Source organism: Manacus candei, unplaced genomic scaffold (genome assembly GCF_025592945.1).
Source record: "Manacus candei isolate 608988 ecotype Guabito, Panama unplaced genomic scaffold, ASM2559294v1 h1tg000049l, whole genome shotgun sequence".
Classification (NCBI taxonomy): domain Eukaryota; kingdom Metazoa; phylum Chordata; class Aves; order Passeriformes; family Pipridae; genus Manacus; species Manacus candei.
In genome coordinates, this window is record NW_026138097.1 from 16,133,786 (window position 1) to 16,709,312 (window position 575,527).

The following is a 575,527-nucleotide window of genomic DNA, read 5'->3' on the forward strand; positions in this document are numbered from 1 at the left end:
CCGGGCCTGCGTCACTGACAGAGGTGCAGGCACTCACGCAGGGTCGCTCCCCTGCCCCCTTCGCCTGGGGAAGCAGCCCTTTGGCGTGGCAGCCAGGACACATGGGTCCCCTGCGGGACTGGCGCAGACGGCCCCACGCCCAAAGCAGCCCTGAGCACAGCCTGGGCACCATCCTCCCGCTCTGGGGCTTTGGAAGGCTGCTCCCAGTGACCCCACCACAGCCCCAGACAGGGCTCCTCCGGCCTGCCCTGGGGCTGCATTGGACAGGGCCGATGAGGGAGAGGGAAGAATGCGCTGGCAACCACATCCAGGGCCTCACAGGAGTCCAGGGAGACGACATCCGTAGATCTCTGGGAGGTGACACTCGGAAGGTCTCGACCTCTGTCTTGGGGTGGACGGCGAGCCACTCAGGAGTTGATGGGTCAGGATCAAAGGGCGGGCAGGCTGGGAATGGGCACACTGCTCTGGGGGTTTGCTCCAGGCCTCCTGAGCAGGAGCAAGATGTGGAGGAGACCTCTACAGGCAGCTTGAAGCAACCTCCAAGTCACAGTCCCTGGTTCTCATGGAGACTTCAACTACCTTGACGGCAGCTGGAGAAGCAACACAGCCAAGCACCAACAGTCCAGCAGGTTCCCGGAAAGCGGTGACGACAACTTCCTGGCCCAGGGGGCTGGAGCCTCTGACAAGCAAAAGGAATGCTGGGCTGCTCCACCTCTTACGAACACACAGCAAAGACCTCGTTGGAGATGGGAAGGTCCGGGACAGCCGGGGCTGTAGAGACCATGGGATTGTGGTCGTCTGAAATTCCAGCCAGTGGGAAACACATAAATAGCCAGGAGATAGAGGAGCTGACGAAAAAAAATAAACTTTCATTGCAATAAAAGGGAGACTTCACTGGACAAACCGCAGTCAGGTGGCTCAGCTCAGTGGAGGTCGCAGCCCCCTTTAAGCCCCTTTGCCCGCAGCGCTGCTCCCTGCCTGTTTCTCCACTGGCTGAGATACTCTGGGCTTACAGGCTTCCCGTCACACCTGCTCTGTGCCCCCCATTACGTCCCGATGAGGTGGCTGGGAAGGCCACTGACATTTTTCAAAACGGAGGCCGCTTCAAAAGGGAGGACGTGGCCACCTGAGACCTTCTGGGCTGCTGACTGGGCCCCCTGTCTCCGGGCAAACGGCACCTCTTGGGAACTGACAACTGAACAACCAGTGACTTCTTGCTTCTCACTGCGAACCGTGACTGCACTACACCCTTTGCAAGAGCACCTTCCTATTGCTAAGAGTGGAGCTCGGGATGGCGGGAGGAGGAAGCAAGGCAGCCTGTAAGACTAGAACCGTGGAGCTGAGGAGAGCTGCCTTGAGCCTCTTCAGGGATCTTCTTCCTTCTTGCCTGAAATCCTTTTTTCCCCTCACTCACTGCTCGAAGCCCACTGCCTGATTTGCTGCACACCCTGTCTCCTCAAACACTGCACCGGTGGGTCTTTCTCCGGGGGCCGAGCTCCTTGTTTCCCTTCGTCCTTCTCCTAATGCCAGGGAATGGGAAACACCCTTGTTCTTACTGTTGAGCTCTTACTGCCCAGCCTCACTTTCTGCAACACTTTCACCCATTTTCGGTCTGGTTCTCTCACTACTTCTTTTAATCCCCAGCTTTTCTCCAGAACAGCCAATTGACATCCACGGAATCACTACGCCCAGAACTGCCAGGAGAGCTCCACAAGTTCAGAAGTTCAAGTGGGCAGAACCTCTCTTGGACGTACCCTTGCCTGCTTGGAACATCTGAGTCCACGTGAGGAATCAGAGCAGTCCCGAAAGCCCTCGTTTTCTAGACAAGAGCTCAACTCCAACAGATCACAGCACAGACCTAAAGCGCCTTTGACCCTGAGTGGACAGAACCCTGTTCTTCTTCTCCACTCTTGTCTTCCCATGGAATGGAGAGCAGAAAAAAAACTCTCCAGGGTAGGGCCAGAACTGACAGGTTTACGGCAGAGGCGCAGAAATTGCCCTAGCATTGCCTCCAGGATGATATGCTTGCTCCAGGATCCTTGCATCAGGGAGCTTTTGTCGGATTGTTTGGGTTTAGGTCAATTTACATCACTTTCAGCAATGTCAGCTTCCAGTGGTGAGAAGTCATGAGAGTAGTCCCCAGAATCAGGTGATGACCCTTGGCAACAAGACTTTGTCTTTAAGTGGCAAATGTTTTTATTCACCTCCTGGCTTCTGCAGAAGTCTCCTGTTTTTCAAGACTCCTAGACTCCTAGACCGGTTCGTGTTGGAAGGAAGGGACCCTAAAGCTCATCTGCTTCCAACCACCCCTCTGCCACGGGCAGGGACACCTTCCGCTAGACCAGCTTGCTCCAAGCCGCGTCCAACCTGGCCCTGAACACTTTCTTTCCGATATGCCATCTAAGCCTGCCCTCTGCCAGTGTGAAGCCATTGCCCCTGGGCCTGTCACTCCAGTCCCTTGTAAATAGTCTCTCTTAGCCAAAGCCTTCTTGGTCCTCCCTGTTGTGTTGCAAAATTTGCAAGCTGCTGTTGTGCCAGGTGGCACCAGCCAAGCCCTGAGCCAGGTGCAGGACCTTGCCCTTGAGGTCTGAGGTCATTGGGGCTGTTGAGCCTGGAGCGGAGGAGACTGAGGTCAGATCTCATGGGGGGCTGCAGCTTCCTGCCAAGGGGCAGCGGCCATTTCTGCTCTGTGGGACCAGGGACAGGACCTGAGGCAATGGTCGGAGCTGTGTCAGCAGAGGCTTAGGTTGGACATTAGGAAAAGGTGCTTCCCCCAGAGGGTGGTCGGGCACTGGAACAGGCTGCCCAGGGCAGTGGTCACGGCCCCAAGGCTGCCAGAGCTCAAGGAGCGTTTGGACAACGCTCCCAGGCACATGGTGGGATGGCTGTGCTGTCCTGCACAGGGCCAGGAGTTGGACTGGGCGACCCTTGTGGGTCCCTTCCAAGGCAGGATGTTATGTGATTCGAGCTCTTTGGTTAACCCTTCCTCTGCCCATGAAGAGCTGGCAAAGCTGTTGGGGGTGGGGCAGAACAAGGGAAGCCCCAGCATCACTGCTGTCTCTATGACACAATGGGAGGCCCAACATTCCATCCCTGGAGATGCTCCAAGAGGAGCATCCAGACCTGTGTCCAGTCAACAGAAGCGACCGGCCACCGAGTCTGACTGACCATGGCCCTGTCAGCTCTGTGGCGCCGCTCTGTGAGCTGGAGATCAGCCCTGACCCGGCTCGTGCAGCAGCTCTTCCGCTCCCCCCAAAGCTCCGGCACCAAAGGTGAGGACAGAGCCTGACCCCGAAAGCCCCGCTGTGCACGGTGGGGACATTCACAGCCCTTCCTCCCCTGCACCTCGCCCTCCTCCTCCTCCTCCTCCTCAGTCCTCTCAGCGCCTGACACCCCCAGCTTGGGATGTGACTTCCAGGGTTTGCTCTTTCTCACAGGCTCAGCCAACCTGCCTCCACCAGCCCCACTGGCAAGCAGCCCTGGTGTTGCTCTTCCACCAAACCCTGCCCGGGGGGGGCCCCAGGGCAGTGGGAAGCCCCTGGCTGGGGCAGACCAAAGTGCCCCCCAGGGCCAACTGCAGCCCTACGGCCATCAGGGGAGAGCAGTGGCCCCGGTCCCACCAGCGCAGCACACCCAGCGCAGCCCTGCCAGTTCAGCCAGCCCCTCCGGGACACCCCTGGGCAGTGGCAGCCCCCCAGATAGGAGCACCCCCATGGATGTGGACGTCACCCCGGCACTTAACATCAGCCTGGCCAGTGACGTCTCCATGGAGGAGGACGCCCCCCGCGGCTGCGACCTCTCGCTGGCCAGCGATGTCTCCATGGAGGAGGACACCGCCCGCGGCTGCGACCTCTCGCTGGCCAGCGACGTCCCCATGGAGGAGGACACCCCCCGCGGCTGCGACCTCTCGCTGGCCAGCGACGTCTCCATGGAGGAGGACACCCCTCGAGGCTGCGACCTCTCGCTGGCCAGTGATGTCGCCATGGAGGAGGACACCTCCCCGCCCAGGCACACCACCGCCAGCCATTCAGCCGCACTCCAGGTCCAAGCCATCAGGGACCCGGGGGCGACTCCAGCCAGCCGCGCTCTGCTGCGGGGGAAGGTCCTGCCGAAGGGGACTCAGGGGCACTTGGGTTGCTCCCCGGGGGCTGCAGGGACCAGCCAGGATCATGGCAGCAGCGTCCCCGTGCCCACAGACCGTGGGGGCACCAGCAGCACCAGCGGCACCAGCCCCCAGCACAAGATCCCCTCGCTCTGCCCGCCGAAGAAGATGCCCCAAAATGCCTGCGGTGTCCCCAAGCCTTCCCAAGCCGTCCTGAGCACGGGGCACCGCCACGCCATCGGCACGAAGCCTCAGGACTCCCAGCAGCACGTGGGGACAGACCTGCCACCACCGCAGAGCAGCGTCCCCCCACACGACACCAAGCTGGAAAGGCGGGGGACGAAGAGGAAGAGGGGCTCGGAGCCGGGGGCTGCCAGCAAGATCAAGGCTCCCGCAGCCGGGGCTGGGGCAGAAAGACTGGCTTAGGCCTCTTAAAGGGATAGATCGTTTGGGGATCTATCCCAGTTTGAGGGATAGGTCGTTTGGGGACCTATCCCAGCTTGAGGCATAGATCGTTTGGGGATCTATGCCAGGGGGAGGGATAGATCGTTTGGGGATCTATCCCAGTGGGAGGGAGGGAGGGTGTTTATGTGGGGAAGATGTAGATAGAGATGTAGGGAAGATGTAGAGATAGATGTAGACGTAGATATAGTTAACAGTTTTCTTCTGGTTACGGAATAAAAGATTTTATTCCAACACCTGCCTGTGTCTGCATGGAATGGGGAGGGAGTGCAGGGTGGCAGCAGCAAATGGCACCAAGCAGATCCACCAAGGCCCAAAGGGCACCAAGGGCACCCAAAGGGCACCCCGGGCCTGCGTCACTGACAGAGGTGCAGGCACTCACGCAGGGTCGCTCCCCTGCCCCCTTCGCCTGGGGAAGCAGCCCTTTGGCGTGGCAGCCAGGACACATGGGTCCCCTGCGGGACTGGCGCAGACGGCCCCACGCCCAAAGCAGCCCTGAGCACAGCCTGGGCACCATCCTCCCGCTCTGGGGCTTTGGAAGGCTGCTCCCAGTGACCCCACCACAGCCCCAGACAGGGCTCCTCCGGCCTGCCCTGGGGCTGCATTGGACAGGGCCGATGAGGGAGAGGGAAGAATGCGCTGGCAACCACATCCAGGGCCTCACAGGAGTCCAGGGAGACGACATCCGTAGATCTCTGGGAGGTGACACTCGGAAGGTCTCGACCTCTGTCTTGGGGTGGACGGCGAGCCACTCAGGAGTTGATGGGTCAGGATCAAAGGGCGGGCAGGCTGGGAATGGGCACACTGCTCTGGGGGTTTGCTCCAGGCCTCCTGAGCAGGAGCAAGATGTGGAGGAGACCTCTACAGGCAGCTTGAAGCAACCTCCAAGTCACAGTCCCTGGTTCTCATGGAGACTTCAACTACCTTGACGGCAGCTGGAGAAGCAACACAGCCAAGCACCAACAGTCCAGCAGGTTCCCGGAAAGCGGTGACGACAACTTCCTGGCCCAGGGGGCTGGAGCCTCTGACAAGCAAAAGGAATGCTGGGCTGCTCCACCTCTTACGAACACACAGCAAAGACCTCGTTGGAGATGGGAAGGTCCGGGACAGCCGGGGCTGTAGAGACCATGGGATTGTGGTCGTCTGAAATTCCAGCCAGTGGGAAACACATAAATAGCCAGGAGATAGAGGAGCTGACGAAAAAAAATAAACTTTCATTGCAATAAAAGGGAGACTTCACTGGACAAACCGCAGTCAGGTGGCTCAGCTCAGTGGAGGTCGCAGCCCCCTTTAAGCCCCTTTGCCCGCAGCGCTGCTCCCTGCCTGTTTCTCCACTGGCTGAGATACTCTGGGCTTACAGGCTTCCCGTCACACCTGCTCTGTGCCCCCCATTACGTCCCGATGAGGTGGCTGGGAAGGCCACTGACATTTTTCAAAACGGAGGCCGCTTCAAAAGGGAGGACGTGGCCACCTGAGACCTTCTGGGCTGCTGACTGGGCCCCCTGTCTCCGGGCAAACGGCACCTCTTGGGAACTGACAACTGAACAACCAGTGACTTCTTGCTTCTCACTGCGAACCGTGACTGCACTACACCCTTTGCAAGAGCACCTTCCTATTGCTAAGAGTGGAGCTCGGGATGGCGGGAGGAGGAAGCAAGGCAGCCTGTAAGACTAGAACCGTGGAGCTGAGGAGAGCTGCCTTGAGCCTCTTCAGGGATCTTCTTCCTTCTTGCCTGAAATCCTTTTTTCCCCTCACTCACTGCTCGAAGCCCACTGCCTGATTTGCTGCACACCCTGTCTCCTCAAACACTGCACCGGTGGGTCTTTCTCCGGGGGCCGAGCTCCTTGTTTCCCTTCGTCCTTCTCCTAATGCCAGGGAATGGGAAACACCCTTGTTCTTACTGTTGAGCTCTTACTGCCCAGCCTCACTTTCTGCAACACTTTCACCCATTTTCGGTCTGGTTCTCTCACTACTTCTTTTAATCCCCAGCTTTTCTCCAGAACAGCCAATTGACATCCACGGAATCACTACGCCCAGAACTGCCAGGAGAGCTCCACAAGTTCAGAAGTTCAAGTGGGCAGAACCTCTCTTGGACGTACCCTTGCCTGCTTGGAACATCTGAGTCCACGTGAGGAATCAGAGCAGTCCCGAAAGCCCTCGTTTTCTAGACAAGAGCTCAACTCCAACAGATCACAGCACAGACCTAAAGCGCCTTTGACCCTGAGTGGACAGAACCCTGTTCTTCTTCTCCACTCTTGTCTTCCCATGGAATGGAGAGCAGAAAAAAAACTCTCCAGGGTAGGGCCAGAACTGACAGGTTTACGGCAGAGGCGCAGAAATTGCCCTAGCATTGCCTCCAGGATGATATGCTTGCTCCAGGATCCTTGCATCAGGGAGCTTTTGTCGGATTGTTTGGGTTTAGGTCAATTTACATCACTTTCAGCAATGTCAGCTTCCAGTGGTGAGAAGTCATGAGAGTAGTCCCCAGAATCAGGTGATGACCCTTGGCAACAAGACTTTGTCTTTAAGTGGCAAATGTTTTTATTCACCTCCTGGCTTCTGCAGAAGTCTCCTGTTTTTCAAGACTCCTAGACTCCTAGACCGGTTCGTGTTGGAAGGAAGGGACCCTAAAGCTCATCTGCTTCCAACCACCCCTCTGCCACGGGCAGGGACACCTTCCGCTAGACCAGCTTGCTCCAAGCCGCGTCCAACCTGGCCCTGAACACTTTCTTTCCGATATGCCATCTAAGCCTGCCCTCTGCCAGTGTGAAGCCATTGCCCCTGGGCCTGTCACTCCAGTCCCTTGTAAATAGTCTCTCTTAGCCAAAGCCTTCTTGGTCCTCCCTGTTGTGTTGCAAAATTTGCAAGCTGCTGTTGTGCCAGGTGGCACCAGCCAAGCCCTGAGCCAGGTGCAGGACCTTGCCCTTGAGGTCTGAGGTCATTGGGGCTGTTGAGCCTGGAGCGGAGGAGACTGAGGTCAGATCTCATGGGGGGCTGCAGCTTCCTGCCAAGGGGCAGCGGCCATTTCTGCTCTGTGGGACCAGGGACAGGACCTGAGGCAATGGTCGGAGCTGTGTCAGCAGAGGCTTAGGTTGGACATTAGGAAAAGGTGCTTCCCCCAGAGGGTGGTCGGGCACTGGAACAGGCTGCCCAGGGCAGTGGTCACGGCCCCAAGGCTGCCAGAGCTCAAGGAGCGTTTGGACAACGCTCCCAGGCACATGGTGGGATGGCTGTGCTGTCCTGCACAGGGCCAGGAGTTGGACTGGGCGAGCCTTGTGGGTCCCTTCCAAGGCAGGATGTTATGTGATTCGAGCTCTTTGGTTAACCCTTCCTCTGCCCATGAAGAGCTGGCAAAGCTGTTGGGGGTGGGGCAGAACAAGGGAAGCCCCAGCATCACTGCTGTCTCTATGACACAATGGGAGGCCCAACATTCCATCCCTGGAGATGCTCCAAGAGGAGCATCCAGACCTGTGTCCAGTCAACAGAAGCGACCGGCCACCGAGTCTGACTGACCATGGCCCTGTCAGCTCTGTGGCGCCGCTCTGTGAGCTGGAGATCAGCCCTGACCCGGCTCGTGCAGCAGCTCTTCCGCTCCCCCCAAAGCTCCGGCACCAAAGGTGAGGACAGAGCCTGACCCCGAAAGCCCCGCTGTGCACGGTGGGGACATTCACAGCCCTTCCTCCCCTGCACCTCGCCCTCCTCCTCCTCCTCCTCCTCAGTCCTCTCAGCGCCTGACACCCCCAGCTTGGGATGTGACTTCCAGGGTTTGCTCTTTCTCACAGGCTCAGCCAACCTGCCTCCACCAGCCCCACTGGCAAGCAGCCCTGGTGTTGCTCTTCCACCAAACCCTGCCCGGGGGGGGCCCCAGGGCAGTGGGAAGCCCCTGGCTGGGGCAGACCAAAGTGCCCCCCAGGGCCAACTGCAGCCCTACGGCCATCAGGGGAGAGCAGTGGCCCCGGTCCCACCAGCGCAGCACACCCAGCGCAGCCCTGCCAGTTCAGCCAGCCCCTCCGGGACACCCCTGGGCAGTGGCAGCCCCCCAGATAGGAGCACCCCCATGGATGTGGACGTCACCCCGGCACTTAACATCAGCCTGGCCAGTGACGTCTCCATGGAGGAGGACGCCCCCCGCGGCTGCGACCTCTCGCTGGCCAGCGATGTCTCCATGGAGGAGGACACCGCCCGCGGCTGCGACCTCTCGCTGGCCAGCGACGTCCCCATGGAGGAGGACACCCCCCGCGGCTGCGACCTCTCGCTGGCCAGCGACGTCTCCATGGAGGAGGACACCCCTCGAGGCTGCGACCTCTCGCTGGCCAGTGATGTCGCCATGGAGGAGGACACCTCCCCGCCCAGGCACACCACCGCCAGCCATTCAGCCGCACTCCAGGTCCAAGCCATCAGGGACCCGGGGGCGACTCCAGCCAGCCGCGCTCTGCTGCGGGGGAAGGTCCTGCCGAAGGGGACTCAGGGGCACTTGGGTTGCTCCCCGGGGGCTGCAGGGACCAGCCAGGATCATGGCAGCAGCGTCCCCGTGCCCACAGACCGTGGGGGCACCAGCAGCACCAGCGGCACCAGCCCCCAGCACAAGATCCCCTCGCTCTGCCCGCCGAAGAAGATGCCCCAAAATGCCTGCGGTGTCCCCAAGCCTTCCCAAGCCGTCCTGAGCACGGGGCACCGCCACGCCATCGGCACGAAGCCTCAGGACTCCCAGCAGCACGTGGGGACAGACCTGCCACCACCGCAGAGCAGCGTCCCCCCACACGACACCAAGCTGGAAAGGCGGGGGACGAAGAGGAAGAGGGGCTCGGAGCCGGGGGCTGCCAGCAAGATCAAGGCTCCCGCAGCCGGGGCTGGGGCAGAAAGACTGGCTTAGGCCTCTTAAAGGGATAGATCGTTTGGGGATCTATCCCAGTTTGAGGGATAGGTCGTTTGGGGACCTATCCCAGCTTGAGGCATAGATCGTTTGGGGATCTATGCCAGGGGGAGGGATAGATCGTTTGGGGATCTATCCCAGTGGGAGGGAGGGAGGGTGTTTATGTGGGGAAGATGTAGATAGAGATGTAGGGAAGATGTAGAGATAGATGTAGACGTAGATATAGTTAACAGTTTTCTTCTGGTTACGGAATAAAAGATTTTATTCCAACACCTGCCTGTGTCTGCATGGAATGGGGAGGGAGTGCAGGGTGGCAGCAGCAAATGGCACCAAGCAGATCCACCAAGGCCCAAAGGGCACCAAGGGCACCCAAAGGGCACCCCGGGCCTGCGTCACTGACAGAGGTGCAGGCACTCACGCAGGGTCGCTCCCCTGCCCCCTTCGCCTGGGGAAGCAGCCCTTTGGCGTGGCAGCCAGGACACATGGGTCCCCTGCGGGACTGGCGCAGACGGCCCCACGCCCAAAGCAGCCCTGAGCACAGCCTGGGCACCATCCTCCCGCTCTGGGGCTTTGGAAGGCTGCTCCCAGTGACCCCACCACAGCCCCAGACAGGGCTCCTCCGGCCTGCCCTGGGGCTGCATTGGACAGGGCCGATGAGGGAGAGGGAAGAATGCGCTGGCAACCACATCCAGGGCCTCACAGGAGTCCAGGGAGACGACATCCGTAGATCTCTGGGAGGTGACACTCGGAAGGTCTCGACCTCTGTCTTGGGGTGGACGGCGAGCCACTCAGGAGTTGATGGGTCAGGATCAAAGGGCGGGCAGGCTGGGAATGGGCACACTGCTCTGGGGGTTTGCTCCAGGCCTCCTGAGCAGGAGCAAGATGTGGAGGAGACCTCTACAGGCAGCTTGAAGCAACCTCCAAGTCACAGTCCCTGGTTCTCATGGAGACTTCAACTACCTTGACGGCAGCTGGAGAAGCAACACAGCCAAGCACCAACAGTCCAGCAGGTTCCCGGAAAGCGGTGACGACAACTTCCTGGCCCAGGGGGCTGGAGCCTCTGACAAGCAAAAGGAATGCTGGGCTGCTCCACCTCTTACGAACACACAGCAAAGACCTCGTTGGAGATGGGAAGGTCCGGGACAGCCGGGGCTGTAGAGACCATGGGATTGTGGTCGTCTGAAATTCCAGCCAGTGGGAAACACATAAATAGCCAGGAGATAGAGGAGCTGACGAAAAAAAATAAACTTTCATTGCAATAAAAGGGAGACTTCACTGGACAAACCGCAGTCAGGTGGCTCAGCTCAGTGGAGGTCGCAGCCCCCTTTAAGCCCCTTTGCCCGCAGCGCTGCTCCCTGCCTGTTTCTCCACTGGCTGAGATACTCTGGGCTTACAGGCTTCCCGTCACACCTGCTCTGTGCCCCCCATTACGTCCCGATGAGGTGGCTGGGAAGGCCACTGACATTTTTCAAAACGGAGGCCGCTTCAAAAGGGAGGACGTGGCCACCTGAGACCTTCTGGGCTGCTGACTGGGCCCCCTGTCTCCGGGCAAACGGCACCTCTTGGGAACTGACAACTGAACAACCAGTGACTTCTTGCTTCTCACTGCGAACCGTGACTGCACTACACCCTTTGCAAGAGCACCTTCCTATTGCTAAGAGTGGAGCTCGGGATGGCGGGAGGAGGAAGCAAGGCAGCCTGTAAGACTAGAACCGTGGAGCTGAGGAGAGCTGCCTTGAGCCTCTTCAGGGATCTTCTTCCTTCTTGCCTGAAATCCTTTTTTCCCCTCACTCACTGCTCGAAGCCCACTGCCTGATTTGCTGCACACCCTGTCTCCTCAAACACTGCACCGGTGGGTCTTTCTCCGGGGGCCGAGCTCCTTGTTTCCCTTCGTCCTTCTCCTAATGCCAGGGAATGGGAAACACCCTTGTTCTTACTGTTGAGCTCTTACTGCCCAGCCTCACTTTCTGCAACACTTTCACCCATTTTCGGTCTGGTTCTCTCACTACTTCTTTTAATCCCCAGCTTTTCTCCAGAACAGCCAATTGACATCCACGGAATCACTACGCCCAGAACTGCCAGGAGAGCTCCACAAGTTCAGAAGTTCAAGTGGGCAGAACCTCTCTTGGACGTACCCTTGCCTGCTTGGAACATCTGAGTCCACGTGAGGAATCAGAGCAGTCCCGAAAGCCCTCGTTTTCTAGACAAGAGCTCAACTCCAACAGATCACAGCACAGACCTAAAGCGCCTTTGACCCTGAGCGGACAGAACCCTGTTCTTCTTGTCCACTCTTGTCTTCCCATGGAATGGAGAGCAGAAAAAAAACTCTCCAGGGTAGGGCCAGAACTGACAGGTTTACGGCAGAGGCGCAGAAATTGCCCTAGCATTGCCTCCAGGATGATATGCTTGCTCCAGGATCCTTGCATCAGGGAGCTTTTGTCGGATTGTTTGGGTTTAGGTCAATTTACATCACTTTCAGCAATGTCAGCTTCCAGTGGTGAGAAGTCATGAGAGTAGTCCCCAGAATCAGGTGATGACCCTTGGCAACAAGACTTTGTCTTTAAGTGGCAAATGTTTTTATTCACCTCCTGGCTTCTGCAGAAGTCTCCTGTTTTTCAAGACTCCTAGACTCCTAGACCGGTTCGTGTTGGAAGGAAGGGACCCTAAAGCTCATCTGCTTCCAACCACCCCTCTGCCACGGGCAGGGACACCTTCCGCTAGACCAGCTTGCTCCAAGCCGCGTCCAACCTGGCCCTGAACACTTTCTTTCCGATATGCCATCTAAGCCTGCCCTCTGCCAGTGTGAAGCCATTGCCCCTGGGCCTGTCACTCCAGTCCCTTGTAAATAGTCTCTCTTAGCCAAAGCCTTCTTGGTCCTCCCTGTTGTGTTGCAAAATTTGCAAGCTGCTGTTGTGCCAGGTGGCACCAGCCAAGCCCTGAGCCAGGTGCAGGACCTTGCCCTTGAGGTCTGAGGTCATTGGGGCTGTTGAGCCTGGAGCGGAGGAGACTGAGGTCAGATCTCATGGGGGGCTGCAGCTTCCTGCCAAGGGGCAGCGGCCATTTCTGCTCTGTGGGACCAGGGACAGGACCTGAGGCAATGGTCGGAGCTGTGTCAGCAGAGGCTTAGGTTGGACATTAGGAAAAGGTGCTTCCCCCAGAGGGTGGTCGGGCACTGGAACAGGCTGCCCAGGGCAGTGGTCACGGCCCCAAGGCTGCCAGAGCTCAAGGAGCGTTTGGACAACGCTCCCAGGCACATGGTGGGATGGCTGTGCTGTCCTGCACAGGGCCAGGAGTTGGACTGGGCGAGCCTTGTGGGTCCCTTCCAAGGCAGGATGTTATGTGATTCGAGCTCTTTGGTTAACCCTTCCTCTGCCCATGAAGAGCTGGCAAAGCTGTTGGGGGTGGGGCAGAACAAGGGAAGCCCCAGCATCACTGCTGTCTCTATGACACAATGGGAGGCCCAACATTCCATCCCTGGAGATGCTCCAAGAGGAGCATCCAGACCTGTGTCCAGTCAACAGAAGCGACCGGCCACCGAGTCTGACTGACCATGGCCCTGTCAGCTCTGTGGCGCCGCTCTGTGAGCTGGAGATCAGCCCTGACCCGGCTCGTGCAGCAGCTCTTCCGCTCCCCCCAAAGCTCCGGCACCAAAGGTGAGGACAGAGCCTGACCCCGAAAGCCCCGCTGTGCACGGTGGGGACATTCACAGCCCTTCCTCCCCTGCACCTCGCCCTCCTCCTCCTCCTCCTCCTCAGTCCTCTCAGCGCCTGACACCCCCAGCTTGGGATGTGACTTCCAGGGTTTGCTCTTTCTCACAGGCTCAGCCAACCTGCCTCCACCAGCCCCACTGGCAAGCAGCCCTGGTGTTGCTCTTCCACCAAACCCTGCCCGGGGGGGGCCCCAGGGCAGTGGGAAGCCCCTGGCTGGGGCAGACCAAAGTGCCCCCCAGGGCCAACTGCAGCCCTACGGCCATCAGGGGAGAGCAGTGGCCCCGGTCCCACCAGCGCAGCACACCCAGCGCAGCCCTGCCAGTTCAGCCAGCCCCTCCGGGACACCCCTGGGCAGTGGCAGCCCCCCAGATAGGAGCACCCCCATGGATGTGGACGTCACCCCGGCACTTAACATCAGCCTGGCCAGTGACGTCTCCATGGAGGAGGACGCCCCCCGCGGCTGCGACCTCTCGCTGGCCAGCGATGTCTCCATGGAGGAGGACACCGCCCGCGGCTGCGACCTCTCGCTGGCCAGCGACGTCCCCATGGAGGAGGACACCCCCCGCGGCTGCGACCTCTCGCTGGCCAGCGACGTCTCCATGGAGGAGGACACCCCTCGAGGCTGCGACCTCTCGCTGGCCAGTGATGTCGCCATGGAGGAGGACACCTCCCCGCCCAGGCACACCACCGCCAGCCATTCAGCCGCACTCCAGGTCCAAGCCATCAGGGACCCGGGGGCGACTCCAGCCAGCCGCGCTCTGCTGCGGGGGAAGGTCCTGCCGAAGGGGACTCAGGGGCACTTGGGTTGCTCCCCGGGGGCTGCAGGGACCAGCCAGGATCATGGCAGCAGCGTCCCCGTGCCCACAGACCGTGGGGGCACCAGCAGCACCAGCGGCACCAGCCCCCAGCACAAGATCCCCTCGCTCTGCCCGCCGAAGAAGATGCCCCAAAATGCCTGCGGTGTCCCCAAGCCTTCCCAAGCCGTCCTGAGCACGGGGCACCGCCACGCCATCGGCACGAAGCCTCAGGACTCCCAGCAGCACGTGGGGACAGACCTGCCACCACCGCAGAGCAGCGTCCCCCCACACGACACCAAGCTGGAAAGGCGGGGGACGAAGAGGAAGAGGGGCTCGGAGCCGGGGGCTGCCAGCAAGATCAAGGCTCCCGCAGCCGGGGCTGGGGCAGAAAGACTGGCTTAGGCCTCTTAAAGGGATAGATCGTTTGGGGATCTATCCCAGTTTGAGGGATAGGTCGTTTGGGGACCTATCCCAGCTTGAGGCATAGATCGTTTGGGGATCTATGCCAGGGGGAGGGATAGATCGTTTGGGGATCTATCCCAGTGGGAGGGAGGGAGGGTGTTTATGTGGGGAAGATGTAGATAGAGATGTAGGGAAGATGTAGAGATAGATGTAGACGTAGATATAGTTAACAGTTTTCTTCTGGTTACGGAATAAAAGATTTTATTCCAACACCTGCCTGTGTCTGCATGGAATGGGGAGGGAGTGCAGGGTGGCAGCAGCAAATGGCACCAAGCAGATCCACCAAGGCCCAAAGGGCACCAAGGGCACCCAAAGGGCACCCCGGGCCTGCGTCACTGACAGAGGTGCAGGCACTCACGCAGGGTCGCTCCCCTGCCCCCTTCGCCTGGGGAAGCAGCCCTTTGGCGTGGCAGCCAGGACACATGGGTCCCCTGCGGGACTGGCGCAGACGGCCCCACGCCCAAAGCAGCCCTGAGCACAGCCTGGGCACCATCCTCCCGCTCTGGGGCTTTGGAAGGCTGCTCCCAGTGACCCCACCACAGCCCCAGACAGGGCTCCTCCGGCCTGCCCTGGGGCTGCATTGGACAGGGCCGATGAGGGAGAGGGAAGAATGCGCTGGCAACCACATCCAGGGCCTCACAGGAGTCCAGGGAGACGACATCCGTAGATCTCTGGGAGGTGACACTCGGAAGGTCTCGACCTCTGTCTTGGGGTGGACGGCGAGCCACTCAGGAGTTGATGGGTCAGGATCAAAGGGCGGGCAGGCTGGGAATGGGCACACTGCTCTGGGGGTTTGCTCCAGGCCTCCTGAGCAGGAGCAAGATGTGGAGGAGACCTCTACAGGCAGCTTGAAGCAACCTCCAAGTCACAGTCCCTGGTTCTCATGGAGACTTCAACTACCTTGACGGCAGCTGGAGAAGCAACACAGCCAAGCACCAACAGTCCAGCAGGTTCCCGGAAAGCGGTGACGACAACTTCCTGGCCCAGGGGGCTGGAGCCTCTGACAAGCAAAAGGAATGCTGGGCTGCTCCACCTCTTACGAACACACAGCAAAGACCTCGTTGGAGATGGGAAGGTCCGGGACAGCCGGGGCTGTAGAGACCATGGGATTGTGGTCGTCTGAAATTCCAGCCAGTGGGAAACACATAAATAGCCAGGAGATAGAGGAGCTGACGAAAAAAAATAAACTTTCATTGCAATAAAAGGGAGACTTCACTGGACAAACCGCAGTCAGGTGGCTCAGCTCAGTGGAGGTCGCAGCCCCCTTTAAGCCCCTTTGCCCGCAGCGCTGCTCCCTGCCTGTTTCTCCACTGGCTGAGATACTCTGGGCTTACAGGCTTCCCGTCACACCTGCTCTGTGCCCCCCATTACGTCCCGATGAGGTGGCTGGGAAGGCCACTGACATTTTTCAAAACGGAGGCCGCTTCAAAAGGGAGGACGTGGCCACCTGAGACCTTCTGGGCTGCTGACTGGGCCCCCTGTCTCCGGGCAAACGGCACCTCTTGGGAACTGACAACTGAACAACCAGTGACTTCTTGCTTCTCACTGCGAACCGTGACTGCACTACACCCTTTGCAAGAGCACCTTCCTATTGCTAAGAGTGGAGCTCGGGATGGCGGGAGGAGGAAGCAAGGCAGCCTGTAAGACTAGAACCGTGGAGCTGAGGAGAGCTGCCTTGAGCCTCTTCAGGGATCTTCTTCCTTCTTGCCTGAAATCCTTTTTTCCCCTCACTCACTGCTCGAAGCCCACTGCCTGATTTGCTGCACACCCTGTCTCCTCAAACACTGCACCGGTGGGTCTTTCTCCGGGGGCCGAGCTCCTTGTTTCCCTTCGTCCTTCTCCTAATGCCAGGGAATGGGAAACACCCTTGTTCTTACTGTTGAGCTCTTACTGCCCAGCCTCACTTTCTGCAACACTTTCACCCATTTTCGGTCTGGTTCTCTCACTACTTCTTTTAATCCCCAGCTTTTCTCCAGAACAGCCAATTGACATCCACGGAATCACTACGCCCAGAACTGCCAGGAGAGCTCCACAAGTTCAGAAGTTCAAGTGGGCAGAACCTCTCTTGGACGTACCCTTGCCTGCTTGGAACATCTGAGTCCACGTGAGGAATCAGAGCAGTCCCGAAAGCCCTCGTTTTCTAGACAAGAGCTCAACTCCAACAGATCACAGCACAGACCTAAAGCGCCTTTGACCCTGAGTGGACAGAACCCTGTTCTTCTTCTCCACTCTTGTCTTCCCATGGAATGGAGAGCAGAAAAAAAACTCTCCAGGGTAGGGCCAGAACTGACAGGTTTACGGCAGAGGCGCAGAAATTGCCCTAGCATTGCCTCCAGGATGATATGCTTGCTCCAGGATCCTTGCATCAGGGAGCTTTTGTCGGATTGTTTGGGTTTAGGTCAATTTACATCACTTTCAGCAATGTCAGCTTCCAGTGGTGAGAAGTCATGAGAGTAGTCCCCAGAATCAGGTGATGACCCTTGGCAACAAGACTTTGTCTTTAAGTGGCAAATGTTTTTATTCACCTCCTGGCTTCTGCAGAAGTCTCCTGTTTTTCAAGACTCCTAGACTCCTAGACCGGTTCGTGTTGGAAGGAAGGGACCCTAAAGCTCATCTGCTTCCAACCACCCCTCTGCCACGGGCAGGGACACCTTCCGCTAGACCAGCTTGCTCCAAGCCGCGTCCAACCTGGCCCTGAACACTTTCTTTCCGATATGCCATCTAAGCCTGCCCTCTGCCAGTGTGAAGCCATTGCCCCTGGGCCTGTCACTCCAGTCCCTTGTAAATAGTCTCTCTTAGCCAAAGCCTTCTTGGTCCTCCCTGTTGTGTTGCAAAATTTGCAAGCTGCTGTTGTGCCAGGTGGCACCAGCCAAGCCCTGAGCCAGGTGCAGGACCTTGCCCTTGAGGTCTGAGGTCATTGGGGCTGTTGAGCCTGGAGCGGAGGAGACTGAGGTCAGATCTCATGGGGGGCTGCAGCTTCCTGCCAAGGGGCAGCGGCCATTTCTGCTCTGTGGGACCAGGGACAGGACCTGAGGCAATGGTCGGAGCTGTGTCAGCAGAGGCTTAGGTTGGACATTAGGAAAAGGTGCTTCCCCCAGAGGGTGGTCGGGCACTGGAACAGGCTGCCCAGGGCAGTGGTCACGGCCCCAAGGCTGCCAGAGCTCAAGGAGCGTTTGGACAACGCTCCCAGGCACATGGTGGGATGGCTGTGCTGTCCTGCACAGGGCCAGGAGTTGGACTGGGCGACCCTTGTGGGTCCCTTCCAAGGCAGGATGTTATGTGATTCGAGCTCTTTGGTTAACCCTTCCTCTGCCCATGAAGAGCTGGCAAAGCTGTTGGGGGTGGGGCAGAACAAGGGAAGCCCCAGCATCACTGCTGTCTCTATGACACAATGGGAGGCCCAACATTCCATCCCTGGAGATGCTCCAAGAGGAGCATCCAGACCTGTGTCCAGTCAACAGAAGCGACCGGCCACCGAGTCTGACTGACCATGGCCCTGTCAGCTCTGTGGCGCCGCTCTGTGAGCTGGAGATCAGCCCTGACCCGGCTCGTGCAGCAGCTCTTCCGCTCCCCCCAAAGCTCCGGCACCAAAGGTGAGGACAGAGCCTGACCCCGAAAGCCCCGCTGTGCACGGTGGGGACATTCACAGCCCTTCCTCCCCTGCACCTCGCCCTCCTCCTCCTCCTCCTCCTCAGTCCTCTCAGCGCCTGACACCCCCAGCTTGGGATGTGACTTCCAGGGTTTGCTCTTTCTCACAGGCTCAGCCAACCTGCCTCCACCAGCCCCACTGGCAAGCAGCCCTGGTGTTGCTCTTCCACCAAACCCTGCCCGGGGGGGGCCCCAGGGCAGTGGGAAGCCCCTGGCTGGGGCAGACCAAAGTGCCCCCCAGGGCCAACTGCAGCCCTACGGCCATCAGGGGAGAGCAGTGGCCCCGGTCCCACCAGCGCAGCACACCCAGCGCAGCCCTGCCAGTTCAGCCAGCCCCTCCGGGACACCCCTGGGCAGTGGCAGCCCCCCAGATAGGAGCACCCCCATGGATGTGGACGTCACCCCGGCACTTAACATCAGCCTGGCCAGTGACGTCTCCATGGAGGAGGACGCCCCCCGCGGCTGCGACCTCTCGCTGGCCAGCGATGTCTCCATGGAGGAGGACACCGCCCGCGGCTGCGACCTCTCGCTGGCCAGCGACGTCCCCATGGAGGAGGACACCCCCCGCGGCTGCGACCTCTCGCTGGCCAGCGACGTCTCCATGGAGGAGGACACCCCTCGAGGCTGCGACCTCTCGCTGGCCAGTGATGTCGCCATGGAGGAGGACACCTCCCCGCCCAGGCACACCACCGCCAGCCATTCAGCCGCACTCCAGGTCCAAGCCATCAGGGACCCGGGGGCGACTCCAGCCAGCCGCGCTCTGCTGCGGGGGAAGGTCCTGCCGAAGGGGACTCAGGGGCACTTGGGTTGCTCCCCGGGGGCTGCAGGGACCAGCCAGGATCATGGCAGCAGCGTCCCCGTGCCCACAGACCGTGGGGGCACCAGCAGCACCAGCGGCACCAGCCCCCAGCACAAGATCCCCTCGCTCTGCCCGCCGAAGAAGATGCCCCAAAATGCCTGCGGTGTCCCCAAGCCTTCCCAAGCCGTCCTGAGCACGGGGCACCGCCACGCCATCGGCACGAAGCCTCAGGACTCCCAGCAGCACGTGGGGACAGACCTGCCACCACCGCAGAGCAGCGTCCCCCCACACGACACCAAGCTGGAAAGGCGGGGGACGAAGAGGAAGAGGGGCTCGGAGCCGGGGGCTGCCAGCAAGATCAAGGCTCCCGCAGCCGGGGCTGGGGCAGAAAGACTGGCTTAGGCCTCTTAAAGGGATAGATCGTTTGGGGATCTATCCCAGTTTGAGGGATAGGTCGTTTGGGGACCTATCCCAGCTTGAGGCATAGATCGTTTGGGGATCTATGCCAGGGGGAGGGATAGATCGTTTGGGGATCTATCCCAGTGGGAGGGAGGGAGGGTGTTTATGTGGGGAAGATGTAGATAGAGATGTAGGGAAGATGTAGAGATAGATGTAGACGTAGATATAGTTAACAGTTTTCTTCTGGTTACGGAATAAAAGATTTTATTCCAACACCTGCCTGTGTCTGCATGGAATGGGGAGGGAGTGCAGGGTGGCAGCAGCAAATGGCACCAAGCAGATCCACCAAGGCCCAAAGGGCACCAAGGGCACCCAAAGGGCACCCCGGGCCTGCGTCACTGACAGAGGTGCAGGCACTCACGCAGGGTCGCTCCCCTGCCCCCTTCGCCTGGGGAAGCAGCCCTTTGGCGTGGCAGCCAGGACACATGGGTCCCCTGCGGGACTGGCGCAGACGGCCCCACGCCCAAAGCAGCCCTGAGCACAGCCTGGGCACCATCCTCCCGCTCTGGGGCTTTGGAAGGCTGCTCCCAGTGACCCCACCACAGCCCCAGACAGGGCTCCTCCGGCCTGCCCTGGGGCTGCATTGGACAGGGCCGATGAGGGAGAGGGAAGAATGCGCTGGCAACCACATCCAGGGCCTCACAGGAGTCCAGGGAGACGACATCCGTAGATCTCTGGGAGGTGACACTCGGAAGGTCTCGACCTCTGTCTTGGGGTGGACGGCGAGCCACTCAGGAGTTGATGGGTCAGGATCAAAGGGCGGGCAGGCTGGGAATGGGCACACTGCTCTGGGGGTTTGCTCCAGGCCTCCTGAGCAGGAGCAAGATGTGGAGGAGACCTCTACAGGCAGCTTGAAGCAACCTCCAAGTCACAGTCCCTGGTTCTCATGGAGACTTCAACTACCTTGACGGCAGCTGGAGAAGCAACACAGCCAAGCACCAACAGTCCAGCAGGTTCCCGGAAAGCGGTGACGACAACTTCCTGGCCCAGGGGGCTGGAGCCTCTGACAAGCAAAAGGAATGCTGGGCTGCTCCACCTCTTACGAACACACAGCAAAGACCTCGTTGGAGATGGGAAGGTCCGGGACAGCCGGGGCTGTAGAGACCATGGGATTGTGGTCGTCTGAAATTCCAGCCAGTGGGAAACACATAAATAGCCAGGAGATAGAGGAGCTGACGAAAAAAAATAAACTTTCATTGCAATAAAAGGGAGACTTCACTGGACAAACCGCAGTCAGGTGGCTCAGCTCAGTGGAGGTCGCAGCCCCCTTTAAGCCCCTTTGCCCGCAGCGCTGCTCCCTGCCTGTTTCTCCACTGGCTGAGATACTCTGGGCTTACAGGCTTCCCGTCACACCTGCTCTGTGCCCCCCATTACGTCCCGATGAGGTGGCTGGGAAGGCCACTGACATTTTTCAAAACGGAGGCCGCTTCAAAAGGGAGGACGTGGCCACCTGAGACCTTCTGGGCTGCTGACTGGGCCCCCTGTCTCCGGGCAAACGGCACCTCTTGGGAACTGACAACTGAACAACCAGTGACTTCTTGCTTCTCACTGCGAACCGTGACTGCACTACACCCTTTGCAAGAGCACCTTCCTATTGCTAAGAGTGGAGCTCGGGATGGCGGGAGGAGGAAGCAAGGCAGCCTGTAAGACTAGAACCGTGGAGCTGAGGAGAGCTGCCTTGAGCCTCTTCAGGGATCTTCTTCCTTCTTGCCTGAAATCCTTTTTTCCCCTCACTCACTGCTCGAAGCCCACTGCCTGATTTGCTGCACACCCTGTCTCCTCAAACACTGCACCGGTGGGTCTTTCTCCGGGGGCCGAGCTCCTTGTTTCCCTTCGTCCTTCTCCTAATGCCAGGGAATGGGAAACACCCTTGTTCTTACTGTTGAGCTCTTACTGCCCAGCCTCACTTTCTGCAACACTTTCACCCATTTTCGGTCTGGTTCTCTCACTACTTCTTTTAATCCCCAGCTTTTCTCCAGAACAGCCAATTGACATCCACGGAATCACTACGCCCAGAACTGCCAGGAGAGCTCCACAAGTTCAGAAGTTCAAGTGGGCAGAACCTCTCTTGGACGTACCCTTGCCTGCTTGGAACATCTGAGTCCACGTGAGGAATCAGAGCAGTCCCGAAAGCCCTCGTTTTCTAGACAAGAGCTCAACTCCAACAGATCACAGCACAGACCTAAAGCGCCTTTGACCCTGAGTGGACAGAACCCTGTTCTTCTTCTCCACTCTTGTCTTCCCATGGAATGGAGAGCAGAAAAAAAACTCTCCAGGGTAGGGCCAGAACTGACAGGTTTACGGCAGAGGCGCAGAAATTGCCCTAGCATTGCCTCCAGGATGATATGCTTGCTCCAGGATCCTTGCATCAGGGAGCTTTTGTCGGATTGTTTGGGTTTAGGTCAATTTACATCACTTTCAGCAATGTCAGCTTCCAGTGGTGAGAAGTCATGAGAGTAGTCCCCAGAATCAGGTGATGACCCTTGGCAACAAGACTTTGTCTTTAAGTGGCAAATGTTTTTATTCACCTCCTGGCTTCTGCAGAAGTCTCCTGTTTTTCAAGACTCCTAGACTCCTAGACCGGTTCGTGTTGGAAGGAAGGGACCCTAAAGCTCATCTGCTTCCAACCACCCCTCTGCCACGGGCAGGGACACCTTCCGCTAGACCAGCTTGCTCCAAGCCGCGTCCAACCTGGCCCTGAACACTTTCTTTCCGATATGCCATCTAAGCCTGCCCTCTGCCAGTGTGAAGCCATTGCCCCTGGGCCTGTCACTCCAGTCCCTTGTAAATAGTCTCTCTTAGCCAAAGCCTTCTTGGTCCTCCCTGTTGTGTTGCAAAATTTGCAAGCTGCTGTTGTGCCAGGTGGCACCAGCCAAGCCCTGAGCCAGGTGCAGGACCTTGCCCTTGAGGTCTGAGGTCATTGGGGCTGTTGAGCCTGGAGCGGAGGAGACTGAGGTCAGATCTCATGGGGGGCTGCAGCTTCCTGCCAAGGGGCAGCGGCCATTTCTGCTCTGTGGGACCAGGGACAGGACCTGAGGCAATGGTCGGAGCTGTGTCAGCAGAGGCTTAGGTTGGACATTAGGAAAAGGTGCTTCCCCCAGAGGGTGGTCGGGCACTGGAACAGGCTGCCCAGGGCAGTGGTCACGGCCCCAAGGCTGCCAGAGCTCAAGGAGCGTTTGGACAACGCTCCCAGGCACATGGTGGGATGGCTGTGCTGTCCTGCACAGGGCCAGGAGTTGGACTGGGCGAGCCTTGTGGGTCCCTTCCAAGGCAGGATGTTATGTGATTCGAGCTCTTTGGTTAACCCTTCCTCTGCCCATGAAGAGCTGGCAAAGCTGTTGGGGGTGGGGCAGAACAAGGGAAGCCCCAGCATCACTGCTGTCTCTATGACACAATGGGAGGCCCAACATTCCATCCCTGGAGATGCTCCAAGAGGAGCATCCAGACCTGTGTCCAGTCAACAGAAGCGACCGGCCACCGAGTCTGACTGACCATGGCCCTGTCAGCTCTGTGGCGCCGCTCTGTGAGCTGGAGATCAGCCCTGACCCGGCTCGTGCAGCAGCTCTTCCGCTCCCCCCAAAGCTCCGGCACCAAAGGTGAGGACAGAGCCTGACCCCGAAAGCCCCGCTGTGCACGGTGGGGACATTCACAGCCCTTCCTCCCCTGCACCTCGCCCTCCTCCTCCTCCTCCTCCTCAGTCCTCTCAGCGCCTGACACCCCCAGCTTGGGATGTGACTTCCAGGGTTTGCTCTTTCTCACAGGCTCAGCCAACCTGCCTCCACCAGCCCCACTGGCAAGCAGCCCTGGTGTTGCTCTTCCACCAAACCCTGCCCGGGGGGGGCCCCAGGGCAGTGGGAAGCCCCTGGCTGGGGCAGACCAAAGTGCCCCCCAGGGCCAACTGCAGCCCTACGGCCATCAGGGGAGAGCAGTGGCCCCGGTCCCACCAGCGCAGCACACCCAGCGCAGCCCTGCCAGTTCAGCCAGCCCCTCCGGGACACCCCTGGGCAGTGGCAGCCCCCCAGATAGGAGCACCCCCATGGATGTGGACGTCACCCCGGCACTTAACATCAGCCTGGCCAGTGACGTCTCCATGGAGGAGGACGCCCCCCGCGGCTGCGACCTCTCGCTGGCCAGCGATGTCTCCATGGAGGAGGACACCGCCCGCGGCTGCGACCTCTCGCTGGCCAGCGACGTCCCCATGGAGGAGGACACCCCCCGCGGCTGCGACCTCTCGCTGGCCAGCGACGTCTCCATGGAGGAGGACACCCCTCGAGGCTGCGACCTCTCGCTGGCCAGTGATGTCGCCATGGAGGAGGACACCTCCCCGCCCAGGCACACCACCGCCAGCCATTCAGCCGCACTCCAGGTCCAAGCCATCAGGGACCCGGGGGCGACTCCAGCCAGCCGCGCTCTGCTGCGGGGGAAGGTCCTGCCGAAGGGGACTCAGGGGCACTTGGGTTGCTCCCCGGGGGCTGCAGGGACCAGCCAGGATCATGGCAGCAGCGTCCCCGTGCCCACAGACCGTGGGGGCACCAGCAGCACCAGCGGCACCAGCCCCCAGCACAAGATCCCCTCGCTCTGCCCGCCGAAGAAGATGCCCCAAAATGCCTGCGGTGTCCCCAAGCCTTCCCAAGCCGTCCTGAGCACGGGGCACCGCCACGCCATCGGCACGAAGCCTCAGGACTCCCAGCAGCACGTGGGGACAGACCTGCCACCACCGCAGAGCAGCGTCCCCCCACACGACACCAAGCTGGAAAGGCGGGGGACGAAGAGGAAGAGGGGCTCGGAGCCGGGGGCTGCCAGCAAGATCAAGGCTCCCGCAGCCGGGGCTGGGGCAGAAAGACTGGCTTAGGCCTCTTAAAGGGATAGATCGTTTGGGGATCTATCCCAGTTTGAGGGATAGGTCGTTTGGGGACCTATCCCAGCTTGAGGCATAGATCGTTTGGGGATCTATGCCAGGGGGAGGGATAGATCGTTTGGGGATCTATCCCAGTGGGAGGGAGGGAGGGTGTTTATGTGGGGAAGATGTAGATAGAGATGTAGGGAAGATGTAGAGATAGATGTAGACGTAGATATAGTTAACAGTTTTCTTCTGGTTACGGAATAAAAGATTTTATTCCAACACCTGCCTGTGTCTGCATGGAATGGGGAGGGAGTGCAGGGTGGCAGCAGCAAATGGCACCAAGCAGATCCACCAAGGCCCAAAGGGCACCAAGGGCACCCAAAGGGCACCCCGGGCCTGCGTCACTGACAGAGGTGCAGGCACTCACGCAGGGTCGCTCCCCTGCCCCCTTCGCCTGGGGAAGCAGCCCTTTGGCGTGGCAGCCAGGACACATGGGTCCCCTGCGGGACTGGCGCAGACGGCCCCACGCCCAAAGCAGCCCTGAGCACAGCCTGGGCACCATCCTCCCGCTCTGGGGCTTTGGAAGGCTGCTCCCAGTGACCCCACCACAGCCCCAGACAGGGCTCCTCCGGCCTGCCCTGGGGCTGCATTGGACAGGGCCGATGAGGGAGAGGGAAGAATGCGCTGGCAACCACATCCAGGGCCTCACAGGAGTCCAGGGAGACGACATCCGTAGATCTCTGGGAGGTGACACTCGGAAGGTCTCGACCTCTGTCTTGGGGTGGACGGCGAGCCACTCAGGAGTTGATGGGTCAGGATCAAAGGGCGGGCAGGCTGGGAATGGGCACACTGCTCTGGGGGTTTGCTCCAGGCCTCCTGAGCAGGAGCAAGATGTGGAGGAGACCTCTACAGGCAGCTTGAAGCAACCTCCAAGTCACAGTCCCTGGTTCTCATGGAGACTTCAACTACCTTGACGGCAGCTGGAGAAGCAACACAGCCAAGCACCAACAGTCCAGCAGGTTCCCGGAAAGCGGTGACGACAACTTCCTGGCCCAGGGGGCTGGAGCCTCTGACAAGCAAAAGGAATGCTGGGCTGCTCCACCTCTTACGAACACACAGCAAAGACCTCGTTGGAGATGGGAAGGTCCGGGACAGCCGGGGCTGTAGAGACCATGGGATTGTGGTCGTCTGAAATTCCAGCCAGTGGGAAACACATAAATAGCCAGGAGATAGAGGAGCTGACGAAAAAAAATAAACTTTCATTGCAATAAAAGGGAGACTTCACTGGACAAACCGCAGTCAGGTGGCTCAGCTCAGTGGAGGTCGCAGCCCCCTTTAAGCCCCTTTGCCCGCAGCGCTGCTCCCTGCCTGTTTCTCCACTGGCTGAGATACTCTGGGCTTACAGGCTTCCCGTCACACCTGCTCTGTGCCCCCCATTACGTCCCGATGAGGTGGCTGGGAAGGCCACTGACATTTTTCAAAACGGAGGCCGCTTCAAAAGGGAGGACGTGGCCACCTGAGACCTTCTGGGCTGCTGACTGGGCCCCCTGTCTCCGGGCAAACGGCACCTCTTGGGAACTGACAACTGAACAACCAGTGACTTCTTGCTTCTCACTGCGAACCGTGACTGCACTACACCCTTTGCAAGAGCACCTTCCTATTGCTAAGAGTGGAGCTCGGGATGGCGGGAGGAGGAAGCAAGGCAGCCTGTAAGACTAGAACCGTGGAGCTGAGGAGAGCTGCCTTGAGCCTCTTCAGGGATCTTCTTCCTTCTTGCCTGAAATCCTTTTTTCCCCTCACTCACTGCTCGAAGCCCACTGCCTGATTTGCTGCACACCCTGTCTCCTCAAACACTGCACCGGTGGGTCTTTCTCCGGGGGCCGAGCTCCTTGTTTCCCTTCGTCCTTCTCCTAATGCCAGGGAATGGGAAACACCCTTGTTCTTACTGTTGAGCTCTTACTGCCCAGCCTCACTTTCTGCAACACTTTCACCCATTTTCGGTCTGGTTCTCTCACTACTTCTTTTAATCCCCAGCTTTTCTCCAGAACAGCCAATTGACATCCACGGAATCACTACGCCCAGAACTGCCAGGAGAGCTCCACAAGTTCAGAAGTTCAAGTGGGCAGAACCTCTCTTGGACGTACCCTTGCCTGCTTGGAACATCTGAGTCCACGTGAGGAATCAGAGCAGTCCCGAAAGCCCTCGTTTTCTAGACAAGAGCTCAACTCCAACAGATCACAGCACAGACCTAAAGCGCCTTTGACCCTGAGTGGACAGAACCCTGTTCTTCTTCTCCACTCTTGTCTTCCCATGGAATGGAGAGCAGAAAAAAAACTCTCCAGGGTAGGGCCAGAACTGACAGGTTTACGGCAGAGGCGCAGAAATTGCCCTAGCATTGCCTCCAGGATGATATGCTTGCTCCAGGATCCTTGCATCAGGGAGCTTTTGTCGGATTGTTTGGGTTTAGGTCAATTTACATCACTTTCAGCAATGTCAGCTTCCAGTGGTGAGAAGTCATGAGAGTAGTCCCCAGAATCAGGTGATGACCCTTGGCAACAAGACTTTGTCTTTAAGTGGCAAATGTTTTTATTCACCTCCTGGCTTCTGCAGAAGTCTCCTGTTTTTCAAGACTCCTAGACTCCTAGACCGGTTCGTGTTGGAAGGAAGGGACCCTAAAGCTCATCTGCTTCCAACCACCCCTCTGCCACGGGCAGGGACACCTTCCGCTAGACCAGCTTGCTCCAAGCCGCGTCCAACCTGGCCCTGAACACTTTCTTTCCGATATGCCATCTAAGCCTGCCCTCTGCCAGTGTGAAGCCATTGCCCCTGGGCCTGTCACTCCAGTCCCTTGTAAATAGTCTCTCTTAGCCAAAGCCTTCTTGGTCCTCCCTGTTGTGTTGCAAAATTTGCAAGCTGCTGTTGTGCCAGGTGGCACCAGCCAAGCCCTGAGCCAGGTGCAGGACCTTGCCCTTGAGGTCTGAGGTCATTGGGGCTGTTGAGCCTGGAGCGGAGGAGACTGAGGTCAGATCTCATGGGGGGCTGCAGCTTCCTGCCAAGGGGCAGCGGCCATTTCTGCTCTGTGGGACCAGGGACAGGACCTGAGGCAATGGTCGGAGCTGTGTCAGCAGAGGCTTAGGTTGGACATTAGGAAAAGGTGCTTCCCCCAGAGGGTGGTCGGGCACTGGAACAGGCTGCCCAGGGCAGTGGTCACGGCCCCAAGGCTGCCAGAGCTCAAGGAGCGTTTGGACAACGCTCCCAGGCACATGGTGGGATGGCTGTGCTGTCCTGCACAGGGCCAGGAGTTGGACTGGGCGACCCTTGTGGGTCCCTTCCAAGGCAGGATGTTATGTGATTCGAGCTCTTTGGTTAACCCTTCCTCTGCCCATGAAGAGCTGGCAAAGCTGTTGGGGGTGGGGCAGAACAAGGGAAGCCCCAGCATCACTGCTGTCTCTATGACACAATGGGAGGCCCAACATTCCATCCCTGGAGATGCTCCAAGAGGAGCATCCAGACCTGTGTCCAGTCAACAGAAGCGACCGGCCACCGAGTCTGACTGACCATGGCCCTGTCAGCTCTGTGGCGCCGCTCTGTGAGCTGGAGATCAGCCCTGACCCGGCTCGTGCAGCAGCTCTTCCGCTCCCCCCAAAGCTCCGGCACCAAAGGTGAGGACAGAGCCTGACCCCGAAAGCCCCGCTGTGCACGGTGGGGACATTCACAGCCCTTCCTCCCCTGCACCTCGCCCTCCTCCTCCTCCTCCTCCTCAGTCCTCTCAGCGCCTGACACCCCCAGCTTGGGATGTGACTTCCAGGGTTTGCTCTTTCTCACAGGCTCAGCCAACCTGCCTCCACCAGCCCCACTGGCAAGCAGCCCTGGTGTTGCTCTTCCACCAAACCCTGCCCGGGGGGGGCCCCAGGGCAGTGGGAAGCCCCTGGCTGGGGCAGACCAAAGTGCCCCCCAGGGCCAACTGCAGCCCTACGGCCATCAGGGGAGAGCAGTGGCCCCGGTCCCACCAGCGCAGCACACCCAGCGCAGCCCTGCCAGTTCAGCCAGCCCCTCCGGGACACCCCTGGGCAGTGGCAGCCCCCCAGATAGGAGCACCCCCATGGATGTGGACGTCACCCCGGCACTTAACATCAGCCTGGCCAGTGACGTCTCCATGGAGGAGGACGCCCCCCGCGGCTGCGACCTCTCGCTGGCCAGCGATGTCTCCATGGAGGAGGACACCGCCCGCGGCTGCGACCTCTCGCTGGCCAGCGACGTCCCCATGGAGGAGGACACCCCCCGCGGCTGCGACCTCTCGCTGGCCAGCGACGTCTCCATGGAGGAGGACACCCCTCGAGGCTGCGACCTCTCGCTGGCCAGTGATGTCGCCATGGAGGAGGACACCTCCCCGCCCAGGCACACCACCGCCAGCCATTCAGCCGCACTCCAGGTCCAAGCCATCAGGGACCCGGGGGCGACTCCAGCCAGCCGCGCTCTGCTGCGGGGGAAGGTCCTGCCGAAGGGGACTCAGGGGCACTTGGGTTGCTCCCCGGGGGCTGCAGGGACCAGCCAGGATCATGGCAGCAGCGTCCCCGTGCCCACAGACCGTGGGGGCACCAGCAGCACCAGCGGCACCAGCCCCCAGCACAAGATCCCCTCGCTCTGCCCGCCGAAGAAGATGCCCCAAAATGCCTGCGGTGTCCCCAAGCCTTCCCAAGCCGTCCTGAGCACGGGGCACCGCCACGCCATCGGCACGAAGCCTCAGGACTCCCAGCAGCACGTGGGGACAGACCTGCCACCACCGCAGAGCAGCGTCCCCCCACACGACACCAAGCTGGAAAGGCGGGGGACGAAGAGGAAGAGGGGCTCGGAGCCGGGGGCTGCCAGCAAGATCAAGGCTCCCGCAGCCGGGGCTGGGGCAGAAAGACTGGCTTAGGCCTCTTAAAGGGATAGATCGTTTGGGGATCTATCCCAGTTTGAGGGATAGGTCGTTTGGGGACCTATCCCAGCTTGAGGCATAGATCGTTTGGGGATCTATGCCAGGGGGAGGGATAGATCGTTTGGGGATCTATCCCAGTGGGAGGGAGGGAGGGTGTTTATGTGGGGAAGATGTAGATAGAGATGTAGGGAAGATGTAGAGATAGATGTAGACGTAGATATAGTTAACAGTTTTCTTCTGGTTACGGAATAAAAGATTTTATTCCAACACCTGCCTGTGTCTGCATGGAATGGGGAGGGAGTGCAGGGTGGCAGCAGCAAATGGCACCAAGCAGATCCACCAAGGCCCAAAGGGCACCAAGGGCACCCAAAGGGCACCCCGGGCCTGCGTCACTGACAGAGGTGCAGGCACTCACGCAGGGTCGCTCCCCTGCCCCCTTCGCCTGGGGAAGCAGCCCTTTGGCGTGGCAGCCAGGACACATGGGTCCCGTGCGGGACTGGCGCAGACGGCCCCACGCCCAAAGCAGCCCTGAGCACAGCCTGGGCACCATCCTCCCGCTCTGGGGCTTTGGAAGGCTGCTCCCAGTGACCCCACCACAACCCCAGACAGGGCTCCTCCGGCCTGCCCTGGGGCTGCATTGGACAGGGCCGATGAGGGAGAGGGAAGAATGCGCTGGCAACCACATCCAGGGCCTCACAGGAGCCCAGGGAGACGACATCCGTAGATCTCTGGGAGGTGACACTCGGAAGGTCTCAACCTCTGTCTTGGGGTGGACGGCGAGCCACTCAGGAGTTGATGGGTCAGGATCAAAGGGCGGGCAGGCTGGGAATGGGCACACTGCTCTGGGGGTTTGCTCCAGGCCTCCTGAGCAGGAGCAAGATGTGGAGGAGACCTCTACAGGCAGCTTGAAGCAGCCTCCAAGTCACAGTCCCTGGTTCTCATGGAGACTTCAACTACCTTGACGGCAGCTGGAGAAGCAACACAGCCAAGCACCAACAGTCCAGCAGGTTCCCGGAAAGCGGTGACGACAACTTCCTGGCCCAGGGGGCTGGAGCCTCTGACAAGCAAAAGGAATGCTGGGCTGCTCCACCTCTTACGAACACACAGCAAAGACCTCGTTGGAGATGGGAAGGTCCGGGACAGCCGGGGCTGTAGAGACCATGGGATTGTGGTCGTCTGAAATTCCAGCCAGTGGGAAACACATAAATAGCCAGGAGATAGAGGAGCTGACGAAAAAAAATAAACTTTCATTGCAATAAAAGGGAGACTTCACTGGACAAACCGCAGTCAGGTGGCTCAGCTCAGTGGAGGTCGCAGCCCCCTTTTAGCCCCTTTGCCCGCAGCGCTGCTCCCTGCCTGTTTCTCCACTGGCTGAGATACTCTGGGCTTACAGGCTTCCCGACACGCCTGCTCTGTGCCCCCCATTACGTCCCGATGAGGTGGCTGGGAAGGCCACTGACATTTTTCAAAACGGAGGCCGCTTCAAAAGGGAGGACGTGGCCACCTGAGACCTTCTGGGCTGCTGACTGGGCCCCCTGTCTCCGGGCAAACGGCACCTCTTGGGAACTGACAACTGAACAACCAGTGACTTCTTGCTTCTCACTGCGAACCGTGACTGCACTACACCCTTTGCAAGAGCACCTTCCTATTGCTAAGAGTGGAGCTCGGGATGGCGGGAGGAGGAAGCAAGGCAGCCTGTAAGACTAGAACCGTGGAGCTGAGGAGAGCTGCCTTGAGCCTCTTCAGGGATCTTCTTCCTTCTTGCCTGAAATCCTTTTTTCCCCTCACTCACTGCTCGAAGCCCACTGCCTGATTTGCTGCACACCCTGTCTCCTCAAACACTGCACCGGTGGGTCTTTCTCCGGGGGCCGAGCTCCTTGTTTCCCTTCGTCCTTCTCCTAATGCCAGGGAATGGGAAACACCCTTGTTCTTACTGTTGAGCTCTTACTGCCCAGCCTCACTTTCTGCAACACTTTCACCCATTTTCGGTCTGGTTCTCTCACTACTTCTTTTAATCCCCAGCTTTTCTCCAGAACAGCCAATTGACATCCACGGAATCACTACGCCCAGAACTGCCAGGAGAGCTCCACAAGTTCAGAAGTTCAAGTGGGCAGAACCTCTCTTGGACGTACCCTTGCCTGCTTGGAACATCTGAGTCCACGTGAGGAATCAGAGCAGTCCCGAAAGCCCTCGTTTTCTAGACAAGAGCTCAACTCCAACAGATCACAGCACAGACCTAAAGTGCCTTTGACCCTGAGTGGACAGAACCCTGTTCTTCTTCTCCACTCTTGTCTTCCCATGGAATGGAGAGCAGACCATTTGCATTATTTTTCTCAGATTAGCAATATCTTTTAATTCAATAGAAACTACCACATATTTGCAGGATGGTAAAGATGCCTTGGGATGAAATTCCAGTCATGGGTAAGATTCTTCTGCAACCTGTCGCTGCCTCAGGATTTCACTGCAGAGTATAGATACAAAATCATGACACAATAATTCTCAGTGTAACAGAAACTGGGGTGTTTATGATACATTTAGACTAAAGAATGAAGTTACTTTCCAAAGCTCGTGAAGGAAGCTTGTGGCACATCCACTGATCAACTCTGACACTTTCATTTTGTTCTTCTGGACCCAAAGCCATCTTTCCTATTGCTTCTATATAGCTGTCTTCATCCATATGGTAAAGAATAGATGAATTAAGCTTTATTCTTGTTATAAACTAGTTCAGTCACCTTTGGTATTTCTGACATTGGTGAAGAGATGTTGTCTTTGAACACTAAGGTAGCTTTATGCATGAAAATATTCATGATCCTTAGCATCGGTTGAAAAAGAAAAGAGTAGGAACTTACTACATCATTTCTGCTTAAAATAGCTGGTTTTCCACCCTAGAACATAAATCAGCATTCAGGAAAAGACAGAACATTTACTATGGTTTACATTCAACCGAACTTTGGGTAATAGGTAGCTCCAGTCTATTAGATCTTACACAGCTTTCTCAAATGCTGCTGGGCAGGAAAGGTCAGTGCAACAATCCAGCAGTGGTGTGGCTGAAGTAAGAACCTTTTATCTCTTCATCTCCATAGGCAAATGTTGCTTTTAGATGTAGAGAAGTTATGTGTCTCTCATATTCAGTTTCTTTTAAAATCCTTTCAAAAGGACATTGGCATCTAAGACCAGAGTCAGTCTGGAGGAGGCTTTTTGGTCACAAATGCAAGGAGTACAGAAATATTTTTATTTCTCTTTTAAACCCTGATTACCAGGAAGCGGAAGTGTTTCTCAAATACCTTGGTTCCAGTGCCCTGAGGTATTTAATGGAAAGAGAAAATTATGAAGGTCGTGTATTAATATTTCATTGAACACCAGTCAAAAATACTTGCCTGGCAAATGTTTTATGCCTTCTCACCTGCACAGAATTGCCATTGCCCTCCATTAAGGACCTTATTCCAATTAGTTTCTTCCAATGGATGGGGGAAGGGAAGTATGTCGTGTGTGCAGTGCTGGAATAGGGAATGAGATTTTTGCAACCTTTCATTTAAAAAGAAATCCTCAGGGGCCTATGAATGGCAGGTTGTACTAGTGATCACTCAGAGGTGTTCAGACCTAATGGCACGATGACACCAAAGCTAACCTTTCTTCACCAACCTCCTTTGTGTCAAGGACTGACATTGCTGATTTCAGAAAGAAATTATTGCTTCTCCCCTTGCATTACTCTGTTGAGGAAAATGCTGGTTGGAAATCACTTTTTTGCTGTTTTGATTGAATGCATCAGGACTCTGGATATTTCTTCTTTCTTTAAAGGCATGCATTAGAATGCTGGGTATCTAGAGCTCACTATGGAAAATATTCTAGTTGGGTTGAACTGCCTGCCAGGAAAGACTGATGGTTTTGCTTCAGTAAAGAAAATTAAACTAAAATAAGATCTGAAGCTCTGGCCACAGTCTGAGTTGAGGTATATTTGTGTTTCTAAAGGATTCCTAAAGAAACTTAATTTAATACTAAAACCAAAAGAAAAAATTTTGTATTTGTGCTTATTTTTTTCTGATGGTGGCTGAAGTCAGTACAAATGACATCTACAAAATGACAGTCAAAGATTTTTGTCTTAAAAGAAAGTTGGAAAAAATACTAGCTCTCTCCAAAACAATTGTTCTTTTTAGGCTGTTGGGCTAATTTTGCAGACATGAGAACTGCAACTAATCACAGTAAAATCAGACTGCTTGATGCTACCTCAGACACATGTTGAGTCCTTGAAACCATAAAGGTGGGCTCTTACACAGCTAGCAGTGTTCTCAAGAAGAGTCAAGAACCTATGTGAAAATCATACATTTTTCTGTGTCTGAGTTACAAGAGTTTGACCAAGGTTTGCTCCACTCAGCCCTTTTGTAACACTCTCTGGGTACCTTCCCCTGTCCTTGCAGTCTTGTTCATGTTCTTGCAACCTTTCAGTACTTTCCAGGAGTTCATCAGTTTGCAGTGACTCCATTTTCTCTGTCCATCTTGTCCACATGCACTACCAAACAGCTTTTCCTCCTGTGAGTATCTCTGGGCAGAGATCCCTGGAAAAATACTTGTTTCTGCAACAATAACTTCTAGGGTTCACCCGCACCATAAAGGGACAGATGACAGTAAATGACAGATAGGAGCTACCTTTACATGACTCCTCAGAAGACTGGGACATAGAGAAAAGATGTGCTACAAAGAGATACATTTTCATAAGGATGTCCCCAAAATTACCACATACCATGTTATGAATCTTTGCAACTGGATAGTCCCTACCATCTACAAATTTTAAACAAGCAGTACTTGAGATGAGGAGTGCAGGCAGAGGACATTTTGCCTTAACATTGTCCCACAGGTTTTCTACAAAATATACATGAGCAATAATACATGCAACAGGGCACAAGAGTATTAGCACAAGGGTTTGGACAAGAAATGGAAAACTTCTCTCACTTGAAACTCAAAAACATACATAGATCAAAAAAATAAATCAGAAAAGTATGTGTATTTACCCCAGAAAGCATTAACATCAGAACTCATTGTATTATTATTTAAGAAAATACATTAGTAATTGGGTAGAAGAGAGAAAAAAGGGACAGTTCAAATATCTTTAACGCTAGTAAATGAGGGAGGTAGCAAGGGATACATCCATCTAACTGTTACAAAAATAGAAATGTTGAAAAAGTCTATAAAATCTTACTTTTTATTGTTGTTCTAAGCTCATTTTCAGTAGTCTCCCCATTACCTGCTCTACACAGAGAATTATTCTGCACTTTTAAGATTTTTTTCTCATGTTAGTTTGCATCATATATTTTTATTAAACCAATTGCCAAGTAATTTGCATCATATTACTTAATTAAAGGGAAATTGTTTTGCTGAGGAGTCTGTTGGAGGATGAATGGAATCAATCAACTTCAATCAATTAGCCTTTTCATAAAGGCATTCATTTTCAAGTTTAGTCCTTGGGAAACAGAAATGCAATGCTATTATATTGTCCAGAAAATATGACACTTTGGTATATCTCAAATGTTTATGACAAGTCCTCTATACTATGCAGGAACAATCTTTTTTATAACTCAGGTAAAAATATAAAAAATTAAAGGGCCTATTTTAACAAGGGTTGGAATGCTAATAGGTGGCCATTAATTATCCACAGATGATTAAGGGAAAAATGAGGCAGAAGAAAAATTTTCCAGGCCATCACTTCCACTGGGAACATCAGGATTTCAAACACTAGTAGGAGTTAGAAGAGTGTATTGGTGAAATAAAAAGATATTTTACCTATTTTCTTGCACTAACATGTCAACTTTTCCATAATTATTGCAGTACAGCAGTCATGCTGTAAAACTGATAATTATACTTCTACAGTTCTTGATATTTTACTAGTACTAGGTATAATTTGTTTCTGTGGCACCATGCCATGCTAGGCCCTTGTATATAAATGCATAGAGTGCTGCAGTCCTAATGTGCTCCAGGGTACCCTAATGACAATTACTTCCAGAAGATGTATCATGCCTAATATTGCTAATTTACAAAGTGATAGGATAGCAGTTCTAATTCTGTTTTGGACAGGAAGCTCCTAAAATCTTTGCGTATTTCTCCCTTGCTTCTCCAAAATTCCTGTATCCTCTCTGCTCTTCTCTATCATGTACCCTGTAACAAAATCCTTGAAAGACCATTCCTTCTATACATTCAGAAACACTGGGGGGGGGGAAGAAGGATGTTTCTCTGTTATCTGCTTTCAGCCTCTACTCTGAAAGCTGAAGAGAGAGAACAGTTTAGATGTCTAGTTTGGCTGTTGCAAATGAAACTCACGATAAATAGCAAAATACTATGGCCCTCTGCTGTTCTGGAGGCAATGGAAAATGACACCACACGTGGCTAAAGGAAGCCATCGTTCAAACTTTGGTGTGGGCAGGGGTTCGTGTCCACGCAAACAACAACAATGGCTGTTGGACCTGGCGCTGGGACACTGAATCAGGAACAGCCTTTTTCATCATCCTTCACACCACAGTTTTCACTCAGTGGTTTCGCTTTTCCTGTAAAACCTCTCCTATCTGTTGCTTTTCTTCTTCTTTTTTTTTCTTTCTTTTTCACCTTCACCCACCTTCAAGGCATTTATTTGCTGGGGTAGTGAGAACACTTGCTTAGTGTCATAGAAAACAAGATTTTTTTTTTTTGCCTAATGACAAATAGCAATTGGTCTTCATTATGCAGGCAGTAAAAAGAAAGAAAGGAAAAGTGAGTGAAGCCTCAGTAGCTGCTAATGTCTCATAACCATTTTTTTACTCTGATAAACTAGCTTCAACAGCACTTGACTAAAACAGCCTGTAATCTGATATTGTAGCTTCAGCCTGGTTCTTTGAGTAAGTACTAATAGCAGAGCAAAGTACAGGCTACACTGAAATCAGACACTCCTGAAATAATCTCAGCTGTGTATTGATAGAAACATTAATGTGGAGTTTGGGTTTATTTCCAGTTTGCTTGATGACATTAACTGTTTAGGGCTTTATTTCTGAAAAGGAGACATTCCTGATTTTCTGTTGTTTGTATTTCAGTACACTTTTTTTTTGATTTTGCAAACAAAAAATGGGAGTACTCAACTAAACATCTTGATTTCAGTATCTTAATCAGTTCTGGACACATTTTTTTAATGTTTATTAGTCATAAAGCAGAGGTTACATTTATCACAATCTCTATAGGCAGTATATAAAAATCCATACTAATCATATTAGCCTGCTTTCCCCGAGCAGGAAAGGAAATGAGTAAATTAGCTTCCCAGGTTATCTGTTTTTCTCCTTGCATGGGACTGCACTTTTAGGCACAGGATGGGTTAAGAGAAACTCCAGGACAGTCTGTAGTGTCAGCCTGTGTAATTTTTTTTTTTTAGAGGTTTTTGAGTACTGCTATACATGCTTTGTGCTCTGGCAGGCAAGAGAATAGCAACAATAGTTTTGCAACCAACCCAGCAAAGGGTTGCCTGTTAAAATCCTGAAGTTTCTCACCCAACTAAATGCTGGAGACAACAGCAATTTGAAATTATTAGGTCATGACCCAAAATGGTAGAAATGCTACTTCTTATGACCAGAGAATTTAGGCACAACCAATGAAAAGACCAGACTGTGAATTTTAGAAAACAAAGAGAAGAAAATAACTTTTCTGATGGGATAAGGTTCACCCATGAATCTCATTGTTATTAGTGGCAGCAGGGTAAATGCATTGAGACAGGGACTAGACAAACTCACATGAAAATTGGTCTGTGAGTGGCTGCAGGCATAAGGAGAAGGGAATAAGACTATCATGTGCTGGTCAATGGAGTCAGCCTTGGGCACCCTGGAATGAGACACTGTGTATGCAGTATTTCATGGTGGCAATTGCTCACCACTCTGTTGTGAGAGAGACATATATAGAATATAGAAAGCCAGGTAGATGCTGTAAATGTTGTTAGCTCTGAGTTTCTGGGTTTCTCAGCTTGGGAGAACTGGTTTGAGCTGACCCATGCCTGTAGATTACACTCTTCAAACCAGTGCTTCAGCTGGGAAGGGTAGTCACTTCCCCAATTGACTTGCCAGGTGCTGTCTGACAAGATATATAGGGTGGTGAAATGTTCTCTCTTAAACCCTTACAATGATCCTGCAGCAATGCCAGATTCCACATTTTTGATGAGTGTGGTCTTCCTGGTGATGGATGAATTCAGAGGGAAAGCAAAGGCTTTCCCCTCTGGGGAAATATCTGACTGAGATGTTGGAACACACCATGAGACACTGAACCCAGAGCTAGTCTGCCCTACTCTAATACTGCACTGAGTCAGGGGCAGCAGCTCCTCCCTGCTCCCACAGCAAGTGTGCCTATTTTTAATGTCTCATTTTTTTTCCAACAGGTGTTTAGGCAGGGAAAAGGAGAAGAAAGAAAGGGGAGAAAAGGAGGAAAAACCTCCAGTACTGAGGGACTCCAGAGTCACTTGTCTGAAAGGGGGAAAATGTCATTGAGGATGTCAGGTCACTTGCAGGCAGCGAAACAGCATAGGGAAGCATCTATCCAATGCTTCCAGTCAAAACAGGCAATGTTGAGGAGATTTTAATTTGGTTATAGGTGAGAGAGGAGGAGATGAAGACAGGACGAACTCTTGCATCACTCAGAGAAAGAAACTGCAGCAGAAAAAATGCAGCAGAAAGTGCATTATTTGGGACTTTCCCAAATTTCACCTCCAGGCGTGGAAATTCCTTCCCCTTACTATTACTGTGCCAGAGTTTTTCTAAAGGGTTTGAGTTCCCCGATTCTTTTAAACTGCACAGGATAGGCAAGGCATAGATTTGGATACCTCTCTTAAGCGTGAAAAGCTATGTGAAGAAAATTTTGAAGAGTCAGATTTTGGGGCAGCTACAATAATTTCCTACTGTCAGTAAGTGCTGGGAAGCTGTGTGTTAGTGGGCCAGCAGTTGTTTAGATATTAAGTCCCATGAAACTTGCATAAAACAGGCTGTGGTGTCTCCAGCTTTGGAGATACTCAAAAGCTATCTGGACATGGTCCTGGGCAACCAGCTCCAGGTGTCCCTGCATGGACCAGATGGCTAGCAGACATCCCTTCCCACCTCAACCATTGTGTTTTTGTGAAATGTTCTCTGAGAAAACTGAGGGTCTGGGTAGAGTAGAGTGTCCAGAAGCAGCATGAGCAGGGCTGCATCCCTATAGGACAGAAGTGAAAGCCCAGAGCTATGGTTATATAGGGGCTGGGAGAAGGACACCAAAAGAGAATGGAAGCTGGAAAAGGCAACCTCTGCTGGGAAATGCTTAGTCTGTGGGAGGGCTAGGATGTTGTTTATAGGGCTTAAACTAGGGTGACGGCCAATGTAAAGGAAAACCAGAAGCCTCCAGCCCCACTGGACATGTGTCAGTGGGGCTGAAAGAAAATGCAAGCTAATTGCAGAAACTGAAAGCTAATTGCAGAATCCATCTCTGAGAAATATTGAGTATCTGGACAGTGGGGACCCTGTCTTAAAGGTAAGTCGGTCGCTAGGGTTGAGAAGTCAATGGTTGAGGTTGATGGAGAGAAGGAAAATCTCAGAGCTACCTTTGGTGTGGTGCTGGACAGGGACCGTCACAGCAACATGAGGGTGGCAAAAATGCTCATCCACAAGGACCTTTTCATTGTTGAGAGGTTGAGTTGCCTACTTGGAGACCCAGAATAGAGTCAGCATACTGGTTGGGGGGTTGAAAGAAGTGAAAAATTTACTCTGAGTGGGGCTGGAAAATTATGCTCTGAGTAAAACAGAGGGCTGATGCTAGATGCCTATTGTCATTGTGATTTACCACTGATATTTTTGCTGTATGCACAAGGCCCTGGTCAGTACAATCTTGCTTGAGATTTCTTACTGAAAATATAGAATACTCCTGCTTCTACTCTCCAGGCAAAACTCACATTCTCAGCCACCTGCTGCTGCAGGGAGGGGTGTGTCATGGTGACGCTGGGACCATTCAATCTTCCTAGAGTCTGCATTAGGCTCTCAGCTGCTCTGTTTGATATACAGAATAAAAAGAAAACAACATAAAGGAATCAAAACACTTTAAAATATCCCCTTAGGGCAGTAGTAGAACATTTATGCAATAATGTCTTAAGTCAGAACAAAACATTGAAATATATATTAGGGGTGGGAACTGGAGGCTCAAACCATGTTTTTCTCTCATTTCGTACTGTGGCTACTGTACGTGCCATGTGCCTGGGGGAACACAGGTCCCTGACATGCCTAAACAGGCAGGTCTCAGCATCAAGGGACTGAAACATCAGTGCCCTGCAGGTGAAAGATAATTTTGAAGAGATTTCACAGATTTATAGGCCAAAATTTTAAAGTGTGAATCCCTCTATTAAGAGCCCGAATTTAAATTGGGTGCTGCTATATCTTGCAAATGCTTGCACACAAAAGTACCTTTAGGCTCAGCAAACTCAGCAGGAATGTCCTGGAGGGTCTGGGACCAGATGATTCACAGAATCACAGAATATTCTGAGTTGGAAGGGACCCACAAAGATTATCAAGTCCAGCTTTTAAGTGAACGGCCCATACAGGGATCAAACCCACAACCTTGGAGGTACTAGCACCATGCTCTAACCAGCTGAGCTCCTCTCAGACTCTTGCAGCAGCGATGTGGTGGCACCAGATGTTCCTGGCCTTCAGATGTTTGTTAGCACTCCAAGGACTCTCTGATGCTGTGCAACAGTGGCTGTGGCATTGGAGGTTGTAGGTCTTTTAATGCAGATCGTTTCAGTGACCGAGTTTCCAGTCTGGCTGGTGAGAAGTGCTGGGACACTGGGAACTGCAGGACACACACCAGCAGGAAGGAAATATCCTGAACTGCTTTTCCTGCCAGGAAAATCTATCATGTCACTACCACCTGAGCTCTCACCAATTCCATTGGAGGCTTTTGTGCCTTACCTTACCTTCTTCTGCTCTTTGGATGCCATCCAGCAACAAGGGACATTACAGTGACTTATTCTGGAATTTAATCCTAATGACTCCTAAACCACCCAGATGGGTCAAATCCACATGTAGTATTAATATTTAGTACAGATTAGCTCGATACTTATCAGACTGACTGAGTTATAATGTACTATCAGGTACCTGTACCTCACTAACCCTTGGGATAGAAACAAGAGTGATGACTAGGCAGAGAACTGCATTTCTGTGGGAGATGCTATAGCTTTACTGCTCCACCCTGTACTGCAGAGGGGCTACATTTGTCTATCTCTGCTCCCAGCCACAACAGTGATATACTGTTCTTAGCTCAGCTAACGAAACTCAGCTGGGAAGCCCCTTCTTATCTGAGATGACCTTTGTCAAAGTTGGCTCCAGATTAGGGTTTTCCTAAGTGTGTAAATCACAGGAGAGCAAATGTCTGAGTAGTGTTCAATAGGACCAGCAGTCCTTTGTGGGCTGTTTCCGAGTCTCATCCTCTCCCTTATATTTCCTTCATATCCCTTGCATTGGATCCAGAGACTCTGCAATTGCATGGGGGAAAACACCACTGGAAAATTAATCTTGCCAAGGGCATAGAGGGGTGTTTGCAATCACTCCATCTCATTACTGGTTGCATCATGGTTCAATCAATGCAAGGAAGCTGGCAGAAAAGCAGCACTGAGTCAAGGGGGAAGGAGAAGAACACAGCTGTCCTTTCCACAGCAGTTAGCAATTTGGTCAGATTAGGTATGCCACCAAACAGGAGACCCTAATTCACCTAAAAGTTTCTGCTATTTCTCCACATCCACTGAAGTTTTGTGCACCTGGTCTTCAAAGGAGAAGGGACAGCTGGCCTGTGCTAGCAGGACAGCCAAGACTGGGGAGACTTCTTGGCCTCCCAGATATGAAGAAAATGTGTGGCTGAGATTCCCTCTGGTGGGTTGGGGGTTGAATGCACTGGGCTGGAACCAGGGTTCCCACCAGGGCTTAGCCTGGAGCTTCTGGTTAAGTTGCACCAGTGAGGGGAGATAGAGAGCACAGGGACTAAGTGGGCTTCCCCAGAATTGCTCCAGGGATACAGCATAGCTCTAGGCCATCCACCTTTTCGGGGATGTCTAGTACAATTTATCTGGGGCCAAGCAACAGGAAGGGAATACATGTAAAGTGGATTATCTGAAATGGTGAGGCCATTCCATGCAGAATATCCCATCAAAAGCAGCTTCAGGAGAATATAAGGCAATTTAATTTTCCACTGCGCTACTAGAGTGTAAACCTCTAAGTTAATACTTAGAGTACATTTGAGGTATAAAAGTCCATCTGAGGTGACAAAATAGGAAGTTTCTTGAGAGACAGAACTTTCTCAGAGCCCTAAAGACAGAATCAAAATGACTGACATTTTCTCATACTCTCTATCATGCATTTGACAAAAGCAGCATAATGCAATCCCCATTACTTGGTATCAGGAGAGAAGGGATAGGCTGTATAATAAGAATATAAAGAAAATTTGAAGGATTTGCAAAGGACATTGGTGAATCCTGAAAACCAGAACGTGTTCATTATCAGTGCATCAAGGTGCTCTTGAGACACGTGCCTTCGAAGGGGGCCCATTATGAATGCTGTTGGGAATGATGAAATTCAGAGCTCTAACTCACCCTGATTTAAACCTTTGCAAGGGTTTGGGGAGGTCATGTGTTTTACTGCATTTTGATTTGCAAGATGAGACCGATGAAGCTACAAATCAACAGTTGCAGGACTTACCTTGATTAAGTAATGTCGAGTAGTTTTGTGTCCTGATATGCTTAGCTGGTGTTTGTAGCTCCCTCAGCCATCACAGCTCCAAAGTCACAGAAAATTCACATTTCCTCTACTTGACTGTGTGAATTCACCTGAAGGAACGTTGCAATGACTGCAAAAGTCTTTTTCAGGCATGAACAGAAAAAGACTCTATGCTCTCATTCTGTGCCTTTGTGGATGGATCATGTTATCTAAAGATACTTCTTGCAAGCCGATTTGTCCCTTGTATGATACTGCCTGAACGAAACTGTGAGAACCCCTATTCCAACACGAATTAGCCACCTGCTTGCTTTCCAAGGAGAATTCCAACATACCTTATCACTAACTACTTCATGCTATCCTAAATTAAATGAAGTAAAAATAAAATTATTCATCCAGGCTGCACACTTGTACAGATGAACCAAAAGTATCAGATTAAGAAATTTTACCTACAGGAACAAAGTTATTTTCATTTGATGTCTAAGGAAATCCTATTGGACTCAGTTCCTAAACCTGTCCTGACTGAGGTCAGTGGGGATTTTTCTGTGTCATTTAAAGAGCCTTTAATTACTCTTCCATTCCATAGGACTTCCCTGAAAGCATAAGGAGGTTAATTATTTCCTCAGTAGTATCTGCTTCTTCTTATTATTAATTATTTAGCGATTAATTATAAGGCATTGCCTCTCAGGGATGTGTGTGAGCTATAATAGGCACTGATATAGACAGCCTCTCCCCTGAGGAGTTTCCAATCTTTTTTTTTATTTGTATGACCAACAAGATGTAGATTCATTTACACAATAGCTTGACCAAAACAAATGGAAAAGATAGACATCTGTCTAAGGCTGAGGGACCAGAGGTTTATGAGATGGGTAACATAAGTGCTTTTTACATCCAAGTGACATGCCCTCACCTTAGAGACCAGGAGCAACTACAAATATTCATCCTCAGATGGTTGTTCTCTGAGAAATACACGCCTGGCACTTGTTCAGAAAGTCTGCCTCCCTAGGTGGCTGCCCTAAGGGAAATGCCCATACAGCACAAATGGGATTGAGCATGGGGATAAAAAACCAGCCCTCTACAGACTGAGACCAAAAGATGCTAGTGGAAAAAATTGCTGTCCATCCAACATCCCTGCTACGGTTCTGGATGTGAGCTCTGGCTGCTGAAAAGCTGTTAAAAATATACCTCGTTCTGAGGAGATATAACAGGAATAGCGCCCAACTATTCCTCAGCTCCTGCCAGTCTGTGCTGCAGTCACATGGGGAGCTACCGAGGAGAGGCTCTGCTCCACCGCCTACAAACGCCTCTCCAGTGCCCCCACCCTGATAAATGCAGAGGGTAAGTAGTGTTCCCGCTATCAGGCCACACCCTGAGTTACAGGGAAGAGGCATCCCAAGGGCTGTTCTGCCTCTGAAACTGGTAGGGGGGGAGTTCAGATGTATCAGAGCAAGACAGTATGCAGCAGGCTGTCAGACTTGACACTAGCTAGGGATTTCACTGTTTAAATCCTAACTTCAGATTCAATCTGTGCAGCAAAAGGCTGAGAATGAAGCAGCAGGCAGTTTTTTCCAGTATTTCCAAAGTCCAGGTACCCAGCTGTTACACCCACTTGCTGGTCTTCCCTACTTTTTCTTCCGTGCAGCAGACAAGCAATTGAAAACAGCATCACAGCTTAAAAGCTTCTGTGTAAAAACAAATCTGCTCTTCTACACAATTAGGAATTCGCTAAATCAAAGTCACACCATCATGAGTCTGGTGCCCTTTTAGAGGGTCTAGAGATGCTGCTCCCTGGTTCAGCGCCTCTGTGAAGCAGACTTTTCCTTGGCATCACGATGTATGCAAAGCAGCAAGCAGCCTTCTGTGCAAACGCGAGGCTGCCCTACTTTCTGCAAATGACTGCCCCTCAACCATCCTCACCAGACAGTCTGATTATCTCTCTCATATTGCAACACAGATGTTCAAAACTTGTCGTCTGCACCAAGAAAACCAGCCAAGTATTCCAGCTGTATAATAGCTTTTTATTGTTGATTGAAGAGTCTCAGTACAAATTACTTTCCCCTATATCCCTGGAAATCACACAAACATCACACAAGGCAGAGAAGTGATGCATTTAGAACCACCTCTGCAAAGTGCCACAGCAATGTTTTAACGAGGGTTGTGCTACTCCAAATGCTTAGCAGCTCCCATTTGCCAGAGCTCCTTCTCCTGAGAACATACATGAGAGATGCTGTTGAGACATCATTGCCAGGCACATTTTTGGATTTCAAGGATCCTGCTCTGCTGTTTGAGAATCCATTACAAAAGACAAGTTATCTTGTGATGACTTGAGGCCTTTAATTCTAAAATCAGCAATGCTGAGTACAAGGAGATTGGTGGGAAAACAGAAAAACCTGGAAAACCAACAATGGAAGAAATTAATGTCTTTGTGAGAGGTAGAGGTTGATTAGTTCCTCCCAGGATAAGAAGCAGGGAACATTAAGCAAAGCTGGTAGGTTCAAAACAAACACATGGGAATAGTTTTCACCATGTACATAAGAAGGCTGTGGAAGTCCTTAACACAGGATGCTGTGCATATTAATATTTATATGGCTCAGAAAGAACTGGATGGCTACTTGGAAGCAAAATCTGTTGGGGACTGTTAAATACACAGATAATACATCTGACCTAGCAAATGTCTGACCTGCAATTTTTTGCAGCCTGGGGTTGCACCCCTGTATGTTTTTCCTGTTCATCCACTATTTTCACATTATCCTCTGTTGGCCACTGTCAGGAATGGGATATCCTAAAAGGTAATAGTTGTAATAGGTTTTGTTCTTAATGTGGATAAATCTAGTGAACATTAAAAAAAAAAAAAAAAAACCAACAAAACACAAAACCAAAACCAAACAAACAAAAAAAACAAACCCACGAAACAAAACAAGACAAACAAAAAAAACCCAAACAAAACCCACCAAAAAACCAAACCAACCAAAAAAACCACTCTCAGCTCATTGAAGTCTACGGTACTTACAATGATGATGGGATCCAAAGTGCATTTCTTCTTACAAACTATATATACCAAGAAATAAAGTACAGTTTCTGGGGCTGGCTCTGATGTTGTTTGCTGAACTCCTGGCAGATCACATTACCAACAGTGTGATTATGTCCATCACCAGGGACTGAAGAGTTTGCTTTGCAGTTCTGCTCTGTGAAAGTGATACCTGTGGAAATACTGGAGTTTTCCCAGAAACATCAGCAGTGCAACTGCTCCGAGCTTTTCCCAAAAATCCCCCTGGGATCTGAGCACTTCCTAGGAATATGTCAGATGGCTTCTTGGGCACATCAAAGATATTTTGCTAATGATGTTTTATATAGTTCACAAGGATTGTGCAAAATATGTTGCTGCCCAATTTTTTTTGTTGGCAGGCCAAGCTGAGATGGAGGAAACCAAGATCTCTTCCACTTCGCTCTTCTTCAGTAGCTTTAGCACCACTAAAAGCTGAAGGCTTATTTCTCTGGCCAGGCTGAGACAAGAGTATACACTGTTACCCAGTGTACTAACGATTACGACCTTGTGTGTCCTAACACCTACCCTATTTGAGCAAACCACACCCCACATTTTTACTGCAAAATTTTAGACTTATTTTCCAAGGAAACTAGGTTCGCTACTAAGCTGTTGTCAAGTTGTAAGAGTGGGAAAGATTCAGAAAACCTGAAGTTCCTATATAATTAATAGATAAAAGTCACTGAGTAATGAAAACAAGCATTATTGATCACCTCACTGTGGGAATAACTGCAGTGCCAATACAGCCCATACTAGACAGCAGAGTTCAATCTCTAGACAGGTCCTTAGGAAACTACATCTCATTGCTTCTGCTGCTTATGGACATACTTTTTATGGCTTAAAGATAGTGCACTTCACCACCTGCAATCCAAATGATTACAGGTCTTGATTAATATTCCCCACTGACTGTATGATGAAATGAGAAAGTAGCAGCAAGGCTAAATCAGGAAACAAGTGCAGAGAGGGGTTCTCACTGCTGTAAAGAAGGCAGAAAACGATTTTGCCCTGAAAAGCATAATAACATCTTAAGTGAAATACTGGAGGAGCATCTTATAAGAAAGGAGTCTGACAGAGTGGGACTGACTGAAAAAGCCCATTTCACCAGGGCAGAGTAGGACAACTGGGATAAGACAATTAACGATTAACTCTACTATTTCAATTGAAAGTCTAGAGTAACCTGAGTTACACGTGGTGTTGCTGAGACATGTACATCTGGTATATGACCTTGTCTACTTTTTGACAGTTTATCTGGGGCACAACATGCACTGGAGACTCTGATGCTTTGGCTCTGATACGGATCATGACATAAGACCTCCTCTCTAGCCCTCTGTCAGTGCTTACCTCTGCAAGTCCTGTATGTCTGCCTTTCCAGCCTGCGGGTCCCCATTCAGCTGCAAGCTGGCACACACAGTTGCCTGGTCACTTGTGGATGACAGAAGGAATAGGTCTTTCATCACCTGCAGTGCTATTTCTTACCCCTCTCTCTGTGGAATGGATGTCTGGCAAAATAAAAAGAGGCCGTCAGTCATGTGAAGCCTGCAAGAAGAAAACTGCTTGAGAATGCCAACATTTAGCCCCTGGATTTGCACCTTCTCAGGCAGGAGGACTCACTGTAACCACCCTGGGGAGGTATGACTTCTTGGTGGCACACATCAATGCAGCAATGTTATCCTCCCCCAGCTGCAAACAAAGACGTATCCCTCTTCTGTTCCTATAGGATGCTTGGTACAAGTATGGCATAATCTTTATTCCCCATTTCTGTGGCTTCAGTCAAAATCAGTCCTCTCAGATTTTCTAATGTCCATGCCCTAAAATAAATTCTGGTTTATCTGCAGTTTTCAAAAAAAAAAAAAAAACAAAAAACAAAGGTAATTCAACTAATAGGTTTGGTGTTACATGCTTCACTCCCGAGAGACTCAGAATTTTTTCACCAATAAAATTTCTTCTTCCTCAGGCCAGTAGTACTGGGATAAAGACTCAACAAAACTGTTCAGCAATCACACACCAGCTATAATATCCTCTCCATTCAAAAGGTACAGTCTTCCCCTTGTTTTAACTCCCTCATGGATATAAAAGATAAACTTCCCCATGATGAAAGTAGACACATGCTGGCTGCACCATGGTTAGTTTTATACTGGATTAACCCTTTGAACAGGGATGATCAAATTCTGATTACGTCAGTGGAAGACTTAGAATATCCTGAGTTGGAAGGGAGCCACAAGGATCATCGAAATCCAACTCCTAGCCCTGCACAGGACCACCCTAGGAGTCCCACCACGTGCCTGAGAGCATTGTCCAAATGCTTCTTGAACTCTGGCAGGCTTGCTGCCATGACCACTTCCCTGGGGAAACTGTTCCAGTGCCCAACCACCCTCTGGGGGAAGAACCTTCTCCTAATATCCAACCTAAACCTCCCCTGGCTCAGCTTCATGCCATGAACCAAAGTCTTTCACCCTGTATACTTCAATGCAGCCAAATTTGAGCACCTTTACCTCCTCATTTATGCAGTGTGGTGCAGTCCTGAGACTCTTTCACTAGCATCCTTTGGAGCCAGCCACAGCCTCAAGCCTCAGTTGATAAGACTTGCCTCTCAGGTGAGCTAGTTTGGACTTGGCTGCCATAAACAACAATTTTTAGTTCCTGAGGTACCTTAAAGTGTTTTTCCCCTCACTTTGCTGACTCTGGGGGTTTTGTTGACTGTGCAAGGAGTCCCTAGCAATTCTAGGGACACCATGTATTTATGGCTGGATGTCTCAATGATTAAGTTGTCCAGGTGTGAGAGAGGAAAATGAAGCTGAAACTTAAAAGAATTCCTGGGCAGACACAACAGATGGATGGAAGGAGAAAAGGGTACATCCACGGCCATTTACCCCAGGGAACAGAATTGATAATCAGGGCTGAATTAATGGAAAAAATATTCTGTACGTCAGCCAGTTGGGTTTTTGAAATGGTGTTGCTGTCAGAGGAAAACAGAGGACTTCAGGTGCAGGTGAACCTATTTGCACAGAATTCATGAGTCCTAAAGCGCAGTCAAGCTTAAAAGGGGTGTCATAAGCCACTAGGGAGTCTTCTCAAACAAAAATCCATCTTTCTGCTTTCCCTGGGTCCATGGGTTTCTGGGCACACATTTATTACCTTTCACTGACAAATATTTTTCCCCAAACTGCTGTCACATTTGTAATTGCAATCCTCTCCTGATTTCAGTGTTTAGTCCACATCCCCTATCTGCTTCATGAAAAACTTTATTTACATGGTCCCTGGAAGTACCTCTTTTATGATCAAATCAGACCCTTTGCACAGAAGCTGGTGTGCAGCTGCCTCTGTGTAGCTGCATTTGTAGTCCCAGGCTTTGACTGGTTGGCATAAAGTCATTTGTAAAAGGACAATAACAAGCATGATGAATTCTAATGCTCTGTGTGTCATGGTACTTAGGTATCTCATAGATAAGTCCATCACCAATATTTCACAAAGCTGCAGCAACTCAACTCTCTTTAAAAAAAAATAACCTCACAAAAACAACACTTTATCATAATATTCGTGGACAGGTACAAAAAAAATCAATGGCTGAGGATCTACATCTATCACACCTCACAGAAAACCCTCTGCTAATATTGGGTCAAGGGAAGCTGCTCTAATTGCCTGGTTTCCTATGTCAGCTCGTATTCACCTGACACCACTCACTGGCATTAAAATAGATTTTCAGCCCCTTGCTTCATGCATCATATAAAGCACAGAAAATAAATCAGCTCTTTTAGAGATAGTGTTCATGACAATGAAGCTGCTGCCACAGAAAGGTTCCCTCATTAGCTGTGTCTCTTGCACTAATTGCATTTCAAGTCCTTCAGGGATCATCAAAATCCCTGAAGGACCAAGGCACCCTGAGAGTTAGACAGGACCTGGTAACACACCCCGATATCACTGACACCCCAGTATTCATTCATTCATTCCATTTCAGCCCAGGAGAGTAGCATGTCCTACTTTTGAAGTATTGAGGTTTTGAACTGTGCCGTAACTTTGCCAACATACGTTCACCACAGGAAAGTCATTGAGCAACACAGAAACCCAATACTTAAACAAAACTTATGTAATCATTGTTACAACTAAAGCTTAATAGCAATGTAATCATGGAACAGATCCTCCTAGAAGCTATGCTAAGGCCCATGGAGGACAGGGAGGTGATTTGAGACGGCCAGCACAGCTTCACCGAGGGCAAGTCCTGCCTCACCAACCTCATGGCCTTCTGTGACGGGGTGACAACATCAGTGGACAAAGGAAGGCCTACGGATGTCATTTATCTGGATTTCTGTAAAGCCTTGGACACAGTCCCCCACAACATCCTTCTCTCTAAATTGGAGAGAGATGGATTCGATGGATGGACTGTTAGAATGATAAGGAATTAGTAAAACAGCTACATCCAGAGGGGAGTGGTTAGCAGCTCAGAGTCCCAATGGACATCAGTAACAAGTTTTGTCCCTCAGGGGTCCATACTGGGACCAGTGTTATCACTGACACAGACAGTGGAATTGAGTGCACCCTCAGCAAGTTTGCAAATGACACCAAGCTGAGTGGTGTGGTTGACACATACGAGGATGCCATCCAGAGGGATCTGGACAAGCTTGAGAAGTGGGTGCGTGGGAATCTCATGCAGTTAAACAAGACCAAGTGCAAGGTGCTGCACCTGATTCAGGGCAACCCCCTGTATCGACACAGGATGGGGGATGAACAGGTGGAGAGCGGTTCTGCCAAGAAGGACTTGGGAGTGCTGGTGGATGAGGGTCTGGACATGACCCAGCAATGTGCACTTGCAGCCCAGAAAGCCAAACATATCCTGGGCTGCATCAAAAGCAGTGTGGCCAGCATGTCTAGGGAGGGGATTCTGCACCTCTACTCTGCACTGATGAGACCCCACCTGAAATGCTGCATCCAGGTCTGGAGTCCTCAGCACAGGAAGGCCATGGACCTGTTGGAGTGAGTCCAGAGGAGCAACTTGAAGTCCACTTGTAGATCAGGGACTTCTTGAACCTGAGGCAAAGCCTTTGTATGCAATAACTCTCAATGGATATATCTTCTATGAGCATGTTTCATGATCCCTTGATCCCACAGAAATTTCCAGCACCTCTGCCTGTGGCAAGGATTTCCCACAGCTTGATTATGTGTGGGTTTTGAGTCTGCCATATGCTAGCTTATGTGAACTGTCTGCAGGATTAAGGAAGGAGTGAGGAACTGTGTGAAGTGGTTGCAACTCTCCACTCCATTCAGGCTCCAACAAGCTTCCACCTCCTTTCAGTCTCAGAGGTTGAAGACCATCAGTCTATTTATTTGCTCCTGTTGAGGAAGCTGGTTCATATTTCTGATCATCCTTGTCACTTGTTCTCAGTGTCTGGAGCCAAGACATGTCCTCTGGGAAGGAAAAAGAGCTAGGACACAATCTAGATAAAGGGCTGCTTCACAAACTGTCAGAGAACAGCTCACATTAGAGGCAAAAACAGAACAAAGACCATGGCAAACACAGCCTTCATCCTCCGAGATGGAGGGGGGGGGGGGAAATCCACATCTGAATTTGAAAGGAAGTGCAGGAGACTGATGGAGGAGAATTAAAAAGTGCATTAGGACTCTCAAACATGTCACCACAAGTGCTCCATTGACAAGTGCTGTCATGCTCAGCTCAAACAATGCTTCAGGGAAGCCAGGGCAACACTTCTGAGGGCGGGCGAGAGCCCTGTTGAGATCCCTCTGTTTAATACATTACAATGAACAGTTAATGACAGAGCACTCGCAATAAATGGCAATACCCACTTCACTGTGAAGCGTCCCACAGAGCAGAGGGAATCCATTGTCTGCCCGACAATCTCACCTGGCTCCCTGCTTTGTTCCTCCTGCGGAGAGAGACACCTCGTGCTGCAGAAGGTGCTGCTGGAAGACAGCACTCATTTCAATAGTCACGTAAAGGAAATTCCTCATGAAATATCTCATTTGCTTATTGAAGAGCAGCAAGGCTCTAACCTCAGGTGGTTTCAATCCTGCAATCTGAAAACTAATTTTAACCAAAAAAAGGTTTTTTTTTTTTTCCTCACAGAAAATCTACTTCTGTCTCGAGGCTCTGTCTGCTTAATAAATAGCTCTTTACAGAAAATGCTTAACATCTCAGCACATACTCTGGGTTAAGACTGTTTTAGCAGTGGATTGAGGGTATAATGTACTAGCAGCACCAAATCTACTGCCCCACAATACAGTTGGTCCGGCTAATCTGTCCCTGATAGATACACAATTAAGCAGGAGCAACTTTTACTAGTGTATACAAAAGAGAGAAGGGATTGAAATTCCAAAACTTCCTCAACTGATAAGATCCCCACAAAAATATATGTCCAGAGTTAATGGTATCTCAAGTCATTAAAGTCCCTTGCCATTTTTTAAGCCCCTTGGTGCTGCAGCTCACAGCTCTGCCATTGGTGAATCACAAGATCATTTCTTGCCCGCTTCTGTGTTAAGTCTTCCAGGTTATTTAAATCACCATCAGACACATCTCACAAATCTTTGTGCTGGTGTATTAAGAGCACTCATAGCCTGCTAATGGACTGCAGCTGCTGGTTTAAGGTTTAGCTAGCTACAAGCAGCTGCTGGTATGGGGGGGCTACAGCCCTTAGCACACCCAGGTCTGCAGTGTAATATCCCAAAGGTCTAGGCTTTTCCAGCTGATTTGCTAGTAATTACAGGTGTGTCACCTGATACTCCTCCAGCCACAGGACACTCAATAGGTCATTCTCACTCATTTTACCTCATCTGCATCTGACAGTCAAGAGTGATAGGTAGGTAAGGCTTTGGCTGTCTTGGCAGAACCCTAGCCAGGAGAAAAACTGGCAGCAGTAGTACAAAGCTGTGAGCAGCTTTAGGGGCAACACCATCCTCCATAGAGATCTTCCTTTTCTTCTCTTTCTTTTTTTTGCTTCTGTCACCATGAATTTTCCTAGGCAGGAAAACTCCTCCACAGCTTCTCTTTGTCTTGTAGCAGTGTGTCAACCAATTATAAGTGCAGAGAGCTGAACCAAGTCCTTGTTCAGCTGGGCCTTGAGTTAGAGAGTTGCCTAGAATTGCCTGGAGTCAATCCTGAAGCTGCTGTAGTGAAACTTTGAAGGATGGCACCACAGGGCTTTGTAAGTGTCCCTGAGTTATGTGATGCTCCTTGCCCATGAATCAGAGGATCATAAAGGACATTGCTCCAAAGTACCCAGATGATGACTTCTAGCCTCTCTCACTTAGCAGGCTATGCTCCAGGTATCAGGGTCTCCCATCACTCATCCAGGCAGCCTTCTCCCAGCAAATGTGAATTGGCCCAGCCTGACTGCTGAGTATCAAATTAAGCTCATGCTCTTTAAGAAAAGCCTGATATCACTCATCTAAATGTTTGCTTAGCAATGCAGAATCCTCTCAGCTTAGCAAGTGCTTCTCGCTCTGTAACGTGCATCCAGACCCACATGCACACATTCCACCTGGCAGCTGTGGGGAGCAGCAAAAGTGCAAGAGGGCCAAGGATTAGCCGAGGGAAAAACAAACTGGCTTTCCTTCCTTCATTCCCTGATGGTCAAAGTCACCTCATGTATTGTAACTTTACAATATTTTCTGATAGAAGGGTACAGTGTTCTCTGCCATGTCGGGTCTGGTTGTCACTTGTAGAGCCAAACTAAATTCTGTGCCTTGGCTCCATCCTCACTTTGCATTCAAAGGTCAGGACTCACCTGCTTCTGGAAGAAGGAAAGAAGTGAATTTCCAGAGGCAGAACTGCAGCCTTAGCTTTATACCTCCTCCCACAGGAGCTGATATAAAATTATTCCAGATTTGCTGAAAGAGGGCACAGAGTGTCTGGTTGGCTTGGGGCTGTGGAGGGAGGGTGTCACAGCTGCACTGCTCATTTAGAAGCAGGGGAGACCAGCACTTCTGCCCTCCTCCCACCCACTGGCACTGCCTGCATATTGATCAGATTTGCAATCAAGTGGATGTAAACTGCTGGTGTAAATCCCCCTTCAGCCTAGTGAGAATAAATCCTTCTCTCCTCCCCTCCTCTTTCACAGCCAGGAATGATATTAAGACTGTGGGACCAAGGATTTCCAGATTTCAAACATTAGAGTCTTTTAGTTGCACTTCAGGGTAATTCAGAACAGAGCAAATGAAACATTGCAGGCAGAGAAAATAGCTGCTCTGAAAAACGTCTATAATTTTCAGGGATTCCTTTTATTGTTGACTGCATCCAAATATTTCTGCCCTTGACTAACTGCTCTCTGTTCTTCCATGTCTCTTAGCAGTCCCTGCAGCAACCAAACAGAACAGCACTAGAAAGACTAAACAGCCAAAGCATGGGCATAAAATCCCCCAGCTATTAAAGGGGGCTTTTCCTCCCACTGGTTTAGTACAAACTGGGCTCCTGCTGCAGGCTTGGGCAGGGCTGGCCACCTGCATGGGCTGAATTGCAACAAGGACATGGAGTTTGGGGGAGAAATGCCACCAATGCAGTTTCGGGCCTCCCACTCCAGAATTCCTCCCTTGTGGCTTTCACGCCTCTGAGGGAAGCCCCTGCTCAGTCTGACTGATGATATTCATTATTTATGGACTGACGCAAACATGCCTAGTGAAAGGATTTTTTTTTCCCCTAGCACCTTAGGGGCTGTCAGAAGCAGAAACAACCAGAAACTAATCCCCCTTCTGATTTCCCTCCCTCCTCCTACTCACTGGGCAGGTGCAGGCACAGCTCCTTCACTTGCTAAGCCTCATATCCTGCTTTTCCTAATGCTGTTCAGACGTTGCTTTCTCAAGCTTGGTGACAGGCTTCTCACTTCAACAGGATAAAATGTCCATAAATACCAGTCTGTGCTCTTTCTAAATGTTTGTATTATAGACATTTGACATTTATTTTAGACTGACCCCAAGGTTTGGTGCAAATCTTTGTAGCACAGTAGCTTTCAACTCCATCCTCTTTGAGACAACAAGGATGGCTTTTGACACAGGTTGGCTCATGGGTTAATCCTTGTGTAGATGGGGTAATTTATACTGTAGCTGGCAGCAGCTGGATAAAGCAAACCCAGAGGGCCAGGCAAGGCTTACCTCAGCTGGCTGATGCATCTTAGGAACACAGTTTGTCTTTTCCACACAAAGTTGTACAAATCTGCTAATGATGCCTTCCATCCCAAAGAAGACAAAGTTTACGTGGCCACCAGATTACTCCTGCCAACACCCTGACGACCCTAGGTATGTGACAATTAATGAACTAAAGTTTACACACACATGCGCGCACACGCACACACGTGCACACTCTCAAGACTGCCAATCAATAACCATTTACAAGAGAAAAAGGGGACATTGCAGCTCAGCCTCTTGCCGCTATGGGCCCACAGACATCACCAAACACTCAGAGGTGTAGGTAGTGCCCTCTAGTTAGCAACCGGAATTATTTGTGGCACAATTTCCTTTACCCTAAAATTAGCCCTGTGACTAATGATTTTCACGCAGCACTCAAGGCCCTCCCTATCCTCTGTTCCAAATGACATGGATCTGAATGCCAGTACTGGGTTTCTCTGAAGTCCATCCATGACCTTTACCAACAGTCATCCCTCTGCAATGCACCTGAATGCAGAGGTCACGGCATGGGGGAGAGCTACGAGGGATGCCCTGCCATCCCCACATGCCAGGGCAGCTTTAATATATCTGACTTTTCTCTGGCAGACATTGTATTTGAGGAATATTATCATATTTCCCATGCCCACAGCTACTTCTTGCCTTTTCCACATCAAACATAGTTATCAAAACCTTATCTGTCAAGTTTCTGAAACTGTTAAACCAATATGACCTGCTCTCCTTTCCCATACCTAACAGGCTTGTCCTTCCTCATGCTGTTTGTAAGTGAGTGAGTGTAGTTTGAGCTATTTATTGGATGCCTCTAGCCTTGGAGCCAAGGAGAGGAAAGCTCACATCCATATCGGTCCTCTGGGGCAGCTCTCATCACAGTGAAAACAGAGCCCTTGCTGTCCCTGCCGGCTTCCCACAGCCATTCATCGCCTGGATTACGTTGCTCCATTGTTTATTGCTCACAGTGTTCACATCATTCTCACAGTGCTGTGCTTTGGCTTGTGGGGGTTTTTTCGTTTTTTGGGGGTTTTTGTTTGTTTGTTTGTTTGTTTTGTTTGTTGTTGTTGTTGTTGTTGTTGTTTTTCTTTAAATAAAAGGAGAACAGGCTCCTAAATGGCACAGGGGATTCCCAGCTCCTGTTTTGAGCCACGTCTAGGCAGGTGATTTCTGCAAGCAGAAATGAATGGCAATCAGAAATCAGGATAGCAATAAGGTATCCAAGCAAAGAGGAGCTGAGGGCTCTGAATTGCAAGGAAGGGAAGACAGGAATGTTTGCAGTAATAAACAAATAACAAATTAATTTCTCTCCATATTCTGCAACATCAACATGAAGAAAATCAGGCAAAATTCTTTATAAGCCAATGTTTAACACAGTGCACAGTCTATTGAATTCTATTCATATAAAACATGTTTATAGATGCATGAGTGAATGCACACATATGTGCATGTACTCACACGTAAGAAATTATGTCCTTCATGGCACCTCCTATTAGGTGGTGATACAGAAATCCTATTGCTACAACTTGCTGTTTGACTTGCTGTTCATCCAGTCACATTTGCACACAACTAGATGAACAGGGCTAAGACACCTACTTCTGGCTTGTTTCATCATATGACTGGGAAATGTGTAACAGAAAATATGGCATCTAGCTACTTGCTAGAGAGCACTTGCACTGCAAGTTTCCAGTCATTTTCCCTTCCTACCTTTGCCATGCCTTCCCTCCTAGAAGAGCTGAGTATCAGGAGTTTGTTGCACGCTGTGGAAGAAGGTCCTGAAGGTGTGTTCTTCCCTCTGCTACTGATAACCTGTATCACCTTAGGCCAGGCATTTAATGGATCTGAAGCATTCTTTGCCCACCTGGAAAGGAGCTACAGTAAGATCATCTGTAGAGCCCTTTGATAACAATTGATGGAATGTGCTGCAAATCCTAAATTAAGAAGCTAAAAATATACCAAATGTCTGACTGACCCAGAGCAATGGTCAATGCAGAGGAGAGCTCTGCCTCTTGCAGCAACAGTAGAAAATGCTGCCTAGCGAGAGCCAGCCCGTCAGTCTGTGGCCCATTATCCTCATCCCTCCCTAGCATCTACAGTCATCAGACCAGATGGGTTGGAGTACGCTCCTCTGCCTATTCCATTTATTTATAGTTACATTGTTCACAAATGTCTGCCACATGAAGAATTGTCAGAGCTGCTTTAACGGGACACCTTGACAGGGACCTGAGACATGTTTCAGCCAATATCCTTCTTCCTCATCATGGTCTATACCTTGCTTTCCTCATGTGCACTGCACCAGGTGGAGGTGAGGGCAGGAAAAGCTGTGCTTGTCTGTGCTGGTGATAAGTGGACATCTCAAAGAGGGTCATGGGTTTAAGAAACCAAGTAAGTAGTACTTAAGAATAAGTGGGCAGAGGTTGTACAGTCCCCTGCCCCATCTGGAAATGCAGCGGTGGATTTAGTATGCCAATATTGACATTTTAATTAATCACTGCTTCTAAAATGCTTTGTGGGTGAAAGCCTGACACAGTCAAAATTATTAGTGATAATACTTCTGGTAGCATTTCACTTTTTATAATTACATTATTATGCATTAATATTATCTAAGAATATTAATAATTACAATAGTATGCCCCTTAATATGGAAAGGGGCATCTTTAACTCCTTCCAGAATAAAAAGACCAGTACTACTTATTAAAGACTTTGCCTATATTTTAGCCAATAGTCACTTTATAATTTTATCATTAAATTAATTGCCTAGTCACAGTCTAGGACAGTCTTAATTAAGAATAACAACAGAAAAAGAAATACAATGCACTCCAGTAAATAGAAGCAGCCCCCTCTTTCTTCCTCCCTCCCCCAAATGGTGCAAAATACATAGGGGACCCTGTTGTCATAGTAACTGGCATTACAGCTTGCTTTCGATAATTAATGGAGGGCTTTGCTATTACAGTATTCTTGAAATTTCACTTTCCCCTGTGCTGCACTGCAGAATGCAGTATCATTTCCCCATTCATAAATATTTCATTACCACAGTCTGCTGTGTTTCATCATCACTGATAACACTCAGCCTAATCCACCCATTGCTGAATTCATGTCGCCCTGTCGGTAGAGCAACTTTCATTTCCTCCTTCCACTTCTGCAGTCTTCATTTTTCTTATTCAGTGTTCTCCTGCTGCAAAACTGTCATTGTAGGCTAAGTACAGAGACCTTTATTTTCCTTACTCTGAAAAATAAACGAGTGGTAAAAGCTGTGCCCAAGTAAATAGCATGCAGGCACACGCACGCGCAATGTTTGTATCACAGATATAATTTGTATGTATCACTAAAGGGAGATATTTAGGTCAGCAATGGAGAGCAGAATTGTAATGTGGTACCGTAGCAGGAAACTGAGAGTCTGATTCAGCAAAATACAGGGGTGCCTTTAGACACAGGCATTGTCCCTCTGATGACAGCTGTAAGGAACAGAAGTGTTGTTCTCATCCACAGGACCCGTTGGGGCTTAATATGTTTGGTAATTGACAAACCAGCAGAAAATACCCAAAGCCAGTGGAGCAAACAGCTGTGGTGATACACATGGCAAGAAGGAAGCAATAGAAAAATAGTTTAATTTTTTGCCTTAGTATCAAAACTCTCAAACAAATTAACTCCGACATGCTTATATACATCATTTTTACTCATATCCGGGCTCAGAGCACTTGAGTTTCCTTGTTGAGCTTCACATGACTTATTTTTCTTCTCTTTTTAAATACTTTTGTCTTTTATGTTGCTGTCCCTTTGAAACAAGCTGGTAGTGAAAGACTGAGAGACCTGAAAGAGTGCTAGCCTCTGTTGCCAATTGCAAGGTGTCCCTCCTGCAACTTATCTCCTGTGATAGACTTGCCTTAAATCACCTTTCCAGAGGAGACTAGGGAAGCCAAAGGGAAGGAAAATGCCATGTGTAACCTGTTAGACAGACCACTGCACAAAATCTGGCTTGTTTCCTAATAAGTATCACAGATGGGATGTAGTTTTCCTCTGGGAGGGGTTAAATCCTGGATAAGGAATCATGGTGTAAATGAGCATTAGTGGAGACCATGGCATGCAACTCTTGACAGACACTATATAAATGTATAAATGTATATATAAATGTATGAGGAAAATTTGTTTCATCCATTCTGCATGTGGCAGAAATAGCTAGGTAAAAAATTGCACAGCCGATGCAATAAATAGCAGTTATTTGCCTATGCCATGCAATCTGCAAGACCTGCTAGGATGTCATTTATGTTGACACATTTAAAGAGAGAAGCTCTGCAAATCCATTTTCTTCCAAGCATCATAAAAAAACCCCTACATTTTTTCATGTATTTCCAATTCAGACTTGGCAGTTTCATGTAGTGAGAAGGGAACACTGGAAGAGGATTGAGGTATTCTTGGGTATTATGTAGCCCTTTGCAAAATCAAATCAAATCAAATTAAAAAAAAAAAAAAAGAAAAAGAAAAATCAAATCTGATTTTCAAAATTCTATTTCTTACCAGGAACCACAAAAATCTTCTCTTCTGACCATCAACCAGGAGTGGATATACAGAATAGAGGAATCCACAGCAGGCCAGGGATTTTTTTGCTCTCTGCATGGGACATGACTCTGATGAACAAACTTAATTACTAAATGAGCTGACAGAGTCTTTCACTCTAGCATGCTGCAATGGAGAGTCTCACTGAGTTGGACAAACACCAGTCAAAGCCAAGAGGGCCTGTGCCAATACTTAGAAGGGAAATTTAAAGTATCAGTTAAATACAGGACAAAGATCCAACTTGCCTTCAGTCCACTGTGTGAATCTCCAAGTGTATGTTAAGCGATCATCCCTGGAAAGGGAGAGTGTGAGCACATTTACCATGGGCTCAAGCTTTTGCTCATGTAATCCAGGCAGATGACACTGACCTTTTCTGAGCACATGATGGCCCCATCTCCCCAGAGACACCCAAAGCTCAGCCCTTCTGAGCAGAGTGTTAGTGCTTTCGCCAGCAGCCTGGGGGGATGGCACAAGTTTAAACCCAGCTGGCAGCCACTCGTCTTCATCCTGCTGCGTAAAACTGCTGTGCAGCCTGTACAACCAAAAGGAATCACCTTGTGGGGCATCCTACTCCTGAGCAAGAGCAGTCAGCTGGTGATTTTCAACAATGCTTCTTGCAGGCTGGACATGAGGGGTGGGAAACCCTCCAGCTTGCAAAGCATTTCAGGAGTGAAATGCTCAGTGAAGCTGCAGCCAGGTTCCCTAACAATCCCAAAGGCAAAGGGGTGCTGTCTGAAAGCCATTCCTGTGAGGAAAGGTGAGCCCTGGTTCCCCATGTAATCACCCTGTGCCTCCCTTGGCATTACTGGCATACAAATAGCTGTGTTTGGCCTTCATCCATCCAAGAGCTGTCAACATGTAGCTCTTCAACTCCACAGTTCACAGGGTCTTTTTTCCTTGTTTTGTTCAGGTTTAGAAAAAGAAAAAAGCAGACAGATGAGTTTTATGCAATATATATCTCCCTGCTCCGAGAATTTGTCAGTGGTGACATGTGAAGAGAAATTACTCTTGACAATAAAGGCTATGATATCTTTTCCCTACTATTTCGGACAGGAAGATGTGCTTGAGTGCGTGGGTGTAAGAGGGAAAGCAGGAGAGTAAGTGCCTCTGTGGGCTTATATGCAATTGCCATTTTATCTTGTTTTTCTTGTAAGTTTCCCCATGCTTTCCCTAACTTTTAAAGAGACTTCATAGGCCCCTGTCTTCTTCTTCTCATCTTCAGAAATTCAGTCATATTTTCACCAGCAAGTGTGGCCCACAAGGCACTTTTCATCATTTGCTTTATAAAACCTATGCTCCCTACCCTCCAACCATGTCCATTTGTATGATGCTTCATCAGCAGGAAAGTTCTTGCCAGTTTTTCCTTCAAACTCTAAATTAGAAGCAGCAGAGAGCAAGGAAGTTCATGTCACTTAACATGTCACCCTCTAACCCCTTGGTCCTTTCCCCATTTCCAAAGTGACCTTTCTGACACCTTCCAGTTTGCCTTGAAACAGTTTTTAGTGTTTGCCTCCCACCAGCTCTCTCTCTGCCAGCAGACCATCCAGTGCACTCTTCCAGGCAAAATCCCGGTCACACAGCCGCAGGCCACTAAGGAAAAGTCTTCATGTGCTCATCAGGATGTGGCACCAAATGACTGCTTCATCCCCCCAGCTGTTGCTGCTGCCTGGAGAACCTGCTCCTGGCGACCAGCTGCAGATGAGCTGAAAACCAGCAGAAATCACACAAGAATGGGGCCCATGTGTAAGATGCTGACCTGGCACCATGGGACAGGGAAGTCATACCTGATGGCATGGCAAAAACACTCAGCTGCAGCAAACTGCTGGGATGTGGAGGTTTCTCAGAGCCCCTCCAGCACTGAGCATGCATTGTGCTAGGCACATGGGCTCTAGGCAGTGGGATTCCCACTTCATCATGCTAGGAATGTTTATCACAAGAGGGCCATGACAAAAGATAACCACACACCACCTTCCCCGAGAGGAGCGGCTAAATTACCTGGACTCTTCAGCAGTCAGTCATTAGGTAGCAATTCATCATGTTCAGCTGGTTCTAGCATGAAGTTTCCTTGGTTACTGCTGCATGTTTCAGCAGGCCTTTGGCAGCCAAGGCACCACTGTTCTCAGTCCTTTATTTGGTGTCGAGGAACCTGATTGTTGCTCTGCGCGGCCAAGTTGGCTCTCCCCTCACTGCCTGTTTGTAACGCCCTGGCTGAATAAAGATGAGAAAACCTTCAATGCACACAACACAGCAAACATCAGGGTACTGCCCCACTCACCTTGCCAAGCTTAGAGAAACATGTACAATGTGAATGGATCCCTCTGGAGTGATATCAGCTCTCTCTAGTCCTCTCCTAAAGGACTTTCTCCTATTGTGGCAGGTGCTTGCAGCAAAACTCACTGTGAGGGTTTGGGACCAGGTTCCCACAGGGCTTGGCAACACCAGAGTCCACTGCAGGGTACAGACAAAATGCCTTTCTCCATCTGAAGAGCCTGAACAATGAGGGCATCCTTCCCTGGTGTCTGCTCTAGGCTCTGGTATGACCAGTGCCTGTGGGGCTGGCTGGAGGAAGAGTCCCTGTGCTAGGACTGTAGCTGACCCAGGGATTAAAGAAACACATGGCAGCAGCATGTATGTAATGATGGGTAGAAAGCGGGTTAGGAAATGGTATTCACCAGCTTTTGACACCAAGCCCTTGCAGAAGGGCTTGAGAGATGCAGATTCCTCTCCCACCCACCCTACCACCAAAAAGCCAAGGGAAAGCCACCCTGCAGTTCTCTCTCCATTGTGGTTTTCCATCTTTTGGCCCATATTTGTTCATTGTAGGTGATCTGGAGAAGAGGAAATCCCAGAGTTCTGCAATGTCTCCTGAAGCCCAGACGCAGAGAACCAGAGATATTTCAAAGTGCAGCCTTGATGCTGTAAGTTATCCTTAACAGAATATATCACTCTCCTCTTTCCTCACTGCTCTAAGCTGTTCTGTTGCCATGGTGACCAGGGAAGTTCAGGAACGGTTTCGGAGTAGCCCTTCTCACTGTACCACATCAGATACTGTGGATGGTCCCTGTACACCTGGGATGTGCCGCAATGTAAACGCAAACATCATCTCGTTAAAGATCCACGCTAATAAAGCGGACTGTGCACTGTTACCTCTAGAAGTCTCAAAACATGTAGCAGAGGAAAACTGGCATCACCATTCCCATTTTACAGACTGGCAAACTGAGGGGATGTGACTTCTTCCATGTCCCCCTGGTCAGTGCCACTGTGGGAAATAAAAAGCAGAGCTTCCAACTCCCTTTTCAGTCAAGCACACAATTTATTTTGGTACTTATACCTTTCTGGCCAGTCAAGATTTGTCCTGTGCCTGGATTTTGGAATTACATCCCTCCTTTACCTAATAGGAATTTAGTATTTAAGTCGGAAGCAATGTTCTTGGACTCATTCATGCCATGGTTTTGCTGCTTGATCCCAGATGAGGTCTCTTTTCATCCTTTTCCAGCCTTCTCATACCAGCACTCAACAAGCAAACAGAGGGAAGGGACCTACCACCTCTTGCCAGAGACCACCCTTTTCCTACAGCAAGACAGTATATCCAGACTGAGTGTTGTATCAGGTAACAGCATCTGATGAACCACCCACAGCTTGAGAGATTTTCTCTTATGTTATTAAGAAAAGTAGGATTGGTAAGATGCCTAAATGAAAAAGGAATATAAGTCACATTCATTAAAAAAAGAAATCTAGAAATGTACATCCTACTAGAAGGATGTACGTTTTTATTTATCCAAATGCTAATCTACAGTCTATGTCTTGGGACTAGTTGAAAGTTATTAGCCAGAAGAGTTACACATAAGAAAGTCCAGAAAAAAAAAATTTCAGAGGAACTTTGCAATTTGGGCAGCTCACACGACGGAAGAATTTTGTCAGCTGCCATAACACTACGAACCTGAAAGCTCTGCGAAACCCAGATCATGAAGGTTTACAGTGGCTTTCAAGCTAACTTCTCACCAATACATAAAGAACATAAAGAAGTAGCAATTCTTCTAAAATCTCCGATTGCCTTATAAATTTAAATAAATAATAATAAAAAAAAGACTGCCATATCACTTGTTTTTATATAAATATTCTTTTGGCTCTGATATTTTGGAAGCAGGAGAGTGGCAGGATTTGGTCTCAGGCCTGAATTCATGGGCTTTTTCTGGTGAATAAAGTAGAACTCTAGCTCAAACCAACTCCTATGAATAATATAAAAATTCAAAGGAAAATTTTGACTGATTTTTGCGTGACTACCTAAGACCCAATAGGACTAAATCTGTAGTGACTATTGAATAAAAATCTTGAGTGTTGGTAAATCTGTCTGAAAACTAGAGGTAGTCAAACCATACAGTACCTCAGCTACTCAGTTGTCAATGGCACTTTATACAGGAATATTTTCCACCTTCATTAACAAATGGATAGCATTTGGTTAATTGTGCAACTAAAAAATATTACATTAGACATAGTCTTGTAGATAGTATAAATGAGAACAAACAATTTTAATGCCATATGAGTCAGTCCCACTATGAGCATGTGGCTCCAGAAGAATGACAAGTTCAACACTCAAGTTCTCACCTCGCTCATTTCCTTCCTCTTTCAACTGAGGTGTCTCTTCAAGGCTGTTGTCTAAGAAAGTCTAATTTCATGGGTGATAAACAACGCAGAACATCTGTATTTGACCACTTTCTCTTTCTTTTAGACTTGTGACTGTTATTTAAAAAAAAATGATAACCAACGCATTTCACCAGTTAATAATATATATAATAATATATATCCAGCTTTTCCAAACTGCCTGTTCTGGTTCCGTACAGAGACCTTACTTATTTCATATTTTCATACTTTTCTTTTCCAGTAGGGCTCCCTTGTTGTGTTTGCTAAAAGAAAGGAAAGTGCCTTTGTCCTCCAGGAATTCAGAGTCTGGAAGTCAGGACTCACAAAGGGGAGATCAAAACTACACGAGACAGCCCTTGCATATAGCAGCCACACTTGGGCATCAGGCCCAGGTATTATGACAAAAGTAAGATATTATGACATGAAACAAACTACTATGGCCAACAGTCTGGAAAATTTGGCATCTGCAAGAAACCTTTCTTGAAAAACCTGCAAAAGGCAAGAGTATGAGGGTGACATGGGAACAAGTGATGTCATGACCAGTGAGAGTGATATCGTGCCCATCCTTGATGCCAATCCAATTTGTCTCAGCTCATGCTAGTTCAGCAGACTTCTACCTGTCCATCCAGAAGCAAACAAGGAAGCCAGGTCACTATTGTCATATCTTGCTGCTTTAAAAGCAAAGACACGTGTAAGGGCAGTTGCAAAAGAAACTGCTGCCTAGATAATTCATCAATTAATGATATCCTGTCAAACCATGACAATTCTTTTATAGTTACAATTACAGAAGTTATACTCCATCTTAAAGTGCTGCCTGGTGTTGCTGTTCACCATTAAAACAGGTTGTTTCAGTGCAGTGGGTGCTGCATTTCAGTGTCAGCTACACCAATACCCCATTACATCAGTCACATGTGCAGAGCCCCAGTATGAAATGTGTTCTTGGATACTTCGCTACTACCAGGACTCTGTAAAAATAAATCATTACTATAATCATTAGCAATTTAACTTTTTGCTTTCTCATTTGCAATGTTATTTTCAAATAGTACCATTGGCTTAAGGAACTCCCAGTCTGGCACTTTCCATACCTACTGAAAAACAGTACAGTTATTTTCTTAGTTCTTGTTGTTAAATCTTTTTGCTCAGTTTTATCTTCCTCTTACCCTCCAAGCTTAAAACCAGTCAAAACTCATTACAGAGAATATCATATCATAGGAGCCAGAAACAGAAAGGACCTATTAAATCACCACTTTGTCCTCCTGCCAATTTACACTTGCTGTCTAGATTACCTTTCCTAATGCTTTGTCCAGTCTGGCTTTAAAAAAGACAAAGCAGCTGGGCTCCTGCCCTTTCCCTTGGGAAACTGTTTCACAGCAAAATACATCTCATTGTCAGGAAATTTTACCTTACATTCAGCCTGACTGTCACACTATTAGCCCTTGTTATATCCCTGCGTGTCACACTAAAAATTCTTCTCTCACGCTCGGGAGAGTGGGAGGGTGTTCATGCTCATCAGAGCGCTACATGTCTCACAAACCACACATTTGTTAGTCATTCCTGAGCTAAGCTCTGCATCATCTTATATTTGAACTCATCTACCTGTACTTCCACCTCTCCTGATCAACTCTGTGACTCTCCTCCAAAGATTTTTCAGATTTGTCAGTCCTTCTCTGGCTACTGAGGGCCTGGTGTTGACTGTACCAGTTATTTTGGGATGTGGGACACCAGGTGAAGCTAGATGGTAGGTTCAAACCAATTCAAAGCACACTCTCTTTGTAACACAGCTTAGTTAAACTGAGCTTCTTGCCCCAGGATGTGAATGACAGAAGTTTGCATGGGTACAAAGAGAAACAGAATTGGTTAATGCAAGAAAAATAATGCATTAAGAGCTCCTGCATATATAATCTTACATGTAAGAGCCTGCACTACCAATTTATCCTTATCATATTGAGACAAGAAGGACAAAATTCTATTTCATAATTTGATGAAATGCTTATCAGACTTTCACAAGAGGAAGTGTGTTTCAGTCACCACCACATGAGTCTTAGCTCTCATGGCACCCTATAAAGATGCACCTGAGTTAAGCTGCCCTGATGCAAGCACTGAGTTCAGTACAGGGAAGGACCAAAGGAAGTAGAAGCTCTGCTGTTCTCTGTACTGTCATGTCTGGAGTGATGCCCTGCAGGGCTAAGCCTTACCACTAAGCATTTCATCCCCCTCTTTACAGCAGATCCAAGGTGCCCAAGAGCTCCTGATGGGGAAAATTAAATCTTCTGGCAGACTAGGCACACTAAAGCCCCAGGCAGAAACTGCATAGCTCCTGACATAATTTCAGAACACCCACCAGACTGAGATCCTTGCAGAAGACACATACACAGAGGACCAAGGTCCTGTGAATGTGTTGCCAGTTGCTCCCTTAGCCTCACTCAATAAGTGCTTTGAAAAGCAGAGGGTGGGGAGGAGTGGGGAAAATTAGATGCCTTGCCTCAGTTTCCTTCTTTCATCCTTTGTCTCTCAGTCACCGTAACACTTCCGGTTTGATTTTGCAATTCAGGTGAAGAAAGCCTTCAGTGTAATTTATTAAATGCCACTGCAGTGCAGAGAAACAGAGTAGGGAGTGGGGCCTAATCTTGTCCAATACTGCAAGGATCAGGAAAAGCACCAAGGTCCTCTTTTCCTTCTTTCTGGAGGGCCCACACTACCTACAGAATAGGACTCTGGATCAGGGGGTACTCTGGAACACCTGGATTCAGGATTTAATCTGTGACATAAGGCAAACACCTCAGCCTCTCCAGTCATCAGTTCATCTGATGTGTATCATTTGATCTTCATTGGAAGAATGTTTCAAGATCCTTAAGATCTTGTGGGAAAGCTCAGGGTTATTTTCACCATTAAGACAAAAATCTCACAATTATGATCAATCTTGTGCCTATTTAGGTCTGCCACTAAGAGGAAGAGTTTCGTAATAAGCTTATTATTACTCATTTACAGGCTGCGCTTTTCCAGAGAGCTTTCTGGCTGGGGTCCCACACATCATGCTCTGGATTTACTAAAAATAACTTGAAGGCCATGTAGGAAAGGCCACTGGGATCATCATGACCTATGATAGACCTCACAATCTGAGGATTGCACATAACCCTTTAACTTTATTTTTTCCATATCAGGAAGACTGCAAGGAGGCTCTTAGTTTGGCTCAATGTCAGCCTGGACTGCAGAGGTGTTTTCCAGGTGGAGATGCCCATGCCTGATGCCATCTGCATCTACATCAGACGAATTGCCTCTTCCCTAGCAGTATGTAACAGTTGCTGTGTGAATGCAGGGCCAGCTGTCCATGTGGATCATCTCACGTCTACTCACCAGTGGGAGGTGCGCTTCTCTTCCTGTTAATCATGTCTCCATTAAAACATCAGTGCTAAGAGAGGCACTCCTCCAGCTCATTTCCTTCAGCCCAGAAAACGTGGCAGCAATCAATAGACCTTGTAAGTTAAGAGCCCTTTTCCCATTTGTTGTCCCATCCTATGCAGAGCCTTTTCCTCTTGACAGGTAACAAGGTACCTTTCAAGGATGTAACTGATAAATCTTACAGTGGCTCTCCTGAAAGACACTAAAACCAAGGTAGGAATTTCTCCTCCCTGTCCCTACCATGTGCTGCCATCCTTGGCCTTAAATTGGATCTCCTTGCAGGTGTCACGGGCAGCCTGCTCTACTATCTAGGCAGAAATGTGTTCACAGACATGCAATGACATGGAAATGTTACCACTGCACAAACCTGCTCTCTAGCAAAGATCAAAACTGACTTCTGTGCCTAATTTTTAAGAGGCTAGATTTTTGTCATTACGATAGGACTTTTAAGTAATTCAAATTTCTTTTACAAAGCTGGCCTTTCTATTAAGTCACCTTTCTTCTCTCAAGGTAGAAAAAGACCTGCATTGTCACCAGCAGCAGGTGTTGCACAGGAGCCTAAAACAGATGCCAGAAAGTCTTTCAGGCTGGAAAAAAACATCTCAAGTGGGAAAGGGAGTTGGCTGCCCAAAATTTGATGGCTCTTTGAAGGGAAACTGCTCAGAAGACTGTTGGCTCTATGACAGCAGGAGGCACCAGAAAGTATCGAATTTTTCTTGGAAAAAGGTGATTTCTGTGTATCAGAGCAAAGCAGCAGGAGAGAAAAGTCTCTAATCAGACAGAATATAGGGAATAACAACTGTGCTTTTGTATCCACAGCACAGAAGCAAGACTCACATCAACCACTCCAACCAATTTCATATGTGTGTTACATACAAATAACATAATTTGGTAAGGTGCTGAAAATCTCCTTACCAATGCTGGGCTGCCCTCCTTGACATAAGGGGTCATGCTGGAAGACCAGGAATATCAGAAAATCATATAATTCTTAACCAAATTCAAACTTTTAAGTTTCTGGCAAGTGGAAAGGAATGAAAAGTGATGCAGACTATAACACCCCGGCTTGTAAACACACACAGAAGGCTGCTGTTATTAGTTATCTAAAATACATTTGTAAACATTTTCTGGAAGTACATGCAAGGGACCATGCTGGACATCAGGTTATTACCAATATGCTGTCTCCCTTGTCTGAAATTTCAGTTAGGGTACACTTATTTATGCTGACAGCCTTCATTGCAACCCTGCTATTTCCCTACCTCCTGTTCTTAACGAAACAAGGGTGTGTGCAACAGTGATGGGTGCTCACACTCCTACTGTTAGTGACCGTCGCTGACTTTTGAATCCAAACACATCCACCCTGGACTTCAAGTGGAGAGTCTCTGAGGCAAGATGTTCTGGCAAACTTTGGGAAAAACAGCAGCTGAGAGGAGACACCCAAGCATTAAGGCATCTGCACCGGGATCATCAATCTGGTTTTCTTGGCCCCTTGGCCAGCCAGCATGAAAGCCTTCCAAGCAAGCTTCTGACAAGGCACCAGGCACTGAGTGGGGCATTTTGGTGGAAAGAGGAGAAGAGCTCAAACCTGGGGTCATGGGAGGGAGATTAACTAGAATTTGGAAGATTTCAGACCAAAGGAAGTGCATCAGGGGAGGACCCAAGAAGGTAGGCTTATGTGTACTGGCTCCATCAGTGTTGCTGTGTAAGGCGTAACGTGTGGTCAGAGTCCTCACTGCCCAGGCAAAGGCTTCCTGATGGACACTGGGCAGCCATCTCTGGAGAGCTGTTTGGTGATCCCAGATGACCCCATTCCTCCTGAAATCACCACCAAGATGCTGAACACCCAACAAAAGGGGCCTTGGTGTGGGTACAAGATTAAACTGTTGACTTGAGTTAAGCCTTTATCAATCCCTGCCCTCATGGTCTGGAAGACACAAACCAACCTTCAGACCCACACTTCCACTCCCACATGTTTTATTCAATTCCTATACTGAGATCTGTCAATAACGATCCTGTGAATGATTATGAGTTTCTCTAACACCAGTGAGTAAAGATTTGGCATGAGAATCAATAATTTCTTAAATTAACTATCAGTTACAACAATAACTGATGACCAAAAAGCCTGCTATTTACTATATGCCTATGCAAAGGCAGGCAGCCAAAATCCCATCTGTGCCTCTCTGTGGCATGGTGGTAGGGAGGATAACTCAGAGCTTTGAGTCAAGGATGACAGAGCCTTGCTTCTCAGCTACCCTGTGGTTTCTCCCTAAACCTGCTCCCCTGTCACAGAATGACACTGGTGTCACCACAGCCACTGAGTGCCAGGTTACAAAATGTTTCAAGTAACTAAACATTTGGGACTTTCAAACCTGTATAGACATTGACAAAATCCCACAATCGTGCCTGTTGGGGGGCTAATAATTTTTTAATCCTGACCCTTGGTATCCATGTGCCTCACATCTGTAGACGGAGATGGGAATACCTATTTACATGCACACAGTGATTCTGCAGACAAATGGCTGCACAAGCACCGCATCACGAGATGCATCTAATTGATGCTTAGCTGCAGCAGAAACCAACACAGCGCTTCTAGCTGTATCATACAGTGATATGAGGGAAGCTGCAGACACTAAAATAAAAAGAGAACAATCTTCTGCCCATTTAAGTGGCAGCTGCTCTGGATGACTGCAGTGCTGCCCAGCAAATTACTGAGCAGACAGAGGCACAATTCCCTGGACCGCATGTTAATCACCTGCATCCAGAGGCTGAGCACAGAGAGACCCTGCAGTAATGCGGTGTGGGAGCACAGGTTGTAGGCTGTGGTATAATAAATCTCCCTGCCTGAAGCCTGACTCTGTTTCCTGACCAAAGTTACACCAAATTTTAAAGCAAGAACTGTATGAGAAGGTAAGCAAAACGGAAACGGGAAAACCAGGTCATGTCAGTAGTCCAAGTATAATAGGTAGACTAAAACAGACTCTACTTAGTTAACAGTGAACATAAATAGAATAACAGAGGCCATATGAGAAAGGCACAAAAGCACAAAACCTGCCAAACATTTGAGTGCATCAGATGTTAATGATGATCAAAGCTTATACAACAGATTCTGGAGAAGTCAGTGCCTTTACCCAGCTCTGTGTTGAACTGCACTAACATTTAAAAGCAGGTAGTAAGTACCAAAGACTGGTTTCTTGTCCCCTACAAATTTGTTCAAGGTCCTCACAAGACTGCCTCACCAAAACAGAGCACTGTTTTGGTGGCCCTTCAGAGGCAATGCTCACAAATCTTAAAATTTGATCAGGATGTGTGTAATTAGTCAATATGGCCTGTTTTACCCAGAAAGCAAATCTGTTTTACGGAAACAGTCTTCTCTGAGCAAAGATGCACAGCAGGCAGCAGCTGAAGAGAGCTCTTAGCTTCAAAAATATGGCTGCTTATTTCAGAGCTGAAGTACAAACTCATTTCCTCTCCCAGATGGTAACTATCTTTGATGGAGATAGTTCAGTGATACCAACTAGCAGGCCTCAAATACCCAGCACAACCATTTTATGTGCTCACACTGAATTTGACAGAATGTCCTTGTGTCTATGTTGTTTGGGGGGGTGGATGCAAGACAGAATGCTTTCTGACCTTGCTTTAACTAATGAGCACCAGCCAATCTTCAGTCAACCCACAGTGAAGACAAGGTTTTTTTAGTTTTACCCAAATATGAACTCAATAAGATGGACATAATTCTGCTTTTCAGGGCAAGACTCCCTCTGTTTACTTCAATGAACCACCAAAGAGTACTCCCATACCTGTGTGTTTACCTGGGAGAGTTGAAATGCACTGTAGACAAAAATTACCAAACACACAAAAAGCCCACAATTTCCCCCCCCCCCCCCATTTTTTTTAAAAAAAGCTAATCGCTACATGAAAGTATTCAAGGGCTGAGACCAATTTGTTCATACTTGGGAACTCAATACAGGTGCACAGAGTAAGCAGATAGTAAATTCAGTGCTGCAGTATGGCTACCAGCTGCAGAAGGGACAGCAGTAACATCCTCAATGGAAGGGAAATGATGGCCACCAGTGATTTACTAACATAGTTTGGATTCTCGGTACAAAACTGATTTCAGATTTGTGCAACTGTTTGATTGTGCCTGGCAATACTATGGCAGAGGTCACTGCAGTCTCAAGGCTAAAGACACAGAGCCATTTACTGCCTATCTAGATCACAACACATTTCCATTGCAGCACCTTCAATAAGAATATCAAAACCAGGTAAGACTTAAGTGCACCATAAATCTGCTGCCAGTTCACTGGGAAGATCCCAAACTGCATGTTAAAGCTAAATCTTTAGTCTTTGAAGAATCATGGTTAGCTTGAAAACCAATGGCAACCACAAACAAAACCAGCGCCCAGAACATTTAAACCATGCATACTGTTCAGTCACACAAATCCCCAGCTAGTATTCCAAGCTAGCTTCTTTTGCTACAATTGACTTTTTTCTCTTTTATTAAAGGATGCTGATATAAAACCCAGAGGCACACAAAAATAAACACAGGCAGCTGATAAAAACAAGCAGCAGTGCATTGTACCTGTCACTACACTAGTCAGTCAGCATGCACAGTAATTACTCAAATGCTGCTCCCCTTAATATTCCCATATGGCATGGTTTCGCTTTGATATTGAGGAACTCATCCACCTTTTTTAGACTCGTAGCCCATCCAACGTTGAGGAACATTCATGAAACAGATTTTAGGGTAGCAGAGACTAGCAAGGGATCTTATCTTGTTAGTTACATTGTTCTTGGTCTTCAAGGTAGTTCACCTACCTTTGTGCTAAATATGTCCTGAGAAAAGCCAAGGGACAGCAGAGGATCGCCTTTTCTTTGACAAGGGTTGGGCAGTGACTGTACCAAGGACTTCCTCAGTCAAGTTTTCCACACTCCCACCAAGGATCAGTCTAGTCTCCAAGATGCTGTTAGCATCCTATGTCCCTGATCAGCGGTAAAATAAATAATGGCTATTACAACCTTAAGACTCTTATGGGCCCTCTGTTGGTATCCACAAGGGATCATATGGTTTGATAGTTTACTACTATCCACAGCGAATTTCCCCAGTAAAATTAAGGTCAGGCTTTAAAGGGAAAAACATATTTTCCAAAGGACAGCAGTATAAATGCAACTCTGATGCCTTTTCATCTGAGGTCTGCTTTGCTAGTTGTGGTGTATCTTTGTCAGAACAATAGGTCTTTAGAGTAGATTAATCCAAGAATATATGTGACAAAGTTTTACCCAAGTGTTTATATTATGCTCACAGCCAGCCCTTATGATTTTACAGGCATTCATGTGATTGAATTGTGCTTGCTCCTGAAGAAGCTGTTTGGTTTTTTTAATGGAATAGTTCACATTTTTGTCTGAAAGTTGCTGCTATGAAAACACCTACTCCGGAAGATGATTCCATGGTATTAGGTCAGCTTCAGGGAAAGCTTTGCATTTCCCCCTTATCCTATTAGCCCGTGAGATTAATCTTTCAGGTTTCAAAGAATAACATTACTCCACCAAGACCTGGCTGTCGCAGGGAGCCCATGCTCAATGGAGTGCAGTCACATAGAATCATAGAATTGTTTAGGTTGGAAAAGAGATATCGAGTCAAACACGGTGGATGTTAGTGACTGGAGACTGGCTGATCCAAGAAAATCCAAATTGCCTTGCAAAGCCATGCATGGGAGCCAGTGGCTGCAGTGACAAAGACTCATTGTCCAGTTTTCTCCTTGCTTTCCCCAGATTTTTATGCTCTCAAAACTAGTTGATCAGAATGAAAGAAGAACGGAAGGATTTAGGGAGCAGAAAAGGGAAACTTCAATAAATAATAAATTAAAAGGGAAATCTTGTCATCTACTTCGCCCCAGATAGTGTCTTGTTTTCCCAAGAGACTTAGTTCTTTCATACAGCAGGCAGGTTATTGTACTTTCTCCATAAGCAATTCCATCAGTTAAGATCCACATAATCTGCTGCCCCATGTGGCAGCATTGATTAGGCCCTGCCTTGGAACAATTACTGCTCAGTGCAATTCAGGGAAGTGCTCTTCCTCTTCAGTGGTCCTCACTGAGTATCCTGAAAAGGCGAAGGATGAAGGAGACAGAGAAACATCAAATGGATGTTTATCCTTTATTTAAGGACCTTAGTAGACGATGGTTTAAAAATAACCAAGTAGGTTTTTCTGATGCCTAAACGGAACCCATTCTTTTTGCCTTGTAGAAAGTCTAGCATATTGTTTTCATAATCAAGTTATTTGGATAACAAAACAACGATTTAGATTAGGATTTGTTTACACAGCTAAATATGTTGAGTAATGAAATTAAAATAAGCTCTGTGCTTCTGTCACATCTGCAATAGTGACTGGCTTCTTATGGTTGAGTACGAGCCTGCTGCACAGATGTTTCTTGATAAGGTATAAATCTGTGTTAGATGTTGTTTACTGCAGCATTTTTATTGCCTTCTTCCCTGAAGGAGGGAATGTTGCCTGCACAAGGCAACCAGATGTGACCTGCAAGACTGTATGAAATACCATTACAAGCAAAAACAGGTCCCATATTCCATATCAGCATCTGCAATGGCTCATCAAGTATTTATCAGATCATTTGAACACTTCTACAGGCCCTAGCATCAAATCATCACCAGAATTTACTTATTATAACCTGCAATGAAAAAGGCAAGCATCCTGTAAAGCGACTGGTGCCTCAAATAGCAGGAGATCCCATTTTAGTTTGGTTTCCTGCCTTAAAGGTCAAATTCCTGAGCAGACACTGCTGCTAGAAAGTAAGATACTGTGATAGATCAAGGCAGCTGCTTTTCAGGCCACTGCAGGGAAGAATTTCTCTTTTCTGCCGTCCTGCCCCAGGTGATATCAATCCTTTGGTGGTGACAGGGGAAGAGACTTATCTTGTACTGGTGCCTATGCGAGAAGTGCGACAAGGGAGTTTCTTCCCTGGGGAAGATGGCACAGCTTGGAGCAACTCACTGAGTGGCTCTGCTCCTGTGGGAGCAAGAGGATCTAACAGGAAAAACTTGCCAATGACCCCAGCATTTGAAGACAGCCAAGTCTGGCCCTGGAGCCACAGTGGGTCCTTCTCTGTATAGCTGATGAAAGTAACACCCATGGGCTCTGAAAGTAAAGAGAGCCTAACTTTTCAAGATGTACTTCTTGGAAAGTTTCTTGAAGGAAAATCTGACATTTCTTGCTTAAAAAAAAGAGGGAGGGGCGGACAGCAAGATGGGTTATTCTTCCCTGAGCTAATCTATGTCTCTGATTTGCTTCACTTGTTACATGGACAGAAGATCCTGTCAACACAGAAATAATGCCAAGTATTTACGGTTTAATGGAACCCAGGGACCAATTAACAACATAGAAAACCACCAGGCAGTGTATTTCTTATCGTAACAGGAGGGAAATCTTACATTACTGCTGTTCTCCCATTTCTTAAAATAAAGCACCAGCACTTTGTCAATGATTTCTCAGTAGTAATGTTTATTACCTGCTAGTTTTACCACTGCCCATTTATCAATCGCTTTCCCTGTTCTACATTCAGTCACAAAACCCCTCTCTTGCAAACTAAAACCCTGAAAAGAGAAGAAAAAAAAAAGAAAGGAAAGAAAGAAAAAAAGCAACTGTCATTAGGGCTTCAGACCAGCAGTGCTAGAACCTGCCCTCAACCCCAAGTTCTCGAACTGCTGACTCTTCAATAGCTTGATGGATGCGATGCACCTCGTCCTGCGTCAAAGTCCTCTCCGGGTGGCGGTAAACGATCCGGTAGCAATGGCTGACCTTCTTCATCCTACAAAACACAGACCAAAGGAGGACTCATAAATACATGTGCCTACAAATGCAAATACATGAGGCCAAACACTTACCCTCTGGATCATTTTTATTTGTGGTCTAATTTTGTTCCTGTTGCTTGAAAATCACCTTAATGCTAAAATACACAGTCCAGAGATGTGGGACTGACCTGAATTTTAATTTTCGCAGAGGCCTTTGCTGAAGTCCACCTTATATTGCACTGGGGTAGCTTCTTACCAGAGTAAACAATCCCATGAGGAGGGCTGGGCTAACTAACCACTGAACCGCTGCTGACACCACAGCTCTCTCATTTCGGTGCTAATGGGGCTATTTGAGTGAGCACTGGGCACACATACCCCACTCAGATCAGTGGGGCTGGTGGTGATGGGCATAAGGAAAACACCGTGCAACCTCTGTGCACTGGAGAGCGATGTTACCAGCTGATGTGGGGCATCTCACAGCCTTACCATCCAGGCCTCAGCCTGGGGAAGGAGACTGAATAAACAGCTGCAAAACAGAGTAAAACACTTCTTTCTCATTTCTTTGCCTTCACTGTAAGTTAGAAACAGGAATAAAATGCATCTGAAGTATTGTGATGACCAAGTATTCATTTGTGGGAGAAGGACAGAGATGGAGGATGAAGGCAGTCATCGCTCCCAAAGTGGAGCACCAAACAGCAGTGCAGAATTTCTTACCCTGCACTATGGAAAGAAAATGACAAAGGAGAACATGGAAAAGGAATAGAGAAGAGGGAATGATGGGGGCAAAAAGTATTTAAGAGTTTCTGGTTAGGCAGAGACAAGTTAATGAAAACCCAGGACAAACTAGTAAGTTGAGTAAGAGTGAAAAAAATGTTGCTCTCCATCAAAAGCAGGCTGGAGTACCTAGCTCTTGCAAGGGCACCTCTGTAATTGGAGTGCTTGTGTTACAGAATTTAAATGGCAGTTCTGGAATACTTTTTAGTGTCAAATGGAGCCCACACAGCTTCTTCTTTCAAAGGTAAACACTCACTTCAGTGAAAGAGAGAAAATCTGAAGGGAAAAATAATAGGAGACCAGAGATCAAGTATCAGGCAGAAGGAGCTCCCAGACTGGCAGAACTCTGCATTTAATGGCACACAATGGCATTTAGCAAGCTTTGGGTCATCTCTCTCCTGAAATTCTTTCATGTTAGAATCCATGTTTATTATGACTATTTGATTAGAACTAAGATTGTGTTTATAGACAAAGATAATTCTCAAGATACTAATTTCAACCTCAAATCCTACTAAAAACAGGCATAGATAGTTTTTACCTCACAATAGCTATTTAATACAATTAGTTTTTACCTCAGAATAGCTATTTGATACAAACTCTGTTCCACCCGACACGGGTGGGAAGCTTGCCCTGCTCCCACTGGCAGTTTACAACAAAAAAGATAACTTCAAATTAAAGCATTCCTTCTTTTTTTGTGTGCTCTGAAGATAAAGGAAGTTAAATCTGGCTGGTATTGGAAAGGGCAAACTGCATTTCATAAAGTGTTAAGCTGACTGCAGTTAACTGCTAAAAGCCAGCCAAGAGCTTTCCCTGTGTGCAGGTTAAATGCTGTGGAAAAGTGATCTTTGAGAAAAGGGGGGGAGGTGTAACTGCTGGGAAGGTGTTGCTCTGCTCTGCTCCACCTCTGCAAAGCAGTCAAGAGGACAGACCTGGGGGGAAAGCAAGTAAATGGGACTGGCAAGATGCTACACTGTCAGTAAGAAATTTGAATAAGACAGAGGGATAATGAATCGGGGCTCAACAGAAACAATTTTCAAAACCAGGCTGGCAAACATCACTACAGCTGGTAGTATTTCAGTTTTTAAAGGTGCTACGGTAATACACCTGATCAAAAACATTTGCAAATTGCTTCAGATGAAAATCTAGAAGGTGTACAGTCACAGGTTTGATCCTGAAGTCTTGTAAATATTGGGAATATATCTCATGATGGAATAGTCATTACCACCATTTAATGTGATGTAAACACAAGTTTGCTTGTAAGCGGATATAGGGGTATCTACAACACTGTTTCTTCATTGATCATGGCTAACTGAAGGTGACAATTACTCCTGACTCACGTGTTTCTGTATCCCCCCTCCCTCCATCCCAGTGAGCCATTCCTTCACGAAGCAAATGAAATATGTCAGGACAATAGTTTCTTGTGGGATTGCATTAAATGTAATTAATCTTAATTCAATTATAAGCATAAAATGAAGTTACAACAACACATGGCTGGCTTCACATAAGCTTGCCTGAATGCAATATTGGATGCTACATTTTTCTCCCACCTTTAACTCGGTTTTTTTGCATCTTTGTTACTAATTAGAAAGAAAGAGTATAATGGTTCAATGCTATTTCAATAAAAGGCACACCGCAAATTTCAAAACCTTAAGCATTGTTTTCAGAGTACTAATACTAACCTTTCAAGGGAGATGGGGAAGAATACTTAGCTCTTCCCTCCCCTAATACTTCCCTGCCTCCCACTCCCAAATAAAATACTAAGACACTGTGGTTAATCCCTGCCATAAGCTGCAACTGAAAAAAATTATTGTCAGCAAATACTACCTTTGCTCATTCCCTTTCTTGCTTTTCTTTTGTTCTGCAGAGCTACAGACTGTTTGCCTACCTTAAAGATGGCTCTGCTAATGCATAATGAACTCTCTGCTGCATGTCATGCTGCAGCCTGACAATACGGAAGCAGTAGCTCTCTATTCTGAGAAACAAAATTTTGAGGCCAAAACCTAGAACAGCAGCATCACTGGGTTAAAAAAAAAAAAAAAAAAAAAAAAAAAGAAAAAAAATTTAGAAGATTAGCAGTGAGCACATTGGGCTTTATTTACCTAAACTGCACTGCCAGACAAGTCCACGCGGTTTGCAGTCACGTGGACTCCTCTCCATTAGGCTTCAGCTGATCTTAGTGTCACAAGGCTCCTCTGCACCAGCCTGCGGCTTTCAGGTAATGAAACACAGGGAGTACAGTGAAGCACTGCTCAAAGGGAAAAGGAAGTCAGGGATTTATTCTGACGCCACAGGAGGAAACAAGATACGGACCATGAACAAACACTGGAGTGAAACAATGCCTAATGCTCTTTCATATGATTTTGCAAGGAAACAGCTTTGCCTCACATTTTTCAGGATTGTCACGCAGTTGCCTCCATGTGCTAGGGAGCTGATCCCTGCCAGGTCAGATTCATGGCATGAGGTCAACCTGAAGGTCAATGTATATGTTTGGATATTTCAGCTTGATATCTATGCATAACAAGAAATGAAGGGGCCTTAGTCTGCCACTAGTCTAATAAAACGAACATGAAAGCAATGTGACACTGGCACCAGGGCTAGAATGAAAGGGTGTGTTAGGCAACAAAAATTAATACATGTGTGTAAGCTTTCCCTTCATGGAAAACCACAGAAGGATGCTTTAAATGCTACTTGTCTAGAAAGCTGATCCCAGAAGCTACCAACAGCAAAGCACTTAAATATCCTGACAGGGGAACCTGTCTCAGTCATTACATAAGACTAATCCCTGGGTCATTTGGTAAATAAAATGTTGCATAAAGAATAAATTCTTGGCATTGTTGTTTTTCTCTTCTACATGCAGTACTGTAACAAGAATGAAAACTTCTCCATCCTGTACTGGCAGAGGGAGATAAAACGGACAGCAGTGAGTGGGGAAAATCCCTACTCTTTAACTGTGTTTTATTCTCCATCGGCAGAGACTTCTGCAGGGAGGTTACCCCTGCTCTTATGTGGTGAGAACAACACAGAACTACACACTTTTCTAGAAAGCTGGATTGACTTTGAGGAACAGAAAACTAGAGATGACAATCACCCACAGCATGAAGGAGCAAAAAAGAGTACCATCTCTTTCATATGCTGAGCAGTTCACTAAGCAGTAGTATTCACCACCATACCTATTATTCCACCTTTTCCTACGGAATACTATTCAAAATGAAAGATCTACACACATGGTAGCACAAATATTTGAGATTATTTTCTCTCTGTTTAGTGAGTCATGTTAATGAGGTTCTTTGAGGGTCTCCCAATTCCTGCCATGGCAGTCTGTATCCTATATCTCCCCCAAAAAGATTAATCAAGTAATTCCCTTACATAAACCTTCACACAGTACTCAGTGGCTGCTACACCCTTCACAGAGATCAGCATCATGCTCTGAGCATGCACGGAATGACCTCAACAAAGAGAAAGGCTTGTTTTATTTGCACCAGTGCCCTGAAAGCGGTGATGATGGGAAGAAACAAAAATACTGTTTCATGTTAGTAGCATTCCAGTAGAAAAAGCCACGTGGAGAGCACAGCTGTGGTTTTGCTTTGTGGCTCCAGCAGTTCCAGAATGGTTCACGGTTTAAGTGGAAATGGGGAGGAATATTAAACTGCAAGAAGATATAATTAATTACCTGTTCCTTTTTGTTTCACGTTTTCAAACCACATCCATCTCCTATGATAGTAGACACAACTGCTAAATATCCTCCTATAAATCTTAAAGCGACAAGTGGCACTCTTTGCTAAGAAGTACATCATGGAAAATGGCAAAAGGCTTGTGCTATATACCTTATGTCAGTGGCAAATAATTCAATTACCATGGTGATATGCACATAGAATATAGAAGTAATTCTCTGAACAAAGGTCTTTCCTAAATATGCATTCTCATCAGTCCTTTCAAATGCTAATACTTCATCTCTCTGGAAGAGCATATTGTACATACAGCATATTCTTAAAAAGGGACATGTTTTGTTTAAGGTGATTTTGATGCCAGTGAAAGGCATCACCTCCAGAAGAAAGAATTGTTTTAAACCCACAGAAAGCAGGGAATGGTCATTCCTCTTGCACACCTCTTCCAGCTGATATCTGACAGAAGGATGGTTCAAAGATAGTTTAGGTCAACATAAGCATGTTGAGACTGTCAACATTACTTGACTACTGTGGATTTTTTTGGTAGCCACTTTGAAAGAGATGCATGTTCACTGACATATGGTTGGACTGAAATACTGTTCTTCTATTTCACAAAACTAAGACAGCAGTGGACTTTTTGCTCTTTTCTAACTGGACTTGGTGGAATCTGTATCTGAATACCAAACCCTGAACCTGCTTGACCTTTTCATTCTTTCTTTACTATTAATTCCATCTTAAGCTTCTCTCCTCATGTAGGAAAAAAAAGTCAAAATTCTGTTAATAGCCAGATTACTGAGAAAGATAAAGAGCACGCTATGGGATATAATGACAAAGAACATAAATTACACCTTCTAGTTAAGATAATGAAAGGTGGATGAAAAATGAAAGCACTTGGAAACTTTTCAGCTTCTCAGTCACTGAGACACTGTTAGCCATATGTAGGACCTAAGCCATTGTCCAGTATTCAAAATACATTGGATTTGTTAGAAAGCTTTGATCATGACTTTCTTTTTCTGCCTAAATCTATCATCTAACCAATTCATTTCTTGCATGCAGGAAGAGATACAAATAGATAAATACTGAAAAAAATTATTTCATAGGCAACACCTGAAAGTCACCTGGTTGTAAGATGTACTCACTAAATGTTTAGTGAAACAGTTCAAGCAATTACTTGTGCTTTGGCCCAGCACTTTGGCCTCTAATGACCTTTTCTCATTCCAACAGATCACCTTGGTTTGCTGACACAGGCCAGCAAAAGAACTAATGTGAGCAGTGTAAGGTCTTTTCTGCTAAACTTTTGTAAACAGACTCAGTCACACAAGAAACTGAAAGAGTATTTTCCTTGTGCACTGTTACAGTAGAGTCAGTAACCAGCCAAGGATACAGTCAACCCATCTCAGATTCAAGCACTTCCTATTAAAAAGCTCTTAAGCTTCACAGCACCAACAGTAATGGAATCCATTACGTGCAGGCAACAACGATATATCACTAGGGTGAAGAAGAAAAGTACCATTCTCCATTATACTAAAAGAAAATCCAGAGTACCCACAGGATCATAAGCTAATTGTGATACAGACTTTTGCTGCCACCGAAGGGCAGAAAAAACTGCTAAGTCTTGGAATTTGGGATTGTGTTTTTTCTTTTCATTTTAAGGACAATGACTCATTGATTCCTTGAAGAAAGCAATGATCAGTGGTTGTAAAGCAGGTATGAAAACAGTTCTCAAGGGGATGGATTTCACGACTGGTGATGACTGACTGTCCTCCGATCTCTGTCTCTTCGGGAAAATCATCTATCAAACACAGGTGACAGAAATTTCCATCATATCTGATCCATGCCAATATGGAGGAATCCATTTCATGTGGATTGAAAGTTGGATGCGACTGAGAGTTACCCTTCTTGTAAGATGAACTTTATGCATTCAGTTCACACTGGGTCTCCTCCATTTTTAGGGGCTTACCAGTCCATCAAGTGAGTCGGTTGCAAATCCCGCTCTAAATCCAGGAAGACTCAAGAATAGGCTAGAGGTTGAATATCTTCAAGACTTTCCTTGTTGTCAGCATAGTAACCCCGGAGCACTCATCATGCCAGATAAATTCAACCCCGTGCATGGAATGATCTCTCAACTTCCTAAGGCTGAGCCCTTCAGCCATGAAAGAAAGTCATGCAGTGGGTATGCACGCAAAGACCAGAACATGTGCAAACCTGTGAGACTTGGAACGGGGACAAAACCCTACATTTTCTTCAGGGTTATCACTGTGACAGGATACTGCACAGGTGGAATAAAGATAGAGAAAAGCAAACTTTCTGATACAAACACACATATACAAAATCCAGTGAAATAACTTCTACCCATTGCGGTGGTAAATAAGAGAAGGTTGCTTGGTAAAATACTTGAGACACTTAATTTTATGTACTAAACATAGAAAAATAATTGGATGCTGAAAGTAAGAGAGAAAAATAGATAGTCTCGGCATCAGACAGGACAGAATACCTATTTTGTGTACAGTACAGAGTTTTATTTTGCTTCACTTTCCCTAGGTTTGACTGAAAAGGTTCCATGCCAAAGGCTTTTCAAAGTCTAATCATGTTTTCACCAAAACAAAATGAAGGGGTAATACTTTTTGTTATTTGTTGTTAAAAAAAATTGACCACTAGAGACTTAAGCATTCTCTAACTGAGCAAACAAATGAACAAAATAACTCAATTTGATATTGTGTCTCATGAGAACTGGCATCTAAGCTCCTTGACTTTCTCCTTCCGTGTTTAGTTCAGAAACAATGGCAGGACTACATTTCCCATGAGGGATCAAGGCAAAAAATTCCTATGATGGATCACGTCCTCTTTCTGGAAAAGAAACTTGGCTGACATATCCAATACTGACATACTGAGGAGAACAGAAGCAAGCATTACCTGGAAGTCCTGGTAGAACTGGCAGCTGAAGCATTTTGGCTACCAGCCAGAAAATTCTTAAAGAAAAATTCACATTTTAAGTGAGTAAAACAACAACAAATCAACATATTTTCTGTCATTGCTGGCTCTCCCACTTTTTCCACATTTTTCTTGACCTCCTAAATCCCTCGTAATTTAGTGGTAGAAGAAGGTATCTTTGGCAGCAACAGGCTCTGTGATTCTGGCAGAACTTCATGACTTAGGTACCTCATTCACAATCCCTTGTGCCCTACCAGGGTAACTGGCTAGTACTGGATTGGATGAGGGACACAACCTGTCTCTGTTTCGAGAACCCTGGAAGACACTGTTTGCGGAGTTCGCTTCTTGTGCGAAGACATTATATTCATCTCCCTCTGAGCTACAGTGTGCAGGTAAGAGGATGGAAAAAACTTCTTTCAAACAGTGATATTAATGATTCCATTACTGGTCATCAGGTGCAACAGTATCACTCAAAATTTTCCAACCATTGGCAACTGAAATGCCACCTGTACTTATGAGTGACAACCCACTCAATAATCCGAACAAATCCAACAAGAGAGGTGAATTTGGACTCTTTCAAATGCTATCTACAATATTTATAATAAAAATGTTAAGTGTGATACCTTTTCAGTTCTTCTGAGTGAAAGATCAAAGACAAGAAGTATAAATATTTAGCAGTTTTTTCCACCAACTAGATGTTAATACTAAGGGCTACAAAAAGTATTACTAAAAATAACATTGCTGTCAAATTAAAACATATTTAATAATCGAGTAAAAAGGGAATTTCTATGAGAATTTAAAACAACTCATTCTCCTAAGAAATGAAGATGGATGGGAGTGACAGCTGGTTCAGATGTATCTCCACTGAGTCCTAGAAAAAATAAAAGTCTACAAAGTTAGATAGCAGACAAGTGCATGGGAAGGTCTGAATGCTGTTTTAGGTACATTCATCACTGAGATTAGTGGTTTTGTCCACACCAGTCCTAGGAGCTAGATGTTTAAGTTCCCTCTACACTTGTTAAGAGTTGAAGTAAAGAGGAACATGGCTCTGGACTCAGACCAAGAACCTAAATGGCTTTTCCAAGGTCAAATAGCAAACTGATATAGAGAGGGAACTTATCTAAGTGCAGGCACAAACCCTCTGAGTTACCCTTCTTTCAGGTTACTGTTCCCATGAGCTCACACTTCTAGTCACCTTTCTTTTCTGCACGTTGTACAGTAGTTCTGGAAACAAAACAGGCTGTGGCAAGAGACAGCAACTCATCCCATACAGAATGGACCAGGCAGGAAGAGTGGAGAGCCAACATCAGGATAACCAAAAAGGCTCTTAAGTGGCAAACTAAACCCAAGAGAAAACAGAAGAAAACAGGATGGTGAGAAAAAGAAGGGAGAAGGAAGAGATGAGTTAACCTGAGACTAGAAGACAAGAGGGACTCGAATAGAAAGCAGAAGTTAGGAGAAATCACTTACCCACTTTTTTTTTTTTGAGGAAAATCAATACATTAAAAGCACCTGCCCCCCCGGCCATCCTGCAGCCCTAGAAGGCAACTTAAAAGCATTTGTAGCTGCGTGTGTGCAAATATAGGGAGTTTCTCAATGGGGCTGCTGACAGCACATGTCAAAGCTGGGGAAAATTCTGCAGCCACTTGCGCAATTAAGTGTTGTTCGCTATTTCCTTCTAGTCCATATGATACTTTTCCTCTCAGAAATGTCAGGTTTTATAAGCCTTAATCTGGCTAACTGGATTTGTTTTGGAGATGCAGAAATTCCCCACTTTCCCTCCCTGAGGATAGAGTGGTTCCACACAGACAGTCACAAGAAACCTGTTCTCATCGTTTTTCTGACAGCTGCTGCCTTGGGAAGACAACTCAGAAAAAGTTCTCAAAGTAAGGATAACTATTGGCCAGCAGATTAAACTACTGTTAACACACAGGAAAACTGTCAAGCTGTTAAACATTTCTCTCAGTGGATCCCATTTATACAGGTCATACATTTGGACCATGATGACAGACAGAGAGTCCAGATCTTGTAGGACAGGCTTGCCTGATTATTTTGAACATAATGAGGGGGAAAATGTCCCAGCACTATTGAAACTAGCCAAAAGATGACAACATATACCAATGACGTGCACTCGCCAGAACTTTTACAGTTGTCAAAATGAACATTAGTTTGGAAAACTGTAGCTGCCACGTTTGGCACATTGCACCCTTAATATTAGGGTTACTCTTAATGAAAATAAAAATGTGAATGTAATCGGAAGTATGCATAGTGAACACCACTTACAGTAAGATAATAGGAGCATCATGCAATAAAACATCATGTGGACATGAAGACTAAAAAGTCAGGGCACAAAATGAGATGTGTGATTCCATGAATATAGTGAAATTATTGGTCTGACACTCAAGAAAGGAAAGAAAGCCATTGAGACATTACACTGGGAAGATCAAAATACCATTTTTTGCTATGACTTTACTGAAAAAGGCCAAGTGATCCTCCCACTAGCAGGAATGAATATCAGGAAAGAAGGAATGAGATTTCAGCACAGAACGGGGAATACACAGGGAGCACCAGAGTAAACCAAATGTTCTCAAATTGTCCAAGACATGAACTTTGCCCTAAGATATTTTAGGAATCAGTAGAACAAATCTCAGAGCTGTTCTCAGTTGTCTTTGAGAGCCTGTAGAGGACAAAGTAAGGTAAAAAATGTTTGGAAAAGGTCAGAGTGCTTTTTTTGAAAACGTGAAAAAAAAAAAGCTAGGAAGCCATAGAAACTACAGACCATTTGCCTTTACTTTAATTTCCCAGAAAGACTGGTGCAGGTAATGAAACGACTTGTAAGCATACAATGGAAACAAAAAGTAAAAAAAAATAGAAAACATGGATGTATTGAGCAAATCTAGTAAAAACAACCTAATTTCCATCTATAAAGGGGTAACGAGCTAATAAATCAATAATCAATAAATGAAACAATAAATTGCAGGAAGTAGCAAACACTGGGGGGGCAGGTGTTTGTGGGGGCATGTGTATGTGCATATGGCACATATCTTCACAGTCAGCTAAACCAGATAAGAAAAAATGGTCTAAGATCAACATGCCACAAAACAAGAATCCATTGGCAGCTCCAAGCAGTTTCAGACAAAGCTGAAAAATCTTAGGAAAATAATTTAAACATTATAATAAAAAAAAAAAGAAGAAAAATACTAAATCCAATTCATAAAATTAGGTAGTAAAAACTTGTCTCCCTAAATGATTAATGTTGGAAGGAACTGCATAATGTAGATGAGAAAATTGGTGATCAATACTGGTGATTACTACAAAAAGGTGATATTTCAAATGGCTGTAGTAGTTGTCAATAATGTGTTGTTTCTGGGAGGATTTATCCACAGTTCAGCTAAATCTGAAGGATTGTTCTTGTAGGGTTCTTCAACCTAACTCCTGGAGACGCAATATTTTCACTAATGGAATAGGTGACGCAGCAGAACTGTTTGTTAACTGGTATATTACATTAACCATAACTGAAGACAAGATTAGAATAATCTTGACAAACTGAAAAAGCTGAATAATTCTGACAACCAGACCAAGTGAAAGCTGTTGTATTTAGCCAAGAACAACAATCTGCATGCACAGAGGATGGGGAACAACTAGGCATACAGCAGCACTACACAAAACATCTAAGGACCACACAGAATCATGAGCTGAAGGTGAATCTGTGATGTCACTGTGCTGCTTTAACCTAAGCAAGCACCACTCTGGGATGAACTCTTGGAATGCAGATGGAATTACATCCTTCTGCCCCACTCGACACTGCTATGCTGGCTCAGCTGAAGTACCCTCTTCACACCTCAAGAAAGATGTGAGGCAACTGGAGATCACTGGGGAGCAATGAGAACAAGCAGATGTCTAGGTAACTCAAATTATAAGAAAAGACTGAGAGAACATAAGATTGCTCAGCCTAAAGAACAGAAAGCATGAAAACATGCTACAAAGACATAAAATGCTGCTGCACAGTTAGGTAATAATCTGTTCATCAACATTCACAAGCAGCAAGAGTTGAAAGTAATGAGCTCATATTGCAGAAATGTTCAGCCTGAAAATTTGCTTGGAAAGGCAGTGAGGTCCCCATTGCTGGAAATCTTTAAGGACTGGTTATACAAGTGTCTGTCAGCAATGCTATAAGTAGAGCTGATCCTGTTTTGGAGTAGGAGGATGAACTAGGTGGCAGTACTCTTCAACTCTTTAGCATAACATAATGTAACGGTCTTTAAAATGCAGAAAGGTACTTGAGTAGCAGAGATAGCTCACTGTAGCTGTAACTTATCACACATCATATATTTGTTTATCCCCTGAAAGTGATGTAACCTCTTTAGACCAGCAACCCTTTCATTAGCCTTATAGACAAATGTTGAAATACAGCAGATAGGAAAGCTAAGTGCTGCTCAGCTATCTTTCACTGCCTACATTAATAAAAAAACCCCAACCAAACAAAAAAACCAGAAAAGTCCACTATATAAGACAGCATCCCAAAGGGGAAATGTCACTCAACTGCTTGTCCCATTTGCCTCAGGGCTGAGAGATGTCTTAGGAAAGCTCTAAGGAACAACCACAGAAGATGCTGCATATTCTTGATAGGCTGAACTGCATTTTTCTCTTCTAAGCTTTTCTGAGTTTATATCAAGAGGTTAACACTTCGCTTTCAGCTTTCCAAGTTCACATTCAACTCCAGGCTAACTGAAAATAAGGGCAAAGTCCTCCTTCTAACAAAACAATGTTGCAAACAAGCCAGTTGAAATTCTGCATCCCAAGGGAATTTGGGGAAGTCCAGGGACTAGGAGACATCTGAGATGCCAATCCTTAAATGAAGATGTGGCTGGTTGGCCCCAACTGGAGGGACTGTGGCCTTTTGACATAGAAGCTAATTAACTTTATGCTCTGTTGCATAATTACTGTACCTGTTCCTTATCTATACAATGGCAGTACAGAATTAAGAAGCCACCACAATAACCCCATGTACTTGTATAAAAGTATGTGTATGTAAGTGTATGTAAGTGTATATGTTCATTCATAGCCATCGCTGCAAGGGCTAAGTTTTTATTAACCTTTGCAAGTTTGCTTGGATTGATAAGATCACCAGTTTTTGGGAAATCTTGGTGTTTACTAAATAATTTTCAGGGATTAAATGTTGATCTCATACAAGTTCCACTGCATACATGTTCCTCTGTTCTTACATGAAATGTGAAGTTGCCAAGGAACAAATAAACTATTTATGACTTATCCTGTACAGTAATAAAGAATGGCTTAATGGGGGCACATACTACTTTGAAAGTACTGCAGCCTGTTGTTCCCTGAACTGGAGACTCTCTTAGCCAAGTTCAAGATATATACTCTCCTTTGTCCTCAAAAAAAGATCAAATTCTTGACATGACTGCCTGAATCTCAGCAGAAAGACTCACACATGCCACAGGTTCCTGCACCACAGTCCCACAAACATGCTTACTTGTAGGTAATTCAGCGTAGATCTGAATTACTAACTGAATTACTAATTCATTGCTAACTGAAATGAACTAAAGTTACTCTTACATTACTGACTTTAGAGGTATAGAAGAGGTGACTGGTATTTATTGTACATAAGATGTAGCAATTTGGTGGCATAACCTTAAACACCATGTTCTCTGCTTGTACATCTTCATTTGAACTACAGTAACAGACAAGGAAGGAGATGTTTCTTCTGAGATTATAGGTAGTTACGTCTAAACAGTCACCTTGACAAGTGTCACAAGTTGTTCTCTCCTTTGCCAAGTTTGACACACCAGGATGGCTGGTGTTCTAACGTTATGTTTCAAAACATACACAGTACCAAAGTATACAAAAAACCCACTGCTGACAGGGTTGCAATGCTATTCACGCTCCCTTCTGCATCCACCATCTCTCTCCACTGCACTCACATGGACAAACTCTCTCCCCAGCCAGTGATGCCATCTCTCTGCAGAGATGGCTGAACCAACGTAGGTGCGGTGTGTGTGGATTCAATGAGAGAACATACCTCCTTAAAATGGAAGAGATGACAGAGGATACGCTGTAGCCCTTAAAGAGGAAGAAGATGGAGACTATAATACCCCTGTGACATTTTGCACTGTAGTCTCTATCAGAAGATGGACACAGAGACACGGTTTGGACAACCCAGTAAGATCAGATCGCTGAGCAGCACAAAGTAGATAAAGGGAGAGAGGTATCTGCAGATCTCATTCCTGAAACCTACACATGATACCCATCCACCATATCATGATACTTGACACCACTGTTATTTTACTTTACCATCCACTTGGGGAAGGGTTAAAATGATCTCACCCCTGACACAATAAATCCATCACAGAAGCAGAAGCATCAGTTTAAAGCACAGGTTGCATGGGACTTGGACAGTTATAGGCCAGACAAAATATTTATAAGCACTTCTGAGCTGGATGAAAACTTTCTTACATTGCTGGCACATCTGTACCGGCACAAGCTTAGTCTCTTGTATTTCAACAGATCTCAGTTCTGTATATCCCACAATACATTACAGAATCTCCACAGGGAAGCACGGAAAGGATGTGGATCAGGCTCAGCATTCACCTACAAAGCCCATGGTTAGATCCATACTGTGTTGAATGAATCTTTCAGTTTCGTTATTATTTTTGGTTTTGTTTTTAAAGGTTGAGCCTCTACCTATTTTCTTTTCCACAAATACTGGGTGAGCATTTCAGTAGCACCTGGGTGAACCAATAAAACTGAGCAGCAGTGTGTTTGCACAAACCTTTCTCCAGTCTGGTCTCCAGGTGCTTCTCACAGCTCCTCAGATTTGCCCTACTGCACTAAACCAGCACATCTGCCTGACTGGCTGCATGTGTGATGAACCACACTAGCAAGCTGACGTGGTTGAAAATGACTAAATTCCCAATCTGGGTCAGTGAATGGCCACATCAGCCACTGTGCTAGCATAGTGCAGGGGTGAGAATAGCACAAAGCAACACCTATGCTGCCAGGAAAAACATGTGGAAACAGGGGCTAAAATCACAGGCTGGTAATTCACTGAATCCATGTAAGCACTGAAGCACATCCTCCTTTTCCCCCCCATGTTCATGTAAAACCATGTTACACATCCAAACTAGACAGATATAAGGGAGAGGGAAAAAACCCTGTCTGGCTGTCCCCAAAAGTTGCTGAGTTCAAGCTCCTGATCTATTCCCACTGAAGGCAATGGGATGTCATCTCTTTCTGCCAACTGAGGATTCAGCTGACGTTTTACAAAACGAGAGGGACAGGTCCCTGGGTAGCAATGTTTTTGAAGCTGATCAGCAGAAGCAGCCAGTTAGATCCTCTTCTTAAAAATGATGATACACCAGTTTAGTTAGGAAATGAATGAATGTGTTCAGGACAGCATGAGAAGAGGTAAGCGAAAACAGCGATGACAGCTGAACTCTGCAACACTGCAACACTTTTGCCATCAGATAAGCCTGAGGTCAGCGGTCTGAGCAGACCTTAGGTGTTTAGGATTCTTCACAGGGCCTCTGTACTAGCACAAATTTCGTTCCATGCAAGTGAAGTTGTCCTTTCTCACAAACATAATACAAATCCTGGGAAGGGAGGTCCATGTTTGTAAGCTCACTGCTTCAACAATGCTTAAGAAGTCACTGCCATTAAAGATTAATCTGTCCAAAATTATTGCCTTTAACTACTCCCCTGTATTGTGGGACATCAGCCCAAGCTGATTGATGGCTTTTGGACATTAAAAAGCAAGGTTGGATAGAAGTAGGGTGTGGGAATCAAGAGCTAGAAATAATGGTGAATCACTCATTTGCTGAAAGAAGGTATGGTTGCCTTTAATGAATAGTTACATGGAGGATGTGAGATAATATAAGTGGGACTGTTATGAAACTTGACTATGAGATACTTTGAGTAATGATCTATAAAGCTGCTAACTGGATTCAGTAAGTTGTTGAGTCATTCCCATATAAGACTGGGCTGCTCGGAATGGCATACAAAATCCATATGGCTAAAGGCATCAAGTGGTTTGCTTTTGGTTAGAGAAAATGAAAATGAGCATACCTGCACATAGATTTTCAAGAATAAAAAAATTAATATTAAAAAAAATTAGCCACAATTATATACCTTCCATACTAACAATACTATGTCATTTATATTTTAATTAAAGCTGTCCTGAGATTGAGAATTAGCAGGCATGAAATTAGCATGGATTTTTCATGTTCTGAGAAAAATATACAGTATGTTCTCTGCACTGAAGTATCTGTTATGACATCAGCTCAAACTAAAATGAGGACTGGGCAGAAGGATGCTGGGTACTACATATAAATCACTCATCTTTCACCTTTTAGAATATTTTCACATTCAAACTGAGATGCTAAATGTGCTTAGTGCTTAACAAAAAAAAAAAAAAGAACTTAACACTACTGTGGATCTAATTCATTCTGGAGTAACTACTCAAGCAAAAACCAGGGCTGAGCTAGTCAGACAACTCTATTATCTTTCAGCCGAAGAAAGTGTGATTAGTGGAGGAAATGTCACATTTACACTTAAGAATGATTTAAAAGGCAACTTGTATCTTTTGGCACAACTCAGGCATTTAAAAAATACTGTAAGAGAAAGGCAGATATAGCAAAGAGCACTTTTTTTTTATAATTTCTCATCCTTGTATTAAGCCACTGAGTTTAGCTTGAATATTCAGTATCTCTGCAGTTGGCATTTCCCAGGCAGCAGGGCTGAATTGCTCTCTGCTGGTCCTCAGGGATGCAGCACCGGGACTCTTGGAGATGAAGGATCCCTGCACAGTACCTGCCTCGTGTAGCATCAGCTTGTGGTGCAGCACAGAGCAGCAGGACACAGACCAAGGGGAAACTGCATCTTCTTCACTCCCTCTGCTGTGAAAGGGGAGAGGTGGGTCTCTGCAGCTACTCTACAGTATGTGGGAAGGGGACAAAAGCAGTCAAACTGGATGGAGGAGGAACATTTGCTAACAAATACACTTAGCCAGAGAATTTTTCTCAAAGGTCACATTGACAGCATTGCATATAAAATGAGCATCTCTTCTGAAGATGTTTGTGCTCACTCACCTCTAAAAGAATCAAAGTGTTACTCCCAACTGCAGAGCTCTCTTGAGCAGTGCAACATTCATGACCACTACATGGACGCTCTGCAGCCCTTATGGGTTTTGTGGTTGGGTTTTGTTTGGTTGGTTTGGTTTTTTCCTTTAAATGGCAACTACTCTCAGTCTTCTTTTTCTGGCTTTTCACTCTTTTTTTCTCTTCTACTTTTAATTTTTGACTTGGCATTTGCTGGCATTGAGCTGCGAAGCTTGTACTTGGAACCAGTTAAAGTTACCGGGGAAAATCAAAGGAAGTGAGCTGTAAAACTAACCAAAAACTACTTTCAGCACACAGGTACCAGCTTCATGGTCACCCCCACTTGTAACCCCCTGGAAACATCACACAAACCAAGAAGCATAGGATAGACTTGGAGAAGATGCACAACTCCTCCTCTCTGCTGTGTTTGTATTTGGCAGCTTTCAGCTTCCTATCAATAGTACCTTTGATGTGCCTTTGTTTTTACTTCTCAACTCTTTTAACAGCCTCTGATAAATGGAGGACCTTCCACCATTACAGATCTCAAACAGAATACCACAAAATATCAATTGATCTAGATGAACTTGATCCACCCATACTGAAATTCTGATGGCAAATGACCACAGCAGTCAAATTTGGATTATGACATAAAACCCCCCATGCCTGCATTCACTGGGCGACAAAACATGCCAGGTGAAGTGTTGAGTGGTTTGCAAAGGTTACCACTATAAAAATGAATGAAACGGGATAAAATTGTAGAGACTTGTTTTCATCAAGAAATGAACCGAACCCATGCTTTTGCTGAAAATTTACCCTCTCTTGTGCTACAAACATGCCTATGCACACACAGTAACCATGATGTTCCCTGGCTTTGCCATTTCTATTCAGGACAAGCATGTCTGTCTTCTCTCTGCTTTCTCAAATGAGCAGAAACTAAGCACACTTGGTTTTAAGAGGTAGAAAGCACCACGGAAAGCAGGTTCAAGGAAGCAAAGCACTGACAGAAGGAACCAGCTGGTCTTTTGCTAGTAACCAAGATGAGTATCTCAATAATTACAGACAAAGCAAAAATGAAATTTAAGTGTACTCACATGCTGTGATGCTTGAGCTACAGAGAATTACTGAGTTACCATTCACCATCTGAACTGCTGAACATGTTCATGTTTCTATCCATACCAGCAATAAAATAAAATACCTTAGCTTAAGCTGCTCCACTAAAAAATATTTAAGAAAGTAAAACTTTCAGACTATGCAGATGAGCAGAGAGTTGGCAATTCATTCAGCTACAAAAATGAGATCAATTCCAATTACAAGCTCATACCTTATTTATAGCAGCTTGGCCTGCCTAAACTAACATATTCATCTCTGATAAACATCAGACATCTCTGACCATGGCAGGATATCAGCTGAGAAGGACAGTGAGTGACAAGGACTTGCTGAATGTCATTCAATGAATAATTTAACCTCTCTGCATGTGAAGAGAAATGCAGGTACCTTACTCAGCCTTCCTAAAAACCTCAATTCAAGAGAAACACCCATGCAAATAAAGAGCTCTGAAACCCTTCAAGAATGAAATACAAGCATTTGACATACCTTGATTTCATGTGTGGGACCATCTCTGTGAATACGTGTAGTCCTGCTACAGGACTGCTCAATTCTTATGTGAGATAATGTGGCTTCTCAAAGGTAATCTGGTAGTGTCGAGTGGCAACACAGGCTATGACAAAACTTCTACTATGAACCTTGGAAAATAAGGAGGGTAAAACTTTGTGCATAAATGCTTTACAATATATTTATTGAAGTAATATATTGTGTGTTTAAATTTTCTCTTCGTCGGGTATTTCAACGCAGGAAAAAGCAGCCTATTATGAAACATCTGAGCAGAATGAATGGGTGGTTTATTAGACTTGAGAGCAATGACTAGTAGTTGATCTGTCATCCTCAAGCTTAAGAGACAAAAAAAAGTCTGTTTCCCCTCACCCTTCATAGTGTAGAGTGGAATAGGTCTGAACACAAATATGATTAGTCTAAACTGCAGTCTTTGATGTAGCAATGCCTGCAAAGGTTACCTGCAAAACTGAAAGGCAGAAACTAACTATTTTTGCATGAAAAGGGTAGTCTCCAAGAGAAGATAAAGGGCATCCATGTGACTTCTCTGCTAGACATCCTCCAAAGCCATGGATTATTCTCTTCCCACAGCAAATACCACACATAGCCTCTTCATCTTGAAAGAGCATGCAACAAGGTTTGCAAGAGCAGCAGCCCTTGCTCTGCTTAGTTCTGTACGGCTGTGTTAGACTGCTCCCTGTCCTCAAACTAGCTCATGCACAGTCTTTCTAAAGGTAAGCCCTTTATTTAGATCTTCCATTTGCATTTACATTTTTAAAGAGACAACTGTGATTGTCCAAATAATTAAATAACAGAGCCCAAATAACACAAGTAAATATAGGAATTGAATTTGGGAAAAACCACTACGTATCTTGGTTTAACTTTCACACTGGTAGATCTTTATACTGAAAAGCAAAGTAAGTGTAATTTCAAAGATGGAAATACAGTTCTAACCGATATGGGTTATTTCATATATATATACTGTACAATAGAACTCTATATTGTTGTATTTAATAGAACAGTGCTCAAGTAGAATTCAGAAAGAAAAAAAAAACAAGTACTTCCATTACTTTTGTGTTAGTTGAAAATTGCCAATAATTTTTGTTGCAAAAACATTTTCCTTCCACTTTCAACATTCCTCTGAGACAAGAACAAAAATAGTTTAACTGTGAAAATGATCCATTTTACAGGCATCAAACTATTTTTAAATCCTACTCCTCAGTCTGCTCCTCTATGCCTAGATCACCAGTGATTTATTTATGAAATTTTCTGAGGAAGGGAATTTGGAAAGGAAAGGTAGATGGGAAGCAAAAAAAAGCCCTACACACACACACACATACATATATATTCTAGAGGAGAAGTTACTAGGTGCCAAATTCTGACCTCTGACACAAAACAAGCACCACCTTACTTCTAGCACGGTTCTGTTAAAGTCAATGAGATGCCCAGTACCACCATGATAAGCAGAACCAACACCTATATGCTGAACATGCACAACATGGAGGAAGCAGCAGACCCAGCAAAGTGTCATATCCATCTATCCCACGACATTGATCACTGTACAGTCACAGAGGATTATCAGATTATATGCACACTTGTCAAATATGAGTGTTGCAGGATTCGTTAAGAATTCCTGCCTGCAAAAGGTGTTTCCTGAAATGCAGAATGAAAATATTCTGTTAGTGCAATACAAGTCCAAGCGCATGTTTAAAACAGGAATTGTTGATGTCAATTCAACGAAGCAGCAGATTTTTATTACATGGAGCACAGAAGAAGGAAATGCTTGCAGATATGTCTCTTGAAAATCTCCTTACAGGAAGGTGTCTATGTGCACGTAGAGGAAGGGCCTATTTTTGGGAAAAAGGGCCTGAAGGTTTCATGCATCTGTTTTGATGAACTGCCCTGGAGATTTTCTGTACTGGTTTTCCAGAAAAGGAGGCTGTACAAAGCGCTGTTCTGCAAAGGCTGCTACCTCTACTGGAAAAAGATGAGCACTGAATGCACATTTTAATGTCACACAGGACACAGTTTAGATTATGGCAGCAAAAAAGGCAGAGAGACAGGCATTTCAAAGCCTGTGCTCTCCTTTACAAAGGTAAAAATAAAAAAAAAAATTGAATTGAAATTCCTGCAATGCGAATTTTGTCTTTTCTGTTGGAACCTAACAGAAAGAGGTGTGAAAGCACAAAATCAAAGCAAACAGACCTGTTGAGAAATGACAGGGAGAAGAAAAGTGCTCACAAGACAACTTAGCTAGCTCTCCAACTCCAAGAGGCTTAAATCATCTTCCTGCGAAACTGTCAAAATCCAAGTCCAGGATTTGAGGTCTGGCCTTTGGGTAATGCCAAGCCCAGAGTCCTGCACCCACATGGTTTCTAGAGGATCTTGATATCAAAATGTGAGAAAACGCAAATTCCAGTCATGCCCTCTCCACACGAAATTCATTGAAGCAATAGTCACCCCTGCCCCTCCACCACAGGCAGTGAGTTACAGTGCTGGCAGTAAATGCCCTTTCACAAGTTTTTGTGTCCCTCCTTCAACTAGGTCTCTAACAGGCTGCTGACAGTGCCCTCTCTCTTTGTGGAGACTGTATCTTTTTCTTTTAGAAGACCACCAGGAAGACTTTTCCACAGTTTGTTGTGGAGGCAGAGGGGAAATGGACAGTTAATGTGGGAATGCCACTTGCAATTTGCATGGGCTTAGTGCATGCGCATCAGGATAAAAAGTCTAGACAAAAACTTGCAGAGGTTGCTTCCTGCACTTCAGCTCATATACTTAAGCCCATCGATGTAAGAACGTATTTTATATGGATGTCCAACACTTGCAGGCTTTTCTTATCCCAAAGCCATTTTATTAGCTCTAATGATATAACCTTCCTACTTAGCTATGCAAGGAAGCACATGGACTACGAAATTAACTTTCAGTGCAGGTTTGGATTCCTCTGTTAATTCATATGGGTTTTAATTCCATGCCCTTTAGGCCTATAATAAATATCACCCTTGATAAGCCAGAGCAAAAATTAAGCTAATATTGAAAGAATTTGTCAGACTACTTATTTATTGTTTTAATTTTATGATTGTCTTGATGTAAATCCTATCAGACATTGGCTATGTCTAAACAGAAATCACTAAATCACCCAGTGTACTAATTCAATGGAAAAGCAGAAAAAGTAGTACACTAAGTATTTTACAAATGAAGTTATTAAATGATTCATTACTCACTGGTTTTGAAATGCGTTCTGTTGAGTAACAAATAAAACTAATAAGCTACCCAATAAAGCAATATATATTTTTCAGGACATTTACGGTGTCATACGTTGGACTTACCTTCTGCACATTCCTTTCTTAGCACTTAGATTAAGCTTATCTAACACATTCCATGTGTTAATATTTAGCTGAAGAAATATAACTGTATTTTATTCAGGAAGAATTCATTTTATGTGAGTGTGGAATTTTCTTTCATTGTGGGCACTGCATAAGAATCTGATCTGCAACTTGCAATTGTCTTTATCTCCCTCTAGATTCATTAGGAGCTGAATGCATGTATCAGCTCACAGGATCAGACCCAGAGCTGGACTTGAAAAACTGTTAATTAATTGTTAATATTTCCTTTGTAAAACAAAAATACCACTCACGTAGGGGAAATTTTTTTTTTGCAAAGATGCAGTTGTGCCAATTTAAGTGGATTTATTGAATTCAATTACAGATGATACTTCTGATTAGCCAGTTTGCCATCCTATGAACCCAACAAGGGGCAAAGTGCTAAGGAAGGAAAACAGATAAGGCTGCAACTTGCCTTTTAAATGCTCAGCAGCTGTAGCTATTGATACTGAAAATATCCTTTTGATGAGGTCAGCATTTATGAAAACTCTGTAGTCACATTTATACACTAATCAAAGCTAAACTGCATTGGTAACATCTAATCTCTGGGGTGAGTCTTTTCAACACTTTTATGACACTGTAAAAAAACCTCATGTTAATGCATATAGGAAAGAAAGAAAAATAAAAAATAAAGAAAAAAAAAGGAAAATTAAAAAATGAAAGAAACACCCTTCAAAATACCAGAGCTATTTTCATAAGTCTCTTTTTGCTACCTAACACAGAAACAATGCTCAATCCCTGTCCCAGATGGACCAAGGGAACTCCCCAACAGGAGACTCACTTTTCATCTTTAATGAAGAAAAAAAAAAAAAAAAAAAAAGGAGAGAGAAAAAGTCACCTAGAAACTTTATCTTTGTAATCAAACAAGTAAAACTATTCTGTGATCTATTAATGCCTCTGCCCCCCTGGAGACAGGATAAAAGTTATTGAAGATGTTTCAAAACTTCTCTTTCAGTGTTGCACTGAGGATCATGAGCTCCAACTTCATTGGCAGTCCATTCAGGAAAAAAAAGGAAAGCTCATCCGATCATGTCCCTGATAGCATACTGTTCTCTGAAGGAAGGGACAGCACAGGATTCCAGTCTAAAAATACAGATCCTTTACAGATAATACTGGGACACATGCTTTCAAAAGTGGACTTAATTATGGGAGGATCCTTTCACTGGGAAGCACCCTGCAGTCAAGATACTTTTTAGGGCTCTGGGACAGAACATGCCAGGGGTTAAAAGGCATGGGCAATCTCTGCTGAATTAATGGCCTTCACAGAGGCCAGTGATGGCAGAAGCAAACAGCATTTCTTGGTGCAGCTGTCCCTACAGGCCTCACTAACACCAGAGTAATGTCAGAGAATAGAGGTAACACTGAAGAGGAGACAGTTGCAGCAGTGATGCTGGGAACTCGCCCTTTAAAACACTCTCGAGGTTGCTCTACTTTGCACGAGCTCTCTTTGTCTGAACAACCCCAGCTGCCGATGTGTCATTTGCTCAAGACCCCAACCATCTCAGTGGCCTTTTGTAGGACTTGCTTTGTCAATTTCTTCCTTGTACTGTCAAAAATCAAAGCATTTAACTGAGTCTACCTTCCTGTGAAAAGGTATTTTAAGGCTGGAAAAAACCCAAAATTCTATTCATTTCCATGCAGCAGATGCTTCTGTATGTGAAAACTGTACTTGCCCTTTATGAGGGATTCCATTCTTTCCTGCTGCAGTGGGGTGCCTTTAGGCTGTGACTCTAAATCAGAATAATGTGGAAACTGCAACCGTGTTTCCTTCAATTTGTATCCTTGCACTGTCCACTGTTTTCACATCACATTAATCTTTGGTTCCATATCACCTTAACTATGCAACAAAATGCCAGCACTTTAATTTGCTATTTCTGCAACTGCTATTCAACCAACAGCTTTTATTTTGTTATAAAAATAAGTTCTTCCTAAACAACCTCAACCTAGCTAGTGATTCTGGTAATGGTATTGACTACTGCAAAGTTACCCAGAGAAAAATCTAGCTCTCTGAGTTAACTTCCAAACAAAAATTGTGTATTTCTTTGATCTGGAGGTAGTCATCTGCAAGTGAGTTTAAAAATAAGTGTTTTGCTAAGCCACAGAAAATAATCCTCAAATAGCAAGAGGTGAAATATGGGGACTGAGACTTAAACAACTTACAGTAACAGAGGGATTAATGTTCTAGGTTGAATCAAGAGTCCTTCTTGTCCTTTAAAGGATCAAGTACTGGTTCATCAAGAAAGCTGTCGCAAACACAGTAAAGAATATTTCCCTGATAGCAAGCCAATGGAGGAAGATTTTTCTCCTCCACTAATGACTGACCTTATATACCAAAGCAGAAAGATTTCATTCGTACATTAGTCTAATCTTCTTACAAACCCAATGGAGCTCTTTTGCTCAAGAGATTCTTGTGTCAGTGATTATTTATGGACTTCTGTCATAAAAGATTTTCTTTTAACTGTTTTGAATGTGGTGCCTTCTAATTGCATTGGATGTTTGTGTTACATCTCCAAATCACTAAGTACAGGAATGCATCCAGCCTTCTCTGCACTATTCATTACTTTTACATTCAGCTATCATGTCACCTGTTATTTGTTTCCTCCCCAACCTGAGCAGTTCTAAAACATTTAATTCATCCTTATGTCTCATGCATTTTCAGATCTCTGACAACTTCTGCTGCCTGGATATTTTTTCCTGATGTTTGTCAAGATGTAAGGACCAACTGTGAACACACCTTCTCACTAGGGGGACAGGACCACAATTTATAAAATAGCATCATAATATTTGCAGCCTCATACAAATGTGTTTCACTTCATTTCCTTTAATGAGAAGAAACAATCAAACAGATAGCAAATTAAATCAAAGTGCAGGGCATATGACTTCATCTTCAGCAGAGAAATAGTTCTCCTTAAGGACTGGCAGTGAGTTGAAAAGACTACTCCTACACCAGAAGAACTACCTACACATACAAGCACTTGCAGTGTTATGTAGCATCCTTCTTCATGTCAGTCATAAATGACAGCAATCCTTACCTCCTAGGCCATCAACAACAATTTATTCCTAAAGTATATTTAAAATTCATCAACATCTGCAAGAACTACAAAATATTCCTTTTCTGCTAGGCATTTCTCCCTCTTAAGTCGTGTTCCCCAAGAGACTTTATTGCTGTCATTGCTCTTCTTCTCCGCAATGAGTTTAGTTCATTCTAAAATAAGGCTTAAGGGCTTGTAGGTTGCACAGGAGCTGAATTTCACAAGGGATTATATATTTCTGTTGTCAGCACAGTCACTTTATTCAGTCTGAGGTTTCTTCAAAAATCCTGGCATCTTGCTGCAATTTACAGTTTTGTATTGCTCCTACTTCCTTCCTCTTCAAACACATTTAAGCTTTATTACCCCTCCCAGAGCTACTGTTTGCAGGTATCTTTCTGATAGATGGCACATCCACACTACAGAGAGCAGAGCGGTGCAGAGGTGTCTGAGCTCACATTATTAGACCTAGGTTTGGAGCAGAAGCAATCCAGCTGCAGCAGGACAGTGCCTGGTGCAGGACAATTCACTCTACTTCTTCACAGGTAGATCGACCTGCACATGCAGAGTCTTCAGTGGCGAGGCTATTTCCAGAACAAGGTGACTCATTAAATCCTGGCTGAGGTACCTAAAAGACTCAGAAGTTGATTGAAGTGGATCTCCCAGGAGCAAATCAGTCAGGTACTCTGAAATATCCAAGGCATTCTTAGTGTCTCCCATCTGCTTTGATGGCTTACAAAATTTCAGCAGCGTTTTGTATTTTCATCAGTCTTACTAACACTGCATGTACATATTCAGATGCTCCCTCTTCAAAGCCCCTGTCACACTCGCTGCAGTCAGCAGAATTTACAGGTGAAATGTCAATCTTCTTGAAGTCAATAGTGACCTGCTGCTGCCTTCTCTGGGGCCCACATTCCATCCCATGGGTCAGGAAACTGCTCAGACTCATGATTCTACTAGCACTCACAGCTCTATCCCCAGAGACTAATGGGGGAAAAGAAGACACGAGTACGAAGGAGATCTGAAAATTAAGGCATCCAAGAGACCTCCAAACCCTTGTGACAGGCTGATACCAGAGTGAAATTGCAAACAAACAGGCTGCTCCTGCAGCCCCGTGCCCTTTGCAGCATAGCTAGCTGCAGCCAGGTTGCCTTGGAGGAACAAACCAGCTCTTCATACTCTTGCCCAGCATCCTCAGAGTCTGTAAGAAGCAAAAGGGAGTCACAGGGAGGGCTGATGCTCATTAATGCAGAGGTTATGGTTTCTATTGGCCTCGCAGAAATTTTATCCAGGAAGTTTTTATTACTATTTGTAGTAGCCAACATTGTTCATCTTATTCTGTAAGAGCAAGACAGATGGTGCTTTTGAAGACAGTACATGCTGCCTCTTCTTAAGTGTTCTTTTCAGGTAAATTTTAAAAATAGACCGAGCTGGCACCTGCAGGTCAAACTCTGCAGTTCCTTCAAAATCCAGAAAACCTACAGCGTGCCACACACACAGCTAGTGTAATTCCCCAGGCTGGCACTTAGTCATCAGTCAAAGCCACTCTCATAGCACAGAAGTAAATTTCTTTTCCCTCCATTGCTCTCTAATGTTATTGAAATAAAAATAGGTGGAACTGTAATTTTTCACATCTGATGTTGAGTCCTTGTCTAAGCACTAAACTTTGGCTTCTTTCAGAAAAAGTGTCTTCTATAAAACTACGCTACTTTTGTGCTGGGGCTTTCTTCATAATTCAAGCAAAAGTTAGCAGCTGTTACAGCCCACTGCACACACACTGACCTACCTCATGCTGCTCACCACAATGAAAGGTTCATTCACATCCTGTATTTCCTTTACGAAATAGCCTCAAATTCTTTTGCCAACAGCATCAATAATGTTGAACAGGTCATTCTTTCTTCGACAGTCATATATTTTAGCTTAAGTACCCACACTTCAAAACTTTCACAGCGCCGGGGAGACACATGTGGACACAAACAGCTGCAACCTCTCTGATCCTTCTAGTATTACCTGTCCTGCAAGGCATCCAAGTTTCATTATATACAACATGGAACATGACAGGTTTGTTGGGAAAAATATATATAATGGGGCATGATTTTGGACTTACTGAAAACGTGTACATTTCCAGAAGGCCCTTTGAGAGCTTTACTTACATCAGCTCTGCTTTCAAGGAGCCTGAGGTCAAGACACACGAGAACATACAAGTGCCTACATCCAGCTGACTTCAGAAGAAGGAATACCATCGCTGACCTAAGCTGATGGTAAGGTCACTTTGGAAATTTCTACTCAATGTCTCAAACATAATTATTCCTTCACAACATTACTTGCTTCCAAGCAAGCAAAATACACAATTCAGCTACCCTCACCGAAGTTGTTTAAAACCAGTACATCAAATAGAAAAATCCCTTTGCCTAGATGCTATTATTAATGCAACAGCTTGATGAATTGTGCAGTGAAAAAAAAAAGTTTTTGCAACTTTTTCATAAATTTAAATAACTTTATGAGAAAATGCAGTGTGTATAATCATATGGGAATCATAAAAACAAATTCATAAATAAAGCTTTGGCTTATAAATAAATTACATTTAAATCAACAAATAATATTCAGAGATCATAAATAAATAGACAAATAAATAAAATGCTAATACTCAAGTTTCAGCTGAAATTTGCTCTAAGCTTTTTTGGGTTTCCTTCTCTTTGCACAAGACCCAGGAGATGGGGACCAATGCCAGTGGGAAGAAGTTTTACCTGACTCCTCACTATCTGAAAACACCAAAAACAGTGCAATAAAAACTGGCAATATTAATGTTTTGCCTTGCAGGCACATTTACAATACTACAAGGATATTAAGAAATAATATCACTTTCCCCTAACTGATGACACTTAACATTCTGTCTCAAAAGTGCATTACTCTATATTTCTTGAGTTTCCCTCATAGCCAATGATTTTTCCTCTTCATTGTTGCCAGTTCAATCAGTGAATTTAATTTGTACTAGCTACCATACTGACACGCTTCATTTTAATGTTACAGGTATGTGTAAAGAGTTACTGGTTGGAGGCAATTTTTCATACAAGCATATGAAAGCATTCAGTGGAAAGTTACAGGCATCCAGGAGAGAAACACAGCCAGATAGTGTCTTTTCCTCTGTGTGACCTGAGGGATCACAATTCGTCCAGTATCTATGCGAAGGACATTTTAAAAGATGATGTTTAAAACAGACAGACCAATATTCTGACACGGCAGCTCCCATGGTAAGATAAAGCACCACCTCTGTATGTTGTAGAAAACCAAACCACCCCTGCCTTGTATGCAGTTAATTTTGTTTATTAATTTTAACATCTGCTGTCTGTTCTTTTTCTCAGGGATGCATCAAGCTAGTCTAGCTTGGTCCTTGTGATTAGGTCTGTGACCTCCTAGTAATTAGGTTTCTGCTTCTCATACTGTAGACCTCCCTACACCTCAGTTTCTATCTGAACTGGCTGCCTACAGCTGCAAGCTGCTTTCTGCATCAGGAGGCTGCCATGGCAGAGACCTCTAGAGGTGGTAACACCCTGGCTTGCTAAGTAAAATCTTACCCTAAGTTACTTCAAGTGCACCTCTTGGCTCAACTTTTTGCTCATTTGCTCATTGAGAGGAGCATTTTAATTAACATGTGAGGGGAAAAAAAAGAGCAAGGCCAAAGCTGTATGCATTGAAAACACTAACTGCAGTTTCCAAGCTGGGAAATCTGGCACTTTCAAGGCTTCTGATACCATATGTTGCAAATGCTAAAGAAACAAAGATCATTAATTACGTTGAGCCCTTGGTAGCCAGGCCCTTAACACTCCATGGGTCTGCAATTATCCAGCTTCATATTTTTCTATCACCAATAGGATAGCAGATGGACCAGCTCATTCTGGGGGCTATCTCTAAGCATATGAAGGACAAGGGATAGTCAGCATCAATTCACAAAAGGGAAATCATGCTTAACCAACCTGGTTGCCTTCTATGATAGGACAGCTGGCTGGATAGGTAAGGGGAGAGCAGAGGATGTTGTCTACCTGAACTTCAGCAAGGCTTTTGACAGTCTCTCACGGTATCCTCATAGACGAACTCAGGGAGTGCGGGCTGGATGAATGAGGTGGGTTGAGAACTGGCTGAATGGTAGGTCTCAGAGGGTTGTGATCAGTGACACAGAACTAGTTTGAGGCCTGTAACTACTAGTGTCCCCCCAAGGGGATATTGGGCCCAGTACTGTTTAACTTTGGATCGATGACTTGGATGAAGGAATGGAGAGCCTACTCAGCAAGTTCACTTAACCATTCTGTGATTTTGTGATTCTGTGACTACATAAAGTCCAGTCTGTTGCCATTGTGCATTTTATTACCTAAAGCTGGAATTTCTCCATCTTTCCTCCTCTCTACCCCATTCTCTCCATATGACCTCTGTCCATTTTGACATTTGTACAGTTTATCTCCCAATGAAGACTCGCTCATGAACATCATCTGTGAAAGTTATCACAACCCTGTTTATCTCCACAGCCTGGACAAGAGAAACAAAATCTCCCTATTATGTAGAGTTCTCGATGGAGGGAGGGATCACCCTTCAACTGAGCCAACATCCTAAGACTGATCCACATGCAAGCAGATGCTCAGTAAAAGCTGCACAGAATGAATACATGATGGTGGATGGTGTGATATCAAGTCTTGGTCCACGTGGGGCTGATACACAGAGTCTGAGTCTGGCATTTTCCCATGGGAACACGGGGAGAACACTCAAATCCCTGAGAATGAATAGCTCAACAAATGAGTTATTAAGAATTTAACTACACAAGTCCCAAGAGAAAACCACTGAAGCCTATTAAAATGAATTTGAAATTGCTTCTTTATATGGAAAATACACTAAGTGCCAATGTTGCAGGACCTCCCCGGATTTGGAGAACGTTTTTGGGTCACTGGGAAGTTTCTATTGCAGGAAGCCTGAGACAGCACTACTGAAAAAACCTATTCTGCCTTCAGGGGAAAGTGCCAGACTTGGAGCAACACCCCCTGAAGTAATCCACCAATTACTTCAGCCAAGTTCTTCTAGGTTTAAATTGAGTTTACTAACATCAAAATCTAGCCCATAATAAACCAGTAAAGCAGCTTAGAAGCCAGATCAACTTCTCTGATTCTAGAACCAATGCCTGCTTGGCCAGGCCAATCCACTTGGGGTTACTGCTGCATGTCAGCTTTGGAAGCTAACAGACATTTGGGGGCTGAAAAAGTTGATAATGCCAAGTGCATGGCGTACTGTCTGGTCCCTGGCAAGCTGCTTGGCATGTAGGCAACCGCAGATGTACACAAAAGTCTAGCCCACGCCTTCAAAGACAGCTTTTCTGCAGAAATATAATGAACACACCTACACTATACATGTCGCTTCTCTCCAACCAGTGTTTTCAGGGAGAATGCATCATTTACATACAGGCACTGTACTTATTTTTCCAACCTCTACTTTTTTGTTCAACTCAAGATGGTTCTGCTTGAAAATGGCCTGATTACAGGAACACCTAATTACGTCTGCCACTACACTGAAGAACAAGACGCGAGCAGTCTGTGTAGTAGACTTCGTGCCCCCTGTGTCACTGTTAATGCCTTTCTCTCTTGAACAACCTACTTCTGGGACTCAAGGATCATCTGAGGGTTTGCTTTGCCTTTGGAGTGGCTCAGACTGCAATGGATGTCTGTATCTTACAACAGCTTCCAGAACAAGACACAAAGGTCTCCTGACAAAGTTCTTCGTCCATTTTAAAGAATAAAAATTGAAGAGTGCAGTGTCTTGAAATATATTTTTCAGGAACAATGTGCAGACATTTCCAGCAAGTGCTCTTAATGGAAGCTTCTTTGCCAAGTACTGCCTCCTTCCCTACCTGTGGTTTTGAGAAAACACATTTGTTCACTACAGGAAAAGGCAGAGCAGAACTTTCAGTCCTGTACACTCAATCACTGTATCCCCTGGTAAATGTACTAGAAGGGCTTTTTTCTCCCCCATAGGATCTACACATGTAAACACTTCGTACTGAGGTTATACCTACCAGTCCGGATTGCAAGATGCAGTGAAATTCAAATCAAAATCAATGAAATTGGTAGCATTAGACCCAGCAAGTCAAAATCAAGGGTTAAAGAGATTTAAGTGCAGCAGAATCACTTTTTAAAAAGCATGGGAAGAACAAGACGGAGGAAGGGACAGAGGGGTTAAAACTGTGAGATGATCAGAATACAGGAAGCAGAAAAAACTGAAACTCTCAGGCACATTCCTGAGCAGAATTTAAAAGGACCTGTGCTACTAAACAAAAGATAGGCTATTTATTTATTTACCCAACTCATATTGATTTGGAAAACTAGCAAGAGTACTGCAAAATAAAAACAGCATTAGGAAAGCCTACATTTGATTAGCTTGTGTTGCCATAATTTGCTGAAGCGCATTGACATTATGTGTGATGTGACTCAATAAACAGAATTAATATAACATGGCTACCACTCAACATTTCCATAACATTTTATGCCTTCACACCACTTTGCAATATAAACTTAATAAATTAATCTTCATAAGGTAGGCAAATCTGATTAGCCTTATTTTACAGATGAGTTAACTGAAGCTTGGCAGAAGTTATGTCACCCAAAGTAGCACAAAGAGTTGAGGGGAAAGAGTAGCAATTAGTAGACCAGTTTGGGGGCACAGAGACCCTGCCATTCCTTCTGGCCAATTATTGTGCAGGACTCCCTCATTGCTACTGCGGTATAAAATTAGAGATCTGCCCATCTGTCTGATAGCACTTCCACGTTTCCTCAAAGCATGATTAATAAACATACACAGAATCTGACTGAGGGACCTGGTTTCTGCTGTACAAATCCACACCAGACCCTGTAACCCTCTAGCTTAGTCTTCAACTTCCTCCTCCTAGACAGAGGAAGCAGTCTCCTGAAATCCTCCAGCCAGCAGAAATCTAAGCAGTTTGAAAGACATATAAAAGGCAATAGTTCCCAGAGAAGAAGCAATCCATCTCCTGCAGACTTCCTCCCATGAAAAAATCACTGTGGGCCATCTCTTTCACTGGAGGCACTTCACTGGATGTTCCCTTCTTGCTGCTTGATGCTCCTACCACAAAGCCGGTTTGAAACAAGGACAGCTGCTTTGCCAGGCTTTCACCCAACTGCTGCAGTGCCACTGCTTTCTGAATTCATGAAGGTATTCAGTTTTCCCTGAAAGATTTATTTTGCCATTGGCATTTATTTTGACTGAATATCATGTCACATCAGTTCAATGGAAAGGAGAAGAGAGGATTCCTCTTGACAATGGCATTTTCTATCATGCTATAATAGCTATCGAGGGGAAGCTACATCCAAAGGGGAAAAGGGGGTCTTTCTAACAGGTATTCAAAACACCTGAATCAGTAGTGACGTAGAATGATTTACTCCAACCTAAATATACATTTCCAGACTTGTACCTTTTCCTACAGGTACTAAAATTCTCTACGAGCCTTCAGGATATAAAAATGTCAACCACTATTATATGAGTCCAAAAAATGTGACAGAAGTGTCACTCAGAAAGCAGAAGTAAAAAACCTGCAAAGAATAGGGTTTGTGAATAAGCATGACAGACAAATACAATCTGGGTGCACCTCACAAAACTGGTTTGCCTGCTGGCTGGTGGGTAGTCAAGTAAGCACATAACTATCCGCAGTACCATCATTCAGAAAAGCAAACAAGAAATAACAATATGGTCCTTAATTTTGGTTTTCTGCCCTTTTCTCTCCTCCCAAAATATAGTGCATTCTGTTATAGCAACACTTCTTCCAACTGTTGTATTGGAGACAGGGAAAACGTGTTGCACACCAGTGCATCAAAGGTGACTTCCAAGAGCACAAGGACACTAAAACATTTGTTTTGCCTAGGTTTTCCTCTACTCGTGTCCCAGGTTACCTAGTTTTGTGACATTTCAATGGTAGTCACATAGGACTGAGGCTTTACCTATTCCCCAAGGGAAAAAATGGAAAGAAGTAAACCAAAAATTTTCTTTCATTTGAAAGACCCCTGCTTTTAGTAGAGCAGGTGATTTCCTGGAGAGCTGAAAGAACTTTTGGACAGAGGAATGGAGTTTTTGTACATGCAACAGGGATAAAATGCTGCTCCAAAACCTAAGTTTACTTCCACCTGATCTCTCTTCTCTTTAGATTTGGCTACTGACATTGGTACAAAGCAGTATCTGATATTTGACAAGGACCCCATATTTGGTCATGGACTCTCCCTGGAATGATCCTAAATGGAGAAAAATGTTACTCGAGATAAGCCAGTGGAATGCTGCAATTGTTGATACACTTCATACATACACCCAGACAAATATACATTAGCCTATAGCAGACGACCACCACTGTCATCTTTTGAACACATCAAAATCTAAAGTAGGAGCTTAGGGGTAGTCTGAAATCATCGTATACAACATGTATTATAAAATTCCCTTCTAGCATCTTCAATATGAAAAGACAGAACTGAAAAGTTGTAGCATGGATAGAGGGGAATGCGGACAGATCAGGCCATTTACTGCATGCTTGAAGCAAAGGTCACTGCAAAAAAGAATTTACTTCATCACAGCCCAAAGTGAACGAGTATAAACACCTGGGACTAGCCAAGCAATGGAAAAATGAACAGATTGGATCAACTACCCCCATGGGAAAGACCTTACCTCAAAATATCTCGTTTGCTGGAAGTGCTCTGATCTGGACAGAGAGAAAGTGCTCCACTCAGACGTAGGAGACCAGACCACACTCACAGGACAGACTGCTCGGAAGAACTTATCCACTGACCTTAGGTCAATTGTCTCCATAGAGAAGCAAAAGCAGCCTCTCAGTGTAGAGCTGGTATTCAGCTACATGAGTTAGTGTCAGTGAGGATTAGGGAGGCCCTTTGCTTGTCCACTGCAGGTGTTTTTTTTAATTTCATGAAGAGATTGGACCAATTCAGAGAACCAGGAACTGGTCTTTCGGTGACACCTTTAGGTGTCAGGCCAGTCAAGTTATTCTTTTACCTTTCTGCAAACTTGGAAACTCCTCTTTTTTTTTTTTTTTCTTTTCAGGGCACAGTAGAGTTTGGTACATGTTAATCTCTTGGACAAATCTTTTGTTTTTCTATAGTCCCCCACAACATCCAGGGGCCTTGTTTATCTATTTGCTTTGATTCTTCTCTGTCCCTGGAAGCCAACAGCAGTTCCCAGATGATCAACTGAGATGCATGACTGCCCATCAAAATGCTGGGAGAAGTGGTTTGGTTTTTCTATATGATGAAACACAAAAAAGTATAAAGATTTGAAGTTTCCCTGTTAAGATAATCTTTTCTTGAGGAGCTTACGGCATTAAGGACATGCTCACTCAAAAAGCATTTCAAATGTCTATTCACAACCTTCATCAACTGTTTACATATTTTAAATCAATTTATGACTTAAAGCTATAGCCAGTAAAAATGGCTTGAGTGAACTGAAAATGTCTCAAAACAGCCAGCTCTTTCCTTCAGCCTGAAATAAACTTATCCTGTTACACATGGGTAGATTGGAGAGGTGCTGCCAGATGACTTAAAAAGAAAACAAACTCAAACCAGTGCTTAGTGCTTTCTTGAATCATTTAATGCAGACCTTACCTGACATGAAATGTGCTTTATATCTTTGAAGTGCCAGTGCAAACTAAGTAATTAATCCTCACAAGATGGGACAGGTCAGTAATATCATACTGAGATAGACAGGTTAACATTAAAAATCAGAGCTACTTCAGTGCCTCAAATGGCATCCTGGGCCCTTCTGATTATGTCTTAAAGACTTCAAAATCAAATGCTCTCATTTGGCATGCAATAAAATTATTTGATTTTGTGCTTTAAAAGAGCTCTAAAAATTTCTGAGTGGACTTTGAAAGAGAAATGAGTGCTTTCTTCTTTTTGTACATTCATTCTGTTAATGAAAAGTATGGAACTCTTGACATCTGTCTTGCTACTTTGTTTTCAGATTATGTTCTAGACAACTTGACCCACAACACTTTTGGTACTTAGCAGTCTTGAAGAGTGGGCCACTTATGTCTGAAGGCTGTTTACAGTTTACTGAAAATAAGAAATATGCACCAGGCAATTATGGCCTGAACATTTCTCCTTTTAACTCACAATGGGGTTTTTTTCTCACTCGCTTCAGGCAAAGTGTTAAAGTGCTGCTCTGCTCCTACCACCAACTCCAAAGTTACACTGCAGGATTTCAGGTTTGATTTCATCATTTATTAATTTTTCAGTCTTCAAAGAAAGGCATTTTGCTAAATGCCAGGCTCCTCCTGGTGCCTCGTCAACATTTCTGCTACCTTTTCGTGTAATTTTCCCAACAAGCCTGGAACTAGAGGATGGTACCGCTGACAGTGCACAACAAACAGATTCCAGCTCATCTTCCCACAGCTGTGCCACCTCTGCAGCAATCATCACATTTAAACTAAATTCACTGCAACTGGCAGCCAGGAGGGCCAACCGTGTCCTGGGGGGCATCAGGCAAAGCATCACCATTCTGTCAAAGGAGGTGATTGTCCCGCTCTCCTCTGCACTGGTACAACCTCACCTTGAATATTGTGGCAGTTTGGGGCACCACAATATAAAAAAGACATCAAGCTATTAGAGAGTGTCCAAATGAGGGCCACGAGGACGGTGAAGTGTCTGGAAGGGAAGGAGTGGCTGAGGTCACTTGGTCTGTTCTGCCTGGAGAAGAGGAGACTGAAGGGAGAGCTCATTGTGATCTTCAACATCCTCACAAGGGGAAGCAGAGGGGCAAGTACTGATCTCTTCACTCTCATGACCAGTAACAGGACCCAAGGGAATGGCATGAAGCTGAGTCAGGGGAGGTTTAGGCTGGATATCAGGAAAAGGTTTTTCACTCGGAGGGTGGTTGGGCACTGGAACAGGCTCCTCAGGGTAGCAGTCACAGCACCAAGCCTGTCTGAGTTCAAGCAGCATTTGGACAACACTATCAGGCACATGGTGTGATTCTTGGAGTGTCCTGTGCAGGGCCAGGAGTTGGACTCAATGATCCTGATGTGTTGCTTCCAACTCAGCATAATCTATGATTTGGTGGTTCTAACTCTGGGCTCATTGACTACATGTAACACAGCAATGCCTGAAGAGCAACCAAGAGCAAGACCCCATTTTGGATAGCAGTTGCTAAAAAAGAAAAATGTGCTTGAAAAAGTTTTCTAAAGACCAAGCATCTGAAAAGTAGACAAATACTAAAACTACTTAAAACATTCTGAGGTAGAGTGAAGCTGAGGTGAGAAGAGCGGAGTGAAGAGCCACGAGCTAGTAAGTTCAGGGAAAGATGGTCCAGGCAAAGATGTAGGAAATATTCTGAACTCCCCAAGGGCTCTGCTTTAGCATTTTCTGCATCCATTCCTGCAGAGAATCTGGATAGATCATATCAGTCTACATTTTCTGCAGAATTTACTGCTTTAGAATTTTATGCTTTCTCTTACAGTGCAGTGTGCACTCAGCCACTTTTGCAGCTCTTTCCCCTGGCCCAGTTTGGTACTGAGCTGTCCGAAAACTACTTTCTTCACCAGTGGACTGGCCCACCTCACTACAACCTCTTTTCAGGTAATTGTAGAAAGCAATAAGGTTCCCCCTGAGGCTAAACAACCTCAGCTCCCTCAGTTGCTTCTCATAAGACTTGTGATGCAGACCCTTCACCAGCTCTGTTGCCCTTCTCTGGACTCCCTCTAGCACCTCAATCTCTGTTTTGAAGTGAGAGGCCCAAAACCGAAGACAGGATTGGAGGTGTGGCCTCACCAGTGCCAAGTAGAGGAGGACAAACACTTCCCTGGTCCTGCTGTCCACACTATTGCTGATACAGGCCAGGATGCCATTGGCCTTCTTGGCCACCTGGGCACACTGCTGGCTCATGTTCAGCCAGCTGTTGACCAGCAGCTTTAGGTCCTTTACTGCCAGGCAGCTTTCCAGCCATTCTTCCCCCAGCCTGTAGGGCTGCCTGGCGTTGTTGTGAACCAAGGGCAGGAGTTGCCACTTGGCATTGTTGAACTTCATATTGTTGGCCTTGGCCCATCAATCCAGCCTGTCCAGATCCCTCTGCAGAGCCTTCCCACACTCCTGTGGCAGTAAATCTGCATTATATGGGAAAACTGTTGTTTAAACATGTCTTAAAATGTTTTTTTGTGGTCTCTTTGCAAACACATGCTTCTTCTTCCCAACACCCCCCCCCCAGCAACTGTTATCTCCCATGCAGGAATGTCCTGAGAAGATATCCTGAGGTGTTCTCATTGGCCCCTTTTAACCCCTTCCTATTGGTTGTTAACCCCTTCCTGCAACCTGTAATTGGTTACTCTGTGAATCCTCCTAAGCCTATAAATGTAACCCCCCCAACAATAAACTCTCTCTTGCCTCCTCTCCATGCCCAGTGTGTTGTCTCCGTGCCAGCCATGGAACCACGTGCGTGGGGGGGAGGGGAGGGCACCTCTCCCCTCCAGGCTCAGGGCCTGATGCTGGAGTTCCCTTTCCCTATCCTTCAAGACGTCGGAATGGTTCCTCAGATGGAAATGGAACTAAAACTGGGCCGCCCCACACCGTGGGGGGAAAGGGATCCAGACACTCCAGCAGACCAACGCTCCTGCCCAAGTTGCTGTCATAAAAACAACCAGAAAGGTTTATGTGCATCCACATATGTAGACTAAAGCGCATTATCCTCTTTGGCCTCCATCCTCTCACATGCACTATTTGCTTTGGGATTTACTGAATCTCTGCATTCCATACATTGGTGAAAGCAGAGCTATCGTTTTCAATCTCTGATACAACTCTTAGTGAAGTTATTCCCAAAGTAACATTCACCATTTTCACACTACATTTTCATTAACCGAGTACACAAACACGTTCATTTGCTTAGTGCTTGTCATTTCCATCCATTTTAAGTATCTGTTCTTGGGAAACCTCACAAACAGACCTACCATCCTACCTCATAGATTGATTCAATTCTATTTTAAATTCCTGTTACAGGAATACATTTTTACAAACTGGTACCAGTAACCATTAAACAGTTCTTATATAATCAGTCTCCTCATATCATTGCCCTCTCTGACACCATCAGTAGTAGACCAAGCAATGTAAAATCCTAATGAGAATGAAGCAAGAGGTGAGAGAAAAGTAAAGATACTGATAGCTCTCTGTGGGGATCCTACTATATATAGGTACAGTGTTACATTGGGAATATTAATGCCATATAGGTGTTTTTATATATAAATGCTAAAAAATAAAAAATGAAGTTGAAAAACCAGAGAATATCAGATAATTTATTCTGAATGTGAATAATTTTATGCTCCACAGAAATCTGAAGTTATAAATTCTATACATAGAATGAAACTGTGACTTCAAAGAATTGCTACAAATTCTGTCTCTGACAGCACACTTGGTTTCCAAATCTGGGTAATGCCAGCGTGTCGTTCATTCTTCAATAGATAATGAAAAGAGTGGGTTTTTATCAGCAAAAGCTACATCATCCTACAGTGCTGGAGCTAGACACATGCTGCTAGCTCAAGACAGGGTATTGACAGGAAACTGCTGTGACAGATTTGTTTCCCCAAGCAAATATGACAACAAGGTGATGATCTCAAGCACTGCCTGATGCAGGGGAGTAAGAAAAACAAGAGAAGAAAAAACACCAACCCAAGAACAAGTCCAAAGAGTTAAGAATTGTCCACAGGCTCCACTAGCTTTTCTGTTTAGGCATGATTGTGTTTGGTTTGCTTTTGGTGTGGTTTTTTTTTTGTTTTTTTTTTTTTTTTTAAATTTGCTTTCATTCCTCAAAAGGCTTTGGTCACAAACTGTTTTACTCAGAACCCATTATATTTCACCTTTTTTCATCTGACAATGAAAAATTCTGCAGCAAATGCATTGAAGGATTTAACTCTAATGCAGCTTCTCCCATTACTGTTCTGAAATGCTGGCTTATAGTTTTTTCTGATGATCCTCTCAACTGTAGATCAGGGAAATTGTCCCTACCACTTTCCAGTTTCTGATGGTGGGTTTCCCCCTTCCACTCAGTCGGGATCTTCCTCCTCATCTTTATCCTAGTTAACAAGTTTCAGACAGAGGGCTCAGAGCTAGAGGGATGCTATTCTCCCCCCTCAGAAAATAAAAACCAACTCCACTAAATATGCCAAATAAGTCAGAACCAAAAGACACAAACAAGTACAGACCTTTTGTCCATTAAACAAGATCATCACCCATGAGATCAATTATCTGGGCTGTAGAAATGCCCAAACTGGGCCATAGAAGCAGACACAGTCATTAGCAATTTGCTCTGTCCAAGAGCTGAGGAGGCAGATGGTACAGTTGAAGTCGAGCAATCCCAAGAAGAAGTGGGGCCACAAGTAACTGTGCCACAGATGGATAGACATCAGAGCTGGCCCCACGTCAGCCATTCAGGCCCAGATGGATTTATTCGCTCAGAAACAACACTGCTGAATGCAACTTCCCTGCTTCCAGGGCCAGCTCATCTGTCCCAGTCAATGCTAGGTGTTAACGAGCCCTTGCAGACCTTAGCTGTCTCTGCTCTGCACAGCAGTCCCTCACAAATCTTGGCATCAGCCCCTGTCACTCCCAGGGTGATCAGAAATTCTCTACTGTTTGAGGTGCTTCTGCCTCCAGAGCCACAAGTCACAGACAGCTGGTTATATACTCAATTCTTTGCATTGCTCCTACCCCTAAACAGCTTGACTGGGGAATAGAAATACTGCTAGCCACAGAGAAGGTTACCATCCCTCTTATAACCCTTTCTTCAAGGTTTTTTCAATATTTTTAAAACATAATTTTTTAAAAAAAATTTATACACAGCAATATAACTTTGAAAAACAGTAAAAATGTGATGACAAGCAGACTTACTCTGCTCTACGCTTTGAAAGCACCAGATTGACAAACATGCTTGTACTGTGTCTTCTGCAAACTAGCAACTGGGAGGAATGCACATATTTAAGAAGAGAGCCTAAACCCTACTGTTCTTAACCTTTTTTGAAAGTGTCCTGTAGAAGAGGTTCAAGGGTGAAATCAGCCCAGCTGTCTGGGCAGGTGAAATGCCATCTGTACCCTGAAAGTAAGCCTTTAGTGCCTGGGGCTAATAGCTTGAGGTAGTTAGCAATGGTTGTGCAGAGCAAGAGAGTTTACTGCCTAGAAATTTTGGGCTTATTCTAACATGGAGCCTGTCTTCCCTCCTTATCAACATGATTTATATTCCACCTTGGAGAAGGGAGGTCTTGTTCCTTCCTGAAAAATAACTATGTGTTTCTACACCTTTGACAGACTCATATTAATCATGCAGTTTAGCGTTTTCTTATGGTAACATATGAAAAATAATTACATGTCCTCAGACCAGGTGAAAATAAAAGGAATTAATGGGCATTATCTGCCCCCTGGGTTTCGTATTTACTTTCACAGCTCTGCCCAAACAAAACACTGAATCTCTCAGATTCATGCACATGAAAGCTAAATAATTTTACTGTTCATAAACACAAAAAGGTGCCATTACTGTCTACAAAAGTCGGTAAATGCAGAAATACACGATACACCAATTATTTATTTGTTCTAATTTGACTATTCCGGGATTCTTACTGGTTGTCTTCCAAGTTCAACTTCACTGTGATTTAGTCACAAAGATTTCAAGCACAGAAGTATCAAGAGGCCTCATATTGGAAATGCTTGGGTTAACTGAAAACAAAGCTTGCCATCCTCTGGAGAAAATATATCATTCTTTTCTTTGTCTTCAGACCTAGAGGCTCAGATAAAAGCCTGTCTTCTCTTGCTTAAAATATTAGAATACACGTTAAACTAAAAGAAAAACATTTTGAAAATGAAAGTAAATTAAAACTACCCAGGGACAGATCTATTTTACACTCTGGTAATTTTCTCGAGGTTTTACTTTTAATGTTTATTGTTTAACTTCATAAAATTGAATAACTAGTGTAATAGCACCTCAAATGCCTGAGAGAAACAGCCCATTAAAATATGAAGCATCTTGTTAATAAAATACACTAATCAGAATGCACCACAATTCCCAATAAGCTCGTGTAGTTTTAAGGCTAGTAAACATTTTGAATGATCATCAGCAAACTCACGTTTTCTTCAATGGCTTGTTACATCAGTTCTTTCAAAAAACATCTTGACAACATAGTCAAGCAAAAAGGAAAAAGAGAACACTTCAAATATCGTCAAATTGTTTCATAAACTTCAGGGGGGTTGTAGAGTAAAGATGCAAGAAAATCCTGGCTGTAACACCACAGTTTTCCTCCTCTCATTGATGCTACCTTCTGCTATGCCAGCCTGGGAGGCACAGACAGAAGAGTTTCACCAATCACAAGGCAAAATGGAAGAAATGTACAGTTCTTTAAAAGAGAAAACAAGCATCCCAGTTTTCGGTAATACTATCCTCCAGCTACCATTGAATCTTTTGAGGGGAAAAAAAAGAGCAAATACACTAAAAAAGCATTTTTTTACCCTCCAGAACTTATGTGCAGCACCAATGAGATGAGAAAAATTTCTTACCTGTACCACATCTACAAAGGACCAAAAAGCCCTGTTAGTTTCTTTAGTTAGATGCTGCTAGTTTCTTTTAGGTTAGCAGCTTCATCAGTCTGCCATCACAGATTAATCCAGCAAACCTTGTCTCCAATGAAAACACACTACCAAACATTTTATTTTTGTTGCTATACAGCGAGTCTGCTAAAGATGAGGAATTGACCGCAATTCCCATTTTCAGGACACCACATCTTCACAGTTTTTGCTTCCACACAGGTTTCCAAGGAGCAATATTGCATAGGGCACCAGCAGAGCACAGAAAAATAAATTACATGTACTCAATGCAAGTTTAAGATACTAGAGCCAGAGAAGGAGAAATCTATCCTCTTCAGTTGACTGAAGACAGAGGTTGAAATATCTCTAACCTCATGGCCCAGAAGTGAAGGATTTCATCACAGGATTGTCAAAACTAATTAACAGTTTCCCTGCACGTCTTTGGTTTGGATGTCAAAACTGACATGTTTTTAAAGGTCTTAATTGTCAGAGGTCTGCTGCTCTTCAGCCTTCTGGGGAAAAAAGAAATCAGTCTTTTTAGTGTCAGCAGCATTTAACAAGTTAAGTTACGAGTTTGTTCCCAAGGTCTTTAGAAAACATGAGTCCTACTCATTATTGATCTCCCTGTAGAAAGTTATTTCTTCTATTTCTTTCTGGTTTATTTTATATAGAGACTGCCACAATTGCTTTTATCATTCCCACTGGAGTCATTTCAGGCAAACTCACTTTACTGGATATACCTGCTTAAATACAGTTTGCATTTGAAGGTTCTCTTTGAACGTGGGCGCTGGACAGAGAAACTCAGGATGAAAAGAGCAAAGTTTCGGATTCAGAATAAGTTGTCTTAGTTATGAGGTAACTGTTTTTCTGAAAATGACAATCTTCCACACATTGTGGAATCTATAGTTAATATATGTATCTCTCTCTAATTTTTTCTAAAACATGCTATTTCTCCATCTAAAAGTCACTTTTCAGCACAATGATCTTCACTTGGAATCTGATCTTCAAATCAAGAAATGTTTTATTTAAAAAACTCATGCATAAAAGCATAAATAGCCAGTAAGTTTCCCCACAGAAAACTAGGTAACTTCTGAAGAATAATCTCCAACTTGGTATTGTTTTTCTATAATCCATTTGGGTAGGAATCATTTTGTAATCCATAACATTTGTTTAAGCATTTAGGATTGTAGTGGGTTTCTGTGGCTGGGTTTTGGTAGCAGGGGGGGCTACAGGGGTGGCTTCTCTTAGAAGCTGCTAGAAACTTCCCCTGGAGCCAATGTCAGCCAAGGCCGAACCAATTAGGAGCAATAGTAATGCCTCTGTGATAACATATTTAAGAACAGAAGGTTGTTGCACAGAAAGAATTCCAGCCAGGGCAGAGTGGAGTGAGAACATGGGAACAACAAAGTAGACACCAAGGTCAGTGCAGAAGGAGGGGCAGGAGGTGCTCCAGACACTGGAGCTGAGGCCCCTGCAGCCTGTGGTGCAGACCATGGTGGAGCATGGTGTGCCTCTGCAGCCCATGGGGGATCATCGGGGTGCAGAGACCCTCCTGCAGCCCATGGAGAATTCCACACTGGAGCAGGTGGATGCATGAAGGAGGCTGTGACCCCGTGGGAGGCCCAAGATGGAGCAGGGTCCTGCTGGAGACCTGCAGCCTGTGGAGAGGGAAGCCCACACTGGAGCACGTTTTTCCCGGGTAGGACCTGTGGCCCCTGTGGGGGACCCACATCGGTACAGCTCATTCATGAAGGACTGCACCTCATGGAAGAGTGACTCATGGGACAGCAGTTTGGGAAGAACTGCTGCCTGAGGGATGGACTCACACTGGAGAGATCCATCAAGGACTGTCTCCTGTGGGAGGGACCCCACGGGAGCAGGGGAAGGAAGGACTCCTCTCCCTGAGCAGCAGCAGAAACAACAACTGACCATAACCCCCATTCCCCATCCCCCTGCACCGCTGGGGGGGAGGAGGGAGAACATGGAAGGAAGGAGGGGTGGGGGGAAGGTGTTTTTATGATCATTTTATTTCTCACTCTTTGGCTCTTATCCTGTTAGTAATAAATTTAAGTACTATTCCCACTTTGAGTCTGTTTTACCTGTGAAGGTGATCAGTAACTGACCTCTCCCAGCTCTTATCTCTACTCATGAATCCTTAGCTGTTTTTTTTCTCTCTCCTCTGTCCAGTTGCAAAGGAAGAGTGAGAGAGCAGCTGTAGTGTGTACCTGGTATCCAGCCAGGGTCAACCCACTACAAGGATAATCATTTTAGCTTCATTTCTGAAGAAGTATTAAGTGTTAAAATGAATTATATGTTTTAGGGACATATCATCTCCTGTCTAGGATTTACCCTGAAATTAGCCAGGGTGTTTGAACTTTGCAAGTTGTTGTGGTTTAACCCCAGCCAGCAACTAAGCCCCACACAGCCACTATCTCACTCTCCCCTGATGGGATGGCGGAAAGAACTAGAAGGGTAAAAGGTAGAAAACTCATAGGTTGAGATAAAGACAGTTTAACAGGGAAACTAAAAGCCATGTGCACGAGCAAAGCAAAACAAGGAATTCATTCACCCCTCCCCATCAGCAGACATCTCTGTATTATCAACTATTTTCAGCATAAATCCAAAACGTAGCCCCATACCAGCTGCTATGAAGAAAATTAACTCTATCCCAGCCAAACCCAGCACACAAGTCAATGTAAATCCACTTCAGTGTATGATATTAAAATGATGATTTAAGGACACTTCCAAGGATGATTGAAAGCTGATTAATCTAAATTTTGTTTCATGTCTTTTTTCTTTGTGCACTGAAGGTCATCACAGCTTCTTCCAGTTGCTGCTACATGAGTGTTTTTCAGGAACATATTTCTCTAGCTAAATTTTGCAATTAAAAAGAACAGAATTACACAGGTATAGGCTACTGCAAGTTTTCTCTTCTAGGCATACTTGCAGCTTGCAACCAGTGCATTCTAAGACAGATTTACAAGTAATATCCTACTCTCTATCCATCTCTGTGGCCCTCTCACCAACTGGAGCCAACCTGTTGGAGCCATATGCATGCTCCAGCCGTTAAGAGACAAGTTCAGTATAGCACAGCTCCATCCTGGACATTGCCTACATTGCCAGCTATGCTTCTTCATCAGGAAAGCTTTTCCGATTAGGTCAGGAGGCTTTAGAGCACTATCCATCTTACACACAGTTGCTCAGAACGGTATATTTCATAAGCCTTAAGTCCAAAAACCCACCATCCTGGGGTCCTTGTCTGATCTCCAATCCCAGCACAGACAACAGAATTTCACCCAACGGGAAACTGCTTTGAAACCAATGACTTAATGGGTTATAGCAAAACATTATCGTTCAGATAATAATCAAATTTGGGTAACAGGTATTTTCCCTCTGCTAAGCTTATTTTAAAACACCTATTTGCCCTTTCCCTTTTTCCTTTTCCAGTTGGTTGACATAGGATGCAGGAATTTCATTGATTTGCCATTGCCTATAAGAATAGGGGGCTTTTAAGAATAGTGGGCCATACAAGATCTGTTCTTTTCTAATCTAATTAACACAGGAAGAAAACCTGAAGTCCTCCTTTGGCTTTGGATTCTCTTTTCTTACAGGGAGGTATGCTACCCCAGTACTTCATATATTCTGTACAGTAGTGTTTTTTTCTGCCTCTGCTACATTTTCAGAAGCCTTTGCTGTTCCAGGTGCCATCCAGAATCCCGAGTTGTACAGCTAAGTGTGTAAAGGGTAATTTTAGCATGTGTCCTCTATTCACTAACTGATCACATAACAACTGGCGTATTTCTGAGAGGCCACGAGAGCTCCCTGAGCTGCAGGGCTGAGTGTTCACACACAGCTACACCATGCATAATGCCAGCAAACATCATGTCATTTGTCCAATTGTTACAGGTACTGGAGCAGAATACTAAAAAGGAAGTCAAGGAATCACCTGCTTTTGTTTGCAATTTACACAGACACATATGTACACAAAAATAGAGTATACAAGCCAACAGTCAATAAACTAAGTACAACATATAGCAATGCTAAATGTAGAGTAGGCCACGTGAGTCAAGTTATTATAATTTAAAATGTTTCCATCCTCAAAAGGATCTGAAAGAAACAGAATGTAGTAAGACTTTACTAATGGGATACGTTCCCTCAATACAGAAGGTTTTTTTTTTCCTGCTCCAGATTCTTTCTTTATTAGTGCTGAGGCGTCCAAGCACTTGGTCAGCTGTACCACATTTTTGGTTGCATGGTTTTTTTTTTATAAAGTACCACACCTCCAACTACCAATAAGCTGCCTGACTAAATGTGCATTGTCAGTCCATCTTTATTCCCTTGTTCCGTGCTCCAATTCTTCTGCAAAGGTTACCTAAGCAGCAGAAAACATATAAGCAGGACACTGTCTGCAGTTCAAAATAATCATTGTCTAGTTCCTGCAATGCCAAGACAGCAGAGTAACATAATACTCATTAGTAAATGAAAACTGCACTCTGTGTTGCCCTTGTAGCACAGAGTAATAGCAATGTTGGTGCTTTTCCTGGCAGGACTGCGTGGCAGGAGCAGACGCAGGAGCACATCAAAGCACTTATCACCTCGAAGAGAATTTTGACAGAATAGGCCAGAACAACCAAACTACTGCTATTGAGAAGATTAATGCAAATTGACATCACCCATATTTATTCATCTCGCTATCTGCAAAACACACATAGTTAAAATGTATGCACAGTCCTTACTGAATATATAGCATGTGGAATTTACAACTCTGGTCCACTTTACAAGATGATTGTGAAAAAATATTTAAAATGTATTTAAAAACCAAATTATTATTTTAACAGCAGGATTTTGTATGGCGCCTCAAAAAAAGTCTTTTTTGACAAACTACTTTATTCCTCCACAGTAAATTACTTCAGCTTTATTTCAGTAGAGGCTATTCCACAAATGCAAAGAGTAAATGAATCCCAAAAGCATTACAAAACTTCCGCTGTAAAAATGTAAATGGATTATCCCTCCATTAATATCTCAGTAAACAGGAACACTTTAGAAGCAATCACTCTTCTATTGCTCACAACATAAAAGCCAAATGATATTTTCTTCATAAATCATCTGGCTATTACAAGATTAGTGTAAAAAGGGGTTGGGTGTAAGACAATAAAGTCTTTAGATCATCTTGGAAGCAGGTTTCCAAATGGCATATTGGTATTTTCATCTCTTCTGTGCTGGAAATGATATTCAACATTTGTTCACATGACTGTTCTAGAATAGAGCAGACTTTTGCACTAGATTTTAAGTGCTGCCACCGGCTTATGTCTACTTCATTTTCATATAATAACAACTGAAAATACAAAATAACTTTTAACAGTCTTTTATTAGAGTTGTCCTGTTGCATCTTTATGGAAGTATTGGGACTCCTGCTAGAGTGGGACCAAGATTCAAGTTCAGTAAAGAGAGAATGAAGAATAGCAGTGTTTTAATTCAGGTCTGTGACTCTGAGGCCAGCACCAAAACAAATTTCTTTATAGAAGCATCAGTTCCAGCAAACAACAAGTTTCTTAAACACAAACACCCCACAGTGGACAGGCAGATGTTTATTTCTAGGATTACAACAAACTATATGCCCCTCTGATGTTAATTTTTTTTCTACCCACAGTGAAATGAGAAGGGCAATTTCTCTTTTTCCTATATAGATGATCCAGAAAATTTCTGATCACCCACTTTCCATTTCAGTAGTATTTTTCCATGCCTGTACCCAAAATTAAGTCAAACATTTTGTGTTTACTTTCAATTGCATTAACCATCTAATTTGTACGTACTGTGCTGCCTTCTCTCTTTATTCTGGGGTAATGCACTGGACTTCATATCCATGTTACATTGCTAGCCTCAAAATTCATCTCCCTCATAACACAGGCATTACTTTCCATAAATTGTGGCTGACATAAGGATGTTTAAGCATGCATCATTTAACTTGCATTTGTGTATGTACAAACAGCCAATTAATACACAGAGACACAAGCATGCAGAAGCCTCTCTCTCCACTGGAACCTGTCACCTTTCTTCGTTTTTCTAGATTTTCACAATCCTCAGCTTTACCTTCCCTTGCAGCAATTAAAAGAGGTAGAGTATTTCAGGATCTAACTACTTGGAGAGAAGCCATAATGCTTGTTAATTACATCAGTATCCAGCCGAGGTCTGTGCGCACTCGGTTTTACAGAAGTATCGACACAATCACCTCGATTCCAGTACCACAGACAGAGGTCCTCTGCTGTAATTACTGCAAAGTGACTCTGAGTCACTCTGTCGAGGGATGAGGGACCAGTACTGGCCCTTGGCCACCTGGGCACCCATCCAGTCATGGCCTCACTGTGCCTGGATGCAGAGTCCCAACATATGTTAGAGCACCATGGACACTGCTCTGAGTTGCACCAGCAGGCAAGAATCAGCAGAAATAGGGAAACCCATGCTATGCTCTCTCCCATTAGTCATCCTATTAACACAGGCCAGAGAAAGAGGAAAGTGTACCAGACATGATGACAGAGGCTCTGCGTTATCAGGGAAGTTGCACATGGGTAATATAATGGAGCAACGTCCCAGGGGCTGACAATGCCATAACGTTTGTTGTTTGATTCTTGTATATCCCTAGTGTCACACTTAAAATACTAAACACTTTAAGCTTCCAATCTCCCTTGTTTATAATTTCTTCATAGCAAGAAAAGCATGGTTTTGCCCATCAATAAGCAACATCTTGCCATGTAATATAAAACTGCTGATCAAATCTATTTACTAGGTCAAGAAAGCTAAGTTACTTCTACAAATGCAGCACCAATCAGCCATACAACATTATAGTTATATTTTCATCCACTTTTATGCATCGGTCAAAAAAGTGTTTGTAAAGTTCTGAGTAGAATTCATTTGCTGATAGTGATGCTCAAAAAGAGGAAGAAAGCATATATCTTGATTTTAGATCACAGGTTGTGCAGAACAGAGAGTAAGAAATTGTCTCTTCCTTTAAAGTGAGGAAATTTGGTATGTAAGTCATTGAGAGAGAACTTACAATGTCATTTTTACAGTCACTATTTCCTGATTCACTTTAATTGGACAACTGCAATTCTCTTTATACCGTATGATCTTTCTGAGCAAGGTTCTGTATTTGGAAGTCTATTCTCCTTGGACATTTATGTTTCAGATTCTTAAAGCACTGCAAACTTCTCCTAGATTACTCTTTTTACTAATATTTCTAGACTATCTTTTCAAAGTCAAGCCCTTATAGAGAGGCATTCTGATGCTCTTACTCATGTGGATTATTTCTTTACCCATCAGTGGTCTAGTGTGTCCATTCAGTGGGGAAAGTTAAGTCTGAACTTCAGTTGCCCCTATTACTTCAACTGACCACCACGTATTTGCAGGCCAAGATCCACATGATGCAGCTACAAGTATTTCCGTTTTGAGCACTAATTTTAATGGTGCAGGTTCAAAACAGGTAAATGGTTTGAAAATTAGAGTGCTTCCTTACTTATAAAGAAAATTGCACCTCTTCATCCCCACAGAGCTCTTGGCCAGCATTGGATCTGAACTGGTTATCTCAAAATGAATGTTTCTGTGCAAGTTCACCAACTGATTGGTGTGTTTCTTGCAAGCCAGCTGGAATATGTAATTTTTAAAGAGATCTTTGGGTTAATAAGTTTCCCTTGTTACTGAAGACTACATGTACAGACTAAATCAGATTAAGTGCTTCTAAAGAATTAAGTAATTTAGCTAAATTAGTTTCTCATATTCAGAAATGAAATTCCAGCTAGAATATGTCTGTATGTCTTAAAATGTTTCCTGTAAAACTATGCACTAAATCACCTAATCCATGGTAATAAGGCTTACCATGTACAGGTCATTCTGCCACGCAGGCCTAGGCAGGCATCCAGATATTACTAGCTACATACCCTTGAGCTGCTTTATTTATAGATTTCTGAAATTAGGGAAACTTAAGAATGTTGAACTCTATGAATAAACTACTCATGAATGCAGCCTATACATACAATTTTTGCAGGACTGGACACAAAGGTGATAACTATGCATAGACATTTAGACCTGCTTAATAGAACGCCTGGGGGTACCCCCAAGGACTACTCACGAGAGTAAAAGTACCACGTTGTAGTGGTTTGAATCTTGTTTTCCCCCAGAGGTTAAGAAAAGTGGTAGACCCCAAGGGGTGGAAACCCCTGGAAGTTTTGAAGTTCTGCCCAATGGCGCTCCTGCAGAAATGTAAACATATCACAAGCTCACCGGAAGAGATGGGTTGTAGTTGGGTTGTTGTTGAGGAGAGGTGGCCATGTTGTAGAGCCACGAGGAAGGGGCTCTGAGCCCCTTGGGCCCTCTGGGGCCTCCCAGCCCCTGGCTGGGGGGCTGCAGGGACCTGGAACAGCATAAAGCTGGGCTAGGTGCCTGTAGTTATGCCGGGAGATGTTTTCTCCATGGGCGCAGAGCAGCAGCCGGGACTGACCAGAGAAACGGTGGCAGAGAGCCAGAGATAAGAACCTGAACTGGAGGAGCAGCAGAAGCAACATGCAACACCAGAGAAAGGACTCCTGGAAGGAGAGCCGGGAAAAAAAGAGAGCCAACAGCTGAGAGACAGAGTTCTGGGGGTAAGACTGTACCAGATCCCCAAAACTCCTTTGAGATCCCTCTGAGAAGAGAGGGAAATGGACTCCTATTTTGGGAGCAGTTTTTGGACATGCAGCACCGGAGTGAGAGAGGAGCTGAGAAGCTCAGAGCGTCCCGGAGCTGGACCGGGACGGCCAGAGGAATGCGGGGGGAGTTGACCTTGGCTTCCCCCCCCTTGCACTGCTGCCACGGTGGCAGCCTGAGAGACAGGGCACAGAGGCCCTGCAAGGAGCTGAGTCTCCTGGAGATACCAGACCGTCACAAAGACCCCCCTGTGTCTTCGTGATATGACGTGGTGATACGACCTTGTCTGGGGTTACGAAGCCCACGGAAGACCCCTCGGTTGGAGGCGATGGGGCCGAGAGAGAGGCTTGAATACCTCCCTCGTGAGTGCTGGCAGAAAGCCAGCTATCAGCTGCTGCATGTGGAGAAGACAGACAGACTGCTGCCTCAGAAGATGCTGCTGTTCAGAGACTGGAAGGGATCTGTCCTTCTTTCCCTCCTGGACTTTTATTTGGAGGGGAGAAGAGATCTGATCCACTGTAAATACTATATGTCATGGTAGAGATAGTTGTGATTGTGTGTATAATGTGATATGGTATTTATTTTATAGTCATTGTAATATATTTCCCTTTCCCCTACTTTGAGTCTGGTGTGTTTTGTCTGGAAAAAAACCCATCTCACATTAAGTTGAGATGTGGGAGGGGGAAATGGAGCTAGGGAACTGGATTTTGGGGCTATCTCAAACCATGACACACATGCAGAAGATTGTGGACTAGAGCCACTGCATGCATCTGTACTGTGTGAGCCTACTGCTTTCACATACACCAAGTTTTATACTAGCAGAGCTCTGCTTCATTCAGGCATTTCTCCTCACCCCCTTGGGGCTCAGACTTGGCAGCTGGGAAGGAGGCTCTGCAGTCCCTGGCAAAGGCTTCACTGCAGCTCCCCTCAGAGTCCTGCAGATACTAGCTGCCAAGTAAGTGCTGCATATATAAATCTCAGCTAGTTTGGAAGTAGGAAAGTCAAGTTTCAGTAAGACCAAAACATAACAGCCAATGATACTGTCACATGTCTTGGTTTTGTGTTGTTTGGTGTTTTTTCCCAAATTCTACGTTATTTAAAATTTTTAATTGGTGATTTGGTAGAGAAAACAGAATGAAATTACCTGATGAGGCATTTCCAAGTTGAAGCAGATATAAAAGGAAAAGTGTACTGTATAGTTTGTCAAAGGAAAGCATGCATAATTCTTACTAGATTGTCTACTGAAATTTTTATTAAGAAACTCCTGAAACTAATTGGTATAATTTCTAAATGGAAGTTTAAATTTGCCATAATGAAAGAGTGGTGAAGTTTGAAATAACAAAGAAAGGAGTGCATTTAACACTTGCTGAAGGAAGTTAATCAGCTGTGGAGTAATAATCTTTACTTTTGCAGAATTGGTAAGCATGTGGCAGGATTAATCAAATTTTGATTACATCTTTATCAGCAGATTCTCCCTAGGTCTTGAGAAACATGTTTGCACCTCAAGGGGAAAAAAAAAAGGCTGAACTTAGAACCTTCATATTCAGTTATTTTTAAGGAACACAAGTCAGAAAAAAGCAAGCCAAGATTTTAGAAAACTGAGTCTGTACTTTCACACTTGGAATTTTAAAGTTGTCAAGACTCTCAAAAAACACATGCTAAGTTTGGAGGGCCATGGTAAAAGAGCTCTGGAGGAAAAAAAATCTGTTGATAAAACTGGCTGGCAAATCATGCCATGTAGGAAATCTCCTATGAAAGTGGAGATTAAACTTTCAGAGTAAAGAAACAACCTTCTCTGAACATGCCTTGATTTAGTCTAATGCCTACCATTGTCTACAGAACAAAGGAAAGTGAAATTTTGAGGTCAGAATCTCACTAGTGCCTCATGGATGTGCAGCAGGGAGCAGAAGCTTGTTTTAGTGCATACTGGTATAAATGAAAAGAATAGCAAGGCAAGTGGAAGGTGAAGGAACACCAAGACTTCTGACTTCTGCCCTTTTTTTAATTAACTATACATGAAATCTGCAACTGAGGCACAGTAAGATGGTTTTGAAAATCATACAGTACTATGGATTTAAACAGGTTGTCAAGACTGAGCCTTTCTGCCTGAGAAACTATGATCTGTCTTAGGCCATGAACTGGGAAATACCTGTCCAAAAAAAATACAGGCAACAGACACTGATGCTACCCGCAGCATCGAGAAAAGTCCTAGAGGCACAAACCACGGCAGAAGACTATGAGGTGTATAGACTTTTTTCCTTCTCTCCTGTAACAGGGAGACATCATTGCATAGGAAACATGGGAAATAAATCTACTGCCACCATCTCCCCAAAAAAAGAGAGGCTTTGCAGGTAGAACACAGAACTAGCAGTCCCATCCCAGGAAGTCTGCACTGCTGCCTATCCCCAGCAGTGCACGTCCTGCAGTAAAACAGTTTTCAAATTTGTAGTCTGATTTGGACATAGCTGCAATGGATTAACATTAAAATGACTCACTGCAGCCCTATTCTTAAAAAAATTAAAGACAGAACCAAAGTCCCATTCAAAGTAATAACAGTAATCACAGTATCACACCTGGGACACTAATTTGCCCCTGAATTGATAAATAAAATGATTACGTTTTAATTTAGCAGTAATCTTTATTAAAAACCACCATTTACAATTAAAAGCAACATTGCAACTGAAGAGAAAAAGAGCTTTGAAGTAAGATCTGGAGATAAAGTGTTATTCAAAGGCTGTGAGGGGAAAAAAGCCATAAGAAAGAATTTTTGATAGCTGGAGAGCCTGAGTAAACAAATCCACTGTCAGAATGAGGAAGGGAAAGCCAAGATAAGAAAGAAAAGTGTGAGTTGGTAGTGGAGTAGGGGCACACTGGGTAAGCAAGACAGAGAGAAAAATGCATAAAGAATTTTTAAGAGAATTTTATTCATCCTGTACAAGTTAGGTGTGCTTGTTAGAAACTTACTAAAACAGGGTGATACATAATTGAAAATACTATATTTCAATAGTTTGATAGGTTGCTGCACAGGCAGTATAGCCATTAATTATTTGAGCCCTTTCAATCAAAGATTTTATGCATGAAATAACGGACTTTACACGGTTCACAGAAACATATCTAGGCAGACATAGAATACAAAAGAGCACCAGAGAAACCTCAGCATTGTGAGTGAGCCACCAATTAACATGTCATCACTTTAAAGGTACTGTAAGCTTCCTTGTTCTCCATGCCACTAAAGGATTTTGCACAGTGCTTCTGCAGTAGTTCAGTCGAATATCTTGCAAGATCAAGACCTTTGCCAATAAAGTATATCCATAAAAGTACTAACTCAATAATCACTCTTCTTAGTAGAGCAGTAAGTATATTTTCATCTTATGCTAACTAAACTGCCTACATAACCAAACTACACTGCCTACATAACCAAACGTCCATTCCATCATGTGGAGGGGTGCTAAATAAAATTGAGAACTTGACAAAAATGCAATAGCTTTTCCTAGGTTTGAGATTCGAATTCAGTAATAGAGTTTGGTATTGTCAGAAGCCTGAAAGGATAGAACTCAACCAAAATCCAAGCTGCAATCCAGAAAAGCTGGAGACTTTTGCGCTAGAGAGCACAACGATTTGTCTCCCTTCCTCACATAGTAATACAGATGACTTCACACACACATACATTCCTTTTATGTAGCAATCTACTATATAAAAATTTATGGGTCATTCTGAAGTACATTTTGATCTTCTATCAAGATCATTCATCTCAATAGGAAAAAGATTTTTTTTTATATTGAGAACAAGCATTTACTGGAATAACTTCACCAGGGGCATCGTAGAGGCCCCATCACTGTAGGTTTCCAAGATGTGATTGGACAGCATGCTAGATAGCCTCATCTAGGCTCTCTTTCCCACAAAATGTTGGACCCAACCTGGGCTGCTCTATGATTTTTAGTAAAATAGGAAATTTGAAAAGTTAGAATGCTAAGAGATATTTTTGCAAAGGTAAAGTGTCACAATTGGCTTGAGAAAGACATATGAGATGATCAACGCAACCTGCTACAGGACTTTGAAAAGGAAATGTGCTATTTCTGCCTCTTGTTGAGCTCTCCATTTGAAACAGTTGTTATTCTCATTTAATACACTATGAGGATTAGAATAATGCTGATAGTTATCTCTCTCACAGGATGTTACGAAGACTGATTTGTTCATGTACATTATTTTAAAAATGCAATACAGAAGAATAATGTTATACATTATTAGCACTGGTAGAATAGTAATATAGTTTTATATTAACTCAGCATTTCACAAACAGCTAGTAAATTGCTACTCAAAAGGTCTCTTCTCCTTCTAGCGTTCCTCCCAGATTTCTTCCAACTCCCAAGCTGGTTATTGAGCAAGTTGTAACGTAATTTTAAAAGACTAGCAGACTTCCCTTGAGGAAGAAAAATCTGAAGATGAAACAGCACAAGCCAGTTGTCCCATTAAAACACTTCTATGCAGACATACTTAGAAAAGCTGAAATAAAATGACAGTAGAGACAATGGTGTTGCACGTACATTCTCAACTGTGCTTAAAATGACCAAGAAATGTGATCCTATATAAGTGACCGGCTTTGCAAGACTGTCTCCTGATTGAATTTAAAAATACATTGCTAATGAAAATCTACAAAATAGCAAAAATTATTTTTTTCTTACATGTTAACATGTTTTTCAAGTAGAAAACATAAGAAATCATGTGCCATTAAAATTATCACTGTGATAGGTAATTACCTGAGCATCATAACCAATAGATTCCTCTGTGTCATCAAAAGAAATAGAAGACAAAATCAAACCTACCATCTAGTCATAATTTAGTGTTTCATGATTAAATTTATTGAGCCCTTTTTCACACTTGATTGATACACTTTGATTTCACAATTAAAGACAATTAAATTATTTGAAATGCTAAGCCATTTCCTCCACAGAAGTAAACCGGTATTGTCACCCGGTTTGTTGTCACTCTGTTCAGGATGGTAGAGGATTTGTGTTATGGATTTCCTGATCCACCTGCATCCTTCTAGTCCTTGAATAAAACTCCAGCCTTATGGAGAAATGATTAAACACATGTGCCTTTGGCCCTCGTTTTTAAGGCAGCTGGGCTCCTGTTTCATTTTCATCATCACCACCTCCTCCATCTATAGCGAAACCAGGACACAGATGACCCCATGTCCAAACGAAACAAACTCTACCAAAGAAAGGACAGTCTTGTGGTCAAATATTGTATTTACATCTCATTAAACTAATGGGCATTTCAATTTCCATTCAGTTCTTCCCAGTTTTTAAGGTGCTGCACTGTGCTGGTAGCACTAATGGCACATTGTGCTAAGCTAGCCAGCAGTGCCATTGCTCTCCCATGCCTGGTTCCATAGCTCTGAAACACCACAGAAGTGTTGTCTTTAGCCACAAAAGCTCCAGATCATGCTCTCTGTAATGATGGACTCATCTGACTGATTGAAAATGTTGACCACAGAGAAAATTCCACAGGTAATTTGACACAGATATCAGCACCAAAGGCAAATAAATTAATATAGAAATAAACTGGGTAGTGATAGAGAATGCAAGGAAGATGGAGGCTGGATTAGATTAACTGAGGTTCAGATCAGATATTTTGGAAAGATATTTTCACCATAAGGACAGTCAAACAGCGGGGCAGGTTGCCCAGAGAGGTTGCACGATCTCCATCCTCAGAGGTTTCCAGAAGCAAACTGGATAAAACCTTGAGCGACCCAGTCTGAAATCATGTCAACTGTGCTTTTACCAGAAGGTTGGACAACATAATCAAAATCAGGAACAGGTCTGTAGCCTCAGGGCATGGTAAAGGCTGGAAAATTAATCAGGCAAGGGCACAAGCATGTGCCTTTTTGCAGCAACAGATTTTCTGGAAACAGGGATTTTATGAAGGTTTGAAGGCGTACAAAGAGAAAAATCTTGCATAAACAGTTTGAATAGTTTAAACAACTTACTTTAATGGCAATACTAGGCAATACAGTTTTAAGCACTAAGAAATAATATCAAATTCTTTAGAATTTTATTAGGTACAAAAATAATTGAGTTATAGAAAAGTATCAATGTTCAAAGATAATCACTTTAAAGAGTCCAAAATTCAATATAAAATGTAATACAGAAGTTTACTATACAATTTAAATTCATGGCATATAATTCTGGGGGTTTTTTGCTGTGTAAGTTCTACCTGAAAAAATTATTTTGTCTAGACAGTTTTAGAGGAATTGCACAGAAAAAACTCCTTCAGCCATGTTTTCTCCCAGTTCCATGACTGGCTAACTTGTACTCACACAAGTGTCCACCAAAATTTCCAGGCATCAGAGGTGGTTCTTTAGTTTTCTATGCAATAACACTGGAAGTTATTAATAAGCATCATCATATGTAGACTGAGGTTAAGGTGATGTCAGAAACCAATTTCTTTCAGATTGAAAGCATCAAGCAGTGGAACACTCATCTGTGAAGTGGTGGGTAAAACAGTAAGAAGATACTATCCACATTGAAGCACAAAGTAAAGCCAAGCCATAGACTAAGGGTCTTCCTTTGGGTTAATTCTAGTAGGATGGAGTGGTTGCAGATCTTTGGAGCCTGTATAAGAAAAGTTATCAGAAAACCAGTAGCTTTTGAGAAATCATAGGGAATAAGTAGCTTAGTGACCACACGGACAACAGTTAGGGGAACACAGTTCCCACTGGGAAGAGGTCCAGAAATCACAAGCAAAGAAATTGCCTTTGTCTCCATCCCTCCTGTGCTCACAGACACAGAACTGCAGATCATTGCAGGGAAAAACAGTATGGCACAGATCTTGGGGCACCTTTCTAAGAGAAGTAACTGAACATGGTCCCCGAAATCCCCCCTTTTCAGACCAAGAAGAAGCAATACAAAAAGTGACCCAATTCTTACCAATTCTAAAAGGTTTATCTTATAAATTCTGAAAGTTTTGGGTTTACACAATGTTCGAAGAAGCCAGTAAGCCTCTTCCTGGAGTTTTTTCTCTAATGCCAGTACCAATATTCCCAGTTCCTCAGAAATGTTGGGATACGAAAGGAGAAGAAGGAATTTTGTTAGACAAAGCAGGAGGAAAAAAACCACCAATTCACTAATTTTATTATGCTCAAAAAATGTACAAGTCCATTTGGAGGTTTAGAAAGGAACTGCAATGGAAAATGATTCTTAAAAAACCAAAACAACCCCCCCAAAACACAGCAAAACCAAAAAGGACTTCCGGTTATGTTTAAAATGCAATGTACACCACTTCATCTTTTTTTCATAGGTGCTACTACATCACTGAGCAACAGGAGTGCAATGGGGAGCTAAATGTCGGAGAGAAGAAGGGGACAATGTAGGGATAACTACTCACTGTTACGACAGCTATTGATCCTGAGAATGCAGGCATGACAGCTGTATACAGTATTTTTTGGGCAATGCAGTTCATCCATCATTTACTCCTCCATCTAATCTCCAAACATACTGCCATTACCCAATTCCCATCAAGCTGTGCTAAATGAGTCTTTCCGCAGAAGCTTACAGGGCACGACCTGCTCCTCCTCTGCTGGCACCACAGACACATAGCCCTGACAGCTTCCTACAGACATCTTTAGCATCCTTTCAAACCAAATTCTTTCTGTCGCAGGACAGGCAGACAACAGGTCAGTGGGGAGATGCTAATTGCAAATTAGCTGTGCTGCAGGTCTTCCCCACCTCACTTTCATCTCATCCCTTGCTTTCCTGGCGTGCAGTAGACTGTGTCTTGACTGAATTTACAAAAACGCTTGGAACCATTACTGGCGTGACAGACAAACAGCAACCATATCTTTGGCTTGAAAAAGCAATTTCAAGTCTCTGTATCCTAGGTATTTCTCAATTAGAGGAGCATGAAGTGTATTTAAACACCACTTTTACAGCAGCAGGTTTTAACACAATCAGGTTTCAGGAGATCTGTTTTTTAAATATCAAACAACAATATGAGAATTCAGGGGGAAAAGGGCAGTAGCCCACAGCAAAAATGCCCAGACTGCAAAGCCCTGGGAAAAAACAATTTCAAGTTACTGAATTACACCACAGAAGACATGAACGGCTGTTTTGAAACAGACTAAAGATCTGCAACAGAAAATATCACACCATCACACCACACCCAGACACACAGTTAAACAGTCTTGAGAACTGGATACCTTAAGTTAAAAACCAAGCCAATGTGCATGTGTGTTAGGGTGAGCCTGTAGTACTCTCCCGAGCTCCAATTCCATTTTCAACACACCCTATTCCTGAGATGCGTGTTGCCTCTATGTGTTTTTCATGTCTCAGTATATTTCTGTGTATTAGCTCCAGTCTCCCCAGATTAACTTTTGGCACCTTTGTCACCCTCCTGCAAAGGGTTCCTGCTTGCTGTGAAGCTGGTTCCTAGTAGTTTCATTTAAGGCATGCTTCCCTTCTGTACTAAAAGCCGTGAAACCATTCTTCTCTACCTATCCTGCCCAGCCCACCCACGATTTTCTAAATCTCTCTCATACTTATCTACCAAATTGTCTCTACCAGAATTGTTTTTCTCAGTCATTCTCTTGCTCTGACTATTCCTGTCAATTTTCTCTGAATTTCCTGCATATCCACGTTGAAATGGAAATCCTAGACTGTGCGCAGCTATCAGCCTACACATAAAAGGAGTATAAAAGCCCACAGCCTCATTTCCCTTCCCACATGCCATCCAAGGACAGGTAAAGCATCAGTAGAATGGTGGAGCCACAGCCTCCTATTTTTGACCCTGAATATCAGCTTTCCAAAGATGAGAGTGGAAGCAACACAAGACTTAGGGCAAATTTATGTCAAGAGCAGCACAGAGTAAACATTTCCTCTGACGGATCTCAAGATGGTCCAGCGGGGATTTGGGGCTCCCCTCCAGCCCTAACCTGCTCCAAGGCACCAGAACTGACATGCACACTTCACAAATGCATCTCTCTTCCAAGGGCAGAGCTGTAGATCCATCTCACTGACTATGCATCCAGATCCACCTATAGATCTGACATTGTGTTTATTTATTTCAGATGAGAATTCCAATTATAGCACCAAATTATTCTGAGGGGGTAACAACAAAGATGCTGCTTTTGGTCCAACATGGATTTATTTCAAAGCAATTTCCAACATGCTGCTCAGCAGCAGAAGTTGTAGAATTGTACACCACAAGGCGGGCTGCCAAAACTGAGCTGTGCTGCAGCTGAGCAGGCAAAAGTTCAACATAAACAAAAAAACCTGAAAATGAAAACTGGGGAGAGAGGGATGGAAAGGGGTTAGGCAGACAAACAGGCAAATGCCAGTGCTGAGAAAGAAGACCCTAAACCCCACAAAAACATTCTCAGTAAGGAGGGAATACACCCTCATTTTAAAACACAGCACAAAGAAGCATCCCAAAAACGGGCTTGTCCCAGCACTGCTAGGAAGAGAGCCAGCAGAAGATTTCAGATTTAGCCGCAGCTCAGATGAGCTTCTTTGCATGTTCAGAATACATTTTTAGAAGGTAGGAGCTCAACCATCAGTGTGGCTGAAACTGAAGCCCCCTAGAAAGCAGAAGCAGAATTAATACCATATTTTCTAACTCTTATTAAAAGAACAGCATTTAGCTCACAGGGCTAGTTACCTTAAAATTATGAGAAACTATTTAGTCACCCTTGCAACTTTGGCCTCTCAGTTCTTTGTGCTACTCACTGGCAAAAGCAACAGAACTGTAATTTCAGGGAGACTTTGGAATTATGAACTCATATGATCCACACTCATAAAGGGGCAAACTCATGTGGAACAGGTTGGGCTTTGCAGACAATTTACTGGGGTTATTTACTTTGACAACATCTGCTGTGTTGATACTGTAGTCAAACCTAACAAAAAAGTGTTTGCCAGAGACTGCTCCTTGATGGGTCCTGTAGCTGCAACCTAGGAAGCAGCACTGGAGGATTAGCTGCTGGAAACCTTACTGGAAAAATATGGAGAGAGAGACTCTTCAGGTTGATCTGGGGTGGTCACAAAGAACTGAACTCTCTCCAACGCTCCCAGGCCAGTAGGTTAACTGCTTTGGTATGCTAAGGGACATTTTTACTGATCTGTTATCATCACTATTTGCTATTTTGTGGTGTTAAAACACTGCACCTCAGCAGAAGTTCAATAGAATTTCAGGGAAAAGGCACCTGAATAGGCACTACTGCAATTGAGGAGCCAGGCTGAGCTCAAGGAGCACTGGAATGAAAGGTCTCAGGTTGTCTTAAGGAGGTGGCAGGAATTTCTCTTAAAAAGTGTCAGATTAACATATTTTATTATGGCTTTGCTACCAGTTCCATATATGATTTAGAAAGTGCTTTTCAGCCTGTTGCCAACAGATCACTGAAATGATCAGAGGGAAAAAACCACATGCTTACACAAACAATCAAAGCGTGAAAGAAAAAAAAAAAAACACAACGGAGCAATTATAGTCCAAACTTTTTGTTGACAACAAATAAAAAAAAATATCCCACTTGTGGCAACACTACCCAAGATGAATGGTGGCTTTTTCTTTTCATTCTATCTCTTGATCCCAACATCTAGTCAAGCCTTTGACTAAGAACAAACTAGAAACAGTGGTAAAAAAAGATAGTGTAAATAACCAGAATTCAAAACTTACTGTCAAAAAATAGATAGAAATAAAATCCAGCAACATAATACAGAGTTCATTGCAGGAAAGCCCGTCACACCATCTCACAAAAGATCAAGAATTTTGCTCAGCACAAACACAGTAAACAAAAGCTGGAATCTTCCCAATGGAATAATAAAACAAAACACTTTAAATATTATAATAGCATAAAAGCCAGCATTAAAGTCAAGATCATGAATACAGGCTCCCTCTGACCTCCACATCTAAAAACATATGGAGGTAATAAAGGGTCTTTGAGTCAGACAGCAAAAGTTATTAGTCAAGAAAGACAACTGAATTAGGAGTGACTGACAAGATCAGGGCTGTTTATCTGACAGATGACAATAGGACTAAATAAATATACAGAATATGGTGGAAGTTAATTAGGAAGTATTTTTTACTTGCCCTCCTAATACAAAGTCAAACAGAACCAAATCACACTTCAAATTTACACTTTAAAAAGAATAGGTGGATAACCTTTAGGACTCAATGGCACAAAATACTAGGGATGACAAGAACCAAGAGGATTAAACTGCAATTGGATACATATACAAATAATCCGCACATTTACAGTAATAAGCAGTAACTAACAGATGGAGATTAGAGAAACATTCTGTAATGAAGATATCATTTCCCAACAGTTTAGGGAATGATTTCATATACCACCCTCTGTAGCATCCTAGTCTTGCTACTGCTGGCTACATGACCCCCAGCTAGGGGGACACCCCTTGGATTACTCCAGCACTCCCTGGGTTTCCAGGACTGTTCTGCTACCAGAACTGCTTAGTGGCAGCAGGTATGAGGTACATGACAGATTTTCCATCTGAAAGTATATGTGCATCCTTTAAGGCATGCTTGGGCTGTTATCAAGCAGCCTTGATTAGAGAAGTCAAATTTCTGCAGTTAAGGTAAACTTTTTGTAATCTCACTTAGCTCACTAAATCACAGAATATTCTGAGTTGGAAGGGACCCCACAAGGATCATCAAGTCCAGCTCTTAAGTGAATGGCCCATACAGGGATTGAACCCACTACCTCATCATTATAAGCACCAGGTTCTAACCAACTGAGCTAGTCTCAGTTCACTTACGGCCCTTAATAATGCTTAAGCAAACCAGTCTTCATTGTTTAGTCATCTGAGAGTTTATTTTCCATTCTGCTATTACATCTCTTAATGTCATGTAAAAGTTATTAATCTTGGGAATTTTTTTTTGCAATCCAGGAACAAACTGCAGAAAAGAAGAAAGGCCAAGAACAGTACACCTTGATTGCATCTTTGTCAACTATATGAGCAAACTCACAGAGCCTCTTCCAAAGCAAATATATTCCTTTTAAAGACAGGGTCTCCAAAAGGTAGTAAGATTCTTTGTAAAGGGAGCATCCTGTATCCTTCAGTAATGGAAACCCTGATAGCCCTATCAGCATCCTCAAGTGAGTGTCAGTGGCAAACAGTAAACTAAACAACAAGGAACCTGTTCCCTAGCCAGAAAAACCAGGCATGATTGCAATACAAAGTGAAAGTTCAGCTTGGCAAAGTCAAAGTCAGCAATGGCTAGTTCCTCAACCCTCCCTTCCTTTCTAACTGCATGCTTGCAAGAGTTGACATTGTCACATCTAGTGGAAAAAAATCCCACATTCTTAGTTACAGTCTTAGTTGCTCTTTCATGTCCTATACTTCATTGGTCTGGTGCTGCAGTATGAGAAAATTTGATAATAAATCTATATTTTTACTTGTCCTTAACAAAGTTGGGGATGATTGATGTTTCAGTCAGAGGTGAGCAGCTTACACAATGCATAAAAATGTGGCTAAGCAGAGTGCAAGTGTATTGCTATGACATCTAGGTGCCTTCTGTAGTTCCAAAATATCGGAAAACTGGAAGGACTTTGGAATGCAACTGTAACGCAAATCTCATTATTAACTACCACTTTACTCTACTGAGCAAATATCAGCACGTCCCTCCTGAATAACAAGAGGATTTCTAACACCAGTCATCGTATTTCTTAATCGAGAACTGAATTCACTGGCAATAAGTCCTGGTTCCCGGAAGAAAAATTACTCTGTGCTTTCTGTAGGGAGACTGGCTTTTAACAAGCAAGGGAACCACAAAGGGCCTGATCCCAACCCCACATAAGCCAATGGGATGGTTTCTACTGACTTCAGTGGGCTTTGGATGGAGCTCTGAGGTCCTAATTTTGCATTTGTCACACTGTTAGCTTCATTGAAAGCTGCAGGGAGTTTCACTGTCACTCAAAGAAGAACATTTTTTCAACAACTAATATTATCCCTTTCTCCAATGTGGAAAATTCCCTACTATAAGGAGGAAAAAGAATAATAAATTGTTGAGAATTTCAGATTGTATTTTCAACAAAAAGAACTCTTTAGGATGACGCTCAGGAGAAATATCTTGTGCCAACCCTGATTGTGAACAAAGGGCAGTTAAGTGCTCCAAATGTATTATTGTCTTTTCCACTATAACTTACAGGTGGCTTGCTGATAGTGTATTTTATTTTCAAGTCTACTTATTCTAGCAATTGTATTTTCCAGAACCAAAATGGTCTCTCCATTTGCAAGTGGTGGAATGTGTTGGAACAAACCACTACACTGGAATAGTAATTTACTGTGGATAATAGGTCACATGGGACATTTTAATTTACAATCTATAATATACTGTTTAAAAGACACAACATTTTCCTTGATATGGTATTTTTCTTTCTACTGTTGTGTTTTGCAAGACATTACTTCAGTGCACGCCTGACCTACTCATCAAGTACATTCTTTAATCAACTTAATAAATTACCTGTAAGCTTTGAGTTAAGTACACAATTCTTCAATTAAAACTAATATCATGATTGCAGCATCTCTGTGGTGCTGCTGCACTCTGTTGACTGTACACTATGCAAACAAAGCTGGGGTCAACAAACAAGTGTTCTTCAGAACTGAGTACAGCATTTCCTCCATTTGATAGTCTGACCAGTCACAGGTTCTATCTCTTGCCCATCAAACTTGCAACAGCTTTGGCTACTTGGTTATCACAGAATATGTGCATATATGTTATTTTCTTGTAGATGTTCTTTTTATTCATAATTACAATGAAAAGGAGCTCCCACAGTACCCAGTGATTTCAGTGAAAGTTGCTAACACTCATAAGCCCAGAAATAAAGACCCATTTTATAAAGTCAAACCCAGTATTAACTGCATTAGCAGACACTAAGAAAAATGTCTGCCTAGGTGACATAACTCACAGTAAAACATCTGGCTTTGTGTAACTGAGCCTAGCCATTTACTTCAAGAAAAACTTGAATCCACTGCACCATCCCAGTTGATTTTCACTTGCTCAATACACACCTCATCTACCCAACACAACTGAAAGGAATGTTCTCACGTAGACTGTTAAACTTCCATTATGGCTTGTCAGATATGTCACTTAATACTGCAGCCTCCTATGTCTCTGTGGTCCACAGAATGAGAGTGGCAATATCTCAGCTCAGAATCCTGAAACCTTCATATATCAAGGTAATAAAAAAAACCCACAAGAACTACATTAAATCAGTCTTCATTTATCTCCTTTCCGGTGTTCATTCACGAAGAATGAACAGTCATTCATTTCCTTACTATTCATCTGCCCCACATGTGTACTAATAGGCATGAAAATACTAAACATAAATCTTTTCTCCATCCTCAGACTGATTTTTAAAAGGCACCCTTCCCTTGCATTTCTGTGTGATGCCTGATAAATAATAGATCAGTTGCATGGTGTTAGTGTTAATATTAATGTTACCAGGCAGCATTTGAGAGAAGCAGGGCAGAAACCTGAATTCTGGAAGAATTTGGTATGGCAGCAGTCACCATCCAGATGCAAGTTTTGCAGTTCAGGTCTACCTCTACAATATACAGATCTTACTGGTTGTGCAGTCCCATCAATTTCTATTCAATTTACGCAGAGATGAGGATGTTTAGCATTTGATAGAACTTGGCCACAATTTTTTAAAATTAGTTATTTAAAATTAACTGGTAGGTTAAAATAAAATATCCATCAAACACAAAAAACAATGAAAGACCGTGTGATCTGCTTCAGGAATACTGACATTTATTTGTTCTGAAATTAAAGAAAATCTTGTCTCCTCAGCCTAAATGTTGACATTTTCCAATACGGAGATAAGTAACCTTTGAACTACTTAATGCTTTCACTCAGTTTAAGAAATACTTCCTAGCTATAGGGTTTTTGTCCCTACAAAAATATATTCCGGATCCATAAAATATAAAAAGCAGGATTAATTATTTAGTGCAAATCCATCACTTTTCTGGGCAGCAGTACTAGGAAGCATATAAAGACTTTTTCCTCCTATCTCCCATCTTGGCCACTTTACAGAATGTATGTTTGGCCGAACCTAGCCTAAGAATTAGGGGCTGGGCCACCATGTTATCCCCCTCAATACACTTCTGAGAAAGTCTTGTGAGTGCAATATGTGCAGGCACACACACATGCAATTCTCAACACACAAAGGACAGCCAGATCCTTCATCATCCCAAGAAATGCGTGGTATGACTGTCTTAGTACAGTGGTTGCTGTCTGTGGCTAGGAAGATTCTTGTAAGAGATAAGCAAACAGAACCATCTCTACCTTCCCATGCAGATTTCTAGTCAAGAATTCAAGAGAAACTCAGGATCCGCTACAGATATGTTGCTTCTTCACACTGCTAGGACAGTACAGAAAACAAGCATACCATACTGTCACACTAAATTGATTTAGGAGGAGTGGGACAAAAGTTACATGAAGGATATATCTACTGTATTAAAGAAAAATTAGCTTCAGGTACAGATCTGACACCAAGCCAAAATGCATTTCCGTCCCCCCCCCCCATATTCCTTTGCAGGGATTCCTAGCCTGCAGCACAGGCATCCATCACGGGAGGTCTTGACAGGACTGGTTCATCTTGACTTCCTAGCCTGCTCAGCTACGATGGTCAGCTACAGTGTTATTACGGGAGAATGGATGAGGCAGAAGTAGAGATCAAGAAAAGAGGGGAAGAGTATGGCATCCCACCCCCAGGTGAAAAGCAGAGCCGAGCAATCAGCATCCCAGGCAGCATCAGGCAGAACCAGAGCAAAGGCAGCATAGGCAGAGGAAACTATTTCAATGAGTAGAAAGAGAGGAACAATATTCACGTCTAACAAAGGTGATTACAAAAGCTTTCACTCTCTCTCTGACATAGTCACAGCCATTGCAATGTCTCTCCAACTCTAATATGCTCACAGTTACGTACTATGAAAAACAGTTCTGCACAGTAGTAGTCTCAACCTCTGGTCTACGAGGTTAGCAATTCACTAGGATTTCTCTGAATTCAGAAGCACTCACAAGCCTATTGTTATCGCTCGTGCATCCTGTGGTAGCTGACTCCCTCAGCCATTTTTCACCATCCCACTGCTTGTCAATAAATCACCCTGCTAATTCCTGTGATGCCTCCTGTGAAGTGCTCTGGGAATTGTGGCAAAGATTTCTGGGCTGCATCTGAGAACTGGTGGTGAATGGCTGACTTCAGGTTGACATGATGAAGAAAGGTTAAGCTCTTCAGCCGAGTAGCCTCTTAGAAATGATTCATTGTGACTCCAGCTATCCCTTTTCTATACAGCAAGTCTATCCTCCGTGTCTGCCTGAACACATAAGGGAGTTGACACTTGTCTTCTGTGTGGCTCACGTACTTAAGTTTTCGTCTCTCCGCATTACTTGTGAAGGGTGATTACATTTCCTATGGAATATCACTAGTGATACATCACACTTTCAGGGCTGTGCTTCCCCCCACCCTCTAATGGGATCTGTGGTTACTTTATCTTTTTCCTTTCTTGAATACCGACCCTCCCACAAGCCTGTGTGTTAGCCACCAGGCTCCCACCAAAGAAGAATAACAGGACTCCTACTGAAGCTCATTAACAGTAAATTATTTTCAGTTAGTAAAGACAATTCTCTTGGTGAAGTCTCTGAAGAGCCAAGAAAAGTAAAGCAGAACATTGTCTGCCCCACAACTGATTTGAATATAATGGTTTGAAGGAACCATTAGACTTCAATAGCAACCCATTAAGAACAGCTGTTTGCATGGTGCCTGTCTGAACACCGAGGACAGGAAAGATTCAGGTGGAGTCTGTCTTTCCCCATCTGTTGATTATTCTTTTTTATTCAACCAGATAGTCTTCAAATAAACACTGGCATCAGGGGTCTGAACTGGCAATCACAAGCTGTGTAAAAAGACATAAGTCACAGAACTCACTTGATTTTTGTATAAGGCAAGATTTTTTTAATTTTTTTTTTTTTGGCAGAACAGTTCAAGTGCTTGCTTTTTCTACAGGAAAGACTTCTCTGTCCCACTTGTCACTCCTCTCATAGTTTTTCATTACATTCTCTGATTTTGGCAGGGAACTTCTATTTGGGAGACTCTCAAAGCAACCCAAAGGAATCTGAATCCCCACTGGAATTCAAAAACTGTAGGCCAGGCATTTAAATACTTTTGAAAAGGATGCCTAACAAAGATATGCAGACAGATCGCAAGTCTGCACATGTAGAGATAATAAACATAGCACTGAAAAGGTCTACCTCCATATCAAACAATACTTTCTGGCTTGTGCTATAGAAGAACATGCTCATTTTTGCTATCTGACTTCATCCAGTAGGTTCTATAAAGAAGCTGGAACAGAGGTGTTTGAAATTCAAAATTTCTAAAATATTTGAAGAAGTCTTTTTAAAAAAAATACATGTGCATATTTACTCAATTATTCTCTATATTCATTACAACTTGGAATGTTTTTGTTGGGAGGAAAAGGAGGAATTAAAAGCTTTTCAGTTCAGTTTCCTGAAAAAAAAATAAGACCTACCAGATGGCTACCCAGGGCTTCATGAATGTCCTTGTTACTGTGCAGGATATCTGGGAAAGCTAAACTCTGACAGTCTCAGTCCTGGTTGGGGACAGCAGAGCATCATGACTGCTAGAAAGTGGGAAGTGTAAGACATGTTGAAGCCACATAGCAATCAGCATGGCAGTGTTACCTTGTAGTGACTGACATAGAGTGCAAGCCCAGGCTCCTTTAAACCTTTAGGCAGTTGGGATGAAACCTCACCAACTCAGGTGGTAGATTATCTGGGCTCTGGTGGGACACGAGCAGAACCCATATGTCTTCATAAAGTATCTCCCTCTGAGCAGCCCAGTGTTTACTCTAAATTAATTTGGCCAGAAAGTCCCTGACCACCAGGAGTTGCTATGAGAATGGAGTTGCTATTTCAACACAGCTGCTGTTCAAAGGAAAAAAAGGCAGGGAAGAGGAAGAACCTGAAGAGTAGTTGAGGCCACTCCAACTGTGAATCAAGCAAACCAAGTGCTGGGTCCTGCACTTTGGCTAAAACAACCCCCTGCAGCGCTCCAGGCTAGGGACAGAGAGCAATCAGGCGGAGAGGGACCTGGTGGTTCTAATCAACAGGAGGTGCAACATGAGCCAGCAGTGTGCCCAGGTGGCCAAGAACACCAACGGCATCCTGGCCTGTATCAGGAATAGTGTGGCCAAAAGGACCAGGGCAGTGACTCTGCCCCTGTACTCAGCACTAGTTAGGCCACACCTTGACTACTATGTCCAGTTCTGGGCCCCTCAGTTTAGGAAGGACACTGAGGTGCTGAAGACTGTCCAAAGAAGGGCAATGAGGCTGGTGAAGGGACTGGAGCACAGGCCCTATGAGGAGCGGCTGAGGGAGCTGGGGTTGTTTAGCCTGGAAAAGAGGAGGCTCAAGGGAGACCTTATTGCTCTCTACAACTACATGAAAAGAGGTTGGAGCGAGGTGGGGGGTCGGTCTCTTCTCCCAGGCAACCAGCAGTAGGACAAGAAGGTACAGTCTTAAGCTGTGCCAGGGGAGGTTTAGGTTAGACATTAGAAAGAAATTCTTTACAGAGAGAGTGATCAGACATTGAAATGGTCTGCCCAGGGAGATGGTGGATTCACCGTCCCTGGAGGTATTTAAGAAGAGACTGGATGTGGCACTTAGTGCCATGGTCTAGTTGACAGGGTTGGACTTGATGATCTCAGAGATCTTTTCCAACCTGGTTGATTCTGTGATTCTGTGTGAAACACCACTGGCCATTGGGTTTGTCTAGGGCACAGGGGAATGCCTGACATGCACACACCAGGAGTGCAAACTCCATTACATGTATGTTTTCTAAGCTGATGCCCACAAGGTAAAAGAATCATAGAATAATCATTGAATGGTTTGGGTTGGAAGGGACCTTAAAGATCTAGTTCCAATCCCCCTGCCATGAGCAGGGACACCTTCTCCTAGACAAGGTTGCTCAAAGCCCCAACCAACCTGGCCTTGAACACTTCCAGGGATGGGGCAGCCACAACTTCCCTGGGAAGCCCGTTCAAGTGCCTCACCACACTCATAGTAAAGAATTCCTTTCTAACATCCAATCTAAACCCAACCTCTTTCAGTTTAAAGCCATTCCTCTTTGTCCTATTACCACACAGCCTTGTAAAAAGTCCCTCTCCAGCTTTCTTGCAGGCCCCCTTTAAGTACCACAAGGTGCTACAAGGTCTCCCCAGAGCCTTCTCTTCTCCAGGCTAAACCCTCCCCAATTCTCTCAGTCTGTCTTCATAGGAGAGGTGCTCCAGCCCTCTGGACTTCTGGAACAGGACCAACTCTTTCTTACATTGGGACCCCAGATCTGGATGCAGCACTACAGGTAGGGTCTCGTGAGAGCAGAGCAGAAGGGCAGAATGCTCCCTTGACCTGCTGCCCATGCTGTTTTTCATGTGGCCCAGGGTGCAGTTGGCTTTCCAGGCTGCAAGCTCACACTGGTGCATCATGTGGAGCTTCTCATCAAAAAACATCCCAAAATCCTTCTCTGCAGGGCTGCCATTCTCTGCCCAGCCTGTATTTGTGCTTGGCATTGCCATGACACATGTGGAAGACCTTGCAATCAGCATGACTGTAGCAGGAAGGACAGAAAAGGTTCTTATTCTCAAGAGAAAACAGGTGGCACTGATCCTGGTTGGGACAAGAAAGAGAAAAGAGCAGATGGATTGAGGGTACATCTGTAGTGCTTTAGCCAGCCACTACAGAATTATGCTCTACTGCAACATCTGAAGGCTCAAAAGTGAATGAGTATCCTCTGACAGAGCCTCCCATGAATAGTTAATGAATTTCAAAAATATTAGTCTTACATTCATGTGACCAAAAGAGAGGGAAAAAAATCCAGAGCTAGAGAACATAGTTCATTAATTGAAAACTGATCCTCTGCTAGCTACTGTCAAAAGCAGCTTCTGGGTTGTTTTTTTCTGCAGAGAAGCTGCTGCTGGGACTTTGCCAGTTCAGCAGTTAAAAGTAATCTCAAAGAATCCCTCAGCAAATTGTAAAGTGCTCAGGCTGAAGAAAAACACAGTGTTCAGGGACTGAACTGATTGTTTTAATTTGCGTAATACTAGCAGAAAGAAGCACTTAAGAATTATTCTGCTTAATTCACCTGTTCCAGAAGCAAGGCAAAACCAAGCCAGCTTTAATAAATACACCAGACCTAAAAGTATTTGATTTTATCTCCATCTAGATGATGCCTTAAGCCCCTAATGTTTTTTTATTTTTCTAATATTTGTAAGACTTGTAAGTTTTATAAGTAGTGGAAGTAGACTCTAAAAGCAGCCTCCCTTACATCCCTTTCTCTGTAGCACCCTTGTTTACACATTCCTTAACCCTCTTACCCCATTCTATGCTCCCTATATCAATCCTACTCCCGAATCCAGTAGAAATGTTTAGTCTTTTGTCAAGGCAAGGCCTAGATTGTTGGCAGAACAGCATATCAGGGCCTAAACCACAGAACACGGTCAAAAACTGGGTAACTATGTACCCTTTGTGCTCTGAGGGAGATGAAGATGGGATGAACAGGGGGTCCTGAAATGCACCCCAGACCCATTTTCAGCGGGTGGACCCGGGGCGGTCCAGAGTAAAGGCCACAGGGTGGACACATCTGGGATTGGATGGAGGGTATTATAAAATGTAACCTCTCAGGCACAGGGGCGCGTGTCTTGTAACATCTTTAGCCTTGGCAAAATAAACCCTTTCTTATCTCACCCCTAATTAACTGCTCCGGGAGATTTTTCAACACCTAAATCCCATGGCAACAAGATAAGGAAAAGTGCAAAATCTGGCAATAAAAATGAAATTATGTTATTACACTGTATTTTCTATATACTAACAAGGAGCTAGGGGCATGCATTGACACAACACAGCAGTCAACAGGATCTGACTCTTTGCTGTCAGATCTGTTCCTTTTACTGCTTGGAAAAGAAGAGACACAGGTCATCTGAGTACTCCCAAAGTCTCTAAAGATGGTGCCACAGTGCACCTACCTTACTTCTTCACAGCAGCCAATGCATTTCCTTTCACTTCATTTAACAGACTGTGACAAATGTGCAGATCTCACCCCAGACGTGTGCAAGTAATTGACTCAAAGGCAAGAATAAATCCTTTCTTACCTATTCCCCACTTATATTTTTAACATCATAGCCGTCAAAATGCAGCAAATCAATTTTTCCCCCCTTACTGTCTCCACATTGCTTTTTCAGAGTATTTTTAGTTGTTCTGATTAAAAATTTACCTCTTAAGTACCACTGAGGACACAGTGCATATCTTGATTACAGTTTTGTATAACTTTTTCAGCCTACCTACGTATCTTTTTTGCAAAAGAAAATGTGAAGCCATATTCCTCCTTCCTTCCCTTATCTTTCTAACAAAAGAGAAATTTTAGTATCAAACTTTAAAAAATTAGGTCTCAGACCAGTAGGAAAACAACCTCACTGCAAAATGCAGAAAATACTTTTTTAGAACAAGGATGTGAGGCCATCACACCTAATGGGATTACAGAAGGTACCTTACAGAAGAGAGACATGGCATGCTAAGCTGGAAAAAAACATTTTTAGGGCTCACCCAAAGCAAAGATAAGCAGCCTCGGCACTTTTGGATTTTCTTTGTGGTGCTGCATTGTAGGGGACAGGTATCATCCCTGGACTCCCTCTGTCCTCTTCATCAGGGACAACTTGGGTTACCAGTGTCTTGTGCCACTTCTACCACATATTCTACCATGTGTGACTAGCCAGTATTTCCTCTATTACTTTGGCCAGGTGTGTACCAAAATGCAAGACACTGTTCTCCCTCGGATTCTTTGCATGGCAGCAGTTTTTATTTGCTTACTCATAGTGGCCAGAGACCTTTTCACTTTTTGACTGCCCTTCAGTTAGCCTTTCCTTTCCCCTGTGAAACCTGTTTCCTTTCCAAAATTGGAGAAGTCTTGACTACTGAAAAGAGATTACTTTCTGATGTTGATTAAACAGCTTAGACTAGCTGAGTAGTAGAAGGTCCGAACTTAAAGATATGGAGCATAAAACAGCCATTGCAAAAAGTAAGGAAAAAAACCCTCACTTTCTTTTCTTCCTTTAGTAACAATACAGTCCAAAACACTCTCTTTGTTTTTGCAAATGTTTGTTCACTAAAATGTTCCAAAGGGAAAAATGTCAGCTACAAATCCTCACTCATCATGTATTTGCACAGCAATGCTTAAAGGTCCTTAAAGATCTCCAAGGATTTGAAGGAAATAATTCAGTAAGGTAGCAGAAACAGAGCCACTGCCTTCCAGTGTCTGGTTACATGGCTCATGCAGCATAGGACAACTTCAGGCAAGTCACAGTGAACTGGTTTCACAGACCATGCACAGAAAAAAATGTTCCACCAACCAAATGTATCAAAGTCTGTTTGAAGCTAATACACCAAGGTAAGATAGCTGAAATCCACAAGATGGACTGTGGAAAATGTTTTGCTCACTGAAAGGAATACTTCTCTATTCTGCCTACCTTACAGATGCCCTGCTCCTGTTCTTGCCAAAACCACCACAGTTTCACTCAAGTTCCTTGGCACTTCAGCAAAGTCACACTTTTTTTCATATATGCCGGGTGATTCTTCATATACCTGAACAACAGGTGTGTTACAGTCATGTTTTGCGTTATTCATCTTGAATGAAGTTACACTCTGACTGTGTTAACAGGAAAAGCCTGGAGCAACATTTAGATTCCCAGAATATCCTAAAAATTGGGTGAGATTTTCCCAACCACATTCTGTCTGTGATGGCCATTTATGTTACAGGCAATGGGAAGGTATCAACAGCTGACAAGAATTACCCTCTGACCAGTTCAGCGTCATGTACTAATTGCTCCCTCCCTCAGATGTATGTTCTGAAGGCAATAGCCATATTTCACACAGGTGACACATCTCTCTTGTTCAAGGATCCCCTATTCCCAGATTTCCCAGTATAACTGCAGACCTAAAGCCCCTGAGCAGCTGCTGTTTGACAGCTGAGACCAACAGGCCATCTTCTTTCATGTGATACCTTGTGCAGACACACATCTGTAATGTGGGGAGGTGTGTGGGGATTGCAGACACCTGGGAAGTCCATGTTCTCCTTTTAGTTTGACACTTGTGATTCATAAAGGGCATTTGGGATAGGCAAATCTGTTTGGAATTGCTGAGATGAAAGAAAAAGGAAGAAGTTCTTGTGGATCAGGGGACTCCTGCTGAGAATCCCAACAGTTAATCTTTGACCCAGAACCACTTTACACAAAAGCTATCTACCTCAACCTAGTTGCTAAAACTTGGTTCTCAGCCTGGAACAGAGCACATAGATCTCTTTGCTCTGTGAGGTCCACTGGTGAACAGGAATTTCCAGGAACAACAACATTCCATAGAGCTAAATACAGAAATGTCAATGTGTTCTAACTACTGCTGGTACATTATTTTCTAGTAGGGAATGCTTATCTTTCCACCTCAAAGTAACATTTGACTGCAATATGAAACAACTTTCTGCTTGACAGATTTTATGATTGATCTAGTCCCACTATCCTGGCATCCATTACAACTAGTTTCCACTGTAAGGAAAAGAAAATAAAATTTTTGCAGACAAAAGTAAACAAGGAAGTTTATTTTCTGGAAAGCCTTCTTCACACATTACACATTACTCAGTTTACTTCAATGCTGTGGTTTTGGTTCGGGTTTTTTTGTTAAGTTTACCTAAAATGCATTTACGCTGGAAGGGTTCTTAATTACCTTGGCAGAGTAACTTGGCATTCTCCTAAATTTGTGCTTTTTAGCAATGAGACTCCTTCTTGCCGTATCTTTTAATTATCTGTGCCTGAAAGTTGTCTCAACATTATCACCTTACAAAGTGGATAATCGAGACTTACTTTGATTTACTTGATTTCAGGCATCTCTTCCTTGTTTAAACAATTACTTGTCTCATGCTTTTTTTCCCTCCCCTTTCCTTTTTCCTGCAGAGGAATACATTCTTACTGCTAATACACACCATAATTGCAATGTACTGGAGCATGGATATCAGTCTGAAGCCCTGTGAAACCTTGAAAGGTTTCTGAACCAAAGAGAAGGCAACTACGCAGTATCACACAAACAGCCTCTATAAAAGATCTTAATTTAAAGACCCCTTTCTGTGTTATAAATTAGTTTTATTTGTATAACATTTTCTGGTTTCCAATCTTTATAGTCCTATAACTAAGAAAGGTGGTTTAAGAAGGAAAGTCAGACTACCAAATGTCTTAATTCCTCATGAAACTGGAATTTTTAAAGGATGAAAAAAAAAATCTTAATTTTAAATTCTAGAAGTGATTAACTACAAGCATGAACTTATTAAGCTGCTTGTAACTAATATGCAAAACAGCAGCACTGCAGGTTTTCCTATCCTAGGCACTTTTCTCCCATCGTCCACAGCTGATTCGCTACAAATTCAATGCAATGGTTACAAGTATCTCAATCTGTAGTATACAGATCCATAGCAACACTGAGGATCTCTTATGTTAATTTCTATGCCCAGAAGCTTTTCCGCAACACTGAATTAAAGAAGCCACTGTATCATTCCTATAACAAGATGATTATCTTAGAATTAAGACTAAGTAGAAAACTCTTTTCAAAGAGTTAGTCTTCCAAAGCCTTTAGAGATCAGACAAAATTACTTATATGGCTTACATCATCAGTTCTCAAAAGTTACATATCTGCACACATCCTGTTCTAAGAAGAAAGGGCAAAGTAACCATTATGTTACACTCTTTATTCATGATTCCATTTTTAATGTGGTAGATAATCTCCTTGGAATCACTGATTTTTAATGGGGCATTTTGAAAGATTTATTTTATTGCTGTTGCAGTTGAACAAACTAAGAGAACTACAACATCACTTACCAATAATCCATTAGTGTCACATCTTCAGACATGAAGGCGAGAAGTTTTTCCTCCTTATAGTGTCAAAACATATCTGGATGTCTGCTGAGTGAGGGCTTAATGGTTTTAGAGAACAATACTAGTAAAGTCCTAAATCTGTGTGATAATTCTCAGTGAGCAGTCATCTTTCTCGTCTATTTGCAAAAGTCACAGAGGGTATCAGAGGTTCATTCTTTACAGAGGAACATCTGTCATCCCTGGTATACGTTCCAGATGTGTCAAAGCGTATCAAAGGAGAAAACACACATAGTAGAAATCCAGAGGAGTGAATCCTGGCCCTATCTCACCACTCTACTAGTATGGCACACTATTCTAAGTAAGGAAGAGAAGAATAACCTATGAGTTGAGCCATGACTGATGCAGTGCTGCTGGCAGGTCCTCACAGTGTATCTGGATTTCTCCAATAAGCCGCAAGAGTAATCACAGAATAATACTGCCTCTGTTTCAGAGAGCAGGGAATGAGATTTCTCCAAACCTTCAGCCTTAGCAGAGCTGCTTACACTAAATGTAGAATTCTCCCCTAAGAGATGATATAACAACAAAGATAACTGCTTATTTGGTATCACTGGGAAGCATGTAGACAAAAAGCAGCAACAAGTCATGTCATGTCATTCAGCATGAATGAGTGGACAGGTTAGTTCCAGAAATGGGTTCAACATCCCAATTTTTACTAAAAATGTTGATTGTACTCTATCATCATGATAGAAAATAATCAAATATATTTTCAGCAGGATCTGCGTGAGCAGCTTTCAATGTCTATGTACTTGCGTTGATACGATGGTGCACTCCAAGTGACAATATGAAGTTATCCATACATGTAACAAACTTGCTTTTGGATTTCCCTGAAGGATACAGTCTTGTTGTTCTTTGCAATTAACAGTACTTATTGTCTTACCCTAACCTATATTCCTCTGCTGCACACGCCATTTATGTGAGTGTGAGAACCACGCAAAAATTAACGACTCAAAGCTTTCAGATGACCATTGCATTCGCATTTCGCTTTCTTCACGCAGCAGAAACATATAACACCACACGAAAAGGGTAAAAAGGAAAAAAAAACAAAAAAAATAAAAATCCACTGAACCACCATGAAAACTAGGCATAGAACAATCTGTTCATCTGGTCTGCATCACACATCAAATTCAATAGAACAATAGGGTCAAATTTCTGAATGAAGAAGAAAATAAAAAAACCTATAGGTTTTTGGAGCACAACATGAAGCATTTTCCTGTCATCTTCAAAAAACACTGCAGTTAGGTTTATTATCTGCCTTTCTACAGCACCAAAAAAAAAGTCCCAAAGAAGATAAATTATTTTAAACCTCAGTTTTAGAAAATTGGGTAGTTAGCATCTTATCTATCTCTTGATTTGGAAACAGAAAATTGAGAAACAGCACATATGTAATAGCTGTTACTTGTCAGTTTTTGAGACAACTGTTAGTATTAGTTAGACAAGTACCCTGTGCACTCCATGGTCATATCAGTGCTGCTATATCCATAAGGTGTTTTGAAACCTGAGAGATTGTTCAACAGTGTATAAATAAGTGTCAGAAAAAAAGGAATGAAGTCTTTTTTTTTTTCTCCCTGTTGAACATCAACAATAGTATTCTGCAACAAACCATTATGGGCTCTGACATCTATAGTAAAGGTCTACTAGTGTATAAGGATGAGAAGAAGAAAGGAAGAGAACAAGACAAAACCAGTCAATCAGTGAAGAGCAGGACTAGAATATCAGACATGTTATGGACTGATATCAGACAGTCATGCACTGCCAGACATATGGAGGAAGGCAGTTGTTCACTCTTGCTGTGACTAAATGAGCACAAGATGTTAGGATAGTCTGAATACCAGGAGCTCAGTACCAGTACAAAACCGAAACACAGGTAATTTTTTTTTAAGTAAGCATAATTATTTTTTTTGTTGTGAAAAGGTTTTGGAACTAAAAAATGAAATATGCAAACACTGTAAAAATCAATAATTTCTTGGTATACAGAAATAAAATATTCATAAAATCATAGAATCATGAATATGGTGAGTTGGAAGGGACCTATCAGGATCATCAAGTCCAATTCCTGGCCCTGCACAGGACGCCCCAAGAATCACTTATATTCTGACCACAGGAAAGAGGTATTAAAAGTTTTACTTACTTTGGATGGGCAAATTCATCCACTAGGACAACTTTTTCTATCAAGTCTCCACCAACAGTTCGAACCAAATCATAGAAATCATTCTCAGAGTATGTCTCAGAAGGCAGCCAAAAGGAGATGTCATTGATCAAAGGTGGATATCTGCTGAGTGGCTAAAAAAAAAATTAAAAAACATACTGTTATACGTGGCTGGACTTGGTAAGTATACCTAAAACTGCTCTGAATTTGTATAACACACAGAGTACACATTTTAGAGGCTTTCTGAAATGCTTTTTGGAGTGCAAACTAACCTCATAAACAACTGAGATCCAAGATTTTTTACTAGGAAATATCTTTTAAAGACCCCCTCATAACCACTTTGATTTATTCATTCAGAAGAAAAAACTTGTTTTGTTTGCTAAAATCAGCATTTATAAGCCTGAATACACTTTTGGTCAGAGTTGTTTCAAAGGATGAGATCATTTTAGGGTGATTATTCACTGGGTAGAATTGCAATTTGTAAAAGCATTTTTCAGACTTTTTACAGTCAAAAATTCTTATCACATTCATGTTTAAAATTTACATGTATTTTATATGATTCTTATATGACACAACATGTTGATTATTTATACTGTCCAATTTCTAAGGAAGTTTTATCAATAGGTGCCTTGTTATTTAAAGCTTATAAAAAGAAACATGCTTTGCCTTAAAAAGAGGGATCAATCTACTTCCCATTAGTATAGTCATCCAAACATCTACAACAAGAAAGGTATTGCTGTTAGCATAATTATTCATTCCACAAGTACCACAACAGGTTTTTAAACACAAAGGTGCATCTTTGCTGCAGGTATAAAGACCTGATCTTGTGGGAAGACAGTGTTTTGCAAAAACAGGAAGAGAAACAAAATCAGGTAATTATTAATTTTCCGGTTTTGATGGAAATTCCTTAGACTCAGTGGGTTTCAGATCTCACCTTTAGTGAAATGTTTCTCCCTTGGAAGAATAGAAAATGGTAATGCTCTCTTTTCATGACCTCTAGGTCATACAGTGTCTTAGTTTCGTCTTCCATTAATATCCTGCAGTTGAAAAAAGTACTTTTGCACAAGATTGTTCAGGTCTGCAAGAAGAAACATCTTCTTTTTTTTTTTTTTTAATTTCGTTTATATGTATTTGACATCCCATATGGACACTTTGGTCTATACAGTATATTATCTCACTCAAAAATGTATTCCATGCCTGGGAATGTTTTATGATGGAGCAGTGAAAACTTAAGCGAGTACCTGCTAAAGCAATAAACCTGCTAATAAGGCAAGTTTACAGCATGGTGATTTACTCAAATACTGTTCTGTAGAGTGTAAATGAGTCAATAATTATCTGATAAGGAACAGAGTGCAAGTTTTAAATTAATAACCCCTCCAGTGAATAAAACTGTGAATCACAAATGATTATCCAACTTGTTAAAGGAATAAAGTTGTCAAATGAATTCATATCCTGTACACCAAATTATAAAAAAACAATACCTGCACAATTGTCTCTGCTATACAAAAGTCACAGCTGCAAATGCTGGAGATGCTCCTCAGTCAACAAGCTGGTACATGTGTTAGCATAAATAAAGTTAAAATCCTGCAGTAGCCACCTATATTCCTACTTCAGCCCCATCTACAACTATATTTATCACTGCTCTATTTCAGGAACCTGTTGAACACACCTCAAAGCTTGTGGGGACTAATCCAAAACTCACTGAACTCCCAGCTTCAAGACATTTAATTATTCAACCAGAAGATGTGGTTCATGAGCCTAAGCATGACTTGGTACCTACTTCCACTCACACAGGTATAAGGACACTAAAGAAAAATAATTAGATGCTCAAGTAATTCAGTAATGCCCTAAACCCCAAAAGGAATAGAGCATCCAAAAGTCATAGTGAATATTTGCTATTGATTTTAAAAGAATCAGGAATATGTCAGGCACATGAAGACAGCACTGTTTTTCCCACTTAAAATGAGATGTGCACAAGGACCCAATGTGGTCAGATCTTGCAAATGTAATTGGCACAGTTTGACTTACATTATCAGTGTCATCAAATTCCATGTGAGCAAAGTTGCTCAAAGATGTAATAAATTGTCGAGTCTGGCTTTTGTGGATTATCAACTGTATAGGAAAACTGCTTCTTCGACTCAATCCATGGTGTCACTAGCCTAGGTATGCTTGTGTGTGTTACAAAGACTAGAAGGACAAATGCTTGAAACATAACATAAGCAAAACTTTTCTATTATTAGGTACTAACCTTTTCTCAGAGCCTTATAATGCAGAAAAATCTTTTATGATAAAAGGCAAGGTAATTATTCCGTATTATACTGTCCCTTCACCACCTGGCTGCAGTCAATATCATTGCAGTGAGTATTATATCAACGCTAAAGTTAGTACAAGGATAAAATCCCTAGTTCTAAATGTATTGATCTGTTTGTTGTAGAGCTACATGAGCTACATAATAGTTTTTTAGCTACACATAAAGTGCAAATAGGCTAGTAAAAGAGTCTCCAATTGGCAAGTCAAAATGAAGCTCCTAAGTTTGTATCCAGGCACCCCAGCAAACACATACCGTGGTCTAACTGATCCCTTGGCCGTTCTTTGATCCTTTCTAAACTCTCTTGCTCTTTAGCAACAGACTGGTCTAAAGCCCATTAATCCTTTTCCAAGATCAAGGCAAATGCCAGCCCTGGAGACCATTTCCTTATGAATTTACAGACACTTTAAATGTTCCCCTTGAGAAGAATGTCTTCTTCTACTAAATCTTCTACTCTGCTATCAACTCCAGCCACTACTTCCAGCTACATTCTCTTCATGGCTTAGAAGTTCTCCAGCACACTGCTGGGAGAAGCTAACAGGACACCACTTGGCTCTGTTCACCAGTTTGTGTGTTGGCCAAATTCTAGCACGCTATCCAAGCCTGGAAGCCCTGCTGTTCCTCCTTCCTCTCCCTGACCATCCACCCCCCTTAGGTTTCTGGGGAACTGAAAAGAGGCTTAGGAAAAGGTAGAACTGATCACACCCACAGAGTATTGCTGCAAGGCACTGGCCAGGAGTGGCAGAGAGCATTGCCAATGCACAGACGGCTCTGAACCACTCCTTTTGGTTCTGTCAGAGCTCTGCCACCACAGTGCTACTTTGAATGTTCTATTTACTTTCCATTTCAAACACTGCAGTGTACTATCTTTGACAGTTTTCAACAGCATTGAACAGTGCTTTCCCAGTAATTACACTACCCATAGGACTCCACTGAGCCCATGTTGTAGGAAATATTGCAAATAATGACATCATGTTTTTAAATCATTAGGGGTGAAAGCATTTAGGAGTGCTGAATTACTATCATTTTTTAAAATTATAAAATAGGACCTTATGATGATCCACCCTCAAGGATACATATTTACTAGTCATTAGTCACACTTCCTTCTCTGGTTAATAAATAAGCCTTGTACTTACTAAAACTGCAAGCTTTTCCCTCTAAGGATGCTAATTCTAGTAAAGAAATGAGTAGCTGGACACCAGTGATATACTCTGTTTTGCCAGCCAGCCTTGCGTATGCCTAAATGTACCTAAGGAGTGCACCACTGAAACACAGGGCTGTGACTCCTCTATATGGGTTTGTGATAGTTGAAAGCATTCCTTATCCTTACCTCTCTGCTCTGCCTTTCTGTTGGAGATTCCTGCCCCTGCAGCAGCTGATAAAAACATGTGCCTGTTTCTCCACCGCTGCAGTTCACGGCCTGCCATAGGCCAGCTGAAAATTGCCCCTCTTAGTGGTTTATGCTAATACATGCTGGATGTATTGCAGCAGCTTGAGACACTGGGGGACAGCTGTCTTAAGCAGCAACAAGATCCACTAGAACTCATTTGTCAGCACAAAATAGGAAAAATCCTCGGGCTCTGTGCACATTGCCACATCAAGGCGCTACTCTGGACACTTTGGCAGAAGGAATCAAGTTCAAGTGGTCACCACAAGAACAGTCTCTGTTCATCTGCACTCAGCAAAGGAGCATCAGCTAGGCTGGATCCAGATACCTCACAGCTGCACAGGAGAGAAAATCCAATATGTGGCAGAACCCCCTAGTCTGGAGGAAAACCAGCAGGGGATAATACACAGGCAGTGCCAGCAAATAACCTACAAAAGACCATGAAGTGTCTTTAGCCCAAAAAATAGGATGAACACCAGCCTTTTCCATAAATATTTGCCATTAAGAAAAAACCCCACACTTTTCCCCAGATGCAGTAACCATGAGTGCAGTATGGAGAGGGGACAGGAGAAATTTTGTGCAGTGGACTCTCACTCAGTTCCTTCCCTGCTGCCGGCTGCAGATGGGGGAACACAACAAACGACAAACACAGCAGAGGAAAAATCTGTACTTGTATTTTGACAGCGGCAACACAAATGCAAGGTTAATGACAACACATACCAAAAACTGGGTTAGCAATTCCACAGCAGGCAAGTTATTAAAAAGCCAACCATGCTTTACTGCCATCACCAGTCTAAGTCAGAAAAATATGAGACTTAGTAGCCTTGTGGCTGTCAAGTTTTAAAAGTCTTGCATTGCCCATGCTTTGGAGAAATATCTACATAAACAATACAGTTTTAATGCAACATTATATTCACATCAAAATGAAAGCTACAGTCCTGTAATATGCCTTTCTTAATATATTCCACGGGGAAACTACATTAATACAGCATTATCATAGGAAATTTAAACACGTAACAGGCATGAAATTCAAATTTGCAAATTTACAACTGTAACTTATCCCTCTTGCACATAATGAAGTTTCCTGTATTAGTGTGTAAGCTTTTAGATTTATACTTCCGTATTTATGACCAGCGTAGACAAATTACAGTTGCTGCAGGGAACATAATTTTGAATTTCTTGGCTGCCATGGCTTAAAATTCACAGTCACAATGTTCCTTCCCTATTATAAGTTTTCTACCCCTCCCTTCATCAAATGAATTTTTTTCTCAGTATATATAGTAAGTTCTATATATTCATACATGTATATACACACACACATACACATTTTTATGTGTAAACACACACACATCTTCAAAGAAGGGAGTGGAGAAATTTCAAAAGAGAACTTCCATAAAGTCTGATAAGCAAGTATAAAAATATGTTCTGAGATTGAGGTCTTAAAACCAAAGCAAATGGACTAGTCTGGGACTGATGCACTGCTCTGTCCTTCTGTGGAGAATGGCAGAAACACTTTAGCTTCCAGTGATGCTCTGAACTTCTCAGGAAATGAACACAGAAGTATAATCAGCCCTTTTTGGAGAGCAGGATCAGTAAAAGATTGTTTTCATACGTGCTTCACTGTTCATCTAGCACTTGCTGTTTGCCATCATGGGAGACAGCATTCTTGAGCTGGATGGTTAGGCATAGCATAACAGGTCTTTTCTCTTTAAGAAAATTGCTTTTTTCATGGCATTCTGGTAATGACAATATTACCAAACCTCCTTTCTTTAAGTGACTTTTCATCTTAAAACAAGTATGAAGGACAGCATAAAAGTGTTGAACTACTGAAGAGAACTGGGTGTACATCAACTTAGATACAACTTCTCTTAGGTTTTGCAGCAGTGTTACTCAAGTCTTCTACGGGCTTCACAGCTGGGGGAAAGGAAACGATTGCCTAAACATTCCCACAGCCATCCCATTTTCCTCCCTTTTTACTTTCTAAGTAGCCTTGTTTCTTTCCAATCCTAAAGGTTATAACTTGTCATGGTTGACATAAATGTTTGATTTCTAAGTTGTGTTTAGGAGCCCTGGTTCTGACACTGCTCTTGTTTGAGTTGAGAACTCAAGAAAAAGTTGCCACTAGCCACGAGGAGCATTTGCCTACAGACACTGAAGCTGACTGGACTTGTCAACACACACCCACAGGTCAAATCAATCAAATAATATCCCAGTTTCCACTTCAACTAGTGCAGTTCACAGCCCTTCATAAGGGTGAAAAAGGGGGAGGGATGTCAGACTCCCCTCTAGAGATCAATACCTTGAAGAAAATCATATGTTTGGCAGAAAGACCAACCTGTTTGTCAGTAGCAGCAGCCTGCACAATTAAAACAGCACTGGGTTACAAGTCATTGCTGTTCCTTATCTTGGCAAAGAACTCTCTTTGGCTTTACCTCCTTCATCCATGAGGAAAAACAATCATGAAACTGAAGAACAACGATCATGAAATTATGGAAAAACAGGAAGTACCTTGTAGAAAATATAAGAATGAAAACAATGTTTTCAAGAAACACGGTAAATTAAACTGTTGTCAAAAGTGAAATATTTATTTCCTGCTAATAGGGAGGCCCAGAGAAGGCAGAGTTACTGAAGGCCTTCTTTGCATCAGTCTTTACTGACAAGACCGGTCCTCAGAGATCTTTGACCCAGGAGACCAGGGTAAAGGAATCTTGAAAGGCAGACTTTCCCTTGGTAAAGGAGGATTGGGTTAGAGAATACCTAGGCAAACTGGACATCCTCATGTCATTTGCTTCCTTCAAAAAGGGTAAGAAAGAGGACCCAGGGAACTACCAGCCAGTCAGCCTCACACTGATCCCTGGAAAGCCACCACACTCTGGAGGCAATCTCTATCTGTATGGAGGACAAGAAGGTCATCAGGACTAGTCAGTATGCTTTCACTACAGTTAAGTCATGTTTGACCAACCTGATTTCTATCTACAACGAAACAACTAGCAGGATGAATGAGGGGAGAGAAATGGATATTGTCTATCTCAAACTTAGCAAGGCTTTTGACACTGCCTCTCAAGACATCCTCATAGGTAAACCCAGGGAGTGTGGACTGGATGAGTGGACAGTGAGGTGGACTGAGAACTGGCTCAAGAGCAGATCCCAGAAGGTCATAATTAGTAGCACAGAGTCTAGTTGGAGGTCTGTCACTAATGGTGTCCCTCAAGGTTCAATCTTGGGCCCAGTGTTGTTTAACTTATCCATCAATTACTTACTTGAGGAAATAGATTCCCCCTCAGCAAGTTCACTGATGACACAAAGATGGGACAAGCGGCCAATACTCCAGGGTGCTGTGCAGCCCTTCAGAGGGACTTTGATAGGTGGAAGAGATGGGCAGAGAGGAACCATCTGAAATTCAACAAAAGCAAATGCAGGGTCCTGTACCTGGGTAAGAATAACCCCTTGTACCAGGACAGGCTGAGGACTGACCTGCTGGAAAGCAGCTCTGCGAAGAAGGACCTGGGGGTCCTGGTGGACAACAAGCTGGCCCTGAGCCAGCATGTTCTTGTGGACAAGAAGGCCAGTGGTATCCTAGGGTGCATTAGGAAGAACATTGTTAGCAGAGAGGTGGTCCTGCCCCTCTACCCCGCCCTAATGAGGCCACATCTGGAGTTCTGTGTCCAGTACAAGCAGGCCCAGCATCAGGCTACAAAGATAATCTGGGGACTGGAGCATCTGTTTTATAAGGAAAGGCTGAGAGACTTGGGCCTCTTCAGTCTCAAGAAGGGACGACTGAGAGGGAACCTCATCCATGTATAGAAGTATCTGAAGGAGGGGGCCTCAAGAGGACAGAACCAGGGTCTTCTTGGTGGTGCCAAGCAACAAAACAAGAGGAAACAGGCGGAAACCAATGCATAGGAAGTTCCACCTGAATATAAGGAAGAACTTCTTTACTGTGGGGGTGACTATGCACTGCAAAAGGTTTTGGAATTTCCATCACTGGAGATATTCAAGAACAATCTAGATACAATCCCGTGCAGTGTGTTTTAGGATGACCCTGTTTGACCAGGAAGGTTGGACCAAATGATCCACTGTGGTTCCTTCCAACCTAACCCCTTCTATGACTCTACACCCAGGTTGAGCAGGGAGGTGCTGTGGGGCACAGACTTGACTTTCTAGCTAAGTCTCAGCACTTAGTGTGAGATGACACAGCTGCTGCCTAGTCAAATCTGTGGATCAGGTTCCTCTCTGCTGTGCAGTGCATGCCACCATGTAAGCTCTGTCCCCTTCCCACATAAGTTACACCCTATGGGGTCTTGTTGAAGATAAGACTTTCTCTCTTGAGCCACATTCCAGGTTCCCTCAAGGTCAACAACAAGAAAGAGTTTAGTTGCTTATATTCTGCCTAAGTAGTCACCAGGCAGTTCTGCACATTATCTCATTTAGTCACCTTTTCCAATGCTAACCAAGCACCTTTGATCAGGAAGGCCCCCTGAAGTCTCGTCACAAATGCACACACATGCACAGGAACAAGTACAAACTTTCTTGCACACTAAAAGTTACAGCTTATTATAGAAGAGCCTGCTTGACAAAGGAAAGTCAACACCTACTATGACATTGAAAAAATTAAGATGGGTAACAGTCAATGAAGGGATTAAACTTCTTTCATAAGCTGTTCCACCTTTTCCAAGCAACAGGAAGAATGGACAGCAGGACTGGTACTGCAGCAGACTCAGTGAGTAGAAAGCTTGCCTTTACACACGTTCATCCAAAAGTAATGCTAGTTACTAAGCCTCTGTGGTCTCAGCAAAAGGGACACTGCATTCTTACATACAATATTATTTTAAAAGGCAACAACTTTATTTTAAAGTCAAGTTCGTTTAAATTTGTCATGAAAAATGTTTCAAGTTTAAAGTCACAATACACTTCTCTAAATGCAAATATGTATTTTAAACTGATTTGTGGTTAAAACTCTAAAAAACAATGCATGGTTTTTGAGAAGCTTTCCAGAAAGGATCACTTCTATTGCCATTGAAAAGGTTATTTTTATATGATTAGTAAGGAATTGAAAAAAAATCAGGAAGGACATAAAAAAAGAAAGAATTGACCTAATCCTATTAAAAGCAGGGATGTTGCAGTGTACACAGCAGAAAGATTTCCAGACACCCATTCACTTGGGCTTTTGGATATGCCTTGCCTCTTGTGATCTGATTATAAGAACCACCAAAAGATAAATACAAATTATTCCTAAATACCAGTGATGGACTCCACACTCTGTATTTAACATGGCAAAAATATTTTCTCATTTCCCTAGAACAGAATAGGACTCACAGGGAGAATCACCAAAAGCGATGTCTCTCTACTATTCACCCATTTCAGCTTCTTACAACCCCCTTTTGAAAGCATCTGGGTGAAGAAGAGATTAGCCTGACATTTTCCTATAGCAGTTCAATGTCTACTGTGGAGAAATATGCTTTTTTCTCATGCTTCTTTCCCAACCTCCCAGTTGACGGCCTACTGAGCTAGTTGGTTTCATGGTGCTAATTAATCTTCTCCCATTTCAATCACAGATATATCACTGCAGAACAACTAAAAACCAGGAAATGCTTTTTCTGTTATCTCTTTTCCATTTGAGCAATTGCTGCCACAGAACTGATGTGACACAAAGTGCAACAGATGGGACAATCCCTATTATGTTGTGGTGTCATCTATAGAAAATGAGTGAGCCAATGTCCTGGGGAAGGAATCCAGTGAGTTGGAATCACCAATATGGTAAAGTGGATTCTCACACCAAACCTAATAATTAAGACTTTTGACTGCCTTTTGTACAGGCTGTCTATATTCTGTTGTTCCTACCAAAATATCCCACCCCACAGGCAAAATCACTCTATTAGGTTTTTTGTAGCAGTGGCAAAAAGGGCAGAGAAGACACAGACATCAGAAAACAAACCATCAACAAATAAAGACTGTATGCATCAGTCCTACACCCCTCTAATAGGTATCTACCATGTCTGCAAGGAACAGGTAATAAACTGGTATAAGTCAGCAGAAACCCAAATTCTCAGCAGATACTAAGAATTTCCTCTTCAGCAGTGCTGAGCATCTGCAATTCCTGCAGAAAGCATTGGCTGCTGCAGGCATTCAGTGTTTGCCATGCTCAGAAGTCAGGTTCCCTCCTTTCAAGTGGTTTGGTTTGTATGGGTTTTTTTCATTATGCTTAATAATAACGCTGAGATAAATAGCTCAATGGGGTAAAATATGGCACCCATCAACAATTCATATAAAAGAGTTATATCTAAATAAAGAAGGCAAGTATTTGGAAAGAGACTGCAGCAATATGAAGATGTATTTCTTCCAAATACATAGCATAACAATGGAAACAAAGCGCACCCAATATTTTATTTCAGCTTAGATGAAAAACCTCATATAAAGCACTGTTGATTGTATTTCCTATTCTGCTCATTATATTCACCATTCCAGAGAGTTATTGTTTAAATTGCAGAAACTCTAGAACACTTGAATATGTCTTACACCAAAATAAGCTGGCATCACAAATCTTACAGGCACATGCAACACCTGAAAAAGTCCTTCTTCCCACTTAACAAGCCGTACTTCTTTTTTTCTCTCTCCTTCCTAAAAAGCATAGAGATTTCCAAAACAACAGCAATGATGTATTGGCAGATATAACTTCAGATATAACGCTCTGGACACTGTTATGCTACAAAGGTATGTCCTAACTTTTCTACACTTCTAGACTCATGAGCTAATTTGTACCATCTGGAAAATACTACTGTAAATACTGCATCTAAAAATCTATCCTTCTAGGAAATTAAAAGATCCCAATTGCCATGTATAGCAATTTACCTGAGCAGGTTACTAGTGCTTTTGAAATATTCTTATGATTTCCACTGCCAGTGAAAGAGCTCTGTTTCCTTCTTGACTTTGGAAAACTGCCCAAGTGGCATTGGAAAAGACTGCTCAGGGAAGTGGTGGAATCACTGCCAACACTATCCCTGGAAGTGTTCAAAAGGTGTGTGAATGTGGCATTTGGGGACATGGTCTAGTGGTGAACATGGTGGTGCTAAGATAATGGTGATCTTGATGATCTCAGAGGTCTTTTCCAACCTTAAAGATTCTATGATTCTATGACTCTTTAGTTTCCAGAGTAGCCAGCTTCACTTTTTTCCCCACTTAAGTACTGAATTCATACAAAAGTTCAAAATCAATAATAAAACACCAAGGTAGTGTAACAAGCTAAAACCAATATCGAACTTTAAAGAACAGTAGGTAAGCTAGAGAGAAACAGAAATAAAAGACTCTCCTTACTTGTCCAATACTCAGAAGAGGGAGAAAAGCCTTCAATTTTTCCTCTCAGACAGACCCTGAGAGTTCCTAAAGCTATATACTCTTGTTAAAGAGTAACAACACTTAGAAACAGAAAATTACAAAGAAGCCATTAGCTGAGAACAGACCAAGCACAAATAGCACAAAAAGTACACTAAGCATTTCAGTATGTAATGACAAAATATAAAGAACATTTAAATCTCTACAAGCAGAATCCTGGTGCAGAACAGGTATTTCTTTAATGCCTTTCCTTATTTTACAAGAATCAGAAAATGGGTTCACTATTGCTGATTTAAGAGAACAGGTTACATGAGGGAACAATTATGCAAATTGGATTTAACACATGTGCAGGAGCAGGAGGACACAAGCAATCCTCAAAAGAGGGGCCTTTTCCCCCGTGATTAATTTTTATAAGATTGCAAAACCAAATCCTCTGCAGCATATGCACCCCAAAGCACTACTTACTTGTCACATTTTGTTTTAGGCTGTCATTGCTATGGTTCATGTGTCTCTCACACTAACAAGATGACGGAAATTGAGGACGGGTATGATAAGAATAATACGGTTCTTCCCAACTGTGCCTTCTGTCGTTTGGCTATTCTCTGTAGCCTAATTCATATTCTGATCAGAGAAGTGGTAGCTGAAAATCAGGGGTTTTTTATTAACACATGTACTTCAAAAGGTGCTCCTGTTCACGCATACACACATACACAGATTGTTCTCCCCAGCCCTCATTTCCCAGGGACACTCCACAGCTGAGCTGCAATGTCTAATCATACTGCAGAAGATGACTGTAGGGGTTTAGGCATGATTTTAAAGATCACTTTATCAAAAGCTCTTTGAAAGGTATATCTTTTGCGTGTAAAACATTGGCACAAATGTTAAAAGAGCTAACAAGTAAACCATGTATGACAAGCCCTATCTTTTTATCCAACACTGGAAAAAAACAATTAGAGCTTGTTTCCTACCGGGTTTGACATCTCTTTTGTTTGCTTGTTTTTCCCCTTTGTATTTCTGTGGTTGTGTGTGCATACCAACACATACCTGTACCTTTGAGGACACATACTTGCATAGTGTGTGCTTAGGTACGTCTTAAACAGAAGTTTATTCTTACATCGAATGCGTAACATATACTCACAAAGATGTACTAAACCCTGCTAAAGGCATGCGGATATTCAGACTGTGATAATTACCTAGGACTGCCAGCCAGAAACCAGGGTCCCAGTAGGCAGATGGAGCACAGAACAGTAACTCCTGTCCTGAAGAACTTTCCACCCTACGGTAGCTTGGAGAAGACATGCAGAGGCAGGAGGTACAAGAGAACTACAACTGTAAAGAGCATGGAAAACAGAAATATTGAGTAGGGAAAATTGAGTCAGTTCTCAGGTCAAGGTTAAAGCCTAAAGTCATAATTGTTGTTGTGCCATCCTCCTAATCAGAATTCTGTTATTCACAGTGTAATTAAACCAATATTGAAAAAATATTAGCAAGTGTGTAAGGGTTACCCATCTTACCAGCTACATACTTTTGTAGACAATATGACTGAAAGCTCTGAACATCTGTGGATTCCTGTCAAAACCGCCAGCAGCTGGTTCTAGCTTCACATAACCAATATGAAATCTATTGTTATTTTAGATTTCCAGGTTTACTCCTTCACCTAATACTAATTTAATGTGGGTTTCAGTATATTTATCACTGCTTGAAATTGCTCCATGGCTTATTTAAGCACTATGTATCACCATTATACTTCATCATTTGGGATGCAACAAAGATTGGTTGATATATTCAGCAATGGAATTACTCATTTCTGAGCTATTTGTTTTGAAGAGCCTCAACCAGTCAAATTGCAAATATATGAGGCTTAGAGATCAGAGCAAACCACAGTAACACATGCTTTTTGAAGCCTATTGCAGATTTTGCTAAGTAATCATTTAGATAGTATCAGGTGTACTTTGACTGGGTTGCATTGGCTTCTGCCTACAAAAAAAAAGACATCAGCAGTAAAATGATTCTACTGACAGGAACTGTACAGTGCAGCAGCATTCATAACTGGAAATTCATCTACCTCATGTTGAAGTGAGCTCAAAATGCAGTCAAGGCTACAGTAGCTTCTTTTTCCTTAAAAAACAAATTGGAAGGAAGTCTCTAGTGGTCTGCTCTCAATTGCTGGGAATGTCCTTCACTCATATTGATGGCACACCTGGGTATACCACATTCTCTCCGTATTCACCCCTCAACCTTTATACTGCCTCCAAAAACAAAAGTGCTGTCTCTTCAATTGTGCTGAGGGCATGAAGCAACACTGAGAAGTGGATCTGATAGGGCACTGATATGGCTTTTAGGAACTGCAGAGGAAAAAGGATTCCCTGAGTCACCTCACAGTGTAGCCACAAAAGCAGCTTCTGTGGTACCTCTTGAACACCAAAGCAAAACAGTATATGGGAACATGGGTACATGGGAAAGAAAAAAAATTATGCTTCTCATCCTGATACTGTGAGAACCAAGGCTATGGGAACAACTGGTAGAGAGCAGTCACAAACCCACAAAAATCCTTCAAACAAAGAAAAGTTTCAACTGCTGTCTCTGGACCTGCAGTCAAGAGAGGACATCTTCCAGGTGGACACACTGGTATTTCACATCGCTAGCTTTCAAAAACCTCCATGGCATTTGCTCAGCTTGTTAGTAAAGCCCTGGACCTCCCACATAATGGAAAATTTGAGGAAATACATAATTACATCTAGGTTTTAGAATTACTTGCCTTGTCATAAAAATTCTTCTGCTGACTAAAGTGTGTGTTAGCACAGACAACTGAAAGTAAGGATGAAATATTTTTGCTCTTTGTACATATATTTACATATACACATATACTCCACCCACTCTAAACAAATTCCAACTGGGACAGTTGGCACAGAGCAGAAACAAAGCAGAAAACGAAGCAGAAAGCTCCTAACATCCAGAAAGAACAGCTCAACCAGTTATTTTGCTTAAAGTCACCACCACCTAGACCAAATCTACTATTGGGATAAGTTAACAGAGGTGAACAAGAGAGCTTTCAAATATTCTAAGACTGTAAAAACAACATAGAAATACTTTCTGTATTTTCAAGGAACATAGGTGAAAGAGAGGAAGACTGCAGCATTTGCTAACAAACATCATAGGCTTCTCTGTACATCTGACTATTACCAAGGTGGCTGCTAAATGTATGCTATGGATTTACCCTTTGGTACTCCAGCAGACAACAGATAGAGATAGTACATAAGATAAATATCACTAACTAATCTAAGCACAAAGGGCTATTGACATTTTTTTATTTATTCATTTTATTTACTTAGAAAAGTACAAGCAGAAAGGAATTAAACAATTGCTGATTTGTTCAGATTCAGTGGGAGGCTATCAGTGAAATTAGACTGTAGTGGGTAGGTGGAGGGATGGAAACAGGGTATGCAAGAAAACCTGCATCACTGGTATTAGCTCAAAGGGCAGCAGCTAGTTTGTCGGAAACTGCATCCCTTCTCAGTAGTTGTTTTTACTGAGAGTAATATGCTCTCAGGAACATGGTGTGACTCATGGGGTGGTCCTGTGCAGGGCCAGGAGTTGAACTTTGATGATTCATGTAGGTCCCTTCCAGCTCAGGATATTCTGTGATTCTGTGAATATCATCTCAGTGCAGCCCTACTCAAGGGGCTGGGTTCTGACACACTAAATGTTTCACAAATCCAGAACCAAAATTTGAAGTCTCAAATCATCTCATCTCAAAAACTCATCTCATCTCATCTCTCATCTCAAAACTGATGATAATACTTTAAAGTAAAAAATTGTTTTGATGGCTTGTGGTCATAATTTTTGTGGCCACTCATACTTTTTGATCATTCAAAAGGAGATCAATAGTAGATGTGTACAGTACAAAACTCAGGAAGATTTTCTGATTATCCAGAAAAAGACTTCTGCATCAGTCCCAACAGGTTTTTTTTCCTCAAATTTACTCTCCTTTCCTGTGTCTTTCTCCCCTTTTCACCCCACCCCCCACAACTTGCTTAAACTTAACTTTAAACCAGAATTTTTCATATTGCCCCAATGCCTGAAGTACAGCACTTTTCTCTTCTACCTTCCTCTCACTTTGTCTTATATCAGTGGTTTGATTTTTCTTGTATTTAGTTTCATGTGTCTGTCCATCCTGTCTCCACATTCCGAACCCCTATTTTCTTCTTTCCTTACTGTGTTTTCAGCCAACTTTCTTTAGTTGAGAATGGGAACTTAAGGCCTGTTTACTCTCTAGATGTTTGCTTGTTGACTTTCTTTACCCAAGTGTTGATCAATAAAACTGGCTTAGAACAAAGATGTTGCAACCAAAGTTTGTGGTTTCATCAGATTAAACTCTTCTTGCTTATAACAGTCATTTTGAAAGTTTCCACTGCTTCAGCCCTGCAAGGTGCTGATCACTCTCAGCTGGATCCCAGAAAGTATGGAGATCTCTGACCTGAAACTATTTAGGCATTTAGGTTATATTTGATGGAGCACAGGAACTATCCCATTGATTTAAATAGAACTACTTGCAAGTTTAAAGCTCAGCATGTGCTTCAGTACTTTGCCTGACTGGGGCCAGAGGGCTCAGGTTCCCAGAGCTTCAATACCAGCACTACCTACAAATGACACAAGATAGAACATCCTGATGAGAAGATGATCAAGTGATTTTTAATCCAATTGTGCAGCTTTGCAGCATCTCTGCAATGAAGAAGGTGGTTTTGCTTGCTTTCCATGCATATCCAACACTAAAAAGAGAGTTTCATGATGTTCTGTAGAGCATAAAAAACCTGAGATGATATACAGCACTGTGAGGTTTTATTGACATTCATTTAAGAAGATCTACGTAAGTCACTTTTAGAATTTCAACCTTCACAAAGTCATACCAATAAAATGTTTATGCTACACCACCATCTATCTACTCTCTGTTGTACCTCCACATGCACACACACACATTATATATCTTCAATTACGGTAAAACTAATTAGACAATAAATCATAGTTCAGGCTATACCTCGTTTGTTCAGATATCCAAGTTAAATTTACATACTAATGGTTGTGTATTTGCCTTTAATAGATGCACTGTTAGAAAGTAAACATAATAAATGAATAACCATTTTAGCATTGAGTTACCTAATCTTGATGAAAAATATCTGAAAATATAGCAACCAGTGAATTTATTTACTTTTTATTGGGAAATAAAGCTAATCACAGTATAAGGAGATAAATATAAATTATATGGAGTAGCATACTAATGATGGATCAGACAGACCCACCCTGTGCAGTGAACGTAATAAGATCAAACTGGTTGAAATGGATGGCATAGACATCAGATGCTCTCCTTCTCAAGCATGGAATAAAGGATATACACTAAGATGGTTTAATTTGCAAAAGTTTCCCCTTGGATCTGACAGTCCATTTTATTTTCAGCATCTTCTAAAATTTCAGGACAAGCTCTATGTCTCCCAGCAACAATTAGGTATGTGCACAGCAAAGATGCACAGGGATGATGACTGTCTCAGAGAACTGAAAAGTGCACAGTAAGGTAGAAAAGTTGGACTGTCTAATGCTGTGAATAAGAGGGCTCACGTATACAGCAAATTGTCAGACTGGGCTACTGGATAAATCCTTTGTCATTAGAATAGGACTTTAATTCCTATGGCACACTGAGCAAGGAGCAAGGAATGCCCAGCCTTTGCTATCATGCACAGGAGAAAGAGGAGCCCGCTTTGACTTACTTTCTGGGTATAATGAATTGCTTCTTTCCACACAACTACATCTTTCTGATGTCTGATTTTTCTCATCTCTGCTAACCTCGACTGTTGACTTTTCAAATCAGAGAGACTCTCCTAGATTAGGGCCACATACACCATTCTGGCTGCAGCTGTGCAGAAGGTGAGCAGTGTCAATTCAAGTTGTTTGTAAATTTTCCTCACTCCACTGACAAAAATTACTAGCCCCTCAGGTCTCCCAGCAGAGCTGCTCCAGAAGCTTTAGTTATTCTGACACCATTAGAATGATCCTGGTTAGAAAGTCTATTATTTTGAGTATGAAGGAACTGAGTTTGGAGGGACAAAATGTGCCAGCAGATATAAGGAAGGAGCATCCTTTGAAGATAATGAAGGGGGGAGAGGGGGTAAAAAGCAGGTGGTGCTAAGCTCACTGCAGATATTGCACAAATGAGGAAAAGAAGACGACACCGACTCCCATAATCTTACAGGGGGAGCCTGTAGTTTTGCTAGGAATCTGATCCAGACTCCCTCTGTACCACTGCCTCCCTCACAACAGCCATAAACATGACTCTGCTTGACCTCAGGCCAGACCACAAGGCTCATCTGCAATAGAAATAAGTAACTTTAAAACAACAGCAGCCATAGATACCAGCATCAAATGGAAGTGACTTCTATTTTTTGTAAGAATGCTGGCTCAGGATGAACCAGAAAGTGATTACATGGAACAATGCTCAGAGCCCTGACAAACACAGATGTAGTACAGTGTACTTAGATTGGAACCAAGCCATTTGTTTTATTACATTATGCCTTGCAGGTTCTTAGTCCTTCCTGCCCTGTCCATCCTCAGCCTTTCATTTCACAGCCTGAGCAGAAGCCCTACACAAGTGATTGAAGGCAAGTTACCAGCCTCTGATCCCCCACACTGCTGTGACTTGTGTCAGATTACAGCTAGAGCAATTTGCTAATCCAAATCCATGCAATAATCTGATCTGTGGGGAGAAGCCCTCTAACACCGCTGTGCTGAGTGGCCACATTGGTACAAGCACTGTCAGCTTTTCCCAGCAGCTTTTTGACCTACTGAAGCCTGCATACATATACTGAGCAACTGATGACACAGGGAAAAGCCTGACACATTCAGGCTGTTAAAGGACACAAAATATGTACTTTTAAGTCCCAAGAAAATACTCCAATTAAATTCAGTTTTTGAGCGAGTATATTTAGCCCAGCTAAAGGTTACTGCTATGCAGTGTGGACTTCATGTATTTGAAGAATGCTTTAGTGAACAGAAAGAAAAGTATTTATGTTGGTGGATCATATTCATATTATAAGAAAGGGTGGAGACAGTACCCAAAGGTTGAGAGGTCTATCTTGGTTAAGCACATAAAGGATGGACATTTATCCAGACCTTCTGAGGCTACAGGATTAAATTTGTGTCATGAAAGGCTCTCAAAGCACCTGGTCTGTCTTCGTTCAGCTTAGTGAGGCTGAAAAGTACTGCATGGTTTTGCATGCAGAAAATCTGACACTTTTCAAATATCCATTGAGATTTCTTACAACATCAACGCTGGCAGACAGGTTAAAAGTTTTCTTTCAAATATGATATGAATAAACCATGTGATTAATTAATTATGACTCTTTAGAAAGTAGACAGGTGTAGAAGATCTGCTAACTTGGTTTTACAGCATATCTGAAAAATAACATAGAGGAGAAGAAAAAACTTGAGATCTTACGGTAGCACCACAGAGTATTTAATTGTATTTTCATTTGGAGGGTCATTAACCCTTTAAAAAACAATGCCAGTATGTACCAGAAGTATGTACAGTATTGAGCTTGAAAAAGCTCAGAGTAAGATACCAGACGAAAGCCAGACATAGACTTCCTTTTAAACAAAAACCCAAGCTTGCCTCTGGTTTCTTATATTCAGATATAGCATTGAAAAATGTATGCTAAGAATTGCAGAGAATTACTCTACCAAAACCAAAAATGAAACATCCAAGTCAGGTGTGTGCATGTAAGTATTAAAAGGGAAGGGGGGAGGGGAAAGAATAAAAATAAAATAAAAAATATTTTTTTTAAAAAATAAAAAGTCCATAAGAAGTTGTCAATACCAGAGCAAAAATCTGTTTCTAAAACACTGGCCATATCCTTTTCTTTAGAAGAGAGAAGGAAAATATTGAAAATAATTCATTTTTCCACCTCTGCTGGCCCACTCACATACCCCTCATTCTCCCAGTCTGTATACTTTTCACTGTCCTATTTCTTGGGATACGACAGCTGCCAACACACTAATGTGATAAAGCAGTAGGTAATGGCCTGGCAATATTACTCTAGTCTTTCCCTTTGATTCAAGTTAGAGCACACTGGCAGCTGACAATTTCTCTTCCTTGAAGTCCCCCACCTATTGCACCATAACTCCTGGTTCATGTTATTACTTCAAAATGTGTTTCAGCCAGCAAGCCTCAACTTCATGAGTCCCTACAACATCAGTTCTGGGTTGTGGAACTTTTCTTCTTTTTCCAAGCTGAGCCAATGGCAGCTGAAACCAACACTGTTCAGCAACAAGAAATGCTTGAAGACCCACGAAGACCTTGTCACCACTCTTCTATCAATGACATAGATACCCAGAAAAACTATACAAACCCACCTGCTCCTGGTGACTCCTGCTCAGCTAATGCTACCAAACAGCATCAATTAAAAAAAAAAATATTTGCCTTTTAGCTTCCTAGAAAACATGTCCTTTCCTCTGAGCCTATCCACAGTAAGCTGTGCCTCTGGCATCTTCAGATTGACTCACTACACCTGACTTATCTGAAGCTGAACATGAAGATTATATGCAACTTAGAGAAATCAGACATGCAACTCCCTCTCAGAGATCAGATTGCAATCTATAAATCAAGCCACAACCTCAGGAGCAACGCCAGTGAGAAAGACAGGACCTGAAAAGGAGATTTGAACATTCCTTATCGAAAAGAACAAACATTCTGTAAGAGGTTAAGGAAACCTACAAGCAGGTCTATGTTTAGGAACAGTGGCAAAAAACTGTCTTCTTTCTGTAAGTGATAATAAACTACAAACTGAATACCCTAATGCCAGCTATCACCAAAGAAAATAAAAAAAAAAACCCAACCAAAACCAATCAATCAAAAAAAATTCCCAAACTCTTACCCAAACCAAAAAACTGCAACCAAAAAAATTGAAACCCACCCACCAAACCTATCTCAAACACTATTTTGACTATACCAGAGAAGATGTGTGGGAATTGCCATGAATTAAAAAAAAAGAATGCTGCTACTGATTCAATGTAGAGACTAGTCAACCATCACTTAAGTGCTACACTGTTGATTTCCCCTTTTATATTTTCAGTTCTTAAAAGAACATAATCAAGCTGTTTACAAAGAAAGTAAGTAAAATGGTAAAAGGCAGCAGCAAAAAGTATTTTGCTGCTTTAGCACTTCAGACTTCACCAAGCATCTACAAAGCTACATCAGCTCAACTCTCCCAAAGACCAGCTGATGACACCTGACTTGAACCTTCCTATGCTGATGCTGAAGAGTATTATGAAAGTAGCAATTCCACTCAATACAGTTATGCCTGATTGCTTTGTAAGTACAGAAAAGTAAGATGAAGTTGTTAACTACAAAATCACCTCAGTAGAGGAGTTACAAAACAAATACAAGCTCAGCCTGCACTCTCCCCACCAGTCACCTGGGGAAAAGAGCTGACATCTTGAAAATGGCGAGACACGTTCACAAAGCATTTTGCCAAAGTTTAACACTGCAAACTCACATTGACTTCAATGAATGTAGAGTGAAAACAATGGGAAAAAACTGGGAATGTGTTATGATCTTTGAATGATCTTCATCAGACACATATTTACAATGAAACAGAATTCTTGAGACACAATTCAAGAACATAATCAAATCAGACATAGGTCTTAATCAATCCCTATTCTGGATATATTTAGAAGTTAAATATGTGCTTAAGCATTACTCATACCAGGGATGTTCACTGGGTATCAGCAGGAACTTACAATATTATCTGGTTGAAAAAAATGTTATCATCAAAAGCTGGATTTTATTGCAGTGTATCAGAGAATCATGATATCTGTAAAGCTGTTGCTTTAAAACCTAATCAGTTAATGGCACAGAATTTCAATTACGTGATATTCTCTAGGGATACACATACTTCTAACTGACAGTAAATTATTATCATATATTTGTTATTTTACCTGGAACTTTATTTTTTGCCAAATGTGAGGCCCAATAAATTGTTTCAAGAAGCGTTCATCTTCACTCCAGAACAGTCGGATGTCAGGGATATCATACAGGATCATGGCCAGCCTCTCCAAACCCAAGCCAAATGCCCAGCCAATTTTATCCTGAGCACCAGCTGCAATACACAAACAAACAAGATAAAAATTCAAGAGCTTAAGTTCACAACATGGAAAATTACTGATAAAATGTTCGCCTAAGAGGAAAAAAAAAAAGGGGAAGTGACAAGACAGAAAATCCTACAGCTGCCAAATGAAAGATCTAAAGGCTACAGGACAGATTCTACTTCCATCAAAAACTGCAGCAAGACTGAGCACATCACTATGTCCAGGAACCAAAAGTTGTAATAAAGCAAAGCCACAGCCATGGTGTTTTGTATCCAAAGTTTCAGCCAGGCTTGAGAAATGCTACATAACGCTATACACCACTTCCGTTTACTATCATTAGAGCTGAGCGTTTCCACACTTGACTGACTTGTGTTTAAAAAGAGACACATGAATTCCCTGTTCAGAATATTTTCCTTGGTCTCACAGACCAAGTCAAGCCTATGCAGCACTAACATCATTACCAGCATTTCAAAGGATCATAATTGCCTCTTTTGAGGCTTCTGGAAGAAACAGAGCAACGGGATGTGAGGCACTGTCGCATTAGCATTACACCTCCAACCAGGGAACTTCTGAGCTGCTGCTCCTGGGAAAAGCCACTGCTCTCACATACACAATTCTCTTTTATGCAGCACCAAATATGAAAAGATGAGCATATTTAATAAAGAAGAACTGTACGGATATTAATGATGCAACATTTCTTTCAGGAAAGTAAATATTCATACCTTCCTTCATTTACAGTGCAGGAGCACTGAGTCATTAAACAGGGATTTTTTCCACACCAGGAACCAACTCTATGTTTAGCCATCATCCTACTGATTTTGAAATAAGCTGGGAGCCCAGAAGCCCTGGCAAAGGCTCAGAGCTTTTAAAAACTTAAACAAATGCCTAAATAAATACACTTATGCTGAAAGGATGTGTGCATGTGTGACAGAACTGACTCGTCACCATCAGCACTGGTAGTGTGCTCCCGAGTCATCTTGCAGCTGTGCATCTAGACCAGGGCTACACCAGTCCCTCCCTGGCCAGTATTAATTTAAGTTAATTTTTTTGAAACCTTGAGCTTGGCAGCTTCCCCACCATCATGGAGGATGCTGGAAGTAGAAGTCTCCTTTCTGACCCCTGTCTCTGCTATCAGAAAGGAGACAGTTCCTGTTATTTGGGCACGGTTGACATCCTTATGTATGCTGTCATGTTCAATGTTGAGACTAAAACAAGCCCAAGTCCTGTTTAAACAGAGGCAGGCATAACAAGCTTGGGAAAAGAGACACACTCATCACTTCAATTCTATTAATTCACTTGAACCTGCCTATTTTTCTGGAAAAACAGGTCCTCAGCAGAACCTCTCTGAGTCTCACCTGCAGCCTCAGCAGTATTGCAATGCCACGGGAATTTAGTTAACTTTTTAAGAGTACTTCACAGAGGAGTCTAGGTATTTTGCCTTGTCCCTTCTTGTGTCCTCATAAAGCAAGATTTTGCACTTTCTGACCTTTGAAAGCAGACAGTTACCCCTATTTTTTCCCACCTCAAAGTGATACTTTTAGTTTCCAATTCTTTTTATCTTCCTGCTTCCGAAGCTATGAATTTCTCAGTCCTCCTTCTTCGCTCCTTTCCATCTTTCTACCTTTGCCTGAGGCCATCTTGCCCATTCCCACAAGCCCTCCTAAATATTCAAACACAACAAAATCAGTGACAAAACCACCATTAAACAGAATCTTACTTAAACCCTTGGATATTTTTTCAGAGTTCATAACCATACACAGCAATAGCATTTACCATTCAACCTTTCAAATTATGTAAGATAAAGTATCCACTTAACTCCCAAGAGCAATACAAGAGATCAGTCATTAGCTATAAACACTTCTATGGTATATGGTCTTCCTTTTCTCTGTACTTCAGTCTACATAGCTGTTACAATGGCTTGTTTAGTTTGCAAGGTCTTTTCCTTTATCCCTGTCTCAAGACTGGACAATCTCCACAGATGACAGTGCAATTTGCGGTCCTAATTTATGTCAGAGCAAAAAATTAATTGACTCCTTGGGTCTATTAACCCTGGCTCTGCCTGCAGGCTCCAGTATTGCTCTTTTTGTTCTGTGTATGTAAAAGCAAACTCCAATTCCTCTCTTAATGTTTTGTTCATTCAGGTAAAGTTGGATTTTGAGGTTTTGAGTCTTTTAAAATCTTTTAATACTGTTAAATCTCCCTAGAAACTGGAACCATGTAGATTTGAAAAAAATAACAGCTATAAAGAAATACATGAGGGGCTGCTAGTTGGCAGAAAGACCACATCCACAGTATAATTCAGGAATTCAATTATGAATCTCATTTTTTCAGGGGTATAAGTACAGCTGGACAAATTCACTTCATATATATTTATTGCCCCCAGATGCAACTTTCCTGGCAAAATTTCACCAAAGTTGACTGTTTAGTGTCTTACAAAACTATCTTTCCCTCCAGAACAACTGACAGAGCAAGGCTCAAGAATGCAAAGATCATCACAACGTGTTACAGTCTTCAAGAGATTAAGACATCCTCGAAAGATACAGAGGCAGCAGTTTATCTATCATAGCACAGGATGCTCTTAGCATCTGTTTGATATTCCTCTTCAAGAATCAGAACAGCCAGAACACCTGTAAATATATCAAAAGGTTAAAAAACACGTTCAGTTGATAGCAGCATGCTCTCACAGTTAATCTGAAAGCCTGACACTGCACAATAAATTCAACTTCTACAGGCAGGGACTGACATTTTGTGTTTCTACAGCACCTACCATAAAGAAGCCTTGGGCTTATGACTGGAGTTCCTTGGCTCTACAATATATAAAAATAATAGACAGATAAAATTTATTATTTAACTCTTCTGCCACAAGCTCATTCTAGGGAAGAAAGTCATGAAAAGCCTTATGATCATGTAGGCATAACTTGCCTTATAACTGGGGTTGGGATAATAGTCCTTCCTTTCCTACTATGGTTTAGGTAAGACACATAATAAATGTGAAGCATTGAATTTCAAAATCTCTCTGTCAATAGCTCTTCAGCATTCTGATGGTTAAGCTATAAGAAGATTTCAAAGTGAAGTGCAGCATATATACGCTATGAACTCCAACAGAATCCCACTACAGTGTTTTGTAACAGTTCTGACAAGGTCCCAGGTACATACAATTTATTTATTTTTTAAAAATTACAACCTAAATGTATTCTCATATAGCATGAGCTGGAAAATTTTTTTCACAAGCATTACCCTCAATTTTCCTTTCTTCTTACTAGAGGAACTACTCCGTCAGCCCTGTGCTACAATAACTCAAAGGACATTTCTTACTTTTGCTCAGGAAGGGCTCTTCAAAGCATGACTGTCTTCACAACCCATGCCTACGTATTGATCTCCCGTCTGAAAAAATTAAACCATTGCACATTCCTGGACAAAATCTTTTCCACCAATAGGTCTTATGCTATTAAAGACATGGACAAGATTTAAATATATATTTATAGACACTACCAAACAGGATCTGCAGATAATGTCACAAAGTGACCCTCTCACATTTCTCTTATTGCTCCTAAATATAGTGCTTCCAGTTGGCATTTGTCTACCTGGACACCAGCAAATACCTTTATCTGCATCTATAACACAGCTACGGATGCTCAACTACAAAAATGTAGTCTGCTGGTACATTTTGTACACAAAGCATGCATAAAACGGGAATTATATAGCTGTAGCACTAACAGACACCTCAAGAGACTCAGTTCTGTGCCTCAGGAAAAGACATAGTGAGCCATGACCTGCTCTTCTGTCTGGGCCTAAAATCTCCTCCATTTCCACTCTCACGCTCATGTTCCAAGGAACACTAAGATGAGAAAAACCTGAACTTACAAATCAGTTTCTTTAGCTTCTAGAGCACTGCTTGACTTCTGTGTGGCCACAACCCTTTGAACTGCATCACCAAGGAAAGAACTTGAGTTGTGCCTAATCCTACACCTGCTCAGTGGCACTGCTATGTCTAGAGCTCTTCTGGGACAGGAACTGAAGGGTTTTACTCTAGGCAAAAGAGTTCTCACTCCTACTCCATTCATGTTTTGAAGTCAAACCTGCTCTTTTACAACTTGATGGCTATTAATGTATTCTTGAATTTGGGGAGGCTTCCGCAAGAAAACACTGAGAAGCATAATTCTGGGGGATACTGTTGGCTACTTCACTGCTACACATTGTTAAGAATCTGGTCTAAAACAGATCCTTCAGTTCTACTGTAAATGTGGAGAAAATATCACAAATAATTATTCACTCTATAATAAGAAATGTACAGACAAACACTTACTTTTAGACATGTAAATCAGATTAGATGAATGTGACCCCATGCATCCATTTCAACTTCAAGTTTTATCATGAAACAAACATCACTGTATAATTACAAGGAAGATAACAAAAATCTTTCATCTCAGAGCAATCACCTCATGCTAATCTCTTTAGGATTTCTTTCTCTGATTTCTTTTAATTAGTTTCCTCATTTCTAGCAAATTCTTTCATGATTTTGGAATTCAGATGACACAAATACAATGGAAATTATGTTTTGAGTACTCTCGTCCTTATTTCCCTCCTGCTGCCTATAGCCACTTCTTAAAAAAATCTATATGTAATTTATTTCAAGTCATTCATCTGTAATACTACAGGACCATCATACCTAATACAGACAGGCCTCCATGCTCTTTTTACTTATGAGTAGAACATTTAAGTTAATAATTATTTTTCTGAAATACAACCATTCCTTAAGAAGTGACAAATTGTATTACAATTTGGCATGAAGTGCTTGATTGAGTTTCACACAATGCAGTACTACCAGATTCTACAATGTTGAGTTGGAAGAAATGTAATATTGTGAAGTCCCATCTAAACCACATAAGAAAAGTTTAGGAAAACACATAAGGAAAGGTTTTGCTTGAAGTCCTTGAAATAATTTGCTGAAGCACCTTAGCTGTACATTTTGCAGAAGCTTCTTGTTCACTCTTGCCATGCTGCTGACAAGGCATGTAAAAGATGATGGAAATAGATACACAAGCAATAAAATACACAAATGAAGTAGATTATGCTCTGCAGTTCTTTCTAGCAAAACGGCATGACTACAACAACCCTACAGCACAAGTTTTGCAGCAAGAAGTTGGTTCTGCCGGTATGAAGAACATCTACAGCACACCTACAGCGGCCGACCTCTCCCCTACACAGGTTGTGTGTTCTATCACACTAGGTGTTACATTCAGTTACTGATACACTGAAGATGTCCAGCTGGTGATCTACACATATATACACATTAGTATCCCACAGACAATCTCTCCACGTATTGCTGGAGCTACAGCCTTAGAGTAGAAATAGACCACTAACAGCCAGAAACGAAGGCAACGTTCACTGCAAAAGGATGGGCTGCAGGATAGCCCTGTAACTACTCTCTGCCTAGGTGTATATACCGTATATAGCAGTTCACACCACTATACAGAGACCAACAGCACAAAACAGAACAGCTTTATTTACCTTTGAAGGACAGATTTTCCTTAGAAAAGATTCCAAGAAGGCAAAGACTGCCACATAAAGCACACAATCATCCACAGCTGCTTGAAAAAAATCCCCATATTTCTCCCACTATGTTCATATAAATTCTCAATTATATCTAATATTTTGTATATGTAATAGAGGTATATACAGACAGAATTACTCTAAAAAACTTGTAATTGTATTACACAGATGACTCATAAGAATGTGATGATATACAACAGAATACTTCCATTTTTCAGTTTTCAATTTAAAACAAACAGAAAATGGGCCACAAAAGTGAGCCTTAACACAGAAGTTGGCGTTTCAATGACACATTCAGACATTCTGAAATGCTAGAATTAAGATTGCCTGAGGAACACTAAGATGCTTTCATCTTAGCAATACATTATGATGCTGTCTTCAATGAGACAAACAAGTATTAATCTTTCCACGAAACTTTGCTCTGTTCAGCACACAGAAGAGACAATGGTTAATGATCCCTGCTTGCATTCGTTGCATTGCTGAACATGTACCCCAAGTGCCTTTTGCACTGAGCAATATTCAAGCAGAGCTCTGAAGACACATTCTTTCTTTTATGAGCTTCCCAGTGAAGTATTCAGTTCCATAATATTTTAATGCTTGCAAAATATTAAAGACTTTTTTTCTTCTTCTTCTGCATGTCTTTGTGATTTGGGGAAGTATTACTGCCTCCTGTATTGCAGCTGGAACTTGAGCACAGAGACTTAAGATCAAAAGCATCTATTAATTTTGCTCCAAATCTGAAATACTTGGGGCCTGTTGTTGCTGAGCACCAAGCATGACATGGGGTTTAGTATGTTCAAAGAACAACTCCCTACTACTACAGCTACAGTTGTGAGCACTCAACTCTTCTGCAAATCAGATCCCATGGTCTCAAGTCAGGCACTGGGACAGCAAAGAGCTCACAGTGAGCGGCCACATGCAAAAAGTTTGAGTTCAGAGATGCTGCTACACTCAACATTTTTGGTCAGGAAGGAAGAGAAGGTAGATCAGTATTTAAGTGCACAGACTGTTCTTGCCTGCTGTCATTAAAGGCAACCATTTCCTGCTTTCCAACTACTGCCTTAGTGAGGCAGACACTTGCATGAGTGGAACCCTACACCTCACAGTTCAAATTCATCCACAGACGAATGATCATCCTGGAAACTGAATCGCATAGTGGTCCTTCACAGGAGAAGAAGTAAACTTAGCTATGTCCTTTGCTTCCTAAACCTTCCTAGTGCTCCTCCATCCAACAGGGGTTCCTCCCAGGATGAAGGTTTCTCTTTCTGTCTTGCTAGGACACAGCATGAAGGTTTAAAGAGAGCGAGCCTCCTGCGTCCTGGGAAGGTGCTGAGGGATGCCTACAGCCCTGGACTGAACTGCAGAGAGCCTGACTCAGCCATGCCCACCTCATGGTGAGCACTGGACGAGTTCAGCTGACAGCAAACTCATGGTACCAGAGAGCCTGCACTAACTGCAAGTTTTTGGAGGAAGCCAGAGCTAAACAAACTCCTTTGGATGAAGGTGTCTGACCCCCTTCACTCAAGTAGTGCTCTATCACAGGCCCAACCTCTGAGAAAGGGAGTACTATTTACTGAACACAGACATCTTGTATGCCTTTTTCTTCCCCTCCCAAAACAACAGTCTCCTTCAATGAGCAGTCAAACCTGGAAATAAGGTGGGCTAAAGATGTAATTAGACTTGACTAGAAGTTGACTCAAAACTAGAGCACTATATAATCTGATGCCCACAACAGGAAAAAAACCAAAATACACAGACCTCCGTAAAATATGGAAAAGTTCCTTCCTCACCAAAAATCACCTCGTTCCATGCACAGGGCAGAGGCACAGAAGACAGACCACTGCCTTGTTGGGGATAGAGATATGTGCTCAAGTGTGTCTGTTTCCTCAACGGGAAAGATCCGACCATCACTCAGTGAGTTTTGTATCTTCCTCATGGACTATATGAATGGAAATATTCTGATAAACATACAACCTAAATAAAGGATACTGCTTTGATTATATTGCATTATAATTTAATGCTAAAATATTTAAATGAATTATCAGAGATTATTCATTTGCTTTTCTTTCTGGAGTAGTGAATATATTCAGAAAAATAAATTCTCTTGCTCAGTTGAAGAACTGCAATTTAAACATCCTATTAAAGAGATTCTCTTCTCAAAAAAAAGTTTTTATTTGTCTAACTAATATTTCTTTTTCATAGTTATGAATCTGTTGCTATGCACTGAACTTAATTTTGGAAAGGTAGAGCTGCTGACATCTAAAGAAATGAATGATAAAAGAAATGTTAGACCCCCTAATTCTATAATTCCTATGTAATGAAAATTAATGAAATACTACTTTCCACTGGGAATTTTTTAAAGTGCTAGATAATGGGGCTGCTGTGCTTTTAAGATTTATTCTCATTATGAAATTGTGTCTTTTATAGCTATCAGAAATATAATTAAAAAAGAATCTTCCTACAAAATAAACCTACAGATAGTTTTTAAAAATATCTTGTTTCTTTACAGTTTGAAAATTGACAGCAATTGCTATAGAAACTCATAACTGGTCTGGTAATTTTTGCCCTTCACTCATGTAGAGAAGTCCATCTTGAATATCAGTCCCACTTGTCAATAGAGGAGAATCTGAAATAAATTAACATTTAGTTTTACAGGACAGATACTAATTGGGTTGTTATTTTGTCACTGTGTAAATTTTCAGTGACCTTTCCAAAAAAGAAATAACAAGTCAATAGAAACTGTTTCTTCTTGACTTTCTCCACCCCCATTTTAATTTTTTTTTTTTAACAGCCATCTGGAGTTTCTTAATCCCTTTCCAGATACACACAGTCTCATTTTTTATAATTTTTTCTTTTTTAATGTAGAAAGAATATGCAAGGTGGTTTTGTTCTTTTTTTACTTTGCATTTTACTTTAATGCAGGTTTCCTAAGTTTTTATCTCAACTACCATATCCCACCACAGAAACGTGGTGGGATGACTCTCATGACTGGAGTGCTACCATGGGTGGCTACAGGCTCTTCAGAAGGGACAGGCAGGGTAGGAGAGGTGGAGGGGCAGCTCTCTATATGTTAGAGAGTCTCTTGACTCTGTAGAAGTTGAAGTCAGCAACAATAAGGTTGGGTGCCTGTGGATCAGAATCAGGGGAAAGGCCAACAAGGCTGATATCCTGGTGGGAGTCTGTTACAGCCCACCCAACCAGGATGATGAGGGTGATGAATTATTCTACAAACAGCTGGTGGATGTCTCAAAATCACCAGTCCTTGTTCTCGTGGGTGACTTTAACCTGCCGGATGTCTGCTGGGAACTCCACACAGTGGAGCAGAGGCAGTCTAGGAGATTCCTAGAGCGTATAGAGGATAATTTCCTGCTCCAGCTGGTAAATGAGCCTACCAGGGATGGAGCCCTGCTAGACCTGCTGTTCACAAACAGAGAGAGGCTGGTGGGAGATGTGGTGGTTAGTGGACATCTGGGACACAGTGATCATGAAATAACAGAGTTTTCAATACTCAGGGATGCAAGGAGGGTCGTCAATAAAACCTCTACGTTGGACTTCTAGAGGGCAGATTTTGGCCTATTCAGAAGATTGGTTCAGAGTGTACCCTGGGAAACAGCCCTTGGAAACAAAGGGGTCCAGGAGGGATGGACGTACTTCAAGAAGCAAGTTTTGAAAGCACAGGAGAAGGCTGTCCCAGTGTGCCAAAAGGCGAGCAGGCAGGGAAGATGACCGGTCTGGCTGAACAGGGAGATTTTGAAAGAAATTAGGGTAAAGAAGAGAGCCTACCGATTATGGAAAAAAGGGCTGGCTACTCAGGAAGAGTTCAGGAATATAGTTAGGTCATGCAGAAAGAAAATTAGAGGGATGAAGGCACAACTTGAACTGAATCTCTCCACCTCTGTGAAGGATAACAAAAACTCCTTCTACAGATATATCAACAGCAAAAGAAGGGGAAAGGAAAACCTCCATTCTTTACTGGATATGGGTGGGAATATAGTTATCAAAGATGAGGAAAAGGCTGAGGTATTTAACACCTTCTTTGTCTCAGTTTTCAACAGTAAGACAGGTTGTCCTGAGGACAGCTGGCTTCTGGAGCTTGTAGAAAGAGACAAGAATCTGAACAGCTCCCCTGTAATCCAGGAGGAAACAGTGACCTACTGAGCTGCTTGGATCCCTGCAAGTCTATGGGACCAGATGGGATCCATCCTAGGGTGATGAGGGAGCTGGTGGAAGAGCTTGCCAAGCCTCTCTCCATCATCTATCAACAGTCCTGGCTCACTGGGGAGGTCCCAGATGATTGGAAGTTGGCAAATGTCATGCCAATCCACAAAAAGGGCCGGAAGGAGGACCCGGGAAACTACAGGCCCGTCAGCCTGACCTCAGTGCCTGGCAAGGTTATGGAGCAGATCATCCTGAGTGCAATCACACAGCACCTACAGGATGGACAAGGGATCAGACCCAGCCAGCAGGGGTTTAGGAAGGGCAGGTCCTGTCTGACCAACCTGATCTCCTTTTATGATCAGGTGACCCACCTGATGGATGAGGGGAAGGCTGTGGATGTGTCTACCTGGACTTCAGCAAGGCCTTTGACACCATCTCCCACAGCATTCTCCTGAAAAAGCTGGCAGCCCACAGCTTGGACAGGGGCACTCTGTGCTGGGTTAGGAACTGGCTGGAGGGCCAGGCCCAGAGAGTGGTGGTGAACGGTGCTGCATCCAGTTGGCAGCTGGTCACTAGTGGTGTCCCCCAGGGATCAGTGTTGGGCCCAATTCTGCTTAATATCTTTATTGATGATCTGGATGAGGGGATTGAGTCCATCATTGAGTCCAAATTTGCAGATGACAGTAAGTTGGGGGGGAGTGTCGATCAGCTGGAAGGCAGGAGGGCCCTGCAGAGGGACCTGGATAGGTTGGAGAGTTGGGCTGATTCCAATGGGATGAGGTTCAACAAGGCCAAGTGCCGGGTCCTCCACTTTGGCCACAACAACCCCCTGCAGCACTACAGGCTGGGCACAGAGTGGCTGGAGAGCAGCCAGGCAGAAAGGGACCTGGGAGTTTGGATTGACAGGAAGCTGAACATGAGCCAGCAGTGTGCCCAGGTGGCCAAGAAGGCCAGTGGCATCCTGGCCTGGCTCAGGAACAGCGTGGCCAGCAGGTCCAAGGAAGTGATTCTTCCCCTGTATTCAGTGCTGGTGAGGCCACACCTGGAGTACTGGGTCCAGTTCTGGGCACCTCAGTTCAGGAAGGATATTGAGGTGCTGGAGCAGGTCCAGAGGAGGACAACTAGGCTGGTGAAGGAACTCAAGCACAAGTCCTATGAGGAGAGGCTGAGGGAGCTGGGGCTGTTCAGCCTGGAGAAGAGGAGGCTCAGGGGAGACCTCATCACTCTCCACAACTCCCTGAAAGGAGGTTGTAGCCAGGTGAGGGTTGGTCTCTTTTCCCAGGCAACCATCAGCAAGACAAGAGGGCATGGTCAAGTTGTGCCAGGGGAGGTTTAGGTTAGATATTAGAAAGAATTTCTTTTCAGAGAGGGTGATCAGACATTAGAATGGGTTGCCCAGGGAAGTAGTGGATTCTCCGTCCCTGGAGGGTTTTAAAACGAGACTGGATGTGGCACTTAGTGCCATGGTCTAGTAACCACAGCGGTAGTGGATCAAGGGTTGGACTTGATGATCTCAGAGGTCCCTTCCAACACAGCTGATTCTATGATTCTATATTTACCTCATATAACATCAGGTTTTCCAGCACAAAGTCACCTTAATTTGACTCCTTTCCTCACTCTCTCTCTCTCTCTCAGGAAATGGAAAAAGGAAAACCAACAAAATGAAAACACAGAGGGGCCACTTTTCAACAACTGGTGCACATTTGTGCATCTTGTAAAGAAGTATCTGAACACATAATCAGTTTTTCTATATATACCCACTGAACTTAATAACAGCATTTGTAAATATAAGTTATATCAGCATAGCTGTGGACAAAGATTAAATCAGCCCAAATCCTATTACTTGCTCTGTACTCTACCACCATATGCTTGGAACCCTTCCGTCTGGTGGGCAAGGGATCTTGCTAATATTAAAAGCAATGGAAACCTACAGCTATTTTAAAAGGTGGCATGATCAGCTCTAGGAATACTTTGCTTCTCTCCTGAAAGCAAGATTGAACATAATGCTCAGAGTACAGGAAGCAAACAGGAGAAATTAAAAATGTCTAAATAAAATAAAAGTCTAAGAGTAGTGCAGAGCCACGACCTCACCAGAATTACAGACATGATGGGACAGCTCACTTTACTGAAATCATCAATAGGTACAGGTTCTTTTGGGTGGGATGTAAAACATGACTGAAAAGGGCTCAGGAGGTCCCCTTAGACCTGCAGGATTCTGTGATCATGGTTTTGTGTGTGTGTGTGCTTGTAATTCTTATACGAAAATCACTCTTGATCTTTCCTAAGGAGGAATTTTCAGCTAGGAGAAAGCCCAAAACACTAATCTCAACAGAAAACTTCATATATATCTATTACATAGGATTTCAGAGGGCTTAAAAAATAAATGGAGTTTGGAAAGCTGTATAACATTGCCAAAAAATGGAGGTAAAACATGGCAGTGTGGTATTCTTTCTCAATAGATTAGATTTTAAATTAACATGTTAGTAGCTGAGGTCATTTACATGCAAACTCTCTGTCAATTCTTTCTGTATTAAATGGTTAAGCATGTAATTTTAGTTTTTATATGGCAACATTTTAAGTAGCATCTTTGGCTTATCTTCTTCATGAAACCACAATCAGAAGTGTCACTTGTCATTTAAGGAGCACTTCATCATTTGCTGATTCTATGATTCTATGATTCAAAGCAAAGTGGACAAACCAGTTAGTATTTAACACAGCTATTGGGATTATGACACCATTTCACAGATGAGAAAGAAAAGGGCTGCAAAATCTCCTTTAAGAAAAACTGTCTGATTTTGGGTGCCCATTTCTGGGCTTCTGCGGATTGTGAGATCTAACAAATTCCTGCCATACAGTTTATGCAAACTATCTATTAATCTACAATACACTCAAAGAACTCTTAGTCTTGTAACCCATTACCCAATATGGTCTTTTTTTTTTAATGAAAACAAAACTCTACACATGTACTCAGACAACTCTTTAAGAATATTGCAGTGCAATCCTTACAGTCAAAGAAATAAAAATGTGAGGGGTTCCCACAAGTTACCAAAAACACCAGATGTCCAATTACACATGACACTTAATTTTGCATAGGATTAGCTAACACGGTGAACTGCTGAGCTTCGCATCCTATAAAATCTATGCAGTCCCTACAAATAATGTTAAACAGTATTTTTTGCCTTCTTTCTTTAGTTCTTCAGAAATAATCATTTAGATTTTACTTTAACATTTTGGAAAGCAGAAAACTTTGCCAAGAATACAATACTTCCTATCATAATCCTGACATAAATCACTCAAATAAAATAGATCCTGATGAAAACAAACAAAAACTCCAGATCCTCTCAGTTGTTCAGTAACCACTGTCTTGACTTTGATGCTACAATTTCATTAGTGTTTTAGTTCTGAAATTCTCACATCACTGACATGAGCTAGATTTCTGCTACCAAAATATAAGTATAAAGGATATGTCCTAACATAAACTAAAAAAGCAAAATAGAAGACAGCTTACAAAAAAAAAAAAAAGACTAAGCAATGCATGCTTTTTGTGGTTAAATTTCCTTGACATTTCTATTGTTATTACAGTCTGTGAGAAGAAAGAAAAAAATCCTGCAAAGGTACCCAAACACTAATTAGCAATACCATGTTTAACTCTGTCTTTATTACTTGGAAGCTAGTCACTTCTGTACCATGCAGAGAGTTTGGATTAAAGTTAATATAAGAAATAGCAGGAATTATCAAATCAACACACAGGTACATAAAACCCCCTAGACCAAAGGGGATTACATGCTGCAACTCCTCCATTACTAGTAAGGGATTGGAAAATTGATAATGCAAAACAGAAAACTCCCTAGAAGGCAACCTCACCATCTGGCTCATCTCAAACCCAAAGGGAATTAAACAATAAAAGATAATAATTTTTCAGCAGTGATGCAGCAGTGCAGAGTGGAGGACAGGAACCAGGCACAGATGAGAGACTAATGTTTATGAAGCACTTTTATAGCACGGTTCTTCATGTCTTCTTGCAAACATCAAGCCCTAGGGAAGTGCTACAATTAACCTTGTCTTAGAAATCATGAAATTTGAAGCATACTAGTCACTTCTTCAGAGAAACCAAATCATTAACTAAGTGAACAACACAGTTAAGAATTATTCATTTCTAGAATTGATGTCTGAATCATGAAAATACACTTCAACAGAAGTTTCTGTACTGCGCTCCAACTTTGTGAAGCTTTTGAACTTCCAAACATATTAAATTCTACACAGCGATGTAGTGTTAGCAGAATCTTCACTATACAGTTTTTACTCATACTGTTTGTGAGGAATTTGTTATGACAAACTGAAAACAAGTAAGAATCCAGGATATGCATTTAAAATCCTTAAATAGTCCATTTTATCAGGAGACACCGAGACTATAAACTTCCTTACTGTATACCTCAAGATCAGACATATATGAAAAAGCTTCTTGTCTAATAAGGGACAATAAGCATCATCAAGCTTTACCTTATCAGTGAATTACTAAGCATTCCTGGCTAGAAAGAAAGATACAGAATATTTGGTTATCACATTTGTCCACTCTAGGGTTTCCCCAGGTGTTTCTCTGATACAAATACTACTGACTGTGAGATAGAACAGTGAGATGGAGCACTCCTCATCTGAAGCACGGAAGTTGCTAACCTACCTTTCATCATCTCTTTCTCATTAACATACTATCAAAATATGCATACCTCTAAGAATGCAAACCACAAAATCCTATGAAATCATTACACAGTTGCACAGGCATGACTGGGTACTAAAATATTATAAACTCAACAGAATGATCACAATTTCATTTTACTTGTCAATGTCTAGGATGTATTGTGTACCACTTGCACATCATTATAAGAGGTTTTTAGCTTCTGAGCGCTGTTTTCATCATGATGGTCTGCTTTCCTGAACAATGCCATAAAATGTTATCAGCCACTAAAATACAACCAGATTAATTGAGGTTTCTTTACATAATTACCACAAGAAGTTTGCACATATGCTAGTATATATTTGCAAATATGTTAGCATAAACTTCCTTTCTATAAAATGTATGTAATTCCCTCAAGTCAGGCAAAATGGGATACACTCTAAGGCATAGTGATGCTTCAATGAATGAATGTAAATCCTTCCTACTTTATGTTGTCACAATCGAAACAGAAGCTCTTCCACCAAACTCCAAGAAAGAATCACCAGCAGCAGCAGATTTCGGTACGTATTCATTTTGAGTCCTCAAAAATCAAATTAAATAAATAGAGCTTGCCCATCTAGAAATGTATTCAGCTATTAAAATTAATATGTGTTTTTCATAGGTAAAAAAAAGCTATAGAAAAGTGCAAATCCTCTTTTTGGATTTAAAATAAATCCTCTACATATCTATGCAACCTAGAATTAAAATTAGTAGACTTACAGATTCATGTAAAAAGATCTACTCTGGATCAGGCTTGCAGTTTATATGCAGTCAATTGGCCAGACCTGGAACTTGCATGAGGGGCAGAACAAAAGATCACCAAGCACAAGAGCACAAGATGGAAAGCAGAAGGAGAGGTAAAAAAGGGAAAAAATCACCACCCCACCCTATATTTGCACAGACTTGACTGCATAACAAGCTCAGCTGGTGTGAATTAGTATAAAAGCTCCTCCAACACCAGTGAAGCTGTGCCAATTCAGACCAGATGAGATCTAAGCTGTCATTAGCCAAATGGCAAAAAAAAAACCAACCAAAAAAACCACGCTCAGCCCAGTTCTTATTTATTCCAATTTCTATGCACATGCACACAAAAATATATCCTGAGCTTCACCACTGCTGTTCCTAGCTTCCTGCAGCATAAGTAGGAGAAGAATCAGAAAGATTGTGTTTCCACAGTTTTACACATAAACATATATTGACTGCACAACCGCTTGAGTTATCAGACACCATCCTGTAACAATACTTCAGATCAGATGAAATTCACCTTATTTCAGATTCATAAAAAAAAACAAACAGAAATTCAGGTCAGACAAAGCAGGAGGATTCCTGCCAAGCTGTAATTTTTATTAGAAGTCCTGTGGCTGCCTTTGGAAAACTTCACCCTTATAGAAATTTAAAAAAAAATAATCAAAGTTTGTAAGCACATAGAGCAAAAAAAGAAGAGCAGAAACAGGCTAGTGCCAATCCCTTTCCTAACATGAGGAAATGAAAGAAAGTTTGGACTAGCATCTGTGCTTTGTCACTCTCAAACTTCTCAACAGGGGATCCAGCCATGACACAGTTAGGCACTTCTGGCATTAACCTAATCACAGCACAGAGGGAAAGCTGAACTCGGTAAAATTGCTAGTCATATTGCTTATACCTTGTTTTAGCTTTAGTCAAAATTTTACAATACGTTCAGACAATCTTTTCAGATGAATGAAATAGCCCTTTGCTGTCCCTGCTTTGCTGACAGAGAAGCTGCAAGGCTGTGTATGCGGCACACAAAGGCTAAAGGCACACAGGACACTTCTTGAACAAGCAAATTCAGCTGTCAATTCTGGTCTACCTGGGTCAAGAGGAAGCTTCAGAAAGGACAATTTACCCCACTTCTTTCTTGCTGAGGTAAACCAGCCAGCTCTGCTACAGCTAGTCTATGGCCAACATATCTTGAGGATTTACTCATCTGCCAAGGTATAGAACACACCGGCCTCTTCCAGTGACCCAAAACCTGGTATGCTATTCCCCAATTTTCTGCTCCTACTACTAATCTCAAGATAAACTGATCACTCCGTCAGCTTCATTAGACCAGCTTAAATTGGCAAACCTGCCAGCTATTATCACAGGATCACAATTGTGATCCTCACAAATTCTTGACCTCAAAATTTACAGTCACACAGACATGCTATGATAAGGGAGTTGCAGTGTTGATCTCTTCTCCCTTTGAATACACATAGTTCAAGTAAGAAAGGAAGGTGAATTGGCACAACTGCACTTCAAGCAACCCCACAAATAATTACGAAGGTGTACTGTTCTCTGCTCTTAAACTGCCCTGTATTATCCAACCACAAAGACTCCTAGAAAAAACAAAAGACTACCAGAGTAAAATTTAGACAAAACTTCCAAGAGACTATATGCAAAACATCTCCCACTCCTCCCAGCCACCACTCAAAAGAAAAAGTACAAATTCTGTGTTTAACATGCATTGTAAAGTTATTTTGCTTGCCCACATGTGACAAAAAGGAACACAGTACCAGGATGTGATTAGAGGCAAAGGAGTATTACATTGCAGGAAGACTGCTGATATTATCAAGTCTTAAACTCTTTGACTGAGTCAAGAAACATATAGCTGGGTCCTCAATGTCACTTTGGGGCTCTTCTATGTATTTGTCATGGTTGATACACTTGCTTTAACACTTCTATAAATTTGATTTAATAAAAAAAAGTAAGACAGGTGAAAATGATCAGTAAAGATTTAAAAGTATCCCAAAAGCTTACAGTGGTCTCTTAAGGTAGCATAAGCATAGGTTTCACTGGTGAAATAAAGGCACAAGGCCATCACTCAGGTTGTTAAATGGTGCTTGTCAAAAAAAAGCCAGGTCTGATTATTTCAACAACAGCAGCCAAATCCATCTGGTGCTCAGTGACCATCCAGAAAGCACTTACAAGCTTCAGAGGACTGAGTTACTATGGCACATCCTCAAGTTATATACACAAAATCATTACTAATCAATTTTTATTTTGTAAGAAGTTTTTTTTGGCCTTCTAACCTTAAAGCTCAGCTGAGTGACAACCAGGGTTTGCTGATGAATTCAGAGGAAAATGGTGCTGGGGGGTACTTGTGAAGCCAACAGTAAACACTCTGCACCCAGAGCTATCTTGGTTCTAATTTTGTGAGATTTGATTTTACTGTTCAATAAAGTGTCTTCCAACAGCTGTGCTTTTGGGGGAGCACAGACACAATAAAAAGCAGCTGCGCATCACAGTGGCTATGGTTTCATATGCCTGATGGTTTCAAAATTCAGCAAATGTTTACTTTTGGGCATTAGCTCAGCTTCAGTCCTGCAACTAGAAGTGCCCAGCAACTGTGCATCAATGAAACTGATGATGCTCTGAGAAGGGTAACTGCAGAGACCTTGCAGAAGTAGGACCATAATGATTTACTTATCACATACCACAGCAGAACTGATCACAGTGGAATACAGAAATATCAAAGCACCATAGGAAAGAATTCTCTGAAGCACCTCTTAAGATCACCTAGTTGAATGGCCCTGGTTCAAGCATGGCCACCTAGAGCTGGTTGCCCAGAGCTGGGTCCAACTGGGTTTTGAGTATCTCCTCCAATGGAGTGACACAGGTCAATAAGCTGAATTGACTAAGACACCTTGTCTTCCTTTTCATTTTTTCCTTCCTTTTCTTCTTTTTTTTCTTTTTTTAAGTAACAGTGAATAAGCCAAAAAAAGTCAAAACCTTGAAAAAGACTGCATTTTATATTCTCATTGAAAACCATAAGCCTCACAGAGCAATTCTTGTCTTCTGAACATGAGTTGGGAAGGTACATCCACACTAGCCGCTACTCTGGATCATAGCAACCACAATGCACAAGTGATATGAAGATAACGTGGCAATGTGAAGAAAGAGAAAGCTGATTTCCACAAGTAAGGTACAAACACTGTTGGACCTATTCAAGGATATTCAGCTGTTTGGGATTCCAGATGGACAAGACAAAGTGATTAGTCCTTTCCATTGATCCTGTCTGATATCTTAAGATTTTCATCTCTAAGAAAAGATCCTTTAAGCAATAAAATGGTCTGTAACATCTCCGCTATTTAGGAACGTAGAAAAACATTCTGATAGGAGGGCAATAAAAAAATGTTCATCTTTATGAAAGATCTCAATAGCAGCCAAAAGCAAAGCATTACTCTACATGACTCTCAACTGCTCTTCCATATCAGCACAAAAGAAGAGAAGGGAATATTTTTAATCTATCCTTTCTCGCAAAATACACACAAGCTAATGTTTCAAAAGAATAAACAACATCTGTTTTGGATGGGGTAGATGGAGAAAAAATCATGAGTAAACCTGCAGATAACCTAAGTGCACAGATTTATAAGAAACCATGATAAATGTGTGTCAATTATTTGTTTCATACATGTGGAATGTATTTCCTCATTTATACAATAGGATGGTGTGGGGTTTTTTCCATACAAAGAAAGACCCTCCATTGAGACTCATAAAGGTAGTAATATTTTAGGAAGATACTATTACACTAAGAATAGTAGAGATTGTCTTGCATTTTCCTGTTCACAGTTTTATAATTAACAAAGTAAAAATGTAGGCTGTTATGTTTCATGGAAGTTTCCCCAGAGGGATCAAATAATCTACAGCAGCAACAGCTTTCTATAATTCTGAATATAATTACAAGAGTGAATTTCTTTTTATGCTGTAAACAATCACAGTTAAGCAGATGGGTCTTAGTGGTTGCCACTTGCATTTCTAAGGGCACCTGCACAAAAATCAGGTTGTTCTCTGCCACATCTTAGGACACTTACTAAAGTATTACTGTTAATAATACTGGGGTTCCTCAGGGCTCCATCTTAGGCCCAGCTCTCTCCAACATCTTCATTAACAACCTGGACCCAGGACTCACAGGAATACTAAGTTTCCCGACCACACTAAATTTGGAGGAGCTGTCAACTCCCTTGAGGGCAGAGAGGCCCTGCAGAGCCACCTTGACGAATTAAAGAGATGGGCAATCACCAACCACATGAAGTTCAACAAGGGAAAGTTCTGGACTCTGCACTTGGGACAGGGCAACCCTGGATGTATGTACAGACTGGGGACATGACTCTGGAAAGCAGCCCCATGGAAAGGGACCTGGGGGTCCTGGTCGATGACAAGTTGAATATGAGTGAGCAGTGCCCTGGCAGCCAGGAGGGCCAACCGTGTCCTGGGGGGCATCAGGCAAAGCATCGCCAGCAGGTCAAGGGAGGGGATTGTCCTGTTCTGCTCTGCACTGGTACAACCTCACCTTGAATATTGTGGCAGTTTTGGGCACTGCAATGTAGGAAAGATATTAAGCTATTAGAGAGCGTCCAAAGGAGGGCAACGAAGATGGTGACGGGTCTCGAGGGGAAGCTGTACAAGGAGTGTCTGAGGTCACTTGGTCTGTTCAGCTTGGAGAAGAGGAGACTGAGGGGAGACATCATTGTGGTCTTCAACATCCTCATGAGGGGAAGCACCGATCTCTTCACTCTTATGACCAGTAACAGGACCCAAGGGAATGGCAGGCAGCTGAGTCAGGGGAGGTTTAAGTTGGGTATCAGGAAAAGGTTCCTGACTCAGGAAAGGTTCTTAACAGGCTCTGCAGGGAAGTGGTCATAGCACCAAGCCTGACAGAGTTCAAGAAGTGTTTGGACAACATTCTAAGGCACACAGTGTGACCCTTGGCGATGGACCTGTGCAGGGCCAGGAGTTGGACTCAATGATCCTGACAGGTCCCTTCCAACTCAGGCTATTCTATGATTCTATGATTAATTCATGCCATATTAACAAATGCATTTCTACAGTTAGGAGCAATGTATATCGACATTACAATGCTGAATCTGGAATCAGTATTTTCGAATTTAAGGGATGTTAATCAGAACAAAAATGACCAAACAAACTACCACCCAGAGACATAGCTTTTCCAAAATTTGATCCTTTTTACCATAAAAAAGTCAAAGAAGATCTCAGCTATGCTTAGTGGAGTTGACAGGGTGATCACATATACACAACAATGCATATTTACATATTTACATAGAGAGAGAGAGATGTGTACATACCACACAGACACTATTTTTCTGAACTAATATTTTTTGAGTTATAAAGAAAAAGCTTTTTCAGCCCAAAAGGCTGATAAGAACTAAGCATGCTGATGAAACACAACTTCCACTTGAGGGCAAGGCTTAGGAGAGATACCTTAGAAAACAACAGCACAGTACAACAGCTGAAAGGAGCAGCCTGAAGAATAATGCCAAGGAAGAAGAGAGAATACTCATCTCCTGGTGGCCTAAAAAAACACTAAACACCAGCCCTTGCCCCAGGCCTTCAAAGTATTAATTGAGGCTACTACAAAGCAAGAAAGTAGTGCCAGCATTTCTCCCTCAGTGCTGCAGGGGCATATGTTCCTACAACACACAGGACCAACATCAAAGACGCCCAACATCTGCTATGACTGCAGACACCACAGAAGCTTCTCTCAGCCTGTAGCTCTTCAACAAGATTAAATTTTCTATCTTAGCCACGCACAGCTGAAAAGTTCTTTTACCACTACAACTCACTCTCACACAGAAAAATCTTCCTACACAAATAAGATTTTACACTCTGAACATCCTTCCACCACGAAATTGTATCACCTACCCTTTTGCTGACTCCTGCATTTTCTCTCCCAGGATCTACCTCACCTAAACCCAAACTTGTCTGGAGAGTGGTGGTGACTGTTAGCTGCACATGCTGGAAGCACAAACATTAGACAACTGTGTATTAACATTTCTCCTTTTGCTTGATCCCCCTACTCTTTGCCAACCAGGTACAATGATGAAATTGGGGATGAATAGTTAACTTACTTCTTTCTGATGATGTAACATGACACCTATCAACACCTCCCAGATTTTCAAACATATTTTGTTCTGCTTAAGAATATACTTACAGTGAAAAAAAAACAAAAGGCATTGAAGGTAAGCAATCATCAGATTTGTCCTTCCTTTATTTAATTGAGAATATCTGTGAGCAAAACCTTTTATTATGGTGTAACATTCTTGCATCATGTGTGAATGTTTGACTGCATGCAGTTATGCTTCTGAAACAGCATGAATAAAGAACACAAGAGGAGAACAAGCATTCAGCAAACACCTAAGGAGACCATCACATCAAATTCTGATTCATCTGGGAAGGAACTATGCTACACAGAAAAGTATAATTATGTGTTTTGTCTTAATTAAATATGCACTTAATAGTATAACAGAAAGTGTTCGTGCTCCTTTCTTGACAGTAGCTGTGCATATAATACAGAGACTAGAACCGATGTGCCCCACTTGCAAATTTCAGTAAATTTTGGTCTTTTTGTCAACCTGTTACTCACAATTACAGGTTTGAAGCATATTTACCATGTAATAAAAGCACCAGCTGAACGGCATCCAGAATCAGTGGTCATTCATATATTCAGTCATCCAACAATTTGAGCATGTTTAGCAAAATACATGAAAGTGAAAATGTATTTAATAAGAATATACACAACAATTTTTCTTCATAAAAAAATGTCTAAGTGGAGGACTGAAATCTTTCTGAAACCCTCAGAGCTTTTTTTTTTTCCCCTACAACTGTAATGTATCTAATTTATTATACACACTTTGGCTAATATTTACACGAAAAATGGAAAAAATGCTATCTTGGTAGGATTCAAGAAAAAATTTTGCTATTCCAGCACCCTATAAAACTATCATACAACACCAATACTGTCAAAAAACAGTGTCAAATTTTCAAAGCATCTCTTTTTTTTTGATTGGTTAGTACTACTGAATTTTACAGAAAAAGGTTAGCCAGGCCAGATTTCAAAGATGACCAGCTCTTAAGATAATCTGAAACTTCAAGCAGCAGAGAACAAGAGACTGTTAAAAAGTGTAGCCTGCAAAATAAAATCCTTTGTTGAGAATACAAAGGCTTTTTTCAATAGGAAAAAACACAAAAGCATATATTCTTTTAATATACATTTTGCCTCTTAGCCTTACTCCACAAAACTGCTCTTCAGCACCAAAAGCACAGCCAATAATTTGTTTCACAATCCGACTTCCCTGATACCATTTTGCTTTTGAACTTCTAAAAAGGGTTTAAATTCCCAAATAGTCTAGTCCCTCTTCATGCAGTCTGTTCCATTTTTGGAACATAATTACTAAAAATAGCCTTATTTAGCATTATATAACACTGGGGTGGAGAAAAACCAATTAAAAATTCAAGAGAAACAGCTCTTTAAATTTTGGGCATTAACTGAGAAACAGTACAGCTGATCCATCAGTGATGTCTGAAGCAAACTGTCTGATGAGAAATACTAATTTCAGAATCAATCAGAAACTGTTTTAGTAATTATGCATAATCATAAGCATGTAACTAAAAACCAATACTGAATACTAAGGTATGGTCAGTTATGCAATAGGAAGATAAGGGAAAAAAAAAGAATTAACCAATTAGCATCAAGATATAACAGTTCTTTCTCTCCCACCAAACAGCTATGCTGTGTTGCCTTCTCTAAGAGTAGAGACTAATGTATCCAAAGCATTTTCATGCCATCTTAACTGACATTGCCTAAATGCTGAATTTCTTTGTCTTTATGACAAAGATTGTTGATTAAATTACTTGTTGACTGGATGGAAACGATGAGACCTGTCACATCTGAAGGTCCATATTTGCTTGCACCCCCTCTGACATCTATGTACTAGGTACTACAACAGGTCTGCCTAAGTATTCCGCAGTACATAATGAAGAAACATCTTCCTGGCACCAGAAACTATAATTTTGGAGCAAAAGAACTGGTAGTCCTCAGTATTTAGTCTATTTGTTGTAACTTATGACTGTCATTTTTACTTACGTAAATAAAACTGTGCTCAACTGATTGGTTACTTTGAACAACTATCCTTTATCCCTATTAAGATTTTAACCCTTAGTAGTTGCTGCAAGTTATTTACCACAGTGTGGGCCAACACTCCACCCAGCTCCTTCTTTCAAGGATGATGGAGATATAAGTCATCCTTCATTTTTCTTGTCCTTTTTTTTCCTCCCTGATATTATCAGCTTTTCTCCTGCTAGTATCACCCATCTTTGTCTCCAGAAATATACCTTGCACAATTGAGGATGGTGGTCAAACATCTTCCAGTCAACTCATTTCCAAGCCTGAAACTAAGACAATGCAATTTGACCAACTCAGAGTGCAGAAAATAAGTCATAAAGAGCACCTCTGTGAGCAGACAGACCACACCACACATGTAATACTTGGGGATCCATTCTTATTTCAGATATTCCCGAGTGAAAAGTATTAGATATCTTCTACTACCCAATATCATCTCCTTCACAGAATGGCTGCAGTGGGAAAAGACCTCTGGAGATTGTCTAGTCAAATCCTTCCTGCTCAAACCACAGTAAACTAGAACAGGTTACTCAGTCATACAATTGGGCTTTTAATATGTCCAAGGAAAAAGAGGTCCTGATTATTGTTTACTGGTGGAGTTTTTTCTTCACAAATGTGGCATCATGTATTAACATCCCAGCAGTGTGGCTGAAGACATGCCCACCATGAAATCTGCACAGCTTGAGCTCATCAAGGAAACACCCCAAAAGCATGATAACCCACTCTGAAAAATAAGCTGGTTGGAGCTGCTACTTCATCAAATCATGTAGAAATCAGGAGAGATAAAAATACAAGGATCAATAAAGAGAATAATTTGTGCTTGCTAGGTAAACATAGAAACCCTGGAATAGGAAGAAGCAGAACTGTAAATAGGTGAGATAATACAACAAACTCAGTTCTGTCTGACAACTCCACTTCATTGTTTGGTGTTAGAACAAGATTTCTCCCATATTCCTAAAGTTGAGGGTTTGTTCTGGCAAGTGTTCTAACTGATGGAATACTGCTCCAGAAAACTGTGCCTTGTTCTGGTTATAGTCAACAATTTACACCTTTACTGAAGGAACTATGGAAAACAAATGGGAGATCAAAGGAAATCTTTAACGTCTTTTATGATTGTCTTTGGAGTTTCAGAGCATGACTCCCTTAATTCCCTACTAATTTTGGAAATCTCTTAAAGTAATGATTTTGCTGATGGCAGCAGGTATGAAACTATATTAAGCTTGAAAATACATCTCTTTGACAAATGAAAGGAGACCCTGAAGTGCTAATTCCTTCACCATTCTTTTCTGCTCATTTACCATTCCTCAATAGGTTGACTGAACAGCAGCTAAGAAAAACTGAGTTGTATCACTCTGCGATTCACATTCAGGAAGAGTTTGTGGGACAACAGCTTGCTTTACATGTTCCGATTATTTTATTAACACAAAACTTTCAAAAATTAAGTATCGTCATTAGAACTCAGTTTCTTTTTTTCATTATTTCCTAAATTTAGTTACGACACATCAATACTGTGTGTGGGCTCTCTTCACTCTGGGGGTTCCTTTGCAACTCCAGTTCTTTGCCAGTACCAAGGTAAGTTATTTTGCCTATGGTAATGCTTTATAAAACACACCATCTGGTAAACCGAAACTTGCACCTACAACTTGGTCTCATTGTTACACTCGGGAGTTCTGGGATACAAAAAGGCAAAGACATGTTTACAAAAATTACAAAAATGGGAGTGAAGAGCACAGTGTCAGTCCCAAACTCTGTTTTACTCATCACCTTCCCAGGAAGCTAAAGAAGCCTGATTGTTAAATCCTCCTAACAACATATTCCTTCCCCTTTTTTACTAAAAGAGCCCAGAATGACAATTTTGAATGCAGGACTCACATTAAAACACATTTTGAAGCATGTACACACAGTTTCATGTACACAGCTCAGGTTTTACTCCTTCACAGCTTTTATTCTGGGGATTGAGCTTTGTTTTAAGAAGCAAAGGATCTAGGATGAATAGATCCTAGATCTAGAAACACTTCAGCAGGGTAAGGACTAAGTTTTTTCAAATCTGTAATCCAGAAAAAAAAAAAAAGAAAATGTCTTTCCATGCTACCAGTTCACTTAGTTTCACCAAGTTGTTCCATATTTAGCTGATTTGTTTTTTTCTCTCAGATTCTGACACAACGATCTACAGCTTTCAGAGGTTTAAAAAGTGATGTTTAACTCTTGTGGCAGTCTTAAGATATGGTTTAGCAGCAGAACCATAGAAAACTAACCCACACCTAACATTTTTAAGCATCTTTTTTAATTTGACATCATGTCAATAGTGATGTCTTTGACTACAACTAGCATTGCTTCTAGACAGGGTGAAATCACAGTAAGGAGCTGGAAGCAGCTGCCTGACCCAGGCTTGTAACCTTTAATTGACTAGTTTCCTCCAAAACCTAAAAATTCAAAAGAAAAGTTTTTGATACCAAGCTGCATTAGTGAGCAAATTCTGAAACATTTGACATATATTAAAAATGAACAATGTAGGAGCTATATGAAATTTAGTATTAAATACACACTCAGCTTTATAGGTTTTGAAATAAGGAACTAGCAGTGCCAAAGAGTCTTCTGTACTCAACTGAGGTTTTGAAAATAGTGGAGCTGGCTAAATTGCACACCTGGCAAACAGATAAGGGAGCAAAGAGCAACAGACAGAAACACATAGAGCTATGAGGCTACTCCAGATCACATCATAGACAGCACTTCTATGCAGTGGCTGAAACAACAGCCTCTTGCTTTTTCCAAAGGCCTGTCACTGGAATATTTTCCCAAGAAAAGGGACTTTAAGCACACATGTGTGGCAGTGCAAATTAGTTGCTTGAGGCAACCCTCAAAAAAATGTTAAATGGTTCTCAAGGGAGCCCAGACATTGTATTTCCTGCTACTCCAGCACTCAGATCATATAAAGTAAATATCACATGTGCTTTGCTAAAACTGTTCAAGAAAATCCAGATACTGCAGGTGGCTCTGATTGTCTTTGTTAGGGCAATGGCCTGGTTGAAAGAGATGTCCCATATGGGACTGTAGACCCATCTTCCCAAGCACTCTATAAACAAACTCTAAGCACTCCAAGGAGGTTACAGCCTAAACAGATGAGAGGAAAGAAGTATTCTTAATCCCAGTTTTCAGATGAAGAATTGAGTCATAAAGTGATATAACACATGCTCCACAAGGGTGGTCAGGCCCTTTCTATGTGCTACTTCACAGTCCACAAAGGACTGTTTATCTCCTGGTACTCCATCATCCTCTGCTTTTTCAAAGTGCCTAGGAAGCAAACTTTCCTCCCTCTACAGGAGCAAAATGGCACCTGCAGCTCCAGGAAACCAACTCCCATTAGACAGAGAGCATCACAACACTCAAATACCTCAGGACAACTTGCCCTAAATGACCTAGACAGACTCACATAAAAAGTCACTCACAGATCCAAGACTTCCTGACTCTTTCCCTACAAGACTGCTACATTTTTTGTGCTATTTCGTGAGTAATGTTTTTCACTCCTGTGAAAGTTCACCTATACTCACTCTTGTGTACAAGCTAAAAATTATCTAATAAGTTGAGAGGAGACAGAGGATATGGAAGAATGCTATCACTTAGATGAGCTACAAATCAAAGTAGTGTTTGTGTCCTTTAAAGATAGTGCATTTCAAAAAAGGTCAGTATAGTACAAAGAAAATGTCACTTTTGCAGCATTACCTTCTGCTTTATTCTTTTGCCATTCTGCACTTGTCCCACACCATTGACATATCCTGATAAGAAGCTTCAACACTGACAAAACATAGCCACAATCAGCAATCCAAGGAAAAAAACAAAACAAAAAACCAAACCCAACCAAACCAAAACAAAAAAGACCACAACAAAAAACCCCTCCACGAAAACAACAATAACAAAAAAAACTCTTTTTACTTAGAGTTTTAAGATCTGAAAGGTTTATACAAACAACATCTTTGCTTATCTCTGTAGCTTTGATGATTTGTCTGCATAGAAATGTTGGAAAAAAACCTAAAATAAGTATTTCAAAAACAAGACAAACAAAAAAGTTAAGCATTCAATGATTTACATTCAGCTTGTTGCTTTGGGGCTGCTTCTGCTCAGGATTAAAATCCATAAATTTCAGGAGAATTACTCTTGATTTCCAAGCATGCAAAATGAATAGCTGCATGCAAGATTATCTTTGATCCCTCTGTTACTAAATATGACTATCATCTTCATCAAGAGCATAAGAATTTCTGGATCCCACTCTGATAGCAGTTTTAACTGCTTACAACCCCATTAAAAAAAAATCACAAAGATAGCAAATTTGCTTTTTGAAAACCAAGCTACATAGTTAGGCAATTATTTCTAAATTGGAGTCAACTTCAGCCAGAAAGTTGGGGAAACAGAAAGAAGAAAATTGATTCCAAATGCAGCAATGTCAAATAAATTATTGGGTGGACGGATCTCTAACTACTACATTTAAATGTTCAAATTCTCTATTCTTGGGAAATGCACAATGTAGTGACAAAAAGAGTTTTCTGATTTTTTTCTAAGGACATATAATTTCTCAGATGCCAAACTGAGACAGATTGGTACATTATACTGAGTATTTAAGAGATATTAAGGGAATTGAAAGAATTTTCAATGATGCTGGTGACATTCATTTTCAATGTTAATAACCTATTTACTATGATAGCAGCTTAATAAGCTTTTAACTGTCAGAAGAGAAATTACACTGCAATATGGCATTATTATTAACATTATGGAGAAAAAAACCCACAGCTCCTTGCCCTCATCATTCAAATATTTTTATTCTTTATTTCAGGGAGATAATTAGGAGATATTTTCTCTCCTCTTTCTACATACACAGGAAAATTTCAATCCCGTTTGTTAGGATCTAAAAATCTACGTGGGCATTGCAGTAGGTGCAACCTGCCTGTTATTTTTGCAAACCTACAATCCAGAGTAGCCTTTTCTGTCTGTTTTTCACTCTACACAAACCCACAAATACTAAATACCATTGTTATGGAACATAAAGGAAGCTCAACAAGTCTACCCCTCTCGACTGGAATTTGAGGGTTCAATTATTGCCAAGCAAAAAGTCACCTATCTTGGAAATCCTGATCCGTGTAACACGCCTGTATCCAGTCACCACTTTTCTTGTGTGACTCACTCTTACTGTTTTACAAATCTTGTTGCAAAACATGAAAGTACAAGTAGCATCTCTGTAGGACACTACAACCATCTACTTTACCAACACAGATAGAATGCTCCATTATACTTCAGGCAGCCTATCATCTCCACCAGATGTCTAAAATTTCTCTGCCACAAAGAGAAACCACTGTACAGAAACTACCATATAAACTGCTTAATTTATTGAAAAGAATTCTTTTCTTGGTGTGATCAAAAATAACATCTTACCCTACTTGTTTCATAGGTGTAACTCAGCACACATACCACGCAGGGAATGCTAGAAGCATGTATACCAAATGTTTCCTCAAACTGAAAAAGAAACATCTTTCCTTGTCCTAGAGGTGCAATCACTTAATTTCACAAAGACTTTCAGCAAGTATTTCAGGAGGTCATTCAAACCGACATTTCAGTAGCCATGTTTTAAAATTAAAAACACCAGTCCAGACAACTTTAAAATGTTTGAGCATTAGACATCTGTATATCCTACCCACATGTACATTATACTACTTTAATATTAGCTTAGAGTGATACTAGCTTCTAATTTTTTTCCCTTAAGTTTTAGAGCATACTACCATAATAACTAAGGACATGAAGAAAGTTCCCTATCTGGTAAAGCTTCCTGTTTTCTAATTGTTCTGCATCAGAGATTGTTTCCGAGAATATTTTAAATATACCAGTAGTATTAATAAAAGGTGCTTGGCTGACAAATTCCCTTTGCTAAGAGCCCCTGCATGTTGCAGAGACAGGCATGATGACAGCTTCCAGCATCATTTCTACAAGAAAAACCTTGATTTGGTTTTGGCCTCCCTGAGGAAAACACGAAGGGTATCATTCAGTGCCAAATGTTCCCAGGGGACTGGTGATACACCCAGCCTGCAAATACATTTCACATCAGTCACTAAGCAGCAACCAAACAGTGATTTTTGGTCACTACCAAGCTGGGCCAGATACAGACTTGTGACCTGAAGGTGAAAGGCTCTGAACCCAATTACTAATCCCCTGAGCCACTGAATCCCCATGCTCCTTATTTGTCACAACCCTGATATTTATCAGAAAATTGAGAGGAATCTGTACAACGAACAGGAAAGGTGCTGGGTATTTCCAATTCAATTTTTAATTACAGAGAATATCTGGCAACGTTTCAAGTCCTTTTTGCGCCATAACAAACTGTTACTCCTCTAGTGCTTGAATTCACACTGAGGAAAGAAAACAAACACAGTAAAGTTTGTGACTTTTGATTACACAGAAAATGAAAAAGACAAATGCTACAGCACAGATGACTGGACACTACAGCCTTGTACCTTGCACAGCCAGGTACATTGCACTCGATACAAAGTAGTAATGGAAGCTCTCCAGGGCATCAGAACATGCCTGACAGTTCTTCACATCCTTCACTCCTACTGCTTATCCTTGTCTAACCAGGAGTCAAGTTTTCTCAGTTTCCCAATAGAAGAAGGTCTATGGCATATTCTAGAGTAATCTGCATTACTCTGCCAAGTCATAGGTCTATAAAACTCTGCAAACTACCATTGAGGATATCAAAACAGGCACGCAGCTGAACTGTGATTTAAATCCTTTCTAACTGCAATACAATTGTTCCAACGATCTATGAAGAGGTATGCTATATTCCCCAAACAAGACAGTTAAACTACCACAAAGCCATTACTAGAGATGCTGAAACATGGACAGGCTTAGGAAAATAAAACATTACATTTTTAGGACTAAATCTACAGCAAGACTTTGCTCAAAGGTTGAAAGAACTTCTCCGTTGCTTCATGGTGAGTCAGCATCAGTTTCAGGCCTTTTAACCCAGGAGGTCTTGATCTTCTGTGGCTCCTGGGCTCTGGGAAGACCCCAGGACCTCCTTGGGGAAGCACTCACCAACCCAATCTCCATTTCATTTCCCTACTGTTCACAAAAATTAGATGTCAAAGCTATCTTCTTGAGAAGACATGAGCACTGCCTGCACATTGCCAGTACCCCAAAGGAGGTAAGTGATGCATTAATTCTCTTGCTTCCCCACCCACTCACTCAGTGAGCATATATGACTCAAGTAAGGCTGAAGAGAAAGATCTTGCTATGCTTCTCAGAACAAGCAAGCTGAGCAAGGTATCAAGATGAGCCACCCAGGAAGTACATCAGGAGTTCCAATTAATTTTTTATGAAGCTCTCTTTTCTGGCACTGGAAACCTTCCCCTGGTACCATGGGAAACAAATTCTGGTTCACAGTAGCAATGAAACATAAAGAGGAAAAAAATAGGCAGCGAAAATGGAAGGCTATGAAAGTTGTGGCACTAACAGGGAATGAGGAAATTATCATAGCACCTGAGATGAAATGAACTAGCTGTAATGTGAAAGGACAGACATAAAAAGATACTATAAAGGAAGCTAGCACAGGAGGAGGCATTGAGGCAAATGAATGGATGGGATCATTCAATGGATGTCTAATTGGATTGTTAACCTCATATTACAGAGATGGGATATGTTATATAAGACCCTAAACATAAACTGTTTAAAACTTTCAGACAGAAAGAGACCTAGTAGAGAGCGCCACAGTTTCAGGCGCTCTGGGTAAAAAAAGAAAAAAATATTTCACCACTAAACAAATTACATAAGCACAAGGTTGCAAAAAGAAAAAAAGCATGAACACAAATTGGTTTAGCTGTACAAGATTTATCAAGTTAAAATAAAGTATGTTTTCAGGCTACATTCATTCGAGCTTCAATTATATCAAGAAAGGCACTAAAATAATCAAATTATGGAGCCCCAAAAGCATTTAATAATCACAAAAATGAAGCAGATGCACTAATAAAATTAACATTAATAAACTAGGTCAACACTGAGAAAAGAAAAGAGTGATGGAGGAGGAAGAGAGCTCCACCCAGAGATGCTCCTCCAGGGTGCCAGCTTTGGCACAGCACTCCCTGCACAGTGCCGTAGTAACAACTACAGATGATGCAGCTCTTTGACCTCTTTAACACAGACATTGCTCACACTGCCTCCGAAGAATCTCTGCTTGCTGCAGCTAGCATCCAAATGGTTCCTTAATATAGAAACCTGTGAGGAAATGCTCCCTCTATCAGTAGTTTATCAACCCTCAGATTAGGAAAGAGGGCCTTTAAGCCTCACAGGTTTATCTGCAGTGCAGCAAGTATGAAGAGTCAAGCAGGCATCCCATGACCCATGGCTCAGAAGGTAATTTCAGCTTTCCTCACTATGAGTATAAACACCACCTGCTCACCTTGCCTAACATGATTAAAGAGAGAACAAACTTGAACCCAGCTGTGTCACCCCTACTCTGCTGCCCCTTCCCAAAGCCAGGCAACATTTTGTGTGAAAACCACTCCACAAAAATCAAAGGAACAAAAGTTAGTCCTCAAGACTTTGGCTCCTGGTGTTTTGACACATAAAAATGCACAATAAGCACTGAAGAGTGATGATGAGTGGTAGACAAAACAGCAAACGCAGTGGAGAGCCAGAAGTGCTCTGCTCCACCTCAGAATCTGACCCATTCCTGTTATAAAACAGATGCATAAATGATTACAGTGATTATTCAGAGGCGCAAGATTATGCAAGTGCTAAGAACTGCTGTTATAATACAGATACACAAATGAGTATAAAGGGGCCTAGGGATGTAACATTTCTCTTTAGTTTTCTTAGGAGGATAAAGAAAGAATGAGAAAGAGGGGGCTGGATAAATGCAGTCAGAGGGAACTATTTAGGCAGTAAAGACAGAACTCCTGTCTTTCTGCCAGGTACTCCCCTTGCTCACATAGGGAAAGCTCCAGCACAGCAGCAAAACCGCAGAGGTAGAGGCACAAAGGCAAGGAACTAAACTGTTCATTAAAACTCAGGATTGGAAAGAGCTGACAAGCAGAACAGTGCCGCAGAAGATGATTCTTCTCAACTTTCTGGCACAGAAAAACTGGGAACAACTGCCATTAGGAAAAAAGGAGAGGAAAAAAAAATCAAGGACAGAGAAGCAAAGTCACAGGCCAATTCTGAAGAGCAGGGCGTGGTAGCAGAGATGGCCAAAAGCTGTACATATAATTGTGGTGAATTTGGAAGCTTTCTTAAAAGACCGTTTAACTGTTACTAAAAATACTAGCATTAAAAGCACTACTTTTACATCCCCCTCCTCAAATAAAGGTTAACATAAGATTGCAAAGACTCTAAGATATCTTTGGATGCAAAAGCAGAGCATTTAGTGATGTACAGAGAGGATAAACCACTAGCAAAAACTCTGGCAAGTAATTCTAGAAACCAGGCTGGCTGCAGGCAGGTCTGCCATGTCATAATATTATGAGCCAGTACAGAGAGAAAAGGTCAGGACAATCATGCAATAACCTGAAAAAAGTTAGAGATGTGGATGTGAGGGAAAACAAAGAGGGATGCTGCATGAGGGATGCCCAAGGAGTTCAGAGATGCAGCCTCCTACTCTCCCTGCTGATTCCCTCTCATGCACCAGTGCAAAGAAATTAGGAGCCAGGGCCAGGGGCTGCTCCCAGCTCTGTCCCCGCTGAAGTCTGGAGAAGTAGCACAAAGCATTTGCGAGCCAAAGACCTGAGCCTGCCTCTGATGGATAAAATTTAAAAAAAAAAGAGTCAATAACATTTAATTGTAATTAGTTTCAAGGCTGTTTATCAGAAAGTGCAGGAATGCAAACCTTTAGCCTCAAAAGTGAGAGCAAGCTCCCCAAGGGCACAAGGGCCATTCCCATTCCATCACCCTCATCCTGTGCTCAGACCACCCTCAACTACCCCCCAACCCCCATGGAGTGTGAAAGAAGCCCATACACACTCCAGCACCAGCCTTCACCTCCTCGCTGTGAGCCTCTGGGCAGGGAGCTCCACTGGAGAGACCGGGAGGCCTGAGTCACCTCAGCCTCTGGACCTGGGTGTCACTTCTGCTCTGTGGCTGGGGCAGGAGGTCACTGCCCCTCAGTCACTCATCCCTGCCTTCTCCCAGAAGGTGCCTCCTGCTCTTCCCCTGGGTCTGCCAGCACAACTTCTGTGGGTGACTGGTCATTAGCCAAGCGCCACCAGCTTGGTCCCATGAACAAAATACACTCCTATTGCCTCACACATCCCAGGCAGGCCAGGGACCAGCTTGAAAGAAAGGAAAAACCTGTCAGGGAAAGAAAACAAACTGCTGGGGTCAGGGACCTTTTCAGCTAGCAGAACTTGGCCTTGCAGAAGGATGTGTCAGTGAAGCCTCCAGCTGAAAACCCTCAGGGCATGAACCACTTCGGTCCTGTGCCAAGGTGGCATGTGGGGCCCTGCTCTCACGTGGGTCTTTTACCAACAGAAGAAAATCCCTGTCCTTTCTCTCTTTTCATTAAGAGTATCAACAGGTTTTAGGATAAAGAAATCACTAAGACATTACCCAAAGATTACACAGTATTTACTGGAATTACAGCACTTTCCCTCAAAGGGATATGAACTTATTCAGGCAACATAACAGAAGATCAGAAAGATATATTTTAATCCTCACCCAATATTTTCACTGCTGCTCCTCTTGAAAGCACATATTCCTTGCCCCTTACAGACTGCATGATCTGTATGTCATTATTATAAATCCACGTTTTCAGCTCATTTTTCCCTAGTTTGATGATTTTAAATCATGCTTAGAATAGCACATGTTTAATATTATACTGTATGAAAAGTCAAATTAAGACACTTGCAGACAACTTTGGTAAATTAGAAAAAATGGCTTTCCTGTTCTAAGAAAATTGCCAAAATCCCCCAGTACTTCCTATCTGGAATCTCCCTTGTCCCCCGTAGTCTGAGCCTTCAGCCGAGCTGACTACTGCTGTCACAGAAACGTTCCTCTGTAGAGATTTTCTCTATTAAAGGAAAAGCTCATGGATAAATTAAGAATCAAAGGCAGTAGATTTAACAGAAACTCTTACAGTACTGCTTTCACCCAAGCTTTTGAAGATTTCCTTCCCATTCCTCAACTTGCCCAAACACCTAAAAGGTTTGAAAGATTAATGTGACCAAAGATTTTTTCTAACTGATGTTGAATGCCAGAAGCAAAGCCTGAGGTGAAATACAGATATATGGAATGACTAGTTTGAACAGGCTTTATTATGGCCAGTTTGTTATATCTCCATTTATTGCTCATATCTTTCTTTTCTCATATCTTGCTCTTTTCCTCATAATGAAAGCTTAAATGCCTTGCCTCCAAAAACTACAAAAGATGCACTACCAGCACATACAAATATGCCTGTAAGCCACTAAAAACTAGTTTTCTGGATTTTTTTTAGAGGATGGCATACTCTCTTTAGTAGATAATTTATATCTTTATTTTTATACCACAAGGTCTTCAGAGAATCTGACTGTCACTTGAGACTGTGGTAAGGCCCTAGCAAGGAGTAGGTGCCACCATAAATTTATTAATGTGTCCTTATGCATCACTGCCATTATTTATTGTCCTAGCTGCTACAAGTTCAAATAACATCTTGTGTGTGGGAAAATGCATTTCATTCAATTAAAAATCAATAAATCTTCTTTTATTAAGTTTTCAGCTGCCAGTAGTATCAATGGATTTTAGAACATCCGCTCCTTTTAAAAGGACATCTCAAGGATGAACCTAGAAAGGATACACCAATTTTCCTTCCTATGCAAACTCTGAAGATTAGCTTCACACATTCCTTTGCCAGGAGAAAACAAACAAACAACATTTTCCCCACCTCCCTCTTGTGGGAGCTTTTACAAATGTTTTTGGTCCATGCAGGACCAAACAGATTCACAATGCAGTATCCTTGCAGATAACCCAAATGAATAGGTGATCAAAAAACCCCCCCTAACCTAACAAATACAGAGAGCATTTAACACAAAGAGAGGAAGAGTGACAAGTGGCTCACATGAAAGTGTACATGATCTCTGGGTATTTTTCACTAATATTATCATATTAATACAAAAAGTGCTTGTTTTCATGCTCCTTAAGAGTCTAAAAGCTTTAAACTCCTACCAGTTTGGAATCTGGGGGATTTTAAATTACATATGTCAGTGAAAATAAAAGCCTCAAATAGATTTTTTAAAACTGAGGTAAAAAGCAAAACTAAACATTATTTTCAATGTGCTGTTGCAGTGAGCAGGGGAAGACCCTTGGGCAATTCCCGTATATATGATTCTGTGGTGTAGTCGATGGAAAAGCCTATCAGAATATGGGATAACACTGCTATATTTTATAAGTTAGGACAGTTCAGTCATATCAATTAAACAAGTATGTGGCAGAGGCAAAACCTGAACACTACTTATATATCAATTAACTGATATGCAAATAGCAACTCCTATTGCGCTTCTCTTTTATTAAAGCTGCTATTCTTTTCCATCTTTAAAGATGTTAAGTCAGCTCTTTTTCTTCATTCACATCTTATGAAGGGCTCAGCTGCCAAGCTACATTTTCTCTAATGCCTGCACCTCATCTCTTTCGTCTATGAACTTCAACCCCCAGGCAGATAGATGTGAATCTTCTTAAAGTCATTTATACATAACACACCTGAAGTCTTAAAGCTTCCCTTTCTTGTTCAAGTTTGACAGAATTCTCTCTTTTGCTGCCCAGTTCTTTTGGTTGCTTTTTTTTTTTTTTTTACATTGAAGTACCCAATGCTTTGTATAATGTTACAGTACTCTGGGTCAGATCACAGTATTTTACAGCAGCTCCTTGAGACTGTTCCAGTAAGAGTGAAGAACACAGGAGTGGAAAAGAAGCCCTGCCCTCATATACTGTCATACAGGATGGGCAGGACCTCAAGATGTCATGTAATACGACCATATGAGTTCTTACATACTACTGCTTCTCTTGGGTTGCTTCTCTAAACAATGGTATAAAATCTGTCCTTCAATTCATAATAAAGTGAGTTTTTAAAAGCTTTTCTTTTCCAGGATGTTTTAGAAAAAACATTCAGGAAATGTGATGTTTCACTCCTCAGCATGGCTTACAATGAAAATAAATCAAAACATTTCATGTCAAGAAGTGATTAAATATTCCAGAAATAACTGTGTTATCACAAAAATTTTCTCAGAAATCAACCAGGTTCTTTTAGAGGTTACAATTTTGAATAAAAAAAAACTTTTTCGGCTCAAACTAACATTTTAATGAGAAAATCCATCAGTAGACTTAAACCTTGCCCTGTCAACTAGTGTTTACACTTAGTGGAAGCCATGCATGTTTGGATGCATTGCTGTTTCTGCTTTTGTTTAGTAGCAGCAAAGCCCTTTGGGGGCCACTTATTCTCCTGTCAATGAGCCTTCCAGCATCATTACCTTTGTCAATCCAAAAATCAAAGCAGAGCCTGGCTGTCAAGCAATCAAGAGCACGTGCACACAGACACAGACTAATCTATATAGTTCTGACTGTAATCCCTTTATGAACAAAAGTAAAATATTAATTTACTCAAAAACTCAGGCCACAGAATATTCTCCCTCATGATCTGAACTTTTTGCTCTTACATCTGCCTGGCCTACTTAGGATGAACAACTATTTCCAGTTGATAGCTCAGTGAATTATCACAGGGCAAGTAAAGTTGTAACAGCTACCAGAATATGATGTTAAAAAGGATGAGAGACATAGCAGACAGACCTTAATCTTCAAAGTGGTTTTACATGGGAACAAACGAAAGCATCCAGGTCACTCATGACTTGTCAGCTAATAATGCAATCACTTCTTGTTCTAATACTGCGCTGTAGTACAAGCCAATCATTTGTTCTGTGAGTCTTCTAGCAAAACTGCATAAACAACAATACCCCTCCTCCAAACATGACATTTTTATTTCATGCTGTACGTGAATTAATTGTAATTCAAATTCAAAAGCTTTCTGCATGCACAGTTGGAAGCTTGTCCTGTCTCCTAGAGAAGCGTGTGCTCTAGCAACCAAACACTACTATGCTAAGTTGTCAGTTAAGCTAGGAAGGAAATTCCACATAAATTGTTTTCAAGACACTGCCTTTATTTTAAGCAAGCAAGAAGTATTTATGCAGTGAGTCCTTAGCTACAGACAAGCCTTCTTACGAAGGAAAAACTCACTCCAATATAAAGCTTCATTTATTTCTAGATATGAAAAAAAGAGAAAAAATGCATAATGGTAAGAATGTCTTCCATCTGATGCTGCTATTAGGCCATATGATTCAGGGGCTGTAGTGTGACATTACCATTAAACTGAGCCAAAAGTTTATTTCAATATGTTCTACCTGTCTCTACCCTAAATGCCAACAAAGTTGGAGGGGAAGCCAAAGTTGGTTGCCCGTGTGGGAGGTAAATCTGCTACACCAGCAGGGGGAAAGCTGAGCTGGGGCTGGTAGAGGAGGTTCTTGTGCCTGCTGGGGGAGCCTGAAGGGTGGGGGTAGAGAGGGGAAATGCAGAAGTATAGGCTTGATTTCTCTTTTTGATATTGCAAGCACAAATCAGGACTGAAGAAAACAATCATGATGAGGAGGGAGGGCTGCAACCTATTCCCCCTTCATGTGATGAGAACAGATACAGCACCTAATGGTAGTAATGGGGATGAGAAACTCATCCCCTTCTTGTCTCCCCCTGCTCCCAGTGAATCTGTCCATCAGCATCAAGGAACTCAGTTTTAGAACTGTTTGCTAACCCATTACAGTCAACCTGCAACAAGCAGACAGGTCTGAAAAAGATATAAACTACCTGTTCACCTAAATTAAAAGTGAAATCTTTACCTAGATAATACTTGGCAAAATACCCAGACATTGGCCTTACTATTTTGAATCGATTTACTTCAGAGGATATTTCCCAAGAATAAGTACTCAAGTAAAACAGTTACCAATACAGCCTCCTGTTTAATGTGGCAACTGTTTTCAGCCTTAGCCTGTAAGGCATGGAGTAAATGGGAGCATAACTGAGAAAGTGTAGCTGGACAAAGAATCCAGAGTTTGCATAAACTGGATAACTGCAGAGGACCAAACTGCAAGACAATAATGATGAAATGGAAGCTCTCAGAGAAAAGAAAAAAAAACTTATTAACATTTTAGAAGTCAATTAACAGTCAACTGAAAGTTACCCACCCTCAACAAAAATCACAAGTAATTTAACTGACTAATTACCTTGTGTATTTCCAGCAAGTTGACTTTAAACACCTTTGTTGTGGGATTACTTTTAAAACACTAACATATTACACACACAGAACTTGTGTTCCCTGACAAACATTTGATCATTAAAGGTGTCAAAATCAGATAGGAGCCTTCTTGAAGGTTATCAATCTGATGGCAAAATTACTTTTCTCTTTCTTAAACAAAAAATAATAGAAATTTTTAAAACATAACATGATTTTTAGCAGATGAAAACAGTCTCAGTTTTGGTCCCTTCTGGGATATATTTTTCCTTTGTAGAGAAGAAAGTAAGCTAGTAATTACAACATGCAGCTCTAAGACCAATTAACAATCTGCAACATGTCCCACTTCTTTTATCCTCCACTGGTAACGCTACAGGCAGCATTAGCTGTCTAATAAATAGGTGAGCACTGCTTAACACTTTGCAAGGTTTCAGCATTTCTCTTCACCCCTGGCATCAATTCGCTCCTTCCCTTGGCTATTAGCAGATCAGTCTGGCAGTATGCAGATGCTATTCTGTTGTGTGCTCCAAGACACACACTGCCTTTAGGTTCCCCTGGGCTATGAAAGGCAGGTGGCGCATTCATGTTCTGAAAAGACAGATTCAATAATGACCTCACAAAGGTCTTCAAGACATATTTTTGTCCTAGTTAATCAGTCAGACAAAGAATTTACTTCTGCTTAGGAAAGGTGGATGTTTGTAAGCCAGCTATGAGTGGGAAAGGGCAAATGTTAAAAGTATTTTTAATATACTTCCATTTCCTGTGAGCTAAATAGTTCTATGCACAGCACAATGTGCTGTGAGGAAATACTGTAAGTGCACAAGCTCCGTGTATCAGGCTGTACAGGGACCAAGTACACAAGCATTGGTCCTACACAAATCCCTGAACTGGATTAGCAACTGTAATTCTGTTGGTTGTCTTGCACCTTGCACAAAGCAAGGGTCTAGTGGAGGGCCACAAAGATGACCAAGGGAGTGGAGCATCTCTCTTATGAAGAGAGAGACTGCAGGAGTGGGGTCCATTTAGTCTGGAGAAAACTCATGATGAGGGGATCTCATCAATGCACATAAGTATCTCAAAGAGGATGGTGTGAGACTCCATTCAGTGGTGCCCAGTGACAGGACAAGGAGCAATGGCCATAAACTAAAACACAAGAAGTTCCACCTCAACATGAGGAAGAACTTCTTTACATTGAGGGTGGTAGAGCACTGAAACAGGGGGGTCATGGAGTCTCCCTCTCTGGACACATTCCAAACCCACCTAGACACATTCCTCTGTCACTTGCTCCAGGTGACCCTGCCTTGGCAGGGGTTTGGACTAGATGATCTCCAGAGGTCCCTTCCAAGTAACAATTCTGTAACTCTGTAATTTGTTATGCTTCAAATATACACACCAAGCACCTTTTTCAAGGCTGTGGTACTTGTGTTGTTTTTTTTTTAAAGCCAAGGGGAGGAGTAATTATGGAGGTTTACAGCTGGTAGAGAAGCATGCAGGTGAATTACCTAGTGCTCACTGGTACCACATGATACTGCTGTTACCAGGAAAGTCTGTAAAGGTAGATCTGTTTCTTCCAAGATTCTTACTGGGCAATATATGAACAAGCCTGTAATAAAGAATTCACACTCACACAAAATTGACTACTTGTTGTGGTGTGACAGAAAGACAAAGAGGGTATCTGTCAAACAGCATATCACTTGAAAATCTGCATCCTACTTATCAATGTCTTCAGAAAGTTGTAGCATATGCAGCTTGCGAATCAAAAGTATATACTGACTTTTATATTATATGTTCCTTGAAAGTTTAATAATAGCAGTTTTTCTATAATAAACCCACATATGAATTAAGCAAGGTTTTTCAGTCAAATACATTAGTTGGTTATGCACATTAACATAAGTAAAAGCAGAGATAGCTTGCAATAAATCATTTCTCTTTCCTCTCTACTTCTTTAGTCATCCAATTCCACATATGCATTTTAAGAAAGGCTAGTACTAACACCCACAGTCTATATTTGGATGTTATCTGTAGAAAACATGTTTGGCATTTCAGAAAAATTGGAAGAGTCTGTGCGTGCATGTACTCAAATATATAAACATACACAGACACACATAAATAAACACATATTTACATAGTTTTTATATATTGTCTGCTGGTTTGCAACTGTTTCAGAGGAATAAAAACCAATAACTTTGTTCTAAATTTACCTTAGCAGAATCATTATTGAAACAAAGATAAGATTTTGGCTGTTCTGTCTTGAATCTGCTCTCTTTCTCTATTGGCTAAAGAAAAGAGAACTTTATGAAAGTCACTAGCTGAGAACCTGGTCCTTTACATTGACTTGCTATATCCTGAATGTATCATGAGTGCACCACGAAACCATTGAGTAAAATATGATACTCTGCCTTTTTCATTCACCTCATCTTCACCCTTGTAGATCATACTCTACACTTGTACATACAGTAGTGCCCACAGATCATGAAATCTGACCAAGAGATGATCTAAACTCTTACGAATGGAACTACAAAATAAAGACCATATGGAATTATTCTGCACTACCCCAAGGAATAGCAGTATCATCCTTTAGTCTGTGTTTCACATGGCAAAAAATTGCTTTAATTACCAGCAACTTGTTGACCAAAAGAAGCTAAGAAAACAACCTTCTCCAAAAAGAGAAACCTCAAGGTGGCAGATCAAGGGAGGTGATTCTGCCACTCTGCTCTGCTCTGGTGAGACACCTGGAGTGTTGCATCCAGCTTTGGGTTCCCCAGCACAGGAAGGACACGGACCTGTTGGAGGGAGTCCAGAGAAGGGCCACCAAGATGACTAGAGAAGGAGCTCCTCTCCTATAAGAAAAGGCTCACAGAACTGGGATTGTTCAGCCTGGAGCAGAGAAGGCTTTGGAGTGACCTAATTTCAGCCTTCCAGTAACTGAAGGGAGCCTAAAAGATAGATGGAGAGAGACTTTTTACAAGCGTTGCAGTGACAGGACAAGGAGGAAGAGATTCAAACTAAAAGAGGGTGGGTTTAGATTAGATATTAGGAAGAATTTGTTTTCTGCGAGGGTGGTGAGGCACTGGAACAGGTTGCCCAGAGAAGCTGTGGATACCCCATCCCTGGAAGTGTTCTAGGTGAGGTTGGATTGGGCTTTGAGTAATCTGCTCTAGTGGAAGGTGTACCTGCTCACAGCAAGCAGAGGTTGGAACTGGATGATCTTTAAGGTCCCTTCCAACCCAACCATTCTGAGGTTTTATGTCTCCAACTTCTTACCGAGCTCAAATTCTTCTCAAATCAATAATAATATTCCAGCAATCCAAAATGCAGAAATAAAGAACTTACTAGCAAAGGCACTGCCAAATGCTAATATGTTTTACCAGCTTCCAGACTGGAGTTGGCTTGCAACTACCAGGGAGTGTGCTGCCAAAGATAACACACCAAATATGGGTAGCCATATATGGGTCAACAGATACACTGCTATCCATTGCTCTTCATAGGATGGCCAAATTAGAGGTATGTTAATAATGCAAAAGAGCCTTTTGAATTTGCATAAATATATTGCATTAAAAAACTAAGCACCAACAAAAGCATGGTATTTTCTCCACACATTCAATCCAGGGCTTATTCTTGTCACTTTACCTTCACTTGTCCTCCCAAGAAGAATATTTAGCATTCAGGTGGGGACCCAAGTAGTGTTTTGTAGCCAAAACTCAAAGAGAAAAAATTAAAAAAGGAAAATTTAGGGTCAGTTAGGAGGGAAGGGGGGGAAGCAGAATATGAATGCTCTATCAACAGTTTTAATTCCAAAGTTTTGATGACTTTTTTCCCATGCACTGCTTCCCCTTGTGCTGACTCAGAAGGATGCTTGGATTATTATGCTCTTTTTGACTACTGAAGTAGTTTAAGTAGTTCTATTCTCACAGTCACACTGAGATATTTTTGGCACTTGGGACATTGCACTGTTCCCATCCAGTTCCACGTATGCGAAGGGAAATGAAAAACATATATTGAGGTGGGGGAGAGACAATGAAAAAAAAAAGAATTATTCCTCTTTGTACACCGTGGTTTGAATTGAGGAAATATCCTCATTGGAAAGATCCGAAGAATCCCCTCAGTGGTTCAGGTTTGGGTACCAAGGAGTTCACCATATCACCCTCAAGTTCTGTGTACTCAGAACATTTACTCTCCTGTTGGCAGCCCTCTTACCTCATCTCCATTCCAAGCTCATCTCTTCTGCCAGTGAGCAAACATGTTTTTGATTCATACACTGATCCATGCAATCAGCACGTGCACACACTCTACGATGCTCCTAGACCCCAACACCTACACACACAGAATGCTTAACAACGCTGTCGTTGACACCCCTGTGTCACGGGTTTGACACAGATCGCGAGCACTGCCACATGTGAAGCATCTACTTGCAACTTTAAGAGCGCCAGTAGCACTTACTGATTTTGAAACTACACAGTGCAGCTCAACTCTTGCTAGCCAAACTTAAGCCAAGTCACTCTTGCTTTATTTATAATGCAGGCAGAGCAAATCAGTCCAATGAATCTTAATTAAATTTAAATAAATGTTGATTGGTGTAAAACATAGTGTGCATTTGGCCAATGCATCACCCAGTGTAAAAAGCCCCAAGCAATAATGTTTTAATGCATCATACCTCTGTGATTTGAAGTCTCAGAATAAATGAAACCAAGTTTGCTTAAAAAATGCATGTCAAACCACTTCATACTTTCTTCCTACCAATGTACTCAACTACTGGTGTTATGTTCATAGAGTCTACATAAATAGTCTCCTAATCACTTGATAAATTGCTTAATAAAGAAATAACTTCCATAGTTGTCACTAAGTTACGTAATCAGCAAGTATTTGCTATCCATCAAACAGCAGCAGCAAATTCAACTGCAAAACACCAGACTGCACCAGGGGAATGGGGAGCAGGGAAAAGATAATAGAAGAAATTAAATTAATATTGTTAGTATTTCATGTCACCTGTGCAGACAGTATTTTGATATTGATGGCGTCAATTTTATTCCTGCTACCCAACAGAGCTAGCAATCCTCTGTTACAAGTTTATAATACTTTCAGCTCCTCTTCTCAAATGCCAGAAGATCTAAGTAGATCAGAACCTAAAACTGATCTCGCCAAATGACAAAAGAAATTTTAAAAAAAAGAAACCACCACAAAAAGCTCCCAAATAAACCATTTTCCTATTGCTTTGGACATTTTGAGAATCAAACTATTGCTAGATCAGACCTAATATCCCTGCTTGCTATGCATCTTTCCATCATCATTATTTTGGGAGACATGGATTTAAACCCTCCTCATTCAAAATAGTTTTGGTTGTTATTTCCCCAGAGATCTTCACAAAGGTGATAAAAAAAGACAAAAAAAGTAATTTCAACCACATCCAGATATGGACTCCAGACGCAGAAAGGTATGAAGTGGGAGAAATGACTGAAAGCCATAATGAAAGAAGCAGCTCTGACTCAAATCTCAAATTTGGCTGTATTTTGGTTATGATATTCAATACTACTGCTGAGGGTGAAACTGAGATTCTAACTAGAACTTATTGCAAAATTTTCTGGTGTGCATGACGTACTAGAGCCAATTTCTTTTGACCTTCATTTAGGACTTTTATATCAGTGAATAGGACACCCATTCTACCCACATTGCAGAGTGCTACCTTCACATGAAAATAAACACAAGAAGCAAAATTCACATCCTCTAGCTTTATGCACCTACCCCTTTTGAAACAACCTTTTGAAAGCTACATTGTCAACAGAAAGACAAAGTTCCTTTGGGAACTAAATTACATATCAAGGTCACTGATATTTTTATTGCCCACTGCCTTCACAGGACTTGCTCATTTCTTTGTGGTTAAGCTCACAGGTCAGAGCAGGAGTAGAGACGGTGTTCACCAGCAACAACAGGACAAGAACTATCACTCTAAAAGAAGATGGTTCAGCTAAATTTCATTTTGTGTTTTCAAACTACTGATACATTAATAGAGGATTCTGGCTAAAAACCTTGACAGTTTAAACCAGCCTTTAAGTCATTTTGTTTAAGAACACAGTTATGTATCTCGCATATTTTCAATGGGATTCTAAAAGCCAGGAAAGGTCTGACACTTAGACTAGCAGTCTGAATGCTTAAAGTAACACCAAGCATTGCAGACCACAGTATTAATATGCTGCAGTAAAGCTGAATCTTTACAGCATGCCTAGATACATCTCTTAAGTCAACTTGAGTTCAAAGTTAAGATGTCTTCTTTAGAGATTACAGAATAAAATCAAGAAAGGAAGGATGGGGAGAGATGACAGAAGAGAGAGATCTGCAGCAGTTACAGGTAAAATTAAGCTGTGGCTAGTCCAAGCCACTAAATGGCACTTGCCACTTTGTGAACAAGAGACCTGTCAGGGAGCAGGCATAGCAACAGCGTAGCAAGCAAACAACCTTCACTGTTCTAGAAAGGGCACCAGTTGGCTAATTTGAGTAGATTGTCTACTGATACACATTGTTTCTTCTTCAAGACTTCAGTGGCTTCCCGCAAACATTAGTACTTCTTTTCCTTTAAAAGTCTTAATCTTCAAAGAATTTTATGCCAGATCTTCTATACCTGCCCTCTTCAGTTCCTGTACCAGCCCTTCTTCCATTTCCAGTCTGGAAAGTAACATAACATTGAAACACTACAAAAGGGTTGCTTTGGGTGCCACAAAATAAAATCATAAGCACAATGAGAACCACCAATGAATGTGCACCAAATTTTACCCGATAGCAACATAAATGCACAAGCATTATTTGTGTGTCTGCATGTCTGGCTGGCTGGACAGACAGGCAGGACTAGATCTACCCAGTGAGAATATTGGGTGAACAAATATTTATTGAGAATTACTCAGTTGTGATACAGAAGGGGATTCATGGCATGGTGCATCTGGACTCTGCTCATTTTTTATGAGATAATTGCACCACGGACTACCTCAAACATGGCATGACTGAAGGATTTGCCTTTTAAATTTAAGAACATGGAACGGACAGGAATTAAATCCGTCATGCCTCTGTGTAGCACACAATGGAGGAAGAATATAAATAAACAGGCAACCAGAATGGTGCTATACGAACGGGATTAATCCAAGTGTGATTAATTCAGTGTCAGATTAAAATTGATAGTGCCAGCTGTATTGGACCCATTCTGCCACATTATTCTCGCCTGTCATGGTTTTTCATTTTTTTTTTTTTGTCCATCTTCTTTCCATCTCCTTGGTGGATAAACCTGCTGGAGAGTTAATTGTCACATACATGGATTTAATCACATTGTCCACAGCGTTTGGGGGCCTTGCCTTCAGCGATCCATGACTAATTGTTGTGGTAATTTTTCAATCATTAACAGCACCGCATATGCTGTGGACAAATCCCACGACACCCACTAAAGCCCCGGCGGCAAGCGGCGCACACGCCTCCATCAAAGCCCCGTCCCCCGTCCCCCGCCCTCCTTGCCCATCAGCCGGCTGCATCCCGCCCTCGGGGACGAGCTCGGGAGCTGGTACTGCTGCCTTTAAGGAAGCAGCGCTGCCAAAGGGGTAGGGGGGAGGGTGGAGAGCGAGGGAGGAAATTAGGAGTCCATCTGGGACGGCTGGCGGGGCTCTCGCTCTCCGCCCGGTGTCCCCAGCTGCCGCCCCGCTCCCCCCAAAGTCGCCGCGGGTGCGCCGGTGGGACGGGACCGGCCCCGGGGGAGCCCTGCGGCGGATGGAGGCATCGCTCTAATCACCTCGTCAACTCGGCCGAACTCATTCGCCTTCACCGACTCTGGTAACTACACGCGTTTCATAAGGCACAGAAAGGCGAGCCAAAAGCCCCCCTCCTGCTTCAAAGGCAAGTGACAACCAGAAACTAACAAATGGCTGCACCAGCAGCCCTGCAGCAGCAGGAAGGATCAGTGCCACGGCGCTTTGGAGGCAGTCGTGAGGATTATACAAAAGTGCCACTGCCTGTCCAAGCTGCGTGAACCAAGTGACCTCAGCTCAGCTGGCAAAGAGCTCGTCTGGGGAATGAGGGGCCGGCATTCCCAGTCACCTTCTGACTTCTTGTTCCCGAAGCAATTTATTCACGGACTGAAGTGTACGACACCCTCCAATGGTGTACGCCTGGGTCCTTGCAAAAACAGTATTGGGTTTGCAGTTTTGAATGGACCTACTGGATAATGTCGTGTTCTCACCCTCCCTCACCACCCCTTTTCCTAACATATTAACATATTAAGCTGGTTTATGCGCCTGGGATGTCACACTTATAGATGATGCATATCAGCATCCTCAAAGAAGGCTTGAATGGGGGAAGGAAAAAAACAGATGAGATTCTGCAGCATCTCTGCCTTGAAGAGACCACTTTAAAAGAGTGGAATTTCAGCAAATCATCCAGGTGGCTTTAGAAAATGCTGATAGATCATTTAATTATTGAAAGCTTTGGTAGCAGCAATAGTGACTATCAAAATGTAAATGCAGACAAAGAAGAAAAAAAAAAGAAAGAAAAAAAACCAACCAAAAAACCGAAGAACTAAGAGCAAAAACAAGGCAGGATTAAACAAAAGCAGGAGCTCCTCTGGTCCCTCTGAGTGGGGGAGGGAGAATCGCCAGCTACACAGGGGAGTAAACAACAGCATCCTAGACTTAGCTTCTGATTCAAGCCACAAGGAAGCAAAGGGAGGGAAAATCCTGTCCTTCCCCCAAGTTTCTGACAGTCACACCACCAGCACTCTTATGCAACCGTTACATAAGTTGCGACAGGACCAGCGCCTTCCCCGCTCCCTGCCCAGGCACAAGGCAAGCAGGGCATCCGCCGACTCCCCAGACACTGCATGGGCAGGTCACACTCTCCTCTGCTCGCCCCTGGACTGCAGATGCAGTGTGATACACACATACATAATAATCCTATGCACTTTTCATTATTTTTGACATCTTTCTCCCACCATCCATGAGTTGCTTTCTGCGAGAGTGGGGAAACACTTAGTGGCACACAACTGAAATAATATTTCTTGCCTTTTTTCCCCCCCCTCCCTATCCCAGAGAATAGCAGCAGTGTCCTTGCTACTACCATGCTGCATTGAGTCGGTGTCATGGACAGAAGAACCTTATGAAGTTTATGGAACTGCCTATAGCCCACCACAGATGATAAAAGATCCCAGCAATGGCAGATGGCATGTGAATCACTGCAAAGGCAATTAGCAGCTAGCTGCCGGATTTTGACGTGCTGGGGAGGACAGAGGGGGTTTTCTCTGCTCCGAGCAGTTCTCACCAGAGGGGATGGAAATAGGCATTAGTCTCACTTTGCCCCCACAGAGTCTTTGCAACCAGTGTTGCTGGCTTTGAGGCTGCTGTATTGGCAGGTACCTATAAGCACCCAGTGCAGAAAGATTTGCAGCAACAATAAAAATGCTGCCTTTTTACCTTGATGAGCTTAAGTCACAGCTGCTGCAAGCAGAAAGTGTTTTAAGCAGAGTAAAAAAACAAACAAACAACAGCAACAACAACAAAAAAAAGAATAATAAAAACCCACTTATGCAGCAAAGGATCACAGCTGCCAAGACAAGTGCTGTGAAAACATTACAGTGCTGTAAGCAGTGATTGAAAATGCATCAAAAACATCGAATTCTTCTAAACAACAATGACAAATAGATTCTGGAACTGTTCAAGTTGGATACCTCTCAAAATGAGTTTGTACGGCAGACAACAGTTCTAAATTTTGATCAGAGAGCTAAAGCAGAACCCTTCAGCATGAGCCTTGTCAGCATATATCTTTATCTTCAAGGCAGTAAAAAGAATAATATAAAAACGTACTAGTAAAATAATGCCCAGCAAAGATCTCCTCTGTGTAGCTGCAGTGCAGACCTTGGATAACACTGGTAAAGCAGGGACATTCTGAGCAGTCTGATGGACAGCACTGTGACCAGTAATACTCAGAAGGCTATTACCTTATTTAGGAAGCCCAAGATGACAACTTACATCAGTTTTTCTTACACTTTTTAGTTTGTTTGCTCATTACTTGCCAGGTCAGCGCTAGTTTTTGTGAGCTCTGCAGTGGGGATTCTTTTGTACTCTTTATTTGCTCAGTGGACGCTCAAGAACAGCAATCCCTTTTGGGGAGTTCCTTGCACTGATTAATAGCATTAACTACAACCTCACAGCCTCACAGCACAAGTGCTCTGCCTCTGGAAGCACAGCATCTAGTAACTCTTTTTGCTGGAGGAAAAGCCCTACCAGCTATCATCCATGCCTGTACTAAGTAAGATTGCCCACTTAAGAAGGGCAGCATACCACCTTGTATTTTTCCATCCCAAACTGAGCATGCTGGTAGGTATTCAGAAGAGGCCAGATGATGCTACCTTTCAGAGAGACAAGATGCTGTCAATAAGCCTTGCTTCCATATCAGACAGCTCTTCCTATGACCTGCTCGGTTTTGCACTTCCCAGGAGTCAGAGGCTGTGCCTCTCTCCAAAGTCTACGCTTCCAACGTTGCACCAGGCCTATGGCACACCATTTTGGCACCTGCTTACAAGCTACCACTGGCATCCATGCCGTGGGTTGGCTACTCTTCAATAAAATCCAAGGCTGGGCCACTCTAGTTCTACCAGCTAGAGGTTTACTGACTAGACTTGCTGACTTCCCAAGCTACTTTGCACTTGCTGACTGACTTCCATCAGTAGGTATGACAGCATTTTGCAACTCCTAATCAAGACTGAAACAACAGTGAAAAGTCAATAAGTTATTATCTCCATTTCATACACAAGCAAATTGAAGACAACTTTGAATGCAACAGAGATGTTAAGTTCAAGCAAATGCTATTGAATAGTTTTAATATTGATATCATTCCTTCATGCAGTTAACTATGCAAGTTTTGTGCAGAAGACAAACACCAAATCAAATAAACCAATTTTTAGCTGTAAGCATGCCTGTGTTCTAATCTTACTCAGTGCAGAAAAAGTGCTACATACTTTATGTACATGACTACTGATCACCAGGACAGAGACTAACAGCATATCCCTATAGGAAATTGCATACTATTCTGCAGATGGCACCAAGACTACAAATATATTTAGAATGTTTGAGAATTGATTTGAAAAGCTAGTAATTTTATCATATATAGGAATCTCCTACAACAGGATCAGATCTAAGGGTCTGGTAGTTTTGGCATTTTGCCAGTTACACAAACCAGAAGCTGTAATTATGCAGTAATGTGAATACAGGTGATGTTTCAGCAGCTATAACCCAAGCAAGTCAGTGATCATCTTGACATGCAAGGACTGATAATCCCATGTCAATTTTAATTCTTGCCTTGTTTGACAACATCTAATCATATTAACTATAATGTCACATGCAGAATTTGAGTACCCCTGAATTCCAGATAAATTGTTAACATGTAATTCTGGGGGGGTTTCCAAACTTTTTCTAATACATCAGTCCAAGTGCACCAAGCCAATCATATGTTACAAGAAAGGAAAACAACCCTTGCAAAAATAAAATTTGTGGATATTAAAAAAAGTCTTATGAATCTCAGGGAGTTCTCATGTAACACTGGAACGTACTTTACTCAAAGTTTCTGTTAATTCCTCCAGCTCAGAGCTTCTCAGGTAAAAAGAAAAACAAAAGAAAAGCCCAGCACTAGCAAACACTCTGAGCCAGAGATCAATGTTTAGAATTAACTAAAATGTTCAGAAAAGGACACTTTAATGAAAAAGCAGAGAAAAAGAAACACATGGTGTGAAGAGTTATCTTCCCAGTGGAAGGTGACAAGGTAGCAGTACTGTTGCCCTTACTGATGGCAAACAACCAAGAGGGCCAGTCTCTTTCTGAGTGGATGGTAAGGTGACATGGGACAACTCACTACATTGAGTTGTGTCACTTTTTCCTAATAATATAGCTTATATAAAAACTATTAAGGCACGTTGTTGAAAATTGCTACCTAGCAGCACCATTTTTATTATTATCCAAGAGAGGGCATCTAAGCAGGACAACACAAACTGGGCACATTTCTATCACCAAGAACAATCAAAGTCAGTGTTCCTCTCCATTATGTTTTCTTCACATGCCTTAAAAAAGCAAATAAAGTCCCAACAAAACAAACCAACCACCATCAAAAAAACCAGTGAGTTCATCAAAGAAAGGTTTAAATGGATGCATTTCAGCAGCTAAAGACACACTGCTAGTATATCTATATATTATTACTTTCTCAAAGCTATGATACCTACAGGTGTTCCAAGTCTGGATTGGTACCAAAGCATCATGTCGTGAAGGTATTTGCATGATGGCCAACAATAAGTGAGGAGTTTTCAGTAAGGCAGGACTCCTCTGCAGGAAGATTGAAGTCTAATAAGGCTAAGGGAGAGTGGAAGAGAAATGCAAGGTCTTGGGAAAACATACCTCCTTCAAGCCATCAGACTTGACAGCTTCAGCTTAAGGTTTTTCAGTTGACATGTCCTCAAAAGAACAAAACCAAACCCCTCTAAGTTTCATTTAGAAAAAAACATCCAAATAGAAATAAATTTTAAAAAAATACTGTGATTCCTTAGACCTTTTCTCTGTTCCAGTTACAGCTGCTACCACGTCTCAAACTTCAGCTATCAAGAAACACCTACTGCATCTTTTTTATTCCCTCTTTTTAACAGTGGTCAAGTCCTCATACTGACTCCTAATACAACATTTTATTCTAATCCCACCCTTAGCCTCACAATGACTCCTCATCATGCTTTTCATCTCTCCCAGAGGAAGATGAAATCAAACACTTCCATTTCACACCTCTACAGACATGGCAAGCATGTCTGTACACCAGATTATCCAAACTAAAACTGTCATTTTACAAGAATAGGCTGGGAGTTGAGCAAGAAAACCAAAGTCAATGGACCAGGTTGCAGGCCATCAACAGAGGCCTTCAATCACCTGTCAAACACCTTTCCTGTTCAAGGCATAAGCCCAGAACCAGGAGTAAAGCAATGCCTGCGACAAATCCTAGCCCTCCAAATTCAGTGTCTTGTACAAGACTTCACAGGTAATGGAGAAGAGAGCTGATGAGCTCATGCAGGCATCTCCCCTGCTGTCTTCCTTGACACAGTTTCCTCAGCTGTGGTTTGAAAATCATCTTGGGGTTGTCCTTCAGCCACCAGCATACTTGCTGCAATTACTCTCTTCTGCTACGAAGCCTTTTGGGTGTCTCCAGGGAGCCTGGGAAGGCCCTTCCAGCTCTGTATTGCACAGATGTGTGGAACACATAAAAGAAATTACAGATTCAGTGTCCCTTAGTTCACCTTCCTTAAACTCCACCTGTGAATTGTACCTTCACAGAGCTTTTCCCTAACTTAAGGTGTATGCATTTTTCTTTAAGCCTCATGAGAACAGAGATAATGAAAGGGAGATGGGAGTAAAGCAGCAAAAAGGTCATTGTAGGGGAACTCTAGCTTTTCAAATTTGAGACTTTCAAGGAAAGAGCTGCTGATTTTCTCTTCCTGCAGAGTATCATATGGCAGCAAGAAGGTCACTGTAGGGGAACAGTAGCTTTTTCAAAATTGAGCCTTTCAAGGAAAGAATTCATGATTTTCTCTTACTGCTGAGTATCACACCTGCAGGTGTCATGGAAAGAAGACAAGAGGCTGTCAGTGAAGTAAAGGAAGTGCTTTTTTTTTATGATTGCAACTGTGTTTCTACCTCTAAGAATTATTTTATTAATTTAGTCTACAAAACCAATGCCATCATGATCTCAAGCTCTGGGCATGCTTGTTGCAAGTGGTTGCTGTGCCTTCTCTTCCTCTGATAAACCCAATGGTCAATATAATGAAGAACACCGGAAGGGGAGAGGTCTCTGATGGTTATTGATCCATGAAGAAGAGGTAAAAATGTGAGATCATTCTTTGTCCAACATCAGAACGCCAACACAGGTCTATAGGAAATGATTGGTTGCACTACTTCTGGAACTGCTCCTAAACTTGGTGAAAGATGACCTGAATTTCCACCTATCTCATCTTCTAATTGCACTCTCCTTTGTTTTTTTTTTAATACCAATTGCTTAAAAGTATCTGGTAGAAACTCCAGGGCAACACCAGAGTTTATGAAAGGTGTGTAATGTAGCAATAATTAAAAAAAACCCAAACCAACCAGTCACCAGTCATGTGTATGTAAACATTTGTGTCCACCGATGATCTTGCATACTCCTCTACTCTTCCTCTCCTGTTTTTAAGACTTAATTCTTCTGTGACAGCCACACAAAGATGACAAATACAGAACTATTGATGGGACACCATAAAAATCACTCTATTTTCTATTCACTGACTTACAGTCATATCATATTGACGGCTTCTTTCTCTCTACCCCAGGATATACAAGAAATTATCTTTCTACTATGGTCCTTTTGTACTGACTAACTGTACAGAAACAGCACAAATTACACTTCTTTTGAGCTACAAACCAGTCCACTCAGCATCACATGCTACCAGAACAAAAGAGCAGCTTGTTCCTAGTCCCACTAGGACAGCAGCTCATAGAGTCACTTTTAAGAAACCCAGATACTCGCCTGTGCATCACTCTCATCACCTGGTTTGTACTATAAAACCACATACATGGCACAGAACAACTTAGGAAATCTACAGAGGATGATACAACAATTTTCTAATGTTTGCTTACATTTCCTCCAATCAGCCATATGCAGAACATGGGCAATCTGCTCAACTTCACTAGTGATCTGTGAAAGCTGAGAGCAAGGCAGGCACAGTAACTTTTGTTTAAACTAATGTACAATTAAGTGAATCTTCAGATGGCTTAAGTGAGCTCTAGCTTCCTGTTCTGGAGTGGTTCTAGTAAATTCTCACTCTCTTTGTTCCTATTGCTCATGCACCTATGATGTGCAAGACCTGCAACCTTGAGTTATTAAATCTACTCTGAACTTTAGCCTGCAAGGAACTAAACAAACAAATAAATAACCACAAGAGAGGCACAGGACAATCTTGCAAGCAGAGTACCCTAGAGAAAATAAACTCTCCTGTGTAAGGTGAGCTGCCACCTCTTACTAAATAAATAAAAATAGCAGCAGCAAGTGTAAATACAGTTTTCCTTTCTAGGATCACCAGCTTTTATTCAGTAAGACTAGAAACCAACTTAGCACTTGTAAAAGTGACTAATTCTGCTCCTGTCTTGATTGTGATACGATGGGTTCTAATAGAGAAGCAGAGACATCCTGGCAATTGTAGCTTCTGCTGTGAGCCACACAGTAGTACTATATTAAGAATATATTTCTCCAAGATGAAAAAAAGGAGTCCAAGTCAGGAGTTTATCTTTGACTGTCACTTTTGAAACATGCTAAGCAAGTCTGAATTAATATGAGAAAAGGATTCTCCTCACTGTACTTTTTCTTTTGGAATAATTCATTACCTAAATACTTTTCAAGCAGTACAGTCAAAGTCCTAGCTGGAGTCTCTTGACTTAAGTAGATCCTACTAACTTTTCGTCTCTTACAATCCCCACTACTATTTTATGCCAATCACTATTCTAAAAGAAACTCAATAAATCCACTTTAATTTTTTTTTAGCAGAAAAAGCTCTGAATTACTGTGCCAGTGACAATCTTTGTCATTAGCATAAAGAAGACTGGTACATTTGAACCAATTCAAACTTCAGGGCTGGAAAACATATTTTTTGTTACTTTTTCATGTGTCCCCACAATTTTAAGATAAATAGGAAATAAAAGTTATTGCAGGGTGAGGAGTTCAACAGCTCTAAAACTGTATTCACCAGCTTATGGGCTTTTTATTCTTTTGTTGTTTTTTTTTTTTCTTGATAAAGCCAACATTTTGACCCAGGGAATATAGAACTTGCCTAGATTTTCAAATATTCAACTAAAGTTTTTAAATAATCCCAATGTCCTCAGAAGCAAGGAAACAAACAAGTACTTTCCCCCCTCCACATGGCCAAAAAGAAAATAGGCATAAGATGACTTCCACAATTACTTCTTAAATTCCATTTGTTGTTTCCTGGGACTCTGCCACAGTACTTAGGATCAAACTTATTATTGATGCTCACTGCATAGTCATCAGAATACATAATTTATAGTATCCATTCTGTTCAAGAAAAAGGAGACGTTGCTTTAATATCTATTAGTAATCTGTCACTCTTATTTACATGGGGAAAATTGTTAATAAAGGCTGGCATTTTTCCCTAATTCATTTCAGGTATAGCAGCAAATCCTGCACAAAACTAGCTGGTACATTGCCTGGAATGGGCTGTCTCCTCTCCATAGCTGTGCTGCAGTTGCCTTCCAGCAGCATGGAGGTGCCAAACCTGATCTAGGTTCTTTCCTTCCTTCTGGAAAAATGTTTATCCTTCACAGCATTATCACCTCCTTCTGAACACCTTTTTATTCATGTGTTGTAGGTTTTATCCTCTCTACTTCTTGTAGACAGTGCCTGTTTATGAATGCTAAACAGGAAAAGTAAATCTGGGTATCTGAAGATAAAGCCCAAGCAAAATTGAAAGTAAGTTACTCTTAGTAATACAAGCCAAAATGGCACCAGCAGGGCTGAGCTATATACTTTTACAAAACTAGAATTTCTAATACCATGAAAGGTTATTCTGTTAACAGGCGGTAATTGACAGAGAAGTGGTGGCCCAGCTCTGGCTCTTGAGCTGTTCTGTGTTTGCTTACATGCAATTCAAACAACAGTCTCCAGACAAGGCTCACTTGCGTGGTCAGCAATGGATCAGTATGCACTGGCACACGGACAGCTGGGCAATCCAATCTTCTCAGTCTCCAGCTGAAATGAGCCACCAGAGGCTGGTGCCAGTGGCTCAGCCTGGGCTGCTGCCACAATCACGCTGTCAATACTAGAAAACTGCTTCTCTCCCTCAGCTATGCAACGTGCTCAGGTTTTCCCTTCCCCACGCCTTGCCCTCTAAAGACACATGCCTCATTACTCACCTGGACACACTCTGATAAATGGCATGGAGTTTGGGAGGCTTACCACCCATATGCTACCACTAGTTTGTTATTTTCTTAATACAATGGTAGAGCAGAGAAGGGGAAGAACTGCTCGTTCAGCCTCCAGTAGGAGACCTGTGTTCACTCATTCCTCTCACCAACTACAAATCTCAAAGACAAGAAATGAGGCACAACGAAAACACCCTAACCAAGACCTCCCGCTCCAGAAATGAAAAATCAAGTTTGCATTTGCAACCTAGTGAAAAGAAAACACTTCCCAAGATGCTTGATCTAATCTCTGATGAACTGAAACTATCTCAGCTGATCTCTGTGTAGCAGAGTCAGGAACAGAGAGAGGCATGCCTGTAAAATCTCTTCTCCAGCCTCAGTTGGGTAGTCCTGATAAATGTCCTGGGAACAGCAAAAATGAATATTGCAACGCAACAAAAATACCCACAGGGTATCCCAGCCTGATGAGGAATTATATCAGGCTCATTGAACCAACTCCTGGCTGATTAAAAACATTCAGCATTCACCACATAACAGTGTAGTAATTCAATAGTATTATTTAGCCGTATTTTCATTTGCATAAATAAAGCCAAGGGAAACACCTTCTCTGTGCTATAAATTGTTGCTCTTCAAGGTTTTTGAGAGTAGCACTTTCTTTTACTTGGGAGCTGCTTAATAAACTACATTCATCATTATTTAGCCTTCTCTTGCGTGTGGTGCTCTAGTCCTCCTGCTGGATCCCAAGGAGACAAATCATAGTGAATTACTAAACCTTTAATTTACTTTTGATTAAAAAAACTTAAGGGAAGGAGAAGCAATACATACACATGGGCAAACTGCTTCAAAGGCAACAGAAACTTTGGAATATGCAACTGTGTATCTCTTTTTTTCTTTTCTAGATTCCGAATGGACTAAAATCAGCCTCACATATGCTAGGGGGAGCTTTCATTCACTCAATGGAAAGACCTACCAGTCAGTCAAATAACCACTCTCACTGGTTTCAAGGTTTGTGTTAGACTGAGTTAACCCTGCTTCACATACATTTTTATGCGGGAGAAAATGAAGGATGAAGACAAAGTAGTTTTCTAAATTATGAAGACAAGGAACTTACATACCAACTAAAAATGTAGTCTTGCACCATGAAAGGGAAATTACCCTCTAAATCTACTGACGTTACTACTCTTAACAGTAAGCTGGAAAAATCATATGGAGCCACAAACTCAAATGGTCATCCAAGTTCTATAACTACTACTTACTTCCAAGATTCAATCCTTTACTTGTTCTCCTGCAAGATACTCCTGTAAATAAATAACACATTTACCAGAAATAGGTATAATAGAACTGTCATTAAATGCAATACTGTATTTGTTCAATATATACAAACACTACAGACTGGAAGCAAGCTTATATTAATTCTTTTGAAAAACCCCAACTTTAACACAGATAATGAATCTGTCAAAGGTAATAAAATCAGAGAAAGCAACACTTCAAAAATTTTATAGGTTCCTCCTGGATGAAAAACTTGATGAAAAAACCATTTTAAAAATAGATCTGTAAATGAAATAGAAGACAACAGGCAAATTATCTTGATAAGAAAAAAGGGAAGGGCAAAGGAAAAGTTTAATTTTATAACACAACACACACATGAGACCTGGTGGTGTAGCCATAGGTAACAGAACAAGTGAATCAAATAACAAATGAAACAGTGCACCCTTTGATTGATGGGAGTATCACCACTGTATAACTCATTTCTGTGTTTTGGCTTACTTATCAAGGCAAGACTAAACTTCCTCACAGTCACTTCAAAAGAAACCAAAATAAAATCAAACCCAAAAGGCAATCTGCATCCAAATGCAAGAAATAAACTCTCTCCAATTTCTTCTTTGAGTGGGTAGAAAGGAGTTAGAAGAAATAGCTTTTCTATATAAGAGTCATTCCAATTTTAAAATACATGCTCCTTAGAAACTTGAACCTCCAAAATCCTAAGAGTCCAGATTTAATCCTGCCAAAATTTAAAACACAAACTACAGCCCAGCTGTTGTGAATATACGTAGCAGTCCTGTATCTATTCCCTTTGCAGTACTGGGATGCCTAGCAAACCAGCACTTAGATTTGCAATCATGAAGAAGGGTGGCACTAATTGTTAGTCTAAGAAAGTGGTTTATATTTCTACTGTCTCCTGCTATGGATGATTCCTTTACAGTCAAGAGATGTGGTAGTCAACTAAGAACAGCTAAATTACCCCTCCACACCCCTTAATTTACAAGCTAAGAACAGCTAATTGCCGCTCCACACCCCTCAACTTAGGCGAGTGGGCCTTAACTCTTTTGCTTAAGTGTTTTGCTGACAGCCACCCAGGTGACTACAACCACAGCTCCTCTCCTTCAGACACGCTGAATCACCACAGATTTTTAATCAGGTTATCTGCCATATTACTTATTCACTTTTAAACTGAGCAGCATTGTCTTGGGTAAATACATCTCTGGATGCGCCATGGACATACATTTGTGAGTATCTGTATGAAATGCTGCAGAACACAGATAAAAATTCAATCATATCTTTTTATAAAAGCCCACAACTCCACACCAGCTCCATGTCTGACTAAGCAAAGAAAAATTTCAGTGGCTGCCAGCTCAACAGAAGGTCTCTCAACTTAGCCAGATGTGGCAATCAGTTTTTCTGATTTACACTGTGTGTGTGTGTGTGTGTGTGTGTGTAGAAAACCACACAACAAAACTAAAACAAGCCAAATATGTCTCAATCTGTACTTAATTGGTCATTCATTTGTTTGATTTGTCTCACTCTGTATTGGTTTTTATACATACACACACAAACGCATTTATGTGCAGATGTAAATCACTAGGATGGATAGAGACAAAGGTGACCCAGGAGCTCAGCTATAAAGCCTGCATTCAACTCCGGTTTCTTCAACAGGCTTCTTCTGAGATCCTTGGGAAGGCAGCAAAATGGGGATGCTTCCTAATTTCCCTTTAATTTTGTTTCATCTGAGACATTGTATCTTTGTGAGATAATCTTCAGGTATCTGCCTAAACTAGGAGACTCTGCTCCCCCCTGCAGCCAGACATAGAAAGAAGTTGCCCAGAAGATGAACCTACAGAGCCCCATACATCCAAAACACAGACTTTCTCTCTCTTTTGAGTATATAAGGACTGTAGGAAAGCTAACTTTAACTAAGGCAGCTAAACTCTTTGTCTGCAGTGTGCATGTGCATGTGTGCATGCGTGTCAGCTTCCCATGCACTTCAGTTCCAGCCCATAAATGAGGAATGATGACACTTGCCTAGCTCATGATGGTCTCAGGAAAATAAGCAGAGGAAAGGCTGGGAGATTCAAGGTACTTTGGTAGTGTGGTTGCATAGAAGACACACAATGACCTAAAATGACCCCTGAGAGGTTTGGTATGGGGAGCTGTGAAGCTTACACAGCATAGCTAAATCTCTTTGAAGGTTGGTGTGGGAAGAAGGAGCCAATCCAACAGCTTTACCTCATGTTCTTGGGAGGCCCCAGGTGCCCAATACACCAATACCTCTGCAACTTTAATTTCACCTTGAAGAGTTTGAGGAATGTATTTTAAATGCATTATATTTACCCTTATACAGTATATCCATGTAGACACACACAGCGTTAACTATTTCAAGGTCCCCGCAGAGAGCTGTTAGCAGAGACAGAACATGGGCCGGCATACTACTGAAGCCACATGCACCATCTGCTCAAACGTTTTAATGTAATTTACCAGGCAAGAGCTGAGCAGGAAAAAAAAAAAAAACTAGATGAAAGATATTACATTTCCCCTTCTCCAAAACACCCCCTGCTGCTTGATATATGAACCTAACTCACCTATAACGAATATTTGATTTAAGAACATATTCATAAATTTAAAAAAAAAAAACAAAACAGTTCTGTGCCTGCAAAGTAACATTGACATAATTTTTTAGTTAACTACTAACCTGCTGCCCATGGAGAAATATTCAAATTCATAATCCTTTTGCCAAAACCAAGAAGGAGTGGACAAGTTAAGAACTTAAAAGTTGTTACCCCCCTCAGACAGCAATTGATGTCCTTCAATAAATAAGTAAAGAAATCAGACAGCAATTTTGATGATCTTCAATAAATCAGTGAAGAAAGATTTATTTACTGCAGCATTGAAGTCAAACAAGTTCTACATGTTAAGACTTCTGTTTGGCTGAAGGTGGCAGCCCTGGGCCAAGCACTATTCAAATTTTGGAAATAAGTCCTGCATCTGATATGTTAAAGGGGATTCCAAAGACTTATACTTCAAGAATCAGATTTCATGACAAATAAACTTCAACCTTTTAAAACAAAAGCAGTGATTTTCAGAAGTTATGACAAACTCCTCCTGCTGTGTTCAACAGTATTCCTGAAGATGTTTAGACAAGGTTAGCAATTTTTTCTTCATCAGAAGTACTCACAAAATTAACAAGAGACTAGGAAAACTATCTTTGCTATAAATTCAGGATATTACACACAATTGGGAAACCAGGACTACCCAGCAACTTTTAAAACTGTAACTGTATGTAAGCTGTTGACAAGTAGCTCTCTTCATAGCCTCACTGAAAGCCCAGTGCCTGTTCATTTCCTTGCTAATGCCATGCCATCTCCTACTATTCAAGCTGGAAAGCTGACATTTCCTTTTCCAAACCCCTTTCCCAAACCCCAAACCCCTTTTCCAACCCTACACCATTCCCTACTCCTTTCAAACTGACAAGCAAAAATTTTAAATGTGTTATATTTATAAAATAAATTTGTTTTTTAAGACTGTAAATATCAGTGTTTCATTCTGATGTGGAAGGTAGAAAAATCTACATACAGCAGGAAAGTTTTACCAATTCCTCTTACTGGTAGCCTAAATACAGCAACCTTCATGATTCAGAATTTTAGGAAATGAGACCTCAACCTGAGCTGCCACCCAGAGCTGAATGGCTGGCTGTGGTCCAGGATGCTTCAACCACCAGCCAGTGATCAAAAACAATCTACAGCAGTCATACCAAAACCTCCTCTCTCTTTTGACTCAAGGCTCATTAAAGGTCAACAAGGAAAATTAATATTAAGAATTAACAGAAAAGGAAAAAAGAAGCCTCAAGAAGATGCGGGCAGGAGTGATCATGACTATCAGAACATATGGATTGGCTCCCACATCGGGAGGGACTGTCTGACCAGCACCCTTTGGCTTCAAAAGAGGTCAGTGACAACTGAGATCTAAACAAATACTGAGCGGCTTAAACAAGGTAAAAGGAAACATATTCACTGACTCTTCTTGCAGGACAGAAGAGCTCTAACTGTAACTCTAAGTTGCTGGTCAGAACAAAACCAAGGTAATTCCTCATGCAAGTTATGCAACTTCTTGCTACAAGACACTGCATAGAGTAAAGGTTTACTAGGATTCGAAAAACATTTTGACAAAGAAATGGAAGAATATTCCACAATGACTATTGAAAACAAACATTTTCAGCTCAGGAAACAGGTAGCTGAAGGAGCATATCAGGGAAGGATCAGCATAACCATGCCTGTTCTACTCATCTTTAGGCACTGGTTTGGAACATCATCGTGATAGAGGGATATCCTGGACGTTGGATGGATCTGGTGTGCCACCCTTACATTATTTTATGGTATACTTCCGGAGTTAAAAACATCACGAGAAGTTTTACCAAAAAGTTAAGGAATTCTCTTTTTTTTTGTTTTGTTTGGTTAGTTGCGGGTTTTTTGCAGGAGAGGGAGTGTTTGTTTGCGCTTTGGTTTGGTTTGGTTTTAAATGATCTGGTTTTTAGTCTCATGGTTTTTAGGTAAACTTTAGTTCAATTTTCTCGCTTCCGTCCCCAGCTACCATATTCCGCAATGCTGAGCACTGAGAACATTGCCATTGATTTTCATCAGCAAAGGATCACACCCTAACTGCTTTCAATTTCACAGTTACTAAGCAACACTATGTGATCACAGCCTCCGAGTAAGCAACAGCCTGTATTCAAAGGTTTGAACCTTAGAACTCCATATAGACTTGGAACTTCAGCACCTATCGATGAACATCAGCTTTGCAAATCTTGGGTAACAAACTCTTGAAGTACAGAAATAAATACCTTGGGTGCTGTTAATTGAAATTAGCTCTATTGAACCACAAAATTTCCTTGTATCCTCATCATGGTCCTAAAACTAAGAGTACTTCCTACAATACTGCAAAGTTTCTGTATTTTTACCAGTATTAATGAGAATAATAATAATTTTTCCTACATCAAAATTTATACATAGCACTCCTATTAAAATTACGTATTTAGGTATAGCTTAGGACGAAAAACAAAGCACGCAAAAATGGGAAGTTAAACAGTGCAATAAGCTAGATTTTATACTTAGTGAAAATTGATTATCAAAATTATCTTCTGTGTTCACTTTATACCGAATACTTACTCTAGTTTAGCACCATCAGACTTTGGGGAACATGTAACATCATTCCTGACAAGTCAGTGCATCTTTGCAGTAGTTCATATTTTTTCAACAATTACATAAAAACACTGTCATAAGGTATATGTTTTTCTTTTAAAATAGCAACTTTCACTGTTAAAACATAGTAAATAACACCATATTCTCAATTTTATTTGTTGTAGGAGGCTTTCCTGAATGCAAACAACTGTTAAAAAACAATAAGTGGATTGGTTTTAGTGGAAATGGTATTTGCAGCCTTTAGTATTTGCTCATCTACACACCAAGACAACAGAAACCTTGTTTGCTGTTAACATGGAAAATCTGAATGGTCCAGAAGACTGGATCATTCCCACTGCCCAGTGAAATGACAAGAATGAGGCTGGTTGTACCTCCCTTGGTAAATCTTGATCTGTGTTAACATCTTAATAATGTGAAATTTCAAGGGTGAGAAAGTGCTATTGAAGTCCCCACACAATAAAGTTACCAAAAAAAAACTGCTGTAGAAACAACTTGTGTTTTGTGTACATCCATTCACATACACACACACAAATGTAAACAGTCATTGCTTTGAGGCCACAGCTTAGCTCTTCTTTCATCTATTAAAAGAACCTAAACTTAAGAATTGAGCAACATAAAAGCTTTTCAAGAAGAAAGTCTGGACACTGGTCTGTTACATCTGATGGAAACAATATTACACAGCAGTCTTTCACTTCTAAGGCTCATTAGAAGCTCTATATTATATTTACCACACCATGAAAATAATCTGAGAAAGAACATTAGCATAAATCATTAATTCATTGGAGAGAAACTCTGGAAGAGGATATCTTTTTAAAAGGAAAATGATCACATTAAAATACATGTGAACTTTGAGGAAAACAAGCTGTGTCAAGTAACTGGCGCCAAAATTAAGCAATTCATAGTTATCATACTTGGATTTCAACAGGAGGAATTTAGACCATATGAAAATACAACAATAGCTTAACAAACCAATGGCAAAAAATTCAACTGAGTATTAACTTGGCTATCTGAAAGCATACTTGCTTTCAAATCATATTCCAAAAGTCTTCTGTACATAATAAATAGTACTGGAAGATACTGAATGACAAAGGTCTGAACACACGCAGTCTGTCCTACGCTAACGAAGAATTACCTATTCTCAGCAAATGAAAAAGCAAGCATGCAAAATTATCCATTTAGACATAAAAAAATCCACCAGTTTCTCCTCTCCTTCTTCCATACTTATAAATTTTACAAAGCAAAATTGTCAGGTGAAATTTCTGTGTAATAATTTCAATTGGAATAAATGATGTGCTCTTAATGCAGTTTGCAACTTCATAAATAACTAAATCAAGGAGAAAAGAAACAAAACAAAGGCAAAAATCTACCTACCATTTACCCAGTGACCAAATAGCAATATGAAAAATAGCACATTCCTCTTTCTATACTTTAGAGACACAGGAGCACTTTGATATTCCAAATAATAGGGGATGTTATTTGCTAATGATACTTTAAAATCATAACTATGAATGCACTTGACACCTCTTGGAAAAGAAAAACAAACCTCACAGTCTAATTTGCAGGTTCTGTTTTAAAGCTGACATCTGTCTGTCTCCTTACTGTACAAAATAAAAGGCAAGCTTTCTGTTTGCAGGCTCCAGATCACTTGCTCAGCTGTTACTCTCAAATCACAGCATGCAAGGGCTGCGTTCCACCTGAGGGATACGTCTGTGCTCACCAGGGTAGAAGGGGACATTTCAGACTGTGAAGCTGATTGCTCTGGAAATGTTTGCTAACAGAGATGTCAATGAAGGAAAGGAGTTTCAGTACCTGAGTTAACAAGCTGTTGCTCCATGACCCCGCAGCCCAGGACCTCCATCCATTCTCCTTGGAAGTTGATCTCCATCTCAAAGGAAGGGTGAGTAAATGGAAAGTAGCAATCTACCCATCTGACTTGTAGTCCTGTAGCAGTGTTTAAATAAATAAATAAATATTAAAGGGTGTATGCTTTAAAGGCCATCCCTCCAACCATCTGTAAAACTTGCCCTTCAACTAATGACATCAATTACAGCAATCCAGAGAAAATAAATAGCAAACAAACTAATTTACAAGAGTCATGCAAGGCGATAAATCTTAAAACCTGTGGAAAAAAATGACCATGTCTTTTCTAATATGAAAAATGCTTTGTGCAATTCAAACACCCTCTGAAACCAAATCAATCATTTGTCAAACTCTAGCAACCACCTGGCATGGAACAAAAGTGAGCCAAGATCATGGGAAAGTCAGTAATTCTGTTGTTATTCTTTGCACCAAGAAATTACTAACTGCTTCTTACAGGAAAGTCTTTAATTTTTACTATTTCGTGGATTGTCTAGGCAAGTAATTTTTTTTCATCAGAACCTAATTAAAATACAGAGCTGTTCTCTCTGTATAGGTTTAAATATGAAAGTTAAAAATAGATATTAATATACTCAAATAGAAATATATATGCACAGAGTTGTACACTATTAAGGTATGCAACACACACAGAGCATTCTGGACCCAGCGGATAAGTCTAAGAGAAAAGCAGCACTGGGTAACTCCTCATCCTCCTCCCCACCTCAGCACCTCTGCAAATGCCACTGCGCAGAGTGAGGAAATTCCCGGCATCTCAGAGCAGAAGAGCCAGAAGAGGACAAGGTCTACACTGCTGCCAAAAGCAGAGTTGTTGTCAAGGCCCTCATTATATTTGATGAGCCTTAGTTCTTCTAATGATTTACAGAGGCTTTGTTTCACTAAATAATTTTTTCTAGCTATTAGGTGTCAGGAAAGAAGTCTCAGAAACATGAACTACAAAAACACAAAACAGAACTGAAGTGCAAAATCTGTAAGCTAATGCCTTAACCCCAAGCCCATCTTCCCTTCAGTTAAGCCAAATACTAATCAGTATTAGGATCATTAAGAACCAGGCAAGTCCAGTTTTAAAAATAAGGGGCACAGCAAAAGTTGTTTGAGTGACAGTACCTGTTAACATTCCTGGTTTGATTTTCAGGCTTTTTTTGCGTCATTTCATAAAAGGAATGTGAAACATCAAATCGCATGATTTATACTGAAAGTTTTTCAAATAAAAATATTTTACGTAGCCTCAAGGATTAGATTTTCTTTGACTACTTTTGAAACATCAAATGTGGCTACAGAAACTGAAAAAATAAGTTACAACAAAAGTACATGCATGACCAAAATATAAAATACTGAATAGTTACAGGGAACTTTTCTAGATGTTATGAACTTTCAAGTGGTGAGGGAGGTTTAAAGATAAATACACTGGTACTGCTAGGTTTTCTTTTCTTTCTTAAAAATTAACCTAAGGAAATTATATGAAAGATAAAAAAGCTTTTTGATAATTTTACACACAGAACTCCAAAAACTGGAAGTATTTGCAATCAGACCATTCACCATTGTACTGTGATTTTAGCAATCATTTTATTTTTTTTTTTCCTGCATAACAACAAAAAAAATACACAGATCAAAAGAGTTATGTGTATATAACAGTATGGTATGCAGAAAACATTTTTTTAATTTCCTGATCTTGGCATTTTTAATTCTAGGGCTGTACAATCCTGCATACACTGTAAAGCCATACGCATATAAAATATTTTCATTTAGCTTGCAAAATTTGGAACTGTAGCAAAGACACTGAATGTTCAAGTAGTTTTATGTTCAATAACAACATTCAGATAATGGTTTCTTTTTAATCCTCTTATTACTTCGAAATGAAGATTTGGGAAAAAAAGGGATTTCTCAGCTGTTTGTTCTTAATTAAAATAAATTTTAAGAGATAAAAAAAGAATTTTAAGCTCTTTTTTATTTTTGCATTTTAATGCTTATTAGTACTTAAGAGGCTTTTGTTTTAAATGCGAATAAGCAAACAAACAAAAATCTGAATAAAGCAAAACAAATTCACAATGAAGAAACAACTCTCACCTTCATTCTGTTCTCTAAATTAATAGTTAATCCCATATACCACAATAATTTTATTCATACAGTATCACGGCCAATTGGGAATACCTTTGTAGTTTATATTCGAGTGTTCTTTCAGACTTTTGGCTCTAGAAGACTTTACTGAAATGCTGAGGGTGCTCAGCCTTCGGCAAGATTAAGCCTTCTAACTGCATTTCTATAGACTGTCACAGAATAAATGGGTACATTTATTATTTAGATACGAAATATTGTCTTGGTGCTCAATATATTCCCAAGGAATAAAGGGCAATGCTCATACTGAGCAAATTAGACCACTAAGGACTTAAGGATTATGAAGATTAGGTTTTCTGTAGTACTGTATAATTTAACTGATTAGGCCTAATTTATTTCTTCATATACAGCCTATGACATGCTGGCAAAAATTGATCTTTTTCAAGAAATTTTAGAAGGCCAAGAGATGCGTGACACAGAGTACAATGCTGAATCTAACCAGAGACTGACCACTAGATACAAACTCAGCAACTTCTCCGGTTCAAAGAAATTACTTGTGTCACCAGAGGACACCCGCTCGTTTCAGAGCCTAAAAGTGTTCACGGGAGTCCTTCCAGTAGGCACATGTCCATTAGTAACTGTGGTGGGTTGACCCTGGCTGGATTCCAGGTGCCCACCAAAGCTACTCTATCACTTCCCTCCTCAGCTGGACAGGGGAGAGAAAACACAACAAAAGGCTCCTGGGTTGAGATAAGGGCAGGGAGAGATCACTCACTGCTTAGTCACGGGCAAACAGACTCGACTTGGGGAAATTAGTTTATTACAATCAAATCAGAGTAGGATAATGGGAAATAAAAACTAAATCTTAAAAACACCTTCCCCCCACCCCTCCTTTCTTTCAGGCTCAATTTTACTCCTGAATTCTCTACCTCGTCCCTGCCAGCAGTGGGAACAGGGAATGGGGGCTGCAGTCAGTTCATCACTCCTTTTCTCTGCTGCTCTTTCCCTGCTCCATCTGGGGTCACTCCCACAGAAGACAGTCCTTCATGAATTGCACCAGTGAAGATCCCTTCCACAGGGTGCAGTCCTTCAGGAACAGGCTGATCCAGCATGGGTCTCTCACAGGGTCACAAGTCCTGTCAGCAAACCTGCTCCAGCATGGGCTCCTCTCTCCACAGGGCCACAGGTCCTTCCAGGAGTCTGCTCCATCATGGTCTTCCCATGGGGTCACAAGCCTTCTCTGGGCATCCACATGTTCCAGTATGGTGTTCTCCATGACCTGCAGGTGGATCTCTCCCCCATGGCCCTTCATGGGCTCCAGGGGCACAGCTGCCTTACCATGGTCTGCTCCACGGGCTGCAGGGAAATCTCTGCTCTGGTGCCTGGAGCACCTCCTGCCCCTCCTTCTCCACTGACCTTGGTGTCTGCAGGGCTGTTTCTTGCACATGTTCGCATTCCTCTCTCTGGCTGCATTTGTGCAGGGTTTTTTTCCCCTCTTTTAAAATGTGTTATCCCAGAGGCACTACCACCGTTCGTGACTGGCTCAGCCTTGGTCAGCAGTGGGTCTGTCCTGGAGATGGCTGGCATTGGCTCTGTTGTACACGAGGGAAAATTCTGGTAGCTTCTCACAGAAGCCATCCCTGTAGCTGCCCTGCTACCAAAACCTTGCCATGCAAACCCAACACAGCAACTTACATGTCAGATCTCCAATAAGTATGGAAATAGTGAATATTTATTGTTATTTCTGAATACTGAATCAAGGTAAGAAACTGGTCATAGCCTGCACTGAAGAGTAATGGTGTTATCAGATATTAAGCTAAACAAGTGCTAGCCTAATTGAGTCTCGTAATGAAAAAGGCTTGACCAAAGGCACTGAAAAAGAAAGAAAAGAGAAAAGAACAAACCAAACACATTAAAGCAGCCTATTGCTACACTACAGCACAGAAGCAACAAAGCCTGGGACCCAGATGGTCTTCACTGACCAGAAATTCTCTTTGTTCCTGTGAGGATTATTTTTAGACATGAGGTTATGGGAGAAAAAGGAGAGGGGCACAGGGTGGGCGCTGGGAAGCACAGAAGGTATCGAACTGCGGCCTCTTGAGGTGAGCGTCAATTTGTAACTACTCTGCACCTCGTTGTTGCAGATAATTCATCACACTTGCAGCAGACAGGAGCTGGCTGCCCATAAACCTACATTAGCTCACATTTTTCAGAAGTTATCTGCCAGACCATTATGTACTCAGTAAATGGTTTTTTTTATTTTCTTTTTAGACTCCTTACACCTACAGATCTCCATGTACTCAAAGGAGGTATCAGTACAACAGAGTTAAAAAGAAGAAAGAGCAGAACAACATGTTTGATTTAAAAGACATCCAGTGGCTGTTAAGTGAAAACCAGCAGCAGCAAAGAAAGCCATCAGTCAAAGCACAGCATCACCCACTCTTCTGCCTCCCCTTACCAGTGCCTAGAAACTGGGTAGATGAATATGGGACAGCAGTGAATTTTGAGCCATTTCATGTAAAGCAACAAATCACAGAAGTAACACACAATCATTCTTTTCTATTTGCTATAGTAGGATTATTTCTGAATCTCTCAGGCTCCAGAAAGCTTTTGACAAACTATGGAAGGGTTACAGAAAGAACTGTAGTTGAGAAGGACTAACTAACTTTATAGAGAAACCTAAGACAGTTTATCTTGGAAAGCCTTATTACAAGGTAACTTAAATGAGATATAACAGAATTCCTACACTGATAATCTGTAGGGGAGATGGAGGTGTAAGTTAAATTACTGGATTTCAAGTGTGCACCTTACCTAGAGGTAATAGAGGAAAACTAAGAATGTGATATCTAGGTGTAGTATTTGAAATAGCTTCCTGATATCATAATCTCATGAAAAAAACTAAAGATAATTACTTGTAGAATGCAAAATCAGACATGGCATACTACTAGAAAATCTTATAAATAGAACTGTCTTACACTGTGAAGTATTTAAGACAGTTCCTTGCATGATCCAGATCTTTCCCCCTCCATCTAATATCTAAGTAATTCCTTTGTCTGTTGTCAAAGCCAGAAAGAAATAAAAAGACAAACTTTTGGAGTAAGTGTAGGTAAAGAGTCAGGTAAAGCAAACCTGTCTCATTAAATATTATGAAAATTAACCTAGAACAATGTAGAGGAAAAAACACTGGAAAAAAAAAAAGGTCAGGTCAGTGTTCTGACCTTTGTGCAGAGATCCTGCAGGGATCCTCAATCTGTCATCAATCTGATATGGTAAATTCCCAGAGAAGTACTGCAGAAGCACAACTATCCAATTCCAGGACTTCAGGGCACAAGCTAGTTTATGCAAAATTAACTTGCACAGTAAACAATCTACAATCCAAACAATCTGCCTATGAGTAACCATTGACTGTGTGATAAGGTAACATTTCAATAGCTCACTGCAGCAATGGTCATGTTGTCCTGCTAGAAAAGATGTACAACTTCACTACAATATTCTGCTGACAGCACAGGCTGTACAGAATACAACTGATGTGAAGTATAAAAGGAATGAAATTTTTGCTTTTAACAGAACATGAGGTCCTACGGAATGCCCACACAAAGGAAAAATACAGAAATTTCCCAAGAGCAATAGACACAGTAAAACACATTTTAAAATTAAGTTAAAATTTACAGGTGTTGAGACAAAAAAAAGTTATCAAAAGTATTGTGTCAAGAGTAAAACAGAAGTTAAAAGATGACAGTAGTCAAAAGAGAAATTTATTTATGTGTGTCCCAAGAACTTGCAGTGCACCGATCTCATACACCTAATGTCTAAAATGAAGTTTGCTCTCTGAATACTATATTCAAGTATTTCCATGAAATGTGGGGGGTAAATATATATATATATATATATATATATATATATATATATATATATATATATATATAATTTCATTTTAATCACTAACTATATCTTGTCTTTCCATTTCAGGAAAAATACAGCTGGTATAGAAATGGAAAATCCCTACAGTAAGAAGGTGGCATCTACTTTAAGTCTGTATGTTTAAAATAATTTATTAATATATTTTTAATTTCTTTCTAACTACTGTGTGGACTGCAGAAGAACTGCCAGCATGTTGAAGCTTAAAGTGTAGCCTCTGTCAACAGTTAGAGAAGGATGAAACTGCAGCCTGAGATATCACTAATACCTCCTAGAAATTGTTCACTTTAAACAACATCCCCAGCATCTGAGATTGATCTAAAAATATCATTCTTACTATTACTCACTTTGATCCTAATCTTGTATGTTTCAAAAGACCACTGTTCAGTAAAATACACCCACAAGAAACTCTGAACTGAAGAACTTAAAAATTTTTGTTCAGGTGGAATAGAATAAAACCAGAAAAATATTCAAAAAATCATATATAGGACTTGGTACCATTATCAATCCACTCTTGGAAATACTGCTCTAAGTGCAGTAAGCATCTTAAAAGACCTCTGAAAGTAGGCAAGATACATTCTAATATCATCCAGTATTTCCTCAACAGAAAAATGAATCAGCTCAGAATAGCAGCCTCCTTGCCAAGGAAATGGCATTAATGTAGCAATTTTGACTCAGGCCATTTATAAATTCTGTTCCTGAAACTGAAAGCAGGTATTTCTGAGGAGAGAATATTTCATTCATATACATATTCATTACGTTTCCTCATCCCACTGTAAGTACCAAAAGACAAGTATTTTTCAGCTTGGCATGAACTTAGCAAACACCGTCTCCCCTCAGCTGCAAGGTTTAATTCATTTGCACATGGGAAACGCTCAAGGCGCTTCGTGTGTGTACACAGCAAAGCAGCATGTGCACATACATACCCCTTCCCTGGTCCTGTCCATCTCCATGCTGCTGGTGAGAAGTGAAAATTGCCCTGCACCCTCCCCAGCAGCACTCAAGCTCTCACGCACCCCCAGATGCGACGGTGCACCCATTCCCTGTCCCTCTGGGGACATGGGAGGCTTATGAAGACAAAGCAAAGGGGGTCCTGCACAGTTTTGCACTGGAGCTAGAGTTGCCTCTCCTCGCAGGTCCCACACTGACAGGTCCACCACTTTTACTCTAACACCCTGCTTCTGCTCGACGAGTGTTCGTAGTTGTGTCTGGCATGTGCCCCCATCTGTATTCATGCCCACTGCATTACCCTGACATGCTGCATACCAGAACATTTTCACAAAAAACCTGATGATTCAACACAGTGTTGTGTGCACCGGTATTTAGGAGAACCAAGAAAGGAGTGTGTGGCCTCTTGAAAATAATCATTTTTTTAAAAAATTCTGTATTCCAACTGTCAACATCACCCCTAAGCCTCCTGTTTGTATTTATACAGCAAAATGTGTCTCCACAGCCCAAGCAACTACAGCCACCTGGAGCAGTCCAGGAGAACCTACCGTCACCAAAGATGTGAGTCATGAGCTTTGTGAGCACTTGCTTCAGGTTGAACTCCACCAGCCTCACTGCCTCCATGGTGTGACACTCTTGCTTGTGGGCAGTGCGATGGCCTTGCTCGAACAACTGTAAACCTTCGCCATCTTTAATGTTGGAGAACAACTACAACAGAACAAAAATACCAGTGTTTTGCATCAATGACTTTCTAAATGAAAACAGAAGACAAAATTTCACTGATTCAAGTGGAAATCTTACCTGTTAAGTCTGCACCATGAAAAAGAAACATAAAGACTGTGATTTTTTACAAATTCTGTTCACTAAATGCAGAGATAAAGCATCATAAGAACAGAAATATTCAAACAATTAGATTTGTTTTATTTCTGTATACTGTATCTTCAAATAATATGATTAGCTACAGAAAATTATTAATTTATAAAAGAACAATCTCTCTTTTTCTGATTCTGTTACTGTGAAAGCTATCATGCAGAACAAAGTCCTCTGTACCATATAAGTAAACCATATCTCACAGCTTCAACTTTTTTAGTAACTGAATGATATAAAAGAAATACCAAAACATCCAACACTTTTTAAAAGCTATAATCAAATTAACACTAAAAAAATAAAAAAAACCCACAAAGCCATAAAAAAAACCAACTAACCAAAAACCAACAAAAAACCCCTAAACCAACCAAACAAAAACCCACCTAAACAAAAAAAAAAAATCACTGGTGGTTTAATGAGACCTTAAGATGCTTACACTTGATTCATCTTGGGAACAGTTTACTCATTTAAGAACTACCATTTTCCTGCATATTCCCATACACAGCATCCTTTTTGTGTACAGGAATTTTATCTATGGGGCATTTAAGGATTCGTGTTCTTGAGCTGGGGTTTCCAGATAAATTACAAAGCACATGGACAGCTCTTTTGGGATGTGACAGACTTGTTCTTTATTCAGAGGCTGCTCCCCACCACATCTGCTGCAAATTGAAGATTTCTGTTTCCTGCATATCCCTGCAAGTTTCTGGCCAGGTGAACCCAGACAGATACAAACCAGCAAATCTGCATCCTCTCAGAGAGACCAATAAAACACTAATTAAACAGCATAATTGGAGGCTTTGTGTCCTGGGGAGACAAGCAGGCAGTATTTTTGTTGGAAATCCTTACAGCTGTACAAAAAAAAATATCTGTTAAAGTCTGGAGAATAGGGAGAGCCAATTGTGAAAGTGTTTCTAGTGCCCTTTCCTACCTCTTCTCCTCCAGCTTCCCACAGTCAATCAAGCACACACAGAGGGAAAAAACATGTACCGAGATTTTCTTCCCATTAGGCTTCCCAGCATAACTAGCTCTTACTCAGGAGATGCCACGAACAGTGTGTAACCTTAACAATCCACAGATGCCTACAGAAATTGTTTTAATTGCAGTTTGATGCCTTCCGCACACTAAATGCTCTAAACAGAAAGTTCAAGTGAACCTCTGGTAGCCTACAAATGCTGGATATAATTAATTAAGACAAGTTTCTAGCACTTTTCATACAAACACAAAGTATGCCTGAAAAGTCTGAGTTTAGACAGCATGCAAAATGGATTGAAGGAATAGAAAAAAAATCCAGTAGCATTTAACTTTTTATTGCTAGTCACAAGGAGACTGCTGGCAGCTTGAAAAAGCACCTCTCCACTTAATCTCCTTAGTGTGCTGCAGAAAACACCAAATAAAAAAGGAAAAGGATAAATACCAAATAAAACGATTCTCCATCAGTCAAAAATGCCTTTACTAACCAAAAGGCAACAGCTTGACAAAACTAGGCATTACACTTTTAAATAACAGATTCTTTATTCAAGTGCACCTGAAAGATTAAACCCCCTTCTTCCTACTGGTATTATTTCTGCCCTGGATGGAACAAGCAGATGACACCCACCCTATAACTAATTCACTCTCAGTAGGACAGATTGGTCATCCAGCATGTGGTTTTGAAAGCCAAGGGGAATTCACAGAGGCCAGCATTAGCCCAAGGAGGATAATTGTCTTAGGCTCACCAGGTGGCGAATGGAGAAACACAGGCTTCCTCACAGAGAAACACAGAGTGGCTAAATTAGGTTCCTGCTCTGAACTACCCTATACAAGTAGCTATTTTCCTTTCTATTGACTGCCTGACTTAGTAAGCCAGAAACTTCCTTCAGGCAACAGAGATGTTTCCCCTTTTGACCAGAACACGCTCTATTTACACATTAGAAGGTACATTCACTATTTTCCCTATCAGCAGTATTTTAGGACATAAAACTCTTTTCTTCATTTTCCCCTTCATTCCTCCCTTCAGCTTAAAACTGGCTCCCTAGACCACCACAAGAAACAGTCTGGACACTAGCCTTTAAAATACAGCATATGTATCAACAAGTACATAGAAATACTTTTCCTTACCGCTGTATTATTCCTGAAACGTGGATGTTGTAATTACTGTCTTAAGCAAGATTTTATTTTAGTAGTTTATATCAGATGTGGAAATAAAACTTGTGCAAGAACCATTAAACACATTTAGCCATACTCCAGCCTTCTAACCTGCCTGAGTCTTCATCCTGCCAAACTAGTCATATGCACCATCTCCTTTCCCAAGCCAGGGTAGGTGTCCACATGGCAGTGTACTGAGCCAGGCTGGGAGATGGGTCTGGTTAAGCAGTAACCCAGGAGAAGGAAAGAAACTGAGGGCATGAAAATGGTCAAGTTCAGCTCAGTAATCAAATATCAGCATACCAGTGACACTAAGAGAGTTTCTGGCACATGGAACAGGGCTGGGCCACTTTAGGCACAGGTGTGATTCTACTCCAGTTCAGACAGGCTGTGAAAACACAGCTATTGGGAAGTCCCCAAAAAACAGTCAGTGGCAAGAAAACAGCCCCCCTTACAGGCAGGCACCAAGATGCACTTTGGTATTCTCCATAGAGGCTCCATCAGCTCCTGTCAACTCCAGCATAGCTGTGGATGGGGTTATACTGAGAAAAAAAAGATCCCTTACAGTTGTATTAATATTTATTCCCCACTTTCCATCCCCACTTTCCATCCCCACTTTTCATCCAATATGAACAGTTTTAACTTACACACTAATTTCACTATTACAATGATTGAACTGTGCTAAGTAGATCTCTTGGATTAGGAACACTTCAACATTTCTACAAAGCCAGGAAAGTCAAAGGTTGGATAAAATGAAGAATCACCTATGGTTGCTCCTTTTTGATGTCAATTTTTCTCAAGCACATATCTGAGCAAATGGAGAAAAAAAATATGTAACAAGCTGGCATAAAACACTGACACATTCAAGACATCACATTTTCACGTACATTTATTCCTTCAGTGCACACTAAATTAAAATGCACTATTTTATTGTATTGAATAAGGTCAGTCATTACTACTACCAGAAAAGAAATTTCCTGTAGCCATAAATCGAGCACCTATGTGTCTGTCTAGTGTAAGGACAAGAAGCTTTTTCTTTTAGTGAAAGTGTGCAAAACATTGAATATTGTGTCACCATGCAGAAGTTAAAAAAATTAATAATTACCAGGATTTAATTATGCTGCATTACAAAGGAGCAGGAAGAAAGGAATTGAAGTGACCTAACCATGCGGCATGAAATTTACTCATAATTTAGTTCATAATAAGAATAAAATGATATTTGATAACATGTAATGGCAAGAAGATGCAGGGTTTTAATTGGACAAATACAAATGGAGCTATGCTCCCTCAAAAGCACATTCTCGTATTTCTCAGCCTGGCACAAAGGGCAGAAGTCACACAGGCGATTTAAATCAAGATCCCAATGTCTCCTCAGTCACTTGACAGATTTTTTGGTCTCACATTCCTTCATTATCCATACGTTTAGGATTCAATCCAAGATTAAGTGTCTCTTAATAGGACGGCATTCTGTCTTTCCACAATGCAGTTGTGTATTCCTCCTGCCCAGTCATGCATTGATTAAGATAATGAATAAATCATGCTCACAGACAAAGCAGCATTTAAGATTATCTCTACATGAAGATCTGCATGTGGCAACACTTGACCTTGCCACACCAAATACATTTTGTCTCACTGGCCCTGATAAATGTCCCTAAAAATGAACCAACAGCTGCACTCTGAATCCACTTACTAAGAGTAAGTCATTTCCATAACATTTTAAAAGTGCTGTGGAACTCAAAACTCAACCAATGGATCATGAATGATGAAAATGATGCCACTCATAGACATCTCAAAGAGAAAACCTAATGTCAGTCTCAGTCAGCCTCCAAGATGTAAACCTGCACCCCAAGCCAGGCAGTTTTAGGTACCAAAAAAAACCCCAACCCACTGTCTTCATGACAGAAGGCTCTTTATTGCATATCAAGAAGAATTGGTTTGGGGAGAAAAAGGCAAAAATCACTTGAAGCCACAAGCTTGCAGGTGCTCACCTTAACTTGTACATCCTTCCATTTTCAGTCCTCCAATTACAGCAAAGAAAGGTTATTTCTATTGTTTAGTTGTTTGTTTTACCTAATGAAAATGTTTCTGGAAGTAAAGGGAAAACAATTGAGATGTCTCTGAACCATAAAGAAAAAGTAACACTGCTACAAAGATACCTGTTATAATGAGACATATATTATCGGACTCGGACTTCTGCTTCTGTGGCAATAGAAATTCCTTTACTTTTAAGCACCTTATACTTCCCAAATACATCATCATCACTGGTCTACTCTGGTCTCCAGTCGGGAGGTCTGGAGACACACCATCTATAACGCTGTTGCTTCTTTTGAGAACGCACGCAGGATCACTCTCGAGGAGAAAAGACAATGCAGAAAGAACCATGTCCTGTCAATACCACCTAAGGAGTCTTTCTGCTGTGCCTTTTGCAACCGGACTTGTCTATCTCACATTGGCCTTTTTAGCCACCAGTGCACTTGTAGCAAGTGTGGGTAGAACCCTTCCCAAATCTTTGTTCGCAAAGCCTAGCCATGATGATGATTTCCCAAATACACTTGTAGATATTTTGCCCTTTTTTTTCCCTACACAATTAAAACATCACATTGAATAGACTTAACTGCTTTATTCTGAACAGCATTGTTGGATTTATTTTTTTTTAGCTGGATGACACAAAGTTCGAAAAAATATTTTACATAAAGTCTTTGCAATAAAAGATGCACCAGTGGTTTTCGAACTTTCTAGACCATGGACCACTATGAAAATCTCACAGACCTTCTGATGTCCTTCACTGTCAAATTTTCAACTAAAAATAACAAAGAATACAATTTGGGTCCTCAGACCAGTGAAGATCTATTTATTATGGCATGATTTATATACCACAACTGGGAAAATACTGAATACTACAATATGCACAACTAAGATAGACAACTGCAAAAGTGAAGTCAGTTCCACCTGAATTAGACAGGCCTTCTGTTCCTACCACTCAGCCAAACTGCAGGAACAGATTCGCCTCAGAATATTCTAGCAAAGTAATGCTGCTGCTCTTTTTCTTATCAAGGTGCCTCTGCTCCTGGACACCCTTCACTGCTCCTTGAGAGAAAGAGAGGCATCTCTAAGGCTCCTTGGGACTGATGCTTTGCTCACAACCCTATCCATGAGTGGTAGAGGGCTAAGAAGAGTACCTTTCCTTGGCCACTTAAACCTTCTAAAATATTTGTTCCTCAGTGCTCAGCTAATCATTGCTATTATGACTCCCAGTTTCATACACAAGTATTCTCAAACATACTGTAAAAGCTCCAAATCACTACATATAATAGGTTGATCTCTGGAACACTATAAGTTGATTTAAATTCCTTTACATGTGAGCATTAAAAAAGTGACTGAAGACAAGAAGGAGCTTTCCTTTGATACAGTGTCAGAGCAGAAGCACAGTGTCTAAAGCTGCAGTAGCATACAGAATTTTGGAGAAGTCAAACCTAAAGACACTTGTTTTGCAAGTGAAAACCTAGGATAGCACTTGATTTAACAAAAAAACAAAAACAAACAAAAAACTCCTGTAGATTATTGGTCAATCAAGTGTTCATACCTATCCCAAAGCATAAGGAAAAGGACAAAAGCAACTTTTTTTTTCTTTCTAACAATACAAAAGTATTATTGTCAAGGTATACAAACATGGGAAGATGAGGAAAGGAGTATGTATTTAGATGACAACCAGAAAAATCTCCTTTTATATTACCTAGATTAAAACTCTTTACATTTCAGGATATAAACACTAGAAGTTACTCTTCTTTTTTTTTTTTTTTTTTTTTGCATTTATATAGAATGCTTTGGAGGAGTAGTCCTTTGTAACTGGAATATTTACCATTTTTACATTGTATCCTAAAAAAAAGTTGTCGTTTCCACCATAAACATTTCAGTGGAGAATAAAGATCTATCCCTACTACTTCTAGCACAAACATGCATTTCTTCATCTAAACAATCTGGTATTGGCCTCCATTGGAACAAGGTTACCGAATTAGAGGAGCGATTCCTATGTTTTAGCATCTGTTCCCCTTAAAATTTATGTATAATTCAGTACAGACTATAAAACACCGTATGAAGCCTCCTTCCGATGTGTAAACATTTTTTTATATCAACTGAAAGCTGTTCATTGACTGCCATTGGGTTTATATTGGCTCCCTCTTCTGGCTGACATGCAAAAAGTGCAATTTATTGAGATTTTTTTTCTCTTTTCCATAAATTGTGGAACTGCATCAAAGACAATGGCATAGCAGAGAAATGATTTCTTTTATAATCCACCCAGGAAAGTTAGCCAGTTCAAATCTGACTACAGCAGTATCAAAATTGCCAATCCAAAACACTAAAAAAAGGGAAAAAACCATAATCCATAGAAAGGAAAAAAATCTAAACAACCATCAGAAGAAAAACAGGCACGCTGGAAGAGAATAATAAAAAAGAAAGACTGTTTGGGGGTACTGTTTAAGAAAAACAGTTCATTTTATGTTCAGATCTGAAGCAGATCTAGGAAGCTATTTTGGCTCTGGTTTTAACTATTTATATTAGTTCATTTCTAACTGTTTTATATATTACATTCAGGTAATAATTACCTAAAATATTTTTAAATATATTGAAAACATGTCTAAATAGATTTTCAAATGTTTTTGATAGCCAGTCCAAAGACACTTTTTAAAAGTTTATGAGAAATTTAAGCATGAATTATTCTAACTTTTAGCAACGAGTTAGTTTGGAAGATGTAATTTCTTTAGTACTTTAATATCTGCACTCAAACAAAGCCACAGAAAAGCATCAGTTACCTGCCCATCTTTAAATTATAGATTAACTTTCTCCTTAAAAAATAATCAACCAACCATCATGAAGCCAAAGAAACAAACAGCTCACAAATATCTCAGAATAAACACTGTAAATTTGCCAAACTCTGATTTGTTTTTCCAGCTCTTACTTCCACTGTGTTGACTTTACCTTTGATATGAAGAAGATTATACTGAATACAGGGCAGGAGTTTTAACCTAGTCTTGACTACAGCATGTAAAATTACTCTATTGGCCATAAGATGAAATGTACCCAGGACTTGTAGCTAAGAGCTAACAGTTCTTCCCTCGGTTCCAAAGATTCTGATCCTTGGTACTGTGGAAATTTCCTCTTCCCAGAGATTGCAGCCTGGTTATGAATGAAAAGTCTGAAGCAAGGGTAACAGGCCTTGACATTCACACGTTTCTGCTCAGTGGGTTGCAATTTAAACATGAGTACAAATAAATTATTATTAGAATATTTCTCTCATGTAGTATTACCTCTATTTAGTCTTTGTTCCGCTCAGGCAGTTCCTCCTGGAATTATTTAAATGTGGATTATTTTGAACAGGCAACCAGAATATAAAACACAGGAACAGTCCCCAGTGAAATTCCAGAATTACACATTCAGTTTTTTCCACGAGGCTCTTGTGATTATGACTGTAAAAAGTGTTACATATGGCAAGGCTCTATCAACATTTAAACATGAACTGAAGCAAAAAAGAATGCTTCAGATCATGCTCAGGTTTAGAATTTCTGCATGTTGCCCAATAAACAAGACTTTACGCATTGTACACCACACCACTATTCTTTCTTTATCAGTATAGAAAGTCCAATGGACTTTCATTCTTTAGAGAGACAGACACATTTTCCAGCACATAGCTAATTTCAAATCCATCAGCTACTAATGTTCTCCAATATTTCAATTGTTTTCTTGTTGAAAGAAAGAAGATAAAAAGAAACAAGCAATTTCCAGTGCAATGAATGAGATTGTTAAACATTGCATTTCTCTAGATAGAATATGACACTGAACATTTCTGTTACTCTGTTCCCAGTAATTAAAATCCTACTATTCCTATTATTAAATTTGTAGAATAGAAAGAAATAGTCTGTCATTAAGATTAAAATTCCTTAAGGGGTATATTCATTAACAAGGATTTCAATAATTAGATCAATCATACTTAAATTTGCAGAAATTTCATCCTGCAAGAATGTTGATGTTATAATTTTGTGGTAGATAAAACCTTTACATCTGAATGCCTGAATTTCTGCTCAAGTTAAAAAAAAAAAAGTCATGAACAAAAAACATTAAGAAATGGTATTTTCTTAGTATAGTATTATACATTTTTTCCATATACTCTGATTGTATTCGTAAGTAGGTCTATGGGAAAAGAACAGTAAATAAAGAAGACCAGATAAGTCTGTAAGATTTCCATTTCCTGGTTACCAAAGAAGCAGTTGCAGGCTGGATTCCACACCACACAGCTCACAGAACACCTGCAGAGGTAGGAATGTGTTTGTACTGGAGGAAGCAGTGGCCACATGAGGTGGGAAACACCAGTGCAGGCAGTGCAAACACATCCCATCACAGAGAAAAGCAGTGCTCTATGACTACCCTGGTTTTCCCTCAGGCATCCAAACCCATCAGGCTTCCCTGCCAAGCTTCTGTCACCCATTGGCAACCACATTAAGAACGGTCTACATCTCAGTATTATTAGAATAAGCTAGTTTTAGTTATAGAAATGTGAATTTGGCAGTATTGCTACAAGCGTACACAAATTATACAAATCAATTACTATTTGGAAAACAAACTGGCTTGTATTTACCACTGATCAATGATGCAGCAGAGTACTTAATGACACCCAGGCATTTGCAGAACATGCAAGCTGTGCAAACAAAATATATAAACTTAAGAATCTTGGACATCTACCTAGAGCTCTTTAGCTGATGCTTCTGGACTCTAATGAGTTTACTGTGTATGCATCACACACACATAAGGATTGGCTACAACAGAATCCTTCAATGCAGCTTTAGGATGAGCTGAAAAATGGAAAATTACCTTAAAAAATGACATTCATTTACAGTCAGTGCTATTAAAAGAAGAAAAAAGACAACAATAAAAATTGCACGTTGGATGTAGCTGTAACAACTCACATCCATGAGTCCTTCAAGTATAATTTGACAGGTTTTTGGTAAAGTGATCTCACCAGAAGAGAGCTGTGACAGAAATAGAATTGAATTGTGCAACTGAACAACTTATCCAAAGTCTCTGTCACCCCAACTAGAGCATTCTTACCTCATGACAGGAGAAGAGCCGAACTCCTTCCATCTGATGGAAGACTGGGTAGTGGGTGTTATCGATTGTATCTCGGCGGTAGACATCTCCCACTGCCAGAAAGGCATCTAGGCCAGAGTGTATCAAGTCCCACTGATGAGCTGATGTATGTGCTCTTAGCATGTGGTCACGATTCAAGTAATAGTTATCCTCTTTCCTTCTGCTGGCATGGTTTTGAGGGATAAGTAAACTATCAAAATTCTGCTGTACTGTAACCACTGGAGAAAGACCATCATAAACAGAAAAGAGTGGAGTCCCACGGCGTCCTATATAGTGTTTGTAGAAGTGGTCCTTCACCTGCTCCTTGATTAGCCACAGTGGGTGATGTTTTCTGTTGTGCAAGTTCTTCCCCACCTTGGAAAGAATCTTCTCTGTGACATTGCTGTAGTCATCCTGAGGATAAGTTTTACCAAGCAGTTCCACAGTATTTGAGCATGGTGCACTGGCAGCAAAATCTGAAGGTACAGACTTGGATGAAGAATGCCTTGAATGGGTGGGAATTCCTCTTACCTTTACTTTTGGTGATAAAGCTGTTTTAGAATATTTAGCTACTCTCATGAACTTCCACAGCATTGCCATTGTGAACTTTTTTATAATCTAGAGAAGTAAAAAAAGAATTAAAAAAAATTGAGTTAGGAACAGCAATCTTGCTGTAGGAATTGCTAGTATCTCAGGTATACATGAATCCAAATGTCTGCTAGATTAGTATGACCAAGTTTCTGTTATAAACCACTGTTTTGACTTCAGAGGAGGGAAAATACCCTTGTGATCAAATTTCAGCTAGGATATCTTATTCAATTATCAGGTTTCTGCATCACTGCATCAGTATTAATGACTCCAGAACTATCTTTAGCCCTGTTCGAGAAAATGCTCTTTACAGCTGAATAAACATCAGACCTTCTTTCAAACTGTATTTTTCATCCAGTTAAAATATGAGGCAATAACCAAACGTTACTTCCAAGAAACTCAAATTTAACAGTGGCCTTTGGCAGGCAGAACTTGCTTATAATAAACCCCCAAGCATTAACTTCTTGTTGTATCACCTCCCCCCATTAGCAGAAGCTGCAGAACGTTTCAGATCAACCTGATGTATGTGGCACACACTGCAATCACCACTAATTCTTACTTAACACCAAACGAAACCAGTTTAACCTTTCAAACTACTGAACCACTTTGAAAAAAAAAACAAACAAACAGATGGTTAGACCACAAGCCATTTATTTATATATAAACAGAACATTAAGTTCACATATGAGTATTGCACAAGATTCACAATAAAGGCCCCATATAGTCAGAACCAGTGTTAGCATTTTGGGGCAAGCACAAAATCCCTTTTTCCACATGTTCCCAGGAAGGCTATTTTCACAGCTTCCACCGTGTACTGGGCAGACAAGGTTGTCAGATATCAGGAAGGCAAATGAGGTGATGAGATTCTTAAAGTTGTCTGGACTGAAGTACTCATTTCCTATCAAAGGGCCTTCTTTACACATCCTCCCTGTTTACAAATGGGCTTTGTGTTTCATGCATACACAGCTGCATTACTCTGCAGCATTCAAAGAGAGACATTTCTTGAAAATCTATAGTTGAGCTTCAGAAATATTAGCATAAATTCCAGTAAAATAATTAAAGCATTACAATTTGCTTATTACCGAATGGGAAAACAGAGGTATTAGAAGTTAAGTCACTGGGTAGACATCTGCTCCAAACAAACTGGCTTGTATTTCCCTATGAACTAAGAAATAGAGGGCCAGAGGTTTCCTGGGTGAGAGTTTTCTGTGAAAGTCATCTTAAAGAACTGGGGGAAGACAAGACATTAACAATGAATACAGCACACTTTTCAAGAGATTCCTTTCCATCTTTATGCCAGGATTACAATCTGGCTTACTTTCCACAGGAACATAAGAGAAACAAATGTAAATAAAGAACAAGCAAGCTAAGATTATTTTTCATATTGTCGCACTTTAAAATATGTATGCAAATAGAATAAACACACAGCAGAATATAGAGTCAAAAAAACCCAAATCTCTAAAAGACAATGGGTATGTTCACATTTGGTCTCCTTTCTTCTGTCTTATGCCTAGATGTTCTCTATGAGTCTGTTTCATGCAGTAATTGTATTTCAACCAATTAAAATAAAGGCAAGTCAGGTAGACAGAAATTAAATTTGGCAGGCAGCATAATACTTGGTTTAATCCTTTTTCTGGTCAAGTATCTTCAGAAGTAAAGAGTAGCTGCAACTTTTATCTAGTTTTGAAACCTTTAAGAAGGACTGCCTTTAGCAGGGGGGGCAGTTAAGAGTTTACAAAACTATTTCACCAAATTAGTTATTGACCATTACTGAGAAAGTTCACCCATAAATGAATTCACACAGACACAGAAACTCCTCTGACACAGGCTAAACAAGGGACAGTCTTACATTCTGAGAAGAGGCTCCATTTTTCCAAAACATACGTTCTCCTTCATGGAAAGAAAATTCTCATTTTTAAACAGCTGCTTGAAATATCCAGTTCTAATCAGATAATGAATTCAGCTTCCCTTAAGTAAATATCACCATCTGCCCATACATTTATTTTTCTAAAAAATTCAATTCAAAACTTACACATAACTGTAATGTACAAAAAACTCTCTTGACTTTATTGTAATTCTCGTGATGTTTGCTGGTTTCCTAAGTATCATTCCTCTGAGAATCAGACAACCATATGAGAAGTTGAACTTTCACAGAAAGAGTTCTCATGATTATAAATCTATGGAAAGAGAAATTAGAACGTGATCCATAAGTGTTGGGGAGGGGGGATTTTTATTTGTTCGTCTGTTTATTTTAAGACTCATTATTTATCAGGGAGACTCTAATGTATACATCTCTAAGGGCCTATCTGATATTTCAGTATTTGTAATGAGCAACATTTTGGTATCAGTTCCTGATAGTTCAGAAACACTAATTTTTCTGAGCAAGTGAAACATACTCCTCACAAACCTGTACGGAAGAAAAACCTACAGAAGAAGTTGTATCAGAGTTTTCATCCTAACATTATGCTTGTGCCTTAGATAGTTAAATGGCATTATTACCTGTACTATTATTCCAATCTGAAGCAAAATCTACTGTGAGCAGTAAGGAAAAAAAGTTACAGTTATCCAATGTTTTCTGATGAGTTATCCAACGTCCAAGTACTGCAAACAACAGCAAACATGCACTAAAGGAGTCACTGACATGGTATCATAGAGAGCACCAGCAACACTGAAGTCCTTCACCAACACTCTGCTGCTTTCCTCTCTCACCACAGACCCATGTATTCTTTTTCCAGGACTTTTTACAGAAAGATGGTATTGGACTAGTCCAACTCATAACTTACATTTGGGGAGAGAAGCCACAGAGAAGAAAGAAAATAAAACATGTTTACACTCTGTACACCGTACACAAAATATTCAAATCAAAATAATATTTACCAAGGTGGAGACCAATACAGGAAAATAAAGACCTCTTTTTATCTTTCTCATACCAATACATACCCAGAGTTAAGAACACATTAATTACTTATGTTCACTTAATAACAAATAGACAGTTATTTAAGTCTATTTATTTCTGTCTACAGTTACCTAAACATCTACAAAAAACCAGTTTAAATTTATAATTTTCTTTCTTTATTTCCACCATGCTTATTATTTGGCAGTGAAACAAAACTGGTTTCTGTGCACACTGACAAAACCTGAATCCCACAGAAAGGACTGCCAGCCAGCTAACAAGCACAGCGAGCCAAACAGCAGCTGCAGGTCCTGTAGCTGAAAACAAGTACATAAACGAGAAATAAACATTGAACAATCACCACTAGCATCTACAATCCAAGGATGGTAAAGCACTCCACCAGCATTACCAGTGGGTCACGCATTCGGAGCCTGACAGTGGCTCCAACTCACAGCTGGGAGCTGAGGCAGGGCTTTGGAAGCAGGTTGTCCTGCCAGCAGCTCCTGGTGGGGCTTCTCAAAGCACTGCAGGTGGACATGCAAGCACCAAGCCCATGATCTCCTATTACACAGATACTTACCCAGACACTGCCACCAACACATTCCAGGGTCCCTCAGCAGCTCATCTGAAGCTCCATGGGCCTCAAGTCCCTCAATCTCCATACCGAGATGTGTAATACAAGTGCAGGAACTCAGAGCTTTGAGAGGGATGATATCATACATTATGTTGTGGCAATACATTTGGAACTATGCCTGCACATGGGTATAAGCTTTAGAGCAGCTTCAAGGCAGACCAGAGGGCAGGAGGTAGCACCCATGCCACCCAGGGATGAAGGAATCAGAACAACTCTGTCCATGCTGTGCATAGACCAAGCACAGATGTGACCGCACTTGCCAATGTCAGTCCTCTACCACAGACCCTGTGACATATCTACAGCAGTTTCACTTGATGGACAAGGTTCCTTCATCCCCCACAGAAAACCAACCACCCCCATGCAGCAGCTCAGCAGACAGTACACATGCTGAAGCACACCACAGTCAAGAACTTAACAACAGGGAAATGGCACACAGAGTACATCAGACAAAAAATATCATGATTTTGGAGCACATGCAAAAGGCAGTTTGATGTGATAAGGGATCATACTGCTGTACTGTTACAGTATGTCCTTTCATGTTTAAATCCAGGTTTCCATGTCACACTGCAGCAAGGATTAAGACAGCATTATCACAGTTGCAGTGGTATTTGTCACAATTCTCCTCTACTCAACTGAAGTTTAGGAAAGAATCATAGACTTGGTGAAATTGTCTTGAAAAAGGAGGACAAAAGAGGGGTAGTTTAGCAGCTCACAATGAAAAGAATAAGGGCTGTGCACCAGCGTTGTTTTATTCACTCACCTCTCACAGAGAAGTGGAAGAGAAAGAATGTTCCTGTTTGAGCAAACTAGAGGCACAGTGAACCAAATGGGGCTGCTTTCATGGTCATTTGCTAGGTATTATTGTCCATGAGCCAAGGGCAGCCTCACTCTTGCTGACTGTTTTTCTCTATGCCCTGTGCTTTTTACAGCTTATGGCTGCAGAAACACAGATGGGCTACTGCATACATAAACTCAAGTACATGACGGGTTTGAAACCAAAATTCTATGAAGATGAGAGTCTGTCTCCTATCCAAGAATAGCTAATTAATGCAAGACTCTGAAGTGCCATGGAAAATGTTAGAAAAGTTGGGCTGCCACCATTTTGTGATGTGACAGCTTTTATCTACCGTATGTGTGGGGAGGGGAGTTCAACCAACATAGCATATGTTAAAACAAAAACTATAAACATATGTTAGGCTGCTAAAATTGGACATTTACCAGTCTGCTTAGCAATTTAGCTAAGCATTGAATTTTAGTTTTGAAAACTATGCAGGCTTACAGCAGCAAATATCATTGTATTGCCATGACCATATCTATATAGCATAGGATATAACATAAATTATTTTGCATGCAATACTAATAACAAGCTCAGATTTTTTTCTTGCTCATTTTAAAATGCTGATATACTGTTGCACACTAGAACAGACTTTCAGTGTTACCAAGCATGCTGAATTTATGTAACACACACAGACCTCTGAAATAGTCTTACAGTTAACTTAGAATGGATGCATTGTAGAACCTGACCTTCCCAGGGCAGAACATTATTAGATGCCCCTGATGATGGCTGAACAACCAACCGAATAAAATGCTGCAAGCACTACCAAGCATTGGCAAGATAACATAGCCTTCAACTATTTGGCTCTTAATTTTTTCATATACTTGGAGCTCATCTAGTTAATAATCTGTCAGCAAGTTCCATGAAACATAGAGAATAACTTACTTTTTTTATTTTGTTATTTCTCTTAACTGAAGCAAAAATGTTTCATAAGTTGGCTGGCTGACTGCACTGTAATGGTGATACATTAATCATGATGTCACCTTCGGCAACATTTTGCGGCTTGCAATATCGAGAAAGAAAACTAAAAAAACCTTTCTGGGATAAGGCATGACCCTGCTTTCTCTCAGTGCTACATATAAGAACTTCTTAAATATGAAATAAAAGGTATTAGCAACCATGCTCCTTTTACACTAATCCAGAAGATGCCTATTGCCTGAACAAAAGCCAGCATTTCATGGCCTGTCTTACATACATGAGCACGTGAAGGCAAGCACAGAAAATGTGGTCCTTACTTCTGAGGCCCACCTTCAAACACCTTTACCATTCTTTAGGACTGCAAGATTGGCTAAGTCAGTCATAGTGAGCAGCAAGTTTTTGGAGAAAGGAACACACATCTAGGCAAGCACCAGTTTTTAAACTTTTTGAATCATCCCTTGATTCCACTCACCATTCAGTTTCAGGTTGGATATTGCATATGATGACAAATATCATCCACTGCAACAAGTTTCAGTTCCCCATGCGGTCTCCCAAAGGCTCTAGTTCCCCTGATAAACAGTGTCACTCCAGGATTGTTCAGATTTATTCATAAGTTTCCCACTTACTAAAAGGATAATGCTTCCCGATATATGATTCAAGACAAGAAAAATGCATTTCAGTAGCCAAAACACTTGCAAACTCTGTAGTTGTGCTGTCAAGCTGGTATTAGACTGTTTCAAAGACTGCCATAACCAGGTTTCAAGACAACCTGCAGTGCATGTGGTTTAAGCAGTTCAGAAGTAGAATATCCACACACTGGAATTTGTGATCAGCAAGCTAATCAGGTACATCAAATTGCTAGTCAGACAGTATACAATTTTTCAAAAGAGAAAAGTATACAGCATAATTGACAATAGAAGTTAACAAATTCAAATGTCTGGGGGGATGGAACGACACCAAACTCCCTAATATGCAAAATTGAGAAGTTTAAGGTGAACCGTCTAATCATACTATTTGCAGTTAGACAGAAAAAAAAACCAGATGAATAAAAGCAAATCAAGCAAATTCAGAGGAAATGCAATGATTTCATTATCGTTGAAAAAAACATTATATATATGCATGACAGTAGATTAAATTAAGGAAAATCACCCCTGCTCAGAAACAATATCTGGTTTTCTCTCATTTATACATCAATTATTTCTTGATTTATTTTTGCACAAATTAAAACAGACTCTGTCATTTACTGAAGAAATGGCAATAAGGCCCTTTAGTGATAGCTTTCAATAGTGTGCCATCTATGACTAAGGTACACAATACTACTGAAAATAAAGCAGCTGTGAACCTGAGCTCCTGCTGACATACCTGTGTTCTCCCCTTTCTCCACAAGGACACAAAACAGCTAATAGTCGATTCCATATTTTAAGGGAAAATCCTCATTATCCAAACACATTTTGAATATATTATATTGCAAATTACAGACTGTGAAAAGGCAATGCACAAATCATTCTTAAATATTCTCAAATGTGTCTCCTGCTTTTAAATATATCCATTTCTCATGGAATGCAATCTGAAAAAACACTACCTTTGGCTGCTGAGGGAATATTCTTTTTCCAATACCTTGAAAATGTTGCCAAACAGCTTTCTGCGTTAGAAGACATATTGTAAATAACTGTCAGATGAAAGGGACAGACTTTCAAATACCTATAAAATCCTCACTGTAGTCAAGACTTGACCACTACCTCTGCTGTCTGCTTTTTATCTTCAATATCTGCAACTCAATTATCTGTATTTTTCTACAGAGGTATATTCCAACAAGAATTTTACTCCTACAGAATTTCATATGAGTACAAATAAATTTGTTTAGAAATTAAATATTAGCTGTATTTATGTGTACTGGTGTACTTTCTTAGTTCTCATGGATTAACTACACTATTTGGGCATAATTGAACAATAGAGACCTTATCCTGCCTTAACAAGAGGAGAGAGCAATAACTTTTATGAAGTCAGTTATTAAATACCAAGAATTGGATCTGTAGACTCAGTAACAGTGCAAAGGACAGTCAAGGAAGTTTAAGTAATTAATTTCAAGCCTTAATAATTTCTATTATGGTAATGCAAAATACTACACCATAAAACAAAAACTAGGCAGTCTGGGGGGCCATATGTGTGGTGCACACTGCATCCCTTAAACAGCAGAACCTCCTGAACCTCAGCCCTGCTTCTCACACAGAGAAAGTCACCTCTGGGTGTGTTACCACGTGTTGGTGATCTCTGTGGGGTGAAGCAACACACTGCAATACACTGCAGAAAAGTATAAAGCTATAAGTATATGCTTTAGTTCTACAATTGCAGGCAGAATGGCTCAACCACTCAAGCACAGCCACCAGAAGGGCTGGATCCTTCCCAGCAATGGCAACAGCAGCCCAGCCCTTTGGAGGTGCCTGTGGCAGACAAAGAAGATATCCTTCAACTCAGAAGGTGTTATGCACCAATCAAATAATGATTGCCTGCCTCCTCCAAGGAAACGGTAGAAAGAAACTCAGCAACATCTTATACACCCAGATACAATGCACATGCTACCCAATGGGCTACATTTAAACTTCAGCTGCAAAATATTCAACACGCCCAACAACCAAAGTTTCTGATGCCTCAGAAACAAACCCAGTCCACTCAATAGTAAGAAAACAGAATGACTGAGACACGTCGTGCCAGAGGAGGCAGCTAACATGAATCACTCAGTTCATCCACAAATGAGAAAAAGTCTTCAGTTTTACCTGCTGTTTCCCTGCAGTAATGATTCTCCGTCCGTTCTTCAGGAGAACTAGGGAAATCCATGACTTACCACAGATCTCCAGATGCCCTCCTTAGTAATACCTTAGCCAACACACTGTAGTTTAAAAGAATAATTTAAGTATTATTATGAAATAAAAAATATAATTAATATTTTAGATCAGGGAGTTATTTCATGGTTGTAATATGTATGCAATCAATATTTAAATTGAACAAGCCTTTTTTATGATGTTTCAACCCTAAATAGCAGCAGGAGTATTGTAAGTTTTCTGTCACATCAATTTCCTGTCACATCAACCTTTAAAGAGATCAGTTTCACAAATTTGCTATGATCTTGAGCCAAAATATCACCAGTGTTCCACACCTCAGACCTAGCTGTGATGTGAACTTGATCTCAACTCAAACTCTGACTCAGCTTGACTATCATTCCTTGGTGTGTCTCTGTTATAGAAATAATGAAAGTGTGAACAGACAGAGCCTTTATCAGGACTATGCATTTTTCAACAGCATATTTCAACAAAAAAAGAAAGACAGACACAAATATCTCTACGGATTTTACTTCAGAATCAATAAGTCTCACAGATTTTAGTAGGGATAAAGAATAGAATATGCAGATGCTCACAGTGGAAACTCCACTGCAGTCCAAGACCTCCTAGTTAGAAAATGTATGGTCATGTGTGTACAAATAAGTCATCCCTAGTTTGAACTGCATCTTCATTTATCTGTTATGGGCTCTGACAAAGCATTTAAGGAAAAGATTAGAAGGCTTCTAAGGAAGGCACTACATTTACCTGCCTGGGGCATACCATTTCTCTGAGGCTGGTAGGAACAGAGCTGAAATATTAATGACTAAGCCATTTGTCAAGAAAATTATGCAATAAACCTTGGCAGCCACACAAAGAGGCTAATAATAAGATGCCAAGCTAGGGTAGTACAAACTAAGCACTTAAAAGAGAAAAGGGGAAGGAAAAAAAAATCCCTTTCATTTGCTTGTCCATACTCATAAGCTTTGGAAGAAAACAGTAAGTTAATGAATGGGAATATTTAAATATAAAAATTCATCAGATTCAGAATTAGTAATAACAGATACTAACTTCTGAAAGAGACTGTGAGCTGCTCTAAGTCTAGAATTCATGTTTTCAAATCTTGATTCATTCAAGACGTTTATTCTAGTGATGTTCTTTGCAAACAAATTGCTTACCATGTAATATGGGAGCTAAAAGGTGGCAACACAGAAGCCACTTTATTGAAAATTCACATAAACAAATGAAAAAACCCCCAATTCCAATAAATCAAATAAACCAAAACCAACAAAGAGAAAGATACACAAGACCAAACACATACACTCTTCTTGAGGTTTCCTCACAAATCACAGTGAAGAAAAACAAAGGCAAAATTTGACCACTCTGTCAAATCACATGTTAAAATCTATACTCCCTAAACAGACTAAAGATCTAAATAAGTTCTCTGAGTTTCCAAGTCTCATTTCTTCATAACAGGAACTTGCAAAACAAAAGGATTAAAAAAGTTTCCATCAGACTCCATGTTTTATATTTATTCATAAATTTTCATATAATTTTAATATAAGTATGTTTTAGGGTCAGGCATACTATAATTTTATATAGCATTCTTTATATAATAAATTTGAAGGGTTAGTTTTTAAAGGGACATAACTAATTTTTACTGTAAGCAAATTTGAAAACCATGCAAAGCATCATCGTATATTAAAAAGTAATCTAAAATTTTCGTTAAAAAGAAGATGGTCCTATTAGCAAATAAAGCAAAGTAATAATGTATGATGGTTTACCAAAACACAGCCATAGTCACTTTGCCAAATGTTAAATATGTCCAACAATGTGACCCATGGATTCAATCACCACTGACACCAATTGGACACACTGACATATATCCAGAACAGTGTTATGCAGAAGCATTTAGACTTTCATTAAGCAGCACTCTGCTCTTCCAAACCATATCTCTACATTGGATTTCAAAGTGCTTTTCAGCCATTAACCAATTAAGCTCTACAATACCCTCATGGGAAAAGCATTGCATTATTTATATCCATTAGTCCAGCAGCTCCCAAGTCAAAAGCACTGTACGTGAATACGTTGGTGTGGGTTTTTTCCAAATTGTTTTGATTACATTGTCATTTTTCCCCATGTTCAGAATTTTTTTGTTGTTTGCAATATCATTTTATCAACATTTTAGCATGTATAATGGCTACTGTGAATAGAATCAAAACGTTCTGAAAGCAGCTTGCCAAAACTGCTTTTTAGGAACCAAGTTGAATAGTTCAGAAATACCGAGTTATTACCACTGAAACAACCTTCTCCCTGAATGTGCAGAACTTTAAGGCTCAAACCTACATTCCTTGAGCAAGAATTACAGAGTCATTGCTCTGTCTGTATTGCGGCTCAAACTTCAATGACATTGTAATTACAATTACGTATTTAGCATGACCAGGAAAGATCAACTGGAGAGGCAGAAGACATTTAGGGAAGATGGGAAGGTATATAAATGAAGCATTAAGGCAAACAGGGATATGAGAGAAGAAAGCAACAAACTGGGTGAAGTGGCATGGGACAGACTATTGCTACTGGACCTGGCCTATAGCAGGGTTGGCCTGCAATCCAACATGGCATTCACAAATTGTCTTCTTCTAAATAGGATTTCACCTCTGCTCACCACATTTACCAGAACCAAAGACAGCATTTACTTCAATAAGGAAATTATATCACAGAATCACAAAACAGTTAGGGTTGGAAGGGACCTCTGGAGATCCCCTAGTCCAACATCTCTGCCAAGGCAGGATCACCTAGAGCAGGTTATACAGGAATGCACTCAGGTGGGTTTGGAATGTCTCCAGACAGGGAGACTCCACAACCTTCCTGGGCAGCCTCTTTCTTGTGTTTTAGTTTATGGTCATTACTCCTCGTTCTGTCGCTGGGGACCACCGAAAAGAGTCTAGCAACATCCCCTTGGCACCAACTTTTGAGATATTTACATGCAGTGATGAGATCCCCTCTCAGTCTTCTCCAGACTAATCAGGCCCAGCTCCTGCAGTCTCTTCTCATAAGAGAGATGCTCCAGACTCCTCATCATTTTTGTGGCCCTTCACTGGACCTTCTCCAGTAGGTCCTTGTTGTTCTTGTACTGAGGAACCCAGAACTGGACACAGCACTCCAGAAGTGTCCTCACTAGGGCCAAGTGAGGGGCAGCATCACCTCCCTCGACCTGCTGGCCACACTCTTCCTGAGGCACCCCAGGAGACCACTGACCCTCCTAGCTGCAAGAGCACACTGCTGGCTCATGGTCAACTTGTCATCTACCAAACTCTGTTAGGTGCCTCTTTTGAGAAAGTTTCACATTGCATCTAACTGTGCTGCTGCTCTTGCCTCAGATTATGCAGAGTGAATCATGTCAGCCTGCCAGTCCAGCCAGGGAAAAGAGTATTACATGGTGGGCTGTTTCTCCTGTATCAGTTGTTAGAACTAAGAGTCATCTGAGATTCAAACAAACACAATACATAATGAGATCTAAAGCAGACAATAAAGATAAGAGTTTTTCAATCATATTTACCAGTGAAAACCTAGACAAAAGCCACAGAATGTCATCAGCCTTATGATTTGGCTTTGCTGGGGCCAAAGCACCTGGTGCCGGCCTGGTGCCTGCACAGCAGTGAGCATTTGCTGAAGAGTTTTGCAGAACCAAGGTCCAAGAGCTCAGCAGAGCTCACAAAAAGCCCATGACAACTTGGTAGAAAAGGAAAAAGAAAGTAAATCTAACCAGTGTCATGAAACAGCAAAGAAGATGTCTCCTACACCATGTGTTGCTACCACTGTAGTAGTCATTGATGAAAGGCAGACTACAGATGAAATATAAAGATACAGCACCTAGAAAGGAAAATTGTCATGCCTGGTGCCACCAGTATAGGCAATCAGAAAGAAATGTGAGGTCAGTAGTGACAGATACCACATACTAGTGCTAAATAATCCTACATTATAATCTTTACTATTACCAGCAGGCACACAGAAAGCAAATTGACAGTCTAATTTAAAAGCATTATAATATGCTTTGAAACCAAATCATTACTGAACAGAGATGCAGGTCTCAAATGTGCAATAAGGCAGGAGACAGTGACTTGCTGATGCCAGAATCAACTATGCAGGACCTGGAAGGTCACAATGAGTTAGTTTAAGATTAAAGGCATGGCCACAGTCCCTCTCCCTTGCAGACATAAAAACTAAGAGACTACTGCTATAATGAGCTACAGGTAAGGGCAATCAGTTCTTACTCAGCAAAGGAAAACATAACCAGCATCTATACAACATCTAACTCAGACAGCCACAGATTTATGATGTGTACTAACATTTTTTCATTACGAACCTTTTATATTAAATTCCTGGAGTTCCAGGGACCACTGCCCAGACCTATTAAATAAAAATGATGGTTTAGACTTGTTTTATTATCTGTACCTGCTAGTTCACTGGTTCAATTTCCCAAATATAAGCTATCATGCAACCAACATAGGGATTGACTGGTTATATTTTGGGGTTTTTTTCTCTGTAGGTATTACCTTATTCGGTCTTTAAAAAATATTAATTTTATTTTCATGCTGCTATTCTATGTATACTCAAAGAACCAAAAAAATTACAGGAAATTTGTCCAGCTTGTTATTTGATACAACCAAATCTGGCCTAGCATAGCACATCATCTCATTTTCTAAGCAACATTAAAATATGAATATTGGACTTTACTTTTGAGGCTGAGTAGACAAAATCATATTCATCATGTCTGGTGAACCTGACTTTCTACAAATCTATTGAATGCCCAAATGTGAAGTCCCAATTTAGTCAAAAACAAGTAATCAAAACGGTAAAGATTTCAATGCATAATTGTAAACATCTAACTTCTGTGCCTCTAAAATAAACCTGCATGTTGTAATTTAATATTTGTAAATTACAACTAAACATTTTCAGTTGTTTACATACCCTCACCACCCTCCAGTCACACCAAGATGTGTGCTCAGCTGGATGATGTTGCAGGACTCTACTCTGTTCCAACCACATGACAGTCCAGACATTTCTAAAGCTGTTTTGGGGTCTGTTCTTAGCTAAAGCCAGACTGAACACCAAATACTATTTAAAAAAAAATTACTCACATGAAGCTAAAACATTATTTCAGTGAATAAAATAAGGGCTGAAAAACATTCTTAAATTATCAGATCCTTTATTATTCAGTCTAAATTATTTGACATCGGTTTTTTGTTGTTTGGGGTTTGGGACAGGGGAAGGGGTATTGGTGTATGTTGTTTGGGACTTTTTAATAACAATTATTTTCTGTCAACCCACCATAAAACCCTGAATGCCCAACTGCTGCCTTTGACATTTACTTAGACATGGTAGAACAACCAAACTTTGTTGAGAAATATTTCCATAAAATCTATCAGGTAACTAAGCCAAGGATGAAAAGTCTCAGGATGAAGCTTTTTTTAATTCTGAAAGTTAAAGCTGCTACCCTGGGCCTTTATGGCATTTAATTTTCTGCCATTCCAATGCAATCACTGGCGTCTGGGCTGAAAACTCTCTTTTTCCAGTTCTTCTCTCTGTCATTTGCTGGGAGACAGAGTAGAATAATTAGATTGACTCAAACAGTTGTTGATTGCTTTCAGTGTGTAGTTCACTCCTTGACACGACAGAGTTGATAAATAAGGATCAACAGACTGGATAGGAATGTTTAAATTTTCTGCAAAGCTGAAAAGCAATGCCACAAAAAATGAACTTTGTTTTTTTAAGGCATGTTATTTGGAAAAAAAAAAATTGAGTGAGTTTACTGCAAATTTACCAAAGAGATGTGAAGACTTGAATTTAAGTTGAATGAAACGGAAGTCTGTCTTTTCAATTCCTATTTACTTATTACTATAGAGCTACCAAGAAATACAGCTCATAGGAAAGGAAAGCAACCATGGCATGATGTTAACATTTCAACATCAGTTAAAGAAGAATTACATCCAGTGAAGGGACCTTCAATCACAGACTATTGCAAAATCATGTATAAAATACATCATTACAGTCGGCACCTCTGTTCATAATTACAGCAGAAGATCCAATACTGGGTACAGGGAGACAGAAAATATAAAAAATAATAACAAATTACAACCTCTTGCTTCCAGGCTGATGCTGTTTAATTAAGATAGAAGCAGGGGAAATGTAGTTTCCTGCATTATCATTGCTGTCATAGACCTGTTGTGGGCATTCAGTCTTCTTTAGCACTACATGAATTTAAAATAAAATAACTATAAAGCACTAAATTAGACATTTTTCCCTTAAATTCTTCTCACAACAAAGTAGAAAACTAGGGAAAGGTCTTTTACTGTCTTACACTTTCAAATTACTTCTCTGTTATTATGTTAAATTTGATACCACGTAAAGTGGGTAAAGCAAAATGTTTCATCAGAAAAAGAAGAGCTAAATTTCACTGGTCTTTTAACCTGAGGCACTTTCTGTTGCCCTTTTTCTAAGTTTGCTGTAAATTGGGAAATAAACGATAAAAAAAGTATCTTTTGGTATGTCTGTAGATGACATATTCACACTTCAAGCTGAAATTCACCACTTTGCAGAAGGGTGGCACCCAACTCATTGCCAGGTAAGCCTTATAAAGATAACTATAAAATCATGTACAGTTCTGGTGCCTGAATCCAGCACTAGATGTACCTTACACAGTACTAATTGGCATCTTAAGGCCTGAACTCAAATCTGAGAACTTTAGAACACAGCCTTCTGACATACCAGGTACTCTCAAAGATATTTTGTGTAAATAACATTACATCTTCATATGAATGTCTTGCATTCAATTGTTCAAATAATTATTCCATCCTAACGGTATCCACACTTTCTTCAGCTTAAGTTCCACGAGCATCAAATTTAGTGCAGTCAGTACAACTGCCATGCTGACTTCTACCATTTCACTCAAAAATCACAACTTTATCATGAGCAACCTGTGGGCAATTAGTGTAAATATCAGCAGACTTGGATTTGTCTTAATCAGTGTTTATTTCAATTCCACAGGCAAACAAGACATCACCAGTAAAACACTACAGTAAGAATACTGATGACTTTATATCCAGCTATAGTCATGCTGCTGTGTTTGGCTGTCTCTCTCCACACACAAAAAAAAAAACCCCAACACTGAATTCTGTGTATTTTTCAGTATGTCACATAATGCTTCATGACATAAAATTTAGCCCCTGCCATATTTCTTTCTATAGATACAAATGTCAAATAAATCATACATATATATTCCATGACATAAAGTATTCACCAGTGAAAAGTGAAAGGTTAAGTTCTGAAACAAAAGACTATTTTTTGATATTTGAAAGGATACTTTCATACTTGCCTCTTCTCTAGCAACCGTGACCTGCTTTGTTACAAGCACACAGTAATTAATTACAGGAGTCCAAAACATAAGCCCAACTATCAAAGCTACTAAAACAGCCTCAGAATACCCTGCTGTCATCATCCAACTATTGGCAGCTACTAGTGTGCAAACAAGCACCTCCACCTTTTATTTTCTATGCTATGAGATCATTTCTCAACAATCAAGTCCTACTCTGCGCATACGAATAACTAGTCCTACTTCTGTCTTGTGCACCAGCAGATCATTCAAAATTTCAACCTTTATTCTATCCCACTGAGAAATAGTGGGGAAAAGACAGCCCATGCCTGAAACCATAAGATTCCTAATTTCCCAGATTGTATTACCAAAGGAAAGGCAGATAACTCCCTCACATATGCTTTCTAATAAGCAGGCATTTTCTACATGAAATTTCTAGTGAATGAAGGCAAAATTTGTTGATTCTACGACCCCAAAAATTGTTAATATCTCACTATCAAAACCAAGAAGGTGTACCGAGTGGGTTTCTGCAAGGATCTAATTGGTCTAATTTCAGGGAGTGTTTCCATTAGCAGCCTACATAACTGGGCAGAGGACACTGGGCTTAAATCTGCCAATCAAGAGCCAACACTGCAGGTATGCTGATAACAGGGCTGGAACTCGAAATTATTCTGTCAGACTAGAGAATTGGTCAGAAAAGTAACAGAAGGATTCGTCAGCAGTAAGTGCAAGTTTCTGTATTTTGGCAGCCAGTTGCACACCTGCAGCACAGCAAATACACTGCTAGACAGCAGCTTCTTCAGAGGAGAATCAAGGGTTGTAATAAACCATGAGCTCAACATAAGTTCAAAATGTGATTTAAAAAAAAAAAAACAAAAAGCCATCATACAGGAGTATAAACAGGAATATATACTACATAAAATAGGAAGCACTCCTGTCCTACTGTTTAGCAGGAAGGAATAAATGAGTCAAAATTTTGGCATAACATTTATAAAAAATGTGAAGCAATTTGAAGAGACCAATGACAGTAAGAGAAATTACCACAAGTCTCAAAGAAGGAATTATGTAGAAAGGCAGTATATACTAGGACCATTTAGCCTAAAGAAGAAACAAATTAATGGCCCATCCATCATCATCAGATCTGACAGAAAGTTGACTTCTCTATGGAATAAACTTGCCTCTACTGTACCCTGGCTAGGATATATAGAAATTCACCTACCAAAACCAAAGTTAGAAAAATATGTATTTCAGTTATAAGGAGAAGTCTTTCTACAAATTCCATGACATATTGTAAGAAAGGGCTTATGTAGACCCCATTGTAGTTTTATTATTTCATGCAGATTTCTAAACAGCTGTGCTAAAAAAAAAAAGGTGTAAAATTCAGCCTGCTATGGGGGCTAAAGAATAGACTAGTCAGTATCTTACAGTCTTTCCAGTCTTGTTTTGGTTTGTTATAATTTCTATGATCATTGCCACAAATTTTCTAATGAAACACATAATAGGGGCTTATTCCTTAGAGGTCTAGCCAAGTCTTTCTTTTAGTAGCAGCTTTAATGGTGCTTATGGCTTTATGTCAGTTATATCGCTGAAATCTTAGCAGGTGATGTATTTGCTTACAGGCACTGTCATATTTTATCCATCTCAGCATCTATTTAGTAAGTGCTTTAACATTCTAGATTATGGTAGTTGCTATATAAAACACAGCATTATTTTCCATATTTTATTCCCCTCATTGGCATTCCTACTCTTGGATTAACTGGCAGAAGTGCAAATATTCACAGTAATTTTAAACAACAAAGTTTGAGCGCTCACTGACAGTCAGTTAGCTGTGTACTATCAGTAAACAAAACACAACACAACAATGTTCCTTTTCTACTACAACAAAATTTCTCAGCAATTTTTTGTATAGCAAGAAATATGATGGTAGACAAACTGCAGTGGTTGTCCAAACAGACACCACCTGCTAGTTGTGTGTTGGAACAACGCTACCTGATTTACTTAAAATGTATCATGGTTGTATTTCAGTCAGTCCATTCATCTTGCTTCATGGCATAGGATAGGCAGAAAAATTCATTTGGATTAGGATTTTCCCTTCATAATTTCATCCTACTCATGTTTAAGATTTCTAGGTGATCTAGGTAAAAACTCCCACTGAAATTAGGGAATGACACCAGAAACATCTGTGGAAACATACTGAGCTGACAAGATACTATTTTTACTCCATTCTTCAAACTGCACTTGTATGTATTGTGATTTTTTAATTTATTTTTTTTTTTAGTATTCCTTCATACAGAAGTCACCATTTCTACCACTTGGGCATTTGGGTTCTTGAGTAACTTCTACTACTTTCTGTTCGATCTCTCTTTTTAGAGAATAAGGGGACTGAAACTGAATACAGTACTCAAGATTCAATATTTCAACTGATATTACTGAAACATATAATAGCTTTGGGAAGGTCATCTCCTCCTCATATCCCAATGTTTTTCTTTACTTACATTTCATCTTGGCTACACTCCTGACAACAGTGAGATTACACATTAAGCACAACATGAACCTGTATGATGCCTGTGACTTTCTTGCTTGAAGGACTTGAAAAAAAAAGTTTTTACTTTTGTCCATTACTATAAAATATGAACAGCAAGGGCTCCTAACTAGTTATATCTGATGCTCGCACCCCAGTGATTCAGAAATGATGCTTCACTGTCAATACTGTTTTATTTCAGGGTAAAAGAAGGTGGTAATACAGGTGGATACTGGCAGAAGCAGAGGAAAAAAGTTGTTTTTCTTCTATCTATTCTGTGGCATTTAGCAAAAAGTTTTTTTTTTAACAATATGTCACTTGAGTAACAGCTGCCTCCTAGTGAAAAATGCTCACAACCATGGAAAAGTCATGTAAGATGTCAGATACACAGTATGTGCCAATGCATTTAATGTTTTTAGGCGTTTAAAGTACATACAGAGTCATCTGAAGATGAATTTTAAGTAGGACAACTAAAAAACCTAAAAATGCAATTCCCAAAGTGGAAAGCTTCTTACTGCATTGCACATCACAGAGCGGTCTCAGTGCTGGGAGAGTGGTTCTCCCAGCAAAGAGAACGTTTCAGGGTGCACTTCTACATAATCACAGAATCTGCTACACTAGGAGCAAAAATACTAATATAGCATCTTGCCAATAAGGGTAGAGAAGGTGAAGGCAAGATAAAGAACAGGATAGTGGATCTGTTTCTCTGAAAAAGGCTGTTTCAAGTAGACCCATGCTGTCACAAAAGAAAAGGTGGAGGGCTGTTTGAATAAGTCTGCAAAGGGCATCTTAGAGCCCTAATTACAGAAAGAACGGGACAGCAGGAAAACTAAGTTTAATTGTGAAAGGAAACAGCCTGACCCTCTTACAAAGCAGCTTGAAATCAACTTTTTTTAATCTTTGTTTTCTTCAATAAACAAACCAGATACAGAAGAAATTTTAAAACACCAATCATGCAAAATCCCATATGAGTTATTTAATGCATTTTGCAGGACAGAGAGCTCCAAGACAGACTTGATGATCAAATGCATATATGTTAGCACACGAAACCATTCCTTGAAAGAGGCCAGCTAAGTGGAAACTAAAAATGAGGTCATCACCCCATCAAAAGCATTTCCAGTATGCCTTCCAGCATGCTTTTGTTCTTTCTCCTTGTAGACTTACCATTGATCTTTCCATCAGAAACACAAATATAAGATGAAGGGAATCCATCACAGAAATGTTCAGAATAGAAGACAACTCCTTTCTCTCCTTCCCTCTATCAGTTCTATGAATCAGAATAGTCTCTTTTTAAATTCCATGTACCAATGATAGAAAAGCAGTCACTTGGCAAGCAAATTGCTTCTTTACTGCTAAAGCAGATTCCTCAGTTCACATTCTTCTTTCTTACACCATTCCACCATTCTGAGGTTCTAACACATCCATCTTCATCAGGTAGGTTCCCAACACACTCAGGCAAGAAGTGCAATAAAACAAGCAGGCAAACAAAAAAAATCTCTCCCTAAAAAAAGCTTTCATTTGAGGTCAGTCTTCTCAGTGGCAAGTCTGCTCTAGCCAGAAAAATGCATCCTGTGTTGCTATGTTCAGCTCTGGGGTCCTCAACACAAGAAAGACATGGACCTGTTGAGTCAAGTCCAGAATAGGGCTACAGAAATGATCCAAGGGCTGGAGCACCTCTCCTAAAAAAAGACAGGCTGAGAGAGTTGAGGCTGTTCAGCCTGGAGAAGACAAGGCTCTTAAAGGGGTCCTGCAAGAAAGCTGGAGAGGGATTTTTCACAAGGGCATGTAGTGATAGGAGGACAAGGGGTAACGGGCTTTAAACTGAAAAGAGGTAGGCTTAAATTAGATATTAGGAAGAAATCTTTTACTGTGAGGGTGGTGAGGTACTAGAACTGGCTGGCCAAAGAACTAGTTAATCTTTAAGGTCCCTTCCAACCTAAACCATTGTGCGATTCTATGCTCTGCTTCCAGCAAATTAAAGACTCAAGAATAGGTCTCCAAAGGGGGTATTTTCCGAGTAGCCCTGAACACAAAACATAGATTTAACTTGGGACAACAAAAGAACAACCAAACAAATAACCAATCAAACAAAAATAACCAAAAGAAAACCCCAACCAAACAAAAAAGCAGAACACGGAAATCACTGATAGTCAACTCAAACGTATTAGCATTAAGGTGTAACCCAGTCCCACCAGACAGCAGACCAGAAAACACTGTGGATACACTGTGTAGAAAAAAGAGATGTAACAACATCCTTGTAAAGAAAGAACGGGGTATTGAGCACAGCATGCTAACCACAGCCTTAGCACAATGGAGATGTACTGTCTCCAGAGATCTGACAGCCCAATGAAGCTCTCCACCTAATGTAACAAGTAAAAATCACATCTCTCCTTCTCTCTGCCCTTACAGACCTCGTGGCAGTTTTGTAGTCCTGAGGCACAGTCTCATCAGGCCTCACTTCCACTTCTGTCCCTAAGCAGAGCTTACTCACAGGTATGCAACATCTAGTCAGTCAAAGGAAACACTGAACAGAAATCAGGGTATAATCAGGTTGGATGAGTAGATTCTAGACCATAAATCCTGCTTTGAATAACCCCTACAGTTTTATACTTTTTAAACTTTACTAATGCTCAACTGGCTAAAATTACACCAAATAAGTCATCCAAGAAACCTACTATAATGCTTAGACAAAGAGAAAATACAATAACTGACAATGCTCTTCATATTTTTAAACTAATTTCCCACTCAAATATCGATCTAAAGGGCACATGTGACTTCTCCTTTAGGTAAATTAAGGTGAGATCTGCTATGTAATTTATGTAACATGAGTTTCTGAAAGTCCTGTTTATCCATCTTTCTGGAACTTCTTTATTCTACAGAGTATGTAGGGTATGACTCTTGCAAAACCAATTAAACCTATAATACTTCCAAATCCTTCCAAATCCTCCTAGATATTCAAACTACTTCAAATAAATTTCATCCCATACAGGCATAAATAAATTAATCATATTATGTAAATATCTTGACCAGACAGCCACTCCTCCTTTTTTTTTTTTTTTAATAAGGCCTTCCTCTTCCAGAATTATTCTGACTTTAGGAGCAAGACAGGCAATATAATACTATAATCACAATCCTGTTTTAAATCATGAATCATGGGATTTTAAAATTCCCATATTTTTCATATGGGAAAAGGTGGATTATCAGCTTTCATCCACTGCAGAGCACATGTTTTTTATTTCCTGTAAAGTTTCAAGGTACTAAATCTTGGGTGCACTTTGTTTAGGTACTGAATTTTACTGCAAGTAATTCTTACAGGCTTCTTATATGTGTATTGAAATATCTTCCTTTCTTGACTATATACAGCAATGAAATAACTAAAGAGTAGATTTACGGATGAGGGAAATGAAAACTACCTACGATAAAAATGTAAAACCTTCTAAACTGTTAATAAATAAACTTCTTTTCTGTAAAACATTTTTGGTGTACTGTATATCAAACTCAATGGAGAGTGTATAGCATAAAAATTTTACTGATATGATCTTAAGATTACCACTTGTGACTCACAAGCAACAACAGTTGTTATACAAACTACCGTATAGAAGTGATGGTAAAACTTTTATACCTTATGACACAGGCCATCACTATTCTGCTGACTAAAATTCTAATTACATATGTAATGCTGGGACATTTGTTAACAGGTCACACAGGGTCTAAAGTCTTCCTGAATTTCCATTTGATAATCAACCATTCCCTTCTTCCCCTGCCAAGTCTGTCTTGGCATCAGCTTAAACTCTGCCTGCTTTTCACTCTTCCCATTAAAATTATAAACTCACTCAGCTCTGCTCAGCATCTCAATGCACAAGGCATTCACTTGTGCTTCCAGAGGTTACCAACACTGGGTAAAAATGAAGCTAACTATGTAGTCAAGTAAAATGAGGCTTTAAGCAGTACAATTTGTAAACTTTATGAAACTCCAAAGAACTTAAGACTTACCCCAAAGTCCTGTCATCTCAGTCTTTCGACTGTATTTTAATTACTGGACTTTCAACTAGACTTTTGCTTGATTCTACTGGAATACGAGCTCAAAGACAAACCCGAAGCTAGCCAAGTACTGTCTGATCCATCACACTTCATCAAGTCCTTTTCTGGAGCTGTAGGCATGTGCATAACCCAGTGAAAATTATTAATCATTCCCATCTTCAAATGCCATGTTGCACAACAACTTAAACCACATGATTTGCTGCAAAGAAGTTTCATGTCAACAGCAAAGGGTGAGGGAGGAGGAACAAAATTTTAACCTGAAATAAATTTTCTTAAAATTTTAAGTATAACTGAAACTCAATTTCCTCTGCACATTAGGATGATACCAACGTGCAAAATAATTGTCTCTACTCAAAGTCCCTAAAACAGAGCTTGCAGAAAACGGGAAAAGTTGTCTTCACCTGCCATGGAATATCAATTCATGACTACAGCAACCTAAAGTGAAAAGACTTTTAACAGATCTCCTAATCCATTTCCCCTTTCAAAGGCAGACTCTGTGGAGGAATGGATACTCCTGGATGAAACCTGATGCTTTGTGTAATGATTCTAATGTTGCATAGGGGTTTCCTCTTTAGAAAGAAGAAATTTTTTTGCCTTAAGTGACATACAGATTTTTTTTTCTCTCTGCCCAGTGAATTCATGTAAAAACTGCATAACAATTTAATAGTTTAAAGTTTGACGAAAAGTCTTCTTTTGCCAATTCTTTAAATAAATTTTAGCACAATAAGGACAAGAGGAAGGAAAGAAATGAAGGGGATCAGTCTTGGACAAAACAATCACACACATCTTCTCCTCTTGCATCTTCTCATTTATTTGTGTAAAAGAACTGTGCAGAGCAGCCACATTGACTTAAGCAGCACTACGGAGACTGAAGAGATCTGGTCCCCAAAAGACCTATTGACAGATGATGAAGTAGCAGTAGTATTGCAGAATAATAACAATTTACATTAAAAGCTAACTACTTGTTCAGTAAAAACGTTCATTTCCTCTTTCACTCACTTGTTGAAAAGAGCCAGAGCAGAGTTTAGAACAGTCTGTCTCCATCTGAAAAGCATCTGTTCATTTAATCAGCTGAGTTCTTGCATGTCAGATTTGGCTGCACCAGTACCATCAGTATTGAACATGTCCATACAAACCAAATCTGTTTTAAAGCATATCTATTAAAAGCTTAACAAAAGTACTCAGGAAAGCTAAAGGCTTTCTGTTTGTAGAGGAGGCAAAATAAACAGGTCCCACATAATGTTGTAAGTCACGTGTCCAGATATTTCTAAGAACCACTTCCCAAAGTAAGTTCTCATTCCCTTCAGGATCTCCATCATTCAAATGCATGCAGGCATGAAATTGTATGCATCATGTGTGTAGGAACGTACCAGTTTGCAGAGTCATTGAGAAGTAATATCAAAAGGATAACCATGCTACTGGTTTGGGGAATAATGGGGCTTTTTTCTGACAAAAGAAAAAAATCTTTGACAAAAATTTCCATTAAAAAAAATTATACACTTCACAGGCTTGGGTAAAGGGTGTGCCTTCAGACACAATTTGGAAGCTTAGTAACTGTAGAATCATCTTCCCTTCTCTAACAACTAATCCTTTACTGGACGTTTTGTTCAATTCTGAGTAAAAGCACTAAATAACAAAGGTGGAAGATAATTTTTTTCTTTTAACATTGAAGTCGAAATGTTCAGAGTACACATTAGAAAACAGTATTTTCAAATTCCAGCAAGCTACTTCAAAGCAGACGAGAAATACTGCCAAGGTAACAAAAAAGTTCTACCTGCACATATGTAACAGCTTTGCTAACAGCTGGAAGACGCTGTGGGCACTACCACCAGTGCCAAAAAAAGAACCAAAAAAAAAGGCTGGTAATCCCTGCGATTTAAGGTATCCCTGATGAACCAGACTCCCTAAACACAAGCATGCAATATATATGCTGCTTGGATACCACTATTAAATTGATTTAAAGGTTACAGGATTCCCATAAGAAAACCCAAACAGCACAGATTTTGCCTCTTCAAATACCTTAATTTTAATTGCCTTAAAGTCATCAAAATAAAGAAATCAGATTTTTTGGTTTGCAAGACAAGTAAGTTTGCAGCTATCTCTTAGAAACCATTTTAATATGGCAGCTGTCAGCATTTCTATCAACTATTACATATTATATTAACCTTTCAGACACTGCATATTCTGAGGTAGATTTACAGAGTCATACAGTCACACTTTATTCCATTATTCTTTATTTACCCCTAAGCATCCTAGGCCTAATTCATCATCAAAATAAGGCAGTAAAACAGTACTGAAAGCAATCATGTTGCAACAGTCACAGCAACCATTTGTTTCAGTCACTATTGATTCCTCCTGACAGCTTGATCATCTTGAGGTTTGACTGCACGCAATGTGTCCCAGGAAACAGATCTACTGCACTGGTCTGAATTTCAGATGCCATGAAGTCTGAGGTAGCCTTTGTTTTCTCCTGATGTAATGGAGAAAGATGATCCTGCAGCCTTTTTGCTACCATCTGTCCAGGCTGGGTGGGAAATGAGCCCCTCAGACCTGAAACAAGAGACCTGTTGGCCCAGGCATCTGACACCCAGATAATATAAAGGTGTCTCCTTACTTGAGAACAGTAGACGAGGACAAATTTAAATAAAAATTTGTCTGAATCTGCCTGAGGTATGCTAAGACATTTATGTTCCTCCCTTCAATTAGAGCAAACTATTATTACTGGAATGGAGGAAGCCCAAATCAAAGCCTGAGTTGAAGCCTGAACTATAATCTAAGCTCTGCACATACATACAGTCCTCCTCTCATACAACCCACAAGAAAGGAGAAAAACTCAAAAACAAATAGTCCATGGAAAGTTTCTTCATATTTTTTCTTCTGTCAAAATTAGTAAGATCAGAAAAAAAATGTTATATACTCAATACTTACATCCATCAATAAAAAAAAGAAGTAAAAAGAACAAAGCTGGGCAACACTATCTTCTTGTATGGTAAAACAAGCACCTGCTAACATCTGGGAATACTTAATTATTGTAATAAACCATAGATCAAAATAATTCTAAAAACCATGGAAAATAATATAAATGCCTTTTAGCCACTTCATAAATCATATTTCGTGCATTAACTTTTCCAGAAGAAAATCATAATGGTCTTGTCAGACCAAAAACACCTGCACCTTTCCTTCTCAAGATGATGTCCATTAATTATAAAAACTAGAAGAACACAATATCCAGAAATATTCTGCTTCATTTAACAAAGATACAGCCTTTGTTTAGTCTATTCCACTAGTTTTAAAAGTGGAATATGTTTTGGGGGAAAAGTGCATAATGTTTAGTTTCTGTATTTCTAATTGAATTCAAATTTCCATGTAAATGCAACTGTACATGTCCCAAATCAAAATTAATCATTAGTTGGTAAGCAGGAAATGTATCAATTATTATTTTATAAAAAAAGAACATGCAAATATTAAGAAACCAGCTATATTTGTGTTAAGCTGTATCACTGCTTAAACATGCAAAAAATCAATGCTTACTGTAGCATAAGGGAGTAACACTATTTACCAAACAATTTATTTCACTTTTTGCCAGCTGGAAGGAACAAAGCATTTTCAAGGAAAACGACATATAATGTGCAAAACCTTCTCTACCCCTTTAAAGAATCCACTTTTAACTATTATTTAAATCAATTCAGCTTGACTGATGTCCTGGTTTGCTCCCACCAAACTTCAAGCTCTCCCTCCCACGACCAGAATGAAGCTTCAGACTAATGGGTATTAGGGAGCTGCTAGCTCGCATAAATGATTTCTTGTGTGCATCAAAGGAAGGCCTTTACAAGTGTCCTCCCTAACAACCTCCAAGCGATGCTCTCAGGAAAACTGATTACTCTCTAAAGATGGTAGTCTGGAATAGAGTTCCCAATCTCAATTAACCTGGGTTGGTTTCAGCTAATCAAGTGGAAGTGAGGAAAAAAATTAACAAAATATATTATACTACTTTTAGCATATGACCTTATTTATATTTGGTACAAATTTAACCTGCTTCAAAATCTAAAATGAAGATTTGATCAACATATAATAAAGTTAAAATCAGTGAACAGTATTATTTTATCTGCAGTGTCTAAATTAGAAGTGTTATTACAAAAATAACAAGCAGGTTACATCAAAAAAAAGCAACTGCAGTCTAAAGGTCTTCCCTATATAAGTTTAGCAGAAAAGAGAGATGGGAGAAAACATGTCAGTCCTATCTTCAGGAAGGTCAAGAAGGAGGATCTGGGGAACTACAAGCCAGTCAGGCTCACCTGATCCCTGGGGAAGTGTTGGAGCAAATAATCCTGGAAATAACTTCCAAAATACGTGGAGCTGATTAGGAGTCTTCAGCATGGATTTGTGAAGGGGAAGCCATGTCTAATGCACCTGCTAGCCTTCTACAAAGAGATTTTTGGCTTGGCAGATGAGAGGAGAGCAGTGGGCATGTTGGTCCTGACTTTAGTAGGGCTTTTGGCAGTGTCTCCCGTGACATCTTCATCAACAAACTGCAAAGTCCAGACTAGATAAGTGAACAGTGAGGTGGAATGAGCACTGACTGAAGTGTCAGCCTCAGAAGACTGTTATCAGCTGCAAACAGTCCATCTGGAGGCTGGTCACTAGCAGTGTACCCCAGGGGTCAATATGAGGTCCAATACTGTTTTAACATGTCCATTCATGCCCTAGACCTAGACAGAAGATACAAAACTGGGAAGCATTGCTGATAAACCAGACGAACATGCTGCCAGTCAAAGGGATCACTACAGTCTGGAAAAATGGGCTTACAGGAACCTCATCAAGTTCAATGCAGAGCAGAATCCTGCTCCTGGGGAGTAACAGCCTCTAGCACTGGTGTATGCTGGGGCCTAGCAGGGAAGTGATTTTGTAGAAAAGGACCTGATGGTCCAGATGGATAACAAGCTGACTGTGAGCCATTCACATGTGACAAAAGGCCAACAGCAACCTGGGCAGTACTAGGAAGATCACTGCCAGCAGGGCAGGGAGGTGATCCTTCCCCTCTGCTCAGTACTAGTAAGGCCACACCTGGAGTGTTCTGTCCAGCTCTGGGCTTCCCAGTGAAGCCCAAGGAAGGGTCACAGAGACGAAGGGATTGCAGCATCACTGCACCGTCCTAAGAAAATACTGGAATAATGATGCAATAATCAGGTTTCCATCTGTTTTGGTTGACACTATTTCCTCTAATACCTGCCTAATATTAAGCCTTTGTAACAATACTGTATTTGATTTACTCCACAGAAAGCAAAGCAACATGTCCCAGCATACAAAAATGATTAAAAAGGTAATGCCTTTTGCTTTTCATCCAGCAGAATGTTTTAAACTACCTTGATATTTTCAAGAGGAAGGATGACTAATCAATTCTTTCAGTACTTTTAAAAGTAACATAAGATTTCTGTTTTCAAATAAAACATAGAAAAAGGAAAAAACCCCACCCAAACAAACAGTAACACGCTGAGTTCCAGTCTTACATATGACAAGCCAAAAATACTCTTGCAATGGCACTCTATTTCTTCTAGCAGGTATGTGGGGGTGATGGGTTGTTTAGTTTTCCCAAACAGAGCAGCTGCAACTACTTGCAAATCAAAGAAATCCCAACACTCTCTGGTGTAAAGACTGCATTTATTTCACTTTACCAGAAAGCAGAGATAGTGGCTCTTAGCTGTGCTAAGAAAAGGAAACTGCAGAGCTCTAAAACAGTGTCCTGCTGTTGAGTAACACAAGCATGCAACCCAAAGAAAAGCCAAGGCAAAACTTACATAATCCCTGCCAGAAATGGGTTCCCTAGAAATACTCTGCTGTATGCTCATAACTTCTTATGAAATAACAGGCTACAGTATCTATGCAATGTTTTAATCAAAGGATAACAGAACATTTTCTTCATGACTGTATTTGATTTCATCATCTAAGTATTTAAATCTACACTAGCTCAAACACCACCTACAATTATGCCAACACTTTGTCCAAAATAACTTTTTTTTTTTTAAAAAACCAAACCCACACCACGTATCCATCCTAACTTCTGGAGTCAGGAGAAACTCAGTGTGCTGGGATCCCTCATCACCATCTAGAGGGTGTTATCAAACAGTGCAGCGAGGTGTGAAGAGGAAGGGACTGGGACAACACCATTTGCAAATGAGAGAAAGTCTTCTGTTGCTCCTCTCAGAATCCGTAGAATAATATTAAAAAATTTCTGGCTTACATTCTTGCTAACCTACTCCATGAGCCTTATATATTTATTACACATCTTCAACGTCCTATTTAACTCTGGTTTTCATTTTTGTATCCCCCAGAGCATTTTGCCAATATTAAAAAAAAATAGGATTAAGTTTTATACTGTTCTCTCATGTCATTATTTCTTTTCAACTTTTTAATCCAATTGAGTTATGCTCCATATTCTGTTTTCTTCTCTCCCAGTACAACAAACTCATACACAGCCATAGGCATAAGCAAGCACACTCTCCTACATAATAACATCCTTCTTCTGTTTATAAACACCTTACCTTCTTTGGCCACAGCCTTTCCTTATGTATTTACAATCAGTATTGCCCACTCCTCTAATCTTCCTGTAGTCTCTAGTACTCCACCTGTAAGTCATTCTGTGATCTGACACCAACTCAGCCAAGCATTTATACTTTTCAATGTCTTTGTAACACTTTAACCCAAATGTCTCCTTAACGGCTTCAGCAGATCAGAGCAAAACACTCAGTGTCCAGAAGAACCAAAGTTTTCCTTCTATCAACTGGGGAGAAGATTTCTTTTCACCTGGGGCACCTGCTCTGAATCATTTCCTGGAGAAGCTTCTTTCTCACTTACAATATATTAAGAGAAAAGAAAAAACAAAACAAAACAAAAAACCAAACATACAAAAAAAAAATGGAACAAAACCATGGGGTTGTTCCTGCCCCATCATCCTATAGCATGCAAATTTTTAATCCTTCTGGGCTTTTTGCCTCAGATTAACCTGTTATGCATACTACATGCACAATCAACAAGACTAAGTATTATTTTGGTACATCTATTTTCCAGCGTCATGATACTTACATCTATTTATTCCAGTATCTTTCATGCAGCTGCTGGTTAACTATTGTTCTTGCCTTTATCTGGGAGTCTATCAAAACCCCATAAGTAATTATTAATTTCATTCCCAAAGTATTAAGAAAACAGAATGATTTTCCTGCTTTAAATACTACCTATATGTAATGAACAGGTTACCATTTCTTCACTCTCACAAAGCAGGAAAAATAGCTGTAATGCTTTAATCCTTCAGGTTAATTGAAAATCTTACAAGCCTTTATCTACCCACCATAAAGTTTAATAGAAATTTCTCCCATCATAATTCACAGGTTTAAGTGGCTATGCATGTGACTCCTCAACTCATACTGATTACTTCAAAGAGTCTATAAAGTTTTAGAAGGAACAGTGATAACACACTGTCATAAAATGGAATAATTGTAGAGATTAAAAAAGACAGAAAAGAAAGAAAATCAGCTGATTTTTTTGCTGTTGATTTGTTTGATTACTTGGGGAAGTAGCAGTGATACTTGGAGGAGAAAAAAAAATTCATATTTTCTTCATCAGAGGTATTTTTTCTTGTCACCCCTAAAAAACTCCAAAATGCTTAGAAAACACACATGTAAAAGTAAGTTTGTCTCTGAGACTATTTGAGACTATTTTCATGATGTACAGATAGGAAAACTGCTCAGCTCTAAAGGCCCTCTTCACAATTCTGAGTAAAAAAATAAAGCAGAGGTCTCCATCTATGCCTGTCCTTTACTTATCACGTTTTTATAGAGCATCTCTAAAGTACTTGGCATTGTACTCAACGTCTCCAGTTTCTGGAATGGGAGATGAGAGCAGAAACGGAGCTTTCATTTTAGAAACATACATTCCTTAAGACGTATTTTACACTTAGAAATGTAAATTTGTAATTTTCCAAGCCCAGAACAACAATGGTGGATGGCAAATGCAACCACCAACATAAAGATGTTGTTTTAAATACATAGAAAAATAAATCATGGTTTGAGAATATCAGTGTTATCACTTAATTAGCTTTACTACACATGAATTAAAGAGCAAGTTCTGACAATAGGAAGCACAATTAAATTCTGTTTATGTTTCTTGAAAATGAAGCATATATGGTTTGGAATCTTGGTTTGAATCCATGAAAGCACTCTGATCCCTTTCAACACCTGTGAGGAACAAAGGCAATAAAAGCCCGAAGCACATATACTGTGGAAATGGACATATCTGGAAAAGAAAAGCACTAGTTTGGGTTAAGTTGGGTTAGAAAACAGGTTCGAAGTCGAATTTTTTCCCAGTCTATCAACAGGCCTTGATTTGGGATAGATCCTATCCAGGAGCTGGTAACAAGTTTGCTGCAGTTGATAATCATTCAGGTCTGTGCCATTTACACACATGTGCGTACATGTGCATACAGACACACTCGCAGATTATATATATATATATATATATATGTATTTGATTGCAAGCTGGTACTCATTTATGCTTTTCTCTAGTTGACTGAGGAACACTACTAGCCAATCTCTCTTTGTCTTTAAAAATACCTGGAAACACATGTGATACAATTTCCATTAACCAAAGTATTTACATGTAGACTGAACACATCTCTGAAAGTTATGCCCTGCCCTAGCCAGAAGTTATTGGAAAGAATAGATGAACTCCCTCTGATCATCCCACTCACACTGTCAATCTAGATAATATAAAGCTCCCTCCTACTTTCCCATCAGTAACAGTTAACTTTGGTACCTTACATTAAAAACAACAAGGAGAAGAAAAACATATTTTAAGGACCTACAGAACTGCAGGTTCATGTGCCTTTCTCTCTACTTGCTACCTCATCTTCAGATGACCTTCATTAAGGTGAATTCCCAAGCAGGGTGAAGTTCTAAAATATTTAGTAGCCATCCATTTATCTGATTATTTATTTATTTATTATTTTCATCTTTCTTTTTCAAAAAGACACAAGTCTTACTCAAAGATCTCCCATGCCAGCATGTCATCCCCTCTCCAACATGATAAAGGTCTTCTTTATATGATAGTATCAGTACCTCAGTCCTTTATGAGAGAAAAAGACAGAACACTGACCTATGGGTCAGATGCTTCATGTAGCTGCCTGATTCATCTGACAATGTGATTGAGCCCAGTTGCTTAAAAAACACCAAGCAGGAGAACAGCAGTAAATGAGAACACTATACATAAATAAAAACGTGCAACATCAGCAAGGGAAATCTACAACTGACAATCTCTCAGATTTTCCCTCAATTTGATGAGTTCATTTACCTCAAGTAAGGCAAATGTGCAAGTTTCATCACAAAAACTGTACAAAGTGTGTACTCACAAAGCATCTGCGTCAACACCTCCACTTTGATCATATTGTTTTATTACTCTCTTCAACCACTTCTATTTCTGCCTGTTAAATAAATGAATGCAGGAATCCCCCCGTGTTATTATTTACATAAGTTAGCCTTGATTCAAGGCATTACATAATGGCCCATTTGCACTGTGACTTAAGGAGGAAGGGATGCACCTGTTGATCATTGTTTGATCATTGCTCTGGGGGTCTCTACTTTGGATCTCTTTCCAAAAGATGGCCTTTTTATGCCCACCAGGTAGGTTTCTCTACAGGTTCAAGTTGGAATAGAGAATGAATTGCAAGAAATTAAGTAGGAAGAGAAACACATCTGGTCCTCATTTGTCACATTAATTTAGAATTTTTTTGCACTAAAATCACGTTCTTTACCAATACATTCTGAGGCTTGAGTGTGCCTCAGTTCAGAGGTTAGTGGAGAGCCACAAAAAGTGACTCCAAACCATTCTAAATCAGCAATATACCTTAAACTTGAGGTGGTGGACTTACACTGAAATAAAAACAATATGGAGTCCAGTGAAGAAAACTTACCTAAGCTCTCCCTCAAGCACTTCTGACTGACACAGATAGAATACATATCACTATCCACTGCTCCAGATCATCAGTACTAAAACCTAGATATCTAGGATGACTTCCCTTTGTAAAGAAATTCTTCCTGAAAATATTATTTTTTTGGACTGACATTTAGGGTTGGGGGAGATCACTGAGGTCAAACTAAATTCAACTACATTGACACGATTCTCCATCACAAATGACAAACTACTGCTATCATCACTTCAGTCTGTTTACTGTAGTTTAAAGCTCAATATTACAGAAATGCAAAATCATCAAATAGAATAATTGTGCAGAGAAAAAGAACAGTTACTAACACTTCAAAGCCATGAACAAAATATGTCATTCACCAGAGGCAAACTGGGATGCAGAAAAGTTGCAAGAACACAGTAATACCCTGTGAAAATGCAAATGTATGTTAATATCTATATATTTCACTCTTCCTTAGCCAGTAGTATTATCACTGTAGATTACATCAGTCCTCAGGGTTCTCAAGTCATTGTAGATTAAGCAGATTACAATGAACTATGAGTAGAATAAATGCCAGCATAGATATTACACTACCACTCAGAAAAAAAAAATATAAAACCTCATACCAACAAAAAAAAGAACAAAAAAACCCAAACAAACAACAACAACAAAAAACCAAAACAAAACAGAAAAACCAAAACCAACAACAACAACCAAACCCCTCCCCCCCAAAAAAGACCACCAAACCCTGATCTACAAAACTTTGCTCTTTCCCTCCTCAAATCTATCATCTGTCATTTATCTTTGTTCTTCCTATATCAGTGACAATAGTTATTTATTAAAACAGGAGAGCAAGAATAGATATAAGGATAGGTAATGAAAAAATAATGTAGTAACCATAATGAGAAAAATGTGCTGTTCAGATATCTCCTTAATTAAATGAGTAGTGGCAAGAGAAACTCTTTCAACAGCTACATATAACAAAATACAGTACAGGGTAGGGGGAACCACACAACTAATAATGAGGGGGGGAAGAAAGAGTAGGGGTAAGCCAAGAGAAAGTTCTGGTAGTATTCACTATGAAATTCAATATTCAGCATAAAATTCAGCTGAAGCAAGAGGTACAAAAAGATATGGAGACAGTACAATGTCTGGAAGGGAAAGGAGGAAGATATCCTAGATGTCTGCAAAGAAAAATATTTTAGTTTTCTAGCAAAAATATTCAAGAAAGTGGCACTGGAATGGAAATTCAAACTACATAGTTATTATGGTACTGCCACTAGGCAGTAAGATCAGTTACATCAGTGCTATCTAACCTTAAGAGCAACGTGACACAATAATCAATAACTAACAAGTAACAAATACATAACTCTGAGTTCAAGATAATCAGATTTCTCAGCTTTTCTTATATCTGTGGCCACACATAATATGTGCCTTAACATTTAAGGTTTACCTGTATGTTTGTCTACACTGACCTGCCTTCCAGTATTACCTATACCAGTTTAATAACATATTAGAGAATAAAATTTGTGACTACAAATGGAAACCTGGAAACAAGGTCCAGTAGTGTAGCTGAGTTCTCTTGGAAGCTGTTTACGGGCACCACTTATGAGTTCATCTCTGTGGCTCCCACCAGAGTAGTTTTACACGCACCAAACAACAGCTCCTAACTCCATGAGAAGTTCCACTGATTTCAATGGGACCCACCAGGGACTAAGACTCAATTCCACAGAAAGATAGGTGGAAAGAGTGTCTTTGTTGCAAGTCCGGATTACATGTTCAACAAAAGACAGGCTTCTCCTGATACCTTTGAGAATGGTACAAAACCAAAATTATTTAAAGATATAACACAAATTCTCATTTTATCAGGCATTAAATTGCCCTCATTATGAAAAGAAAAAAGTGCACCCAATAAGTGGTATCACTGATCTATGTCTACACAGACCACTGAGACCGTTTCAAATCCTTTTCATAGTTGTCTTGTGGGGACAGGATTCATCCCACCTAAGCAGATATATTCCTAAATTTTAACCTTTGAAAACATTTCAGTTTGCTAAAAGCCTGTTTAAAATAAAAATGAAACAAAATGCATAATGAGGTTTCATATTTTCTTTAAAAATCAGATATGCATGCCAGCAATAAAACTCAATTCAATTTTCCAGGTCATAATTGTATACTGCATTTTACTTTCCTAATCTGTCTTGCATTCACATTTGATTAAATACAGCTAGTTAGTAAGAATTAGTCTACGCTGACCTGAAAATATTTCAGCATTGTAGAATTTGAGCTCAAAAATCTTCCTACGAACAAACATTTTGATTTATCTCAGTGGAAACAGGTTCAGGTTTTGATCTCCTATGATTCCTCTTCAAGATGAAATTTTACTACATGTGCAACCAAAAATTGTTACAGCCTCGACCAATAGATTTTTTTTCTTGAATGTATCTAGAATTATTTGGCATCTGCTCTTCACAACGCAAAAGCAGAGGTTTTCTTCTCTTGCCTTTCCACCCATGTTACCAGACTGAATAAGGGTCAGTGCCAGACTCACTGAAAACAAAACTTGATAAGTAGCCCACCGCTAACAATTACACTTCTGGAAACCATAATTTATAGAAGTACAACCAGCAAAAGTATCCAGTCCAATTTAAATATCTGAATGAGAGTCTGAAGGGTCTGATGGGAAAAGGTCTTACTTTCATATAAACGGAGTGATGAATGGGTAATCAATGACACAATAAGTATAAAATCTCAGTTCTGTCATGTACCACTGAATCTTTTTAATAAACTCATTTTGGTTAATGACAAACACAGGTATTTAGGGAAAATGGCTTTAAAAGTATGATATTTACCTGTTCTAAAAGATTCCTTTCTATGGAAGTGGATATATGAAATGGAATTATGTTAGCCATATTGGAAGAACAAACTAAACACATGAAATCTTTGCTGATGCTGGCACCAGGTTATTTCAGCTCCCACTCAGGAACCTCAGAGTTTTTCTAGGACAACAGTCCTAATGTTGGCAAAGTCCAACCAGCCTGCTATGAGACAGGTGAACTTTGTTCTTTGTCCTACTATACCAGAAAACAACTTGTGTCTGCTGAATCAGGGGCGTTTTGTTTTTGATTGTAAGCTGTCTGTGTATCTATTCTAACAGTATGAATCTAATTATTTGGCCTTATTGTAGTGCACTAGCAGAGTTTTCCTTAGAGAATTCTGCTGGTTTTCCTGGTTGGCTTGGAAAATTTAGAAACTCCTGTGAGCGAAGAAACAAATGCACAAAACAAACCAGATGCTCTTGGTGCACAGTAGATGAAAGCTTTCAGCTACCCAGACATTCCTAATTATTTTCAGCAAACAAGTCATCTGGGTAAAGTTGCTTGTTGCAGTAAAGATTTTGCAGTCCTCTACTAAGTTAATCTCATCTTGAAGTACTTGGTATTTCATTGACAAAATAAATAGCACATTTTTTTCTTGCAACTACTAAAAAGAGAGTATAAATGAAGTCAACATCTTTTTCTGTAGCGTCTAGAGAAGGCAAGAAAAGGAGGTTTTCAGGTCTTTCATGCCACTTGTAAGACATGAGCAATGGCAGGGGAATGTCTTTTTGCAATGGTCAGCCCAGAGCCTTTAGCCCTGAATATTCAGGAATCAGCTTTTTAAAAGTACTTGTATCATTTATTACCTTATGTAAGAAAAGATTATGATGACTAGAAGACACAAAGATCACCTGCATTACACAGCAGTCATACAGTGGTGCAAATTCATTTCCCAGGCTGTGGTATATTTGTATCTAGGATTTTAGGGTTCAGGATCAAGACAGAACTCTCAAGAGCTACCATAAACAGCTTTCTACAGAAAGGATGCTTCACATCTCACTGTGTTTATGCTCTAGCCTCTTATGAGGGTAAAAGCCGAGTTCAAATATAAATCACAGATTATAAATACTAAAAGGTGATAAATATGTCATCAGAAGGGAACCTCTATTATCAACCATCAGTAGGAAATACAACCACAGTTTTCTAAGAATTTTGCATTCACATCTGGTGATGAGATCTTTATATAATATCATCAGTGACACTCTGAATGGGTACAGTTTGACAAGTGCAAATCTTTAGTACTACATGATTCTATATTTTAAGAGTGATGTATACTACCTAATACATGCCTTGCAGACCAGCATCTTGAAGGAAAGCCTCTAAAAATTGTTGGTTTATTTTTCATACATTGCCTCATATTTGAAGAAATGGAAAAGCATTCTTTTTAAAATCAAATTACTTTGAATATTCCCAGCAACAGAATAAGGTCACCTAAGTCCAAATTCTGGATTGACCATGCCCACCTGAGGCATGATCTCCAAAAGGCAGGTGGTTTGGCTGCAATGGGTGTGCATGTATGTTTTCTGCATGTGTGTACATGGGGAATGTGGACTGCAAAAATACATCCTCCTTTGTTAAACCACTTCAAGTTGCATAGAGGATTTTTCCATGTACTATAGTGCTCAAGCAATCAAATCTGCATCAGATGGCCCACTGTACTAATTGCTGAAGCATAGACTGGGATACTCTTACAGCTCCAAAACATTTTAACAGAAGCAACGGGAAAGGGATACAGAAAATAAAGTGAGAGTTGCATTTCTCCATCACATTTTGGAATTGCAGTAATTTCCCCTGGAATGGGAAAAGTGGATACCCAGTTCTCAAAATTAGCTAATAATAAACTACTGCTGTGACTGACTTCCTTTCACTGGTGACAGGTACTACAAAGGAGCAGCTTTCTCAGTACAAATGGAAGATTAGAGAAATTAAGTTTTAAATGCTCTTCCAAAACTGCAGGGCTGAACAGATGAGCAGCACAAGGAAAAGAGTTTGTGCTGAACCTTGCTCTCAGGACGCATGAGCCCTTCCTTTGGGTTCAGTAATTGCACCTTAGTCCACTCCAGAAAGAAGTGCAAGCTGCAGGATAACATGATCCCGATACAAAGAACCCAATCATTTAACAGTTGGAATTCTCCTCCACATCCCAGATGCTCACAACACGCACATCCTTGCCGAAAATCTCAGCTACAAGTCCTCCACAGAATTAATGCATCAGTTAAGGTGAAGGTCTATCTCCCACTTTCTACTGTCTCATGACAAACACAAAATCTACTCAGGAGCAAAACTGCCCACAAGGAAAACAATGCCTAATGACAGTAAGAGATGGACAGTCCCAGAGATGGGCTTAGGGATGATAGGACTTTTAAAAGATACCTCCAGGACCGGTCTCCTGTAGAAATGAATACAAACTTCACTTCTTTATTTCACAGAATTGCAGGATCATAAACTTCCTTAGGTTCAAAGAGAGAACTGGAGGTGATCTAGTTCAACATCTTGTTCAAAGCAGGTCACTCAGGGACTTGTCTTGCTGGTTCGAATGACTCCAGCAACAGTTTCCACAACTTCTCTGGGCAACCTAACTATAGCTAATTTGGATTTAGTGCTCTCCCCGCCATGAGTTCCTCAAACAGAGAGACCCACACAATACATTTGATTGCTAACACACAGAAGAAAACCTATAGTTCAGCTAACATCCTTTTTGACGTTTTCAAAATGGGAAAATGGGCAGAGACTATTCATGCGAAACTTGGGAAAGACTCAAAGGTTCACAAATATCTCAACAAGTCACACAAAGAGAAATCTTACACTTAAACATTGACTTTTCGGGTCTTAGAAACCCCACTTACTACCCACCTGACCTGTAGTACACAATGCACAACAAATGCCCTACCTTTTCTTTTCTCTCTAGTTATGAACACAAGATATTAAAGGATTTTGCAAGTCTGTAAGATGAGGAAAATAGAATTCTCCTGCACAGCTGCTCATCCACAGCAGTGAAAAAAACCCCAAAATATGCTGGAAGATTTCTGTGATCTCTATAGTGAGGCAAACAAACAGATTTAAAATACATAAATAAATAAGTAAATATTAATCGATTTCTTGGACTTTTTTTCTGCAAAATTATTTTTCTCAGTTATGGATTTATATTCCAAACATCTAGAATATTTCTACTTCAGAATTTATTTGTGAAAGGAGGTTGTTATATTACAAAATGAGGACAGTTTTCACTTAAAAATAATTCATTTCAGATCTAATACATCACCAACAGAGACGTTCATTTAAGCAGAAGAGTTGATAGGTTTATGACAAGCTATTGTGTACTTTTCCAGATGATGGCAACACACTGACAGCTTTTAAGAAGTAGATGTGTTACTGTAAGGTTTATTGTCTAAGCAGCAGCAGCCTTCTCCCTCTGCAGCAATCTACAGCTTACATTTACAGTTGATTATAACTTGTTAAGTTCCAACATTTGCTAATCATCTCAGAGACTATGAAAAATAGTATCATCTGTTTCAAGCCCTCTCCTGTAGATACACTATTCTTCTAAAACTCTGAAAGACAACACATGCCAAGTCTTTCTCCTAAAGCATCCATTCTTGGTTCTTTTAAAATATTTCAGACAGCACTATTCTATTTTCCTCTTCAGTAAGTTGTGTCAGCCAATGGAACACAATTCATCCTCAGGCTAAGGAGTTTACAGTAAGCTTTCTTTTTGTAAGCAGCAGAACCAGTAAAACTTTATTTCCTCTGTGTTTGGAGGCAAAGCTTGTTTGCGGATTCAGCGGTAAGGGACAAATTCATCCTGCTACCTCCAATTTAGCCGAGGAATTAACAGGATCTCTCTCCTTCATTAAGCCCTTTTTTTCTCACACATCACCTGTAACTTGCTGTCTCTGGTGATTCAGATATTCCTTGGGAAATATAACTGAAGTGGAAAAAAGAGAGCTTACAGCAGATGCACAAATACCATCTTGGAGTCATTATTTCCTTAGGAATCTATGCTTAAAAACTGGAATTTTTAAGAATGAGTATTAAACTCAACCCAATAGTGTCTTCAAAAACTGATGGCAAAACACAGCACCCAGCAACAGCTTAAGTGAAAGTAACACTCTGGTTCTCAAAAATCATACAACATTATAGTCTGCTTTAGCAATGAGCTTTGTCAGTGAAAATAATCTGCCATTCTGGGTGCAGATTACATTTACATACTTCTATTTCACTTCTTTCATATCATCATCCAGGATACTCACTGCACTCACCGGGCTGCAACACTTTTAAGTGTGAACAGGTTGATTAACAACTAGAAATCTGAAACAAGCTGCCACTGCATTTCACTGTAGATGAACAGGGATTGCTAGAGAGACTTTGTAGAGTCAAACCATACATGCAGAGAGGGGTTGTGCAACACAAACTGCACATTTCAATGTGGGTGATCCTGGGCAAAAGACTGAGAGTCATTGCTTTTTAAAGGTCTGCTTTTTCAGAGGTATTGGAGCTATGACAGCAATGATGATAGTTTTTTGAAAGAGTAAAAACACACAGAAACAATAAGCCATTTCAAAGCCAGAGAAGTTGATGAACTGAAATATTCAAACACAAGAAACCAAATCCCAATTTCTAATCATTAAAGGTCAGACAACTATTCTCTAATTATACCCTAGAAATTCTTGTGGCAGTCGAACAGCAGTTTTGTGACAGAGCAAGAGAAGTTTTCCCAGCTTGTACAATAACACCATGATCTTTTACCTATGCTGTCTCAAGATATATAACAGGCAAGATAGGATATATATATAATATATTAAACGATATTTTTCTGCTTTTATTTCTGTTTGAAACCGCATTTTCATATGCCTGTTTCTCAGATGTGTACCTTAAAAATATTGTTCTCCTAAAAGGAGTTACTAATTTTTAGATTGAAAAAGGCAAGTGAGAAAAATCATTTGCTTACCTACATCCCTTCTCAACTGCAAATGCAGAAGTAGCAATACAAGGTCATCGATCAGCAGTCAGGTACAAAAAAAAACAACAAACAACTAAACTTAGATCATCACTTAATTCATTTTCTGTGGTCTGGATCACTCCCTAAAGCATATAAATATCCTTGTAATACATATGCCCTAAAATCACTGTAGATGATATGCAATCACCCATCAGCATGGCCTAAGCATATGTCACGCTTACTCAAGAAGGTAATGTCTGCCTCAAAAGGAGCATATGTTCTGTGCTGTGTTGCAGTCACTATGAAACCTTTCTTCTTGTAAAGCAGTAGAGAAAATACCACCTAATCCCTTAGAATCTTGTTCGTATAGTATTTAATGTTGCTTCGGTAGGTCTTACATGCTCCTGAGGAAAAAAAGTTGAGGCTCTTTTTAATATTTTTTGACACAGATCTAAGTTTTTTAGGTTAGCTTTCATTGACAGGCATATAACTGACATCTTAGAGAATCCCTATTTATTGTGCTAAAATTGGGTGCAAACTATCCAAAGCATAAGTGAACCCAAGTGACAGATTTATGTCTAGTTATACACCTGCTAAAATGAGAAAGGCTTATAAGCTACCACCCCACTTTCTCCCCTGATTTTTATACCTACTTTTCCTATTTATGCTACTAATACATAAGAAGCCTAGTGGTTTTCATAAACCTTTAGTCTGTAAATCATTCAGACTCACAACGGGGTCTGCCAATATTTGCAAAACAAACAAGACATATCTACACTGCAATCTCTGCATCCAGTGTCAACACCCCCAGCCAGCTCCCACCACCCTTCCTCCCTTACCCCAAACAATACTTTCACTTCATTAATTGCCTCAGGTTAAGGCATTGGGGCAGCTCACCTAATAAGGTACAATAAAGCAAGGAATAACGTGATAGAAATCTGATTCAGGGTAAAAACATTTCAAATGCTTCAGAGCCTTGTCTACAAACTTGCCCTTATGGAGAGAGGTTTCCTTTGGTTGCCCCCCAAACTCACATAAATGTAAAGGCACATCCCAACATGAAGCTACATTGCTTTACATAATTTAAACTAAACTAAAATAAAATAACAGCATTAATACCTTCAATGTGATTCATGATGAAAATATACTCTATTGGATAACTAAACATTTGACATTAAAAGAATCTCCTTTTTGCTCTCAGGTGAAATCAGTCTATCAAGAGTTAAATATATTAGAAGGTTAAACAAAAGGGTAGGGTGTTTTTTAATGTATTTCAAAATCAGACATACAATAAAGTTACAATCTGCTCATTTTTTCAGCATAATGACATAGAAATAGACCTGTTTTATGTGTAACATAAGATGATCAGATTTGATGTTATAATTAGAAAGAAAAAGAGGTTTAGCATAAAATGTCTAACTTTAAGGTGGAGGTCCACCTCTAGGAAAGCAAACTGTGGGTACTTCTGCACTTCCCATATCATAGACATACAAATATATTGGTTTATGCAATTACCATCTCAGTAGGCAAGAAACTAGAAAAGCCAACATACCAGCATTTCCTGAGCTTGCTACTAATTAAATCATATGCATACAGGTTCAATCCAAGGATGATCAAAGTTAATGAAAAAAATTGCAATTTAATGCAATGAACCATGGATCAGTTCCAGACAACTAGCTGCTACTCCATCCTCTTTTGTCTTCATCAAAAAGCACTCCAGCAGTGTGAAAGTGAAGAGGACTCCATATGAGTCTACAGATTTTGAATTTATCCTCAGATCTGAATTTTAAATTAATAATTTGACAGTTGACTACATTACATACAATAAAGTAACTTTTTCCATAAAAGTGTATTAGAGGCTACTCCAGGTTTTGAAGGAAAACAGACTACTATTATTATTGTTACATCAATAGCTTTAAAAGATTCCAACTATTTCTTTCCTACACAGGTTTATCTTCATTATAAATTTATTTATGTGTCACATTGCTCACCCCTGCAACAATATATTGCCATATCTGAGCATGGAAATATACTGGAATATTTCCAGTATACTGGAAATAGGGCATTAAATTTATAAGGTTTCTGAAGATTAACAGAAAGATAAGCTGGCGTCATCTAAAGTCAAAAGAAATAAAGAATGAGTGCATTTCTTGTTGGAAAAGGCCTTTTTTTTTTTTAATCAAATCCATGGCATCCAAGTTCAAGAAGTTTTGTAGATATAACCAAAGAGGTCTGCTCTTAGCACCTCCTTCTACTTCATGTTAGAGAAACATACTAAAAACAATGGAAAGGGAATGATGTTACTACAACTTTTATTACCACACCTTAGGCCTCCTTTGCTGTAGCTGCTCAGAAGCCCCGGACAGCTATGCCTTCATGACCAGGGAGTCAGTTGCAGGATTTTACTCCCATGCAATGGAAAAATATCCCTCATGGAGCCCTAAAATCCTAAATTGGGATGTGAAATGATTCCCCAGTCTGCTTGATTCCTTCTCACTCAACCCCTGTCAGAGACAGATAAAGATAAGAGAGAGATGTCAGAAAACGGTGACTGAAATCCCTACTATCTTTCTTCTCCTTCACTTTGCCAGCAGAGCCACTTTCAGGCATCCAATTAAAAACAACACTAGCAGGGCTTTTTTACTGGGTCAAGACATGTAAGAAATGGTTCTAGACTCAGCTCTTGACTGAGTACAGGCACAGCTGCAGGATAACATGGATTATTATAGTTTAAGATGCTGTGAGTAGAAAGTGAGTCCTATAAATTTACTGCTCTTGAAAGAAGAAAAGAGACTTTCTTCTCCTTTAAAACACTACTGTCAGCTCACTCTCCATAAGAGCCCACTATCTCTGAAATGTGTAAATGGGACCTTCAACTTTTACGAAGTAAATTCTATTTACTCCAACACTTTTTTTTAGATAATGCAAAAAAATATTTTTTTAATGATTGCCTATCTCTGGAGCTCTTTCCTATTGACTGAGCGAAACAGAAATCAACAACCAGGGTTTTTTTATTCTTCCATATTTGCTAGTGATTTAGGCTGTTGTGTTCCCTTACACCTAATGAGGTCTAGAAGCAGAAGACCCCTTGATCTCTCAAGACCTATTAACCCAAAGTCTGAGGCTAGAATTGCAAATATATACTATGTTACAGCAAACAAAATCTGTCTAGAAACTCTGTACATTCGATCCCCAGTCACATGAGTTTCAAAGAAAAAAAAAGCATGAAAAAATAAAACAAAAGTATAGGGAAAAGCAGCTAGCCTACACAGAGTGTTGTATTGACTTGCATGTTGTAAAAGAAAAAAAAAAAAACAAACAACTCACCACATCAGTTTCTAAATGACACAGTTCATTCCAATCCATTTAACCAACACAAAATGCTGGACCTACATGAACAGCAAAATTTGCAAACAATACAGACAGCTCTGCCAGCAAGTCTCACACAATCACAGTATCTGTCTCAATACAGTTGGTCTCACAACAATACAAATTTCAGAAGGTAAAACAAAAATGAAGTAAGATTGCACTGCTAAACATTTTCAGTTTGGTTTCCTTTACTGTGGTCTTTTTAGCAAACTTATTTACTATAATTGCATATATTTTTAAACACTTTGCTGTTATTTCCTTGATTCCAGCACTAAAATTACCACAAGTGAATGGATACTGCATTTCTTCTTCTAAATCTCACATGACATTTCAAGCCTGTGTGCTGCCTCCTTAGTCTGCTGAGCTGCAAGATGAAAGACTTAACTTGGCTTTTTTAAGGACAAGCATACCCAAGAAGACACGCAAGAATTAACTACCTAGGCAACCTCCATTAACAAGCTTAAAAATTTTACTTTGCATATTCTGCAGTTATGAATGTATATGGGTTACCAAAAGACAGAAAACCTGATGTGTGAATATTCTACTTATATTATGAAACATTTTCTATAACTGCAGCTAAATAAATGCATTAATTATGTTTAAAGCCTAAGGATAAAAAAAGTAATCTTTTTCCTTAAAAATACTTCAACTGCAACAACTGACACTGAATTATAAACAATGCTGCTGATAAATATTGATGATAAATTTTATTATTAAAAATGTTCATTTTAAAGTTCTGCCTATTCAAATAAATACAAGTCAAATTTCAAAAAGCATTTGCTTAATCCTGGTCTAATTTCCTGATACAACTGTTCTCCAGTTCTGGTAAAAGTTTACAGTCAGGATTAATTCATAAGTATTCAGGCAGACCTACCTTGTAATACTCTATTTGATTACATCTGAACACAACTGTCTTTATAACCTTCAGGAGGTGCTGACATCTCCTATAACTTGTTAAAGAAAAACTAGTTCCAAAATATTCTGTAGCAAGAAAAGCAAGGTAAGCATGACTTAAAATATAGACTTAATTGTGTCTTCATCCAGTCCTGCTACCACCAGATTAAAAAAAAAAAGTTTGAGAGTGTTACACTAAAAAGAACAAGACTAGTATCACTAATTTCCTTCTTTGCCATTAATGCTAGAAAATAGGACATATTTCAGTTCATGACTCACAACATCCTAGGATAATGGGCTCCCGAGTAGCTTAATGTTTTAACATCTTTGATATTACTGTGTAACACCTCCTATAAGGCTTTCTAATACTGATATACTTCGACATATAATGTCAATATACCACACAAAGCCCAGCACAAAGAACAAAAGAAAACCTTTGTTTGAAAAGCCTTGAGAAAGTCATGTCTTTTATTTATATCAGAGAACCTTTCTGTGACAGCAGACATCTGCAAGTCACACTTCCCTCCAGAGCAAGCCTCAGTGAAAGAACACCTAAGACAGAGCTTGGGATACACCTCTCAGACTATGGCACACAGAAGTGTTTCTCCATCCAGTCTTTAGATAACAAAGGCAACATCCCCTTATCTTGCATTTTAAGCCAAGATACACACATTGACCAGGTGAAAGAAGCCATACAAGTCAGGGAAGAAGATAAAATAACAACATAAAAGAATCAAATCTTTATTATTAATGAAGAATAAGATGCTATTATAGCTCAAGGTCACATATGATAAAACAATCTTCACTTAACTCTACGTCCGTTACATACTGAGAGAATAAAAATTAAAACATAATAATTGTTATTATTTTTTCTTTAAAACCATCTGTAGAATTGCAATTTGCCACACGCTGAAAGATCATATTCCATACAGGCCCAGCAGGCTCTGCCACTCAGGGTTTGGAGTGAGAGTAGTCAGGGGACACTGGGGTCAAACGAACTCCTAATATCACGTGAGAAAATAGGATTTAGTAGAACCTGCAATATCTCTTAAGTTTATTTTAAAAAGAACAATTTAAATAACAACAGTTACTAGAATAAACACGGTGTTACTGCAACTTAGTTCAAATCTATCTGGCAGAGTTTCTGTTTGTAGAATGAATAGTATATTAACCATACAACCTACCACAAGAAAACAGTGAAAAAATAGCACTATTAGAATAAAATATGTTGTGAGTGAAAGTGGGGGATGGAATAAGAACTACAATCTGTGCATGGATGGAGAGGGACAGAAGGGAAAACAGAAAAAATTAACCTTTAATCTCTCTATCTGTTCAGAACAACATTCTTTCATAAAACTTGATGAAGTTAGCGTGCCAACATAAAAGAAGCAAGCAGCTTTCCTAAGTTCATCAAACCTATATGGAGTCAATATTTAGTTACATCTTCAATATCTATTAATTTTACATGTACAATACCATATCTGTCCATTTTATAATATTATCTTCCCACTGGAAGAGCTGGTGTAATGCACTATGCAATTTTCACAGTGAGAGTAATTAGTATAATAAAATCAAAGTTAAAACAAATGTTGGGAAAAAAGCTACATTAAAATCTAAAATAGATAAGAAAGCAATGAAAAAAGTTATGTTAATAGTCTCAAAAGTAAGAATACTCTTAACAAAGGTCTTGAACGGTTTCTTCAAAGTGAAACCAATTCTGAAATCATACACACACAAAAAAAATTAAATGAAGCACCATTAAATCTCTGTGAAGACCCAATATTTACTCTGTTTATCTGTTTTTCTCCATTTTAGATGGAGTACACATACTTCACCAGGAATCATTTTCAAAAAAAGGAAAAAGTTAAATAACAATGAAAAGCACCTGCATAAAAATGAATTAAAAGAAACAACGCATGTACAGTGCCAGGAAAAAAAAAAAAAAAAAAAACCAAACAACTAAACAAACAGAAAAACCCCACAGTCTGATCCTGGGCAAAACCAACACTAGGCTACAAAGCATACCTGAAAAAGATAGCCACAGAAATAGTAGAACAGGGAGATACTTAATTCAGGTCTCCAGACAGAGACGTGGGCTCTCAAAAATATTCCCAGAACAGCATTTGGTATTTTAAACTATTTTTTCCCCCTTTCCCACCTTTCAGCAGAATGTAACCCCATTCCTATTGGAAAGTTGACAGCTCCACTTCATTGGCCTGCACCCCCATCTAAACTGCCACACATTCTCATTTTGAGGTAACACACAAAACTTTATAAAGAGACACAAACACACACCGCCTTTAGCTTATTCTGCCATGGGGCCAGGGATGTAACAGACTGGAAGGCTGAGAGATTTGTAAAAACATAACTATTGCCTCTCCCAAGAGCTCCCTGAGCTCCCTCACCATTCACCAGAGCATCCTATGCTGAATTCTGACCTGCATCAATTATAACTGGTTTGTAAGTAAGGAGAACCTAATTCTGCCACCTCTTCACACACTGAACAGCAACTTATTGCCTAGGTGGTTCAGCAGATCTCAAAGGGATTCAAAGATATGATACTCTGATATAAGGATGACAGAATTTGTCCTTCTGAATTTCTTCTTTGGAAGATTATCATCTTCTACCTATTTATCTATCTATTGTTATTATTGTTATCTACCTATCTTTATGTCTCAGGTCTCAAAGTTTCTTTGTTTTTGTATTAGGACTAAAGAAATGCATCAATTCTATACGGAAAGCAACTTTAGATAGCCAGTGTACCTGTCTTTAGCAGCTGGTGAAGATGAAGAAATATTTTTAATTATTAAATAAATTAAAATTCAATTATTAATTAAAATGGAGAAGGACTGAAAACTTGTTACTAACTAAAAAGGCTTGCACTGTTTGTGGCAAAGAGATTCAGAAAGCTAAATTTATTTTTAATTATTTACCTGCAAGTACAGATAATCTTCCCTCAGCTCTGTTAGCTTTAGTCAGTGCTTTGTTTCTTCTCTTCAGGGACCGTCTGAAAGAAAAATTTTGACACAGTCACCCCAGATATAAAAATCAGAAACAGAAATAAAATAAAAAGGAAGTTCTATCTAGAAGTGTGAAGGCATGTAAGGAAATATTGACAATTCAGCTGATCTTACAAATGCATCAGAAACGTGATACATATATAGGAATATGTCCCTAATGCACTGTCACATGTGGCCAGAGTTCTGAGGACATAAAACTGATAGTGACACAAGATGAAAAATAAAAATGTCAAAGATCATGCAAAAGTAAGTATTTTAAACTCTACCATTACTACAATTCCTAATATGGCTACATTGTTTTCCTCTTTCCATTTCAACTAAAACATTGCTCCATATTTTTCTTTCCTCCCCAGAAAAAAATTTGTTTCAGCTTCCTATTCAAACTGTTGGTTTTTTAGCTGGACTAAAAGTCCAAGTTACCAGAACAAAAAGTCATATGGATGCACAGCATCATATAAAATGAAAATGTGTTACAAGTGGAAAATCATTCCCCCTCCCCATATCCCACAGTCAGAAAACTAAATAGATAGCCTACTTACAATACACTTAATCCTTGATGATTTACACATCCATTGTAAAGCAAAATTTTGCTTAATTTTTCTTTCCCTAAAAAAATTAAAAATATTAGTTTCTTCCCGTTATCAGAGGTCATACCTTTCCCCAACAGCACCTTTTCAACACATTATACAAGAACTTTCTACTTCTACCTTAGCTTGGATAACATGTTTTCTTATATCAGCTCCACACTACTTTATAGCCACATGATACTTCCACACCTACTGATACTTTAATCCAGGAATAATCACACAAGAAGTATTTATAAGAAAATGGTTAGTGAAGTGGATTTTCAGGGAAGGACTTAAGCAATAGTCCCTGACCTGAGTAGAGCTAGCTCCTGGTATTGCCTGAGAAGAAAACCCATGCCCATAATCCAGAGAGCAGAAGAACTCGGATGCACCCATGCAGCAGGATGTCTTTGATTTCGTATACCTGAGACATGGGGACTGGGTAATCAGAAAAAAAACTCAGAGCACTGTGCTAGCTGTGCACCAATCCCTAGCACTGAACCATGGAGAATCTGGGATGAAGGGCATAACCTTTACCACCACATGCTTGTATACACACTTACACACATTTTTTATGCATATTCACATGCACATTTACATATGACAAAAAATAAACTCAAGAGAAGAAGGAACTTTGCTCTAGCAAAATGCCTTGGATGCAATCGTGATTGGTAGTACCATTTGTAACCAACCTGCCAAACCAGAAATCACAAGTCAAGAAAAAAGATACAGGGCTGGCTACAAAGAGACTCTCAGTTGCTCTTAAACAAAATATCAGTCCTTGTTTTACAGCTAAATATGCTTCCTAAGTTAAAAATTTCAACATCCTCTAAAAGAGGGCAGAAAAAATACCAAAATAACTACATTACGTGGCCTGGTTGGATGACAGGTCTTGAGAAATATGACAATAGTGTAAATCACAGAGGAGGGAGAGGAATTAAACAGCCTGACTCTAAGGGGCATGAATTAAAAACTGGGATGAACTCAGGGAAGAGGGTGGCATAGGCTGAGCATCAGAAAACATTTCTGAACAGCAATACCATATAAAGTAGAATATATTTTCCCACAGAAAGGGAAGTTATTTAAGGCTAAATTTGATAAAACACTGGAAAGCACAGCAAAGAAAACATTTCTGAATTGATGAGGCCATAGATGGGAACACCTAATTAATTCTGTCCTTTATGCTTCTCATTATTAGATTTCTGAGTAAGATTGCAGTATAACAAAGAACCACATAGCAAAAATATGTTAATTTCTTATGAGGTTTTCATTATAAAAAATACCTTGGCTTTCATCAGCATTAAGGTTCAAAGTGTCATTCACATTTGATGCAACTATTACACGCTGAACTATTTAAGCACTATTGGTAATTTTAATCCTCTATTATTTATTCTCTTGCCTATTACTGTTACACAAAATTATCCTTTTAATTCTGGAGTTTCATAGCATTTTTATTTCAAGCATTTCAAAGTACTTTACCAACATATGTCCACTAACAACATCTTTTAAAATCAATATGGTATATATCAACAATGCATATCATCAATCCAGAAGTTATTCTGGGATTGCTGAACTGTCCAGCTGCTTCATATCAGCTGCTTAATTATCAGCCAACACAATGCCCATGAAGTCCTCTGCTGTTGCACACTGCCACAAGAAATTAGAAAGTTAAAACTGTGGCCAACAAGGAAAACAAAATTTGGTGTTTCTTTCAGTTCAGTGCCTGCAGCACAAGAGATCATGAACCAGTAAAGGTTTAGGATCAGTGGTAAAACAGGCATTCCCTTAGAAGACCAAGTATTACAACAGAAATGATTGGTTGGAATTTGGTTTTCGTATTATTACTATTCTTACAATCTTACTTTAAAAAATACCCAACATTCTGCAATTCAGTTGGAAAGAGATGGGGAAAACTCACAAAAACTGAGATAAGAGTTTTGTCATGGTTTTTCCTTCCCTTTGAACTTCTAGGCAAAATTTTTCAAAATGCACGAAGAATTTAGGAGTACAGCTGAATTTGAAAAATGGAAGTTTTTCCTCCTGAATAAAAATATTCCTTTCTTTAGGGCAACCAATTAAATATAAATATTTTAATAGCAGAGTGAGTCAAGGCCTCCTGTTAATACTGTGGAAATCTTATTCACCATAGGGAATGGTTAAATTATAGTTTGTTACACTTGTCACTGAAATCCTGAAATTCTTGTGATTTACAATCCTTCTTTAAACGGTCCTACTCTGCTGTATAGGATCTCCCTGCGCACAACACTGTCAATCAGGAACTAAGAGCAGAGAAGAAGAGAGACATCATACCACAGCAGCAGGGTAAAGTTAGCAATGCTGTCATAAACTGAAAAACAATAATTAAAAGAGATGATGATAATATCACAACAATCAATTATCATTCTGACCCCCAAAGAAAAATAACAAAAACCAACAGCAGTGTACCAGGAAAACACATGCTCTCTGAAAGTGTTCAGTGCCATGTCATAAAGCTGAAATAGTGCACTACAAGGAACTATTCGGCAACATACGACAAGACATCAAATATGCTCCAGAGAATAGAACAGCTGTTTCTTTTCACACAAGTCCACAGTCTCTGCAGGTATTTAATTCAAATTCCTCCTTTACTTTTAGCAGCTACATACTTAGAATATTAGTAAATGTTCCAGGTACGGATACTATTTTGTCCTTCTCAAAGTGCTTATTTATCCCAAGAGATGCAGAAAGGCAAGGCACATGCCACCTTCCTTCCTCAGACCAAATGGCGAAGGCAAAGACTTCTGCACAAATGAACACCCACAAACTCCTTTAGACAATAACTATATGTATCACTGCAAGTACAAAAAAAAATCTCCATAAAATATAATAATTAATCAGCAGTAAATTTTAAACAAGAGAGGTTTGGGGGCTGGGGGGGGTAAGGGGGGAGAATCCACCCATGTACTGACTGGTTCTGGCTTGATGACTGCATTAAATTCAGGTGTGGTTTTCCCCTAGGAATGAGGAGGTAGTTAATTAAGTGGCTATTAGTGCTTCCCCATACATAGGCACAGGACACAACAATGGTCATTTGAGCTGTGTCTGTCCTTCAAATCCTCTGCAGGCTTGCAGTGATGCACATATACAAAGGCCAGCAGAAACACGTGTACTCCAGTCACAGCAGAGGCAATGTCCACTTCCTGCGGAATGAAAGGACTTCTGAGACCATAATTCCTTGCTTCTGAGACCATAATCCACTGCTTCCAAGGAAATGCAATAATAAAATACATAAGAAAATATTAATTTTTCCAGATAAAAATGTCAATCCAACTGCACAAAGATTACAAGTTTCTGCTAAAAATTGTTCTTCCCTCCTTGAGTGTATTATAGGTTACACTACGAAAAGGAGACAAGAGGAAAGACTTCTCTCCTTTGATAGGTTTGCTTTGAATTTGATAACGCATTGCCTGATCTTATTGCTTATTCTAAACATATGGGGTTTCCAGGCTTCTTTAAGAGAAAAACATGGTTACCTAAAAAAAAAAAAATTAAAAAATGAAACTCACAGAAACTGTCAGGGAGATTCAGGAACAGGATTAGCACCAGAGGCTATTTCAAAATAATTTATAATTGCTTTTCAACTATTAAATCAATACTGTTCATGTAAACAAAATTTGTTCAATGCTTTCATCCTAATTATTCTCTCATCTTTTAGAGCTGAAGATCGTAACACGAAAACTTTATTTCCAACAATAACTGAAGGTTCTTGCAAAATTCCATGGAACAACTGCCACACTCATCCACAGAATGATGTCACATAACTTTGTTAAACTCTCAAACCTAAGTTTTGCTTATCCCAGTGTTGTAGTTGCTTACGTTTTTCTATAAAAATGCAACATTTCCTCTTAACATTTCTAGTCTGGGCTTGGATAAAGAGAATATCCAAGACATTTTCTATGTATGCAAAAACCTCCATTTCCAGAAGCCTAATGGGCTGCTAAAACATACCTGTAGAGATGAAGTTGACATAATTCCATGTGTGTCTCTATTTACATTCAGAAGCACAGAACTATTTTAGTTCTTTGCAACAAACTGTAAATTGTATTAGATGCACAACTGACACAGATAATAATACCCAAAGCGCATATACGATAAAACGAGTTTAATTAGTAGCAGCAATTAAAACACTTTTGCCAGAGACATGTAGAATATCTACATGATAGATATTTATACATCGACTATATAAAAAGAATACTGTGGAGAAAGTAGGAACTCTGTCATGATTATAAATAAATTGTATTATTAATAACATTAAAATATCAGTATTAAATATACCTGCAGCACCATACCTGTAAGGTACAAAGTTATTCTGCAGTGGTAAAACTTTCTGCAAAGGAGGATGCTAGATACGTGCTGTTTCCAGCAACAAAATGATCAGGATGCCTCTGGTATAAACAGCAAAAGAAGTTCTTAAGCAGAAAAAGAGGTTCACACTCACAGCAGAGAGGAAAGACCAAAAATTAGCAAATAAACAGGTAGAATCTACTTTTTAAATGGCTTCGGTCTGTTGTTCTGTGGACTCTAAGATACACAGGCACTTGTACACTGATTCCTTACTGTGTCCTACCCTCTCCAGTTTCAGCACACATGGGGCCTGTGTGTTAAATTTACCCAAAGTTCAACACAGTTATTCATTTTCTGAAAACCTGTACAAATGGAGAACCTTAGAGGAGGGCACTGATAAAACCCATGTGGTCATTTCTCAGGGTGGTGAAAAAAGCAAGAAAAGGAGTTGCGAAATAGAGATCTCCCATTGAAATAAAAGCATTGAAAGCATTGAAATAAAAAGAGGTAGGAAATCCTTGCTAATCTCTGTCAGAGACTCTCACTACTTAAACAGCAACTGAACTATAACTATACAGGTCAAGCTAGTTTAAATAGGAGAATTCATCTTAAAACAGGATATTGAGAGAACAACTCGCATGACACTGTAACACACTCGAGTCTAGTACACTGGCACTGATGAACACTGACTGCAAATGTCTGCAGTGATTTCACAGTATCACAGAATATTTAGGGTTGGAAGGGACCTCTGGAGATCTCCTAGCCCAAGCCCTATGCCAACGCAGAGTCACCTAGAGCAGGTTACATGGGGAGGAGGTGTCCAGGTGGGTTTGGAAGGTCTTCAGAGAGGGAGACTCCACAACCTCCCTGGGCAGCCTGTTCAGTGCTCTGCCACCCTCAGCATAAAGCTCCTCCTCATGCTGAGGTGGAACTTCTTGAGTTTATGTCCACTGCTCCTTATCCTGTCTCTGGGCACCACTGAAAAGAGCCTGGCACCCTCCTCTTGGCACCAGCCTTTGAGATATTTAGATGCATTGATGAGATCCCCTCTCAGTCTTCTCCAGACTAAACAGGCACCGCTTCCGCAGCCTCTCCTCGTAAGAGAGATGCTCGAGACCCCTCATCATTTTTGTAGCCCTCCACTGGACCCTCTCCAGTACAGGAACACTGACTGCAAACGCCTACAGCGATTTCGATGCAATCCCCTGGCACACATCACTTGTTGCCAGCTTCCAGCCCCGGACCACATCCCACCGCGTGTGACACACCAACAAGTGCGGGGTGGGCACCGCCACGCCGCTGTCACCGACCAGCGTCTCTGAGCGCTGCTTTCGCTTTCCCTGCCGCTCGGGCCTCCCTCCCCGTCTCGGGCCTTTCACAGGGGCACGGCCGAGCCCGACAGGAGCCTCGGGGCAGGTCGCGCCTTGTGCCCCCCGCCGGAGCTGCCGGGCAGGCCCGACACGGCAGGACCCGGCCCCCCGGGCCCCCCGAGCCCGCCGCCCCGGGGGCTGCCCCGCCCGGGGACGCGCCTTCTCCTCTCCTCTCCCCGCCCCGCCCGGGCCTTGCGCCGGGCCTGGGCCGAGCCGCCACTCACTCACCGCCGGCCCTGCGGCCCCGCTCCCGCCGCGGCTGCGCCCGCCCGGCGCGGGAGGCGGGAGGGCGGGGAAAAGGGGCCCCGCCGCCGCGGGAGGAGCCGCCCCGGTGCCGGCAACATGGCAGCGTCCAGCCGTGCCCAGGTGTTGCGGCTGTACCGCGCCCTGCTGCGGGAGAGCCAGCGCTTCAGCGGCTACAACTACAGGTGCGGGGAAGGGCTCCGGGGGGGACGGTGGCACCGGGTCTCCTTGCCGAGGCGTGGGGGTCCCGGCGGCGCTTGGGGCAGGGCCGCGGGCGCGGGGCAGTGCGGAACCCGGGGAGCCTCCGGGGGAGCCGAGCCTGCCCTGGAGGCGGGAGCGACAGCGGGACGCGCACCGTCCTGGGCCCGGCTCGGAGCGCAGGGAATGGGCAGCCCCTGGTCCCTGTGCCAGACCTAGGGCTGCCTCGAAAGCACCAGGGTATGGGCCATGCCTGCTGTAAGAGGAAGGGATAGGACAGACTGTCCCGACCTGGAGTACTGTGTCCAGTTCTGGGCTCCTCAGTACGAGAACAACAAGGACCTACTGGGTCCAGCAAAGGGCTGCAAAGATGTTTAGGGGTCTGGAGCATCTCTCTGATGAGGAGAGACTGAGGCAGCTGGGCCTGTTTAGTCTGGAGAAGAGAAGACTGAGAGGGGATCTCATCAATGCATCTAAATATCTCAAAGGGAAGTGTCAGGAGGATGGTACCAGACTCTTTTTGGTGGTGCCCAGAGACAGGATGAGGAGTAACAGCCATGAACTAAAACACATGAAGTTCTACCTCAATATGAGGAAGAGCTTCTTTACATTGAGGGTGGCAGAGCGCTGGAACAGGCTGCCCAGAGAGGTCTCTCTCTCTGGAGACATTCCTAATCCACTTGGACATGTTCCTGTGTAATCTGCTCTAGGTGACCCTGCCTTGGCACTGGGGTTGGACTGGGTGATCTCCAGAGGTCCCTTCCAACCTTAAATAAGTTGTGAACTTGACAAAGTTCGTGTCTAGTCTGGCTGCTGTGTCTCTCCTGGAAGGGAAGAGCCGGAGCCAGGTTACAGCCAAGCCCTGCCACCATGTGCTTTGTCCAGGCTCAGGGTGCTGTGTGCAACAGGAGCAGGATTCACTTATCCTGCCACACAGGATGCTACACTGCCTGCCTGCCTGCCTGCCTTCTCTGGTTATCAGTGAAAGACACGCACTGTTTTTTGGCAAAGGTTAGGCATAAGCCTGGTGAATGTTAGATAATCTGCTGTGTGTACGGGGGGTGCTACCCACCAGCACTGCAAAATTGCATTGTCCACTGGTAGTTTATTCACTTTTCCACTTAACTGGACCACAGGCAGAGACATGTGAGCTACTTTTGTAGTGAATCATCTCCAGCTGGGAAGAATTGGGAACAAAAGCCTCTGAAGTTGCATAACCCTGGTGCACTCTGTGCTCTTCAAGGCACAAGTATTCCACAAACCTCATGAGAAGAAAGACTGTGGGGCTGAAATTGAACTAGTGCTAATAAACCTTCATTGCCGACTCCACACAGCAGTTCAATCATGTTCCCTTCTATCAAGGCCACCTTCTGCTTTTCACTGTCCTGTGTATCCCAGATTGCCCTGGTTCTGGCTAACAAAGAAAGGACTGTACGTAATGAAGATGGCTTGAGGCCCATGAGATGTGCAGTTGGTGAACAGCCGAATGAAGCTCTTGTTTGGGCCATGGCATGCTTTCTGCAATGGGTTTGTGCTGGAGGGTGAGCAGTGAGGAAGCTGAATCTGCAGCAGTCAGCGGAAGCAAGCCAGCACCACCTCACTGGTTGTACCAGTAACTGGTGGCACCAGCCTCACAGACTGTATATGGACCTCTCCCTCTGCTCAGCCCCTTGCTGCTGGAGCACAGGGGAAGTTGTTGTAATCTCTTGCCAATAAACCACACTCAGAGCCCAGGCCCCTACCTGAGATCCCCCCAAAAATGAAGTATGTATGTACCTGGATCACTGGCAAATTTTAAAGGATAGAAAACTAAGATATATGGTTACCTTGCATGTCTGATTTTTGACACCATATCAAAGTGCAAGTTGCCTCTTTCTGTAAGGGAAAGATCTCAGTTTTTGATGGGTCTGTCCTCAGACACTGTAAAATCAGCAACCATATTAAATCTTGTGGTGTATACACATTTGTGAGCACTAAAAGCAATAGCATTTTCTAGCAAGAAATGATCAGCAGCTGTTATGTTTAGAGATCTGCTGGGATGACAACAACAATTCTACCTCGGTGTTCATGCCACGCCCACAGGTAAAATAGATGCCCGTTAGCTTCTTCTATGCCAAGATAAGCAGTCCTGCCGTGTCCTCAGGGCTGCTGTAATGTGATATGGCAATACACTGGAGTTAACCTAAGTGTAGTTAGGTTAGAACCACACTTAGGTTAACACTTAGTAAAGAACCAACTTGTAGCAAAGTAGGAAGTATTAGAGATTAATAGTATTGATTTGTGATTTTGGTTAGAGAATGTCAGAATACTTTGTTATTGCAAACAGTGCATATTTGTAAGTGTACGTCTGGAGTATGATCAGCTGTTTATTGTCTCCTTATTTGCTTACTGTGCTTTTTCTCCTGATTTTGTTGCCCTGTTTAACCTGGCTGGCAGCTAAACATCACGCAGCTGCTTGCTCACTCCCTGCTCCCCAGTGGGATGGAGGAGAGAATGGGGGGGGAGCGGGAGGGAAAGTAAAATTTGTGGGTTGAGATGAAGACATTTAATAGGACAAAAAAATTAATGGATAATAATAATAGAATCAGAATATACAAAACAAGTGATGCATATACTGTTGCTCGCCATCTGCCAACCAATGCCCAGACAGTTCCCAAGCATCAGCCCCCAGCCAGCTTTCTCCTTAGTTCATATACTGAGCATGACACCGTATTGTATGAAATGTCTTTTGGGCCAGTTTGGATCATCCTGGCTGTATTTCCTCGCAGGTTCTCGTGCCCCTGCCTACTTGCTGGTGGGTTGGTGTGAGAAGCTGAAAATTTCTTGACTAAGTGTAAACCCTGCTTACTAACAGCTGAGACATCAGTGTGTTATCAACATCACTCTCATCCTAAATCCAAACTGCAGCACTTGTACCAGCTACCAGGAAAAAAATTATCTCTATCCCAGACAAACCAGGACAGGTGTACATATAGATTGTGGTGGAAAATTCAATATTTTTTGTTTATGACTTTCCTGGCAAATATATTCTATATGTCATCTAGTAGTGCTGGATTTTCTTCTACCACCTGGAAGAACTTGACCAGTAACTTTGAAGAATAGCATTCGTGTCTTAGAGTAACTGAGGTCACCACTGTCAATCTTCAGAATAACACAGGAGCATCTCCAGAGTCCTGAAGTAAATGTCACAGAGTGTTTAGAGGCCCAGATGTATAGGCCAGGTTTTAACATCAGGGAAAGAGAATTTAGTAGACTGTAAGTAATTTCATGTCTACCCTTCTGCCTTATTACCCATGCAGACAGTCTGAGGAAGGGAGAGTGACTTGTACTGGGGGAAAATCAATATGCAGAGAGGCAAGATGTTAGGTTTTGAGTCAAAAAGATGGTTTGTAATGAGTGTACTATTTTCTTCTGTGTGGTTGACAAAATTAGAACTTCTGATGGTTTATGATGTGTTGGATTACAATCTCAACTAAATGGATTTAAGGAGTATTTCTAAATATCATTTGTGATTTAAATAATGGCATTATGTTGTGTCTGGTTTTGGTACAGAAAACATCTGGTTGTAAATGAAGTTTCTTGCTTGTTTAATATGACTGAAGCTCAGTGGTCTTAATACATGGGAATCTAGTGGAAGTTCTCTTCAGAAGGGCAGCGCAGGGCTGGAGCGGATCTCCCTTGAGAGCGTTTGTCATTTCCAATCTTGAAGGTTTCTGTGACATGTTTAACCAAACAGCACCATGGCTGACCTGACCTTGTTACATGTAGGCCTACTTCAAGTGTGATGTTAGCCTGGATAAGCTCCAGAGATTCTAGCTAAGCAACATTACTGTGATTTTCACATTCCTAACCTTCCCTGGCCTGTAAAGATACTAACAGTGGGTAAAGTTCAGGGTAGCATCATATTGGCATGCTTCCAGCTCATTTCCTTTCTATTTCTTTAATTTCTTGTAGTTATGAGCAGTGTCAGAAGCTTTAAGTCTCTCTGTTGGAATTTTTCTGCTAATAATTTTTTTATGGTTTTTTTAAGGTCTTTTCTTGATTTATTGTAAATTTATTTCAGTTATCCATTACGTTCTCTGTTAATTGGTGGATGTTGCATTTTTATTTATAGATACATTTTTTCCTTGTCTCTGTAAATTGCATTTTAATGGAATTGATTTTTCTATTAGAATGTGCAATATTATTTGATTAATAAAACTACCCAGTATATAGAAGAATCAGGGAAAAAAATTGTCAAAACAGATTTTGCATTGGAAACAAGTTAATTGAATGCATGCAGTTTCATCTGAGACATGTCCTTCAAGATTTTAAAACTAGTACATCTGATTTTTGCAAATCTCTGCTAACCTAACAACAAAAGTAAACAAAATAATTTGCACTTTTTTTTCAGTGCCAGTTACTCCTCCTGCTTTGACCAGCATGGTTGTTGATCTGATTTTAGGGAGTCATGGAACATAGAGCCATAGAACAGTCTCAATATTGCTAGCTGTTGTTCTCAGGGGGGACTTCAGCTCATGGGATATCTGCTGGGAATATAATACAGCAGAGGGGAAGCAGTCTAGGAGGCTTCTGGAGTGTGTGCAAGATAAATTCCTAAAACAGCTGGTGAGGGAACCAATTAGGGAAGGTGCCCTGCTGGACCTGTTTTTTGCCAACTGTAGGGTGATGTAACTGTTGGAGGACACCTTGGGCAAAACGATAGTGAAACTACAGAGTTTTCCATTCTCAGAGAAGTAAGGAGGGGGATCAGGAGAACTGCCACCTGGACTTCCAAAGGGCAGACTTTGGCCTGTTTAGGAGACCAAGTGAGTCGCTTGAGAGGCAGTCCTGAAGGACAAAGGTGTCCAGGAAGGCTAGACATTCTTCAAGAAGGAAATATTCAAGGCGCAGAACCAGGCCGTCCTCATGTGCTGAAAGATGAGCCAGCAGGGAAGAAGGCCAACCTGGCTGAACAGAGAGCTTTGGCTGGAACTCAAAGAGGAAAAAAAGAAAAAAAAAGGCAGAGTTTTTGACCTTTAGAAGAAAGGGCAGGCCGCTCAGGAGGACTACAAGGATAGCATGAGGCTATGCAGAGAGAAAAATGGAAGAGCCAAAGCCCAGCCAGAACTTAATCTGGCTAGTGCCATAAAAGAAAATAAAAACTGTTTCTGTAAATACATCAGCAACAAAAGGAGGGCTAAGGGTAATCTCCATCCTTCATTGGATGCAGGGGGAAACATGGGGACACAGGATAAGGAAAAGGCAGAGGTACTTAATGCCTTCCTTGCCTCAGTCTTAATAGTAAAACCATTTGTTCTCTATGTCTCCAGCCCCTTGAGCTGGAAGACAGGAACAGGGAGCAGAATGAAGCCCTCATAATCCAAGGGGAAATGGTTGGCGACCAGCTACAGCACTTAGACACAGACAGGCATGTGGGGCTAGGTGGGATCCATAGAGGCATACCGAGGGAGCTAGCAGAAGAGCTCACTGGGCCACTTTCCATTGTTTATCATCAGTCCTGGCTAACCAGGGAGGTCCCAGGCAACTGCAGGTTAGTCAATGTGGTGCTCATCTACAAAAAAGATCAGGAGGAGGATCCAGGGATCTATAGGCCTGTCAGCCTGACCTCAGTGCCATGGAAGGCCATGAAGCCAGATATCTTTAGTGCCATCACACAGCACGTGCAGGACAACGATGGGATCAGACCATGCCAGTGTGGGTTTGCGAAAGGCAGGTCCTGCCTGAGCAACCCAGTCTTCTTCTATGAGTGGGTGACTCTGTCCTGGTTTCAGCTGGGCTAGAGTTAATTTTCTTCCTAGTAGCTGATAAAGTGCTGTGTTTTGGATTCAGTATGAGAATAATGTTGCTAACACACTGACGTTTGATTGTTGCTAAGTAGTGCTTAACCTAGGTCAAGGACTTTTCAGTGTCTTGTGCTCTGCCAGCGAGGAGGTGCACAAGAAGCTGGGAGAGGGAACATGGCCAGGACAGCAGACGCCCAAACTGTCCAAATGGATATTCCTTACCTTAGAACGTCATGCTCGGTATATAAACTGGGCAGAGATGGCTGGAAGGGGCTGACTGCTGCTTGGGGACAGGCTGAGCATCAGTCAACAGGTGAAGAGCAATTGTATTGTGCATCACTTGTTTCTATTGGGTTTTATTTCTCTCTTCCTTTTATCTTTTTTTTGTTTTGTTTGTTTTTATTATCATCATTATTAGTACTATATTTTACTGTTTTCTCATTCGCCTCCCCATCTGCCCCCGAGGGCAGTGAGAGGGAATGAGAGAGGAGTTGGACTGCTGTGTTACTTAGTTGCCAGCTGGGGTTGAACCACGACAGACCTGCTTAGTGGATGAGGAAGAGGCTGTGGATGTTGTCTACCTAGAGACCATTTCCCATAACATTCTCCTGGAGAAACTGGCTGCTCATGGCTTGAACAGGTGTGCTTGTTGCTGGATAGAAATCTGGCTGCATGTTGAGGCCCAGAGAGTGGTTGTGAATGGAGCTACATCTGATTGGTGGGTGGTCACAAGTGGTGTTCCCCAGGGCTCAGTATTAGGGCCAGTCCTATTTTATATCTTTACCCATGATCTGAACGAGGGGATTGAGTGCACCCTTGGTCAGTTTGCAGGTGACACCAAGATGGGCAGGAGTGTCGATCTGCTGAATGGTAGGAAGGCTCTGCAGATGGATTTAGACAGGCTGGATCAATGGGCTGAGCTAATTGTATGAGATTCAACACAGCTGAGTGCCAGGTCCTGCCTTTGGGTCACAAAAACCTCTTGCAGTGCTACAAGCTGGGGAAAGAGTGGCTGGAAAGCTGCCCAACAGAAAGGGACTAGCAGCTGAACAGGAGCCAGCAGTGTGACCAGGTGGCCAAGAAGGCCAAAGGCATCCTGGCCTGTATCAGAAATAGTGTGGCCAGCAGGACTAGGGAAGCAATTGTCCCCCTATACTCAGCACTGGTGGGGCCACACCTTGAGTGCCATGTTCAGTTCTGGGCTCCTCACTAGAAGAAAATCACTGAGGTGCTGAGCCATGTCCAGAGAAGGACAACAGAGATGGTGAAGGGTCTAGAGCACAAGTCTGATGAGGAGGACTTTTTCATTCCTCAGGGAAAGGGGTCTGGTATGCACTGATCAAGTAGGTCGACTCGGCAGGCTGCAAGGGTATTTTGCGCATGGGCTTTGGGCTGAGGGGTTTAATTCTCTTGATTTCAGAGGAGGACTCTGGCCACATCACATCATAGAATCATAGAATTAGCCAGATTGGAAGGGCCTCTGAGATCATCAAGTCCCACCCCTGATCCACTACCACCACGGTTATAGACCATGGCACTAAGTGCCACATCCACTCTCATCTTAAAAACCTCCAGAGATGGAGTGTCCACCACTTCCCATGGGCCCATACAAAGGAGAGAAGCTGCTCAAAAGGTGCCATCTCCTGCTGCTGTTACAGTAGGAAAGGTGATGTCCAGGAGTAAGTTATTACTGCCATAGCAAGTCAGGCTGTCCATTCCTGTGTGGTACCTGTCTCAGTGGTTCCTCAAACCAGGGAAGGAGCAGGTTATGGGAATATCACATACACACCAGTTCAGAACTTTTGTGAGAGCACCTGGATTTTTGCACAAATATAGGTTGTACTTGCATAATGTCCTGTTTTTCAAGAGGGCATGAAGTTGTTAAGATTCTGCTAGCAACTCTTTCGACAACATAATTCACACCAAGTTAAATTTTTTAAGAACACTCTTTTTTCAAAAATGTGTTTCTTTCTCTTCCTTCCAACATACCTTATTTTGTCACTTTAATTGAAAAATCTCACTTTGTTTTTAGTCCTTGGTCTATAGAATCCTGTCACTGTCTTTTTTTTCACTTTTGTCATTCAGGTATTTTAACAGTCTTGTTAAAAATTTTACATGTGACAGGTATCGAAGCTGAATAAGCCTTTTTCTTGCTGGATCTCTTAATGAAGTTTGTGATTGACAAGATGTGGCAGCAGATTGTTTATGTTTCTCTGTGTTAGGGACAAAAAAAAGACTAAATGGTGATTAAAAAGAAAAAAATTCCAAACAATAATGAGAAAAGGGAGGCATGCCATGTTATAGAAAGTACTGTGTTCTGCCCAAAGTGGTAGTTTGTAGCTGAGATAAGAAATGCAGGAAAAAAATAAAATTGTCAGTTCTGTCCAGCATAGATGTCTGACTTCTTTGTAGGAATAAGATGACAGAATTTCAGCTTTACAGTATGTGTTTTTCCTTGGCTGTGCAAAGAAGGCAGATAACTTGTTTTCGTTCTCTCTCTTTGTAATTGCTGTCTGTGTTCTGAGTGATGATAAACTTTAGGAGTCTTTGAGTTAATTTCTCATATGATGAGTATGTGGCTCCCTCTGTAATGTACTTGAAAAGTATAAAAAAGTCAGGGCTCCAAGCAGCTGTGATATTCCAGAGCCCGGGGTGCAGGGTGGTTACCATCCTATGCTATTGCAGGCACTTGTTTTCACCTGGCAGCAGCGTAGCCCGAAGTCACAGGTAAACAGGCACTGCATGTTTGCAGATCATTTTGTAGAGCACTTACAGGTTTGTGGTTGGCCTTACTAATGTCTCTTTCCTTAGGGAAATTTTAGCTATTATTTCAGTGACCACATATTATTTTGCCATTAGATTATTTTAGGCTCTTTTATGTATATTATATTGCCTTATTTTGTCAGAATCATGTATGCTTGAATAGAGATGTCAGTATTCTAAGAGCTCTGGATGCTGCTCAGCGTTCTCATTAGGATGAGAACTGTGAAAAGGACTGAGATGATGACAATCTGAATTGTAGTAAAACGTGGAAATATATGCGCTTTTGGGGAAAATCTAGAGGTATAAGAGCATGGTTTTGGATTGGGGTGTGACAGTATTGAAGTATTTCCATTTGACTTCAGTTTTGTGTATATATATAAAATATTTTTGAATGACAACTAAACCATTCTATTCCAAAATGTCAAAACATAACCATTAGATATCATCCTTTGAAAAGGAATTTTAAACTAAATGGAAGCAGTTCAGCCAAATATTTTGGTTTCCTTATAGTAACATTTCCCAACTGAAAATCATTTCCTCTAAATTCAATTGATCATGTTCATTTGGAGTTGCTGTCTTGGATTTAAAGGTTCAACAGTGATTGTCATTTTCCAAATACATTCATTTTACCCTTGTAAAATTATGCTCTTCCTAAACAATAAATGGTATCTATGCATTGGATTTGGTGTAATTTTCTTGACTTCTTTTTTTTTTTTGACAGAGGAGGATTTTGAATAGTAATAATTTGAAGGAAGAGTTTGGAGTGCATATGTGGCGTACAGAGATCTGGAAAAACTGAAATTTTATATTTGTAAGACAGATGAGTGGGGGCTTCCTCAGAAGACTGATTTGCTGTTTTAGTTGTTTTGTTATTTTAGGAAAGGCACCAAATTGACTAAATCTGCTGTGGCTACTTTCTATAGCACAGTAGAAGAGGGACATATTTCTTCTTACATAACATTTATTTACCAGTAGTATTTGTTTGAGAACTAATGATAATAATAGAAAAATTACTGTCTCTGGTACTGACTCATGCCCATAGACATATGCACATGATTTCTGGTTGATGAAAAACACTCTGTAATGGAAATATAGTTCCAAAGTATTAAAATGCTGTCCTCCTCCTTTCCTTACTCTTGGATGTGGATTTAACATTTACTTCCTCACCATATCCATGTGTTGCAGCCCATAATGAAAAGATGCTGACCTTGTAACACTGAGTTGGTTCAAGGCGCAGTAGACACGAGCTATTATTTAAAGTATTCTTTACAAGAACAGCGTTCTGGATTAAAAAAAAAGAAAAAAGTAATTTTGTAAGAAAAAGAAACTGCTGTAGATTAGGCAATCTTCACAACCACTTGCTGCAGCAACACTCAGCAGGGATGGTCTCTAAACTGCCTCTTCGATAAAGCTCTTCCCATGTGGTTTTGGGTTTGCTAACCAACAAAGTACAATCCTGGATTATGCATGGTTGTCTCCTTTTTCAAAAAAAGTGGGCATGAAAGGAAACTTTCTTGGTTGTTTTCTTGCATGTGTGAACACTTGAGCCAGCTGCTCCATGACTGTTATGCACAGAACTCAGTACAGAGGATGTCCTAAGTGAGGAATATTCTTGGTGATTCTTCTTGATATAGTTCTTTCTCAAGAGCGAAGATGCCACAAATCATCCAGACACTATTGATGGCATTATGGAATGTGACTTTTTTCCCTTCGCATTTTTTTTCTACTTTCTATTCTATTCTATTCTATTGAATTTTTTTCCTTTTTACCTGATCTCTGTATAAAGTTCTAACCTTCTTCTCAGGATGCAATGCATTTAATATGATATTAGTGAAAGAATTCAGTTGAGTTCAACTGCTTTCTTCCTTAACAGAAAGTATGTGAAATAAAATATTTAAAGTATTCTTCAGGAAAATTTGAAGGTCCTGTGCTGGGAATCGCTAAATGCCAGGCTTGGATGGTATTCATAAACTCAGGACTCAGTTTAGTACTTGGGACTAGACTTTCTTCAGCATCATGTTTGTTACAAAGTTTTGGGGAAAGCTGCTGCTTAGATACATTTTTTTTTGTAACTTATTAAATAAATAGCAATTGGTTATATCTCATTACATCTTCTAAAGAAAAGAAGCCTATGCACAAAGTAAATACTATGTGTGTGTATGCATATATGAATGTATTGGTGGCAAGAGGTCGGGAATTCACTTCTGCTCAATCCCAGTAATCCTTTTGCTAAATCCCTTTTTTAAAGCAAGCTGTGAATCCATTGTGGAAACTAGAGGAAGTATGACAGGTGTGTTAGTCTTATTACAGAAGAATCTTCATTGACAGGTCTTGATGGTCCTTTCTTGTCTGGCATATCCTGGTCTGGAACCATTAAAGACCTGTTTTTACATCATTAGCTTGGTTAAGAGTAAGATTCTCTTATTTTAGCTGCCAGAGAAAGTGTGTATAATTCAAATTAATTAAAAATACTTCCCTGAGACTATAATTCATTCTAATACATTGTTAATAATCACTAATCCTTTGTGGTATTGAAGCTTATGTAATTAAACTTAATTCTGTGACTTTAAGTGCCTATGAAAATAATTTATTGCATCCTGTGAGGTCAATATTTAGAGAGTTGTCTCCATCTTTCTCTTACGCAGCATGTGATTTCTGCTAACTGGTATTTGCTTGCAGGATACATCGTATTTTTGCTTGGTAGTATTTATTTAGTGGCATCATGTATTTCCCCAACAAACATCCATGTTATCACAATACTCAGTTGCAGTCACGAACAGATGTAAACATCTTTATTGTTTGCATAAGCAGGAGAAGTGTGGGCATGGGTTTCCTGAGAGCCTTGGTGTCAGAGAAACTCAGTTTATCTTGTCACAGTTATGCATTGCATGAATGTTAAATTTCTGCAGACTGTGTTAGAATGGCAATGAAAGAGCCAAATGTGGCCATGGTGGGTGGTTGGGGGGGTGTGTGGTGCAGAGCCCTCATTTATTTGCATTGTTAGTCACAGTTAAGAATAGGGGAGTGGAAAGGGCCAGGTACAAGCCATCACATTTCGTGAAGTTTTGTATTGAATCACTAATGGAATTCTTTGTGAAACAATAATTCATTCACTCATCCAAATGTATTCAGTGTTTTTATTTATTTAAATAACATTAGATGCCTCCTTCTCAGAAAAATGTTTTGAAGTCAGTGTAGCTCAAATGAAATGTGTAAGATGACCCTTGAAGTTTATAGCTTGAATTATGTTTGTGATGCCAAATAGAGCTGTGTTGTGTTGCCTTGAAACTAAGCTGCTACTAAGTTTCAGAAAACATCTTTGACCCATCTAAAATATCACAGCATTTTTCTAGTCAAGTTAATTAGCAAATAGGTTTTCAAATTAATGGTCTTCACATGTAAACTAGTTTTGAAGGGAGGAACATTGATGGATTAAGTAGTTGTAGTAGTTTTATTACAGGCCAAAGTAAATTATGTGTCTCACTCATAATGTTTTTTTTCCCTGATCTAACTAATTTATAGTATGAAAATAAATGTTCAAGTGTTTTGTTTACAAAACAGTAATAAGCAATGCATTTCATGTAGACCTTTAAATAGGTTTCCCGATGCCCAGAGTTATTGAGCATATTTTTTACTAAATTTAATTTATTATTTTCAGTTCATAATTTATACCCCAGATTGCTGCCTATTATTTGCAGAGTTTGCATGGAAATATGAGTATTTATCAAGCTCATTGTGTGGCATCCTCACAATTACCTCCGAAAGCAAGGGCAACATAGGATGAATATAGTCCTATTAGCTACGGCAGTGCAGGGCTGGGCAAAAAAGTGTGCTATACGTATATCTACAGAACTCCTTGTTCTGGGAACTGCTGGCAGTGCTTACTAACCTGTATGGGTTTTGAGGCTTGATTGTGGGCTTTTATTTCCCAACAGTTTGTTGGAACCCTTGAAGGAGAAATTCTTTATCAATGCAAGGTATTGTTACCATTAGCTGGGGACCTGGTGCTTCTGCAACTTCTGTGGGTAATTTGTTCCTAGATTGGAAACCTTTTCTGCTACCCAGGGGAATGGAAGGTCATGTCACATGTCAAAGGAAAGATAATCCGGTCATAAAATGTTATTCTGAAAACATTGTTATGAAAAATAGACCACTCCTGATACCTCTTTTCCTCTGCTATTATCTCGTGCGGTAACCTTAGACACTACTCATCTGAGTTACTGAGTTTTAAGCCAGATGTTAATTCTACATTTAGAGTAAATGTTATCTGAGAAGACCTTCTTGCAGCCAGCAATCATGTGCTTATGGGAGGAAAAGGAGCTGGTGTTTGCTGTATGTTTTCTTTTTCCTTCCTTGCAGATAGAGGACAAAAAGGTGCTACCATCACTCATGTGAGTGAATATTTTCCTGTGACTTTTAATTAGCTATTAAGTACTGTCTGGGTTTTTTTGGAGCACACTTTTGGCTTGAAATGCAGAACCTTTTTTGATATATAGTTGTACTGCTCTGAACTCAGTCTTATTAAATAAAATGTATATAGATATAGATACAGAAATAGAATAAGGTGAGGGGTTTTTTCCTTCTTACTTTAAGACTCTAAGAGAGAGTGTAAGAGGTTGACTGGAAGATTCCTTAACAATTACTGACTCTAGCCTATCTTCACCTTTAAATTTTAACATCTATACTTAACGTACTTAGGCTTGACTAGATTAAAAGACATTTGTCAATGTTTCTTTTCTTGAAGTAGGAAAGTTGATCCCTCTCTTTGTCTTCCTGAGTATTTCTGATCTCCAGTTCTGTTACAGTGATTAAACTGTTTCAATGCACAGAAGATCTGTCAGCAGGTTTATTGAATGACTTCTGTTCACTGGACTTGAGTTTTAAGTTTAATCTTATTTTTCTGTCTCAAAGCGTATATTGTCTGGTCAGATCAAAGTATTGCATTGTATGCTGGGATCTACAGTTTGGAGAGTTAAAGTGTATGCACCACAGTTTTAGAGGTGGAGGCCATACATAGCCTAAAAGAAACATTTTGGCTGGTAGATGTTCTTTGCTTCCTATTTGGCAGATAATCATCCATTCTACATTTTTTTTATTGTCACTGTAGGAGAAATAGTAGGAAAATTGGTGTAACCCTTTTTTTTTCTTTTTCTTTCTTTTATGTGAAGTATCTTTCAAGACTGTTGTGTTACTTCACTCGGGTTTTAGTATTATACTTTGATTACTATGTTACTTCTGGACTTCAGAAAAATATGTACAATGTACAGGTCCTGAGAAGCACAATTTATTTTATTGGAGCTAGTGGAGATCTTGGATATGTCTTAGCTGATCATCATTATACCCCAAAGATATAGAGCTGTGGACATATTGTTCCGTGAATAGCCTGCACAGGGTCTGGCTTTTTCCAATGCTTGCTTGTGCTGAAAGCACTTGGGAAGTACAAGGAGTGGAGAGCCGGGCAGTGCAGAAAGTATGGTGGGTAGTTCTGGCACATAGTGGTGCTGCGTTATTTATGGTGATGAAAATCAGCTATGCCTGCCTCAGAACTGCAAATCTGTCTCTCTGATGTGGTGAATCAGTCGCTCAGCTTTACCGAGCAGAGTAGTCTTTTCCCTTCGAACCTTGCCTCTGTTCACCCATGGATCCTCCTGCTCTGTCACCTTGTGAGAAGCTGCATCTGATTTCCTGTGCGGGTGAAGAGACTCCCAGAGTTTGTATCTGGTGCATTTCTGGTTACTGTTCCACTCTTGTTTAAGGAGGGAGTTTTCAGCCCGTGTTTCTTTCACGCTAGTGTAATCACCAGGAAAGATTGTGTAGACTTCCATATCCTGTAACTAATTAAATAGAAAAAAATACAGAAAGAAATATCTAGTCCTCTTGACTCTCTCTGCCTTAGGTAGTGTTCACAGTGTACAAAATAACCTGTGTTCCTTTTTTTCTGAGCCTTGAAACATTACATGCATTGTCCAAAGGCTTGTATTTAAATCCCAAATGTCTAAAAATAATATTCAGTACTCTGTTGTATGCACAAAGTAGGATGGTGATTTTGTTATTAATTCCAAATTGATTTTTTTAGGCTCTAGATTTGACTAATAGGCTTTGCATATATTAGAATTTTCTATGCTGCTAAGTATTACATTGTAATTTCAAGTATCCATCATTGTTGTCAAAATTGATGTTGCAGATTTGCTAAACTAAACATGCAGTGCTTTGCTATAAATGAGGGAAGGTCATTGAGCCATATGGTGATAGGAGATCCAGTGGGGGATGTTTGTCATTACTGGCTGAGTTATAAGGAACAAAGATTTTTTGATCAGCTATAAAGCTGATAGAAATGGATGAGAGAATAAATACTGGATAATAACTTCAATGTTCTAAATCCTGCAACTTTTAGTATGTTATATATAAGCAGTCTGAACATGTGGTATGTTATTTCATTTGGATTGTTTAATAAATTGTATTTCTGGTTTATTGTTGTCTTGGTCATGAGGTGACTGAATCCTATCTAATTTCAATGCAATTTCTTTTACTAGATTCATTTTGGACTTACAATGCTTAAATCCCTCTATCTCAAAAGCACAAGTTTACTTGAGCAAAAACCAAGAGGCAAAATTAATCATCTTTATTACTAGAATCTAAGGATCACTTTTACAAAATAAAACTTTGTTAGGAATCTGTTCAGTATGCTCAAAAGTACTAGTCTATCAAGATGATGAACAATGCTTCACCTCAGGTGACCTTCAGAGAACTATTTTTTAAGTCTTTCATAAGTCAAAATATCTTATTTATTCTAAAACTCTATGCTAACAACACATTTCTGATACTCAATCCCTTTTCTCTTCTAAGGAATTAGCTTTTCTATGATTTCCATATTAAAGTAATAAGATGGGTATTGTAGATATTTTCTATATCTGAATCTTTACTTTCAGAAATAATGCTCTGCTTCAGAAATGTTGTATCAAAATCTCATCATCATCCTGACCAACCACACTGCAGTCCAAGAAGGTAGAATATTCCAAGGCTTTATGCCTTGCTGTTTAATTAAAAGTAAGCACTGCTGCTTCATCAAAGGCAAATCATTTCCCACTGTCAAGCGGGAAATGCTTGCCTCCAGCAAGGCTGCTTAGCACCCAGTGGGTTTCTAAATGAACAGTTACAATCACCAAGGGGCGCACTATGTTTAGCCCCCTTCAGGGTACCCAAGTCACGAGCTAAACTGTCTCTCTTCTTAGAATGGAAGGGGAACCTCCAGCTATGCTGAAGAGTGAAATGTTGGCCACAGCACTGGAGTAAAACTCTGATTTTTCCAGGAAAATATAGTGGAATTTGTAATGATAATACACAGCAGGCCAGGCCTTTTTAAGAACTGTTCAGAAACACCAGCACAGCAAATGGAGTGGTGTATATCTGTCTCAAAAGAAAGAAGAGAGAAATCAGCTTGGTCAGGGTTTGAACTTGTAGTTTCATGGCATTCCCCACCTGGTAACTGGACTGTTAAACTCCCCCAGTGTCCTGGTGAGCAGTTGGCAGGGCCTTGGCAGTGAAAGCTCAGCAGAGAGCTATTACTCATTTCAGACCATCAGGACACTTTTCATCTGTAGCAAATTCTGGTTCTAGTTCCTGCAGCACATCCTTGCCCAGTCCCTCGTTAACTGAACAACTTGTTCAATTGGGTCCTTCACTGGTAACCCTCTTTTTTAACCTCTCCTGCAATATAACATTGCAGTTGCAACTCCAATTAAGATTAAAAGAATGCTTTCATCTGAACATCTTTACTTTTTTCTTTTAACTTTGACCTTCCAAAAATCATTCCCTTCTGCAAAGATTCGTTACACTTAAAATCAAGCCAATAACTGTTTTTATTTTTAGAAGTATAGCAACGAAAATGTATGTTTCAATGAATGGCAAAAATAATCACAGTTAACTGTGAATAGCACTGATAGTATTCTGGGACCATGAAGAAGGAAGTGTTTGGTAACTGAGCTGTGTGCCCTGGCAGCGAGGAAGGCCAAGAGCATCCTGAGATGTATCAAGAGTTGCTCAGCGAGCAGATTGATGGGAGCGATTGTCCCTCTCTACTCAGTGCTTGGTAGATCATATCTGTAGTAAGGCATCCACTCTTGCCTTCCTCAGCCCTCCATACAGGAAAGGCATGGACAACCTGAAGCCAGATGAGAAGAAACCACCAGAGTGGCTGAAGCACTGTGAAAAAAGGCTGAGGGAGCTGTCTGGCTCATCCTGGAGAAGAGAAAACATTGAGGGAACCTAAAAGCAGCCAACAGATCAAAGTATCTACTGGCAGGTAGATACTGTCAGGTGCCTGACAGGAGAAAAAGTGACAGCAGATGTAAAGTGCAGGAAGAGGGGTTTTTCAGACTGGCTCTAAGGAAAAACTTTTTCCTCATAAGGACAGCAAGACAGTTGAGCATGTTTCCCAGCTAGGTGACCTGGTCAACATCCTGTTTTTAAAGACATGGCTGGACAAAGCTGTGAGTAATCTAATCTGATGCCATCACTGACCCTCCTTTCAGCAGGGGATTTGGGAGGAGAGACCTTCGAAACTGATTTCCACCATGAATGACTGTTGATCAGGTGGTCATCCGTGATCTCTGCTTTGAAATGGGTACAGGCACAAACTGATGAAAAGATATAGTCAGAAAAATAAGTTCTTTCATAAAACAGCGACGAGTCTTTCTAAAAATCTGGGGAGGCATTTTTGGTTTTTGATTGATTAAAGAAAATGAAAGGGATCTCACGGAAAAGGTTGAAGTTTTTATTAGATGTTTTGAGCTCTGGGATGCAAAGTAGCAATATTTGCTTTAGAAATAAGCTACAAAACCTTGTATCTGATCATACAGCGTGTATCATATGCACTGGGTCACAGTCACCAGCTCTCAAATGTGGTTTCTAATGTTCATCAATCTTTATTCCTCTTCTCTGTTCTTTGAGAGTAATCATAGAATCACAGAATCAGTGGGTTGGAAGGGACCTCTGAGATCATCAAGTCCAACCCTTGATCCACTACCGCTGTGGTTACTAGACCATGGCACTAAGTGCCACATCCAGTCTCAAATACCTCCAGGGACGGAGAATCCACCACTTCCCTGGGCAGCCCATTCCAATGCCTGATTACCCTTTCTGTAAAGAATTTCTTTCTAGTATGTAACCTAAACCTCCCCTGGCACAGCTTAAGACCATGCCCTCTCGTCTTGCTGATGGTTGCCTGGGAGAAGAGACCAACCCCCACCTGGCTACGACCTCCTTTCAGGGAGTTGTAGAGAGTGATGAGGTCTCCCTTGAGCCTCCTCTTCTCCAGGCTGAACAACTCCAGCTCCCTCAGCCTCTCCTCACAGGACTTGTGCTCAAGTCCCTTCCCCAGCCTTGTTGCTCTTCTCTGGACCTGCTCCAGCACCTCAATATCCTTCCTGAACTGAGGGGCCCAGAACTGGACACAGGACTCCAGGTGTGGCCTCACCAGTGCTGAGTCCAGGGGAAGAATCACTTCCCTGGACCTGTTGGCCACACTGTTCCTGATCCAGGCCAGGATACCCTTGGCCTTGTTGGCCACCTGGGCACACTGCTGGCTCATGTTCAGCTTCCTGTCACTCCAAACTCCCAGGTCCCTCTCCACCTGGCTGCTCTCCAGCCACTCTGTCCCCAACCTGTAGCGCTGCAGGGGGTTGTTGTGGCCAAAGTGCAGGACCTGGCACTTGGCCTTTTTGAACCTTATAAATCCTCTCTCATAAAGTATCTCTAGTGCTGCTGTATTCCAAACATACGCCTTAGCAATTTCTTTGAAACTTGTATTTTGTGTATTAGCAGAGAAACCAAGTAATGGCTTGTAGGTTTCTTTCTGTAGGCTTTTTGTGAAGACTGTCCAGTGACTCTGCTTCATTGGAAAATTTGGGAAATAATGCTGAGTTAACCAACAATATAATTATACTTTTTCTTTACTCTTCTTTCCTCCTGTCCCAGCATCCAGCCACCACCCCCACTCCACCAAGCAAATCCTGTTTCCAGGAATAAGCTTTGCTTTGATTTTTAGAAAACAGGCAGGTGGTGGTGGTGTTGTGCTATGTCTTGAGGTGGCATTGCTGAAAATCTGTCTAGTGATGGAGTTTGAGGAACACCTTGATGATAAAACATTGCATCCACCCCCCTCTGTTGGTCTTGTGTTTAATTAGACAAATCGCAACTACTTCCCTATGAAGTACTTACCTCCTAGTCTCAAACACATATCTGTTGTCAAATGTTCCTTTCTTTAGTATTAAATAGTAATTACATGCAGCTTTTGCTTCACCTTTATTGGTGTCTTTCAATGAGACCTTTATAAAGGAAAAAAAGGTTGTAAATACATACATATATATGGAAATATGTATGAGTACACCTGCATATATTTATATAATCATTCCCTCTGAAGCAGTTCTGTATATGGAGACATACATCTTCACTAATGCTAATAAAACTTTAAAGTAAGCTAAAACGATTTTTCTGCATATAGTTTTTTATTGTAAAAATTTTCTATTCTAAATGACATGTAATTCTGAAAATATCGTAAGGCAAATCTCATCTGGTGCACATTTTGCTAGTAATAATGGAAAATTCTGAAAATTCATGTTGTTTCTACCTTAAGTTAATAGATGTTAATTGGAAGGCAGCAGTTGTAAGAAAATATAATTTAGTGAGAGAAAGCTGACCTTTTTATAAAAAGGATCCCTCACTTGATATAATGGTACTGTATTCTAAATCAGTGTTCCACTTTTGTTCCTTGTGTCCTGAAATAAAAGCATCATATGATTCATTCCAGAATTATTAACCCTAGTGGGCTTCCTAGAGGTTGGCTACTTATCACTTGCCTTAATTTATTAAATACAGCTCAAACTAATAAGGAAAAGTGCATTTTACTCTAGACCTTTTTTGAAAGTTGTGAATATTCTAACCTGCTGGGCTCTTCCCTTGTACTCTGCTTTGCTTGCACAGTATACGTACCACAATCCTCCTCTTCTATCTTTGCATGTGCACTCAATGGCTGACAACTTTTAACAGCCATTGTTTTCGCTGTCTGTTGCCTATAACTGTGGTGTGGTACAATACATTGTACTTGTTGACAATCACAAAGACAAGAGATGTCAACATGTTTGTCAATGTGTCTTGGAAAGATGACTGAAGCCTTTAACATGTTGTGATACTGGTAAATGCAAACTGGTTCTGAGAAAGACATTGCTTGGCCAGTTTTACTTTGAAAGCTTGGTACTATGTACTTAAAAAAGAAAGTATGTTTGCCTGATGTTTCACCTTCTTTTTTTACACTCTGGCTTAGCAAAGCACAAAGATTTTTAATTTTTTTTGGCCAGGCGTGACATAAGTAAACATTTTGAAATAAAAATATCTAAATCCCCGAGCAGATACTATTTTCTGAAGTACCTCAGTTGCGATTTCATTTTTCATTAATAGTCGTTAGTTCAGACTTTGCTTCTTACAGGCTTCATTTTTTTGAGGACACATTAGGTTTTTGATTGTGCTTCAGAGAAGAAAAAAAAGGAACTCTTTCAAGGTAGAGTATTAGGACAAATACTGTTTTCTCTGTGTTTTTTACTATTATTTAGAGTCATTGTTGTCTCTTAACATTAGCAGGTAGTGCCCGTTGCCTGTGAGTCTGCAGTAATGTTTTGGCCCTGGTGTTGTTCGCGCGTTAACCCCCAACCACTCTTTCTGTTTTCTGCTGATGTGCATCTGTTACCTTGTGTAGCCACCCACCTGCGGTGGCTGTGGTCTGAAGCCATTGCACCAAGTCTATTACTCACTGAGTACATTCTTTTGATTTAATTGGGAACTAATTGTGTGACAGATGCATGTAAGTAGAGATCACAAGAAGTGTTTTGAGTGTGCACAGTAAGAGAGTGCCAAGTGAATATATTCAACTGTACGCTCTTGCTTGGGCTCCACTGTCACTAGCTTGCTGGAAAGTCTTTGCTTTAAAGATAAAATCAAAGGTGTTCTCTTTTAAAATTTCAGTGCACTTGGATGACAAAAGCAAAATGCCTTATTGCATCTTTCAGCCATTTTTCAATATCTGTTTTCAAAGAATAGTGAAAAAAACAGTGCATTGTGAAATGTAGTTCAAGTTTTCATTTACATTATGTTTCTTAATGAATACTACTGCATTAAGAATTAGACCTTTCCCAAAGGTCTATAGGAGCTCTTTGAGTGTATGTATCCAAAATTGCTTTCCCATTCTGTTTCTCTGGAGAGTTTGCTTGGTACCTTCTCACTGAAGAGTCCCCTTTGTTTACATGACTTGCTTAGCCGTTCTGAAAGGGATCAATTGCAAACTATATCCATCAAAATTAGAACTGCTGTATTCCCTCCTTCCTAGTGCTGATACTCATCCAATCCCATGCAGAGTATATGAAGCTCACTAATCTGGATACAAAAAACCAAAACAGAAAAAAATGAAGTTAATTCTTGTAGTACATAGGCCTTCTGTCAGGTTACCAAGTTGGTCTGGCTCACTTGGGCCAAATCAGACTGACTGTGCTCATCTAAAGGAGGCAGAGGGAGGGTTTGTGCCTACCAGGGAGCATGGCAAAATTGCAGCAGCTCCTCTTCACTCACATTGGCTTAAACTTGTTGCAGTGCTGTATGCCCTCTGTTCCTTAGTGCCCCCTTGGATAAATAATCATCCATATAGTACAACCACTTGTTCAGTTGCCAATCTGCCTTTCATCTGCCTCTCTGTCTTCAGATAGTGCTTCTTTTAGGTTACTCTTGTGAAGTTTCATAAAGATAACCACTGTCACTGGCATTTTGAGCTGTGCCTTCAAATGGTACGTTTGGTTTTAGTATTTATGCTTCTTGAACTGAAAATACACTCCATTAGAGTAGATGGTCACCTGAACACTCTGTTTATCAACCAGAAGATCTTTGGAGCAGTGCTCTTTAAAAAAACCCCAACAGATATATGTCTGAATGAACAAGTTCTTGTCGTAGCATGTCTATCTTTACTATATGTTGCTTACATACACTACTGTACTTTCAGAAGAGCTCTGTTTTTTCATGGACTTGAAGCAATATCGCAGTTCTTAGGGTAGTTCTTGCTTTTAGTGCCTACTCAGTTCAGAAACTCTTGAAGTGGAGAGAGTGTTGAGGTTTGGATTTGACACTGCTCACAACTGTTGTTGCATATAAAAAGTTGTTATTTAAAAGAAAAAACACTCACAAAAAACCCCTCTACTCCAAACCTGCCAGTTTGTTTATATCTTAACACTTTTTACATAATTTTAAAGAATTTGAATGTTGGTAAAATGTTCCCCTGGCACCTCTCAATGGGGAGGAAAGGATGTTTTACAGTCATTATAGTATTGGGTTTGAGTTTTGAATTGAGCTCATCCTTATTTTAAGTGATATATTAAATCTCAATGTAACCTTGGTAAAGAGTAGTGTCAGGATATAGAGCTAGTCTTTAAAGTGTGTTTAGAGAATAGTGGGGATACATGGATTTAGCTGTAGAATTAAGATTGTGTTAAAGACTATGTAAAATGACTTCCTTTGGGTGTTAATATTCATAAAAGTTTAAAGAAATCATAAAAGGTAAAAACAGTGCAACTTTATGATTATAGATAAAAATTGATCTGTTTTCTAAGTATGTATCTCTTCTTTCTCAACAATTGTTGGATGTAGTGAGAGGAAGAGAAACAAGATGTAACAATTAATGCATCATATGTACAGAACAAAAAAAAAACCCAACCAGCTGTAGGCATTATACTGAACAAGAATTTGCTTTTATCCCATCTATCTTTTTTATGTAGATAACGTTTACTCGTTTGTATTGCATTTTGAAAGACTTGTACCCACTAATGGATACTTGGTGGTGGTGTTGTTTTTACTTTTAAGCTAAATATGTTTATGTTAGTCTTTGTATCTCTTGGAAACATGTCCTTTCAGAAAATATATGTTTCTGCACAGTTTAACCTACATATGTATATGGGGTGATTTGAAATCAATCCATTATCAAGCAACAGAATTATACTACATCCTAATGATTTGAGGTTGTTTCTTTTCTAGAAGAAATAATCAGCTTCCCCTTCAAATCTTGCTGGGACAGCAGCTGCAGATGAGAATGAGCTTCCATATTTAATACATTCTATTAACTTCAGACATACAAACACACACACACTCACTCCTGCACCCCAGTGTCACATTATAGGTGAACAGGCCCTAATTAAAAGCACGCGCCATCTGCCAGTGTGCGGCAGCAGAGTGGCACTCCATAACCATCCTGATTCCTGTGATTGAAATGTATTATTTATGAGCTCAAAGAGCAAATACACTGCTTGGCTGGTGAAAGCTGCATTAGGAGCTGGATAGCACCATCTAATGGAACAGAGTGCCACTGGCTATTCATCTTCCCTCTTCTTCCTCTCCCTTCTTCAGTCTCCTCCTGCAATAATTTTTTTTTTCAACATTGTCTTCGCATTTTTTGATAGTGTTTTAGCCAATTTTGTCTCTCAAGTTCCACTGTTATACAAGATTGAAAAGGGTTGTTGAAATATTAAACTGTTTATGGTATTTGCAGCAGCCTTTTGTTTCTTTCCAGTGCCACATGTAGGGTTTTACTTTCTGGAGTAAAAGTGATATTGATGTGATGTGGTGGTCCAGAATTGGGACACTATTGAGATAACTGAGCAGGATTAGTTTACTGCCATTTTTCCTGCCCCTCCCAAAGACCCATGTAAAGAAAGTATCTACCTCTAAGTCTGGAAATTTTATTTTAATATGGAAATGGGCCCCATTTTGTATTGAGCAGTATTCTGCAGACTGCAGTTGGAAAGAAGAGGCAGTTGGAAAAGGCTACAGCTTTGGATCTTCCTCTCTGAAAGCAGAGATAATAGCATCTTCCTGCTTGCAGAATAATGTCCTGTTATTGCTTCTTAGTGGGGAAATGGATGAGGAGATGTTGGAATGAGAGGTGAAATATACCTTGGCAGGAGAAGAAAAGGATGACAAGGAAGGAGTCCTTTTTGTTATGGCTGCTCCATCAGTCTGCCTTTGTTCACTGCTAGTTTACAACATCAGACCTAGTAAAAATATATAATGTGTTTAGTGGCTAGCTCAATGACCTTTAAAATATGCAGATTAAGAATAGTCATACTGATTCAAAATAATCTGGGAAATGACTTTCTGGTCCTTAGGCTTTTGTTTTGTTCTTGAGCTTTGCAGTATTCATGCCAGGCATCCAACAGTATTGTTACAGCACTAAGGATGGACTGATATGTGAAATATTAAATGTTTCTACAACAACTTCCAGTAAACCCACTTTTTTTTTAATTAAAGAATCTGGACACTGTTTGAATTCTGGCAAGACAAGACCCTGAATAAAAAGATATAGGAATAAAATTGGGCAAAATATGTATGTGTATGTGTGTGTATGCATTTTTTTCTTTACATTAGCTTGTTTTAAGGAATGTTGAAATTTCATAAATTGTGGCACACCTGTGAATACACATCTTGCTATTGTTTGTGTTTAGAATGTATGCCATCAGAAGGATAAGAGATGCCTTCAGAGAAAACAAGAATATAAAGGATTCTGAAAAAATAGAAGACCTAGTGAACAAAGCCAAAGCAAACCTAGAGGTTATTCGTCGGCAGGTATGTTTATTTCTCTCATTTTATCTAAGAGTTGTACCCTCCTCAGTTAACTATCTTATGCCACCGGAGATGGAAAAAATAAATCCTTGCTCAAAACATCCATAGATGAATGTTGATTTTTGTATGTCTGAGTTTGAAATCATGGGAAACATCGGTTTGTACATGATGGTTGCAATAGGGGGATTTAGGGTTGTTGGTTCCATTAACGGGAACAGGCCATGCTGTCAAAAGTTTATATGCTCTTGTTACCTTCTCTGCTGTTTGTTTTGCTGTCTCTTCACTCTGTTTCTCTTTTCTGCCCTAATTTTCCTTTGAATCTGTTTCCTCTAGGTTATGTGTATTAGATTCCTTTCTTCAGCCTTTCCTCCTCACATCATAGGTTTAGAAGGATGAGTGTGACACTCACTTCAAATAGTCTTGCCTTCTTCCATGTTTGTTTTTTCCTATGTCCTGATACAGTGTTAGAACAAAAAAATCCTAAAGTGAATTAAGTAAATTCTGGGTAAATGTGTCCATACAGCATGATACATTTTTCTTTGGATTATTTGAGTCGCTGGCAATATTTTTCTTGTCTGAGTAGCATTTATAACAGCTCATTTAGACACAAATTAGACTTCGTTGAACTTTAGATACTTTTTAACTTCTCATACATACCCATACATCTCATACATACTGTCTGTCTGCAGTGGCCACTGGAAATTGGAAGGAAGCAAGTTTCTACATCTGAACTCTCTAAGGGCACTTGCAATGCTTAAGCAGTTCCTCCTTGCAAAATCTTCACTTGGTGACACCAGTCAACGCTCAGTAGTACTTTTATTAAGCATCAAATGAATATGTGCACCTGTTCCTCCATGGTTTGTTTTAACATGCATCTTTAAACAAGCCACAGGTCAGTTAGATGGATTCTTATTTCAGTAGGAAGCTGGGCCCTTTGATTTGACAATTAAGTATGAATACTTAGGTGCAACTTAAATTATTTCTTTGGCGTGTCTTCTTCCAGGAACAGGTGTTGTTTTGTGCTACCATAGTTTTGCAATCTTTTTTTAACCTAAACACTGCTATTTTTGTATTTTAAGTGTTTCTCAAAGAAACAATTCAGATTGGATTGCTACAATGCAGTTGCATTTAAATATTATGGTGTTTTTTCTCGTATCTGTAGGTGATAATTAGTCTTTTCAGCTCTTATTTTTGAGGTTTTGTCTTGGAGAGCCTTGACATCCTTGATACATCTCCAGGGAAGTACTAGAGGCTGGAGAAGAAAATGAAGGAAGGGGTGTCACAGGAGAAGAGTCGGGTATCACTTGTACAAATCTGACCTAGTAGTTAGTCTCTTGAGTTCTAATCAGTAAATTTATGTAAGTAAAATATTTAATTATTACAAACAGATTGGCGGTCAATGCTCCACTACATACTACCCTTAAAGTTAGTATGGGATACAAAAATTACTGCTTAAGCTTGCTATATGTATCTTAAATGTTACGTACAAGCAAAAAACATCAGTTACCAACCTGTTGATGTCTGGTGTCAGGTAAGGTATCTCTCAGCCTCGGTACCACATGGGGTACCTCTCCTTGAGAAGCATCCCTGCTCAAGGGACAGTGGCTATGGAGGGACCTCGTGGCTGCAGATATATATAGCATAAAGTCTGTGAGGTGGAGTCAGATTTTCTGCTGTGTTAATGCACTTAACACAACCTGTCTCCAGGTTTTTTGAGAGTGTGGTGCTGAGTTCTCACCAATAGCATCACACAATAGGATTAACTTCATTTATGCCTTCTTGCTGTGCATCTGCCTGGACCCAGGTTCAGTTGTTGAAGTATCTCTTAAATCAAATCTTAAATGTCATACTTGTAGAAATTTTCCAGACAAAGTATAAGCGTTCAGTTTTGGAAGGGTTTATCTTACATGTTTCCAGGAGTAACAGACAGTAACACACAGAGTAACATAATACACAATGGAACTTTTTAACAAAAAATAATCTGATAAAAGAAAATTATTTTATCAAGATAATTCTTTTTACACAAATCACTGTAAGACTTGATGTTTGGGTAATAAGGATTTTTTTGCTGTAAAAAATTGAGAACTTTTGTGCTTTGCAGAACTTCTCTTATGTTTCAGTGTCACTCACTTTCAACTGTAAAGCAAGAGATAAATATTGTAAAAACAGCAACTGTCTTTAAAGCCAGTTTTTCATTGGGACTATTAAAAACCTTAGCATCTAAATTCATATTAATATTTACTTGCTCTTAAATTTCATCATACTCTGTGGAAAAAAATTCATTCTTCCTCCCTGTTTAATTGAAGATCTAAGTAATGAAGTCATCTGACATTATTAAGACTTTATATTTAAAACTAACGAAGGATAATATAAAGTGTTTTTATTTTTAAATGCAGAAGTACTGAAGCAAACATGAGATGTAGCATACAGTTTTTTGCTAAGTTTGGGGTTTATTATGATGTAGATCATCTTGGTATTGCCAACTTTTTCATAGTATGTCGGTGGAAATTAAATAATACCCCTCTTTGTTGACAATTTATTGTTACTCTAAAATCAAATTTATATGCACTTTACATTCTAATTTATGGCTTAGTCATCAAAGTGACCATTGAAGTGTAAGGTTCATAAATAACTATTTGAATCAGCCTAGTGGAAAATGTGAAATAGTGACAGATTACTGTCATTTTGTTCGTGTCAGTCACTGTACGATTTGCTTCAGTGTTATGAAAGTAGCTTTATAATGCTGAAAAGCATGGAGGAACATTAATCTCTGCCTTGATCCTCCTCTGCTTATTATTGGTTTCTATTTTAAAAATAGTCTGTCTACAGGAAGGAACAACTCTAATTCTTTTTCAACACTATAAAGATTTTGCATGTGTGCGTTTACTGTGTAAACAACACAATTTGTGGTGTCTTTCCTGTAAAGAAAGGTGTTGCGAGAAATGCGTTGTCACAAGTAAGTCTGAACTAGAAAGTTTTAAAAAGTTCTGAGGCAAACTCTTGAGGTCCTTTGAGGATTTTCATAACAGCCATTCCCCAGCTATGCTAATATGACTTCATTTGTGAGTTTCCATTACTATTTGGAGTATGTTATCAGTAGGAAAATTTGCACTGAAATGTACTGCTGCTGCTGAAATTTAAGATTTGTACAAGCCACTTTGAAGATAGGCTAATGCTGAGTGTTTTGAAGTAGTTTTCTTTGTGGCATGCTGTCTCTCAAGTTTTGAAATGAAAATATAAAAGTGAAATTCAAAACATATATTAGACCTGTGTGCTCTGATTAAAGGCATGTTTTATTTTATAGATCTCATTCTTACATACTCCTCCGTAGTACTTTCTTCTCAGTTTTATATTGTAACTACCAGCCATCTTGTTTGTAGTTTTGCTTTGTATTTTGTTTTTTCCTGGCAGCTCTGAAGGTTTTATTAATCGATTTTGCTGGTTTTGACATCACACAACTACAGTACTCTTCAGCAGTTTTGATATTTCACAGCTTTCGTTTGTCTCTTTAAATAATCCACACTGATGAGAATCATGGTTTGTACAAACCTTGAGCAAGGAGACAAGAAATGTACTGTGAGCAGTTAGACAGTCAGGACACGTGGATCTGCTTCCTTTACAGCTATCTGGTCATTGGTGCTTTTTTAAGGGAACAGATGAACTTTTCTTTTGAATTTGTTTTTCTTCAGGCTTGACCTCTCTTACTGTTCCCTTCAGATGTGTAGAAGAATGAAAGAATGTGGTTTTGAAGCATGAGAACTCTATTAGAAAGGTTCCACTGATAATGATAACTGTTGAGTACTTCCAGCATTTTTCACATTTGCAACATGTTGTAAAGTGCATTCTAATCCTTGAAATATTCATTGACTGTAGTAACTTTAGCTTCATTTCTTTTAATAAAATGCTTCATGACTATGCCTTGATAAAAGCCAATGTCATACTTAGTGGGAGATTTTGGTCGTGTATTCCTATGTTTCTTCGTATTCAAAATTATTAGTATGGTCTTGTTTTGAAATTTGTGCAAAATAACAGTTCTTTTGGATTTATTTTTTTTAGTAAGCCAAATTGCCAGTGCAGCTGAGTGTAGCCAAGTACTGTACCTTCTTGAGGTGTTCATTAGCAGTATCTTATATCAGCAATGTCGTAAATTTGAATAACAACTCAAATGGAATGGAAGTGGAAATAGGTGTTGTAGGACTGACTTTGAGAAAGTGTTGGTAAATTTAAGCAGATACCCAGGTAAATCAGAACTTGTCCCTTTCCAGGACTTGTTAGCAGCACGGTCTACTTTGTCTAGCTTTTTCAGATACCTTTTTCATCTTGGCCTGTAGGCTAGCTTTGGAGTTTTGGAATACTGTAACAGATGCCAAAAGCTCAGAGCTGTCATATCAGCTTAATTTCTGGCATCTGAGGGTGAAGGAAGTGTAATAGACATTTTATTCGTCTTCAGGTGGCATGGCTCTCCAAGTTACACCTGTGTGAGTCCCCATGGCAGTGTTACTCCTTAGGCTTTCATTTAACTCTCCTGATGGAGAACAAGATTGTGTTTTCACAAGTGATTCGCTGCCGTTTGCTTTGCTGACTAAACTACAAGTGGCAGGTTCTGTCTGCAGTATTAAATACCAAAGTAGACCCTGCATTCAAAGTAACCTTTAGGTCACCAGCAGAGGCAACTCGAGGATAGAATGAAGCTTTGTCTTTCTGATCTAAGAACTCAGGGTAAAACACAGCATTTGAGGTATGCAGTTACCTTTCCTAAAAAAAAAAAATAAAAAAATAAAGACTGTTGAGTGTTGGCAGCTGCTTTTAAAATACTCTAATTATCTGTCATAAAGAACTGTCATTATTTTTGTTACATGTATTTAATGGCTAATCCAGTGAGGTTGGGGCCTTATCATAAATAGTAACAGTAGTTATATAATGCCTCCAGAGATCTAGGCATCTGATGTTATGCACAGAGGAGGGCTGTCTGAAGGACAGGAGAAGGACTTACTTTCTCATGAGCAATTTGGAGTGGCAGTATGTCACATCCAGTCAAACAAATGTTAGGTATAAACTTCCACATAGAAAAGAGTAAGTTTTATCAGCCTGGCTGGTCAGTAGCTCCTTGAAATAGTTAGCAGCACTAACCATTCTGTGCTCAAGAAAGCTTCAGAAGCAAAGAAGGCTCACATTTTCAGGCAGAAGAGTTCATCTGCCACTCATTCCTTGTGCTTCCAGTTCTCCTGGGTTCAGCCCAGTGTGTAAATGAATATGGTTCTTAGGGGTGGCTGTTGCAATAAAACTTTGAGGGGGGCCTCTTCCAAATGAGGTAACAGCAAGTGCTTGTGGTTCTTAGTACAAATAAAACATAGTGTCAAGAGAGAGGAAGCAGAAATAAGTGCTGAAGTTTTGATCACAGGTCAAATTACTTCTGTTGTGTTACTAATCTGACCGTGTGATCTTGCTTTGATGCCTGTCAGTCTGGTTTATAGCGGTGCCCATTGAGGGAGGGTTTGAAGATTGAGTTTCTTGCATTAAATTATATTAACCTTTGAGTAACTTTTTGTCTTTCTTGCTGTATGTGGTCTGCTGCAGAGCAGAACATTTGTGGAGCCATCTCTTTATTACTGAATAGGAAAAGGAAAAGTATGGCAATTTTGTGTGTTATTTATGAAACATATAACCTAGTAACAGCCTTATATGTGTAATGTGACTTATGCTTACGTCAGATCACTGATCTCTCAATGAGCATCCCTTTTCAGGGGTAAACCCATTTTATGTACAGCTAGACCTTCAGGAAATTAAAGAGATTGCTGTTTGGAGGACTTGTGAAAAGAGTAACAAAGAAAAGTGCTGTTGTTACACCAGTGATCTCTTGATCTACCACCATTTGTTGGTCTTTTTAATCTGTTGTTGTTTTATTTCTTTTTTCCTTGCTCAGAAAACTTTCCTTCCTGGTTTTGTACTGCTTATGAAAAGGAGACAGTGTTCAGTTCAGTGGCGCAGCAGCAACTGAGCAGGCACACTTCCCTCCAGGAGGAGCTTTGGCACATTTGTCTGGTGCCTCTGATCCCCAGGACTGTGTTTTGCTGCCCTTGAATTGCAGTCTGTAGTTCAGGATGACGATGTTGATGTTGACACCCTCACTATCCAACAAGTCACCTGGTCCTGTAGCTGTGGTACAGTGGGTTTTTTTAATGACATTTTCTTTTGTGTCCCCCCCCCCCGTGCTCATTCATCACTCTCTCCGTATATTACAGTTACATTTTCTCCCTTTACAGCTAACAACGGGAAGAGAAGGCACTTTAGCTCCTCCTTAAGCTACTTGAATTCTTTTCTGACCTTTCAGATGCTTCTCAGCACACTGAAAATGTGCTGTAAAATCATCCCCTGCCACTCTAAATCAGGTGCCTTTCTTTTGTTTGTTTCTTTCACGGATAGTTTGTCAAGTCTAAAGAATTTATTCTCTTGTTCATTCTCAGCATAAAGGCAGCCCGCAAAGAGCTCCTCTTTGTCCTATTTGCTTCAAGAATCTGGTTTCATGAGTAGTTTTTATTTCCCCATCTTATTATCTTCATGCTTCTTCTGTTGGTTCAGTCACTAAAACTCTTCCATTATTCCGGTTGCAAAGGTGATGCTTTTTTTCTTATTTTGAAAATACTTGTCAAAATGAAAGCTGTTTATAAAATCCACTAATGTTAACTGTCATTTAATAAAAATCTGAAAAAAAACCCAGTTACCTAAAAAAAAAAAAATAGAAAAGGAAGCCTTCTTCTCTGTCCTCTGTGTCTGGTGTGCCTGCATATATTGTAATCTTCTGGGGGTCCACTGAATATCCCTGTGGTTTATCATAGCACCAAACAGGGTCTCTCTCACTAAGACCATTTGACTGAATTTGCAGCCAGATAAATTCACAGTGGTCTGGTTTTATTTTGACAATAAACTTATGTTTGGCCTTCACATAAAAGCTCTTTCAAACAAAGAAGCTTTATCATTAATGTGTTATGTTTCAATATTACCTTTTTTGCAGTAATTCAGATTCTGTCTACTGTCTATGCAGTAAGATGCTTGTGTTGAGGAAAATGTCTTTGGTCCATCAAGTTGTTATGAAGGCCAAGATTTAGGGAAGGAAGTTGCTAGACTCAAGTATCAGCATGTCTCATCCAGCCCTTGGAAGTTTAAGCAGGGAAAACTGTTTTCTAGACAAGACTGTAGAGAGAAGTTTAATTAGTGTTTACGCAGTCTCCTTGGCACTTGGTGCATTGCTGCTGTCTTTAGCTCTGTGCTTTCTGAGGTGAGCCTGGGGTTTTTTTGTCCATTAAAGGCTATAGCTGCAGTGCCCTTCATCTTGGTGACAGGCATTATGCCAGTACATTCATTCTGAAAGCAAGTAAAAAGCAGAAGAAAAAAGAAGCCTAAACTCTTCCAGTCACATTTAAATTTGACTAATTCTTGTTGTTATTTTCTCTGGGGTACATCAGATATATGTTTCCCCTCTTCTAGGTATGGGCTGCCTGAACATCCTTCCTAGGCTATTTTCTTTGCAGGGAGTGAACCAGAGTTTCAAGTTCACCTTTATAATTTGGTCACCCCTAGAAAGTACATAAATGCGTAGTTTGAAACAAAGATCTGCTGTTTATGCTGTAGAAATAATATCCTGTCCCTCACCAGAGCAGTTATGAATATTGCAGTATAGTGGCTAAATAATACATTCATAGTTTTTCTCCTGTGAGCATAATTCACTGCTGAGCAGTTGCTTTGGTAATTTTTAACCATATTTTTGTCCAAACGTGTGGTTAATGAGAGCATTATATGACTTAATCAGTTAGCTTTTCACATTAATACAGATCTCGTTTGTAATTTTGTTGATTTTGTTGTTGACCCAATGCTTTGGTTCTGTGTTCAAATTATCTTAATTTTATTTGAAAGTACTTTTGGTCTCTCAGAAGTCTAATTTCTATACACATTTGTCAGTAGTGAATACTTACTGGGAGTGATTAGTCTAGCTGCTTGCGCCAGTATACCTCTGGGAGGTTAATCAATCTTGTGCTTTTTAATTGACATCAATAATGTGTTTACATTTATCAATATTTCTTAATTGTCAAGTTGTAACAGTGGAACATCAATAATAAATCATGCCAATGGTTAACTTCATACATTAGATTTTTAAGAGTCTCCTTAAGCAGTTTGACATGCTGTAAATTGCTTTTAAAATGATGTATCTATGCTCATGGGGGAAGAGGAGAAAAAATTGGTATGCTAAGTTGTGCTGTAGAATAACACTGAAGAACTAGCCCATTGACAGTAACATACCTTTGCCACATGTATGGTATGCTTTATGGGGAAAAAAAGGAAGTAAGTCTTTTCAAACTGCTTGTTTTATTACTAATAATTTTGTGAGTATGACAGTACTCATACATTTCTTGTGTCATCCCCAGGGACTTGTCAAAGCTGGGACTTTTTCTATTCTCTCAGCTGTGCAGGCAAGGCAGAGGGCAGAGAGAATTACTCGTGCTACTGCTCCTTTACAGAAGTAGCCCGATTTAGCTGTACATTTCACCGATGTCTTTAAGATATTGAGGTGGAAATTAAGGAACTTTGTTGAACTTTAACCATGTATTTAAAGACTTGGGCTCCTAGGGAACGAAATTATTTGCCCAGGTTTGCAAAATATGCTTAGAGCAGGAATTAAGACACGATATTCCTAGTCTTACAACACTATCCCTTTATCATCTAACTCAATCTGTTCTCTATTCCCTTTACACCTAAGCAGCAGTATTCTGGAGGAGGAAATCTGCCTAGACAGAAAGCTGGCAGGATGCTGATCACATTGTGTCAGTCTTACCATGTTTTATGGGCTACATAGAAGACAATACTAAACTAAAAACCCTGCCTAATTAATAGTGAAGAAAGACTTAGTAGTTAATGCTGTTATTTTCTACGTAAGTGAGAGCCAGTGTGAACTCCAGGATAGGAAAAAACAGAAGTAGGGAAGCAGCTGTTTGTATTTTTTGCAACTTCACTTGTCTTTTTAACTGAGATCCTTAAGTTGAACTGCAGATTTTCAAGTAAACATATATATATATACAAAAATTCAGATAAAAGTCCTTAACATTGTTAAACTCAAATATGATACAAAATTAATTATTTTAATGTCCTACTGTGTAGAGCCTAATTTTACAATGCTACTTGTAAGTGGAAATGTTGACTAAAGTAGTTATTATCTGAAATGCTGTAGAATTAAATAATATTTTACATAGATAAAAATACAGCATTTGTATTACATATACACCATTTGTTTAAGGTGAAAATGAGATTAGAAAAATAAATGCTTATATTGGGAAAGAGCAATATTGGGAAAGAGGAGTTGGAAAACCTATAGAATGAATGTGACTGACCTCTTTAATCAGTTGAAACAGTAGGAAAAGAATATCAACCTGAGGATAACAAATCCTCTTTATCAAGAGGTGAGTAAGAAATTCACCAACCTCTCAGTCCCAGAAAACAAAAGGACTGATTTAAACATTCAAATATTGATGCAATTAGCAAAATTCCCTGTCATTTGAGCAATTCAAGATCAGATATGTCTGCGTTCCCATTCCTCTTGCCTTTCTTGTTCTCTATCCCAGCTCCATACTCACATAATACTCTTAGTATTCTAAAGTACTTAGAGTTATTAATTAAAATTAATTAAAGTACTTAAAGTTATTAACTTAAAGTTATTAATAGATTGATAGTTATTATTTCACTTTTTTGAACTTGTTTAATAGGAAAATGGCTGGCAAAGAGATGAGTTAAACACTAGTATGCAATATCTGATGCCATCCTACCTGGTGTCATTGCTGAAATTTCTATTTCTGCAGTTCCTATCCTCTTCTTACTAACTGAAATCATATGTTGCTCAAGTCCTAAAAAAAATTCAAACCCAGAGATTTTGTCAGTGTACAAAACTAAGATGTCTGTACTCTAGCATCAAGGCTAGATTTTATATGAAAAGACTAAGTATTAAATATTTCCAGTTTAATCTAGCAGCCATTTTGTTGACTTCTTGCAAATGTTGTAAGTAAGAAATTAAGCCTCTCCTTCCCTTTTTGACAAGACTGATAAGAAACAGGTATCTAATGAACAAAATTACAGTAGTTATCAAATCAAATTGCATTAAAACAAGTGTGTGCAATCAATCTCTTTTGATGGGTAGTGCTGCGCAGGTCCTGAACTAGAGGTCATTCACATCCAAGTCTAGAAGGGTAAGCTCAGGTCAGCATATGACTGTGTGAACACAAGTCTTTAAGAAGTGGTGACCTTTCAATGGCATTCAAATTGTATTTGCACTTTTGGTTTCAAATCTGCTAAGGTACCTGAGGTGTATATGAAACTAAATTTAGTTTGGCTGTGTGGTGGGTTGACCCTGAGTGGACACCAGGTGTGCACCAAAGCTGCTCTATCTCCTCAGCTGGACAGTGGAGAGAAAATACAATGAAAGGCTTGTGGGTTGAGATAAGGTCAGGGAGAGGTCACTCACCAAATTGCACTCATAGGAAAACCGGACTCATCTTGGGGACATTAGTTTAATTTATTACCAATCAAGTCAGAGAAGGGTAATGAGAAACAAACCCAAATCTTAAGAACACCTTCCTTCCACTCCTCTCTTCTTCCCAGGCTTAAATTTACTCCGAATTTTCTCTGCTTCCTCCCCGACAAATGGTGCAGAGGACAGGAAATGCAGGCTGCATTTGGTTCATCACACCTGGTCTCTGTTGCTCCCTCCTCTTCAGGGGCCACTCCTCACATTCTTCCCTTGCTCCAGCATGGGGTCCCTCCCTTGGGAGACAGTTTATCATGCACTTATCCAGTGTGAGTCATTCCCAGGGGCTGCAGTCCTTCAGGGTCACAAGTCCTGCCAGCAAACGTGCTCCAGTGTGGGCTCCTCTCCGTAGGTCCACAGTCCTGCCAGGAGCCTGCTTCAGCGCCTCCTATGGGGTTACAGCCTCCTTTGAGCATTCCCCTTCTCCACTGTTGAGTCCTCCACGGGCTGCAGGTAGATCTCCGCTCCCCCATGGACCTCCATGGGCTGCAGGGGAACATTCTGCCTCACCATGGTCTGCACCACAGGATGTATGGATATCTCTACTCTGGCACCTGGAGCACCTCTTCCCCCTCCTAGTTCAGTTGTCAGGTTTTCCAGTACTTTGGAGGAAGGCTGAAATTGCTGCTACCAGCTCATCAGATGGGATGTATTTTCAAACGTAAGTGGGCGTGGTACAGGAAACTTTTGTTTCAACCTTCTTCCTTTTCTGAGACATCCTACGTTGAGTGAATACTGGGGCTACTGATAAAGTAAGGGGTGCAGTGAATATCCATAATGTATAATCTCATAGGCTGAGAAGAGAGGATGACTCTTTTGTTCAGAGAGTACCTTGAGGAGATTTAAAACAAGCATCCAGACTTGTGTTCACATATTTATGCTGACTAATATGGGCACTTGAGAGCTCAAGGTACTCTGGAAGTCATTAGAATGTAAGCTGCAAAATTACATAAGCATTCAAGAACATGAACTTTTTCCTTCTAATACAGTTTCATATTTGAAAAATTGAATACGGTGTTAAAGTAGAACTTGTGGTCTTTTTCATCTTTTAGTAAAGTACCAGCCATCTATGTTTCTATTCATTTCCTAAATCTTCAGCTAAAAGAAGAGTAACTTCAAGTAGCTGTGCTGCAAATCTGTAGGGAATACTTCCTTCAGGGAAACTGAAGAGCACTGTGGAGCTACACAGTGCACTTTATATTTTTCACAGGTGCTTAGCATGTGCATCTCCTGTTGTAAAGCTGAAAGCTTTGTGTAGGGGAATGATGGGGCTTCAGAAGTGCTCAGTAACCATTGCCACCGTTGTGTTCACTGACATGCAAACAAGGAGCCTTTCATAGAATCACAGAATGGTTTGGGTTGGAAGGGACTTCAAAGATCATCTGGTTCCAACCCCTCTACCATGGGCTGGGACACTTCCACTAGACCAGTGAAGGTCAGCTGATCAGATTTCAGTGATGGTACTTCCAATTTCAAATGTTTGTAGCAATCAAGAGTTGAGAATTTGTTTTTTAAAAACACTACACAGCTTTTACTATTCCGTGCAAGTCAGTAGTCAGTTCATACCTGACTGCCCTATCAGGATGACAGTTGATCTGGAAAGAGTGGCAGATAATTCAGGCAAGATCAGGTCACATGTTTTGTATATCCACCTAAAATGGAAAAATCCAACTGCACAGCGCACTAATTTCATGAGTTCCACTTGATTTTTGTTTTCGTTTTCAACTTTTTTAAAAAAGTAAGATTGGAGTTCTTTATTTGACTTGCTAGCTAAGGCTTTTTAAAATGTAAATAGCAGTCTTGTACCTCTAATACAGATTGCTGTGAAGCTGAGAGAAGGAGAGTCTGACCTACTCTTACAAAAGAAAACAAAACTGAGAAAGGGCGGAACATAGGACCAGAGACATCCAAGGTTTCCCACCATATAGTAATGGATATGACCTTTAATATGGAGGCCTTTGGATCAGATTTAGGTTGGCATTAAAATTTTCTAATAAATTCCCTGCTGAATCTCAGAGTTTTTTTCCTCAGATTTAATTCAATAAGATCACAATAAAGCAAGTGCTGTCTGTGCTATTGTAATTGCTCTCAGCAGGCTCATAATGTTATTGCAGAAAAGTGCGAGCTACTGTGCTTTTATTCCTTTCTTCAAGCACTCTCCTTCCTACATGCTTGCTCCCCTTGCTCTCAGGTCTACCCTAAGTAGGAAGTGAAGCTGTTTTAGATGCCATTTCCTTCTCATTTTAACATGATTTTAAAGTAATGCTTTCCTGAGTCTCTTCAGCAAAGGGAATAAAAACATAGCCTGTCTTATTGCAGAATAATTGGAGACTTGTGTTTCCTTTCCTTGCTTTTCATCCAACCGTGCATTAAATTCAGTCTTTTCAGTTCTTAAAAACTGGTATTCCTTAACATGCAATGCTCCTTTTAACACTCATTAACAGGCAAAGTTCATTTTAGCTTAGTGCTTCTAGGGTTGTGGAATAGATGTACAGCTAAAGGAGATCTCTTAGGCACTTGGGGAGAAACACTGAATGCCCACTGTCCTGTGTTTTGTAATAAAAATGACAACTTGCAACTCATCACAGTGAGGTGTATATATTTAGGGTCCTGCATTTGTAGGTTAATACCACGTCTTTTGCAACCTGACTTTCAGAACAATGTTGCTAATGTGGCGTTTCTTGTATGAATGCAAATTTATGCTTAGCATGCTACTGATAGAGCTGTTACTAAGGTATTGGATGTAGATCAGTACAGTAAATAATGCCCAGCAGAGTGCTGTGATCACGGTTCTCTGTGTAATTCTGTGTGACTTTGACAGACTCAGTCAGTGCAGTTTCAGTATCAACCCTGCATGAGCTACACTAGCTGTACTGTAAGTTTCTGGACACAACACCCTCCTTTTTGCAATCAGACCCACTGTCTGAAATGTCGGCTTTCTGTTTGTAGTGATGGAGCTGTGTACATCGTGGCCGTTTCTTTCTTAGCAAATGAAGAGATGGCTTAAAACTTTGTAACTGGATCACATGATGAGTATTTTGGGACCATGATGGACCAGTCTTTTAAGTGTGGGGCTAGATAGGTTCTTCTTGACTGTGAACATAAAGTAATAGTTAATGTTTCTCTACCTCGGCATAACTGATAGCTCAGGCCTTGGCAGTTTCAGAGGACCAGCCTGGACATAGCTGAATGCTCCTGCCTGGTATTTGGTTTCCTACACTCTAACGAGCTTCAGACTTACTCATCTCCACCCTCTTGGTCCATTATCTTCTTGCACCATTTTTCCCGGGATGCAGAATGTCTACCTGAAGTGTCATGCACAGACATGTGTGCCTATCTCCAGATAGGAAGGCACTTACATGCAGGCATTTACAGTTCTGTGCCCATGGCATTCATTGCTGCCAAATAAGCCAGTCTCTGTACAGAAGAAAATTACTGGTATGGATATTCCACTGCTTATGAGCAGAGTCAGCTAACATATGTACAGTGGGATATGTCCTCTTGCCCACGTGTGATTGATTGGAAATGAGGAGCAACAAAAGATGTTTTACAAAGGCAATTCCAGGTCTAAAAACCCTCCCCTGGCACAGCTTAAGGCTTACAGGCTTAAGACTGTGCCCTCTTGTCCTACTGCTGGTTGCCTGGGGAGAAGAGATCGACCCCCTGCCTCACTCCAACCTCCTTTCGGGTAGTTGTAGAGAGTGATAAGGTCTCCCCTGAACCTGCTCTTCTCCAGGCTAAAACAACCCCAGCTCCCTCAACCACTCCTCATAGGGCCTGTGCTCCAGTCCCTTCACCAGCCTCGTTGCCCTTCTTTGGAAACTTTCCAGAACCTCAGTGTCCTTCCTAAACTGAGGAGCCCAGAACTGGACACAGCACTCAAGGTGCGGCCTAACTAGTGCCAAGTACAGGGGCAGAATCACTGCCCTGGTCCTGCTGGCCACACTATTCCTGATACAGACCAGGATGCCACTGGCGTTCTTGGCCACCTGGGCACACTGCTGGCTCATTTTCAGCTTCCTGTTTATCACACTTAGGATGATCTGTTCCATAACCTTTCTGGGCACCGAGGTCAGGCTGACAGGCCTGTAGTTTCCCAGGTCTTCCTTCTGGCCCTTCTTGTGGATGGGCATTACATTAGCCAGCTTCCAATCATCTGAGACCTCCCTGGTGAGCCAGGACTGGTGATAAATGATAGAGGGCTGCTTGGTGAGCTCTTCTGCCAGTTCTCTCATCACCCCTAATACTCCTTAGCCTCTCTACTTCTTCTTTAAGCTCTGACACTAAACAGAGCAAATTATTCACCTGATTGCACCGTACGCAGGCGTCTCCCACACTGTCCTCTGGTACTAACGCCAGGCTCAGGCACTCCCAACAGCCAGTGACCTGAACAGCTGCATCCTTCTTGGGGGGTTCTGTCTGGGTTAGAACGTTCCTGCTGGCAGCAGCAGCAATGGCTTTTGATTGTTTGGAAACCATTGCTGGATCTAGTTGAGTTGGAGAGAGAAAAAAAAAAAAAAGAAAAACAACCACCAAACAAATCCATGCACACCTACCACGCAACCCAGCAGCAAGAGCCGTGAGAGTGGCTGTGAGCCAGGAGAGTGGCTGTGAAATGATGTTACTGACCTGAAGCATTTCAAAAATTTTGATTCTGAAGCCTGCTGTAGTTTGAGCTTGCAGTTTCTGAGTTGGGTTAACACTACCCTGAGTCAATGTTGAGACATAATCAGACTGTTGCTTTGTAAATGAAATAATGAAGTGTTTATGTGTGATTTCCTGCTATAATTGGTATTTAAACTGTACTTTGAAAAGATCAGAGTCTACATCACATGATGGTAGGATCTGGAACTTGTTTTTCAAACTTGACTTCTAGTCATAGAGACATGAAGTCTTCCAAATTCCAGGTTTGATTTATAATAGTTTGTGTATTAACTGTAGAAACATGAGTGAATAGTCAGATAGCCCTTTGGGGTTTTTTTCAACTAAAGTAGGAATCTGGCTTGAGTTATTTAGATAAAAACTCCTGTGATTCAGATAGACTTTCCCATAGTTTTCCTGTAGATCTCAGCTGTGAAGTAATGGTTTCTTTGCAGGATTTTGGTAAAGCAGCAAAAATGAAACCTAGCTTCCTTGCCAACTCTTGGCAATTTACATGTATGAATTGCCATTGCCCAGGGCCTTCTGAAGTGCTCTATGAATTGTAATAGCATTTATGAATCAGTCTGCTTTCAGATGTCAAACAGCATATATTTAACACTCATTAGCCTAGATATAACATTTTAAAATCCTGCCACTCTTGCAAAAAATTTCAATTCCACATACCAATTTTACCCTAGCTATTACAATCATCCATCAAACTGCACAATGTGGGATGCAGGATATCCCAGCATGGAATATAGATTCAATGGTTAAGAAAACTCACTGCACTCAAAATCTGGGGTTTTTTGGATTACAGAGACAGAAATTTAGCAGTTTTTAAAATTTCTAGGCAGAATGTCCTGCATTGTGGTAAGTAATAGAAAGTTTCATCTCTCTTCCTTGCACAGAAAGCAGGAGGTGAGGAGGTCTGACTATGGTATTAGAAAGACTTGGCATTTTGACCTGAATTTTAACTGTGATATTATTACATTTATTTATAAATGTTCCACTCTTTACCACTCTCAGTCTCTTAAGTGTAGTGTTCACAATGAACCCATCAGGTCAGAACACTTTTGTAATAGAAACCGTTAAATACTTCCCAGTCCCATCTAAAATTTTTCAAAGAACTGAGAACTTGATCTCCTGATTTAATACAAAGAATCTTTCCATGACATTTCCTTGGAATGGTAATAGGGGGATTTCAGATTCCTATTTGTTTTCTTTTATATAGTATTGGATAAACAGGGCAGTTAGTAGAAGTCACATTGAGGGGGGACAATGTAAATTCTGTGTTACTGAGATCCATTTAAGCAGTGTCTCTTCTGGAAATATTCCTATATTGAAAGAATCAATTGCACATATTTCTGATTTGGAAATGCTAGGAGTTTGGGCAGATACAGCAAGCATCATATGATCTACTGGACTTTTACCTTTGGTTTCGTGGACTAATTGTTAATCCTGGGATCAGTCGGAGGGGGAAAAGCAAACAAAGCTGTAAACATTTCACATACTTTTTGTGTACTCAGTCTTCATAATGAAGAAGACTGCATGCAGAGGTTTTTCCTGGAGTTGCTCCTGCTATTCTGCTCGTATCTTAAATGGCTCTGGGTAGCGTGCCCTTATTTAGGTACTGTGCTGTGCACTCCTTCCTTTTGGCTGCTCTATATATGTATGTGCTTATCCACCTCCAGATAATTTTAAACTCTGATCTTAAACCTTACTATCCTTCAATTCGTGTTTTAAAAGGAGAATAATAAAAAAAAAAAAAAAAAAAGCCGGAAGAGCAACTTAACGACAAAAGAAGGTTTCTGTAAGAGGCAGGTCTGAAATAGGAAGCCACGTCTGCTCTGCTCCAGCTGGCTGTTCTGCCCGTCTGTGTCTCCAGGTCACATTTGTATTGGTTTTGGATTAAGTAATGTGACAACATGGTTCAAGTGCCAAGAAACCCAAGAAGAGGAGAAGGAGCTGATGACATTTCTTGCATTAATGTTCCTGCTCTTTATTATCCCATTCAGGAGACTGTGACTCAAATGATGCTGCAATGCCGTTTCCAATATCCCATTGAGATAAAAATCGCACCCTTAGTAAAAATCTGTGCTGTACTATATTGATATACCGGGCCACTTTTAGAAACATGTTTTTTGCCAAAATTTTCCAATTGGGGTTTAGCTGAGATTCAGATTTTGGAGGTATTAACCTCTTTGAAAATTCAATATCGGTTTTCTTTCTGGTTGTGAAAGCAACAGGGAATTTTGGGATGACAGGAATGGAAATATCAATTTTCAAATATTTGTTTGGATTGTGATACTGTATATTTAGAATTAAGCATTTTGCTGCTATTGTAGTGAGTACAAAAATGCACCAAACTTGTGGTTTCTACGAATACTTAGTCTGTTCTTGTTAGCAGACTGTTGTCCTGTGCTGTAGGTATCAACACACAGTTATTTTGACTTGTTTCTACCATTTGTTACTGAACTAAAATACAAGAAGCTTATGGTTACATATCAGAAGATAAGGCTACCAAGATAGACAGCAAACCAATTACAACTGTATGTGACAGTGAATGATACCAAAGGTACAAAACAGTGACTCTACACAATTCAGGGCACTGCTCAGCCCACCTTGATGGTGTTTCTGCAGGGGACTGCACTCCTGATGTGGTCCCATAACTGCTCTCTCCAGCACCTCTCTGGAGGGAAGGGGGAGCAAGTTGTTACCCCACAATTGGAGCGAGTGAGTGTCTCTGTATCCCAGGACTTGCACATGGGGTGTTGAAGTCTTGTATCACAGGCAGGTGGGAAGGATGAAGAGGGTATCAGTAAAACATTGTATTTTGCAGATAGACTGCACTTTCTTGACTCCCTACCTGATGAACTTCTGGTTCCCACTGGAGCCACATCAGAGGAATGAAGGATATTCCCACTCATGACAGCTCCACCTTGCAGCCTCCTTGGAGGGTCCAAAATATGTAATAGTCCTGCAGTGTTTAGTGATTTCATGATACAATTTTTTGTAGGGGTATTGTGGAAGATTCGGGTGTTCTTTCCCGTATAAAACACGTAGTAGGGGGTTTAGTGGTTGTTATTGGTTTTAGTATTTGATGGGTTTGGTATCTTCAGAGATTATTAGTGCTAGTATATGATTGTTTTAACCTTTAACTAAACTCATGCTTTCTTTTCATCAGAAGTCTTTTGGAAAACAATGGCTAAGGCATGTAATGCATTCCTCTCCCCAGAATTTTCAAAGGCATTTTAAGAGAGAGTTATGTGTTTGCTGCATAGCCCTTACTCGTGGGAACACATTTCTTTCAAAGCTATCTTTGGGCACTTAACTATAAGGCAACAAACAGGTGCTGTTGTAAAATGCTCCTTAATAAACAATTTAAGGGTTTTTTACCCATGGTACAAATAGTTGTTGGTGTAGTCTTTTCGTCCAAAAGATTGAAACCACATGTAAGGACCATGCTTCTGTGACACAACTTTAATTATAGATATTTTTGCAGTACCCTATATGAAATGGTAGTCACCATTTAGTGAAAAAGAGGATGCATGGAGAGCAATGCCACAGCTAAAGAACGAATGTGAAGGACCTGACACTGGAGAAAAGGTCTCTCCTGAGATGAAAGAAAACATTTAAGTAGTATTAATGGAATTTGGCAAGAGTAAAGTAGTGTAATCCCTTTGCCCTATAACAGTGGGAAAGCTGTGTATATTCATGCTTGTTCTATTTTTGGATACCTAAGAAACTTGTGAAGACTGTGAGGTAATGAAAGAACAGAATTTTTGAAAAATCACGTTTTAATTCTGGTTCTGCCACAAACTTCAGTCATGTAGAACATGATTTATGCATTTTATCTTAGCCTGTTTGCTTGGATTCTCCCTTCTTAAAGCAGGTAATCCTTCACTTATATGTACCAAAGTTGGTTTACAGCTTGCTTAATATAAAAATGCTTTTTGGTGTTGGGTACTGTGAGTATATTTTTCTTTCAGGAAATGCCTTTTAGATTTTCAACTTTCCTTTAGACAGCTTACAGTGGCTTGGATTTAAAGTTCATGGGAGTTTTGAATTTGTTCTCAAGGATCCCAAAGAGTTTATTTTAGTTCCTATGTAATCTGTGAAGAAATTCAAGTTTACTTTTTTCTTCCTCAGTTTTGAATTCTAATTCCATTGAGCATCTGGGAATGGAAACCTTAATAAGCAGTAGACATCGAGCAAATTATTGTTAAAACTTGTGAGCATTGGTAATGAATTTCTTGATTATTGTTGAAAAGCACCAAGTATAGAAACATTTTGGCCAGACATTACAGAGACACAGTGGAAGTTTTCTGGTTGTTTAAAACTGAGTAACATTTTATTCTTAATTCTGTTGTGAGCTTGTGTGGAATTGACTATAAACCTGAAGTTCAACCTTTGTTATTTCACTGGCACGTATCTTTGCAAAAATGAACGTCAAACTGGAGTCAAGAAATGTTAACTGGAATACTGTGTAATGTCAGAGGAAAATATATTGCTGTAGTCTGTCCCCAATAACCAACAGTTTTACATCATAGAGGTTGGTTTGTTTGAATTGGAGATATTGTGAATAGGAAGGAAATTAAATCATTATAAGCCATACTCTTAAAAGAATCAGTGGTATCAAATTACCACTGCATAGATAGTATCAGGCTAGAAATGTTACTCATTTGCCTATTGATCTCACATGTAAAGCTGGTTTTCAGTTGACCTCAGTCAGAAGGGGGCTGAATTTTGCCTCCATATAATGTTCTGTACCTGAGGTTTCTGTACTCCATATCAAAGGATGCTGTACACTTGGGCATTAGGTATCTGTCTAGCCTGATTATTGAGTACAAGTAAAGTATGCCTCTGCAGAAAATTGAACGTACTTTTTTCCCACCAAATCAGCTTTCATTGCACTAAGAGGATCTCAGAGTGCTTGCTGTTATTTTGTATATCAATATTTCAGCATATCTCTCTGTATTGTGTGTATGTAAAGGGCAAGTAATTTTTACTTTTGTAATCAAAGTTTGATGTATAAATTTTATTGATGGCACACTGCGATTTCAGTTTTTCAGAATTTAGTAGGATTTTCTGGGTTTGTGTGCTTTTGGTAGAGTTGTGTTGTTTGATTTTGGTTTTGTTTTTTTTGTCATGCCCTTTATAAGTCACATTTTCATTAATTTTATTTATCATACTGTGTCAAGACACCTGCGGGACTGATGCATTCTCAAAATACAGGTGTTTTTTTATTTTTACTGTTTGAGCTTGATTGAACACTAAAACAGTGTTCTAAAGCTGCAGTATATTTTCTGTAGTTTTACAAACAATTATTTTGGTTATTGACAGTAATTTTTTGTGTCTGGCTGTGAAATTCTTCCAACTTTGTTACACTCTTTCCTACCCCTGAACATGGTTTAAATATATTTAGAAAGAGATGTATCTATTGGAGCTATCTTTATTTATCAACAGAGAAATGACAATTAGGAAAAACACTTAGGAAAATTAGTGAATCTCTTCTAAAGGAATATAGAAAGGGTATGTGGAGTGGCAGAAACACCTGTGAAATATTGACAGAAAGTGACAGAAACACTTTCTGTTTCTTTGGAAGGAAAGCCTAAATGATTGACTTAACAGAAAAAATTAATATAGTTGTTTTTTCTTTTAGAGAAGCAAAAACCATTTGTAATTTTTTTGTAGGCTACATGACATTCTTCGTTGTCAAAAGACTGACTCTTTGCTCCCCTATGACATGCTGATATTTAGCATACTAGTGAGACTCTGAATTCTTATAGACCCAGTTATGGAAAGTCAGGTAAGTGGCATTTTTCTTTATTATATTGCACAGCTTTGAAGTTGTACACAGTTGGTATACAGATACAATCTAAAACTTAACGTAGGAGACATGCGCAATATAATAATATTAAAAAGCCACTTACCTGTTTGTGCAGCCAATTCCATGGCACAGTACTCACTGTATGGTGGGCATGGAGATCCCTGTACAGTGCACACAGCTGGCTAAGTGTTGACCACTGTGTTTGGAAGTGTTTGACCACTGCTATTCAAACTTGGGTTTTCTTAAGGTTGAAGGCCACAAGGGCAGGTGACATAGACTGGAAATCACTGCAAAGCTGCTCTGATTTGCTAGCGCTCGTACCATTTTCTACTGCCATATTAACAGGCATCAGCAGTGACTCATTGAGTTTACAGAGCTAAAAGCTACTCTTAACAGTAGTGTCTTGAACTTTATTATTGGTTTTGTTCTTTCACTTGTGCAAAGAAACTTTACAAAAATGATTACAGTGAACTAAGGATAACACTACTGTCTAGCTACACAAAGCTTGGGAACTTGAGCAGGAATAATGTTGCATACTTTTATTGTGATATAAACAATTTCCAAATGCCAGTATTGTTTAAAAAAGCAAATTCTGTATCTGTAAATTATGCAGAGCAGAAAAACAATGTTTAATTTGGTCATGGTATATACTTGTCAAACCTATAATTTCCATTGTTCTTTCTTAAAAGTAATCATGTAACTATTCTCTGGTACATGTGCTGCAAGTTATTTTTCATGTAGAAAATGACATTTAAGTACTACTTAGGAGAGATTTCTATCCAAATCAGTTTTCAGATTTTAAGCCTATTTGTTTTAGCCTTATTTTTTAAGACCAATGTATTTAAAATCATTTTTAAAACAAACATGTTTTAATTTGTGGGTCTCCGCTGTATCACCTATTGGATCTAGGAAGAATCTTGCTCATACTTCGTGGGAGAAAATACTGCTTTGGGAATAGATAAACACTGGAATTTCAATCAACATCATGAATTTTTCTGAAAACTTTTGCAGGGTAAGAATGGACATTTGACTAAAACAACTGTTAGTCTTAGCTGTTGTAGCATCACCACTTGCCATAAGAAATGAAAAATAAAGTTGTGGGCATAAAAGAGTGGTGGATCCATAAGGTTACACCTGAAGCAAAAGTTGTAATTGCTAAATTGTTTCTATGAAATTCTGCTTCTTTTTTTTTTTTTCCCCCCCAATGGAAGTAGAAGTTCGGGTGTACTTTTGAACTTCAGTTTGTGGAAAACTGTGCGCGTTTCATCCTCATTGCAGGGACAGCTTTGACAAGACAAGAAAAGTGTTTTAATATCACCTTCAACGCCACCCTTGCCTGTCATAATGAGAAAGATGCCTGTTTGGTGACTGCTTTTTCCAAACTCAAGCCAGCTGCCTCCAGCTAGGCCTTTCTTTGGGAAGATCAATCACCAGACTGCATATATATCTCTTGGGAAATTCAATGCATGTGAACAGTAAGCACAAACAGCAGTAGAAATTCCCTATTTCAAATTTTTCACTGACTTTGAAAGATTTCCTAGTCATCCTGGTAATATTTAACAACCATAAATAAAGAGCACTTTTTATAACTAAAATAAACAGCAAAGCATTTTTATTAATTATTAGGCATGAAAACAAATCTCTTTTCTCGTATCTAAGATTGGTCCTCCAGATAAGGTTATAGGTATATTATCCTGATAATGTAGGTAATTTATGATACAGCCAGAGGTGTAATTGGTCTGTGAATAAAGAGAGGCTTTTAGCTTCCAGGGATAAAAAGTATTTTTCATGAATATTAAGTAAACTTTAATGATTGAAGAAAAGAGCAAAGTAGAGGACAGTCGTTTATATCCTCTCTAAACTGGCCTACAGCTACATTAATGTTTATAACAGATTTAGAACATAGGTAAAATAACAGTAAGGATTTCCTCCTCTTTTTCCATACCCTTTCCACCACTGTTTAAACATACATAGAATTAAAAGGGTGAAGGTTATCTGCTTATTTACTGTAATTTACAGGAGACATTAAAGAAAAATGGAAAGTAACTGTAACCAGTGCTGTGTGAGAAGTAGTGATAGATGGCAATTGAATGGTTTGAGGCTATTAATTGTAATGAGATTATACTAGTTGAGATAGCTCTGATACCAGCTGCTTGAAATATTAGTTATTTCAAAGACAAAATGGATTATAAATTATTAGTAAATCTGTACCTACGTGATTAAACCCACTTGTAAACTGTCTAACGTCGGTACTATTTCAAGTTGTAACTCAGTCTTTGTATACCGGAAAGAGAGTTAAGAGGTAAATTTAGGGGTTACATGGGAATATGTGGAGTTACTAAGTTACTTGTGAGACTGGGAATTTCCTGTGCTTTCTGCTTTTTTAATGAATTTTTGTTCAGCCTTAAAGTTTTCCTAGACCACCACTAGTCTTTTCATCTGACTCGAGGATACTCTGGAGGAGAAGGAAGCTGCTGCTCTAAGGCAAATTTACTAACTTTCTTAACCACATGGGGGAGATAAAAAACAGCAGATCTATGCAGCCTTCACACAGGTCACAGATACAGTAATGGCATCCTTGAATTTCCACTCTGGGGTCTGCCATTGCTAGACAGTACTGGTCTCAGTTACACAATATTTTTTTCCAGTAGGATGGAGAAAATATGTTGCACTGCATGGGTCTTCGTGGTAATACCACCCCTAGTCATTCTTCTTATCATTAATCAAATGTTGCTTATTGAAGCAGATACAAAATTACTTAATGGTTTGGTATGGATTTATTGAATTTTAAGGAATGATAAATTGAAACAGTAGAAGTGGAGGAATAGTTTAAAATAGCTTAAAAAAATTCCTATTAACTTCTCCATATAGCTACTGAATTTCACCACGTTTGCACACTCTCTCATGCACATATAAACACTTAAGGATTCCAGTCTCCTGCACAAAATAATTAAACAAAGCTGAAAGGCCTAACAGTGTGTACATCCAAAGCAATGAAGGGGATAAAAAGCAAGAGGACATCTTTTTCCATTTATTTTCTCCCATCACTGTTGTTTCATTCCAAGCTTGAGGCTTTCTCATTGATGTGTTGTAGGTGGCATGTGGATATTTGTAGAAGGATGTTAGCAGAGTAACGGGCATTTTGGATAGCTATTTTTTACTCTTCATTTTTTTACATAAAGGTTTGGTTGGGTCATTACAAACCTTGGCATTCTAGATATTCTGTTATATGCACTATTAAAAGTGCAATCATCCATGGGAAATATTCTCCAAAAATGTTCTGTTGGTAACTCTAATAGTAAACAGATGTAGTTTATACAAAGTAATATGGGTATCACAGTTCCTCTCAAGTGCCTTGGGCTGGAGCTAGGATTCAGGGGCAGGAGGGCTCCTGTTTTCATTCTGCATTGATTTTTTTGTCCTGTGATCTCTCAGTTTCTGTTCCTTTTTGGCCATTTCTTCTAGTTGAGGAACAATTCTCTCTTTCTCACTCCTGCTGAGTATCTGATGTTTGGTCTCTGCTCAATTGCTGCAGCAGCTTGCTCCATTTTTTTTCATTTTGCTTCGTTGTCAGTGCTCAAAATGTTTTCCTCTTTTGGCATTGTAACTTTTGGCCTCCAGTGGCTTCTTCCCTTTCTCCATGGGACCCAGAATGAGTCTTTCCTCTGCTGATTGTAAAAGGCAGGGTCATCTGGCTGCTCTCTGGGAATATCCCACGCATGGACAGGACACATTGGTTCCTTGTCCAGAGATCACAGGCATCAAACCACTTCACAGAGCTGTCTGTGGGGGATACCATATTTAGCAAACTTCTGCAGATTCTGTATGCCTGGAAACTCCAAGATCTCCCTTCCCCATAAGCTACTTTCTCAGGTTGCCCACTGCAAATGCACATAGGGCAAGTTATTGAAAAGAGAAAGATTGTTTGTCAGCCTTTGATGTTTATAGAGATGTGATATCCATAAAAAAATTCGTAGCCCACCCTCATTCTTGTGTTCATTAGAGAACCTGTGCCTTACATTTCCTTCATCATGAAATGAGTCATCTCTTAAAGGACTAAACTTTCCAGTTATTTCAGGTAGTTCTCTCAACTAGGAAGTTAAATGTTAGTTCTATGAAGTGTTGTTATTTATACACACTTTTAAAAACAAAGAGATTATTTATAGGTAGAGGTAATTGTAATAATTTTACATCTCTTAATCCAAAAAGCCGAGTATTACACATTTCACATAATGTGTGAATACTATTTTCAGACTGCTATTCTGAGAGTTGATTTGTTTCACAATACAACTGTAATGAAATTAACAGAATACTGTGCCCATATAATTTGCTCTGAGGTTAGTTTTGGGTTTGTTTTCAAACTTTATAAATACCCGTATAAATGCACTTGTCAGGTATTTTTGCATTTTTAAAAATGCTCCATTACCCCCAACCCAAGAGGTGAAAAAATAAGAACTACTAGGTACAGACTTAACATCCTCAGCCTTGTTTTGGCTTCTAATTCCTTGAGTGTTTTTGCTTTCTTCTCTGCTTATTTAGATCTTCAGTTTTCCACTCAGATGTTTTCTGACTTTTAATATTGTCTGAGAATCAAGCAAAAAATGCCATACTGCTAATTCTAATTACAGTAGGTACTAGAGCTGGTAAGGTAACCCTTTATCATTCACTGTCATTCTGTTCCAAGTGTCAAGCAGGCATTTCCCATCTCTACTGTGAAGGAGTTCAGCTGCCTTGTACTGTGTAGGGGAAGTAGTCCATTCAGCAGAAATAATTAGAGACTATAGACTATTAAATGTAGAATATTTAATGTCCTGAATCCCCTATAGCTCTAGATAACTGTAGCAGAGCTGCTTATGATGGGAATTAAAAAAAGAACAAAATTATCATACTCTACTTTCAATATCAGTTGTACTCTCATGCCTTCCTCCAGAGGATGCATATGGCTGTTGCCTCTCTCTTTTGCCAGAGGGACTTAAAGCATTTTATGTCACTTTTACTTGCTCCATCACAGAAATCTCTGACTGCATCTTCACTCCAGAATCTTTTAAGCTGATGAGGAAGCATCAATCATCATTCATACCTTTACAATGTGGTGTTGAAGCAGAAGCACAATATCCCTGGAAGTTGCAGTGTTTTGCCAGTGTTCAGCTCAGGAAGGGATGTCAGAATTTCATCCCTTCTTTTTTAACCTTGCTCACATTTTCCTTAATGCAGTACAAAAATCCCTCTCACTCATTAGGCTCATTTATAAAGTGTGTAGTATAGATGACATTTCAGTTAGGGAAGGACATGTTGAAGCATTATGGTTGATTCAAGTGAGTAATAACACTACATATGACTTGAATGTCTTTTCTTGTGGGTGAAGGAAGAGCTTTTGGCTTCTTAATGTCTTGTCTTTTAAATTAAAGCAAAAGTTAATTCCCAAAGCCATAACAAGAATTATAACACAGGTTTTGCTGCTACCCTGCTTTATGTCTCACATGGCCACCTACCCCTGTTTAACGTGGGTGTAACAGGCTGTCTCACTGCAGGTGAAGAGTTCTGAATCAGCAGCAGTTGTGCAGGCACTTTGTGCTTGCTCAAGACTCAGTAATGTAAGGTGTGGTTGTAAATACAGCCCAGCAAGGAAGGGCAAAGCTGGCTGAGAATTTTGGTCTTAACATAAAGCTCCTTTCCCTGTAGCACGGTTTGTCATTTAGGAAGCAGTTAAAGGCTAAACTGGGAATGAAAAGTCGTATTCCAGAATAAACATGTAGAGGGCAAAGTGAAGAAAAGTGTATGTCATTCTTACCATGTGAGGAAAGTAATCACAGACATGCTTTTGTTTTCTAAAAATGGGTTTGAAGGGTGCCTCCTCCACATTAGGCAGTTCCCTGAATGATCATTTTTAATCTATTTTTGCATGTCTGCAAAGAAGCAGACATATCTTTAACATATATAACTGTTTGTTTCATTACACAGAGTTAACTACCTCTTCAGAAAGCTTTGATGTAGAATAAGGAAGATAGCACAGGTTATATACAGTTCTTTATGGGAATTCTGACAAGTACTTGCTGACCTTGTGATGATACATGCGTAAGAGAAATTTGTTGTCTTTATTATCTGCTGTGCAATGACTGTCACATAGGTCATGTCCACACAGGCAGGTATTCCTATTGATGCCCAGGCTGTTGGATCACTTTCTGGATGGCAGATGCTTTGAAGAATGGGAAGAACTGTCCTGTGGTTACCTGGCATCCATCGAAACCATTGCCAACACTGAGCTATTAGCTGATGATCACACAAGTTTTTAATAGGTGCGCAAGCCACCTATAGTTATTACACCACAGGTATTGATGTTGCATTGCCTACTGCTACCCTTATAGAAGTAGGGTCACTTTCTCCACAAAAATATTTGTGTCTTTTGCAGTTGGTTATTGTTTGTGTGTGCATTTGGTCTTGTAGTACTGAAAGAACTGTTGTGTTTCACTTCAAGGGTTGGTAGGTCTGCATCTACTGTGTTTAGATCTTAGTTTTGCTCTACATGTAGTAACAGTGGCCTTTTGCTATATAGAGTGTGCCTAGATGTAAGCAGCAGTTTTCAATGAAGCCTTACAATCTAGCCCATTCTCTTTATTATTATGAACAACATTTGAATGCATCGTAGCCCAGTTAATACATACATGTTTTAAGGCAGCTTTACTTTCTGCAATAGAGTTGTAGTAACCCTTGAGATCTGAGAAAACACCTGATACTGGAGCTATAATGTGAAGCAAAATATGCTTCTAGATTTGAATGGGAACAAATTCAGAGATCTGGTGTGGCATTATAAGTTGCAATGAGACGTGATTGTTTCTGATTGTAAACTGATGGAGAATTCTTCCCAGTAATGTCCATGATATTGGCATAGCAGTACTGCTGTGGCAGTGAACTGTGGTTTTTATGAACCATACTGTTACATCAAGGGGATCATTACAGCAGAGCTATCCAACCAAAACACCCTGAAAAAATGAAACTGCTTGTTTAACAGCACTCTGCCAATCAGTGCTGTATTACTACTTCATGGTTTCAGTCTGGAAAGGCATCTCTGAGGACTGAGGAATTAGGCAGAGCAGTACAGTGAGAGAAAGATTCAATCTAACAGTTGCTGGACAATGTAGGTAATGTAGAATCCCACCTGATGCAGTTGTTCTGTTTTCTGCATGACGACAGATTATTTTGACATCACTGTTACGTAAAGCAAGAAATTAATGAAGTTTAATTTGATGGGATTGTAGTTGTACTAACTGGGACAGTATTCAGTAATTATCTGGTACTTTTTTAAAAAATCCTGAAGCATGGCAATCTCTTTTCTTAAAAAGACATGCCAGTGTATAAAACTGCTTTTCTTCTTTTTTTGATAATGTATGTTTACTGCTGAAACAAAGTTCACTCAAAGAGCAATTGATTTATAAGAACTCGAGTTACTCTTTATTATCTTTATATGAGATTACTTTGTATTAGTTGATCTTACATTGATGTTAGCAAAAATATTAGATTGAAAATTAGAATTCAAAGAAGAGGTACCACCTGTAAGTATGGTGCTACGCTTTGCTCACGATGGTGAAGTAATTCAGTCACTACAAAATTATTTAATAAAGTGTAAGTTTATAATTGCCCTTAGATTCATATTCACTCTCTATGGTTTTTTAGGTGACTTTTGGCTTCCTTTTAAATTAAGCAAGAAAAAAAGGCTGGAAGGATGGATATTTAGTTTTCCAAATACATAGGTGAACAACAGGAATGATTAATATACCTGTTGCAGTGGATTTATTTTTCTTTAATCCCCTGAAAGTACGTTAACGAAGCTTGTCCTTTGTGCCTCCCTTGGTTCTTTGTTGTCTAAAGTTTTCATCAGTGCCTGCAGGTCTGGGATCACTCACTATTTAATCTTTTGGGGGAACCTATGGTGTGTTCAAGCTACTGTAATGGCATCTTCATGCCGATTTGTAAGGTGATGAATTGAACATACATAAGAAAAAAAATCGAGGAAGTCTTTAAAATCTTCCTTATGCAGATATTTGGATGTTATCACAATCCTGCAATTTTCTCCTGCAAACCATTTTGAAGAAGTTGGCGACTTGAACTATCTGGTGTATACAGTTACCAGGCATTATGAATAGCAGAAATCTGTATTCATATCTTGTTTTGCAGGCAGAGCTTCCCTGGATGTTAGCAGGGAACGGGGGTCTCAATACAAAGGCAGCATGGCAGAAAATTCTGTGTAGAATGCAGAAAAATTTTGGGGAAATATTCTGATGTATTTTGTTCTCGCTATAATTAAATGGTCTTTCAGAGCAATGATTAATGTAGAATCCAGAGGTCCACTGTGGGAACTGTTTCTTTCACATTTATACAGAAGTGATTGATTGGAACTAAATTGTATTTATAAGACAAAAGGTCTAAAAATACAAAATGTGCTGTAAACCCTGGGTAATTCAGCATATAAATGTCAAGTCATCTTTTGTGGCTTTGGTTTTGCATTTTTAACATTGTTGTAACATGTTGGCATTATGTATTTTATTCTCTAGGGGGGAAAAAAGAAAAGAGGTGCTTTCTGTTTTTGTGAATTATATACTGCTAGAATCAGAAATTTCTCCTGAACCTGACTTTCCATAACAGGTTAGAATAGCAGTCTCTCTGATCTCTTGGGGCTTCTAATTATGAGCTAGTATTTGAGGCAATACAGAATTTAGAAATGCAGCCCATCAGCAGTTTGCTGGATTCTAGTTTCTGTGTGCAGAATATTAAAGAAGTATGAATGAAGATTACTAAAATACATTGAGGCACCCTGCAGCTATCTATTGCTGCCACAAAAATATTACAAGTATTCTGTAGAAAATAAGAGGCTATCATCCTATTAAAATGAAATAAAATCTGTCTTAAAATTCATAAACAAAATCTAATTATGAATGCGAATATATGAAATTAAAGGAAGGAAGTAGTAGGATGCAGGTTTTTAGTGCATCCTTTTTAGTGATTTTGCCATACAGAAAGTACAAAGGGAGAGGCAGCATTAGAAGATGCAAGACAGAGTCTCCCCTGGCTCTCCTTTGTTCTCCAGCACTTCTCCAAGGCTCTTACATGTTCTGTTGAGACAGACTGGTGTGTGTGCCCGCTTCATGGAGGAAGTTCATTTTGGAAATGAGACATTAAAAGGAAGTAGTTCACAGCTGCTGCTTCTGGAGAGAAGGAAGCTCTGCTAATAGGAGAAATGATGAAAGGAAGGGAAGACTTAAGGGCACAAGGGTAAAGGATGAATTAAATGGATAGAATGAAGCAGGGTGGGAAAGAAAAAATAGTTGTTGCTGCATTCCCACGATTTTTTAAGATTTTCAGTTTCCTGGTATTATTTATGTGAGTTTGACCACCATTGTGTAGAAACAAAAAACAGAGAGATGCAAGTCTTTACCAATTAGTGTCTGCCTAAGAAATAATCTACTTTTTAATTATGTCTCTATTTCTTCTGGGCTGCTGTCCTGAATCTGTCAGCTTTTACCACCTCTTTTGTGAATTATATGCCCTGATGTCAAGTAAAAAATTTTAACTTGTTTTATAAGCGATGATTTAATATAGATCCAAAATTACACCAATGTTACAGAGACAGTTTTCAACCTGTGGTAGTTGCACCTATTCTACCCATCCTACCATAGTACAAGATGTTAAATCAGAGCATGTTCTTTAAGAAACACTTTTGTGTTTCTGCTTGAATATGTATGTTGATCTGTTACAGAAGTAAAACAAAAAAGAAAGACTCCACCAGGATTTTCTGTGCTTTCCCCTGGTGTAATTAAGGTCTTGTGTTGATTTCACAGCTCTGCATATTGGTGTTGGTCAATGGCAATAGCTCTCTTAGAAACCAAGGGAAATTGGTCTTTTTTTTTTTTTTTGCTTTTTAGAAATTAAATTGTTTGGCTGAAGTGTCTAATTAGCACCAGTCCAATTACAAGATACCCTGGTGAAGGAAAGCAGGAAGCAGCACATCTTGCTTCCTAAGTAGAAACTTCATTTTATTTTTTAATCAGTGCTATTAAGGAAGACTTCCTTGGGAGCAGGCTTCACTGAGTGTTTGTTCATTATCAGCTCAAGGTGAAGCCAAGGGGAGCTTTTCTTATTTCATACCAGAATTGATTTTTTAAAAAAATAAATAACAAGTGCATGCACAGGGGGTTGGTGCATGTATTAAAAAGTGGAGTTGCCACTGGTAACACAGCTGATTTCCTTTGTGGGAAAAGTCATTGTTCATTACTTACCTGAAGCGAAAGGTTAATGGCCTGTAGTGATCTGAAGAAACCCCTACAAAAATTCACAGCAAGGATCTAATGTTGTTGTACAATAGTGCTTTCCAGATGCTTTTCCTCAGGTAAGACAGACACAGAACATAGCTGTTGCTGTTCTAATATATTTGATGAAAAGCGGTGCCCGGTATACTGGAAAATGAAAAGGCCCCTGCTACTTTCAAACAGACAGCTGTCACTAAGGGCACAAACTTTGCTTTCTTTATTGGTGTTTGCAATACATGCTGACTATACTTTCTGCAGAAGTGCTGAACTTCCTTTCCTTAAAAAGCATCTTTGGTGTAGTAGAAGTAACTTATTTTGTAGTGTGGCTGTTGCTTTAATTGCTTTCTCGATAGCTTAAAACTGTTACTTTAGCACACTTCTTTGTTCTTGCGGTTTGAACACAATTAAAAATGAGATCTTGTTTAGTGTGTTTGATACTGAGGTATTGCGAAGAATTTTGTTGGCTCTTGAGCACAAACTTAAACACTTCAGGGAGATCAATTAGGCACCTCACTGAGACATGCCTGTGATGTAGGATTAAGCCAAGTCACTCAACAGCTAGGGAAGAAAACGCAGCATATGTGTCTCAAAGGAAAGAAGGATTTAATGGGTATAGACTGCAACCATCAGTCTGTCATTGAAGAAAAGCCTTAGATGGCACTGCCTCTGGAAATGACAGTCCTTATGTGGGTGTAAGTAATTGGTGTGGTACTTGGGAAAGAGGATCAAGCTGGCTAGGAAACAGTTTTTTCCAGGCAGGTACCAGAGTTTTGGTGGATAGCCTGGCTACTTTCCCAGTCACTTCACCAAAAAGCTGTACAGATTTTGGTGTCAGCAGGAGCAGAGAGGGCAAGAGAAAATGCAGGAAGGGGCATGACCGCTTTTTGAGTGACAGTGATAGCCTGTAACAGGATAAAATGTGCATCATATGACAGCTGCTGATTTTTAAAAGCTGTGGACTATCATCCCCCATCTTCTAAAAGATGTAATTAGAGCTTAATCAAAGGTCTACAAAGAGCATCTTTCAGCTGTAGTGCTGGTATAAGCAGGTCCTCCCTGGAGAAACATGAGGTTGGTTTCCCAGTGAAGGCATCTAGGCAGTGCCCAGACAGAGGGTCAATCGCTTACAAGGGGCAAGTGGCAGAGGGAGAGCCCACAGTGCAGTGCACTGCTACAGAGAGAAACCCTCACCAAATCGGGCAAGTGGGGACATCTTCAGGGCCATGACTTCTTAGGCTACAAAGATAGCAACAAGCAAGTGATCCCCAGTGCTTCTGAATAAGAATTCTGCCTGGACTAACTTGAAATAAGTGAAGCTACATGTTAAATCATTAGAACTTTTCTTGCAGCACTCAGATTTTCCTGTCATGGTGACCACTCTCATCTGGGCCATAGGGTGAGAGGAGTTAACATTGTGTATTAAATATGTATCAGCAGCTTCAATTTATTTACTGCCAGGTGCTGCCAAAATGTCTCTTTTGTCAATGATATAGTATACGTATTGGAATACTGTGTGAAATTACTTTTTAATCTGCCCCTACAAGCCAATAGCTGTTACCATAGATCACAGTCCACTGAGCCTAAAATTATTGCTTTGGTCTAACTTTTCCATATCAAGTAAAAGCTTATAGAAGGCACAGATCTTTACCTTGATTTCCTTGAGTAATATTTGATGAACTTAAAATTTCAAACATGTCACATAAGAGACATACATGTTTTCCTGCCACAATTGAAAATTTTTGAACCCAGTTGTCTCCATCCTTTTTCGCAGATGCCTTCTTTCCTAGTCTTCTTCCTTCCCCAGCATCCTCATTTCACTTACTGTAAATTGTTCCTTTCTTCCTGTTTGGTAGTTTTAGCTTAGTTACAGAACACACTCTACAAATGTTTAAGCTTTGTTGCCGTACAGAATGAGAGGTGGGGCTGGACAGAGCTTTGAGAGCATAGACAAAGGATTGCAGCTGAGCCAGGTTTGGTAATACAGAACCTTCTAGTGAAAGTTGCTTACCTCGGCTGAGGTGCAGCAGCCAGCTAGGAGTATATCCCCATCCTGCAATAGTGCAAATAAAAATTACTAGTACCTAAGTAAGCTTACTTAATTTTGCATCATGTGTAGTCAGTTGCTCACTTCAGCTGGAAGGTTTGAACTTCTTCTACCACTCTGATGTGTACTTAAAGTTGTCACATGTTGTGCTAGAAATGCTCCTTGGAAGTGAGCGTGTGAAAAAACACCTTGCAAATTAGCTTTGGGAAAAGTCCTCAATGACAAAGGTTATGTGGTGAAACTCATTGCCCTAAAGCAGGAAAAAACCCCACACTTCTTATCCAGGGAATTGTGAGGAAAACTTCAGGCTTGCTCAGCACCATTGCAATTCACAAATACACCTCTACTACAGTGAAGAAAAGCACCATTTCTGTGTGATAGTTGCATTGTACAGAATTGCCCTTCAGCGGTTTGTGATGTATGTATTAGTTCTGGTTTTAGCTGCCATGCTTTAAAGGAAGAGCATAAAATGGAAAAACAAGTCACTTTATTTTCCATACGTAACTCTTTTCCTTCTATGTAATCCTTTTCTACTTCAGTGAATAATCTGTCATTCCCATTGCTGCTACCTGTGAGTTAGCCTTCTTTTGACTTGTCAGTTTGCAGCAGCCTTTCTCTTATGATGTATGCTAATAAATTTGGGTGCACTACCTCAGATAATACTGTTTATCTGCATAAAGCTGTTTGCTTTCTAATTTTTTCCTAATTTGTTTCACACACTATTCATTTTGCTCAACTGATGAGGAATTTAGGGGAGGGAGGGAAAATAGTAGTATATTGGTAAGTTAAATGAGAACTGTTAGGAGGTTACATATTAATAGAGAATAATAAATTTCAACCACAAGGTTCCAAAAAGAAACCTCTACAAGATTTTGTGAATCTTTCTGAAATCATTGCTGGTTGAGCCGTTGTTTTTCATTCTGAACTTGCAGGTTGTATTTTGTGCCCCTGCTTTTTTGTCCTAGTAATTCAAATAGTCTCTACTGTGAATGGATTAAATATTGTAAATATTACAAGTTTAAATTTCCTATTTGTTTTGGAAGGTTTTGTGGCATTTCTGTGTCTGTGCTTCAGGCTGTAGTTTGGTTAATATGTTTTCAGTGTCAAAAGGAGTAGCTTCTCCCCTTTTTTGTGATACTATCTCAATTTGTGTAGCCGAAACAGTGATCTAGATCAACAAAGCTGATCCAGCTGAAAAGTAACATATTTTTCAGTTGTAGAACAGGAGAGGCTAATTCAATCACTAATTTATTTTTTAGTGTTTGTTGCAAAGTCACCTTCTCACCTCATAGCCATGAATGTATGCATTGTAATAATCAAGGAGTGATTACAAATAATGGTTACAAAAGGAACTGCTGGAGTTGGTACAAGCAGCACCACCAAATAGGTGTGAGCTCAAACATCACTACCCCTAAAAGATACAGTCTGTCTCAGGAGCTGAAAAAGTTGAAGCAATGCCCACATTAATGTATTGAGCAGATCTGTAGAAACATACCAGGAAAGCAAAATACTTTGTGTCAAGAACCTGATGTCTGCATTGTATATGCTTTGCACTTTGGTTTTTACTGTGGACTAACTTCTGCCTAGTCTTGATGGCTTAATGCTCAGTTACTGCTGGAGCACACTCGGCATAGTTCTGGAGATCTCCCAAGTGGTTTAGTTGGAGCAGAATCCAGCCCATGCACTCCAAGATGCTGGGCCACGATGTGAAACAAAGGATGGAGAATGAAGAAATTCACTTTACAAGTGCACTCTGTGTACAGAGTAAAACCTCAGTGTAGGTGCTTGATTAACTTGTGCATAGTGACAAAAGTGAGTGGTCAAACCACAAATTAACAACGACCTTCCCAGTCCTATCATCACGTTACAACTTCTAGGCAAGCTTCCTTCTGAATTCCCTTTATTAAGGTTAAGAGAAACCTTAAATTAGAATAGGAGCATGGCTTAATAATTAGCAGGCTATACCTATATACACAATTGAATTGTGTTTCTGCCAGTGGGAGAGTTCAGCAGTCGTTAGCCATGACACTGGTGATATGTTTAATTGGTGTATTGATACAAAGAAACACGTGGCGATGTAAAGTACAAGGACTTACATTATAGTTTTGGTAAACCTGAGCTGAAAGAAAAAGCAGCACAGATGGCTGAAAATAGCAGTAAAATACTTCATTTCATGTCTGTAAAAATCATTGGACAGTGGTTGAAGGGTTGTTATTACTGTATCAGATTCACTTGGGGAGTTACGTTTCTGTAATGTCCACTGAAACAATGGTTCTACTGTTTTTAAGTGGAACCCTTGCCAAGTGCAGACGTGTTTCTCTGCAGACATGAAATGGATTTGCGAACAGTAAAGAAGATGCAGATTCTCTCAGTGGATTTTACTTTACTTCTGCCAACTCAGCACAGTAAGCAAACAGTAGCATAGCTGTTGTTTGTGGTCCACCATTGCCAAAATTCAGCCTTGTAAGTCTTATGAAGTTATGACAGAAGTAGCATGTTGGTTTCATGCTGACAGTAAATAGAGATGACAATTTTTATATGGTAAATCAGAAGATGCAAATATGACCTACTTATCATGACACATTGCAACACACAGCCAGCTTAAATGCAACATTTCATAATAAGTGATCCTTTGAAACTTTTTTGCAGAATTTCGACTATGCAATGCTTTGATGAAGACTAGTTTTTAGAGCACAGTATGTAGGATTAGCCAGTATATCATCATGGGTGCTGAATGCTTCTTACATTACTGCAAGAAACAAAACAAAAATTTCTCCACTTTTTTTGGCTGCAGAGTTAAAAAGCGTGGTTTAAATGCAGCATGTGATGAAGTTCCACAGCACCAATCGACCCTGCAATCACATCTTCTCTGGAATCCTTTACAAGCATCACTGGATTGTTACAGGGTCATTTATTGATCTTTATTCTCCATGAAGAACCACAGTCTTATTGATTCATCTACTGTTTACAGGACTCTATCTTGCTCTTAAAACCTTTTTTATTGGTACAATTTGGTTGTTTCTATTTGGTTTATAGGTGCATTTCCTTGTTCTTCAGTGGCAGAGATGTAAATCTGAAACTTTCCATGTGAGTTCAGTCTCTCCAATCAAAATTTCTCTATACAGGGATATTTTGAGCTTGCTGAGGCAACCAGTTTGTCTTGAGCCAAAGCAGCCTCTGTGTTCCTGGAAAACCTAAGTTAGAACAGTTTGAATTATCTCTTTTTAGAATTATTTTATCTGTCAAATTTAATCAAAAAACCATACAACCAATTTTAAAAAAAATATTCCACAAAGTTTTATACCACCTTAAGCACATGGGAATTTTGCAAATGGATTCATCAAAAACAGCATTTAACTTCCACCATTTCCTCTGCTAAGTCTGTAGAGCAAGACTCTTCCTGAAAAGTACATCCTTTATAATAACAAATGTACCGATCCATGAATTCAGGGTTTAGTAGGGCTAAACCACTACTGTTAACTGTTCTCATTTGTCCTGTAAAATGTCTCCCCATGTACTTCTCCTGCTAAGCTGTATTGCTGTTATTTTTGCCCATGATGAGTGCACTGGAAGCTTGGCCATGCAGCCATAGCTCCATTTATATATTATATCTGGCAGATTTCAGCACCAGGGGCTGTGATGAAACCTCGGTAATGGGAAAAAAACTGAGCTGTGCCTTGTACCTCCCAGGACAGAAATGCCATGGTTTTGCTCAATTTCAATGAATGCATTGTGTGCTTCTTGTTTTATGACGAGCATGCTAAGAGAAAGAAAAATAAGAGCTCCTGAAAAGATTTGTATGTTAGTGCCTCTGTATAGACCTTGTGTAAAATATGTCCTGGGTTTCAGTCAGCGTCTTACTTGGATTGGGTATGAATGTCAGTCTCTTTCTAGTGGATGCAAATGTGAGTAGGCAGTTTTCTCAAGCAGTTTCAGGAGTTTCAGAGTGGTGTTTATGGTATTAAAGATAAATTGCACCTGAAACTCAATTTTTTAATTTTTGCATTACTCCAAAGGACACTTGTATATTGATTCTTCGGAATTCTAAATAAGCAATGTATAGATAGATGAATATCTGAATTTCAAAATTATTATGCCTGAAATCTATATTGTCTTTTTGATTTACTGTCATGTATCTCAGCAGGTGGCCAACTTATAATATTTTTAGATGTTTAGAAAAGCATTGTCACCAGTTTGGCCTGGGTGCCTTACACACACACTTCGGAAAGCATAAAGTATCACTGTTGAGAAATGCACTTTCTTAAAACAAGACGGTTTTAGAGTTACTCATTCTTCAGAAATGTGTATATTCATCCTCTGGCATGAAGTAGTTTTTTACTACAGTTATGTTGCCCTTGCAAAAAAAAAAATATTCAAATCATCCTGGTGTTTTAAATTTGTACTTGTTTGAAGTAAAAACTTCAAACAAGACTTAACTTTTTTCTCCACAGTTATAACAACTGTCTTAGGCATTTGCAAATCAGTGGCTTTAAATCTTTTTGAAGAGCAGATCCATGAGAGATGCTTCAATATTTTGTTTCAGCTTTGTGCAACATTGAAACTGATGCTTTACAGGTAGCAGTAGCAATCTGTATCTGCAATTTTGTTGTTCTGGGAGTGTCAAATTCTAGCAGATTCCTTGCATTATTGTTCAGCAACTCTTTTTACTTTGATTTGTTGTGGATAAGGGATTTACATTGTAAGCGAAGAGCTTAAAATGTTACTTGTGGTTTTTATATTGTTTCAATTGTCAATTTGCCAAGTACCTTCCTCTCCACTATCTTCTCCTCAGTATCTGCTTTTCAGTGTTCACAAGTGAATGTTTTAAACATTGGTCCACTTGTAAATAAATAGTTTATAATTTCATTTTACTAGCAGTGTCTACACTTTATAGTTGTTAAAAATCAGAAAAACACATTGTGTAGCCAGTTCCCACTGTAAACACTCTAGACTAAGCTATGGAGGAGCAGAGGTGGAGAACCCATTGCTTTGAACTCCGTAGCACTTGCAAGCGGTCCAGGCATGGCTCATGTTATACAACCAGCAACACATTTTGCCAAAACTAGGGATGCTGGGTGGGTCAGTAAACCCCCAGGACTTGTGAAGGTTCTTCAGGGATGCAGTTGAATTCCCAGCACTGTCTGTCTTTCTCTGTTCATTCCAGTATGCAGTGTGTGCATCTACCAGCTCTTTAACTGGAGTTTTGTAGGACTGAGGACATTGACTTCCATGCCTGTATCAAATATCCAGCTTTCTGAAGCTGCTTGGATTCTAGCAAACTGTGTGTCTTTGTCATAGCTGGAGAGATGTGTAAGCAAAAATACAAGCAGTCAGTAATAGTTGATAACATCCTGCTTTCAGGTAATCTGTTGATTCTCTGTACTTCTTTCAATAATGTGTTTTTCCCTTTTTCTATACATACACTTCTAACTTTTCACAGTTCACAAGTGGATGTTCGCATAATTAATGGAGAGATTTCAAGTGGATACTTAAAAATATTTCAAGTGACATAGAAATGGTAAACAACCAACCTATTTCTTTCTCCCTTCACCTCAGAAAATTGCTTCTGAAAGGTGAAGTAATTAGTATTGTCTGATGGTCCAGACACAATATTACAGTTCCCACAGTATTTCTTTTTGGTAATGGTAAAGATATTATGTCAGTACATTTTTCTACTCCCATTGTTCTAGTTTCATCTTTCTAAATATCTTGTGCTAACTTACAGCTGTCAATACAGTCTAATGTGAATGTCTGTTCTGCATATTCTACATCTGATTCAGCCTGTACCTACTCCCAATTTTCCAATGCTCACCTGATCAATTCCCAGCTCTTATTCAGTTTCTGATTTCTACTGTGAATCACAAAAATGGACAAGCTATTTCTGTGCTTTATTTACAGAAGTTTACAGAAATTGGCTGGCATTTCTCATGTGATCCTTTCAAGGACAAGAATGAAATTCACAGCACTTTTGCCAAGATGAGTTTCCACTGAGAATGTGGATCAGAGCTCACTAAATAGCAATCCACATAAATAAGCTTTCTGTCTTTGTAAGAACCAGGCTTTAACCATGAAGACGGTAATAGCTGTTTTGCTATTAATTTTGTGTATGATACAAAGGGTTAGCACCAAAAATCGTACAAATTGGCCTCCAAAAGGTAGACGTTTTATGCTGTCTTCCATCATTCATGCTAATACATGTTGCTTCTGGATTTGCACATGGTAGAAATCCTTCTATTTCATCTATGTATCTCTCAAGTATGGGTGAAATTCAATTGTCAGTAAGCTAAAGCAACAGCAGTCATTATGAATTCAGTTCATTTCAGAAAGGTATTTCTTGCTTAAATAAATGCCATTGACCATTACATTCAACTGTCTTACGAAACTGAATGATAGTTATTCTTGGTTCAGTCATAAAAAAAGTTCCCTATTCCTTCTACTTAACAGAACAGGGTCAGCCACAGAGTTAGAGAAGAACAGGATATGATCTTGATGGATTTGAAAGAATCATAACTTAGGCAAGAACAATTTTTTTTCTAAGCTGACTCAGTATTCCTAAGTAGTGGGGCCTGGAAACGTAATGGTATTATTATATAAACTGTCCTACATAAGACCACAACAGGTCCTCTTCCACACTAATATTTCTATTATTTAGAGTCTGCAGTGGTAGGTAGACATATTCTGATTTTTGATGGTGTAGATAGAAAGGTGTAGTCATTTAGGCACAATATTAGGTATATCAGAGAGAAGAGTACAGACAGAATCACAACTTATGTCCTAATACGCTCTTTATTTTCTCATAAGTAAATACGTTATAATGTTTCTAAATCCTGCTGCTAATTTTACTGTAGAGCAGTGGAATATAGTACAGGATGCATCCAAACAAGTTTGAAATCAAGCATGCTAATTTTAGTCGGTGATGGCTCAAAAGGTCAAATCTTAGTAATAATGTAGAGAAGAGCACCCACTCACCACCACCTCCTCTTCTCCCACATGAAAACCTGTTTTAGATGAGGTTCTGTTGTGCTATTTAATACACAGAGTTGAGTTCATGATTTGAATATGTACGGAATTAGAATTTGTTTTCATGGATTGCAAATGTTTTTAATAAATATTCCAGGCTTGATATTACTGGAGAGTGTTTTTACCATACACTTTATGTTGGGGAGTTACCTAGCAAGGTCAATGAAATGAAAATATTTGCTCTGGCATGGAAGCAAGTTCTAAAAGAGCTTAGATAATATTTCTGCTGCAGAAAATGTCGAATTAGACCTGCACAAGTTCTCCTCTAACTTGATAATTTGATTTTTATAAAATAAAATAAAGTTGTTTGGTTGTTCCTTGCTTCTCCTTCCATGCTGAATTCTGTTATCAGATATGCTACATGGTTCTGTGTTTTATTGCTTTGTTATCTGTTGGTGGAGGTTTCTTTACTTATTTCAAGGCCACTTTATGCTGTCTCAGAAAATACAGCAGGAAAACAATCTACAGAATTTGAGGTACGTGTTAAAAGTCATCTGTTGAACATAACCTGGTTTAAGTTGCTCAATTAATTAACAAATGCAAGAAGTAGATTGGTGATTCTACTTTGCATCTTAGTTTATGTGGGCAGAAAAAACCTCTACAGATATTTGCCCTTTCTGCAGCCATGGTCTCATGACCATTGAGGAAGGTTAGTAAAGGTGAGGGGACCTAATGGAGTCAGAACCCCTGCATGTCTTTTATGAAGGAGAAGAAGATGAGTGTATTTATCAATGTGACGTTATTCTCAATGTATTTGGCATGAAATACTAGTATTTTACAGGATGAATTTTGTTTAGTTTTGCATAATAAAACGCTGCTAGATTTCAGGGCACCAACATTTATCATGCATTTGACACACAATATGGAAGATAGAAGTTAATATGTTAAGTTATGCTTTGCTGAAGAGAGAGAGATTGGATATCGTTCATTGCACAGAGGTGGAGTGAGTGGATGTGTTCCCAGTCATGAATGAGCTGTAAAAACTAAAGTACTTTGTCAGGAAGGGAGGATGTGGACAAAGGCTGGAAACCTGTCTGCTATATTGTAAGGAAAGGAAAAGGTGAGATGAAGGAGAAAGAAAGGGATATCTTTGATGTAGCTTACCTCAGTGGAGATACTTCTGTTTTCTCTTTAATTTCCACACCCCTGTCTTTAATAAATGTTTGCATGTTGTCAGTTTTGAATTTTATGAATTAGTACTTCTGTCCACTTTATTGTAATTTGAATTCATGCTGGATAATAGCAAAGCATAAAGTGAATCTGTAGACTGGGAGCATAGAACACTTCAGACATCCTTGTCCTCCAACATATTTTTCATGATACATGAAAATTAACAACAGGGAATCCATTTGAGCTGCTTGAGCCATGCAGTGAGTTGGCAGCCACTGAAAAAAAAAATAAAAACTGGCTGTGGCAGCTAGTTTCTTCTACCGCCTGTTGGTTACATTCCTGACATGGACCAAAGACTGTGGGAAAAGTAACATTGTAAAAGTGTATTCATGTTTTTTGTCTCCGATAACCTGAGAGGCTTCTGTAAGGTTCTATCAATACGTTATAATTGAGAGAAATTGATTATGCTTTTTGTAACAAATAACGGCAGTAGTTCCACTTGGCTCACAGTTGTGTTTTTGAACCATCAGTCTCACACTTAAGAACTTGACCTTGCAAGAAAATCTAGTCATTAGATATCTACTTGCTCACCTGGAATAATACCATATGGAACAATACATGCTTGGAGAGACCAGAGCTTTCTAGTAAAAAATACAGTAATTTCCACATTTCCTTTCCACCATATGTCATCCTTTCGTAGCTTCGATTTGTTGAAATTGGTTAGGTACGTAGTCTCCTCATACATGCACAGCCTCTGGTATTATTCATCCACAACGTCAGCTACAAGTACTGGAAGTTCTCAAAATTTGGGAAGTCTTAGCTGACAGTGTAGATATGTAACTCAGCAGCCATGCTTAAAGTATTGAGACACATCTGGAGAGGTTAGTTTTGTTTTGCATGCTTTAACTTCTTTCTTGGTAAGAAGAGGAGATCTGACAGGACTGCGTGCCTGGTAGGTCCACATCTATGCTGTTTCCTTTCTGTAGGCACCACCAGTCAATTTTTGCATGATACTTGCTTTTTGCAACTGCCTTTTTATTCACCTTATTGCAGTCCTGGTTGTACTACAAGAGAACATTTCTAGGTTGCTCTGCAGCTGCAAGAAAATACTGTTTAGGAAGCTTCTTGATGGCATTCTTAAAAGGTCCTCTAAGTATACCCATCTTAAAACGTTCAGTAACAGGACAATGACAATGGAGTGACCTTATGAGATCACTGCCTTCGATTGTTCAGTCATAAATCATCACCCATATTAGAAATTATCAGCCTCTGCCTTGTTCTTTTGCTGACTTTGGATCAGGAACTTATGTCAACAGAAAAAAATAAGGACAAAAGTTATAATTTGTAATGAATATTTTTAAAAAAATAGAAACATTTCACCTTCATTTGTTCACTGCTGGGTCCTCTGATTCATTTTTCTAAAATTTCATCAGTTTACCTTTTGTATCCTGACTCAGAGGCAGCAACATGGATCTTATTGGCAGAAACTAAAGGTAGCTTGTGAGTGCTGACGACATTCTTCTCAATGCCAAGTGGACCTGATGGCTGAAAAATCATTTTTTGTTTACATGCAAATATGCAGATTTTCTACCACAAAGTTTAACCAGATATATGTTAAAAAATTTGGTATCATTGCATTGCATCACAGCAAACTTGTGAAATGAACTGATCTGCTTGGCAAAATGTTTTGAATTACCTATGACAAAATGTACTGTCATAGAACTGCACATATTTTTTCCAAATTACTGATTTAAGAAAGAAGTTTGAATTATTGAAAACACTATGCAATATTTAGTACAAAACACTAAAAAAGTCAGAATTGGAAGCTTTAGTAACAGGTAAAAATCAGTGCCCAGTCCATTTCAGTTGTTGCAATTGCACAGACTATGACCTGAAAACTGCTTTCTCTCTATAGGGATCTATGTACCTAATTATTTTTAAGTAGATAATATTTTATTTCTGTTTGCATTATTTACTGCCTTATTAATTAAGTCTATGCATCTATCTGTCCTGTGTATTAATTTCTCAGTAAATTCTACTAATTAAGGAATGTAAGTCAAGGTTTTTCTTGTAAATAGCTAAAGATTAGTACAAGCAGCATGCTGCATTTAGGAGTTTTATTAGGAGCCTTAGGGACTATTGCCAGGTCCTAGGTGAACTTTGAAGGTGCCATTCACATAAAGAAGGACATTCTGTTATAGATCTGGTTTTCATCAGTAATCTTCTCAATAAAGTTAACGAAAGGAAAACAAAAATACACCTAAAGCTGAAACAGAAGGAAAACTTCTAAAATGTTGAAAGCCTGAGTTGTTACAACATTGCTTGCTTGCAACCCAGCACTGTCCACCATCTGTTGGAAGCCCGAGGGGGGACTGTACCTAGTTATGTACCTAGTCTAGCTCAGAGCAATCACCCAGAAACTCCCCAAATCACCTGCCCTGTGGCTGCCATTCTTACGGTTGTCTGTTGTTCACAACAAGGAGAGATACCCTTTTTCAGCTCCTGACTGATGCTGGCAGTTCATATATCTCTTCATTAAATGTCTTTTAGGGCAGGTCTGCTCAGGGTTGTGCTTATACTGCCAGTGTATCCAGTTTACTTTTGCACTGGATGTAGAATAGCTGTTCTGGCACACATGAGACTAAAGGGGCATGGCCAGCCGTAAGAAAACTTCCTTTGGCCATCTCTTGTATGTATACAATCATGGGAGGGTTTTAATATCTTCTGTAGCCAGCCCCACTGCTTGGGTTTGACTGTGTTTGTGATGCATTTTTCTAGAGAAGCAAAGGAGTCACAATCCAGCATCTTGGTTCTTACAAGTGGGAAGGAAATGTGCCAGTGTACGTCCTACCTGAGGTGCCATTTGAGAGTCCTGGGTGTTGCAGTGTGTATATGACTCATAACAAGCCTTATGGACCTGTCAATGCACTTGAAGCACCATCTGATAACCCTTATTTAGCCTTGGGGAGCAGCAGGCATAGAGCAGCTCTGCACAGACTCCCTCTCAGCAGCACTGCCCAGGCCCAAGGGCTGCTTCTCTCCAGCTGTGGGGAGGGGGCATCCTCAGGCACCCAACACTCAGAACCAGCTGAACATCAACAGTGTCAAAAATCTCTTCAAAAAGAACAGGGAAGAAAAAAAAGATTTTCCAAGTAGATGTTTAGACCATAATTTATCAAATGGGCTGCACCTCTGTAGGTCTCACTGCCTTCCACATCCTGGGATGCTTGAGAATTAAGGTACTTGCTTTGATGCTGAAATAGGAACTAAAGCCTCTTTTACACACATGTTTCTGGTAATGCTGATGCCACTGCTTGCTGTTGTCCTGTTGGCCTTTTTTGTTGTTACTGTTACACAGGCTGTTGGTTTATAATCTCTTCAACAGCTGACATAGTGTTTTACCATTTAATCATTCTGCCACCGTCCTTGCAGACCTCAGTGTTTCCATAAGGCAGCAACTCTCAAATATTAGCCAGGATTTAGTTATTTGCTTTAGTTCTTTACATAAGAACTGACTTACAGCTGAGACATGCTTTTTATCTTTTCTGAAAGATACATTTGCTTTCAAGGAAGAATGGATTAAAATGTGTTCTTTTTACATAAAACCGTTTGCTCCTTCTTTTTCTATGAGTGCTGACCCAGTGATGTAGGTTGGTCCTTTAAAGAAATGAGGAAAAGCAGTAGTGTTGGAGGTGTGTCCTATTTTTTTACTAAAACCTATGAAGTGACAAGAGTCTTCCTCTAAGTGATCATTCTGGGCACTTAATGAGAGTGTTTAGTCTTTTATTATAGAAGGCTGGTAATATTTTATTTCAAAAATGCTTGTGCAAATGTAGAATTTAAAAGAAGTGAAGGTTTTGTAGCTTAAATAGTTACAGCTTTATCTTGGGAACTACTGGCAATGCTATGGCCACTTTAAAACAGAAGGTAACATTGACATATTTTGCTTGTCCCTTCAGACTTAAGAGTCTATCTGTTAATGTTATGAAGACAGGAGTTCTCTTTGCTATTTTAAACATATGTCCGTTGACTGTAGCTATGCTATGGTTTCCAAGCTAGAAAAGATGCTCAGAATTTCCTATTCATGTAAAAGAGAAGGAGAAATTTCGTTTTTATGAGATAGAAATCTGGAAAAAATTGTTGACAGGAATTTTTTTGTATGCACTAACTTCCTGTCATTCTTTTTAAAAACTAAATTTGGACCATGTGGCTTTTCTCCTTGGTAGGAAAAGCCTGTCAGCTAGACCTTTGGCACCATTTGCTTTCTGCTATGACTCTATTATACTTTGCAGAGAATATTTTAAACCAGACAGTATGTTGTGGCAACAGTACAATCATCGTCTCAAGGAGCACTTGGTGACTTGCTTGGCAAGACAGCATTCAATAAACGATTGCCTCAGCAGGATTCAAACTAAAATTATTTAAAATGTTATCTACTGCAACTCAATTTAGATGCAAGAGGACATTTTCCCCTTGTTACAATTTTATTACCATATCAGTTTAATTTTTTATTATTCAGGACTAGGTTTATCAGCTCATATTTCTTAAGCTTGTAGGACTGAACATTGTAAAATCAATATTTCTGCTAATTAAGGTGGGTTTTGGGAGTGGATAATCAAACAGTGTAGTGAATCATTAAAAACTTACATGCTAATATTGACTAGCATTATTGGCATAAGGAGACCAAATCTCTATGCCAGGGACTTTTTTCTTTCTTATATTTTTAAAGTGGAAGCAAAACATATTCAGTAAAAATTGATGTTCTCAGCATTTAATAGTGTAGAGATGGCCCTTTATGGATATAAAAGCAGTGTATTAAAATTCTGGGCACTCATACATAGCATTTTCTTTCCCATCATTGAACTTAGCAGTAATTGGTGTCTGATTTCATCCAGTCTTATTGTGTTTGGAAATAGATAGAAAGCTCCTGCCTTTTATGAACGCAGTGGATCATTTCTAATGTATTGCCAGTTTTTGCCAGTACCTTTTCACCCTCCAAACGATGGTTTCTCCTTGACTGGCATTGACTAATGTTGAGTTTGATTTGTTTACGTTAGCTGTGGCCTATTGGTGTTTGCTTCTGCCCTTCTCAGTGGGTGTTACTGAACAGACATGTAAGTGATGACTTGCCATCACATTAGGAAGTAGCTTCTTTTCCCCGAATTCCCTCACTATGAAACTAGTGGCTGCAGGTGGGACACTGGATGATGTTGAACACCATCATTTTATTCTATGGCATTTGACTGCCTTTTGCCTTAGAAACATATACTCAAGAACCTCTGGTCTGCTGTCAGATCCAGAGTGACCTGACTACACTTTCCTCCGGGGTCGGATTCTTGCATAAACAAACTGCACAAGATCCTTTCTGTAGGAGCGGTACTTCTTTGACAGGGTTACTTCATGGCTATTTCACGTGCAGGGGCTGCACCTCTTTTTTTAAGGAAAATAGAGTAAGGCAAAGACTGAAAATAACATTCATTTACTTTTCAGGTATAAAAACATAAAGTAGAAAACTCATTAATCTGACATGAGGCAAGTCACACATCGCATCTGCTAAAACTGTTTTTCCCCGTGCTTTTTTAACTAAATCGTGACTTAAGGAGTTATTCCATCATTCTTCATAACCTTCCTAATGGAAGGAAACTTGGAATAACTGTGGAACTAAGGCATCAGAGTTTAGCTGGGGGTGGTCCTAAGGAGAAATTATGTCAAATATCATCTGAGCCACAGAAAATTATGTGTTATCACTATATTTCCTGAGAAAGTTTCTCCCTCAAATGCTTAATACATTATTATTGCCTAATCAGAAGTTCAAACGAAAAGCTTTTTTTCACGAAAGCACAGTATTTATCATTCTTGTTTCTAAGATTAACTTCTTCAGTTTGCATGGGAAGCTTTGTAGCACTTGCATATTGACTCAGTCAGGCTGTAGTAATTAGGGCAAGTTTTAGTCCGTCTCTTGCAATACCCTTTAACAATTCAACATTTCCCTCTGTGACTGAAAAAAATTGAATTTATGTCTCTTTACATCAGCTGGGACGAAGTAACACAGTAGATACAAGCTCCTGGGGCGAGTGCTTCCAGTCTATATATGTTAGAAGTTTTGTATCTAAACTAGTGAGAGATGGGCAGATATTTGCCACCCCATGGGACAAGCTACAGTGTGACTTTTCAGGGAAGAAGTGACTTCAATTTGCAACCATTGTGTTATGTGGCTTTTGTCCCATCGTTCATCAAAAGGTAATTTAAGCTGGCACTGGAAGTGTGGGCCAGTAAAGAAAGGTAGGTGATGAGGTATGTAGCCACTGTAAGGAGGAAGAACACCAGGGAGTTGGCAGTGACTCTGAATACACTTTCCCTTATTTTGTGGTAGCTTACTGGTCTGTCCTGTCTGAACTTTAAATTACATTTTGTGGACCTGTGAATTTTGGAAATCTCCTTTTCTATGTTGTTGGGTCTCATGGCTTGATGATTGTGGTTCTTACATTACTTGTGTAAGCTTACCCTGTAGTTGAAACATTTACAGTTTTCCTCTCCTGAACTGATTCTCTAGTGATTAAACAGAGAGGCTTGCACACAAGCTGTAGCCTTTCCTCCACAAAAACCATTAATTTGGTAGGGGGCTGACAGGTATCTGTAGGAACTTGTGAGAACTTAATGTTTTTACTCTGCTTTAAAAGTGAGGTAGCAGCTTCACAAGTTACTACCAGCACAAATGCAGACAATATAAGCCCGCTAGGTTTAGAAGAATGGTTTAAATGTCACTTTTAAGAACTTTGCTATAACTCATTGTGCAGTTAAAGACTGAGTTTTTGGAGGGAAGGATTTACATACTCAAAAATCAAGATTAGAAAATTTTAACTTATTAGTTATATTTCATTTGGCATTCTTGCAGTTTAAAGAAATTCCTAATTGGCTAGCTCTACTTCTTTGTATTTTTTCCTTTCTGGTATGTTTTAATGTAACTATTGGATTGCGAGCTTGGAACAAAGTGAGAAATATTAGTCTATAAATGCTGATGTGTACAGCAGATCCTGTGCACCAGTTTGTAAGATGTTTAAATTTTTTTTTAAGAAACTTAATTCTCACTGAGTTGAGAACTTTTACATGTGAGCAGTAGACATTATTGTACCAAGATTTGCTGTAGGCAGTGTCGGAGTGTCTGGAAAAATCTGTCAAACTGCTCTCAGAAACAGCAAGAAGTTGTCAATTAACCCTGGAATTGTACAGCAAATTAGAAAGTGTAGTATCTTGAGGATAATGCATTTTCCATCAGTCTGCTTTTTTTAGTGACTGCACAGAGAAGCCCAGTGATTTAGCCCAATGTTTAGGACTGAGAAGTACTGTCACATAATTAACTCTTTAATTTACCCAGGGGTTCTTATTAGCCTTATTAATCTTATTTATTTATCTGCCCAAGTGACTAGTGTAAAGAACATCAGGTCAGGCGGGCAGAAAAGTCTAGAGAAGATGGCCATCTGTTTCTCCTTCTGGACAGATGTTGTCAGTGGGGAGCCTCCAACCTGAGGGAATGGTAAGACTGAGCTCACTGCCTGGTCCAGATGATCCATGGTTTTATGTGTCTATGGTTTAGAAAGTTCCTCTTTCACAAATAGTTACCTATAAGCAGCACTTCAGAGACGATGTTAGCGTGAAGTCTACCACAAATCTTCCTTATGTCTGTGCAAGCAAGAGCAATTGGTTTTGGTTTGGATTTTTTTCTGACTATAACTTTGGTCTGGAAGAGCAATGAAAGCCTGCGGCACAGCCTCAGTTGTCACCATTTCTTTAGTATCTGAGAAAATCCCCATTGACTGGTGCTTGGTTAAACAGTGGCCTCAGCTCTGGTGAATCAGCACCAAGCCCATTTTAAAAAATGTTTAAATAATTTGTACCAATTGTTCACAACTTGTATTTTGGAACAATAGCCATCTTCAAAAACTCTCTTGTCTTTGGGGTTAGCAATAATTACCATTCTCTAAAACAAACCAGTACTAGATGCAGCATAATTTGTTAATGTGTGCCTGGCCACTGCACCGGGAGCCACTGAATGCATTGGGAAAATACCACCTGGCATGATCAGAGTACGAATCCTTTTCCATGTATGTTCCAGCTCTGATTCTCTTGAAGCACTGACTGCATGAGAAGAATCAACATTTATGAGTATGCCAAAGGACAGAAAGTTCAAGCACTTGGATGGGTTTGGAAGGAAATCAGATTCTGAGGATTCAGCTACAAAGGGCAGAATGGGCAAATCTTGCCACAGAAAGTGTCTTGTCTTGGATCAGGCAACTTTCCTCGTCAAGCATTCTCATGATAGCAAAGGGTAACTGATGAACACAAGAAAATAAGCAAATTTCTTTTTTCACTGGCACGTAAGTGGTGCCCCCTGTAAATCACAGTTCGATGCAAGCAAGAGAGACCTGTAACAATTTTAAGTTGCATATGAATTTCCCAGGAGGCAGAATTATGGGGTGAGACAGTGTCATCTTCTTCCTGGTTCTGTGTCAGTCCCCAGCACCAACGCTCACAGGATACAAGACAAAATACACAGCCTAAATAAATAAGATGGTGAAGGATGATTTCCTTTGCCTGTGAGCCACCACACTCTGGAGTTCACCACGCAAGGTCATGCTGTCTTTATTCCAAGGGTCCACTCCAATACAATAGACTTTCTGACCCAGAGTGTGGTCACTAGACACAGCTGGACACTCTGAAAGACTCTGCCTTAATAATAGTAAGAACAGTCAGTCAGGTCGCCTTTTCTACTTCTACTGTCAGATCAGTTGCAGGGATAAAGGTGCTCCCAGCCTGTTCAGAAATGGTGCCACCTATTAGTCCTGCTTCATCTGCTCCTGACCACATGGATATTAGCTTGTTGAGTATTTCCTAGTGGATAATCAGGAAGTTATCTCTTCCTTCCTGATATCTGGATATTTGTACACAAAGGAATTAATCTTTCCATGTGGAAGATAACACTCGAAAGCTCTCACAAAAAAAAAAAGTATTTCTGAGGAGAATAAAAATAGTGACATATTTTTGGGACTGGTTTTAATGTTTTACAAGGTCTAAGCAAAATGATCAGCCACCAAACTTGAGAGTTCAAAAGAAATACAAAGTGCACATTTATATGGTCGAACTCATTGGCACAGCACACTGGTAGATGAGCTACCAGCTATCATCTACCAGCAGGTAGATGAGCTCAAACGAGGATCAGACAAATTAATCAAGTCTGTTAAAATGGTGTTGTGGCTGTAGTCACATGGCCCTGAAGTTGCCAAAAAGTGGTGGTCACTGGAAGCAGAGGAGGCATTTCAGCAGAAGGATGTATGCATGTGTGTCATATCCATGCTCCCTTTCCCTGAGGAACTGCTCGTGACCCCTGGTGGGGACAACATACCGGAAGGGATGAATCATTGAACTGATCAGATTGATCAGTGCTTATGTTCTCCCCTACACCATTCTATTCTCTTGAAATGCTTTGGGGTTTGTGATGCTTGTCATCTACCTCTACAGATGGGATCACTTTAAAAAAAGTTATGATAAGAGGAGGGAACTGTTTTCCCTATTCTCCTGACTGCTTCTGTCCAACCTGATTGCCTCTATTTGACAAAGGAGGCATCCATTTTTAATATTTCAACATTCACAGTAATGCTGAAACTTCATAGGGGATGGAAGAAAGATATTTCTTGTATTCTTTTGTGTTTTTAAAAGCTATTTATAATTAAAAGAAGGGAAATTCAACATACAAAGCCCAGCTTTATTCAAGTGAGTATGATGTTTTTGTAGATATTAAATTTGAAAAAATATTTGGTCTATTAGTTTGTGGATGAAGTTTAAGTTGCTTCTTTGTTTCTTAATCCGAGTATTAGGCTATCCTCTAATTGAGACCTGAAGATGAAATTTTCCATAGGAAAACTAGACTGTTTAAGTTTGCTTTAGAAGAAATTACATAGAAAAAATAGGAATATATGCAACTGGACACTTACAGAGCACTATTGAAGTTAATGAAGATTCTTAAGGTAGGCAGACTCAATTACACTATACTGAAAGGTTTTTTTACGATACAAGGATTTTTAGAAATTCCTTACCAATTGAATACCATAGTGAAACTAGACCTTTTCTAAAAGATTTATGTCATGAGGAGTATTGATATATAAGCCTCATAGAATACCTGGGACTGGAAGAGGCCTCCAGAAGTCTCTGCTCCAAACCCCTCCTCAGAGATGATCAAAATAAAGTATGGTTCTGAGTTTGTGTGGTTTTAGCACTACAGAGAACTGCTGTGTTACACAAGAAACTGGTGGGTTGCTACAGTCTTTTCATCTCTAGCTGTGAGGGCATATCAGCAGTTTAACTGAAAGAAAGTGGGAATATTTCATTTTTAAGGGATGTCTATTCCACAGTAGTTTCTGTATGGCAGGGAATAATATCATATGCATTGGTTGTAAGATCTTGTATATGATTGCTTTTTAGTAAATAGTTTTCAACTAATCACATCTTTTCTGGTATACACTTGATGGCCATGGCTCGTGGCACATTAGTCATCAAATAAGGACCATCTTTTAAGACTGAGATTTGTAAATCTAGCACATAGAGCTAATTGGATTTGGGAATCAGAGCAGACAAGATTTGTGTCAGGGCTAATATGACAGTGGAGTTACATCACGTGTTTTTGTTTATTCAGTTCTGCATTTGTAGCATTGAGCAGGAGTAAAATATTGCATTGGTTAAGCACTAAGTGGTTAAACACAATAGTTAGGCTTGCATGTTTTTTAAGTGGAATTTTCTGGAATATCTTTTGAAGTGCCACAATGCCATCTACTGGCTCACTTTTCTGTGTTTTTTTCCCAGAGGGGGTTTTCTTTTGTACACAGGCTTATATGTAAGGTTTATACAGCATTTTTGAATAGAAAAATAAACAAACTGGCATAGAATGAGCAAAATAGTTTTTGAATGCATATGTATGTTAAAGGACATAATACATTATATACATTAAATAATCATTTTGAATCTCTTGCCAGTTAGTCTTGCCCTCCTTTTCTTAAAAGTAACTCTGAGATGATTAACACTGAAAGATAAAGGATCAATCTCTGTTTTCCATTTATGTCCCTCACAGTAGCTTGTGTGCAAGTAGCTTCAATGTCTTCTGTTTAGTGTCAGTCAGTTTCCCTTTTGGGTCTGATGTTTTTATACAGATAAATGGAAAGAAAATGAAAAAATATGTAAGCTGTCAAGCCACAGAAACAGGAAAGCATTGTATTAGAAATTATTTCTGACAGGATTCTTCACTGTCAAATTCCTAGATTCAATTTATTCCCCATAATTGCCTCCTCTCCCCCCCCCCCATGTGGAATGTGTGTTTAAACAGTCTTTTCAAGATTCATCAACAACGTTCCAATAACCAAAAATTCCATGGACTTTCTAACAACTGTTATGGAGAGGCATGTATTAGAAAATATTATTCTCAATATTAGACTGTTCAGACTGTAAATGAGCAGTGGGCAGTTAGAAGAAGTTTTATTGGTTCTTGTTTTAAATCAATCTGACTAATATTATCTATAGGAGAAGCCCCTCTGTCTTCTATTTACTGCCAACAGAAACAAATGGACAAATACCAAAATAATAAAAAATAAAATAAAAAATAAAATTAAAAAAAAAAAAAAAAAAACCACAAAAAACACAAAAACCAGGAATTATAGATACAGATTAACACTGTTAATTGCAGTTTCATTGATGGCTTTTTCTTGAAGGTATCTGGAGAGTCTCCTCATTAATTGGTCATTTTGTCTATCTTTGTAAAATATTCTTTATTTATTGCTTTTAATTTATTTTTCCCCTTCTTGTTCAAGTTTTCCTAACAAAATTTTTTCATAATCCTGCCTTTCTTCAGTCTAATTAGGATAAAAACAAACACTGGTAATGGCTTGTAGCACTTTGGATTGTTTTTTTAATAGATTTTTAACTTGCTGAAGTACAGCTTCAGAGTCATTATTCAAAACAACAGAGGTAGAAAAAAATTTCCAGCAGTTTCATAGATGGCCTATAATGAAGGTAAATTAAAGCATCTGTGCCCTCCCTGGCCTTTTGCCCTTTATCTCACTGACATTCAGAAGGTCAAGTGGATCTTGCCAAGCCCAGTTTTTATCTGGTAGGAGCTGTAACTTGCTGACAGCAGCACATCCATGTGCGTGCTAGTGGAAGAGTCCGAGTGCTTTTGACCAGCTCATATGGAAAGGAAGGTGTCTGTGTTAAAGTTCGTGCTTGTTTGAGGCAGTGGGTGATTACACTGCAGTTGGTGGGCTGTACGCTGGGAGCAGTGAAGCTGAAATGACTGTACTTGGCACTCGTGTTGCCTGTTGTCATATAAATGATCCGTGTCAGGGAGGTTGCACAGGGGACCAGAACTTGTTAGCAGCTCGGGCTTCCCCCTCCTTGCTAAAAAAGCCACCCACAAGCCTTATGGTAGCTCTGCTAAGGGGAAAACCCTCAGAGGTGCATCCATCACTGTGTTGCTTGGTTCTGGCCAGGGTGTTTTGCTTGAGGAATGCTCTGCTCCATCCTGTGCGGAGAAACAGACATTGCTTCCTGCCTGTATTTGGTATAAGTGCTGCCCTCCCACTTCTAATTGTTACCTGCTCTGCGAAATACTAGGGCAAGCCTCCATTTAGTGTAGCATTAAATAAGGGAGGACTGGCAAAACGGGAAGAGCAAACAGGATTATTTCATAAAACATCTTTTGTTAAAATATCTCTTTTTTTTTTCCTTCTGTGAACTGTCCTGTTCTATTGCAAAAAGCGAAGAACTAATTAAGCCAGTTGCTGAAAGTGTTTTGCCACCCACACTACTGGAAAGAACTCTTTGTACAGAATTAGCTCTTACCAGCTGTGCTAAACCCAGTAATTTATCTTTGCCAAAAAAAAAGAAAAAAATGCTGCTTTAGTTTAGTCCAATTAAACAAGTTAATGTAAGCTATACCCTATATCCATACAAACACAGATATCTCCTGCTCAAAAGCTGGAGGGTTTGCAAATAATTATTTTCTCCTCGTTAATTCTTCTTAGTGTTTGTTAAAAAGGCTGGGCTGAAGAGCACTGGGAAGTTAACTCATTTGTGTATGGAACTGAGTGAACGTGAGCTGCCCGGCTCAAGTGCAGTTTAATGGCAGGACACTGGCCTAAACTTGGGCAGGTTTGAGCACAAAGGCTTGGATTCGGCTTGGTGAGGTGCTGAGAGGCAGGGGTAGCAATTCCCGCCCCAGGGGAGAGGCTGTAGGAAGACAGAAGTCTACCTGCCGTCACCTGGAGTATCTTCAAGAGGGACAGAATGGTTCACTGTGTTTGCAGTTGCAGCTCCACGAGGTTTGCTTAATAAAGTAGATCAAAGTCATGTTTTTTGACTGGTGGGTTGGTTTGGAAACTGAGCTGAACCAGAGAAGTGATCTCAGGGTGTCCATGGTACAGTGGATGGCAAATGACAACTCACAGTCACAAACTTTGACTGAAATTCGACAAATCCATCTTCAGTCCTAAAACATCAACGTCCTTTCTTCTCATCAGCTCCCTACTGAGGTTTTTTAAGAATGTAGACAGTCCAGGCAATGCTCTTTTTTGTACATCTTTCCGTGGAACTCTTCCAAAAGAGAGGGGAAAAAGAAAAATGCTGTTTGAAGCTTGGGAGATACTAAACCAAGAATGATGGCTGAGCAAGAAGAAAGAAATCCTTGGATATCATCCATCAGAGAAAGTAAGATAAACAAGGAGATTTTGTCAGGAACAGAGTGTAGTTTAGTAATCTGTAAGAATTTTGCCAAGAAAAAGGAAGTCTTTTTAATGCAGACGTATGAAATATTATTGCTGTCCTGCTACACTTAGAGATCTCAACACTGCAGTAGGGACTCAACGTTTAAATATTTGCCTAGATGGCGTGCTCCTTTCTGCATGAAGATGCAGATTGAATCAAAAACATCCAAAACAAAATTTATCTTTGTAAATACAGCTACATTTTCTAAAGATAAATTCAGTTTGTTATTTCTGTCTTTGAAATTTAATTTTGTAACTTGAATGGGCACAGAGAAACGCTCAGCCTGTAATCACATCTGAGGTGTGTGAAAGGCAACATCAGTGCAAAGAAAGAGACATATTGGAACCTTAAAGTAAATTGTTCCTCATATAAAATTAAGTCTAATCCTTGGTTATAGTCTTCTTGGAAGACAAGGAAAAATTAAGTTTGTCTGTCTCTTATGTCTTGGAAAATCGTGTAAGTTACAGACTTGACTTTTTTCTCCCAAAACACAAAAGGCCTTGTTACTTTAAAACAGTAATAAGGTAAGGCACCTACCAGTTTTACAAAATGCAATGTGCCTGGTGCCGTCCTGTAACCAGCACTAGGAATTTTGATAGGAAGAGTTTGGAGTCTTGAAGCAGGCATATCACCACCAAATAATTAAACTATAGCTAACATCCATTCGAATCCAAAATTCAGCAGCTCGCTATGTCTTTCACTTCCCAAAATATAGCTTCAGTAGCAGATAAAGAGGCATTTTTTTAAAAACATCCTTGTGGCTCAAAGGACATTAACAAAACAGAAAATTTTAAATTGCTAGGTTAAACAGTATTACAGTTCTGAGTCACCTGAACTTTTTCCCTTTATGTTTGGTGATTTGGATAAAATCAGTATAAATAAAAAAAACAAATCCAAGTTTATTTATTTAAATACTGTATTGCCTTACCAGATGTACACATATGTGTTCTACTTGAAAGGAAGAGTATTTGATGCATCTTTCTATAGTAAGTGATTGTGCCAACCTGCCTTAATTGATGCAGTTTTCCTACTAATTACAGTTAATTATTTTGTTTAAGAGAGTAATCTAAGATCTAAGCCCTGAAAGTAAGGCAGGAACTCACACTGGCATTGATGAAGTACCTCTCTGTTCTTCTGCTACTTATATATACTTACTATAAAATATTGGGCAGGATGCTGCATGGAGCAGTATCTCAGCTCCCACTGGAGAGTCCTCAAGCATAATACATGTTGTGTACTCATTATCCATTTGTCTCATGGAGTTATTATTGCAGGTGTTCGTGCAGTCACATGCTTTGGTATTGCAGGTGCTGTGAAAGCTTCTTGCTCTTAAAAATCAAAGTGAAAGTGTAGCAAATGCACTTGGGTGACTGTGCTATGTAAGGTACTACAGGTATGAACTTTGAATGGAGGAGAGTGCAAGCCCAGCTGGGATCAGAATAGCTACTGGGATCAGAACAGCTACTGGCTTCAAAGGCAGCAGGTGACCAAACCAAAAGCATTTTCTAGAGCCATCTGCATTGCCCTGTGCAGAAAACGCTGTGGTGTTTTCTTCACTGAAGTGAAGAATCATCGGCTTTCGCTGTTCTCACCACTCTGGGCTTGCACGCTTCTGGACTACTTTTATGTGAGCTCTGACATATTCTCTGGCATGTTTCTTCTATATAGACACTCAGATGTGTCTTCCCAGAACTGCATCCAGCCAGTGTTGCTTTTCAGTCCTTAGTATCTTGGTAGCTGCTGTCCCAAGATGTCTTAGCTCCTGAAGTTCAGCCTTTCCCAATGCATGTACTTTGAGGTCTTGCACTTACTTTATGTACTGTTCACTTAAAAATAGGGTGAAGATAAAGCATGCAAGCTTTTCAAGGCTTTAGACAATCATCAGTTAGACAGGGAAATCTCAGTTTAAAACATGGGAAGTCCATGTAGTATTCACTATCTCTGGAACTTTCTCTAAGTTCCAGTGGTTTGGGACAAAATCAGAAATTTCACAGAAATTTTCTGGAACTGGGAGGGAGGATAAATGTAGAAGGTGATGTGCTGTATTAAAAAAAAAAGGCAGGGGGGCACAGGTGGATAAGTAATTTTCTGAAAGATATTAACCTACAAACATGCCGTAACAGCTTTTTGTAACTGTTTTGCAGCTCTTCCCAGAAGCCAAGTTCTCCAGTTTACATGAAAAATAAGGCTAAAGTTGATTCTTTCAGTACATTACATTTCTGGCTTCTGACTTCATACAAAGGTTGTAAAAGGTGGTCTTTAAATTATGATGTTTGTTATAATGTTGTGGCCGCTCAGTTCTGCAGTAGTAGTTCACGGTATGAAAGCCTGTTAGTGCTAAAGAATTGCTTGATCACACTACTCAGTAAGTATATTTATTATCTGCTTATACCTGTTTATAATGACTTAATTTTCTTCAGTGTTTCATTGCAAAATTCTCTTATAATTAGTGATCCAAGAAGACACTGAAGAGTGAAATTTTCCTTTTATAATGACAGTTTGGTTTTTGTATGTATTGTGGAGTTAATGTATCTGCAATACACAAACATTACAGTATTTTCGTGGACATAGTGCAGAATGTGTGTTTTGTGACAGTGGCTGTTGTATTATACTACTGACAAAAGTAAGGCAGGCACTCACACTGGCATTGATGAATTCTGCTTATGTAGTTGCTACAAAACATAGGGTCCTCTGTGAATGGTTTGGGCATTTACATACCAAATGTCTCAGCATTACTAGAGTACCTGTTATACCACACTCAGCACAATGTTATCCAGTTCTTTGTCTCTGTATTTTCAAGTACTAATGTTTTATATTCCTTTCCTTGTCACACTCAGAATCGTAACTGAGTGATTTTTCTCTTCTGCATGCTATGTTGAGAAGAGATCAGCCTATATTGTTTTTCCCCTTTACCCAGATGGGACTGACTCTTTAGAAGACCTGCTTCTTCCCTGTTTGGCTTTCTGAAGAGTTTGAGCTGCTCTGTGAAGGCAGAGGCTTTCTATGCAAATGAGAGAGAAAAGGCAAGATGCTGAAATAATATTAGCAGGTAACAAGTAGGGAGATAGGAGAGGTGGGAGCCTGGAGATTGCCAGGATGGTGAAAGTAGGCAAAGATCACACCCAGTCAGAGTATTACATCTGCAGATCTGCTTCTTCCTTGGGTGTGTATTGTATCAAACCTTCACCTGGCTGTTTAAGCCCAAAATCAGTCACTGCTTACTTTCCTGTGACCCGCTGTCTGACATCTTTGTAAGGTGACCTTTGCAGCAGCAGAGGAATGATTCTTCCCCTATGCAGCAGGCTGCAGCCCATGCCATCTGCTGTTGGGCCCTGTGTGCTTTTAAGGTGGCATTTTCCTTGTCACGCTCCTTTTTATCTGTAGGCTGAGTGGATTGCAGGAAATGACAGAAGTGAAACAGCGTGACTTTACTGAAGGGCCACATGATCTGGTCCACTTGGCTTTCATAGAATCATAGAACAACCCAGATTGGAAGGGACTTGAAAGATTCCCAATGTTTTCCTTTCCCTATTGAGGACCCTTACTTGTTATTTCAAGGTATATCAAGTGTGTAGCTATTCATAGCAGAGGCCACGTCTGTCATGCCTATGTTGTCAGGACAGTAGCACGTTTGTGTAATTTAAAAAAAAATGGATTCTCTTAACTGAGAAATAATAAGCATTTAAAAAGAAGATTCCCTTGCTATTTTAGATCACCATATACGAATACACATGAATATATATGCTTACAGTATTTTACGTGTTAATAGTTTTTGGAATAGATATGATTCTCTGCTCTTTTCACTGAAGAGTATCTCTTCAAGGAGGCCCATGGAATAAATTAATAAGAGTGCTAAATAAATGTGTCATCCTGCTTCTGATAGGCTGAATAAAGGTGTACTGAGATAAAGTGCATATGGTTTTAACAAAATTACATCATTTATCATTATTAAGAGAAATAACCTTCAGATAAATTCTTGCCTATTAGCTGGTTTACTTTACTTCACTACCTAGTGAAAGCCAGAAAAATGGTAGCTACAAATTAATTTTTCCTGCCTTTTCAAAAGCTTCATGTAGCAGTGGTTGTAGAAGATGTTATGCCACAACGAAACAAAAAAGCCAGCATTTGCAAAACATAGGCAGAAGTAAAATACACAATAGTTCTAATTTCTCAGCTCTGTGCTTTCCTTCACTTCCTTTCCCATTCTGTGTAAATAAATGGAATCAATTAAAATAAGGGAAATATCTTCAAAATCAGTTTTTTCCACATTGATTCTAGCTCTGAAGAACTGGAATAACCTATGTGTTTAAGAAGCCAAATGCAGTTTTTCAACATTCTCTCCTGAGTAAAGAGAAATAAGGCTGCTGCTGCAGCATTTAATACCAACACAAAGATTTGGCAAAAAACTGAAGTTATTGTCAAGTTTTTGGTTCTGTTTGAGTTTTTTAATAACTATGTACCACACTGGTGTGTTTACTATTGCAATATAAGATCACTGCAAAAAATGCTGTCCATATTAATTAAAAACAAACAAAGAAAAAAAGCATTAATCTGACCTCAGTTAATATGAAAAATATTTATGATGAAGTGTGCTGTGTTATAGCATATCCGGTTTTGCGCATGAGGAAAAAAGATAATCCTTCTTAAAAACAATAACCACTGCACTTATGTTTGCAATAGGATTGCAAATTGGTTTGCCTCATCCAACACAAAACATAGTAGGTAAACAACTTATAACACTGTTGCCAGCTCTTAAAAGTAATCATTATTCTTCTACATTTCTGTTCTTGTCAGCATTCACTTAAGATGCATTTTATAGTCATAGTGCAAGAAAATGTGAATGGGCAACTTCTTCATATAGTGTTAGAGGCCCAGATTGGCAGCAGTATATGTGATATGACTGTGGTGTCATCGGGGAGTTTTCTTCCTAGTTAAGATTCAGCAGTGTGCCTCTGAGATACACCTGTCAACTTTTCAGGTGCAACAGGAAAAAACAATCTGATTTAGTGTATTTGTGTGTGTGTGTGGTACAAATATATTAATGAACAGGACTTTTTCCTTTTTCTCCATAATAAAGAACTATGAAAATATGTGATCCCTGGCTGCTATAAGGTAACCATTTCTTGCCTGCACATTTGTAACAAAAGAGAGGGGATGGCTATGTTTACCTTCTAGAGATTGTGGTTTTTTAATACATTTTTATATATTTATGCTTGTGCATATAACAATCTATATACATATATATTAGATACGTAAACATGTTTAATATGTAAAACTATCTCTAGTGCATCAGTTTTATTTCTTTAAGAAAAAGAGGAAAGCATTGTTACTTCTCCAGTGATGACCCTCTCATGAGATCAATTTTTAAATAATTGAGAGCTAAAGGAATTGTTGTATTAGTGTTTTCACACTGTTATGCTGTGGTGGCACTTTTTTGTATTTAGGCCTTGTCTTTACCGCTAAGTTGATTCCACATAGGGTGAGAGTGTTGCACCCTCTCCTGTTAGCCTGCTCCTACTTTTGTCTGCCATCAAAAAATAAACAGTAGCATGAAAAAAAAACAGGGCTTGGTTTGCTTTTGAGGGCAGAAAACTGTTCCCTAGAGATTACATCAGCAACTATATTTTAATGAGGGGAAAGTTATTAAATAAACAAAGACAGTTTGCTAATTTTGTTACTTGCGTTACAAATGGGACAGAGGAGGGAAACTCTTCTGTACAACTGTTATATCAACATAGCTTAGAAAGCGATGGTAAAAGTACTGTTACAAGGGTCTGTAGCCATACTGCATTGATTTACATAAGAACATACCCTGATTGCAGTTAGAAAGATGATGTTTCTGTGTGCTAGAGACTCAATCAATATATGTCACCCCCTGTGCAAAACGTGCTAAGATTCCTTCAGAGGCTGAGACCTATACTGTTGTCTTTCCTTCTCACATGTCTATCCTGCTAAGAGCTATTACAAGCCAGATTTCTTGGAATTTTGACTTTGCATTTGTTTGCTGAAGCTGTGGACATTCTTATTCTGCTCCACCCACGTGGGTGTACACTTGGGCTGTACTTTGCCTTTGGGGCATTGCCTTTCCTCAGGTCTGCTGCCTGGCTACTTACCTGAGTAATTTTAGGGCATTCACACTGAAATTTGTCAGTGAGTCCTCACCCAAGCAGGTAGCTAGTAGTTCAGAGACTGTCAGGTTTGGCAGGAAGATAAGGATGAGTGTTCAGTGGCAATGAGAAAAAGTATCTTCATCAGGGCTCAGCAGGATTTGTTAGAGATCGCAGGCTATATACCATGTAATTACAATTCTGTAAAGTACAGGGGAAAAGAGATGCCTGGACACCTTTATACTGAAGAGCCAACACAACTAAGGAGGGAGAAATGTGGTGATTATTGAAGTAGACATCCATTTGGAATTTATACAGAGCTGTCAAGGAAAGATGCCATCATACTTTTCAGAGCAGAACTATGCACTCTAAAATGAGTGAGGCAAATTAGAATAATTTTTTTAAAACCTGTTCAACTTACTTTTTGCCCGGCAAAAATAGAAGCAGTCACTTCTACCTCAGCTCAGAGCTGCAAAGTAAAATGTCTGTATGGATAAAAAACCCAAAACATGCCACATACCTTCAAAAGTTGAAGAAGATCTTCCAGTAATATTTTGCAAGTAGTACCAATAGGTCTGCAAGATCTACTCCACTGATACTTTGTTATCTCGGAGAAATCCTCTCCTACTTGCTTTTTTCCCCAATAGCAAAGAAAGATTCCATGAAGTGACTTATTCCTGTGATTGCTGCTTTCCCACAACAAAGTAAAAGCACTCTTTCCATATGAACACACAAACACCTAATAACCAGGGAATGGTTGGTTACAGGATGGGTCAGTAACTATTCAGTCATTTCTTTTTCATCATTTGTAGTATCACATTTGCTGATAAATCCCATTCTGAAGCCCTAAGCCTTATCCCGGATTCAGGCAGAAGGCAATAATAAGTTTTTCAGTTCACAAGAAACAGCTGATACCATGTAGACTTGTACTAAATCTTTGAATAAGGACAAATTGTCAAGTTTTGACTTGTAAGATTAAAAAGCCCATAGTTTTGCAGGCAAATTTAAACATCATATAACTTGGAAAGAGCTGAAAAGCAACTTTTATATTTCTATTTATTGTCTTCTCCTGATGGCAAAGTGGTTCTTTATTGCACATTCTTTCCTGCAGAATACAATGGCGATGTGTTACTTAAAAGGGGTAAACAAAATTTTGGGTAACAAGGTTGCTGAACAAATGGTAGAACCTTTTTCCCCAAGAGCTTCCTGTGATTAATGAAAATACCCTGACACTGACCTATGCACTGGCTTCCAGCCACCTACCAGAAGAGTAAATGCCATGTGGTGTACAAGCTACAAACATGCATGATGAGAAAAGAACACAATAGGTAGCCACTTCAGTCTCTAATCTGGGAGAATGATCCACATGGACGTTTGCTGCTGAAGAGCTTTCTTTAGACTTGGCGTCTGTGAGGACACTGTAAGAAGGCTGTTTTGGTTTTGAGGGTTAATGAGTGTCTGTGTAGATACCGGTGCAGTCCTTCTGCTGAGGCAGTGGATGTTTATAGATGCGAATTTTTCAGCAGCTATAAATGGAAGGTCTGTTTGTTTTGTCTAAACCACATGGGAAAGGCTTGATCATAACGTTAGAAATTCAAGGCTAATGGCTTAAAAAAAAATCCTTACGTTTCAAAGTTCAGCTTAAAATGCCATGGCATAGCTTCTGGAAGGGAGGCACCAGAGCAGGCAAGCTGCAGCAGCCCAGCAAAGGCTGACAGCACAGCACTGGTGGCTCTGCACTCTCTGAAATGCCTGCACGCCTGTGGTTTACTAAGGAAGCAGCTCACACATAAATCTGTGTTTTTATTGCGTTTGAGTCAAGAGGTGCAGCAGTAGATAATGTCACCTGTTGGCACAGGGTCAGCAAACAGCAGCTCGTACCTTTCTTCTACAAAGCCGTCTGCCCCAGCTGAATATGATTGACTGAGAAGTCACGTACTCAGTCTCATCTATCTCCCCAGTTGGGGGAGAAAAAAAAATGCAATTCAGGTTTCAGCATTTTTGTAATCCCTCTGAGCCTCCCATTAAATTTGCTCTACTGTGTGGGAAAGGATTAAAGATTCTTTGGGCTCCAAAACACAGTATACAAAAATTAAGTACTACAGCATGGTTTGTGGTAAGGCAGCAACTAAAGTGTATAGCGTGACACATAACCCAGAGCAGTGAGTTCTCTTTGACAAGTAACACTTGTTGACAGCTTAAAATTTGTGTTGGTAACACATGCCACAGTTGTGTATGGCCTTTGTTTTAAATATTCCATATGCAACATACTTCATAAGTAATTTCAAAAATAATCAGAGTTGTTCATATGCTGTTAGTAACTTAGAGTGCCAAAAGAGGGGAATATTTTTTGGCAAGGAAAACTTCTGTTCCTTTGGAGCAGCTCATAAATGCTCCCTTGTAATAAATATTTCAAGACTAAAATCAATGTGTTACAAGTTTCAGACAAGGCTGTGTATCAAGATGAAATAGTTCATTTCCTAAAAGGCAATATTATTCACATTCTATATGAGTGTGGGCATAGATGAGAAATTTCTATTTAAGAGTAGCCAGGATTTTTTTCCCCACAAAAATGGTAAATGGAAACTGCCAAAAAAATTCCTTCCCTAATTTTTTACTACTTTGAGAGCCTGACTTGCTGTCAGACTTAATTTGAACAGTATTAAATTCTACTAAATATGTTGTGCTTAGTGTAATTAAGCATCTAGCTTTTTTTGTCCTAACCCCATAATTAAATATATGAATTTTTTGTGAAAAGGACACAGAGCTACTGTGTACCCAGGCCTTAGGGAGAAAGCAGGGGCAAGAAAGGGCATAATAGATATTAAAAATTAGACTCCAGAATTCATATTTTTAAAAATAAATGTTGCCTTCTCCTGCTTTCATTACCCTACATGCATGAAACATCTTCCTTCCACATCTCAGCTGCTAAGCAAAGAGCTGTCTGTGACAACTGCTAACTGCACACCCGACTACAATTTACTAATGTTATGAGGCAGACTCGAAAGTACTAAAGAACAAGAGGAATCAAAGCTGCATTTTTGTCATTTTTCATTTCCTTGTTGCACTAGAAAGCACAAATACAGAAGGTCTGAATACCATCTCATGAACAAGAGGTAGTTCCAGTGTGTGTAAAATGCTACTGCTGAACTAACAACTGTTTAACTGTTTTCATCATTTCTAAGGCAAATTAAATTAGGGTTCCAAAGGAACTGAAAAATAATACCACGCCACACAATTTATATCTAGGCTCTCCACCCAAAAAACATAAAAAATATCTGCTGACTATATCCATATTTTGATTTTTCGTTATATTCTTCTTTTCATTTTTCTAAACACAGAACCTGCTTGCTTTTCCTCTGTAATAACTTCTAATGTTATTTTTTAATATAAGACTTTGAACAGTATTCCTCAATGTCATTAGTTCAAGATTTTATATATGCAGGTATTTTATGTATAGGTTATTTTTCTCAAGGTCTAGACAACTGTATTATTTACAAAAAGAAATGTTAGTAGAAATTAAAATGTAATTATGAAAAAGCTTAATCTATGGGCTACTCAGTTCCTAGGGGGGGTTTTAATCTCTCTTGTGAAGCCTAAATTATAACCTGGTTACTTTCCAGTTTCGGCTTTCTGATATTTTGGTTTGATTTCAGGTTACTATTGGCCAACTGTACTCCACGCAGAAATTGGTTATTGAGAGTCCAGGAAACACATAGCTATGAGAAGCCTCTGATCCTGAAGCAACACTGGACCATCTTCAGCATCCTACAGTGCCACATACAGAAGCATAAATTCACTGCACACATCTGAGCTTTTCTGTTCGGCAGAAGAAATGCCTGAGAGACTCAGTTTTTGGCAACCAAAGTACTATTTTCTAGTGGTTCACACGTTCTAAGATATATGGCTGTGATTTAAAATAGCATGTAAGATAGTCTTGAAATGTGTTTGCTTGTATGTTCCATGTGATGGAATAGTTCCTGCCCTACTTTGACAATAAAACTTCATTAAACTACCTGTAACCAGATACGTTATTCTGCTGCTGACCTCGTCTCTCAATGACCATGAAAAATGTGTTAGATTTAAAACCCCTCGAGATTTAAAATCCCTCACCTAGTTACTAAGTTCTTATTGATCTTGTTGCATTTCAAAGTATATAGCATCTGAATTAAATTACTAAGTACATATTTTATTTTAAATATTAAAACCAGAGATGAACAGAATTTTTGTCTCCTGGACCTTGATACTTACAAATATCACAGGCTGAATTCTGTGGTTTCTTTGAAGAGGATCCCTTGACATTTCAGGAGGTGCCATAAAAATTTCACCAGTTCTTTCTTTAGTTTCCAAGAATTAATAACTAGTCTTGTCCTAATTTTAACAGTTAACAGATCATACTAGCAGAATGTAAGACTTGCATTACTGAGGCTTGGGAGTTTTAAAATATGTTTTCACCACAGAGTCCTTTAACTTGTTGAGGTGCAGCTATTAGCAGAAAGCACCACATCACTTAATCTGAGGTTCCCTTTTTCTCAAAGCTCCTGAATTTTGCAGAAGGAAAATAACCCAACTATAACAGTAACTCAAGTGCTGTAAGTCATGAATTGGCAACAAGCTTTGCCTAGCAAAAGTACTCAGTAGAACGCTCAGTATCGCATTTTATCGTTTATTATTAAATCTGTAGAATACCCAACACTTTTAAGACCGTACATTAAAACAAAAGCAAGCAAAATTTCTGATCAGGTTCTGCTCAAGTCATTGATGTGCTTAAGTTTGTTTTCTATGAGAAATGTGCAGAAAAATTAAGCACTGCAAAGCTATTTTAATGGCATGCAGAAAAAAGTTTCCTTCTATTTCAGTGGATTGTTGTGGGTTTTTTAAGTAACAGAAACTCAAAATTAGTTCCATGACACTGTGGCCTTTAAACCCCCCCTCTTATTTTTCTTGCTTTACAAAATTCATCTTTGTTTAGAACTTACATTTTTTTTGTGTTCTTCATGTTCTGTGTTAACATTATTAAAGCAAAGTATCTAATTGTAGTGTATAATTTAGAACAAACTCCCATTCCTCACTGGAATGGGAAAAATTGTGTATTTTACAATTTTGTACAGTTAGATTGAAATGTATACTGATGCATTTCATGGACAATACAGTGTACAGAATAAAATACTATGTGTACCTAAGACTATAAATGTAGCCTCCATTCACACTTTCAGATAAGAGGCAAATACATTAACAATTCTCCTCTTATTAGATATATAAGTATTGCAATGTAAATTGCTTTTAATGAACATTTTACTCAAATTGAATTAATTCTAATAGGTAAAATGCATTATATTCTGCATTTTAAATCTCCGTATTCACAAGTGGATAATTAAGTGCACTTAATGGTGAAAGTGCAGGGGAAGAAGGGTTTGATTGCTATTTAAGTTTCCACTGAGCTCACTGAAATGTAGTAACATCTTATAGTCTTAGATGACACAGGCTTGGAAAGACTGCCAGTTTTATACTGTAAGAAATTTGGTCCCTAAAACAGTACATGCAAAATCCTTGCTTAAAACAGCTTAATTACTGGAACAAGCACTGCATACCATTTCAAGATATGAGAATGTATGCTAGGAAGCAAAATAAACATCTTTATAAATAGTGTAGCCCTAACTTAGAAAGAGGTACAACTCCATTGATAACATAATCTAGGTTTTCACCATGTTTACAAAAAAGTAAGCATTTGGTTTTAAATAGAGGCCTTTTCAATACATAATCAGTTCTTCCAAAATACCAGTACCTTTCCAGTGAAGTTCTTTATCAAGAATACAGCTGTAGATGGTACATGCTCTCATATAGGCATGCAGCCATGGGAATATGAAATGTCTTATTCTTTCCCTCAGAAGTATGAAGGAGATTACTTCTCCATTAATCAGGCTCTCTAGTTTCCCTCCTTCCCCAGTCAGTACTGCAGAGGTTAAGACAGCTCACTTTCGCAGACAAGGAAAAATTAGTTCTTATTCGAAATTAATAATCAGCTTATCATACACTATTTATGCATTACTTATTAGAAGCAACGCAAGAACGCTTCTGCTGCTACAGTCCAAAAGTCTGCATAACGCTATCTAACTTGTTAACAGAAGTGCAAAGCTAGCAAAGGTATTGGCATTTACTACTCAAACCCAGCAGTCGTGGCATTTTAGATGATTGTTCCCTGTTTTGGACAGACCTGTGTGTTTCCTTTCCTTGTAACACACATTTAAGTGCATGCTCAACTAGTGTTAGCTATGTGCATACTAGTTGTACATGATTGGAAGATACCTATAAATATTATTTTTTCTTTGCCTGATGCCTATTTTAAGGAATTTTATCATAACATGCCCAGTTCTGTATAAAAAGATAGCTTGCCAAATGCTTTATCACTGAAATCCTACAAACTGGATGGAAAATATTTGCTAACCACATCTGGCTTAGGAAGTCTAGCACAGAAATAATTGTTGTAGGCTGGGATGACTTTAGTGTTATGTTTGTGTCCACTTGCCCTGTTCTTAGGCTTGGCTAGGCATGTGCTCATTGTCACTGATGGAGACAGCGAACTGGAGAGCTGGCACTGTGGTCCAGCCTCGGAGCTGCTGTGCTCTTACAGCTGCACCTTCTGTGCTTCACCAGTTCCGTTTACGTTGCAATACTCATTAAATCTCTCTTGGCACGCTGTCAGAAGCTTTGTTGGATTTTGTCAAAGCAGTGTAAACAACAGGAATAGTTAAAACACAAAGGAATGGTCCCATGACTTATGTACAATGTCCACTATTATAAAAAGTATATATTTTTTCCTTAGACTAGAAGGGAGCTCAATAAATATCTTTACTAAAGCTGCAGTGTCTTAACAAAACAAGCTTGCTTTTGTATTATATTAAAAATGTTTGTCTTTTCCTGATCTTGACATTTTAGCAAACTATTGACCTCAGCAGTATAAGCCAAAATTTGAATGTTTGCATATACACAAGTTTGTCGTTACTTTTACAGTATAAACTTGGAAACGGCACTCTGAAAGAAAAAAAGTAATCATTTGATTTATATTAGCAACTGTTCGAAGGATAGGCATTTCTGCTGTGTGTTACAGCTTCTCAAGAAATTTTACTCAAATAGAAAGCACGGTTTCAAAATACCCAGATATACCAGAGGTACAGCTGTCCGGGAGGAGAGCAACCCAAGAGAGAAGCATGTGAACACTTTACATACGATGCTGAAACAGCCTAAGAAGGATTTTAATTTACTGCTCACTCTTCTCAAATGGTATTTCTGTATAAAAAACTTCACCAAGTTTCCAGGTCTTAAAAGCATGACTTTTACCCTCTAACATCAGCAGGTGGAATAATTTTATGGAGAAGCACCAGCCCCTCAACTTACTTCCTTTAATGCAATAAAAAACGCATCTCTCCAGATACCCAGCACAGGCCATACGTACGCGTAAACAGAGCCATGAAAGAGCTGGGCACCTACTGTTTTCCTGAGTTTTCCATAATGATCTACAGTGAAACCCCGGCATTATTCAAGTCAGGACTATACTGATCGCTTTGTTCCACCATTCGTAACACAGGCAAATTATTTCATACTCTTAGGAATATTTTGTTTGACGACCTTTATAAAAAAAAAGAAGTAAGGTGTGCAGCTCTTAGTAACTGAGTGTTTACATTCCTACTTTTGTCAGTATTTTAGAAAATAAAAATAGTGCACGAGCCTTTAATGTGGAAGCAGGGAAAAAAAAAAAACAGATAGAGAAGCCAATAAGTCTTCCAAAACTGTGTATTTTCTACAAGTGTGAAAGGAAAAAATATGGAACTCGCAAACCTGTTTCACAAACCTATGTACCTTCAAAAGGATTCTGCAGCTTACAGAGGAAATTAAATACGTTTTGCAAGAGATGCTTCTTTCTAAGCTACTTACCTTTTTTACTGTTAAACCCAGTATCTGCTGAACCTTTGCAAGAGGGGGAAATGATGGTAAGTAGTGCATTCAAATAACTACTCTTCTGTGTTCAGAGAAAAAAAACTATGGAGACCTGTGAAGAATGTGCAGGCTTTCTATTGAAAGAGTACACTCCATAAATATTTATAACAGTCTTTGGCAATATGCTAATCCAAGGCAAGTAATTTTCCCTCTCTTAAAATGAATCATGAAAAAACAATTAAGGTGATTTAATTACTGCCATGCATAGACAGCAGATTTTGAACTCTTGACAGATGAACATTCATCACAGTGCCATGTTATCCTAACCCCATAACACAAGACTCTGAACAGAATAGACAATTAAGCCTAGATCATTTCCCTTACCTTCCTGCAGTACTTTGGGCTGGATCCAAATCCCAGGGAAGCCAATGGGACTAGAAGCCAGACTTTCCAAGTACTGACTAAAAGCCCCAACTTTAAATAAAACAGAAGTAGTTTTCACACAAGTTTGCAAGATCTTCATGACACCAAAGTAAATTTAGCTTCACAGTCCTTTTCTGAATCATTTAAATCTGAATTTAAATGCAATTGTACATGGCAAAAAAATTGCTTAAGGAAGATTTAACTTTGATGTCCTTCACATTTACCCCTTTAGAGTTTCAACTATATTAATTTTTTTTGGTTTATATATACCTATAAAACCATTTGGCAGCTATTTCTCCCCTAAGCCCTTAATTCATGGCGAGGGGACAGAAGTATGCTTAAAATGAAAATCTTTGGAGATGGAGTTTTTCCAAAAGGGCAATAAATCTTTATCATTTCTTATTAAAGTTAGGGGAAGGACCATGTTTATGAACACATCCTCCAAAAGTTATGCTTCGAATCCTTATAAAATACATTAACAGTAATGCAACCAAACAAGAAGAGTGCTTCACTTAACAGTTTACTCCACTGGCCTTCTGATTTTATAGAATTAGAACTACTTCATTTTGAATATATTTCTTTGAGAATAGCGTTGCAATTATGCCATGTATCTCAACCTATGACCATGAGCAGCAGCCCCGTGTTTTGCTGGTGCGGGCTTGCAATCCTTCAGTACGCACATGGTCCGGTTTGGATTTTTACACTGCTGCCCAGTGTAATCTTTGGTAAAGCCTTGCATTTCCATAGCCTTCAGTAACCGTAGCTAGGAAAATACAGACAACTGTGTGTAGGCTGTCTCTGAAACCTTCTTTGGAAACCTAAGCTTCTATAAAGTCTTAAAAGCACAAAAATGTACTGTCTACTAAAACGGAGTATGCTTAATTCTCCTCTGAGAGGGGTTCCCCCCTTTCTTTCACAAAAAGTAATTACTTATAACAAATAAAAGCATTTTACCTGTTATCAAAGCACAAAAATGTTGTGCTTTAATTAACACAATTCGCAGGACTTTGGATTGGCACCAATTTTTGGAAGCACTCAAAAGATTTTACTGTTTAGCCTCATCGAGTACTTTCTTGCATTTCGAATTTCAAATCACGTGTCTGAAGAGCACACAGCAATGTTACATGTTCTGGATGTTGATGTTTCACACCCATTGCCCATAGTTTACAGCGTACCAGAGAACATTTTCAGCCCTCTATCAATAAGCACAGCTAGCTGAGATTCTTCAAGGTACCAGCTTTGCACCTCTGCCCAGATACAACCACTAGCATATGGCTACTCCTTTAAATTCTGTTTAAGGAGAGATCCCTCCCCTCCTTTTTTTGGCGTTGTTTCCTTCTTCTCCGAAGCAATTAATAAACAAAGCACAGAACAAGGAATGGGCTCCTGGAATCCAAAGTAAATGAAGGATCAAACTTGACACTGTTAGCCCCACACATCAGCTTAAGAGCACGCTGTGTCATTGACTCAACAATCTGAAGAAAGGCTAATTCATACCAGATTATCCCACGTAACATCCTGTAATCCTGTAACGCATTGTAGATTTAAAACAAAGTTGTATGGGATGTAGTAGAGTTTGCTATTCTCCCTTAAAACCTTTCATGGCTTTGGCGAGAGTTTACATGTGAGTTGGAAAACAATCATACGACCTTCTGTTTGCCTGCACAGAGCTTTTCCTCTGTGCGTTGTCAAAGCAACTGGTACAGTCTAACAACAGGATGGTTTCTGAAGGAATTAAAACACCTCCTTACCTCTGGCTGTATTCTCACATTGTGGTTTATGTGCAGGGTTTTTAGGGAGGAGGGAGGACAGGCTCCATTTCAGCAGCAGTGCGCATGTTAGCAAAACTGCAGGACCTTTAGTCTGAAGCCCCCTCTGCTTCAAGTCGTACCCACAACAGACTCCCTGCTAGCTCTGGGTCTGTTCCAACTATCTCAAAAGGCAGGTTATCTATAGACTTGAAAATATTTTCAAGTATGGGCAATTTTATAAACAAGCTATTTTTTCTAATGTTCTCATAATGGCCTTTAAGATGTTTACATCTTCAGAGGAAATGAAGACTTAAGAAATCTCTGTTTTAAAAAAGGAAAATAATATTCCAAAGTCTTACTGAAGAACATACATCCATGTCAGGATGTTTTCTGCATTCTGGCAATGTCTTTTCTTTCATTAAAAAAATTAACCTGTATTTTGAGATACTGTATCAAAAGAAAACAAGTGAGTCAAAGCTGCAGAGGAGCCAGAACAAAACTCAACTGAAACCCACTTCTTTTCCACCCATGCTCATGAAGCTTCCTCACATCACAGCTCTGCACAAGATGCCTGTCACAAGTGGCTGTCATAGACTTCCAGGGCGATTTGCCTCATGACTGTGGCAGGACAGCACGCATTTCCAGCTAGAGCCCTAAACATTGCTTACAGACAGGAAATGTCCCTGGTCAGAGTGGGGCACACCAACAGCGTGATCCCCTTGGCACCACACACATTAGGGCAGGGGCACAACCAGGTTGCAAAACCAAGAAGTATCCTGTTACATTTTGGTATATGGAAAAAAAAAAAAAAAAAAAAGATGTGTAATGGTGAGCTTTTTAACTTTTTTTAAAACTTTTTTTATTCTTACAAACCCATTTGCATTGGTACTTTTTGCTTAATTTCAGGACTTGGGACACCAGCAATAGTCAGCCTCTAGGCTTGCAGTGCAACAGTGAAGACCGTAAAACCATTTCAAGTGTCCAGCGCTATAAAGTCCAGCTGTGTGCACAACAAAGTCCTTTCCCAGCAACATACAAATACAGAAAAATATGTAGCAAAATAAGCTGAATAAATTATAAATACTTGAGAAATGTGGTGCAAAATGTAACATAAGGAGAGCTGAACTAAGGCACTTGTTTTCATTCGTTACTGAGGACACCCTCTCTGTTATCGCGTCGTCACTCCTCAGTGAGAAGGTCATCCAAATCAGCATCTGCTCCCCAAATCTGAAAATACAGAAGCATGTATGAGACGGACACCATCTTGTACTTCACAGTGCATGACTCGAAGGTGTTACCAAAGTTCTCCTGATAAACGCAGCATCAGCAAATATTTAAACTCCTCCTTTGTCCCGATTTTAGACTTGTCAGTTGTGTGGAAAGAAGTCACCAGTCTATTTTAAGCAAAAACATCTTTGCAGAAGTCCCTGTTGGCTGCTATTAGCCAGACAGGATCTACATGCAAGCCTGGGGAACAGGGAGCAGTATCAAAGTGTGCTGAATGACAAAAACCAGAGCAGCCCTCTCCAGCCCCAGATCCAGCCCCAAAACAGACTGCCTGGAAAGGTGGGCCGGGCACGCAAGCCTGTCACGAGCTTGACAGGTGCTCACAACAGTGAATCGTATTGTTACAGAGTCCATTGAACTAAAAAAAAAGAAAAGAAAAAAAAAGAAAAACCACACCATTGGTGTTGCAGTACTATGTCTTTGAAATGGATGTGAGAACGAGAAAGCTGGGATCCTAAGTTAAATTGTAGCGAACACGCCACCAAGTTTTCACACGAGCGCTGTTGTGCATCTCTGACTAATCGGGTAAGTGGAGTCAAGCCCAAATCAAGACCTCAAAAATTCACTTCAAGAGGGGAAAAGCAAAGCCCACGCTACTCATTCTCCTTGTTCCCTCAAAAAAAAAAAAAAAAAAAAAGGAAAAAAGAAAAAAAAAAGAAAAAAGAACGATTCCACAAGCCACAGCAATGCGAGCCTACGCACATCCATGTTTCGCTGGCAAAACCGAAGTGCCTGCTTAAAAACCACCAGACTTGGGGCAGTTTCCGGGACGGTGGCCTCGGCGCGCTGGCTGTCTCCCTCCCGAAACGGGCCTCACTCCGGGAGCAGGGCTGCGGCCGCCTCCCCCTGCCCGGCCGGGTCCTCTCGGCTCCCCTCGCCCGGCCGGCGTCAGTATCGGGGGGCGGCGGGGGTCGGCGGGGCGGCGGCGGGCGGTGCGGGGCCGCCCCCGGGGCAGCCGCAGCACCGCAGGGTGTAGTTGCGGCCGCCGTTGTTGTCCCAGAACTCGCCCTGCGCGCTGCGGTAGCGGATGGCGAAGTGGAGGGCAGAGCCCTCCCGCAGGCTCGGCGGGACGCACAGGGTGAAGCCGTAGCGCTCGGCCGGCGGGTCGGGGGGCAGGGGGGCGGCCGGGACGTCCACGAAGGAGAGCCACTCGTTGAAGGTGTAGCGCACCGTCACCTCCTTGAGGCCGGGGCCGCCCAGCACTTGCACCGTGCCCCGCACGTCGGTGGGCGCCGCAGGCCGCCCCAGCCGCTCCAGGCAGACGCGCTGCCGCCGCAGCCGCTCGGCGCTGGGCTCCCCGCCGTCGGGGAAGTCGGGCACCAGGAGCAGGGCGGGCGGCAGGGGGTCCCCGCCGGGCGGCGGCGGCGGGTCCCGCTCCTCGCCGGGCGGGCTCTGCAGGTGGGACAGCGCGGCGGGCGGCACCTGCGGCTCCTCGGCGTCGCTGAAGTGCTTGACGCTGGCGAGGCTCAGCCCCAGCGAGTCGGCGAACTGCACCCGCTTCTTGCACTTGCCGCAACAGTCTTCGCCCGCCGCCGCCTCCCCCTCCTCTTCTTCCTCCTCCCCCTCCTCCTGGCGCTCGCCGGGCCCGGGGGACGGCGGCCGCCCGCAGCGCCGCAGCTCCAGCAGCACCAGCCGCTCCCCCGCCGCGTCCCGCTTGGCGTCGCGGGGCACCGTCGGGGCCGCGCCGCGGAGCCGCCGCTCCTCCGCCGCCAGCTCCTGCCGCGGGCGTGCAGGGCTCGCCATGGCGGGGCGCCCCGCTGGGCCCGTCCCGGCCGCCCCTGTGCCGGCAGGCGGACGGGCCGGCACCGCTTTATCCGGCGCCCCCGCCGCAGGCCCCGGGCGGGGGGCGCGCCCCCCCCGCCGGGCCCGGAGCCTCCCCGCGGGGCCGGGGCTGGGGCTGGGGCGGCTGCGGGCGGGGGCGGGACCTCCCTGGACGGGCAACGCGGAAACAGCCGCGACGGGCGGCCCCGCACGTCCTCTCGCCCGCGGGGGCCGCCGTTACCAGGGCGCGGAGGAGCGAGCCGAGAGCAACGCTGCCCCGTGCCTTGCGGGGCTGCGGGGGGCGGCGGGAGGCGGCGGGAGCGGGGAGAGGCGCCTCGCGGGGCCCGCCGGGGTCCGCCCGCCCCGCCCCGCTCTGTCGGGCCGGGGGAGAACGCGGGGCCGTGGGCTGCTGGAGCGGGCTTGGTTATTGCTCTAATTTATTATTATTATTGTCATCGTCGTCGTCGTAATTTAGGCTTCCACCCGTCGGAGATTCACCGAAGAAAGAGCCTGGAGGGTCAGGATTAAGCAGGAGCCCCCCAGCTCCGTGCTGGCATCACCGAGGAGCTCCAGCCGAGCCCGCCGCGCAGGGGAGGGAGGCGGCGGGAGCTGAGCGGCCCCTCGGGACCGGGGCTGAGCCGCCGCCCTGCCGCCGGCCTGGGCGTCAGTAGCGCGGGGTCCTGCCCGTGAGCCGCTGGGAGTTTGTGAGACTCATGGCTTAGACCCCTGGCTTTTGTGTTTAGTTTGGTTTCCACCCATCCTAACTGCAGCGAAAAAGCTTTGAGACCAGAGCTCCAGGACAAAACCCCAAAGGTAAAACAAACTCCGAAGGCATTAACTTTTTAAAGTATGATACATTTTTTTAAGCCGATCTCTTTATTTTTTACCCACACTCGGTACTAACAGTACCCGTGGAAAATCGAGTCCAAAGGCTGAGGCACACACGTGTGCACACATGCCCTCTTAGAAGGTCAGACTATCGTTAAAGTTTCCGATTAAAAAATCAAGGAGGAAAATCAAAATACGGGCATTACCTTTTAATCGAATAAAGAGAAGTAGAATCCCTCAGTTTTATTTTCTAGGCGTGATGCATAGTAAACAGCATCCTCATAGCAAGATACTTTTATTAGTACGGTGAGATCCATATCTGAGAAGTTTCCAAACATGGTTCTATACTTTGTGTGTGCCGTAGTATTGTCTGGGGGTGATTTGGATAGATGATTGCAAAAATACTACATTATTAAACTCCCCTCCATTCTTTTTCTCGTGGAAAAGACACTAAAAAGCATATGCAAATAACACGGTGCTTTCTGAAGCAGTATACTCCCACTATGGATGGGGAGGATAGCAAGGAGGGGTTTTTTGTTCGTTTTGCATAGTTTGTTTTATTTTTAGCATCAATCTGGTTTCCAAAAAGCAGCCTCCCAGTGTGAGTGAATACAGTGCAGTTCAACTGAGTGTGCAGTCTGGGTCTCACAGAGGAATGAATATCAAAGCAGCAGAAACACCACCAAACAGTTTTCTTAGCAGATACTGCTGTGAGGATGTTCTTACTACACCTTGACAGAAGAGCTGAACAGTGAAATGTTACTTAGAGGTGCCAGATAATCTGATTACTCAATATTTGTTTGTAGTTTGGTTTGGAGCATTGTAAGAAGAGGAACGAAGGACAAACATTCTGGCTAGCACCCGCTGTGCTAATAGAAAACATGACAAACACCACTTTGCCATTAACTGTTCATCACCAGCACTCTGCTGCGAGCTGCCCCCCTTCATAGGAGCATTTCTTTGCCTAATCCTCTCCAAGTGAGCTGGAGTGCCACTATTTCATCTGTTTGAACTAACCAGTCTCAAATTAATGGTACTAAACCCCAGAGCATGGTCCTGAGTTACTCATCTGAGGTCTGTGATGCAACACAAGAAAGAGGAACACGATTGTCTTCTTCCTGCTGACAGGGAAGGTGCTGGTGTCAGCTGCTTTCACCATCACTTCCGACCTGCCAGTGGCTGTAACAGAGCAGGGGACAAAAACTTTGGGCCACTCTCCTTTTAACATTCACTGTGATGAAAACAGGTTGCAATGCAGGCGCTTTCTCACCTGTCCCTGGAATCGAGACCTCATGACTCACCTATCTGAGGCTTGTGGCACCTCAAAATTAACAAGCTGGAAGGAAAAATAAATGGATAGATGATGTTTAGATTGGGGTGCTTAGTACTTACAGTATGTTCCAGATCCTTTTCATAAAATACAACACTACCACTTTATTTTCTTGAAGTGTTATCTATTTTATGGTGAGGAAAACAGAAAGGAAGAAACCAGTCCTTACTTCCTCTTGTGGAAGCTTTCCCAGCTTGCCAAATCATTAACAAATGTTTTAAGCAGCAAAGGGAAAAAAATCTGCTGTTTGCTCATAAGGCAAAAACCATGTGGACTACTAGAAATTACAGAATAATGTGAAAGGTTAAGGCAAAATAGGGGACAGGAAAAAGCGAAACCAACTGTAAATATTGATAAGAGTTAAGTCATAGGATAGCAATTAATACACATTTCTTATATGTTCCATAACTCTGGGAGACAGGCCTCGAAAAAGAACCACCATTCACAGAAATAAAGCAAAAGCAGTTAAGGCAACACGAATGCATATTGCAGGAAAATAATTAAAATCAGGCAATTAAAGGCATACAAAGATGGATTTTTAGTTGGAATGAATTGCTACCATTTTGAAAGGGGTAATTTAAAGTCAGATAAACCTGTAGAACAGATGTTCACCTATGCAACATACCATGCCAGAGGACATTAGTTAAGGAGTTATTAGTTAAGGAGATAAGTTACACACTTCGAAATGGCTTCTCTTAAAAGAACAGGGCAACCAGGATCTCAGGCTTCTAATTTACCACATTTGTTATTAAAGAAGATGTTGAGATAAAAGCAGAGAGATTTCTTAGTAAGAGAGAGAGAGAGAGAGAGAGCATATTTGCAGTCAGAAGGCTTTTTGCATTCCCTGAGCTTGGACCAGATGTGTTTAAGGTCATAAACTACACACAGGATCAACACAGCACCACCTTTCATTTCACCCCATCTTGTTTCCCAACTGCCCACCTTGATCCCATCCTGCATTCAACACACACTTCTTGTAGGAGTATTTGCATCCTCAGAAGAAAACTGAAAATGAAATTTTAAAAAAGAATGCAAAAATCACTGGTAAGCAATCCATGGTATTGTTTTTTCTCACTATGATTGCATGGGAATGTATTTCTCATTAGATTGGAGATTTTGGTTTGGAGCTCTATTTGCTATGCAGATTAATAAATTGATCAAGCTGCTTAGATCAATAGTTGTCATCATTTGAAAACAAAATGAACATTAAAATATTTGTTTGCAGACACCCAGAGTCAATTAACTGGAGAGGATTCTGTGGATTCCATTCAACCACATAATGTAATACTGAAGCTCATTCAAATACTGTTCATCATTTCTTTTAATGCATCTTTAATATTAGCTTCAACCTTCAAATCCAAAACTAGTAAAATTCCCAGTTAGTCCAAGGGGAAAGTATTCTACTTTTGGATGTACCTAGTTCAAATATGCGACATCTCTCCAATTTCCCGCTTAAGTCTTTTGTAGGACAATCCCCCATGAAAGAATATAAGCTTATAAGAAAATGTGAATGAGTCATAACTGCTAAGCACTATAAAACAATTTACAGGGATTTAGAAATATGCAGGGATTATCACAGTTCACACACAAAATTAATACCATCTTTTCCCAAATGCTAGCAGCATTCGTACTTGTTTCACTTTGAAAATTATGTAGTTCTTCGTCCCAGTTTTAACAGTCATGTTCCTTTTACAAAAATGTCAGCGAGGATATTAATAGCCTTCTCAATTATTTTTAACAAAAAGCAAAATGCTCCCTATCCCATCAGAAAATTTAACTTCTCTGTGTTTCTAATAAGGATGGGATTTCAGTTTACTGCATTTATGAGGATGGTCAACACTGAATGAAAATCTCAGTGGGCCCATACAACTAGAATAGAAATTATTCAGAAGTTAGATTATCAGACCTAATTTCTTCTTTATGCAGGAAAACCAAGCAGCTGTACTTCAAAAAGGCATGCATCAGATCTGTAATGGGAAAAGTACTGAAATGGAAACAAGTAAATGGAAGTGATTACTTTAGTTTCCAGATCTTAAATACCAAGATTTAAACGTAATTTCTTCAGGATGCTCAGTAAGCACAAACGTTTAGAGCTTTGAGTTGCTCAGACAATCACTTTTAGAGATCTCTGCTGTATATTCTTTCTTGTGTCTCAGCAGACTTTCGTCTGATGTTTCTTATGGGATGTAGAGATTCCTTTAAATACAGGAAAATATACTTACTCCATTTTCCTGAACTACAGCAATGGGTGTGTTTCCTATAATGATGTTGAATATCCTTTTCAATTACAAATACTGAGTATTTGGCAATAAGGCAAGGAATGTCCCTTCATTTGGGTGAAATGCTAACCTCCTGGAAGATGGAGTTTTGTAATTGATTTCAGTAGGTCAAAGATTTCCCTGCCTCTGATATAAAATTAAGGCCATTCTTCATGAAAAGTAAATATATAGTAATGGTACAAAATATTCTAAATTCAGAGTAGAGTTGGCATTAACTGTGACATAACCATGTTGCACAAAATCTTCTATGCACTATGATTTCTGAAGTGTTGCTTGGATCTTGCGGCTCTTAAAGGTGTCAAGATTTGGTTTAATACCTTTGATACTTATAGGTATTATCTAAACTTTTTATATTCATGTGGTACACTGAAAATCCCAAGGCGTTTGTCAGTCAGTAAACTATATGCTGATAAAAAACCCTCCTGTATACAAGCTGTCATCCTGCCTTCCCTATAGACTTACTGTTGCATTTCAACAATTTACCCCAAATAAACAGTCTATGAAAAGGAGAAGTTCAGATTATCAGTGAGGTTTCAACTTCCAAAATGTATTGACAGTATAGGAGTTGAAAAGGGTTTTGTTTTGGGGGTTTTGTTTGTTTTAATGTGAATCTCCAGAAAGTTGCAGAACCGCATCTCTTTCAAAAGTTTCTGATGAACACTAGGATCCAGGTTCTCACATGTAAAACCTCTATGTTTATGGGGCTTTTTGTTTGTGTTTGGTTTTGTTTGTTTGGGGTTTTGTGGGGGTTTTTTGTTGTTGTTGGTTTTGTTTTGCAATCTAGGAAAAATATAATTTGCATCAAAATCTTGCCCTACATTATGCTAGTATTGCTTTGGATTACTGTGAGAAAGAAGCTCCATCTTACCCCGAGTATGTTGGTATGAAGGGCATTCTACCCTCAAAACTATTGCTAGGCTATTAAAATAGTTAAGTTTTTCTTGCTGTCTCTCTTAAATTGCTGGATTTTGCTCCTGCTCTGCCACTTTGCAGTCTGCCTTCAGAAAACCAAAACCAATGTCTTCTTAAAACTCTGTAAAGAAACTTATTCAGACAGAAGATATGTTTACCTCTTGTCTAAGGACACTCCAAAATTCCAAATGCTTGATATACCCTCCAAAATATACTCCTAGAAACTACATAAAATATGACAAAACAACACATCTTTAGACCACCTCTTTGTTAGCACATGAATATTACATGCCTGAGACATTAGATTTTCCCCTCTCCTTTCTTCCTTCTCTAAAAAATCTCTAGATTTTTTTACCCATTGGAAATGAGACATGAAAATGGAAAACAACATGAACTTGTACCCACATAAATTCTGTTTTGTATTTCTGTGTTTGTCTTTGTTACAAGCAGCAAGGTGTGTAACTCACTCAAAATCAATAGTGGCACGAACTCATTTGGTCTCTCCTAGGACAACAGAATTTGCCAGCTCATCAGAAGGACCTTCATGACGTTGGCTGGCAAAACCTTGCTGGTCTTTAGAGTTGCGTTTGACGTGGCATAACGAAATGCTAACCTGACCTCATCAGCTTAGATACCTCCCTGTCCTTTGGGAAAACAGAGTTGTGCAATACAGCCTGTTTTAATAACTGCTGGCAAATGCAGACCAACCTTTTCAGTCCAGCAATCGCAGACAAGACAGGTAAGTTGTACGTCAGTCCCGTTTTTTTCACTTGGCTTAAAACAGAGGAGTAATCTTGCTGTAAAAATTCTACGTTAAAAATTGTATGCTTGAATGTGTATTTTTTTTAAACTGTCAGAAAAGGAGTAAATTCAACCCTGACTCTCTGCATTTCCCAAGGACAGCCTCAGTTACAGTCTGTCCTCAATTATCAGCTATGGTAATAGATAGTAAAACAGGTATCTGATAGAATATATCCTGTAAGAGAGACAGTCATTTATATCGATTCTCATGACTTATGAACATCATAACTTCAGTTGATGTAAATATATACCAGTGACTAGATATCTGTAACAAAATACAATACTGCTAAAGCACAAAAAAGAGACTTCAGAGTTGAATTTCAGTGAATAAAACAGATTTTGTAGTGGGCTGAATAAAGAGAGATTTGCTTTTCTAAAGAATGTTAATAGTTGTTACAGTAGGAAAGAAAAAAGAGCAGAAATGCTGCTTTAATATTAGTGTCCTGCTCTACAAAGTAAGCCTGTACTTGAAAACTCTCAAGTACATGAACAAGAAGCAAGACTGCATGACACAGCCTAATGCTGCAAAAGTAAAGGACTGGTACAATAGCTGTCATTAACAGTATACAAACAGAAGTCACTGAAATAGCTATCTATGAAGGCAGGGATGCTTTGTCCTGCATCACCAGAAGTAAAAATAGAAAGAGTGTTTTTTATTTCATTGACTATAAATACAGCTACAGTCCCATAGGTTCAGCACCTTCATCAGGAAAGGCAGAAAAGAAGCTCCATCTGGTGGCATGGTTGATTGTAATTGCTTTTCAATTTCATCTAATTGTAAAGACATTCCTCTTCAGCAGCAACATAAAAAACTGAAGTAATGTGTAAAAGATCACCTGTTGTGCAAGTGGAACCAGCACTGTCTAACACTTTAAGATCAGAAAACACTCTAAAATCAGGACCTTTTTCTATTTGAGGCAAATCAGTTGAAGCCTTTCAATACAAGGTACTGTCAGGGTGCTAATCTGGGACAGAAAAAGATCATCATACAGAAATGAAAGGGTGCATTAGCACACTTCAAGAGGTGATCTGCTGCAGCCTGGGGTGGGGAGAAGAGAAGGCAGAAATCACTGGTTAAAGGATGAAGGAGGAGGAGGTGTGTAAATGTGAAGTCAAGGTTGCTGCTGAACCTGTCACATAACAGTTCATGGAACATTTACAGAGGTATTAAAAAGAATATTGCTGTGTGTCATAATAAGGAAATAAACCATTCTTCAGTTAGTTATTTTTTATAATAAATTGACTTTTCTTCAATGACCAGATGGCAATTTTGTTGAAAAGATGTCTTGGAAAAAAAAATCTTGAACTGTTCTAGCTGTAACAGATTTGCAACATCTTAGTATGAAAACAAAGTAGATGCTTGAATCAATTTCTTATGTAGTAAAATGACTAAATTTTAGGAAGGTGTTTTCTTCTTCCCTGCCTCCACTATATTCTTACCACCTGAGCTGTGAAAACTGTAGTCATGGACAAAAGCAATGAAGGAACCTGGATGCACAGAACAGCTTAGCAAAAATAAAAGATCAGGCTGACCAACACCTATACTGGCTATTTGCAAAGAATTGCTGAACAAAATGCTGGTGGCCAGGTAAAATAATTTCACCTAAGCTTACAAATAATTTTGGCAAGTATTTAATTGCAAATATCTGTGTACATGCAACATCTGAGTAAATTCAGCAAAGTCACTGCTATGCAGGGTTGGGAGACACATTACCCCAAGCTGATGTTATAAAATGTTATAAGCATTGTAAAATATAAAACTAATTGGGTAAATGATACTAGGTGTAGCCACTGAAATTGTATGCCTCGTTTCATGTACAAATTCATGTCTGCTACTGCTCCTTCAAGAAGCCACAGCAATTTCTCTCAAGACAGTATCCTAGCCCACATTTGTGCTAAAACCCAACAATCTTAAACACAGATATACCTAAACCTTGTCCTGCAAACTCAGTAAAAAAAAATACACTTTGTGTACTCTTTTGTAGTGCCCACATTTTAAAGGGCAATATGCTGCATTTCATCAAATCAATGCATCATTACTTTTTTTTAGAGTAGACCAGAGTTTAGTATTAATTACTCAATTAAAAAAAAATTCATCTTAAAAGAATGATGGGAATACAGATTCAAGCACCAATACGCTAAAAATTGCCCCAAGTCACATTGCTTTTATAACCTTAATGCAGCCCTTTTTTATTTTTTTGAGCGTATCATTTAGGTTACAGCCTTTAATTATGCATTTTAGACCATTTTTCTCTCAGGACTGTCTCATTAAGCACACAAGATAGACAGCTGCTCAATAGTGTTGTCACTGCTTTTCTCTGCAGACCTCAAAGTGTAGCTGTAGGCCTTACTTACTGAACAGTATTCCAGTCCTGCTCTGGAGATGTGATTGGATTTCCTCACGGGATCTCCAATTGTGCTCACAGTATCTTCAAGTACCTCCAAAATAGTAGACTACTATGAGATGAAGTATTCCTGATTTTACCATTAGAGAGCCAAGCTGTGGAAAGGCCAAGGTAAAAAGTGTCCATTTATTCTAAGTGCTCATTTTGGAAGTGTGCAACTTGACTGTTGAAGTTGCTTATGAGTATAGAATATTTTTCATGGACTCAGAGCATCACTCCTTTTGATTTCAGCTAGAGCTCTAAGTGCTCAGTACCTCTGAAATCTGACTGTTTGAGTTATTGGGATAGAAAGTTAGCAACATGCAACAGGTAGCCAAGTTATTTTAAGCAATTTGCATAGCAGTGCTAGATGCTTAATGTCAGGAGCAGCAATAAAATTTAGTCCCTTTAGGCCAGAAAATCACTTGCCTCCATGGTAGGACCATCCTTTGCCTTCTTGCATTCTTTGTAATTTGAAGCAAATGAAGTCTTAAGTTCTCCAGCCATGTATGTAGTATATGATCATGGCATTAAAATCTTATCAAAGAATGTTATGATTCATATCATCATGAATTGGAATTGCAACCTTAATAAAGTTCTTTTAAACTCTTTCTTCCTAGTACTGGCTTGACACGATTCAGGGCAGTTCCTTTTGCAAGCCATCTGCAGATAATACATAGTTCACATTTTTATATTTAAGAATAAATTTAGCTAAATATGTTTCCTTTGCTGGTATCTGGATACTAATCTGCTATAACTGCTCCTGTCTCCATTTTCATATCCAACTAAAACAAAAGGACAAATCCCACGTTTCCTATTTCTTTTTGCTCCCAAACTGAGGAGACATTTAAAGGCTGCTACTTCCATGATTCAGTGCATCATTTCTAATGTCTCTGTAATATGATAGACTGTGAATGCAACTTAATGGTGCCAAAACTGAGTTGTTTACCTTTTTATTCGGTGAAGCAGAAGGACTCACTCAACTCACTTCAGTTTGAAAATACTTCAAGAAGAAGCCACTCCTTGTAAGGAATTTCACTTGAAAGAAGACACTTTGTTTCCAAAATAAAGATGTTCTTGAAGAAGAAGCGGTGCCATTCACACCCTGCTCTGTCTCCTTGCATTTAATTTCACTTATTTTTGTATGCTGTTTTCAACTTATCCCACCAAGTGAAGAAGAAATGGCATTTCTTACTTCTCCCACAAGAAGGATGCGTTCATTCCCCAAAAGAAGTTCCTTCCTTTTCACTCCAAAGGTTTACCTTGGCTGAATGGAGAGGATTTTTATTTAACTGTGAAGCCTGTGTCACTTTCAAATTTGCAGATTAATGAGTCTATGTAAAATTCTATGTCTCTTTCCTGCCGTGTGTTCAGGGGGTGTCTTATCACTATGGTTTACAATTGAATCCATGTAATCATCATTTCTTGATTCATATGACAGAACAGGAAGACCCGTAAAGTAGTAGCATTCAACTACAAGATGCAAATCACTTTCTTTATTTTTCACATTTAAGTGCAGTGGATAAAAGCAGTGAGATGGTGACCTTTCAGTATGTTCTGCAGAGAGCTCTAATCCTCCAGGCAACCAGTGAAGTCTAAAATATGTTTATACTCTTATCTATGCTTCCGTGTTTCATATATTCTTATGTGTTTATACTCATATACATGTGTGTATTTACATTAATCTGATAGTTACCTGTCACACAGTCTTTTCAATGCTTCCTGAACCAAACTTGCTTCCTCTGATCCTGTTAGCCAGTTAAACATTAGCTGCTGTCAAGCACTGTAGAAGGGTGGGGGCAGGGATAATTTTTTTAGTGTATTTCTAGACTAAAACTTTGAATCTTGCTCAAATGAATGAAATGTACAATTCTAATTTTAAACTTGTGTCCTTCACTTTTGATAATGCCACACCGGTCCCTAAACATTTAGATCCTGCTGAAAGTACTACTCTTATCTGGGATCATGCTTTTTGTTTGTTCGGGTTTTTTTAATCTTGGTTTATTTTAAATTACTACACAGTTTTTGTTCCTTGATTTTGTAAATAATACTGGAGAGAGAAATCGAGAATCCAAGCACTCCAGTAGCTGCTTTTTGATGACCTATGTGCAGGCAGGGTGGCTGAAACAAGGTCTCCATCCAGCCATGGGGAAACAGGCTTCCAGCTGGCTCAGAGAACAGCCTCCTGTCTCTGTGGCTTTCTGCCTCTGCTGGCAGCTTCTCTTTGCTTGAACCCAGCTTCTCCTTGCTTGAACCCAGCAACCACATGACTCAGAGGCTGCATGGTAAAAGGGTGATTGAAATTTTACCCCCGTAAACTTGCAGGGCCACACTTTTCTGTCCATCCTCGGTGGAAACACCTACAGCCAGCCCCACATGAGGCTGCAGAAGTATGAAGTGCAGCACGGGAACTTTTATGGTTTGGAGGTGCCAGAGAAACAGTTTTTTTGGGGGAAAATGCCAGTGACAATCAAAATACTTATTGCCAATATGCACTAACATACAAAGGACTGCACAATAACAGGTACAGGAAATATTACTGATTTACTGGTGCAAATGGCAAATCCTCTCCCTGAAGCAGTCTGGAAGCTGGATTTGTGACAGGAAAAAAGTACTCTGCACTGGTCTTAAGAGAAAATGCATTCTACTTCTAAATTTACACACTTTTTAAAAATTATTTTTAAGGTGTGTACAGGAAGGACTGCTTAGTTTTATTTTCTCTTTGCTTTGCATTCTGAATCTTCATGACAGTATATTAAAGTAACAGTGTGATCTGCTGCAATCCTAGGAGCAGCACTAGTGTTTCTAGAAATTAAATGCTCTAAGGATACTATCAAGATAACTTGTGCAGGGACAACTAATATCCTTTAGCACACCAATTCATATAACTGGAAAAATTATGTACAGATTGAAAACAAAACTGCTAGGACAAGTTTAACACGATCATGGTAATTGGTTAGTCAATTTGAGGAGAAATAGTGCCTCATACGTAATGCCAGGAGAAGAGACCTTAGCAATGGAAAAGGCAGCAGTTTTTCACCATCTTTTAATGGGACAAGGAGAAGGACACATATTTATTGCCTGTGGAAGGTCGAGATGGGTGTGGAAGTGCTCCTGAGGATGTTTCCCAGAAGATGAAGGGGGAACCAGAGGAACATGGCCACAGATTGTTACCTACTGCAAGGAAGTGCGAATAGAGAACAGAGTGCATGTGCCTTATATTAGCCATAATGTGAATGCCAATTGATTTGTTTAGGAGACAGAAAGTGCATGATAATTCCCCAGTACCATGCAGGTTCCTGACAAAAATCTGATCCTTAGGAGGCAAGTGGAGGTGAAGACCCTGCTGGAATATAGATAAAATACACTTCTGTTCCCTAGAACCTTATTGAAGGAATTATCCCTCATATTTCTTCTCCCACTGTAATACCACAAAACTGAGTGAGTATGAGGTTTCCCAGATTACAGTGGCTTTAACTCTAAAGGAAATAGATCAGATGGTTGGTTGTTTGGGTTTTTTTAATTGCATTTTAAACCAAATCCAACCACTTTGTCAATGGTCAGCTTTCAATATTCTTCCTGGCTTGAACAACTGATTTTTGGAGCAGCTTGGCTGTAATCCCCTTGAAGAACAAGTCTGAGTGAGACTTTTTTTATAGTCCATCACTGCTCTGACTATATGGACTGAAGAGTGTAAAAAAGAGGGTATAAAAGTAGCTGTCCACATATTCCACTTTCCTCAACGAAAAAAACAGTTGATACTTATCAAGTAAATTGCTGGATTTCAGTCTTATGCACTTTATTAATTTCAGACATGGCACCAGAGGTATCTGTTTGGTTTTGTTTTGCAAAGGACTAATTACAATAGCCAAGGTTAAAAGATTTAGACAACTTCCTTGTCTTCTGCAGTCAACACAATCTAAGAAAGAAAAAACAGTGACCGAAAAGAAAAATACTTTGATTCATCTTAAAGGCACAAACCAATTTCAAAATACTGTGATAATTTGTTTATATTTGATTTTACGAAACTCTAAGTCTCTTAATAATGTTATTTTTAAAATCAGAAAATCCAGCAGAAAGATTGGGCTAAGATAGTTCTTCCATAGTGAAAAAAAAAAAAAGCAAGAAGCAGCTGGACTTCACAACTGGAGATATTGTACATTATGTGAAGATCAGACTTTTCTTTCCAAACTCTGTCATTTGATACAAAAACAGAATTGAATTTCACCAGTCTCAGGAAACATCTGAGATCCTTCTCTATTCCAAGCTATTACCACAAGTTGCCTCAAGGCAATCCTTTCCTCTTTACTACAGCCTGTTCAAGCAAGCAGAAACTGAATTGCTGTAGAACTGCATTACCCTGTCACAGGTTTGAAATCCTTGGGAAAATTGTGATAGCTTTAAATCTTAAATTATTTAGAGCTTAAAAGGTTTGAGTTTTTTTACAATATATAGAAATTCCACACCAAATTACTCATAAAACTGTAACAACCACTATAAAAATTGTCAGCATTAACCAATAATTAGCATACACACACACATATATATAATTTAAACGTAGGGAAATTCTGTATGTTGCAGCACAGACTACTGTACAGCTAAGTGGGATTTTTTTTATGTAGTTCAGTATCTTCAGGGAGTTCTCTAAAACACACATACTCTATAATAGAACAGCCAACATATATGAGTAAGAGTGGGTTAAGATTAATTGCCTGACATATGAACTAACAGCAATGTGAATCCTTCCATGCTTCACTGAGCTGCAGTGAACTACAGTCCTGCCAGAATCCATAAAATACTGACTTAATATGCAACCATGAATCTTGATTCTCTTGACCCTTCCCCAACGTCTCATTTCTTTTCCCATCCTTTTGTATCTCTAGCAGAAAGCATAGATTTTATTAGCATAGAGAAGCTCACAAAAAATCCAAACAACAGAACCCCCACAAAACAAATAAAAGCAAACCAAAACAAAAACAAAACCCCCCACCTCCACATGAGTATGAGTACAGCTGAATTTCCTGCCTGACTCCCTGGGCTTATTGATCAGAGGCTTGAACTTTTCACCCCTGTAGTAGAACAGGCTTTCTGATCATCACAGTGTGATGCTGATCTGCGCACAGAGGCTTCTGCTTGGGGGTATGGTAATAACTGACATTAATCCTGTACTGCTTTTCCCATTAATGTTTGCATGCTTTAAATTAGAAGGTTACCGTGATTACATAGCCTTTTTTCAATTCATAATAATCCAATCAATCCAATTTATACAGGCAGTGTGAGTGCAGAATTCAGCCCTCCTCCACAGGCATTAATAAGCCAGTGACTTCGTGATGTGTGGTTTCATCTCAGCCTCATGCAGTGGAGGATACAAGCCACCAAGTTCCGAGCAGCAGCATCCTGATGTCACTCCAGCCCACAAGCACTCAGAAAGCACATGCCCTGAAACAAGTGGGTCTGAATCAGCCTAAGGAGCATTCCCCCTTCCATCAGGCAATTATGGCTCTGTAACACAGACCTTGCAAGGATGACTGGCCTTTGCACACTGCAAACAGTTCATAGCTACTAAGCCAGCAACATGGAGCAGACTCAAACATAGACAGAGCACCAGGAAACTGCAGTCCATGCTAGAATTGGAGCCTGGGCCTATTGGCTGCTGAAGCTGGAGCTGTAACATAAATTCACCAGCCTGGAACATCTAGAAAACCAAATTGCTACCTGCTTTCCTTAGCCAAACAGGCAATACCTGACCAGGCAGTGAGCGAGAGAGCTCAAGTTACGGTATCAAACCACCAAGATATGTAGGTGGTGAATGAGTAAGGTCATAGCATAGTTGATGGTTCATATCTGTGTAACACTGCAGTTGTTGGAACAAATGACCTTACTATAACCTATATTTTCTTCACTAAACGAAGTTCGTATACTAATACACATTGAAGAAACTTTTCCCCTTGGCATCTCTTGAGAGAAATAATCACTCACGTACACCTGAGCATTAACACTGAGTGTCTCATCTAGAAATAGCAGGTCAAAATCTCCATAGGGCAAGCCTGAGATCTCTAGAACAACTGTCGTAAAACTGACATCGAAACCAAGAGTCAGGTTTGCCAGCTCGATGGACTTTTGGTGAACAGACTTGAGTGGTGTTTAAGGTAAAGTTACATACAGCCTCATACAGTGTACAGAAACAGCAACTACCAAGAAAATTGCTTGGTACCACTTTAAATCAGGAGCCATGAAGGTTGGGGATCCGGAGAAGAAATACTGCAGAAAGGCAGAGAAGAAATTCTTGTGCATTCTTTGTATAAAATATACAATGTGCAGAAGGGGCAGTGAGACAACACATGGGAGGCAGGGCCCTATCTCATGGCCCTTGTGCAATATTTGCTTAACTGAGCAGACTTTCAGGAAACCTGAGGCCCTTTCAACACTGCCCCTCAATACCTGCAGAGCAACTTGTGAGTCACGGAATGGTTTGGTTGCAAGGAACCTCAAAGATTATACAGTTCCAACCCTCCTGCCGTCGGCAGGGACACCCTTCACTACACCAGGTTACTCAGAGCTCCATCCACCCCGGCCTTGAACACCTCTAGGGATGGGGCATCCCCAGCTTTTCTGAGCAACCTGTTCCAATGCCTCAACAGTCTCACAGTAAAGAATTTTTTCTTTATACCTAATGTAAACCTACTCTCTCTCAGTTTGAAGCCGTTCCCCCTTGTCCTGTCACTGCATGCCCCCGTAGGCTGTTCCCCTCCAGCTCCCGTGAGCTCTCTCTGGGCGCAGACACGCACATGCTTTAACCATCGCTCACTACCGCGGCTGCACATGCAGCCGTGCGGGTGTCGCTGCCCGACCGGTGCCGGGGCTGTTCGGGCCCCGCGGGGACCGAGAGCCCCGATCGCCCACACGCGGAGGGAAGGCACGGGCAGGGTGCCCACAGCCCGCGGGCTCCACGGCGGAAGCAGCTGCGCCGCCGCAGCCGGCGGACGTGACCTCACGGCACGGCCCCTTCCCCGCCCTCCTGCAGGCGCCCGGCCGCTGCCGGTCGGCAGAGGAGGAGGAGGAGTGGGGGGGAGGAAGAAGGAGCGGCAGGATTTGGGAAGATGCCGGCACAGCTCGCGCGGGCGCCGCGGCACCTGCTGGTGTGCGAGAAGGGCCACGCGCGGGACCCGCGCTCGCGGCACGCGGCGCACGTGCGGGACCACGCCTACAGCTGCCGCGTGAGTGGCGCGGGATGGCGCGAGCCCGGCGGGGCGGGGCGGTCCTGAGCATCCTGAGGGAGGGAGCCGGGGAAAGGAGCTGCCGGGCGCTCCCGGGCCGCCTCGGCGGGGCTGAGGGATCCCCTCTCCCCTCTGGCGGTTCTGCCGGCCAGCCGCTCCCAGGGGCGCGTCGCTGGTGCTTCACTCGCGCCAGGCTGCGTGTTTTGGAGGGTCCCTCGGTCCGTGCCAGAAGTGGCCCGCGTGCCTCTTTTTTTGGGGGGAAAGGGGAGAAATTAGCCCCCGCTGGGTTTGTGGTCTCGCGCAGCGCCTCAAAGAGTGGAAGACGGCGCTGGCGCGAGGAATCGCAGAATCAATTAGGTTGGAAAAGATCTCTAAGGTCATCGAGTCCGACCTATAGAAGGAGGAGAAGAGGATGAGCCAGTGGAAGAAGTAATAGCGCTTTGTCAGCGGTACCCAGCAAGTCCCACGGGGAGCGGCACCCACAGACTCCCAGTCCAAGCAGGGAGGGGCTGAGGGGCTCCCTCAGCAGAGAGGGAGGCCTTGGCTGAAGCCTGGCTGCAGGTGGCAACCTGAAAGCCCTCTCGCATTTTGTCCTTCCTTCTGCCAAAGCGTCATGTGATGCAATGGTCAACTGCTCCATTGTTTTGGACACCTCAATGTTGGGAAGTCCAATTTTGGCAGCTTGCTCTCGTGTCTTTGACTGTTGTAAGTTCCAGTCAGACCCTCTTGCGGTTTCAAAGAATCACAGAATCAGTTAGGTTGGAAAAGACCTCTCAGATCATCAGAGTCCTTTATTGTATGTGTTTATGGCCTAACACCACCATGTCAATTAGACCACTGCACTCACTCCAGTCTTTCCTTAAACGCCTCAGGTGATGGTGACTTTGTGACCTCCCTGGGTGGCCCATTCCAATGTCTAATAACCCTTTCTGTGAAAAAATTCCTCCTAAAATTCCTTAGTAATGTTTCTTAGCAGCTAATTAGAAAGCTTTCTGCTGGTGTGGCAGGTAGCCTATCTGTCAGAAGCCCTGCTTCTCTTCTACATCCATGCCAAGGGAGGTATGTACCTGTTCTCGAAGAGCTTTGGGAAAGAAGTTTATTGAGGGATGGAGGGAGCAGCAAGGGGAAAGACCTTTATACTGCTTTGGAAGCTTCATACTTGCCCATGTAATAACCTTATTTTCTCTGATCTGCTGGACTGAAGGGTTCTTTTGAGTATGGAACACGTACCAGAAAGGTTTTAAGCCAAAAGTAAATTGAAGATAGGCAATTGGACCAAAGGACTGAATACTGAGTTTATTAAGAAAAGCTGGGTGCTGATCCCTGTTGAAAATCAGTTTCCTATGTTAAATTAGAAGGCTGCTACAGAAGGTGTAGCCTTACTCTATGTCTCGTGACTTTTATTTGAAAATTGTAAGCCTTGTTCTGGTGGTGTGTTTGCTCTTCTGGCCTCTAAAGTATTCTACAGAGGAGAATGTATTGATTCAAAACTAATTCTGCTTTGGTCTTTGCTTTTCCACTAAGATTACATAAATGCTTAGCCTACCTATTTAGTTACAACTGCTTCAACAAATGGGGCAGCAAGGGCTGAAGGAAGTGTTCCAGTGTGACATTAAGCTAAATGTATAATGATGTGAAACGAGATCTTCTGTTAACTCATGCTGTGTACAGTCATGTCTTTACATAACACGTAAAATACTGTTGTGTAGCATATAAAATGCAAGAAAAAAACCCAAATAATGTATTGGGTGTACCTTGAGACTTTACGCAAATGGATACATTTTGAAGACAATCACCTCATATTACCTTTTTCCTCATTTTGGTATAATATACTGATGTCTGAAAAGTTGAGGGTGGTTTTTTTTTTATTCCTTGTTTTTTATTTGTTTGGATTTTTTTCCAGAACAGATTTTTACATAGGATTTACATTACAAATATGTTCCTAATAGGTATCTTTTTTGATCCCGGAATGTGCCCTGCTACCTGAAGTGCTGAAAAGCACAATTGCAGATATTGGAGAGTACTACCTGGTGAGGAATTTATCCATTCATGAATTGGTCGCTCATGAATTCATTGATGCTTTCGTGAAGAAAGGTAAGGAGGAAATCAGAACATGACAGACGCAGTAATAGTGTATTTTTTTCATAGCACAGCAAAATCCATTTATTATTTTTTATTCTGAAAAATATTTTAAAGGAAGGGAAGGAAAAGTACTAAGCAAATTCTGCATGAATTTCTTTATTTGCTTTTTCTGCTTTGTGGTATGTCAGCATTTGTTTACACCCACTGGGTCCAAAACTCCTATGAATGTTGCTTATTAATTTCTCCCTATTCTGTCTTAATTCTGCAAGCCAGATATCAAGAGGGCTTCCATGTGTCCTCACACCTTTTTCTTCCACAACTTATCTTTATGCAGATTCCTGTAGAAATCGGCTCCCTTCTCCCATTCTCATTCCTTCATACTTCAGCAAAGAGCTGTGCTAGCTGTGTTACACAGCAGGCAAGAGAAAAAATATGCTCCCTTATTTCTTTTTGTTTTGTGCTAATGGAGCTGCAGCAGCTCATCCTTACACAGGAGGAGTAAAGAGGATATGAAGAAAGATACAGCCTCTGCCCAGCCAACTTGCTGTTGTATACTCAGACTACATTGTTTTCATCTTGCAGGGCCCACTTCTTTGGTTTATGATACCTATTGTAACCTTCAGCTGATAGCCAGGGAGAAACAAAAAAACTTTACAGGGAAAAGAGAGGAGAACAGAGAACATGCAGATGAAATAGGAGAACAAGAGATCCATTACTTGCTAAATGCAGGACTCTTTTCTTACTTCCTTTAATCTCATTATTGTTCTTTTATGCCAGTAGTTTTCTGGAAGCAATATGACATTTGTGTGCAGAGTTCCCAGAATCTGACACTTCTATTTTAAAATCAAAAACTATTTAGTTAGATAATGCTACAAAATATATTTAGTAATGTGTCTTCCCTCTTGTCTTTGTGTGATCTGATAATAGGAATGTATCTGGAAAAAAAATGGGTTTTCTGTACGCTGAGCGGGGAGAGTCACAGGTGAAACGAAAGGAAGTATTTTCATATTGGTGCATATTGTTAATGTTCTCCATATTATAGGTCCTTTAAAATGTTGCCAGTCCAAGGCTTATAAAAATAATAACAATGCTTTTTTTTCTTGAGAAGATGGAAGAAAGTTACTTGATGAAAACACAAGGGTTTAGAGTGATTCAAATGGTATTTGCAATGTTTGGTTATCTTGGGGTGAATTGCTTATATTGTCATGTCTGTCTTTAAAAACTGTGTAATCTCATGGTTTTCTGCTTTGCTGTTAAAGGTTCATGCTACGCCCTTACCTATAATACAAAAATTGATCAAGATAATACTGCAGCTCTGCTACCAAATGGTATGGAGGTCTGTTTTGTTTTTGGTAATATGTATCAATTGCGGTCTGTTGGGTTTTTTCTTTTTATTTGGGTTGATGTAAACTGAAAAATAAGGCTTACTGTACTTGCTAACTTTATTAGAAATGAGTTTTAATTGGAAAAATATTAATTTTAATTTTGTTCTTCATTCATGTGGTTAAGTTATTTAATAAAAAGGAAATTTAAAAGCAGCTTTGCTTACGTATAGTCAAATTGTCAATGCTTCAATCATAATTGAATTGCTACAGAGGATTATTTTTGTGAAAACGTTGCATTCCAAGTTCTTGTTTACTACTGATCTTTAAGACAGAATTTGTGCCAAAACAGAAAGTCATCAGCACTGCTTAGGAGCACTTTTAAAATATTAGGTGTTTATTCTTGAAGACCCCACCTTGGGTACTTCATCCAACTGTGGGGTTCCCAGCACAGGAAAGATATGGACCTGCTGGAGTGAGTCCAGAGGAGGGCCATGAAGATGATCTCCCATGAGGACAGGATGAGAGAGTTGGGGTTGTTCACCCTGGAGAGGGAAGGCTCTGGAGAGACCTTAGAGCACCTTCCAGTACCTAAAGGGAGCCTGCAAGAGAGCCAGAGAGGAAATTTTTAGAAGGGCATGTAGAGAGAGGACAAGGGAGAATGGCTTCAAACTGAGAGTAGGTTTAGATTAGATATTAGGAAGAAACTCTTTACTGCGAGGGTGGTGAGACACTGAAATGGGTTGCCAAGAGAAGTTGTGGCTGCCCCATCCCTGGAAGTGTTCAAGGCCAGGCTGGATGTGTCTTTGAGCAACCTGGTCTAGTGGAAGGTGTCCCTGCCCATGGCAGGGACTTGGAACTGGATGATCTTTAAGGTGCCTTCCAACCCAAATCATTCTACGATGGTTCTGTGATTCCTTAAGAATTATGTAACCCGTTAAAAGTCTGTTTCAGTTGTATCACATTTTATGACAAAACATGATAAAACATCACACATCTAAGGTAGAATTTTACATGCAGAGAAAACGAAGCTATTTTGGGCTTCAAATACATTGTCTTATTTCTGTTTAACAGTATTTCAGATATTACAGAAATACAAGTTGGTCTGTCAGCCCTCTAGCCTAAGTCACTGTAATATGACAGGTGCCCATGAGGGCATAAGTAATTCAGATTCTTCAGAAGAATTCTTTTATGTGTCTGTTAACCCAGTCCTAGCAAAATGGATACTTGATAGTGGTGTTGAGTTTGTTTGATAGAGTTATTACAAGGTATGCACAATTAATGCAGAGACAGTGTTACAGTTCCTGGTGATGTCACTATGTGAACTCTTCAGCGACAACCTGATTTGTTTGTATTCTGTGCTATACCCTTACTTGTACAGTAGAACCCAAAGACTGTAGCAGAGAGCTGTTGTGTGAAATTCTGTACCAAGCAGCAGCTGCCAGATTTGGTTTATGAACATAGGAGTGGACTTGTTCCAGCACATAGTTGCTCATCACTGACAGGTATAATTTATTCAATGTGAGTAGCCCTGCTGGAGGTTGAAGAACTACTTTCATTTATTTAGTTGAGCAGTGCATGTATGTTCACTAAATCTGGCCCTTGTGTAATGTAGCGCTCAGCTATTGACACAGCAAGTGCTGGGGAACAAGTGGAGGAAAGATTGAGGCAATGAACTAAGTAGTACAACAAAAAAGCTAGGACTGTGTCAGGAATAATATTACACTTTCCTTATTCTACTTCATAAGACCTTTTTGATAAAAAACAGTAATTGAGTTATAACTTTTTTTTTAAAGATTAATCTGGTAATCCATTTAACTGGAAATAAGGAGTCCGCATGACATTAGTAATGCCATTGATCCAAAGCTAACGTTGTAAAAGGTATATGGTTCTCTGAAGACTTCAAAGGGAACCAAGTAGAAGATTATTTCTATTAAAGTTTGTTTCGTTTATAGGAAAACTAATTCTATCAGTGGATAAGGATACTTATGAGGAACTTGGACTGCAAGGTCGCCCTTCTCGGTACTCTGGCAAAAAAGCAATGAGATATAGTAAGTATTGTTTATATTAACAGTGCTTATTTCAGAAGCACCTTATTAGGGTGTTGAACCAGCAATGTTGAAACTTCCCTTTTATTGAAATTAGTTATTGTCTAGGTCATCTTTTTCCAGGTGCAAATACAAGGAATGTCTGAAAAGAAAAATTACTTTTTTCCCAAATAATAAAGCAGCTATAAGGAAACAAATTTGTGACCTTTTCAGTACTCTATAAAATTTTTAATTTCGGAGTTTTTATTGTGTTGTTTATACTGGAGCGATGTAGGACTCAAGTATTTTTGTATACTGTGCATAGTATCCATGCCTTCTGATTTAAATAGAAAAATACTAAACTGATTAAGGTAGAGCTTAAAATTTGTGCACTGTACAAAAAAAAAAAAAAATCAGCGAAGAGCCTCACCCAAGACTGCTTGCTTGAAAGGGAGGATTGTATTATGTTTGATACATTTAAAATGGTAATCTCCATATACCGAGTACTTGGAAAATGCTGTAATTTTTTAACAGCTGCAGGGGAGACATCTTGAGTGTGATTTTTGTTAAATAAAAATAAATAACCAACATGAACAGTATGCCATCTCAAATGTTTTGGAACTTGCAGTACTTGATAGGTAGTTACATGAAAACTTTAGAAGGGGAAACTGGTTATGTCTAGTAAGTATTTTGGCAAAATGGGACGTGGTTTTACCATTCAGTTTGTGAAGTAAAATGTATCACGAAATTTCTGTTTGAAAAATGTATGTAATTTAGCCATGGACCAGTTCGCCTAATAAAAAAATAACCTGTTGAAAAAGTGTCATTGCTGTCTACATGGCTTTTATTGTTAGAAATTCTAGCTTGTTTTTTTTTTTACTGCTAATAGCTTTCATAATTACGAAGATATTTTTAAGGCCTTCTGTCAGTGTCATTTCAAAAGGAATCTGTCCCTCCAGTCACTGGAAGGCAGTTCCAGATTATATCAAAACAAGGACAGCAGGAGTTGAATATTTATGTACATAATGGGGAGTCATATTTGCATAACCAAATACTTTGTAAAGATGTATTTGATATTCTTTGGTTTCTTTGTGTTCTTCTAGTTCTTAATTAATTTAATAATAAAATTTATTTTAGTTGAGTAGCAGTTGCTTTTGTACATTTTCTGCAGTTATCACTATTGACTTGACCGATGCTGGCTTTCACCCTGAGAGCAAGAAACATAACAGAGTGCTCTGGGCCTTGAAAGAAAAGAAACCTTTAGAATTTGACTTCCTGCTGGCTTGGTATAATACAGGTAATAAGAACTAAATGTAAAACTAGGATGTAACTGACGTGAAGTCCAAATATTTTTAGTTTACCGTTCTTTTCTAGTGATTGTCCATATGCATTTTTAGTGGAAGGAAAAGTTAGATTAAAATGTGTTTGGGTGGGATTTTTTGTTTGTTTTGTTTATTTGTTGTGGGGAGGGTGTTATTTACTACACACAGAACACTGTTGTGTTCAGGAACACAACAGTAATTCATAGGAGATATATTAGTTACTTCATTTCCTTTTCTTTATGTTGCCCAGGCTTTCTGGCAAAATTTTCCTATTTGATGGTGCTGCCTCTTCTTTAGAAATGTCTGACATACATAATCATTATTAATACACATTTTTTGAGTTTTTTTATTAGTCCACATAAGTAACATATCTGGTCATATACTTGAGACGGGGAACTTTGATTTCATCATGAGTTATAGGACATTACAGATTCCCTACTTCTGTGCTATGTGCACTGAAACACACAGTCTGCTGCTTTATCACTTTATTCTCAAGCACTTGTTTGAGGTTGGAGCCGAGTAAGAGATTGTTACAAGAAATTATACTATTTCAAATCGTCTTCTAGTATTTGTTTATCTACTGTTTTCTAATTACATTATTTTTTCTTCTGGGACTTAAGTATTGTTCTTCCTCTGAGGGTCATTTTTCAAAGTTCTCAGTTGTTTGTATTGCCTCAGAACAGGCTGTATGTAGGGATATGTAGGATTTGCATAGAAATGATGAAAACTGCAGGTGTCTGTACTGTCAAAAATGTTTTTCTTCATCATAGATGTATAGCTTTTAGTGTTGTTCTGCTTTGAGTCTCCACCCTAGTAAGAACAGATATCAGAAATGTCCCTGAGAATGCTTTCCCATCTCCTCTTTACATTTTTCCTGGCTCTTCAAGTCTGAGAGTTAACTTACCTGAGAAATGAAAGCTGCTTACAAGCTCCTTTAGGAGTGTCCCATGTTTCACTTTAGTCCTTCATGTTTTGCCTCCCCCTTTTTAAGAACTAAACATATGACAATGATCCTTCCTTGTTTGTCATACAGAAATTGTTTAAAGGTTTGCAATTCATGTCTTTGTAGTCTTCAAGAAAGAGTCATAGTGAAGGTGGTTGCAACCGTAAATGGTGACAGAAATCCAACTAAAGGTGGCATATCTTCATGCTTGGATTTATTGACCCTGGGCAGAGATATGTCTCTTGTGTTTGTTGCTGCCCATGTTAACAGTGTTCAGGAAGAACAGCATTTCTTTTCCTCACTTTCTTACATCTCCGAAACAAGTCAGGTCAATCATTTCATGAGTATGGAGTTAAATCTCAATGCTTTTCTGTGCAAGAATCTTGCACTCATAATGCATGAAAGACTATTAGTTCCTTACTACTGACAAAAATAAAACTTTTATAGATTTTGATTAACAGACATGAGACATGGTGTAGATTCTGCTGGAAGGGTAAAAGAGGGCTGTATTTTGTCAAGAGAATCATGTCCTCTGTGAACATTCTGTTTTCAGCCTTTCTGCTGATAACTGGTGTTTCTTGCTATGGCCAGCACTGCAGGATTTTTTGTTTTCATACCCTTTTTTCCCACATAGTGGTGTCAGCACCAAGAGGAACAGAAAAAGGGAATATGGAGTGTCTCATGTCTTTGATGACAGAGGCAAAACAATCTTTTCTGTTTTCTATTGCTGTGATTTCTTTGACAGTTTTACATGTTTATTGGATGAAATTCGCTGGCCTCCAAACTGCTTTGACGATGTGCCTGGTTGTCATTGACATGGAAAGTTATGCTGTAGGCTAGAGGAATTGTTCAGTTGGGGTCTTGACTTTAGTCTTTGAAATCTCCTGAAGTTAGGGCTATAGCTGAGGCTCCGACACGCAGCAGATATTTAAAATGTATGATTTTTTATATTTTACAATGAATTCTAGGGTGATGTTTTATGTTCTTTGAACCTGTTAGTCGAACAATTTCCAATAGGAAGTATAGGCTGAAGGAAGATCATCTGCTCTGGCACACTTCAGTCTTAAATATATCTATATGAAAACAAGAATTTGGTGGCTGCCTGTCTTTGTCACTGTGCCCTTTGGTACTTGGAAAGCCTTTTTTTGAAGGATGACTAAAAAGGATCAGCTTAATCTTCCTTTTTCTATTCCCCAAAATGATTCTCCTTGATGATATAAATATGGCTGAGGGAGTTTAAGCAGTTTATATCTTTTGACAGCAAGTCTTAGATATTGTATTCTGCAGTTAACTATCCTGTTCTTGAATTTCTTCTGTTCATACGTGCCTTTTCTGTGGTATTCAAACGTTGTTCTCCTAGAGACCCATTGTTACTTTATGAAAATAGCACCCATATTTGAAATGGAATTTGAAATTTAGGAGAATTGATTCCATGTCAGTTACCTTACTGTGTCAAAATCAAGGTGGTTAATATCTCTGAATTTACAATATGTCTGCTTATGTTAGTTTTTTAGTTTAGGTTAGGATTTTAGAATTTTACCTGCTAGTTTGGATCTCTTACTGGTACTTTCCCACAAGTCCGTCAAGGTACATTTAACTTTTACAGCCATACTGCATTTGAAGACTTAGCATTGTTGTTTGGGTTTTTTTATTCTTCTAGTAAAGATTTGTGACGTGGTCTGATTTCTCTACCTTCTCCCCTTTCTTCTCTCTTCAGTCTCTGTGCCCCAGACTATCTTAGAATTCCTCTTTGCATCATTGATAAATTTTTTCTTAAACCTATAGTCACCTGCTCACTTTTGCATTATTCAGGGAAAACAGTGTTCTGGGATGATGTTCCTGCTCTGTTGCATGCGTTCCTTTTCAGGAATAGCCTTGAGTTCCTCTTTCTAACAGGTTAATTTTATTACTTACCCAGTTGATTCTGTTTGAATTTTCTGTTGGAAAATTTATGCTCGTTGGTTAAATAGTAAATTTACTGAGCTATACTGAGTTCTGAATCTTCCACTAATATTTATGTCAGAGAAGATAAAGAAGCTGAAGATTCTATGATTTTGGGCAAGATAACAGCACGAAAGCAGTTTTACACAGCATTTTTTTGTATATATATACAAAGGTTTCATGTATTCAGTGCTTGTTTTGATTCATAGTTTCATAACAGCTGTTTATGGTACTGTGTTGTTAAGGTGCAGAGGGATCAACACTGATGTCATACTTCTCAAAAAACCAAATACAGGCCCTGAAGCCAAAAATAACATTCAGCACATTAAGGGACTTGCAGTGTCCAGTGTTACAAAGTAATGACCTACAAGGAAAGCCGGAGGAGTCCTGCAGTACAGAGGAACTCTTTGAATGGCTGGGTGCTGTCTTGAATCAAGTTAGCTTGTAAGTATCGGAATTTCTTTGATCTTTAAATACATTTTAAGAAAGGAAAGGCACAATTTATTTTGAGAAATAGTTGAATAATAATTAAGGCACATTTCTGTAAGTAGAGGGGCTATTATGCTGATAAATGTTTGTTGTAAGTCTTGAATGTTTTTAGGGGTGCCCATATGTACTGTTTTGGGCTGGAATAGAGTTAATTTTCCTCATAGTAACTGGTGTGGTGCTGTGTTTTGGATTTGTGACCAAGAGTGTTGGTAACACGGGGGTGTTTTAGCTATTGCTGAGCAGGGCTTACACAGTGTCAAGGCTTTTTCTGTTTCTCGTACAGCCTTGCCAGTGAGGAGGCTGGGGGTGGGCAGAGGGCTGGGAGAGAACACAGCCACCACCGCAGACCCCAGCTGACCAGAGGGATATCCCACACCATATGGCGACATGCTTGGCAATAAAAGCTGGGGGGAGGAAGAGTGGGAAGTGTTCAGAGTTACAGCATGTGTCTTCCCGAGTCACGGTTAGACGCAACGAAGCCCTGCTTTCCTGGAGATGGCTACATATCGTGCCTGCCGATGGGAAGGAGTAAATTGATTCCTTAGCATGCTTGGCTTTCACGTGCAACTTTTCCTTTACTTATTCAATTGTCTTTATCTCAACCCATGCATTTTCTCCCTTTTACCCTTTCAGTTCTCTCCCCCATTGCACTGGGGGGGAGAGAGTGAGCAAGCAGCCCTGTGGTGTTTGGGAGCTTTACCAGGGTTAACGCACAGGACCGTGAGATCTTTTGTATAAATATCTTGGTATTTAGTTGCTTTGGCAATAGTTTAAGTGATATACAGAGACTACTTGTTTGATACTAGTTTTGATTACTAAGACTTCCTATAAAATATTTTAAGTATATTTATTTTAGTTGCTTTGTTGTTTGGTTTTTTTCCAGAGACAACAATTCGTCTAGCTTCTTATCAACCTACTGCTGTCCCGAGCCCAACACAGTGGTGGAAAAAGCTTTCTTGTGCACAATCACAGGTTTTATAATTCCTGAGAAGATAATTCAGTTATTGGAGCAGCTGTGGTAAGGGCTAACAGGAACACATTACTAAAACATTTGTACTTTAACACTTTTTAATTTTTGAAATCACTTTTAAATAATTTTCAGTAGTGCTGTTGGAGATAAATAGTAAAATATATAAAATGGAGACTTTCTTTTTAATTAGGAAGTGAGCTTTTTATGCTGAACATCAGTATAAAAAAAGTAATAAACAATTTTGGATACTTCAAATTTGAAAGTGCTTGCCCTGTATTCTAGTCATGACTTTGTTTTTCATCTGAATTTCCAAGAAACTGTGGCTGTACCGAGCTACTACATTTTTAAAATTTCCCATCTGTGAAAATCAGATGCCCTCAAATACGTCTGATTTAGTATTTTTAACTAGTGATGGAAAATATAATTGAAATCCCTTTATGAAGCCAAAAAGAGTATCACAAGGTACTTCAAGGTTATTACACCACTACAATAGATTATAGTGAGTTTTTTTAATCAAGTGCTGTAATGTAGGACACTGGATAATGATGAATGGGGTAGCTGCAGTTCTAATTCAATATCAAAGTACCTTATATTAGTGTGTCATGAATGTGTGTGGAATCTGTTGTATTCTATACTAGTGCTGCTGGCAGTAAATTTTGGAAGCTCCTTGCTCCATCTGTGAGACAATGCTTGAAGCGCCTGGTGGCTATTGATTGTAGCACTGACTTGTGACAATAATGCTTTTGCTTTAGCTGGAATATGATCATTATTCTTTGAGCAATTTCCAAATCTTATGCAGAAAGCCTTCCTGGGCAAGGGTTGGAACACAAATTTCCTTGGCTTTTATTCTCTACTTAAGAGCAATGGATAATGTCTGGCTCTGATTATTTATAATCTGTTTCCTTTCTAGTGGTGAAAGGATTTGTGTCAAGCATAACCTGACCATGTTTCTTCCTCTGATGTCTTTTTTTCTCTGATAGCAATTGTTCTCATTGAATGTTCTATTTTCTGAAAAGCAGTGCATGCTGTAGGAAATTCAGAACTGGTACTTCACAACTTGGAACTTTTTCTAATTGCTATAACTTGCAGGTTTGCCATGTCTAAAAGTATGGTAGGAATAATGAAGAGTCAATCTTACTTCATTTCCTCATATTTTCCTTCATTTCCTGATAGAATATTTTCTTTTGAGCTTATTTATTGAGTACTAAAGAGGGGTTTTTAACTGTTAATAAATTTTCACTAAAATGTGTCCTTGATTGTTTTACTTTATACTGTATATTTGAATGTGCTGTCTATTCCATTATAATTATTGATTATCTTGTCTTCTTGCTTGCAGTTGCTATTTTGGTGAACCAAAACTGGCTTACTGGCTGACCTTAACTGTGCATGGCTTTGCAGACAGCCCTGTTTCCTGGAGAGAAAGTGAACATGGTTTCCACAAAGGAGGAGAGAACTTGTACAACTTTGTAATTTTTAGGAATCTGGACTACTGGCTTCAGATGGCTGTAGGAGCTCATGATGATTGTCCTCCATAAAGCTACATCTACAGAAGCAGTTTTCTAATAATCCCATGTTACTGATAGAAACCTAATAAAATATTTTTTATCAAAGTAGTTATGTAACAGATTAAGTACTAGGAGTCTTTGTATGTTTTTGTTATTTGTAGCCAATGGAAGGAATGGATTTTTGTTTCTTCATCATCATACAGTGCCTTCTCAAAAATTTCCCAATTGTAGCTCTAAGAAAAAGTCAAGTTTTTGAGAGATTAAGTTCTCAGAAATTGTCTGCAGGTGGTCCTTTTATTCAGGAGCGAATCTGGAGTTTGAAAGTTAGTTTTACAGATTGACGGCTAAAATATTTGAAAGGAAAGCTCATTTTGGGATTTACTGTTTTATTGCTTCATATTTAAAAGATCTGTAAAAACTTCATATTCCTGTTTAAGATATTTCAGCCTACATGCTAGCAAATAAAAAAGAAAGGGAGAGATGTTCTCCATAATTTGCTTGGGGGGAGGAGAATAAAGGTGAGGAGAAAGCGTGTGACAGTGGAAGGAGCACCCATTAAACATGGAAAAAGTAACCTGCTCTGGCTTTGCAGATCACAGTTTGTTATCAGAAGTATATTTTTGTCAGTGACGCAAAAGGCTGCTGCTTGCTTTCTTAATTGACCTCCACAGACACACTCACACTCCCCACCCCCACCCGATCTCTACTTGAAAAAGTAGCAACTCATGTAGCTGAGACCTCACTGTGATGTTATTGCAGACACCTTTCTGGGAAGAAAGCTGTGGACCTGCCCTAACACAATGCAATTGGTGTGAAACAAGTTTCATTAACAATAAGCAGTGATGCTGAGAGCATAGACAGCTACAAAGAATCCAGGTTACTCCTGTGGAAATCCATGAAAATTGGGCAGTGGTTTGGGAAGGTGGGATTTGGTTTTTGTTTTAGGGAGTGGGTACCTATCATTAAAGTACCAATTCAGTGCTAAAACTGAAGTTCACTTGATGGAGTGGAGTGAGAGGTTGGTACTGGAACTTAGGGCACAGCTATAGTGGAACCATCAAGCAGAAAGACTATGGGAATCAAATGAGCTCTTTATTTTTATTTTATCTGTTTATTGTCTCTTTTCAGTGTGGAGAATCATGCTGGATGATTGACTTGGTGGTATTTGTCACACACCTCCACTAAACATAATCCCTTTTGCTCAAGTTCTGTAACCTTTCACAAACACAACTCTAATGAATCAGCAGTTTTCTAAATCATTACATTGTTTTTCAAAATCATCCTGCCATGAGATGTTTCTACTTGGTTATCAGGAGCAGAAGTTCCACCTTCTCATATGGACAGACACAGAGTCACACAATCACAAATTGAATAGACAAGAGTCTGGGTTTGACCCATGGGTTGACACATGACTAGTAAATACTTAACATGGCTGACTCAAGCATTATGTTTCATTACTCTACATCAGTGCAAATTACTTCAATTGTTGGCTAAAGTCTACTTTTGAAAGTGTCTGTTGAGACATTATGAACTTTCACAAAAGAAACTGGTTACCAGAAGCGTCTTCCTTTTCCCTCTTGATCAGAAGGTCAGGCTTTTACTTGAGCTTTCCTAGAAGTTACACTTGCAGCAAAAATTCTAATACAAAGTGAAAAATCTTACATTTTTGTGAAAAGCTGGATGAAGTTTATAGCTTCATAGCTACAGATTATAGGTCCAATGAATGTGCTCATCTTTCTGTCAGGTTCTAGTAGAACTTTTTCCTCAACAATGTCTATGCATGTGCAAAAACAAGTGTAATGTATACTACTTGGGGAAAAAAAAATGCCATCCAGAAGTAAGAATCTTTTCTGTGTGGGTTTGCTTCCCATAGCAATCCGAGCAGTGATACAGCAGCTGGGGGACTTGGCTCTAAAATGGCAGCAATAGGACCAGGTGAAGTGATTTTTCTAATGAGTAGTGGATACAGAGCACCTTGGGCTCGTTGGTGGACTAGGTGCTTCAGAAGTGCTGGTGGGCACACTGTGATAGCCTCACTGAGACCATTCTAGAAGGCAAGCTGAGAAGCAGGCATTTCAGCTCCATCAGTCCTCAGTGTGAGAGTATTAAGGTTAATCTTTTATGGGTGTTTAGGGAAATCTCATTAGATTGCTCAGTAGTTCCCTTTGCCTCCTGTCTAAATAGGCAATGGACTGCAAACATTTCTCAAAGCTCAGTGTTGTAGGCAGGCTTGTTTGGCTGTGCTGCTTCCTACAATCCATAGTTGTCTTATGGTGGCTTCAAATGGATTTTCCAGCTAAGGAAGGGATTAAAATACTGTCTCTGAATCCTGTAACTTGAGGTGTTGAGTTGGTTTCTACCTTTTCCTTGTTTTCTTTAAACCTGTACAAAATACAGTTGAAAAACCTTGTGCTGTTAATAGTAACTGCAGTTGGTCTACTCTTAGACTCTGTGAGGTAATACTGCATTAAGCAGGCCCATCTTTCCTAGGATGGTGCACTCGCCTCTTAGGAGACAGGCTTTTCTGTGCTTGCTGGGCTTCACAGTTGCATAGAAGAGAAACTATGGGATGGAACTGACTTCTTTCTTTTCACCTGAAAACAATGGTGAACCTGAGGAAAGATTTTTTTTTTTCCTGGGATGAGGGACAGCAACCCATTCCTTACCGTCTGTAAGGTCAGATGGAGTACTGTGTCTTCCCAGAAGACTCCTAAGCATGGAGGAGACTCTTGCCAAGAAAAGGAACAGGAAGGCATAGCTCACATGTTTGGGGAACAGGTTAGGAGGGAAGACCTGGGACTGGGCCAGGTGGGCAGTAATTCAAGGAAGAATGGACAGGGAACGTGAGTTGGAGATAAAAGGTTTTGCCTGAGAACGAAAGATAGTTGCTGGTGGTGTTCTTGCATTTTGTGCCTGCCTGTGAGGGAGGACAGGAAAATGCAAAAGGTTCTTGAGAGCTGCAAAAGTAATGGGGAGCAGCTGTGCACCAGCTGCTTCTGAGATCAAAGGAGACTGAATGCTTACTAAGAAATTTTGCCTCTGGGGAGTGTTTCATGTAGCATGGGGAAGGAGAGCCAAATATCTGAAAGCAGAGACAAGCCTTGGGCAAGCTGGTTGCATGAGGAGTAGAGGTTTTTGTTGTCCTGGTATGTGGACAGACAGTGATAAGCCAGTCCTTGAGAACTAGGGAACTGCTCTGCTTTAACCTCAGCCTTTTTACTGAGCTGTGCATTCCTGCCTCTCTGCTGGTGGATGGAAAGGGAATTTTGTTGATAAGTTAGTAGGGGGTAGCAGAACCATCTGGAAATGGGCCACAAGGATCACGTGCTTTTCCAGCCACTCTATTTGAGTAAGTGGTGCATTCAAAAACTGGGGCGTGTGGAACAAATAGAGAACAAACTTTCATGTTGACAAAGGGGAGATAAAAGCTGAGGGAGTTGGATAGCATGTGTTACACAAAATCACTCTAAATACAACATATTTGCCTTTTTGGTTTGCAAATGCTCACTGAATCAGAAATCTGCCTGGAGAAATAAAGTATGTATCCCATAATGGCAAGAGTGGGAGACTAATGGTTATGATAGTATTTTGTGTGAGGAAGAGAGTATTAGCATGGGGGACTCTGAGAAAGCTAGGGGTAAGGATGTGAACAAGAAGTTCCATTATTGGATTCCAGAGATGCTGTGGTTGCAGAGGGGAAAAAAAGCAAGACTTGGCACAGGTGGGATTTGGGGAATGTAGGAGACACAAGAATGTGGCTTAATGAAGGAGAAGCATAAGCTCTGTTTCGGCTGAATCAAGCTGTCATTTACTGGGGCATATCCATTTTGAAGAGGCTAGTCAACAGGTAAAGTTGGATGTCTGGAAAAAAGCCAACAAAGAAACAGGTTCATATGTCATTGGCCTGAGGATTGCATAGAAATCATGGGAGTGAGGAAGGTTGCTCAAAGATGGACCATAATGTTTTTGTTAGAAGTCATTTATGTTCTTTTATCATCCCTTGCTACAGGCTGCTTCTCTTTGGTTTATCTGTAAGGTTTCTGAGAGTGTTATAAAAATGTCAAAAGTTTAACACTGTCTTGACATAGGTCGGATTATGTGGATGTTGCTGTTAATTGCAATTAGCAGTTGGGCTGCTCAAGCAGCACTGTAGAGCCAGGGTGGAGTTTTGCTTGTAGAGAGAGTGCCCCAGCTACAGATGCTGAAAAATAATGGTAAGGCAGACAAAAGATAAAAAGGAAAATGAGAGCTTAGAGGGGTGTTTCTCTTCTTCCTCTCACGGGAGGTGAGTAGCAAATCAATGGCTGATCTAGGATTAAAATGAAGGCTTTTTGTAGCTAGTCCAGTCCTCTAACTACTAGATTATAGTTCCTCTGATGCCGTTAATTAAAGATTAATGCATGCAATTGACTCTGTTTTCATGTGCTAGCTATACTGGAACATGCTTGAACTGTTTCTCTTAATCATTTTTTTCACAGAGTAGAGCTTAAAGAGCAAAACTGGAGACTAATTAAATTAATGGGCTATTAAATAACCACCTTCTGAATAGTAGCAAGAATTTTAGAAATATCTACTACAGACTAAGGCAACTTCGAGTGGCCTTTGTTTCACGCTTGGAGGTAGCTTCCAGCATTGCTTAAAAATACTTGTTCTAATGCAAGTGTATACAGTAGCAAAAAGGGGGAGCTAAAGTGACTTGAACAACTTTCAGCTTTCCAGGGTGCAAGGTGCAGGGTGCCTTGGCTGTGGCAAATTTCTTTTAGTTTACTGGACTTTAGTTATTAGAATATGGATGTGTTTTGCTTGGGTAATTGAAGAATGTGCTAAGCAGTGGTATAAGCTCTTCTGCCATCCACACTGTAAAATATAGATAACCATTGTTATTAATATTATTGCTGTTAATGCCTAACCCAGATGTCTAGGTTCAAGAGATACTAACAACCTTTCTGCATCATATGTCAGAGAATCCAAAGGACTAAGTCTTATTAGGTGATTACCATTTAATCACAGTGCATTTATTGATTTATCATGAAGACAGATATTTCTAATGTTTGTCACCATTGATGTTTGCACCCTTCTTCAGTGCTGCCAAAAGGAGTGCGTGTTTTTAAAAGGCCATGTCTTAAGGCTCTACAGGAAGCTAGTGCTATTACAGGGCAATTTTCAAAAGTTTTTGTAGTTTGGCATAGAATAAAAACCTTACTGAACAAAGCACTAAACTGCCATTTGGACAACACCGATTCCAGTTTATGAAGAGACGTTTCTTCTTTATTGCTGAAGCAAATTGAGAGTTTGAATGGTCAGCTTTTGCAGGGCAGGCACAAAACCAAGCTGTGATACATTGGTATCAATTGTGCCTGTTTTTCGGTTAGAGCCTAAATCCAACTTTGGAGCTCCTGGTGTCAGAACAAGATGTTGTAGCCCCACAAAATTATTTAAATGTTCTCAAACATTTTTATAAGCTTTGTGATAGTTGGGCATAATTTGTTTTCCCATAATTGGCTTAAATGCCATATCTCGTACTTGTGACTGATTGACAGAAAGGTAGTTGTGTGCTCCAGATGTCACTGACATTTGCACTGCTGTACAGGATGCCACGACTTGCATCTCTCATTTTAAATACTGTGGAATCACAGTCTGAGACATGTGGAAACTCTGTACTTGCTCTGATCTTAAATGTCAGTAGGAATAGCGGGTTTGGGAGTTCCATGAATTAAGTCTTAAAAATTATATAAGTACCCTCAGATTAGATCTGTAAAAAGCAGCAGTGCCTACATAGCTCTGGAGACTTGTGGAAGACTTTTGAAGATCTGTAAAAGCAGACCATTGTGGTGCTTATTTGTAGGCAGTTAATTCCCCAATGGCATTAACAGCCTTCAGGCTGGATACCAGTCCCCCAAAGTGCATTTACTCTTGTGCTTGGAACAGAGATGCAGAAAAGCAGGGATGTTGAGTAGTGAGCTACCTACACTTGCTGGTAGACAGTGTGAATGACTACAGTGCTCCTTTGGATTCTAATGCAGCCTGCTCTCAGGGAAGTGGAGGTTTGCTGGAGGTTTTTTGGCGGATTCTTCTTTTTGCTTTTTTTTGTTTGTTTGTTCATTTTTACTTTTCCATTTTTTTGTGGGACAGGACATGGGGGCAGAGAGAAAGGCAAGAGTGCCTGAAGAGCTGTGATTAAGACATCTGGGTTTTACTTGTAGCCCTGGTAATAAATTGCTGGGTGACCTACAAATAGCTTGGCAGTTCTGTGCTGCTCCGACACTTTCCCATTCAATGTAACAGACTTAGAGATGCTACTTGTTTTGTAGAGCACTTTGAGAGAGCCATAGGTTACCATTTAGTGTTTGCAGCATTCACTTCAGAACCTAGAATCAGTGCTTGCCATATCCAATTTCCTCTGAAGACTGCTCATCAGAGAGGGGTGGTTTCAGCCAGGGCTTCAGGGCAATGCAAGTCCTATCTTTCCTCTACCTGCCTGGAGGGTGGTGTAAGTGAAGGAAGTGGTGTGGGGTTTACTCTGCTTAAGGAAAAACTGTAATGTGCTGGAAAAACATGACTCCATTTAGTCAGCAGCACTGTAGAAAACAGAAGGATGAAGGGTAACTAAGGGTAACATGAAGCATTTGGGATATTTATAAAAATGTGAAATGGCTTTTCTTGTTAAAAGAATGGTTGTGCATCATTAAAGGCATCAAAAGCAAAGTGGGAACATGCCTTGTGAATCAGGAGGAAGAGCAATCCTTAGCAGTTGCTAATCTATTTATGTTCCAGTCATGCTCAGAGTGTGGCTTTGAGGTCTGAAGCTCTTGTAATTGCCTGGAATATGTCACTCTGCAGCCAGATTCATTGTTCTGTTCTCCCTGAGAGGAAGGCTGGGATTTTTAGCTGTAGGACTTCGCTTACAGTCCAGCAGAGAGACATGGCTAAATTCCCATGCATTGTTTTGCTGAAACACTATTAATTATGGCTTCCGTTGTAAGCATGTCAGTTCTATGTGATCTAGGCAAAAATTGATGCATTTGGTGGGAAGCTGCCAGACCTTTGTTTTGGGGATTAGACATGAGTTTCAGGAGCCAAGTTTTGATCCCTGTTGATAGAAGTCCCTTAAACTTTGCAGAATCAGTAGGATGCTTTTTTGGTTCCCTGATTTCTCAAAGGGTCAGAGGCTTAATTTTTTCTTTCCTTTTTCTCAACTTCTTGCTGCCAGGCTTTTTTGGATATTCCCCAAGCAGTGCTCAAAACATTTAGACATTAAGCCTCTCACTAAATTAGAATGAACTCAAAGCTCCATGCCTTGCAACGAAGAGGGGCAAGATTCAGCAGGGATTGAACACGTTTTCAGGAAGCGATATAAGATGTGGCTTCGAAAGGGCTTCCAGCCCAACCTCACCTGTGTTACTTTGCATGGGAACCTCTCTCCTTTGTGCCTTCCATTGAAGAGAAATGAGTGTGTTTTCAAATAATGAAGAATTCCTGTAGCTTTCTTTCAAGTCCCTGAGGTACTGTCGACCGTGGGAACCTCTCTATGTAGCTCCTATGGAAGCAGGAGCTTGGAGCAAAGCCATGATGCTTCCATGTAAGAAAGCACACAAGCACTAGGCAAAACTCTTCACTGGTGTTGGTGGACTGGGTGGAAAAATCAATTTTTATTCTATAGATCTGTTTCTTTCGTGAATGATAATCTATGCTGACTTTCTGGGGGCTGAGAGTGGAGTTGCTGCTGAGTTTCAACTAAATGTGAGACTTCTTTTGATCCAGATGCTGTTCTCTCTCCTTCTTCTTTAATGCATGGCTTGATCAAGTGAACTATATGCTGAGGACCTCTAGGGTGGGAAGCTGTGAAGAAAATGTCTTTCTCCATGACTGTCAGAAGGTAGGCCTGCCCCATCCAGGGCTGCTCTGCCACTTCATCATCTGGGACAGCTCGCTCTTTCTTGTCTTACTCCAGTATGCATTGGTGAGTTGGTTCAGAAAGTTCAAGTCCTCCTGGATTTACTGGCATCTGCTTCTAGAATCACTCACAGTGTTGAAATTGAGAAGTCAGCCAGGGAAATGGGCTTTGCTCCAGGACAGGGCCCACTCAGTGTCCTGCTTGCCCAGCTCTGCCCTTGGCTAGCAATTGCCACAGCCTGTGTAGATGAGCAAGCAGAATTTTCTTTCAGGGAAGAACTGCAGAGTTCCTGCCCTCTCTTCTGGAAGAGTGGTCTGACAACCATCAACAGAAAGCCCTCAGCACTGAGAGCTCACTCTCTCGAGTGGTATGCATCTAAGATGGTGCTTGTTGGGATTTTTATTTTCCCTCAGTCATTCCAGGAGTACCTGCCATTTTCTCAAAGACACAAAAAATGTGACCTGGAAACAAAGATAAAGGGATGAAAACTGCAGTGGTAACTTATGATGGATGTTTGACTGAAGCTTTTTTAACAGCATAGAAATTGCTTCGTGAACCAGATTTTTCCAGAATGTCATATGTGCTTGTCCCTGTAAATTGTGAGGACGTAGTAGAAGCACCTCAGGTTCTTAAAGTGTGTTAGCTCATACAACTACCAATCTAAAATGGCTGTGGTGCCCCTCTTCTTACTTCTGAATTCGATTTCAACAAAAAAAAAGCCAAAGCGTATAAAGAGAAAAACAAATTTAGACATTGGTCTTGGATTGAGACTAAACATGAAAAATTTTGCCTTGAATCTTTTAGATAGTAATACAGAAAAAGATACATAAATTTCAGACTTAAGATAAGGCTCTGATGTATTTTTCTCTAATCTCATCCTCAAACAATCTGAGAGTCTTGTGGGCAGAAAAGAACAGAATGTTAGATGATTGGCTTCGGTGTGCATAGAGAATTCCCAGGTTCTTTCATAGTGTCCTGAATTTGGTAAAAACATGTCTTTTTCTTCTTAATGAACAAATAGCTTACAATGCCAAATACCTCTGAGCATGTTTAAGTTTATTCCATTCACAATCAACCAAAATGAGATTTTCTCTGTTCTAAGAGGAAAATCTATAAATACAAGAATCTGTGCAAAAATCAAGAAGCCAATCAGTGTTGTAAGAAACCCTCTTGGTTTCTTGCCTTTGTGCAACTATAATGAGAAAAAAAATCATCTTGATAATTGCCTATGAAAGGCATTTAAATGTTTTTGTTAATCTGTAAGGAAGTAGCTTGTAAAGGGCTTATAAGTAAGTACCATTGTGGATGGCATCACCTGGTGACAGTGACCACTAGAGCTGTATCCTCTCATCAGCTCTGTGTGATGCTGAGTTAGGGCATATTTTTCTGGAGTTAGATTTTTCAAAGAATCTTGTTTCTATTTAGAAGTAAAAATAAGTAGCAGCTTCTTGTGGACTTCAATTTCTCTTGACTTCACTGATCTTCAGGGGGTTTTGGTTTTTTTTTTGAGTCCCTCAGTTGTTTTTTTGCATCTGTAATTGGAAATCACTACAGTCAGTTTTATTGCAGAGGGGATAAACTTGATTCCTGTCATCTAAAACCTTCGTGCATGAACTTCCTGGATGTTCTCAGTGAAGGATTCACTATGGGTAGTAGCACATTTAGAGGGAAATGGTGCAACTTCTGAGCACTGCACTCAATTTCTAACCAGTTCTTATACTGAACATGAAATGTCATAACCTGCCAGGAGCATCATGTCAAGCGCTGTACTGCTTCCAGTTGTGGAGAAGAGCAACAAAGTTGCATGAAAGATTTTGCTGTTACTAAAATAGCGAGGCTGAGGAAGAGGGAAAAGTGCTGTGGAGTGTTTCACCCAAGCCAATGCTTTTACACTCTCTTGGCCCTGGTTAAACAAGGGGCAGAAATTTTTCCCTGCCCCATGGTACTGTGGTTAGACACGCAGCCTATTGAGCTGTGCCCTGTAGCTGCTCTGAGGGTACTACTGCTGGCAGGATAATGCCCTCTTTACCAGGTTTTGGAGGTATTGGGGAATTGCTGAAGGGATCTGTCACTCTGTGGTTTTCCTTCTTCTCTCCCAATAGCCTCTGGCTGACCTCAGTGATGGAAAAGGTCGGTACATGGGAAAATCCTGAAACAGATTGTCAAGAACAGTAACAGTTTGAGATAGTGAAAACCTGTTTCCAGACATTGTAAAGAGCCAGGAGAAGCCTTCTGGGAAGAGAATTGAAGCTGACCAAAGAGAAGTCTGGACTATTGCATTAATTAGCCTGTCATAAGGTTTTTGAAAGCAAAGATGGAGCTCTATTAGTATGTTGGCTTCATGGCAAGTGAGAGCTGGCTGGAGCCTGTTCATCTGCATGTATTTTTGGGATGAATTAGAGCTTTAAAGCCTGTGGGTTTTGTTGAAAAATGAGATTTTGAAAGAAGCAAGTTGGCTGCTAGGATTCAGAATCACAACAAAGCCAAAATAAACTTCATATTTCTTAACCCCCATGTAACCATGAGGTCCAGATTATCCTAGATGATGTGCAAGTGCACAAGGACCCAGCATTGTGAGCTGCAAGGTTTTAGCGAGAAGGGTCAAAGTAAAATAAACCAAAGTTTTCCATTATGTAAATACATGACAGGTATGAAAAAGTGAGTTATTCAAACCTGATAATGTTTGTGAGGAAAGGCAATAAGAATAGGGAAAAGAGCTAGGGGTATGAGTAAACTGAAAACTCAGACAGTGACTTCAGTGTTTGGCACAAGTCAGTAGAATAAATAAAGCACAGAGATGCTGGGGGGCAGGGAAAGACACACGCCCAGAGTAGCATAAACAGCAAGTCTTGAGCCAGTGTACTGTGCATTGTGTTAGGAGGCATTAAGTCAGGTTTGTGGGAAAGATGGATAACAGCAAAAAGAGACTAAAGGATTTGAATGAAGGCGACCAAAAGATGGCTGTGCTCCAGTCATTTTTGTACTCTGGTATGAATTGCATGCAGCCCCAGGGGACTTCAAAGATGAATACTGACATAATGCTAGGAGAGAAATGGGCTTTCTTTTTATTAGAAAAGATGCAGATTAGATAAAATTGTGATTTATGTCATTTCAAGCATGTGGGGAGCTGGCATCAAGGGCTGAGAAAACAGCAAATTACAAAGGCCCAAAGAAAAATGAACTGGATCCCAAGGGACTGTCTATTCTCTCCTGAAACAAAATGATCATTAAGAAAGATAAAATTACTCAAATTAGGTAGTAAATATAATTTTGGGCAGATTGTAGAGAGCAGTGCACATGGACTACTTCATGTCAATGTGACTGGAAAATAAGGAGTCTTAGTTTCTTTCATGTTGTATAGTAGCAGCAATGGAGAGGTCAAATCAAAAGAGTGACAGGCTGTCTCCAGTGCCCATCTTCCTTTTCCAGACATTGCTGGCCTCTTCAGCTGGGGAAAACTTTTACACGTCCTTATCAAAAGCTGTTCTGGGTGTCAGTGAATTTCTGCTTCAAGGGTGCTGTTGAGTAAAGGTAACATAGCAGAGAGGGATGAAGGGTGTTAAATATGTGGCTGGATATTGTACTGATCTGAAAGATGAGGAAGAATACAGTGCACAGCCTTACAGGAGTTCCTGATGCACGTGGCTTCTGCCTCTTCCCTCAGTAAACCTGAGGGACACAATTTTTTATAATTATATACTTCTGTATGATTCAATCAGGGGATGCATAGTTACTGCTAAAGAAAGAAAACTGCTATTCGGAGTAACTCTTCCTAGGCAGGAAAAGCCTGTGAAGATCAAATAACAGTGAGAAGTCATTTTGCTGTTCCATCTTCTGTTAAAAAAAAATAAAAAATTATTTACCACAGAGGACATCAAGGAGAATGCCTGATATCTGTCTCTAGAGTTCCTAGGATTGCTTGTGAAAGTCACCGCCATATATCATCTCGTACCAAGAATCTTTAACGTGAAGCTCCTGAAGCCATGCCAGAAGGCCCTGGTTTGTAGTTTTGTGAACATTTCTGATCCTCACAAGTGTTGAATTCAGAAATTCTGCAGGCACATTTTTAGGTCAGTGTGACAGGGGGATGAACCTGAATTTAGAGTTGTCACAGTGCGAAGGTAACTGGGTGACTTGTTAGTAAAACACCAGAAAAAAAATAAGAACATTACAGACAAAAATGTGGTTAAAACTCTTATGATGGGCAAAACCTTGTAAACTTATTGGGTAAGTTATCCATGCAGAATATATGCGTGAATACTGCATGTATGCATTGTGTGCGTGTAACTGTCTGGTTATATACTGTTAATATATTCTAAATATATTTTGCTTTTACTGCAGTTATGTGCCTAAACCTCATGGTGACTGTCAAAAATGTCAAACTTCACCACTGTCTTAAAGTATAGGTTCATTAATTTGCACAAATAAAAAAATAGGGATGAAGGGAAATCTATAGCTAAGATTTTTGAAAAGTTTGAGGTCGTTTTTGCTTTGCTCTAAGACTGTGCAAATGGTTATATGCTTGTCAGTTAAACTGGTTTGGGACTTTTTTACTTATTCTGGGCACCCAGCCAGCCTAACTTACAAAACTGCAATTATCATGATTGTTAGGAATAGTTCCACTTCTTCCCTCGGATTTCTTCTGCCTTGCTTCTTTTCTTCTTTGAGGAAGTCTTAAATTTTCCTGTCAGTTCTGAGGAGACCCTGATTTTCCCCTTAGGGGTTCCCACAGAGACACAGAGTCGCAGAGGCTCTCTAGCTCTCTGATAAATGTTATCCTTCCAGAGGCAGCAGCAAGCAGGAGTGTTGCTCCATGGGATCAAATCCCTGCTGCCTCCAACCTACAAAGCCAGGTCTTACTGCTAGGAGGCCCACAGCATTTTGAGGTTTTTAATTTTATGGTTTAACACAGAATTTCTAATTATGTTCTGATTTTGAAAATAATTTGAAGGCTGAGAGTCTTTGGTGTTTGCATAATCCCTCGTATATGACCACTCCGTTTCTGTGGCAGTTGCTGGCACTTGCTCAGTGAACGCTTCCAAGGTATTTTGATGCTCCTCCACAAAACACAAATTGAAAAGAAAGAACTGGCACCAGATGCTACCCCCCGGCAGCCTTTGGGCTGCAAGTACTGTGGTTTGAGGGCACTTTGGGTAAGGTAGTCTTTACTACACTGTTGCCTCTGGCCCCACAGTCTCCAGGAGAAATAAACCACTGCTTCTGTCAGGCTCCTGGATGACTCCTTTCCAACGCTAGGTTGTAGATATGCGTGGCTTTAATTATCAAGGACAGCATGCTGGAAGGTGCAGTTTCTTGTTGCCGGTTGAGTTGGGATCGCAGCTTCCTTCACAAGAAAGCCTGCGAGGTGCTGATAGTGTGTGGATACCACTGGGCAAGTCTGTAAGCTGAGCAGTGCTGTACTCTGCTCTTTTATCGCCAGTGATTTGCAGGGCCAAGCGTGGCAGCAGCCCAGGCCCAGCACATGGGAGCCTTTGCACAGTGCTTTGAGCAGAGCTTCTGTTGTGCACGGTAAGAAAAACAGATGTAAGAGATCCTTGATCTCAGCTGTCATCCTTGCGGAGGAGCTGTGCCTCTCTTCCCCATGTTTCCTGTAGATTCTGGGTGGGATGATCTGATTCTCCGTTGTGGAGTGGTTTCAGTTTGAGGTGGTGGCCCGAGAGAGAAAATCCAGTGCTTATCTCGCCAGTGCCTTGTTCTGCTGGGCTGTTGTCCTTCAGTGATAACACACTTCTGCGGAAAGTGCCGCGAGCCCGTGCTGTTAGTGCTGGAGCTCTTCTCTGGTTACAGATGCTCTTCATCAGTATGAACTTGGAGGAGCTCTAGGAACGTCAAAGACAGGGAAATAATGATGGTGTTGTCAGCTTATAGTGTATTGCTGGCCAGAAACTTTCCATCAGGGTATTCCCTGGGTTCAAACCAACTTTTTGGGATACAAAAACTCTGCTGAGGATTTCTGAAGTCTCTGAATGTGAAGTCAGAGACACTGTGCATGTCTTTTTATAGACAAAAAATAAAAATTACATTTGTTTTCTGCCAAGCAACCCCTCTCAGGAATTTCTTGTGAATTTTTATTATGACTTGTTTGTTGAATTATTTTATGTATATTAGCACTACAGCATGCTGTATTACTTAGAATAATAGAATCACAGAATACTCAGAGCTGGTAGGGACTCACAAGGATCACAAAGGCCAACTCCTGGCCCAGCACAAGACAGCCCAAAAGTCACACCATGTGCCTGAGAGCATTGCCCAAATGCTTCTTGAACTCTGTCAGGCTTGGTGCTATGACCACTTCCCTGGGGAGCCTGTTCCAGTGCCCAGTCACCCCCTGGGTGAAGAATCTTTAATATCCAACCTAAACCTCCCCTGATACAACTTCAGGCCATTCCCTCGGGTCCTGTCACTGGTCACCACAGAGAAGAGATCAGTGCCTGCCCCTTCTCTTCCCTCTCACAAGGAAGCTGTAGACAGGTACAAGGTCTCCACTCATACTTGTTTTTATTTGTTTTTGAAAGTTCAGTAGTCAAAACCAATTTATTAGAGAGGGAATTGAAACAGAGCGAGATCTTAATTGACATGCTGAGGATCAGTGGTAACTGGTTCAGTGGCAAAATTGCAGTTTTAATGCCTGTGTGTGAAGAACTGTCTAGAAGCAGATGTGCAACATGTCTTGTTCAGTGAGTTTTGCTCCCAAAGCATTAACTTACCATGTGAGCACTGGGTGGACCTGTCTTGCTGTTAGCAAGTGTAGTGAGGGAGCTGAATGGCATTTTAATATTGGCTTTTCACTTACTTTCAGGTTTTGAGGTGCCCCATTAATATAATTTTTGTGCACTTTACTGCTTTTTTTTTTTTTTTAAACTATGCTTTCAACCACTTACGTTTAAACTGTTTAATATCTGTAAAAAACCTGTTTGCTGAGTTATGATGCCTAAATCTGTAGCAGCATGTAATAATTGAAGGAATATGAAAAATTACATTTGCCCTCATCTGAATGGTTGGTGTGATGTTGGGGGTCTCCATTGTAGGGGAATCTGAACTGTAGACCTCGGGACTGCATTTTTTCAAAGTATTAAGTGCAATAGTCTATCTTCTTGTGCCAGGACCTTTCAGAAGCATCAGGAATGTGAATTAGTTTTTAAGTGTTTATTCTACCTGAGAGCTGGGTTGTATGAGGTCTCCAAATTTCCTGCCTTACATCATTAGGACTAACAATTTGCAAAGATCTTCTGCTAAAAGAATCAGAACTAATTCTACTGCCCCACAGACTAGTATCAATGACTTCAGATGTTTATGGTTCTAAGGGAAACTAAATCTGTTCTCATGGGCTGAAAGAGATTATCCAAAATGTCCAAAAGATTATGGAATTGTTGCCCCAGTTCCTCCATCTGACTGGCTGTTTTGGTTTATTTTTCTTCAAGAAAATTGATTTCAAGACCTGACCTTTGTCTTTTTCTTCCCCTGGATGCACAGATTTGTTTAATTTCTATCCAGATTACAATTTTCTGCCAGCATGAATGAACATGTAATTTTTTCAGAAACATTCAAAAATGAAAGTGTATCTTCAAGTATTCCAAGACACAGCATAATACTGTCTTCAGAAATACTTCTGTGGGTGTTACACAGCTCTTGAGATCACAAAGTTAAGTTTGCAGACTCCTATTTTCCCATGATTGGGTCTGAGAAGCCTACCAAGATGCATGAGCAGAAAAACTTCTAATGGCCATGGTGGCTTCCTTTGTTTTCTGATTTTGATCCCTTTATTTCAAGGGGTCATCCAGTTCAAAAACTCCCAGCTTTGAATTGTTTTAATTTTGTTAACTGTTATTTAGATCCAAAATAATGCTTCCAGCATGTAAATTCTGGATTTATCAGGTTTCCAGCTTAAATCCCCACCACTCTTTCTAAGCATAAAGGCAGGAGGGGTGGGTGTGTGATTGTGGAGAAAAGGGAAGAAATATGGGGCTGTGTCTGTCTTTTGATATTTGACCATGGAAAAAAACCCTACAATATTTTGTCATTTTTACTTTACATCGCGTAGTGCAAGCATGATTCCTGTAGAAGCGTTCGTCTTAGTTATTCCTGGCATAGCAGGTGGGTTTGAGTTTGTTTTGGTTTTTTTAATAATACTGTTTGGTTAAAGATCCCAGTCCAACTTGACAAACTCAGTGAATTCCAAAAACTTCATAGTTGTAAGGAGCAGCATCTGTATTTCACAGAAGCTGCTACTGTCGGCAGCCAGTTTACTCAGGACATGACTTTGAGGTTGGCCTCAGTGAGTGCCTTTTCCTACTGAGACAAATGGTACAGTTTTACAGAACAGTTTGCTGGAGGTGGGTTATGACTCCTGGAAAAACAGCATCTGGGAAATACTGGTTTATTACAGCATTATAACTTGACTTCTCACCCTGCAGACTTACTAAACGCACACTCCAAAGCAATTATGTAAGTTATATCCAGATGATATGGTACAGACGTGTTACACTGGACCTAAAGGCTCACGCTGTGCTGTCTTCTTGGCTAGTCCTTGTGGTTATGTTTCAAGCATGAATGCCAGTGGCTGGGTTACTGTTCCACTTGATTGAAGCAGATCTTGCAAAAAAATTCAAAATTTCAAGGAGCTGCTGAGGCCAAAGCAATGTTTCAGGTACTGCAAAAGGCATGAATTTGTTTTGGTTAAGTACTGCAATCCTGTTTATCCTCAAAGAAACAAATTCTTATTCTTTGCATTAATGATTTTCTTTATGCTTCTTCAAGGCAGGGTAAATTTTAACCCTGTTTTACCTGAAACACTAGTTGAGCTGTACTTTGTTCTGGATGATTTGGTGTCATCCAGCACAAAAAGCTGACTAAAGGCTGCAGAGCTTGAGGAGCCTACAGTCCCAGCCATAGGAGCAGTTTGTGGATGACGACTGGATATCTGGAAAATGAATGCAAGTTGTTTTTTGTTTGGTTGGTTTTTTAACAGCATGGTGGAAGTTGGAAGAGACCTCTAGCAGTCATCTGGTCGCACCCACTGCTGCTCAAGCAGGACCACCAAGAGCTGTCTACCCAGGACCATGTTCAAAAGTTTGAGTATCTCCAAGGATGGAGACTCCACAACCTCTCTAGGCAACCTATGCCAGTGCTCAGTCACCCTGACGGTAATGACGTGTTTCCTGATGTTCAGAGGGAACCTTCTGTGTTTCAGTGTGTGCCCACTGCCCTGGTCCTGTCACTGGGCATCGCTGAGGAGAGCCTGGCTCAATTTTCTTTGCACCCTGCCGGTGGGTGTTTATGTATATTGCTGAGATTTCCCCTGAGATGTCCTTCCAGGAGATATCAGGGTGGATGAAGTCCCCTGTGAGGCCAGGGCCTGCAGACATGAGACTTGTAGTCTCTATGAGTTTAGGCAGAAGTACTAATGATGTCCTCCAAACTATATGGAACAGGTACATGTCCATCTGGTGTTCTTGTCCATTGTAGCTCTTCCAGAACTAAGCACGGTAAGAATGAAGGCTTTAGGGACAATATCTGCTATTCCTTTATTTCTTCCTGCAGCTCCTTTGACTTCTTACATGCTGTTTTTTGGTGGTTTCTAATTCCCCTTATTTGTTGTATTTTTCCCTGTGCAGGAGGGATGAGAACAGGAATTCCATACCCATCTTCTCATTTTGTATTGTATTTCAAAATCTGTGCACATCAATCCACTTTTCATCCTGTGAGTTCCTCAAGAGGTAATTATATTTGTTTTTCGCTTGTTAGGAAGCCCAGTGTGTGATTTAGTCTGCCAGTCTCACGAGTAACAAAAAAAAAAAAAAAGTTGAGACCTGTGAGTGAAGTATTTTCTAGAGAAATCTGAGGGGCTGTACAAAGCAGGACCATGGTGATCTTGTGCTATACTGGGCTCTCCTCCTGATCCTTCTTTCCTTGGAAAGACAAATTCACCAGTGTGCCATCTTCAGTATAACTGAGCTCCCCTGCTGCAGGACTGAAGGTTGCCAACTTGGACTCTGTTACAAGCTCTGTAAGACAGACTATGTTGACAACTACTGGCAGTTCTTCAGGATGGAAAATCATGTGGCAAACTGTAAATGAGTTGAGGCATCTCCTTCTTCCTACTCTCTTCAGAAGCATACTTGTAATGTCCCAGATGAATGTGACAGTGCCTTAACCTCTACCAACAAACCTAGGCAAAGTACAGGCTCCATTTATTGAAGGAAGTTTTTCCTGTCCATTTGGCCAGAAATGTTTTGTTTGCTGCCTCATTTCGTAGCTGTTTGCAGTCCTACTATTTGGGTAAAGTATGAACTATATCTGTGTAAAGTTAAGTAGTTTATAGCTCAGTACTATGTATTATTGTTATTAGTATTATGTATAATATTATTTTTCTATTATGTATACTTGACTTTAAGAAATTATTCCCATCTAAAAAAGTACTTTAATTCCCCGAACCTGTTTTCCAGAATGAAAATGGTGCAGCTTCTGAAGGACAGAGAAGTGTCTTTTAGCAATGTCAGCAATCCAGTGAAGGACTTGCTCAAGTAAACTGTTTCAAATCCTGGATTCATACAAATTCCGAAGTTTGAACAAGGAAAAAATCTACAGGTGGGTTTAGACCTTCAGATTACCCCAAAACACCTTTTATTGTAGGTTATCTTACCCAGAGTTCAGACTTTGCTCTGCTTCCTATTTTTGCTGAAAGTAACATACCAGCAGAAGGTAGGATTAAGGCACACAAGTGGCTTTCAAACAGCTCCAAGTACATTCAACCCATGTGTCTCTCTGGTACCATTTCCTAATCAGGAGAAAATTTCTCTTATTTTCTTCCAAAAATGAACTTGAATGTGATAGAACTTCAGTGTGGAATGCATACTCTATGGCCTTAGTGCAACCCAGTTGCCAGTGCTTGTCAATTCGCTGTGGTTGCTAGTGCCTGGAATGTTACCCATTTCAGAGAACGGTAAACCTTCGCTCACATGAAAAGATACTCACCTATACTGGAAAGAATGGAACAGTATTTTCCTGACGAAACAGTATCCCTGCAGTCCAGTATATAGACAAAAGCTAGACATTTTTAATTCAGAACATAATTTGCTAATAGTGTCAAGTTAGTTACTGCTTTTAATGTAAAGTTAGGGCAACTGCACAGTGACACTGACAGTTTACAGGAATGGGCCTGAACTAAGGACTTTTTCCAGTCAAAGACAGGAATTTACATAGCCACCAACTTACTCCCATCTTATCGTGCAAACTGTAAGCAGCGTAACAGCCTGACTGATAGTAACACACACACCAAAAAAAATGAAGCAAGTAGAATTATTTTTTCAGTTGAATTGCCTGTACCTTCAATGTACAATTCAAATATCTTCAATGTAACAGAAGGCTGGACCTAAAGTTCTTTCATGGTTCAAGGAAAGCATAAACAATTCCTGAGATGACATAGATGGAGTCTATGCCTTTATAGGTGCAAGAAAAGGGATCTTTATATAAATTAGAGTCAAACTCCAAAAGGTTTAATATTATAGAACTGTAGGCAAAAGTACCTTTCCTTCTCCCTTTCAATAAAAACAAATTCAACTGAGGAATTCTAACCTAAATGCAGCATTGTAGGGAAAATGACCCATTTTTAAGAGATTGCAAAGAAACATTTACATTTCGTTTAGAACTGTAACAAAATAATTGAAATTAGAATTACTTTCTATGTCTTCTTCCCCTGTCTACATCCTGTAAGAGAAAATGTCTATGTAATTTGCAACTATAAACTAATATTCATGTTTTAATTTTAAGGAAATTAAGAGCTTTTAAAAAAAACCCACATAAATATTGAAGCCTCTAATTTACAAGATTTGTTTCAGCAACTTTTACTTTAAAATCAGAACGAAAATGTCTTTGAAAAAGACAACTCTATGAGAGAACCACATTTAAAATGTGTTAAGAAATATTAGTTTTATTTAACCAGTTTTCACAGCTGAATATTTATTCTATAAAAACTTTACAGATTGTACAGTTTATATATAGTTCAAACTACTAGAACAAAGAAGTAGGTCCCACAGATGCAAAAATACTGTACCAATCCAAGGTAAAGGCAGATTTACACACTGTACAGCTCTCCACTGGGAAGGGGAGGTGGGTCAGTTCCAAGTAAAAACTTCAAAACTGTACAAAAATAAGGTTTGATTTCTTTTTCATTCTTCATAATACATTCAATAAGATTGCAAGCACAGATACCCAAGTAATAATAGATATCTGCAGTCAGGAATCAATAACCACTCCTGAAAGGAATGCAAAATAGGTCTATTTACACAGGGCACTCTTTTACACCATACTGCATATAGTGTATATTTCAAATAATAAAAAAGCATAGACAAAGAACATTAAACATCTAATATAAGGTAGTTTTTTTAAAAGGTTTTTTGTTTTTTTACTTAATAGTGTGCCAAAAGAATTTTAACTTATTAAATAATATATTCTAAGTGAAACTAAAATTTATGAACATAAAATGCATTTTTGGTGTAATACATCAATTAAACCAGCAAATAGGAAAAAAAAGAACCAAAAACAAAACCCAAACTGTATATAAAGTAGTATTCTCACCCAGCAACAGAAGCACTTATGTAGTTATTAAAAAAAAACAAAACAAAGAAACAAACAAAAAAAACAAACAAAAAACCCCCCCCACAAACCAAAAAAACAAAACAAACCCAGAGAGGCTTTTTAAAAACCCACTGAAACTAACTTATAACTTAGGATATTCATACATAAGATATTCAGTGATTCACTAATACTGCAAAACGAGCTTTTTTGTGTTGTGTTTTTTTTTTTTCCTTTCCCCTTCTGTTTCCCTCCCACTTTCCCTCATTCCCCTTCCCTAAGAGACAGTGGTTTCTTCATGCTGTCTGGGTAAGAATCAAACATATTCCTGCCCCCTTCCTCCCACCCCTCTATACCTCCCTCCCAAAAAAGGACAGAGTGTTTTCTTAGCAATCATCCTGAGCACACTCTCTTTTTGGGGATATGTGTGATTTAACCTTAATAGGGTCTAGTTCCCCAAAATTTCAGAATGTTCCATTACTTGAGGTATTTCAACCTTCTTCTGAGACAACAGCTTGTATCTTAGCTGACTCATTGGGTAGAGAAAGTAAGGGCTGGCTAATACCCGTTTCAATTCTGTATTCTCATGAAAAAGAAAAGCATTATTCCAGACTTCCCTGCCACACAGAAAATAATGCAACACCATTCACTTTTTAATTAATTCTCTATTTGATACAGTACTAGCCAAAGATAACAAAAACTAGAGCTTTTAAAGAGATGTTTGGTAGTGCACTCTATCATTTTTTAGCTTGTGTGTGTGTGTCTACGTACACGCTCTCACACACATATTACATTTATATATATATATATAAAAGACATATATATATGCACACATATACACTTGTGTGTGTGTATATATATCTGCATGTAACAATCAGGGAAAAAGGAGTTTTGTTCAAATTTAAGTGATACAGTACTTTTAAACCCCTTGACAATAAAAGGGGAGGGGTGTGTGTCTGTCCACTCCTGTTCCCAAGTTGAACAAGGGGTTAGTTTATATAGTTTTTTTTTAAAAATGGGCATATTTTGTTTGCCCTGATGTCCAAGAAATACAATTCCAGTGTCAATGGGCACCTCATCAGAACTCATCGATTCTGTTCTGCAGATATTTTAACATTGAGTCCATCCCTTGTGCTGAGCCCCAGATTTTCTTCAAAACTTCACACTCCTTTTCGTTTGCTTGTTCCAACTCCACCTTCATGATGTTACGTACTAAAGCTTTGGATTCTTCAAGTACCTAGGCCAAAAATAAAAAAGGGGAGTTGGGTTAGCATTACATGAGAACTAAGCAACACATGCACTTACAGGTTCTATGGACAGATCCAGAAGTTGATCAATTCATGGGCATACTATAAGAAACATTTCTCATAGTCTTTCATGTGGTATCACACAAAATTTCTTTTACCTTATACCAGCACAATTTAAAAGTGCAGGAAAATGTGGAAATAACAAAAACAATAAAATAACAATAATATGGTCTTATAACTAAGGAAAACTCCAAGTCCATTTTGGTACGCACATAACACTATTATTCAGTACTGTTTTAATAACTAGGCAGATCTTGAATTTCTTGAGCACTTAAGATACACTGAAAAAAATCTCATCTGCTTTTCCATTTAGAAAACTTTTAACTTGCTTTAAAATCCAACACTTCTAATGCACAGAACACACAGAACTGTTATTTTGTACTGAACCTTTTCTTGCAAAAAAGCATCAAATAGTGGCAGTTTTAGCTGTCTTGTGCAACTCCCAGTAGTGCACACAACCACGACTGCACTAGGTGTTACTCATAAAACTAAGTTAAACATAATGTCAAAGACTATTTATTTCCATGGTAATTTAAATTACAACTCAAGACAATTCAAGATTTCTGTGTTTCTGTGCAGATATTAGGGCAACTGTTCACATTGTTGGTTAGAGTAAGCTGGACTTAAGCAACTATGTTAAAACCAAATTATATTATAAAAAATCCAATGCTGGTTTATGTCCTTTATTATATGCCAGAGTACATCATGGTTAAGAAGAGTTAGATATAAATTTTAAAAAAAAACAAACCAAAACCCCAAGAAACAGAAAGATACATAAAAATATGTCAGAACCCATTGCTATACTATAATACAGTCCTTGTTTCATGAAAATGGTCTCTTTTGCTTTTGGAGGACAAAACAATGCAATCTAATAGTACTTGGAGTAATTTTTATTCATCTAATTATAAAAATGTAAGAAAATAAAGGAAACTTACAACTGAATGACATGTGACAAGTTCTTTAATTCGAACCATTACTTCTTGTGTGAATGTTCCCGGCCAAAACACTTGAGAGACGAGTCCTTTGGCACAAGCTTCCTGCGCCGTCAACTTCCTTCCACTGAACAACATTTCATTGGCCTGAAGGGATAAAAAGTTACTTCTGGTATGAAATGTAATGAGACAAAACTCATTAAAGGAAAAATGTTTGAAACAAACAAGAAAAATGCCTGCACTATTTGAAATAGTTTTTACTATAGCTCTTCCAAGTTTTAATTAAAAAAGAGAAAGACTGGCCTACAGATAGTTGGTCCATGTTGTTGACTAGTACTCTGTCAGTAGTTATTAAAATATGGAGGTCTATGATTAAGGGTTAAATGTGAAAATATATTTTGTTATTTCCTGGCTGTGAATGTTTGTTAACTCTGGCTTTCTTGCAATATTGCTGACTTGGTTATCTGTATATGTGGTAATAGGTTTTAATGCCTGGCAAATTTGTAAAACAACAAAGAATACATCAGCTTGCCCTTTATAATAAGGTATGCCAATTTCTGAACAAATTCGTAGAAAATAAACATTCACATCTTCTCCAGAAGTTCAACATTGAACTGATAAATCCTTTCAAAATCTTATATAGCAGTCTTATTAAAAACCAACAGTATTTAAAAGGTCTTGCACATAGTTTAAAGGTACAGAACTGACTACTACATTCTATGCAACAAGGTGGTCTCCAGTTCTGTAAATATTTTTGATTTGTAATTATCATGCACTTCCTTATTTACTAATTTCCCCATTAAAGCTTTGTCCTACAACTGCTTTAATTCTACCTTTAGTAAAGTTTCTTACATAGTTAAACTTTGTTTGCAGTGACATCTGCATGGAAACAGCCAGTGGAAACTAAAAAGTCAGAGTAATACTAAACGCCAAGAAAAAAAAAGAATCAGTTTTACTGTTTCTTAATGACTTATTTGCACTGAAGAGTATGACAAACCCATTACTGGACTCTTGAAATATAGGAAATAAGGCTGCTATGAAACACTCAAACTTGAGGGCAAAATTCGGAGTTTTTAAATGTTTTCTAATACTGAAAGTTTTGGTAATTATTTCAGCAACTTTCAATTAAGGACCTCAAATTATCTATTTACTGTGGGTGTTGACATTTTGCAGATGAAGCAATCTGAAGTCTAATATCTGCTGTCTATTACTTGCCCCTTTGTAATGAAATACAAAATCTGGATGCTACCGGCATTTCCTTCCTTAAAATTTATCATCAGCACATCTCTCATACTTAATACAGAAAGCTGTGATTCACACATATTAGTTTATAAAAACCCCAAATCTCTTGCACTATGATCAAATTCTATACTCCTATAGTTCTACCTTCTGTGAATGCAAAATTAAATATAAAGGTTCGTTAACCATTCCCTCTAATTTTCCAGAATATATGTGAATAATAATAACCTGGAACGCTAGCTAAAAATCAGTGATGTACACAAGCTTGTCTAAAAAGAGATATCCTTTTTCCTAAGCAGATGTGCAGATGTGGATATTCTTTCAAAATAATTTGGAAAAATACTTAATGTTTATATCAAAGATCAAAATGTGAAGTCAATCTAAATAGTAATTAGGAAAGGCAAAAATTTAAGTCATTTGGTCAGACCTACATATTCTTCACATGTATCTTTGGTAGCATGGATAAAAATTAATGCTAGAAAACCTTGATAATTTTTTTCCTAAAACTAAGTGGCAACTGCTGAATTCTCCTGAACATGGAAGAACTTAAGTGAGAATGGTGCAGTTACCTTATTTCTGCCATCTGTAACACAACATTAGCATAAAGCCTCACACAAAATGAGCATTCCCATTAATATTCTCACTTAACAGGTTTTGAAGGGAAATGTCTTGCTTTGGCATCTTCACTTCTGATCTATACACAATATATGCTGGAGACCCACTGCTATACAAGCTTTAACCATATAATCACGCCTTGTACCTGCTGTAAAAATTAACACACTTGTGGTTACTTTCCAAGAAAGGTAATAATATAGCAACAGAAATGAGGTTGATAAAAATATTTCACTAACATAAGAGTCTCATTAGAAACCTTCATTTTCTACCCAGTCTGTCTTTCTCCTTCCACAGAGGAACTTCCTCTCCTCTCTTTCACAGTGAGGGCTTTGAGGCTCCCCAGGGACCTTTCGTGCAAGGCCACAGGCACTGGGGCCATGAGCATCTCAGTTCTCTTGCACTATGATCAGGTGACAGCTGGTGTCTGTAAAACCCGAGATCCTGGCTCTGATGTGGATTACAGGCACTATGGAAACGTGTACCCCTCATGACTGACAGAAAAGCACAAGTAATACTGCCAAGCATACTGGGGACTGACAGGGAAACCCAGTGTGTGATGCTTGATCACACAGCTCCTGTGCTCTATACCCAGACCAGACAACCAGAGCAAGAACTCCACAGCAAACACACAATAGCATATCTCTCCATACAGATGTCACCTTAATCTCTACTGCAGATTATTTTCATACTTAAAAGCTAAGTTTGAGAACACGTCTAAAATTCTTGGTATTCCCAATATGCCGTATCAGTTTTGAATTCCAAGGTTTGGGCTTCAGATTTCCTGTAATAAGACTGCTGTTGAATGTGTTCTGTGAAAAAAAACTATCAATGATAGACCTGTTCACTAGCCAAGACTGATCCCACAGGAAAAATATTTCCAGCAATCTTGCAATTGAAGATTTTTACATAGCTGCTGCTGCTAACAACATTGCACTGAATCTGACTTACAAGAGTTAAAGGTGGGACTAATATTGCTGAATTGATACATTTGTAGAAAATTTTATGATGCATACAGAGCACTTAATTCTTTCTTTTGTATGATATTTTAATTTTTTCCCCCCTGAATGTTTTGCATCTCACTCATCCTTCTGCTGACTTCTCTCTCCCTTTTAGAGATGAAAAGCATGCTGCTTTATCAAAGTCTTCAGTATGGATTGTGAACATATTTCATGAAATCTGCTGAGTAAAGTTCAATTTTGTCCAATACAGCACCAACGTTGCTATACTGCAGAGGGTCAGGGATAGTATGAAAACAGTGGATTTTTTTTCTCCCCTTCTGCACTGAACATTATGGAATTGTTAGCACTGGAAGCTTTCAATTTAAATCTTTATATTTAAAAATGAAAGCATTCACAAACACACATGGAAGAGTATACTAGGGAAGAGCTTCTTGTGTTTTTTGTACAACTTCTAAAGAAATTAAAAGTAACAACCACAAGTCTCTAAAGGACGAGGATGGATGGAATGGATGGATGAGCAGATGGATGGCCAAATAAAAAGGGAAAGGAACAATCAGTAGTTTGAAACATGCTAAAATATTAAAGATACTCTTATAACTGTTAATCTATTTCAGTTACCTTTTCTATTCTCTTCTAATAACTAAATCCAGACAGTATACAATTAGTCATTAGATCTGATCAAAGTGGTGTTTTAGTATATTGAAATCTATATTTTTAAATCAATAAATACCTACAGGGAAAAAACTGGTTTTTACAATAAGCAGCAAATTTGGAAAAAGAGGTGTAGCTACGAGCACTTGTTTCATACTGGTCAAACTGGAATGTGACGTGGGTCTAAGTTTTCAAAGAACACAGCATGAAAAACACTAAGGAACATGAAAATAATGTAGGTAAGAGGTTTTTAAATAGCTTTTTTGTTACGGGTGCATGGAAGCTGAAATACTTATTTTGCATACTAGCGTAAGACTGCTGCTGGGTGGTGACACAGTGCTCTGCCATGTAGTGACACCGAGGGCAGAGCAGCCCGTTCTCTGCTACATCTGATGCTGTGCTCAACGCAAGACACTGCTGGCTGATCTTCAGAGGCATAGGCAGGGAAGGTGTGTCTTGGGATACAGGACATAACCCTTCCCACACCATCAGGGTTAAAGGTGCCCATGATGTGGGATTTAGTCCCACACCTTCTTTCTGTTCCGTGCATGCAGGTGAAGACTAGCTTGTAAGAGCATGGAGCAGAGAAGCTATAAAGAGTGGTTTCTCATGAAAGGTTTTCATGAGAGAAAGAAAAAAAACTAAGAAAAAGACAACACAGCAAAGGCAAAAAGTCTTGAAATCACGCTGGATAAATTATCACAACTGAACTGTGAAGCTGTCGGCCCCTACCCTGCAAGCTACTTACAGAAGCCAGGCCCATTATCCGAGGGAATGTAAGGGATGAACATCCATCTGGACTTTGTCCAAAAGTAGTGTATGGTGTCTGAAACCAAGCCTTCTCGTTAGCCCAAACCACGTCACACAGAGGCAATATAGATGCTCCAAGTCCAATGGCTGGGCCATTTACTGCTACAATGATAGGCTTCTTAAACTGAATAAAAGTATTCACAAAATTCCTGAAGAGAAACAGAAACATGCACTCACTACATATATCGAGAGAGTAAAATACACCAGCCCTTGAAAACTCCGTAATAATTAATCTCCACAGTAATATCACTTTCAAAACCAACCTGACAACCTTCCACAATGAGGTGGTTATTTGGTGGATGAGGGAAGAGCAGTGGATATTGTCTACAGAGACATCAGTGAGGCTTTTAGCACTGTCTCCCGTAAGAGTTTCATAGTCAAGCTGTTGATGTATGAGCTGGATGAGCAGACAGTGAGGTGGACTGAAAAATGTCTGAATGGCTGGCCCAGAGGGCGGTGACCAGTGGCATGAAGCCTAGTTGGAGGCCAGTAATTAGTGTTGCACCCCAGGCGGTCGGTGATGGGTCCAGCACTGTTCAACAGCTTCACTTATGATCTGGATGATGAGGCAGAGCGTACCCTCCACAAGTTTGCTCATGATACAACAGAGAGTTGTGCTGCCATCCAGAGGGACCTTGACAGGCTGGAGAACTTCATGAAGTTCAACAAAGGGAAGTACAAAGTCCTGTGCCTCGAGAGGAACAACCCCAGGCACCAATATATGCTGGAAGCCAAATAGCTGGAAAGCAGCGCGGCAGAAAATGAGCTAAGATTCCTGGTGGACACTAAGTTGAATTTGAGCCAGCAGTGTGCCTTTTTGGCAAAGAAGGTCAATAGTATCCTGTGTTGCTCTAGGAGGAACATTGTCAGGAGGCTGAGGGAGGTTATCCTGCCCCTCTGCTCAGCCCTGGTGTCCAGAGCCAGTTATGGGCTCTCTAGTGAAAGAGAGACTCAAGATGGTCTAGTAAAGGGCCACCAAGATGACCCAGGGACTGAGAAAGCTGTGACTGTTCAGCCTGGAGAAGAGAAGGCTCAGGACCCAGGGGATTGTCATCATGTATAAATACCTGAAGGGTGATGCAAAGAGGACAGAGCTAGGCTCCTTTCAGTGGTGCCCAGTGAGCACAAACTGAAACACAAGGTCCCCCTGAACAGTAGGAAACACTTTTTTACTCTGAGGGTGACCGAACAGGCAGCCAACAAAGTCCTGGACTCTCCATCTTTGGATACATTAAAAAACCCCAGCCTAAACACGGTCCCAGGAAACCTGCATTAGGCGACCTTGCTTGAGCTGAGGCAGGTTGAACAAGATGATCCTTCCAACCTCAACCATCTTGCTTCTGTAAAAGCCTAGCATTGCTCCCAGCTCAACAAAGCACAGTAGTTTGGTAGGTTCAGATTTAACACCCCTCCCAGAAGCATCAGCTGACCTGTCACTTGAGGTATATTCACATGCCTCCCAGCATTCTCAGATAAGGCTGTAGCCGTACCTCACCTCTGGGCACCGAAACTGTGGCTACAACCCTAGCTGTTTTCACTGTATTTATATATGGCATTGGTATAAGGTAACTACATGTATTTTAAGTGAAGGTAATAAGGTATAAATGAAGATGGGCAAAGCATTAATGATTTTCCTTAAGGAGCATTTCTGGACTACTGGGACACAACTTTTCTTAATAAATAAATCTGCCTTTTAAAATTATAAGCCAACCATGAACAGTAGAGCTCTATTATCACAGATCACACACCTGTAAACTTTCCCTCCTTGTCTACCTTCTCTTGGTTGGTCATAATGCTCTGGGTACTATGTTATTAAGTTACAAATGCATATTCTCATCCTCATTGTCAACAAAAAAATGCCAATTCATTCCAGTACCCACAAAGTGTGGATGTTCTCAAACAGTAACGCCTTCAAGAGCTTGTCAGGAAAAAGTAAGCATATGTGTACGTATACATCTAGGGGTTATTTTAAAGTTTGCTCTTTATCTACATTACATACTTTTGTATTTCTGTGAAACAGGACAATTTTACTGTATTACATTCATCACTAAAGGTTATCATGTTGCTTCTTAACTCATTCAAGTGAACTAAACTAGCTAAAAGCAAAAAAAATTTCTGGAACCATCTTACAGAAGTCATCATGTAAACATCCCATCCAGAGACTTAAGAAAATGTTCATCCTGTCTGAATATTCCAGAGAGTATCATCTCTAGCACACAAATGAAAAATACCATTATTATATTTGAAAGGGGAGGTGTATTTGTAGGTCTTTTAAGTTACCTTTGACCATTTTATTAACAAAGAATAATAGGTGAAAGATCAGGTTTCTGGAAGGGCCCAAATTAAACCAGCGATAGACATTCAGTGTTAAGAGCCTCTGGCCACATCTGAAGTTACTGCATAACCAACTTATACACGGAAAGACTGAAAAATTTCCTTTAACAAAAATAACTACAATCATCTTTATGAACCAACTGTGCCTCCAATGACACAGACTTTACATGCCACATAGCCTTTTCTTGAATATCGATAATAACAACACAAGACAGGGCTCTGAAAGAATACAGATACTCTGAAAGCATACAAGACACCAGAATCTCAAGACCAGTGTTCAAAAGATAAGCTACTTGTTTGTTCTGTGAAAACATGTCTCTGAGACACATACTTCTTTTCCATATATTTTCTTCTACTTAGTAGTAATTCAGCTCATTTTGTTTAAATGTTAGGTTTGGTACCTAGCGTTGAGATGATGTTCACTAGTGTTAATCTGCTCCTCTAAAATATCCATCACTTTACTGCTCTCAACATACTACATCAAGTTACTCATTCAATGCACATCTTGTATTTTTGTGTATTAAATTTGTTTTCCTGAAACCCTAAGGTTATTTAAGTATTTTAAAATTGGTTTTAACTGGAGGACTATTACCATACTCCCAGTTTTCATAGTTCAATTTTAAAAGTAAAAATAGTGATGTGTGAAATGATAACCCAAAGAGAAAGGGACAGAAAGTATAAAGAAGTGCTGCACACCATATCTCATAACAGGGGAATGTCTGTGATCTTTTTGAATTAGAGGCTTTTAAAACGAAAAAGATAAAACAAGCCAGGTTACATGATGAAGGATACCCATCAGATGACTAAAGATAATCTTACATACCTAATAGCTTCTGCCATCTTAGTGCTTTCCTTTTTTCTATCATCTGTTAAACGTCGTATAAAATAAATAAAATCAAGACCACAGCAGAAAATGCTACCAACTGCACTGAACAGCACAAGTTTACTGTCATCTGCAGCTGCTGTGTTCAGTGCACTTTGGACTTCCTTCATTACCTGAAAGATAAAAATTTCATAAGAATTATTTTAATCCATCATTAAAAAGTAGCATGTTGCTCTTCCCTTCCTCCCCCTGTGAGATCTTCGACATCTTTAATTTTTCCTTAGGGTCCACTCAACCATCATATTAGAAAAATTAACTTTCTTCATTATCCAAAAAAAAAGAAAGTTAAAGTATTAGAAGCTTTACATTTTAAAAATGTAATTAGACTAAGATAATTAAATCATTAAGGAAAGATCTGTTAGATGTTATCTGCAACTGAAGCACTCATTCGGCATTTCTGTAATTTGGACAGCAGATGGCACATGCAACCAGTACAGAAAAAAAAAATAACCTTAATTGAGGCTAAAGCTTTTTCAAGTTGCACTTCGTAAATCACTGCGTGTCTTATAAAAGACAGTACCTCTACACTGTCAGATAACAGTTTTTAAACTCAAGTGAATTATGCATAAAGTCAATTGTAACTGTAACATCTTGCAAGAACCTGTATCTTATTTTTTGTATGTTTGTGCCTGAATAAAAGGCATAAATGAGGCAAGGACTTCGAATTCCCCCAGCACCCTTCCCCTCCCAAAATCAGAATTGTTCTGACCTCTGGATTTAATGAATTATTTTCAGATGATTTTGTTGATAGCAAAATATGTGTGAATCCATCTTGTTTCCTGACAACAATGTCTCTGTACCGGTACGCACTCTCCGTTTGTCTCACGCTGAAACGTAGCCTTTTATCAAAAGGTTGATCTCTCCTGTCATCAATAAACCTTCGTTTGCTGGCTGTCACTCCTGTTACAGATGTCTGTATGTTGGTTGTACCATTTGCTGCTAATGCTTCCATAAAGGTGGATGTACCTGGAAACAGTTTAAACAAGAACAATTGCATTTTATTAGTCCACCAGTCTCAAAATCCCTATTAGCATGAAAATGCTAAGAAAATGCTAAGTCATATTAAGAATACACAGTAAATATAAAACCCAGTCCCCTGGAAGTTACTGAAATAGACACTGTGCACAGAGCAAAATTAAAGTGAGAAAGGGATTCAAGAAAGTAATTTTACGGTTTTGAGAAAATACATTTAAAACAAGCCAAACAGACCAATCATCATATACTTATTTTTAGAAGGAGAGAAAGGTGTATTTAATCTTCCTAATACCAATGCACTTCAGTCAGTTAACACTCTGCTTTCTCCCTGTCCAACATTTTAAAGTCATTTAACGGCATCAACATTGTGAAAAGAAAGCACAAGTCTTTTTTTTTGCAAATGTCAGAAGTTAATATACAGAAGAAAAAGACACAATAAACCAAATAAAGAACTTCACTGACAAGATAATTTAAAGCACAATAGTCTTTAAAGAAAAATGGAAATGAAGAAATACAGACTATAGCTCTCTGAGAGGGAAGCAAGACCATGTGGTGAAGGATATTTTAATGGATTCATAGACAATAAGATCTTTCCCATGTTAAACAATTTTTGTTATTAGAATCGGCAAATAGAGCATTAAGTCTTTATGGTCTTGTTCCCAGTCACTTACACAGACAGAATTTGAAGGCATGCAAGTAAACAGACCATTCCTCATGTCACAGAAGGGACAGGTTTTCATGCACTCCGCATTAGAAACATAATACCAAATGATTACCATTCACAAGAGAAAAAAAGAGAACACATTAGATCTATAAGTCATCTGTAAGTTTAGGCCTCCATGTAAAATCTCCATAGAATTTGTCATACCGAAGTAATGGAGTATACATAGAGGGAGGGGACAGGAGAGTTAAAAATGTGGGAAAGTGTGTTACAGGTCAAGACAGGAAAGTTTAGAAAGACTTTTTCTGAAAGCTGATGTCTGAGACTAAAATCTACCGGAAATCCACAGCTCTTATCTTACTAACAGGCACTTCAGAACATCATGCATATGAAGTCTTTACTAAAAAGTAGAGTTAAACCATGTATAAGTAAGTTGTTAATTAAATGTCATTGATGGATCTTGTTACACGTCTCCAGGATGAAGGACCACCACCTCCCTAAGATCCTGCTTTATGGTGAACTTGCCACTGGCTGCCGCATGAGAGGAGCCCCGAAGAAAAGATACAAGGAGTCCCTGAAACAACATCTCAGCCTTGGCCATATTGATCATCATAACTGGTCTACTCTGGCCTCCAATCGGGAGGCCTGGAGACACACCATCTATAACGCTGCTGATGCCTTTGAGAAAGCACACAGGATCACTCTCGAGGAGAAAAGGTAACGCAGAAAGAATCGTGTCTTGCAGAATTTACCACCTAAGGAGTCTTTCTGCTGTGCCTTTTGCAACCGGACGTGTCTATCTCGTATTGGCCTTTTTAGCCACCAACGCGCTTGTAACAAATGTGGGTAGAGCCCTTCCCAAATCTTCATTCACAAAGCCTAGCCATGCCGATGATTGATCTTGCTTAACTCATCATTATCTTTCTGAAGAAGCTGTATTTTTAGAGTTCTAATAATAAGCAATGCTATGATTTCAATATTTGGTTTTAATTGCAACATACTTCAAACACTTGTGGGTCCAATGAAGACATTAAACGGGCTCACCCAAGTAATTGGAATATCTTGATATTTTCACTGTATTCAAATGCTGCTTACTTTGACCCGTATGAAGTATAAGAGAGACAATAAGAGACTAACACAATCAAAATTTAGAACATTATACATTTTCCTATTTGTATTTCAGAAACTGCCTTCAGCTATAAATGAAATTTTTACATAAAATATTTTAAAATAAACATTTTATTATAAATGTTATGATTAATTAGGCAAGTTGCCTATTAAATGAGCTATACAGTAATAAGGTTTTATTTTACTTTTGAAGGTCTTTCTCATTGTAACTGATTTAATTCTCTCACCATATCACTTTTTGTGAAGAAGTTAAAGACAACTCGTGATTTTTTAGTTGTTTAAAGTGAAGAGTAAGAAACTGGAGTCAGTGTGTGATCAGTTTCAGAGGCAGAAATTAAACAGAAAATTAATATTTTATACTGTCAAAAAAGTTTCACATTTATTCCCAAATTTTTCATGGTTTATGAAATTCCTTTTTTTTATTTCAGCAGAATAAATAAAAATTTGATGCATACCAAGTATGAAGTTGATGAGGGATGCTTTCAATACCTTTCCCTTGTAAACCATACTATGGCAATTACATTCCTTTAGAAGAATTCCCTTGAAAGGGAATTTGCAGGAACACCAGTGTTGTTCCATATTTCACTAGGAAAACAAGATGAAATGGCATCACTGGCTTCATTGGCTTTTTTTCCCCATAGGAAATGCAAATTAAAACAACTGAAATCATCTCTGATTTTTAAACCCCAATGAAAGTTTTTTGTCTTCTGTCCTAGCCATAGTGAAAATCATGGAGAATTGGGAGAGCACAATAGACTAGATTAAGCCAAAGCAAGAGTCAGTAAACTCGTGCAAGAGCTTTGAGCCTATATTTTCCCAGGACTCACACTTCCAAAGCTATACTCAAATACCAGAAAATGACTTTTGAGATGTAAGAGGCAATGATTATATACTTTGAGAGACAAAACTTCTGGCAAGAGAGACCAAGATGTAAACACTACAGGCCTCTTTTCATGCTTATTGAACTGACAAGAGACCTTCTGAGTTTTTATATAAATGCTGTCTATACTTGTCAACACTTGTAGTTTCAAACCACAAGTTGCAGTTCAGTGGAAGAATACTCCTATATGCAGCAATACTGAAAACACACTTTTAGGATCCTTAAGCTGGAATTAAAAACCTGTAAACTTTAGAAACCACACCTCTGTGCAGGGAGACTCAGCCAGCTAATACAGATCAGAAAACGGCACCAAAGGAGTTAAAATAGGTTTGTTAGCGTTTGTCATTATCCCTGTAAGTCTGGGACCTAGTACACCTGACAGCACAGAGGGCTCTTTCTTTTAGCATTTGATCCTCAGGGCTGAAGAGACAATGCAGAGACATAAAGCAGTGCTTCATGCTATATATACACTGGCAAAGGTTGTTTTGCTGCACATCTTGGACATGTGTTGCAGCAAATGAGGACAAAATAAGAAAGTGCCATTGAGAATAAACTGTATTGCCACAGATTTCCTCGCATGAAAACTTTGCACTGAGGTTACTTATCTTCAGGTTAATTACAACTACTTTTTAATGTTTCAAAACAGGATTTCATAACAAACCAAAAGCAGTTCTGCATTTTAATACATGTAAAAGACAAACAAAACAACACAGCCCGCTCTTTTCAAACTGAGCATCCAAAAATAAATAAGGGCTTGGAAAAAAGACAGTTTACCCTGGATATTGTCAACTAATGCAGAACTGTGTTTGTTTAAGAGGTAAACAAACAGGTTATAGTTATATGTTCCACCTGCAAACTGCTAATGTAACGTGATCTCAGAGGTGAAGACATACTACTGCTGCACAAAGCCAAAGCTTCACCATACAGATACTAAATGAAATTAAGAGGACTACTTTGTTTTGCAGCTGCTAATCAAAACCTGGTAACAGTCACCAATTTCATGCAGCTGCCCATGGAGGGGGAAAAAAAGCTATGAATAAGCGATAAGAAAGGAATTGCTCTTGTCCAAAGGAAGATAGGTACAAAATACCAATGTTAGAAAAGGGCATCATCATCTGCATTCCACTGGCAGAAGACAGAAAAAAAGAAACCTCTTTAAAATGCGAGCGGGATAACAATTAAAATGCATGATGTCAGATGTCAGAGTTAAAAACAAAGCAAGTAACACAGGACTTCACAACTATCCAAAGTTACAATCCCAAGCTCCACTAAGATATTTGTGCCTCATTATTATTGTCTCCTAAATTCTTAGGAAGTTCAGTTTCGCTTACACAGCAAACCTTGAATGCAAACACTCTCCTCCCTGCAACAATACTGGGGACACATCCAAAGAGATGGTCTAAAATCAGTCAAGCTTCTTTTGCATGCTTCTTTTTGGGTACACAGGTGCTAGTACTGGTGCTCTTTATTCAAAGGTTTAAGTGACAGAGTGTGCCGTTTCTGAAAGGCATAGATGCCTAAGGAACAAGCATATGAACTTGGGAGGTATGAATGATACTGTCCAAGTATTTTAAGTCCAGCCACCAGAAATGTAGCAATTACTAAAATTTGCATGCCCAGAATCATAGGCTGCAACAAATCTCATGTAATTAAACTCTTCTCCCCCATGTGATTGTCCAATTTACTTTTGAAACCACTACGGGTTTGTCTTCCAAAGTACCTTTTGGCAGCAAGTTCTACAACATACGTCTTGACTTTCTTCATCCTTTTCATCACACATTTATTAGCCCCCATCTTATTTTCCCTTTCTTCTTCCAGAAGCCAGCCATTCCTCTCCATGCCTCTTCCTCTTCTACTAAATCTTGTAACAGTGTGTAAAATGGCACATGATATTCAAAACAGGGATTTTTTTTTTTAAACTAGGACCGAACAGATGTTTGCAGAAAACTACCCAAAACAAACCAAATGCCCTTTACCTGAGCAGCAACATGAAGTCAGGAACTAGTCACTGATTTATGTTTTGTTATAGGCACAGGTTTTGCCTATAAGTCTGTTTTGTCCCCTCCTCACTGCTTGGCATTCATCTGCACTGAAAGTCATCCCTCATTTTAAATCACAAAATCACTCAGTATTTTCAGATAAGGCTTCAGTGATTAAAAGGAGCTTCAAGGACTCACGTGCCTTCTCTATACCTTAATTCATCAACCACATCCTCTCGTACACTAAGCGATGAAGGGGTTAATAAGCATCCCACTTGAATAAGCAGCAACAATGTCTTAAAGTGTTAACTGCAAAAATAACACTTCAGTGATACCTGAGTACAACTCAAGTACCAGACAGGGAACAATATGATCTGGAACACTGATTGGAAAAAAAAATTGAATTTTCAACAAAAAAAAAATAAATTAAAAACCAGTGCTAGAAGTAAGTTGCATTTTTTTAAATCCTTTCTCTACTTTCACTGCTTTACTGTTCCCTGTATAGATAATCCGCAAGACTTCACATCAGTTGTCCAGTGCAGGTTACCTCACGTTTCATTGTTTTGCCTACACACAGGGGTGTTTTGCTTCATGTTCATATGTACTAGCAAGCTCTAACTGTAAACACTGCTAAGCTTTTCCAGTCTTACCTCTGCACTACATCAAATATTTCACACAAGACACAGATCCCAGACAGTGATGGGAAAATGCAAATGCAAACACAATATATAACAGTTTCCAGTAATTTTTCCACCTCTGCTTCAGCAATTACACAGAAAATATCTCAGAATTCTAGTGTATTGGCACAGATTATAGAAACTAAAAATGGGGGTTCTAAACCTGCTATGTATGTGTCCATTTTTTGTCTGAGTATATATATTAATAGCATTTACATTTTGGAATCAAACAAAAGTTCCACCTTCCTTTGAAACATCACTATAAATATTTGTAAGAAAAAAATGTCTCAATTTATTGTACGTTTCACCTAAAATGATGATTCGCTCTGTGTTTCTGAAAGGGCATTCGGAAAGGATGAAAATTCTTCAGATTATGGGTTGCTGGTCACTGTGATACCCTGCTGCTGGTGTTGAACCCTCCTCAAAACTCTTACTGTTGAGGGGGAGGGAGGGAGTGTGTGTGTTCTGTAACCTTATCCTTTCTACAAAGTTAACAATTCCTTGATTCCATTTCAAAGACATAGTTACACGGAACCATAAGATGTTGTTCAGCCACATTCAGTTGTTTTTGCAAATATGTCACATTTCAATACACAAAGAATGTAGGTTTTAAGCACAGATTAACTGGCAAATTATGATGGTAGAACTTGGTGGAGCACCAGCAATACATAACAACTCAGAAGGAAGCACTCGTGCAGTGGCTGGCAGGCTTGATTGTCAATGTCTACCTTCAATTCCTAAACCGCCCTCTTCTCACGCCCTTTCATTCCTACTCTTCCATATATTTTGTATGGGTGTTAATCGTAAATGTCACTTTGAAACATTGCTCCTATTAAACCTACATTTCTTACAGGACGTTGTTGTGGACTAAACTACCATGAGAAGACAAACATACATCTGTACCTTGGTAATGTTTCTCTACTCAATTTTTCAAGTTTTTTCATCTTACACTGGCTTTTAATCTTGACTGCCATGTCATATTTAGAGTAATATGGTCCACAGCAGCCTTCCCCCCTCTTTTGTAGATAGGTTTCTCTGTTTCTTTGATTACTCAGAACATCAAATATATTTATGTGTTATTTTAATATTGTTAGGAAAAGGGCAGCATTACTGGTTGTATTGGATTTTAGTAGGTTATAGGCTATTTAATTATTTTTGCTTTTGAATGCCTTTCCTTCTCAGAGCATAAGCATTCATGCGAAGATAAACTCAATGCCAATCAAAAATGCAACTGATCAGAACACAAAATTCTATTACTGAAAGTGGGCAACCAATACAAGAGAAAATGGTATTTCTCCACCCTTGAGTTAATTAGGTTTACCTTAGTCTGACTATTTTATATCATATAAGTGGAAATAAAAGAAAGCTTACATATTTTAAAAGATGGGAATAACAAATGTTAGGTCTAATGCTTTGTTAAGACCATGCCCATAAAAACAAAAAGGATAACTTTAATATATAAGTTGGCAACATATCTTTCAAGGAGTCTGATTAAGTTTTACTATCTTTGAAAAGGAGCTGTGCATTTTTATGCATAAGGTATTAAGTAAACTTTCCAGTCTTATGGCGGAAAAAAAATGTCCCTCTTCTAACACAAATAAGGACAAACAAGAAAAACCTTCCCCAGGCTACAGACTCCTTTTTGTGGCCTTTTAATACTGGGAACATTTCATAAGGGAAAACTCTTCTATCTTGATATTTTTAGAGCTGCAGGTTATGATACCGCAGCATTCATTCAAAATGCTCTCAAATTTGAGAGTTAAGCAAGGACATCTCTTGGGGCTCATCTACAGAGGAAAGCTATTTCAAAATAGGCTAAGGTTTAAACCCAGCTATTTCACACTAACTCCTGAGGTGAACACATTCTATATTAAAAGCACCTCACTGCAATTTAATCCAATCCCCAGGGTGATGGGAAAAATGGCTTTCTGTGCAATATCAGTGCCCTAATGCAAGGCTAGTCTAGAGCAGATACTGCCAGAAGACATCACAGGTAATTTCCTCTATAGACATAAGCATATACATATCATAGTACACATGATCTAATGCTTGTAAGGACATCAAAACATTTTAAAATATCTTAGCTAAATTATGAATGAGATTTACATAGATAGGTATAGCACTATACTGGCAGAACTCTTTCATTTACCTTCATTTTGAAAACACATGGGAATACTTATTGGCAGGTTCATTCTTATCACATAGATGAGGTTTTTAATACCAGAGTTTGCAAGAACTCCATTCACAACTTCCCCTTGCCCCCCACATTTGGCATTTTGATGCAGAAAAGTAGTAGACAAAGAAGGCTTGAGACTTTCAGAGGTTCGGAACACTGAGGTGCATGTGCCAAGCTTTTCAGGGAACCCCAAGATCAGGGTGCTCCAAGTATCTGAAGTTCATCCCTGCTGGGAAGAAGCGACTATTTTTACATATCTACCTCAAGAAGGCACACGTCTTTCCAGCCACTGTCTAATGTCTGCTATTCATAGAAGATGCCTCAACCTCCTGTGGGATATTCACCAAAAGTTCATTTAGAGGTGGCAAATGAACCTGAAGCCATCTTCCAGTACACAGGGGTGCACAGCTGTGTGCCTTACCATGACCAGTTATACTTTATTCTTGAGTAACCTGCAACACATAATGTTGCTGGCTGCTACTAACACAGGCAAGCTGTTCTATAGCAGCACCCTCTTATCAGAAATTACTAGCCTTGGCAGAAATAACTGGGTGGGGTGGGAAGGGGAAGAACAAAGAAGTCTCTGGCTTTTCAAAGAGGTTCCCAAAAAGTGAACAACTAAACATTGCAGTGCTGGGTGTTTAGTCCTAAGCTCTGCACTTAAGTAAGGGGGCTGCTAGCTCCTTAAACATTGCTGCTGCCTGAATGGTTGTGGAGCAAAAACCACGAGCTGGACATTGACACCAATGGAGAAAATAGGGTGAAAAGAAAATCAGAAGTCTTGGGAAAGTGTAAACACAGCTTTAGGATCCTCTGATGGATGGCATATTAAAAAATGCATGTGCCAAGTAGGTTCTCACTTTTGATTCAGAGATAATCAACAGAAAGTAGTCTCCACTGAAGAGTTAAAGATTTGAGACAAAAAGATTTCCAGAAGACCTTGTTTTTAGGCAAAACACAACTGATATTTACACCACATTTAAAGAGGCATTCACAAATTGTTCTAGAGGCAATCTCTCCGACCGTTTTCCCAATATTCTGGGAAAATAAGCCCACATTAAAAGAAGGATGAAGAAAGGTATCTTTGGGTATCCCATGCAACAGGTAGCTGGATAGTTAGTTAGATGCCCTGAACTAAAAAGTAATTCAGAACAGTGTATCACCTTGCCAAATTTGTCCTTTTGTACTGTTGGAGAGGAATAAATTCCAAATACGATCTACTGGCAACAGCTGAAATGAGGTATGATGGAAAGGAGTAAATATAACCTGTGCTTTCAAGATGAATCTGATCTCTCCTGTGTGGTTTTTGGCAATTCTAGCCAGGATCAGCACATACGTGAGGACTTGCCTCAGTTGGTGAACTCATGGTGCATATCTAGAATTCTTTATTCTTCCTATATTAAATAATAATAAAAACCCCAAATAAACAAACAAAACAACAACCACCCCCTCCAAACCGAAGCAACAAAACTAAAAAAAACCTCGAAGTCCTACAGTCAACTACCAAAAGACTTGGATCAGATGCTTTGTATGAGGAAAAAACATATGATATCCTCTCTCAATTAGGCTTTGTGCTGTATCACTGCAAGCAAGTACTAAAAGACATGGGAGGCATTTGTTTTCACGTCATCTTTCCCTACAGCTTGATCCCAGTACAAATGGTATAGTTCTCCATGTGTGGGATTTGCAGAGGCAGCAAAGATCTTAAGCACAGCCCCCAGCATAACAAGAACACAGGTCTACTGCAGCAGGTCCAGAGGAGGCCACAAAGATGATCAGAGATCTGGAGCACCTGTCCTATGAAGACAGGCTGAGAGAGTTGGGGCTGTTCAGCCTGGAGAAGAGAAGGCTCCAGGGAGACCTTAGAGCAGCCTTTCAGTACCTAAAGGGGTCTTACAAGAAAGTCAAAGAGAGACTTTTGACAAGGGGACGTAGTAATAGGACAAGGGGGAATGGCTTTAAACTGAAAGAGGAGAGGTTTAGATTAGATACTAGAAGGAAATTCTTTGCTGTGAGAGTGGTGAGGCACTGGAACAGGTTGCCCAGAGAAACTGGAGATGCCCTGTCCCTGGAAGTGTTCTAGGCCAAGCTGGATGGGGCTTTGAGCAACCTGGTCTAGTGGAAGGTGTCCCTGCCCATGGCAGGAACTAGATGATCTTTAAGATCCCTTCCAACCCAAACCATTCTACAACGATGGTTTTGGGTCCTGGGAAAATGGCCATCATAAGAACATGTTTTCAACAAATTTTGCAATAAAGAATGTAGAAGTAAATAAGCAAATATATAAAAAGAAACATGGCCAGGGTAAATTCCAAGGAAACAAGCACAGCTGAAAGCAGTGAACAGCTTCTCAGCCAGCAGCTGGGAGGACTGGAGGCTGTCGTTACACAGCAGGCTGGATCACACATGCATGGGTACTGTTTGGGTGGGTGCTCTTCATATTGCTGAGGAAAGCAGTAAGCTTCTATTTAAGACCTTAGGCTTTCTACCTCATCGACTGTTGTCATATTTATGAACAAACTATCAAAAAAAAAATCTACACACAAACACCCTAAACTGATAAGTCCACAAACCACTAATTAAGTAGTTAACACATGCTGCCATACAGAGAATATGGTGCAAAGCTGCCAAAGTGGATTCCCTCAGGCTACAAAGCAAGTCAGTATAGAATCCAGGATTATTGGTTACAGGTGGTCCCAATACCCAAAGGTTATTTTCTCCCGTAAAAATCTGCTTTTATGAAGTACTGGATTTTTTTTCTTTAGAGAAATTATATGTATCTAGATGAAAGTACCAATGATGATACTATTGCTAGACAGAAGAGACAGCTAACGAGGCAACAGAATAAGCACTATGATATTTAAGTTTCAGCAGCACCAATATATTATACATTAATATAAATTTTATATATTAATATTAAACCTCAGCCTCTAAATTATTATTAATACTAATACTAGGAGGCTGAAATTTTGAAGAAAAAAATCAAGAAATTAGAAAGTTACAGATGTGACAGAGAAAAAAACCAAGCAACAGAAAAGCCAGTGTGGTTTAAGGCAAAGTTTCAAGAAAGACAAACCAATTAAGATCTGTCTCAGAGAGCAGGACTTAGCAACTACTGTCAACCACGCCAAAACCAAGGGAGGTTTATTTAGGTATCATGACACCTGTTGCTACACAAAACCCAAGAACAAAGTGTATCATGTCTGATACTTTAAATCAAAGTGTGCAGTGGCCTCAGGGAGAATTTTATAGTTTGTATAGCTGGCAATAGGAAAGCAAGGTTTATTTGACTATTTGGAGACGGAGGTATGAGCACATCTTTTCACAGAAGTCATACTGGTGTGTTCACAGCTCAAGAGTAAATTTGTAGATTTTAAAAAATATCATTGCAAGGGCATGGAAGGACTTGGGTCAACAACCTAGTAATTTGAGAAAGCAGGGGAAAAGAAAAAAAAATCATCTCCATTTGAATTTTGGGCTTGCAAATTGTTACAGCTCCCATTGCTGCAATTCCAAAGTCCAGCACTGAAGCCTCACATGTTCAGCAGGAAGTTCATAAAGCTGTGCTTAGACTTCTGTTTACTGAGAGGTGGTTCATGGGTGACAGGCTCTGAACATTTTTAGATACAGTAGATGCCTAAAATGCTGAATCTTGCCTTAGGAAACAATCCATTAAGAACACAAAGGGAAACCAAAAATATCAAGTGAAGTCACTACACAAAAGACAGAAGAATGACTATTGAGTAAAGCACAGATAGTGTACACAAAAATAATGAGACTAGTACATAATTAGCCACAACCGTGAGCTCAATTTTAACTTGGAAACCATTTAGAACATGTCATAGATGCCACAAAATGATAGATGAATTACATGACTGGTTGTTTCCTGAAACCTGCCAGGGACCCACCTGTTCATGTCAGATTCCAAACACTAAAAAAACAGAATAAAGAAAATAGAAACAGGACAGTGTCAGCAAATGGAATAGAAATTTAATTTCTACCAAGATGAATGCTGTGCAGTTTTAGACAGCTGTGTTAGGTAAAAAGATATTGCATTTAATACTTTTTAGACAAATAGCAGGATACCCCAGTCATAAGGAGAGGGTGTATAAATGGAACTGAATTTATACAGTGATTATATTATTTTCTTCAGGAGTGAGATGTAGCTTCAATTAACTCCACACGGTTAAACAGGTCAATAGAAACTGAGGGGAAAAAGAGAATATGCTATACTTACAAGAAAATAGGAAGTAAAGAACACTGGGAAGAATACAGGGAGATGCTAAAACAGATAAAGAACGGGTATTAGAAATGCAAAGTAAAACTCTGAAGTACTCATAGTTACAGATGCTAAACACAAATTATTTTTCCAGAGATAAAGAAAAAAAGAGAGAGGAGAATTAGACCAAAACCAAATGTGAAACGCAGTATAAGCTACAAAGGAATTAAAGTATTAGTGGGGAAACCAGCATGCCATAGGAAACCAGAAAAATATTTATAATGAATATGAATATATTGAACATATAACAAATGACATACTAAAAGGCTTGAAAATGGCAGGACTGGTGACTGACAGTAAAAAAAAAAAAAAGAAATAGACAAATGTGATAGTCTATGTGGGAAATGTATCACAGCAAGTGAAATACCTCCGAGAATTGCTTGCTTAAAAACTAGTAAATTTGTAAGGTACACTGAGTAATAAAATTTGTACTGATGTAGTTTCAGATATAGGTTTAAAAAAAAAAACTTAAAAAAAAAGGCAGCCTTAAACTTCTGAAGTTTGTTTCTGTTTATAAACAAGACTGCCCTCAAAGACATGTTTCAAAAGTGTCCTTCCAGTTAAAACCTCCTGGAGATCCAAAGCAATACTCATGAGAGCCATACTGGGTACCACAGAGAAATTTCATCTTTTTACAGGAGTTCACTCATTATTTGCAATGTATTTTACCAATATTTTGCAGTTTCATACCATTAGAAAACATGCATCAGAAGCCTCACTATCATATGTACTTACATGTAATATAAATTTCAGGATTTTAAAAGAATGATCTCATCACAGGAGCAACTTTATTTTGCTTAGCATCAAAACTGTATACATAAAATAATTCTTAGCACTATAAAGTTGAAAATACATTGAAAGGAAAAATTTTCTACCTAAAATTAATTCTACTTCCTAAAAATCCCAACACACATAAGCTTTTATTGATGCTCAAAAGTGGAAATTTGTAGCAACACAAATTTCAGGGTTATTGTATGATGACACAGTTAACATTCTCTGTCATTGGGAGTTTGATATACAGAGTTAAAAGAAACCCTGAATCTCCGTTTGCTCTCAGAATATGTTGCCATATCACCAGTATGTTGTCATAAGATCAACAGTTGACTGAAACAAATTTCTTGCTTAGAGTTTTCTATTCTGTTCTTATCTATACATAAAAATATTGGTGTTTTGCAATCCTAAATACCTTGTCCTTTTTTAATTACTACAGTGGATGACTTTGCCACTCCAGCCACATCACAAAAGATACCACATCATCAGATATTTCCCCCTACAGCTCAGTTAAAATACTATCAATTCCTCAAGTAAGTGTATTTTCAAGCTGTTCTTTTGAATAATCATAATTAAGATTGGGGGGGATCATCTTACTTTTTCATTAATTTTAAACAAAATTATATGCTTATTGAAATTTCTAAAAGCATTATGTGGGTTTTGCTTTTCGAAGAGGGATTACTCCCCACCCCTTATCCCCTGAAACCAGGCAAGAGTCTATAAACAAGAAGCAGCACAATCATATGCTGGCTCAGATCAGATTGACACTTGCAAATATAGTAAGCAAGTTCATCCCTGCTAGAAGGAGGAATAAATCTGCTTCATGTCTGTCCTTGGGCTTGACTGTTCTTGCCAGCAGACTGGCATTCCATTTAGCTGGAAAATTCAGGAAAATCAGGAACTTCCATGAGCCTCACTGCACCCATGACCTGGGCAAGCACCATATACTGAATTACTTGGCAGTACTAAAGCACCGATCTAGTTTACATAACATGAAGATTCATTTCCCTTCACTGCTCTATTTCTTCCCTGCATAGCCTGCCAGATCAGAAACAAGTCATTCATTGCAGGTATTTCTGCCTAACCCAGAAGCAAGGCAGCTGGATTCCTTAATACCTTCCCTTCCAGAGTTAAACCAAATTTCAGTTTAAAACTATCACCTGTGATTTTGCCCCATTTGACTTTCCTTTCCCAGCCTCAAGTAAGACAACTGGAATCCTAAACCAAAATTATGAAAAACTTTAAATACAGTTCAACTACAGCAGAATATCTGGGCAAAAGTACTAGTGTTTTCCTACTCTGGGCTCAGAGTATTTGTACAGAAATATCAACTTATGACTAAGTAGCAAGAAATGAGTAATAAACTGACATAAACAAATGAAGACATGCCAAAAATCCCACAAAACCTGACAAAATTAATTTAACAGCAGCCAAACATTTTTGTGGTGTGCATTGGGTTAACTCTCAGCTTGATCATTTCCCATGTGCTGCTGCTGACCAGTGATGTGTGGGGAGGAGGTGGGGGGAAAGAGGACATGATAACTGAGAGTAAGGTGAAAAGCACCGTGTCTAATGAGAGCAGCAACATATTTTTCTCCAGTTTAAATAATATACTGACTAGTAGATAACAATTAGCATTTTAACCCCCCCCCACTGGCTGTGAATCTATCTTCTAATATTTCAATTACATGGCTACAAAATCCACAAGACTGGGAACTACTTTTGCAAACATAACGTGGCTTGTAGTTTAGAACCAATCTGTGGACTAGTTTATTTTTACAGTAGAAAACAGCCTGTGATGTAAACTCCTAACTTTCCCAAACACAAAAATAACGAGAAAAACTGTTGCCATATCTGAAAGAGAAATACAGTGCATTTCGTTGCTGCCATCAATTCGTAGTTTAATCAGTGCTTAGCAAAGGAATGAGAGAAGTTGTCACAGAAAAGAAAATGGAATAGAAAGTGAACAGGATGTCCCGCTGAGACACGACCTACAGAGGGAGGTGGGAGGTAAAACCGCTGAGGCTGCCACAGTCTGCGCAGTGGGATGAAGCATGAACAGGGACAGTCAGAGAAGCGTGACTATTCATCACCTCCTCTTCACAAGCAGGGACTTCCCTGCCTGCTAGGTCCAGGCAGCATGAGTTTTGACTATAATAACTTCTAGAGTAGACTGCAAGGAATAGGAAAAGAGACTAAAGTTCAAGCTGAGGCTCTACAAATCAGTCTAACAAATGCTTCAGTAAGCCCCTAGAAAATGTTGTTAGAGAGTGCCCTGACATCTCTGAGAATTATATTAGTGCCATATGTACTCAAAAAGCCGATTTGGGATTATTTTGTTGCCAATTTTGTCAGTCTTCCGAAGGACACAGAAAACAGTGAAACAGACACAGTCTCTAAAGCTGTTGGGAAAGTTGTCTTCCCTAAACTAATGGCTATGGTAAACAGTAGACCTCATTCCAAAACACATTTCATTCACATGCCATGACAGGTTGCCCATGTAGATGTGGTACTTAGGGACATGGCTTAGTGGTGGACTTGGCAGAGCTGGGCTGAGATGGTCTTAAATGTCCTTTCTAACCTAAATGATTCTATGATCACCATCCCATAAAACAGCTTTGCTTTCAGAGAGGGACTCGCACTGTGCCAACTTGGGGTGGTTCCATCACAACTGCTTCTCTCCAAGACAAGTTTTTCACCATGCCTCACTCTGTGTATAACAGCCAGGAGGCAAAGCCTTTCCCTTCCTTTCAGGATGGTTAAGGTTTAAAGTTCAAAACTATCCGTTCCTTTTCATCTAGCTCATATATGTTCCCTGTAGCATATGAAAACTGAATATGATGACCATGAAGTAGGAATCAATCAAAAGCAGAAGGGGGCAAATAATGGATTTTGGCTCAGAGGGTAAACTGGAAACACAAAAACAAACCTAAAAGGGTGGTTATTTTGTTTTGAGATTTAATCCTTCTATGTAACATCTTTCAAACTGTTCTGAACCAAAGCAAAAAAGTTGCTTCAAAACAAAGTCAGATGTGCATTTAATAAATTGCACTAATTTATAAATAGGATTCTACTCTTCCCTGTTCTTTACTTTTGTTGCAATTTCTATTGTTAAAAAGAATGTTGCCTGTATACATTCAGGAATAATACAATTATAGCACTTATTACTAGAGCTAATGCAATAGTTTTAATTCTTTTTCTGTATAAACATGAATATGTATTCTTCACCTTACTCATAGCAAAGATAAATAAGAAACATAATAAAATTTGCAAACATTAACATAGCAGTTAACTCACTAGATTCTCCTTGAGGAAGGTTAAAATTGAAGCAGAACAAACCTAGCACTATATCAATTTAAAATTGATCATAACTTCAGTCACACATGTTTAGCTGAAAGACAGAAATGATTTAACTGAAAAGATTTTTCCTTTATGTGGTAGAGAGAAACCAGTAGCTTGAACTCAGGCCTGTGTTGTTTCAAGATCACCCTTTGAAAGTGATTTCATTCTGCTATGGCAACTTAAAAAACTATACATGTCAGTGGTCACAACACAATTGGAAACAACAACTTCTCATAATTACTTTCCTTCCAAAAGCATCCCCTCTCCCAGTCAGGGTTCAACTACAAAACCCAAAGCATTTGTCTCACACAGGCTCACTAGTGAGCTAGTGTTGATGGCCCTGTACAATCACACTACGCAACGAGGCAAATAACCAGCGCCCATAAGCAAAAAAGGTGAAGTACGGTCCATTTAAAATAACATACATCCACTGTCATGTGTTGAAAATCCACTTTATTATATGCTCAAACAATGCCTTTTAATGCTCTGATACAACCAAACACTTCAACAAGTAAATTCAACCCAGATTCTGAAAGAAAAATGAGATTTCCCTCATTTTTTAGTCTTCACAGACAAAAAAGGTTCAACAGCAAACAAGCATTTCCAGAGACACACATATTATTTTCATTGATACATTTCCTCAATAAACTCTTTTCCACTACACCCTTGACCAGCTAGAATTATCAATACTTCTATTGTCCCAAGGGCATCTACAAAAGCAGATGGCATTCTGACTATCACACTGCCTAAAACACCTTCTGTTCCACCAGATGACCCTCAGAGAGAACTTACCTCCATTTTGCAGTTCCTTGCTCTTATTCCTGCATAGTGACACAACAGTTACTAGCCTTTTTACCAGCTGGCACATTCTTTAACCCCAGAGCTACAGGTGTTTCCCACTGACTCTGATGGATTCCTTTGCATGTAAAAACAGTTTGACTGAATCAACAACAGCATCTGCAGAGCAGTCTGGGGGAGGAGGAGGATGGATTAGATGACAAAGGTCTTTTCCAGCCCTATTTCCTAGTATTCTGTGATGCATATGTGATTACAGTATGCAGCACTTTAGCCTTTTTTTCTCCCCTGAAAGGCTTTTCAACAAACTGGAGTACCAAGATAAGGTACCTGGACCCATGGTATCAGGTGCAGATTAGCAAACTGTGGACAAAGACAATCGGATTCTTAGCTAACTGCTGCTTTCCAATCTGATGTCTGTGTCCTTGAATCAACCCTGGAGGGAAAGAATCCTCTTTCTGTGGAGCCGCCTGGGAAGCCATCACTGCAGCTCCAATGTATATATCTGTACCTCTGCCATAAAGCTTAGGATCTGATGCTATGTAAGGTCTTTGTAATAATGTTTATATGGATTGCAGTCTCCACTCTGAACTGATCATTTCTGCAATGATGTAAAAATGACTCCTGTTTTATACATTTTATACATTATTCGTAAAATACTTCCAACTCAGGAGACTCTATGACTGGGTACAAGAAATGATAGCCTTCTAACAGTTTCAAAATAATGATGAGAAAGATAGCCTGTGGTAAGAGGGACCTTCTAAATGATTTGATTAAAAATGACAATTTAATTTTTCTTCAAGGGTAAGGAACATGAACGGTCATTCATCAGGAGAAACTTTTAATCTCCTTGGTATCAGCACAACCAAAATACTATCTAAATTAAATATGGGTGCTATTACTGGATAAACTTTGCGCAATACCTTTTGGACTGCCCAAGGGAGTTTACAGCTAACTCTAGGAATCATTCTCTGAGATGACCTTCTGCAATGCTTGGTATTAAACTAGAATTTGGCACAGTTATAGCTAGAGAAGTAAAGCCAGTTTGACTCCTCTAATATACTGGCATTTAAGCGTGGACCATAATAAAATCACCTTTCCCCAATGTGTAGGAGTCCGGACTATCTGATAAAACAATAGCAAGAGTGGACATAAAGAATTCAAGAGTACTATGCTTCCCTGACTTACTGCATTTATTGAGGTGCACAGTTAACTTTTTGAGAGTATTTTTTTCCCTTTTTTGGGAAATGCTGTTTTGTCCAGCATTGCCCACTGTTATTAGTTACTTCCAAATGCTGAAAGTTAACTGATCATACAAAGCTTCTGGGGGGGAGGGGAGGAGGGAAATTGGGTTTTCTATGAGCCTCAGCCAAAGCAAAGTCAGTTCCCTCTTGAGGGCCTGCAGGTTCCTCCTTTTTTTTTTTTCTCCCTTAAATCAAGGAATACTTTGTCAGGAAACATCAGCATTAACCAAAAGAGCGTTCAGTCACTAAACAAGAGTTGAACAAGGGTCTTTCCAGCCTGGCGGTGCTTTTGGCCCTCTTCCAGTTTGCAGCTGCTGTCTCAGGCTGGCAGGCAGGAGATGGTGGGCTCCCTGCAGGGCAGGCACAGAAAGGAGGCAGCAAGGGCATGGAGCCACTCTTGTACAGGGAAGCACAGGGTTACAGCACTGAAAGATAGAAAGGCTGATGAAATTCATCAAGAAGGAAGGAGATGGGGGAAAGGAGCTGAAGCAAAAAGAGCCCTTGAGTGTTTGCCAGGACAGGCAGCCACAGCTGGCTGCAATTTGGTGAGCAGCCCCTTCTCCACCTGGTTTCCCCAGACCGAGCCTCAGTTGCCCCAGGTCCAGCCATCATAGTCCTCCCAGAGCAAAAGGAGTCGGTTACAAAACTCAATCCTCTCAGGGGGAAAAAAAAAAAAAATCATCTTTTTAAGGAAGTCCATTTTTACTATTTCCATGCTGAGAAGATCCAGTCACTGAAAAGGAGACTGCTTCCTCTGCTGTTAGCATCATGTTAGTAGGAAACATCTGCAGGCGTCGTTACATTAATTTCCAAGCCAGACTGTGTTCATTGTAGGCAATCTTCAGGCAACGTAATGGATGAAAAACAAAGAGGGTTTTGCTGAGTGTGCACACAGCCAAACATTTTTAGAAAGACTGAAAGGGTGGCCAAGTCTGAACGGATTATAACATGATAGCAAAAGCACATCTCTGACATACAGGCCAAAGCTCTGTTAAATCGCAAATCATTGCACAAAGGCTTCTGTGAGGAGCAGATTATCGGCTCCACTGCCTTTGACAGCTGAGATATTCAGAAAGCAAACTGCAGAGAAACATATGACATTCTCAGGATACGGGAATTCCTGACATCCCATACATTTTTTGCCATATAAATCCCTCTGATGCAAGCCCAACACTCACTGCAGAACTTTCCGCTATTGACCTTTTCCTTTCCCTTTCCTTTATTCTCTGGAAATTCCTTTAAGTTTGGAAGATAGCTAATGAGCCTGAGTTTTTTGTGCTTCCTCTTCCCAAAAGGCTAAAATCTCAAGCCAAAAAAGTTTCATCACTCTCCCGAAGTTTAAAGTAAGTAAGTACTTACTTACATACAGCAAGTAAGATGGTTAAAAAAAATCCAGCCCCAACAAATGTGACATATAACAACTTCCTGTTACATTTCCAATGAAAAACTAACCTTAGACATTGCATTGAAAGTTAGCCTGTGTGAACACACACACACTAAAAGTTCTTTGTAAACCTTTTTTTTTGTTTTAAAAATTACTTCAAGGAAAGGATGTTCCTTTATCTATCATAGTAGGAGATGTTAATTTGCACTGAAAAGTGTTCCTTCTCATCTGTATAGCAAAGCTGCATTTATGATTCAAGAGAATTAATTTTTGTTAAATTCAGTTTATCTAATTTTTTTTGTCAGTGTAATTGATTCTTTTACTATGTGGATTTTAGTATTAAACTTCATTGAAGCAATTTAACATTGTCTTATCTAATTTACATCTATAACCTGTATTTAAAAAATAGCTTTTGTTATCTCTTAGCAAAGACTTGTTTCTTGGTTAATTTAACAATGTGACCACGTTAAGATGTATTTCCTTTCACAAAATATGACAAAGTACATATTCTTAAGTATTATTATAATATAGCAAAAGTGACACATAATCAGATGTAAACAATTAGAAGCACATAGATATTTTTCTGCATATATACATTTATCCCAAACTTGATTTATTTTGAAAATCAGTCATTCAAATCAAGTATTCACATCCCTATTGAAAGTTCCAACTGCTGAAGTTTCATAAATAAATAAAATAATAATTAAAACCCCATTTAAGAGTAGTCCATGAGCACATACATGAGAATTAGAGCAAAAAGGGCCAGTGCAACTTGGAACAGACTTGCCAGACCACAACCTCATGAGAGGGTAAGAATAACAACATTATGGCAGCATCAAGGTTATGACAATTTTAAACACTACAGAAGTGGAGAAGATAGAATATTACTTCTGTTGTGTTGGCATCAAATGCAATAAAATTACTGTAACAGAATCCTGGGTATTTCAGGTAAACACATTTGGTAAAACAGCATGTTTGTCTATGGAATTCCATTGGTTTATAACAATGTACAGTGTTTTGAGAGAGAAATACACAGACAAAGAAAATAAATATCTTCTAAACTTTAAAATATTTGTCTTTAGCTGTTCATCTGTTTAACAATTTAAAATGCCTAACAATAGTTGCAAGAGGAAAAAAACAAATACAGTCCCTAAACCAGCCACAAATACTGACATCTTACAGAAATATGAATATTTTAAAGATGGAACCAAGACAAAACAAAGAACACCTTTCTGTAGGCCTTCATGATGTAATTGACTGACACAAAAAGGGAACTGTGGAACAGCAATCATCAGATGAAGCCCGTTTATCTTCTGCTCAGGAAACCTAGGTAGGTTTGAGGGAATAAGCTTTCAAAGCAGGAAATGTTTTAGTGAAATTTGCACTCAGTGAAGCTTGTGGCACCCTTATTTAATGTTCCTTCTTGTCTTACAGATTTTTACTGCTTAAATCCCTTCAAGTAAGCTAGAAGTCAAAGACTAACATATTCTCTGCAGGTTTCATTTCTATCCCGCTACTGTTCCCTATGACTTTTCACTCACAGCAACTGCATAACTGTGTTACACAGTGAGGGCCAAAGACAGGGACTAACCAAAAAAACTTAAGAAACCTCTTAGTATCAAACTCCAAACCCTTGCTATGGGGATTGTATTGAAAAGCTAAAACAGGAGGGCTGAAAAAGTGAAGATAACATACAGAGAAACAAAAAGTATAAATCTGAACTTAGTACTAAGATATCACATAGTGACTTTTTTTTGTTTGAGTAGCAACAAGCATGGGACAGTATTATAGTATTTGCCTCTACTGGAAAAGAGTAAATTCACTTTAAAGAAAAAAAAAAAAAGAAAAATGCGTTCCAAAAATCCCCAGAAAGACATCCATGTCTTCATAAGTGAAAAGCAACTTTTTATTAAAAACACAAAATAGAGCTTTGAAGAAATATTAACTCTATTATAGAAAGATCAGAGCATGGTAAACCATCTGAACTATTATAAAGCAATTAAACTATAAGAAGTATGTAGCTGTAATCATGAGAAAATCAGACACATGCCAGTGACCTTAAAGAATATTCATACTGGAAATGAGCAGAAAATCTCTGTAAGAAAGAACAAATCCATATACTCTATAACATCAGATGAGCTGATGAGCTATGTGATACTGAAAGAGTACTATGTCCTTGGCATTTGCTTATTTTAAGCCAAAAATTGAAATCTCAGGAATACTACAATTAATTACCCATTACTGCAAGTTACTGGAAGAAGTTCATAGAACTGTTAACTTTATATTCTGTAAGGTAAACAAGATGGCTCTACCTTCCCAGCTGGAACCATCTATTTTATTTATATTATGTACTGAAACAAGGTCCAGAAAAGTAATTTCAGATGTGAAATGGAAAAGCACTGATGAGATGCTCTCAAAAGACAGTGAACAGGAATCTCTTTTTTTTTTTTTTTGAAACACTGTTTTATAGGCCACAAAACATCTAATCATTTGCTATCATGCCCTTCTCCCACCAGACTGAATTTTACAAGAATCACATGAGAAAATCATGAGAAGACTAAAAGAAAGAGGCAGTAAATGCCCTTAATGTTCATGAATGAAATTACTCTTCACTGTGCATAACTGTCTTCATAAAACTTAGGGATTTAGATCAACCTGATACTTCTGCAGCACTTACAACCAACCTAAAGAGCTGTCTTAATGACTTCATGCTGAGCTTAGGTCCCTGGCATGACCAGACAGTGGAATAGCTGAGAAGCAGAGATTTTCTATGTACTTATAGACACAGTCTCTGGAGATCTTATTATACCAAGCTTTAATACCACGCCAAAAAAACAAATAAAAACCCCCCAACCAAATAACAAAATAGAATAAAACACCACCCCCCCAAGTTTATCAAACTGAGCCTAAATGTACAGCAGAGATACGGAGACTCTTACATCTTAGATTTAATCATGTTATTAATTCAAAGCAGCAGACTCAGACAACGAAATTTGAATTCTCCCTAACTTAGGCAAAAAAACCCCAAAACACTTTATTCTACAATCTGAACAGTAGAATTGTCACAAAAATTTTGTGGGCAAAAACCTATTATACTGACAACAAAAAACAAATAATGAGGCTTAAAGCATATTTCATTTAACTGAGATATAGTAACCACCTCTTCCCCCTTCTTATTTATTCACAGATTCACAGAACAGTTAGGGTTGGAAAGGACCTCTGGAGATCACCTAGTCCAAACCCCCTGCCAAGGCAGGGTCACCTAGAGCAGGTTACACAGGAATGTGTCCACATGGGTTTGGAATGTCTCCAGGGAAGGAGACTCCACAACCTTCCTGGGCAGCCTCTTTCAGTGCTCTGCCACCCTCAATGCAAAGAAGTTTTTGCTCATGCTGAGGTGGAACTTCTTGTGTTTTAGTTTACAGCCATTGCTCCTCATCCTCTAGCTGGGCACCACCAAAAAGAGTTTGGCACCATCCTCTTGGCACCTGCCTGTGAAATATTTATATGCATTGATGAGATCCTCTCTCAGTCTTCTCTTCTCCAGACTGAACAGGCCCAGCTCCTGCAGTCTCTCCTCATAAGAGAGATGCTCCAGACTCCTCTTCATCTTTGTGGCCCTTTGCTGGACTCTCTCCAGTAGCTCCTTGTTGTTCTTGTACTGAGGAGCCCAGAACTGGACACAGCACTCCAGATGTGTCCTCACTAGGGCCAAGTAGAGGGGCAGCATCACGTCCCTTGACCTGCTGGCCACACTGTTCCTGAGGCACCCCAGGAGACCACTGACCCTCCTGGCTGCAAGGGCACACTGCTGGCTCATGGTCAACTTGTCATCCACCAAGACTCCCAGGCCCTTCTCAGCAGAGCTGTTCTCTAGTAGTCAGCCTGCAACCTGTATTGGTACTTGGGGTTATTCCCTCCCAGGTGCAGGACCCTACACTTGCCCTTGTTGAACCTCTTTAGGTTTCCCTCTGCCCAACTCTCCAGCCTATCAAGGTCCCACTGAATGGCAGCAAAGCTTTCAGGTTTATCAGTCACTCCCCACCCACACCTCCCATCCCCTGTTTTGTATTGTCAGTAAACTTGCTGAGTGTACATTCTAACCCTTCATCCAGGTTGTTGATAAACAAGTCAAATAAGACTGGATCAAGCACTGATCCCTGGGGAACACCACTGACTACAGGCCTCCAACTGGATTCTACCTACATTATTACCTATTGACCACAAAAGGTCCCAATTAGTTTGGATATGTATTTCATCAGTAGCAATCCTGTTCTGTAAAGTTACAAGGCAGGAGTCTCTGAAGCAGTGATTCCAGAATTGGGCATCAGTGTTCAGAATTTAGGTAATTGGGTAACATTAGACACACTGAATGTTATACACAATTAAGTTCATTCTCCACACCATTTCAAATACATTTCTAGTGCTACATGTAAGCATCACCACAAATTGCACTATCAAATAAATATGCAAAGATTTCTCTTTAGAAAATCCACATTTAAGAATTCTACTGTGCCCCTTCCCTCACAGGTGCACTAGAAGGAAGCTATACCAGTACAGCCTTCACGTAGCAGCAGCTAATAATTCGCCACTGACAAAAGCTAAAGCAAAGCTACAATTGCACGCAACCACAAGAGGCCCAAAATTAAACATTTCCTGTCAGTCTGTAAACAAAGACAAGTTTCTCATTTGGACACTGAGCCAGGACACCTTTTCTGTCACTGTCCAGTGTCAAAAGTATCACTCTACACTCCAAAACTTCTGGACTACTGTATCTTAGAAAGTATATTGCTCTTGGAGGTATATTGCCTCTTTCTTCTTGCAAAATGGTACCTCTTACAGAATTATAGAGATCCTTGTAAACATGCTGTGATAACCCATGAATTGTAGACTATATTTAAAAATTGAGATGTGCATTTTTAATTGTCATACACAAACATTTGAAATCAGGTGGTCTTTATTGGTACCTTGATGAAAAGAAAATATAAAGGACAAAACTTATCAATATTTTTCTTAAACACAGAGAATTTGTCTTTAAATTTAATCATAAAGCATTCTAATCCTCCTCAGTGGTGACCCTGTGAAGTTGGCTCTTAAAAAGCCTGAGGTTGCATTTACCTTGCAAACAAGAAAAAGCCAACACAGGCTAGATTTGTCAACTTTCTAGAATATGTTTAAAACCAGTAGGAGTCAAAGGTTTTCAAGAAAGTCTCAAGGTAATGCTTCATTGCTTATGGCATTAAATAGGTCTACAAAAAGAATTTTAACAGTCTTAAAGTGAAAAGCATGTAGGGTACAAGGACAAGTGGGTTTTTAGAATAAACATGTGGTTTCTTTAAGCCTGAGACAGGAAGCCAGAGCCTGGACAGGAAAAGTTCTTAGGAGAATTCACTTAACTAAAGCTCTGCCAGTTTATAATTAGTGACTTCACTCATTATGCCTTTTTTTTTTTCTTAATCTTAACCAGGTATTTGAGAAAAAACATTTTCCATAATTCTGTACAGTTAGCAAACAAAATGAAACTAGAAGCTGACTTTCTTGTATTATGTCAAGCTAGGAGTGATAAAATCACTGTGGAAAGTCATTATTTCAGTACATATTCTAGTATTACATAAATTTGTGAGATATTCTGAGAATGTGTATTTTCCCCTAACCTCTGAATCACAACCTTAATTTAAATGAGCTGAAGCCCAGTAACAAGGCTACTAATTCACGTCCTTAGAGTCCAGGTGATCTATAAATCATTTACCTTCACAGAGAAAAAGAGATCAAAATAACCATGGCACCGTTTTAAAAGAAAGGATGAGGATCACTGCCTGAAACAAAGACAAAACATAACTGTCTGGTTTTACCTACAAAGTCACAGCTCAAAGAGTGGGAAATATGTGGGAAAACAAAGGATTGTGACTGTGGTATGAGGAGGAACAAAACTCAGATTATTCAAACATAGTGCATAATTTTTTTGGAAAGTCTGGGGATAAAAATGAAAGTGCAACTGATTCAGCAGTGCCAACTATTGAAACTGCAAGTCACTGAGCAATAAAAGAGTCAGTGCATTATAAACATGGGGAAGGATTCCCATGGAAAAGAGCATCACTGCCAATCACTCCTTCACAATCAATGCCTAAAGTACCTATTACTGAGTTCCTTGGTAAAAACATTAATGCTACCAAAAGGGCATTAGACCAACAAAGTACAACACTAAAAAACATAATATTAAAATAAATGTATGTGTGGAGGAAAAAAAAATTTAAAAGTAAGAAAGAAGTGAATTTGCTGCATGTTGCAAATATATGCAAACATCACCTGACCAGACCGAGCAAGCAACGCACAGCAAAGACAACGTCTACAGATCTTGGGTTGCTAATCTCCAGAGTGATCTTTAAAATCTGATAGGCAAAACATTTAGAATATCTAACTGATTCAGGAATAGCACACACTGTGATTTACAAAATCTGATCAAAATTTCAGGCACTCATAAACTAAAGCAGCTCAAGTTTACACTTGATAGCAGGATGGACAAACCTCACTTGGGGCTGTCCTGTTGACAGCTAAGAGGCTGTCACCACATGCAGCCCAAGCAGAGGTCATGCAAAGAGAGGGGGAGAGGGGACCACAACTTAACAGCACATCACAAGGCTACTCCTTTCTGCAGATGAGTGCAGCCCAGTCCTGCACGGAGACAGCAAAATGCTGAGAATTTCTGGTGCCACTCAAAAAACCACAACCACAATCCAGGAAACTCACTGAGGAAGAATTAAAAAGGGGAAAAAGGAAAAAAAAGAAAGAAATACATTTTCTTCCCATAGTGGAATACATATTGGTGCAGCAGATGCAAATAAGATATTAAGCTGTGCTGTGAACAGTGTGACTTGTCCTTAGCACCTTTTTAGCTTTACAAGGATAAAATTAGGAAGTCTTCAGAATCTAGAAAGTCTCAGAGGTGCTAATGTCACCTCTACATTTGAGAAACAGCAAAGAAGGTTAGGAGATCTCAGAAAGTAGTCATAGCTGCTGGGTTAGACAAGCCATATGGAAAAGGTATGCTGTGACAGACAAGGAGGGTTACTGGGCACTGGTTACAGGTATAGATGGGGGGGCAACACTGATGCAAACCCCCCAGTTGAAGTATTATGTTTCCACCTATAAACATACTTGGACCACTGCTGTTATTTTTTCAATAAAATTTTGGCTCCTACTCTTGGCCACCCAATTTTGAACAGACATGACCTCCACTCCCTCAAAAAACCACAACACAAAATCACCACCAGCACAACCACCTCACATACTTGCAACCAACCTCTGCATGTTCCTTGAAATCAAGTAAACCATTTAGTGGTAAGGGGGAAAGGGTAAAGAAAAAGACGGAATAGATGTTTTTGACACTGGTGAGAAAACAAAGAATTATTCTTTAAGGGTAACAAGCAATGTTACGTGAGAGAAGCAAAGTATATGAATAATTGAAAAATATATGAAGAAATATTATTATTAACACACTATCAAACTAAAAATACTTTTCAAGGCAAAGATCTGCCTTGGGCCTAATTCTAGTCAGTACTTTATAATCAAGACTTAGATAATGGAAGAGAAACTGTTCATGAAATGAACAGATTACATGAAATTGAAAGGACTGCAAACCTTTAGAAGGGGAATATCACATTTCTAAATTATATTGCTGAATTTGGAAGACAGCTTGGAAAGTGTATTTTTACTTGTATGGAAGAAAAATAAAATGCATTAAAAACATATATAACAGACTATGGATCAGGAAAGTTTATTGGATAATAATCAATCATGAAGTGTACATCCATTAACAATGTGGTGTTAAAACGAAGGCAAAGCCCAATTCTGAGGTACATTGGTAGGAAACTTGACATGTGCAAGATGATGATACACTCTGCTAAGTATCTGCTGAAACAATCCAGTATTCAAAACTGTACCTAAAAAGAGATACTTTGGACTGTTCGTGGTTGACCAACAGTGGCAAGAGATTTAAAAACAATACTTGAGAGGAAAGATTAAAAGAATACGGTCTCTTTAGTCAATAAGAAGTAAATATGGAGATCTGACAGCTGTTCTACAGCATGTGCAAGTCAGATATTAATTGTTCCTTGGAAGAATTACCACTGAATGGAATTGGCTAGACCTGTATCTATTAAAATAAACTGCAGGGAAAAAAGTGGACTTTTCTAATCAAAGCAGTATGAAAAGGAAGTTAAAGATGGTTTCATTCCCATTATGGATGTATTTTAAGAACAGGTTATACAACCTCTGCCTTGGAAAACACTTGCTCAATTTTGCCTCAGTACAAGGATGGACTAAGCTGATCAACATCTCCTTTAGTCCAAGCTGCAGCCCTAACAACATCCCTGAGGTGTTTTTTTTAAAAAAATCTGCTTTCCACACGCATAGTCCCAGTTTCAATGCTATCGTATTTTGAACAAAGGCCAATATTTATTGCTTCAGTGACATGTTGTTCTACACAGCTCTTCAACTTAAGATGTCTGGTATTTCTAAATGGAGAAGAAGTGTTGGAGTAACAGGCTTACTATAAACAGATACCATCTTGCTCGTTTGAAGCTGTTGGTAGAAATCAGTACCACTGAAGACAGAGCCAATGTGGGCATTAACTCACTAAGAGATTTAAACCTACTTCAGAGCACACACACACCATCTGGTAACAACATCTACTTGAGGAGCCCTAATTGATCTCTCAAGTTCTCCAAATTTGTAACAAAGACTGTAAGACTACATGTTCAAATAATCAAATGATTCGAATATGACTAATACTTCACAATTATGAGGTCTGAATACAGTTTACCAGCTTAATTTGACTATTTGATGAGGTAAATGGGAGATTCTCAGAACCAAGTGCCTCTTTTCCCTCCAAAATCAGACTTCCAATGCTGAAGGTTAAAAAGTAAAAACTATTCCAGTTTTGGTTCCTGCAGTTTATGTAGGATGGCTGACACATTAGAAAAAAGCACTCAATGAGAGCTGATGATCTTAACTCATGTCATATTTAACAACCTGACATACAGCATTGCAGAAGGATAACCAGGTTATTCTTGGAGGTGCACATTAAGGGATGTGGGGAAATGGAAAGCTGTAACCAGTGAAATTCTAATACTAGGTTTAAAAAAGAGTCCACAAAGAGGTAAGTAAAGAACTAAAACAAGTGTTCACAAATGATGTGAAATCTCCATACTTGCAGATAATTTAAACAAGCCCTGAACAACCTTCATATGGATATCAAAATGTCTGATGACAAGCAAAACAAACAAAAAAAAATAGAACCTTAAGCACAAGACTGAATCACATATTTTTTTTCAATAACCAGATACAGCCCAATATATCCTGTTCATCGGACTAACTGCTTGATCTTCATAATTATTCCTATTATTAGAGTAGAGTAAAGAATAGGGGCATATTTACCTGTTAAATACTGTCTTTTAAAATTTGTTTAGCTCCTATCTTCCTGTGACCCGCTATCACATTATTCTAAATGTCAAAAGGCAATTTTCTTCATCAAGCAGTTCCAAAACTTATGACATTAGTCAGTCACACTGACTAATAGACCAGACCACATTTTGCTGGGTCTGAATTATAAACTTCTCATCTGAAGTGAAGTTTTGAGTCAGCTACCTCCATCCTTATCATCCACAGGGACACAGCTGCCAATGCAAAGACTGGAAATGGCTAAGGGAAATCGTCACTAAAAAGGCTCTGTATTAGCTTAGTTGAGATATAAAGCAATCCTTCCACTGCAGCAAAAGTTAAGAGGTTTCCATGTTCAAATGTTACATATTGCCTGTATTTGAAGAAGCTGTTTAGTGACACTGATTGCCTCTATGAGGGGGGTATCAGAGTGGTACATTGCATCAGGGTTATAAGCATCTCAGAGATTGTTAATGAGGGAACCTCAGAGTTATCTCTGTATCTCTACTCATTGTAATAGGGACTTCTGCTCAGTGAAGATATCAGCTCTTAGTAACTCTCCCCACAACTTTACCAGATGTTTTTAGCAGTAAAAAAAGAAAAAAGAAACTTTTTCAAAATGTATCTAGAGCATGCTTCAGTAAGAAGCAGTTCCAGTTTCAAGATCCTCCTCTGCCCAATGCCTGCTGGTTTCAGCCCCTGCTCAGCCCCTAATTTAAGTAGGCTGTCATAAATTAAAGGAAATGGACAGGAACAAGCAGCCAAAACCATGGAGTGATAAGCAGGACAGACAGAAGCAAAAAAGACATTGTGTAAGCAGGTGTAGGAAGCACTTCTACTTAATGTTTAACCACAGTACTTAAGAGGGGGAAAAGTATAGCTGGCTTGGGCTAGGTTGCCTAGTAGAAATCTGTAGATGTATTTCTCCTTCCCTTCAAGAAAGTAGTATGGACTGAAGATTTTGAAAAAGCTGCATACAACAGACAAAATGAAACAGAAGACACAGATGCAGGCACAGGAAAGACAACCTAAACAATTTAGAGAGAAAACCCCAATTTTTTTGCCAGGGCTTTTCCAACATCTGAGAGGGTTCAGTACAGGGTTATTCCCGAAATCAACTTCAAAAAATTTTAAGTTTAAAATATTTTCCTTACTTTTGCAGAACTTCGTAGTGTAGACAATGTAAGAAAAAAAATGCAATGTATTTCTGAGACCATCTATTTAAAATCTGTTTGCACTGGATCTCCCTGGCTTGGACCTTCTGCAGGTATCTTTCCAGGCTACAGCTCAGCCTGACATATGTAAAATTAAAAAAAATATCTCTGGTCATATGCTAATCTATAGACAATTGCAACAATCCCCCCCCTCCCCCCCCGAAAAACCTCCACAAAAAGACCACAACAAAACAACCCCAACCCTTTTTTGTTTAAGGGGAAAACAGCAAAAAACCCCTCATACTTCTCTCATATTCATAAAGCCCATTATGCCAACTCAGCTTTCATATGCAAGAGAAAGTCCAGAGTTTATGGTGCAGAGGTCTATCAAGAAATTGTGAGCCCACCTCTATTCTCTTCCTCAGTTGAGTAAGAGACTAAAGGAAGAAACTGCAAATGGCGAAAGCAAGCCCTTTAATAGGATGACCTCTGCTGAAGTTTTAATAACCAGCCTACACAGTTTTTCATTGTCAGCACACTCAGGCATTCAGGGAGGCGTAACAATCTGCATGGGTCTTGGTGGGAAGAGCAGAGGTTGCCAGAAGGAAGTGTTTGGAGGGCACATTACCAGAGCTAGGCTATGTGTACATGACTGAAACATAAGCTGCTTTTCTGCAAGCAAGCTCTTTTAATAGGAATCCAGTTTATTTATTTATTCAGAAACAGATGGCATCCTCTCAAGATGTTATGCAGAACATGACACACAAAACAAGTATTTTCATCCGAGCATATTTTTTCTAATCAACTCCCTGCTATTCATCATTAAATGACAAACAAAAATTTAGTCTCCAGAGTCTGGTAATACTCTAGGCTAACTGAAGCTAACTCAGGATGTAGCAGTAAGTGATGAAAAGTAATGACTTGTAATACACTGGAGTGCAGACTAGATGACCTCAGTGTCTTTTGACTTAAATGCTATACAAAAAAAGCATTCCAACTGCAAGGGGAAAAAAATATTACAAATTGTAGCCTCTGTGCTGATGAGCACATTTGATAGATAAGCCCCACGACCTATACTTACTCAGAAGTGCCTAACACGGTTTTTTGTATTTATGCAAAAGAGAACAAAAGGCAAGAAATCTTGTCAGAAAGTGTTAGGAATACTGCCATGCAATCACTGTATTGCAGGATTCTGTATGACATTGCTGATAGCTTTCATACTACGTTTTTATGTAATTCCTGCTGAATCATGACCTTTAATCTCCATTCATTGTAAAGTCTAAGCCACCACTACAGAGACATGTAGAAGGATATCATGTTAAAGAAAATGTTATCACTACATACAGACAAAACATAATTTAGAAGGAAGTTAAGTACTATCAAATACTTCCCTCTCTCCTAACTCTTCATACTCCACAGCTAAAACCCCAGACTACTGTGTACCACCTTGCAGGTTTTCTTTTAATAGGGAAGTCATACATATCCAAGTGTACTGATGTACTGAGGTTCATTTACCACACGATAGTACAATGAAGTACACCAAAAGTGAGTCATCCTCTCATTATAGCCTCATACAACACATAATTAAAATATAAGGGACTCCCACAAATTAAAGTAATTTTAGAATTTTCTGCATGAAGAACATGCGTGGTCCTAATATTTTCCAATAATTTAACAATTTACTGGTTTTATTTTTAAATAAGAACACACTCCAAGAATACTAATACCAACTCCAGGAATTTATATGTTATGCACTATGTCAAGGTGGCTTAAAATTTAGCAGTCACTGAAATCACATTCAGCTTCTAAGGTCCCTTTCCACTCCTGACAGTGCTTCCAGCTTCTTTTCAATGCCTCCCCTTCACCCCTAACCAAGATCATCACCTTCCACTCTCCGTTCAAGTAGGTCCTTCTCGCTCCTCTCCCACACAATAGCTCTGCTTTCCGTTTCTTCCATTGGCAACAGCTGCTCCTGCACACACCATCCAGACACTACTAAATCATCGCTGGAGAGGGGAGAGGCCTGGGAGAGCTGCTGCTGCCAGGCAGGGCACACAGTTGCAGGATGCATGGGACACCTACTGCTCCTAGCAACTTCCCTCCCACAAGCAGGAGCACATAGCCTGGAACCCTGCGAGGCAGGAGAAGGGAAGGACTTGGGGACTTGGACTGCACTTTCTGTTCAAATGGTTCTCCATCTCTTTGGGAAAGAGCAGAAGACTCCCAGGATAGATTGTCTGGGACGAACTCTACCTGTGACGCGATTGTTGGGATGAACTGCTATATGCAGTGTGACTTGAGTGTACATATAAAAATGTGATAAATGAGAAAATAATTCCTGCAGGTAAGAGGAATGATCCTGCTGTTCTTTCCAGTACCATCACTGAAAAAGACAAAACCATCACCAATAAAAAGCATTTCCCCCTCATCTACTATAACTGAGAAATACTGGAATCAAGGGTTTTGGCTTTAATGTTTTATTTGATCACTGAGAATAAAAGCTAATTGGGATCCCTGTGCAAACTAGGGATCTTACAATTTACCCTCATTATGAAAATTCAGATGTGAAGGAGGGCATTACTTCCCCCATTAAGGGAAGACTAGAGTATACTCCCATTCTCATCCCTTCCTCTAATGGGTTTTACCCTAACTCTAGAATTTTTTCCATGAATGTAGATATTCTGTCAACAGAATTTCAATTGTATATTTTTCTTCATAAATCTTCAGCTTGCTACACGACATTTTTAAATATACAAATTAATTTTAAACAAATCAACTAAACGCCTAAGAAACTTCACCACTGAAACAGTATCATAGAACCATAGAATACCAGGCTGGGAGGGATCTCAAGGATCATCTGGTCCAACCTTTCTTGCAAAAGCAAGGTCTAGAAAAGATGGCCCAGCACCGTGTCCAGCTTCAAAGTGTCCAATGCTGGGGAATCTATCCCCTCCTTCAGGAGATTATTCCAGTGGTTGATTGTTCTCATTGTGAAAAATTTTCCTCTTATGTCCAATCTCCCCAGGAGCAACTTGTACTCATTACCCTTCATCTTTTCCATGTGGCTCCTTGTAAATGGGAGTCTCCACCTTTTTTGTAGCCACCCTGTAGATACTAGAACACAGTGATGAGGTCACCCTAAGCCTCTTTTCTCAGGGTTGAACAAACCCAGTTCTCTCAGCCTTTCTTCATATGTCAGTTTGCCCAGGCCTTTGATCATCTTTGTAGCCCTTGGACCTTCTCCAGGCTGTCCACAGCTGTTTTGCGTAGCGGGCACCAAAACTACGCACAGTATTCCAGGTGTGGCCTGACAAGCATTGATTAAAGTGGAATAATGACTTCTCCGTCTCTGCTGGTGATGCCCTTGTTGATGCAGCCCAGTATCCCGTTGGCTTTCTTTGCCACAGCAACACACTGCTCACTCATATTGAGCTGCTTGTCCATCAGGACCCCTAGGTCCCTTTCCACAGAGCTGCTCCCCAGCCAGGTAAATCTCAGGCTGTGCTGCACTCCTGGATTATGTTTTCCTCACACTTGTCCTTGTTGAATTCCACAAGGCTCTTGTTTGCCTGCTCTTCCAGCCTATCCAGGTCTTCCTGCAAGGTGGCTCTCCCAAAGTGTACACTTCCCATTCAGTTTGGTACCACTGGCAAACACCATCAGGGCACATTTCACCCCATCATCCAGATCACATATGAGGATATTAAACAGTGTTGGGCTCAGTATCGGTCCCTGGAGGGCCCCACTTGTGGCAGGCTGCCAGTTTGAAGAGGAGCTATTTGCCACCACCCTCAGGGTGTGGCCTATCAGCCAGTTCCCCACCCAATGCATGGGACACCAGGCTCAACCATCACACATTAGTTTCTTTAGGAGGTTGTGGGAAACCGTATTGGAAGCCCTGGAGAAATCCAAGCAGACAATGTCCACTGCTCAACCCCCACATCCACTGAGCAGGTTACTTGGTTGTAGAAGGTAGTCAGGTTTGTCAAGCACGATTTGCCCTTGGTGAATCCATGCTGGCTCTTTCCAATGACATGCTTCATCTGACCTGTGGTGGCTCCCAGCAGGATTCATTCCATTCATTCCCTTTCCCAGGGACTGAAGTAAGACTCATGGCCCTATAATTTCCTGGATCCTCCCCTAAGCCCTTCTTGTAGATAAGGGTGACATCAGCCTTCTTCTAGTCTTCTGGGATATCCCTGATACACATGACTTCTCTAAAATTATGGAGAGCAGCCTGGCGGTGGTGTCAGCAGCTCTCCTAACACCTCGGTTGGACAGTGACAGGGTTCATTGGTGTGTGTGGGTCGAGCCTCTGTGACAGGTCACACACCAACTCTTCCTTCGCTAACAGAGGGTCTGTGTTTGCATCCACTTGGATTTTGGTTCCCAAGGCTGGGGGCCCAGCAGTGCCGGTAAAGTTGGAGAAGAAAGTATTGAGAACCTCTCTGCCTTTCCAGCACTGTTGGTGACTGTTCACTTCTGTTTAACAGCAGGCCAGTATTTTCCTTCTGTTTCTGTTTGTTGTTTCCGTACCTAAAGAACCTTTTCTTGTAGTTTTTGACATCTCGGGCCACTTTCAATCTGAACTGAACTTTTGCTTGTCAAGCTGCACCTCTGTACACCCTGTCAATGCCCTTGTAGTTCTCACTGGGTGTTTGCTTTTCCATCTATGGTATGCTTCTCTTCTGGCTTTGAGCAGACTCAGAAGCTCACAGTAAAACTAAGGGCATCTCTCCCTACTTCCCTCATGTTTAAAGGGCATGAATGGTTTTTGTGTTTCCAGGAGAGCGTTCTTGAAAACCTCCCAGTACTTGCTGGCTCCTTTATTCTCCATGGAAGCTTTCCACAGAACCCTTCCCAGTCGAGCTCTGAGCGAGCTGAAGTTTCCTCTTCTAAAATTGAAAACTTTGTCTTAGTACTAGCCTTCAATGTGTTCAGCAGGACCCCAGACTCCACAATATTTTGATCAGTGAAGCCAAGGATATTACTAGCAGAGATGTTACAATGTAGTATTGCATTTCATTTGCTGATTTGTTCTGTTCAGTCATTTCAGAATATCTAACAGATGTGAACAAGACTGATTTGAGGTACAACAAACACTAGGATTTCACAGCAAATTCTGCAAAATCTAAATTTTAAAAAAATAAAATAACACCAAACCTATTTGCCTACCTTACCTCACCCCCTACAAAAACACTTTACTGCCAAATGAAGCCGCAGTACAATTAGAGCAGAATTACAAGAGTATCTGTGAAAACTGGACAGACACCAAGGAACTTACTGACCTATAAACAAAGTCTGTAAAAGCACACAACGATCATATAACAGTTCATATCACCCTGCAACCAACAGAAATCCTCTTTAACTGCTGAGGATTGCCAGGGATGCCAGAGTATCTCAGTTTTCATCCAAAGGCTCCAATAGCCTCCCCAAGGGCCTTCCCTAGGCCCTGACACAGTCCTACCAAACTCACAGCAGTGCAGAAGGAGAATCTAAAATTGTCTCAGCGTAAGGCCTATCCAAAGAGTATATGAAGTACTTATAAGAGAAAGATAGGATAATATATAAGTATATTAAAAAAACCTGACACACAAAAGACTAAAATGTTTGAAAATGTCATCATTGAGTTTGACTAAGTTGTTAAAATATCATAATATAGCTAATATTGATATTGGTTAAATACTAAAATATTAGCCAAAATTACAGAAGGAAAAGTGTAGAGATGTTAATGTCAGGTCAACTACAGACCCACTGATTGACAGTTTTATCCTAAAATAAATTTATTTAGTATTACTCTCAACCTTTTTAACTGGAACATATGTAAATATTTGCCCTATTTGTACTACATTACCCTACTGGTTTGTAATTTATAATACACAATAGTGGGGTAAGAATTTCTTCATATTACATTTTAACTGAAAAGAATCTAGATTTTTTACTGTTTTTAAAATTGTGTATTACTGATATGCCTAAAATATCTAATAGAGAATGGAGTGCTCCTTAACATGTCATGCATCAATCACTAATCTACTAATAGACCTTATTAAATTATGGCACTTCAAACTGGACTATGCCAACAAAACAGTGACAGGGAGACTCTAACTGTGACAAGATATACAAGAGGAATAATGATTTCTTAAAGATGACTGTTGTGCCAGAGTAAAACTCAATAGTAGATAAGAAAGAACTTAAGAACAAAATATCTTAACATATCACTGTAACAAGTCCATTTTCTTCCTCAAAGTTTCACAGCAAGCTGAAAAACAAAAGTCAGTGAGGTATACTGATTAGTTTTGGCTTGTATTACTTTATCAGAAGACTTAGTGCTCAATCTTTAATGTTAGCTAGTTAGATCTGTATTTGGAAATGCAAAAAGAAATCTGGTTTTCAAAACTGCAAAGCATAAGCACTTCCCCATGAGGTCAACAAACATAACAGTTATCTAAACCACTTGCTGGAAGAAAAGAAAAAAGCATAGTATTGATTTGTCATGTTTCATAAAGCCACTCATGCTTGAATAGTTTTACCCATTGCTTTCAAAGATGATTAAATATAATACGCTTGCTACTTTTTACATTTTCCCTACACCATCTAAAGGGCCGTTGAATTTAGCACTCCAGAAAGAGAAAGAAAATCTTTGAAATAAACATTTCCTCTGATTCTTAAGAACAAAAACTAAATCAAGTTCAGAAAACCCTAATTTCAGAGTATTTCTTCCAAAATAGGCCTTGACTCCTGACCCAGGGCTTGGGAAGGCCCTTCACTTACTATCATTACTGTGCTGTACTACATGATCATTTGAGAAAACCCATCCTCTTGCTGTACAGTTATTACACAAGACCTTTTTTATTAATGGTAAGATTTCTGATTTGTTAACCTTTTAGTATTTTTTAAATGGAAAACTTCGCACTTCCCACAAGGACATGGGGTAAGAAACACTTAAATTTCTTTTTTTTTTCTCTCTCTCACATATTTGAAGAAGTTTTTTTGCTGTTCCACTATTTGTGCTCAGAAAGGTCATTTCTAAAAACACGTCCCCAACCTGACTGACTATACAGCACCCAATAAAGCTAATGGAACAAAAAGCATTGTCAATGTGCAAAGCAAAGAAACAAGAAAATAAAATGTCCCACTCAAAGATGTAACTTGTGTTTTGAATAAACTTTTAAATATTTAAAAAAGTTTTTCAAGCTAATTGCCTACACACTCACAGAAGGTAAAAAAAGACAATTCTCTAAAGAACACAGAATAATCTGTCATCCTTTGTATTCAGAAATTGAAACAGAAAATCACAAACCACACAGTAAATTGTTTGAAATAGCCGTTATTGCCATCTTGAGTTTGCCTGCTTGTACTAATATAAGAAGAAAACCACTATCTTTGAATTCCTTGCTGAAAGGGTGTTGCCCCAAACTGCCACAAATACATCTTCACACAATCACCAACTTTAAGAGAAGCCCTGACAGGCTATTCTTTCCACTTGCTGAAAATTGTTTTTAAATTAGCTCTGTCAATAAAAAGTTATGCTCAATAAAATAAGCATTAGTTTTGCATTTACTGTTGGTTTCAACTCATTCCTGTATTTCTTGGAAGTGCCCACCGAATTTGAAATCTGTCCAGAAAACCAAAGGATGAGGGGAGAACACAACAAATCTGTTTACACTGGAGTGGGTTTTGAGCTGATTATACCAAAGCACAAGAGGATGAATGACAATCAGTATTCTTTACTTAAAGCATCTGAACTTTGTAGCATTTTTTTTCTAAAATAATTGTTTTATACAGTTCTATAAGCAATTTTTTTAAAGGAAGGGTGCTTTACATAAGGACCTCAGCAGAAACCTGACCAGAGCTCCACCTTCTCACTGCTTTTCCAATGCCTATCCTGATATCCTAACAGAGCAATGATCAGAATCTCTGAACGTCTGCACAGTATAAAAGTAATTCTATAAATAATAGTTGAGTGAATTATTCCATAAATAATAGTGGCCAACAATGTTGAAAAAGGTACAAAAATCACTGAATTACAATTTTCAAGTATGTCGCAAAACACTTCCTTAATTCTGAAGAAAAAGAACTTATATTCTCTGTAAAACTACACGATTCCTATAAATACTATTTATTTCCATTATCCTTATAAATGCTGATTTTTTTTTTTAATGGCCATTACCTCTTCTTCTCTTGGTCTCAAATACGTTTTACAAACAGTTCTCAGGACTAAATGGAAGCTATAACAAAAGTTATTATCTTTCTCTTTTGAATTTGACACGTTTTGATTTCTTTAGATGTCTCCTTAACTTATTCAATTCCAGAATAGAAATTTCCAATTACTTTTGTCATTATTTCATCACGTCTATAATTTGTTTCTTCTCCAACATCTTTTCCGTATTTCCTTTAGATACATGATTTTTTAACAAATTATTGAATATCCTCTTTGTTACTGTTGTACCAGCTTTCATCAATGGCTTGGCCTAGATTCTCCAACTGTGTATGCACTGGAAGTGCACTGGAACACATCTCATAGGGGCCTTGTCTGAGAAGGCAGCCAGCCAGTTACTCCATTCCCTCTTATTCTACCCCATCTCAAAAACAATACAGGAATCGAAGCTGAAATCCAAGGAACAGCAGCACCAGTGCATGGAAGACACTGTGCCAGCCAACATGTTACATATGGATTCATTATACAGAAAGCATGACTGAAGCGTAATAACAAATGTGTGTGGCAAACAGAGAAATCTTGAGAGCCTCTTTAGTCCAATATTAGGCCAAGTCTTCTTGGAGTTGCCCTTAGAGTGTTCAGGTATTCCTATCTGCATTCCAGGCTAAAAATTCTGTTTAGGAGCTAGCAAGAAAAATGATCAGCTGAAGTTCTCTTCCTGCTGTTCATCATTTTGCTTAGCCTCCTGCTTTAGATATGTCCCTCTGAAGTTTCTCTTTTCTTATGTCTTAAGTAATACAGTGTTTCTCTGCAAGCTTTGTACCTTTGCTGCTCACTGCAGCATCTTTTTTTAAAAAGAGATCACTAATAAATAAACACAAATTCCAGTGTTAATCTTCTGACACAACTACAATGAACCACTAAGCCTACTCTGTTTTCCATCCTTCCAGTCAGTTTTTTACCCGTCTTTTGAAGCAAAACTACTTACTTTCTTTAGTTGCCTCTTTCAAGGAAAATTTTCAAAGAAAACAGATGATAGTCTGTATTTCTTTATCTATGTTTCACTGAGATGTTCAAAGAACTCTTAATACAATAGTAAGATGCTCTCTTTCCTCCTCTTCTTCCACATTAAATTTTAGAACTTCTCAGTTTTCAGATGTGTTCAAATATAGAATATTATAGTTCAAAGTGCCAATGTTTATGATTTGTCTTTGTTTCCTAAAGGTATCTAAAACATAATAAACTTTAAATCTTTTTAAATTACAAATACTTACTAAAAACCAAAAGCTTTTTTATGCATTCTAAGGTTGCAAAATTAAGAGTTACTAGAGCAGAATCAATTTTTTGATAATTTGCGGCCTAATGCATTTTAGTGTGTGTTCTTAAGTGAGTTTATAATATAAATTTATGTACAGCAGATAATTTAGATATTTTTTATTTGAAAAAATGCATACAGTATTACAAACATATGGCTTCTGTATTTATTTTCTTTTAAATAACAGTGCTTTGTTGTATTATTATTAATAACTAAATCAGCAGTTTTGGATCATGATTATGCCACTTTGAGTACTGAAATTTCTCCAGTTGGGTAGGGAGTATAGTTATTCCAGGGCAATATAGGATCTGGCTATTGCATTAGTCATCATTATATTAAAAAAAAAAAAAAAAAAAAAGATATTTTTGCAAACACCTCTAACATGCAAAGCTGTATCCAGCTGTTATTCCAGCAGCTAGCCTTAAAAAAATTGTTTTTTGAATCTTAGTTTTGCATGTCCCTCAATCTAACAACTTTTTTTCTTTCACAAGCACTGATGTAAACAAACTATTTCAGGGTTTTTTTCTTAATTGTATGATACTTTAATCCCCTTGTAAGTCTCCATATGAGGATGTTTTGTTGACTTTATTTTAGGCAGATAATGTGATCTAGGCACATCTTCCACAAACTGTATTATGGTCATTTTAGTCCATTTTTTAAATAGATTTTTGTATCAAACTATTAATATTAATCTTCTTTTCAAGAGAACACAGATTCATAATGACAACTGCCTTAGCAAACATGCATTCCATCCACTTCACAGCCTTAACAGAGATGGGAGATGAAATTTTTTCAAAAATTGAAACAGCAAGAGGAAAAAAAAGTTGCTGGTTCCTCTGCCAGGCACTCCAATAGGCACTGCATGAGTATTTCTGATTGTGCTTCACATTTCTGCTGTATTATCAAAAGCTGCTCTGAACTTCTACAATTTTGACAACGTTGGATTGAAAAAAAAAGTATCTACCTCAACATTTTTGTTCTATCGTTCAGTCTGATCTTCAACACATTTTCTCTGTGTAGACGTATGCAAAGTAGGTTGAAAGTGAGCCCTGTAAACAGAGCCTTTGCTTCATTGTGCTTCATCTTTCCTAAGTTTTGACACAGCAGGTGTGACAAACCTGTCCTCAGAATTTACTTTTGTCCCATGTTGGCACATGTGCCGTAGGAGAACATGATGGCTGATCATTAGTGAGCCCATTTGAGCAGTCAGTCATGAGAGATTTAGACTCCAGACCCTCAGTCCGTGTAAACTGGTGTAATGTCAGAAGAACTGCACAGCTACGAGCTTTATGTTTACCCGTGAGCCTGCAGGTGTAATACAAATTCCAGCGAAAATAAGAGGAGTTTTTCTATCAGCTTAGGCTGAGGTTTTTATGTCCAAACTGAGAATTTATTGAGAAGTCTCTTACCCTTTTTTAAAAAAATATGTTTAATCCAGAGTTTCCTGTAAAGGTTTTTCAGGGACAGAATTAAAATGAGGAAAAAGCATGTGTCTGTCTCCCTCCCCAGGGACACATCCTGTCCCTCACTGTCACTTCCAGAAGGCTGATAAAAATAAGCCTGCCCTTAAAGGAGCAGTTGGTTAGGCCACATCTCTTTCTCTCTGTAAATATATATATATATATATATACACACACACATATATCCCATACCTGGAATCGGGGAAGGGAGGAAAAGGAATGGGACCACTCTTTTTCGAAGTAACTACATTTTACACTAGCTTAGCTGTATCAAAAGCCTACCCCAATGTAACATCCGACTGAGGCATCTCTGTTCTGAGTAGTGAAGGACAGCAGAAGGCAGAAAAAGAAAGAAAACAGTCAGTTATGCCTTATGTTCTCAGAAAACTAAAGCAAACCCTGCACTTAGATCCTTATTATTATGATAATCCGTTGACATAAACCAATATGGTCCTGAAGATGAGAGATTTTCACAGTAAGTTCTCAATCCTGGAACTCCATGTAAAGTAACAATAACGTGAACTATAAACTGTACAAGCAGTAGGGCAGAGGGAGACAGAAACCAGAACAGTATGGGATAACAGATCAGTTTTCCACGACATAGACCATCCAGTCTACCACATCGACCATCCAGTCTACCACACTGCTTAACACTTTTGCATTTATACTAAGCCAGAAAATACAGATAAAAAAGAAATTCACAACAACTCAGAATATTATTTTAGTTTAAAGAATCTGAAGAACTTGAAAATGACACAGAAGCAAATTTGATGTTAGGTTAAAATGTTGCAACACAGTGTGAACAAGGGACATAATAATGTGAATTAAGAAATAAGACCAAAATGAAATTTCTGGAGAAAAAACAAGCCAAAGGTACCTTTAAGGTTGATGTAATGAAAGCTGCTTTACTCTTAGTGATTTGCTAAATGCATACACAACTGAAGATACAAAATTTCACATTGCTGCATTTGACAAAGAAGTTTAACCAGTAATTTCAGAAATTAAGAGGGCTTTGCAAAGGACTTTAACCCACTTCATAGGCTTTTGTTTGCTCTAATAAAATACTTGGTTGCTTTCCAGATCACTCAGCAGAGATAAAGCCACCATCCAAGTGCAACGTACAAACACACTGAAAAAGGAAGTTCTTTTATTTTGAATCACATTTGACTGCATAACCAAAAAAATCCCCAAAAGCCAACAAACAAAATGAGGGCTCAAAACTGCTTCTGTCCTTCCAGGATGTGAAAAAGAAATCCAAAAAAACTGTAACACATCATCCCACCTTTCCTTTAATTGTACTGTCCACTCTAATTCAAACAGCAATGAACTGTAACTCTCCATTCTGCTTTCTGAGAGGATTACATGCATGGCTTGTGATCCACCTGGACAAATATGTGGTTCACACCCAACACACCTTTGTCAACTGCTGTGCTCTTCCCATGGGACTGCTGAGGGTGGCCCATTACACTGGTGACAGTGGACTGCTCCTCATGTAAAGTCCAACACCCAGGCACATACAGGGAGAGGGGGAAAAAAAGTAACTGGGAGATTCTGGGAGATTTTGGGAGGGAACTGTGTGAGCTCCCCTCACCCTAAGGAACAGGGAGGGACAGAACTCCTTTCAGCTTGGCTTGGTATCTTATTGAGAATGTACGTTTCCACCCAGTTCCAGTTGCCTCCATAATCCCTTCTACACTTGATTCCTGCTGAGCCTAAAGCTATCAAACACTTAACAAAATAGACACTGTTTTCCTTTGGTGTTTGAGTGGATTTTTGGTTTTCCAATTCTATGTTTTTTAATCCCATAAATTGCTTTGGGGAAAGGAGAGAACAGGTAACAAAGAGAATTTTAAGTTCAGTCTTTTTTTTTTTTTTTTTAATGTCTGGCTTTTCTCTTGGTGACAAAACCACTGGTTTGAGATAAAAATAGCACCAGTATCGAAGTGAAAAATCAGCAGACACCCTTGTTCCTTGTAGAGTGATACATCACAAGCATCTTTGGATTGTCAGTCTGCTGCTCCTGCAAATTATTCATCTAGACTAATGCGTGCAAGGAGGGAGATGCTCTAATGCCACCATGAACACTGGTGGTGCTTGTCTGTCTAACAAGTGATGTAATTCACTGCATTTCTCGTATTTCTTCTCTTCCCATATGTAAGAACCAGTCTGCCTTATTCCAATTATAACAACATATGCAGCTAGATGTGCTTTTCTTCCTCATTTTATGCTTTGAGCTTTGCATGCCTTTCTGCCCAAAATCTCCCTTCTTGTGGCATTTATTCTGAATTGCATCCACATGTTGGACATAGCTACCTGAATAAAAACTGCAGCAACTATAGAGTTAACCAGAAAAAATCCCAAACAAACAACTAGAATTTGCCCAGCAATGGTATTCACCTGGCTTACAGTCCTTCCTAAAACAGAACTTCCCTGGATATTATGAGTGTACTATGCCTAAAACATTTCCAGTAAGACTTCAAAGCTACTTTTTAATGCCATTTTAATGAAGGAAGCTTTCAAAAACTTTAAAGGTATCAAAACCTATTGTTAGACGTGAGGCCGCTTTTTGTCTTGCCTAGTTTTGAGTAATATGGATTGACTGCATGTGCCACTAAAAACTTTTCCACAACATTTCAGTTCTTTGATGGTGTTTTTCTGTTTCATTCATCTAAATTCGGGATTGCTTTCATCAGCTTTTAGTAACAGCTGATGATCACCACTTTTATTATAATTTAAACTTAAAAACCCAGAAAAAGCAAGGCTGGGGAAAACAAACAAAGAACAGAGTAAACAATGAAGAGTTTCACCATCCTGAGCTAGGACTCAAAAATCAACAGAAGTCACACAACTCAAAAGCAGACATAGAAATAATCTCAAAATTAGGAACACTGTTTTCATATTAAAATTTTAAATTATTTTTCCTATATTACTTCAAAAAATCTAAATCTATTTCAATTTAAAAAGTTGATTAAAGCTTTTTGAAGTGTAATATGTATTTTTCTAGAATCTTTCAAAATTATGCTTTACAATGAGTGATTTCTGTTTTGATGAACTTGGTTTACCAACAAAAATATCTTGATAAAAAATCCCTAAACCACCTCAAGTAAAAAGTTATTTTTCAAAACATGCCTTTGTCTTCCTGACAGCATCCTCCAAGTGGTAGTAGGAACTCTTAAAATTAACAGAAGGTGTATGTGGAGGAGGTGGGAAGTTTGGAAAGAGTGCTTCAAATGCCGGATCTATCATCCGTATTATTAATATGTCAGATCTGGTGCATATGAAGATGCATTTCTGTGCAATGAATACTTCTCATGATGTATGAATCCTGAGGTGGTGCTGAAAATGTGATGAGGTGTCCATTTAAGAAAGAAGGAATGTCCTGAGCAAGGAGCAAAACAGGATCCTGAACTGCAACAGCCCCATGCAGGGGAGGGAAGCATCTATTTACTACATTTTTAATGAATAACAGTGTGAAGCTAAAAATAAAAACAGCAAGGAGAAGAGTACATCTTTAATGAAGAGACAGGCAATGTGTCAGCTCAAGAAGCTTCAAGGCTAGGTGAGCTCTAGGAGACAAGGCTATTTCTCTTGGCTTCTCCCTAAATAAAGGTCCATTCAGGCCATGCATAACATCTGAGTTGAAGCCTGGGCTTCCACGAGGAAGGAATCTGTCAAAGAAATCCTGAAAAGCTAGGAAGAGAGAGATGTCAGAAACAAATGGAAATTATTTTTCTTTTGCAACTTTATCTCCAAGTTTTATCATCACAGAAATAATGCATGATTTGAATACTAAGCCCAGAAGTGTTGCAGGTGAGCACAACAAGGCCCTAATAATGCTATTTAGCATCCATTTCCCAGCAGACTGCACAGCTCAGCTTGGGGATGGGTAGTGGTGTATCAGGACAGAGAAGGAAAGCCTCAGTTAATGTACTGATATGTCTCCAGCAGCAGACAGAAGGTGGAACATATTGTGTATGTTCCATCCACCACGTATTGTGACTATCTCCTTGGCTCTCCTTTTTTTGATCTACACCTTAAGATCTCATGAACACGTACGTGTGAGAAAAATCTCATATTGCCATCATCCCCAGAGTCAGTCGATAGCTTTCATTGTTAGTTGTCCAGGCCAATGCCTAAGAAGAGTTGAAGGAAGTGGTGGTAGTTGAAGAAATTTTAACACCTCAGTGAAACAGATAAACGCACCTCAGCTAATATCTTCTGTGTCACTACCACTCCTGTGCAGGTTTTTCCACTTCCACTTGATGCCATGCAGCTGGGCCTTCGCCATACCACTAATACCAGAATGAAAGGTTGGAATGACTTTATCTGATCTACCTAAGAAGGTCCTTCATGTCCCCGTTTTTTTTCCTGGATGCCCCAAGGCAAAAAACCAGCATGCTGATGGCAGCACTTATCAATCATTACATTAGAAACACCACCATACTCCAAAATGCACATTAATTGTCACAAAAACGCACTCCTCTACCTCACCTACACAGAGAATTACATTCTGGTATCTCTTGCATCTTCCCTTCCAGCTTTGTTTACATCCTCTGAGATTTACATTCCTTCTTTAGCCCATGCAAAGCAAGAGATATTCCTGGCATCTGTGTGTCCATTACCATGGTTACCTAGTTCATCTGCAGCAAAATGGGTTGGTTCATGACCTGACACTGCAGCTCCAGAAGTATACTCCTTCCTTGTCCACTGCTTTCCAACCTTTCCTGCTCCAGCTACTTTTTCAGAATATTTCAATGCAAACAATAGTGGGGTACCAATACAAACACTCCCAAAGTCTTCAGCACATTTTTCTCCCTATATAGTGTATCTAAGTGTATTTTTTGGCAGGCCCAGTCCTTGAAAAATTTCAGGCAATTTTTCCAGCAAGCTGTCATCAATAGCATACTAGCAGATCTTACCCACTGCATTTTATTTGAGGATGCAGTATTTACTTGCAATTTTTAACTTGAAAATTTAGCCTTAAAAGCATGCTTACAAGAACGCTTGTGACTACACAACTACCTGGGTCTGTCAGGGAAGAACAAAGGTTTGGGGCACAAGAATGAGGAACATGTTCTAAACAAGGGTCTCAGCTGGATGGGGAAATGAACAGCTTCCTCCCAGAAAAGCAGTTTGGGTTTCTTTGGTATCACAAATTTTACAGCAATTGAATTAATTGTCATCTACTAAGATATCAGCAAGCCAGGCATCACTCCTAAATAAGCGCCCAATATCAAATGAGGTATAAACAACAAAATATTGATAAAATATAATGAAGACAGATGTCAAACCAGGCAGGAGGCATATGTATCTCCACAACTGGCTCAAATGTTCACCGAAACAAAGCTTATCAGCTGTTTTTTTTTTAAGCAACATCATTCTCACAGGTTTTTTTCCAGGTAATATTAATAGCAAAATAGATATGTAAACTGCTATGAAAAATTCCTGCTCACACCATTCATCTGTTCTCATAATGGAAGTTTCTAATATTCATACCAAATTTGACCTACTTAAATAAACTTAAAGCAATGATGTAATCTCTGGAAATGGTACACTAAATAGGTGTACCACACAACGTCAAGGCAAACACAGATGTATCTTATGGTGATTCTGAAAACACAAATACCAATGAATCTCTGTGAGGAAACCAAAAGCTGGTAAAATTCGAAATGGCTTTGTAGTCATATAGTTATGTAAAATAAAGTTGTGAAGTTCTCCAGACTTAACATGGCTGAAATAGAGTGGGTAATTTGTTTGAATCTCAGCAGCAAAAAAAACCCCAGTCAAATGACAAACCAACACAAAACCGACCAGCTCATACACCTACCTTTTCCATTTATTGTTAATGCTGATGCAATTGTGGCTGTTACTGGCACTGGCAATTGTGGCACTAATGGATGTATCCTTGGTCGGCTCCCCATTCTAGCACGCTCTGCACCAGGTCCTAATAAAGCTCCCACCGGTTTTTCTGCTGCTACTTCTGGTGCTACAGAGTCGTCTTGATCCTGCTCTATATGGTCCATTTTATCCGGGCTTTCATTCTGGAAGCCATCAACTGTTGTCCGACTCTTAATTGGACTTTTGGGCACTAGGATTTTAATACCTGATTTTGCAAGGTCCATATTTTTCCGTCCAGAAAGAGATGGTGAATTGTTTTTCCGGAACTTCTGTGCAGCAGAAAAAAGTTGATTATTTTTTGACTCATGTTCTTTACTCATAACTAAAGATTTAGAAGATGTCTTTGAAAAAGAACTATTGGTAGATCTAGAAATTTGTTTTCGGGCATTATTTGGAGAGGTCCTGTTTGTCCTGGTTAATGTGCTTTCTTTCTGCTTTTCATTGTGGCGTCTGTTAAATTCATGTATATATTCCTCACAATTAACAAGGTGCTGTTCTGGCTCCCAAGTATCATCGTCACTGTCGTATCCTTTCCATCGCACCAAATACTCTGGTTTTCCCTTCTTGTTTTTCCTCTTGTCAACAATTCTCTCTACCTGTTAAAAAGGAAAATTAAACATAAGACATGGACAGATACACAACTCAAGGGAGCAACTTGCATGCAAATAATTTTTTAAGTGTAGACAGATTTTAAAATATTCTTGTAGCTCTATAGCTTACAGTCTTTCACTGCTGACTGGACACTCCTCTCTTTAAGCTTCAAATTGTTACTTTAATCTCAAAAACATGTTCTAGAATACCAAAATTGTTCTTCACTAAGTATTTTGCATGCACAAGAATCTGAATATGACGTATTAAAACTGACAATCGGCACTGGTCCCAGTGAAGCTCTTGAACCAACTTCAATGGGGATAGGATTTCCCTCTCTGAATACAGAGGTCATGTTTAAATATGCTGTATAAATACAGTGTGTTTACCCTGCAAAACTTATCAATTTGATATTGTTTGAATAATTTGCTTGCCTAGCATAAGGCATATGTGAGAATCTCTTACTTACAGTGAGCTATCCTTTAGCTACCAGGGACAACATAGAACAGCTCAGGAATTGGGGCAAGAAGATTTTTTTTTAGAGGTTTTTTATGAGAAGAGAGAACATTTTGGCCAGAGTTTTTGATACACATACTTGAGCAAATTATCATGCCTCACTTATCTGCAAATAGAGATGATATTTATGTCACAAGTATTAAGTATGCACATGCTACAACTGCATGTGGGACCCACAGGCTGGAGGAATTCAGGCACTGGGGTAAAGCACACAGGGCAGACAGCAGCAGCTGCAAGGACAGAGGCTCATGCCTCGGACCAAAACTCATGCCAATCACGCTAATCCTCCAGAAAGGAAATTCTTTTATCAAAAAAGAGAGATAAATGCAAGGCTAGTCTCTAGGATTTCCCCTTTTTATTTCCTTTTTCCTACCCAGGCTGATTCTTCTGGTAAATCCTCCATCCCACTTCATTTCAGTTCTGGGACCAATACAGCTTTCTTACCCATCTCTCTCTTCTTTTTGGTGTTAAAAACGAAGGAAAAAAAAAAGGTAGAATTTGAGACTATCACTTATTAATTTAATTCCCAGCCCTTCCTGAACAAAAACGATGCACAGAAGCCAAGATTACATGTACCTAGAAGCTCTGAAGAAACAGTAACATTTACTGCAGTGGCATTAATGAAATGGAATGTCTACAGAACAGTTTAGAAGGATGGAAGGAAAATACAACTATGTGTGGTGCACATATAAACGGTATGTGATTCATTACCAAGTCACATCACTGCTGACAACAGATCCTCTTAAGAGTACACCTCAATTAGCATGTGGCATGCTATCATAATGTACTCCCTGGTTTTCAACAGTGAGGTTAAATGACTACTATTATTATAATCTCATCAGCAATATAGGGACATACCCAATAACTGCATGTGACTCCCTGCAGGTGTTCTACTATGCTGTCCCGTCATTAGGATGTTGCACAGTTCTGTTTGCACAGGTCTTAAAAAACTCAACCAAATCAACAACACACAAATAAAAATCAAACACAAACTAGCTCTACCTTAGCTTTGTTTATGATCTGAAGAGTTGAATACATTTTATAGAGAGAAATGCAATATAAATTGTCCAAAGTTTATTTAAAATCTTAAAATACCTTAAAATTATTTTTATTGTAGTTCTTTAACTTTTTAGTAAAGTTACTGCACTTAAAAAAATATGCATCTAGAAAAAGGAAACTTGTTTTTTCCATTAACTACTTCAGAACATCTTAGAAGAAAACACAACTCCAAATAAGAAAGACACTGTAGAGAAATATGCCTTCAAAATTTTTTTAGTGGAGATTGAGTAAAAAGACCTTCAAGTACTAAGCCAGAAATGTTAAATTAAAAACTAAAACCAAACTCATGAATCAAACTTCATATCTTGTCAAAAAAGCAGTTACTGCTATAGTCTTGCTTATCCTCTCTGCCTCTCTCGACCTTCTAAAATAGATTTTAAAAACACAATTCTCAGAGAAAGATCTCTACTACTAGCAAGGTAATTTTATTTTCTAACAGGAAATCTTTGTAACAAACAGCATCAATTACTGGGCACAAAGTTCTGCTACAGTCTTTCAATAGTGAAAGGCCACCCATTAAGGGCATGCCCTTTTCAAGCAGGAAGCCATCCCTCTCGTCCAAAAAACCAGACACCTTGCCGAGATAACAGATGAACTCTAGAACAGGAGATGCAAAAATCCATTCTTAACCTGATGATTTATGGAGCAAACAGAAATGCATAAAGAAAACCGTTATATTTAGCTGTATTGTCCAAGCCTGCAACAAAACCCATTTTGTCATTGCTCTTTTTGATTAAAAGATTTTTTCCTAACCCTTTATTTCTTCTTGAATACATTTTTTATTTTATTTATAACACAAAAATTATAGCAATTAACCTGTGATATGCAATTTATCATGCAGCTTCAGAGCTTTACTGAGGGACTCTTTTTGGATTGCTTCGGTTTGATTAGTCTGACTCCCCTAGAAGGACTTGAAAAACTGCTCAGGAATATTTGGCCTCAATACTTTTGCTGATGATAACAGCTACATAAGTGTTTCTCATCCAGATTTGGGAGCAGAAAACTGGAATGCTTACAAAATACGCACAGAGCTTGAGTATAGAACAAGAATAGGAATATCCATCCTGAACTAGTGGTTTATTTAAACTGTTTCATGCTAAAAACAAAGACTACAAACTTGTGCTTCTCTTCTCCTACTGAAAAAGAAAGCTTGTCCAAGTCATCCATTTCTCCTTTGCTTTACAGTGGTGATTTGACATGAAATACAATGGAAGACACCTCGAAGTCTGACGTTAGAAGATACCAGTGATTTACACCCAAATATTAAAATGAAAAAAGAGATTGTAACTGGGTGGGTAAAAACATCTACATTCCTACTTCCTGACACATCAGTCATGGTGTGGTTTGATGATACAGCTACCCTGTTGGAACAGCTAGGCAGCATCCACACAGGCAGTATTGTTTCTCCCCGTTATTGCTGCCCTGGAGCTGAGTTCATCTTATGTCAAGTTAGTTCAGAGAGTTAGAACCTGGCAGAGTGTCCCTAACCAGTGGGAGAAGAGCAAGGCCACATCCTTTGCCATAATCACACCAGAAATGCTGGCAACAACTAGTTTGTGACAACTACCATTTCTACAGTATCCCATGCCTTCCGCCATGGGGCAATATTTATTTTTAGTAATTAAAAGGGTCTGTACTGCAGGATTTGCCATCCATTGTTAGTTTTCAAGTGTTGTAGAAGAAACAAAACAAAATGGAAAATTATATAAAAAAAAGAAAATATAAAACAGGTGTGAGGGAAAGTTATCAGGCAAACTATCTGGGTGGCAAAAAAGTAACATTTCCCAGTTTATTTTAGCATACTAAGTTGTTGCTTTCCCCACCTGGGCGATACTGATCAATGACACTCAAAAACTCAACCAGCAGAAAAACTGACAGAAAAACAATGAGCTGCTCAGAAGTACAATCCAACAAGGGTGAGATGCACAAATTATAATCCCACACACCACAACTGGAGCTGCGATGGTAAATTTCGCTTCCTTCCATGAATGTGGCAAAATTGGTTTGTGCTTGCTTTCTCTCCCTGAGGATTTGAATAGCTTTTATCAGCAAAATATACTGCATTTACACTTACAAAAAAACCCCAAACAAACAGACAAGAACAAGATAAGCTTGCAGGTTAAACTGCTGTCTGACTACAGCTGCACCAGGTGGAAATGTCAACACTGCAACTCCTCCTCCCTGTCCTGCGCTCAGAGACAACAGCTCCTCCCCATCTGTCACAGCACAACTTCTGTAATTATTCCCTAATGTAATTCTGTCAAAGTGACCTGGTTTAGATATTAAGGATACCTGAGCTAATGTAGGCATCCTGAAATAACTGGTTTGGAGAGCAGCTGCTTTTGCGGTATGTTCTGACACATCTAAGAGGACTGCACCTTTCAGCAGAGGACAACAAACACCTATGTGCTGGACAGGTCCAGTAACCTCTTTGTCAGAAAAAGGACACCCATCCTTAATGCCTGATGAAAGATCTTTAGTTCAGGTCAATAAAAGTAAGCAAGAAATTCAAAAGAACATTCTCAATTTAAAGCATTATAATTTGGGTACATTTGTAAATTCTCTGTGTTTGTGTGTGTATATACATAAGTATGTTATATATATAAAAAGATCATGCTTTAATTTAACAAAACATTTAAAGAGATTAAACTAAAGGTACAGCTGTCAGGGAGTGGGGAGGCAACAAAAACCAGAATGAGCAAAATAAACATACTTGGGCATGTAAATATTCAATGAGCACTGCCTTGTTTATAATAAATCCTTTTTGCATTCCCATTATGTTCCTTTCTGTCCTCACATTCATGTCAGGCTAAATTAATTTAAAGTGAGTAGAATACAATCTATTTGACTTTATCTGTTGTCTGTAAACTATAGAAGGCCTTGTTCTGTTAGCTGAACATTATGTTTACACTAGCGTTTTGGTTCAGAGCAAAAGTGCAATTTAGAAGCAAATCCTTTTCTCCTCTGCACTATTCTGCTCACTGTGCAATGGTTTCACAGACCAGTTTTGGTATCTATGATGTGGATTCTTTATGGAGAAATATAAACTGGAAGTGGAAATGTACGAGTGTAATGGTGTTATCTGTCATGCTTCAACCCCTAAGGGGACACACAGATCCAAGCAAATAACAGCTCTGAACAGTTTCAACACACATAGTAGCATGGATATTTGATCCTGAGAGGCTCCACTGAATCTAGTCCAAAATAAAAGTGCTGCACAGCAGAATATGTAGAGGTGAGTGTCACAGCACCAACTGCTTCACTCTACTGATTTTCTCCACTTGAGCCAAATTACTGCTGCAGTCATTCCCCCAGTTAGAGACAGAAGCTAGAATGCATGCAAGCCTTATGTTACACACATGTATGTTCTACAAGTGAACAATCATCCTTGCTTAAATTGGAAACTCTTCCGCATACAAATGGGACCTAAATGATCATCCATAAGCAATCAGCAATATTTATGAGTGATTATATCTTCTATTTATTAAAATCTTGAAGAAGTCAATGATAAGCAGTATTCTAATACTTCTTATTGTAAATAAAATAAATGCATTCTACATTAAAAAAGAAACTCATATATAGCAGCATACAACATAAAAACCATTAAGTACTAAGTTTTTCTTAAAGGAGAAAGTAGTTTTGGGAAGACAGTTATTCAAAACACATGTGATGAGGATATCAAAATACACTTGAAGGTCTGTAAAATGTGCACTAAAATCTTCAATGCACATATTTTATCAGAAAATACATAATTTCCAGTAGTATGACTTAAGGTCAGGTCAGAGTATTTCTCACTGCAGTTAGCACCAGCAGGTAAATTTTAAAAACAGCTTAGCACATATATTTAGAATATCAAAATCATAGTATTGTATAGTTTTAGTTCAAATGGAATCACTAAAAAATTACATTAGGATATCATATAAATCCAAGAGTTCATCTTCACTGCAGTTCCATGTTGCTCCATTCAGGCTAGCCAGGGAGAGAACATGTAAGCCTCCCACCACATGCTCCTGGAGCTGACTGATTTGATTAGCAGAACAGACTGATTGGATTAACAGTCGATGAATTGTTGTAAACTGAGCTGCTGCATCCTTATGGCATGACTGACCAGAGTGTCTGTACAGTACAGGACTCTCTGGCCATCATGCCGGCTGTATTAGATATACATTGCTCTGGAAGCCAGAGCTGTACAAAATAAATGCGGATCAGATGTGGACAGATTATTGCCTTTCTGTCAAATTAGCTACAGCAGATGATACAGCTTTGGGTTAGTTTTGTGTCAGCTCTGGGATGAGGGATGATACCTGATCCGGCCCAAAGCCTGCCAATACAAAGTTCACCCACTCGACTGTTTTCAGGCAGTCGGGACCAGCAGGATGAGCTCATACAGGATCATCGCTTCACAACCCACAGCCACTCCCAACCTCCTTTTGAGGAAGCAGTGTGTGCAGTGAGGTTGGAACACATTCATGCCTATGAGCAGGAGTCCCATAAAGGGCTAATAATACACTTCCTGCAGTCCTTCATGCTAGCCGTGTAATACCTCAACCCTCCTTTCAAAACTTAAATAGCTATGCTAAAACAAATATTAAGATTTTTCTTTTTCACAAGCTCTATTTCAGTCAAAGACTATCCATTCTTTTAGGATTCCTGGACACAAGTCATGCAAGAGCTAACTTTGTGGCTATCCACAACATTCAATTGATATATTGCCCTGCAGGTCATAATTCACTTTTTAATTTACCCTCTGTATAAATTTCTAATCAAGTTGCCTATAAAATCACAATCGTCTCAGTCAAGCTCATTATTTATTATCAGCTTTAAGATTTACACCCTTCCATGGTCTAAACAAAGACAATACACAAAATAATTTAATTACTGCATTCTCATCAACGCCAGTGATTCCAGGGAATCACAGCTATGGTGCATGCCATGCCTGGCTGCACAGCCAGCTCCTGAAAAGGCACTTTAGAAAGTTTTATACCTTGTACCTACATTAAAAAAACAGTATCACTGTATGTGCAACTCATTTATGATCTATTAAAAGATACAGATCACAATCAGAAAAAAAAATCATTGTAAGAAGCCTTCTCCATAGAGGACATTAGGGAAATGAGTGTGGAGGGAGGACCTGTGACACAATCACTTTGCTTTAGAGAATTAACTCCCTAGGCAAACAGTTTGAGATTTTACTTTCTCACAAGTCACCACTGATGACTGATGCTAAAATGTCAGCATCACAGATCTTTATAGATACAATTTATATAGAAATAATTACAACAGTTGCAATGGAAGTTACAACCTGCTGCAGAATTTATCAACTGCTTTACCCTAATTATAGTTATGTAACTATTGCAAGAATGGTTAGAAAATCTTACTCTCATCAACTCACTGCTCACAACAGCTCTAACCTTTTGTTTACCATAAGGTAAGACAGACATACATTTTCTATTTTGCACAAAAGCAGAATGAAAGTACATGCAAACCTGTTAATATCTGTACAAATACAATATAAACAAACACCTGCAACAATGTATTCTTACCAAACATGCACTGTTTTTCTCCTTTTGAAGTAAGAACAAGTAGAATCAAATAGGCTTATCACCTTAAATGGAAATGGCCCTGATCAGAAGAAACTATTAAAAAACACTAGCATTGGATTTAGGATACGCATTTTTGGCAGTCAAAGCTATTACGTTAGTATTACTGTGTTATTAAGTTTTTAAAAATTTTTTCATTATCAGTTACTACAAGATTTCAGCATCATCCACTATAGAATGCCAAAGGAAATTGTTCCCATCTTCAATTCATTTGTAAAAGCTATATCTCAGGAAAAAATCCTCAATATTTTTTTCTCAGAGGTAAATATTTTGTCTGCACTTGCCAAATTCTGTTGCTTGTATCCCTCCACTGCAGTCATGAAAAGTGAAGGTCCCAAGCTTGGTGCTGCCAACACTTTGCCAAAGAAGAAATATAGAAAACCAAAATGCTTATTTATTATTGGCAACTCTGGCAACATGAAAGGAAAAACTCTCACCCAAAGATGCCCGTATTCTGGGCATGCTAATTTGGAAAAATGTAGCAATTGTCTAAAGCTGACTCACAACAAGAAGCTGTTAAGAGCTTCAACAGCTTGACAACTATTTACTTACAGGATAAGGCCAACAGAAACATTGTCACTTCCTTCAGGTAGATTAATACAGAGTAGCAGATGAAGAATTTGTCAATATTAAGCATCAAGACTACAGACTTTCTTTCAAAGCAGGAGAAACTGGACCTTCAGTACTGCTCAAGAACAAAGACTCTATAAAGACAAGTGACCGATAAAGATTCAAAATATTTTATCTAAAAAGAATATCTTAAGGACAGAGTAGGTCACAACAAAACTGCAGTTGAAATGTTAAAGAACACTTTGTCACAGCTAAGCAAACTTCAGAAACGGGAACTGTAACAAAAAAGAGGAGTATAAAAATCACAAGACAGTCGCAGAGTGAACTTGGTATGCTGTAGTCAATTTATCAAATTTCATTTAATTCTACAATAAAACTTTCATCTACCAACACCAAACAAGACTTTTCAGCAGCCTACTGCTTGCAGAAGCAACAGTGACAGGTCTGCTACTGTAAATCACCTGACCAAACCTCAGTAAGAAGGGACACAGAGCTCAGCTCTTAGAAGCTTGCTCGGTAGCTGTCTCGTCTTCCTTTTTTCTCCTAGGGGTCCTGAGATTCTAGTTCTAAATACAGTAGTGACAGCTTTCTCTGGAATCACTGCATCTGGGAAGGCACGATATGCACTTATGGCCTCCTACCTGTCTCCTCTCGCCCTTCCACTGAAAGTTTATTTCAGTAAGAAATTAAGCTTCTGGATATAAGACCAGGACTACATTTTTGTTTTCAAATAGAAACACACTAAACAATTCCACATAGTTAAGAGCAACACCATTTGCTGGCTCATTCTGTATTCCTTACCTCAATTTCAACATGTCCTAGAAGAATGTGCTGTATGAGCACAGGTCCCTGGTTGCTCTGCCTTTAATACGACTTCTCTCAATACTTGATCTAACCCCAGCTACAAAAGCTGGTGATATGGAATTTCCCCCTAATTAATCAACCTCAATGCTTGCACGGCTGCCTCTTAGTTCTGACATCCTGTTTCTTTATGGGATTTATTAGTAGACAAACTATTTTTCCAGATGGAAAAAGGTATTTTTCTGTTTTGGGTCTCAAGTGCCTCCATCTCCCCATCTTTTAGTCTGAACCTAAACTTGTTTCCTATTTAATACCACTGCAGCTTCCATGACTCCACTCTACCATTTTCTTGGGAGATGTGGGATTGCTGGTAACTCTGCTTGTCAAAGATTCTTCCAGCTACCAAGGTTTTAAAGTTTATTTCTAAAACCAGGGAAGTTCTACAATGTTCATCCAGTGTGTACCTTCCTAACAAAATAAAAAAAGACTCAGAGTACATGCAAATAAGTTCATGATCTTTGCACTTAATAGCTTTTTACCAGGCCTGCACATTGCACGTGACTAGGACAAGTTTTGCAATACAGTATGTGTTCAAATGACTTTCTTATTTCACCAATATTTGTAACTTTAAGGAGTTCCTAAGCTTCGTCCTCCAAACATGTAAATCAGAAATAAAACTAACCTACACTGTATCACTGGTTTTAACATACATATACCTCTGTTTGTGTAATTTGCATGAAAACATATTTCCAATAATTACAATTTTCTTGAAATGCATCTAATGCTTTAGGCATGATACATACATTTCAACATCAAGTCACTAATTACTCAATTGATATTGAGTCACTAATTACTCATTGATATTAAAAGTCCTGAATCAAAGGGACTGATGACTAAGACTGTTTTTTATTGTCTTTTGAAAATATGCATTGTCTTAAGCTCCATTTACTTACTGATCCTATCCAATGTTGGTTTATATGTGCATACTAAAAGTAACAGACACTAGGTATTAATCTGATTACCTTGATGTTGGTTGATAAAACATGTTGTCCCATTTCTAAATCCTTCATGCTTTGCCAAGGACAACAAATAGCACAAAAAGTAAAGCATTTTAGGCTTGGAAAATGGCATCTTCATTAACAGCAGCTTGTGTTGAGGTAATAAAATTAATTTTTTAATAATTTAGATTCTTTCAAAAAGCTGCATAGCAGTAACTTCTCTATTACATGGTTAACATGAATTTCTGAAGTAATATAGATATAAAAACCTTCTTCATAGGCATCTTCTTTTTCCTATCTCTGAAATGAACTAGGATAAGGAGAAATACATGCAGTTTCCAGAACTGGGTAATAAAATAAAATAAAATAAAGTTATTTGTTACTCAAACCACTTCTCCTGGAACACTATTTTTGACCAGAAAGCATCGCCTAAACATTGGCTAAAAAGAACCACAGCTGAAATCTCCATTTAGGCAGAAATGGCACAGCACTACCACTTGCTACAGTCCCTCCTCAAGAACAAAGGAACTAAGAGTTACCTTCTACAAGTACAAATGTCCTTCTCTATCTGCATTCCAGTCTTTTCCTCTGCACAGATGTCATATAAAATAATCTGGCAACTGTCTACTATTACTACAAAAATACTGTAAGTAAACTACCATGTGCTTTTTGAAAAGGAAGAACATATATTTCTGTATTTTCCACCAGATATGGATACTGTATTGGCTTTTGGTGCACCCTTACTCACCCAATGGACTCAATTTGGGTTTGAGGAAACAATAAAATCATCTCATGTATCTCCTTCACTTTCAGTTGCTTTTTACTCCTTTTCCTCTGTCCCTGTGTGAATCTGATACTGTTATTTGGAGTGCTTTTCCTAATCCCACATCATAGTTTGCTCTCCAAATAATGCCTTGAGGATTATTTTCCTCAAAATTTTACACTATAATGGCATATTAAATCCTTACTCATTTCTCTAGTTTCAACACTGAAGTAATTTGTAGAATACTCTGCAAAATAACACTATTTATAAAAAATAAAAATCACTGTGTTCACTTCAATCTATGCAGTTGTTTGTGGCAGAGAAACTGCTCACAAAAAGGAGGGGTTTTTATATAGTAAGTGTTTTTAAGTTAGGCCAAAATCTTTCTTTTTCCTTAGTTATATGTACTACTTCACTGATAAATTTCAAATTATTATTTCTATACTCTATAGGCTGTAGAGAATAAGTCACTGACTCACCTCTTTGTTTATGAAACAGACAAATTCACTAATTTGTGTGCATGGAGAATCAAGACTTAAGCATGTAATACACTGGCTTCTATTTTCCCCTTCACTATGTCCTTTCATATTTGAAGTCAGTTTAAATACGCCGTCTGTAATCACGGACACTTTCACTTAAGAGCTGTTTTTTGCATACAACACCTTAGCATTACTGCCCTTTCTCCATTGAAAAAAACTGATATCCACAGTAATGCCACAAAAAGAAGGTAAAAATTCACATGAAATTATCCTCACATTGCAATATAAGCATTATTCATGGATTGCCTGCACTGAGAAATGGTCATCACAGGCCAGTGCCAACAGTGGGGAACTACCCTTCAGAAACAGCTATCGCCCCACAAAACCTCTTTCCTACAGAAGTAATGCCAGCCAGTTTCTTTGCACAAAGAAGTCCGCATTCCAATTCAGGGAATGCTCAGCCAAGGTTGGTCTTCCAAACTTCTAACCTTGGTAACCATCACCCCCACCCACTTCCACAAAATAGAAATAATTTATTTAGAAGCAAGTGTCCAAATTCTATGAATATGGCATCATACCTATTTTATCATAGCACAGTTACATAAACACTGAAATACAGAAGCATGTTTTGCTTTCTTTCAAATTTGCCTGGAAGGACAGGTGAAGTTCCTTTTTCCCTATACTGCTTAGCATTGTTACTGCATACCTATACTGCTTACAAAGAATTTATGTTGCAAATGCCTTGAGAAGAGTCCATCTGTTTATAGAAATAGTCACATTTTTAAAACATTTTGAATTCAGAAACTTCATTAAAAACAGATACTTTCCCTTTTTTCAGGTGCTGCTAATTAATCTAGTCATTTGTTTGCAATGCCCATTATCACCTGTAAATTCTAAATAGGTCATAATTAACTTGAATATATTTTAAAGCATGCCTTAAAAAAAGATGTTTGCATATAAAAGGTCTTTTGTGATCATTTTGGATAGAATTTTTAATACTTTAGCACTATAAAGTACAGATAGTACTACTCAGCATAGGATTTCATCTTACCTCTATAGGTACTAAAAATTAAACTAAATTAATTCATATTGTTACCGTTACAGCAGTGCTCCAGAGAACAGAATTTAATCTCTAAAACAAATGCACCAATATAGAAGCAATCCAAAGCACTAATGAGTGTGTAAAAGGACTTCCTGTAAACCACGTCCAAACTGCTGTAGTTTGTCATGTAGTTCATAAGACTGCATCTTCCACACATTACTACAAAAATTCAACTTTTTCCTTGTTATTTTTATAATTAATATTCAGTCACCAAGTTACAGATATATGGATGGATAAAGAATTATCTGGACAGCCTGAGGCAAAGAGTTGCAGTCAATGGCTCAATGGTCTGAGTGGAGACCAGTGACGAGTGGAGTCCCTCAGAAGTCAGTACTGGGGCCAAACTGTCCAACATCTTTGTCAGCGACATGGACAGTGGGATCAAGTGCACCCTTGGCAAGTCTGCTGACAACACCAAGCTCTGTGGTGCAGTTGACACGTGGAGGGCAGGGATGCCATCCAGAGGGACCTGGACAGACTTGAGAGGTGGGCCAATGCAAACCTCATGAAGTTCAACAAAGCAAAGTGCAAGGTCCTACACCTGCATCAGGGCAATCCCAGGCACACCTACAGGTTGGACAGAGAAGTGACTAAGAGCAGCCCTACAGAGAAAGACTTGGGGGTGGTGGTTGATGAAAATTCAACATGAGCCAGCAGTGTGTGCTCACAGCCCAGAAAGCCAAACAGAATCCTCGGCTGCATCAAAAAGAGAGTGGTCAAAATGTTGATGGAGGTGATTTTCCCCCTCTACTACATTTTCATGAGACCCCACCTGAAATATGGCATACAGTTCTGGGGCCCCCAACATAAGGACATGGAACTGTTGGAGCAAGTCCAGAGGAGGGCCACAAAGTTGAAAAGAAAGACAGGCTGAGAAAATTATCATAGAATCATAGAATATCCTGAGTTGGAAGGGACTCACAAGGATCATCAAAGTTCAGTTCCTGGCCCTGCACAGAACCAGCCCCAAGAGTCACACCATGTGCTTGAGAGTATCATCCAAACACTTCTTGAACTCTGGCAGGTTGGTGCTGTGACCACTTCCCTGGGGAGCCTGTTCCAGCATACAACCACTCTCTGAGTGAGAAACCTTTTTCTAATATCCAACCTAAACCTCCCCTGGCACAACTTCAGGTCATTCCCCTGGGTCCTATCACTGGCCACCACAGAGATGAGATCAGTGCCTGTCCCTCCTCTTCCCCTCACGAGGAAGTTGTACAACTGCGCTAAGGTCTCCCCTCGGTCTCCTTTTCTCCAGGCTGAACAGACCAAGTGAGACCTCAGCCCTCTTCACATGGTTTCCCCTCTAGACCCGTCACAATCTTCATTGACAAAGTTCAGCCTGGAGAAGAGAAGGTTGAGTAGGGACCTCACAGTATCTTTCCAGTACCTGCAGGGGCCCTGTAAGGAAGCTGGAGAGGGACTCTTCATCAGGATCTGTAGTGATAGGACAAGGAGTAATGGGTTCAATCTGAAAGAGCAAAAATTTAGGTTAGATATACAGAAGAAACTCTTTACTTGTGAGGGTGGTGAGGCACTGGAACAGGTTGCCCAGAGAAGTTGTGGATGCCCCATCCCTGGAAGTATTCAAGGCCAGGCTGGATGTGTTTTCGCACAACCTGGGCTAGTGGAAGGTGTTTCTGCCCATGGCAGTGGCATTAATACTAGATGATCTTTAAGGTCCCTTTCAATGAAAACCATTCTATGATTCTATATATATCACTGATTTATATTTTTATTTTATGGCTATGCTTTTCACAGTACTGTGTAAGATTAGTCAAGCCATCAATGGGAAATAGATTTTTTTAATCTGAAATCAAACAGTTAAGCATTAGGTGGAGTTAAATATCCTATAATAACTCCTTGAACTTTTTTTTCTTTTAAAAAGTGCTTTCCTCTTATATTTTCTTTCTTTTAAGGTATGTTAGCCATGTATAAACATAATTTCTGGGGAAATGTAACATTTAGGGTTTTTTCCCTGGAAGAGATGAGGTCTTAAAAAATCACCTTCCTCATTTTCATAATTATAATGCATGACAACAAACACCTTTGTTTCATATTCTGTTGAATCTGGAAGTACTTGGCTCTGTTAGTGTAAAAAATATAGCTGATTCCTTCCTTTCCCAAAAAGTAGCAATGTTATGCATTAAACTAGTGATCCAATCTGCCTGAACTTAAATACATCCAAACTGTTTTGGCTTTCAGCTGCTTTATTGTGTAATCATATCCTTACATGATGCAAGTGGGACAGAGCAGAGGAAAGAAAAAAGGAAGTGGAGATACAGCAGTGGTAAGTTTTTCAAGGAAGTGGAGATACAGCAGTGGTAACTTTTTCAAGGAAGTGGAGATACAGCAGTGGTAAGTTTTTCTGGAATAACGAAAATGTGGAATTATGGTGAAAATTGCTGTAGTTCTGTAGCAGAATGGTTTATATGGGTTTGTCATGAACCCAAGGGAAATTTAACCCCGAGTGCCCCAGTCTGAAAATAAAAATCAGAGATGAGGAAGTTACCTGAAGGAATGCATTATTTTTTGAGATCGCTTTAAAGACTGAATACTGAGTTTATATGCACGAAAATAATTACAAATTGTATATAAGTATGAAATATAATTAAATGCCTAATCAAGAATTCCTAAAGACTAATTAATTACTTTTTTTTAAAATACTGGAAAGTGTATAAATTAAAATATTCCAATTTCTTTCCTGCACTTATTTGTCTTTTGCTCCTTGTTTTTGAAATGTCTGCAATTACACAAGGATGAAAAGTCAGTTCAGCTTCAAAAGCTTTTCTACCAAGTCTTTAATCATTTGTTCTATGACATGAATCTTTTCGCAGTAATCAAGAACAATGTGATGTCAACACAAAGGATTAGGGCCTTGTTTCTTCTTCTGTGTATTCCTTATCTTGACTGTATGTTTCAAGAAGTCTTGCTTTCTAACAACTAAAACAGAGAATAAGTCAAAAGGACGCCATCCTAATCCAGAAAACAAATAGACAAAAATTTGCAAAGAATTTATATTAGTTCCCACCATAAACATGAGAACGGTTAAGCAAAAGGTTTTTTTGGTCCACAGACACAATGTCATTTTAACTTGTCATCTCATATTTAGAAATAATTATTCAAGGACCAGATTGGAATTTTCATTCAGAGAACTCCATTTCACAAAGAAAAACAATGCATGACTGCTTCCAAACTAGAAAAGCATTTAAGTCAACCCTTTTTTTTTTTTAAATCCAGATATTCAGATGCCAATTTCTGAATTAAATTATTCTTCTTGAAACATCCATAAATCTGTGACATCTCATTTAAGTGAGGAAAAAGGGAAGTGAAACAGACTTCTCCTTAATCCTAAAGGATAAAGTTACTGATGAATGTGACTCTTCATTTCAGTTTCCACTATACACAAACATCAAGTGTCACTTTAAAAAAGAAGTCTGGGGGAAAGAGGTTTATTTCTTCTAATTGATCCTGTATGCATCAGTGTGCATGCACCTTAGAGACACCCTCCTACCAGCACCTGAACTTACAGGCTGCTATTTTTCCTGCCTACTAGTGTATGGCAGGATATGAAAGAGATACACTGTCACAGACCAACCACTGCTAAAGCACTCATTTATTTTGCCTTTTCTTTCCTAGCTTAACATTATGAGCAACAGTCCTTTTGGTGAGAGTAATGTGTGTATTAGAAGCAGCCTAAGCTTTCTTCTGCCATCAGCCATAATGTAACTTTTTCAATCAGCCTCTTCAAGCCCTAAAACACTGCTATGTAAGTCCTGCTGGTTCTCTCTTAGACCTTCACAGCTTTCCAAATTAAAATGCTATGATTCTCTCTATCAAAGAGCTTGGAGCCAGTTCTGAAGAATGAAATTGGTAATATACAGAATTAAAGAGAAAACCTTCAAGACTTTGTTAAACTAACAGTGGAAATTACAGTTCTGCTGACTGTACTTAAAATTTATGTGTCTATGGGATAGAAATGCCCATGTCTTATACAGGTGGGACTGGACCAACAAGCCAATAACTTTACAGTCCAACTTCCTAGAAAAGAGGGTACTCTGAGTGGCTGTTTTTTGAAACTCCTGATATTTGACAGGATTGCCAAGATGAGCTACATGTAAAATTGAAACCTCTGCTGAAACAAGCTATAGATCTCAAAGCCTCTAGACAGGTCTCTACAAGGAACAGTGGCCTTCTAAGTGTGCTTTTCTCTTATGCTTTGTCCAACTATTTTAGTTCACCCCACCTTCCCCTCAAATCTAAAGCACCATCTTTTTTTGTACTTCCCACCTGCCACAGGGTTGTTTTTGCTTAAACAACTCATCACAAATACAAAAATCTTGAACTCTGGGGATCAGACCTTTTCCTCACCTAGAAAACCCCAAAACACAATTAATGAAATTTTTGAAGTTTGCTTCAATTTCTCATGTCCTGCATGGTATAAACTTAAATAATATCCACATCACACGTGCAGTTGTCTTTCCATCTTTTTTTGAGATCGGATGATCTCAAATAGCAAGAACTATCAGTTTTCAAAGAATGAAAACCAAAACAGACCGACTCTTCAGTTAAGAGGTATATGACATGAGGAATAAGAAAATGAATAGGAAATATTTCCTATACTTCCGGTAAAAACAACAACAAGCAGGAGATACCTAGTGAAAAATTAAAGTATTAAAATGAAAACCAACTTGCAGAACGTATTGCCTCATTGTATAGTGGAGAGACTAGACAAATTTAGGAACTATAGATCCATTAGAGATTACTAAATACTAAGTGCAAACCGTAGCTCAGGAAGCTCTTAAATTACTGTTTCCCAGTAACAAGAAGGGCATGCCAAAAGAAGGGTCGCTCTGTGATATCTTATTATTCTCTACCTGTTTGCTACTACCTAGATGGATCTTTGGGCTAGTGCAGTAGAGCACTTCTTATATCAAAAGCTACTTGGTATTTTTAACAAGTATAAAGATGAGGATTAACATTTCATTGATAGCAGGGTAAAGAAGCTTTAAGGAAAAGTTAAGGCCACCAGCAGATCAATCAAGTGCTCGAACTGGAGTAGTAGACCGTATGTTCTGTTTCATTCAGACCAGTGACACTTTAGAATCAGGGTTACAGAGACAGTTTGGAAAATGCAGGCAACACAAAGATAACTACTTAATAAATTTAACTCTTTTAAGGAATTTTTCTAATGAAATATTTTCTTATTAGTAAGACTGTTTTCATTAAATTGATGTTTTCATGAGGAATTTCAATTCTTCTGGAAGTTTCATTTCTCCACTCAATAAAATCATAGGACACTTTTTCATTCTTTGTCTGATACAAGTTTGGAATACCTCAACATGATATTTAATGCAATTCAATGCATTCTTCCTTAATGTAATTTAAAATCAATTTAACTTCCTTTTCCTAGACAATTTGACATTATAGCCTCTCCTCGGAGCTCCTGAAGTCCCCACGATGAATTTCCCCACATTATGCAGGCAGCCCTCCCACCTGCCTGTGCAGGAAGCATAAAGGAGACAAAACTCTGTGCGTTCTGGAAGAAATAACTTGGCCAAAGATCTTGGTTCCTTTGAGTAAATAATATACCGAGGTTCCTAAATGACGACACTCTGAAAATGATATGCCATAGTGGTAAAATGCAGGTTGAAGGATCAAAATTCAGCCCAACTTCACTATTCCCAAAAAAGACAACATGAGAATTTCTACTATTAAAAAGTTAATTTCAGTTGACTTCTACCAAGACAAAAGCCCCACTAACCTATACAGTTTCTCCCAAACCCTTCAAACCAAAACAAATCCTGTTTGTCAGAATTTCCCTGTGTTGAAACATCTAAGTTTTATCTAGCTCTTCACAGAAACCTTTTCAATGAGGACCCTGATGTTTGACGGTTAATTAGCTTTCAAAGGCAGACAAAGCAGAGGACCTTGAAAACATGTAACACTTTAAGATCAGAAAGCCACCACAGAGGTAAAATCCAGATTAACCCAGACACAAAAGTGAGATGTTCCATACATACACAGCCTGCTACAGCCTCAGCACTTAACACCCTCAATGGAATTCAATCATATCCCACAGCAAGGTGATATTAGGCAATCACATACCTAGGATAACAGTGCCAGAGACCTGCCATAGTGCAAAAGCCTTGCCTTCTAAATTAAAACAAAACCACACAACCCCCAACATTTCCATAAGAATATGTTAAAAATACCAGCATAAGTGAGACAATGGTGTCTAACATCACGATAGGAGGTAATGTTTCTTTCAGTATGGGCACCGGTACCAATTTAACAGTCCCTGCTCTTTAGACCATCCCCCCAACATTAGCACAGGTTTTTTAGCTTCACCAGAAACCAGTCTGGGAAACAGATCCAGTTTTGAAATGTCAAAATAAACAAAAAATTAAACTTAATTTTGTTTCCGGTATCATGTTGTGCCACTACTGCTTAAAAGCTTTGCCATGCAAAGGGGCAGGAAGGAGCATCCAGGTACAAGAAAAGAACTTCACCACTTTTTCATAGAATTAGCTGGGTTGGAAGGGACCTCCGAGATCATCAAGTCCAACCCTTGATCCACTATCGCAAATTAGCACAAGTGTTTTGTGACACTTGTGCTAATTTATGCCAACATAACATTAATTTTAGCTGTTCCATTTAGGTCTGATGGAACAGAATGAAGGTCTAAAGAGGCTTATAGGTAAGCTGTTATACTGCAGGTAAATTATAAACAATAACTAAAACAGGCAGTCGTGATTTCACTAGTACCTTCTCTACCACTTATATCAGTTATAAAGATATTGCAGCTCCTGAAGAATCGTTTTAATTACCTTAATCAATGGAAAGCTAGTAATTCCGGGGAATAACTGGGTTATTTTCCTTTAATTATTTTTTGCTCTCTGTCAGCTAACAGGCTTCAGAAAGCTTTTCTGAATTACTGTGAAACTAAGAATTTTGACAATAAGTAGATGATGAAAACAAAACAGAGAAAAAGGTCTTCAAAAAGGATAGCTGGGTTCAGCTCAGAGACCTTGCTGTTCGGTTTGACGGCCTTTGCAAGCATCAGATATAGTTCCCACTAAAGACAGCTCTTCCCGGGAATTGCAAATTCTCCCTTCTGCTTAATGTTATGTGACAATCCTTATGACTCTTAAGAAACGGCACCATTCAGTGATCAATCACAACTGTTCTTGTACAGATACCAAAATGTCCAAAGCCTCCTTGTATTCTTTGGAACGTTTTGTCCCACTGTCACAATATACACACACCTATGTCTTACAGGCTAGTTTTATCTTCCCTCTTCTCTTTCCCTCTCTTCCTACCCACAATCAACTGCCCCCTAATAACTGGGCCCTTAGAGGATTAAACACATAATTAAGTATTGCAACGTTCCTACCCATTCAGCAAACAAAGCCAAAGCCTTAAAAAAGGTCATCACATCACATAGCCACTTCTCTGGCTCTCCCATGAGGCGAGTTTTATTAAAACTGAAGTATTTCTGTTGCAGTCCCACTGTTCCCATCCTAGGGTGTCTCACACCCGTCCCTGGGGAGTAACACTGGAGTTCATCTGATCTCAGAGGGAGAAGACTCGGGAACTTTTTACCCCCTGTACCCTGACCTGGTATAAAACTCACCAGCTCTCCAAAGTGTCTCATCAGTTCAGCAGCAGCACTGATACAAGACAGGAAACCGTAGTTTGGGAAGGATGAAAAGGGGAACTCAGAGAGTCCCCACTCAGCTCAGCTTCAATGCTGCAATGGAAATGCACCTGGAAGCTGCTCATTTCCATCTCCTATTGTTTGGCTATACGGGTCCAGCCCGCTGTAATTGCGGGCATTTTCAGACCACGAGTCTTCTGACTCACGAGTAATCCTACACTTTAGTGAGTCGTTAACTTCACATTAGCATTCTCAAATAAGTTTGAATTGAGTTTGGCGGGGCTTTTTTACTGTTGGTTATCAGAAAAAAAACCCACCACAACCTAACAATTGCAGCAGAGAATAAGAAATAAACCAAACCACACCAAACAGAAAGCCAAATTTAGCGGAGAAAATAAAGAATGATTCAGGTACTGCAAATGGGCTAGAACAAAGTTCAGATAGCTCTTGCTCAATCTGCTTTTTAAATTTACTTTTCCCTCTCTATCCTTCTTTTCATCTATCCACTAATCAAATTTACTTTAACTCAATTTTGTTCCCACCTTCTTTCCTACTCTTTTTAACTCCCCAGGACACGCACACAAAATGGGAATTAATCAAATCAATTTAGCAAGAGCTGCTTTCTCCAGTTCAGTTCAACAATCTTTTCACTCCTCTTCAACCCTATGTGCAGCTTCCAAAGATTCAGAGTGCAGTTTTGTTTCTCTCTTTCATTACATTTTGGGAACAAATCCTTTATAACTCAGTTTGTTCAGTTCTTCTTTACAGGTATACCCTTCCCTGTTGCACCAGATAGGTGCCTTAACGAGAATGAATAGACTCAGAGGCATGGGAGCAGAATGGATTCATTGGAAGAAAAAAAACCCCAAACCAATAAACTTAAGATCATCACAGATTTAATCCTGTTTTCCATCAAGGTTTTCCACTTGCTTGAATCTTACATTTTAACAGCAGCTGCATTCTACGTTTTAAGGAAAGGCCCACTTTCACTGGTTGGTATTCTTAAATCAAAATGATAAATACTATCTTTTAACCATAGTTGGCAGGTTTTTCTGAACAGGACAATACATCACTCATGAGATGTTAAAGGGGTGAAAAGATTTAACTGCTTTTTTTTTTATTCATCCAAGAAATGCATCATTCTTAATCTTAAAAGAATTAAGGAAACTCAGGGTTTTATTTATAACTTACATGAATTTTTATTAGCATGTAAACTAAAATTTAACTCCAGTGAGACAGGTGGCCCTCAGGACAACTGGCCTCTAGAGCAGATAGACAGAGACAGAGAGCTAAATAGCCCTCCTGTATTCCAAGAGGATGTAGTTAGCGACTTACTGAGTCAGTTGGATCCTAACAAGTCTATGGGACCAGACGGGATCCATCCCAGGGTGATGAGGGAGCTGGCAGAAGAGCTTGCCAAACCGCTCTCCATCATCTTCCAACAGTCCTGGCTCTCTGGGAAGGTCCCAGATGACTGGAGGTTGGCGAATGTCACCCCAATCCACAAAAAAGGCTGCAAGCAGGACCCTGGCAACTACAGGCCTGTCAGCCTGACCTCGGTGCCTGGCAGGGTTATGGAGCAGATCATCCCAAGTGCAATCACACAGCACCTTCAGGAAGGACAAGGGATTAGACCCAGCCAGCAGGGGTTTAGGAAGGGCAGGTCCTGTCTGACCAACCTGATCTCCTTTTACGATCAGGTGACCCACCTGGTGGATGAGGGGAAGGCTGTGGATGTGGTCTGTCTGGACTTCAGCAAGGCCTTTGACACTGTCTCCCATAATATACTCTTGGAAAAGCTGGCAGCCCATGGCTTGGACAAATGTATCCTCTCCTGGATTAGGAGCTGGCTGGAGGGTCGGGCCCAGAGAGTGCTGGTGAATGGAGCTGCATCCAGCTGGCGGCCGGTCACTAGTGGTGTTCCCCAGGGGTCTGTGTTGGGTCCAGTCCTGTTCAACATCTTTATTGATGATTTAGATGAGGAGATTGAGTCTATCATCAGCAAATTTGCAGATGACACCAAATTGGGAGGGAGTGTCGACCTGCTGGAAGGCAGGAGGGCTCTGCAGAGGGATCTGGATAGACTTGAGAGATGGGCTGATTCCAATGGGATGAAGTTCAATAAAGCCAAGTGCTGGGTCCTGCACTTTGGCCACAACAACCCCCTGCAGCGCTACAGGCTGGGGACAGAGTGGCTGGAAAGCAGCCAGGCAGAAAGGGACCTGGGGGTACTAATTGACAGGAGGCTCAACATGAGCCAACAGTGTGCCCAGGTGGCCAAGAAGGCCAATGGGATCTTGTCCTGTATCAAAAGTAGCGTGGCCAGCAGGACCAGGGAAGTGATCCTTCCCCTGTACTCTGCGTTGGTGAGGCCACATCTTGAGTATTGTGTTCAGTTCTGGGCCCCTCAGTTCAGGAAGGATATTGAGGTGCTGGAGCGGGTCCAGAGAAGAGCAACAAGGCTGGTGAAGGGACTGGAGCATAAGTCCTATGGGGAGAGGCTGAGGGAGCTGGGGTTGTTTAGCCTGGAGAAGAGGAGGCTCAGAGGTGACCTCATCACCGTCTATAACTACCTGAAGGGAAGTTCTAGCCAGGTGGGGGTTGGTCTCCTCCCTCAGGCACTCAGCAATAGGACAAGGGGGCACGGGCTTAAGCTCCGCCAGGGGAAATTTAAGTTGGATATCAGGAGGAAATTCTTTACAGAGAGAGTAATCAGGCATTGGAATGGGCTGCCCAGAGAGGTGGTGGATTCACCATCCCTGGAGATTTTTAAACGCAGATTGGACGTGGCACTGAGTGCCATGATCTAGTAAATGGACTGGATTTGGACCAAGGGTTGGACTCGATGATCTCGGAGGTCTTTTCCAAACCAATCGATTCTATGATTCTATGATAAAGCTTTCCTTTCTTATTGTTTATTTTAGTATTATTTAACTAAAAGTAAGTTATGCACTTAAAGACTTGATTTTTTGGGGGGGGGTTGTTGTTTTGGTTTGTTTTTTTTTTTACTTAACATGATTTTATTATAAATCATTTTGAGAACATAATCAGTAGCAGTGAGCTAAACCTGGATTTATTTTTATGCTTCAAGACTTTGGAAGTGAAACATATTAACTCATACCTATCCTTTTATTTAGACAGTAATATATAAGACATTAGTTTCTGAAAAACAAAATGTTTTCTTAGCTTTTAGTAAGTTACTCAATTAATTGAGACAGTTGAATAAACTTAAATGAAGAAGGTATCTCTATGCATGTACAAAAAGCTTGCCACTACTGCTACGAATGGATTAGGTACTTAAAACTCAAGTTTACTTAGCCATGACTGACTCAGTGATGTAGTTCTGTGGCAGAAAAATACACAGTATTTTGTACTTTTCTGTAGTTTCCTGTACCTTGGTAAGTTACAGAGTTCAGCCTTTAATGGATGTATCATATTTTAAGTAGGTTTTTCAATAAAGTTAAATACTTACTTAAAACACACCTAGTCATATCATCAGATATTCAGAATTTTATATTAATCTGTATCTTATTTGCTTATTTAGCATGTTATGGTTACTTTCATGTTCTGTCAAGAATATTTTCTTTTAATTCCTCAGATTCAGTTTTCTTACAGCTACCCGAGAGTTACTATATCTCTTAAATGCTATTACTTCACTGCCTGAGCCTCTCTCTCCAGAGAAAGAGAAGTTATAGTAGTAAACATTGGCTAAATTAAACTCAGACCAAATTCTAAATTTAAAGAACAGTTTCAGCCAATTTTTTAGACTAGCAGTGGGGATCTGCTAATGCACAACAGCTGGGGACAGCTATTTAAATCTAGGAAATGAACAGGGAAATATGCTAAAGAACATGAGGAGCCCCAAGTACAGTGTATGAGGATTCCTTCCGATAACTATTTTCAGATCTAGGAATCAACAAATGTTTCTTTCACATATTAATATGAAGTTTATCCAATACATGTACACCTCTGTAACTTCTTCTGGCCTAAAAATCTACACATATTACATACATGTTTCAGACATGAGAAAACAGTTTTTTGAATATATCTTCAAATTGTTGGGGGAAAAATAAATATTCAGTCTAAACAATGGTTGGTTTGCCTGAGTATGCATTTTTCATGTAAGTAAAAGTTGCAGGATTGGCTTTGCATTCTTTTAGAAAACAGAAGTGGATATTCTACTACTTAGCAAGATACCAGCATTTACTTTATTCTTAATTGTTTCAATTTTAAATACCTAGTTTTACATTTAGTGGTGTGGTTCTATCACACCAACGCAGCTCGTGAGACATTTTGCTGACTATCAACAACGCTAATGTATCAAAATCAGCAGAACCAGATCGTACTCTGACACCAGAGGAAATCTAAAAAATGCTCAGCTTGGCACCTAACAAACAACTTGAAATCCTGCTGGTAAGCACTTAGTTATATCATTGATCCAAAAAGATTTAAAATACAGTAAGAGGAAGAAAAGGGTAGAGAGGACAAGAGGGTCAACAGAAAGGAACAATAAAGAGTACACTCTGAAAAAGAGGATTATTTAAAGACAACTCCAAATCTCTTGCTGTGTTCAGTTCTCAAGGCGGGAGAATAGATGGCATGTTTTTTTTAATAAGAGCTTAAGGAAATATTGTTTGAGAATAAGGCTTCAACAGAGGAGAAGACAGAACAGTGTCTATGAAAGACACCAAGTAAAAAGAAGGTGAGGATTAGGAGAGAACAAAGGTTACAAAGGCTGCATGTAGAAAGTACTGTACAACAGTAGTGTCATCAAAGAGAGAAGCAGGTGGCTTTTTAGCACGGCATGCAATAACAGATTTGAAAGTGACTTGGAGTAGAAGGTGGGAGTAAAATGGCCAAATGGAAAAGCAGGAAAAACACTGTGGATGAAGTGGTTTAAGAACCTAGATGCTAGTTCCTGGCTAAACTCAGTCAGTACTCACAAAGGATCAAATTTGTACTTAAGTCCCAGTGAAAACTGGTCTAATGGATAGGCTCAAATTAAAAGTAACACTCAAATTTCACTGAAGTCTATGCAAAACTCAGCTGCTCAAAATGTGTGTAAAAATAATTTAGGCAATTCTGAAAAAAAAAATAGGAAAAGGGCCATTTTGAGAAACAGAATTGCACCATCACTTCGTTCTTCTCTCAGGCTAAACAAGAATTATGTCTACACAGTGGAACTGGACAGCATTAAGATTCTCATCTTCTTTAAGTATTGCCATCCAGAAAGGTGTTTTTCTCAAGAAAAGCTTTTGGATATTTTGAAATATCCTTATAATTGTGCAATATATTATGAACACCTTCACCCTCCCAGCAATCATTCTGAGGTCTGAATTTGAGTTCGCAACATAAAAGAATGTTTTTCATTATTTGTCCTGCAGTATATTTATTGTGATTCCCAGTTTAAGGATCTAGGACAGGAGTAAACAGGTAGATGGACAACTATATTTCATCAGACTTTCCCCTAATCTGGCACTGGCAGAGATTTGGGTACCTTCCAGCGGTCTTTACTGCCTTCTTTATTTTATTATGAAGGTTATGAAGCTTTTTTGAGCGATATTCCTCCACAGCACTGAATGCATTTTGTAGAACACAGTATTCTAGAGAGGGTTTATCTGATTCCAAGACACTTTGTAAGATTATAAACAAATAAATTCTTAAAGACAAAACAATTACATGAAGAAATGAAGTTTTCTTGGGAAGGAAATGGAGGAGTAAGGTTCAGAAGCCTTATAAAGCATCTAAGCTGCCAGGACAAAGTAATTACTTATACCACTGAACAAATGAGACCTTCCAAGCAATCTTTTGCCACCTCTCCATGTACATCTGCTACCACTGGGTCATAGATTGTCTTTCTTTGAGAGGATGTTTAAACTCAGGGGCAGACTTTAAGAAGGTACTAAGTGCTAGCAGTGAAGAAGTAATCTAGTACTCTGATTTGCTCTTATAGGAGGTCACTGAACTGCCTCAGAGAGCAGCACAATTATAAAGTATTTTGAGACCAATTTATTCCTTTTGAAAGCAGAATAAGTGTGAAAGAGCTTCTTCAACATTTTTTGTTGTTTTCTACAGAAAAATTTTTAAAAAGTATGTGAAAAGAGGATAACACAAAGATCAGCTACAGCCAGATGCTCAAGCTGAGAATGAACAGAAGCCCTTTAATGGCAACTTGCAGAAAAATGTTACCAGTGGGTGACCTGCTACCTGCTCATCCTTGCTTCTTTCCTTTTAAGAATAGTTTTAGGAGTTTTTTTTAAAGTTAAAAAAAATAAAGGACACTGGTATAGTTGTGTCCACAGATGCACATTGTACCCATCCAGAGAACTAATACTTATGCTGAGAAGGATAATACTTATGTTTTAGCTGAATTTCTGGACCTGATTCACATACAGGTGAAAAAACAGATTAGCCAGCACAGTGGAAGAGAGTGCACTGGAAAAAAATCTTCCCCCAAAAAAATATTGTCTCCTCTCCCCATTCCTGTCACAGTACTGACTTAATACATATGAAAACTATGTCCTAACAGTCAGAAGAAACACTAGATTTATATCAAGGGAATAGAGAAATACAGGGAGACTAAAGGCTGACACCACCCCCGTTCCTGTACAAACCCCAAAGAACCTTATCATCATCATCCTCTGCAGATTTCAAAAGAACAGTAAAGCACAAAGCAATTCAAAAGACCATCTGACTTCTTTCCAGGGCTACCAGCTTGTCCCCCACATGGACAGCAATGAACATCCCAAGAAGATTGGGCTTCCCACAGCGAACTCCTGTTCCACACAGTTCCTTGTCCCTCCACTTTAGAACAAAGCATCCTAAACTGCAGCCAAGCAGGATGTTGTGTTAGACATTGTCCACAGAGATACGCCCATGTAAGCTTCAAATGCAGAGTTAGACTGCCATGCTGTAAGACTGTATCAAACAGGTAACCTGATGGGGGGCTGCCTTCAGTTTATCATTTCTAAGCATCAACCTGACCTTGCTCATGCTAGGCAGTCCAAACTAGTTTTTTATGTTGCTTTTTTTCTCATACCAGGGAAGGTTTCAGGTGTGTTGGTTCACGACAAAGGATGAGAAAATCATGTGTCTGAAACATTAGCCAGTATTCCTCTAGAACTGTATTCCTAAAAGATTGTTGGGGGCATTTTTAGAACAGGCTTATTTCAGGAAATAGCAACTTGCTGGACTGAGTCATACACATCACTTGTATTTGTTTTGAGAACCCCCCTGCTGATAGCAGGCATTGTCAAGGTATTCTCAATGTCAGCAAGTCACAATCAAAAGGTGCCAAGTCCAAAAGTCATGGAGTTCTTCTGATGTATGGCATAAGCAGGACATTTCTGAGAAACATTTGTGCTGTGTGTTCTTGGGAATATGAATGGAAAAATTTACACATAGATAGCTGTGAGAGGTAGGACTAATTATGCAAAATGTGGTTCTCTGAAAGGGGCAGAGGCCCTGAGGTGGAAGGTGATCTAAATGAAAAATTCCTCCCACAGTGATGACACCAGTTTTTAGTATTTTGTTGGGGATGTGGTGGTGTGCTCTTTTCAATGTTCTCATGCCTAGGCCTTTCCATCAGTGGGATAAGGTCTTTAAATTAGATTAAAATCCATCAAAGCAGAAAACATCTAGTTGTATTAGAAAGATCAATGTTTGTGTGCTTAACTAATTTCCAAAAATGGACAGCTAACAGGAACTGGTAAGAAAGTGAAAAAGGTTAGAAACTGATGAAAATTATCTGAGTTTATCTCCATATATCCACATATATCCATTATCCATACATCCACATATTAACCAATATACCTCCCAAACTGAAGATTTTGCTGTCAGAAAAGGTGCAGATGACAAGCACTGTTGCAGCTGACAGTGACTGCAGAGTTCTGAATTTATGTGTAGATTAGCACTATGTAGCACAAGAAAAAAAGTGGTCTACTGTCTAACGTTATTGTCAGCACTCTCAGAACTGTTATTACCAGGACAACAAAGAGATCTTTCTCTTTTCATACAGTTGGTTTTCAATTGCTCAGACCAATTATAAAATCTTGTGCTTTTACAAAGTAGGCACCAGAGGGAGACCTGCACTTTAGTTCAACTATGAAATGATGCTGGCAGCACTCATTCAAAGGTGGACAATCAAAGCCTCTTGGCCAATATACCCTAGGTGGTTCTGGGTGAAATAGTGGCTAACAGGAACACTCAGAGAGGAACTGGTGCTGGCAGACTTCTGTTCTTTTAATGGCCAAAAAAACTTAAGAATGTTCCACGAAGAAAAAGCAGGTTCCCAAATTTCAGGCTGTAGATGAGAATACATCAACCAGTTTGGGCATAGCTGGGAAAGACCTGCTCTTTGCCACTTATGCCCCCAGTTTATCATCACATTCTGCTGACGGTTACCACTTCTCAAATCTTCTGGCTGAGCTGCATATATAAGAACTCCCTAAACATGTCAGTCAAAATAAGCTAGATCAGCTTAAGTAATTTAAATAACAAATCTTTCCTAACATGGCTCAATTTGACAGAATTGGATTAGGGAGAGCTCCTGTGAGCAGCTCAGCTAGCAAACCAGAGAGGGCAGTAACCCCAGGTAGAGGGCAGTGATGAATGCTTGCGGGTGGACTTGCTCTTCCATTGACAAAGCTACTGCTGAAGGAGGATGTAAATACATATATTGTAGGCAGGTTGCTACCATTTTGTAAGCCTGATAAGAGACATCTAGAGAAGCTGTATGGACACGAAATATATTACTCTCTTAAAAACAGGTACTCAAGTGCAAGTGGGGAAAAGTAAGTGGCAATGGCTTCTACAAAGCAGGAAAGAGCCCATAAAATTGATCCTGTGCACATGAAGTTGAGCACACTAACTGGAATCCATGTACACAAAGAAAAGTAAAATCATCATTATGAATTATGGGTCTGTTAGCATGGAAAAAACTACCAACTCCTTACCAATACAGCTGGATACAAGGTTTATACTTATGATAATCACAACACTTAGTGTTTGCAACACAGCAATGCTTATTAGAAGTAGTACCTCTACTCCATAATTTTTCTTACTATCCAAAGGGAAAAAAAATCAACAACATCATCAGGTCCTCATATGCATTCCAAGTTAAGAAAATTATTGAACAGCAAAGACTAAAGAGCAAATTCTGTAAGATAACCAAACTTTAACTCTCCTCTCTTGTGGTAACAGGTAGTCATAAGTCAGTAAATTTCTAGAAAGTCTGGGTTTTAACTTCCAAATTGAGAACTTGGGCTTTGCATTTTTGTTTTAAGCAGATATAACTCAGGTTTTTAATTCATAAATTCATTTTAGATGCTTCCAACCACTAATACAAAAATGTTGGTATTTCAAACAAGTTATTACATCTTTAATGCAATTTTGCATGTTATTTTTAAAATACTTCATTATAAGGGAGTTGGTAGTGAAATAATGCCAAATTTAAAGTTTCCTTACAATGGCAGTCTGGTTTAAAAGTTAAACCACCTCCACAGTTGCGAGTAGCTTCTGAAACTCAGCAGATTAACAGTCCAATGATGCTTTTTCACAGCTGGTTAAAGCAATACTCATGGGGTTGCCAAAATTTAAATTGAACCTCCTCCTGGGAGAAAAGTTGGCATCAAATTAACCCTATTAAGCAAAACAGGAGGGGAAAAAAAAAAAGCAGAAGTGGGGGGTTATGAGGGAGAGTTTTCAGATGGATAAACTCCAAAACCTGTCTCTGTATGGAATCCTGCATGCCCATGGTGGTAGAGGGGACATCCAATTGAGGACATGAGGAGCAGGCAGGATATCAACCCACATTGCCTTGGAAATACATGGGAATCTCTAGTCCTTGAGAATAAGGACAAATAGGAGAACAAAAACCTGTCAGGTTTTTGCTTATGGCTTACACTTTTCTCCTGGGAGCACCAAAGGGAAGTACCCCTTCCCACTGAATTCATCCAGAAGGGTAGATTAGCTGTGCACCTTCTAGTTCTCTTTTAATTATGACTGCAAATGGTTTTCTTCCCTGACCACAGGACCCATGATCCAGTCTGTGCATAAATTAGATAAAAAGAAAGAGAACTAAGAACTCACAGGCAACCATTAATTTGTCATTTCCTCAATCTAAAGTGTTCGAATTTGTGATGTAAATAACAGTATTTTTACAATGTGGTACAAAATCTATAAAGAAAAAAAAGCAAAAAATCAAAACTCAAAAGAAGCTTAGGCATAGCTCTTGCCCCAGAGAGCTCACAATCCTCCTCCCCACAGGGACACAAGAGTTTTATCAGATTTATCAAGTATATATGAGCAAGGGGCTAACCTAAATGTGGTTTGTTTATATGAACACTTCTTTATCAGGCAAGCAAAAGTAATCACCTTATAATTTCATGGGAGCTGAATTTGAAATATCTTTTTTTTTTGTGGTAATACTTCTGCATTGCCAGTTAACTCCATCACAGAGCAGAGAGGGTACAGTTTCACTTATATTGTCTCACGTTTTCTTGTATCAGTCAAATGGTTTTTCTAAAAAGTGTCAAATTAGTTATTTAAAAAGTTATGGCGAACTATCAAAATGCACCCTAACACAAGGAACGTTTGTGTATGTGGTTACGCTTTCTAAGCAGGATTTTAAACAAAGCTGTAACTTTTTTTTCCCCTTGATCATAACAGCCTTCATTTCACATGCAACTCCAGCTTTTGCCCACAGTTATTCCTGTGCAATAGTGCTTCTGGAGTTTAATAAAACAGAATGTGGCAGATAGTGACAACAAGTCAAAAATCTACACCTGAACTGTTAAAATCAATGTAGAAATTGCAGAAAAAAAAACAAACCTACAGCAAAAGGGGATTCTGACATATTCACCTCTACATTCATCAAAGAGAAAGACCTACTTAATCTTTTTTACACTGTTTATCAAGTAAGTTGAAGACTAAGCTCAATAGCCGTGACACGGGTAAAAATAGGTGTACAGCTTAAGCACGGCAACTCACACTGCTCCACAGGAAGAATTACTCTCCTGGTCAAAATATTTGCCTTTTCAATGAGCTGAACTTTCAGGTCATCTGTTAACAATGTAGATTCTTTCCTGTCTAGAAGAACGTTATTGTCTCTCCTTTAACAAATAGCAGGGTATTGTTCCCAGCTGGTTGCTAACGCACACAATTAGCATGCAAAAATCTTTCAAAGTGTTACAGGGAAGATGTATGTGTTGCTTGGATGATCACATATTTTGATTTAGTACTTAATATTTAATTCCTCTGTATGTGTAACATAAAAATTAAACTCATCTTTATTATATCCTCTCATTACATACCCAACCCTCCCTTTCCCCCTCTGTTTTCAGCCTTCCCATCAAAAATACAGACACACATTACAACTGAGTACAGTGTCACTGATGCTGAAAACACTTTTATCATATTTTGTAGATGACCTGTGTAGGAGATGATCATTTAGTCTGCCTTTCTGTTTAACAGATAATTTCACTCCAAAATTCCTGCACTGGGTCATCATACCGTGCTTGAACTAAAGGCATCTTTTTGGAAAAATTCACAGCTTTTTTTTGCTGACATATCCAGAACATCCTTAAATATGCTGTTTGGATAGATAACTGCCTTCAGTTTCAAATTTATTATATTGCTAGAAGAAATACACCCAAGTACAGCTTTCAGCTCCATTATTTTGTCTACTATACCTAAAGGACTACTCCATCTGAAATCTTGTCCCATATAAGTACTTAAAGGCCATCAGTCACTTCTCGAACTTCCCATTGCTAAAAACTACATAGACTGAACTTCTCCAGGTTCTTACTGTACAGCAGGGTTTGTTGACTTGTTTTTACGGTTTGTAATTGTCCCTGACACATTCTTCTGAATCTTTATAAGTTTATCTAGGTTTTGGGGTTTTTTGCACTTTAAACTCAAACAGGATGCAATTTTCTAACATCTTGCTAGAGTTATACAGCAAAATAACAGCACACCTAATTCCACTTGGGATCCCCTATAACCATACCAATGGACTGCAATGTGCATTTTAGCTACTGTATTGTATCACCAAATTACTCCTTTCCAAAGTACTACTCTCCATTCTACATGTATGATCCCACTGTCTAGACAGATACCTTTAGCTATATTAACATATGTTGAAATGATCGCCATTAATGAAGTACAGACCATCCTTCACACTTATGAATCCATCAATTTTTGCACATATGCATTTTACCAGAGATTACGTTCTATTTTCCTCCAGATCATTACCCAAATCCTCAAAGCAATGGACTGTGAACGACTTCTATAAAATCCAACATGAATGTCCTTAATCTATTACTGCTTTATGATCCGTCAATCAACCACTTTGAAATGTATTTGATATGGGCCATTTTGACTTAGCAAAGGGATGGATTTCAGAAATCAGAATACCATGCAGTACTGTATAAGGTGCCTTACAAAAGCCTACTATTCATACATGAGTATCTTTGTCAATGAAAAACTTTCAGCCTCAGAATAAAGAAATAAATACAGACCAGTTCTAACTGTCATGAACAGTTGGGCAACCAGTGACTGCTTTCTTTAATTTTCTGCTGAACAATTCTCATTTCAACCTTTTACAGTTCTTTCTGCGATCATTATCACAGAATCACAGAATATGCTGATTTGGAAGAGACCCACAAGGATTATCAAGTCCAACCCTTAGCTCTGCACAGAACTGTTCCCAAGAGTCACACCGTGTGCCTGAGAGTATCATCCAAATGCTTCTTGAACTCTGGTAGATTGGTGCTGTGACCACTTCCCTAGGGAGCCTGTTCCAGTGCCCAACCACCCTCTGGGTGAAGAACCTTTCTCTATCTCTATTCTCATATCCAACCTAAACCTCCCCTTACACAACTTCAGGCCATTCTGTCGGGTCCCATTGCTGGTCACCACAGAGAAGAGATCAATGTCTGCCCCTCCTCTTCCTCTCACAAGAAAGTTGAAGACTGTGATGAGCTCTCCTCTCAGTCTCCTCTTATCCAGGCTGAACAGACCAAGTGACCTCAGCCACTCCTCATATGCCTTCCCCTCAAGGCCCTTCACCATCTTCATTGCCCTCCTTTGGCCACACTCTAATAGCTTAATGTCTTTCTTACATCGTGGTGCCCAAAACTGCCACAATATTCAAGGTGAGGTCACCCCAGTGCAGAGCAGAGCGGGACAATCCCCCCCATTGACCGGCTGGCGATGCTTTGCCTGATGCCCCCCAGGACACGGTTGGCCCTCCTGGCTGCCAGGGCACTGCTGACTCAGATTCAACTTGCCATCAAACAGGACCCCCAGGTCCCTTTCTGTGGAGTGTCTCGTTCCTCAGTCTGTTTGTACATCCAGGGTTGCGCCATCCCAGGTGCAGAATCTGGCACTTTGCTGTGTTGAACTTCATATGCTTGGTGATTGCTCAGTCCTCTAATTTATCCAGGTCTCTCTGCAGGGCCTCCCTGACTTCAAGGGAGGCAACAGCTCCTCCCAGTTGTTTTTTTTTAAATTAACCTATCCAGTCTGGTATTTAATGTTACATACCAGCCTATACTATCCCATTTACACTTCTAAGAATTAAAATTAACACAAAACAAAAATACAAACCCCAATACCTTGGATATCTTCAGTTGGTTGGGGTTTTTTGTTTGTTTGTTTTAAATTCTGATTTCTGTAGACTAAAGAAAAAATTAAATTTGTTTGTTCCGATCAGAATAAAGAAATATTTTTTGTAAGTCACGATAAATTTTGAACAGAGCATCCAGATTTCGGCAACAGAACAACAGTAGTCTGACTCACAGCAGAATCATAGAATATTTTTTTCAGTACTTCTGTCTCTTCTCAACGATTAACATCCCTATCTAGTAGACACATCTTCACTGGCATTTTTTTGCTCTCAATAGATAAGACAACTTTCACATTGTTCTTAACCCCATGGATAGAAGGTTTATGTTTTTATGTGTTTATATAATCTACTATGGATGGTCTTTTTGTTGTGGCAGTTAATAGCCACTGCTGCTTATGGCATTTTCTCTGAATCTTCATCCATTTGGATATTCATCTCTGCCTTATTACGCTATGACAGTTTCATATCTATCCCCAATGACTTTTCATTGTAATAATTACAAAACGCCTGAGTAACTTTTATTTTTAAGCAATATAACTTTGAGACAAAACTGCTTGCTTTATAATTTCAGTAAAATCTATGTTATATTATTTCTAGGAAATCATCCCTTTAGCAAAAGTCATTATTGGCAAGGCCAATACTGGATAGAGCATCAAAACAAGCAATGGTAACTATCAGTGCTGATTGTTTTCATGGAAGTGTTCTTATATTTAATTACATTTTTGTCAAAAGAGTAAAATTTAAGAAATGGAATTTCTTATTCTCAGAAAAGTATGGTGAATGACCTGCACATATTAGTAACTCCAAGAAAATGTTAATAACAATTATCTAATGTAATCACTCTGAAATAACAACGCATGTTTTCTTTGCATCTAGACATTTAAATAAAGATTCCCCTATCATATAAATCTCAGGAAAATGTGCCTCTGTCCCTAAAAAAAGAAAATTCAGACCTTACAGAACTTTCTGAGGCAACTTTGCACCCTTAAGCATATACTTTATTTAATTGCTTTTACCTTGTGATAAATCAAAACCAGAATGCAATATTTTATTCCTTGTTTTCTGGATGTAAAGAACCCAGTGCCTAGGCCAGGTTGACTTGTTAAACCAATGTCAGAATCAAACCACAGAAGAAAAATGGAAGGGGCAATAATAATGGCCTAATTTTATAATTTTATTTTGCTCTTACTAAAGTGTGGCACTCAATAAGTGTGGCATAGTGAAAGTTTATTTGACTTTAGTAATTTTCACATAAGCAGTCTACAGTATTCGGTGTTTGGTTTGGGGTTTGTTTTAAATACTTTGTTGGCAAGTAAATAGATTTAAATATATTGGACTCTTTCCAGACCATGATCAACAGATATTTTTTACACTGACTGTAATCTTGTTTTGTACTTTTAAATTATTTATTTAATAATTTGCTGTTTGTTATTTTTTAAAACCAAATGAAGAATCAATATCAATGGCTGGCAATGCCACTAAACTGTCCTGGTTTAGGAGTAAAGTAGAGCTTTTAAACTTATTGCTACTTGTAACTGCTAAAACAATGAGTCATCTGAATGTACATTCAGGTAATTTTAATTTTTGTGTGTTACACCCCGGAAATTACCAATATTTTACGTTTTCAAACTGCATACAAACGCTGAATTTGCAATAAATATATTAAATATTTTTAATAAAATTTTCTTTTAAATGCTGAATACATAATCTAGTATTTTATAATAATATTTAACATTTAGAAATAATAAATTTCTTAATTAAGTTTTATCTGCACCTAAATAATTGACAAAATATTTTTCCTTAATATAAGCAAAATAAGGGGCATACACACACACAGAGAACTGAGAACACTGCATTTGGGGCACTTAAAGTACTCAAGCTGCTTTCTAAATTCTCACTCAATTACTCTATATCTCTATGTTCCCAAATCCTTCCATAACACACCTTGTAGTCTAATATTAGTAGATGTTTTTCTTTCCTAACCAGTTTTTATTTATATATTGGAAGGAGTCATAGAGCTACGCAGTTTACTTTCCTTATCAGTTTTCCCACCTTCAAGTAAACACACTCAAAGTGAAAATAATTTGCTCCTCCTCTTGTGAAACTGAAACCAAAAGTAATTAAAGCATAAGTTTTTCTATCCAGAAGATATTGACAGCACTTTTACTCTGAACTTTAGTTCCATTTGAGTGGCTAAAAATAATCTTTATGAATATCAGCATTTTAAATGAAATGCAGCTCAAAGCAAGCTCAACTACAAGGAGACATCCTGTCTCATCCCACTCCCTGCCCACTCAGTGAATAACTAGAATCCTTAAAAATAAATTATATTTTTAACTATACTTGTATATCACCTGCATCTTCAGATTGGGTTTGCACAACAGCCTCAGAGCATATTACAATATCATCACGGTGGACAAGGAAAATATAACCTTACCCCCCTGCAGGCTTTTCATTACTTCCGTGGCACAGCAAAAGTAATAAAAAGTTTCAGCAAACTTTGTAACTGCTATACTTAAAGTAAAATTCAGGGAACTGTAGCAGGTATGCAGCACCGGGAAGTAACTGGAATCACAACTTATTGCAAGCACGAGTTTTCCATTTTCACAATAAACAGAAGCGTAACCAGTCACTCAAACATACAGCACAGCATCTTCTCCTCACCCCACCCCTGCATGTGCTGCATGACCTCAAGGTGGAGTCTGGGGACACAGGCTCTGAGTCAGCTCAAGCCCAGGGCAAGAAGCTGTGCAGCCGCACTGCAAGTCTGTCCAGCGAGCTGATCCAGCTGCAAATTAAGCATGCAGTTTGACAGATTCTCTTTTTTTTTTTTTAACAGAGTTATGTCACTGCTGCAACCATCTCTCCACATCTAACCCGTTTTCTCCTCCTATCTCCCCTCAAATATGCCATATATTCCTGTTCTTTCACTTGAAGTGGCACCTCTTGGATTTCAACATTAGCCAGTCAGTAAATTGCCAGAAAACTATTTCTACAAAAGCAGCAGGTAACTTTCAGCTAGGCAAGCTTCCTTAATCAGCATTCACTTGACCCAGCAACAAAAATCGGTGTTGGCGCAAAGAAAGGAGGAAGAATGAGTGGTTTGCTGGAGAATGCAGTGATGGAAAGCAAGGCCTGTGGCACCTAAATTTGTTTAATTTGTAGAGAACAGAGCCCTAGTACTCACAGCTGAAAGTGAACAAAGAATAGATAGTCTCCTTCCTTAAGGTGTAGTATGTTTCAAACCTAAATGTTAAACATCACGCCATTCAAAGAAACATTAAGAGAAAAACTGACACAAACACTGTCAGGATACACAAATTTTTTCCCAGTGGTCTCAGGGCTTGCTCACTGAGGCTGTTCTTTTGCGGCCATCACTCAGAGGCTTAACAGCTCCAATGACCTTCCACACCTGCTTCATCATCTGGGTAAACACATGCATGGCCATGCACAGAACCAGATTGAGGAACTGCTTCAACCAAATAAACATTTTCGAGGCAGGGTTTTTTGTTTGGTTGTTTTCAATTATGCCAGATCAATTTTCCAATCCTCTTAACACATGGCCATGCTGCTGCTATGGCTCAACAGAAGGAACAGCTGAGTAATTGGAGCAAGGACCTGCTGAAGTCAATCATAAAGTGCTGCCACCCTAACACCTTCCAAGATTTAATGTAAAAGGAAGTAAAATACAACAATTATTATTTAAAAACATAACTCCATCAGTTACTATCACCCAGATAACAAACCTTAACTTACAGTCTAGTAGCTCCACATAGTGGGGTGCCTAAACACCATAGTGCTGTGCTTAAACTCTTTATACTTCAACAGCACAATCCCTTAAAAACATTCACCTACTAACACAGTTTACAGTCCCAAGGGAAGATCTGTAATGAATGAAAAGTTGGGTATCATCCAGCATTGGGATCAGAAGACTGTAGAAAAAGGAAACAAAACCTCAGTGCTTAGGAGGCCAGATTTAAGGATATTTAACCTAACTGACTAAATTAACCCAACTAGCCTTTCTATACCGTTTTGTAGAGAAAGGGGATCAAGTCTGATGACCTTTTAGAGGAATTTCACTTAAATGGTCTAAATGGCCTTCTGGATGACTCTCATCACTGACTGCTGAGGACATCAAAGATAATGCTGCATGCTAGTTGAATACCTCTGCAGTTAGCCCCACCAAAGTCAAACCAAACCAAAACCCAACTTAAAAGGGAGACAGGCTTGTCTGTAGTTTGCAGTTGTAGCATGGCTTCTCACTGTAAGACCCAATTAGCCTGCTCTACTTAATTCTGAGATGTTCTGACAATATTTACTTGGGAGAAAAAAGAAAAACAAAAAAGATAAAAGGCTTTATTTTGCTTGTGCTTTGGCTCAGGGATTCAAACTTTGTCGGGGAGATGATCAAATGATTGGCAATCATCTCTGAAATACTTAGTCTGAGTGATATGCTCAATGCTAGACATGACAGAGAAAAGAGAATTACATTTTTCGAGACAGTGTTCAGGTGTCCTAATGATTAGAGCCTCCATTGTTCCCCAACAACCCCTTCCTACCCATCTTTCTACAAAAGATAAACCAGTTTTAACAAATAGGCCTTTCTTCCACTACGTAACCAAGTTTCAGATTCTTGCAGAAAAACAGAAAACATCCTTGCTTTACAATCAATAGACAACTAATTCCACACTGAAAGTGCCCTTTCCTGAACAACTGGATGGAGAAAGATTTTTCTGGTGGCTTGACTGCAAATGAGAGAGACAGATATTGAAAAGACATTGGGAAGGTAAAACTCAAATGTCTGACAAAAGGTACAAATTAATAGAAAGGGAGTGTTCATTTAGTGAAAAGTAGAACACAAAATTATCACATGGTTCCACAGTCAATCACCACTTTCTTCTTCCCCTTCTCATAATTTACTATGTCTCAGTATACTTTAAGACTTTATTTAGCATATAAAGATATAAACCCCTTTTCCCAAATTAATCACTTTTAGTCACATCTTAGTTCAAGCTTCATAAATATAAGCAAGTGTACACAAGAAAAAATAAAAAGCCAAATATAGCATTATTTTACTAATAGAAATAATGAACCCATATATACAGATATATACGATAGAGTGATGACTCTCATTAATTCCCATTATTTATAAAAATATCCACAGCCAAAGAACATTATTTTTCTTTGACAATAAGAATGCCATAATACAGAAATTATTTTGTGTGCATGCAATGAATGGGTTTTGTTACATTTCATAGCTTTGATTAGATATATATGCTCAAGTGTGAAGGACAAAATTCTTTAGAATAAACTAGGTTGTAATTACTTGACTAAGGACTTTAGCACTGAATAATTCAATTAATACTGAATATATTCAAACAACACACAGCAATAAACAGCTTCACATTTTACAGAGCAATACCAGTATTATGTTTAACTAAGATCTTCTTGTACTGAAAAAACATATCACATGCTATTTAACAACTGATATTTGTGCATCATTCCTTCCTTTTCATAAGTATCCAAAGGCACGAAGAATTAGAGCATAGCAAATTATTTTCTCTGGATAAATGGAGGAAAATAACATGGGGATAGGTATAAATGAACAACAGCACAGTTTCACCTGCCACTATGAGTGGATTAAAACCTAATGTTCATGGGGACATAAACCACGTGATGTGCTAGTGTTCATTCTATATCCTCACTAAATCCATGTTTCATGGCATGCATAGGTAACCTCCAAAACACCATTTTATTCAATATGCTTGTTCTGCATTGCACCAGTTTCAGGGCAAAACTGAACTTAAAATCGAAATTGATCATTGTAAAGAATTGGTTTTAAAGATAACGTGTTTGAATGATTTATCTCAATACACATTTTAAAAATATCCAATAAAAGACAACCCTGTTATTAAACCTTTACTGATAAGAAAGTAGAGAAGCATGGTACAGTCTGCATACATGAATCATGTATCCTGTGTGCATCTACAACACATGTATCCTGCTGATGAAAATAAGAGCAAGATTCCATCTCTGTATGGTTTTAAAGATTTGTGAAGTAGTAATCCTTTATATCCATTGGGTTTCTGTAGTCATGGAACATAAGCTGTCAAAATCAGCAACTGCTTGATGTACCAGCTTCCATGTTTTAACAGTCCTACAATGCTACATCTCAGAGATGCATCCTTAAATACAGTGATTTCCATCTTCTCATTCAGAACTTGATATTTTGTTCTTGGGTGGTTTAAATAAATAAGCACAAATCTCAGGAGATGTGATGAATACAATGTGGGAGACAGGAAAAAACAAATCAATTAAGGAGCTGCCCTGATAGAAGAGAGATGTCTCCAACGTGAGTGAAATGGAATCTGAAACACTGATGGAACTTTTGAAACAGGAAGCTACCTTATTTGCCATTGGCATCTGGGAAAAAATTCTTTGTTGCTATTGATCGTCATTGCTTGATTACCTGGGTGAAAATACAGCTTATTCCAATGCTAATTCTCTGGAAGTCAATGTCTCTCAAAAGTCATATGATAATAAACTTGCCCTAGACTTCCATATTGCAGTGTCTTACGGAAGTTTTTTCCAAATTAAAACCAAACAGAGATCAAGTGTCCTTTACTCTCCCACTCAACACAGTCCCTTTTGTACAATCAAATCCAAATATGAAGTACATAACACTAAGCACATGAACCACACAAAGGAAAGAACATATTTGAAAACAACTCGTAAGATGGGCTTTAACCTTCTCTAGCCACATACATATACTATAAAAAACCTGATGTGCACCAACAGTTTAAATTTTATCTTTGAAACTTCTGACCTTGCAAAATCAGAAGTGAAAATTGATTGACTACTCTAAAACTGCACTCACTTCTGTTGCCCTTGGGAATGCTTGGACATCTAGTTACTCCTTCAGCTGCAAAGGAGGGTGGCGAGCTGGGGAAGATCTACAGCAACCCTTTCAGGAGGCATTAGAAACTGTTTAGCTGGAAATGCTCACAGTTGAGTTGCTTTGAATATTTCTATATAGAACAACTATATTTATGATCTAATTCCACAGAAAAATACAGAACAAAAGCTCAAGATTCTCAGTCTGATGCAAACATAATTCCTTTAACTTTATGTTTCTTTGTTCTTAGAAAGCACTATTAATTCAAGATCAAGTTTGGTCCTTATCTGTGACCCAAACAAGCGAGAAAAAAAGTGTCAGCCTTGAAAACATTAGTGGTCACCTAAGAGTTATGGTATAGAGTTACTATATGGCAAAATGCCTACAGAAGAAAAAACCAGTTTTTTTCTGTTTTCAGAAGTTTTCCATCAATCTTCCTAATTTTATATATTTTACTCCAGTACAGTCTACTATGGTTTATACTTACACTCACAAAACAGTACTAATTTCAAATAATGAGATTAATTCCTAGAATTATTATTACAAGTGCTATGACAATTTGTTTTATTCTCTGAGCACATTCCTCTTTCCAAATTTTCTAGACTACGAGTCTACTCACACAAAGCTGCTAGCTAGACCTTTTTTTGGGATGGAATCCTTAAGCACATTAAATCTCCACTGAAGACTCTGCAGGCATCTGGAGCGTACACTGCTGATGATTTTAGGTTTCACACAGAGTTAGTGTTTCTGTTCTGTTTGATCACATAAGCTAACAACCTCCTCTTGAAAAATTTAAGTACAAACTAATAGAGTTCAGTAACACCAATGTATTCTGTGGTTATGACTCAGAAAATACCTATACACATGCCTTAAACTCCAACAACTGAAGAAGACCCCTGTGAGTGTTTAGAAATATTGTCTGAAGAGAAAATGATGAACGTTTAGCCCAAGGAACAATTGTGCTAACACAACTGAGCAACCCGGCAATCACATCATTCTCCTTACACCAGACCCTGCCAGGATCAACAGAAATGGGCACAGAATGGCTCCATCCACAGATGTGCCCCTGCCTTTCCCCGAGCCTGCAGCCGCAACCCTCTGGCAGATATGCACAGGGAACGAAGGTGGGCTATGAACAGCTGGGCAGCTCAGGTCATGCCGCTGGCATTTTATAACCAAGGCTGAAATCTGCCTTCTCCCAACAAAACCAGCCATGAAAGCTCCCAGTGACTATTGCTGTGTCACATTTCCCACTTTTTCCTCTACAGTAAGACATTATGGACCTGTCATAGGAATCAGGAAGCTGAACCGGGTGGATCTTTTGTGTAAGAACCTATAGTCTCACATTCTCATTATTTCGTTTTAGACACAATCCCAGGTCTGTTAGTTTTAACCTTGTGAGTAACCTAGCCGCTAAAGCAACACACTGCACTAGTAGGAGCTATGTTTTATACACACATATAACTGGGGAAAATACGGTGCTGAAATCAAAACACAACAAACTAGCATGATTTAACAACTAGCCAAACTATAGTCCAGCTAATTTTCACAAATTTACTTTGAATTGCTTTGCATCCCTCATGTTATTGGTAACAAAAATGTTATCAATATCCTGATGATGCTTCATTGAAGAACTGCATTTAATGGAAAAAACTTCAAAAGCTACAGACGTCTGACTGAGTAGAACATTCAACACATCACAGTCAGGAAAGTATTTTGGAGTTAAGGTATATCCATTTCAACACTCTTAAGAATGGACCCCACTGGTTCCCCTACATACATATTTACAAAATGTACATCTAATATTTTTCTGTGATAAATACATCATAACATACTTCCCACAACTTGCTTTAAATTGACATCTTCAAACTAAAGCCAAATTCCCTAAAACAAGAAAATTTCCATAAACCAGTATTCAACAGGAAGTGGAGATGCTTTGAGAAGTATTTAAATGTCTCTGCAAAATTAAAATCACAAAGTCACTTTAAAAAAAAAAAAGTATGTATACTTCCTTCCCTATCAATCTAGGATACTAAAAAAAAAACCTCTGGATTTTGATTTTTCAGATGCTACTATGACAATCAGACTGAGCATTAACACCTAATTTCCTTAAAAGGAGTGAAACCTTCAGAAACTGTGGGGGCAGAAGAGTTAGAGAGGCACAACTACAAATGTGGTTAGGCCACTTAAAACACATACCTTATCTTTCCCAACAAAAGAAATGAAACAAACAAACCCTCAGACATAACACGGTCAAGAAGGAAGATTTGATCAGAGCTATACTAATTTATTTTATGTACTATGATTACAAAATGTGAAGCCTCACTAAGGAATCACAACAAAACTATGTTACAGTAGTTTCATTATTAAATATAACTAATAGACAGTTAAAAGATAATTAGAAAATAGTTGCTTTATTTTGCAGCTAATGCTACCAAAGTGGCTTCAAAATATTTTAAAAATGGAAATCTATGATTAAAAAATGGTTTTTAATCCATATCCATTCTATGTATTCATACAGATTCATAGGTGCCTTGAAAAATATCTACCACAGGTCACCATTAAGGGACACACATAAATCTTCTGAGGATGTTTATGAAAACAATATATTCTTCCCTTAATAGTGTACTAAGCCGGTAACATGCTAATTTTCTTTTCCTCTAAGTAATACAGAGAGAGGTTCAAAGAAAGGGTTTCAAAGAACACAAAATTCTTGTGTGTAAATATTAAAAGTCCATCAAAAATTAGAAAAATAAAAGCTCTTCTAAGAAAGATACCACAGCTTTGGAAAATACAATTGATAATGAAAAATACAGAACTTTTAAAGTATTTTCTAGTCTAACAATAGACTGTCGGAGAAAGCACATGGTATGTTTAATACGTAAATTATAAATGTTTTACTCTAAGATTAAAAAAAAATAATCAAGTCTGTACTTCTTGAACAATAAAGTTATCTATCACATGTCATCAAAAACCTCAAAGGCACAGAAGATGTGAACAGGGAGTGAGTTGAGCATCCCTTTTAACCCTGCAAACACAGTTTGTGGAGCTCCAACAGATACATAAAAACAATAAACTGCGCAGTAAGAGCAGATTTGGAATTTACTACAGAAGAGTGGCATTACAGGCCTGCATATCTCTTATATCCATCAGATCTGCATATCCAGTTATCACATATTTAAGAAGTCATTCTGGTTGAATAAGATGAAAGCATAACTCTTAGTAACTTGTTTTTTCTACCACTTTGGCACAGGTCAGAAATGCTGCAGCAGTCAGGAAGAAATGAAGCTGCACCTACTGAGAAGTCTGAAAGGGACACAGCACCACTGATGCTGTTCCAGCTATGCCAACTTTCCTGAGGAACAAGGGGCTGTGGTGTGTCTCATTAAGTCCTTTGTGTCCGATAATTCATCCTCATTCAAGAGCTACTGAACATCAGCATAGTGCAAGAAACCTTCTGTGACAGTAGTCTTGTGAGTTGGAAGTAATTATTCTGTAACTCTAAACGTAACCGGCACCACAGCAGTAAATCTCTGATTGACCAAAAAACTCAAGAAATTAAATCACAGTAAAAGCCAGGGACTGTGAAGGTAAGAATTATCCGAGCTTTACATGTTTTATGGATGGTGCATCTCTCCCCGTTTTCCACCTCCTCTGCCTCCCATCTTTTTTTTTCTGTGATGGACATGGGCAATTCAAAGTAAGTTACACAGAAAAAAATTAAAAACATATATTTTCTCAATATACCTATTTTTTACATGTAGGTACAAATGAGTTTCATGCATAAAAACTGCTAAAACACCTCTTTATCTGTGAACCACTCGCAGTTCTACACAAGACACAGGCAGAAGTTCGTTCCTTTGCACACGTGTGTTTGAACTCACTCCGGGAGCAGCCTAGAGCCTTGCCAGGCCAGTGGCACTGCAGAGGGCAGAGCACACTGGAGGAAATCCCAGGGGGAGCTCAGGCATTCCCCCTGTGGCAGCAGCAGAAGACAGGGCACCAGACCTTCTCAATTTTGTCCAGAGCTCTGGGGCTAACTCAAGCTGGCGAAAAGCAGCCTGGTAAGGGACATGGAAAAGTCAAGCTTCTTGCACTAAATATGATGGCTCCATTTCTGCAGTGCTCTTGCATTCATGATCTGGTTTAAAGAAGTGAAAGTCACCAATGGGGGAAGAACAGCTAATCCTCAATTCTATTTTAAGTCAGATGTATAGTTCCTAAGGGGTGAAAGCAATACAAACAGGTCTAATGTAAATTCCTAGTCTTGTTTAGTTGGGTAGGGTCAGTCAAGCAAGTCTTAGTCTTTTACCTTGCCTGAAACAAGCAGTAACATTTGCACCACTTGTCAAAAACCCAGGCATTACATCTCAATGACTATAAGACCTCCTTTATGAACAAGATCTTTAACCAAGACCTTGAGAATCAGCACATCAGAGACAAGCAGCAGAAGATAGATCCCAAGACAATTTGGACTTCCTGCAAGACAGGCTGAATTAAAAAAAACCATTTCAATGAGGAAAAAACCAGCTATTGCCCAAACAGCCAATTCTAATTTGCTGTTAATAGCAATTTTTCATCAAATAGTTATAAGAAATTACAACAAACTCCGAGCTGTGTACCATAGATAATGGATTTACCCTTTTAGTTAACTTAAGCAAAACAAATGTTTAAACTTCCCAGTAAATGCACACAAAACATGATGAAGGTTCGATTGCTGCAGTGTTACTAGGGCTGTGAGAGAAAAGCTGGGTTTAAGTGGGCAACTCCTATGCAGTATCAAATTTTCAGCAAAATGACAGCATTTCTCCTCCAATTTTCTACACTCTATTATGTAAAAAACTAGCCTAGTAGATGAAGAACAGCCCACAGGACCACTTTTTTTGACTTGTGGCCGCTACCGTATACACAAAGTTTAAATTTTCTTGGAATCCGTGTCTTTGGGTCTTACTTATTAGGTGATTAAACCTGACATATAGCTTACTGCAAGGCCATAGAACTTCAGGCAGTTGCTCCTTAAATTTCTTTCAGTTTGTAATTTCGCTGTATCTGTATAATTTAATGTCAAAGGCCTTAGTTCTAAAAATAAAACCAAAAATACTGAATCATCATTGGAAGTGAAGAATCACCTTGAGAATACCAGACACCAGGATGAAAAAAATGCATATGTATTTTGCAAGACACTTGAAGAATTAAAAAAAAAAAAAAGACATTTTCCATTACATAAAACATACAAAAATGTATAATTTTGAACTACAGGACTTCAAGTTATGTTAACCTGTAATATTTTCATGGAAAAGGCATCAATGCATAGGTGTACTTGCAAAGTTCACACAAACTGTTTTGCTTACTTCTGGTAAAACCCAGTAAAAATGTTGTGATATGACTAGCAATCATGGCCCAAGCCAAACTATGGTTACATAAATTAAACCAATGGGCCATTTATACCATCACCTGTACCAGTAATCCTCAGAGGAAAGATAGAAACACTTGGCACTTTAACTAGATACAATGCCCACAGACAGAGAACTTTGATACATTTCCACCACATCTAATACAAAAAAAGTTAATAAATTTTATGAGAAAGAGACTCTTCCAAACTCAGCACAGAGTTACTAGTTGTCTACCAGATGCCATTTGGTACGTCTGACCTGCTGGCCAACACACAGTTGTCCTGGAGAGCACTTGTATGGAATCATTTCCACATTTCATCAAACAAACTTGTCATGTCAACCACAACTCAGAATGACTTCAATCCCAGACATCACTACAAGACTTTGCCAAAGGAGGTCAAGGGATTTGACTGCAGTGAGAGCAAACATAGTTTGCTTTCAAAATAACCTTCTAAATGAGGTGGATACCCTACTTCTAATTACTCCAGAGAAGATAAGGAGAATAATCAACACAATTTCAACTGGTGGGAAACAGTCACTAAACGAAAGTTGTCACAGTGAAAAAGAAAGTAGCCCTCCTCTTTGCCCAAAGGGATGTACAAAGGACTTTCCAGAAACCACAGCAACGCAGATACGAAGAGAGATGTCCTAAGATGTCAATCCCTATTGAAAAAACTTGTGGAAATCCAAATACAATGGTACCTTTTCTTATGTTTTCCTTTACCTATCTTGTTCACCAGTTTCTCCATGTCTGTCCACCTCACTAAGAAACAAATTGTCACTTGAAGAATCAAACTTACAAACAGAAAAACTATGCTATTCGCCTCACCCACAAAGGCTGGAAACATTACCAATTGTTTCATTTTCCATATAGAAAAAAGAGTCTCTTATAATTTTTCTCAATAAAGTTCCGTATTTTCTTCAGATCTTTTACCCTCTCAAAAAAAAAAAAAAAAAAGGCAGGTAGTCATTACCACAACCTCTCTTGTGTGCTCAGGAACACATGACATGGAGGATATACAGCCCAGGAACAAACAGCATAGAGGATATACAGTCAGACCAACAGTCATCCTTCCAGCCTGTTCGTATATTTCAAGAGCTCGATCTTTGAATTCCAAATCACTGGCCTACATAGAGATCAGCTCCCTCTCTCCAGAGATGATATCCAGAGTAAAAATAATCCCATAAACAAATCAATCCTTAAAAACAAACAAACAAACAAACAAACAAACTTACCTTCATTTTTTTATAAGAAGAATTTTTATTTGTATTTTGGAAGAACCATGACACATATCAGCAGGAGTAGCTGGCATTCGTACTTAGACTAACAATTGCAAATAGATTATACATTTTTTTTGATCAAGACACCAGATCCAGATTCAGAAGGAAAAACAGAGGTATAACAAATGGCACTGGATTTCAAACACCAGATTCAAAGACTATTGTATGGCACGAACTATAAAGAAAATAGCCATGAAACAGAAATAAAGCCCCAGTCAATACCCTGGGCAGTTCACATAACAGTTTAAATTACTAAATAGTTAACATTTCACATTAACCTGCAGCTATGTCCTTCCCAAATTAGTGCTCACTACATTTGAATTATTTATTATTTTATGATTTTTCAAACATGGCTAGAAAATTCATCATAAGACAAAACTTGTCAAAAACGAGCAACCTAGAAAAAAAAGACACCTTGACCACATCCTAGTCCAAAAGCATTAACAACTTCGGCATCTCAATCAAACTTTGCACTTACACGACTAAAGAATGTGTCTCATTTTTAAAATTAAAGAAGTAGTTTATCTCTTCAGGTGGTTTGCAAAAGAGGATTTTGCCCAATAGCCATCACACACCACGTGCCAAGTGAGGACGGCCATGCTCGACAGACTACTGAGACTTTCGTACAAGTCAACATTTTGAAAACAACTTAAGACAACCAAGAAGAGTCATGCACAATGGTCACTCAACTTCAGCCCAATGCCCAGCAAATAGAATTCTTCTGCTCATTTCTTTATGCCTGTTGAAACCAATATCCTATTGTCCATCTTTGATCAAACACAGCAGCACACTAAGAGCAAGTACCGGTCCCATCACAGTCTATGGGCCAAACTCCACAAACCCAACAGAAGTTTTTCCAAAGTCAAAGCAAGTTTTTGGCAATCCCTTCGGATGCAGAGTGGTCTCTAAATTTCTCTCCTACTTCCAGGGATGATCCCTTCAAGATTGGCTTAAGCCACATTATGAGGATGGGGAAACTTGCCAAAGCAATTAACTATGATTTATCTGTCTTGGGAATACAGGCCTTCAGTCTTCTTTCTAGTCTATCAGTTCAGCACCTCTGCTTGGCAGTCAACTTGCTTGGAACATAAGCCCACCAGGGGCACCTTTCACTGGCATGTAACTCCATTAACGAGAGATACATGTGCACAACAGTACAGTAAGACATCTTCTGTCAAGTGTCCTGAAGGCTGTCTGTTCTCTCTTTGACCTTAGAATTCCAGCCTCTGGATATATTTTTTTTTTAATAGATCACTGCCTCGATGCATATTAACTACAAGATAAGACCATTTTTGGTTTTGGGAGGCCACTTCTTTACCTAAAAGGCAAGAACGGCTACAAAACAACAACAGCTTTTCACTCCCAGGGATGACTTCTTGTAAAAATAAAAACAAGGAAGTTCAATCCAAGAGAACCATGATGCTTTTCAATCAAGGGCAAGGATGTGAAATTGCCACACATAAGACAGGAAATTCAAAGTTAGGCTGTCACCTCGCTCCGTTCTTCACCCCAAAACCTTCCTCTCCCGTCAGCACACCCTCTGACCACCTCCCGAGCGACGAGTGAGGGATGGCGTGTCAGAGCCTTAACTTTCAATCTTTTTGGGGCTTCCCTTGCAACCTCAACCGTATGGTTGGAGCACGAAGAGCCGAGTTTAAATTTTAATATTTTGCATCGCCGCAGCTTGCTGCACGGCCAAGGGACACGATGGTGGCACGGGACCTTGGTACAGACACAAACCCAAGAGGAGAGCCCCTCAGCCCTCCCCCCCCCCCCAAGCCCCCCCTGGGCCGGACAGAGGCGATAACTCGGCTTTGCACACATTTTTGCACAGCGCCGGGCTCGCACTCCGGCGTGCTCGCCGCCGGGGCTGTCAGCGCCGCTCGCCCCATCCAGCACCCCCTCTGCTCCTGCTGGACTCAAAGTGTTGTGTGAACGTGGGGAAAGCGGGGGGGGGGGGGGGGGGCAGTGCAGGCCACGGTAACACTTTGCCGCCTCCTCCTTTCAGTCACATTTCCGTCCTCCTCCCGCAAAACTGGGGAGGGCAGGCGGGGCGGGGGGCCAGGCTGGGCACACACGCAGGCGCCGGGCCCAGCGCGAAGGGGCAGCACCCGCCGCAAGTGTGGGTGACAAGCCCGGCGGCGCTCCCGGGGAGCAACAAAAAGGCTCCCGAGCGGGGTGGGGTGGGGTGCGGTGGCCGGCGGGGCCGGGGGCAGGGCCGGCGGGGTTCGGGGGCTCTTACCTCGTAGAGTTCCTCGGAAGCCATGCTGGGGGAGCCCTCACAAGGTGGAGTTGGGTGCTGGTTTGGAAATACTTTTGTTTCAGTTGGTGTCCGTTTGGCCTCCTCCTCCTCTTCTGCCTCCTCGTCTTCTTCTTCTTCTTTTTCTTCTTCTTCTCCTCCTCCCTCTCCCTCCTCCTCCTCTTTCCCCCCTCCTCCTCCTCCTCCTCCTTTTCCTCCTCCTCCTCCTCTTCTTCTTCTTCCTCCTCCTCCCTGCGCGTCTCTCTCCAGCGCAACTAGCAGCTCCGCTCGTTAAATGCCAGTGAGGTGCTAGTGCTGGTGCTGCTGCTGCTGCCGCTGCTGCTGGCGGCGGCGGCGGCGGCGGCGGCGGCGGCGGGGGGGGTGCGCGCACGGCAGCTGCGCAACTCGCTCGCTCTCCCCGCTCGCCCTCGCACAGCCCGGCGCGCACGCACAACGCGCGCCCCCGCGCACACACACAACGCGCGCCCCCGCGCACGCCCTGGCCCGCGCGCCCCCGCGCACACCCTCACACGCGCGCTCGCGTTCCCCCCCCCCACCCCGCACCCCTCCGGCCGGCCCCGGCTACGCTCGCTCGCTCCCTCCCCAGGAACACTAATCGAGCGCAGAGAGGCAGCGCCACACGCAACCACCACTCTCCGCCCCGCCGGCTCCACCAGCCGCCCCCCCCCGCCCGGCACCATCCTCCTCCTCCTCCTCCTCCGGTCCTTCCTCCCCCCGCCGGCTTTGATCTCCCATTGTCTGCTCAGCTGAGCCCGGCGGCGCGCGGGGGGGGCGGCGGGGGCGCGCGCCCGCCCGGGGCCGCGCCCGGGAAACCGCGCTGGGGGGTGGGGGGTGTCCGCGGGACGGACGCGGAGTTTGGAGAAAGGGGGAGCCTGAGGGGGTGGTGTTGGGACGACATGGGGCCCCACGCACGTGCGTCGCTTCCCCGAGCACCCCCCTCCCCCAAGTGCTCGTCCCTGCCCGACCCTCCGGGCTCCGCTCGTCCGTGGGCTCCGCTCGTCCGTGGGCTCCACCGTCTCCCAACCCATCGCCCTACTGCGGTGCCATATGGGCGAGCAACGCCGTATCGCGAATGCTCCGAACTTCCTTGGTTGGATGCCTTCGCCATAAAATAAACTAAGCAGCCCTCGAGGGTCGCTGCCAACGGCAGATACGTGCCTTCCATCTCCCGACTGACCGAGTTTGCCAAAACGGGAAGGCCCTGCTGAGGCCTCCCTGGTACGATGAGTCAACAGAAAGTCCATGAGCTGTTGACTTTCTTATGGGTCCAGCACTCATTACACCCCTCAATGTTCTCATGCCCTTGTCACCTCTTTAATCTGGTGGTAGTGCTTCACAGGAATTTGTATCATCTGGGGGTGCTTCACAGGGCTTTGTGCACGTGAGGCGCTGTGCAGCAAGCCCTTATCTTGTTGAATTGGAGGCATTGCTGTGCAAAGGTAGATGTGAAGAGCTACTTCTTCAGGAGCAAACTCTTCAAGACAGAGCTTCTTATCTCAAAAGGGCTGAAGGATGGGACAAACCCAGTGTCAGGACAGGAATGCCACACCTGTGTGTTCTGCCATACTTAGGCATCCAGGGAGCCATACTCTGCCACAGAACAGCACAAGTTAAAGCAGAGTTCATCATATTCGTTTAATCAACCAACCCAATGGGTCAACTAAATTTTGATCAAGTTGCCTTTTGTGTGTGTGTGTGTGTGTGTGTGTGTGTGAAAGGCTTTCAGAAGTGTTTCTGGAAAACCGAGAAATTCCTCAATGTTCCACTTTGACGGACAAGTTTAAGACTATTGTCCAGCAGATACCCATTCAGAAAATGTTGATCCATTTGTGGGCTTTGGATGATTTATGTGGAAAGATCTGGAGATTCCCTTCTCAGGCTTGATTAATATGCCCATTCTTTATGAGAAATATGTTGATGTCTCCCAGGTCAACATCCTTCATCTGGGTGACTGAAATTCTGGTACCGGACTTCCAGATGGACCTAATTTGTGCAGATAAAATATCTAAGAACTTTCATACTTTTAATAGTTTCCCAATCTTCTAACTAGTCTATGAAAAGGTATTTAAACCACTTCTTGAGGTGTTCAAGGGCTAGGCTTAATCTAAGTGGTGAAAAAGGGGGTCGTTCAGTGACAGTAACAGGGTCATTGATGGAAGGAGGGGCCTACATATGAAATAAAGATCTAGTAACTGTGACTGCCTTTTGGAGGTGAGCATTGAATTGCTATTCCTAAGAGGGCTGAATCCTTTTTGAGCTGTACACAGCGTAACATCACTGTTGTAGCCACTCTTTAAAGGACAGTCTTTGAAAGTAATCAGTACTCATGCTTTAGCAAAGAGATGGCAGCAGCGATTGCTGCAGATGTTACTTTGCTTGCAAGGCATAAAACTACAACATCTTAATCTGTACTAAGGGTCTCACCATTGTAGTAAACCAGGTCTTAGGTGTTTTGTTTTTCTGGATGACTAAAAAGAAACAGTTCATCAGTATTGCTCCATTTTTAGTATTTCAAGGAAAGAGCCAAAGCTCAAAGTTATTACTAGTTTTTAATGTTCTGACCACACTTCACAATTCATCTTCAGTGAAAGAATTTCTTTTCTTACACATATTCATTGCTTGCGTTGCCATTAATTCTTCCCTGCCTTCTAACCTTTTGTGCTTGTTGCTTTGTAAGACTTTTCAGAGAATCAGTCATACTATTCAAAAATGCCATGTGATAGCGCTATGGTTCAAGCATCTGAGAGGTTGCCAGGCTTTGTGACTGATGTCCAGATTTTGCAGTTAGATTTTGCTGTATTAAGTTTCCTGTTAGCTTGCTCTTACCTTGCTTTCTCTAGAAAAAAAATCAAATTGTCCAAAGGTTGCATGGTGAATTGTCTAAATCACCCTTTCTTATTTCTAGAGGTACTTCACAAGTTCCTCACTGGAGGCAGGATGTATCAATTTCTAACAATATTTTGTTTGTTGAAACCAACCTTACTGCCAACTTCCTAAATGGCTTTCCTAACATTCCATGGAAGTGTTTCCAGTAGAAACGTTGTATGAAATGCAGTAATGGAGCAGTCTAAGAAGACTGGAAAGCCAGGCCAGTTTGAGTTCTGACAGTGACAGCAAATGTTTTCAGACATGGCTGAGCAGCATTAGTTAATCCAGCTTTGGAAAGTCCCAGACAATGTCAGCCAAGCAGGAAGTTTTACCATATGCCTACAGAGCTTCCAGTTTGAAGTGGACTATTGACTTAGTAGGACTCCTGGTAAAGTCAGGAGGGCAGTTGTTCTTCTGTTTAGCAGAATAAAGAATGTTCTAATTTATGGGCAAAGTACAGGTCATGGAATCAAATTCATTTGAAAGGTCAACTCCATTTTGACCTCACTGTGTGCCACTGTAATGTCTATAAGGATCTTCATAGGTGGTGGAATAGCTGAATTTGAAATAGTTATGGTGGTAGGTGTACCTACCTGAAAGTTCACGGGACTGAAAATATCCAAGAGGTCTCTATTAGATGGGAACAGGTCTACATCTCTAGGATTTCCTCTAACCCGGGGATCACAGCTGTATTTGATATGCAGAGGTTTATCCACAAGATCGTAACTCTTGATAATGAAGTGATTATCAGTAACTTATGTTTGTTCATATTAAGATGATTATCTGCCTTTTAGTATTTGGGAGTAGGGCTTGGAAATGAAGCATTTAGTTGCTGAGATACAGTCAGTGATTGGCTAAAGGATTTCAAAAGGTGAGATTGATAGGGCTAAATGGGATAGTTACACTATAGGCATTAACACCTGATCAAATGATCCTATGCTACTTTTTCACAGTCAACAAAAAGATAGCAGTGGCTGGAATTCACAGCACATCTTCATCTCATTCACAGCACAGCTTCATCTTATCCTAAAGCAGATGCCTATGTCTGATCAGATGAATCAAAGTCTACATTTGATTTATTTTGTTGACTGTTGACTTTTTTTTTGCTGATCAGAGGTATGTCACCTTTTCTACAACTGCCTAAAAAAAGGTAAGATTGATCCTACTCATGTTTCTATAATCCAGGCTTTCTTAATCTAAGACAACTGATTAGTTTAATACTCATACTGGCCCAATTATGTTGACAGTTTAGATATGAAATACCTTTGCATCTATAGATATGAATATCCCTTTGCATCTAGTATTTTTTCTTTCCTATTTTGATCCTATGCTCATTTGCCCCCTTGTTAACTCCTGGGATGTGGCTCACCCTTGCAATCTGATATTTTCTGTAAATTCTGTTCCTCTTAGTTTCCTCACCTCTTCCTCATCTCCATCTCAGTCTGTCATCTTCTAAGTGGTCTGAGATGTTTAAGTTAAAGTGGAGAAACAAAAATGCTAGAAAAAGGCATTTCTCGCGAAGTGTCCTTCCAACACAGAGATGAGAGTTATGTTTTCTGTTTTGTAGTGGGTGCAGTTCCAAGAGAGGTTGTTTCAGGCATAAAAAAAAGGGGTTAGTTCTGTGACACACTGTCGTGGTTTAGGAACAGTACTCCCCAATTCAGTGCCCACACTGAGACTTTCCAAACCATGAGCAGCTCTCTCTCACTCCCCTATTTTCCCCTCCCAGTCCCTGCTGTCATAGGATGGGGAGGAGAATTGGAGGCACAAAAGGCAAAGATCACAAGTTAAGAACAATTTAATAGAAACAGCAATGAGATAAGGAACAGTAACAGCTACAATACTAATGGAGAGTATAAGAAAATAAACAATTCACACTGAAAAAAAAAAGATAGACAATAGCAGCTGGCTCCCTCCTCCACATTTTCTTGACTGGAAGGAACCCCTTCTCTCTGGAAGAGAGTCCATTTTTCCCCTGCCCTGGGCAATGATGTGAAGTGGTATAGATTAACTTCTGGGTCCTAGCCATGCTCCCTCCCAGCTACTGAAAAAAATTAACCCTGTCCTGCCATGAACCAGGACACACACTGAGGAAAGTGTGATCACTTCAAGGAACAACTGTTAAACAAGATTCTTTATGTGAAAGTCTAGAAAAGAGGACCCCCTAATTCTCCAAACTACTAAGGCTTACTTTCATTGATCTGCAAAACACTGACTTCTAGATTAGATTAAGGCAGTAACACAAGATTAAATAACTGAAGAAAGAAATGGTAATTATGCTTTGAGTAATTATGCTCAGAGTAAGAGATTCTTAATAATTTTTGTGGACTGACGTCATATCTAGCTCTAAGCTTCCAAAGAATGTTGTCAGATACACCACTGTTTCCTTGCGGACTTCAATAATAGATTCAATGTAATAATTTTTTTAAGAACAATTAAGTTTACTTCACAATGTGCCAATGAAATAAGAGGGTTTTTTGTTATCCATCCTCTACTCATGTGGAACTGAGACCTAAAATTACCGTAAATATTGTCGGAGTTGTCCACTGACTTCTGCTGTTCAATTAAAGAGAGCCAGATTTAAGAACCTAAGAGAATATAGTACTATTTATTTTTAATGTAGTTTCTTATTGATATTTGTTATAGGCGTAAATACTAGATGCTTTTGTACCTCCAGATGGGTACCCAACATCTTCAATTGAATTTCCAAAGATATATTTAGAAGCCATCCCTGACTACTATGTTTTAATGGCTTGCTCAGTATTAAATGGAGCTTTATGATAGAATTAGGACTAAATTATAATCTCATGGGGAAAAATGCAAGTTTTAATCTTGCAGAAGATTAAAAAAGCAGGATCTGCTTTTCTCTGCATTCATTCTCTTGCCTTTTTCACCACTCACTAGTTTCAGTTCTGCAACACTTGAAACTGGAATCTTAAATACAACAACTTCCATCAGTACACAGAAACGGAGATAGACAGCTGTGACTATGGGTGCTGTGAAGTCAATGCTAACAGATATGAGATTAATATCTCTTTACATCCCTTGTAAGTCTACGTATGTTCTACACATCTCTGATTTATTCCTAGAATGTGTTCCATGCCTTAAATGAGGCAAAAGCTCCATGGAAGAGGCAATGCAAAGAGCTCACTGGAGAACACACATAGGCAGTGAAGGTGTGCAAGTATTACCTAACTTAAACTAAGTTTGTGTTTAAAAGCCATGAACTGGAAATCTAAAATAAAAATAATGTTGTGCAATTGCATTGCTCACCCTTTCAGCTCACCCTATTGGACACCAGTAGAGTTTAGATGTTTATATCCACATCAGAGATAAAAAGTTTTAGCTACATCCTTGAACTCCTAGGCTCTATACAAAGTAGCCCTGTCTTACCACTGGAATGTAGCTTCCCTTGCCTTGGTGAGGATGAGAACAGGTTTATAAAACAACTGAGAAAACAAAATCCTAGCTTAATAGCTAGATTGGGATGGGAGCATGGAGTGAAACTGAAGGATAATTTTATCCTTACAGAACACTTGAAATGACTGATCAACCATAAGAGTTTGCTCATTCTTATGATCAATGTAATGATCATTACGCATTACCTGAAAATAAAACTAGGGAGTGTCCTCTTCAGTTTTTGAAAGGAAATATCACAAACTAAAAAAGTAGTAGGTTGAGGACTGATATAATTGTAGGTACCGTATCTGAAAGACAGATATTCTTTGGTTTTCTCTGGAATTTGTAATTTACCTTCTCATGACCAAGTACAATTTTAGAGAGAGTAAGTACGTGAGGAATAAAGACATCTGAAACTCTGTGTTTTTACAGAGAATACAGAGAGCCCTACAGATTTTTAATGAAGTACCTATTCCAATATAGCTCTTGCAGAACATTTGTTCATAAAGAACTTTAGGATTTCTTCTGGTTATGAGTATGGTATTTACAGGTTGACTTTTCCAGAGTGTAAAAATCTCCAGCATTTTTTTTTTCACAACATGATATATCCAGCCTTTTCCAAATCCCAAAACCAGTGTTGTCCAGTGAAGAGAATGTTAATTTCAGTGGTAAACTGTTAGCCGTTTCCCTTGATAAGGACATTTGTAAATATGGAGGAAGAGCAGGATATTCCTTCTGATAGCTGGAGAAAGACTAAAAACCATCTTTTTTTTTTCCATTCAGACAAGAAAATTAAGGTGCGTAATTATCTTTTCTTCTTAAATAACTGAAAAAGGGAAAACGGAACAGTGCAGAGGAAAGTTGTCTTCTAAAGCAATAAAAATGCGTTATTACGAATAAGGAATATGAACTTTTTGATCTAACAGTTGAATTTTTGTAGATCCCAAATGAGTCAAAGATCTATGGTTTTATTTCAGTTTGAAGATTCAACTCTGTATTTTTCTGTGACTGGAAGAGTAATTTTACTTTAACATGGTTGCAATCCTTTCTTTCCTCCAGTTAGTAGAACTGCAATATATCTTCTGAAGAGGGTGATGAAGAAACAAACATCCATGTGTTCTTATGCTTAGGTCTGATAATCTGGTTCTGTTCCTGTCTCTTATAATTCAACAGGCCTTCTACCTTCCCTTCAGTACTAGGAATACAGATGTAGATATGTGGGAACCAGTACTTGATTTCCCTTGCCTGTCCAGAGGAAGGTTTTTTATATAGTAGATTATATTTAGTCTTCCTGTAATCATCAAAACGTAGTTTTATCTAGTACACTGCAATGTAGCCTAGTTCTACCAGTACCTCTCACCAGAAGTTTGACTCATGTATAAGATTACTATGCTAATCAGCTTGGCTTGGTGCTTGAAAAACTTTTCACAAAACTGTGCAAGCTGCCTTTCAGCACAGAGAAAGGAAAACAAAATGTCTGCTTGATTCATCATTAGACTGCAGATTTGACTGTGGATTCAATATAACCTGAACAAAAATAATGTTATCTACTGTAAGACAAGGGATGCAAAAGATAAGGAATCCTTAGTGTCTTTCCTTGGAGGTGATTCATGAACAGTTCCTTTTTGGGGAAGCGTGTTCATGTCAGTATATACCTTAGTAAAAGTCTGACAAAGTGGGAGAGGAAGTGGTCTGAATGCCTCTCATTTTGTTTCATTATCTTTCTGTGAAGTTGTCTGTAGGGCTTACTGATTTGACTGGTGGTCCATAGATGAATTAATGACCTTTTGCTATAGTTGTGGCAATATGAATGATCAAACTATGCTACAGCTTCTTGAGACTTATTCAGCACTGGCATTGGAAGTAAATTTATTTCCTAGGGATACACTATGACAGTTATGATCCTTTAACGTAGAAGCTGGAGTCAACATGACTACTCCTTTTGGGTCAGTTTACGGATGGAAGTTTTGCAGCTGAGAATTAATGGATCTGAAATTGCAGATTCATGCAATTTTTATCTTTTCAGGTAGCCCCCACTAACAAAGGCTGGCATATGCAGTCAATAGCTTTGTTGTTTAGACCGGCGGCACTGAAACAAAAGGCCTTGTTCCAGAAGTTTGCCTGTATTAGGATAGGCCGAATTCTACTGGATTTGCTCTGTTGAATTTTAGCAGCTGCTCACTGGTCATCATTTGGTATCGTTATTCAAGTTTTGCTGTCAATAGACAAGGGTAATTCACTAGTAAACACTTCACTAGGTTTTGCCATCAAGCCTCTGTGTCATCTTGGGCTGTGTTCATTGTCCTCACACATGGAGATTGTATTTTAGAAGGTCATGGATATGTTTCTATCAGTCTTTCTACAGCAATGGGACGGGGAATGACTTTTCCTCTATAAGGTCAAACATTAACAAAGACACAGTGGCTATCTTTAATTCTGGCATTAATATTTTTGTGTTGCAGCAAAATATTCATTATTCTTAAAAGCAAAAAAAAATGTTAATAAAACAAAATGATCTCAGCTCATGCCTAATGAAACATTAATTAAATGCCAATCATGTTGGTGTATTTATGTCAGTTTGACTCACTGAAATTCCAAATATGATCACTGCTGTGGCTTGTAAAGAACCCTTACCATTAAAAATTCCCTACATCTACCATTTGTAATCTTACCCTTAGATTACTAGGCAGCAGTGGGGAAAAGGAGTGAGCAAAAGAGATATGAGGACACTCCAGAGAATATTTCCTCAAGGAATCAAGCAGCTGTGAAGTTGTATTGTTGGCACATGACTGGGCAATGCGTGCCTGCAGCCCAGAAAGCCAACCACACCCTGGGTTGCAGCAAAAGCAGCATGACCAGCAGGCTGGGGGAGGTGACTCTCCACCTCTGCTCTGCTCTCCTGAGACCCCAGCTGGAATATTGCACCCAGCTCTGCTGTCCCAGCACAGGAAGAGGCATCGACCTGTTGAAACAAGTCCAGAGGAGGGCCATCAAGTTGATTAGAGGGATGGAACACCTCTCCTATGAGGAAAGGCTGAGAGAATTGGGATTGTTCAGCCTAGAGAAGAGAGAACTTCGGGGTGACTTAACTGTGGCCTTCCAGTACCTGAAGGGAGCCTACAAGAAAGCCAGAGAGTGATTTTTTACAAGAGCATGTAGTGACAGGAAAAGGATTAATGGCCTCAAACTGAGAGTAGGTTTACATGAGCTATTTGGAAGAAATTTACTGTGCAGGTGGTGAGATACTGGAGCAGGTTGCCCAGGGAGGTTATGGCAGCCCCAAACCCATCAGTATTCAAGGCCAGGTTGGATAAGGCCTTGAGCAACCTGGTCTAGTGGGAGGTGTCACTGCCCATGTCAGGGAGGGTTGGGTCTAGATGATCTTTAAGGTCCCCTCCAACGCTTAACATTCTATGATTCTATGATTAAAAGTTTCCTACATCTTTTGTAATCTTACCCTCAGATCAGTAGGCAACAGTGAGGAAAAGAAGCAAGCAAAAGGGATATGAGGACACTCCAGTGAGTACTTCCTCAAGGAGTCAAGCAACTGTCAAGTTGTATTGTTGGCACATTGCAATAATGAGAACTACAAAAGTTATTCAAAGAACAACATATTTTTCTTGAACATTGTTCTGAGGAAAAAAGAAACAACCAAAGAAACCCAAAACCCAACCACAAATGGAATCTTTTCAGGTGAAATATTCTTTCAAGGAATACATCAAGAGTCATATATTGAAAAGTTGTAATCCAAATGGTTTAAATTCTGCAAAGATAGCAATGTAAAAATGTTTTATACTAGAAGACATTGAGCAATGTTAACTATAGGCATTAGTATATGTATTGGCTATAATAAAAACAGTGTAACACTCCCCAAAGATACAATCTCAGATCATCACAGGCATGCATAAACACTGCATACTGTAAGCTTTTTGAAAAGACATATGAGATGATGCCATTGCTCACAAATAGCAAGGTGCTGGGTTATATATTTGCGTTTTGCGGGTTAAAACCAATTTTTTGTCTGTATAATCGTACTTATTGTATTATTTTATTAAATTGTTATTCTGACTTATAATCTCTCTTTTGAGTTGAGTTCATTTCCCCTGCTGCTTTACCTTTAAACCAGCACAAGTACTAAACTCAAAAGGTTGTAGGTTTTTTGCAGTGAGTTGTAACTCTGATAGTAGACAGCCGAGTAGTATCAACTTTTTCCAGAATCCTAACATGTCATTTCTGATGTTACAGGAGTGATTTCACCTCTGGCTCCTCTCTGACTTGTCTGATCCTGGGCTTCTGTTGTGTGCAGTCTTGCTTTGCTTTTATTTTTAATCAGAAGGCAAGCGCTCTCTTGTATATACTAATGTCTCTCATCCTGCAGATCTGACTGGTTTCAGGCACCTATTTGTCTTTCGATATTGATAAACAGCCCCCTTGAAAGAAGGCATTTTTATTTAGCAGTTGGAATAAAGCATGAGAGAAAAGGGGGTTTTAGAAACACCAAAGAGCCCATGCACATATTTAGTTCAATTTTGGTTAAGATCCAGCTGGAACCAGTCCACTTTATAGGGATATGCAGAAATAACATAGTCATGCTGATAGTCATCAAATGACTTCTCACAATTCTTCCCCCACCCCCAAGGACAGGCAATCTGTAACAACTGATACAATCAATTCTGGAAGGTTGTCTCGGCTCAAATAACCCGACTTACAGGAGTGAGTTTAAAAACCCATAGGAATATAAATGACAGTACTGCTCTATTGTGGGAATACTCTCATCCACAGAAGGTTAACCCAGGTGTTCAGATGTCTTTGTCTGTCACCTGGCTGGAAGTGAAGATTCACATCAAGACCTGAAAGTCATGTGTCCAGTGCCTTCTGTATAGTACAGAATCTTCATATTAAGGGCAGATCCAAATACAGCATGAAAAATTATTCAGACACACCCACATTTGTCACTGTCCCATTCCTATTACATTGTGTAAGAAGAAAACAATATCTGAAAAAAATAAAATAAACACAGACACATGAATGAAAGAGAACTGACTACAATACTTTCACATTTATCTGATATTCTAAGGTCAGTTAAAATATGTGTTCAGTGTTAACATGGAAATGTCACATAAGGAAATATAATACCAGTTTTCTTACAGAAAGTTGAAGAGAACAGCTGTAGGTACGTTCTTAACCAAGATGAAACAACCTAGTAGTTATTGAAGATAAATATATATATTTTCCAAGTCCACTTTCCACCTTCTTATTTATTCTGCTCCACAGAAGTCCTTGCTAGCTTTTGACATGGGTACTTTCTCAGTAACATGAAACAAAATTACATTCCTGATGATGAAAATGTAGCAGTGAACAAGGTAAGTAGGTTTATTTTCTGTCCAATGGGCTGAGGAGAATTTTCAACCCTGTCAGCTAATTTGGAATCTCAGGGGATGGGGGAGTTTATGAAACTGAAGTTTAATAACCATCCTCTATGCAATTCTTGACACACTGAAAAATATTTAAAACTGTGTTTGCATAGCTGTTAGGATCCTTAGGTTTTGAAGAGCTGCCCAAGGTAAAAATTTATTTTGCATTTTAGGATATAAAGAAAAGAATTTTTGTTTTCAGCAGAACATAAACCTTAAAGCAAGACACCTATGCATATATACAGATTTTCCCCTTCAATATAAATAGTCTTCAGCATGTAAACTAATGTTCTGCTGATTCAGGTTTGCTGAAGAAATGCAATTTCTATTTAAATCTTGTTAGGGAATTTTAAATTTTTTTGGGAAAGTAAAGACAAAACTCCCCGCATCAGTATTGCTTCAGAAAACAAACATATGCCTGAAAAAAGGGAAAACAATTCTATTTTTCTGTGGAATTTCACGTTCTGGCTGTTAAGTTTACACTAAGGTAGAAGTTGATAAGAAATTTATGGGTTTGTATTATTGTCAAATAATAATCAAGTGACAAAATAATTTATTTTTGATTATGGAACTAACAAACAAATTCTGGAAGATAAGATTGTAAATTCTTGGGGTGGTTATTTTCTTTTTTTTTTTTTTTTTTTTTTAATCACCTTGTCTTCTTTGGTACTAATCCAGAAACAGATCCTGTAATGTAGGCTCATGCTGACTTTGTTTAAATTTGTTCTCATCTCTTTTCTCCTGCATGCAGCAGTATCAAGTGAACGGATCCCTACAGTTTTTTCATTAGTGACAGTTAGTAATTAGAGATATGGAATCGTAGAACCATAGAATATCCTGAGTTGGAAGGGACCCACAAGGATCATTGAAGTCCAAAACCCGTACAACGTCTCTCCGTCCATCCAGGGTTGACCCATCCCAGATGCAGAATCTGGCACTTCTCCTTGTTGAACTTCATATGGTTGGTGATTGCCCGTCTCTCTGATTTGTCAAGGTCTCTCTGCAGGGCCGCCCTGCCTTCAAGAGAGTCAACAGCTCCTTCCCATTTTGTGTCGCCCGCACACTTGCTTAGTCTTCCTTTGAATCCTGCACTCAAGTAGTTTATGAAGATGTTGATGAGCACTGGGCCTAAGAGGAGCCCTAAGAGGAGCCTTGTTCTAAAAGACTAAGGTTGGTCAGCTTTGACTTTCATTCAGGGATGAACATTCTCAGTCAGATTTCATTCTGAATAGTTTTCAGGCACTTCTAAGTTTTGAGGACCTCATTGACTCCTTAAGACTCCATTTTTACTTCCTGGCTTTTGCAACAGAATATTCTTCTCCTTTAAATTGCATGAAAGTCAGTTTATATTTTCAATCAAGAGGAAAAAAAACACTTATAATAATGATAGTTATTATTATACCCAGAAAAAAGTTAATTTTTTTCCAACTGTGATTTGAGGGATAAAAGTTCCATACACTTTCTTCCTATTCTATTTAGACTGTGACATCTTAAACAG

The 575,527-nt window shown here is 40.5% G+C and overlaps 5 protein-coding genes and 1 long non-coding RNA gene across 19 annotated transcripts; 3 read left to right on the plus strand and 3 right to left on the minus strand.

The window, feature by feature from the left end:
• Positions 1–74,022: 74,022 nt before the first annotated feature.
• FARS2 (phenylalanyl-tRNA synthetase 2, mitochondrial) lies at positions 74,023–307,544 on the minus strand. 7 transcript variants are annotated; one of them, XM_051799083.1, is made up of 10 exons: positions 307,486–307,544; positions 301,538–301,604; positions 300,912–300,985; positions 297,043–297,104; positions 253,316–253,951; positions 243,772–243,931; positions 236,237–236,368; positions 172,249–172,409; positions 151,226–151,377; positions 116,649–117,090 (listed from the first exon to the last, which is right to left on the minus strand). In XM_051799083.1, exons 4-10 carry the CDS (start codon positions 297,079–297,081, stop codon positions 116,853–116,855), a joined length of 1,518 nt encoding a protein of 505 aa, XP_051655043.1. In that variant the 5' UTR covers positions 297,082–297,104; positions 300,912–300,985; positions 301,538–301,604; positions 307,486–307,544; the 3' UTR covers positions 116,649–116,852. The 7 variants fall into 7 exon arrangements, with proteins under 7 accessions (XP_051655048.1, XP_051655043.1, XP_051655044.1 ...); XM_051799084.1 differs by lacking the exon at positions 301,538–301,604 and having other exon boundaries at positions 307,486–307,520; XM_051799087.1 differs by lacking the exons at positions 297,043–297,104; positions 301,538–301,604 and adding an exon at positions 257,395–257,511 and having other exon boundaries at positions 116,652–117,090; positions 307,486–307,518.
• On the plus strand, positions 307,459–397,349 carry LYRM4 (LYR motif containing 4). 5 transcript variants are annotated; one of them, XR_007906547.1, is made up of 5 exons: positions 307,470–307,685; positions 331,775–331,895; positions 352,795–352,867; positions 353,840–353,942; positions 396,972–397,349. XR_007906547.1 is itself a non-coding variant. In XM_051799118.1 (3 exons), exons 1-3 carry the CDS (start codon positions 307,600–307,602, stop codon positions 397,032–397,034), a joined length of 270 nt encoding a protein of 89 aa, XP_051655078.1. In that variant the 5' UTR covers positions 307,494–307,599; the 3' UTR covers positions 397,035–397,349. The 5 variants fall into 5 exon arrangements, 2 of the variants coding, with proteins under 2 accessions (XP_051655079.1, XP_051655078.1); XR_007906546.1 differs by having other exon boundaries at positions 307,471–307,685; positions 352,795–352,909; XR_007906545.1 differs by lacking the exon at positions 353,840–353,942 and having other exon boundaries at positions 307,471–307,685; positions 352,795–352,909.
• A 2,491-nt stretch (positions 397,350–399,840) lies between these two features.
• Positions 399,841–406,606, minus strand: PPP1R3G (protein phosphatase 1 regulatory subunit 3G). The gene has a single exon (XM_051799107.1). The coding sequence runs from the start codon at positions 406,452–406,454 to the stop codon at positions 405,600–405,602; it is 855 nt and encodes a 284-aa protein (XP_051655067.1). The 5' UTR covers positions 406,455–406,606; the 3' UTR covers positions 399,841–405,599.
• An 11-nt stretch (positions 406,607–406,617) lies between these two features.
• Positions 406,618–420,294, plus strand: LOC127476321 (uncharacterized). Of its 3 annotated transcripts, XR_007906549.1 has the most exons (5): positions 406,618–407,285; positions 408,107–409,674; positions 412,272–412,560; positions 414,947–415,138; positions 415,976–420,294. It is a non-coding gene; the product is annotated as an uncharacterized LOC127476321 (long non-coding RNA). The 3 variants fall into 3 exon arrangements; XR_007906548.1 differs by lacking the exons at positions 406,618–407,285; positions 408,107–409,674; positions 412,272–412,560 and adding an exon at positions 413,577–414,210; XR_007906550.1 differs by lacking the exons at positions 406,618–407,285; positions 408,107–409,674; positions 412,272–412,560 and adding an exon at positions 413,577–414,210 and having other exon boundaries at positions 415,973–415,991.
• Positions 420,295–422,011: 1,717 nt separating this feature from the next.
• RPP40 (ribonuclease P/MRP subunit p40) lies at positions 422,012–434,952 on the plus strand. Of its 2 annotated transcripts, none has more exons than XM_051799093.1 (8): positions 422,012–422,223; positions 424,173–424,317; positions 425,565–425,633; positions 427,583–427,678; positions 428,826–428,951; positions 432,106–432,304; positions 433,233–433,367; positions 434,656–434,952. In XM_051799093.1, the coding sequence occupies exons 1-8, from the start codon at positions 422,107–422,109 to the stop codon at positions 434,852–434,854; spliced, it is 1,086 nt and encodes a 361-aa protein (XP_051655053.1). In that variant the 5' UTR covers positions 422,012–422,106; the 3' UTR covers positions 434,855–434,952. The 2 variants fall into 2 exon arrangements, with proteins under 2 accessions (XP_051655053.1, XP_051655054.1); XM_051799094.1 differs by lacking the exon at positions 422,012–422,223 and adding an exon at positions 422,670–422,928.
• Positions 434,953–453,904: 18,952 nt separating this feature from the next.
• Positions 453,905–562,740, minus strand: CDYL (chromodomain Y like). The gene is made up of 7 exons (XM_051799076.1): positions 562,331–562,740; positions 512,686–513,352; positions 465,752–466,008; positions 464,983–465,155; positions 461,764–461,974; positions 457,555–457,698; positions 453,905–456,549 (listed from the first exon to the last, which is right to left on the minus strand). The coding sequence occupies exons 1-7, from the start codon at positions 562,352–562,354 to the stop codon at positions 456,391–456,393; spliced, it is 1,635 nt and encodes a 544-aa protein (XP_051655036.1). The 5' UTR covers positions 562,355–562,740; the 3' UTR covers positions 453,905–456,390.
• Positions 562,741–575,527: the final 12,787 nt, after the last annotated feature.

Coding starts and splice junctions, on each gene's coding strand:
- FARS2 (XM_051799083.1), bottom strand. CDS start 297,081: ATGGATTGGAATGAACTGTGTCATTTAGAAACTGATGTG. Junction 243,932..253,315: donor GGCTCTTCTCCTGTCATGAG/GTAAGAATGCTC, acceptor GTTCTGTTGTAG/TTGTTCTCCAACATTAAAGA. Junction 117,091..151,225: donor GATGAATTTGCCCATCCAAA/GTAAGTAAAACT, acceptor CCCTCTCCACAG/GCTGCAGGTCTCCAGCAGGA.
- LYRM4 (XM_051799118.1), top strand. CDS start 307,600: ATGGCAGCGTCCAGCCGTGCCCAGGTGTTGCGGCTGTACCGCGCCCTG. Junction 307,686..331,774: donor TTCAGCGGCTACAACTACAG/GTGCGGGGAAGG, acceptor GTTTGTGTTTAG/AATGTATGCCATCAGAAGGA. Junction 331,896..396,971: donor TAGAGGTTATTCGTCGGCAG/GTATGTTTATTT, acceptor GTTTGATTTCAG/GTTACTATTGGCCAACTGTA.
- PPP1R3G (XM_051799107.1), bottom strand. CDS start 406,454: ATGGCGAGCCCTGCACGCCCGCGGCAGGAGCTGGCGGCGGAGGAGCGG.
- RPP40 (XM_051799093.1), top strand. CDS start 422,107: ATGCCGGCACAGCTCGCGCGGGCGCCGCGGCACCTGCTGGTGTGCGAG. Junction 425,634..427,582: donor TGCAGCTCTGCTACCAAATG/GTATGGAGGTCT, acceptor TTTCGTTTATAG/GAAAACTAATTCTATCAGTG. Junction 427,679..428,825: donor CAAAAAAGCAATGAGATATA/GTAAGTATTGTT, acceptor CATTTTCTGCAG/TTATCACTATTGACTTGACC.
- CDYL (XM_051799076.1), bottom strand. CDS start 562,354: ATGGCTTCCGAGGAACTCTACGAG. Junction 513,353..562,330: donor CTTCCGAGGAACTCTACGAG/GTAAGAGCCCCC, acceptor CCTTTTTAACAG/GTAGAGAGAATTGTTGACAA. Junction 457,699..461,763: donor GGATAATGGGCCTGGCTTCT/GTAAGTAGCTTG, acceptor TTATCCCTTCAG/GCCAATGAAATGTTGTTCAG.